The sequence below is a fragment of the Sturnira hondurensis genome, unplaced genomic scaffold, assembly GCF_014824575.4.
Source record: "Sturnira hondurensis isolate 20B ecotype Veracruz unplaced genomic scaffold, ASM1482457v3 Scaffold0021209, whole genome shotgun sequence".
Lineage (NCBI taxonomy): Eukaryota > Metazoa > Chordata > Mammalia > Chiroptera > Phyllostomidae > Sturnira > Sturnira hondurensis.
This window is the reverse complement of record NW_028093840.1, coordinates 34,460-561,955: the sequence shown is the minus strand read 5'-3', so window position 1 is coordinate 561,955 and position 527,496 is coordinate 34,460. Positions and strand designations below refer to the sequence as shown.

The window sequence follows — 527,496 nt, the reverse complement described above, 5'->3', positions numbered from 1 at the left end:
AGACAACACATTAGATAACTCATGTTCTTTAAGCAGCCTATCAGACACATTTTAATAAAGGTTACATAAACTCAGTGTAGAAATAAATACCAGGAAGCTCCTCCTTATGCAGTTTCACCAGCATCATGGCTCTGAAGCACATTGGCCAGCCAGCTATGAGTAGTATTATTGATCAATATTCTCCAAAATGGACATACAAGAACCAAATTCTCCATGAGTCTCAAAGACACCTTTGTGTCTACAGTGTACACACTAGTATGTACACATATGGTCACACCTGAAGTGTTGCAAAATTATGTGGTCAAAATGTCCTCTGTTTTTTTTTTTTTAACACTTCTGTTTTGGGCATTAGATTTCAAAAATTATCATTAAATAGTAGACATTTATGGTGAAAAAAACTTATGTTTTAAAGTATGCTTAATAAAAATGCTATTGGTCTAAAATAGTAAACAGAGTAATAAAATTGAAACCCCTAATCTCCAAAATAGAAATATGATGAAGTATTCTTGAAGATCTGTAAATAATTTTCCTAAAGAATCATATGCAAGCTTGGTTTGCTTAGCCAGTGATATAGATGGCATAAGAAAGAACTGGGGAGAGACTCGGTTGCCCACCTGCTGTCTGCACAGTACAGAAATAGCTATAAAAGCTATCTCTTTCTTCATGCCCAACTCTTTGAGCCAAAGTTATAAGAAAAAAAAAGGGCAAACTTATTTTTAATGAATTAACAATTAAATAAAATGAAATAAAAATTGGATGATTCCTATACTAGTATTTTTAGTGATTGAAAATAATTCTTTTTCTATCAACAGTAAATGTGCACCTAAAACTTTTGGGGGTAGTCTGGCTTCACGGGGCATTCACTACTTGCTTCTGGGCAGCTTCCTTCAGCCATCAGAAGGAAAATAAGAAGCCACTTTCAACTCACAGACTATTTGCTGAAGGTCAAGATATGGAACACCATAGAAATGCTATTTTAATTATTCTATTTTGTTTACTTTCATATATAGTTTATATAGATCAATATTTTATATTTTTCAAAACCAATGTTCTTCTCTTTTCTGTTTCCATTGATTGGATACAGATGATGCAAAGCCATCAGAGTTGGTGGAGGCATGTGATGTGAGAAACCTGGGCTCTTTAAATCACAGGATGGAGGAAGGTCACCTGCTAACCTAGACTTCTATGTTGAGAGAATACTTGAGAAATAAAGCCATAAATTGTTAGGACTATAATGTTTTTGATCTATTTGAAACCACAACTAGAATTACTCTAATATACTTAGTCCAACACCTTCAACACTTATTTTTAAATGATTTTGAAGCACTGGTGTTCTGTAATTTATTTAAATACTTGGATTTCATGGCCAGTGTAACTGAGAAAGATACTCCACAAAATTATATGTAAATACAAAGACAGGAAATGCATCACTGTTTGTACTTACTGAATTTCAATATTGATTTTTCAGTGCCATTCATCTATTGCAAAGACTTTTTGTTGTTATTGTTGTTGAAATTCAGCTAGTATTTATGTCAATCAGTTGTTCTTGAAAACTCACAAGGAAGGTGTTCAATTTATACTTTACCAAACAGAATGAATAGTTATTGAAACTATTCATCTGGGGTTTTTAGTGGCTAGAAAACTCTATTTCCATTTCTTAACTCTATATTCAAAAATATTTTTATAGGTAGCACAGTCACAATGGTTCAACTTAACAACTTTTTGACATTATAATGGTGCATAAGTGATATGCAGTTAATAGAAACAATACTTCACATTCTGAATTATGATCTTTTCCCAGGCTAGTGATATGCAGTACATACTCTCCTGTGATCCTGGAGCCAGTGGTGAGAGGCAGCTCTCAGTGTGATTATGAGGGTGGACAATGAACCCTCCACAGTGTACTGTGTTGCCAGCATTGTTTGGATATTGTGCTCTGAGCACATTACATTTAAGATAGGCTAAAATGAGCTATGATGTTCTGTAGATTAGGGGTATCAAATGCATTTTCGACTTGCAGTATTTTCAACTCATGATGGGTTTATACAGATATGCAGATGTCAGTTGAGGAATATCTGTATATTGTTTTTAGTAATTAATATCACAATGGGAAATATTTCCAGATATCAATTTTCAAATTTTTTTTCTATGGCACAGATTCTTTTGAAAAGTAGCAATATTTTATCCATTTTTAAAGGTCACTTTAATCTTTATAGAGTGATTAAATGCATGAATTTTTAAAAAATATTTGTGCTTGGTAGCATAACTTGTAATAGTATTAATAAATTAGAAAATGTCTACAAATTTTGAATACTATGTTTTTGTAAAATAAAAAGTAATGCTTTTAAGCCAAATAACTCTTTTAAGTTGCTTTGCCATGAAATAAGTGAATTGTGTTAATACTTAATGATCACTCCCTGTTCATTGTAAAATGTTATAGTCTACCATGTTTTAAAGATCATATTTTGTAATTAAACCGTATACATATAGATATAGATGTCATACTGAAGAACTTTGTTTCAGCTTCTTTGCTATAATGAATAATTCAGTGAATAAATATTATGAGAGGTTCTCGCTTTGTACCTAATCTTGATGTATTTTTTTTAATTCCAGTCAAAGCAACTGCTTCATTAGGATTACACTTATACATCTTTTCCACAAAATATAACTTTCATTACAAGGATTATTCACTTTGTATGTTTTCTTTGGTACTTCTTTTCTTTTGTGATCTACAAAAAGTGGTTTTTCTTGCATTTCTTAATTGCTTTGTAGGCTATTGAATCAACCACAACTATAACACGTTAGAAACATCTGTATACTTCCAACTAACTGTCTAACTAGTACTTGTTCAAAGATGCATAATTTATTGTAATGTGTGCTATTTCAATTTTAGGCAATATTTTCAATGTGTATTCCAGTAATATGAGCATTTTCTCACAAAAGTATACATTTTTGTGTGTTTTCATGGTTTTGTCCATTTCTTGCTTTAGTCACTATTGGTTGCTGTAAGAGAAAGACCAAATGGTTTCCCAACACTATGTGGCTTTTTTCTTCTGCTGTTAGTAAAAACAAACAAACAAAAACCAAAACCAACTTTAAGCCTTTAAATAAAGTTTGACGGTTTAATAGAATATGAATTTTATATTAAATAATTTAAATTTGGTAAAAATATGTAGACATTTGTTTTTTTATAAATTGTTCGCTTGCCATGGTTTCATGCTACTGTTTGCTACTATCCAAAGATACTGTACATACTTTAAGGAACATTTTATTGTTAAAGATGGTGAGTGCACATCTATAGTCTGAGAAGTTTTCTCAAAACTTAGTGGGGTTTTTGTTTTTGTTTTGTTTTGTTTCACATGACTTCTTGTCAAATTTCCATGTGCTTTTTGACTATAACATTGTCGGGAAACATCAGGTGTAGGATGACTGTTGATGGCAGCTAGTTCTCACTGTGCCTGACATTCATATCTTTAGTCTTTGGTTTCTTAGCAGGATTCTTTTTTAGGGGCCTGTCCAATTTGAGAAAGTTTATTTAATTGAAAGTGCATAATAAAATGCCTATATTCTCCTAAGTTTGATATTGTTAATTTTCCTTTTTACCCTCTTCGGTCTCTTTCTACCCCTTTTCCCCCTGGTAATCAACATACTGTTGTGTGTCTATGAGCTTTTTTTTCTTTGCTTCATCCCTTCACCTTTTTCACCCAGTCCTCCTATCCCTCCTTCCCTTGGACAGCTGTCTGTGTCTTCCATGTATCCATGCCTCTGTTTCTATTTTTTTATCAGTTGATTTTGTTTATTAGATTACAGGTATAAGTGAGATCATATGGTCTTTGTCTTTCACTGACTAGCTTATTTCACTTAGTATAATAATCTCCAAGTCCAACCACACTGTCACAAAAGGCAAAGTTTCTTCTTTTTTTATGGACACATAGTATTCCATAGTGTAAATGTATCACTGATTATTTTCCACTTATCTACTACTGATGAGCACATAGGAGTGCATTCTAATGTTTATTATTTTATATTTAATTACAGTGGCTGTGACTTGGAGTTTGAAAAAGTTGTGTTACCGTGTTCTATACACCATGGCCACTCAGAGGGAAGGTATGTAGTGCAGCAGCAAAAACAAATGTTTTGAATGAATGTTTTGAAGTCAGACTGGTGTTGGAAATCTGGGTTGGTCATCATATAGCCTTTTGATGCTTTGAAGTGTATTGTCTTCTCCCACTTGCCCCATCTATTAAATGAGATAAATAATACTTATCTTGTGATAGTTACCAGACTACAATGAAATAATATGTGTAAAGCCTCTAGCACCTCCAGCCTCTGGCATATAGTGGGTACTCAATAAATAAATGATAATCATTGTTAGTATTAGCAGTACAATAATAATATTCCTAACTTTCTTATAAAAATGATAAGTGGGTTGCCCTGGCTAGATGGGTCAGCTGGTTGGAGCATCATCCCATGAACCAAAATGTTGTGAATGTGATCCCTGGTCAGGGCATATATTTAGGTTGTGAATTTGATCCCCTGCTGGGGCACACACAAGAGAGAGGATCAGTGTTCCTCTCTCTCTCTCTCTCTCTCTTCTTTACTCTGTCTCTAAAATCAATACAAAATACCAAAAACAAAGTAACTATAATTAACTATATAATTAATTAATTAAACAAAATTAACTATAAACTTACTAAATCATCCTTTTAAAAGATCATTTCAATATAAAAATTGTAGTTTGCTAGGTTGCTTAGATTTTTAACCCTTAACCTAGAAAATCATGAGTTTCATTTACATGGAGGTTTAACAAATTGAATAGAAAGGCATTACATATAAGAGTTTTTCCATAATGGAATTCAAAGCATATTGGTTGTTGACATTTTTCTAAAATAGAATGGTATCTGAGCAGTTTTGCTTCCTGTCAACACTGTTGCATGCAACATCACAAAGCCCAGTTTTTGGAAAATGATGTAGAGCAGCTAGACTGAATTATCAAGAAGTCTGCCAAGATTTTCTGGCATTTGGGATTTGGCAGAATGTTGCAAAATAATTTTTTAGACAATTCTGTTTTTTGCTACATACCCAAATGTCTGAGAAGCAATTCCAAATGTTCCTTTGACCACACGTTTTCCTTCATATTTGTTGGTTTTGTTACTTTTTTCATCTGCTTTGGTTAAAACAGAAAGTCATACAAGCTTGGGAAGAGTTATAATGTTATGCTGTTTATTTTGTTTCAGCAAACCCTTTCAAATCCCTTTTAAAAATCTAATGTGATTAAAATTAAATCTTTTAAAGGTAAGCATACCAAACATGGGTCATTATTTTAAAGACTTTATTTTTTATTTTTTATTTTATTATTTTTTTTGAAGATAAAATGTTTTATTTATTTTTTTTAAACTTTTTTTAAAAATTTTTTATTTATTTATCTTTGGAGGGGAAGGAGAGAGGGAGAGAAACATCAATGTATGGTTGCCTTTCCTGCGTCCCCTGCTGGAAGTTGGCCTGCAGGGAACCAGCCTGCAACCCAGGCATGTGCCCTGACTGAGAATCGAACTGCAATCGTCTGGTTCGCAGGCCTGTGCTCAATCAAGACTTTATTTTTTATAGTAGTTTTAGGTTCGTAACAAAATTGAGTGGAATGTATGATTTCCCATATACTCCTTACCTGCACACATGTAAGTGCAGCCTCTGCCACTATCAACATCGCCCACCAGGTGGTACTTTTGTGACAATTGATGAACCTGCATTGACACATCATCCAAAGTTCATAGTTTACATTAGTTACATTAACCCTTGGTATTTTGCATTCTGAGGATTTGGATAAATGTGTGATGGCCTGTATCCAGCAGTGCAGTATAATACAGAGTAATTTCATTGTTTTGAAAATCCTCTGTGTTCTGTTTGTCCTTTCTTCCTTGATACCTGGCAATCACTGATCTTTTCACTGTCTTCATAGTTTTATCTTTCTCGAACTGCCGTATAGTTGGAATCATATAGTGCATAGCCTTTCAGATTAATAATATGAGTTACTGATTAATAATAAGGCTTTCACTTGGTAACATACATTTAAGTTTCCTCTTTTTATGATTTCATATTTCTTTTTTAGTGCTACATATTTGTAATCTAGATGTACCAGTTTATTTATTAATTCACCAACTCCAGGACATCTTGGTGGCTTCCAAGTTTTGGTAATTACCAATACAGCTGCTATAAACATCCATGTTCAGATTTTTGTAAGTTTTCAACTCTGTCGGTTAAATATCAGGGGTCTGATTGCTGGATTGTGTGGTAAGAATATGTTTAGTTTTGTAGCAACTGCCAACTGTCTCCCAAAGTGGGTTTTCCATTTAGCCTCCCACTGGCAATGAATGAGGGCTCCACACACCCCACACATACCCACCTGCTGGCATCTGGTTTTGTAGTTGTTTTGGGAATTGTTTATTATGATAGTTGTGTAATGATATTTCCTTGTTTTAATTTGCATTTTCCTGATTACAAATGACGTGGGGTATCTTTTCATGGGCTTATTTGCTATCCATATGTATTCCTCAGTGAGGTGTCTATTAAAGTCTTTGACCCATTTTTTAATCTGGTAAACTCCACAAGTGCTCATCAGTTTTTTTTCTCATCTGATTTAGATGGGACAGGATGGTTAGAGCTGGTGGGAGTTGGTCATTGCCCTCCTGTCAAGTCACTTAGGCTCCAACAAAACCCCAACATGTAGGCTCTGGTTAAATAGTTTCCCCTGAGGGTTGACCTTGTTAAGAACAGTGTGCTCTGGCATATCGCAGAAAGATTCCTTTCCTTCTCCCTGACTGAAGCATAAAAGGACTCCCTTCCACACTGATCTCAACTGTGAGAACCTGATGAAACTTCTAGAGGTAAAACTCATAAAAGTGTGGGAGCCCTAATGACTGGGTCCCTTGTGAGCATTTAACTCTCAAGCTTGTCCTCTGTGACCCTCTGGCAACTCATCAATTACAGTTTAGCTTTTTCTACCCTGTCATTGGTTCAGTTCCCGTGAAGATTCCAGCTCCTGGCTTTCTGCTCTGATAAGTTGCAATTTTCTGTTTTTGCTTGTTGGTCTTTAGACAAGATCTTTGGCCAGTGGCCTCATTTCTCTTACAAATCTAAGATGTATTACTTATTTTTCAGCTTTTTCAATAACTTTTGTTTGTTGTTAAGCCAAAATGGTGACTTCTAAGCTCCTTACATGGGGAGCCTGAAACTGGAATTCCCTAAGTCATTTTTCAAATTTTTAATCTTCTGTGCAGCAGATCTTTGTCTCATTCCAATACAGTCATAACACTAAGGGACCCATCACTCAGTAGAAGGATATGCAGGCCCCACTTTCTGTTCCCTCTTCTTTTATCAAAGCGGGATAACTATTTCCCCTTAATCTTTGAAATAATCACTATTCCCATGTGTGAATGTTGTTATAATAGGCAATGCAGAGAATATTATTGTGTCTCCTCTATATTGCATCGTATGATATTTGCTGGGCTCAAAGTGCTTTGTAACTCAGGACAAAATTTGAATATCAAAAGGATTGTTAAAGATATTTTGTATTAAGGGAGTTTACAGAAGTGTAAAACAGACATGAGAACCAGGGAGGGGTTTTGGAAGGAGTGAGGCTTGCAAGTGCCCTGACTGCATACTAAAGAATGGAAAGCAGCACAGACAATGAGCATGACATACCAAGGAGGTGTCATGAAGCTGGTTGGGTTGGAGTGAAGAGATGTGTGGGGAAGGAAGGGTGGATGAAGCCACAAATGTGGGGCAGATTATGGAGGGCTACCAAGGACAAATAAAAGAGTTAAGGACATTAAGTACTTTCTATGTGGCAGGCCTTCTGCTGAGCATGCCCGATTTCAGTTCCTCCACTCCTTGCTATGAGGGAGTCATGATATATAAGAAGACTGAAGCATCCTATGGGACACTGGTTTTCATTCTTTTTTGCTTCATTCCCTGAAACAACTCTAAAAAATATTTTCTCACACATGAAAATTTGTGTTTCATTTCTGTATCAATAAATTTGTTTTCATTAGGATGCAGAAAATGTTAAACCATTTATAAGATAAAGTGTCTACAATAAAAACAATTAGATGAGCCTTGGCTGGTGTAGCTCAGTGGATTGAGCGCAGGCCTGAGAACCAAAGGATTGTGGTTTGATTCCCAGTTGGGGCACATGCCTGGGTTGCAGGCTAGTTCTCAGCAGGAGACACATAAGAGGCAATCATACATTAATGTTTCCCTCCCTCTCTCCTTCCCTTCCCCTCTAAAGGTAAATAAATAAAATCTTTAAAAAAATAATTACATAATAAAAATTTGTTAAAATAGATTTAAACTAACATGTGTGAATATTGAACATATTTGATTCTGAAAGGAATCACATAAAATTTTTATTTATAAGCTTCATATGATGTGTCTTGAATGCTTTATATAGTATTGAACAGTTAGGTAAATTTGGGCTACAATTGGAAATTTGCTTTTTTAGTGGAACCTATATATTTTTTTACCTAAATCCAAGAAATATTGAAATCTAAATAATAAGGCTAATGTTACTTTCAGTGGAATTACAACTTCAGGGAAATCTTTCTTTCAGTTGCACAGGCTTGTCTTTCATTTGTAACAATCTCATCAGGAACCAATAATGTGGTTGAAATGCAAGAAGGAGAGTGTTTACTTCTGGGAAACATTATGATACTTCATCACAAAATACACTTTTAATATTCTAATAAGAATAACAAGTCAAATAAGTTACAAAAAGAATTGAAACAAATAAAAAAAACTCTTCAACAAGCACATGCCATTTAATTCGGTGAAACAGAAATTTTGGTTTCTGTAATCTACAATTGTCATATTTCAATTTGTTGCTGTGACATCCTGTGCACATAACAAAGGTGTACACCTCATTATTGCTAATTGGAAGGTACCAAGGGTCCGGACTCAGGTATATGCCTAGATGAATGTTGGCTTATTTGTGTTGGACACTTAACAGTAATTTCTTTGCTGACGAGAGAGATGTTATATGCTGCAGTGTAGTTATCATCACCTTCTAGTTACTTAGATCTTTTTAATCTCAACTATCTTTTCATAGTTGAATATGCATCTATTGATATATTATATTGATTGGTAATTCTAAATTTATTTAGTATTTTCAGATGTGTCAAAGACTGCTAGTTCCCTAATATAATTTTTTCCATAGTCCCCGGTTTTGCTTATGGCAGCAACATGCTAAACATTTTACGTTCACTGGCCTGCTCTGCAACTTGGGAATTGCCGTTGTTCTGATAGAGATGTAGCCATTAGGGGAGGGAGCTTGTTGCTGCTACATAAGCTTTTTGTTTTTCCAATTTTTTATTTAATTATATTTCAAGTACAGTTTTCTGACTATTACTCCCATCCCATCCCACCCCCATGACCCCCTCCTTCCCATTTCCACCCTTCTCAGTTGTTATCCATGTATCCTTTATAAATGTTCCTCTAAATCCCTCCCCTATTTCCCCTGAAATTCCCTCCCCTCTCTCCTCTGGTCACTGAGGGGAAAACATATGCACCCCAATGTTCAAAGCACCAGTTCAAAATATAACCGAAGACACTGAAATAGAGAACAGGCTGACTATTCTCTATTTCAGTGTCTTCGGTTATATTTTGCTTGCTTGTTTGTTTTGTTGTTTAGCTTCCTGTTAAAGGTGAGATTATATGGTATTCGTCCTTCAACACCTGGCTTATTTCACTCAGCATAATGCTTTCCAGTTCCATCCATGTTGTTGCAAAAGGTAGGAGCTCCTTTCTTTCTGCAGCATAAAATTCCATTGTGTATATGTACCATAGTTTTTTGATCCATTCATTTACTGATGGGCACCTAGGTTGCTTCCAACTCTTGCTATTGTAAATTGTGCTGCTATGAACATTGGGGTGCATAGGTTCTTTGGGAATGGTGTTTTAGAGTTCTTAGGATCCAATCCTAGCAGTGAAATTGCTGGGTCAAAAGGCAAGTCCAATTTTAGTTTTCTGAGAAAATTCCATACTGTTTTCCATAATGGTTGGACCAGCCTGCAATCCCACCAACAGTGGACCAGAGTCCCCTTTTCCCCACACCCTCTCCAACATTTGTTGTTTATTGCTTTGTTTATGATAGCCATTCTCACTGGTGTAACGTGGTATCTCATTGTGGTTTTAATTTGCATCTCTCTGACAGCAAGCAGTATTGAGCATCTCTTCATGTGTCTCTGGATCCTTTGTATGTCCTCCTTGGAGAAGTGTCTGTTCAAGTCCTTTCCCCATTTTTTAAATGGGTTAGTTGTCTTCTTAGAGTGAAGTCGTGGGAGTTCTTTGTATATTTTGGAGATTAAACCTTTGCCTGAGGTATCATTGGCAAATGTGTTTCTCCATACAGTTAGTTCTCTTTTTATTTTAATGTTGTTTTCTTTAGCTGCACAGAGGATTTTTATTTTTATGAAATCCCATTTGTTTATTCTTTCCTTTATATTCCTTGATCTAGGGGACATATCAGTAAAAGTGTTGCTGCGTGAAATGTCTGAGATTTTCCTGCCAATGCTCTCCTCTAGGACTTTAATGGTGTCACAGCTTATATATAAGTCTTTTATCCACCTTGAATTTATTTTGGTGTATGGTGTAAGTTGGTGCTTCAGTTTCATTTTTTTGCATGTAGCTCCCAACACCATGTAGCTCCCAACACCAGTTCTCCCAACACCATTTGTAGCTCCCAACACCAGTTCTCCCAACACCATTTGTTGAAGAGGCTATCTTTACCACATTTTAAGTTAGTGCCCACTTTGTCGAATATTAATTGACTGTAGAGAGTTGGGTTTATTTCTGGGTTCTCTATTCTGTTCCATTGGTCTATGTGCCTGTTTTTATGCCAGTACCAGGCTGTTTTGATTACAGAGGCCTTGTAATACAGTTTGATATCAAGTTTTGTAATCCCTCCTACTTTGTTCTTCTTTCTTAACATTGCAGCTGCTATTTGGGGTCTTTTATGGTTCCATATAAATTTTTGAATTGTTTGTTGTATGTCTGTGAAATATGCCATTGGCACTTTAATAGCTATTGTATTGAATCTGTAAATTGCTTTGGGTAGTATGGACATTTTGATGATGTTAATTCTTCCAATCCATGAACACAGTATACGTTTCCATTTATTTGTGTCTTCCTTGATTTCTTTCTTCAATGTTGTATAGTTTTCTGCATATAGGTCTTTTGCCTCCTTGGTTAGATTTATTCCCAGATATTTTATTTTTGTTTTTGCTATATTGAATGGGATTTTTTTCTTGATTTCTGTTTTGGCTGTTTCATTGTTGCTATACAAAAAATGCCTTTGATTTCTGGATATTGACTTTGTATCCCGCTGTTTTGCCAAATTCATTTATTAGTTCCAGCAGTTTTTTGGTAGAGTCTATAGGATTTTCCATGTACATTATCATGTCATCTGCAAGCAATGACAGTTTTGTTTCCTCCTTTCCAATTTGAATGCCTTTTATTTCCTTGTCTTGCCTAATCGCTGAGGCTAAAACTTCCAATACTATATTAAATAGAAGTGATGAAAGTGGACAACCTTGTCTTGTTCCTGATCTTGGTGGAAAAGCTTTTAGTTTTTTTAAAAAAATATTTTATTTATTTATCTTTAGAGGGGGAGGGAAGGAGAGAAATATCAATGTATGGTTGCCTTTCTTCAGTCCCTTGCTGGGAACTTGCCTGCAACCCAGGCATGTGCCCTGACTGGGAATCGAACTGTGATTGTGTGGTTCGCAGGCCCGCGCCCAATCCACTGAGCTACACCAGCCAGGGCAAGCTTTTAGTTTTTGCCCATTGAGTATAATGTTGGTTGTAGGTCTTTCATTTCATATATTGAGGAATGCTTCCTCTATTCCCACTTTGCTGAGTACCTTTATCATAAATGGGTGTTGTACCTTATCAAAAGCTTTTTCTGCATCTATTGATATGACCATGTGGTTTTTGTCCGTGCTTTTGTTTATGTGGTGTATTACATTTACTGATTTGCGGATATTGAACCATCCTTGCATCCCTGGAATGGATCCCACTTGGTCGTGGTGTATGATCTTTTTGATGTATTGTTGGATGTGATTTGCCAATATTTTGTTGAGGATTTTAGCATCTATGTTCATCAGTGATAATCGCCTTAAGTTTTCTTTCTTTCTTGTGTCTCTATCTAGTTTTAGAATTAGGATGATGCTGGCTTCATAGAAAGAGTTTGGGAGTTTCCCATCATTTTGGATTTTTTGGAATAGTCTGTGAAGGACAGGGGTTAGCTCTTCCTTAAATGCTTCGTAGAATTCTTCTGTGAAACCATTGGTCTGGAGCTTTTGTGTGATGGGAGTTTTCTGATTACTGCTTCAATTTCATTTGCTGTTATTGGTCTGTTGAGGCTTTCTACTTCTTCTTCATTGAGTTTTGGAAGATTATACTTTTCTAGAAATTTGTCCATTTCACCTAGATTTTCAAATTTCTTGGCATACAGTTCTTCATAGTAATTCCTTACAATCCCTTCTATTTCTGTGATATCAGTTGTAATCTCTCCTCTTTCATTTCTGACAGTGTTTATTTGGGTCCTCTCTCTTCTTTTCTTAATGAGCCTACTTAAAGGCTTGTCTATTTTGTTTATCTTTTCAAAAAACCAACTCTTGGATTCATTGATCCTTAGAATTGTGCTTTTAGTCTCTATGCCATTTAATTCTGCTCTGATCTTGGTTATTGCCTTCCTTCTACTTGCTCTGTGCTGTCTTTGCTGTTGTTCTTTGAGTTCTTGCAGGTGTTGGGTTAGGTTGTTTATTTGAAATGTTTCTATTTTCGTTAGGTAAGCCTGTATTCCTATGAACTTCCCTCTCAGGACTGCCTTGGCCGTGTCCCATATGTTTTGAGTTGTTGTGAGTTCATTTTCATTAGTTTCGAGAAGTTTTTTGATTTCTTTCCTAATTTCATTCTTGACCCATTCATTGTTTAATAGCATGCAATTCAATCTCCAAGATTTTGGGTGTTTTGGCTTTTTTCCTTTGGTGTTGGTTTTTAGTTTCAGTCCCTTGTGGTCAGAGAAAATGCTTGGTATGATTTCAATTGTCTTGAATTTGTTGAGGCTCGTTTTGTGTCCTATTTTGTGGTCTATCTTTGAAAATGTTCCATGTGCATTTGAAAAGAATGTGTATTTAGCTTCTTTGGGATGAAGGGCTCTATATATATCAGTGAAGTCCATTTCATCTAGTGTATTGTTTAGTGCAGCTATATCTTTGTTGATCTTTTATTTGGAAGATCTGTCCATTTTTGACACTGGGGTGTTAAAATCCCCTACTATAATTATGTTGCTCTCAATATCTTTCTTGAAGTCTTCTAGGATTTTTCTTATATATTTGGGTGCTCCTATGTTAGTTGCATATATATTTATGATGTTAATGTCTTCTTGATGGATTCTTCCCTTGAGTATTATGAAGTGATCTTCTGGGTCTCTTTATGGCCCTTTTTTTGTAGTCTATTTTGTCTGATATGAGAATTGCTACCCCGACTTTTTTTTCTTGACCATTTGCTTGGAAAATTTGTTTCCAGCCTTTCACTTTTATTCTGTGATGGTCTTTTGTCCTGAGGTGGTTCTCCTGTAGGCAGCATATGCGTGGGTCAGGCTTTCTTATCCATTCAGCTGTTCTATGTCTTTCAATTGGAGCATTTAGTCCATTTACATCTAAGGTTATTATTGATAGGTACTTATTCATTGCCATTTTTGTACCACAGTTCCTCTCCGTCTCTTTCTTTTCCTTCCTTTCCTTAAAGCAGCCCTTTTAGTAATTCTTGTAGAGCCGGTTTGGTGGAAGCATATTCTTTTAGACTTCTTTTGTCTTGGAAGCTCTTTATTTGGCCTTCTATCTTGATTGAGAGCCTTGCTGGGTAAAGTAGCCTTGGTTGTAGGCCTCTGGTTCTCATTACTTGAAATATTTCTTGCCATTCTCTTCTTGCTTGGAGTGTTTCCATTGAGAAGTCAGTAGCTAACCTTATTGGGGCTCCCTTGTATGTTACTTCCTTTTTCTCCCTTGCTGCCTTTAGGATTCTCTCTTTGTCTTGAAATTTTGCCATTTTAATGATGATGTGTCTTGAAGTGGGCCTCTTTGGGTTCCTCTTGAATGGGACTCTCTGTGATTCCTGGATTCGTGTAACTTTTTCTCTCATCAAATTAGGAAAATTTTCCATCATTACTCTTTCAAATAGGTTTTCTATCCCTTGTTCTTCTTCTTCTCCTTCTGGTATTCCTATTATTCGGATATTATTATGTTTCATATTATCTTGCATTTCTCTTAGTCCCTCTTAATTCTTTTTGAGCCTCTTTTCCCTTTCTTGCTCTTTCTCGGAGATTCTTTCTACTGTGTCCTCCAACTCACTGATCCGATCTTCTGCCTCATCGGTCCTGCTTTTCATTCCTTCTACTGTGTTCTTCAGTTCCGAAATTGTATTCTTCATTTCCTCTTGTCCTTTGCTGATAGTTTCTATTTCCTTTTTCATGTTGATATAGTTTGCGGAGAGCTCATTGTAGCTCCCCTCTAGTTTCTGGTAGCTCCCCTCTAGTTTCTGGTAGCTCATTGGGAGCTCTTTGAATTTCCTGATAACTAGTGCTTTGAATTCAATATCTGATAGCTGACTTGCCTCTCTTTCATCTGACATTATTTCGGAGACTTCCACCTTTTCTTTCATTTGGGCATTGTTTCTTTGTCTTCCCATTGCTTATGAGACTCTTCTTGTTAGCTTCAGCTTCTTAAATGGATCTGTTCTGACTCCCTAGGTTTACCGTGTGAACTTCTGTGGTAGAATACCTGTGAAATTCAGTGGTGCGGTCTCCTGTAGGTATCTTGATGTTCTCTGCTTCCACCTACTCCTTTCTTTGTTTGTGTGTAATCAGCTGGAGGGGGAGGCAAAATGGTTTATGACAGCAGGAGAGTACTTTATGATATTTACATTCACAGCCGGTAGAGAAGAGATAGAAGATCTTTAGGCTCAATATAGTGTTAGCTGTAATCCTCAACCCAATTTGCCACTTTTAAGAAAGGATAGTCCAAAGATAAGTCTCTTGTTGGGGAGGGAAGGCTTGTGAGTTGCATCTAGAAAGCAGTGAGGTTGCAGGTGGTCAGATTTTGAGGTAAGGTGAGAGTAAAGAATAGTAAATAGATGTAGCGCATGAGCAAGTAGAGTTAATCACTACAGTAATAGAATTCAGGAACCTGTAAAGTGGGCTACGGCCTGAGAGATGTGTTGTGAAGTATTTACACTGGTATAGAAAGCAACATACAAACAAACAAACACAGAAAAAAAGGGCAAGAGAAGTGAGGAAAAAGCAATAAGTTTGGGGTGAAATGAAGAAGGACTAAAACAGGAAAAAAGAAAGGAGAGGAAGAGAGTACTGAAAGATATAGCAACAATAAAATTTAAAAAAATATATGATTACTGGAAAAAGTTTAAAAAAGTAAAAAAACAAACAAACAAAAAACCTCCTTCCTTGTTGGTTTCAAACTGTCCAATCCAGTTTTTCTGGTTTTGACAGGACCCCTCTGTGTGCTGGGTGTAGGCCTAGGCGCACACACGCCTGCTAGTCAGGCTACCAGACTGGGGTCCAGGCGCCCGCCCACCCGACAGGCTGCCTGGGTCCCACGGGATCTGGTACTGGTCCTTCCCAGTCCTGTGGGTGGGTGAGAAATAAGTCAAACTGCCTTCACAGGAGAACACCTCAGTCCACTTTGCAGTAAAAACTTCTCCAGAAAGCGAGCCTCTCAGCCCAGCCCAATCCCCAACCTGGCTGGTTAGGACAATGCTCCTCTCAAATTTCCTAGGGTGGCAGGCTGGTGGGCTGGCAAACACAGAGATCGCAACTGAACATGGCCCCCTGTCCTTGCCACCCTCCGTGCACACTTAGGTAGACAGGACTCTGCCACCCAGCCCCGCCTAGATAGTGAGGGAGGGAGCCAGCTCTTCCAAGGACCCCACAGCGGGCTCAATGCTCCACTGGGTGCTGGGTGATTAATTTTGAAACTTGTGCATTTATTTTTTTTGCCAGCAATTGGGCCCCCAGCGGGCCCAATGCTCCCTATGAGTCCTCTGTGGCACTGGCCACAGATGGAAGCCTCTACACCCCTAACACAGCGGCAGCGGTGGCTCCGAGGCATTTTAGGCTGGCCGAGGGCTGCCGGTCCTGCCGCTGCCACTTTTGTCTTTACTCACAGGTGCTGGGCTCCTGATGAGTCCTCTGTGGCAGACGCCTGGATGCTGGCCGTAGACAGAAGCCTCTGGGCCCTGGAAGATGTGGCAGCAGCAGCTCCAAGGTCTTTATGCGCCAGCCAATGGCTGCTGGTCCCACCGCTGCTGCTTTTGACTTTACTCTGGGGTGCCTGGCTCCGGAGGCAGCCGGCCCTGCTGCTGCTGCTTTTTTCTTTACTCACAGGTCCCGGGGTCCCAATGAGTCCTCTGTGGCAGACTCCCCTGTCGCTGGGCACAGGTGGAAGCCTCTAGGCCCTGACCGTTGCAGCAGCCGCAGCTCCAAGGTCTTTATGTGCCGGGCAATGGCTGCCATCCCCCCGCCACCGCTGCTGCTGCTGCCCTTGACTTTTCTCAGGGCTCCTGATGAGTTCTCCATGGTAGACGCCCCTGTCGCTGGGCACAGAGGGAAGGAAGCCTCTGGGCTCCGACTGCTGCGGCAGCCGCTACCATAGATTTTAAATGATATAAAATGCTTTCTTCCCAGCCTATTTAAACTGTTCAGTAAGTGAAAACACAGTTAAGGGTCTAAAGAGAATACATGGGGGCCAGGGTTTCATTGCAGCCCTTCTCATAAACCCTAGGTAAGCTTTTTAACAGGTGCAGACTAGCATGCATAACCTGGCTTTTTCCTTTTCTTTTCCTCTTCCCTTTTTCCTTCCTGAAACAAGAGATGGCCCAGCACTAGTATCTTTCTTCAGACCATGACGTTATGGCACTCACCCTAAAGTTAGTGCAGTTAAAACTAGACAAATGTTGACACCTCTTTCCAATGACACTGTGGAGCCACCACACATTCCTTGGATCATCCAACTTAAGCCTTACACTTTGTAAGTGAAATATAGTCTCTTTTCGTTAAATCAGAGTCAATTATGAACAGCAGCAGGAAATGTAGCAAATAGAAAAATTAAAAACTAAAAGCATGACTTAAAAGCTTTTCCATTTTTTAAATGTAAGATGGTATTATATCATAAATATATGTATCATGACAAATTTGAAAGAAACCAGACAAAAGAAAGACAAGTTATAAAAGTGAAAATATTTAAGAAGTCAGATTTTATGTAGCTTTACTGATTTAGCATCAAATCAAATGGCAGTCAGTGTCTATCACTGTCCAATTTGATGGAAATCCTAAGATGGAAAATGATTCATTACATTAGATGGCAAATAACTGAGTCTTTGACTTTCAAAATATGCATGATCAGAAAAAGGAAAGATCTCTTTGTTTGATAGAAAATAACATTATCTGCCAAAATCCTGAAGGTGAATGCCAAGAACCAGACGAGTCAAAAAAATTGCTGGCAAAAAAAAAAAATAAATGCACAAGTTTCAAAATTAATCACATTTCTGAAAAATACTTGTGACATATTTTTACTGTTTGTGATCCCTAGGAGCTTGACTGTGTCATTGAAGCCTAGTGTCACACAGTGTCCCTGAAATATACAGCTACGGTCTAAAGGCAGAGAAGCAGGCTCATCTCAATATTTCATCCTGGATTCACAGTGCTACATGTCGCTCCCCTGGGATAGCACCCTCCCCTAGGTAACCACTGTATACCAACAGACTCTATTGTTGACTGGTTAGCTGGAAAGAAATCACACTCTCCGGAGACAGAAACTGACCTCAGTTTTCACATGTGGATACACAGTTTGAAAGGTGCCCTGGGATTACAGTAGAAGTAAGGATTTGCTAATCTCTACCCATTTACCACTTTCTTCTTCCATGTTCTTGAACCCTTGCAATAATACAATAATGTCTCAGAGTTCTTTTAACTATGAATCCAATCTTTGTCTAAATGTCTTCTGACATTAACATCCGACATGCAAACCAGAATTGAAGAAGAGGAACTCTGGCCTGAAGACACAGAGTTACAGAAGAGGAGAGAACTTACTGTGTCGCATCCACACAAAAAATCCCAACTAGTGCTTAGTTGGCTTTTATATGTGAGATGATGGAAAGGTAATTCTCTGGGAAAAGAGATTCTATTTTTCCTGTATTCTCCACCTTTGGATGCTTATTTACATGCATAATAAAAGAGCAGAAGTTTCATTCATACAACAAACTTCTAGGCTGCAAAAATGAAAACATGGAAACAAAGTATGTTTCTCACTAATGGTTTGTTCCAATCACTGTTGGATTTTTTTAAATTGTCATTTAATTATATTTTGACTCTAACATTCTAATTAATTAGATAATTCAAATATTACACCTATGCATTTTAGAATTAAACATTTCAAAAATAACTTGGAAAATCAACTCAATTTCTCAGTATTTTATTTTTTCAAACATTATTTAATTCACTGTTGGATTTTGATCATAGATAAATTGCATTTTACTAAATACTATTGTATTAAGTAGGTTTAAAAAGTACTTTTATTCATGTTTTCTAATATTCAAGCAGTCTGTATCTTGAAGTCACGCAAAATGAATATTTTGAAGCAATGGCATATGTTGAGGTTATAAACCAGTCCACATCTAGACTCAAATCTTACCAATCTAAGCCACTTATAAATTGAAATAAAAACAAATACATGGAAATAATGTTTTCTGTTGTACCTCAAAATTTAAAATGAAGGCAGACTCAAGTGCAAGATTCTGGACAGTGTAACAAGCAGTTTGCAAATTACAGCCATTTTTTCTGCTTCTCTCCCTTCCTGATCTGTTACTGAAAATGAACTTAATAAATGTCTATTGTTCTTTCTTCATTGAACACTGATACTTTTTGATATGAGCCCACTGAGCATTCCCATGTTTGAAAAATTTATCATCAACTAACAGTATAACACTAACCTCCTAAATTACATTATTTCGGAAATCTATGAATTCTTGGGACCATATTGTACCACACTTTTTTTTTTTTTGAGAAACAGAGGTGTATTGTTATAAACTGAAATAATACCTCATAAAACCCTAACAGTAAACCTAGCATTTATGATTTTCTCAAAGTGGGGTTTTATTGTATTTTATTGGTTACATTGTTACAGTTTTCCAAATATTTTTATCCCCTCTACCCCCCTCCACCCTGTTCCTCCCGACCCTCCATCATTGCCCCCCTTAGTTCATGTCCATGGGTTGTACATATATGTTTTTTGGCTTCTCTATTTTCTATACAATTTTTAACCTCTCCCTGTCTATTTTATGCCTACCAATTATGCTTCTTATTCCTTGTACCTATTCCCACCTATTCTTGCCCTTCCCTTCACCATTGAAAACCCTCTATGTGATCTCCACTTCTCTGGTTCTGTTCCTGTTCTAGCTGTTTGCTTAGTTTGTTTTCTTTGTTTTTTGTTTTGTTTTTTAGGTTCAGTTGTTGATAGTTGTGAGTTTGTTGTCATTTTACTGTTCATAGATTTTGTGCTTCTTCTATTTCTTTTTTAATTTTTTTCCTTTTTTTAAATTGATGTTCAAATACAGTTGTCTTCATTTTCCCACCACCACTTTTTCCTTAGATAACTCTCTTTAACATTTCACATAATAAGGGCTTGGTGATGATGAACTACTTTAGCTTCACCTTATTCGGGAAGCACTTTATCAGCCCTTCCATTCTAAAGAATAGCTTTGCCAGATAGAGTAATCTTGGATGTAGGTCCTTGCCTTTCATGACGTTAAATACCTCTTTCCGGCAAAGGAAAGCCCCTTCTTGCCTGTAAAATTTCTTTTGAAGAATTCGATAGCCTTATGGGCACTCCTTTGTAGGTAACTCTCTCCTTTCTTCTTGCTACTTTTAAGATTCTCTTTTTATCTTTAACCTTGGGTAACTTAATGTTGATGTGCCTTGGTGTGTTCCTCCTTGGGTTCAATTTCTTTGGGACTCTCTGGGCTTCCTGGATTTCCTGGAAGTCTATTTCTTCACCAGATTGGGGAAGCTTTCCTTCATTGTTTGTTCAAATAAGTTTTCGATTTCTTGCTCTTCTTCTTTTCCTTCTGGCACCTCTATGGTTCAGATGTTGAAACATTTAAAGTTGTCCTGGAGGTTCCTAAGCCTGTCCTCATATTTTGAATTTGTGTTTCCTCATTCTGTTCTGGTTGGGTGTTTATTTCTTCCTTTTGTCCCCAGTGGTTGATTTGAGTCCTGGTTTCCTTCTCTTTATTGCTGGTTCCCTGTATATTTTGCTTTATTTCACTTTGGGTAGCCTTTGTTTCTTCCTTCATTTTGCAACAGAGCTCAATCAGTTCTGTGAGCATACTGATTACCAATATTTTGAACTCTGCATCTGATAGGTTGTGGCTTAGTTGTTTTTCTGGAGCTTTGATCTATTCTTTCATTTGGACCATAGTTCTTTGTCTTGGCAGACAAATCATGTTGTAAGGGGACAGAGCCTTATGTGTTCACCTGGTCTGAGCAACCCTCTGTGCTGCACTGTGGTGCTGTCTGTGGGGGAGGGGTCAGAAAGGGAAAAATGCCTCTCATTCGCTCTGCTCTAGCCCTGATTTCCAAGGAAATGTCCTGTGAGACTGAGAGCCTCTCCCACTGTGGCAACATCCTACAGTAGTTTAAAGCTAGATTTGAGTCTTTAGTATCTTGTTCAGTCAACCCTGTCTTGTCTGCATGGTTTGTTGCCTTGCTGTGCATCCTCTCCACTCAGCTGCCCATCTCTTATCTCCACAGTCCCTGCCAGTCTGGGTAAATGTTTCTTTAATTCCTTGATTGTTGGAATTCCACACAGTTTGATTTTATGGCTCTTCTGATTGTTTATTGTTTTTAAATTGGTTGTTATCCTGCTTTTGGTTATGCAAGGAAACAAACACTTCTACCTATGCCTTCATTTTGTCCAGGACTCAGGTGGCTTATTTAGAATTTAAAATTAGAAGAACTAGACACAGATTAAATTGTAGCAATTAATGCAGTTGAATTTTAATATGTTGTTTTCATTTCATGATTTTAGAGAGAGAATTAAATCCTACTTTGAAAATTATCCCATATGTTATTACTTAAGAACAACATGGAATTGATCTAAAATAATGAAGTTAAAATAGTAAGTCTTCATTAAATGTCTCTAATATATTTTTGATTGAAATAAATTTTTTTATTGATGTTCAAGTACAGTTGTCTCCATTGCCCCCTCACCACTCCCGCCTCCATCCCAACCTTCAAACTTATACCCTTTTGCTTTCTCCATGTGTCCTTTATACATGTTCCTTGATGACCCTCTCCCCCTTTCCCCCATTATTCCTCTCCCAACTCCCCTCTGGTTACTGTCAGTTTGTTCTTAATTTCAATGTCTCTGGCTATATTTTACTTGCTTGTTTTGTTGATTAGGTCCCATTTATAGGTGAGATCTATGGTATTTATCTTTCATCATCTGGCATATTCCACTTAGCATAATGCAGTTAAGATCCATCCATGCTGTCTTGAAGGATAGGAGCTCTTTCTTTCTTTATGCTGTGTACTTTTTCATGATGTAAATTACTATAGTTTTTTGATCCCCTTATTTACTGATGGGCACTTAGGTTGTCCAAAACTTGGCTGTTGTAAACTGTGCTGCTATGAACATTGAAGTGCATAGGTTCTTTTGAATTGGTGTTTCAGGGTTCTTAGGGTATAATCCCAGCAGTGGAATTGCCAGGTCAAAAGACAGTTCTATTTTTAATTTCTAAGAAAATTCCATTTTGTTTTCTACAGTAACCATACCAGTCTGCATTCCCATCAATAGTGTAATAAGGTTCTCTTTTCTCTATATCCTCTCCAGCACTAGTTGCTTATTGATTTATTTATGATGGCCATTCTGACCAGTGTAAAGTGGTATCTCATTGTGCTTTTAATTGACATCTCTCTGATAGCTACTGATGCTGAGCATCCTTTCATATGTCTGTGGGCCTTCTATATGTCCTCCTTGGAGAAATGTCTATTCAGGTCCTTTGCCCATTTTTTAATTAGGTTGTTTGTTCTCCTGGAGTGGAGGCATGTGAGTTCTTCATGTATTCTGGAGATCAAATATTGTCTGAGGTATCATTTGCAAATATATTATCCAGTACAATCGGTTCCCTTTTCCTTTTCCTGATGTTTTCTTTAGCCGGGAAGAAGCTTTTTATTTTGATGAAGTCCCATTTGTTTATTTTTTCTTTTGTATCTCCTGCTCTATGTGACATATTGGTGAAAATATTGCTGCATGGAATGTCTGAGATTTTCCTGCCTATGCTCTCCTCTAGGACTTTGATGGTGTCATGACTTATATTTAAATTTTTTTATCCATATTGGATTTTTTGTGGTATGGTGTAAGTTGGTACTCAGGCTTCTTTCTTTTTTTTTCTTTTCTTTTTTTTTTTTTTTGCATGTAGCTGTCCAGCTCTTCCAATACCACTTTTTGAAGAGGCAGTTTTTACTCCATTTTATGCTGCTGCCCACTGTGTTGAAAATTAATTGACCATAGAGACTTGAGTTTAATTCTGGGCTCTCTGTTCTGTTCCATTAGTCTATGTGCCTGTTTTTATGGCAGTACCAAGCTGTTTTGATTACAGTTCCTTGTCATACGTTTTAATATCAGGTATTGTGATCCCTCCTACTTTGTTCTTCTTTCTCAAAATTGCAGCTGCTATTTGGGGTCATTTATGGTTCCATATAAATTTTTGAAATGTTTGTTTTATATCTGTGAAATATGCCATTGGTATTTTGATAGGAATTGCATTGAATCTATAAATTGCTTTGGGTAATAGGGACATTTTGATGAAGTTAATTCTTCCAACTCATGAACATGGTATATACTTCCATTTATTTGTTTATTTCTTAATCTTTTACTTCAGTGTTGTGTAGTTTTCTGAGGAAAGGTTTTTTACCTCCTTGATTAGATTTATTCCTAGGTACTTTACTTTTCTTGTTACTATAGCAACTTATTTTTTTCATGATTTCTGATTCTGATATTTCATTGTTGGTGTACAAAAGTTTCTTTAATTTCTAAATACTGACTTTGTATCCTGCTGTTTTGCCAAATTCACTTATTAGGTCAAGTAGGTTTTTTGGTGGAGTCTATAGGGTTTCCTACATACATTATTATGTTATCTGCAAACACTGACAGTTTTACTTGCTCTTTTCCAATTTGGATGACAGTTATTGCTTTTTCCCCCCTCTGATTGCTGTGGCTAGGGTTTCCAATACAATATTGGATAGAAGTGGTAAAGGGGGGCATCCTTGTCTTGTTCTGAATTTAGTGGGACAGCTTTTCATTTTTGTGTGTTGAGTATGATGTTGGCTGTAGGTCTCTCATATATGGCCTATGTTATGTTGACTTATGCTCCCTCTACTCCCACATTGCTGAGTGCTTTTATCTTAAATGGTGCTGTAGCTTATCAAATGCTTTTTCTGCATCTATTGATATGATCATGTGATTTTTGTCTTTCCTTTTGTTTATGTGATGTATTATGTTGCATCCACCAACAGCGAGAACAAATGTTGGAGATTTTCAGGGTTTCAAAGATGTTACTTTATTGGCCAAGTTTAACCTGAACTCTCAAAGTGTCCAGAGACAGGGTGCCCGCAGGGGCTGCAAACCGGAGTCTCGCCCAGTGCTTACAGCTAAGTCCTTACATAGAGGCAAGCAAGCAAGCGTTGCACAGAAGCAGATGTGGGGGTTAGCTATTGGCTTACAGAGCCCGTGTGCGGGAACAGGGTGGGGTCTGACTCAACTGAAAGGAAAATTTTGAAACTAAACAGATGGCAATCAACTTACAGGATGTTTGCTATGGATGCAGGCTCCTTGGGGCTGAGACTATTTTCTTGTTCCCAACATATTACATTTATTGATTTGTTAATATCGTACCATCCTTGAACCTCTGGGATGAATCCCACTTCATCATGGTGTATGATCTTTTTAATGTATTATTAGGTGCAGTTTGCCAATATTTTGTTAAGGATTTTAGTGTCTTTGTTCATCAGCAATATTGGCCTGAAGTTTTCTTTCTTTGTTGTTTCTTCATCTGGTTTTGGGGTTAGGATGATGGCTTCATAAAAAGGGTTTGGGAGTCTTCCTTCTTCTTGGATTTTTTTTTTTTTGAATACTCTGAGAAGGATAAGAGTTAGGTTTTCCTTAAGTGTTTTGTAAAATTCTCCTATGAAACTGTCTAGTCCAAGGCTTTTGTGTGCTGGGAGTTTTTTGATTATTGCTTTGATTTTGCCAGCTTTTATCCATCTGTTCAGGCTTTCTGTTTCTTCTTCATTCAGTTTTGGAAGATTATATTTTTATAGAAATTTGTTCCTTTCACCAAGGTTTTCAAATTTCTTGGCGTATAGTTGTTTGTAGTAATTTCTTACAATTCTTTGTATCTCTCTGCTGTCAGTTGTAATCTGTCTTGTTTCATTTATGATTTTATTCATTTGGGTCCTCTCTGTCTTTTTATTGATGAGTCTGCTTCAAGCCTTGTTGATTTTGTTTATCTTTTCAAAGTACCAGCCCCCGCATTTATTGATCCTTTGAGTTATTCTTTTAGTTTCTATGTCATTTAATTCTGCTCTGATGTGGTTTATTTTCCTCCTTCTACTTGCTTTGGGCTTTGTTTGTTGTTCTTCCCCCAGTTCTTATAGATGTAGGGTTAGGTTGTTTATTTGAAATATTTCTATATTTTTTTAGGTTAGATCTTTATCATTATGAACTTTCCTCTCAGGACTGCCTTTGCTGTGTCTCATAGGTTTTCAACTGTTTTTTGTTCATTTTCATTTGTTTCCAGAACTTTTTGATTTCTTCCCTAGTCTCATTCTTAACCCATTCATCATTTAATAGCATGCTATTCAATCTCCATGAATCTGAGTTGTTTTGAGTTTTTTCCTTGGGGTTGGTTTCTAGTTTCATGCTCTTGTGGTCCAAGAAAATGTTAGATATGATTTCAAATTTCTTGAATTTGTTCAGGCTGTTTTGTGCCCTATCATGTGGTCTATCTTTGAAAATATTCCATGTGCATTTGAAAAGAATGTGTATAATTGCTTCTTGGGATGAAAGGCTTTATATATTATATATAATCTATAATATAATCTATATAATATAAATTATATATAATATATAACACACTATATATTATATTGTATATCATATACTATATATTATATAATCTGGATTATATTATATATTTGTATGTTATATATAATTTAGATTATATATAATATATTGTAATGATGTGATTAATATAATATAATATAACTGTTAAGTTCATTTTATCCTGGGCATTGTTCAATGCCACAGTATTCTTGTTGATATTTTGTTTGGAAGATATGTTCATTTTTGACAGTGGGGTGTTGAAATTCCCTGGTATAATTGTGTTGCTGTCTATATCTTTTTTAAAATCCTCCAATATTTTCCTTATATATTTGGGTGCTCCTATGTTGGGCATATATGTTTATACTACTTATGTCTTCTTGATGGATTCTTCTCTTGAGTATTATAAAGTGTCCTCCTATGCCTCTTTTTATGGCCCTTATTTTGCAATCTATTTTGTCGGATACAAGTACCTGTACCCCAGCTTCTTTTTCCTGTCCATTTGTTGGAATTTTTTTTCCAACCCTTCACTTTAAGAATGTGTAGATCAGCCCTGGCTGGTGTAGCTCAGTGGATTGAGTGCAGGCCTGCAAATCAAGGGATCGCATTTCGATTCCCAGTGAGGGCACATGCCTGGGTTGCAGGCCAGTTCCCCTCATGGAACACATGAGAGGCAACCATACATTGATATTTCTCTTACTCTCTCCTCCCCTTCCCCTCTAAAGATAAATAAAATAAAATAAAATAAAATAAAATAAAATAAAATAAAAAGAATGTGTAGGTCTTTGATTCTGAGGCAGGTCTCTTGTAGGCAGCATATGTGCAGGTCATGTTTTTTATCTGTTCAGTTACCCTGTGTATTTTGATTGGAGTATTTAATTCATTTACATTTGAGGTCATTATTGATAGGTACTTATTCATTGCCATTTACTTCATTCATACCTATGTTCCTCTCCTTCTCACTCTTTTTCTTCCCATTCTTGAAGAAGTCCCTTTAGAACATCTTTCAGTGCTGTTTTGATGGAGGTATATTTTTTCAACCTTCTTTTTTCTGGGAATCTCCTTCTCTTCCCTTCCATTTAATTGAGAGCCTTGCTGGGGAGAGTAGTCTTGATTGCAGGCCCTTACTTTTCATTACTTGGAGCATTTATTGCCATTGCCTGCTTGTAGTGTTTCTGTTGAGAAGTCAGCCACTAGTCTTGTTGGAGCTACCTTGGATGCTACTTTTTGTTTTTCCCTTTTAAGGTTCTCTGTTTGTCTTTAAAACTTGGCATTTTAGTTGTGATGTGTCTTGGAGTAAGCTCTTTAGGTTCATCTTGATTGAGACCCTCTGAGTTTCCTGAAACTGTGTGTTCTGCCCCCCTCCCCGCCCCCGCATTTTTAGGTTTAGTAAGTTTTCTGTCATTATATTTTCAAACAGGGTTTCTATCCCTTGCTCCTTTTCTTTGCCTTCTGGTATTCCTATAATTCAAGTGTTGTGTCTTATTTTGTCTTGCAGTTCCCTTAAGCTATCTCTATATTTAGTCTGTTTTTCATGCAGCTGCTCTACCTGGGTGTTTCTTTCTACCTTGTCTTCCAGGTCACTGATGTGGTCCTCTGCTTCATCCAGCCTGTTCATAATTCTTCTAGTGTATTTTCTATTTCAGATATTGTATTCTCTATTTCTTTCTGGTTCTTGTTTATGGTTTCTATTTCTTTTTTCACACTGTTATAGTTCCTGCTCAGTGTCTTATAGTTGTCAGTGAGTTCCTTGAGTATCTTTATCACCATTCTTTTAAATTCTATATCTGATAGTTTGCTTGCCTTCATTTCATTTAGCTCTGTTAGTGGGGTGTCTTCCATTCCTTTTGATTGCCTGTTCTTTCTTTGTCTCCCCATTTTAGGTGACTCTTTTTTGTTTTTTTTGTTTGTTTCTGCAATTCTGGATGCTCTGCTTTGCCAGCTGTCTACATAGGGTGAAATTCTATGGTAGGAGTTCTGTGGGACTCAGTGGTCCAGTCTCTTTGATCTCCTTGTCTGGTTTCTCTAGGATTGCCCTTTCTTCTGTTTGTGTGGTCTTTCTTGTTGTATTTGGACTTTACCTGTTGGTGGTTCCTATGTTGGTGGGTTCTCCCCTCAAGCAGTTTAACTGGTATTCACAAGTCTCACCTTGTCTTGTATACTGTTCAAAATGAAATTTGTTTCTGTGCTTGGTGTTGGTTTTCTGACTTTTCTAATCAAGATGTCATATTACTGTGGTACATCATATCACATTCATGTAAAACACAACCACTGTGGAGGCTAGAAGTCTGAGATCAAGGTATCAACAAGGCTGATTCATTGCATATGCCTCTTTCCTTGGCTTGGAAATGGTCTGTATCTTTTTGCAATATCCTTACACGGTCCTCCATCTGTGTATATGTTGAGCCCGTGCTGCTTTCTCAGTAAGCTGGATGTCAAGGTAAGTTCTCCTGTACAATGGAGTACAGTGTTCAGCTGTCAAAGTTGTGGCAGCATTTCTGTCTCTGTCTCTAATATATTTAACATATCACAAAGTGGTGTGGTTAGCCTAGATGTGATTATTTTAGATTCCAAACACTGTATTGCTGGGGACAGCCCTGCCTGGTTTCAGAAGTTGTTAACTCCCCCATGGCTAAGGCTGAGTGAGTGACCTTCAGACTATAAACCACAAAGGAGACAAAGCTTATCTCCTTGGCAGGGGTGCTGCCTCTGCTCCTTTTACTTCACCCTGCCTGGCCCCAATGCTTGATCGGTTAGCCAATGATGGGTAAGATTCCCCAAGGGGGAAAGACCTAAGACAGGTACAGTCACAGGGAGGCTCCAGGGAAGGGCTTGGGGGTTATAGCAAAAGGGGGTGATAGACCCTTGCCCCTTGGCTTTGACATAGCCTAAGTCCTTATTCTGTCTGCCAGAAGTCTCCTAATCTCTTGGCTGCCTTACTTCCTCTGCCCAACTTAACCCTGAAACAATGACAGAGGGCAGTGCAGCCCTGTGCTGGAAAGGGAAGATTTCCTAGGGTGATCTAGCCTAAGAAAGAATATGTAAAATCCCGTGAAACCTGTTTTGTTTAGAATGCTTTCAATTAAATGATAAGGGCCCAAGCAGGAAGTGAGTTTGTTCCTCAGAGTTTTATGGCTCTTAAGTAATCTGACCCAGACTCAAAATAGACCCTCAGAGTTCTTCGTATGTTATCTATTGTTTGATCTTTAGTGCTTGATAATGATTGATGAATTCACCTGTATTCTTGTGCAAAATGAACTCAATAAAAGCCCACTGAGGAAAAGGCTCTAGGCCCTTCTCCTTTGAGAAATTGGCCACCTTTCCTCCCCAATCAGATCAGGTCTTGACAGACTTATTCTCATCCGTGGCAGCTCAGGGGTGGGGAGCCCTGTGGGTGGACCCCCCCCCACACACACACACTGTATCTTTTCAAACCTCTTGGGATTTAACATAACCTATTAAAATCTGCCAAACTCACTGATAGGGTACTCAAGACTCAGGAAATTTTAGCTTAAGGTAAAAAGTTATAAGTCTAGCAAGTAATGTGTATGTTAAGGCTTTTGTTTCAAAAACTACAGATGAGGCTGGTGCTGACTCTTGGGAAAACAAGGGACTTCCTGGGGCACTGCTAAAAGATTACTGCCTGGAGGCATCTGGACCTTTTGTGTTCCAGAGAGATACAGAGGACCCCTGTTCCTGGGAACAGCTAACTTCCCAGAACAGGTATGTTGCAGCTTCACTCACCTAATCCTCCCTAAATTTCAAAGCACTCACTGCATCTAATTTATTCCCTGTTATAAAATGTCTGGCCAGAAAAGAGAAGAGAAGATGGTATGTTAGGGTATGAACCCACCATCTTCTTGGATCATCAGCCATCCGAATAAAGCTCCCATAAAAGATTCAATAGCTATTGTTGCTTATTCAGCTTGGTAGTGACAGGCAGCTCGAACATTGGTATCTTTTCCAGTTACATCACTATTCCACTGTAATTAAAGAGCAAGTACCTTGAGATTGCTGAATGAAAGATATAACATTGGAGCACACCAACTAATTTAAAATAATGCCTTTCACTCCTCATTATGGCAGCTTGTGAATATTTTTCTGTGTATTTAACTTGTATTGATTTCCTTAACTTCTTAAAAATACAATGTCAACACAGTTCAAATAATTCTATTGTATTTGAGGTCTTTTAGAATCTTTTATAGATGGAAAAAAACTAAAGTGCTATGATTTTGAGTTGCCCATGGGTAGAGCTGGTTGGGGCAAACTAGAATTGAAACTTGAGTACCCTGAGTTTTGGTTAGGTACTATGAACTCCACTAGCTGAGAGGTAATTAGGAATTTTAAGCACTGCTACTGTCAATAATATACAGTGTTTTCAGAAGCTTCTGTGCTCTGTTTAAAGTTTCACCAACCATATCACTGCTTGTCAGCTGTTGGTACATACATAGCTAAGTAAGATGACACATGATTGTTGTGCAGGAAGACACGCAGTGTATGTTAAAGGAGAACTAGAAACTCCATCAATTATTCCGGCATCTAAATACTTGGCATTCCACCAGCATGAGCTCACAGGACCACACAGAATGATTTAGAATTGATTTTAAGTCTCAGTAGCTGCGAACAAGCATGCAAAAGGGTATGAAAGGAGACCAAACCTTGAGTAACTGCTTAATTGTATCCTGAACAAGATACAAAAGAATGAAGGAAAAATAACATTTTCCTGGGGGTATTTTTCTTCAGAAGCAACAGATCTAAAACAAACAAACAATCACACAAACATGCACACACACACACACACACACACACACACAAACCCCATAATGAATTATCTATTAGTAATTCAGCAGTTTATTGCAGATGAAAAGAAAATGTGTGAAGATTCACTAATCTTAAGGTGAGAGCTACTGAATTACTACCAATATCCTACAAACAGGCTGATATTTTTATATTTTTTCCATTCCTGAGGCAAATAGAATCCTAATTTGTCTCAATTCAATTTCTTAATTGTGTTAATTTAGAGGTCAATATACAAGGGCAAACGTACGATTTAAGTTCCATCTGCGAAAGACAAAGATTTTACATTCATATGTTTCCATTACTATTTCATGTGTTTGTACACTTAGGCTAATTTAACTGTTTCAGATTAAATAAAATGGTAAAATTTTAAGCACTACTTTCTTTATACCAAGCCTGTCTCTCATTCTAGCAATTTCAATTTTCAGTGGATCCATCCACAACCCCTTGACCTCCTCCATCTCAGTGACCCTCCCCTTACTGCAGAGCTGGTAGACGAACTCTGGGCTTAGTCATGATCAGACTTCTCAGTCCTCTGAAATCTTCTATGGCAAAAGTTCTCTCATTACAGGGTAAACACAGTCAGCTGCTTATTTCTTTCTACTACATCTGTTCACTCACACCACTAATCTTAATTTCCCCCCATTAACCAACCATTAACCAACTCTGCTATTCTCACTTTATCCCTAACTTAGTTCATAATGAAAGGTAGATGGGTATTTCTTTTCCATTACTTCATTTCCTTTCTCACTTTTCTTTCTGCTCCACCTGTTTTATCAATTCCCCATTAAAACTAAAATATAACTTCTCTGTTATATTTTATATAACAGAGAAAGCCAAAAGCCTACATTTGGCTTTCCTTTTTTTGTGATTACTGGTTCATGCTCTTTAACCATTTATCTATTTGGAGTTTTGCCTCTCTTTTTTGGTTGCTAATATCTTAGTAGATGAATTGCATAAATTTAAACTTCACATTAGTATTTTATTTGTATAAATTGCAAGTTTGTTCTCTCAGGGCTTATATAATGTAATTCATATAAGATATATTTTAATTTACAGAAATTTTAATTTTTTATATGGCTGAACTTTTAAACCTTTGTGTCTTGATCAAGATACTATTCCTTCTGGTGAAATAAAAATATTTACTTATACGTTCTTCTAATACTTCTAAAATATTACTTTTCACATTTCAGTGTTTGAGTTACATGACAACAAACCTAATTCACAGCACTACATCTTCTCCATCCAGGATGTCTTAAGTTAGTTAAGATCACAAAGTGACTTTTTATCACCCAGTCCAATCAAAAGTTTAAAATAAAACAAATTTTAAATCAGATAAGAACAAAACCTCTGAGAGAATGAGGGCTGACTGGAGGATTTAGTCTGATCAGGGAAGTCAGTAAACTAAGGAGAGGGGGGAGCTAAGGAAAAAACAAGATGTCCTATGTTATTTGGATTCACAGGTGATAGGAAAATGTCTTTAAGATATTTATTTTTAAATATCTTCTTACAGCTCTTTTCTTTTCTTTTTTTAAATGTTTATTTAACTCTTGTTCAAGTACAGTTTTTTCTTGTATTGTGCCCCTCCCCCCCCAGTGCTCCCCACCTCCATCCCATCTCCGGCCCCAACTTAGTTATTGTCCATGTGTCCTTTATATTTGTTCATGTGAGTCTTTCCTCTTTTCCCCTGTGATTCTCTCCCCTCTCCCCTCTGGACCCTGTCAGCACGTTCTGTATTTCAGTGTCTTTGGTCACATTTTGCTTGCTTGTTTGTTTTCTTGCTTAGATTCCTGTTAACGGTGATATCATGGTATTTGTCTTTTACCGCTTGGCTTATTTCACTCAGCATAATGCTTTCCAGTTCCATCCATGATGTTGCAAAGGGTAGTAGCTCCTTCTTCCTTTCTGCAGCATAGAATTCCATTGTGTAAATGTACCATAGCTTTTTGATCCAGACATTTACCGATGGGCATCTAGGGTGCTTCCAAATATTGGCTATCGTAAATTGTGCTGCTATGAACATTAGGGTGCATAGGTTCTTTGGGACTGGTGCTTCAGGGTTCTTAGAATGTACTCCTAAGGGTGGAATTGCTGGGTCAAAAGGCATGTTCATTTTTAGTTTTCTTGGAAAATCCCATAGTTCTCCATAGTGGTTGCAACAGTCTGCAATCCCAGTTCAACAGTGAACTAGGGTCCCCTTTTCCCCACAACCTCTCCAACACTTGTTGTTTGTTTCTTTGTTTATGGTAGCCATTCTGACTGGTGTTAAGTGGTATCTCATTGTGGTTTTGATTTGCATCTCTCTCATAGCTAGTGATATCGAGCATCTTTTCATGTGTCTCTGGATGCTCTGTATGTCCTCCTTGGTGAAATGTCTGTTCAAGTCCTTTGCCCATTTTTTTAAATGGGTTGCTCATCTTCTTTGAGTGGAGTCCTGTGAGTTCTTTGTATATTTTGGAGAATAAACCTTTGTCTGAGGTGTCATTGGCAAATATGTTTTCCCAAACAGTTGCTTCTCTTTTTATCTTGATACTGTTTTCCTTGGCCAGCAGAAGCTTTATATTTTGCTGAGATCCTATTTCTTTATTCTTTCCTTTATGTCCCTTGCTCTAGGGGACGTATTAGTAAAAATATGGCTGTGTGGAATATCTGAGATTTTCTTGCCAATGCTCTCCTCTAGGGATTTAATGGTTTCACGGCTTCTATTTAAGTCTTTTATCCACCTTGAATTTATTTGGTGTATGGTGTAAGTTGGTGGTCGAGTTTCATTTTTTTGCATATAGCTGTCCAGTTCTCCCAACACCATTTGTTCAAAAGGCTATCTTTACTCCTTTTTATGTCACTGCCCCCTTTGTTGAATATTAATTGACTGCAGAGAGTTGGGCTTATTTCTGGGTTCTCTGTTCTATTCCATTGGTCTATGTGCCTGTTTTTATGCCAGTACCAGGCTGTTTTGATTACAGTGGCCTTGCAATACAGTTTGATATCAGGTATTGTAATCCCCCCTACTTTGTTCTTCTTTCTCAAAATTGCAGCTGCTATTCAGGGTCTTTTATAGTTCCATATAAATTTTTGAAGTGTTTGTTCTATGTCCATGAAATATGCCATTGGCACTTTAATAGGTATTGCATTGAATCTATAAATTGCTTTGGGTAGTATGGACATTTTGATGATGTTAATTCTTCCAATCCATGAACACAGTATATGTTTCCATTTGTTTGTGTCTTTCTTGATTTCTTTCTTCAGTGTTGTGTAGTTTTCTGAATACAGGTCTTTCACCTCCTTGGTTAGGTTTATTCCCGGATATTTTATTTTTGTTTTTGCTATATCGAATGGGATTTTTTTCTTGATTTCTGCTTCTGCTGTCTCATTGTTGGTATACAAAAATGCCTTTGATTTCTGGATATTGACTTTGTATCCCGCTGTTTTGCCATATTCATTTATTAGTTCAAGCAGTTTTTTGGTAGAGTCTATAGGATTTTCCATGTATACTATCATGTCATCTGCAAACAATGACAGTTTTATTTCCTACTTTCTGATTTGGATGCCTTTTATTTCATTTTCTTGTCTGATCCCTGTGCCTAGAACTTCCAATACTATATTGAATAGAAGTGGTGAAAATGGACAACCTTGTCTTGTTCCTGATCTTAGTGGAAAAGCTTTTAGTTTTTGCCCATTGAGTATGATGTTGGCTGTAGGTCTTGCATATATGGCCTTTATTATATTGAGGAATGCTCCCTCTATTCCCACTTTGCTGAGTACCTTTATCATAAATGGGTGTTGTACCTTATCAAAAGCTTTTTCTGCATCTATTGATATGACCATGTGGTTTTTGTCCTTGCTTTTGTTTATGTGGTGTATTACATTTACTGATTTGCGGATATTGAACCATCCTTGCATCCCTGGGATGAATCCCACTTGGTCGTGGTGTATGATCTTTTTGATGTATTGTTGGATGCAATTTGCCAATATTTTGTTGAGGATTTTAGCGTCTATGTTCATCAGTGATATTGGCGTGAAGTTTTCTTTCTTTGTTGTGTCTCTATCTGGTTTTGGAATTGGGATGATGCTGGCTTCATAAAAAGAGTTGGGGAGTTTTCCCTCCTTTTGGATTTTTTTGAATACTCTGTGAAGAATCGGGGTTAGCTCTTCCTTAAAAGCTTTGTAGAATTCTCCTGTGAAACCAGCTGGTCCAGGGCTTTTGTGCGATGGGAGTTTTTTGATTACTTCTTCAATTTCATCTGCTGTTATTGGCGTGTTCAGATTTTCTGCTTCCTTTTCTCTGAGTTTTGGAAGATTATATTTTTCTAGAAATTTGTCCATTTCACCTAGGTTTTCAAATTTATTGGCATACAGCTCTGCATAGTAATTCCTTACAATCCCTTCTATTTCTGTGATATCAGTTGTAATCTCTCCTCTTTCATTTCTGATTGTTTTTATTTGGCTCCTCTCTCTTTTTTTCCTGATGAGCCTACTTAAAGGTTTATCTATTTTGTTTATCTTTTCAAAAAACCAACTCCTGGATTCATTGACCCTTAGAATCGTGCTTTTAGTCTCTATGTCATTTCATTCTGCTCAGATCTTGGTTATTTCCTTCCTTCTACTTGCTCTGGGCTTTCTTTGATGTTGTTCCTTGAGTTCTTGGAGGCGTCATGTTAGGTTGTTTGTTTGAAATGTTTCTATTTTCTTTAGGTAAGCCTGTGTTGCTATGAACTTCCCTCTCAGGACTGCCTTCACTGTGTCCCATAAGTTTTGGGTTGTTGTGAGTTCATTTTCATTTGTTTCCAGCAACTTTTTATTTCTTCTCTGATTTCTATCTTGACCCATCCGTTGTTTAATAGCATACCATTGAGTTTCCATGATTTGGGGTGTTTTGGGTTTTTTCCTGTGGGGTTAGTTTCCAATTTCAGTCCCTTGTGATCAGAGAAAATGCTTGGTATGATTTCTATTTTCCTAAATTTGTTGAGTTCCATTTTTTGTCCTATCATGTGGTCTATCTTGGAAATCATGTGCATTTGAAAAGAATGTGTATTTAGCTTCTTTGGGATGAAGGGCTCTCTATATATCAATTAGGTCCATTTCATCTAGGGTGTCATTTAATGCCTCAATATCTTTGTTAATATTTTGTTTGGAGGATCTGTCCATTTTTGACACTGGGGTGTTAAAATCCCCTACTATAATTGTGCTGCTGTCAATATCTTTCTTGAGGTCCTGTGGGATCCTCTTTATATATTTGGGTGCTCCTGAGTTGGGTGCATATATATTTACAATGTTGATGTCTTCTTGGTGGATTCTTCCCTTGAGTATTATGAAGTGACCTTCTGGGTCTCTATTTATGGCCCTGTTTTTGAAGTCTATTTTGTCTGATATGAAAATTGCTACCCCGGCTTTTTTTTCTTGTCCATTTGCTTGGAAAATTTGTTTCCAGCCTTTCACTTTTAGTCTGTGGTGGTCTTTTGACCTGAGATGGGTCTCTTGTAGGCAGCACATATGTGGGTCATGCTTTCTTATCCATTCAGCTATTCTGTGTCTTTTAATTGGTGCATTTAGTCCATTTAAAGTTAAGGTTATTATTGAAAGGTACTTATTCATTGCCATTTATGTACCTGCGTTCATCTCCATCTCTCTCTTTTCCTTCCTTTCCTTAAAGCAGCCCTTTTAGTAATTCTTGTAGAGCTGGTTTGGTGGAGGCATAGTCTTTTAGACTTCTTTTGTCTTGGAAGCTCTTTATTTGGCCTTGTATCTTGATTGAGAGCCTTGCTGGGTACAGTAGCCTTGGTTGTAGGCCTCTGGTTCTCATTACTTGGAATATTTCTTGCCATTCTTTTTTTGCTTGGAACGTTTCCATTGAGAAGACATTAGCCAACCTTATTGGGATCCCCTTGTATGTTACTTTCTTTTTCTCCCTTGCTGCCTTTAGGATCTTCTCTTTGTCTTGGAGGTTTGCCATTTTAATGTTGATGTGTCTTGCAGTAGGCCTCTTTGGGTTCCACCTGCTTGGGACTCTGTGATTCCTGGATCTGTGTGACTTTATCTCTCCTCAACTTAGGAAAATTTTCCGTTATTACTCTTTCAAGTAGGTTTTCTATCCCTTATTCCTCTTCCTGTCCTTCTGGTATTCCTATTATTCGGATATTATTATGTTTCATGTTGTCTTGCATTCCTCCTAAATTCTCCTCATTTTTTCTGATTCTCTGTTCCCTTACTGGTCCGTCTGGGAGATTCTTTCTATCCTGTCTTTGATCTCACTTATGCGATCTTCAGCCATATCAATTCTATCCTTCTTACCTTCTACTGTGTTCTTCAGTTCAGAAATTGTATTCTTCATTTCCTCTTGGCCTTTACTGATGTTTTCTATTTCCTTTTTCATGTTGGTAAAATTTGCAGAGTTCATTGTAGCTCCCCTCTAGTTTCTGGTAGCTCCCCTCTAGTTTCTGGTAGCTCATTGTAAGCTCTTTGAATTTCCTGATAACCAGTGCTTCGAATTCCACATCTGATAGTTGACTTGACTCTATTTCATCTAACATTCTTTCTGAGGCTTCCTCCTTTTCTTTCATTTGGGGATTGTTTCATTGTCTTCCCATTGTTTGTGATACTCTTCTTGTTATCCTCCGCTTCTTAAATTGATCTGTTCTGGTTCCCTGGGTTTATGGTGTGAACTTCTGTCATAGGATACCTATGAAATTCAGTGGTGCAGTCTCCTGCAGGTATCTTTATGTTCTCTGCTTCCACCTACTCCTTTCTTTATTGTGCCTGTGTGATCAGTTGGAGGGGGAGGAAAACTTTTTTATGATAGCAGAAGATTATTTTGTTATTTACAGACATAGTTGGCAGAGAAGAAATAGACAATATTTAGGCTATGTATAGAGTTAACCGTGCTCTTCGACCCAGCATGCCACTTTTAGGTAAGGATGGACATAAGTTAAGTCTCTTGTTGGGAAGGGGGGCCTTGTGAGTTGTATGTAGAAAGCAGTGTGATTGCAGGTGGTCAGATTTGAGGTAATGCGAAAGTACAGGTTAGTAACTGGGTGTAGCGTGTGAGTAAGTAGAGTAATAGAATTCAGGCACCTGTAAGGTGGTCTAAGGTCCAAGAGATGTGTTATGAATTATTACTGTTGTATAGAATAGCTCTTATTTACAATAATATTAGAGCAACACTCACATGATAGACACTATGTGATCTGTCTAAATGGGGTTATAGAGCTTGGGTAGTATTGATACAGGGTGCAGCCGGGGTGGTGGCAGAAAAGATTTGGAATGGTGTCCAGAACTCAAAGTGCATAGGAATATTGGAGGAAATATTAAGATGTCCTCACCCCCCCCCCCCCCCCCCCCGGNGGGTGGGGGAAAGGACAAATGGAGCAGGGCCATTGAGAGCTGTTTTGCATAGCAACAGTTTTGCAGCTAACCTCTGGAATGGTTATTTAACATATCTATAACCTTTAACTGGTTTCATAGATATGTTAAATAGCTGTGGCCAAGTTTTGGTCCAGGGAGAAGTGAGTGGCTGGCACCCAGGAGGAAACTGGGAGCTGATGCTCTGAGAGAGTGCCTGCGAGGGAGAGCCATGTGGCTTTAGCAGAGTGAGGACCCCCTATTGGCCAGGTGAGGGAGAAGACCACGCAGCTTTGCCAGAATGGAGGTCCCTTTGGCCAGGTGAAGAAGAAAGACACACGCTCTTGGTGGAGTGTGGACCCTTGAAGCTTTGGTAGAAGAGGCCCACGCAGCTTTGGGGTGCTCCCTTTGGCCGAGTGGCCTGGAAAGCAGGAGAGACTTTGACTGGAAGTTGGTACAAAGAACTCTTGCCAGTGGATGGTGCCTCATGGCTTTCTATTAACTGGAGATCCTGCCTGGACCGGCGACACAGCCTACAGTGCCAGTGACCTGAAAAATGGAAGTGTGTTCTTTTCCTGAATTACAGTATCTGGATTTGGGACAGTGGGAGAAGGGAGCACTGTGTGTGTGTGTATGTGTAGGTGTATACCCTTAAAGACTTTGAAATTTTAATGAAGTCATTAGGCCTGAATAACATTAAATAAACATTTTGTTTTCTTTTTACAAATCTCTGGCATTGAGAGATATCTTTCCAATTGAGGGCGGACAGAAGAGCCCAATAGATATTAGTATACTGTCCTTGGGAGGGGCCTCTATTTTCTGAAGCAGTTTTTGGCATCTCTCAGTGGGCCAAGTATTGCCCCCGCCCTCGGACCCTTGTTCGGTAACAGTATGGCAAAGGAAAGCAAGTGAAGTATAGAAAATTAGCAATACACTGTGGAGGAAAGAGCAGTAGGAACCTGTCAGGTAGTACAATATAACCAGCCAGGACTAAGAAACCTGTAGAGAAAGAGGAGGGATACAAAGATATTCTTAAAATAAAATAAAAAAGAAGAAGAATGCAAAAAAAATACACCTAAAAGAAAACTAAGCAACACACAAACAAACAATCCAACACACACACACACACACACACATACACACAAGTCAGGAGAAAAGAGGAATAAGCGGAAAATTTGGGAAGACTGGAAGGACTAAAACCGGACAAAAAGAAAAAGAAATGAGGGACAGAGTATTGAAAGATAGAGCAACAATACAGTTTAAAAGATATAAGATTACTTACAAAAGAAATTGAGAGAGAAAAAAAAGGGGAAGGGGAAAAAAAAAAACCCTACACACACATTTTTTTAAAAAAAGCACCCTTCCTTTGTCAGTTTCAAACTGTCCAAACCTGTTTTTCTGGTTGCAGCCTCTCTGAGGGCAGGTATGCAGGCACGCGAGCAGGCTGCGGATTGGGATGTGGGCTCGCACACCCCTGGGAGGCTGCCTGTTTCCTGCGGTATCTGGCACTGTCCTTCTCAGTCCCGTGGTGGAACCCAGGTGTTCCCACCCCTCCCCTGGATGGCTGCTGGGTGGTTGGGTCGTGAGGCAAGCTGTTGTTGCAGAGCACCTCAGTTCACTTTCCAATAGAAACTTCTCCACAAAGCCTGCCTCTCAGCCCAGCCCAATCCCAAAAGACCTGCAACGACAGTGTCCTTAAATCCCCCAGTCTGGTGGTCTGGCGGGCTGGCAGGCTGGCGACCACAGAGTCCGCAGTTGCCACCCTTTACGTTAACTTAAGCCCACAGGTCTCTGCCCAGTATAACCTGCCTGCCTGGACGGGGAGCGGGGGAGCCAGTTCTCTCCCATGGAGTCTGTTGCCAGCCCACCGGCTGCCAGGCCTCTGGAGTTCCCTCTGCCACAGGTGCCCTGGCCCTGGATTCAGATGGGGCTTCTGTTTCCCACTGATGGTGCCGGCCCGATTTCGCGCCAATTCTCGACGTACTCACGCGCCCCTGAGGTTGCCCGCCTTGGGCGCGCCCCGGCACAGCCCGCAGCCTAGGAGGCCATGGGCACTCAGCCGCTTTTGTCCTCACTCGCCTTCTGGAATCCTCTCCTACTTGCTGGTGTCTGGTTCCTCTGTCACACTCTCCGGTCTCTTATTTTCATAAATGTTGGGGAATTTGTTGATTATTCTGTTCTTTGGTAGATCCGCCTGGATTTTCTACCAGATGCATGGGAGCTGGGTTCCCTCTGTGCTACTCTGTCGTCATTTTAACACTCCTTTTACAGCTCTTTTCATAAGCTATTTGTATTCAATGATATAATGAAAGGGCTCAATTCCAAATATTATGACATTTTATACATTCATTATTTAAAACACTTCTAAAATGACAAAAGAGCATAATGCTAATGAGAAAAAGACAGTTTTGCTTAGTTTTGAAAAAATTAGGATAAAAAAGATAATCCCTATTGGGAGGGAAAGTTAAATCTAGAATAATATACCTAATGAAGAGGTATAGTACATAGAAGGATATACATCCATAAGACAAAAATAATGTCCTAATCTTTTACAAATTGTAAAGTGAACAAAACTCAAAAGAGAGAAAACAAATTTTTAGTGTAAATAGAAAACTTCATTTTCTTAGCTTTTGTACAAGAGTAGATACAAATGTTAAATGAGCTATTAGTTAAAACTATGGACATAATATTCATAAACGCCAATCCAGATTGCTGGTGGGAGGGGGGAAGTTAAGGGGAATAAATAGCAATGTGATAAAGGTTATATATTAAAAAAATAGAAATACCAATCCAAACATTTTAGGGCTATAGTCAGCAATTAGAGGTACTTAAGAGGTCTTCTTTGTAGAGGATTATAATTACCCTCTTCATAAATATGATATATAGCTTTAGAATTGAGTTAAATATATCTGTCCCTTAGGTTGTTTAGTTCTTCTGGTCTTTGTTAGTTTCAATATCTTGTGTAACTTATGATCTGACATACAGAGAAAACAATAGCAGTCAGCATGGCCACCTTAATTGATTGTGTTCAGGACCCCAGGTCCTTTTACACCAAATTTTCTAGAGCTATAAACTTTGCTGAAGGGATTCATCTATCTGTGAACTCTAGAAATATCTTCATGAGTGCCAGAGGGGGACATCCTTGATGGCTCATTCTTGGTGGCCATAAGAAGGAGCTTGTTCAATCAATATATGAGATTCCCCTTTTGGGACAAATATAACTCAAAATTTATATTTGTTTGAAAAACTTTTTCAGAACAACTAAAAAGTAAAACACTAGGAGTTGATAGAAAACAAGTAATTTAGAAATGCTCTTTTCCAATGCATTCATGGTAATGAGAAGGTTCAGAGACTGATGAGGGAGCTAAGGAAGTGGCCTTCTGTGTCAAGTCCTGGGGTGATTGTGAACAGATATAAAACAATAATTTTAGAGGTTACGAAGCATGCCTTCCCACCAACCCTGTCTTATCAATATCAGCAGAAGTGACACAAATGTGCTTCTATATGAAACTTTCAAATGACTCTGCAGACCAAAGCTGAGGCTATAATTGAAAGAAGGATCCCCATCCTCACAGAGTGCAGAACTAAGAGTGTAAACAGAATGTATACATCAGGGCAGGATTTAAAAATAGAGGTGGAATACAATCTGTTTTGGAAAATTAAGCAAAGCTTTCCAAAGGATGTCAGTTCTCCTCACTGATTCACACACCAAGTTTATGCACTGATTGCCTACAGCATACAAGTACAGCCACCAAAAAGCATAGCAATACCATGTGGTTAAGTTAAAAGGTACATAAGCCAGGTGGTAAAAGACAAATACCACAGGATTTCACCTATAAGTGGAACCTAATCAACAAAACAAAGAAACAAGCAAAATATAACCAGAGATATAGAAATAAAGAACAAACTGATAGTAACCAGAGGGGAGGTGGGAGAGAATGGGAGGAAAAGGGAAAATGGTCATCAAGGAATGTGTATAAAGGACACATGGACAAAGCCAAAGGGGGTAGGATTGAGGGTGGGAGATTGGGATGACTGGGATGAGGGGAAATTGGTGGTGGTGGTGGTGGGGAATGTAGGCAACTGTACTTGAACAACAATAAAAAAAGAGGAGAAAAAAAGGGTACAGATACATGTAGGTAGATTTGGGAAGCCACTTGAGGCTTATCCAGTCCCAGATGGAAGAGTAGTCAGTGATAGGTTGGTAAAGAGGAGATGATTGAGCTGAGTGCAAAAATTGTGGCATTAGGTGGGGAAGGAAAGGCAAAAATGAGTCTATGCAGAAAGCACATTCTTAGCAGAACCATGAAGAGAAAAAATAGACTTTGAGAGTAATGATGAAAGGTTGGGAGGTAGGAGCCTAAGGTGATTAAAGGCACAGAAATGAGAAAATGTGAATCAGTTGAATGAATACCAAATGAGAAGTCCAGCATCTTGAAGTAGGGGATGAAAGCTTGTTTCAGGTGTGTGTGTCCTTGTGTGTGTGCAGTAGAATGACAGAAAAGTGAGAGGCTTGAAAATTACATGGAGAAGGTGGTCTTACTTAGATTATATAGATTTCAAGTGTACAATTCTATGATACATCTCTTTAATTAAATTATCTCTTTAATTCTATGTGTATTGTATTGTGTGTCCACCACCCAATGTCTAATATTCTGCCATCATCATATATTTGACCCCCTTTACCTTTTACTATTCCCCCACCCTTCTGCTCTCTGGTAATCACAATACTGAAGTCTGTGTCCATGAATTCTTGTAAGTTTTTCTTGTTTGTTTAGTTGTTGCTTTCAGTTTTATATGCACATGCATGAAATTATATTGTTCTTAACTTTTTCTGTATGACATTTCACTTAGTATGATATTCTCAAGATCCATGTATGTTGTTGCAAATGGAAGTATTTCATCTTTTCTTATGATTAAGCATAATTCCATTCTACATATGTACCAAATCATCAAAAACCCCACAAATATGTGAAAATTAAACAACATGCTACTAAAAATGATTGGTTCAGAGAAGAAATAAAAGGTAAACTCAAATCATATATGTAGAGAGACACATAAAGATGACAATACAACACATCAAAACTTACAAGGATTCAGCAAAACCAGTAATAAATGGGCAGTTTATATTATCACAGGCCTACTTCAATAAACAAACAAACACAAATACCAAGTAAACAATCTAACATTACATCTTAAAGCACTAGTAAAACAACAAAAGCAGCCCAAAGTTAGTAGAATAATATAATAAAAATTAAAGCAGAATTGAATGAAATAGAGAACAAAAGACTACACAAAATTAATGCAACAAAAAGCTGGTTACTTGAAAAGATTAATAATATTTATAAACCCTTGACTAGTCACACCAAGAAAAAAAATAAAAAGACTAAAAAAATCAGAAATGAAAGAGAAGTTGCAACATAACACACAAATATGAAGCATCATACCAGAATACTATGAAAGAGTATATGCCATAAATTCAGTAACTTAATAAGTGAGTTCCTAAGATTCTACAATCTTAAGGATAGATCATTGAAAGTATTCTGTTAGAGAACAAAGATAAAATATAAAGAGTGAAGAAAGCCTACATAGATTATGAAATACTAAAAAAGAAAAAATATATATGAATTTTGGAATCCCAGAAAAAGAAGAGAAGTAAAGAGGAACAAACAGCTTATTTAAAGAAATAATTGATGAGAAAGCCCCAAATCTGGAGAGAAATACAGATCATTAAGTTCCTGAAACTTGTAGCTTCCCAAACAGATTCAACTCTAAGGAGTCATCTTCAAGATATAAATTATTTTTTTTAGGTCAACATTACTCTAATACAAAAGTCAGGAAAGAATATTAGAAGAAAAGAAAATTATAGGTGAATTTTTCTAATGAACATAAATGCAAAAATCTTCAAGTAATATTAACAAAAGAAATTCAATAGCACATTAAAAAGATCATCCATTATGAACAAGTGGAATTTGTAACAGGGATGTAAGGATGACTCAACATACGCACATCAATAAATGTGATATATCACATTAAAAAAATAAAGGATAAAAATTATATAATCATGTTGGTAAGTGCAGAAAAGTCATTTGACCAAATTCAGTATTCTTTCATGATATAGACTGTCAACAAATTAGTATAGAAAGAATGTAACTTAACATATTCAAATCCATACCTGATAAGACTACAAAGCACATTATAGTCAATATTCATAGCAGCACAATTTACAATAGCCAAGTGTCGGAAGCAACCTAGGTGGCCATCAATAAATGAATGGATAAAAAAAAATATGGTACATTTACACAATGGAATTCTATGCAGCAGAAAGAAAGAAGGAGCTACTACCCTTTGCAACAGCATGGATGGAACTGGAAAGCATTATGCTGAGTGAAATAAGCCAGGCAATGAAAGACAAATACCATATGATCTCACTTTTAACAGGAACCTAAACAACAAAACAAACAAGCGAGCAAAATGTAACCAATGATACTGAAACAGAACAGGCTGACAGTGACCAGAGGGGAGAGGGGAGGGAATTTCAGGGGAAAGGTGGAAGGTTTTGCAGGAACAAGTATGAAGGACACATGGACAAAAACTAGGGGGGGGGGGAGAAATGGGAGGGAGGTGGGGAGCACTGGGAAGTGGTCTGGAATGGAAGAAAAAAACAAAGAACTGTACTTGTACAACAATTTAAATGAATGAATGAATGAATGAATAAATAAATGAATACATAAATAAATAATTTTTTTAAAAAACATTATACTGAAAGGTGAAAAGCTGGAAGCTTTTCCTCTAAGATCAAGAATAAGAAAAGGATGCAGAAAAAGCACCCTTCTATTCAACATAATATTGGAAGCCCTACCCAGAGGAATCAGAAAAGAAAAAGAACTAAAAGTTGTCTAAATCAGAAAGTAAAGTAAAATTATCTTTGTTTACAGATGACATATTATATGTAGAAAATCCTAAAGACACTACCAAATACATGTTAAAACTAATTAATGAATTTAATAAAGTTGCAGGATACAAATCAACATACAAAAATCAGTTAAATTTTTATAAACAAGCAACAAACTATTTGAAAGAGAATTTAAGAAAGCAATCACAATCCCTTTTGCAATAGTATCAAGTTATTTAAGAATAAATTTAACCAAGGAAGTGAAAGATGGACATACTGAAAATTATAAGACATTATAAAAGAAGTTGAAGATGAAAATAAATAAAACTATATCTTATGTGCATGGCTTAAAATAATTCATTTTTGGTATTGAATAAGTTCTACTTATAGGTGAGATCATATGGTATTTATCTTTTCCACCTGGCTTATTTCACTTAGCATAATACTCTCCATTTCCATGGGAAAGAGGGGAAGGGTCAAGGCAAGGAACATGTATAAAGAACCCATAGACAAAGAGAACAGCAGGGGAGAATTGAATGTGGGAGTTGGGGGGTGGGTAGGGAAAAGGAGAGTAATGGGGGAAAAGTGTGGACAACTGTAATAGAACAGCAATGAAAAATGAGTTCATAATTTTTAAAATGTATATACTATATATTTAGTGCAATTATTGCCAAAATACTAATGTCATTTTTTCCAGAGCTAAAAAAACAACTCTAAAATTTATATGGGATCATACAAAAGCTTAAATAGCCCAAACAATCTTGATAAAGAGGAACAAAGCCATATTAGAAAGATATAGTTATCAAAACACTATAGTACTGACTTAAAAAGAGGCACACAGACCAATGGAACAACACAGAGAGCTTGGAGATAAATCCACAACCAGTCATCTAATCTTTGGAGTGAATGCCAAGAACACTGAATGAAAATAAAATTATCTCTTTAATAAATGGTGTTTGGAAAAAAAGCTTTCCACATGCAAAATAATAAAACTGGACCCCTATTGTACAGCACTCACAAAAATGAACTCTAAATAAATTAAATAGCCCTGGCTGGTGTAGCTCAGTGGATTGAGCATGGGCCAGTGAACCAGACAATCATGGTTCGATTCCCAGTCAGGGCACATGCCTGAGTTGCAGGCCAGTTCCCAGCAGGGGACACATGAGAGGCAACCATACATTGATATTTCTCTCCATCTCTCATTTCCTTCCTCTCTAAAGATAAATAAATGAAATGTTTTTTAAAAAGATTAAAAAATAAGTGGATTAAATACTTACAAGTAAGACCTGAAACCATAAAACCCCTAGAAGAAAACATGCAATAAACTGCCTTGGCATTGGTCTTGGCAATAACTTCTAGTGTGAGACCAAAAGTATAAGCAGAAAACAAAAATAAGTAAGTGAGACTTCATCCAAGTAAAAAGCTTCTTCATAGCAAAGGAAATCATGAATAAAGTGAAAAAGCATTTTATGGAATGGAAGAAAGTATTTGTAAATTGCATATTTGGTAATCTAAAATACAGGGCCCTGCACTAATAATACCCATTTTTATTACAAAATCTTTTATTACAAAATCACAAGCATTTATTTCTGTAACATAACAATATCACACTCAAGCATAACATATGACATTTTAGGTGAAATGTTCAAATTATAACAAAAAATTATTATGCCCATATTATTACCCTATGAACCACACTCAGGCAGGCGTTACTTCTGCTGGACCCTGTATATAAGAAACTCATACAACTCAGTAGTAAAAAACAACAATAGCAACAACAAAAAACCCCACAAATCTTGTGATTAAAAAATGGGCAAAGAATCTGCACAGGCATTTTTTCAAAGTAGACAAAATATGGGCAATATGTACATGGAAAAACATTCAACATCACTATTCATCAAAGAAATGCAAATCAAATCCACAATGATATAAAAATTCACATATGTTAAACTGGCTATTATAAAAAATACAAGGATAAATGTTGGCAAAAATGTAGAGAAAAGAGAGCGTTTGTACACTGTAAAAATACAAATTGGAACAACCATTATGAAATATAGAACAGTATAAATGTTCCTCAAAGAGCTAAAAATAGAAGTGTCATTTGATCCAGCAATCCCATTTCTGGGTATATATCTGATAGAAATACAATTAGTATCTCAATGAGTTATCTGCTCCTCCATGTTAATTGAAGCATTATTATGCACAATAGTGATGATGTGAAAACAACCTAAGTGTCTATCAGTGGATGAATGAATAAAGAAAATGTGAAAATATATAATTCAGCTATGAGAAAGAAGGAAATTAACATGAATAAACCTAGAGGACTCTATGCTATATTAAATAAGCCAAATTAAAAAAAAACCCTGTATGATCACATTTAATTGTGCAATCTCTAAAAGAAGAAAAAGGAGAAGAAAGAGGAGGAGGGGGAGAAAAAGATAAGAGGAGGGGGAGAAGAGAAAGAGGAGAGAGGAACTACTACTGCTAAGAGAAACATAGAGTAGAATGAATGGTGGTTACCAGGGCCTGGGCGTGAGAGAAATGGAAATGTGCTAGTCAAAAGGTACAAGCTTAGTAATAAGTTGAATAAACTGTAGGGACCTAGTACACAATATAGTGATCAGAGTTAATAACTTTGTATTGTATACTTGAAATTTGCTGAGAATAGATCTTAAGTGTTCTTATTACCAAAACAAAAAAATGTATGTAATGTGATTGATGTGTTAATTAACCTGGTTTTGGTAATTATTTCACAATGTATACATATATCAAATAATCACGTTGTACATTTTAAATATACACAAATTTATTTTTCAATTATACCTAACCAACACTGGGGGAAAAATAACCTACACAAGCCCAGTTCCTAGCTTGGGTGAACAGGGTTAGGGCATGGGGTGTGCTGCTACGGAAAGCACATTGCTCTCCTCCTGGGAGAAAGAAGAAAACATAAACTTCTCTCAATGTTCCAAGAGCTGCTATAATTTTTTTATTAACCTCTGGTGAATATTTTTTTGAATTCTAATTAATATAACTTAAGTTAATGAATACAGTCCCTGTACCTCTGCTTCCACATCACACAAAACCTCAAAATTTTAAGCATTTTTTAAGTTTCTTAAATAAAAGCTAAGACTTCTGTGGGGAGGACTATCCCTATCTTGGCTATTAAACAGATATGCATTCCATGGTCACTTACAGAGTTCTCTAAGCATCAGGAAAGGACTCAGTTATTGTGTAATAATCATTTTGGTTCTTCAGAAAATGTTAGACTACTGATATAGGTCCAATGAAGAGAACTATGGGGAACTTCCTGCTCTATATTCAGGAAGAACCTTTACCAGACAATAGAAAATGAGGTTCGAAAGCAATACAAAAAGATCTCATTCTTTATTAAAATACATATTTGACAATAACTGGAAGTATATTATTTTTATATTAATGACATAAGATTTATCAATCTTATTTTCATTATTTGAGATTCCAAATGGACTCACTACCTTATCAATGTATTCAAAAGTCATTGATCAATGAAACCAGAATTTAGACAGTTGACTGTGATTATTTTGGATTCTTGAATATAATTTCACTGAACTCCATAAACCTGAGACAATGATAGATCCTATAAAAGACAATATAGTATTTCTTAATGGTTTTATTAATTCCCAATTGACAAAAATATATATTAATTGATCAGTAGAACTTTGAATTAAATAAACAATACTGAATGTCTATAAACTTAATGAAGATTTAAAAAGCAGTTGCTATATTATGATTTTCTTATATTATGAATAAAATTATTTATAAAAACAAATTAACTCCTCATATTTAAACATGAGAATATCTGATTATTTTTGCTTTAGAATTGCCAGGTAGCACAGGAGAAGAAAGTCAGGAGAGATGCTATTAATTTAAATTCTACCTCAAAGACAAGCCCAGTAGTTCCAAGAAAAAGTGTACACAAGAACTGCATTTGTATAAAAAATGCAGATTCTAGGATACGGAGACTGGTAATCTATAAGTTAACAATTACTCCAAGATATTCTTACTTAGTCTATTTGATGAAAACCTTTTAAAGTCAAAGAACTGTAGAAACTACCATAAGTATCACCAACAGCTATCTGCTTACCCACAAATCTGGTAATGAGTACATTCATACATTCAGTTGCTTAAATTCTAAACTCAAGCACTACTCCATAAAGAGTATTTAATAGACTTTAAAATTCAGCTAATGCTGGACACATTACTTAGTACTATAAAATAAATTACAGTGCTCGACGTCCAGAACACATAGGAACTTATTTACCTGAAGAAAAAAAAGATCAACAATCTGTGAAGAATTCTAATTGCTGGTCAAAACAGGGCACTCGCAATAAAATTATACAACCAATGATTATATACATACCTCAGAGGTGTTGTGGGCTTAGTTCCAGGCCACTACAATAAAGTGAGTATCTTATTACAGCAAGTCACACAGATTTTTTTCCTTTCCCAGGGCTTGTAAAAGTTATGTTAACACTATACTGTTGTCTGTTGAGTATGAAATGGCATTATGTCTAAAAAATCAATGTAAATACCTTAATTTAAAATAGTTTATTGCTAAAAATGCTTTTAAAAAGGCTCATCATCTGAGCCTTCAGCAAGTCATGATCTTTTTATTAACGGAGGGTGTTATCTCAATGTTGATGGCTGCTGAGTGATTGGGATGGTAGTGGCTGAGGGTTGAGGTGGCTATAGCAATTTCTTAAAATAAGAGAATAAAGTTTGCCACATTGATTGACTTTTCCTTTCATGAACAATTTCTCTGTAGCATGCAATACTGTTGAATAGCATACCCTGTAAAAACTTCTTTCAAAATTGGAGTCGATCCTCTCAAACCCTGATGTTGCTTTATCAAATAAGTTTGTGTGGTATTCTAAATCTTTTGCTGTCATTTCAACAATCTTCACACTGTATTCACCAGAAGTAAATTCAATGTCAAGAAACCACTTTATTTGCTCATTCATGAGAAGCACCTCCTCATCCATTAAAGTTTTATTATGAGATTGTAGCAATTTAGTGACAAGTTCAGGCTCTATTTCTAACTCTAGTTCTCTTGTTATTCTACCACTTCCTTCACTGAAGTCTTGAACACCTCAATGTCATCCATGAGGGTAGAAATCAACTTTTAAAAAAAATCTTGTGAATGTTGATATTTTGACATTTACCCATTAATCACAAATGTTCTTAATGGCATCTAGAATAGTGAATCCTTTCCAAAAGGTTTTCACTTGACTGTACCCAGATCCATCAGAGGAATCACCATCTATGTCAACCAAAGCCTTCTGAAATGTATTCTTAAACAATAAGTCAATTACTCTTTGATCCATGGGCTGAAGAATGGAGGTTGAGTTAGCAGGCATAAGAAGAATGTTAATCTCGATCATCACCATCACAGGTCTTTGGTGACCCTGTACAATGTCAATGTGTAGTATGACACCATACACCAAAATAAATTCAAGGTGGATAAAAGACTTAAATATAAGCCGTGAAATCGTTAAAGCCCTAGAGGAGAGCATTGGCAGGAAAATCTCAGATATTCCACGCAGCAATATTTTTACTGATACGTCCCCTAGAGCAAGGGACATAAAAGAAAGAATAAACAAATGGGATCTCATCAAACTTAAAAGCTTCTGCATGGCTAAGGAAAACAGTATCAAGATAAAAAGAGAAGCAACTGTTTGGGAAAATATATTTGCCAATGATACCTCAAGCAAAGGTTTAATCTCCAAATACAAAGAACTAACATGACTCTACTCTAAGAAGACAAGCAACCCAATTAAAAAAAATGGGCAAAGGACTTGAACAGACACTTCACCAAGAAGGACATACAGAGGATCCAGAGACACATGAAAAGATGCTTGATATCACTAGCTATGAGAGAGATGCAAATTAAAACCACAATGAGATACCACTTAACACCAGTCAGAATGGCTATCATAAACAAAGAAACAAACAACGAGTGTTGGAGAGGTTGTGGGGAAAAGGGGACTCTAGTTCACTGTTGGTGGGATCACAGACTGGTGCAACCACTATGGATAACAGCATGGAAGTTTCTAAGAAAACTAAAAATGAACGTGCCTTTTGACCCAGCAATTCCACTATTAGGAGCATATCCTAAGAACCCTGAAACACCAATCCAAAAGAACCTATGCTCCCCGATGTTCATAGCAGCACAATTTACAATAGCCAAGAGTTGGAAGCAACCTAGATGCCCATTGGTAAATGACTGGATGAAAAAGGTATTGTACATTTACACAATGGAATTCTATGCTGCAGAAAGAAAGAAGGAGCTCCTACCCTTTGCAACATCATGGATGGAACTGGAAAGCATTATGCTGAGTGAAATAAGCCAGGCAGTCAAAGACAAATACCATATGATATCACTGTTAACAGGAATCTAAACAACAAAACAAACAAGCAAGCAAAATGTGACCAAAGGCACTGAAATACAGAACATGCTGACAGGGTCCAGAGGGGAGAGGGGAGGGAATCACAGGGGAAAAGGGGAAGGACTCACATGAACAAGTATAAAGGACACATGGACAATAACTAAGGTGGGGGCGGAAATGGGAGGGAGTTGGGGAGCACTGGGGGTGGGGGCAGGGCTGGGAATACAAGACAGAAAACTGTACTTGAATAAGAGTTAAATAAAAAAAAAGAACTTGTGGTTTTTTTTCTGAGCAGTAGATTTTTACAATGGGCTTACAATATGCAGTAAACCATGTTGTATGCAAATGTGCTATCATCCAGGCTCTGTTTTTTCATTTGTAGAGCACAGGCAGAGTAGATTTAGCAAAACTGTTAAGTGTCCTAGGATATTCCAAATTGCAAATGCGCATTGCGTTCAACTTAAACTCAGCAGCTGCACTGGCCCCTAACTAGAGTCGACCTGTCCTCAAAAGCTTTGAAGCCAGGCATGGACTTCCCTCTATCTATGAAAGTCTTAGATGGCATTTTCTCCAAACATAAGGGTGTTTAATCTACATTAAAAATCTGTTGTTTCCCCCTGGCTGCTGTGGCTCTGTCAGTGGGAGCATCATCCCACACAGACTGGAAAGTTGTAGTTTCACCTACTGGTATGGGCTGATATGCAGGTTGTGGGTTTGATCTCTGGTTGGCATGTGTATGAGAAAGCAATTAATCACTGTTTCTCACGTTGATGTTTCTCTCTCTCTCTTTCTCTCTCTCCTCCCTCCCTCCTTCTCTCTCTCTAAAAGCAGTGGAAAAAAATGTCCTCAGGTAAGGATAAAAACTTAAAAAATCTGTTTAAGGTAGTTATTTTATTAATTGTCTTAGCTAGATTTTCTAGATAACTTGCTGCAGCTTTACATCTGCACTTTCTGCTTCACCTTGCACTTTATATTATGGAGATAGATGGCTTCTTTCCTTAAACCTCATAATCGAACCTCTGCTAGGTTCAAAGTTTTCCTTTGTAGTAGTGTGCTCACCTTTCTCAGCTTTCATAGAATTAGAGAAAGTTAGGGTTTTGCTCTGGACTAGGCTTTATCTAGGGAATGTTGTGGCTAGTTTGATCTTCTGCCCAAATCACTAAAACTTCCTCCCTGTCAGCTTTAATAAGTCTGTTTCATTTTCTTATCACTCATATGTTCGCTGGAGTAGCACTTTTAATTTCCTATAAGAATTTTCCCTTTGCATTCACAACTTGGCTAACTTTTAACTTATCTCAGCTTTTGACATGCCTTCCGCACCAAGCTTAACTATTTATAGCTTTTGTTTTATTTTATTTTTATTTATTTATCTTTAGAGGGGAAGGAGAGAGGGAGAGAAACATCAATGTATGGTTGCCTTTCATGTGTCCCCTGCTGGGAGTTGGCCTGCAGGGAACCGGCCTGCAACCCAGGCATGTGCCCTGACTGGGAATCAAACCGCAATCATCTGGTTCGCAGGCCCGCGCTCAATCCATTGAGCTATACCAGCCAGGGCTCTTATAGCTTTTGTTTTAAAGTGAAAGACAAGCAAGCCATTCTTTCACTTGAATATGTAGAGACAGTGTTAGAGTTCTTATTTGAACTGGTTCCAATATTGTTGTGTCTTGGGAAATAGGGAACCAAAGGAGGAGAGAGATGGGAAATAGCTGGCCAGTGGAGCAGTCAGAGCACACACATTTATTAAGTTCTTTATGTTATGTTGGCCCATTTCATAGACCCCAAAACAATAATAGTAACATTAAAGATCATTGATCATGGATTATCATAACAAATATGGTAATAATTAAACCTTTAAAATATTGTTAAAGTTACCAGAATGTACAATGAAGAATATTTAAAGAAGATAGGATAAGGAATAACTAAGATCTGTGGTGATTTTGCATAAACTATTTAAGGCTTAGCCTGAAGCTAAAAGAAGCCTTCTTATAAGTGTAATTTTGTCATTTTTAAAATAATGCATTGTCATATAAGAAAATTTAGAAAGCATAAAAAATATTTTAAAATTTGCCTTTAATTGCTATAAATACAAATATTTATTTAATTTTTTTCATTAATAGGTTGTTTAATGAGTACATTAATGCAAGTGTCCATGCATTTAAAAAATTAATAAACTTTAATCTTTTAGAGCCAGTTTAGATTCATAGCATATCTGAGTGGAAAGCACAGAGTTCCCAGGTTCTCCCTATTTTCCACATGAACAATCTTCCTCAATATCAATATCCTGAACCACATTTGCTACAACAATGAATCTATAATAACACATCATTGTCATCTAGTCCATGGTTTATATTAGGGTTCACTCTTGGTGTTGTACCTTCTATAGGTTTGGACAAATGTATATTGCCATGTAGCCACTATTGTAGTATCATATAGAATAGTCTTCCTGTCCTTAACATCCTCTGTGCACTCTCTACTCATCCCTTTCACTCCCCTAATCCCTGCCTGTTAGTGCTCCTTTAGCATCTCTGGAGTTTTACCTTGCCAGAGTGTCATATGGTTGAAATCATATAGTAAGTAGCCATTCCAGATTGGCTTCTTTCACTTAGCAATAAGCATTTTAGTTTCCTCCATGTCTTATTAGCTCATTCATTACTTTTTAAAACTGAGTAATATTTTATTGTCTGGATGTACCACAGCCAATTATCCATTCACTTACTGAAGAAATCTTAGTTGCTTCCAAGCCTTGGTAATTATGAATAATGCTTCTATAAACATCTATGTGAAAGTTTATTTGTGGATATAAGTTTTTAGTTCATTTGTTTTCTATAGTTCAGTAACTACTGAAGAGTGCAACTGTTGGAGCATATGGAAAGAGTGCTTGGTTTTGTGAGAAACTGTCAAATTATCTTCCAAATTGGCCGAACCATTTGAATTCCCACCAGCGGTGAATGAGAGTTCCTGTTGCTTCAAATCTTCACCAGTATTTAGTGTTATCAGAGTCTCAGAATTTGGCTATTGTAATAGGTGTATAGGGTCATCTCATTTTTTGTTTTAATTTTCAATTCCCTAATGACATATGATGCTAAACATTTTTTCACATTCTTAGTTGCTATCTGCATATTTGCTTTGGTGAAATGTCTGTGAAAGTCTTTAGTCCATTTTTTATCCAACTTGTTTGTTTCCTTCTTGTCAAATTTAAGAGTTCTTTGTATATTTGGATAATAGTTCTTTATCAGATATATATTTTGTAAATATTTTATCCCAGAGTATAGCTTTTCTTTTCATTATTCTTAACATTGTCTTGCATAAAGCAGAAATTTTAAAAATTTATGATGTCATTTAATTTAGCAATTATTTCTTTCATGGATCTTGAATTTCTTGTACTTAACATGTCCTTGCCATATATTGTCATCCACATTTTCTTCTATCTTATCTGTAGAAGTTCTACAGTTTTGTGTTTTACATTTAGGTTTATGGTCTACTGTGAGTTAATTTTGTGAAGGGTATAAAATAGTGTGTCAAGATTAATTTCGTTTTTGTATGTTAATGTCTAGTTCTTCCAGCACTGTTTCTTATAAAGACTTGGCTCCACTGTGTTGCCTTTACTCAGTTATAAAAGATTATTTGACTATATGTAGGTCTATATTAGGTTCCATTGATCTATTTGTCTATTTTTACACCAGCACTACATTGTCTTGATTACTGCAGCTTTATAGTAAGTCTTGAGGTTGCATGTCAGTCCTACAATGTTGTTCTTCTCCTTCAGTACTGTGCAGGCTATTCTGAATGTTTTGCTTCTTCATATAAACTTTATTTTGTTTATTATTATTATTTTTTAAATGGGTCTTTTATTTATCAATATAGTATCCATACATATATATAGTTGTGTATATATACATATATACACATATATATGTGTGTATATACACACATATACACACATATATATGTATGTATATACATATATAGTTGTATCCATACAACACATATATTGTTGTGACATATAGTATTTATTTTTTCATTTTTATTTCCTCTTTTTTAAATCATTTTAAATTTTTTGTTCTAATACACCTGTCTCCATTTTCCCATCACCACTTTCCCCCACTCCATCCACTCCCGCCTGCCACCCTCAATCCTACCCCATTTTGGCTTTGTCATAGCTTTAAAGGTTCCATACTGTCCAATCATATGAACAGTTTTAATTTATTATTTTTTCCTATAAATTACTTTATTGTTGTTCAATTACAGTTGTCTGCATTTTCCCCCACCATTCCCCACCACCCCAGCCAAACCCACCACTCTCCCTTGCTTCCACCCTACCCCTTGGTTTTGTCCATGTGTACTTGATAGTAGTTCCTGAAAACCCTTCTCCCCTCAGTCCCTTTCCCCTACCCCTGTGGGTATTGTTATATTCTTAATTTCAATGTCTCTGGTAATATTTTGTTTGTGTTTTTCTTTTGTTGATTATGTTCCAGTTAAAGGTGAGATCATATGGTATTTGTCCCTCACTGTCTGGCTTATTTCACTTAGCATAATGCTCTCCAGTTTCATCCGTGCTGTCACAAAGGGAAGGAGTTCCATCTTTCTCTCTGCTGCATAGAATTCCATTGTGTAAATGTACCATAGTTTTTTGATCCACTCATTTGCTGATGGGCACTTAGGTTGCTTCCAACACTTGGTTATTGTATAATGTGCTGCTATGAACATTGGGGTGCATAGGTTCTTTTGACACTGATTTTAGTCGAGTTCTGATAACCCACTACCATCGGACCAGCCATGGTTCTTTTGGATTGGTGTTTCAGGGTTCTTAGGATATAATCCTAACAGTGGAATTGCTGGGTCAAAAGGCAGTTCCATTTATAGTTTTTTGAGGAAATTCCATACTGTTTTCCACAGTGGCTGCACCAGTCTGCATTCCCATCAACAGGGCACTAGGGTTCCCTTTTCTCCACATCCTCTCCAACACTTGCTTGTTGCTTTGTTTATGATGGCCATTCTAACCAATGGGAAGTGGTATCTCATTGTGGTTTCAATTTGCATCTCTCTAATGGTTAGTGGTGCTAAGCATCTTTTCTTATATCTCTGGGCCCTCTGTATGTCTTGGAGAAGTGTCTATTCAAGTCTTTTGCCTACTTTTTAATTTTTTTTCCTGGAGTTGGGTCATATGGGTTCTTTATATATTTTGGAGATCAAACCCTTGTCTAAGGTATCTTGGCAAATATGTTTTCCCAATTAGTTGGTTCCCTTTTCATTTTGATGCTATTTTCTTTAGCCATGCAGAAACTTTTTAATTTGATGAGGTCCCATTTGTTTATTCTTTACTTTATGTCACTTGTTTTAGGGGATATAACAGTAAAGATGTTGTTGTGTGGAATGTCTGAGATTTTCCTGCCAATGTTCTCCTCTAAGATTTTAATGGTATCTTTTATGCACCTTGAATTTATATTTGTGCATGATGTAAGTTGGTGCTCAAGTTTCATTTTTTTTTTTTTTTTGCATGTAGCTGTCAAGATCTCCCAACACCGTTTGTTGATGAGGCTGTTTTTACTCCATTTTATGCTTCTTCACCCTTTTTCAACTATTAATTCACCATAGAGACTTGGGTTACTTTCTGGGATCTCTGTTCTGTTCCATTGGTCTATGTGCCTATTTTTATGCCAGTATCAGGTTGTTTTGATTACAGTGGCCTTGTGATACAGTTTGATATCAGTTATTGTGATCCCTCCTGCTTTTCCCCCCTCAAAATTGCTGCAGCTATTTGGGCTCATTTATGATTCCATATAAATTTCTGAAATGTTTGTTCTATATCTGTGAAATATATCATTGGTTCTTCAATAGGGATTTCACTGAATCTATAAATCGCTTTGAGTAAATGGCCATTTTGAGGATGTCAATTCTTCCAATCCATGAGCATGATGCATGCTTTCATTTGTTTGTGTCTTCTTTGATTTTTTTCTTCAGTGTTGTATAGTTTTCTGAGTACAGTTCTTTTACCTCCTTGGTTAGGTTTATTCCTAGGTACTTTATTTTTCTTGTTGCTACATCAAATGGGAATTTTTTTCTGATTTTTGTTTCTGATATTTTATTGTTGGTGTACAAATATGCCTTTGACTTTGTATCTGGCTGTTTTGTCAAATTCGTTTATTTGGTCAAGTAGTTTTTTGGTGGAGTCTATAAAATTTTCTATGTACACTATCATGTCATTTGCAAACAATGACAGCTTTACTTCCTCCTTTCTAATTTGTATGCCTTTTATTTATTTTTCTTGTCTGATTGCTGTAGTTAGGACTTCCAGTACAATGTTGAACAGGAGTGGTAAAAACAGGCATCCTTCTTGTGTTCCTGATCGTAATGGGGAAGCTCTAAATTTTTGTCCATCATGTATGATTTTGACTGTAGGTCTCTCATATATGGCCTTTATTATGTTGAGTGATGCTCCCTCTACTCCTACTTTGCTGAATGTTGTCATGATAAATGATTGCTGCAGCTTATCAAATTCTTTTTCTGCATCTATTGATAAGATCATGTGATTTTTGTGTTTTGTTTTGCTTGTGTGGTGTATTATGTTTATTGATTGGCAAATATTGTACCATCCTTGCATCTCTGGGATGAATCCCACCTGATCATGGTGTATGATCTTTTTAACGCATTGCTGGATGTGGTTTGCCAATATTTTGTTGAGGATTTTAGGATTTATGCTCATCAGTGATATTGTTCTGAAGTATTCTTCCTTTGTTATATCATTATCTGGTTTTGGGATTAGGGTAATGCTGGTTTTATAAAAAGAGTTTTGGAGTCTTCATCTTCTTGAATTTTTTGAAATAATCTGTGGAGGATGGGGGTTAGCTCTTTCTTAAATACTTTGTAAAATTCTCCTGTGAAACAATCTGGTCCAGGGTTTTTGTGTGTCAGAAGCTTTTTGATTATTGGTTCAGTTTCATCAGCTGTTATTGGTGTGTTTAGGCTTTCTGCTTCTTCATTGAGTTTTGGAAGATTATATTTTTATAGAAATTTGTCTATTTCACCTAGGTTTTCAAATTTCTTGGCATACAGTTCTTTGTAGTAATTTCTTACAGTCCTTTGCATTTCTGTGATATCAGTTGTAGTCTCTCCTCTTTCATTTCTGGTTGTGTTTCTTTGGGTCCTCTCTCTTTTTTTCTTGATGAGACTGTTTAAAGGCTTATTGGTGTTTTAATCTTTTCAGAGAACCAGCTCCTGGATTCATTGATCCTTAGAATTGTGCTTTTAGTCTCTGTGTCATTTAATTCTGCCCTGATCTTGGTCTTTTTCCTCCTTTTACTTGCTTTGGGTTGTCTTTGTTGTTGTTCCTCAAGTTCTTGTAGGGGTAGGGTTAGGTTAGTTATTTGAAATGCTTTTATATTTTTAAGGTAGGCCTGTAACACTATAAACTTCCCTCTAAGGACTGCCTTTGGTCTGTCCCATAAGTTTTGAATTGTTGTGACTTCATTTTTTTTTGTTTCCAGAAACTTTTTGACTTCTCCCCTAATCTCATTCTTGAAGCATTCATTGTTTAATAGCATGCTATTTAATCTCTATGAGTTTGAGTTTTTTGGGATTTTTTCTTTGAGGTTGGTTTCTAGTTTCAGTCCCTTGTCATCAGAGAAAATGCTTGATATGATTTCAATGTTCTTGAATTTGTTGAGGTTTGTTTTGTGCCATATCATATGGTCTATCTTTTAAAATGTTCCATGTGCATTTGAAAAGAATGTGTATTTTACTTCTTTGAGATGAAAGGCTCTATATATATCAGTTAAGTCCATTTCATCTAGGGCATTGTTCAATGCCACAATACCCTTGTTGATATTTTATTTGGAAGATATGTCCATTTTTGACAGTGGAGTGTTAAAATCTCCTACTATGATTGTGTTGCTGTCAATATCTTTCTTGAAGTCCTCCAAGATTTTCTTTATGTATTTGGGTGCTCTTATGTTGAGGGCATATATATTCACAACGTTTATGCTTTCTTTGGTGGATTCTTCCCTTGAGTATTATGAAATGACCTTCTGGGTCTCTCTCTTTTTTTAAAAAAAATATTTAATTAATTTCAAGTACAGTTTTCTGTCTATTACTCCAATCCCATCCCACCCCCCGTGCTCCCCACCCTTCTCCCATTTCCACCCTTCTCAGTTGTTGTCCATGTATCCTTTATATATGTTCCTCTAAATCCCTCCCCTATTTCCCCTGAAATTCCCTCTCCTCTCCCCTCTGGTCACTGTCAGCTTGTTCTCTATTTCAGTGTCTTTGGTTATATTTTTCTTGCTTGTTTGTTTTGTTGTTTAGCTTCCTGTTAAAGGTGAGATCATATGGTATTTGTCCTTCAACACCTGGCTGGGTCTCTTTTTATGGCTCCTCTTTTGAAGTCTATTTTGTCTGATATGAGTATTGCTACCCTGGTTTTCTTTTTTCTGTTCATTTGCTTAGAATATTTGTTTATAGCCCTTCACTTTCAGTCTATATAGGTCTTTTTTTTCTGAGGTGGGTCTCTTGTAGCCTGTGGGTCGTTTTCTTATCCTTTCTGCCATTCTGTGTCTTTTGATTGGGACATTTACTCAATTTACATTTTAATGTTATTATTGATAGGTATTTATTCATTGCCATTTTTTGTACCTGTGCTCCTCTTTCTTTCACTGTTTTTCTTCTTGTTATTTTTAAAATGATTTATTTATTTATTTAGAAAGAGGGGAAGGGAAGGAGAAAGAGAGAGAGAGAAACATCAATGTGTGGTTGCTTCTTACATGGCCCCCACTGGGGACCTGACCCACAGCCTAGGCATGTGCCCTGACTGAGAAAAGAACCAGCAACCATTTGGTTCACAGCTGGAGCACAATCCACTGAGCCACACCAGCCAGGGCTTCTTTTTGTTCTTAAAGAAAATTGTTTAACATTTTTTCCAGAGCTGGTTTGGAGGACGTATATTCTTTAAGGCTTCTTTTGTCTGGGGAGCTCCTTGTTTGACCTCCCATTATAACTGAGAGACTTACTGGATAAAGTAGTCTTGTTTGCAGGCCTCTGGTTCTCATTACTTGGGAAATTTTTTGCCATTCTCTTCTGGCTTGGATCATTTCTATTGAGAAGTCAGCTGCTAACCTTATTGGGGGCCCCTTGTATGTTACTTCCTGTTTCTCCATTGCTGCCTTTAAGATTCTCTCTTTGTTTTGGAATTTTGTCATTTTAATTATGATGTGTCTTGAAGTGGGCCTCTTTTGGTTCTTCTTGATTGGGATTCTCTGTTCCCTGGATTTGTGTGACTTTTTCTCTCATCAAATTAAGGAAGTTTTCCATCATCACTTTTTCAAACAGGTTTTCTATCTCTTGCTCTTCTTCTTCTGGTTTCTCTATTATATGGATATTGTTGCATTTCATGTTCTCCTGCATTTCCCTTAACCCCTCTTCATTCTTTCTGAGCCTCTTTTTCTTTTCCTGCTCATTCTGGTTGTTTTTTTCTACCTTGTCTTGCAGCTTGCTGGTTCAATCTTCTGCTTTTGAGCCTGCTTTTGGTTCCTTCCACTGTGTTCTTCAGTTCTTCAGAAATTGTATTCTTCATTTCCTGTTGGTCCTTGTTGATAGTTTCTATTTCCTTTTTTATGTTGATATAGTTTGCATATAGTTTATGTTTACTTCAACATATAGTTTATGTTGAAGATGAAGTGAATTCATCTTCATATAAACTTGAGAATTAGATTGTCAACATCATCAAACTTACTTTCTGGGATTATAATTAAAGTTTCAATAAATCTGTACATAGAAAGAAAGAACTGAAATGTTGAAAATATCGAACCTTCCTGTTTATGCACATACAATATCTCTCTATTGATTTAATTTTTTTTTGTTTTTTCCATAAATTTTATACATATTTGTTGGAAGTATATGTAAAGTATTCATTTGGGGAGGTGCTAATGTCAGTGGTAATGTGTTTTTAATTTTAAATTCCACTAGTTCACTTCTGGTCTGTAAAAAATTGATCAACTTTTATATTAAAATTGTAGTAGAATGGTAATACAAACATATTTTACATGATGGCAATACAAATATATTTTACAGGGATTTGTAGAAAATGGGAGATGATGTCCCTTCTATTTATTTAACAACACATATATGATCCTTACTATTGTGATATGAATTCTTTTAAGTATTTTGAAAATATTAAGTCATTGAATTCATCTTTATAAGCATCATCATTCCAAAATTTTAGGTAAATAAACCAAGTTATTGACCATTCAAGCACTTGGATGGATCTTAGGGAAAATCCAGCATTCACACTTTTGTGTTGCTCCAGAACACATACTTTTAAACACAATTTTACACTGACTCTCTGTGAAAAAAGATGCATAGGTAAATCCTCTTTATTGTTTCATATCTTAGGGAAAAGTTTGATTAGAAGGTCTGGAAATTTGGAGCAATGGGATCAGAATATCAGGAGAATGTTTTGTGTTAATTTCTAATAAATGTAAGATAAAATGCTTAATCAGAAAATTCTCTATTGATAATTAAGAAGCCATAATTTTGGTCCCAGCCTAAACTTTTACAAACTCTTGGAATTGTGTAAAAATTAAACTTTGACCCATTGTTCTCATTGGAAACTGCCATATTTCAAGTGATTATGAAAACATCACATAATCAGATATCCAGAAGAGGGAAAAATAATAAAATGTAATGCTTGATTGACCTGGTTTTAAAGTATAGTTGACATTGTTTCTGTCTTCACAATTAATTTTTACCTCATAAAACATTTTTGTTCTTTCTCTCTGCAGAGAATTCTTTGACCAGTCCCCTGTCTCTCTGCTAAGACAGAATCTTCAGCTACAGTTGAAGTTCACCTTGTTTTTTCTATGTTCTTTTTCTATGTGAAAAGACTTCAAGGGTTAGTGATACAGCACAACTGAATCAAACTTTGTATGTGTCACCGACATACAGGATGCAATCTACAATAAAGTGTGGAATAGAGACTTAACTTTTTTTGAAAACTTCAATTATTGGAATTATGTCACCATACTCCATGACAGGAGTTTGATAAATAGTTATAACTAGGTCTCATTTGATCATCACAATCACCCAGCAAACAAGGAATTATTAAACCCACTCTTCAAATGAGTAAACTGAAACTTAATTATAAAAAGAAAAATTGCCCTGGCTGGCGTAGCTCAATGGATTGAGCGCTGGCCTGCAAACCACATGATCACGGTTTGATTCCCAGGCAGGGCACATGCCTGGGTTGCAGTCCACTTCCCAGCAGGGGATTCAGGAGAGGCAACCATACATTGATATTTCTCTCCTTCTCTCCTTCCCTTCCCCTCTAAAGAGAAATAAACCAAATCTTTAAATAAATAAGTAAAATATTTTTAAAAAAGAAAAATTAATATTTATACCCTGATCAGCCTGACACTGACAGGGAACTCAAGAGTTGGAAAATTTTAGTTTAAGGTAAATAGTTATAAGCCTAGTAAGTAACACACATGTTAAAGCTTTTGTTTCAGAAACTACAGATAAGGCCCATCCTGGCTTCTGGGAAAACAGCTGACATTCTGGAGCACTGCTAGAAATTACTGCCTACAGACAAGTGGAAGCATCCAGGCCCTTATGTTTTGGGGAGCGACAGATGACCACCAGTCAGTCCCTAGGAATAGCTAACTGCTCAGGACAAGAATGTTGTAGTTTCTTTCCCCTAATCCTTCCTGAATTTCAAAACCCCTCACCACACTTCGTTGTCTGTTATAAAAGTCTGGCCTGAAAAGAAAATGTAAGATGGTCTGTATGAACCTGCCACCTTCTCAGATCTCTGGCTATCTGAATAAAGCACTCATAGAGATTCAATCTCTGTCTCTGCTTATTGGATTTGGTAGTGACAGGCAGCCTGAACTGGTGTTTTTCTGGTCTCAACTCCTCTAGCCTACTAACAGTTAAAATGCATGACCATTTCTGCCTTTAAGAAGTTATAGTTCACATCAATAGTTGATTGTATATGATTAGAATTATTTTTTTTTAGAAATAGGATTTTTACATTTTACTTTGCTTTGTTTTTTTATTGTTGATTAGAAGTATTTTAACATAATTACTTTGGTGATTGGCTAGTCTTTAAAAAACATATGTTAGACTAGCAAGACAAGAGAACAAAGAAGGTCTATAGTTTACCATGTTCTTTTTGTGAGCAGAATGCTCTGAAGACACAACTTGCAATAGGGTGTAGTATTAAATATTTGTGTATAAGACTAATTACCTGACACATTACTATTAATTTGATTAAGAAAGCTGTTGTTAGTTGTCGACTGGAATACTTAAGTTGGTTAATATTGTGAAGTTGAATAAAAGTAAATATAATTTTGAGCGTTTTGAATGAAATTAAATTCTACTAAAAACTTTTCATAAATTTGGGACACTATAAAAGATGACTCACAAAAAATTGTCACCTGCCCTAGGACAAAAAAAAATTTCAAAAGGGGAATAACATGAAATAGAAGATTGGGTGTCCATTTTCTATGGAGTCAACCACCAGGAGTTTGGCCTGAGGCCTTTGCCTGCACAATGCTGACAAAATAGTCTCTTCAGTTCTTTTCTTTGTACTTGTGTCATTAACCATTATTGGTTTATGTTACATTTTAAACGAAGTTAAGGAGACTGTTGTCGTTTCCCTCTGTGGGCCTATTATTGTTGCCATTGTTGTTGCTTATAGGCAGATTGTAGAAACTTGTTGAAAAATATATTTAACTATTTTATCCAATTAAGAATTTTTTAGAGACTTCCGGCGAAGATGGAGGCATAGATAGGCACACTGTGCTTCCTCACACAACCAAAATTAAGGACAAACAAATTTAGAAACAATAAAACAACCAGAACTGACATAAAATTGAACTATACCGAAGTCCGACAATCATTCATCCAGACCTGTAAGAGGGGCAGAATTGGTGGCCAGTGGAGAGAGGCGGCAGCAGGAAAAGGCAGTGGCTGGCAGACCCCAGGTATGCAGGCAGCAGCTAGCAGACCCTGGGCACGCAGGTGGTGGCTGGCAGACTTCAGGCTCGGGGTGGCAACGAGCAAACCCAGTGAGGCGCACAACGTGGCTGGCTGATTGTGGTCACACATTCGCTCATGTAGATAAACTATAAACTAGGAAAAAAAAATGGAACGAGATAGACCACACAACCCAGGGCCCCAGTGCTGGGAAATAAAGCCTAAAACACCAATTAAAAACACTTGTGGGGGTGAGGTGCTGGGAGAGACTCCCAGCCTCACCAGAGAGTTCGTTGGAGAGACTCACAGGGTCCTAGAACGTACACAAGCCCACTCACCTTGGAACCAGCACCAGAAGGGCCCAATTTGCTTGTGGGAAGTGGCAGAAAGGACTGAAATATGAGAGAGAGTGGAGCAAGCACCACTGTTCCCTCTCTGACCCTGCTCCCACATAGAGCATCACTACCCAGTGACTGGGTTGGCCTGCTCTGGTGAACAACTAAGAACAACTAAGGCTCTGCCCCTCACATATAATAGGCGTGACCAGACAAAAAACAGCAGCAACAAAAAAACCCTTCAAACTGAAGAGTAGCTCAAAGCCCCGGAGCTAATACATCTAAGTGACTAAGAGATAGCCAACCTATCAGATGCACAGTTTAAAGCACATGGTGATCAGGATACTCACAGAATTGGTTGATTTTGGTTGCAAATTAGATGAAAAAATGAAGGCTACACTAAGTGAAATGAAGGAAAATGCACAGGGAAACAATAGTGATTGGAAGAAAACTGGAACTCAAATCAATGGAGTGGACCAGAAGGAAGAAACAACCAAACAGAAAAGAAAGAAGAAACAAGAATTGAGGAAAATGAGGAGAGGCTTAGGAACCTCCAGGATATCTTTAACATTCCAACATCTGAATTATAGGGGTACCAGAAGGGGAAGAGAAAGAACAACAAGGGGAAGTGGAAAACTTATTTGAACAAATAATAAAGAAGAACTGCCCTCAATTTGGCAAAGGAAATGGACTTCCAGGAAGTCCAGAACATTCTGAGAGTCCCAAACATGTTGGACCCAAGGAGGAACTCACCAAGGCACATCATAATTACATTAGCCAAGATTAAAATGAAGGAGAGAATTCTAGAAGCAGCAAGAGATAAATGAACAATCAATCTCCTACAAAGGAGTTTCTCAAAAGAGACCTTACAGGCAAGAAGGGGCTGGAAAGAAATATTCCAAGTCATGAAAGGCAAGGACCTACATCCAAGATTTCTCTACCCAGTAAAGCTTTCATTTAGAATGGAAGGGCAGATAAAGCACTTCTCAGATAAGGTCAAGTTCACGGAGTTTGTCATCACCCAGCCCTTACTATATGAAATGTTAAAAGGACTTATATAAGAAAAAGAAGATACAAAGTATGAATGGTAAAAAAAAAACAGCAAACCCATAATTATTAACAATCACACCTAAAAGAAAAGCAAACTAAGCAAACAGCTAGAACAAGAACAAAACCACAGAATGGAGATCACCTGGAGGGTTATCAACAGGGGAGTGGGCGGAGGAGAGGGGGGGAAAGGTACAGAGAATAAGTAGCATAGATGGTAGGTAGAAAATCAACAGGGGGAGGGCAAGAGTAGTATTGGAAATGTAGCAGCTAAAGAATTTAGAACACATGGACATGAACTAAAAGGGGAAATGTGGGTGGGAGGGGGTATGCAGGGTGGAAAGGAATGAAGGGGGGAAATGAGACAACTGTAGTAGCATAATCAATAAAAATATTAAAAAATAAAAATAAATAAATAAACATTTAAAAAATTAAAAGCCTTAAGAAAGCCAATTTGTTAGACATTAAGAGGTTCACAAGATTTGAGATTCTTACTAATGCAACAAGCCATCTGGACACTGAATCTCACACTGCAGAAAAGAATCCAAGGCAAAGCTGAATTAGTGTTAAAGACATTCCAGATCACAGACTGGCAGCTGTCAAAGGTGAGAGAGGAGTGGGGAATGGATGAAAGTGAAGGGATTAGCCAAAGAACATATATGCATAACCCACAGGCACAGATAAAGTGTGGTGATGGCCAAAGGGGAGGGGGGAAGGGGCTGGGTGGAGGTAGGCAAAGGTGGGGGGAATGGGGACATCTGTAATAGTATCAACATTAAAAACAAAGTGAAAAAAGAGAGCCCAGCTCCTCAGACATAAACTAGACACATGTGTTGAGCAAAAAGCCACCATAGGCCACCTTTGTCTCTCCTTTACAGGATTGCTCTAATGCAGTCATGAATTTTGAAAAACTGTAGAGCTAGTTAACAGAGGTGACATCACAACTTCCAGGAAGATTCACAGATTTTTGTAAGTGGTTCAATTGCTTTTGCTGTTTCTGGAACTTTGGGCTCCAAGTGTCTGTGAACTATTATTATTCACCCTATCTGTGCTCCATGTCAGCATGTCTACCTGGAAAAGAAAGAGTCTCAAGGATAGTAAAGAAGGGTCCACTAATTCAAGATGTTTCCTAAATGACCTGGCAATGTGGCAAAAGATTGGACAATTTTTAGTAACAATTAGATCCAGTAAAGAATTAGATCCAGTAAAGTATTCTCTCTTTAATAAATCTTTGGTGATATAGATTTGTAGTCACATATGAAATATACTCTAAAACCATTCCTAACCCCTGCAGTTTCAAGACCAGAAATTCTAATAGTGTTACTTAAGTTTCAATGACAATTTGTAGGATTATATTGCTCACTTTTGTTTAAAATGTTATCAAACATTTTAGAGTCTGCTTTTATAATTTTGCCAGTAATCCATGTATTGAATAATTAACAGGCTACTATTGATGATACACTTTTCAAAAATTAAGCATTTATATGTATTATTAGAGTTCTTCCCCTTTTAGCCCATTATTTTAAATAAATAAATACAAGCTTGAGCATCTTTAGGATACAGAGAGCTTCATTTTATTCCGTCTTGCCCATGGTGACTCCATGGTGCTTGTAATGTAACAGTGGTCGTAAGTCTTTAGAAAATATGTTCTCAGAATTCTCATCCTCAATAAACTGGTTTAATTTAGGCTACCCAGTATGCATCCCTGCACTTAGATGTTACAAAAGTGTTCACAATCAAGAGTAAAACTGAAAGTAAAACAAATGTTAACCACCTGCACTCAAAGGGGAACAACTTTTGAAACCTGTAATTGTTAGCCAAGGGTGTCATTAGCTCTGCTCAGAAAGATATACCTGTTCTCATGACCAGTACAAGAACTCAAACTTGAACTATGTTATGGCTACTATAATTATCATTATATAAGAGCAACTTCACATACATTATCTCAAGAGATGGACAATGTTATTCACATTTTATAAAGGGAAATATCAGACTTGGAGAGAGAATATGATTTACCAAAGTCACTTTCCAACAAGTTACAGAGATGAGATCACAATGTCATTCTCCTTACCACCCTCATGGCTGGTTTTAGGAAGAATAAATAACCCCCTAAAAAAGAATAGGGGGTTATTTATTACATAAAAAGAATACATATATATATATATATACATGTTTAGTCCTCTTTCATAAAATGACCTAGTCACATGCATTACATACAAACATTGAAAATAACCTTGAAACCATTTAAAAGAATATTTTATTGCACTGAATGACTTTGATTGCTGTCAAACAACTTAAAAAAAAAACTTAGCTTCCCCAAATCATGGCTTTAACTTAGTAATTTTCACTGTATACATGCACAGCAGATATATACTTGCCACCAAATTTTCCTCCTATTCATTAATTTTAAGACCTTAGATAAACAGATTTTTAATAGTTACCATTTTAGTTAAATTTCTCAGTTTGACCTCTAGGTAGCTGTTAATTGTTTCATTATTTTTCTACATTTGTGTTTCTTACCTCTCAGAATATAGTCAAATTTTATTTCATAATTGAGTCTGTAAAAATTGTACTCAATTTGCTCTTCTGATATCTACTGTCTTTGGGTTATATTCTATTTTGTCATGATAGCATTTACTTCCCATCTGAGTTAAAACTGTTTTATTCATAGTGAAATCATTGTCATCACCCGAGAAAATAACATGATATGACGGTGCTTCCAGTTTTCTTCAGGAAGGAATGTTCTAATCCTGTATAATCTTTACTGATAAAGGCAGCAAAAAAGACTAGCAGCAATGTAGCATATATAGTCAATCTCTTCTAACTAGGATGTTTTTCATGAAACATCAACTTCTTAATGTTTTTCTATTATATAGTATTTTAAAATTAATAAAACATCACAAGTCATTCAGGGAGTAGAATTTCAAATTTAAAAAATGATCATTTTGAGAGTGCTAATGTTTTGGTGAGCATGTATAAGTATGAAATATTTCATACAAATGAAACATATTTCTTCCTTTCATAGATCTTGACAAGTGAGAAGTGTGGAATTATATTTCTAAGTGACTCATGAGTTACTGATCAGAGGTGAAGTATATACAATACCATGAAGCCAAAAGTAAAATAAATGATCATGATTTGCCGAACTACATCCCCTGGAGGAGGATCCAGGGGTACAAAACTGAAGTAGGCACTTCTGGCAAGAGAGATGTGTGAGGGTGGGGAAATGTAATCATGATTTATGTCCATTCTATTTCATAGAATTCTTGAAGCTCCATACGTCTTCTATGACAATAGACCAGGGGTGTCAAACTCATTTTCACTAGGGGCCACATCAGCTTCACAGTTGCCTTCAAAGGGCTAAATGTAATTTCAACTCCTTAAGAGTTAAGGAGTAGATACATTTATACAATCCTAAAATTATTTTGGCCCTTTGAAGGCCACCACAAAGGGAAGCCATTTATGAAAGTTTTAGCACCAAGGGAGACGTCATCCTACTGCCGTTCCTCTCTGGTCTGAATGGGCATGAGAGTGGGTCATAACTGAGAAAGCATGTTTCACAGCGCCAGCTGAACAAGAAAAGCTTGTATCTGAGACACTACTGTGGGCCAAGGTAAACTTCATGGAGGGGCTGTCCACTGTCAACTGTGAATACTCACCTCAGAAGAGGAAAGCCTTTTCAGGACACAGCAGGAGAAGTCAAGCTTGTATATGCAGTGGAAGTTCTATCATTTAAACTTCTGTTTTTTTGTTTGTTTGTTTGTTTTTGTCTCAGCAAGGACAGATTTTCAGCAATGCAGGCACGGAATTGAGGAGATTTCACAATAGAGATCCTATCAGTGTCTGTTATTTTATGCATTCAACCAAGAAAGGATTCAGCTTCATTTCCTCCCTAAAATACAATATTAGACTCAGTTTAAATATATGTACCATTTAAAGATAAAAATATTTCAGTTGGAAAAGGGACACCTATCTGGTCTGATTAGTCTTTATTGCTAGTAACATTTTGTTCAGTCCTTTGTCACTTGTTTGTGGTATTCTACTCTGTTCTACACACTAGTGTGGGCCCTGAGGATTCTGTGGGAAACAGAACAATATCACTGTTCTTCTGGAGAGAGCCAATAGATAAACCAGTGAACATATGTTATCTTAGAGGATGTTAACTTTTACAAAGACTATATGGCAAGGTACTGAGTAAGAAGTGAACTTGAGAGGGCAATGGGAGGAGCAGGTTAAGTGAAAGTAGCTAGCAAAGCCCTTTGTGTGCCTTTGATATAGAGCTGGTATCTGATCAATGAAGATATAGCAACCATGGAAGATCCTTGGGTACAGTTTCAAGTCGATGATGCAAAAATCCTGAAGCAGGGCCAAATAAATATTGTGGTGTTGACTGTCTGCCCTGTAAAAGAGCCATCAAATGTGTTATCAAGTTAAAACAGGTGCACCCATGCATTCATGTTAAGTTTTAATGTTAAAATCTTCAAGGGACACGCCTGAATCCAAAGTACACCAAATCTTTTTTCACTAGTGGTCTATTTCTACTGGACTTTCATAATTTAATATACAAAGAACACCTCTTAGTGGCTTCTAAGAAATTCTCTGATAGCTCTCAGAAGAACACCTTGTCTTGGGCTGACTGATGAAATGGGGAGGTTATGGCTTCTTCCTCTTAAACCATGAACAACTTGTGCTCTCTTACAATCTTAAGCTTCTACAGAGTCCTCAACTGTCTTAAAACATATAATCCATCTCTGCTTGGCAGGTATAAGTGATGTTGAATGTCAGGATCACAGGCTTCCAGGCATGATGGCTTATCATCCTTTTAATTTAAGGGGGCTTACAAACTTGAAAAAGTTTTGAAGGTGAGACATATCACATCAAAAATTTAAATGAACTCCAAGTTAACTTTCCAAGTTAAAATGTAATTTAAATTTTTTAAGTATTTAATTTGAAAGGTTTTGAATTTCTAATTGTGGAGAATCATTCAAAACTCAACTTTTTTGAAAAGATGCATAAATATAGTGTCTACAATGAGGTAGCTCCTACATACTAAACAGAAGAGTGGCATCTGAAAGACCTTAGAGTTTAATGGTAATAATGCTTGCAAACATGAACCTGTACCACTAGTAAACTATTCTGGATAAAATTATTACTATGTTAAATAGTTTTGGTTGCTTTTTATAAAGAATACCTAAAACAAAAGCAAACTAAGTGGACAGCTAGATCAGAAATGGAACCATAGAAATGGAGATCACAGGGAGGGTTAGCAACAGGAGAGTGGGAGGAGGAGAATAGGGGAGAAGGTACAGAGAATAAGTAGCATAGACAGTAGGTAGAAAATAGATGGGGGAGGGCAAGAAAAGTATGGGGAATATAGAATCTAAAGAACTTGTGACACATGAACATAAACTAAAGGGGGGAATGGAGGGAGGAGGTATGCGGGGTAGAGGGGAATGAAAAGAGGGAAATGGGACAACTGTAATGGTATAATCAATAAAATACATTTTTAAAAAGAATATATTTTAAGAAGTAGCATAGACTAAACATAAAAAGGTGAAAGTTTGAATAAAATCTATTTTTTACTCAAAGGCAGAGAAAGGGAAAGTGATATAGATAAAAAATGCTCTAAGGAAACTGTGTAATATAGATTTTTCCTCACTTTTCTGACAAGTATATTTCAGTCTTCAAGGGCAGGCATGTAAACATAAAAGCTCTGGTGCCTTGATATCTTGCACATGTTAAGTACTTGGTACTTTCAGAGTCAGTGGAAGAGATGGAGTAAGAAAGATACCCCATAAAAAGTACATGCATTTGAGATCATCGAGATTCAGTAACACAATTTACTCCAATAGGTTTCAAATAAATTGAGAAGAAAGGTAGTATCAGATGGGTCTTAAAATATGAACTTTATGCTTGGTAAGGCTGAATGAGACTATGCCTTATGTTTGTTGTCAGATATAAGCCTGGGGCTCATCCATGGGCCGGTGGTCCACAGTAAATACCTTCCTCAGCTAACTCATGGATAATGAACCACTGCCTGCCTCTCATTGCTGAGCTAGGGGAGTAGAAACTTACAGAGTTAAAACTACAGTTGTTTCTGAAAGGCAGGGTCTACGCCAAATTCCTATTTTTTATCCACATGGAAGGCAGCAAAAGAATTTAGCCAATGTATGGTCCAGAAAGGGAAAATAAAGACCTTCCTAATAAGGAGCAGGGAAGGTCATTCTCTCACCATGTTACCCACCAATTGGGTGTATTCACCCTATTTACATGGGAAAGACTAAGTGAAAAATGAAGAATCCAAAAGTGATCTCATGAGCCCACTGAGACTAGGGATGTGGTTACTCATGCTATTGACTACGCCACTAAGGAACACTTTTCCTCTTATTTTGATTTTAAAAAGATAAGGGTGGAAAGAGGGAAGGATATTTCCTTTTTTGAACTCACAAGAAATCTCTAGGAGAAGTAAAAGCATCAAATTCTTGATCAACTTTGGAAAAATGAAGGAAGCTATTTTAAATGGTTTAACCTAATGAACAAATGGAAATATTGAACAGACACACTACCAAAGAAGATATATAAATGAAGGAAAAAAACACCTGAAAAGAAGTTTAATATAATTAATCATTAGAGAAATGCAAATGAAAACCTGAGTAGATAGTACTATATACATTAGAAGGGCTAAAATTTGAAAACTGACAGTAAGTACCAAGTGTTAGTGAGGTGTATTCTGAACTTACATTCCTTACTTTTAATTTTCTTATTTTTAATATAGTTTTGCTTATTAACTCACAGTTCAGTTTCTTTTTTTAAAGATTTTATTTATTTTTCTTTAGATGGGACAGAAAGGAGAAAGGGAAAGAAATATCAATGTATGGTTACCTCCCATGGGTTCCCTGCTGGGAACTGGCCTGCAACCCAGGCATGTGCCCTGACTGGGAATCGAACTGCAATCCTCTGGCTTGCAGGGCCACACTCAATCCACTGAGCTACACCAGCCAGCGCTCAGTTTCTTATTTATCATTGTCTATGCATATTTTGTATTCTGTCAAAATTCTCTAGTCCTTTTGTAAATATGCGACAGCACATTGTCAGCTATATGGTGAGAGTCTGTATGGTTTGCAGGACTCTGTCCCCCATTATCACAGAATGCAGGTTCTTTTCACTGGAATTCATTTGTAGCTCAAAGTATAGAAATCTGTTTGTGTGAAAGGGCAATCTTTGAAGATAAATGATTTCAGGAATGTGAGTAGAGAAGGTATTTCCCCATTTCATTCTTCACATTCAATTAATTTAATGCATTCTAATTAAATTAATTTAATAAAACTTGAAACTGTATAATTTGGAATGTTTAAAAAGAGAAGGATATAATTTAGTTACTGGTCTCTCCTATGGGTGCTTTATAGAAAACATTTGTTTATTCCCCAAAGTCTTAACGTTGTTCACCAAGACTCCTGCCCAGCGCAAAAATGCTCACAAATGGGCCAGAATCAATATCATGAATAGATGATTTTCATTGTGTTGCTTCCAGATAAATAAGGTGTGAGTGGTTATACATTTGGGGGAACCTGGGGCAAATCAGGTTAGATGAAGCTCAGAACATTAAGAAGGAATTATGAACACTTAAAATTAGATTGCTCCCAGTTATTTTAAAGGGAAAGAGTGATGAATTGGCAGGAGATGTTTGGTTGGAGCCTGTCTCATTGACGTGCCTGGTCTCAGACCCTGGAATGGGTTCATGGTGGGACCAGAATGAGGTCCATTCAGAGACTTTTGGCTCTTTACTATATCACAGTGTCTTTTTACTGCTTTTAAAATTACTATTCTTAAGAATACCTTAAATCATGGACCTGGTTGGTATAGCTCAGTGGATTGAGTGTGGACCCAGGAACAAAAGGATCGGGGTTTGGTTCCCAGTCAGGGCACATGCCTGAGCTGCAGGCCAGTTCCTAACAGGAGACCCACAATAGGCAACCATACATTGATATTTCTCTCTTTCTCTCTTTCCTTTCCCCTCTAAAGATAAATAAATAAAATCTTTAAAAAAGAATACCTTAAATCAAAATAATGTACTGATTTTTAAGTTGTTTTAGAAACTTCAAATCAGAGGTCAGCACATATTTTTTTGCAGAAGACCAAAGAACCAAAATCTTGTAGTCTTTGCCAATCTGATGTGGTCTCTGTTACATAATTTTCACTTGTTTTTCTTTGGTTTGTTTGCCATCATTTAAAAATCTAAAAACAATTCTCGACTTTTGGGCCACACAAAACAGACTATGGGCCACAGTTTAAACTATGCCAAGCCCTGCTTTAAATCATTATTATTTTAGTGGCAGTGTAACTTAGAATGCATTTAGAATGCAATGTAACTCACTGAATGCATTTGCAGAGATATTGTGCCTTTGGGGACAGTGATACTCTAGTGGTTTGGAGTTACAGTTCTTTGATTGTGTCACCGGTCACATGGCACTTCTCTGTCTGTACAAGACTAGTACATTTTTAGAGCCCCTGAAACCAGTGATTAGAATGAAAAGCGAGGGAAAGCAATGTGATGCAAATAAAATAGCCCTGGATAGCTGCTTCTAACCTTATTTAACCCCATATATTCGCAGCATTCAGAATTTATTTCCTGATGAATGAACTTCTACCTGTAATGCTAGAGAGCCTGGATCAAGAGGGGAGCTGCTCCAAATCCCCCTAAATAAGTGAAACAAACAAACAAATCCACTGAATTATTGCCATTTTAAGAAACAGAAACTGCTGAAGTGAGGCTCACTGTGATGTTGCATAAGACAATTAAGTGATTCAAGACTATGGAATAATGAAACAATAAATGGTGAAGAAAACTAAAAAAAATTAATATTTTTGGGTAATTTCACTTCAACAATTGTCCAAGTCGTTGTAATAGAGAAAAATTATCCTATGAGAAAAAATAATCCCCTGCACACATGTAAGTAGAGTTACATTAGTTATATTTACTGAGTGCTTACTGTATGGCAGTCACTGTTCTATAGCAGTGATTTTCAACTTTTTGCAACTCATGGCACACATAAACTAATTACTAAAATTTTGCAGCACACCAAAACATACATTTTTTGCTCATTCCACCAAAAATAGATATAATTTTGACTCATTCATACCAGACAGCTATTGTTGTGTTGGCTGTTCTCATTTTTTTAATTTGACAATCTGTCAGTGCCCCTAAATAAATAGTGAGATATTGCATGTTTCAAAATTCTTGTGGCACACCAGTGTGCCACAGCACACTGGTTGAAAATTGCTGTTCTACACAATCATTGTGATTATTATCTTCACAGATGAGGGAATCAAGGAAGAAAGACAATTGGCCTGTATCACCCAAAAGATAAGTGGCCAGGCTGGTATTCAAGCCCTAACCACTACTATTACTACCTACAAATGCCACATGGCTGGAAAGAGAGCAGGGTATTGAGTCTTAGACACATATATTTTTAATTTATAATGTCAACAAAGGGAACAAACTGAACTAACAAGCAAAAGAGAGAGATTCGTAGGTAGCAGGATGACAGCTATAGGGGAGGAAAGGAGTGATGGGATGAGGCAAAAAGGCAAAAAGACTCATGGACATGACAACTCATGTGGTGATTGAGGGGGCAATTTAAGGGGGTTAAATGGTAATAGAAAATATAACAAAAAGTAATATAAAATGTCAACCATGTGGTTAGTAACTTGACCTTAATTTAATGCATTCAAATAATTCATGAGAAAAAAGATATATGCAAAGATGGTTTTTTTTAACCTATAAAACTCATTATACCGTTCTCTGTCAGCTAATAGCAACTATAAAATATTATCTTAAGAGAAGTCAATCAGATTTTTAAAATAAATGAAATATAAACAGCAGAAGTAGGCATGTAGGTGCTTTAACATATCAGTATTTTAAAAACATGTAATAATCAAATTGCAAAATCAGGCTAAAATATNTAAATGGTGATAGAAAATATAACAAAAAGTAATATAAAATGTCAACCATGTGGTTAGTAACTTGACCTTAATTTAATACATTCAAATAATTCATGAGAAAAAAGATATATGCAAAGATGGTTTTTTTTACCTATAAAACTCATTATACCTTTCTCTGTCAGCTAATAGCAACTATAAAATATTATCTTAAGAGAAGTCAATCAGATTTTTAAAATAAATGAAATATAAACAGCAGAAGTAGGCATGTAGGTGCTTTAACATATCAGTATTTTAAAAACATGTAATAATCAAATTGCAAAATCAGGCTAAAATATTGAAGAAATTTTAAAATCCTAAGTGAAGAACCACAACCTTCAACAGTGCAGGAATCTTAGCAGATACTTACAAAGAAAACCTTAAAAATATACTATTCCTATTTGTGGCAACACTGATATTGTTACACTGAAAATTTCAGGTCCTTTAGTTTTTTTTTTAAATGTCAATTAAGTCAATGTGTCAAATGTCAATATGCAAACATTCACTGATGATTAAGATCACTATTGCTTAAAAACATCTTATTCTAAAGATGACATCACAGCAGAGTGCAAGTTGAAATAGCTAAAAATCACTTTTCTTAAACATATGACTGATATTTTTCTTTTTAGTTCTAGGTGATGACGTTGCCAGTGGAAATGGGGTTCTTCACCCAGTTGCAAGAGAAGCGTTCCTGCAGACCCCCAAATGGGAGGAGTTGTGGTAAGGTTTATTGAAGTTAAAGTAAACACAAAGGGCTGTCCTGGGTTTAGCTCCATTCCACTGTGGAAAAAGTTCAATCTTGTCTTCATCAGGTCCAGAAATAGGGCCAGTATTCAGAGCCCTTGCACTATTGGTTCAGTCCATGTCTGGCCTCACCCGGCTAGCAAGTCTGTCTTCTTGGCTGCGCTCCAACCGGCTGTACTCAGACCCACGTTTGTAGTCAGCATAGCGGCGGCACCATGGGCGGCTGCTAGTGCCATATGGTTGCCGTGGAGAGAGAATGCACTAGCAACAGGGCCAGCACGTGTTACCAGCAAGAGCCAGCACCTCCTGGTTAAGCCTGCCTATATTACCTTGGACTTGGGAAGAACCAGGTACTCTTTAAACTAATCAATTAACTCGATGAACTTTAGTGGGCTGGCACTACATCCTCCCCCTGACCAATCCAATTCTTAGATCTTCCAGGGTTGATGTCCTTTATGCAATAAGATCCTCCGCCCTGGTTAGACTGACAGGCCCTTATGGTCATCATCTCAGCTTCTACTGGGTTGCATCCAGCAGAGGAATTTCTTCTTTATTGTCCGATCCTTCCACCCATAATCTGCTGTGAATTGGCTGGTGGTTTCCCGCGGAGTGTGTGAAGCTATAGTTTTCTAGTAAAGCAGACAGGCTCATTGTCCAATTTAGCTCCCCAGTTTACTAGGCTTCTTAATGTCTGATTTCCTTTACTTCCTACTTTATTAATACCTACCTACCTATGCTAACAACAGTTTAATAGGAAATATGTCTGTTTCTCCAATTGTCTTATTTTATATCATATGATTGAAGATTTATAGGGAAAACCAAAAGGCCAGTATGTTGAATGCTAAATATATGTTCAGGAACACTGGACCTGTTAGATGATTCATATAAAGCAATATTACGACTGAAAGTCAAATTTTAAAAAACAGGTGTAATTTGAAAATACAGAGTTTAAAGATAAAAGAGGAATTCCACATAGAGTAGAAGAATGTTCTCAGAGTGAGAAAGGAAGAATACAACCCCAAAAGGGTTGAGTTCAGTTTGGCTTCAGGATAGAACGTGTGGGAAATTAGTTTGAGATCACTGAAGAAGGAGGTGGGGCAAGATTGTGGAGTGCCTCGAGTAAAAGATTAAGCTCTTCAGTATGAATCCCATGGGTAACAGTGTATGTCTGGGCAGTGGAGTGGTGAAGAGCTCAAGAACTTGAAGTAGACAGCACTGTCTTGAATTGCGGGTCTCTGACAGCCATGAGAGTTCTTACCATCATGGTGCCTCAGTGTCCTCATCTTTACTACAAGCACCAGTATGTGCATCTTGAATTATGTACTAAATGACATAAATTAGGCAAATCTTTTAGAAAAGGGTCTGGTATATAGTAACCTAAATGTCAATAACTGCCTGAGTCTACTCTAATTTATAAAGAACATGTGGCCATTTTCACACTCTGTTATTTGAGTCTATGATTAGCAAAAAGTCCTTGTAGCACATGTCAGGGCCCCAGGGATGAAGCATATGATTGAGAATCCTTGACTCTCCTAGGGAGAGCTCCTCATCCCAACACCATTTGTGATCACAGGTCCAGGACCAGGCCAGGCCCGTTAAATCAAAACCTGTGCATACCCGAATGTGGCCTCTGTCAACATGACCATCCAAAACTATAGAAAAATTTTATAAGAATTTATTTGAGCTAAATTTTGAGGATATTTTCAGAAGCAAGGTCTCAGCAGATTGAGAAAATGCTCTTGAGAATAGCAGTTTTGCAGTTCATTTTATAATTTAGAGTCAAAGGAGAAAACTTAAGGAAGGTACATGAAATCCATTGGTGGTAGATTAAGGAAGCAAGAGAAAGCAAAGAGGAAGAATCTCTAGGATTGGATAAAAATCGAATGGAGAAACACATACTTCTGTTACATTGGTGGGTATGGGTTAGCTAGCATTTAATGTGAACAACATGTAGAGATGGTACATGCGTAACAAGATAACAATCAGGGGTTTTGTGGTCGTCTTGTGCTCCGGCACCAGAAGTTGTGCTTCTGAGGGAGTCTGGAAAAGAAATACTCTGACATTTCAAAGGTCTGTTATCCTAGGTGCATAAGAACAATGGGCAGGGCTCATTGAAGGTGAGAATTGACCTTTGCTATGGAAGCTATAGGCCTGCAGCTTAGCTAACCCCATAGCCTTCTCAGTTATGAATTTGTGATAAGACCATCCTCTGTGGTTGCTTTTGGCCATGACCCTCTTGAGCTTATCAGGTCTGTTATACAGCACCCTTTTCATTCACATGTACCATCAGAGAATGTACACTATGGTGCCAGGGTGTGTTACACTCCAGGTTCCCTGACGCAATACTAGGCCTCACTCGTGTGTCTGGAGCTAGCCCGGGAGCAAGCTCTTGAGATATATTTGTGTTGCTTATTGAATAAATGCATGATTAGTGAATACATGAAGCCACCTCAAAGGAGTGTCTTGGCTAACACCTTCCCTCAGGGCCAAACGTCTGAGTTTTGGGTGCTGTAAGATCACCACGGCTATCCTGGGAAGACTTAAGACATTTCGAGGAACCTGCCAGAGTCTGAGAGGCTGCAGTGGAGCTGACACCCAGGGGTGCTGTGTTTCTTTATTGCTGGAAAGCCTTTGGCAGGTTCAGATGACCCAGAAGTAGAAGATGCTGCAGGTAAACCCCATTAGAGACAGAGACCCCGCTTGGCTACATTTCATTCTGCTTACTATGTGTGGAGTTGTGTCAGGAATAATTAGGAAGGGGGTTCTAACTAACAATCAGGTAAGAACAATTTTAGAAGAAGCTGGGGACACTGTCTGACATAGGGTGGAACTTTCTGTCTCTTTGTGCTGCCAGGCTTCAGAGAATTTACAGCAAAAGCTATTTTAAGCATTCTGGCCAAAACAATAGAGTGACTCCTTTCATTAAATTAAATATGAAATGCTACATATGCTTAAGCTTCTGCAATGCTGCTCTTTCATGAACTTTGTTAACATCATTCTTCATATTTGCTCTGGGTTCAGGAAATCTGGCATGGTGTTTAAGGTCAAAAGTAACACAGTCAGATTGACTGGCCTCTTTAACCTACCCCAACTTCCATGTGTAGTGGAAAAGTTATGACACTGGTAAACTGGAAATCCCTCAGGCTGCGGAACTCACAAAGCTCAAGAGACACAACTATAATTGTGGGTGTTGTCAAAGGCAACATTTGTGAAAAAGGATAAATGATGTGACACATGGGAGTGGAATTCCTCAATCAGTGGTGATCAAATAAATGCCAGCTTGAGGAACATAGATGCCAGCCAGATGACATAAAATTCACTCTGGATGCATCTTGTAGACAAATAAGTGAACCAGCAGAATAGCTCTGGACCCTGCTCCTGATGGTCCAGCACATAAAGTCTGCAGGGAGCCCAGGGTCTGCATTTTAAGCACCATTCCCAGCTTGTTTCAATGCACAAAGATGTTGGGGGGGGGTAATGTCTTGATCAGAATCACACAGGGAAGACTACTCTTACCTTGACATTCTTACAGACACTTTCACTTTTAATTTTACTTTTCAATTTCAGTTTACATTCAGTATTATTTTGTATTAGTTTCAGGTGTACAGACTCTTTTAAACATGTATTCAGAAGCAGAAGGTGCAATTCAAAGGAAATTCAAAATTCCTGACTGCATTTAGAAACTACGAAGAGAAACTAACAGATAACTAAACTCTCTTGCTACAGCAAACTCTGAATAAATAGCCTTTATTTTTCTCATTTGGATGGCCTTTATGTCCACATTATCATCAATCAAGTAATATAAAATAACAAGCAAAAAAGAAACACATTACCCCTATTGTTTAAGGGCTTTCATTCTAAAACAATGTTTGTGCCAGCATGCACATTAAAGGCTGAAGTTAAAGGGGTGGAGAGTGGGAGGGTAGGATGAAAGGGAATGTCAGCAGCTGGAGATCTGTGTGAGAGGAGATTCAATACAGAAAATATCTCAAGGCATATTTATAATTCTTTAGTCACACTACTAAATTCTGTCCACCACCACCCAAATTTTTTAAGTGTTAGGCAATCTGCTGATATTTTTAAATGTATATGAAACATTCAAATGATTGTGGCGTACTTAAATTTGACCTGTCCTCAAAAATCACCAATTTTATTGTTGAACTTTAAGAGGATGAAGAGGGCGAAGGCAGTTGACTACATGGTGAAGGAATGAGACTAGACTTTGGGTGGTGAGCACACAGTAGTATACAATGTCATATTTTAAAGTTGTATACTTGTTATTTGCATGCTATGAACTAAGGGTATCGCAATAAATTTTAAAATTATGATAAAAATAATAAAGAAGCCAGTATTAATCAATTCTGACAGGGAGATTACCAATAAAATAAATGACATTCACAAAACTCATGACAATGAGGAGATGGGTGGTGCGATAACTTAAGAGAGCCAGAAGGTTTACAAAAATGGCTACTTTATGAGTTCACTTGTAGCTTTTCCTCAATAGGGTAATCAGTGTAATATTAGTAATACGTGCATAATTTCAAGGAGTTATATTGCACTTTCATGGATTCTGTTAGCCAAATGCCTCAAGAATGATGTTATGTCAAGCTTCACCAAGCAATGTTAAGTTTCTGAGCATTTTGAGGAAATCCTTAAGTGATCTCAGTGCACTCTGACCCATGACTTCTGAGGCTGCCACTTCACAGTCCATTTTTAACCTTCTAAGTCTTTCTGAGGAACCCATGCCTTTCCACCAACTGACAGTGACACTTGGCTAAATAAGAGGCTTCTCAAATCTGTTTTCTAAGAATATCTTACTGGTTTAAATCAGAATCACAAAACTGTTGAGAAAAATAATACAAGATGAATTTCCTAAAATTTTCCATTTCCAGCCTTCCTATTAATCCTCATTATTGTGAAATATATTTAATTTCTGATAAGACAGCATTTTTTTGTGCCTGCATTCATCAGGCACTATACTTGTGGATACAAGGATAAATAAGGTGAAAATTCATGCTCTCAAGAAGTATTTTGACAAGTGGGAGGAATAGACTAATATGACACAAAGATTTCTGAGCTACTAATTCCTGATTGCAGTTTGTAGCTCTTTCTCCTTTTTTGCCTTTCAAGTAAGGTAGGTACATCTTTGCCAAGAAGTTTGGTAGGCAGAAAGATTGAAGTTTCCTGACAATCCATCCCTTACCTGTGTTAGTAGTTAAGACTCTCCATTTTTTTAATTAATTTTATTTTTAGAGATAGATGAAGGGAGGGAGAGAGAGAGAGAAACATCAATCAATGTGTGGTTGCCTTTCATGCACCGCCCCCCCCCCCCCACTGTTGGGGACCTGGCCAGCAACTCAGGCATGTGCCCTGACTGGGAATTGAACCAGAGACCCCTTGGTTCACAGGCCAGCACTCAATTCACTGAGCCACACCAGCCAGGGCCCTCCATTTATTTTAAATCATTGATTAAACTACTCATTCACCCTTAATTTTTTTAAATAGATGATAGACAATTAAACTTTTTTTCCCTATTATTCAGATATTATTATGTTTCATATTATCTTGCATTTCTCTTAGTCCATCTTCATTCTCTTTGAGCCTCTTTTCCCTTTCTTGCTCTTTCTTGGAGATTCTTTCTACTGTGTCCTCCAACTCGCTGATCCGATCTTCTCCCTCATTGATTCTGCTTTTCATTCCTTCTACTCTGTTCTTCAGTTCCGAAATTGTATTCTTCATTTCCTCTTGTCCTTTGCTGATAGTTTCTATTTCCTTTTTCATGTTGATATAGTTTGCAGAGAGCTCATTGTAGCTCCCCTCTAGTTTCTGGTAGCTCATTGGGAGCTCTTTGAATTTCCTGATAACTAGTGCTTTGAATTCAATATCTGATAGCTGACTTGACTCTTTCATCTGACATTATTTCTGAGACTTCCACCTTTTCTTTCATTTGGCCATTGTTTCTTTGTCTTCCCATTGCTTATGAGACTCTTCTTGTTAGCTTCAGCTTCTTAAATGGATCTGTTCTGACTCCCTAGGTTTATGGTGTGAACTTCTGTGGTAGAATACCTGTGAGATTCAGTGGTACGGTCTCCTGCAGGTATCTTGATGTTCTCTGCTTCCACCTACTCCTTTCTTTGTGTGTGTGTGATCCGCTGGAGGGGGAGGCAAAATGGTCTATGGCAGCAGGAGAGTACTTTATGATATTTACAGTCACATCTGGTGGAGAAGAGATAGAAGATCTTTAGGCTCTATATAGTGTTAACTGTAATTTTCAACCCAATTTGCCGCTTTTAAGAAAGGATAGACCAAAGATAAGTCTCTTGTTGGGGAGGGAAGGCTTGTGAGTTGTATCTAGAAAGCAGTGAGGTTGCGGGTGGTCAGATTTTGAGGTAAGGTGAGAGTAAAGAATAGTAAATAGACGTAGCGTGTGAGCAAGTAGAGTTAATCACTACAGTAATAGAATTCAGGAACCTGTAAAGTGGGCTACGACCTGAGAGATGTGTTGTGAAGTATTTACACTGGTGTAGAAAGCAACAAACAAACAAACAAACACAGAAAAAAAGGGCAAGATAAGTGAGGAAAAAGCGATAAGTTTGGGGTGAAATGAAGAAGGACTAAAACAGGAAAAAAGAAAGTAGAGGAACAGAGTACTGAAATATACAGCAACAATAAAATTAAAAAATATATACGATTACTGAAAAAAGTTTAAAAATAAAAGTAAAAAAACAAACAAACAAAACAACAACAACAACAACAAAACTCCTTCCTTGTTGGTTTCAAACTGTCCAATTCGGTTTTTCTGGTTTTGGCGGGACCCCTCTGTGGGCTAGGTTGTAGGCCCAGGTGCACACCTGTCCACCAGCCAGGCTACCAGACTGGGGTCCAGGTGCCCGCCCACCTGACAGGCTGCCTGGGTCCCACGGTAACTCGTACTGGTCCTTCCCAGTCCTGTGGGTGGGTGGGAAGCAAGTCAAGCTGCCCTCATAGGAGAACGCCTCAGTCCACTTTCCAGTAAAAACTTCTCCAGAAAGCGTGCCTCTCAGCCCAGCCCAATCTCCAACCTGACTGGTTAGGACAATGCTCCTCTCAAATTTCCTGGGCTGGCAGGCTGGTGGGCTGGCAACCAGAGAGATCACAACTGAACATGGCCCCCTGTCCTTGCCACCCTCCCTGCACACTTAGGTAGACAGGACTCTGCCACCCAGCCCCACCTAGATGGTGAGGGAGGGAGCCAGCTCTTCCAGGGACCCCGCAACCGGCCCAATCCTCCACAGGGTGCTGGGCTCCCTATGAGTCCTCCGTGGCACTGGCCACAGACGGAAGCCTCTACACCCCTAACACAGCGGCAGCGGCGGCTCCAAGGTGTTTTGGGCTGGCTGAGGGCAGCTGGTCCTGCCACTGCCGCTTTTGTCTTTACTCACAGTTGCTGGGCTCCCGCTGAGTCCTCTGTGGCAGATGCCCCGATGCTGGCTGTAGATAGAAGCCTCTGGGCCCTGCAAGCTGTGGCAGCAGCAGCTCCGAGGTCTTTATGCGCCGGCCAATGGCTGCTGGTCCCGCCGCTGCTGCTTTTGACTTTACTCTGGGGTGCCTGGCTCCCGAGGGCAGCCGGCCCTGCTGCTGCCGCTTTTGTCTTTACTCACAGGTGCTGGGGTCCCAACAAGTCCTCTGTGTCAGACGCCCCTGTTGCTGGGCGCAGGCGGAAGCCTCTGGGCCCCGACCGCTGAGGCAGCCAAGGCTCCAAGGTCTTTATGCGTCGGCCAATGGCTGCCGTCCCGCCGCCGCCGCAGCCACTGCTGCCCTTGACTTTTCTCAGGGTTGCTGGGCTCCCGATGAGTTCTCCATGGCAGACGCCCCTGTCGCTGGGCACAGACGGAAGGAAGCCTCTGGGCTCCAACCCCTGCAGCAGCCGCGGCTCCGAGGTCTTTACGCGCTGGCTAATGGCTGCCGCCGGTCTGGCCACCTCCATCCTTACTCGTGTCCCTGAGACCCCAACGATCTCTAGCTGTTTGGTTCGTCACTATCTCTGGTCTCTTATTTTCATAAATGCTGGGGAATTGTTGGTTGGGGAATTGATTGCGCTGTTCTTCTGTAAATCTGCCAGGATTTTCTCCCAGGTGTAGGAGAACTGCAGTCGCTCCGTCCTACTCCGCCGCCATTTTCCTCTCTAAAAACGAGCTTTTCTAATCCACTCAAGTTTCCTTCCCAGGGTGCTGTCCTCAAAATGGATGATACGATTGGTCCTCTGCTGGCCTGGCAGGCAGATGTCCCAGCTGGATGAGATCGTGTAGACAAAGCTCACGGAAAGTGGTATTTCATTATGTGGGCAGACCCAGAACTGGAGTGGGAGAAAGGTGGTGTCTAAAATCCAGGACCACATGGAGGGAGAGGCGATGATTAGACGGGGAGACTTGAAGGGCCCTGGAAGAAGCTCCCCTCTAAACTTTTTTAAGAAGAAAGTTATTTCTACCCTCATCCTCCATCCTCCCTATTCACACCTCTGCCCTGCCATGGAGAGTAGATTAGATGCTACCAGGAGCTGAAGGGAAGGAGAACTGGGGAGATGCTATTTTGTTTGTTTGGGGTGATGTTGAAAAGTTCTGAAAATGGATAATAATGATGGTTGCATAACACTGTGAATATATTTAATGCTCCTTACTTGTATACTTAAAAATGGTTAACATAGTAAATTCTATCACAAAAAATATGAAGGTGTAAAGAATAATTAAAAAATCAACACTCATATAACCATATTAAAAGGACCAATAACAGACAGAACCCTGCTTGTTACCTGGAAGCTTCTTCTGGATTGAGCCTCTGCTCTCAGAGTTCACCATTGTCCTAACTTTATGGTAATCATCTCCAAACTTTTTTGTAAAATTTTCACCTGAGGATATGTTTATTGATTTGAGAGAGAGAGAAACATCAATCAATTGCTTCCTCTACTTGTCCTGCTGAAGGATAGAACCCACAACCTAGGTATTTGCCCTGACTTGGAATCAAATCCACAACTTTTGCGTGTATGAAACCAACTGAGCCACCCAGCCTGGGCATCATTTCCAGACTTTTAAAAAATTGTTTAACATATAAATGTTTTTTGAAAATTATATAAGTGGGATTACATTTTTGTATTTGTGCTTTTTTGCATAATATTATATTTATGAAATTCATCCATGCTCTATTGGTATATTTGTAATCATTCTGTTTTATGGCTATATTATAGCCCAACATATGCCCAAGTATTTTCATGTATACCTGAAAAGAGCGTGGTTTTGGCATTTGTTGGATGCAGTGTATTCTTAACTATTAGATCCTTTGTTAATCATCCTGTTTAACAGTATTAAAAAGGCTTCCAGAGCCTTGAATTTTTTCCAGTTTAATTTAGTACCAAGAGAGGTATGTGTTAAAATCTCCCAAAATTATTATATACCTGCCTCACTTTACTTGTGCTGATGTTTATTTTTGCTTCATATATTTTGAGCCTATATTAATAGTGACATATTAGTTTAAAATGATAGTATCTTCCTGGTGGTTTAACCTTTTTAATATTACTTATACTTGTTTGGATATTTTATTCTGTTTTTTTTCTTTAGGAGTTATATTAAAAATGTAAAGTCATGTACTGAATTGAATACCTCTACCCTCCTTCTAGATAACACAACAGCTTTATAATACAGTGTTCCACTTTCCTTCCCAACTCAGAGACTTACGTGTTATCTGTTGCTTCCTATTTTAATTCAATATCATTTTATTTTTAACCCAATAGTGTTCTATGCAGCAGTCAGTGTTATTTTAGATTTGCTTACATATTTGCCACTTTCTATCGTCATTTCTTTGTGCATCTCAGTTCTTCCATCTGGTATCACTTTCCTTCTGCCTGAAGTCCCTGCTGTAGACGTTCCTTTGGAGAGAACTATTGGGAAACTCTTAGAATTTGTGTGTGTGTTCTGTATTTGAAATATCTTCATTTGGCCTTATTCTTAAAATAAAATTTCCTTGGCTGCAGAATTCTGGATCATCATTACAATTTTTTCAGCATTCTAAAGATACCGGCTTCATTCTCTTTGCTGTATAGCCCTGAGACACCATCTGCAATTTTAAATTTTGGGCTTTTTTTGAAGGTACTTTTTTCTCAAATTGCTTGTTAAACATTCTGTATGTTTTTTTTTTTTGTATTAGGCAATTTTTACTATATTGGTTCAAAGATTTGGATTTCTTTTAATGTCCTGTTTAAGATTTATTGGTCTCCTGGAGATTTGGTATCTGGAAACTTCTCAACCATTATTTTTTCAAACATTGACTCTACCATTCTTTGTGTTCTCTCTAGAAATTTGATTAGGCATATTAGAACTTACCAATTTATTCTCAAAGTCATATTCTCAATGACAGGAACTTAACCTGTCATTCATATATATGATCTCTTTCTTTTACTCTTCCACATCCTAGAAAATTTCTTCTAACCTACACTCTGGTTAACAAATTCTCTTTTCAACTGAGCCCAATTTGCTATTTAACCCACACACCTAGATTTGAATTTTAATCATCATATTTTTAAATTTCTACAAGTCTTACTTGGTTGTTTTTCATTTAATATGCTGCATTAATTTTATAATTTTGCACTGGAGAAGATATTTTCAAATCTGTGGCTTATTTTTAAATATAGTATTGTAGATGTTTATATAATCTATGCTGACATTTCCAATATCCAAAGGCTTTGTAGCTCTATGTCTGCTACATATTATTTTTGCTGCTCATTAATGCTTCTTTACTTTTATTTAGCCCTTAGCTTTTATTTTAGTGTGCATTGTTCATTTTCCTTGGCAAATTATTCACAAGGATGCTTTGAAGCTTAAGAAAAGAACATTACCTACTCAGCCTTCCTCTACACAGCTTCTGCCTGATTTCAACCCTCCTGTTTATCTGCCATGCTCCATATAGGTGCCTGCTTCTGCCAATGTAAATAACAAGTAAAGCTTTTGCACTTCCTAGTGGGCTATGCACCCTTCAGAAGTTGATTTTTGTTGGAACTTTCTAAGATTTGTCACTGCAGACCATAGATATATTGGAACCTGCAGACTTTCATTGCCTCACACTTTCCCTGAAATTGTAGGATGTACATTTCACTCTCTTTGGGAATTTCAGTAAGAACAGAGGGGCATATTATTTTCTCTACCTTCATCATACATGTTGGGAACAAAGTTTTGTCTTATATGAAATCCAAAATGTACAAAAGAGCTTATGTTTGTCATAGTGTAGGAGGAGAGAGGAAGAATGCTTTTGAGAAGCAACAGGGTCAAGAGAAGAGGTTTTCCTTCACCAGAAAATTGTCCTTGGGCTCCAAAGGAGTTGTATCCCTGTAAGATTTGAAATCTTCATGTAAAGAGGGACACCAAGATAGCGCAAACTTCCCAGGACAGGGCGGAACAGCAACCTAAGAAGAAGGGTCCCAATGCACTTGGGTTTTCAAACTTGCCAAAAATTCTTGCAGTTTGTGAGTGGCTTGGAAGTGCAGAGATGAGATATTTCATCAGGAACAATGATAACCTGGGGAAGAACAGCACTCTCCTCCCTTTTCAAAGAGAGGACAAGCCTGTAGGATTCTTCTGCTTCTTCGGAAGGAGACCTTGCCGGTGCTATTCTTGAGAAGGAATTTTCCACCAAGCTGTGTGATGAAGACTTGGAGCTAGACATTAAGAAAATTTTAAAAAGTAATATTTGTCTACTTCTGAGTTTGTAAACTAAGACACATGCCCACTATAGAAACGATTATTACAATTAGAGAGGAAGAACAGGTGATAGGGAAACAGAGAGGATGGGTGGCCTAATTGGGCCTGTTGCTAAGAACATCAAGCTTGGTCTTGCAAAATGAATAGGAGTTTTCTGGGCAAGGAGGGAAGGACCTTCCAAGCAAAAAATATGGGTAAAGGACTAGAGAACTGTGTCTTTGCAACATTTTAATCAATTGATACAGCTGTTTTCAACTATTAATGTTCACCTTATAATTATGTTTTTGTATATTTATAAACTTAGTAATCAATTTAACTGGAACTCCAGTCTCTCACAGAAGCATAGAAATAGCCCAAGGAAACTGTGGTAGAGAATCAAGATTAGTTCTCTCTTGAGAGCTTTTGCTTAGTATATACTCCATCCCACTTCCTGAAAGAATGAAAAAAACCAGCATGAAGGAGGGCCTGCTTTACAGTGTTTCTTTGGGTTTAAAAGTAACTTAAAATGTAATTATTCTAAAGCACTATCAACTCTGATTACTGTAAGCTAAATCTAGCCCTGGTGGGCTTTCTGGAGCACTTTTCTCTCTATCAAAGAACAATTAGTTTAGGCACTGACTGATGTGGCTCAGTTGGTTGGGTGTCATTGCACAAAGCAAAAGGTTGCTGGTTCAATTCCCAGTCAGGGCACATGACTGGGCTGCAGCTTTGGTCCTCAGTTGAGGCACATATGAGAAGAAATAGATCAATGTTTCTCACATAGATGTTTCTCTCCCTCATTTTCTCTCTCCCTTCCCATCTCACTAAAAAATAAATAAATAAAATCTAAAAAAAATAAGTTATCTAAGATACTGTATTATCTACAGTTACAAGAGAGTTTCACCAGCCTCAGATATAACAAATGCATCATTTAAATATTTACCTAGGTCTGCTTGAGGGGTTTATATGAAAGCATATTAGAATATGAAGGCCATCTATACCATCACTGCAGCAATACTGTGATTTGCTGGTGAAATAGAAAACGTATTCCACCATATAGAAGTGTTCTTTAATCCCTCTTGACCTTACCCAAGATACACACACAGGGAGAGAGATACACACACACAAGAAGACACCGGAATTGTGAGGACAGTTGTGGTCCATGAAATGACCCACATTCTTTTTTGGGCCCTTGTTTTGCACTTTTCTACCATCCCTCAGAAAGTCTAAGGAATACATGTGGCATTAGAAGTTTACATCACTCTCTCCACCAGAAAAAGGCACTTCTTTTCACCCAAACTTTACTTGGCTTCTTGGAACCATGTACCTATGTACTCTGTTAATCATATATTTTTTGCCTTCTCAGGAAACCCAGAAATAAATATGGCTTTGAGTCATTTTTCCTAGTTTTCAGAGTATAGCCTTTATATAAAGGATTTAGACTGAGATAGTCCTATAGGTTGAACACTAAGAAAATGAGTGCTATGCTAACAAAAAAAGAGTCAACACAAAATGGATAAAATCAGTATTGACACCACCTCTCCAGGCAGAAGGGTTCTAAATATGCTTCTGGACAGAACTGGGAAACATCCAACTTCAATCTGTGTGATGGGGAGGAAAGAGCAAGACTGTGTTCAGAACTGAAATGTACTGTTATAGTAGAGTTAATAAAAATGGAAAAATTGAGTGTAATTATTTGTGAGTACTCACTCCATACAAATATGAGCTGAATCAGGTGTAATTTAATATTCTAACCACAAAAGAGGTGCATTATTTTATAAGGCAGAGATGATTCATGCATTTACTAGACACAGAACACTTATGAGTCAGGTTGCATGCCAAGAACTAAATACACAAAGAGGAGCCTAAAATGATCTCTACCCCCAGAGGGCTTGCCATTTAGTAGCAAGTGGTTCTGATCTGTGTTCATTCATGTCACTGAGTTCCCCACTAGGTCAGAAGCCCCACTGAAGGCAGGAAAATAACTGTATTATTAGCCATGTTATCTCCCATACCTGACCTTGTGTCTGGCACAGAGATATGCTTAACAAGCTTCTGCGGAACAAGTGAGTGTGTTTATTCAGTATCTTCTCTGTGCCATGTACCATGCAGTAAGCATAATCACAGTCTGGAGGTGGTTCCCCAAGCTTTCCCACAGCCTTATGTGATTTATCCATTACTCGTAGCTTTAATGTGGTCTGTTGGCCACTTTAGAAAATGAACTGTTTTAATTTCAAGTTTTTGAAGCTTTATTCTTGATGTATTTTCAAACTCAGATATAAAATGTACTATTTCTAGGAACTGAAATAGGTCTTAGTGATGAACTGGTTAAATGTAAACTGTCATAGCAACAGCTTCTATGGACTGAAATATTATTTACCGATTGTTATATGTCAGGCTCACTGGATGTCTGTGAGATAATTTTAGGTAGACTAAGCCTAAAATTTTTGTTAGATGTAGACTCATTTTAGTGTTTTAGAAAAAAGTAATGACATAATAAATCAGTGACTTATTGGATATTATGAATATGGTTTGGAATAAGGCTAAATTCTTCCACTCCCAAATAACCTGATTTAAAGATATTTTAAAGAAAACAATGTTAAGTATATAATGGTATAGGTGGTACCAGTATGTGACAAAAACTGTGAAGTTGTGTGCAAAATTTGACAATTTGAGACCATCTGTGTGATTTCATAGGATACCTAAAACAGGCGGAAGAAGGCAGTACATATATAAAGGGTCCCTGTGTGTGAATACAGTGTCTAAAGTCAAACCATTGGGTAACGTGTCTAGATCAAGATTTAGCACAGGCCTTTGATGTCAAAACCACACATGGTTTGTCCCAGGCTGGCAAATGGGTTTTGTTTAAGTTTATCCAATTTAAATGATTGGAAGAAGCCACCTGGGGCACACAGTTGACAAGTGTTTGGGGCTAACTGAGGAAAGTGGGTAATGATGAAAGATCTGACTCAATCCGTATTCCCTCTGCTGCTGTCCACTGCAGTCTCAGTGCCCAACTCCCAAAAGACCGAGTTGACAAGGACCAGCATGCAGTGTAGTAGGAATGCAATTGAGTCAAAGTGATTGCTTCTTATTTACCTTTTCTTCTGGATATTCCACTGATACAAAAAGAGAGGTACCCTTATCTAAGAATAAGACTTCCACTTTAAAATTAACATATGTTGTATAAAAGTGTTTTATCATAATCAAATGTCATTTACCCATCAGTTACCTTCTACAAAGGATACCTAAACATTTCAGTACACTTGTTACGTGTCAGTCTCTGAAAGAAGGAAGAAGGAGAAGAATAAGGAGGATGAGGAAGAGGAAAAAAGGAGGTAGAAGAGGAAGAGGAGAAAAAGGAGGAGAAAGAAGAAGTAGGAGGAGAAACAATATGAAGAAACAATATGTGCACTTTATTTTTTTAATTTATTTAATTATTTTCCAAGTACAGTTTTCTGTCTATTACTCCGATCCCATCCCACCCCCCATGCTCCCCCCTCCCTCCCATTTCCACCCTTCTCAGTTGTTGTCCATGTATCCTTTATATTTGTTCCTCTAAATCCTTCCCCTATTTCCCCTGAAATTCCCTCCCCTCTCCCCTCTGGTCACTGTCAGCCTGTTCTCTATTTCAGTGTCTTTGGTTATATTTTGCTTGCTTGTTTGTTTTGTTGTTTAGCTTCCTGTTAAAGGTGAGATCATATGGTATTTGTCCTTCAAAACCTGGCTTATTGTGCACTTTAGATACAGGCTGATCTCGGTCAGGTGTTGCCTGGTGCTTGTCTCAACTTTTGAAGTTCATCAAAGCAATAATGGTGTCTAGCACAGAGAACCTCCTCAGGGGCTTGCTCTGGTACAAGAATAGGGAAAACACACTATCACAATCAGATCAATAGTTTTTTTGAAGCCACAGTATAGAAAGAGACCCAAGTTGGCCCTTTCACAAGGCCATAGATCCAGTCTTTCCTACTGAACTGTAGCCACTTTCTGCAAGCAGTTCTCGTTCGATCTTGCCGTCATCTTGGTACTCATCTAGCCATCTGCCAGGGAAAGAGGGAAGGTAATACGAGAAATTATTTAAAGAAGAAACATTACTTAAGACAAAAAATAAAACATGGAAAGGATTTGAAGAGGCCTTTAGGGAGGATCCCAGGAATTTAAAAATCAGTTAAGATTTCAGGCCACATTAAATGATCTTTAGGAACGCAACTTCAGCCAACTTTTGTCCTATACCCGTTACACTGATTCGTCCTAAAATGTCAGTTTTTTAGAAACATCTTATGATAACATTAAACTCTAATATATCTCAGAATTAGTAAAAATTTACCATTTGGACTTTATTTAGTGGAAGTATTTATTTCTCTCCTTTCAGGTGCCTGGCAGATATATTCGGTTGGTTTAAAAAACCCTCTAGAATAGCAATATTCCAGAGAAATATAACACAAGGCACATATGTTAAAAAAAAACTAAAAGGAGAAAGGCTAAATTGATTTTAATATTTTTATTTTAATAAATTCAAAAATAACCATTACTGAGACATATTACTATAATGGTCTGAATATTTGTGACCCTCCCGCCAAATCCAAATGTTGAAATCTTTGGAAAGCTGCTTAAGTCATAAAAATTGAGCACTCATGAATGGAATTAGAGCCTTTATATATAAAAAAAGACTCCTGAGAGATCTTTTGCCCCTTTTACCACGTAAGGACACAGTGAGAGGTTAGCAGTCTACAGCTCAGAAAAGGCCACCACCAAAAGACAACCAACCAGTCTGACACCTTACTTTTGGACTTCCAGCCTCTGGAATCTGGAACTGTGGGAAATATTTGTTGTTTACAAGCTACCTAGTCTATAGTGATTTATTACAACAGCCTGAATGAACCAAGACAACTACATTCTTTCTACTCTATACTTTTGTAACCTGATATGTACCTTACCCCTATAGCACATCTCAGTTTGGAATAGGCCTATTCAAGAGTCCAAGAAATACACGGCTAGTGGCCTCCATGTGGGATGCACAGTTCTCGAGTCAGAACCACCTTGATCTGAATCCTGACTGCACCAATCATACCAAGGTAAGAAATGTAAGCACTGTGTGCCTTAGTGCTTATCTATGAAATAGAAGTATCACAGAGCCCACCTTAGAGGTCTGCTGTCAGAATCAGAGGAGTTCAGGTGTGAAGTTAAGGCTTCATGGCGGAGCCCTTTATGGTAGCAGTGCAAACAGTGCCAACTTCAGATATTCCTCTGAAGCCTCCCAGGCCTCAGAAGACAGGTGTGTAAACCTTAGGGGACCCCACAACATAATGGGCCCCTCTAGGTTGTTTTTTACTCCACAATAAAGTTGTAAATAATGTCTTTTTCAGAGACCTCTTCTCATAATTAGAAGGGGATTCGATTTTAAATGGCTGATAATTTGTGCTGGGGAAACTAGTAAAACCCGGGTCTTCTAAATTCTCCATAATCTCAGGAGAATTTTCTGACAAGTCAATTTCATAGCAAACTCAGTAATTTGTGCAGATATCTCTTCCTTAGAGAGTAATTCACAAAATTATTGTCATATAATGGAAATAATAAATTGATAGACACTAAATTAAAATTCTTCAGAATGCCAAGGGACCAAGAGACCTGGCTCCATGGCTGCCTCATTTATGATTTGTGCATGTCATTTAATCTCTTTAGGTTTCAGTTTCCTCACCTGTCAAATGAAGCATGAGACTAAGTGTAAGCTATGGTTTCTTCCCCCACCAATGGGAGCAAGAAAATATTCCTTCTCGTTGTATGTAACCCTTGGCCCTCAGAAATAATGAACAAGAGAGACTCTATTAATATTGCTATACTTCAGTTAATAACAATAGGGTAATGATATGCCTGTGTGTAGTATTTAATACAATGTAGTGTAATACAGCAAAACATTTAAATATTTTCATTTGTATCATTTTGTTCCTTCAATATCCAAATTCCAAGGTTTGTAATTTTCCTAAAATGTTGGCAGATCCTGCACAAATGTTACCTTCATCTTAATTTCTACTCCTTTGCACTGCCAGTAAAATTAGTTTTAGCTCTGAAGAAAATATGACTATTTTCTTCTTCTCTGGATGATTCTTGATTTTTTAAATGTGACATTTAGAAAAATACTAATATTTTATTTACTCCTTATATTTCCCATATTTATCATCATAATTAGAGCAATAAAACTGTGTTGTTTAATATTAAACATAGCTTCTTATGACACCAAATATCTAGATGTAACTAATATACAACCAAATGTCATATATATGCTGGCCAATATAGTCACCACTAAACATCTGTGGCTATTGAGCACTGGAAGTGTAGCTAGTTCAACCAGGACCTGAATTTTTTATGTGATTTGATGTTAATTAATTTAAACTTGTTCGCCATATGTAGCTGGTGGGTACTATATTGGATGGTGCTGTGCAGGTCTAGACCTTTAAAAATAAAAGTTGGTTAATTATTTGGAGAGTTCTAAATATTTGAATTATGATCTAGAAATAAAAATGAGTTATTCTACTTCATTTGAGTCTATGGCATCATATCTAAACATTTATTTAATACAAAATTGCTTCTATTACAATAACATTTATCATCATGGAGCTCCCTATAATTGCAAGACTTGTTCACAGGGACTGTATGGACATTGTGTAAAATCCTCAAACAACCTTGCAAAATAGGTGTCCTTATTGCCATTTACAAAGGAATAGACTGAGGCTCCCAGAACTAGTCAGTGATGGTTTTGTAATTCAAATCCAGTTCGGAAAAACTTTAATCCTTGCTATTTTCACTCCCTATTAGTGAATAAAAAAGATTTCCTGGAAAAAAAAGATATAAGGGCTTTTCCCAGAGCTTGAGTGTTATAAAATGGCAATAACTACCACGATACACATGCCTTTTAAATGGATGTGTATTAAGAAAACAAGGGGCAGATCAGAGAAATGTTACTCATTTTGTCCACACAAAATACAACTCCTTATTAAGATTCAAAAGAATGGATATTTCTAAGAATCAAAATTTTTGTAAGTAAAATCCACTCAGTCTACCAATATGCTTCTCTATGTGTCTGAAAGAGTGTACAACATGCTCAGACAATGATGCCAAACACCTGCTAAACCCAGAGCACACAAGCTCTCAGCTTCATTTAATATCACATCCTTCCCCCTTATTGTCAATGGAGGCTCCTTGAAGACAGGGGCACTGCACTTTTTAGCTCTGTATATCCAGGACTTGGTCCAGTGCCTGATGCCTTGGAAGCATGTGATGTTTCTGCATAAATAAATACGTGAAAAAAGGAATAAATGCAGTTCTTGGGTTCTTTAGAATCAAGGAACTCGCAATCACATATACATTCACCTTGGCACCTGGGCCCTCACATAGGCCCCTATCATAGCCTGTAAATGTTAACAGGCTATGATCTGTTTTCCAGTGGGTGCCTGCTAAGTCCGTGCACTTCCCATAATTATCATCACACTACTTCAGCAGTAGTCCAAGAAGTGACTACTCCACTTCTTGATGTGGTAGATGCTCAATCACTACTTGACTGAATGAATGAATCAACATATTCATAGATTATTTCAAAACAGGAAAAATTGGTTTTGTAATTTCTATTTGTTGTGCATTTTGTTTTAACATGTATTTGATACTCAATTTATAACAGCCTTATAAAGCAGGCTGGTCTGATTTAATTATTCTCATAAAATTTTGAGAACTGAAGATCAAAGATTTTAAGTAATTCAGATATAAATGGTCAGTGAATGACAGAGCTGCCCTTGAAACTTGATATTCCAATTTATATTAAATTTATACCATGTTAGAATAATGTTTTATAGTTTACAGTTCCTACTCATCACTTTGTTTGATTTTAACTCAAACGAACTAAGAAAAACATGTATTATTCCCATTTTAGTTACATATGAGGGAATTGAACCTCAAAGAAATTGAGAGTGGTACCCATGTTTGAGAAACAGAATCAAGAACCTATTATCTAAGTCCTAAATCGGTTTTCTTTCCATTTCAGCATGGTGTTGAAGAAGAGAAAAATATTAAATATTACAAATAAAGAGAAAATTACTAGTGCTGATACAGAATAGCTTCCTGAGGAGAGAAGGCCTTCAATTCTGATTTGAAAGGAGGGAATCATGTAGTGATGAATGGCAGGAGGCATGCTAATGTCACAAACATGCTAACTGGACAAAGGGGAGCATAATTTTGCATAATGAGTTATTAAGTTATCACACACCTGTTGCATGGAAACAGTACCTCTTGTTCACAATCTTCCTCTTCATATTTAACAACGATACTCTCAAGAAACCATCCATTACCTGTGTAAATTGACAAAGGAGACCACTTTGACTCTTTGGTATAAAACATCGTAGTATTGTGATTTTATGCATAGACCCTCCAAATGTTCTTTTTAAAGTATACTTGTCAGGCAATTTGAAAACAAAAATATGCACATCTAAATTACACCACTGGAGAAATGAAAGCTTAAGTGACAACTTAATTACTCAGAGTAGTAGAAGCAGAGGAAAAAACAACTTTCCCTATTAGGGACACAAGCTATTCAATTCTGTTGGCGAAAAAAGGATTTAAAAGCCAAGAATAAAGAAAGAAGTAAATCCACATGAATGTGTTTAAGTACATTATTTATAGAAGAATGATATGTTTGAACAAAATATAGAGTCAAAATCAATCATTATTCTCAATGGTAAAAACTTAGAAGTTTTTACAAAAAACTTACACACACACACACACACACCCTGATTAATGCACTGATTAATGCACTGGTTTGGTCAATGTGATTAAGTAAAGAAATAAAAGAAAGAAAAAGAGTAAAGGAAATGAAAAGTAATGTATTAGAAAGAGAAAACAGAGCTGTCTTTATTTACATTTAATGAGACTTTTAAAATTAAAAACCTAAAGAAGTTTCAGAAAATAGTAGACTTAAAAGAGGTGAGAAAATGTTAGGTATGTGATGTAATATACATAAATTAATTATGTTTCTGTTGACCAGAATGTAAGAGCTAAGAAGCATAATCCAATGAACATTACAATGTTGAATTACTATAAAAACTTTCCAGTGTATTGGAAAATCTAGAAGTGGATGTAGTATACTTCATAGAAAAATATTTAAATTGAAGGAATGGTAGTAAAGAAGATATAAACAGAAAGCTATCCCATATTTATGAATACAAAGAAATTATAGAGATATCAGTTTTCTTCAAACTAATCTAAAACTTCATTGTAATCACATCAAATTAACCACAGGGTTTTACAAGAAAATTCACAAGCAGATGAGGAAATGTAACATGTGGATGAGTGAAGCCCAAGAATATCAGAGGGACTCTTGATCAGAGTAAGGTAGATGAGTCATCCTAATGGTTATACAAATGTATTATAAGTGTGTACCAATTACAACAATAAAGAACTGGTACTGACATAGATAAATTAACTGAAGGAACAAAAAAAGATTCCGAATTGACCCATGCATTTACACAATGTGGTACATGCAGTCCTTTTCTGTGCCATAGTACAGAACCACATAAAGGACTGCACACTGAAATTTACCAGTCTTAGTAAACAATTATGGTTGTTATTTGTGAAATATTTTTGCCAAAACATCAAAAATGCTCTTACTGCTAGTTAGAAATGAATAAGAAAAATATCAATAATAATATTTAGTACACTATAATTTAAGACAAACATGGAGAATTAGAAGGTCTATTTTATTTTAAAGATTTTTATTGATTTATTTTTAGAGAGAGGGAGGGGAAGGAGAGAGGGAGAGAAGCATCAATGTGTGGTTGTCTCTCGCACGCCCCCTACTGGGGACCTGTATGGCAACCCAGGCATATAACCTGACTGGGAGTTGAACCAGCAACCTTTTGGTTTTCAGGCCTGCACTCACTCCACTGAGCTACACTAGCCAGGGCTTAAAAGGTCTATTTCTTTGTAAATAAAAAAGTCTATCAAGATTATTTTGAATGGTGATTGCCTTCTTTGCCTTGCCTCCTTTGTAACTTATATAAAGAAAAATTATCTTTTCTACACTAAATTGTGAAACCACTTTCACGTTTCAGTCAGATTCCAACATTTTATCCTCTGTGCTTTTAATGCCATACAATACCACTGAGAGTTCCTTTAATGTAAAGATTTTCCCAGCATCACTTCCTCTGTGACTTGTTCGTCCTTTCTGTCACAACCACTTATCTCATTTATGTCCACAAGTTCCCTTTGCTAAGTTTCTCTGCTGCTTATCTGAAGTCTCTCAAATGTGGCAGTGTCAACATTCCCACTGCCATGTTTTTCTTATGTCATTCCACTTTCATTTGATTTGAACTTCACTTACAGCATTGTCACTTTTTGTTTATTTGTTGTGCTTTCATCTTTGAAGTATACATTTTTTGTAAAATGTCACATGGGTTTATCACCTGGAGACAAGGAGTCAATACAATGACAAGCTTTGCTGTCTGTACATGAACCTGTGTGACACATGGGCAGTAATGCATCACCAACAGACTTTGAAAGAAGTAAAATGATTGGTTGCTGATCAGAATGTGCATTTGTTATTTATGTAGTGATTTGTGGACTGAAAAACTAGTGGTGAAATTTTTACTTTATGTGATTACAATAAATAGATCATGGTACCTGATATGTGAACCATGTTGCCAGGAAACTCATGTTATTTAACTAAATAACTGTAACTGAAATTGTGCATATAAAAATCATGCAAAACTAGGAGTATCTAGATCTGATACTGTCTAGATCTGATACATCTACAAAGATGACATTGTAGAGCACTCAGGAAAAGATAGAGTAGGGAATAAATGGTGCTACAACTAATTACCAACATAGAAAAAAATGAAAGTGGATTCCATCCTCATATCATACATAAATTTAACTCCAGATGCAGTAAATATCTAAATCTTAAAAATTAGACTAAATATGTATATATGTGCATGTGCATAAACACACACACACACACACACACACCCTTATTCATAGAACACCCTAGGAGTAGTGCAGAATTAAGGTACAAAATACACTGATTATTAGAAAATATACTGAATTATTGAATTTAACTACATTAAAGTTAAGAATTTACGTTCATTAAAATATATCACAAACTGGACAAAATATTGTGGTAGTAACTGCTAGTTGCTCTCTCCCTTTTTAATCACTGAAATGCTAAAGCCTACATTTCCCAGATGTCTTTTCGGCTATACATAACTATATGACTAATTTCTCAGCAATGAAAAATGATGACAAGTAGTGGGTGCAGTTTAACCTCACTCACTTTAAAATGATCTTTGCCTTAAGATTGGAGAAATGGGGGGCATCTTTAATGGTGTCAACAATTAAATAATGATCTTTGCCTTCACCCTAAATACGATAGACAAGAACATATACTTCAAAAAAAATTCAATAGACAATTTTAAAAAATAAAAGAAGGCTCACTCTTATTAGATATTAAGAAAATACAAATTAAGACCACAGTGGGATACCATTTTGTACCCATTTAGAGAAGGCAAAAATTAAAAGTGTACCAGGTGTTTGTGAGAATTATGATACAATATAAATTCTTAAATACTATAGGTGAGAGTAAAATGGTACAGTCACTTTTGAAAAAAGGTACTTTATCTTATAAAGCTGAATGCAACCATATTCATTGATCCAGCATGCAGGATTTTGAAGCTTCAATATTGATGTTTAGCTTAATAATTCTTTAATGTGGAGACTGTCTTGTGCATTATAGAATGTTTAGCAGCATCCCAGGCCTCTACCCACTAGCTACTGGTAGCTTCTCCAACCCAGTGTGATACCAAAAAAAAATTTTTCAGACATTTGCCAAATGTCCTTGGAGGAGACAAAAATCACTTCCATTTGGGGCCTGCCACCCTAGAGGAATTCTTGTTGCTATATGCTAAGAGACATATACGGGAATGTTCATTTCAGTTTGCAACTGTTGAACTGAAGAGAACACAACTATTTACTAACAAGAAATAGAATATTGATAATGTAGCATTATATAATAGAATATTTCGTACACATGGAAATAAATTGCTCATAGCACCACACAAGAAAATGAATAAATCACAGAAGCATAATCTTGAGTAGAAAAATAAATCAAGTTACAAAAGATTTCATATAGCACATCTCAATTTTTACAAAACAAAAAAAAAACTATCAAGACTATTCTCAAGGATGCCTGTGTAATTGGTAAAGCCCTTTTCCTTTTAAAAACCAAAAAAGTCAAGAAATGACAAACCCCAAATTCAGGATGGCTACTTCAGGGGAGAGGGTAGGGGCAGCAGAGAGAAGTAGAAGCACTGGTATTGGTGAGGTTCTAGGCTCAAACTGGGTGGTAGATTATCAGACTTTACATAAACAAATTTTGAAAATGAAAGCCTATTGTTCTGACTACTGTGGTAATTTTAGTGGAAAATGTACAGAATGTACAGAGTATAGTTTAGTTAAAGAATTTTAAAATGATGCAATAATAATTACTTTTTACTTTCCTTAGAGAAACCCATCAAAATTCCTAAGAATTCTGCCAAAACCTTGTCCACATGTCTAGCATGCCTATTATGTTTTCGTTATTTCTCAGAAGGCATCTTCTTGTTCTTCAGGACTAGGCTAGGTCCCCTTGCCCTGTGGTTTGATATCACTCCGTGTGGCACTTTTCCACTGTGTGTCATGCTTTATTATACTGGATCATTTCCTATGAATCTGTCCCCGCTAGGTTCTGCCTTGTTGACATTTGAATGCCCCGGCTCCAGCAAAGATCCTCACAAAGAACTCTTCTATCAGAAAGCAGTGCTTTTCAATGAGTGATGTGAGGACCACATGATTCAGAATCCCCTCAGGTGCTGGGGGGAAAAAACCCAAAACATTCATTTACGATGATTCCATACCTACAGAATTTGATTTTCTAGGTGTGGGCCCAGGAGTTTATTTTATTTATGATATTCAGATAATTTCTAAGAATTCTGAGGCATCACAAAATTTGCCGTAATTTTAGGGCTTTGCTGAAGCTTTCTATGTATTCTATTTGAGGTTACATACCCATAGATATACTTTGTTCAACTAATAAAAGACTGTTGTATTTTCTCTCTTTAAAAATGGGAAGGGAAACAAAAGGCTTGCAAGTTTAGGTGACATCTTGCCTATCCTACACAGGTTTTACTAATTAGTGTTTCACTGAACAAAACAAACCAGTCTTTAGTTTATTGCTTTTAGTCCCTTAAACTTTTAAAATCATATTTTTCCTTTTTTCTTCTGTCATTTTTATTTTTTGTATCAACCAACCTGGTAATAACACCTAATGCTTCAAATGTCCAGCCGGCTGCTTCGAATAAACCCCCAACTCCACCTGCGGAGCCCCTTGTGATTGCCCTGTAGTCACTGTTGCCACTGCTGCCTTGGTGCCTCGGTGTTGTCTCTTTCAGTGTTGGGGGCAAGGTCTTCTAACACTGCTTCCTTCTCTCACAACCAAGAGGAGTCTCAAAATGTCTTTTAAAAATTACTGGCTGATTAAGCTAGAGATTTCTACCAGTTGCTCTCTTCTGACCCATACCAATAGTCTGCAATAGTAATCTAGATTCTCATCAGCTATGCTGCAAATCCACCCACTGTTTCCAGGGGAGACTTGGGATAAATCTCAACATAAATTTTCATCCTTTGCATCCTTGCGTTATTTATGAAAATAACGCAAAAGTCATACCACTCTACAGTGACACCTTATATAGAAGACAACATATTATATTTTCTTTCCTCTATTTGGTTTCTTATTTCTGCCTCTTTCTAATTATTTCCTCTATATGGTCCTCGACTTATTTTATCATGTGTCTTCTTTCTTCCTATACATTGTTAGCTTACCTTTTTATCTTCCTTTCTCCTTGGCTTGTATCTAAAGTACTTCTAGAGTACATATACTTCTTTCTTGCAAAGCCCATTTTTAAGCTCTCCTCATTTCTTTTAAAGAGATTTACTCAAAATTATTTCACTGATTTAAATTCTATACTATTATGTGTTTTACTAGGCACTGGGAGAATAAAGATGAATAATATGTAACACTAGACTTCAAAAAACTCAAAATATAGCAGAAAGAAAAAATGTATAGAAATAAATGTTTTATTTTAGCTACTATGATATATGTTAAAATATGTAGTTGCATTTTAGCAACTACAGGTTCTAGAATCAAACAAACTTATGTGAATTTAATTTAATGGTTCTAAGAAAAACAGTAAAGGAGATATTAATCAATTAGAATTAACTGGACTTATTTAATAGGTGTGGGAGGGATAGAAGATAAGGAGAGGAAGGAAGAATCCAGGGTGGTTTCCAAGTTACTAGTTTTATAAAGAGTGTGGGGCAGGGACTCAGGCGAAACACATGGGTAGGGAAACATGGTAGATGCAATTTTGAATACACACACACACACACACACACACTATTTTTGTATTTCAAGGAAATTTTCCTCATAATAATGTAGCAATGCTCTTTTTATGTCACATACTAAGCCTAATGTGCCAATACTTCATTTAACTCTAATTTCTCAAAAGAAAATTATTTTCTCATCTCAGTTGTACATGACCTGCACATTCATTTTCTGTTTCACCTGTCTTTTATGCTGCTTTTAATAAATCTTCAGAACAAGCCTCTTAGCAAGAAAACAAATCTTACCCGGACCTGTGCCATCATGACTAATCAGAATTTTCTTCAACTTTCCAAGAGACACTGCCTTAATGGAAAAAATATCGACCTGTACAATAAAAAAGAAACTGAGTGACTTGTTAGGATATCTTCTTTCTCTAGAAAAAAAAGCATTGCTATAAGTACATTATTAGTAATTACAGTAATATATTATCATATTATTATATTGTTGTGTATTACTACTACATCATTATTACTACTACTATAAAAAATCCCCACTTACTATTTCCTGCACCAAGTCCTACACTAAACCTTATGGAAAATATGCAGGCCTGTCACATGATTCTTACTCTCCTTAATCATACAGTCTAGTAAAAAAAGATTTAAAAAATTTAATCACAGCACTTATTTTAAGTTTACTCCTAGTAATTTTTTCTTATTTTCTTGTTTTACAGGCAAAGAGACTGAAACATACAGAATTAAATTACTTGCCCCCAGTCAACATCTAATGAATGACCAAGCAAGCACTGAGACCAGTCTGACTCCAGAATGTCTGCTTTCTACCACTATTGTTCACCTCTCAGTAGCTTTTGTCTCTAAATAATGTATTTGTGCATTTATGTGTGTATATATATATATACACATGCATGCACATCGTGACTACATACATATACATATATGTACATATATGTGCACACATACACACAAAGTTTTAAAATAAACTCTTAATAGACATAAAGTGCACAGATCACAAATTCATAGCACACTCAATGCACACATCACACAAATAAGAAAACATTAACAGGATCCCAAGACCCCTCTTTCACCCACCCCAGTCATTACTTCCCGCAATGGCAACCACTATCCTGTCCTTTAACACTTTTAAATAAATTTTCCAGGTCTGGGACCACTGACAGAATAGCACAGTGTGCTCTCTTTCTGTCAGGCTTATTTCACCCAATGTCTGTGAGATTCACCCATATTGCTTTGTTTAAAAGCACTTTGTTCATTTGCATTGTAGAATATTATTCCAAATTATTTATAAACTGCTTATGCATAATAGTTGTTTCTAGGTTTTAATTACTACAGGTAGTACTGCTTAGACATTCTTTCACATGTCTTTCTGTATATATTTATACACATTTCTGTTAAAGGATTGCTGAGTTATAAAGCTTTAGTAAATAGTCTCAATTTTCCTAAATGCTTAGCACAATATAATACTCTCTGAATGATCAGGGATGAGAGATCAAGGGGCACCACAGACTAATCAATACTTGGCATCGTGATTCATTTTAAGCTTAAGCCGTTTGATTGTGCACAGTGACACTTCATTATGGTTTTTATTGTATTTTCACAATACAGTTGGTAGGTTTTTCATGTTTATTGGCTATTTAAATATTCTTTTTTGTAAAGTATATATTCAGCCCTGGCTAGTGTGCCTCAGTGGACTGAGTGCTGGCCTGTGAACCAAAGGATCACCTGTTCAATTTCCCAGTAAGGTAACATGCCTGGATTGTGGGCCAGGTCTCCAGTAGGGGGCGCTTGAGAGGCAACCACACACTGATGTTTCTCATTCTCCTCTCCCCCTCTCTCAAATAAATAAATAAATAAATAAACAAATAAATAAATAAAATTTAAAACTATATATTCAAGTACAATGCTTATATTTTAAACTGAGTTGTCTACCTTTTTCTTGTTGATTTGTGAGCATTGTGCACGTCATCTGGAAACAGGTCCTTTGCCAGTACATATTTCACAATAAATTTCTTCACTTTGTGACTTGCTTTTTTACTCCTAATGATGTCTTTTTTAAAAATTTATTTAACTACTTTTAAGTACAGTTTTCTATCTATTTATCCCATCCCATCCCACCCCATGATGTCTTGAGGAATAAAAATCTTCAATATTTAAACTATATAATTTATATATTTTCCTTTTTGCTTAGTGCTTTCTTTGTTTTCTATTTAAAATCCCTTTTCTTTCCTTTTTCTCCTCTTTTTTTTGGGTTGATGTTCAAGTACAGTTGTCTCTGTTTTCTTGCTACCACCACTTTCCCCCATCCCACCCACCCACCCACACTTCCCACACTCGATCATACCCCCCGTTTGGTTTTGTCCATGTGCCCTTTATGTGTGTTCCTTGATGATCTTCCCCTCTTTCCCCCATTATCCTTTCTCACCTCCCCTCTGGTTACTGTCAGTTTGTTCTTAATTTCAATGTCTCTGGTTATATTTTGCTTGCTTGTTTGTTTTGTTAATTAGGTTCCACTTATAGGTGAGATAATGGTATTTGTCTTTCATTGCTTGCCTTATTTAAATCTTAATCTCTATCTTTACACCAAGGTTCACACCAGCATTATTCACAGTAGCCAAAATGTGGAAGCAACCCAAATGGCATTAATCCATGGATTAATGCAACTAATGGACTGATGGATGAATGAATAAACAAATGGCAACATGTGCATACAATGAATATTATTCAGCCTTTAAAAAAGGAAATTCTGACACATGCTACAACATGGATGAAACTTGAGGACATTGTGTTAAGAGAAACAGCCAGTCACAGAAAGACAAATATGGTATAATTCCACTTCAATGAGGAACCTAAGAGAGTCAAATTCATAGAGACAGAGAATAGAACAGTGGTTGCTAAGGGTGAGGGTGGGAGAAAAAGCTGAATGGGAAATATTGTTTAATGGGCATAGAGTTTCAATTCCACAAGATGAAAAGAGTTCTGAAAATAGGTGGTGGTGATGGTTGCACAGCGGTGTGAATGTATTCAATGCCACTGAACTGTACACTTAAAATCATTAAGACAGTATATTTTATGTCATATGTATGTTGCTACAACTTTTAAAAATCCTAGTCTATCCCTAAGGTCTCAAAAATTTTCTCTTACATTATCTTCTAGATATTTACACGTAAATTTGCATGGAATTCATTTTAGGGTTTAGTATAAAATAAGGCTCAGAGTTTTTTTCTATAATTATATTCAATTTACACTCAGAATTTATTGAAAGAACTGTCCTTTTCCTGATGCTGCACATCAGGATATGTGAATCTTTTTCTGAATTTCTTCTGTTTCTTTGTCCTACTTGTCTTGCCGTGTATCAATTAATGGTGTATTGATTACTTCACTAAAACAAATCTTGATATCTGGTAGTGTAAACCCTACAATTTTGTTTTTCTCAAGATTAATGATCTTTAAGATTCTTTTAAGTATAATTGACTCTGAATTTCCACATAATTTTTATAATTAGACTGTTAGTTTCCATAAAAATATTTCTGGTATTTTGATTGGCATTGCAGTGAAACTGCAGATAATTAGGAAGAAAAGTAAGAACTTTAAAATATTGAGTATTCAAAGCCAAGAACATAGTATATATTATTAATTTATGTCTTTTCAAGTTTTAAAATAATATTTTATAGTATCTATGAGGTAAATGTTTTGCCTTGTCCACCACAGTGCCTGTTATGCAATGGGCCCCTGATGGAAGAAGCATGATAGTGGGGATGGAGACACGCATGGCCATAGGACGTGGGCTCCCTTCTCTTAAGGCTGCCTTAGTTATCCCTGCTATGGTCCCAGTCTATTAGCTGAAGTCTGAGGGATCCAGTCCCTGCTGCAAACAGTAGGATCTCTAGAATGCACATCTGCATTATATTGGCTTCTTTTGTACATTTCTTCTCTGCCCTAGGATCACCTCCCCTGTGAGATCTGCCCTAGGCTCTGCTTTGGAAGGACTCACACGAAGGTCCCACTTTTCAAGTGGGAGTATATGAAGGCCTGTCTTCACTGCTGGGACCAGATTCAATCTCAGTCCAATGAAACCCCTTGAGTCTCTACCCAGCATCTGAGGCTCTTCACTATCATTTTCTGACTGGCTTCTCACTTCTAAACTTCCACTTGCAAATGGAAGAAAGTTATGCTGAATATCAGGTTCTCCTTTACAATTTCTTTCTTTTCTCAGATTCTTGGAGCTTCGAGCCTTACCTACTTTGACAGCTCTCCATTGCCCTTAAACCAAATTTAAAAGATGTTTATCAAATGTTTCTAGTACTCAGCAGGATGGCCATTTTATTACAAGTTAGAGTGACTTAGCTGAAAATGGAATCTTGATTATTTTATATTTTTTTAATAGAAGAAGAAACTGAGACTTAGTATGGTTGCCTTGTTCTGCTTTAGTCCCACCTTACTTCAACCCCAGAGCCGTAAGATGCACACCAAGAAGTGACCACACTCCTCCATATTTCCTATTTGGAGCCAAATGACCATTTTGGGAATTTTTTGTTTGTGTTGCTTTTTACCTAAAGAAATTAGAGGAAGGATGGTGGGTAACAATTTATAAGGATCTTTTTATTATCTGTCCACGCTGAAACTTAACTTTGTTATTTTTAGATCGATGAAGGCTTCGATTCCCAGAATCTCCTCTGGAGCCAATGAGGTTGATAAATACATTGGATTCTGTCTCAGCACCTGGCTTCCTGCCAGTGTGTATGTAGATCTCATAAACCACCACTGAAATGCCAGAAATTATAGTTATTTTTCTCACTTTTTAATTTTCTCTTTAAATTTATTAGACACCCTGGAAAGGAATGAGAGTGCCCTTTGATCGAGTTGACACAAGTTTCTCCAGGGCACTTGGCCCCACTCTCTCTTGGGTGCTCCCCTGTTCAAACATGCTCTTGGCCATTTTATGTTTACCTCATTCATACAGACTACTAGCTCTTCCCAGAACTACTGTTTCAAAATAATTATTGTTAGCAATTATGCACTTCCATTAACCACACACTTTCACAGTTATTAGGAGAAGTTGTACTTGAAAAAAAAAACAAAAAAAAACCTTTCTCTCTCTTAATTAGAGGAAAGTGGCAACTTTTTTCTGCTGAAGTTTGGCTGTTCCAATCACAGCTGGTCACACGTGTTGCTCCTTCATGGAGATTACTATTTTAATAATGTAGATTTTTAATAGCCCTCTTGAGTGAAAAGGAATACAAAGATCCTAGAGAGATGCAAATTTAAATACAATTTTTAAGAAAGAGCTTAGTGAGGTACAAGCAAATTATAATCCACTATATTTGACCTTCAAATTAAGTCAATTTCTGAGACACTGGTAAAAGTCACTAATTTGAAAAGAGACTACTCTTGCTGATGCTACTAATATGAATAACATCTTAGATACAATGAGTACTTATTATTCCAAGTTCTAGAATTCTTTATAAATCATACTCTGTGGAATTGAACAGTTGCATTTATAGAAATCTACATTAACATTTCCCAAAGAACTCAGACATAAAAATCCAACAGTAAGAAAACAAGGTAAGTGAGAAACATTGTCTGTTTCCATCATGCCTGACCTTTAAAAAGACAAATGTGGTATATTGGGAAATGGTGTATTCAGGGAAGATAAATCAGTTTCTTTGTGCAGTCTTACGTATTCTAAAATACCCCAGAGTGAAACCCAGCAGAGCTTAAGCAGAAAATTAGAACACTTCTCATGAATTTAGGACAACCAAAGAAATCTTTTAAAATATTTATAAAGATGATCTGGTCTTAAAACCTGTGCTACTGCCTAAACTGAATTATGCCAAAAGTTACACTGGAATTCTTCATGAAACAGGTATGTGGACAAGCAGGATTGCACATTTTTACAGGGAAATCATGGTTTTGTTTACTGAGATTTTTTCCCCTCATTTCAGGTGAATGAACTTGTTAACAACTTTTTAAAAGAAGGACATTTAAGATATTAAAACATATATAAAGTTAAATTAATAGTTCAAGGTTTTAAAAGTACATATCAAAAGTTATTTAGAACAGAGATTGTATATTCATAGCACAAAACACAACACTCTGCCCTTCCTCAACCATTGTGCACACTCTGTGATCGCATCATGCCCCTTCCCTGCTACTGCACACACCTCAGATACTTCTCAGCACTGTTCCCAGAAGCTGCTTGCCATAAATTAAGCTTAGTACAGATAAGCCAAAGATTTAATTGCCATCTAAAATTCAAAGAGAAATGAATGTGCCACAAATTTAGAACAAAGAGGTTATCACAGTTGAGCATTCAATTTTATTCTCAAACCACATACAAAAGAATCGCATAGATTGAATTGGAAGTTAAAAGAAAACAGGATATTACCCAGAGAAACAAACATTTTGCTGCAATCTTTGACTTTACTTTAATTGTATTAGATAACATAATTCACCAAACATTAGGTAAGTTTTGCAACAAAAGCACGTACTCTTTTTTTAAGTTAAATTCATAACAATATATTCTAACTCCAAACATTTGATGATCCTGAAGGCAATATAAAATTCTTCCTCCTCTACCTTAATGCAAAGGCAGAATTTGAAGAATGCTGAGTTAACATCTTGTTCTGAAGCACTCTAAAGCATTATGTGTTCTAAACGAGAATTAGCAAGTGAAGGTTGCAGCGAGTCCTTCGTTCAGTCCATCTCCTGGGCATGAAAGTCTGGACTCAATGCCAATTTAAAATAAAGCAATATGTTCTAGCCAAAAGGCATGAATTATGTTGTAAAACTGCAGAAGGCTAACAAGCTATCTTTACTTTAAGAAAGGCACCCCTCACACATAAAGAAGTGAACTACTGAAGGAACCCAACAGTAAGTCTGAACTGTGGGTTAAAAAGAACTTAGAGTTAGCTTGATAGTGAAAAAATACAAGGCTATGTTTCTAGAAATTAGTTATACAGAATGGAAGAGATTATTTTACTTGAACAGGTTCAAAGACAAGTATTACTAAGCAATAATTCAGACTACGAATAATCATTCTTACAGCAGATTTTGTTAATTATTAATATATCTATCACTATGATTTAGATAAAAGTATCTGAAAGTATTAACTTGGTTTAGGCTATCCATACATGTATTTTCGCCAATTTTTTAAAATGTCCTTTTTACCATAGTTGATGCTATTTTTTTTTCTTTTTGAGACTAGTAGCTTCAGTGGCTTGTGAAAGATTTGTTCAGTCTGACAAAGTCTGCCATAAGTGCAAAACAATATGCTTGCCTTCCTATTTGCCACAATTGTCATCCAATTCATTTGATAGCTGAACTATATATTTTCACTTTTGGGGGGGACATTTTTTCCACTTGTGTTTCAATGTCATCATCTTCAACACTCTCATTCTTACATTTACTTATAGTTATTGTCATTTCAACAATTTCCCCATCTCTCAAGCATTACATAACATGTGATTGTCAAAGCTCAGTGTTCTTGGGCTTACATAATAGGTTCTTGTGACCTACATAATAAAACTTTACATCATCTCATTAGTGACACAAAAATCTATCAAAATTTTTACCTGCAGGTTTTGTTTTCAAACATCACTTTAGGCCAGATTCTGCATTAAGTGTTTGTTAATGATGATTTATCAGCATCAACTCCAATCATGAACCATTAACATGCCATAAAAAAGGATCCGTTAATAATAAGGATATATTAAAAATGTCACACGGCTGGGGAGGAGATCATAATAAATTCCTCCAATATGGTTTTGCCATGAAAGTTTAGAAAAGGAAAACCAACATCCTGGGAGGACAGGTGTTTCCTTCACCAGAGGTTCAGAGGGAGAAGGCAATACCCAAAGATGAAGTAAAATGAGGTCCATCAGGGATGAGCAAAGACCAGAGAAGATACTCTCACACCTGGCTTCTCTCCACTCCTCTCCACTCCTCTCCTCTCTACTTCTAAGGCTCCCCACCTCCCTAGGAACAAAGGATCCACATGGAGTAGGAAATGGAGCAGAATGGGAAGAATTCTTTGATCAGTTTTTGACCAAAGCAAAATTAGCTTCATATTGGAAGTGACTGGGCTTTTTCTGAGTTAAATGATTAAAATTTCAGTATATTTTTCAGTATACTTCAGTATATTTCAGTAATTTTTAATCAGTAAAAATTTGGTTTGGATTATTTTTAAGTCAAGCTTGTAGAAATGCAATTTTCATGTAACAAAATTCACTCTTTTAGGTATATGGCTTGATAGCTTTGACAAATGTTTACAAGTGCTGTGACCACCATCACAATTAAGACAAAGAATATTCCCATCACTCCAAAAAAGGAGGGATGTGATTTTAATCAGTTATGGAGAATAAAAAAAAAGTTATATTTTTCAGCCCTTAAAATTATGACTGTGAGTGAAGATTCAGATCCATTATATAATGATGCAAATTGAAGATTAGTAATAACCTAGCTAATACCTAGATTCTCAGACCTAACACCTGCCCAATTTTTGAATAAACATATAACAGAAGTGAATCCAGTTCACTGTTTATAAAATATACTTAGTACAGTTCTGTAATTTTATTTTTAACTGTATTTTATTGATTGTGCTATTACAGTTATCCTAATTTTTCCCCTTTTGCCCCCTCCACCCAGCCCCCCACCACTCTCTCAGGCAACCCTATCAGTTTTGGTCATGTCCATGGGTCATGCTTATAGGTTCTTTTGCTACTCCATTACTCTACTGTAACTTACATTCCCATGGCTATTTTGTAACTACTTATTTGTACCTCTTAGTCTCCCCACCTCTTCACCTATTCCCCCACACACCCCTCCCATGTGGCAACCATCAAAATATTCTCCATATACATGATTCCGTCTCTATTCTTTTTGCTTATTTAGTTTGTTTTTAGATTCAATTGTTTACAGATATGTATTATTGCCATTTTACTGTTCACAGTTTTGATCTTCTTCTTTTTCTTAAATAAGTCCCTTTAACATTTCATATAATAATGGTCTGGTGATGATGAACTCCTTTAAATTTTCTTGTCTGGGAAGGTTTTTTTTAAAGATTTTATTTATTTTTCTTTACAGGGGAAGGAAGGAGAGGAGAGAAATATTAATGTATGGTTGCCTCTCATGAGTCCCCTGCTGGGAACTGGCCTGCAACCCAGGCATGTGCCCTGAATGGGAATCAAACCACGATCGTGTGGTTTGTAGGCCCATGCTCAGTCCACTAAGCTACAACAGCCAGAACGTCTGGGAAGCTTTTAATCTGCCCTTCAATACTAAAAGATAATTTTGCATGGTTAGAGCTATCTTGGATGTAGGTCCTCGCTTTTCATCACTTTGAATATTTCTTGCCAATCCCTTCTAACCTGAAATCAGCTGACAGTCTTATGGGAACTTTGTGTTTAACTACAGCTTTTCTCTTGCTTCTTTTAAGATTCTCTCTTTATCTTTAAACTTTGGCATTTTAATTATGATGTGTCTTGGAGTGGGCCTCTTTGCACCATTCTTGTTTGGGACTCTCTGTGCTTCCTGGATTTGCATGTTTATTTCTTTCACCAAATCAGGGAATTTATATTTCATTAGTTTTTCAAATAGATTTCCAATTTTTTGCTCCTTCTCTTCTACTTCTGGCACCCCTATGATACAAATGTTTGACATCTTGAAGTTTTAGAGGCTGCTTCCTAAATTTTCTGGATTGTTTTTTCTTCTTGTTGTTCTGATTGGTTGTTTTTTGCTTTGTTATGTTCCAAACCATTGATCTAATTCTCAGCTTCATCCACTCTACTGTTGTTTCTCTGTAAGTTGTTCTTTATTTCAATTAGCGTATCCTTCATTTCTGACTGGATCTTTTCTATGCTGCTGAGGTTTCGTTAAGCTCCTTGAGCATCTTTATAACCAGTGTTTTGAACTCCGCATTTGATAGATCACTTATCTCTATTTTATTTAGCTCTTTTTTTGAGTTTTGATCTGTTCTTTCATTCGGGCCATGTTTCTTTATCTCTTTGTTTTGGCAGCCTCTTTTTATTTGTTTCTATGTATTAGGCAGAGCTGCTTTGACTCCATGTAGCCTAATGTAGCACATGTCCTGTATGGTCCAGTGCCACAGCCTCTCCTATAACCCAAGCTGGGTACTGGAAGTGCACCTGTTGTGTGGGGTGAGTACACACTCCAGTTGTAGTTGAGCCTTAGTTACTGTTGGCAGATCAATGGGAGGGATTTACCCAGGCCAACCAGCTGCAAGGATTTGCTGTGACCACTGACCACCAACCTCTACCCTCCATGGAGGATCAGCTGTGTAGAGTCAGGGTGCATTGATTTGGTCTGTATCTGTCCCCTGGGTACAATGGTCCTGGGGCTACCTGGGTGGTGCGTGCCAAGGTCAGTCCCCACCTGTGTTTTCCCCGGAACCACTCTGACTGAGCTGTAAAGCAATCTGAGATGGATGCTACTTGTGCTGGGCTTAGAGATTCCCAAGAGAAGCCAAGCTGTGAATCCAGGCTGGTTGCTGCTAGTGGTGTGCCTGGACCTTACTGAGGCCAGCTATTGCTTATTTGAGAGGACTTGGGAAGTTGTTTAGCATAAGCCAAGATGAGCCATTCATATGGCAAAGCAGCTTGGGTGGACCTGTAAGCTGGGTGGGCTGGAGCTCTGGGGATCTCCAAGGCAGGTCAGTGTAAGCCAGGTTGATGGAGTCTCAGATGCGGCACCAGTTTGCTGGGCTGTGGCTGTGTGGGGGGAGGGTTTAGAAAAGGACAATGGCCTCTTCTCGCCTTGATGCCAGGCACTTCAGTTTCACCCAGTGTGCCACTGGTGCCTTTCAAGCTACTACCCCAGTGCTAGAAATCAGAAGGAGCAAATCTGGGTATTTGAGTCCATGTGTGGGTTCTTTAAGATGAACTGCTTGGGGCTCCAGAAGTTTCTTCCACTGAATCAATTCCTGCTGGTTTTTGCAACCATGAGTGGTGGGGACTTATCTTCCTGGCACTGGGACCATGAGCTGAGGAGTCTGGTGTGGGGCTGGGACTCCTCGTTCTTGAAATCTCCCTCCTGAATTTTTATCCACCACATGTGGGACCAGCTTGTTCTGTGTCTATGCCCCTCTTACCAGTCTGGATGGATATAGTTTCTTTAATTCTGTAGTTGTCAGACTTCCATTTGAGTCGATTTCTGTGGTTCTAAGTGATGGTTGTTTTATACTTTTAGTTATAATTTTGATGTGGTTGTGTGAAGAGATGAGCCATGTCTGCCTATGCTGCCATCTTTACCAGAAGTCCAGCTCTGTAATTTTAATCTGAATTCCATTTAACAGATCACTTGCTAATATCTTGTCATGGCAAAAGTTTCTGATATCCTTGGTGACCTGTTTTTTGATTATCCCAAGGTAACATATATATGATGACAGTGGCAGCCTTTTCATAAAGCTAGCTGGAATGGAGTGTTTTAAACATTTAGACATTAGAAGTTTATTTTTAGAACAGAACTGATTTTATCACCATCGGGAGAAAGGACATCACTAACCCAGTCTAAGATGTAAAGTAAAAAAGTAAAAAGTACATTAAAAAGTAATAATGGCCAAAAAATGTCAGCCTGGAAATAAACATGGAAAGGAACATGTGTCTAATCCCACAGTCTGCCAGTTGTCAGTATTAGAATGTCATAATAAATAAGTTGAACCAGAAAAACTTCCTCCTAGATTTAGATAGTTATTGCCAGAGAAATGTCCTAAAGGAAAGCAATCTTCACAATTTAGGATGACTTTGAATAAATCATAAAAGAATATTTAGTAATTGTTATTAATGTAACCTGAATTGTCAATGATATATCAAAGGCAATGGCTACGTTAATGTGATTGTCTATTGTTCAAGCCACTGTCCACCCTCATGCTGAGCAAGTCTTATAGGGGTGCACTTACCTAGGTATTGAAAGTGTCAGTCTCCCTGCCCTAAACCTCATGTACCTTAAGTGTAGGGCTCATGTCTTTTTCAGTTTTGAACCCCTAGCTCCTAGCACATGTTAAATGTTTATGGAATAACACTAAATAAAGGAATGCCAAGTATTCCATCCATCTATAAAAAGTGTTGTGTACTGCTCTCTGCTGGTAGCCCAAAGAACTGCTCAAACATGAATCCTCTAAAATACTGTGTGGTTACTCCTCACTCAGACTGCGCTTTAAAACAACCCTGCCTTCCCAGGCTCTTTTTGCTACTAACCTTTCTCTCATTCCCCAGTATATCTCAGGGTCCAGATAGCTTCTGGCCCTTTGGCTTTGTCTTCTAGTCTTTGATCTATAGATGCTAGTAGGGATGAACAATATGATCTGGCTTTCCGCACTGACCATCTCTAAAGTCCACTATCCACACTAGTCCTAGGAATGACTGAAGAAGGCAAGGGGTGAGCAGAGAACTACAGTTGTTAAGTCTTTCATGACAGACACGAGCTAGAAGCTTCTCTTAAAAGAGCATAGTTACAATGTTTCTTTCTCTACTTAATACTGGCCCAGTGGTGTTATTCTATTTTGGTTCAAACCATCGAAGAATTCCCAATCTGCTACCAAAAAAGTTCTCTGTTTTTCAAGTAAATAATAGAGTCACATATAACAATATTCTTCCAGCTGTATTACCAATGTTGCAGACTTTTATTCTCCTGGGGTACATTGTTGACATTTTTATTGGGAAGTAACTGATGGAACTTACCCTAGAAAGATATGCCAGTGTGCAAATGTGTGTAGGTGGACACACACACACACACACACACACACACACACACACACACACACAGACTCTATGCTCTGTGTTGGGGGCAAACATATTAATACTCTACAGAAACTCATGGGACCTTAAACCTTAAGTTGGGCTCTAACTGAGCCTTCCAAATTAAGCTCCTCAATTCAGAGATGGTGGTACCAAAGCATCTCTGGGTCAGCCAGGATGCCAAGTTCTCTCCAACTGGCAAATGACCTTGGGCCCCTGACCTCTCAGTGCTCTTTCCTCCATCCTGGCAGATAGACTCTCAAAACATTTCAAGTCCTACCAACCTGGGGTGACATAAACAAGTAATTCCTGAGTCTGAGGGCTAGAAGGTCATGAACTTTGCACTATTGTCCCCATCCTTCTCAATGTACACACAATAATTTTTGTGAATGTAAGGTGTTTTTTCCTGACCAGAAAAAGAGATGTAATTGTTTAAGTTTGGGGGGCTTCCCTAGTACCATGTTTTTGGCATGAAGTTCTCATGTTCCTAGGTAATGCTCAATGACTTTACCCTGCTGAGTCCTTATGCTGCACACACCATGCGAGCCAGCTCTTCTCTGCATGTGGGCACCTGCCATGTTGCTCCACCTCAGGAGCATACGCATCAGTGCCAAAACCTGGGAAACTCTACAGGCAGCACAGTTGAACTTCCCGAAAACAAACCCCTAAGCTGCATCTTTAATTTGATTTAATTAATGGACTGTTTCCGTGCTTTCCCTTAAGTCATCAAGAATTAAGCTTTCTCAGCACTCATCCTGGTATAATCCTGTTGATACAAACTGCCCAAAGAAATCAGATCTCAAAAGCAGATGGTGAATAGGATTCAGTGTTAAACATGTGCCCACACTTTAGTCTGCAGTGAAGACTTGTGGTCCAAGACTATACACATTGGTGGCTTGGGGCTGAATCTTCATGTGCCTCTTTGTTGAAATTATCTTACCTTTGAACTGTAGAAAGAAGTGTCAGGATGGAGAAGGAACTTGAATTTCTTGGTATTTTATAGAAGGTCACCGGGAAGGCCTAGTGAGAAGGTCCCTTGGACCGGAGACCAGACCAAAGTAAGAGAGCAGGCTGCACAGAGGCTTGGGAGGCATAGGACAGCAGATAGTATGGAAGAGTGGAGGCCCAAGGTCTAAGGAGACAACTTGCCTGGTACCATCAGGGAAAGTTGAGGCTGGATGAGCAGGCCTTGTGGGAAGTTATAATGATTTTGTCTTTTACTCTTAGTAAGTTGAAAAACCTTCAGAAGGTTAAGTAAAGGAGTGACATAATCTGACTGGTATTTTCAGAGGGTCACTCTGGCTATGGGGTTGATAACAGCCTGTTGTAATAATGCATGGTGTTTCCGTTTCCCCTCCCATCATGATAATAGCTAAGGCCTATGAAGAAAGCAGGAGAGAAAGAGGAGTCAAAAGGAGAATCCAGAGGAATTAATTGTCTGCTGAGTGCCTTCTATGTGACAAAAACTGTATTCATATCCTTTCACACACTCCCAATGGAAAAGGAATGTCACTGGGTGACTATATTCCTGGTTTGCTTAGGATAGTCCCAATTAATACCTATTGTTCTTACATACATACTAACAGAGCCTTCCTTCTCTCTCAAAAATGTCCTAGTTTGGATGGTGAACTATATCACCATTATAGTTCACTCTAATAATGTATATTATATACTCTATTTTATAGGGAAACCAACTGAGACTGTGAAAACCTGTGCAACTTGTCCTAATTCACAAAGCTAGTGACTGAGACCAAGATTTGAAGCCAAATTCTGCTTCTCTGAGCTTCAGCTGTTCCGTCAATGAAAGGGTCCAATGTCCTTCAGATGCCCATATTTTCCACTTGAACATGGGCATTGAGATGAATACTAAAGCATTAAAAGAAGCCTGCTTGTATTGTTAAACTTAACTCAGCTATTATATGCAAAACTTGCTGTAAGTTGTCAGAGTGTGTTTTAGAAACATATTTTATCACTACTTAAAGTCTGATAAATGCAAATATTTTAAAGCAGACATATTTCTATTATATTGATACTTCCTTACTGTCACAGGTAGTTATTGTTTTATTCCAAAGTAAATCACTAAGTGTACTTGTGCGCTTGCCAAAACCTAGCATCAAACACTTCACTCACAGATGTGGCCCAAGACCTCACCTTGCATTATCTTCTGTCTCTCCTGAAGAAAGCCTGGAGCCAGAACCTGGTAAGTAAGATCAGTTGGCAATCTTATCTGCTCTCTCCACTGGCCATTAACCAAATATTCTTAAGTACAGCCAACAGTGGAGTGAGCAGCCGCTCCTGGTGCCTGTGCCCACGAGCTCACCAGGCAGTGAGCAATTCAGAGCTGGTGTGGATGCACTCTGGTTGGCAGTGCTAGTGTCCAGGAGGAGATCACTCTGATCCCACTAGCAATCTAGCTCAGCCCCCCAGAAGTGATGATTTATAGATGAGTAGTCTCAAAAACCCTTTTGTTTTGAAAACATTCCAGTTAGCATTTGAAAAGGAGAGGCAAAATCACAAAGTTAACTGGCTCAGAGTATAGGCCAACTACAGGGAAAATTTTTTTTGTGCTACTAAATTAAAAAAAGAAACAAAACCCTCAAGTATACCACTAGAACTCTATTTAATCTTGGAAAGACTAAGCGACAATAGCTTCATTTAAAAAAAAGTTCCCCTACGTCCTACATCACTCTGTGTTTCCCTGAGCTGCTTCTAGACTGCCTCTTGCTCACCAGTAGATGTAAAATCCTGAACACTGATGTGTTATTATTATTTTTTAATTTTCTTATTTTAATGATTTTTCCCCTAAACAAGCAAATATGCAGTCTAGGAAAAGGACAGCTGGACTGATCTGTCAGAACTAGAATAAAATGAGAAGACTGGATCAGATTAGCTCTAGGTATTGTGTTATATTACTTTGTAGGAGAAATTGCTGTAAGAAATGGTTGCTGTGCTTCAGCTAAGAAATTACCCCCTTAAAAGGAAGAAACTAATGGATAAAGTTTCATTAGTTAGTTTGGGGGAAAAATGAACAGAAAGATGCAAGGGAGACATGCTGAGTTTTTATTGCTGCTCATGTTAAATGAACCTCTAAAATTAATAGTTCACTTAAAGTACAATGAGTTTCTTCTGTATCTTGAATTTTTTTAAAACTTATACAACTGCTTTCCACATTTTTTGTAAATAACAAATTGTGCATATATCAAATAGGAGGCAGTGGGAAAAATACAAAATAGTTGTGTCATTGAATTTAAGTAAAGTTCATTTTAAAATAATGCAGCTTTAAAAAACACTATACATTGAGAAATAACTAACATATCTGACCAGTGAGATTTCTTCTGTTTCTTATTGGCACCATGTATTTGAAACATTTTTTGTATACCATTTAGAAAGAATGGGTTCTTGACAGATGCTAGCAACTTGGTGAGTAGTATAGGTAGATCTTAGAATTCTAGATTTCTTTGTAATAGCTGGATATTAGCTTTATTTTTTCTCATATATGCTCTGTAATTTCTAACATGCCAGTATCAGTCAAGAATGGTTCATGTAACAGAGGATGTAATTTGCTGAGTCTTTATAAAATTTTATCCAATTTATTTAAACAACAACAGAAAGACAGTTCCCCCAACCCCCAGCACTTGCAACCACCAGTCTCTTCTCTGTATCTATGAGCTTGTTGTTGTTGCTGTTGTTTTTAATGGAAACCAACAGCAAGTTCATGGTTGCCTGAGGGGAGAGTGTGAAGGAGATTTCAAATGAGAGGAATGGGTATATGGTCATTATATTGTGATAACTTCGCACAGTGACATATTATTACTAGACATTATGATCACATCATAAGATACATGAATGTCAAATCACTATGTTCCACACCTGAGATTAACATAATATTGTTTGCCAAATATATATATTTTAAAATTTATTTAATTGTTGTTCAAATACATTTTTCTATCTTTTACTCCTATCCAAGCCCACCCCCCCAATGCTCCCAACCTCCCTTCCATTTCCACCCCTCTTAGTTGTTGTCCATGTGTCCTTTATACTAATTCCTGTAAATTCTTCCCTTTTTCCCCTGAAATTCCCTCCCCTCTCCCCTCTAGTCACTGTCAGCCTGTTCTCTATTTCAGTGTCTTTGGTCATATTTTGCTTGCTTATTTGTTTTGTTATTTAGGTTCCTGTTAAAGGTGAGATCATATGGTATTTGTCTTTCACCACCCGGCTTATTTCACTTAGCATAAAGCTTTCCAGTTCCATTCATGCTGTTGCAAAGGGTAGAAGCCCTTCTTCCTTTCTGCTGCATAGAATTCCATTGTGTATGTGTACAATAGTTTTTGGATCTATTCATTTGCTGACAGGCACCTAGGTTGCTTTCAACTCTTGGCTATTGTAAAGTGTGCTGCTATGAACATTGGTGTGCATAGGTTCTTTTGGATTGGTGTTTCAGGGTTCTTAGGAAATACTCCTAGCAGTGGAATTGCTGGGTCAAAGGCAGGTCCATTTTTAGTTTTCTGAGAAAATTCCATACTGTTTTCCATGGTGGTTGTATCAGTCTGCAATCCCACCAACAAGGATTAGGGTCCCTTTTCTACCACAACCTCTCCAACACTTGTTTATTGCTTTGTTTATGATGGCCATTCTGACCAGTGTGAAATGGTATCTCATTGTGGCTTTAATTTGCATCTCTCTGATAACTAGCCGTATTGAGCATCTTTTCATGTGACTCTGAATCTTCTGTATGTCCACCTTGGAGAAGTGTCTGTTCAAGTCCTTTGATCACTTCTTAATTGGGTTGCTTGTCATCTTAGAGTAGAGTAGAGTAAGTTCTTTCTATATTTTGGAGATTAAAACCTTGTCTGATATATCATTGGCAAATATATTTTCCCATATAGTTGGTTCTTTTATTTTAATACTGTTCTCTTTAGCCATACAAAAACTTTTAATTTTGATGAGATCTCACTTGTTTATTCTTTCCTTTATGTCCCTTGCTCTAGGGGACATATCAGTAAAAATGTTACAGCATGAAATATCTGAAATTTTCTTGCCAAAGTTCTCCTCCAGGATTTTAATGGTTTCACAGCTTATATTTAAGTCTTTTATCCACCTTTAATTTATTTTGGTGTATTGTTTAAATTAGTGCTTGAGTTTCAATTTTTTGCACATAGCTATACAGTTCTCCAAACACCATTTGTTGAAGAGGCTATTTTTACTCCATTTTATGTTGCTGTCCCCTATGTCAAATATTAATTGTCTGTAGAGGCCTTGGGTTTATTTCTGTTCTATTCCATTGGTCTGTATGCCTGTTTTTATGTCAGTACCAGGCTGTTTTGATCACAGTGGCCTTGTGATACAGTTTGATATCAGGTATTGTGATCCCTCCTACTTTGTTCTTCTTTCTCAAAATTGCAGCTGCCATTTGGGGTTCTTTAGGGTTCCATATAAATTTTTGAAGTGTTTGTTCTATGTCTGTGAAATATGCCATTGGTACTTAAATAGGAATTGCACTGAATCTGTAAATTGCTTTGGGTAATATGGACATTTTTATGATGTTAATTCTTCCAATCCATGAACACGGTATATGTTTCCATTTGTTTGTGTCTTCCTTGATTTCTTTCTTCAATGTTGTGTAGTTTTCTGCATACAGGTCTTTTACCTCTTTGGTTAGGTTTAACCCTAGGTATTTTATTTTTCTTTTTGCTATATCGAATGAGATTTTCCCCTTGATTTCTGCTTCTGCTGTTTCATTGTTAGTATACAAAAAATGCCTTTCATTTCTGCATATTGAGTTTGTATCCCTCTATTTTTCCAATTTCATTTATTAGGTCAAGCAGTTTTGGTGTAGAGTCTATAGGATTTTCCATGTACACTATCATGTTATCTGCAAACATTGACAGTTTTGTTTCCTCCTTTCTGATTTGGATGCCTTTTATTTCCTTTTCTTGTCTGATCGCTGTAGCTTAAACTTCCAATACTATATTGAATAGAAGTGCTCAACGTGGACAACCTTGTCTAGTTCCTGATATTAGTGGAAAAGATTTTAGTTTTTGCCCATTGAGTATGATGTTGGCTGTAGGTCTTGCATATATGGCCTTTATTATATTGAGGAATGCTCCCTCTATTCCCATTTTGCTGAGTGTTTTTATCATAAATGGGTGTTGTATCTTATCAAAAGCTTTTTCCACATCTATTGATATGATCATGTGATTTTTGTCTTTGCTTTTGTTTATGTGATGTATTATATTTACTGATTTGCAAATATTGAACCATCCCTGCATCCCTGGGGTGAATCCCACTTGGCCACTGTGTATGATTTTTTTAATGTATTGTTGAATGCAGTTTGCCAGTATTTTGTTGAGGATTTTAGCATCTATGTTCATCAGTGATATTGGCCTGAAGTTTTCTTTCTTTGTTTTGTCTTATCTGGTTTTGGAATTAGGATGATGCTGGCTTCATAAAAAGAGTTTGGGAGTCTTCGATCATTTTGGATTTTTTGGAATAGTTTGTGAAGAATTGGGGTTAGCTCTTCCTTAAAAGCTTTGTAGAATTCTCCTGTGAAACCATCTGGTCCAGAGCATTTGTGTGGTGGGAGTTTTTTGATTACTCCTTCAATTTCATCTGCTGTTATTGGTCTGTTCAGGCTTTCTGCTTCTTCTTTATTGAGTTTTGGAAGATTATATTTTTCTAGAAATTTGTCCATTTCACCCAGGTTTTCAAATTTGTTGGCATACAGTCCTGCATAATAATTTCTTACAATCCTTTGTATTTCCACGGTGTCAGTTGTAATCTCTCCTCTTTCATTTCTGATTGTTTTTATTTGGCTCCTCTCTCTTTTTTTCCTGATGAGCCTACTTAAAGGCTTGTCAATTTTGTTTATCTTTTCAAAAAACCAGCTCCTGGGTTTATCAATCCTTAGAATTGTGGTTTTAGTCTCTATGTCATTTTATTATGCTCTGATCTTGGTTATCTCCTTCCTTGTACTTGCTCTGGGCTGCATTTGTTGGTGTTTCTCGAGTACTTGGAGGAACACCAAGTGTAGGGTTAGGTTGTTTGTTTGAAATGTTTCTATCTTTTTTAGGTAAGCCTGTATTGCTATGAACTTCCCTCTCAGAACTGCCTTTGCTGTTTCCCAAAAGTTTTGGGTTGTCATGAGTTCATTTTCATTGGTTTCCAGAAACTTTTTGATTTCTTCCTTAATTTTTTCTTGACCCATTTATTGTTTAGTAGCATGCTATTTAATCTCCACGATTTTGAGTGTTTTGGGTTTTTTTCCCTTGAGGTTGGTTTCCAGCTTCAGTCCCTAGTGGTCAGAGAAAATGTGTGGGATGATTTCAATTTTCTTGAACTTTTTGAGGCTTATTTTGTGTCTTATCATGCGGTCTACCTTTGAAAATATTCCATGTGCATTTGAAAAGAATGTGTATTTAGCTTCTTTTGAATGAAGGGCTCTATATATATCAGTTAAGTCCATTTCATCTAGGGCATTGTTCAATCCCACAATACCATTGTTGATATTTTGTTTGGAAGATCTGCCCATTTTTAGCAGTGGGGTGTTAAAATTCCCAACTATAATTGTGTTGCTGTCAATATCTTTCTTGAAGTCCTCTAAGATTGTCTTCATATATTTGGGTGTTCCTATGTTGGGTGCATGTATATTTATGATGTTAATGTCTTCTTGGTGGATCCTTCTCTTGAGTATTATGAGTGACCTTCTGGGTCTCTCTTTATGGCCCTTTTTTTGAAGTCTATTTTGTCTGATACGAGTATTGCTACCCTGGCTTTTTTTTTCTTGTCTATTTGCTTTGAAAATTTGTTTCCAGCTGTTCTCTTTTAGCCTGTGTGGGTCTTTTGTTCTGAGGTGTTTCTCCTGTAGGCAGCATATGTGTGGGTCATGCTTTCTTATCCATTCAGCTATTCTATGTCTTTTGATTGGAGCATTTAATCCATTTATGATTAAGGTTATTATTGATAGGTACTTATTCATTGCCATTTTTATACCTGTGTTTCTCTTTGTCTCTCTCTCTTGCTTTCTTTCCTTAAAGCAGTCCTTTTAGTATTTCTTGCAGAGCTTGTTTGGTGGCGGCATAATATTTTAGACTTCTTTTGTCTTGGAATCTCTTTATTTGGCCTCTGTCTTGATTGAGAACCTTGCTGGGTAAAGTAGCCTTGGTTGCAGTCCTCTGGTTCTTATTACTTGGAATATTTCTTGTCATTTTCTTTTTGCTTGGAGCATTTCCATTGAGAAGTCAGCAGGTAAATTAAGGTTGTTTTTTGTTTGTTTGATTTTTTTCTTTTTAAGGTTCTACATATAGGGGAGATTATATTAGATTTTGTGCTTTTCTGTGTGGTTTATTACACAGCATAATGCCCTAAACATCCATCCATAGTATGCAGATGGCAAGATTTCATCCTTTTTTTAATAGTTGAATAATATTCTATTTTGCATATGTACTACAATTGCTTTATTCATTCATTTATTAACAGATAATTAGATGTTTCCATATCTTGGCTACTGTAAATAATACAGCAATGAACATGGAATGTATATATCTTTTTAAATTAGTGTTTTCTTTTTCACTAGATAAACATTCAGAAGTGAAATTGCTGGGTAACATGATAATTTTATGTTTACTTTTTAAAGAAAATCCCTTACTGTTTTTCATATTGGTTGTATGAGCTACATGTCTGCCAATACTGATTCCTTTCTCTCGACATCCTGAGTTTTGGTTGTGGAGGTTCAAAGCACCAGTGAGCTGTGAAGTGAAGCCTTTGGGGGAAAGCTTAAGAGAACATATAGGTAAGTATATATATATATATATATATATATATATATATATATATATATATATATGCTTACCTTCTCTTATGTGGAATGTTTGAACATTCATGAGTGGGTATGAAAAATATTGAGAAGGTGAAGTGCCTAATGGGATACTGGGGCTCTGAGCAAGAAAGAGGACAGGGATGAAGATGAAGAGTGATTCTCTCATGTAGAGTTAGTAATAGAAGTTAGGGTGAAGCTCAAAAAGGCAGTGATGAATCAAGCATTTAAGCCCACATGTTCAAGGAAAGATAATCAAGTAGAGGTAGTGATAGAAAAATGAATAAGAAACAAAAACATGGAGGAAACAGGAAAGGACTAGGTTGATATTATGTGATGGTCAGAATTGACAATGATAATAATAGTTAGTATTCATTGCATGATTACTATGTACCAAATCATAGAGCAAAGTACTGTAACTATATTATCCTAAAGACTAAGTACATCATCTTATGTACTCAAAACAATTCTGTGACATAGGCATTACTTTCATCCTTATTTTATAGATGAGTTGTCTTTGGCTAAAGCAGGCTAAGTAGCTTGCTCAGGGTAACACAATTAAGTATATCACCAAGCCAAGACTAAATCAGTATGTCTAGTTCCAGAACCTTTAGAAATCTCTGCCTCTTCAAATAAGAAATCAACAGTGGCAAATGCAGTAGAGAATCCTAGGACACAGAGAAAACACACACACATCCATTTAATTTGGGACAAAATGGCTCGCAGTATCCACTAAGTGAATATTTTCAACGCAGCAGTGAAAGCAAAAAAAAAAAAAAAAGGTGATTATCAGAGATATGTGGAATGGTTAGAGGAAAAATTAAGGCACTGTGTCAGTTCACTTTTAGGCAAAACAAACAAAAAAAATGAGTAAGGGAATTTAGATACTCCTAAATTAATGACTGCTAACGCGTGTTTGCATAGTATAGCCAAGAAGAAAGCCATATATAAATGGCTAGCAAATCATTTACAGAAAGATTAATTGATAACATACATACATCCTTGAATATACATTTTTAACTTTTAACCACCATACAAGCATTAATTCTAAAGCCTAATGTTCTAAATGAGGAGTAGGAAAACTGACTTGTAAGCCAAATCTGCCAACACAGATTTTTGTATGGTCCAGAAGGTAAGAATGCTTTTTAAATTTTAAATTAAAAAAAAAATCCTCACCCAAGGACATTTTTTTCATTGCTTTTCAGAGAGAGGAGAGAGAGAGAAACATTGACCAGTTGCTTTCTCATACACACCATTACCAAGGATCAAACCTGCAACAGGAGCAGGTACCCTGACCAGGAATTGAACCCATGGCCCTTAGATCTATGGGACAACACTCCAGCTTAAAAAGCACACTGGCCAGGGCACTTTTTGTTTTTCTCAACGGTTAAAAAATTAAAAGCAAAATATTATTTCTTGATAAATGAAAATGTACATGAAATTCCAATTTCAGTGTCCACAGATAAAGTTTTTTTGGAATGCAGCCATGCTACTAGTTTACATGTTTTCTATAGAAGCTGTCTCACAACTGGGAACATTGCACATTTCCAAGAGACTTTATAGCTAACAAAGAATAGATATTTAGTATATGGTTCTTTACTAGAAAATGTTTCTATTCTCTTTTCTAAATCATCACAATTACTTTTATTTTTAATACAAATCATAAGGAAAGTGAAATTAGATACCTGGCAAAGATGCTTTATTAGTTCTCACAATGGGCATTTCTTTCCATCGATCACCATCGTTTTCATTCTCAGCTATCCAGGAATCAACAGTTAGACAAAACAGCTCACATGTGTCTATACTTTCAAGTCTAATTTCTTCCAAATACCACCTGGGATCATTTCCACTGTTGTCATGCCCAATACGTATTTTATAGATTTCACCAATACCTTTAAGATTAATCTGCAACATATAGGAGAAAAGGGAGATAAAATTCCACGCATCTCTGATTTGATTTGTCAAATTAAAAATTCATGTTCTATTTTGAACTCAATATCTACCTTTTCATCTGACATATTCTTTACTAATTACCCTTAAAACTTGTAACACCATGAAAGGCTGTTACTTAAGGCAAAGCAGAAATCCATTGACCATGGAGAAACTAACAAACTAAATCTACCTTATTTTCACTACATCTTTTTTTTTAGCAATTCACTATTATTGCCATATAAAATAAATATTTTGTTATAATTATTGATATATATTGTTTATTCAGTGTTTAGATCTAAAGAAGATACTCTAATTTTCTGGACTAGTGTCTGTAATAGATTGAATTTGCCATTAAAGTGGGATCCTGAAGAAAAGAAACCATAAGTGTGTATGCTTCTGGATTTAAACTAGGACTAACCAAATAATCCTTAAGTAGAGTGATTTTATATTGGGAAGTCTGATTTTTATTACAGTTTTACTGAGAAATAATTGACACATATCACTGTACAAGTTTAAGGTAACATGGCATGACAGTTTGGTTTACAATATTCCAGCTAACATCCATCTTCATACATAGAAAAAATAGTCTTTTTTTCTATGTGTGAATAAAAAATTTCTTTTTATTTCTTCATACATAGAAGGAATGAAAAGAAAAGAAAAAAGGAGAAATGTTTTCTTTTTGTGATGAGAATGCTATAGTCATCATTTTGTACATTACATCCTCAGTACCTGTTTATCTTATAACTAGAAGTTTGTACATTATGACTACCTTCTACCAATTTTCTCTCTCCTCATCCTCCAACAACAAACCTGATCTTTTGCCTATGAGTTTGGTTCTTATTTTCAAGCTATTTTTTAGATTCTACATATAGGTAAATTCATACCTTATTTACATTTATCTGCCTTTTTTCACTCAACATAATGCCTTTAGGTTCTATTCATGCTGTCACAAATGGTAAGCTTTCCTCATTTTTTCGTGCCTGAATAATATTCCATTACACCACAATTTCTTTATCCTTTCTTCCATTTATGGGAAGTTAGGTTATTTCCATGTCTTGGCTATTATAACTAATGATGCTATAAATGTGGAAGTATAGATATCTTTTCAAGTTAGTTTTTTTTTTTCATTTTCTTTAGATATATAGCTGGAAGTAGAATTACTAAGTCATATGGCTCATTTAGTCCTGTATAGCCAATTTTGTTCATCTTGATTATTTGCCAGTATTTCCATGAATCCGGTTATTATTTAGGATTCTATAAGTTCTTCATTTACTTCAAATATATGACCTGCTTAGATGTCTGTAATTTAGAATAATTCAGTGTCCTTTTCATAAACCTTTCCAAAGATACATTTGCAAATGCATTAGAGTAAAACAGTGACTGTTTATAAATGACCAAATTTAAAGTGACATGGTTATAGACTGGATTATGATGTAATTTATAAACATGGACAATAACTAAGGGTGGGGGGTGAAAATGGGAGGGAGGCAGGGAGCATGGGGCGGGGGGCGGGCAGGGTGGGAATATAAGACAGAAAGCTGTACTTGAACAAGAATTAAATAAAAAATTTATTAAAAAAAAGAATTTTAGTTTTTTGTAAGATATGACATTCTAAAATGACAATTTCTTGGTATATAATAATTACTATGAAATGACAAAAACAATAATAAGAAGCCCATAGTTTTAGACTCAACACAAAATTTCAATATATATAAAAACCAAGCACTATGCAAGGCCTTAAAATGCTGTACAGGACTTAGCAGAAGTGTGCAATGAACACTGGAAACAATTCATAAATTCCAATGTGTGGGTTACAGACACGTGGAATACTCTACTTGATGTCCCTACAAGGAACCACTACTCTCGGCTTGTCCAGTGTCACTGACAGGACACCTGCTTCCCCTGATGCTACCCCTGAGAGTTTCCTGTTTGAACTTGATTCTGAGTATTTGCAAGTTCCTCCTTTGGGGAGGTTAAAATTTTTAGAAAATCTATTTTGATAAAAACATATGTATATAAACAAAATAGGTATTATTATTTTGTTTTGTAAAGTTTTCTATGTAATTTTGAGCACATAAAGAGGCCCAATTAAGTAAAAAAACTGTTCTTTTGTAAGGAGAGAGAATAAATCCTTGAGGTATACCAGGGGCCCAAAAGAATAACTCAAAGTCATTTCTCACTATTTAAATTTTAAATTTTGGGAAGATTGTCAAATATACTTAACCAAAGAATTACAACATAAACTTTTGTAAAACAATACATTTTGTGGGGGGTAATAACCATATAAGACATTAATCAAATTTTAAACTGGCTTTAATACCAAATATTTTGTCCAGAACATAGGATCTTGCTTAATTTATATGAGTATTTATTGTCTTTATGCCAATAAAATATTTCACTCTACTTATGCCATCCAGAGGTAGAAAACACACTGCATGTAATACACACTTATCATGTAAAGACCACACACATGAAGACTTAACATATAAAGGTCATACACAAACTTTTTGTAGAAAACGTATAAGATGATTGGTTTTGTGAGACTAAATGAACTGAAGATAATTGTTATCCTATGACTTTAAAATATTACTAACTTTAGATATTTTTGTTTTCCAGGTATATGAGCACTTTTTTCCCCAGAACAATTTGTAAATTGTATGCTCATAAGCAATACTGAAACATTTATATTTTTCTCCCTACTTAACCCTCAAGAATTCAACAACTCTTAATGAGTGAGTACTATTTTCATGGCAATATATTTTTCCATGAACCCAGTACAAATCTGCTTTCTCTATAATAACACCAGTTTCCAATTGTGGTTTTATTTACCCAGTCTTATCAGAAATGTCATGATCAAAAGAGTCATGCCAGGACTCTAGATGTAATGAGAAAGCCTTAAAATTAAGACTGACTTTCAAAGAAAATAAGAGGTCCTTGGAGAAGTGGCCGTCTACGTTGCTTGGTCACATGGTTCACAGTAGTCTTTCCAGGTAAGGAATAAAAGTTACTTTCATGAAAGATGGCAGAAAGAGCCTGAAGACACTTCAGGGACCTCAAGAATTTAAGGAACCCTTCCTATAAACATACATTCTTCCAAAAATAAAGCATAAAACATCAGACAATCAAAATACACAGATCATAAATAGTGAAATTGAAGAACTAATAAAAAAACTTCCAGCAAACAATGGACCTGAACCAGATGGCTTCCCAGGGAAATTTTAGCAAACAGTCTGAGAACTAACAGCTCTACTATCAAACTAGTATGCACAGTTCAAGAGAAAGGAAGGCTCCCAAACTCATTTTATGAGGCCAAAATTATCCTAATTCCAAAACCAGATAAAGACACTGCAGAAAAGTAAAATTTTATGCCAGTATCACTGATGCATCAATGTTAAAACACTCAACAATATATCAGCAAACCATATACAGCAATGCTTCAAAAAGATCATACACAATGGTCACCTGGGATTTGCTCCAAGAATGCAAGGATGGCACAACATTGGCAAATCAATGAATGTGATTCACCACATAAACAAAATGAAGCATAAAAACCACATGACCATATCAATAGATGCAGAAAAAGTGTTTTATAAAAACCAACACCCATTTATGATAAAAATCTCACAGCAAAGTGGGAATAGAGGGAACATACCTAAATCTAATAAAGGCCACTTATGACAAATTTACTGCTAGCATCACACTCAATGGGAAAAATCAACAGATGTGCCCCTTAAGATCAGGAACAAGACAGGGATATGAGATTTCATGTCTCTTATACAACACAGTACTGGAAGTCCTAGCCACAGCAATCAGACAGGAAGAAGAAATAAAAGGCATCCAAATTGGAAAGGAAGTAGTAAAGTTGTCTTTATTCACAGATGACATGATACTGTACACTGAGAACCCCAATGATTCCATCAAGAAACTACTAAAACTGAAAAGTGAATTCAGCAAAGTAGCAGAATGCACAATTAATATTCAGAAATCAGTTGAATTTTTATGTGTGAATGATGAACTAACAAAATGGGAAATTAAGGAAACAATCCCATTCACAATTGCTTCAAAAAGAACTAAATACCTAAGGGTAGACCTAACTAAAGATGTAAAAGAATTGTACACAGAAAATTACAAGACAGTGAAGAAAGAAATTGAAGAAGACACAAATAAGTGGAAACACACACTGTGTTTATGGGTAGAAAGAATTAACGTCATTAGCATGTCCATACCACCCAAGGCAATCTATAGGTTCAATTCAATTTCCATGAAGATTCTGATGATGTATTTCACAGAACTAGAACAAACGTTTTAAAAATTGACATGCAACCAAAAAAGGTCCCATGCGGCAACAGCAATCCTATGAAAGAACAAAGTAGGAAAAATCACATTAATAAGAAACTATACTCTAAGGTCATAGTTACTAAAATAACATGGTACTGGCATAAAAACAGACTTATAGAGCAATGGAACAGAATAAAGACCAGAAATAAGCCAACACACTTATAGTCAATTATATTTGACAGAGGAAGCAAGCAAATACAATGGACTAAAGATAGTTCATTCAATTAATGGTGATGTGAAAATTGAACAGATATATGCAGAAATATAAAACTAGACAAACTTCTTATACCACACACAAAAATAAATTCAAAGTGGATCAAAGACTTAAATGTTATACCTGAAGCCATACAAATCCTAGAAAACATAGGCAGCAAAATCTCAGACATTGCTCATAGCAATTTTTTTATTAGATATATCTCCACTGGTAAGGAATACAAAAGAAACATAAACAATGGGACTTAATGAAACTAAAATTTTTTGAACAGCAAAAGTAATAATTAACAAAATAAAAAGATAACCCGTAGAATAGGAGACCATATTTGACAATACATCTGTTAAGGGGTAAATATCTACTATATATAAAGTACTAACAAAGCTCAATACCAGAAAACCAAGCAACCCACTTCTCCAAGGACAATATACAGATGGTCAATAGACATATGAAAAGATGCTCAACATCACAAATCATTAGAGAAATGCAAATAAAAACCACAATGAGATATCATCTCACACTGGTTAGAATGGCTATCATCAATAAGTAGAAAAACAGTAAGTGCTGGTGAGGACGTGGAGAAAGGGAACTCTTATATTGTTAGTGGGAATGCAGATTGGTGTATCCACTGTGGGAAGCAATATGCAGATACCTCAAAAAATTAAAAATGGATCTGCCTTTAGACCAAGCAATACCACTTCTGGGAATATATCCGAAGGAACCCTAAACCCTAATTCAAAAGAACATAAGCACCTTTATCCGGTGTTATTTATAATCATCAAAATATGAAAGCACTCAGGTGCTCATTAATAGGTGAGTGGATAAACAACTATGGGACATTTACACAATGGAATACTAATCAGCCATAAAAAAGAAAATTTTACCTTTTTGGATAGTATAGACAGAAGAGGAGAACATTATGCTAAGTGAAATAAGCCAATCAGAGGAAGACAAATGCCATACGATTTCACTCCTATGTGGAATCTAATGAACAAACCAAAAATTGGGTTTGTTCAATAGCAATGAAAATTGGGACAGACTCAAAGATAGAGAGCAGGATGACAGCTAGTGTGGGCAGGGGACATTCCGGGATGGTGAGAATCAGCAAAAAGGAAAAAGGGCTCATGGACAAGAACAGCAGTGTGGTGATTTCTGGAGTGAGGTGGGGCATAAGGAGATTAAAAGGTAATGGAAAAATATAATGAAGGTTAAATTAGAAAATAAAAACAACTTATCAAAATTGATAAGTTTTGTTTAGCCACTTTATTATTAATGATGGAGGATAATATGCACCATTTTTGGCATATTAGGATACATTATCTCAAGACAGGTAAAAATGTCAATGAAATGCCAAAAAAAGATTTGTGCAGTGTGTGGAGAAGATGCTATGACTGATCAAATGTTTCAAAAGTGGTTTATGAAGTTTCATGCTGGAGATTTCTCACTGGATGGGGCTCCAGGATCGGGTAGACCAACTGAAGTTGATAGTGATCAAATCAAGACATTAACTGAGAACAATCAATGTTATAACACGTGGGAGATAGCTAACATACTCAAAATATCCAAATCATAAAGTTATCAGTGAAAATGAAAAATGTGTCTTTTATTTTATGGAAAAAACCATATGAACATTTCAGCCAACCCAACATTAGTGGCTCTTGTTATACCTACCAGATAGGGTTGTTTGTGTACTAATTACAAAATGCCTGAGTGTATCTTATTCAACATATGACTAATCTAAAGATAGGGTATAGCACTCACAGAGGAAATTAAAACTAGTATTTGGCCATCATAAGTGAAACTGAAATTAAAATTTATAAACACTATTTCTAACTTTGCTGGTAAAAATAGATATTTGTAAACAAGAATTAAATGGAGTCATGGTACATAAAGTAAAACATTACTACTACACCATTCGTGCATGGGTTTGCCAATTAAAATCATAACCAAAATGACTGTATCATAGCCTAGTTAGTGCTATAGATTGCTCTCAATTACTTCCAATGTGTTAGTCAAACTAATTTGGAACCTTTAGTTCTTGTTTAATATAGTCACCTTCAGTCACCTCAGCTTCAATCAAATGCAACATGCTAAAAATTTACTCTTGGCTTAACTCCTACATTCAAAAATGCAAAATACAGATAAAACAGTGATTCCAAATGTAAAATGGTGGTTTTTATCATACAGATGGACTACAGCACTTCTCAGTTATTTCTTAGAAAGAGAGCATTACTTAAAGTAGTACACAATCACAGATTAAAATAAAATTATTTTAAACCTGAAGATTAGATGAACACATGGATTGAGAGGTATAGTATTAGAAAGAGAAAGGCAAATGAAATGTGGAAGTATAGTCCATTGTCATTGCTGTAATGTCATATATTGAAAATTATAAAAATATCAGAAAACATCCCTTACACAGCCAGAACATGAAGATTAAAAAAGATGTTGTCTGAGACTGTCTCATTTGGGTATTTAAAATTATTAATAAAAAAGGTTAAGATTAAGTCTACAACTGAATTTAAGGAAGTGAATAAAGGAATTTTTATATCCACATATTTTGATAATTCTACTTATTATATATCTTTTTATATTACTCCTAGAATAATTTAAATATGTACTAAGTAAATTTAATCACTTGAACTTTTAACAAAGTTTTATTACATACAAACTGCTGTAAGCAAGCCTATAAACAAGAAAAAAATAGAGCTCTTACAATCTAATATGTAAAGATAGACATGGAAACCACTAATTCAACACATTCAAAGTAAAAAATGAGATAATTTAGTACAAGTAGTGCAGGCCGTGAGGAAGCTGGACTTTGAGGAATAAGAAGCATGTCCATGAAGGAGGGAAGACAGGAATAGCATGAGCAAAACCAAGAAGAGGAAGCGTGCTTCTTGAATCTGAGTTCATTGTTTCCGAAATTTTAAAATTCTAAATTTTACTTTCTCTGAGCAGAATCTAGTATACTTTCAAGTATAGAGAGGTACTTAGCAATACAGATGCCACTATCAGGAAATGGATGTGGAGAAACTACTCAAAGGTGGGGTGTCTAGCATAACACATGAGTGTGCAGGTTTTGGAGCAGAGGGATCTACTGCAAACTCAGGCACTAGGATATTGAGCAAGTCGTATCTTCACTCTAAATTTCAGTGGCTTTATTTACAAAATGGGGCAATAGGAATCACTTCATATGGGATTTTAAGAATGAGGGATACATTAGTTAGCAAAAAATTGGACAAATAAGCACATACAGGTATACCTCAGAGATATTGTAAGTTTGGTTCCAAACTACTGCAACAGAGTATCACAATGACATGAGTCACAATCTTTTTGCTGGTGGAGAGTTTTACCTTCAACTTGTAAAAAACACAATATCTGTGAGGCACAGTAAAGCAAAACACAACAAAACAAGGTATACCTATTAATAAATAGTGGTGACATTAGTAATTGTATTATTATGGAAAGAAAGGGATCAAAAGGAAGTAGGTGATGAATACAATGGGAAGAAGAAAACTAAATACCATTTACTTTATTCCTACAAATATTTTTTTAATGCCTTTGACCTTCAAGCACTGAGCTGGGTATTAAGATGGGAGGAGTTAAACCAAGGGAGATCAGACAGCCCATGACCATCTCAGGACAGGGATCAGGGTAGAGAGGTGTAGAGAGGCTTCTAAAGAATTGTAACAGCATGGATGGAACTGGAAAGCATTATGCTGAGTGAAATAAGCCAGGTGGTGAAAGACAAATACCATATGATCTCACCTTTAACAGGAACCTAATCAACAAAACAAACAAGCAAGAAAAATATGACCAATGACACTGAAATAGAGAACAGGGGGACAATGACCAGAGGGGAGAGGGGAGGGAATTCCAGGGGAAAAGGGGAAGTGCCGCCGCCCGCGGCAGCAAGGGTGGTCGCAAGGTGAGGCAATGGACTTGACTTAATTAAAAGAATGGAGAGGTCCAAGTGCTCTTGCTGGCAAATGGCGAATTTATTCAAGGAACTGCTGGCTTATATGCAGAACTGCAGTGGCCTGAGANCCATCTCAGGACAGGGATCAGGGTAGAGAGGTGTAGAGAGGCTTCTAAAGAATTGTAACAGCATGGATGGAACTGGAAAGCATTATGCTGAGTGAAATAAGCCAGGTGGTGAAAGACAAATACCATATGATCTCACCTTTAACAGGAACCTAATCAACAAAACAAACAAGCAAGCAAAATATGACCAATGACACTGAAATAGAGAACAGGGGGACAATGACCAGAGGGGAGAGGGGAGGGAATTCCAGGGGAAAAGGGGAAGGGTTTACAGGAACAAGTATAAAACATACATGGACAAAATCTAAGGGGGGTGGAAATAGAAGGGAGTGGGGGAGGGCTGGGATGGGAGTAAAAGACAGAAAACTATACTTAAACAATTAAAATAAAAATAATTAAAATAAATATTTTTAAAAAAAGAATAACCAGAAGGACTTGTACTGTATTTTGTGTTCAGACCTCCATGATCCTTTTCTTGGAGCTGACTAGATTGAAATAGTTGGGAAAATCAAGTAGTTATTTGAAGATTATTCAAGAGAGAATTTGAGGATTATCACAAGAAAGGATATTTTAATTTGTTAGTGAAAATAGAAAAATTCATGCAAAAAATAGTTGAAAAATGAATGAAGGATATGCATTTGCTCTTCAAATTCCACAATAAAATGCATATCCTACATTTTCAAAACTGGAGGCTTTTTTTAATAAAAGTTGTGTAGCATGTTAGAGAATAATCAGATACAGAACTATAAAGAAATAACCTGTATTTTCAATGAAAACAACATGGCTAGTGGAACTGTGAATATTCATTCAAAATGTTTATGGAAAAACTATGTTCTCTTCAGGTGTCTACTTTTAGATGTAGCTCTTAATCCAGACATTTTTGCACATGTAATTACTACCCAGTTAGATCATTTGTACAAATCTTCAGTATTTCCTCATAAATGGTAAATGTGATTTTTTAACTTAAATTCTATTTTAGAAGCAAATTTCATGCTGTACAGAGTCTATTCTCTGTTTAGAAATGCTTTCATAGTTTACAAAACACAATGAAACACAAATATCTTTGTGATCACTGATATCTCATTCCAGGCATTTCATCTTAACCCAACATCTCATTTCATACACAGTACTTTATTTTACATAGTTCTTGGCCTTCAAAAAAGAGTATTATGACTAAAAAAGCACAGGAAGGAAACTGGAAGTATAGACTGGACACCGGAGTTCTAATATGTTGGAAATACTGAAAATTATCAAGGTAGATTTTAAGATGACCACCCAAAAGCACCACCCAAAAGCAAACAAACACAAGTATAGACAAATTTTTATATAGTGCAACACAAAAATCAAAATAATATGTTTTTCCTACACATGTCCTGGGTAAACATTATTGATGTTAATCAGCCCCAATATAAAAGAAGTAAGATACTCTCATAGTTTTTCATAGGCTATTATTAGTTAGCATTTTCCAGGGAACCTACCCTCTGGCCTATTCTCTATAAAAACCATGCCATTCCTCTTGAAAGAATTGAAAAAGAAGCCTTTCTTGGGTTAACACAGAAATGATGTCTTTGACTTATTCCAACATACCAGAAATAATTTTTATGTATTTTCTGAGAAATCTTAATACATCTTGAAAATATATAAACAGATTGTGATCATCTGTATTTAAGCTATAGTTTCATTAATTGTAGCCTATATTAATCTAATTCTACAGCAATAACAATAATAAGTTTGCATGAAATATAAAGAACTGTGTGACAACACTAGAAAATAAGCAAAGCAGGCAGATAAAGAGGAAATATGACCTCAAAATAATAGGTAAAAAAGATCTTAAAATGGCCAAAATTCATACTGCATGGCTTCTGCCCCAGAGGGCATTCCTAATACTACAAAGCACAGAAAGGGTAGAATTGAAGCACAAAGCTATTTTGTAATCTATTGAAAAGGACCCGATCAAATTAGGGGCTGCCGATGTAGCTGGAAATTGGGGTGGGGGATCCTAGAATGGAGGACACAAAAATAGGTGAAAACTAAAATGTGCATATAAATGCCAGCCAGATCCTAGACCAACCACTGAGCTACTTGGATACATAGTAAGATTTCAAGGCACTTGGAGACATAACAGCCAGAAAGCTGTTGGAAGAGAGCAGCAATTTCAGCTGCTGCTTATCACAGGTAACAGACTTTATAGTTTGAGTCCCAACAAGTTATTAAGAGCATGGTAAATACCTGGCATGGTAAATACCTCTCTATCAAATCTCAAGAAGTGTTAGACATTGGAAATGAAGATTACAACTCTTTTCCCTCAAGGCTAAAGTTATAACTACTGGTAAGTATACCTGCTGTAAATAGGCATAAAAACAAACTGCAGGTTCAAGGTGATCCATCAGTAATTTAACAAAACACAACATTCTTCAGAGGTTTATAATAGAATCTAAAGTAACTAACTATTTAAAAGGCCTATAATAAACATGGCAGAGAATCTACAAGAAAATATGAATAAAATGGATCAAGAGATTGGAATTTTCAGGAGACACCTGGAAATTGAAAAAAAAAGAAAATCCTGGGTCTAAAAAGTATAATAACTGAAATAAAGATTTATTCAATGGGATTATAACAGATTCAATACAGAATAATAAAGAAACAGTGCACTGGAAGAAAGATTAATAGAAATTATCCATACTGAAGTACCCAATAGAAAAAAATAAAAATATTTAACAGAGCCTCAGTGACCTGTGACACATTATTGGGTAAATTAATAGATATGTAATTGAAGTCCTAAAAGAAAAAGAGAGAGAATAGGCAAGAAAATATTTAAAGACATATTTATCAAATTTTTCTAAGCTTGATAAAAAATGGCAACCCTTAGATTCAGAAATCATAGTGACTCACAAGTGAAATCTATATAAAAACATTAATTCATTGACAAATAATAGTCTTACTCATGAAAAGGAGGGAAAAATTATTAAAATTAGCCAAAGGAAAAGAGATTACATATAAGTGAATAAAAACAAGAGTGATGGCTAACTTTTCTTTGAAAATAACACAAACCAGAATACAATGGAACAAATGTCTATAAAGTACTAAGTAAAATTAAAACCAGTGAACCTAAATTTTTTTATTTAGCAAAAAAATTAATTAAAAAATGAAGGCAAATGCATATTTTTATTTAAACAAAAGCCAAGAAAATTTATAACCAGCCATTTGCACTGCTGAGAAATGCAAAGAAGAGCTCTTCAGACTTCAGGGTAAAACATCAGATTTACAGTGAGATAGGAAGAGAATGAAAATAGTGACTTTGTGATAATATATAAAATATATGTTTTATTTTATTAAATGTTATGCAAAGAGTTGACAGTTTAGAGTAAATATAATAATGTTTGATGGGACTATATGTAGAAATAAAATATGTGAAAATAACTGCAAAAAGGATGGAGTAGAATAAGTGGAACTGTACTTTTTAAAGTTTATTATCTTAATATGATATGTTAAGAATGTATATAGTAATGCATACATAAACCAGTAAAATATACAGAGAGACAATAAGCACAGGTAAAAAGAAAAAGAAGAAAGAAAAGCTAGAATTTAATAGTAAAAAAATTGCTTGATCCCAAAAAGGGTAGAAGAGGAACAAGTATTCTTGCAAATCATATATCTGACAAGATTGTAGTATCTAGAATACATAAAGAACTGTTAAAACAATAGGGTTCAGCCACTGTAGAACATGATTTGGCAGTTTCTCATGAATTACAAAGACAATTTAGAGGTCTTATCTCTTAGGAGACAATTTTGTCTGTATAATTCTGTCCTCTAGGCATCTGGCTAATTTACCATTTTGGAGCACACAGGACCTTCGTCTTTACTTGGCTATTGTGCGGCCATGGAGCAGAGGCTGTCCTTCCTACCTCACCTTAGTGTAATGCTTACTCCTTCCTGGAGTACTTGAATTACTCACAATACTCTGTACTTCTCCCTTCTTTCCCTCACAGATGGAAATAAATACATTTTTGTAATTCTAAACAGATACATAATTAAAATAAGAAACAAAACATATATATTCATGGTATATGTAAAATAAATGTATAGTTCTTAATTTTAATACATCTGCATCTGTAGAAGATATAAACAATTTGCAAAATGTGGAATATACAATTTAGTCATCATTTAAATTGAATTGTTAGTGATTCACTTTTCTGATTTCATTCTTTTATATTCCAGGCAATAAAAACTATGCTGTGCTGAAGGACATAATTATCTAAAATCATGGTGGATACACTGAAAGCTAACATTCCTACAATCAAATATGCTGCCCTTTGGGTAAATTTCATAACAATTTGCAGATTGCTTATGTCCTTTAAAGAAGTTAATTTATTAAAATTTCAAATGACATGGAGCTTTACAGGAATCCCATTTATTAAAATCAATATATAATTAAAGATACTATTATATATACCCTTCTTTGTATTACATTTTCTATATTTTTCTACTCACTTTTCTCTTTTGAATATAATTACTAATTCATAGCTTTTCAGAGTTTTCACCTGTTTCAATTAATGATTATGATTATTGTCCCTATTATGAAGATGGTACTTCTAGCTTAGCCAGTGAAAGCCCCTTTATATTCACTCTTCAGTCTGTCAGCACTGCCCTTGACATTTTTGAAGCTATCATTGATTCTAGATAACAGAAGGATACTTCAGACCAATCCTGTTTTCTTTTCCTGCTGGAAGATGGAATCAATGTACCCTAGGTTCTTTTAGTGGTTTTTATTATCTGAGACAGTGTTGTGGGTGGGTGGAAATGCAGAGACTGTCAGGACAATTAGTAGTGGCAGATAAGAAAAGCCATTCCTAGTTAACCCCCTCATCTTGATGTTTCTTCCCAGAATATTCTTTCCTCATGGGTCTTCTTGTGGACTCCTGAGGACTGTGGCTTCTTCTTCTCTTGCTCAGACATCAATCTCCTACCTGTGTTCTGGGCCCCAAAGTGGTGCATGTCACCTTTGCTCCTCTACACCTGTCCCACCCATATGTTCCTCTATACCTATCCCACCCCTTCTCTGTCATGTGTGGCGTGGTCACCTCTGAAATCTCCCTGCCCCATCTCCAGTGCTCTACTCCCATATTGCACTCCTTCACACCAACTTTCTCCTACTTTTGGCTCCATGGTTTCTGGGATTTGCAGTGTATGCTTCCTTCTGAGACCCTGGCAAAGGGCTTCTCTCAATGTCCTGCATCACAGCTCCTTTGTTCCTCTTAGTTTTCCATGTTGAACTTTTTCAGTGTTACTGAATATTAATATGTTGTGAGATGGATGCCATCCTGAACAAAAAGTCTCAACCAAATAAATTTCATGGATTTTTATAAAATAGCATTTCTTGGAATTGATAGAAGTGAGAGGACAGGAAATCTCTGGTCAGAACAGGCCATTATTAGCATAAAGCATATTTCAGCTACAGTTTGCACTTTTGCAAATACATTGCTTATTGAATCCATCTTACAGTTGAGGATACTGAGCTAAAGTAACTTATAGGAAGCATGCAAATAAAGAATGCAGACCTCCAGGAAATATTTGGTTCAAAACTGTCAGTGAAGCCTGGTCAGGTGGCTCCATTGGTTAGAGCAGGGGTCCCCAACCCCTGGGCCGAATCTGTGCTGGTTGGAGGCTTGAGCTCTGCATGCTGTCCCCTCTCCCCCCGTTATAGCATTGTCCAGGTAAGCCAAGGTTGTGGTTAGATCTCTAGTCAGGGCACATGCAAGAAGAAAAAATGAATGCATAAATAAGTGGAATAACAGATCGATGTCTGTATGTCTGTCTCTCTAAAAGACAAATAAAAATTTTAAAAAATTCAAAAACTGTCTCATTCTTTCCTAACCATGGCAGCTTAAAATGATCCTACCATGAGAAAATGACCTAAACAATTTTTGTTAGCATACTGCATTTTTACAATGTTAAAAATGACTGAGAGTTTTATTTGTATGTTTTTTTCTTATTTTATAAAAAAACTCTGTGAGCATTTAGATTGGTCAAGCTTTATGACAGGAAATACAGCTCTATAAGGAATGGTCACATTTCCTGATTATGAAACGGCTTTTCTGAAGGTAAAATGAAATAGGCCATATATTAATTATTACTTTCTCTGTAAGTGTAATTTTGTAATACTTTGACCCAAATCTAACAAATTAAGAGTGTATATTATCTTTAGAAAAATTATTTTATGTTGGTATGAACATCCATAGAATTGACAGATGAAATAATGAGGCAATCTAGTGTCATGTAATTAAAAAATCAATTATATGAGAAAATTATTTAGAAAATTAACTGTAACATAATTCTCTCTGTATTAAACATAGTTTTCTTTTGCACACAAACACATATATTTCACTTCCTCAGAGCCACCAATATTTTCTGTGTAGTTTTTAAGTGCTTTGTTTACTCTCATTTTCCACCACTCTTTCGCATGCAAAATTTTTTCATTGTTGACTCATTCCTTACAGTCTCCAATGGCTTTGGGCCTTCCCCATCAATATCTTCCCTGCTACCAATCTCCTGGCCCACAGGGTGAGCCCAGGCCTCTTCTCCACCTTTCTAAGCCTTAGGAAAAGTCCCAGACTAATCTTATGTCTTTCAAAAGCATCCTCAAGGCACCTTCCCTAACTTGCATTGATCTCCTTTGTTGTTGACTTCCTACAGCTCTTAATCATTTATCTATTCATTTATTCAGTCAGTCATGAAATAACTTTTATTGAGAGGTTATTATATACCAGACATTGCCTTAGGCACTGGGGAGATACAGCAATGAATAAGATAGACAGGTTACCTTCTCTTATGAAGCATACCTTTTAGTGGGGTAAGAGAGACAATAAACATAAATGAGAAAAAAAGTAATGATACGCTCAGTTCTTTACAGAGGCTGAATGAGGGCCATTCTAGAGAGGATGTCCCAGGAAGCCCTCTCTGAGGTGATATTCAGGCTGAGATCTGGATGCACAAAAGATATTCAGCTGGTGGCTATTAGGAGAAGAAAGCATTGCAAGCACAGGGAACAGCTACCATAACCTTTCAAAAGTCCTCAAGTGGAAATGAGTTTGAATTATTCCATTTGGGGGAAGAAAGATGTTTCCTGGCCTATTATAGCCAGGAGAAGCACAGAATAGGTGAAGGACGAAGAAGTAGACATATACCATTTATTACAGGTGAGATTGTAAGCATCAGATAATATGATGTGGTTTACATTTTTAAAAGATTTCCCTGAATACTCTACAAAACAAGGATTCCAAGAAAGTAAAGGTGAAAGCAAAGGGACTGTTTAAGAGACTAGTGCATTTATCTGGATGATAGAACATAGTGACATGGACCAGAATGTTACAAATGGAAATGGACAGAAAAAGAAGGATTCTAATATATTTGGAGGCACATATTCTGCCACATATTTTATCTGACTACATCCTCAAATTTCACCATATTTGCCTTTATATTTCCAGGTTGTAGATTGTTCTCTTTAAACATTGTTCTCCAATCAGAGCTCAGTGGTTCTACTCTTCTTCCTTGCTTTTATTCACATGATCCATTTGAAAAATCTGGGTATTTGTTTTTGTGTTCTTAATCTTGCCCCTTTTAAGCATTTTAGAACACAGCTTTCAAAATTTTGAAAAAATCCTCAAAAATTTCTCAAAAAACTAAAAATGAAACTGCCTTTGACCTGGCAATTCCACTGCTAAGATCATAGCCTAAGTATCCTGAAATACCAATTTAAAAGAACCTATATACCCCAATGTTCATAGCAACACAATTTACAATAACCAAGTGCTGGAAGCAACCTAAGTGCCCATCAGTAAAAGAGGGGATCAAAAAAATATGGTACATTTACACAATGGAATACTACAAAACAAAAAGAAAGAACTCCTACCTTTCATGACAGCATGGATGGAACTGGAGAACATTATGCTAAGTAAGCCAGGCAGTGAAAGACAAATGCCAAATGATCTCACCTATAAGTGGACTTTTTTTTAAACAAAATAAACAAGCAAGCAAAATATAACCAGAGACATTGAAATAAAGAACAAATTGAAAGTAACCAGAGAGGAGGGGGGAGGAGGGTAACATGGGAAAGAAGGGGAAGGGTCATCAAGGAACATGTATAAAAGAACCCACAGACAAAGCCAAAGGGGGGTATGATCGAGGGTGGGAGGTGTGGGTGGGTGGTACATGGGAAAGTTGTGGTGAGAAAACAGAGACAACTGTACTTGAACAACAGTAAAAAAATAAATAAAAATAAACTAGTTAAATTGAAATATTAAAGTAAATACAATGAAATTTTGAAAAGTAAATAAATACTGTGCTTTTAAAAAATTAGTTCATCAAAGAAAACTCTTGTGTAGTCACGGTGCCTTTCTCAAATACTTTTGCCTTTTCTCTCATTGAGATTGTTCATAATTGAATAGCCAGGGTTAATTTTTAAGAATCTACCTTTCATCCCAGCTGGTATACCTCAGTGGATTAAGCACCAGTTTAAGAATCAAAGGGTGGCTGGTTTGATTCCCAGTCAGGACACATGTCTGGGTTGCAGGCCAGGTCCCTGTTAGGGGGCATGTGAGAGGTAACCACACATTGATGTTTCTCTCCCTTTCTCTCTCCTTCTTTTCCTCTCCCTCTAAAAATAAATTAATTATTTTTTTAAATTGAAGAATCTACCTTTCCGTGTAAGCCAAATCCCTCTAGGTTTCAGAGTCACACCAGTGAAATACAGTTGAGACTCAGTAGTCATTCACAAAGCTAGATGAGACCTCTGTAACATGCAGACAGTGTCATGGTCAAATTGGGACCTATCAGTATACCATTGGTTCATATTTATGCTGCGTTAAGTTTTTTGAAGTAATAATGCCACTAGAAGGAAAGACAAAATGTTTATGCCTAGACATAGGTTAATTCCCATGATAAAAATTAGCTACAACTGAGCCAAATATGAGCTATCATTCTGAAAAATATTAACATTCGCAAACACAACTTCAAGGTGTTATCTGTTTTTAAAATTTAAACTACAGGGTAGGGCAAAAATATGTTTGCAACTTTTTACATGGAAAAGAATATAATTAATAAATAATAATACAAGAATAAGCTCTGTGTTTGAATACTCACAACTATGGACCCATTTCTAATGCACTTTGTATTAGAATTGGTATTTGTCATTTTTTTCTCCCTCTCTCTCTCACAAACACACACATACACAGACACACACTTGTAAGAATGCTTCAAAAATTAAAGGGCTGAATGGCAGCTTGTAATGCTATCTCATCTATTTGTCTGTCGTTAAGTGGTCTACAAATGGATTATCCCAGACCATAAGTAAAATTTCAGACTTCTTTTCTAATCTACTCAAATGTTAGGAATATTTTTATCAAACTACATTGTCTGGAATGTGATAAATCAATATTGGATACACTCATAGACTGGAATATTAAAAGTGAACAATTTCCTTGAGTTGGTACAAATATTAAGTAATCGTTAATAAGCTATTTATTCATTTCATATATTAAAATTATAAGAAAAGAGTTTCTAATTAATTTCTAATGGTTTTATTGCAATGTGAGTGATATACAAAAAGCTGTACATATTTAATGTACAAAATTTGATGAGTGGACACATGCATAAACCCAATCATGGTACAAAAACAAAAATGTCTTTCACCTCAGTTTCTCATGGCCCTTTCAAGAAGAGAGTTTTAAGTTTGATTTTGACTTGAGAACTAGAGAACAAGCTTTTCTAAGCTTAGAACCATTTTAAAAACAGTTCTCTAGACCACCTGACTTGTAAGAGAATGATTCAGTCACAAGGGATGGAAATCTGTGGTGGGTGGAGTCAGAGGAGCTGTGTGTCTCTGTCAGATTACCTAAACCACAAAAGAAATTCTAGACCATGTGCTTAGATTCTTTCTTCAGACAGAATTTCCAGTCTTTTCAATGGGCCCTTGGGCACTATAATTTTGTGATCAACAGCAAACCTCTCCAAAGAGACCAAAATAGCTGGAGAAATTTGAGCAGCATCAATGTCAGCTTAACAAAGATAAAAATTCTACCAACTGAAAGTCTTAAGTAACAAGTACACCTAAGAGCTTTGAAAACACAATAATCAGGGCCCTTGCTTCATGGGGCAATTTGAAAACTAAATTCCATGCCTAACTCCTCCTGCCAACATACCGAGTCCCATTACAGGGCCTATTCTTACTATTCTGTGGGCTTCTTAGAGCCTTTCATAAGTCTGTTCATTTTTCAGAATTACAATAAAAAGAATTTGAGGTTTTTTCCTTAACACTAACTCAGTGTTATAATCAAAACCACGTCAAGGTTCAAGATGTTTATCTGGTGTAATAATAGTGCCGAGATCACAGACTAGTGTTGCTGAGGGAAGGAAAGTCTCTGCTAAACACTTTATGCGTGATTTTAAATCCTTACAGTGGTTTACGAAATACCATTCTTTCCATTTTGCAAAAGAGGAAACTAAGCTGAGCTTCAGAGAGGTTATGTCACTTGCCCAAAGCCCTGAGTCCCCTACACTTCAGAGTGGGGATTTTAACTTAAAACCACTGGACTTCACAGTGCAAATCTTTTCCACCCCACAGCAGACTGAAACAGTTGGATAATTCTATCCCGAGAGGTGAAGCTGATCCACAGAGGAAAACAAAACAAAATAAAACAAAACAGAAACAGCAAACATAACTGGTGTGTTAAGTCAAATAGTTGCTCATTTCTTCCTTCCCCTTCACTTCTCACATAATCATCCCCTGTGTAGACACAGCTTGTGCCTTTTAAATGTGTGTGTTTGAATGTTGTGTGCATTAAGTATGCATATGTGACTGTGTCCATGAACGAGGACAAGCTCTCTCATATTTTACAGTGTTTCCCAGGGAATTAAGTAATACCTTGTTTGCAAGAGCAAATGATTAAATGATATTAAAGCTGAATAAATTCATACATCTGTTACATCTTCTGAGTGGGAAAGTTTTTCCCATTTTGCTCTAAGTGGGCTGACAGCATCCATTCAGCTTCTCCTGTGCTCTTCAGACATTGGCCTGCTTTTACCCTGGCACTGGACTTTTATTTGCATTCTAGGCAAAGGTTATTCGTTTGTAAATGCCAGCACTACATGATGGCACACTTAAACAGTAAAGAGTAGGTATGGTGACAAAAAGTAGACTAAATGAGTGAAGTAGAAGCCGCTGTGACTTGGGCCAGCAACTGAGTTTGTCAAGGAGCTGAAAAGAGAGAAGTGTACAAAGGAATATGTAACGTGAGGTGCTGTGTAGATGCGTCTCTGTCTCTGGGTTGCCCGGAAGGTTGGTCATGAAATTCAATCTCTTAAACAGCACAACAGACCTGAGGCCTAGAGCTCTTCTCTTACCATGCTAGGTTGTGTTAATTCACTCAGTCTCTGAATCCAGCTAAAGGAGAAATATTCCATGGGAACCATGTGGATATTCATTTCATTGCCTACTGTTACTAGACTTAGAAAACTGCTCAAGATAATTTAGGTGTAATTAGACTTCAATGCCTAAGGCTTCTGTTCCGTGTTTGAACTGTGACTCATTTTCCTGGCCTGCAAGCTATAAAAGTTGGACTGGGTTTCCCTTTAACACCTCCTCACCATTACCCACAATAAGTTTCTCACAGAAAATGAGAGCTGAAACTAAATTTTGACTTGTGGCACAGAAGTGTTGATCCCAATAAAATCTGTTGAGCAGATGGATTAGCAAGAATGAGTTACCACAAGCATTTAAGAAAGTGAAATAAGTATAGCTTGAACCCTTGAAGGATTGTTATGAATACTATTTCTATATCCTTCACTTTCTAATTTAACAGATGGATAATAGATAGATAGATAGATAGACAGTTATAGATAGATGGGTAAATAGATCTAAAAAAGAGATGGAGAGAGGGGGGATACAGGTAAAAAACCATCAACTCATTACTTGAGATATGAAATTAACATGTACTTAGGAAACAAAGGAGAATGAGTAGAAAGGAAGGCTTAAAATAAAATTAGATAAGCTTACAGATGTTTCTAAAGTTAATTACTAAGAATCCATGCACGAGGATGAGATATTTGAACATTGATCTGTGTGTTGTCATATTATTGCAGCCAATATCATTGGTAGAAAATGTGTACATTTTATAAGGATACAAAAATCTGGCAAATGTACACATTTATCATGGTATTGATGAATCTGTAAGTTTCTCTCTTGGTCTTGATATAATATGGTTGTGTCCATTCTGTAATTTATAAATTAGTTAGAAAGAAGGAAATACAAGCTGTTCTTGAAATTCACTCCACAGGTATTGTTTTATTTAGTAAGGTATTTTTATTCAGTTATAACTGAGTTTCTTCCCCAAGACTCCAATATGAGTTTCAGTGAGGAACCACCAGTAGCTGAGCCTTGCTGAATACTGTGAAGAGAGGAAATATGTCATAAGCTTTCCATTTGAATTTATCTATGCAAACCTGAGTTCAATGACAGATGTCAAGATCAAGTCATAAACTTGAACTGATTAAAATTCTTTAAAAACTTTAGAGTGTTTCCCACCCCCACCTTTTGAATCCCAGAATCCTACCAATAAAAAAAATAGCTGGTGATATGTAAACTTAGAAATACATGTTTAGAACTCACTATCACTCTCAGGTTCACACACTTTACAGATTTTGAGGGCCTGTGTCTGGCCAGTACTGAGTATCTAAGATACAGCAATGTATTTGATGCACATGACCCCTCCCTCAGGGAGCACACACTTCAGACCTGGACTAAGATCTTCAAAGATGAATTACAGAGCTATGAGCATGCTGCAAGAAGGGGCTATAGAGAAATAGAGAATGTTGATTTAACCAGTCTGAGGTGTTAGGGGATGTCACATTTTATTATTAAAATTACACACAATGTTGATGATAATATGCTGAAGGTGGATTTGGGCACAATTGTTTACAAGGAAAAAGCCTGGCCAGAGGACCACAAAGCTGCTGCAGAAGTGCAGACTCGACAATACAAAATCTGGCTTAGGTTGGAAGAGAAAACAAATGCAGGCATGCTGAACATCTGCACCTCACAAAAAAAAGCAAAATGCATGTGCTGTGCACCTGCAGAGTCAGGGAGGGTCTCCCTTCTCCAAGGTGGGCTTTCTTCACAATAGGCAAGGAAGAGGGCCCTTCAGAGACCCTACAGATTATTCAGCAAGGGTTTATTCTTCTTGCTCTTTATTCTCTGTAAAAAAAAAAAAAAACTACATTTCATAGCATTGAGATTCCCACTGTCATGCCCCCCTCATTTACATGTTGAAATCCTAACCTTCTAATGTGATGGTAACAGGAGATGGGGCCTTATGGAAGTCAGAAGATCCTGAGTGGAGAGAGCTCAGAAGTGGGATGAGTACACTATAAAAGGGACACCAGAGACCTCTTTTGTCCTCTTTCTGCCATGTGAGGACAAAATGAGAAGTTGGCAGTTTGCAACATGAAAGAGGGCCCTTCTCAGAACCCGACCATGCTGGCATCCTTATCTCAGACTTCCAGCCTCCAGACGGTGAGAAGTAAATTTCTGTTGTTCATAAGCCACCAAGTCTGTGGTACTTTGTTACAGCAGCCTGAACCGACTACAATAACCCTACCAGTTGACCCTCTGCATGTGTGTTTCACCTTGTATTTCATGAATTTGCATAGATTTGAACCTTGTACCATTTTTGGTGGCAGAAACAAAAATTTGACCAGCTAACAGGTTCTGCCTCCAAGCCAGAGGGATGGAACGGTGTCACCTTTGTCACCCTTTTCTGACTGGCATTTGCGACAGGCAATTGTGAATCTTCCGTCAGGCTGAACAGGCCTTTCTTTTTTCTCCAGGAGCAGTATTAAACAGTGAGCCAGTTCAGTGTTTGAACAGGAATTTGTCACAGGAACAATGCAAGCATTACATATTTCAGTCACTGTGATGATGTGAAATTTATCTTTCTGAGAAAGGAACATGAATCTTGGTGGAACTTACTTAGGAACGATAGTTAACCATTGATTTATTTCCAAATGTTTTCCAATAGAAGGAAAAATAATAAAACATATGGTGAGTTTTAAGAGGCAACATGTCTATTTAAGAGGCAACATGTGGATTTGAAGGTTTCTGAGAACAACATTTTGGCAATCAAATTCAGTAATAATAATAATAATAATAATAATAGCAAAGATCAACAGAATAGTGAAAGTTTAAGAAATCTATTTAATAAGTGATTAGCTATTTCATATAAGAAAGTAAATTATATATAAGGAATAGATTTAAATATTAAAAATGTTCATAAAATACCATTTTAAAAATCTTTATCCTAAGATCAAAACAATCACTTTAGTCCCCATCCCTTTTACTGATTGCCTTTTGAGAAGCAGGGCACTTCATCATACAAGTCATTTTAAAATATTGCTTAGTATTATTTTTATCCCAAGATAATTACAAATTCATGTTGGTGCCAAATGTAAATTTTGTTTATTTCTGAAAATTGTGGCAGGGATTATAACAGCATTCACTAGAACATATGGTCAGATGTATGCATTATTTTGAAAGGTTACTCATGTATGTGTTCTAAACACATATGTAACACTGTTTAGAGTGGTGCTGGTGTTCATGGTTGAAGGTTTCATCAACTGATTGCACTTTCTGATGAGCTTTTACATTGAATTCTCAGCAGTACTGACTGATGAAAATGCTACCGTTTGCCAACTGGAATGCTGTCAGATGTTTTTCAGCTTTCTTTTTTGCACTGCATTTTGGAAGAATATGCTCTCACTATCAAACTGCATCACCAATGGCTTTCTCATTCCCACCTTAAGTAATATAGCTGAAATTTCTACCAAATTTTCAGGATCCACCTAACAACTGCTAATGTCATGCATACAGTTCTCAGTATCAAGGTGTCTTGCACAATTGGCTCTGGGAAAGAATGCTATTTTTTTCCACACCAAGGCAACAAGCAAAATAGATTTTTATTTTTTGTACACTACAATGGCTGTGAAAGAAACAGTCATCTTTATGTACAGCATGCCTTTCTGGAATAAAGTTAAAATAAATACAGAGAACATGTTTGAATTTAATTAAGGCTTTTATGAACAACACAGTCGCTTACTGGATCTGCATGAATCTGTCTTTTTCATAAATCAGCATCAGCAGTAGCCTTCATCTCTTCCATTGAACCCCTGTCACTGACACTGTCCCATCAAGCTATTCATATGTCCTAAGAGAATTGGAGCTCCTTTGGAGGCATATGCATAATGCTCACTGATCCTGATCCAAGTTTTGCCTCATAGAATGAAGAGAAACAATGGTAGAGTAAGAATACAAGTTGCTTATTTATGATACCATAAAATGTTAACAAGCTGTACACATGTCTAAACATCAGAAAGATCTCTAAGTTAATAAAAGCAAATTCATTCTTGTATAGACAGACCCACATCCCTTTCTAGGTAAAGGCAATGAAGGAAGCAAATGCCCAGGAAGTTGTAGGTAAACTCTTACATAATGAAAGTTAAAGTGCTATGTGGAATGATTTGGATAATTTAAAACTATTCAAATATTTGGTGGAATTAGAACTTTTAGTTTAATGAATAGCTTGTCTTGTTCGTTATCATTATGCAATTGTTTATTAATTATTCATGCTACAGGACAGATAATATTGGAAGATAGAAAGAATTTGCAAACTTTAGGAGACTCTATATAGTTGATCTTGGTTGAACTGCAAGAGGCCATCAAGGACTATTCTAATCACACACAGAATTTTCAGGTAGAAACAAAGAACATACGGGTAAGCAAGTGTATGTCAAGTCAGTGCATTAGATTTAACCAAATTCTAGAGAGTTATTATACCCATGCAGGAGTAATATTTTTCAAAAAGAAATGGTAAAGAAAAAATGCAAGTGTAAAATAAAGGAAAATTTTTCTCATATCTTCTTAACTGATTCAGAATCCTAATGACAGAAACATGATCTGTAATTGCCAACTAGGTGCCTTAACTATGGTGTGACTGAGCAGTCTCAAAATATCAGGATTATGACCCTTCCGTAATTTATGAATTTTAGTATTAAATCAAAGCCATTCAAACTTTGGCTGATAGAAAATCTGTGGAGGATGTGAGGGGACAATATGTCCACCTTTACATTCTTGCCAGCTGAGGGATGCTGGACAAGGAGCTGAAGCAGTGACATCTTCTCTCCACACAAGACTCCTAAGAGAACCTCCTAGGGGAATCAGACTTAGCTATGGGGAATCAGACTAGTTAACAGAATCCAGTAAACTTCCATGCAGTGAACCCCAGTTTACTGAGAACAGAGGCTTCTTGAAGTATCATTAAGTGGTCAACATTTCATCAGTCCTGATTCTGGAAGGAGACATAGCTTTATTATACCTCAGTGAAATCCATAGATCCTATAACCTCCTCTTCATCATCCTTTTGGTTGTTAAAAGATAAGATTCAGGGCTAAAATAATTAATTTTATGTGTCAACTTGGTATGCCATGGTACCCAGATACTTGACTAAGCATTATTCTGGATATATCTATGAACATGTTTTGGGGGTGAGATTAAAATTTAAATCAGTAGACTGTGCAAAGCAGATAGTCCTTTATAATATGAATAGGTCTTACCCAATCAGCTGAAAGACAGAATAAAACAAAAGCTGACATCACCAGGGTAAGAAGAAATTCTGCTGGCAGACTGAACTTGGACTTGAACTGCAAGATCAGCTTATTCCTAGATCTCTAGCTTGCTTACTTACATGGCAGATTTTGAATTTGCCCCTCTACAATTTTAAAATCTCTCTCTCTCTCTCTCTCTCTCATGAATATACATACTATTGGTTTCTCTGGAGAACCCTCTTACAAGTGCACTGCACCTAGGTACTTCTCTAAATTAAGGGATAAGTTAAAATCCAAATAAATGAATAGACAAGTGTCACAAATACACATCCAATACATCACACATTTATACTCATGCAGTCAAAGGAGTGAATGTATTTAGTGAGATGATAGCTTAGCCTATGGCACATTTTAGCAAGGTAAGTCTCTAGCTATGTACTACCATGATTACTTCTAACTAAAAGAAGAAAATATTTTTCCTACTTCGAAAGAGTTTGCTCTTTAAAAGATAGATGATAACCTCATGCTCTGTTTTTTGAGATGTGTTGGAGTACCTCAGTCTCTAGCCTGATGGACAAGATGATATAATGAAAGACTGACAGAGTTTGACATAGTAACCCAAAAAGGTGTATGCCCATTTCTCTTTTCAAGTTACCTGTTCTTGATGCAGGGAAGTTACCTGTTATGATGCAACCCACATCAGAGCAGGTGGAGAAAATTAATTTGATGGCATATGTAGAATACTTCAAACAAATCAGGCCCTTTATAGGTAGTCAATAAATATCATTTAACAGTCACCTATGCAAATAAGAATGAGACAACTCTGCCACAAGAAGTCTGCTTATTCTGATCATCTTTCTCTCAGAAGTGGACTTCACTGGCAAATCAGACATTAAAGACAACAGTGACAGACTGATGTACCCAGCATATTGAGGGCACCACATAGTCAGCATTTGGTGACCTTAGTGACAGTTCTGCCTCAGGGTGAGAAGAACTATCCATCTCCTGTCAAGGTACTAAATGTTCTTCTTTACCCATTATTAGCAACACTTTTTTAAACAAATAATATTTTTAGCAAAAATACAAGGAAAGAAAATGTGAGCTATTCATTGAGTTTCTAATGATAGGTAATATCCCAATCCTATCTTCAAAGCTATCACCAAATAAATGTAAGCCTGGTTATATAAGTTATGAGCTCTTGAGGCACATATGTTCACATATAGCAAGGTGTTTCTGAAGCAAATGTGGGAGTGAAAAAATGAGAACTGTATTTGAAATTTTACTTCAGTGCCATAACTGCTTGCCAAAAAATAGTTATACTTCTTTGCTAGTGTGTAGCCAGGGAAACCATGTAAAGAAAGGTAAATTTCTCTATCTTTTTTTAATCACCTATACCTTCAACAGATGTCTATAATTTTACATTGAGAGGATGTCCTTCTTTAATCTCTCCAGTGGACATTAGGTTAAGAAGAAACAAAACACAGACAGTGTATTTATTACCTTCTTCCATTTTTATATTAGACACAAGCATTCTGCACAAGAGCAGTGTTGTCACCACTCAGAGAAATCAGTGTTTGCGTTTTAGCACCGAGTATATACCCTGGAGGTGACAGGATACAACAGTTGATGAGGTGCCCATAGGATCCATCATTCACAAAGTTTCAGATGCCTTATGTGAGGGTGGGATTCTTTAACAGCCTGAAAATCAATGACAACATTCATTTGCCCTCTGTGGCACCTATAGACATGAGCGTGCAGCAGGTGCTCTTGCCAGAGATGTCATAACTAATGTATTGACAAAACACCAAGGGTCCAACTAGGCTGCTTCTGTTTTCCAGTTGTATAAATTCAGTTGCTGTTTTGAAAAAAGTTTAATTAATGTGGCAGTTTCACAGAGTATAATAAACAATAGGTAAAGCCATTAAGCATGAGAAGATTCAAGTAATGAGTATCAAAGACCCTATTAGATTTTTCCTTTTTAAGACTCGTTTTTTCAGAGAAGTTCAAAGTTCACAGTAAAATTGAGATTTCCCATACATGCAGTCCTCACACATGAAGAGCCTCCTCCATTATCAATATTCACCACCAGAGGAGTAAATTTGTTACAAATCTGTTATAATCAATGAGCCTACATTGGCTCATCATACTCCACAGTTTACAAGTTTACTCCTGGTATCATATATTTTATATGTGATATATCATATATTTATATGATACCAGGATTGGACAAATGTGTAATGCCAAAGGTTCATCATTATAATCTCATACAGAGTATTTTTACTAACCTAAAACTCTGTGCTGTGACTATTCATCTCTCTCACCACCCAACCCCTGGCAAACACTTGTAGTTTTACTATCTGAATAATTTGCCTGTTCCAGAATGTCAGCTAGTTGGATTCATGCAGAATGTGGACTTTTCAGATGTTTTTTTTCACTCATTAATATGCATTTAAGTTTCCTCCATGTTTCACATGACTTTCTTTTTGTGCTGGGTAATATGCCATCCTCTGGATGTACCACAGTTTGTTTATCCATTCACATACTGGAGGACATATAGATTGGTTCTAAATTTTGACAATTATGAATAAAGTTAACATCATGTGCAAGTTTGTGTGTGTACATATGTTTCCATCCCCTTTGGCTGAATACCAAAGTATGAATTCTGGAGTGTATGGTAAGAGCATGTTTAGTTTTGCAAGAAACTACTAAACTAACTTTCAAAGGGCTATATCATTTTTCAATCCCACCAGCAATGAATGCTAATTCCTGTTGCTCTATATCCTCATCAGCATTTAATGTTGTCATTGTGCCAAATTTTGGCCATTCTAATAGGTGTGTAGTGGTATATCATTGTTGTTTTAATTTGAAATTCCCTGATGACATATTATGTAGAGCATCTTTTCATGCGTGTATTTGCCTTGTTTGGTGTGGTCTCTGTTAAGGTTTTTGGCCCATTTTTAAATTGGCTCTTTGATTTAATTCATCAGGGTTTTGCAGTTTTCCTCATATAGGTATTATACATATTAGACTTCTACCTAATTATTTCATTTTTAAATGGTCCTGTTTTCTTATTGTCAAATTTTAAGAGTCCTTTGTGTAGCTTGGATAACAGTCCTTCATCAGGTATATCTTTTGCAAATATTTTCTTTCAGTCTGTGGGTATTCTTCTCAGTCTCTTGACATTGTCTTTTACAGAGCAGAAGTTCTGAATTCTGATAAATCAACTTATCTATTTTTTTCATGTAATATCATGGCTTTCATTTTGTATCTTAAAGGTCATCACCAAACCAAAAGTCATCTAGGTGCTCTCCTGTGTTATATTCTTGGAATTTTATAGTTTTGTGTTCTACATTTAGGGCTATGATCTTTTTGAGTTAATTTTTGTGAAGAGGGTAAGATGCACATCTAGATTCATTTTTGCATGTGGATGTCCAAATGTCCCAGCACCAGCTATTGAGAAAACTATTTCCATTGTATTGCTTTTGCTCCTTTGACAGGGATCAGTTGATATGTATATATGTATACACACAGATATATATATATATATACGAATCCATTTCTGGCTTTTCTATACCATTCCATTGATCTATTTGTTCTGTCCCCAATATCACACTGTCTTGCTTACTGTAACTTTACATTAAGTCTTAATATCAAGTAGTGTCAGTCCTCTAATTTTGTTCTTTTGCAATATTGAATTGGTTATTCTGGGTCTTTTGCCTCTGGGTATGAATTTTAGAGTCAATTGGTTGATACCCACAAAATAATTTGCTGAAATCATTATTGGAATTTCACTGACTTTATAGTTTAGATGGAAAAAAAACCAGACATCTTGACAATATTGAGTCTTTATACACATGAACATTGTATATCTCTTCATTTATTTACACCTTTAATTTTATTCACAGTTTTGTGGTTTTCCTCATATAGAGCTTGCACATATTGTTTTAGATTCATACCCAATTGTTTCATTTTTGAGTGGTACAGATAAATAGTATTGTATTTTTTATTTTAACTTTCACTCATTCATTGCTAATATATAGAAGAGCCATGAACTCTTCTATATTAACTTTATATCCTGCAACCTTGCTTTAATTACTTATTAGCCAGGGGTTTTTTGATGATTGTTTTGGATTTTCTACATAGACACTTGTGTTATCTGTGAACAGAGTTTTATTTCTTCCTTCTGAAACTATATACCTTCTATTTCATTTTCTTATCTAATTGCATTAGCTAGGATTTCTAGAGTGATGTTGAAGAGCAGTGGTGAGAGGAGACTTGTACCTGATCTTAGTAAAAAGGTTTCAAGATTTTTATCATATAGCATAGTGCTGTCCTTATGTTTTTTTGCAGATATTCTTCATTAAGTTGAGGAAATTTGCATCTCTTTTTGGTTTATTGAAAGTATTTTTCATGAATGTATATTAGATTCTATTGAATTACTTTTTCTGCATCTATTGATATATTCATGTGTTTTTTCTTTTTTAGTTTGTTGATGTGATGGATTTTATTACTTACTTTATGAATATCTGGATAAACCCCACTTCATCACTGCATATAAATCTTTTTATACATTGCTGGATTCACTTTGCTAATATTTTGTTCAGGATTTTTGCATATATATCCTTTAGAGATATTGCTTGTAGTTTCTTTTCTTATGATGGCTTTGTCTGGTTTGGGTACTATAGTAATGTTGACCTCATAGATGAGTCCTTCTCATTCTATATTCTGAAATAAATTGTACAGTATTTGGTAGCATTTCTTCCTTAAATACTTGATAAAATTGCCGGTGATCCCAACTGAACCCATTGTTTTTAATTTTGAAGGTTATTCATTATGATTACATTTCTTTAACAAATAAAAGAGATTATCAATTTTTTTTTGTGTGAGTGTTGAAAAGTTGAATCTTTCACAAAGTTGGTTTATTTTATCTTGATCCATCATTTCCTTTATTTCACTTTTGTACCTCGAGTTTAGTGGAAAAATCAAGAACATCATTTTATTTATTCTGATGTTAGAGGCTAATATTCAAACTTAGTGAAAAATGTCAAGGACAATATCCTGCTGTAATACAGATACGTCACCTAAAAGATAGTTTGGAATTAGAAATAGTCAGTGAGGCATAACAAATTCATAAAAAACAGAAATGCATTCATAAGAATATATGAATGAATTTGTTGAAACAACATTCAGAAGATGTTTAAAAGATCTGGACAGAAAAACTCAAAGATGCTTATAAGAACCCTGTATCTAGAATGATTTAAAACATTCTCAGAAGTAAATATTTTGTCAGTTTTCCCCCCCAAATTCTAGACCTTGCCAGTGTACCTTGTTGAATTTGTCTCTGTTGTCAGTGCTCTTCAGATGCTGATGAAGAGCAGAGAAACCTGAGCAGCTTTTCAGAATCCTACGCTCCAAGGTGAAACGAACACCTCTATACAAAAAGTTCACAAGTACTTTTGCTGGCACCCAAATTTTGTTAACACGTCCATGTGCTTTCAAAAAGAGGGAGTAGTCTTTATTATTAAGGGGTAGCATTTGATACAGAAACAAAAGATCAACCTTATTTATTATGTTGCTTATAGTTCTTGTGTAAATGATTAATTTGGGTCAACTTGACCTGTTTTGAAATAAGTGATAAAAGTCCCTTATTATTAGTGGATTTCTATTAAAAATTTGCATCTCCTCATAGCTTTTGTTTAATATAGGTATTTTCTGTGTTATTTTATGCATTGGCATTCATAACTGTCTTACCTTTCTTGTGAAATGTAGTTTTTAACACTGCAAAGGGTCCTTTTTTATCATATTTGATGGTTTTTTGGCCTTAGTGCTTTTAGTTGTCAGCATTGCGGCCCTTGTCTTACTATTCCTTTTTGCCTGGTAAACCTTTGTCCACATTTTTTTATGTTAGCCTTTCTGAAGCAGTGAATTTTAAGTGGTTCTCCCTGGTACTAACATTCATGTACTTTATCCCACATTAGACATAAAACAGTATTTGATTTAATATCAAAAATATTGTCACTAAATGGTTACTGTATATCTTATCAGAGTTGTACAGTCAAATTATTAGATTTTAAAGTAACTTAAAATTATCCTTGTTTGTGTTGTTATATCATCTAGATATACAGGTTAATTTGCTTCATTTTCCTTTCACCTTTAGGGGTTACTTTAAAAAATACATTAAATATTTATATGTTTCCAAACCAAACCTGCAAAATAAGGTTTGTTCAAAGAAGCCTAGTTTCTGTTCCTGACCCCTCTGACCTAGCACCTTCTCCCACAAATGCAATTCCTTATTAGCATATAGTTTATCTTTCAAGTGTTTATTTTTTAATTTAAGAATATACAGTTGTACATATGTGGATATATTTATATAATATCCTTTTCCTTAAATAAATTGTAGCATATGTGTTTTCTCCACTTTTTTACTATATAATGCATATTAGAAATGATGAAATAATACTATACAAAAATTAATGTTACTTCTTGATACAATAAGGAATTATATTAATGAACTTATTCAAGAGCATCTTTTCCTCAATAGTACTCAGAAATTATACTTTATAATTCCATTATTTTTACACATTTCCCTGGACTCTTAGTTTTCTTAGGTGAGTCCTTATGACTAAATAATAAACCAAAGTTTTTAGTAATATTTTTTTAAAATCACAATTTGGAGTCTTGATTGCCTGACAAGTTTAAGAAAATGTAGGGAATACACAGCAAAAGCACAAATGCTGCTGGGTTTTGGTTGAAAATTTATATTTGGGAAGCACAAATAAGAACAGAATAAGAATGAGCTATGGATCCAAAAAGAGGCCAACTTCTTTTCTCCCTTTGGCTTAGTAAGCTACCTTGCTTTCACAGAATAGCATCTCCAGTGTGCCTTGGTCCCATTCAAAAGGTCCACTGTCCACAGCTCAGCTGTTTGCTTTAGCCAGTCCCAGGAGAGAACTGTAGATTCTTTCTCTGAGCACCATAAAGCACCTTTTATCTGCACTGCTAAATGGACATTAAGATAAAATTTCTAGAATCCTATCTGTTTCATGTGTATATGTCCATTTTCTTCAGTGTGATTATTTGGTATTTTATAGCTCTATACCTATCAGAGAGTTTAAGACAGTGTTGAAAATATTTTGTGTGCTGTATAAATGCTTGCCAAACTACATTAAAATGAATAATAGCCTTTGAACACCTTGTATTTAGAAAGAAGAAACAATTTGGTCCTCCTAAAATTCTTTATGACAAACTGATGAACATTTTGTTTAGATTTTATCTTATTCTACTTAAGAGCTTTGATAGGGGTTGTCTGGTCTCTATACTCCAGGTTGATATTTGTTATTTCTCTCTTTTTTTCATTAAAGTAGCCTATATTCTTAAATGTTCAGTGCATAATATTGAAGATCACAATTAAAGAGTTTATTTTAAATTTAAAAATAAATATTCTTATTTATAGGTTGTTTTCATCTCAATAAAGATACAGTAAAATATTCCAGTTGTTGTTTAATAATTTCAGAGAATAAGAAAACATTAACATTATTTCAAGGTTATTTAACCTTTATTATTTATAAGTTTTTTCTTGATTATGACTTCATTTTTTTTGTTACACTCTAGGTCATTTTTTCCCTTCTTAGAGAAATGGAGTATTGTGGATTTTTTCTAAATAATTTTATTTCAATAACTGGTTACTGAGCCTTTATACATTTTTAACTTTATATATTATTTTTAACTCATCAGTGATGATGGTTCTAAAAAACTTAACAAAAGGGAGATAAATAAATCTGCTTATGTATATATGTTACATATTATATATAAACTATATATAGTTTATTATTGTATATTATATATATAGTGTATATATGTAAACTATGAGTAATCCATTGTGTATGTGTGTATATCACATACACACCACACACATACACACACAAACACTCATAATTTTAGTTTAGAATTATAGAGAGTTGGAAAAAGTATCATTGTTACCTTTATAACAACAACACAAAATAAAGATGGTACAATCTATAAATGCATGAGTTTTCTTGACAACTAGGTTCTAGGGTAAAAAACTAACCCAAAACCTAAAGAAAACCATATTTATGCAGGGAGCAACAAAAGTCAAATATCTGCTTATCAGGGGAAGATGCTAACAGATTTCATGTAAACCAGTAAAGTAATTCATCTAGGAATTTTTGACAAATTTCTAAAAGCTAGATGTGAACTATCTTAAGAGTTTGAAACTTCTTGAAGACTTGTCATTCAGGAACCCCACCAGGCATACTTGCAGGGTAGATTAGGAAGAGCACTGAGGATATTTCTTTCTGGCGCCATCTGGGAGGAAAAACAGCAATCCCTTTTGAAACTTGGCCCAGACCTATCTTCCCTACCTACCTTTTTAAACAGAAGCTTTAATCTACAGAGCAAAGAGCAACAAAAACAATCACCTGAGGGCTAGGACAGAGAAACATGAAGGGAAAAAAAAACTCTGACCCTGTGAGAGAAGCAGAAATATGGGCTAAAACCACTATATCTTGAGAAGAGCAGGAACATTTGTAAAGGGCACAGACCCCAGATCCAGGCCTGACCAAGACTGAGGTTTAATCAGAATATCAGAGGACCATACCTACCCCCACCCTCTCATTGTCACACTGACAACTGTTCAGTAAAACTAACAGTGGAATACGCTGGGAGAGGTGCACCAGACAGATAGGAGGGCCAAATCCAAGTAGGGACACTAAAGTCACTTGGGAAGCAAACATTGAGAAAAACTGGAAAATTAGGCTATATCCTAAACACAAATATTATTAAAGAAATATGGTCACTACATTAAAGATAACCACAGCAACAACAGGTATTAATCCCAGCCTAACTAATGATTACATTAATGCAAACTCCTACACTAAATACTGAGCAGGAGAAGGTATGCTTATCTCCAAACATAAACAATACTGACCTTCATATTTACTGTTATATACAACATTTGCAGCATTCAACAAAAAAAATTACAAAGTATGGAATAGACAAAAAAACAAATCTGAAAACACAGAGAAATAATCAAGACTAGACTCAGATATGACACAGATGTCAAAACTATCAGATGTGAAATTTTACTACTGTAAGTCATAACCAGTTGTCAGTCTTAGTCAGCACCATCACCCAGCGATATATCTGTAATAGTAAAGGCTGGACCTCACAACCAGCCACACCAACGGCCTGCCCTGTACACCAGCTCACATGCAACAGTTGCAGCCAGGCTTTACAGCCAGCCATGCCAGAGACTAGCCTCACATTCCAGTGTGCCCCCTTCAGCTGTGGTCCAACTATAACAGGAAGCCACTGTAGTCTACCCAAGGAATACCTTTGGAGCACTCGATTCTGTTCAAGGGGGTATTTTATCAGTGGACCCCACAAAACACTTTCTAAATAAGGCCACTTTTCAAAGACTAGGAGATGTAGCTGATCTAATGCATAGAAACAAAGAGTCAAAATGAAGAAACAGGAGAATATGTCCAATAAAAGAACAAGATAAAACCCCAGAAAATGAACTAAACAAAATAGAAGTCAGATGCTAAAGAATTCAAAGTAATAGACATAAAGATGCTCATAAAACTCTGCAAAGAAGTGATAAGCTCAGTCAGACCTTCAACAAAGAGATAAGAATTGTAAAAAATAGGCCCTGGCTGGTGTAGCTCAGTGGATTGAGCACAGGCCTGCGAACCAGAGGATCACGGTTCAATTCCCAGTCAGGGCACATGCCTGGGTTGCAGGCAGGTTCCCTGCAGGCCAGTTCCCAGCAGGGAACACACGAAAGGCAACCATACATTGATGTTTCTCTCCCTCTCTCCTCCCCTCTAAAGATAAATAAATAAATAAAATCTTAAAAAATAATTGTAAAAAATAACCTATCAAAACTGAAAATATGACAACAGAAATGAAAATTATACTGGAGGGAATCGATAGCATATTATATAACACAGAAAAATGCATCAGCAATCAGGAAAACAGGATAGTAGAAATCTCTCAATTGAAAAAGGAAAAAGAAAAAAAAATTAAAAGAACAAGGATAGCATAAGGGACCTCTGGGACAACATCAAGCATACTAAACATTCATTTTATAGGAATCCCAGAAGAAGAGAGAAAAGAAAGTAAAGAAAATCTATTTGAGGAAATAATGGCTAAAAACTTGCCTAACTTGGCAAAGGAAACAAATATCCAAGTCCAGAAATCACAGACAGAGTCCCAAACAAAATTAACCCAAAATAACCACAGTAACACATCATAATTAAAATGTTAAAAGGAAAGTTAAAGAGATAATCCTAAAAGCATGAAGAGAAAAATAACTAGTTCCATTTAAGGGAATGTCCACTAGACTATCAGCTGATCTTGTAACAAAAACTTTTCAGGCCAGAAGGTAGCAACACAATATATCCAACATGATGAAAAGGAAAAACAAACAGACAAGAATCTCTACCTAATCAAAATTATCATTCAGAATTGAAGGACGCATTGAGAGTTTCACAGACAGGCAAAAGCTAAAAGAGTTCATTGCCACTAAACCAGTGTTACAAGAAGTGTTAAAGGGGATTTCTTAAGTGGACAAGGAAAAGTCAAAACTAGAAATAAGAAAATATATGAAAGAAAAAACCTCACTAGTAAAGGTAAACATAAGTAAAGGTACTAGAACCACCAGTTATAAAACTTGTATGAAAACTTAAAAAAATGGCAATCAGTAAATACCTATCAATAATTACTTTGTTAAATGTAAATGGACTAAGTGTTCCCTTCAAAAGAAATAGGGTGGGTTAGGTGGATAAAAACAAGATTCTTATGTGTGCTGCCTACATGAGACTCACTTCAGATCAAAACGCACACAGAGACTGAATGAAACAAAAAGATTTTCATGGAAATGGAACAGAAAATAAAGCTGGGGTAGCAATACATGACAAAATGGACTTTAAAACCAAGGATATAACAAGAGACCCAGCAATTCCACTCTGAAAGCTTACCCAAAGAAAAAAGAAAAACACTAATTTGAAAAGATATATGCACCCCTATGTTTATTGCAGCATTATTTACAATAACCATAACTGTGACATGGAAACAACCCAGATGTCCATAGATAATGAATGAAGAAGAAATACATACATATACATATATGTATAAATGAAATATGATTCAGCTATTAAAATATTTTTTTGCCATTTCCAACAACATGGATGAACTTAGAGGGTATTTTTCTAAGTAAGATAGGTCAGAGAAAAATGAATGTTGTATCATTGCATTTATATGTAGAATTTAAAAAACTAAACAAATGAATAAAATATCTAAACAGACTATAGATATGAAGAACAAACTGATAGGTGACAAAGCCTTGAGTGGTGGGGAAATAGGCAAGGAGATAAAGAAGATCAAGAGGTAAAAACTTACATGTAGTTATAAAATAAATGTCATGGGGATGTGAAGTCCAGCATAGGGAATACAGTCAATAATATCACAATAACTTTGGTGACAGATGGGTACTACACTTCCCATAATGATTTCTTCATAAGGTATATAAAGGTCAATCACTATGTTATACATGATGAAACTAATAATATAATATTATATGTCAACTATACTTCAATTAAAAAGAGCTTTACATTCCATAATGACAAAAATCGGCATACAACAAATTATTCAATAAAAACCACAAGATTTATAGAAAAAACTAGGTTGGAGAACAACACTCTAAACTTCATCAGTGACATTTACAAATAAGAAAAGATAAAAATGGTAGTTAGTTTTACATGTTAACGGTTCTTAACATGTAAACGGTAATGTGTTCTTAACATGTAATGGTTACATGTTCTTAACCGTTAACATGTAAAACTAACTACCATTTTTATTGTTCTGGATTATAGAACAATAATTCTGAATAAACATCTGAAGACAAGTCTTATAACAAAGGAGACTGATAAGCATCAGGGAAAACACTCAAAAAAGGCTGGCTCCATTCATATGGACAGAGGCTGAGGTTCTAGAGAGAGATATCTCAGTTGTAGGGGTGGGTACCTACTGAGAAGCATGAGGCCTAAACCCCAAGCCAGACTTGCCAGCCATGGCACCAGCGCTGGAAAGGACACCCTCATACATCTATCTGTGAAAAGCAGAAAAGTTTCTGTCCATCAGAAAGAGGCAAGAATCAGCTAGAGACACAGGCATTCTCTTAAAAGGCCAACACACAAAATTTTGTTCATAGCCACATATTCTGGGCTCTTAGGCAGGAAGAATGGATCACAGTTGCATGAAGAGACTTTGGGGTTTATGGTTCTGGAGGAGCTGAGGGGACAGGCTCCAGTGTCTCTGTGTTGAGTCACTCTCCCACACTACAAACATAGTTTTTCTTGAGTGGAGCACTTCCTTCTTTGTGGCATCAGCCCCGGGGGAAAGCAATAGTCCCTCCCTCTGAATTCCTTCTTGCTCCACCATGTGGATGTTACAACCTGTTGAAGAATACTGCCAGAAGTCATTTCAGTGACCTAACCTATTGGGCAGCCTGATGGTTGAGGCAGCCTTGGTGCACAGTTTTATTCTTTCTGCACACACTGAGGCTGAGCAGAGGCAGTTACAAACTGTTGATGACTTGTAGCTCCAGAAAGGTCGCCCAGGGACAGTCACAGGTGATGTTTGACATTAGCTGCACTGGAGATCCTCCGAAGAGGCCCAGAACAAACACCCGGTGTCCAGTTTCAGGCAACATCACAGCAGCATCCAATAAGCTACACAAGCAGCATATTCAAGGGAGATATTGACAGGCACTGAACACGTCTGCAGCAAATTATGTTTTGTGTGGTCAGCACTAGCATAGTAGCTCAAACATTGTAGTTGGGATTGAACCTCACAGTCAACCAGCCTGATGGTTGATTACACTTGTGAAGAGGCTAATAGCAATCAAGACTCAGTTATAATAGAAAGGCCCACATAACCCACAAAAGGGATATACTTAGAGCACCCAGTTCAAGAAGACTGAACCAGTGGATCATCACAGACACTTACTATATAAGGCAACCACACAAAGACTTGGAGTTGTAGCAGAGCTATCCAATACATAGAAATTAGCAGAAAAAGGCAACCAAAGTAGGGAGATAAAAAAACAGGCCCCAAATGAAAAAATAAAAATATATATCCAGGAAAAAACCTTAATAAAATGGAGGCAAGAAATTTATCAGGTAGAGAATTCAAAGTAATGGTTATAAGGATGCTCAACAGCATGAAAAAAGACATAGAAACTATGGAAAAGGACCAATCAGAAATGAAGAATACAATACCTGAAATGAAGAATACACTGCAAGAAATACAGAAGAGGTTGGATGAATCAGGGGCTCAAATCAGCAATTTAGAAGGCAGGGTAGAAAAAACACCCAATCAGAGCAGCAAAAATAAAACAGAATTTAAAAAATGGGGATAGTGTAAGCAACATTTGGGACAACATGAAGCACAATAATGGCTGCATTATAGGGGTACCAGAAGGAGGAGAGAGAGAGAGCAATGGATCAAGAACCTATTTGAAGAAATAATGACTGAAAACTTCCCTAACCTGGTGAAGAAAACCCTATCTATCTATCTGTTCATCCATTCGTCCATCCATCCATCCATCCAACCATCCATCATCATCTAATCTCAGAGAGGTGAATTTGCTGAGAAGTAGAATGTTATTGTTTTTCAAGAGAGCTCTTTTACTGATCTCACTCAGAGAGATTGTGTTACATGTCATTGAGTTGGCTAAGACTTTTGGGAATCATATGAATGACTGATGCCCACAATGTTCTGTCCTCACAGCCCTGGTCAGCTCCTGTAGACTCATGCCTATGGCTTGTTTTGTGGAGTCAGTCCATCTCATATTTGTTCTGTTTCTTTTTCTGATGCCTTCTATTTCTTCCCAGCATTATTGTCTTTTAGAAAGAACCCTGCCTTCTTATGATGTACTAAATGTAGGAAAAGTTCAATTTTGTCATTTTTTTCCTCCAGCAATGTTTCAAGATTAATTTGCTCTAGGACCCACCTGTTCATCTTTCTAGCAGTGCAGGGTATCTATAGATCTCCTCCAGCACCATTTTTCAAATGAATTTTTTTCTTGTCAGTCTTTACTGCCTAGCTTTTATATGCACACATAGTAACTGGGAATATGAGGGTATAGATGATCTTAGCCTTGGTCACTAGTGACATATTTGCTTTTGATGTTCTTCCCTAATTCACCCATTTTTGCCCTTCCAAGTCTGAGCCTTCTCTTAGTTTTTGTTGGCTGAAGTTTCCGCTGGAGTTGATGACTAAACCAAGATAAGCAAAATTTTAAAATAATTTTGGTGTCTTCATTTCCTTTATTAAAGTTGTATATTTTTGGTACTTATGATTTTTGTCTTCTTGATGTTGAAATGCACTTCCATTTTTCACTTTCATCAGAAGTCATTTCAAATCAATGCTACTTTCTCCCAATAAGATGCTGTCATCTTCATACTTTAAATTATTGATATTTCTTCCACCAATTTATACTCCTCCATCCTTTGAGTCTAGCCCTGTGTTTTTGTATATGTTCTATGTACAGATTAAACAAACAGGGAGATGAAATATATACTTTCACCTGCAAGAAACCATTCTGTATTTCCATATTTTGTTACATAACTATTACAAATTCTATTATATAACTATTGCAATAATCAATATAAGAGATAAAAGAGAACAACAAAAAATAAGGAGATCTTTAACAAAGATTCAAGAAATAAAAGGGAGATATAAACCTAAATTAAGTAATACAAGAAGCCCAATAAGGATGCACATTATGTGAGATTATAAGGAATTAGAGAGTCTACCATAGTGTGAAGATAAACGGTGGCTCTACATATGGAAGCACTTTCACTTAAGTTTGTTAATTGACAAGAGGAAAAGGCAGTTAGATGGCAGACACAATAAGATAAAAAGTAGGGCCCTTCAAGTACAGAAAAATTACCTATTTTGAGTAGATAGAAGATGATGGCAGTGGAGAAACATACTGTATATAAGGTTAAAAGGTCAGATCATAAAAATATAAATGGAACCATTGATTTAATTACTGCCAAGAATCCCATGGAAAAATAGTTTGTTTGTTTTTAAGTAGAGCATGTCTTCATAACCTTGAGATTGGAAATTAGAATAAGAAGTAGATTAAGAACAAATATTTATAAGCTATTAGTTCTTTATAATATATACAGAATAATCAGTTTTGCTATAACACTTGTTTTAAAATGTGAATTTGTTCCTACATGATTGATGTATTAAGGGGAAATTTGAGCATAAGTGCAATTTTTACATTTGCTCAATATGTGCATTTAATGTATATTCTTGTATATAAATGAATGCTGGGTTGGCCAAAAAGTCCCTTTAGTTTTTCTGTAAAATAAAAAAAGCATATTTTTTCATTTTTACCAGTACCTATTGCTTTGGATATTTTAAGTATGTTGGCTATCTCCCACCATCGGCTTCCAGTGGGTGGAGGGCAGGGGTACTGCTAAGTATCTTCCAATGCATAAGACAGCCCCATAACAAAAAATTGTTTGGCCAAAATATCTATAGTACCAAGAAACTTTGCAAACTACTGTTGACACATTTGATCAGTCATGTCACCTTCTCCATGCACTGCAAAAATCTTTTTTTTTGCATTTCAGCTGCATTCTTTAAAGCTTTCTTGAAATAATAAAACATAATATGCCAAAATGTTGCTTATTTTCTTCCATCTTTCATATTAAAATGGCTACATGAAAATCCACCCATTTTGGTAACTTTTTTTAAATGCATGCTGATATGACAATTGTCACAATACCATCTAACAAAATTGTTTCAAATAAAGTTAAAAACAACTAAGCACTACTAGAACCATTATGCAGAAAAAACTAAATGAACTGTTTGGCCACCCCAATAGAAAGCTCCACTTAGCTGAATCAAGTTACATAAGACTGTAGAAACCACACACATACACACTTCAACCATCTATCAGCTCTCTCAGTGTATTGTGTGTGTTATAAGTCACATTTATCCACATATAGTATTAAACTTTCCTTCCACTTCTCAGAAGCTCTTCTTCTACCCCTTGACAATAACTCACAAGCTGTAATTTTTTTCACACCCATCCACAAGTAAACATCATGTCTTTTCAAGTAAAATGAGACATTTTTGTGGTATTTGTGTATTTCTTAACCGTTAACATGTAAAACTAACTACCATTTTTATTATGAACTGTTAACATGTAAAACTAACTACCATTTTTATCCAGAACAATAAAAATGGTAGTTAGTTTTACATGTTAACGGTTAAGAACACGTAACCATTACATGTTAAGAACACATTACCGTTTACATGTTAAGAACCATTAACATGTAAAGCTAACTACCATTTTTATCTTTTCTTATTTTTAAGTTGTAATTCCAGTTGTAATTCCAGTTTCATCCAGGGAGGAAGTGAGTATTGCTTTCACTTTCTACATTGCATCTTGGATCTCCTCAAACATTTTGGCTTCCTAATGAGTGGACATGCCAAAGTGGACATTACTCTTTCAGTAATCCCCCAATAAATTTTTAAAAAATCATTACTATTTAAGGTCAAAGTCTTTTTGTTTTAATATTTAGTCATTCTGAGAACATTTCCTTCTAGAAAACAGTTGTCTGCTTTCTGTAATTTATTCTGTATTGATGTTTTGGCATTGGTAGTTTATTCTACATTTAAGCAAAGAAACTTTGCTGGTTATTCCTGATAAGTATTAATATGTGAAAATTTTGTGTTTCAAATGTGTATGTTATTAGAAAATAATTCAATTTTTGTAACTGAAGAAAAGATTTAGTTAAGTCATCCCTGGGATCTGCTATCCACAGGAAAGTCAATTATGTCAGCAGGACACTGCTTAGTGCTGCTAAATTGAGTCAATGTGAAACATAACCAAACTCCAAATTTCAAGTTCACACACACACACACACACACACACACAAAGGAGAGGAAAGGAAAGGAAAGAAAGGTTCGAGGAAGAAAAAAAGAGATAACGAAAGAGGATGGAGAGGAAGAGGAGGGAAATAAAGAAAAGGAGAGAGAAATATAAAGAAAAAAGTCACAAAGAATTATGCCAAAATGAAATGACATGCTCACATCAGTTAAGCTAATGGCTAATCATTTGTAGATCTACATGGACATCTATCATTTAAACACTGAAAAAATCCAAGATGAATGTTCTATTACTTAAGCATTCGCTTGTTTAGTCTAGCCCAGTCAACCTAATCCTGGCTCCCTCTGTTTCAATCTCCTACTTTAGCACCCAGACATGTTTCTACAAAGATGCTCCACACCAGCAATAGCTACCTACCAACCATCTGCCAAGTTGCCTTCCTATCTTCACTCATCTGAGACATCATCTTAAATTTCACCCTATCAAGAAGTCTACCCCATTTGTGGGCAGGATCATAAGAGTTAGCCTCAGGAATATAAAGACAAGAATATTTTATAATTTATATAAAGTGTTTCAATTTGTAACTCTTTCAATAAGTAAAATAACATAAGGCATTATTGTATTGATTTCACAAAAGAGGGAATTAAAGCTTAGAAATGTTAAGTGGTTTGTTTATATTTACTTAGCTAGTAAAGGATAAGAGTTCAAACTCAAATATGTATCTTCTAATTCCTTGATGATATGAATTACATTTAAAAAGGCAAAAAAGTGTATTATGTATTATTCACTTTATATAAGTTCATTGGGATATTCAGACAATTGTGCAAGTACCCTATGAGTCCATAATAAATATTATACTTATTTATCTACAAAATTAATTGACTTCATACAGTAGTAAACCAGAAACAGGAAACTACTTTCTAAGAGTGAATGACTAGCCACTAACTTGTCCCAAGCAACAGAGAACACTATTTAGTTATTATAAAAATGCAATAAAAAGCTCGGCTAGGTCTCTGAGAAAGTTTATAAGTAAATAATAACCATACAAGACACATGGGATGCCTTTATTATGCCCTCAAGGTGAGGGCATAATATCAGAAGAATAATTCAACAATGAATGTGTTAGGTAAAAACAACAGGTATTAAAGAAATTCTAGCAGTCATTTCCATTAAACTGTCATGCTTTCAACAGATGTTCATGAGTGTCTGATGCATGCTAGTCAATGGATAAGGTTCAATATTTAGCAAATGAATGAGGTGTAGCCCCAGTCTAGAATATCCCCTCTGACTATTCTCTTAAAACTTTCCACTATAATGAATGGCTTGTTCTGATTTCTGTCTTGGTTATTTTCTGAGGATGCCTCATTTCCTTCAGCCTAGCTCTCAATGAAATTTCAGGTCCTCCTATATGCTGACTCACTCTATAGTCTATAGATGGTAGCTACCAAAATTACTATATGGTCTTTCATCACTTTGAAATTTCTTTCTTGAAACTAGAATCCTCTTCTGTGCTTTATATCATCCTACATTCAAGTGCCCCTTCAAGACTTGTGATTGGGTCAGGGGAGCATTAGAGTTTCCCTACATTGCCACATATACCATGAATCAGTTATACAAAAGGAAAAGTTTGACTGTTTTGACAGTAATGAGATAGTTAATGGTTCAACTCCACTTGGCTGGTGGCTGTTAATTTCCATTGGATTTGGTCACATGACATATTTTATTCTCAAAGTCACATTTACTTTGAGCTATTTCTTATTTTCAGGAGATAATAGAATCACAGCCATAAATTAATAATATTGATACAGAAATAGAAATTTCAATAATATAGAACAGAATATAATGAAGATAAAAATAGGTAGAAAAGGATTTACAGAATGTCATATTTAAGCCTTCTGTAAATACATTCCTCCATAGAATAATGGCAAAATTATTAAAATAAAAACTTTAAGACTCTGGAAATTAATCAAAGTCTTGAAACAATCTGAGTGGCATTTATTCAAAAACAACTATGAACCTTGGTAAGGACAGAAGGGTTTGTGCATTATGACTTGATCTACTCTCATTTTTCTCTACCCAGCTCCACAATATCCTTAAAAACAGCAACACTGCAAATATGGTAGCGGAAAAACTGCAGGAAGACATTTTACATACATACACAACATAGGCTAACTACTGGAAGCCAAAAGCAAGGAGAGAATCTTAAAAGCAGCAAAACAAATTATCACACACAAGGGATTTTCAATAAAATTAACAGTTCTCTTTCCATCAGAAATCATGAAGCCAGAAAACAGTAGCATAACATCTTCAAAAACTTGGAAGAAAAAAATTGCCAACCAAGAATTTTACATGCCAATTAAGACATTCCTAGATAAAGGGGAAAAAAAACAGAGAATTCATTACTGGTAGAAATTCCATTTAAGAAATACTAAAGGGAATTTTTCAGGTTGACTTAAAATGACACCAGACATAATTAAAATACATACCATCCAGAAAATTAAGAGTGCATTTTCTAGGGGAGGAAAGGTCCTTGTTTCTCCAGTTTTGCCCATTACAATGCACCTGGGGTTTTGACCCAGGTGACCTTCTGTATCTGGCCCATTCTTCTTGCTCTGCTCATTTCTAACTTCCTAGACTCTGGAAACAGACTGCAGACAGAGGTTTGAATCACAGCTCCACAATCTATTAGCAATAGGTGCTTGGATGCTACTGTTATAGTGTGAAATTTCTCCAAATTGAAATTAATAAAGAATGATATAAGAACTAGATCTCCAAGATGGCAGCATAGGTAAACATGGTTTGCCACCTCATACTACCACATCAAAATTACAACTAAACTTTAGAACATCCATCACTCAGAGCCAGCAGAAATCCAGTTGAATGGAGGTTCTGTAATCACAGAACTAAAGAAAAAAACACATTCATCCAGACTGGTATGGAGGGTGGAGATGCAAATATGTGGAACAGGCTGGCCCTACCTCCATGTATGGTGGATAAAAATCAGCAGGAATATCTTGGAAGCAAGGGGTTCCGGCCCCACACCAGGCTTCCCAGCCCAGGTTTCCACTGTCAGGCAGATAAACCCCCATGGCATCTGGCTGTAAAAACCAGTACACATTGAGTCATGAGAAGAAATGGATGGATTCCCAGGTAGTTACTCTTAAAGAATCTGTACATAGACTTACTCAGACTCATTCACCTTGAGCTTCAACATGGGAGCAGCAGCTTGAAAGGCACCAGTGGCACACAGGAAGGAAGTAAAGTGTCTGGCATCAGGGTGAGATCTTGGGGACTGCTTTTTCTAAGCCAGAAATGCTCCAGAAGCCATTGTTCCTCTTCTGAGTCCCACCCCAACAAAGCTAGAGAGCAAAATATCTGAGACTTCATCAATCTGGCTCACATCATTTGCTCCTCCCTAGTGATCCCTGAAACTCTCTGACCCACCTAATTTAAAGGCTCACCCACAAGGTTAATAGTGGCTTCTTGATACAAATGGTTTATCATGGCACATGGTTCTGATCTTCCTAAGTCATCTCAAACAAGAAGAGCTGGCATTAGTGAGGCACCATACCTTGCTATGTGGCTCCAGTCCTGGCACTAGCAGCAGCTGGCCTTGGTTCAGAGCCTGCCTCAGTAGGGCATCTTTAAGTACAGCACAATAAGGAGCCAGCTGCCCATTGCTTGATAGCTTATGCCATGTGGCCCCATACAAAACCCAAGATGCTAGAGAGCCCTGCTGAAGTAATCCCTGCTCTGTGAAGCTGGCCTCTGTACAGCTGATCTACCACAGAGGGTGAAGTTTGGTAGCATGTATTTATAGCCATCCTTGCAGTTGACTGGCCTGGGTAAATCTAACCCATTGACCTGCCAACAGCAATCAAGGCTTAAAAACAAGAAGAGAATATACTCAACCCGCACAGAGGGTGTATCATGAGCACTCAGCTTGTGTGATAGGGGAGGCTGTGACACTGGATCCCACAAGACACTGCATTAGGCCATGTTACCAAAACAGGAAGTCATAGCAGCTCTACATAATACATAGAAACAAACACAGAGAGGCTGCCAAATAAAAAGACAAAGAAGCATGGCCCAATAGAAGGAATAAAACAAAACTCCAGAAAAAAAACTGAATAAAATGAAGATAAGCAGTCTTTCAGATGCAGAGTTCAAACACTGCTTATAAGGATGCTCAAGGAACTTAAGTGAGTACATCAACAGATTTAAAAAGTCCAATCAGTAGACTGAGCCAAGAATCAAATCAAATATTTGGAACGTAACAAACTAAAAAAAATAATCACAACAACAACAACAAAAAGAACAAAAAATGATAAGGATAGTGAATGGAGTTTCTGGGACAAATTCAAGTGTTCCAATATCCACATCATATGGGTGCCAAAAGAAGAAGAAAAAGAGTAAGACAGTGGAAATCTACTTGAAAAAATAATTAGAGAAAACTTGCATAATTTGGTGAAGGAAATAGACATACAAGTCCAGAAAACAGAGAGTCTCAAACAAGATGGACACAAAGAGAACCACACCAAGGTACATCATAATCAAAACACTAGCCCTGGCTGGTGTAGCTCAGTGGATTAAGTGCGGGCCTGTGAACCAGATGATCATGGTTCAATTCCCAGTCAGGGAACATGCCTGGGTTGTGGGCCAGTTCCCAGCAGGGGACCCATGAGATGCAAACATACATTGATATTTCTCTCCCTCTCTCCTTCCCTTCCCCTCTAAAGATAAATAAAATTAAAAATCTTTATAAAATTAAAAAAAAAAACCACCAAAGGTTAAAAGTAAAGAGAGAATCTCAAAAGCAACAAGAAAAAAGCAGTTAGTTACCTACTGGGGAGTTCTTATAAGAATGTCAGCCAATTTCTCAAAAGAAACTCTGCAGGGTAGAAGGGATTGACAAGGAATAGTCAGATGATGAAAAGCAAGGACCTACAACCAAGATTATTGTATTCAGCAAAATTATCATTTAGAATTTTAGAACATATAAAGAACTTCCCAGATGAGAAAAAGCTAAAGGGTTTTATCATCACCAAGCCATTATTACATGAAATATTAAAGATACTTGTTTAAGAAAAACATTAAAACTATGAACAAATAAAAGGGCAATAAATATGTAATTATTAAAATTGAAGCTAAAAAACAAACTAAGCAAAAAGCACAACAGAAACAGAATAATACATATGAAGAATGGTTTAAGGGAAGCTACAAGGGGGAAGTGATTGGGAGAATGGGTGAAAAGGTGAAGGAATTGAGAAGCACAAATTGGTAGTTATGGAACAGTCATGTAGATATGAAGTACAGTTTAGGAAGTGGAAAAGCCAAAAAACTTTTATACATGGCCCATGGACATGAACAAAGTTGTGGGCATTGCCTGAGGGAGTGGGGATGCTGGGTGTAGGGGCAAAAAGGGGAAAATGGGGAAAACTTTAATAGCGTAACCTATATAATTTTAAAAGAAAATTAAAAGACAACCCACAAAATGAGAGAAAATATTTATGTCATATATGTAAAAAGAGACTCATATTTGAAATATATTTAAAAACTCAGACACATTAGTAAAAATATTAAATAATCCAATGAAAATGAAAGGATTTGAATAAGCATTTCTCCAATGAAAACATGCAAATACCCAACTAACACATAAAAAAGATGCTCAACATAATTACTCAATAAGGGAATAAATATCAAAATACAATGAGACATTACTTCATACACACTAGGATGGGCAGAATAAAAAACAGATAATAAAAATTTTCTATGAGAATATAGAGAAACAGGAACCCTCATACATTACTGGTGAGAATGTAAAAATGGTTCAGGTACCATGGAAAACAGTTTGACAGTTCTTCAAAGTGTTAAACATAGAGTTAACAAATGATGCAGTAATTCTATTTCTAGGTATTTCCCCAAGAGAAATGATAACATTTATCTACACAAAAACTCATATGTGGATATTCATAGCAGCATTATTCATAATAATCATACACATAGGTGAGAAGTAAAAACTATCTAAATTAACTGACAGATAAATACAATATGACATAACCATACAATGATTAATTATGTAGCCGTAAGCAATGAAATACTTATACATGCTACAAAATGGATTAACCTTAACATATTATTCTAAGTAAAAGGGAAAAGAGCCATACACATAGTCTCCATGCTTATGATTCCATTTATACAAACTATTTAGAACAGCAAATCTACAGAGATAGGAAGAAGATTCCTGGTTTTCTACAGCTGGAGGATAGAGGATTGAAAATTTACTACTAATGGGTATAGGCTTTCTTTTGGAATAATTGTGGACAACAAGGTGGTAGCTGTGTGGAGAAATACAAGGAGACTAAATGGTAATGGCAAAACACAATTAAACAATTTTTTAAAAAACATAAAAGTGTTCTAAATTACAGTGTGGTGATGGTTGTATACCTCTGAACATACTAAGCACCATGAACTATATTTTAATGAATGCATGTTATGGTATGCCAATTATACATTTTTTAAAGATTTTATTTATTTATCTTAGAGGGGAAGGAAGGAAAGAGAGAGAGAAATATCAATGTATGGTTGCCTCTCGTTCATCCCCTGCCGGGAACCGGGAACTAGCCCGCAACACAGGCATGTGCCCTGACTGGGAATTGAACCACGATCATGTGGTTCGCAGGCCCGCGCTCAATCCACTGAGCTACACTAGCCAGAGCCCAATTATATTTTAATAATTTTTTAAAAATTAAAATGTAACAAGTACAGATAACTTGCACAGATCCACAGTCATATACTGAAACTTGCAAAAAGGTATTGAGAAATTTTAGTTTAAAAATACTAAATACCACCCTGACCAGGTTGCTCAGTTTGTTGGAGCATTATTCCATATACCAAGAGGTTGTGGGTTTGATACTCTGTCAGGGCACATACGTAGGCTGCAGGTTTGATCCCTGGTCAGGTCACCTACAGGAGGCAACCGACAAAACTTTCTCTCTCGCATCAATGTTTCTTTTTCTCTCTCTCTTCCCCAGCCTCCATTCCTCTTTCTGTAAAATCAATAAATATATTCTTGGGTGAGGATTTAAAAAAACATGTTAAACAATTAAACACCATATATGACAGAATTAGATACCATAATTTGAAATGTGTATTAATAACTTAAGAAGAATTAAAATTTACCAATTGCTTACTATGTTCTGCCAGGCACAGTGCTATAAATTAGGCACTTTTAAAAAGTACTTTGTCAGAATGGGTCAAAAGTAATCTCATTTCTCAGAATTTGTTATAAGGAAAAAAGATAGTTTTGGTTAGAAAAAAAAGAAACTAAGGTAAAAAATATGTTCATTATAGGATTGTTTATAACAGTAAGACTTTAGAAGCTATTTAAATATCTATTAATAGCAAATGAAATGGCAAATTTTATTTACTCAATATTTAATTAATAAAATGTATAATTATGAAGACTATGTAGCTCCTTTTGTAAATAAGAAGCTACAAACCTGTATAGCAAACATTCATTGAGGATTTCAGGTACTGCACTAGATACTTAATATGGATTAATTCATTAATGATCATGATAACCCTCTGAGGTAAGTGTTATTGAGGCTTATAGAAATTCAGTAATTGTCGAAATTGCAAGCTAGTAACTGCTGAAGTCAGCACTCAAATCTTGACCACCTGACTCCTCAGACCACGTCTTAGCCATGGGGTTCATCATCTTTCATCATAGCATCACACTCCACAGATGTGAACAAGGGCAAGAAAAGAGTCAAAAATTGAGATATTTGACCTGACAGTGGATTAGAAGTACATTTTCTACTCTAATTTTTAGATACTTTAATGTTCATATACTTTGCTGCCTTTAGGCAAAGGAAAAGTGGGTAAGAATTAAAATTTTCTATTTCTTTTATTACTCTCATTTTCCAACTCCCTTAGGATAAATCAATTTTTTGCTTATCAATATATTATAATGCAAATGTAAAACAAACAGAAAAATCCTCTACTTCATCTTAGGGGATGTGGATTATAAGGTATCTTAACAAGAAGGTTATAGTATAGCAACTTTACCTTGAATATATCTGCGCTGTTAGCGTTAAACAGCTGGTGTTTCCCAGAACCTAAAATAATTGGACCTGAACATCTTACTGCTCCATAGACATAAAGCGATACTGTTGCTGAGGTGCCTGCATTTTCAAGATCCCCAGTAACAACAGTCACCTTCCAATCTCCTTCTGCAAAGGAAAAAATATATATAAAATTGTGGAGGAAAACCATATTAATATTAGGAAATGAGAGATTCTACTTAATCTACTTGTGAAATAAATACTTTGTGAAATCAAGACTAAGAAGTGACATCAGATAAACAGAGTGAGATACCCCCTTTGTCTCTCCCCTTGGTGTTTCAACATTTTAACCACTATACCTCAGCAAATATTCCTTGAACAATACACAGGCACACCTGAGAGATCTGCACACTAGAGCATTTAAAGGTAGGCAAATGAGAACAAACAGGAGAGGAGAACAGAGAGTAGGGTTGAGACAAACCACAGACACAGTGTGAAGCTGGGAACTCACCATGGGGCTTAGCTGGGAGTGGAGAGAAATCTAGCTGTGGCTGGCACTCCCTTCAGCCAGGGTGAGCACAGAGATTTGGTGGGCATTACTGCAGGAGTGAGCAGTGCAAGCTGCAGCTGAACCCAGAGATCTGGGCAAGAACATGGTGCAGGGGTGCTGCAGTGGTTATTGAGTGGCTGGAAGGGGAACAAAGACACAGAGTTCTGCCACCATAGATTACCAGAACTTCCCTTCCTTTGCCTTTGGTGTTGGGTTTCAGAACACACTATCTACAAACCCAAGAACTAGTACTACAGAACCACGATTTTCCCTGAGCAAAGGGTGTATTCCGTTACTCTTCCTTGGTCGGGGCACGTGGGAGACCTGTCAATGATCAGGTCATCATAACCAGGAGGGCAAAACAAAGAAGTCTACCCAGCCAACTCTACCCCCATGCATCATGGCTACACTAATCACAGCCAAAGGCACTGCTGGGGTCTCCATTAAGATTCACAGAACTAAGAAATGTTGTGATGTAATGCTATCTATTGGAAAATAATAGACAGACTTCTTTGTAGTAATCTGCTAAAGAAGTGCCACTCATACAGAGATTCCTAGACAGAGAAGGAACTCATCAAATACCAGAATAACCAAGGAAGCAAGGCAGCTCAGAAAACAAACAAAACTCCAGAAAAACAAACTCAAACACATGATAGTATGTGACATAAATGACAGAGAGTTCAAGATTGCAGTTCTGAAAATACTCAAGGAGATGCAAGAAAATACAGACAGGCAATTTAATATACTTGGAAAACAAATTAATGAACAAAGTGAGTACTTTATCAAAGATATTGAAACTTTAGAAAAGTCCTGACAAAAATTCTGGAGATGAATTACTCAATAAAGGGAAAACGTCAAGAATGAACTAGCAAGCATTGGAAATATAGTACACCAGATAAAGGAAATGATTAATGACATCATAGATAGAAACCTAGAAATAATGCAGAGGGAAGAAGAGATTTGAGCATGAAGTTTTTTTTTTTCTACGAGGACCAGCTGACTTAATCATAAAGAACAATATAAGAATAACAGGCATACCAGAAGAAGAGAGTGAAAGGGAACAGAGAGCCTCTTCAAACAAACAGTTGATGAGAACTTTCCAAACATATGAAAAGAACTAGATCCTCAAACCCAAGAAGCAAACAGAACATCTAGTCACCTCAATCCAAGGAGCCCTTCAACAAGGCACATTATTTTAAAACTATCAAAAATTAATGAAAAGAAAGACTTCTCAAGTCATCCAGTGAAAAAAAGAAAGTAACCTATAAAGGAAAGTCGGTTAGGTTATCACCAAACTTCTCAGCAGAAATTCTACAATCCAGAAAAGAGTGGAACCAAATATTTAAACTTTCAGAAGTAAACTACTGAAACAAAGAAATTATCAGCCATGGACAATATATTCAGACAAGTTATCCTTTAAATATGAAGGAGAAATAAAAACTTTCCAGACATATTGAAACTGAGGACATTTATCACTAGAAGCCCTCCATTGTGGGAAGTACTAAAGGGCATTATTATACCTGAAACAAAGAGAAAAGGTCACAAAATCACTCATAAGATCACCAACAAATTTACAGCATAAACAGGAATGATTTGTGACAACAAAACCGTAAGAAGGGAGGGACTATATTTCTGAATTTGCAAAGGAGGATGGACAGCACATTCAAAGCAAAAAATTACTGTATATGCCAAAATTTCTTTTTCATGAACTTAATAGTAACCACACACACAAAAAAAAATTGAGACACACAAAAGAAACAGAGAAAAAAGCATGTAATCCAATCAGACAAAAACAACAGTGAGGAACATAAAAGAAAAGAACCAATGGAGGCACAGAGCTACCAGAAAACAAAAGATAAAAGGGCTATAGGATATCCTCATACATCAATCATTACCCTGAATAGAAATGGACTGAATTCACCAATAAAAAGGCACAGAGTAGTGAATTGGATCAAAAAACAAAACACAACTGGGAACTTCTGGTCAAGATAGAGGCATAGGTAAACATGGCTTGCCTCCTGGCACAACTACAGCAAAAATTATAACTAGACTACAAAACAAATATTACCAAAAATCATCAGAAAATTAACCTGTAAAAAAGTCTATCATGGAATTAAAGAAGCCAAATTCATTCAGATAGGTAGGAAGAATGGAGACATGGAGCCACACAGATAGGTGCAGAAAGGTGCAGAGATGTGAAATGCTATTCCTATGCCCATGTCTGGTGGATAAAACTGGGAGGGTTACCTCAGGAATGAGGGATCTCCAAACCACACCAGACCACCCAGCCCAGGATTGTAGTGCCAGAAAGATTAAGACCCTAAAACTTCTGGTTTTAAAAAACAGTGGGGTTTGGGGCAGCAGAAGAAATTGTAGGATTCTCAGGAATTTCTTCTTAAAAGGCCTGCAATGGATTTAAGACTTCTGCAGATTCACTCCATCTGGAATTCAGCATCAGAGCAACAGCTGGAAGGGCACAGGTGGCATACAGGGAGGTTGAAGTAACTGGCATCAGGGTGAGTTCCAGGGGACAACTTCCTCCCAGAAAAAACTGTAGAGGCCAAGCTGCAGCATTATCCCATCAGCAAGCCCTCCCTCACACAGAGCCACACAGTGAAGACAATGGTTGCCTTGTCCTCACGATTACCTACAGCTCTACCCCACCCAACTTACCTACAATAGGCCATTCTACCAACACAGAGAGTCAAAGAAGCTCTACTTAATACACAGAAACACAGAGAGGCTGCCAAAGTAAGAAGACAAAGAAATATGGCCTAAATGAAAAAAACAAACAAAACTCCAGAAAAAGAATTAAAGAAACTGGAGATAAGCAATCTATAAGATGCAGAGTTCAAAAGATTAGATATTAGGATGCTCAAGTAACTCACTGAGCACTTTAACAGCATAAAAGTGAACCAGGCAGAAATGACTTTTACACTAAGTAAAATAAAGAAAAAATTACAGGAACCAATAGAGGAGGGATGAAGCCAAGAATCACATCAATGGTTTGGAACATAAGGAAGAAAAAAACATTCGATTAGAACATCAAGAAGAAAAAAGAATTTAAAAAAATGAGAGTAAGATAAGGAGACTCTGGGATATCTTCAAATGTACCAACATCAGAATCAGAGGGGTGCCAGAGAAAGAAGAGAAAGACCAAGAAATTGAAAATTTATTTATTAAAATAATAAAGTAAACTTCCCTAATTTGATGAAAAAATACACATACAAGTCAAGGAAGCACAGAAAATCCTAAACAAGATGGACCCAAAGAGGATCACACCAAGATGCATCATAATTAAAATGCTAAAGGTTAAAATATAAAAGGAGAATCTTAAAAGCAGCAAGAGAAAAGAAGATAGTTTCTTACATAGGAGTTCCCATAAGACTGTCAGCTGATTTTTCAAAAGAAACTCTGTAGGCTAAAAGGGACTGGCACGAGGTATTCAAAGTGATGAAAAACAAGGACCTACAACCTAGATTACTTTATCCAGCAAAGCTATCATTTAGAATTGAAGGCCAGATAAAGTGCTTCCCAGACAAGGTGAAGCTGGAGTTCATCATCACCAATTCATTAGTACACAAAATGTTAAAGGGACTTATTTAAGAAAAATAAGAAGATAAAAACTATGAACATTAAAATGGCAATAAATTCACAACTATTAACAATTGGCTCAAAAACAAAAACCAAACTAAGCAAACAAGCAGAAAAGAAACAAAATCATAGATACGAAGATCATTTGGAGGATTGTCAGTTTGGATGGGGAAGGTGAAGAATGGGGGAAAAGGTGCAGAGATTATGGAGTACAAATTCGTAGGTACCAAGTAGACAGGGCTGTGTTAAGCACAATATTTGAAATGGAGTAGTCAAAAACTTATATGTATAACCCATGGACATGAACTAAGTTGGAGGGTTGCTGAAGAGAATGTGGGATACTGAGTGGAAGAAGACAAAGAGGGAAAATTGGGACAACTGCAACTGTATAATCAAAAAAATATATTTTAAAAAACACAACTGTATGCTGTCTTCAGGAGACCCATCTAAGCTGCAAAAACAAAGTTAGACTCAAAGTGCAGAGGTGGAAAATGACTGTTCAAGCAAATAACATGCACAGAAAAACAGGTGTACCATACTTACATTTGACAAAGTAGATTTCAAGATAACAAAGATAACAAGGGACAAAGATAGACATTTTATAATGACATTTTACAACAGGGTATAGTACATTATGAAGACATAACACAATATATATGCACCCAACCAGTAAGCACAGAAACATATAAAGTAACAACTAACAGAACTAAAAGGGGAAACTGAGAAAAACATAATAATAGCTAGGGAACTTTATTGGCAATTCTAGGTAGATCTTCCAAATAGAAAACCAATAAAGAAATATCAGCCTTAAATGACACATTAGACCAAAAGAACATAATTGATATTTATAGAACCTTTCATCCCAGAAGTTCAGATTATACATTCTTCTCAAATTCACATGTATCATTCTCAAGAATAATAAACCATGTGGTGGGTTAGAAAATCATCCTTATGATATTCAAGAAGATGGAAATTATACCAAGCATATTCTCTGACCATAGTGCTTTGAAATATGAAATAACTGCAAAAAGGAATTAAAGAAACCTACAATTATATGGGCATTAGACAACCTATTACAAAAAAACAACTGGGTCAAAGGAGAAGTAAAAGGTGATATCAAAAGGTATACAGAGATAAATCAAAATGACCATATGACATATCAAAATTTCTCAGATGCAACACAAGCAGTAATAAGAGGGAAGTTTATACCATTGTATGCTTATTTCAAGAAGCAGGAGAAATCCCAAGTAGCCCTGGCTGATGTGGTTCAGTGAATTGAGTGATGGCCTGTGAACCAAAGAGAAATCCCAAGTAAACAATGTACATTATATCATAGAGAACTAGAAGAAAAAGAACAAAAGCAAATAAAAGTCAGCAGAAGAAAGGAAATTACAAAATTAGAGAATTGAAATTGAGAATAAAAAGACTATACAAAAAATCAATACACAAAGAACTGGTTCTTTGAAAAGATTATAAGATTGACAACTCTCCAGCTAGACTCACTAGGCAAAAAAGAGAAAAGACTCATATAAACCAAACTAGAAATGAAAGAGAAGTTACCACTGCCATCACAGATATACAAAGAATCATACTAGAAAACTATGAAAAATTATATGCCACCAAATTCAATAACCTAGAAGAAATGGGTAAATTCCTAGAAACATACAACCTTCTTACACTGAATCATGAAGAATTAGAAAGTCTAATGAGAATGATCAATAGTGAAGAAATTGAAACAACCATCAAAAACCTCCCCAAAACAAAAGTTCAGGACCAGATAAACATTTGCAATTTCATACTTATCCTTCTCAAACTCTTCCAAAAAATCGAAGAAGAGGCAATACCTCCTAACACATTTTATGAAGTGAATATAACTGATACTAAAATCTGGCAAGGATAACAGAAAAAAAAAGTAAACTACAGATCAATATGTCTAATGAATACAGATGTAAAAATCCTAAATAAAATACTAGCTAATCAAATGCCACATTAAAAGAAATATCATATCACAATCAAGTGAGGTTCATTCTGGGGAACAAGGGCAGTTTAACATCCAATAATCAATCAATGCAATACACCACATTAACAAAACAAAGGATAAAAATCATATGATCTTATCAATAGATGCATAAAAGCATTTGATAAGATATAACATCCACTTACGATTAAAACACTCAATAAAATAGATAGAAAAGAATGCACTTCAACAAAAAAAAGGGCCACAAAAGACAAATCCTTAGTCAACGTCATACTCAATGGCAAAAAACTGAAAGCTTTTCCTCTAAAATCAGGAACAAGAAAAAAATGCCCACTCTCACTAGTCTTATTCAACATAGTCCTAGACATTCTAGCCAGAGCAATCAGGCAAGAGAAAGAAATAAAAATCATTTAAACTGGAAAGTAAGAAGTAAAAATGTCACTTTTTATGGATGACATGATTCTGTATTTAGAAAATGCTAAACGCTCCACAAGAATACTGTTAGAAACAATAAACAAATGCAGTAAAGTTGTAGGATATACAATCAATACACAAAAATCTACTGATTTCCTATATAATAACCATAAAATTTCAGAAAAAAATTATTTTGCAAGTGCAACAAAATAAATAAAATATCTAGGAATAAACTTAACAAAAAGTGACAACCCATGTACTGATGACTACAAAGCATTATTAAAAAAGGTTAAAAAGGACAAAATGAAATAAGATCATTGTGTTCATGGATTGGAAGAATCAACATAGCTAAAATGGCTATATTACCCAAAGCAATATACAGATTTAATACAATCCCCATCAAAATCACAATGTTATTTTTTAAAGAAAGAGAACAAAAAATAATCAGTTTGTATGTGGGACAAAATTCTCTAAGTGGCCAAAGCAATCCTAAGAAAACAGAACAAAGACAAAGGTATCATACTGCTTAACTTCAAATTAAACTACTGAACTATGATAATAAAAACAGCATATCATTTGGTGAAAAATACACACACAGATCAAAGGAACAGAATTGAGAGCATAGAAATCAACCTACAGGAATATGGATGAAACATTTTTGACAAAGGAGCCAAAAACACAAAATGGAGAAAAGAGAGCCTCCTGAATAAATGGTGCTGTGAAAATTGGAAAGCCACATGCAAAAGAATTAAACTAGTTTACAATTTGTCTCCATGTAAAACATTAATTCAAAATATGTTAAAGACCTAAATATAAGATCTGAAACATTCAAAAGAAAACATAGGTACTAAATGGAAGGACTTTGATCATGGAGAACATTTTATGAATTTTACACAAAAGGCAAGGGAAGTAAAGGCAAAAATAAATGAATAGGGCTATATCAAACTAAAAATCTTTTTGCAGAACAAAAGAAACTGGCAACAAAACAAAAAGGCAACCAACTGAATGGGAGATGACATATGCAAACAACAATTCTAACAAGGAGTTAATATCCAAAATATATAAAAGAAGTCATAAAACTAAGCACCAACCAAACAATCCAATTTAAAAAATGGGCAGAAGATCAGAACAGACACCTCTCCTCAAAAGACATACAAATGGCCAACAGGTGTATGAGAAAATGTTCAACTTTATGAGCTAATAGGAAAATGCAAATAAAAACTACAATGATATACCACCTCACACTTGTTAGAATGGCTATTATCAATAGGACAAATAATAACAAGTGTTGAAGAGGTTGTGGAAAAAAGAGATCCCTTATTCACTGCTGGTGGAAATGTAGTCTGGCACAACCACTAAGGAGAACAGTCTGTTGGTTTCTCAAAATTTAACAGCAGAGTTACCACATGACCCAGCAATCTCTCTCCTGGGCATCTGCCCATGAAACTTAAAAACATTTATTCACAATGATACATGCACCCCAATATTCACTGCAGCATTATTCACTGTGGCCAAGACATGAAGACAAACAAAGTGTCCTTCAATAGAGGATTGGATAAAGATGTTACAACACATATACACTACAGAATACTGTTCAGTCATAAGAAAAGATGAAATACTGCCATTGTGACAACATGGATGGACCTTGAGAATATTATGCTAAGCTAAATAAGTCAGTCAGAAAAAGCTAAGAACCATATTATTTTGCTTACATGTAAGATATAAAACTGAAACTCATAGACACAGACAACGGCATGATGGTTACTGAAGGGAAGGGGGTGGGAAGAGGTTGAAGGATAAAGGGGGCCAAATATTCAGTGACAGAAGATGATTTAACTTTGGTTGGTGTACACATAATGCAAAACACAGATCACATTTCACAGAAATGTACAATTGAAATTTATGTGATTGTATTAACCAATGCCATCCCAATAAATTAAAAAAAGTTCTCAGTAACTTCTCCACTAAGATGTTTCTTTTTAATATATAATGCTATTTTCCCTTTCCAATGTATTCTCAATGATTATTTAAAAATCTCTAATTGGTTTAATAAAGCTTGAATCAAGTAAATTTAGCATAATGTTATACTTAATAATGGAATATTACTAAGGAATAAAAAAGGATGAAATCTTGCCATTTGTGACTAACTTGATGGACTTAGAGGGTATTAAGCTAAGTGAGATAAGTCAGAGAAAGACAAACACCATAATGTTTCACTTACATGTAGAATCTAAAAGAACAAACAAAATAAAAGAAAAACAAACCCATAGAAACAGTGATCAACCTGGTGATTGCCAGGGGGAGGAAGATGGAGAATGGTGAAAAAGTGAAGGAAAATATAGTCAATGATATTTTGATGGATAATTACTATATTTAGTGTGATGATCACATTGTAAAATATATAAATGTCAAATCATTGTATTGTATACCTGAAATTAGTATAATATTGTATACCAACTATACATAAATATAAAAATAAATAAAAGTTAGACATATATTCTGTCATTTGCCATTTTATTGTAGCTAATTACAATCAGTCTGGATACAACTGAACTAGAAAATCCTGAACTTCATGATGTAATACTATGCCAACAATTGCAAGCAATTCAATCAATATTTGTTGACCAGCTGGTTTGCAGATATTTTCTATCCTTATCATTTATAATCATTGTGATAGACATTGAAGGAGCTCTCCAAGGAACTAGGTGAATCGAATGATTAAATCAGACTCAACGGAGTTTATAGATCTTACCTAATACCAAGTTTACTGTTGATTCACTAGCTTGCCACAGAGTAAGCATCCTTCCTCGGGAGAGATCATAGACCAGGGCTTGGCAAATGATGGCCCACTGGTCAAATCCAGGCTGCTGCTTGTTTTCTAATTAAAGTTTCACCAGAACACAGCCACTTTAATTTGTATATGTTTTGTCCATGGGTCTTCCTGTGCTCTATGACAGTAGAACTGAGTAGTTTCAACAGAGGCCATATGATTCATAAAGACTAAGGTGCATGTTATCTGGCCCTTCATCATAGTAGTTTGCTGAAAACAAATATAACTCAAAAATGCCTGCTCTAGCCTGCATTAGAACATGAGCTGGTTGAGATTTAACATGAGAAATTTAAACAATGCATGCAGAGCTATTAAATCTCTTGATTTCCCAGTTTAGATAACCATTTCCTTTCATGCTCCCATCAATCCATAAATACCAAGTTTAGTCACAATAGGAAACCTAGACAAAGCAGGCAAGTCCTGCTATGTCAGATTGCATTATTGAAAGAAGTCCTCATTGATCTCTCCTAACTCTTTTGCACTACGACCATTTTACTGTTCTATTTTTAAGAGGTGGAGTCTGTTTTCCCTCCCTTTCAGTATGGGTTGCCCTTGTCCAATACAACACAGCACAAGTGTCATTCTGTGACTGATGAGTCTAGATTGGCCTGGGTCTGTTGGAATACTCGCTCCTGGACCCCTGGAGGGATGCTGTGAAAACCCAAAGCACATGGAGAGTCCTCATGTAGGCAGGTAACTCCCCCTGAGTCTCATCCACTGGTAGCATGGGTAAGCCACTGTGGAGGTCCAACCAGCCACATCATCAAATGTCTCCAATTGTGTACTACCTAACTAAAACCACAAGAGTTTCCAAGGAAAATTATTTAGTTAAGCCACATCACCCCACTGAGGAGTAAAAGATAATAAAAAAATATTGTTTTGAGTCACTCAATTTGAAAGTGGTTTCTTGTGCAGCAACAGAAAACTGGAACAGCTGCTCAAAGCATTTCATGGATAACAGCTCTCTATTACTTTTTACTTAAAAAAAACACCACTAGTGTTTTTAGCAGGGGATCTGATTAGTAGCATGTAATGCCAGGGATTTGATGGAGGTATCTTTTATTTCTCAGGCCTGCTATTAACCCTTTCTTTTCCAAAGTTTTTCTTATTAATTAGAGATTTATTTTTAGGAAGGCACACATGATTTACTTCGGTGAACAAAGTTCCAATAGCTATTGAAGTTGAATGCCCTCTTCCTTAGACCTTAACATTTTATCTTTACCTTATTCTGTGCACAATCCTGTCACAGAGGTGGCATACTTTTGACTTTGTAGCTCAGATAATTGATCCTGTGGTTGAATATATAGACATCTGTCTCTAGACACATTTTCAGTTACTTGGCAACTGCCCACTGAACAGAGTACTCAAAGAAATGTAGGGAGGAGGCATGTAAATTAAGCTCTTACCATGTAATTGCTAGTTGAAACAGAGGAAAAAACGTACTCAAAAGTGTTTACCTTAAGTCATCACAATGCACAGTAAACACCATGAACGAACAGGTGTCCTTTGACTGATGACACAGCAGAGAGCAAGCACATTTAGTTACCTTACTAGAGCAGGGCACAGTAAGATTCAGTGAGAGTGACAAAACCCACTGCTACCTCCCACTGTACTGATTACAATCTGGGGTAGGCTGACACAGCTTAAGAAGAAACACACCACTATGCATGAAATGTTCATTTGACTCTTACTGGGTAGAATGTCTAAGCACTGTGGCAGGGGGATGGAGGAGAACGGGAACAACAGGCAACTAACTGAGGGAGGGGAAGGTGCTAGTTTTGACAAGGTCCACCCCCTTTCCCAAAGGTCTGTGAGGCTCCTCCAGACTCCAGGTGGTGAATCAAACAGCTCCTTCCACCTGCATTTCCTTTGCTCCTGGAGACAGTCAGAATAAATAAAGTGTCCTTCATCTTTACAACCATAGTGATATTTTAACATTACTCACAGATTAGCATGCCTGTCAAATGATGCATTCATTCAGCTCTGTCCATGATACTGATGTCAACTGCCCACAGCACCCCAGCAAGGAGCTTCTGGCCCCTCTGAAACCCCCTCTTGTGTAGCCGCTTCCCCTTGTATCCTTGTATCCTTCAGCTATCCTAAAGGGCTTCTTCCCACCTCCAGGACTTTGCCTAAAATCCCTCTTCCGGAATGTCATTCCTCTATCCCTCTTCTCCTCTTCCCACCTATGTGTCCAGGTTCAGCTCCCAAGTCACCTTCCTCTAAGAAGCATTTCCAGACATCCCTCCCAATAACCAGAATGAACCCTTCTCCCCCTGCCTCTGTTGGACCCTGTGCACACTTCAACTCTTAAACATGTGAATGAGTGCCATCTCCCTGCGCCCTCTTACCCCCATCTACCCACACAGATTGCAAACCACTTAAAGGCAAGTTGAGGTCTCAAATGTCTTTGTGTTTCCATTCCTAGTAGATACTTTACACATAGTGGCCTTTCAAAAAATGAATGAGTGAATGATTTATAAAACCTTTGAGATCTGTTAAGGAGCATTTTGAAAAGTGAGACTGCATATGTGAGGAAGGATAATCAAGATATTATGGAAAATGTTTTGATACAACATTTAACTATTTCATAACTTAAAAAGAACAATTTAAAAAGTCCTTCTGATGAGGTTTTGTTAGTGTCAGTTTTTGTACAAAGAACAAGGACATTGTTATTTGCCTCATAATTGAGCTTGTTATTAGCACAACAATAATAGAAACACCATTCACCTTGTATCACCCAAATTTTGAAGGGTATGTAATATATTTCGATGGGATTTGGCAAGAGTACTGAAAACAGACAAATTATTTCTTTATTCTAATATTTTATAATTTTATATCCAAATAATTCTATGTACATAAACTCAGTGATCCTTGAAATACATAATCACAAAAATCTGTGTCATAAATCATCACAGCAGGTGGCAATCCAAAGTCATTTATACTAGATTAGGAATGCATGACTATGTTATAAAATAGTTTATGTTCTTAATTATGTTTAGTTGATACTAATAATTAAATTTTAGTTTCTTTTCTACAGTAGACACAATTTGGGTAGGAAGGCCAGTATGCATGTATGGAAAATGGAATTGAGAGGAGAGAGAAAAATATTTTAATAATATTTACCACAGATAATCCACCAAGTTGCTAATTATGCCACAAAGAGTTGGTATTGCCTGTAAATAAATGACTAAGTGCAAATAAATGACTAAATGACTCCAGGAGTTTTACAGTCTCTCAAAGCCAGAAATCCTTCAGAGCAAGGAGGGAGCTGAGTCATTTAAAGTAGTGTAGTTTTAGATGACATATAAGAGCTTGATTCAAACAAACAAGTGCTGGTGAGGAAGATGAGAAGAGGGAACCCTGGTACACTGTTGGTGGGAATGCAGGCTGGTGCAGACACTGTAGAAAACATTATGGAATTTCCTCAAGAAACTAAAAATGGAACTGCCTTTTGATCCAGTGAACCCACTGCTGGGATTATACCCTAAGAATCCTTAAACACCAATCCAAAAGAACTTACACACCCGGATGTTTATAGCAGTGTTGTTTACAACAGCCAATTGGTAGAAACAGCCTAAGTACCCATCAGTAAGTGAATGGATCAAAAAACTGTGGTAAATTTACACAATGTAATACTGTGCAGCAGAAAGAAAGAAGAAACTCCTATCCCTCATGACAGCTTTGATGGATCTAGAGAGCATTATGCTAAGTGAAATGCTATGTTTTATGCCAGATGGCAAAAAACAAATATCATATGATCTCACCTATAAGTGGAACCTAATAAATAAACAAACAAATGAGCAAAATAAAATCAGAGGCATGGAAACAAGGAACATACTGACTGTGACCACAGGGGAAAGGGAAAGGGGGATGACAGGTTAAAGAAGGGGAAGGCCAAAGACACATGTATAAAGGACCCATGGACAGGGACAACATGGGGGGGATTGGCTGTGGGAATTGGGGTGGGGGTGGGAGGGTAGCGGAGAGCAATGGGGAAAAAGTAGGGACAACTATAATAGAATAACAATGAAAAAAAGAGCTGAATTCCAACACCCTATTTCAATTACTAACTGGTTGACAAGATAATGTTCTAGTACTTCTGAGCCAGTTTCCTAGGATAGTATTTTCAAAGCCCTTTCACCATAACAGCACTAAATCTAAATAAATTATAATCAAAATCCCAAATTTTTAGTATGATATTTCACTCACAGGAAAGTAAAAAAAAAAGTCCCCCACTGCCTATTGCTGCTACTACTATTAATAATAATAATAATAATAATAATAATAACAATAATAACAACAATAATAAATCCAGCCATTAGCAGAAACTGAGTAGTAAGTAGTTAGCGATCTTGAAGGCAATGTGGTAAATGTTCATGTGCAGGCAGGAGAATGGGAGGCTGTGGCCCACACAAGGGTGGACACTGAACATGAGACTTTTGAAATGAGCCAAAAGGGGCTACACCCTTAGTGAAGAGTTGAGCTCCACAGAACTATCAGCAAAGGAAGTTTATCGGAAACCTAATTTGTTTTGATAAACGTTTTATGTGAAAGATTAATAAGAACAATGACAATAACAATGATAATCTCCCAACAGTTAAAAACATCCTTCCAAATGAGTGGAAAATAAAGTTGAAGGCTAATGACCTAAAAATATAAGTTAATAAGAAAAAAACACTGGCTCGTGTGGCTCAGTGGATGGGTGCCAACCTGTGAACCAAAGGGTCACTGGGCACATGCCTGGGTTGTGGACTGGGTCCCCAGTGGAAAGCATATGAGAGGCAACCACAAATTGACGCTTCTTTCCCTCTCTCTTTCTCCCTCCCTTCTTCTTTCTCTAAAAATAAATAAATAAATATTTTAAAAAAAGAAAAATAAGGACTTCCGCCAAGATGGAGGCATAGGTGGAAACACTGTGCCTTCTCCCACAACCAAGCGTGAATACAACAAAGGTTTGGAGAACAAAGACACAGCCAAATGACAGAAAATTGAATTATATGGAAGTCCGACTACATCTAACCATTCAATGGGGACGGTAAGAGGGGCAGAGCCAGCAGGGAGCAGGGTCGGGCAGGACAGATCCCCCACCCTAGGCACGCAAGTGGCCTGGACCCAGTCAGGGTGTGGGGCAGACTGACCGTGGTCCCACATTCGCGCACAGTGAGACAGACCATGCAGGCCCCAGTGGGGGCGAGGGCTGACAGTGGTGGCACACTCGCGTGCAGTGGGACGAAACGAGTGGGCCCAGTGACAGCAGCAACTGCGGCACTGGTGAGGGCCGTGGCAGCAGGTGGCGGACAGGACGCCATAGCCCCTCTCTGACCCCGCCCCCACATACAGTGTCACAACCCAGCGACTTAGTTGCCCTGCTCTAGTGAACACCTTAGGGCTCCGATCCTGCTATGGAACAGGCACGAACAGCCCAAAAGATGGCACAAGAAGAACTCAAAGTCCCAGAGCTGGTAACTCTCAGCGACCGAGAAATTGCCAGCCTCTCAGAAGCACAATTCAAGACACTGTTTATCAGGATGCTAACAGAACTGGTTGATTATGTCACAAATTAGAGGAACATATGAAGGCTAAACTAATTGAAATGAAGGGAGATGTCCAGGAATCCAAGAGCGATGGAAAGAAAACTGGTACTCAAATCAATGGAATGGACCAGAAGGAAGAACAAAACATCTGACCAGAAAGGAATGGAGAAATGAGAATTCAAAAAAATGAGGAGAGGCTTAGGAACCTCCAGGACATCTTTAAACGTTCCAACATCCGGATTATAGGGGTACCAGAAGGGGGAAAGAAACAGCCACGAGTGGAAAACGTATTTGAACAAATAATAAAGGAGAACTTCCCCAGTCTGGCAAAGGAAATAGACTTCCAGGAAATCCAGGAAGCTCAGAGAGTGCCAAAGAAGTTGGACCCAAGAAGGAACACACCAAGGCACATCATAATTACATTAGCCAAGACCAAAATGAAGGAGAGAATCCTAGAAGCAGCAAGGGATAAGGGGACAGTCACCTACAAAGGAGTACCCATCAGACTGTCAGCGGATTTCTCAAAAGAGACCTTACAGGCAAGAAGGGGCTGGAAAGAAGTATTCCAAGTCATGAAATCCAAAGACCTACAGCCAAGATTGCTTTATCCAGCAAAACTTTCATTTAGAATGGAAGGACAGATAAAGTGCTTCTCAGATAAGGTCAAGTTCAAGGAGTTCATCATCACCAAGCCCTTATTATATGAAATGCTAAAGGGACTTATATAAGAAAAAGAAGATGAAAAATATGAACAGTGAAAGGACAGCAAACTTACAGTTATTAACAATCACACCTAAAACAAAAGCAAACCAAGAGGACAGCTAGATCAGGAGTGGAACCATAGAAATGAAGAACACATGGAGGGTTAGCAACAGGGGAGTGGGAGGAGGATAAGGGAGGAGAAGGCACAGAAAATAGCATAGAGGGTAGGTAGAAAATAAATAGGGGGGAGGGCAAGAATAGTGGGGGAAATATAGAATCTAAAGAACTTGAGACACTTGGTTATAAACTAAGGGGGGGAGAATGGTGGGGGAGGGAGTGTGCGGGTGGAGGGGAATGAAGGGGGGAATAGAACAACTGTAATGGTATAATCAATAAAATATATTTTAAAAAAGAAAAATAATACAACAAAATAGATTAAAAGTTATAGACAACGCACATACACACACTGAAATGTGCACATTCTTAATGCCTGAGGTCAGTCAGAAGTTCCTTTAAAGCAAGAACAAACTCTGGAGTCAAATGATTGGGATTCAAATTCTTATCTGCTATGTTCCTCCTGTGTGATTATAAGTGAAAACTTCTGCTTCCTTTAGTTTCATCATCTGTGAAATGGAACAATGATATAATCTGCTTCACCGGTTATTGTGAGGATTGAATAAATTAATGTATCTAAAACACTTAAGCCCTACCTGGCAAATACTGTCTGTGTTCACTGATAACATTATCATTACCACTCAATTCCACCTTGTACCAGGGACCAAGATAGCATCATAGGACAAGAAAAGGTGTGACATTATTCACACATGGTGACCTTCACAAATACATATATATGTACATATATATAGATATGCATACACACATGCATACAGGAACATAAATGCATTTACTGTTGATCACTTGAAAGCAAAATTAAACTTAATTTCTTTTCTTCTCTTTCTACCCTTGAACTAAAATAGTCTCTTGATCTATCGAACTTCCTTACTATTGTAGCTACATAGAAAGGCACAATTACACAAACATACTTCATATACTTTCAAAATGTAAGACTCAATGTTTACTCTTCAACACCCCTAACCACAATGTAACGTTGCCTCATTAGAGTAGATTACTTAACTTCTCAAGTTTCTTCCAACACCATAAATTAGTGTATTGATATAAGACTATTAAGGTATACCTAGAAACATATACCCAGAAATATTAAAGATCACTTTCTTCAGAATTTAGAAATGAAATAAAATAAGGGTACCATTCACAAATAATGATAATGTCACATGAACTACGGTCTATAATTAATCCACATTTGTACTATAAAATTAAAGACATTTTAATGAGGCCATAAAAATAAAAGAAAGTCACAGAAATAACAAAAAACATTTTATGACAGTTAATTCTAATCAAAATTACACTGATAAAGAGACCTAATGATTTCCTAGGGAAACACCTCTCCCATATGTATAATGTAACTTTGTTACATTGAGTATCCTCAACGTTAACTACGTGACTATTATATTTTAAAAAAGACTTCCAACATTTTCATCCGTAATTAGAATCTTTGGTTTAAGACTATTAACCTATATTATTCATATACACCCCAATCAAGTTCTGGAATTAATGGGTCATTTTTGTACTTAGGATGTCTCTGCAAGCTCTATTCCTTAGGGCTTATTGTAAGAACAGACCTTTTGAAGCCCCTTAAAATTATTAAGAGATTGGAAAACATTTGTAAAATCATGTCCATATTAACAGTGTCACAAACATTGAGACTTTCCCCCATAAATAACTAAAAAAAAAAACCCCAAAGTAAAATAGAAACCAAAATACAATTTCTAATATCTACAAATACAAATGCTAGTCATCAGAGTGGACATTTGAATCTCAGTGGCTATGCTAATCAAGACAGGACTTTCTGAATAGAATGATGTTGGTATTAACCTTTACATACTTTCAAACTACTGCACACAGTACAAATATTTTTGAAAAAATAGGTTTTTAAGTTTATATGCATATTAGTTATGTGCATTTATCTAAGATCAGCTTAAAATTGCCCTAATAACACAATTATAGGCTGACTAGAAAAGGGTCTAATAAAAAAAGCTAATGTCACAAGACTTAAAAAGCAAACTGAGAAATCAATATACAAATTCAGTAAAAGAAAGCAAAATAAATAGAAATTAATTATTTGAAAAATAATTGTCTTTCCTATATTTAAGTTATTGGAGAAAAAAAGCAGTTGGAGCTAAAGTCATTTATGTTAGTTTCTTTATAAATCAAGCTATAATTTAACATTTGTGCCCATATTTATTCTAAATATTTTTCTATCAATAGTTTAAACTAAATAAGAATATGCCCAAAATTACACAGGTCAGGTCATCTTGAAACAGAAATAGATGATTTCAGTTAATTAAAAGATGAAAAGCGGCAACAACATTTACCATTTGCTTCTTCTTGTGTTTTAAGTTGATGATTTATTTGCATTTCTGAAAAAATAAAAGTGAACTGCAATTATTAAGAGATCCGTTTGACGGCATTATAAGTTGAAGAAAAAGAAGGGTAAGTTGAACACTAACAGGAGCAAATCCTTATGTTGACTTTTTAGCTTATAGTAGGTCATATAACACTGCAAAAACACATCTTCACATATGCTTTTATTTTCAGCGTGATAAACAACTATAAATCTGATGCAGAGGGTCAACTATCAAAGAGGACATTCTGGGGACAACAGGGGGTTGTTCCATGACTTCCAGTTTATCAAAACCATCTTGTACTTTCTTGAACTGAAGGTTTTCATTAATCCTCACCTTGAAGATAAAGTTCAATTTCTGAATGAATTATTCCTTGAGACATAAAGGGAAGCCATCTGAGGAAAATTTTAAAAAGAAGAAAAAAGAGACAAAATTTTAGTTTTTCTTGATTTTTACAATAAGCCTGATTTTGCATTGATTTTGAGCATTAAAAAAGGTAGCTATAAAAATAGGTTTAAGTCAAGCATGATCCAATGTACTATGTGATTTAATCATCATTGAGGTAAGAATGATATCACAACTGTGGCTTGGAGAACAAAATACATAAATTGCTAAATCTGCTAAGCACCTACTTCTCCAGATTTACCAATCCTCAATCATGAACACTTGTAAATACAAGTGTAGGTCCATTGCAGCACTCTCCCCATACAAGTTGTAACAAAAGGAGGTGCAGGTCCAAGACTTTGAGCCTGACATCTGGGCGAGGCTAGAAAGTGTGGCCTGCACACTGTTTTAAATAAAATTTGGCACAGAAAAATAAGTACCACCATTTTAATACATCCTCAGTCTGTAATACATGTTTAACAGATCCTATGTCTTGCTTTGTCATAGCTTTCTTTAATATCTTTTCTTCAGTGTCTCCAAAAAGAATATTACCTTAAAGTTTAGTGAAAATATTACCACCTTGGAAAATGTACTTAGAGTGGGTGATAGCTAATTCTGGCAGTTTCCCTCTAAACCAGTCCTCTAAACTTCTGTGTTAGAACTCCTTATTTCAGAGAAAGCCAACACTAAAGTCAGACAACCAACTTTACCACTTACTAGCTTTGAGATATTACCAGCTCGCTGAATTTAACTGCCTCACAGAGCTGTTGTGAAGTTGAAATGAAGAGTCAGGTAAAGATAATTAATGTCTACTAAATGGTACATAAATGTTACTATTTTGCCACAATAACCACAATTATTATTCAAATTATTCCACATTCAAACATACTTCCATTCCTTCCACCCTTCCATCTATTCACTAATAGAATTTCAGATTTCTATTCATTTAGAAAGTGCCTTTTGTATGCCAGGCACTTTGCTAAGTGCTGGGGATACAAGAACAAGAGAGACAAGGAACCTGTGCTGAAGACTCTTTCAGTGTAAAAGAATCAATGTACAGAGTATAAATTCATAAAGTGTTTTAGGTGATGTAAAAAATAATTGCAGATATAGGAGAAAAAGAGACTGACTAAATCTGAATGACAAGAATGGGGAAGTACAAAGGAATAAAGAACAAATATATTTCAACACAGATATGATACTTTGAGCTGCAGGTTGGACAGTAAGTAGATGACAAGTAAAGAAGAGGCCATAAAGCACAGGTGGCAAACACAAGGCCCGTCGTCTGAATCCATCTTTTTTTCCCCTCCACCTTTTTTTTTAATCCAGCCTGGTACCTTGTTTCTACCTGGTGGCAGCACTAAGCTCTCACGTAACTTTTAGGGAGAAGTTATATTTATACAGTCCTAAAATTACATTGAGCCCTTTGAAGGCAACTGTGAGGCTGATGTGGTCCCCAATGAAAATAAGTTTGACACCCCTGCCATAAAGGGTACCACAGGGAGAGAAAATAGCATCAGCAATGGTACCAAGATAAGATTCCATGTGGCTGAAGAACAGGAGGCTGTTGGGAAAGACTCAGGAGGTGGGGAGTAGGGCAATGTGGTGGTTATTGAAGGGAATATCACCAGACCCGAGAAGGCCAAGGTATTTAGAGGCTTAGCTGTGGGGCTCTCTCTACCACACTGGCCTTGGAGTCACCAGATGATACCATGGGTTGAGTACAAAGATGAAGTGTGAGCTCAGACAGTTCTACTCAGCTGTGAGCGCTGCTTTCCATTCTTCAAAAGCTCAGAGAGATCCAACTTCCTTCTGACCAATTCATATCATAGTGTTCTTTCTGTTATTTATTTGGAATCTAATAACACATGTAGTTTATATTATGCATTTATTTAGCCCCAAATTATGCAAACTTGCGATTTTTCTTCATGTATTCCATCTTTGCAGCTAGACTGATATCTCCATTATTTTCTTTATATGTTAGAACAAAGGAAGTCAACTTTATGTTTAATAACAGGCTCTGGATTTGATGTGGAGTGAGATTTCCTGGCCCCAAAACTGATTTGTGTTCTATGTTCCTGACCTTTCTAAGCATTGATTTCCTCAACTATAAATTATAGATAACAATAGTACCTGTATAATAGGGAGACAGAATTAAGTATATATCCATTTATCCTGGTTTCTGACATATGAGAAATGCCAGTTGCTACTGTATTATCTCATTACCTAAAACATTAACTTGTACACAGCTGGTGTTGTGGCAAACATATTTGCTACATATTTGAGTGATTTCTATCTCTTATCTACCTTTTTAGCTGTGCTGTATAGAGGATGGCTTTGGAAAATAAGGTTTTTACCAGAGGACCTGCTTCTCATCCCAGCTGATTGGAGCAGAGATGAACACCTGACACAGGTTTAGTCAGTCAGATGTTCTCTCTTAGTATTTTGACCAGAAGATACAGAAACAGTGGTCAGATGGTACTGCCCATGGAGACCTCCCAGTACTTGTATTGTTAAAACCAGATGGTACTTTGGAACCCAAAGCTAGCTGCAAGCCAAAGATACCAAAGAAATGGGAGGGAAGAGCATTTCAAATGATGCTCCTCTACAGAGAGAAGAATGAACATTTTTAACGAAGAGATGCAGTGAAAAATGAAAGAGTGACTGGCTCTCTGATGACTCTCTAGTTTATAATATCTAGCTTGATTTATTAAAGCTGGGGTCTATGACAGCTACCTTCCAAGCTTCCCTTTCTGACATTAGCTTTACTGAATGCCTCATTCTTGCAACCAAACCAAGGTTTATCAACTGATCAAAATAAAATAAAATAAAATAAATCTCCAGTTTCATCTTGTTTAGTCCTTTTATGAAAAGTCTCTTCTATGATTCCCCTTTTTTTCAGAAGGTACTGAACTAAAGTAATGTTACAGCCCACAGACACTTGTGAGTACTGGATACCTATTAAAATAATTCATTCTAGGATGCTCTAGGTTCAGATTTCTTAAACGTTTGAAGCCATCAAGACTATTAACTCTTAATTGTCTTCAGTGACCATAATTTCTAAGGAATTTTTAAAAAGTAGTTTTGTATTACTATCAGATCTTTACCCATGAACCATTTCTGATGAATAAAACTAACAGAATTTTATTAGTTGCTTCAGAGGAGAGATTATTGCAGCACACACCTATTTTCTTCTGCATATATGCCTCTATCTACCTGCCTAGGACGTGTCCACATCTGTCCTTTCATTTCTTTTCCAAATGTGCTGCAAAAGAAATGGAGAGAGCCAGCCAAGCCTAGTAGTTCAGGATTGTGAGCCATGTTTCTGCATCAGGACCCCCAGATTCCTCCAAAGCCACTAAACAGATGGGAGTATTGGAGCAGAATGGCTTGAGAGGAGCATGGCAATATTAAATAAATGAAAGAAAAAGCAGGCAGAAGGACCTCACTTGCCCAAGAACACCATATATTTTATGCAGCCACCACCAAAAGCATGCTTAAACAGCCCCAGATCATCCCAAGGTCTCGGCTAAGGAGAAACACAAATACAGAAACAAAACGTTTCTTTCCTAGACTTTTAAGATTAAAGCAGACAACCACGGAATATGTTTGAGTGACCTTGCTCTAAACTATGAGGGTTGTTTGGGTGAGAAAAAGCATCAAAAGTTGCTATAGATTAGATTTTGTCTGAGATACATTTTAGATAATGGCAACCACTCACTCACATTGAATATGGCAGAAAAAAATTCTAAATGTATGTAAGAAGGTTCTATGCCCCCATCCCAGAAAACGAGCAAGCCTCATACCTAGGCTGCATTCTGTCATTGTCCTGCCATCACGACTTGTTACTTTTGTACCGAGGAATGGCTCAAACTGACAAAGAGGAGCACAGAAATCTGCAGCAGCACAAATACGTATTCAGAATAGCAAGGAATGATTAAGTGCCCTCTTTCAAGAAAAAAATATCAGTAAAGTTAAATGACTGCTCACTATCTCATGATAATTTTTATTATTTTATTTTCTCTATAAAACTAGTATTTTATCTTTCTGCATTTTATCAAAATTTGAACATCATATCTTATCTATGTTATTCATCACTACCTCTATTTCCCAGAAAAAGAAAATAAAACCGTTTGTACATCAGCTGAATCATTTTGAAAATAAACAGATATAAACAACTTTTGTTATTGTTGTTCAGTTTATGTAAACAACTTTTAATGGCATATCTGAGGATGCTGTAGATGGAACTCGTGTAAAGATGAGGTAACCTCTAAAGCAGGGGTGTCAAACTCATTTTCACCAGGGGCCACACCAGCCTCCTGGTTACCTTCAAAGGGCTGAAATAATTTTAGGGTTATATAAATGTAACTACTCCTTAACTGTTAAGGGGTTGAAATTACATTAGACCCTATGAAGGCAACTGTGAGGCTGATGTGGCCCCTGTTAAAAATGAGTTTGATACCCCTGCTCTAAGGTTTCTCCATCTTGGGATTCCACTGTGGTTTTTATTAGTCCCTTCCTCTCTGTTACTCTCTCCCTCCCTCCCTCCCTCCCTCCCTCCTTCCCTCCCTCCCTCCCTTCCTTCTTTTAAATACTGGCCAAGTCCCCACTTGGTGCAAGAAACCATGTAAAGAAATGTACGAGACCCTACCCTCAAGAAGCTTATCATCTTGTTCACAAGACAAACAAGTCCACACATGATGAGGCTGGATGACATGGCACGGCAAACACTGCAGAGAAGTCCGAGTACAGAACTGGAGTTTTTAAAGAGAGTAAAGATAAATTCACTTCTGGTTGGGCAGCAGAGGGAAATTTATGACTCAGATAGCATTTTCTCCAGGGCCTTGAAGGATAAAGATTTCATTAAGCAGAAAAAAAGAATAAAATGAGCTAAGAGGTATGAGTTAAGAGAGTATTAATGTCCCTAGAGAATGTCTAACAAAGGGAGCAAAATGTACTCTGTTGGGGAAAACTGAAGCAGAATTCTATGAAGAATGATGGGGAGGCTGAAGAGGTACAGTTCATTTTAACTTGACCCTACCAACTAACACCTCCACGCATAGCTGGTGCAGGAGTGACAGTTCCTTTGTCAACTGTAGTTATGCGAAGAAAGGTGCTGTTTAAACAGGTCTGCCCGTTTTCTTCCTGACCCTCTCCAAAAAATAATATATTCAGCCCTGATCTTTCTACAACTTAGTTTATGATTCATTCACTAATTCACCAATTTAGCACGCACTTCCAGAGGACCTATTATATTCTGCAGTAGGTTTGTTCTGTATACACTGAGGTCTTTGATTACTACCTTTGTGTTTGATTTCCTTGGAATAACCACCAAAGCTGGCACAACACAGTTAGAAAAAGAATGTGCTGCCCTGGCTGGTGTAGCTCAGTGGATTGAGCGCAGGCCTGTGAACCACACGATCGTGGTTCGATTCCCAGTCAGGGCACCTGCCTGGGTTGCAGGCAAGCTCCCAGCGGGGGACTCACAGGAGGCAACCATACATTGATATTTCTCTCCTTCTCTCCTTCCCTTCCCCTCTAAAGATAAATAAGTAAAATATTTAAAAAAGAATGTGCTATGAACAATAACGACAGAATGGTGAAGAGGTAATCATCAGCCTTGCTTCTATTAAGAATCTCTCACATTACCCCAGCCAGGATGGCTCAGTTGATTGAGTGTCATCCCACAAACCAAAACGTCGCCAGCTCAATCCCTGGTTAGGCCACACGCCTTGGTTACAAGTTCCATCCCAGTTGGGAAGCATACAGAAGGCCACCAATCCATCTTTCTCTGTCACATTGATGTTCCTCTACCTCTCCTTCTCCCTCCCTTCCCCTCTCTCTAAAATAAAAAAAAATTAAAATAAAATTTATTTAAAGAAAAAAAATCTCTTGCAACCATCTCTTGCTTCAAGATGCAGCTTTGTTGGTGCTTAGAGAACCAGAGATGGAGCTGTAGCCAGTTTCTTTAAGATTTAATACTCACTAGCAACAGAGATACTATAATTTCATTCAATTAATCAAATACATTTTTATGCAACAGATAAAAAAAAGAAAGAAAGAAAATACACCTCTCTCTGCCAGTGAAGGTGGAGAAACCCTGCTATTGGTGATCGACCAGTCACTTCAGTTTTTCAAGATTGAGTTACCCTGAGACACATAAACCATGTTTCGCTTAAACATATGTACCAGTGGGATATTGGACTTTTTAAAACACTCTCGTGCTAATTCTAAGAATCACTTTTTCATATAGTAGTACTTACAAATATACATTAAGTGATAGTTTGCTTTATACATGTCTTGAGGAGATTCATACATGTAGATTCCACAGTCTGGTTCCAAATACTTTATTTAATACAATTTTCCCTAGGCTTGATTTATATAAGCCCTTTGATTTAGTTGAATGTACATATTATTTCACCCTACTTTATCCCAGGAAACATGTTAGGGACTGAAAGTGAAAATATAAAGTACCAGCCTGGCCTTGAGGAAAGTCCTGTGAGAGTTGGGAGAGGTAGCATAGACATAAACACAGAAATGTAACTGAATATGGTAGTGCTGAGTTAACACCTGTGCTCTGGTAAAGGTATACAGGGATGTCAGAGTTTGCTCAAAATGGGGCTTCAGGAAAGTCTCCTTGGCAGAGGTGACACTTTTGTTAACTTCCTAGTAAATGCACCAGTGAGAGCTACTAGACTGCAAACACCAGGGGGGAGTCAGGAGTTGGGTGAACTCAGATGGAAAAGCACCATCTAAGGACTGTGCAGAAGGCTGACCAGGAGCAGAGGAGACCTGTGTCTGAGAGACTGCTGGTCGGCTGTGGCCCCAGTGTGTGCTCAGGCTGGCTTAGCTGCAATGATTTCCATAGGCTGCATTCCCAAGGATGTGAGGAAGGCCTTCTGACCCTCCGCTGCTCAAATGCCTGTCTCACATGCCTGCAGGACCAGCGATTATTTTAAGGGAGGAACAGACCTTTTTTTGAACTATTAGTAGGGTGATGTTTAGGATTATAAAAGAGTGAACAGTGGACCTAGAATGGAGGAGCACTCCACTTGTGAAAAATATCCAGGACTTGTTGATATTCTATTCTATCCATAGAATAGACCTTTATAAGTCTTCTTTTCTTCCATTTTTACACAAAGGAAATGATCTCAACCTTTCTAAAAAAGTATAAAGAATCCTGAATAAAAACGAGGCTGGAACACTTGAAAAGCATTCTCTGCAACGTCAGCTCTACGGAACACTGTGCAGCATCTTGTCCTTGTTCCTTAGAGTGACACGCCTCAGGGTTACTCTGGCTATCTGACCATGATATAGTTCTGATGGGACAAAGCTAGTCATGCTATTCTGCTTGACAAGTTATACAGCTTTTAAAAGTATCATTTGTTTGTATTTCACTTTTCAATTCCTTCATCCATAAATTTGTTTCTATTTAGAATTTCCTTAGGAGGCCTTTATTTCCAGTAACCTGCTCCCACGAGTTTATACCAGTGTGATTGCCCAACCCAGTCAGGAGCAATGGAAGGCCACACTGACTGAGGAACTTGACTATAACCTCTGCAAATCTAAACCCTCCTAGGTCAAGTAGGTTAACAAATATATTCATAAATGACAGTTTGTATTAAAAATTAGATACTGACTTCTTTTTAATTATTTAATTGCTGAAGGTCTTCACACACATGTGTACACAATAGTACAAGCTTGGTGACATATAGAAAAGTTTAGAGATCTTTAATTTAATGTTAATAAACCTTGCAGTGGAGAGCACCCTGTAGGATCCACTCAAATAATGGATTAAACAGTGTTCCCCAAAATTCATGTCATTTTAGAACCTCAGAAGATAACTTTATTTGGAAACAGGTGCTTTGCCAATATAATTAATTAAGATGAGGTCATGCCGTAGTGGCATAAGCTCTGGTCTAATGGACAGTGTCCTTGTAAGAAGAAGACAAGTGACAGAGTAATACATACATAAGGAAAAGCAGCCATGTGGGAACAAAGGCTGAAGCAATGCAGAGACCGAAGCAATGCAGCTGCAAACCAGGGGGCACTGAGGATCGTAGGCAAGTGCCCAACCACCAAGAGCCCAGAAGGATCCAGGGGAGATCATGTCCCAGACCCAGAGGGAGCATGGCCCTGCTGATACCTGGATTTCAGACTATTGGCCTCCAAAACTGTGAGAGAATACATTTCTGCTTTTTTTAAGCCACCAAGTCTGTAGTATTTTGTTAGAGCAGCCATGGGAAACTAATATAGATAATAAAGCATATTTATTTCAATTTGTAATGCAATGTTTGCCTGATTCAAATACAAGCTATGCTTGGTCCAAAGATCACATATTCAAACTGCATGTGCAAATGATAGAAATTCAGTGATGTATGCTCTATCAGTATTAAATGTACAAAAGGCAGAAAAATAAATTTCTTCAGATACAGAATGAAAATAAAACCATGAGGATGTGGGTATTCAATGGAAGAGGGGGAAAGAAAAGAGAGTCAAATCCTCACAAGAAGCATCTGTGATGCACAAAAGCGCTCTCTTCCTGTAGCTGTGCTTTGTATTTCACCTGAGAATTTCTTTCCCCTTTAACTGAGAAAAGAAAGAAATGAACACTCAGTGGTTTTTCTCTCTGCCTTAATTCAGCTGCGGTCTAAATTATTGAACCATGAGGAAGCATTAGGAGCATGACTGAGATTTTCTTTCCTTTTCCCCTCTGTGATGTACAAACCCTAGCACTGCTGAAGCCTGTACCCCAGAACTGGTTACTCATCATGAGTGTGCCCAGCACCCACGTTGGCTGGCTCCCCAACCAGGTCTGAGAGAAGACTAGGGTCTCTCTTCCTTTACAGCAGACTTCTAGACTGGTACCTGGCTTACAATACAACTGTCCTTGACCTTTCACATGCAGAGAGAAGGCTCTGATAGCACAGAAACAATTATGAAAGGCTTTAGAGTAGTCTTTTTCAGTTGTAGAAAAGAACCGCTGGCCCTGAGTTCTATTCCTGGAGCCACTACACTTAATGTTTCTTCAAAAACTAAGGGAGCAGGATCTCACGCCCTGGCTGGCATAGCTCAGTGGATTGAGCACGGGCCTGTGAACCAGAGGGTAGCGGTTGGATTCCCAGTCAGGGCACATGCCTGGGTTGCAGGCCAGTTCCCAGCAGGGGGTTCATGAGAGGCAACCATACATAGATATTTCTCTCCCTCTTTTCTTCCCTTCCCCTCTAAAGATAAATAAATAAAATACAAAAAAATTAAGGGAGCAGGATCTCATCTCTGTATCTACAAAGAGGAAGAAAGGATTTTGCAACTTAGTTTCTTCAACTGGTATTGTGTGAGTGAGAGAAGGCTACCATTTCTCCAGGCCCCAATGCAATGCACAGTTCCTATCTATTAAATTAGTTTTGGTTGCTTAAATATTTTGTCATTAAAAAATTTTCAGCTATAATCCACTGAAACTGAAATTAAGCTACCTCTTACATCTTTTCCTTTCAGACCATATCATATTGGCAGAGTAGAGACAAACTAAAATGATGCAGGAGGCGATATGTAAGCAGTGGGGCAGTGGTGGTGAAGGCAGCACCCAGGCTGTAGTATATACCTGCAGGCATGCACAGAGAGATAAATAAATCCAAATCATCCCCATGAGATTCTACACTTAAAAGAAATCAACTGAACTTATGTGACAATGTACATCGAAACATAAGAACCTGAGTAGAAAACCCTAGATGAGTCACTCCATAGCTCTTCCAATGTGGGGAATAAAATACAGGTGCCCCTCTGCTCCTAAAATGCTCCTGCGATGTTCAATGGGAGCCAGCTGGGCAGTGAGGCCCAATCTCTTCAGCTCTAATTGTCACTTAGCAGATGGGGTGTCCGTTATGTAAGTTCTTTTTTTTAAATTCATTTAATTATTGTTCAAGTACAGTTTTCTGTCTTTTACTCTCATCCCAGCCCACCCCCAGAGTGTTCCCCACCTCCCTCCATTTCCACCCCTGTTAGTTTTTGTACATGTATTCTTTATACTTGTTCCTGTGAATCCTTCCCCCTTTCCCCTGAAATTCCCTCCCCTCTCCCCTCCGGTCCCTGTCAGCCTGTTCTCTATGTCAGTGTCTTTGTTATGCTAAGTTCTGAGTATGCACTGAGAGAAGAGAGGAATTGTTTCTCAGTGGGCCAATTAGCTCAAAGCAGCAGAATTTGATGGAAACTCAAAGAATGGACAGGATTATTACAAGAAGAATAAGAGTAAGGAAAAGCATTCTTGAGTGGAAAGTATCACATTGCACAGGACAGAAGCAAAACAAACAAAACTTGTCCAGGTAATAGTAAGTGATTTAACTTCACTAAGATCTTGCAAAAGGACAATTTTAAAACAAACTGGAGGGGGGAAATGGAGTCAGATGGAATAAAGACTTTAATGGAAGGATCATGAAGTTTTGTTTTCTTGGGGCATTTTTTGTAAGCAGTGGAGACTAATGAAGACTTTTGAATGGGGATGGGGTAATGAAATTTACATACTATTTTAGAAACAATATTTTTCCTCACATTTTTTTGAAAAGCTTTAGGGAACACAATAAAATAAAATATTAAAATAAAATTAAAATAGAACAAAAAAAACAACAAAAAAAAGAAAGATAAGCTAAAGTCAAAATGATGCTAGTAAGTAACAGACAGATGATTAGCTTAGAAGTGGTAAGCAGGGCACACTGGTAAAGTAAGGATCAAGACAACCAGAAAGTGATTGCAATAGTCTGGGCTTAACAGAACAAGGACATTGGTTCAGACAGAGGAGGTGATAACAGAAAAGCAGGGGTGAATTAAACAGCACTCTGAAAAAGGAGTTGACTGAATGCAACAACTAAAAAGGCAAAAAAGGGGGAGAGCCTACTGTTGTCCTCATTGCTTCTTTTCAGTCACAATCACCTTCAGTCATCTTTGGTGTCTATAGCTTTCGGTGGCATATATTTAGTATTTTTAGTTGAATTCATTCATTTTTTGCTCCACTTTTCCTTAGTAATTTAATTTGCAATTGTTTTCACATCTCTAAATTTATACCCTTGAATTTTCGTGCCCCTATTTATGCCTATTCTTTTTTCCCCTCATTTCCCGATGATTCTTTGTTTGCCAAAAAAAGGGGATAGGACAGTCCCCAACACTAAAGATTCAACATGTCATAAAAGCACCCGAGGTTTCTCACTCCACTTCCACAGCAGATCGGGTTTTTATGTGGAAACCTGCTCTCGCGCAATTGCATTTGCGCATCAGAGGCCCATCCTCTTCCCCGCGACTGAAAGACCAAGTGACAATAAACATCAGCGCCTAGCTAGCAAGCTAGGAGTTTTCTTGACAGACTTAGCAAGAATCTAGAGAGCAAGTCTTAAGCCTAAAGTTAGAGGGGCCAGGTCAGAAGTGGAGGGAGTTGCTTCCTGGACTCTTCATTATGGGGCTCAAGTGAAAGACCAAATGATCTAGATTTTAATTGTCATCTTCTGTGTTTCTTAGGTTCTGTTCTGAGAGTTGCCTCTAAAAGTTTCCTTGCTAAATTCCCTCATGATATTGTTATATCGCTACAATTTTAGTAATGTAAAGGAACCAACATTTAAATATTCTCACGATGCACATGATAATTTTCAGTATTACTCGTTCTTTTGTGACATATAGCTTATTGTAATACTAAGAAATTACAAAATAATTTTTACTTGCAACACTCAGCAATAGATTATTTACTAGATCAATGAGTGATACACGCTGTAGAATACTGAATAAATGACAAATCCACACACCTAAAACACACACATACGCTCACATGCACACAGCATTATCCACATGACAACATGCTCTCTTGAAGTACCATGGAAATCAGCACTACCTTTCACAGGTGAAGATGGACTCAGATGTAGTGCCAGGCTCTCTGACGATGATCTTTTCACAATACCAGTACTGTGACTTGTCACTGGCCTCACAGCGCAACAGCACCTTCTGCAGTTTTCCAAGTGACACTGCTTCTACTTGAAATGTATCAGTCTGGTGCAGGAGACAGAGAAAAACCCACAGAGAAGATGAGTCCAGCACATAACAAATGCAGGTAATATCAGCCCAAGGACTGCCGGAAGCAGCACAGTACCATAAAAGAGATAATGTTACCATTGTTCACATCGAAAGCAGTAATAAGGAAAGAAAAATGAGGACATTTCTTTTTACCTATTAAAAATATATTTCTGGCTGTGCTTTTTTTCTCTCTCGCAGTTTTATCTACTCCATGTGTAGTAGAATCCAGTGTAACAAATAAGTAAACACTAAGAGAAAAGCTTCCCGTGTGTGGCTTTTCTCTTGCTTGAATTCCTGCCCCATGACACGGTTTATTAGGTTGTCACATTGACAACCATGTGGCCTACGAGGCAACATGTTTCATTTCCATGAATGCTGACATACTTTGAGGCATGGAGGAACAAATTTCCTCCTTTTCCCCTCCTTCTGTTTTTTCCTCCCATTTTTCAAAAATTCTTTCCTGTACTTTTCTTCATAAACAATACAGAGCACATCCTTGGGTTTGTTGTGAAAAAGCATCCTGGAATCTTTGTTTCTGAAGAGATTCACTTACTCATGTCAAAAATTTACCAACATTTTCAAAGAGATGTAGGGCCTAAAGTAAATGCTCTACTAGTTAGAATGAAAAGAAGTCCTTTATACATTACTTCCTCATAGCTTGTTGTTGGGAGTAACTGCCCTAAAATGATCTGAGAAAATAGTCACGGGTTTAGTTAAGTTTGAGACATTCCAAGAAATGCCAGTTGACTATCATCCATGGTTACTCTACTTTGTGGTCAAATGGAAATTCAGGATTGCTTATTTTGCCTACACTGTTACCAGTTGAAATTTCAATTTGATATTTCAAGATATAGTATCTGGTGCCAACTAACTGTTGGTTCCCTGTTTTTTTTTTTAATGGAAATCTCTTGTTTAAGTGGAACCAAAACCATTACTAGCTTCATGATATTTCTGTGAATCAGATTATGATTGTGCATGTTTTCTGCCTTTAAAGAGCAATTTTGTGATATGCATCACCTGTTGTAGCAGATACCATTGGTGCCCACTCCCTGACATCTAATCTCGGTCCACTTCTGAGTTCATCTGCTGCTTTGCTAGATAGTTTAGGTGTGCTGACAGCTTTCCTTCTCAATCCCCTATGTTTCACTGCCCCTTTGCCTGAGTACTTCCATGGTGAGATAATTCGATGGGTGTTCTGCAGGGTTTCTCTGAAGGTCTGCAGCCAAAAAAAAAAGTTCCAGTAATGACCAACTCATTTAGGTGCCTATACCGGCTTTTCTTCCTTTCCTGCCTCACTTTCTTTACTCTTCACTTCAAAGGCACCTACTGGGACCATCTCCCAAATAAATTCCCTGTACTCCAGTCTTTGTTTTACAGTCTGCCTCAAAGCAAAACCAAACTACAGTACCTCAAGGTCCAGAAAGATACCTGAATCAACTTTCTGGTTTCTTCTTGTTTCTCAAGAAACTAGTTTTGGAGATAGAATTTAAACTGGGCCTATTATGTATGTTGCTGCCTTTTGATTACACCACTGGACATTCAGTAGAGAAAAGAACAGCAACCAACCCAATCAGTGGCTAATCAGAAGTGAGTTGTGGATGGTGTGAAATCATTCTGGTGATAAATGTAGATCGTTGCCACAGTTTATCAGCTGCAAAATTCTCATAGTCATTCAGCATTCCCATTACATTCTATGCATTGGGGAAAACAACAGAAAAATGTGAACTCTGTAATGAACCATGGAAGAAAAACACTGCTATATCTCTGATTCTAAACTTTAAATCATGTCACTAAATCTTCATATTTACTCTTACTTATACAGAGTGCAATTTTAATTTCAATCTATAACATACCCTCCACACTCAATGGAAAATGCTGTGTACAATGGAACTGAAAAAGATTAATCGAGAAGATGATTTCCCAGACCTGATATGTCTGAGAAACAATGCTGCATGCCCGTGACCAACTAGCAGGTGGAGGTGTCACCATTGATCATAGAGTGGTAGGTGAAAGAGTCTGGGACTGATAAAAAGCTGGGAAGATTCTTCAGTGGATAACTTTACTGATCACTTGGTATAATAGTAATAATAGTATCATGATATCTAAAATTGTGTTTCTGCTCAAAATTAATAATTAATTTTTAACAGCAAAAATTAGGCATAATTTTGTTTTTTTCTCATCCATTTCAGCTCTAGCTTTCATATTCATTCTGACGAAAGCTTCTGTATAACGTGTTGTAACAAGTAAAGGCTTATGTGAGCTTTAAAATCTCTGATGTTTCAAAATACTTCATGAAATACAACTATAAAAAAGTATGAGAAACAGCAATCTAAAACCTGTTTCAGAGGCTTAATTTTAAAAATATATTCTTGGGTTACATAATTGCTACTCTTAATTGCAGACTCCTAAATAGCATTTTCTTTCTATATTCAATAAAGTTACAACAAAATACATTAACAGTTAACTGGATTGATTATATGTGTCACCATAACTCCTCAGACATCTGATATAGAAAGATTCACACACATGCACACAACAAAAGAAATAATACAGGACCTGAAAGTGATATAGTTGACTCCATGTGAGATGTCTTATAAAAAGGCTATTTTGTTATTATGTGAAATATACTATAAAGGCCCTTCTATGACCTCAGATTTTATATCAATGCTCTGTACCTTTCAGTCTCAACAGAGCATGTTCATATATAGTTTTCCCTGATACTATCTCAACTCATTTTTTCTTTTTCTCACATGAACACTAATTTTTAGTGTCTTTTTCTTTGTTCTGCTATCCATAGTTAATATAGTGTGTTCCATTTTTCTTTCAAGAATAACTTCTAAAATAAAGCACATTAAGGAGTCAGGTCAGAAGACTTTATTAAAGATGTCCTAAAATGAAAACTTGAAGGGTTTCAAATACCTTCTAATTTCAATCATATATGGCTGCCTTCAGGGAGATACCTAAGAACATGGAAAGTTGTTTGTGCAGACTCACCTGTCCTCTTTGAAATTTTACTGGCAGGTTGGATTTGTACAGCAGTCTAAGACCAGAGTCACCCCTTTCCCCATAGAGACACAAGGAGACCTCAGACTCTGTGTCTGCATGTTTCAATTGCCCAGTGTGGACATCGACATGGTATCTCACTACTGGCAAAGCAAAGGGGAGAGAAACAAGAGGAAATCCATTATGTGGGAATTCATATGAACAGAACTCAGATCCATGGATCAGGCTACAGTAAAAACCACTGCATGAGAATTCCTTTAACCTGGGCTTTCTGTATCTATTGAGAGTTTTGATCTTTCAATGATTAATTTTAACTTTAAATCGGCATTTTTTGCACCATTAACAAAAGCCTAGAGAGCTTATAACTTTTTTCAGAAAGGGAAATAGAAGATTTTTACTTAAAAGCTGTTTTTCACATATGACGCAAGAAAACATTTCATGCTTAGCATTTTAGCAGCAAGGGCGACAATGTTATTGCAATGGATGCTTAAATTTTAAAATGATGTATGGTGTGATGAGGAAACATATCATAAGGGAGGTGATGACATGAGGTGGCCACTGGCCCCAGGCAAAGCCAGATGAAGCACAGACATGACATTTTTCTTTTTCATAGGCTCAGCCCCTGTGGCTGTAGCTGGACAATAAGAACCTGTTTGTGATTTTGTTTAATCTCAGATTCACCAGTGACTCAAGCTGTGATGCTAAAAAAGTCATTTCTCAATGGGTAAAACAACTGTCTTAGAAAAAGACTAAATAGTTCAGAAGTAAATTTAACCAACTATAAACCCATTTGTATATGCAACATATGCTACTGAGGATTAATAACACACATGGAAAAATAGCTTGCCCTCCTTTTATGACTGGAAGCTCACAAACAATGTCCCCATCAGCTTGGATTCGAGATAACCATGCATTTGCTGCAAAATTTAGGGTCTTCTTGCTCTTCATATGCTGCATAGTCACCTGAGATTAGAGGAGACAATAGCCAAATTGTGTAATTTTCAATTTCTCATATAACTCAGAATTCAAAATACAGCTCATGGATTCCTAAAATGTACTTGCACATTCTGGTATTAAGTTGTTATTATTATTATCACTAGTAGTAGTAGCTTTTGCTTATTAGGCAATTATTCATTTCCAGGTATTATGCTAAGTGATTTATTTTAATTATCTCTATTTACCATGACCAAATAGAATTTCTCAATTCTTATGATTTTATAGATAAAGTGGAGACCTAAAGATTTGAAACAAACTGTTTGATTCAAAGCTCTTAACTTCACCTGTGGCAATTGTTAAGCAAGGAATGTATAAGTGATATTTCAGAAGAGATTTTTGTGTCGATATTCATCACCAAAGCATTCCACAACCTAGCCACGTTCTTGCTCCCCTCAGAGTTCTCTCACACACACTTATATCTCTACCTCAACCAACTTTTATCTGAATCATGACCATGTTGAATCAGCACACCCTTCATTACCTAGCTCAGCCACAATCTCTTCTAAGAAGCCTTTTGTGAGACCCTGACCTGGGTCAGGGCACTTTATGTTGTGATCCAAGGCAAACTACCCATTTATGACTATGACTTAACACCTAATATTTGACTGACTTGATAGCAGTGAGATGTCCTGCTCATCTTGGTACTTCCACAGGTTTTCACAAGGAAGTCCTTAGGTTGCTCATCGAATGAATGATTAAACAAATAAGTGAAATAGCTATTTGTCAACACAGGTCATTAAACAAAGTCAATACAACACATCACTAATGCCTGATGGTGTCCTTACTTGATCCAAGCAAAAGGCCATGAACAAAACATTAGATACGAAGGTAGAAAAATTAGGGCCAATATTTGGATTTTTTATTTTGCAGCTGTTTGACCATGAAAAATTTATATAACCACTTTGAATATAAGTTTTTTCATCATTAAAATAAGCATAATGACTACCTCAGGTGGTAGTTGCACACATTAGATGAAAATGTGCAAACCTTTACATCAACTGCATAAATAATTCATATTTACCTTTAGCAAGCTTATATATAAATACATTCACAAATATAACAGATTAATATAAAATATTCTACCAAATTTGGAAATATTCATCTCTCTGGACTACATCATGCCTAATTTTTATAGAAATTAGATGGAAAATTCAAGAATACTAAGACCTAGAGACCAGTCATACACATTAATATGCTTTTAAATTCAAATTAGACATAATGCTAAAGTACAATTATTTTTAGCCCTCAGCCTGAAGTTTGGAAATTTTGGTTGCCTCAGTGTTCCTGAGACTCTGAGCCTGGGTTGCTTATGTGGCAACTGAAGAAACAGAAGTGGTAAATGAAGAAAAGCAAAGTGGCATGTATTATAGCTTGTCAAACTTTCAGCAGAGACAGAGTAAGAGGGTATTTAATCTTTTTATTTCCCTCTCTGAAGTCCATTTTGACACAAATTGCCTTGCTTTATTTGAGACAAAAAGAGATAAGTTTTTCCCTAAGCTATATAGAGGGCCATACTCCTCAAAAGAGCAAGCAAACGAATCCCTAGAAAAAAGAACCAATAATGGGTGCTGGGGAGTTTTCAGCTTCCCCAAGCACCTGCATTCAGATGACCCCAAGAAGTGGCCCACAGACGCTTGGTCTCCTTGCACTGACAATTTCTACAGTGAATGTTCACTGCACTGCACTAGGCATGGTTGGGAGTTTAACAAAAAGAAACTGTCTCTACATCAAGGAGATTTTATAGATTATCTGTGAAGTGTAGATCCAAAATATTTTAAATACACAAGATTATATTATAGCAGCATATCAATGAACATGTTGATGTAGACTAAGTTCTGTGGGAATTTGGTATAATGCAAAGATTAGGATATAATAAGAATAATTTTGGATGGAATCTAGTAGATGATTCAGATACACAAGGTTTTAAGCATGTGAATGGAAGTCTTCTAGATTCTAGACTTAAAGCCCTCCCTGTGATGTATACAGTTTTTACAAGGTCATTCTATGTAAAACTCCAAAAGGTTTTTCCTCTGCACTAAATTCCCTCCCTATGTAAATTTGTAAGAAGCGTCTGGCTTATGAGGTACCACCATTCCTTTATCCTTAAAAGTACCCACTGATGAGAGAATCTTAATCTTTTTTCTGAAACAGCAAAATCCTACTTACTCCACTAGAAAACCTTTGGGGTGTTGACTCTAAATGAGTTCCATTTACGTGCAAAGTCATGATGCCTCAAAAATTAAAAAATATATATAAAAATCTAAGTTAATTGGTGTATTCATTTAAGTAATTAAGAGTTATAGCAGTGGTTCTCACCATGGTCATGTGGCTCAGAAGATAGGAGCATCATCCCATGCACCAAAAGTTTGAAAGTTCAATCCCTGGCCAGGGACCATACCTAGGTTGTGAGTTTGAACCCCAGTCAGAGTATGTATGGAAACAAGCAACCAATCACTGTTCCTCTATCACATCAACATTTCCCTCTCTCTCTCTCTCTCTCCTTCCTCTCTCAAGAACAAAACAAAACAAAAACATATCCTTGGGTGAGGAAAAACAAGATCTATTGCAGTAGTTTACAAATAAATGAGATTTTTGCCCCCCCATCCAAGGAAACATATGTCACTATCTAGAGACATTTCTGGTAGTCACAATTGGAGAAGTGGGGAAGGGTCTATTGGTATCTAGTAGGCAGAGAACAGGGATGTTGTTAAACATCCTACGATGTATATACCCACCCCCTTCAACAAAAAATTATCCAGCTCCAAGTGTCAACAGTGCTAAATTTGAAAAATCCTGAGATAGAATATAGATAGCTCAATAAGTAAATAAAGTGATATAGATATATAGATATATATTTATTGATCTTACCTTTAGTTGTGTTTATTTGTTATTATGTTTACAAAATATTTAATTATTAAAGTGATAAAGGGGTTCAAAATTCCCAGAAGACCACAACGTACATAGCAGCTAAAAGTAGGACTACATGAAGGACAAATGGAATAAACCTGGGTTTGGATCAAAAGAACGTGATTTATGTCCTGGTCCTGCTACTTAGTAGCTGTATGATCTTGGGTAAAAATGTTACATGACCACCTGTGATCTTTAGGTCCTTCAGGTGTCATTGTACTTGTCTGACCAAGCTGAATATGGAATGTTTTAGAGCAAAAGTGCTTTATGTAATAAAATGAGATTGAAAACATGTTATAGGAAATACAAATAGATTATTTCCCAAACCAGAGCTATCCCAAGTGTGGGTTGTGACATAACCAGGAATACTGTGAAATAGATACATTTTAGAATATCTGATTTTCCCAGTTGACAGTAAGAGGGTGGTATGTGTGTCGTGGTGTCAGACCACCCTTTTTAAAATCTATGTGATAGTTATGCGATATTAAAAATTGTTTATCATCAATTCAAAAACCAACTTCCATATCTTCACTTGGGATAATATGATGTTCTTTGCTGTGGTAAAGGATTAAACGTGATGATTTATACTCTTGAGTACTCAATAAAAGTTTGTTGCTAGTGGTGGTAATAGTAGTAGTATCAAAATTAATCACAGAAATAAAATCAGAATTCTTAACTGTTATTTGGGATTGCTTGTGGTTCCTCACTGCTAGAGATGGCATAAGGAAAATTTGAGCCAAATGCTTGGTTTTTCTTTTTTTATCAAAGAGAGATATTCTATTCTAAATCCCTGAGTCTTTGGCAGAATGACCTGGACAATTTAGGATGACAGAGAAAGTCCCCCTTTGCCTCTCCCCCCACTAGGCCAGTCTGCAGGAACTTCTCCTGCTACCTCTCTTCTGAACCGTACTCTGAATTCTCTACATTAGTCAAGAGGTTCATAAACAAAAAGCAAAACCTGGGTCCAGATCTTCCAACACTATTTGTTGAAGAAGCTATTTTTACTGCACTTTATGCTTCTGTTCCCTTTGCTGAATATTAATTGACCATAGAGACTCAGGTTTATTTATGGGCTCTCTATCCTGTTCCATTGATTCTGTGTCTGTTTTTATTCTAGTACCAGGTTGTTTGGACTACTGTGGCCTTGTAACACAGTTTAATATCAGGTTTTGTGATCCTTCCAACTTTGTTCTTCTTTCTCAAAATTGCTGCAGTTATTTGGGATTTTTTATGGTTCCATGTAAATTTTTGAAATGTTTGTTCTATCTTTGTCAAATACGTCATTGGTATTTTAAAGGCATTGCATTGAATCTATAAATTGCTTTGGGTAGTATGGACTTTTGATGACGTTAATTCTTCCAATCCATGAACATGGTATATGTTTGTATATATTTGTGTCTTCCTTAATTTCTTTCTTCAGAGTTGTGTAGTTTTCTGAGTATAGGTCTTTTACCTCCTTGGTTAGGTTTTTTATTCTTAGGTGTTTATTTTTCTTGTTGCTATAGCAAGTGGAATTTTTCCCCTGATTTCTGTTTCTGATATTTCATTGTTGGTGTACTAAAAATCCCTTTGATTTCTGAATATTGCCTTTGTATCCTGCTGCTTTGCCAAATTCACTTATTAGGTTGAATAGTTTTTTGGTGGAGTCTATAAGGTTTTCTATGTACACTATCATGTCATATGTAAACAATGATAGTTTTGTTTTCTATTTACCAATTTGGATGCCTTTTATTTCTTTTTGTCTGATAGCCATGCCTAGAACTTCCAATACTATATTGAATAGACATGGTGAAAGTGGACACCCTTGTATTATTCCTGACCGTAGTGGGAGAGCTCTTAGTTTTTGCTTATTGAGTAGGCTGTTGCCTACAGGTTGCTCACACATAACCTTTATTATGTTTAGTATTCTCCCTCTACCCCACTTTGCTGAGTGTTTTTTCATAAACAGATAAACACCCATCAGTAAATGAATGGATCAAAAAATAATGGTACATTTGCACAATGAAGTACTACTTAGCAGAAAAAAAGAAGAGGCTCCCACTGTTTGCTACAGTATGGATGAAACTGGGGAGCATTATGCTAATTGAAATAAGCCAGGCAGTGAATGACAAATACCATACGATCTCACCTATAAGTGAAACCTAATCAACAAAACAAACTAGCAACATAACCAGAGATGATGAAATAAAAAACAAACTGACAGTAAACATAGGGGAGGGAGAAGAGGAATAATTGGGGGAAATAGGGTAAGGGTCTTCAAAGAACATATATAAATGTCACATGGACAAAGCCAAAGGGGATTGAATTAAGGTGGGAGGTGGGGATGGGTGGGGAGGTAGGGAGTGGTTAGGGGGAAATGGAGACAACTGTACTTGAACAACAATTTTTAAAAATGTATAAATAGCCCTGGCTGGTGTGGCTCAGTGGATTGAGCGTGGGCCTGCGAACCACACAATCGCAGTTCGATTCCCAGTCAGGGCACATGCCTGGGTTGCAGGCCAGTTCCCAGCAGGGGACTCACGAGAGGCAACCATACATTGATATTTCTCTCCTTCTCTCCTTCCCTTCCCCTCTAAAGATAAATAAATAAAATGTTTTAAAAATGTATAAATAAATAAGCAAATAAATAAATAAAAGCCAATACCCTAACTTCAAAAGAAAGAGATCTTTCAAGTCTATGAGAAGGCAAAGCCAAGCCATCTTTTAACCTTTCTTTTTCACTTATCCCATCCCCTTCCATAGAGCTCCCCAATACTTTTCGTCTCTTACATTCCTAGTCGTATAATCCTCGCATACTTTTTTCTAAGTTCCCATTCTGACCATTTGTAACATCAGGCAGGAATACATAAGAGAAAGGAGGTCCATTTCTATAAACTTCTATAAACAGGGACTATCACTGTCCTAACTCCCCTCCATGGGTTTACTCTTCTGCTAATGTCCTCTCTACTTAGCATTTCAGAGATGGCCCTGTAGCCTTTCCATACATGTCCTTAGTGCCTATCTTTCATGCCAATCATGGCACCCAAAGGAGTAAGAATCAGGTCCAGGAAGTTCAGAGAGAGAGCCATCACTGCGGCTGGAACACACCAACCAGATCACAAGAGCAGGGTGGCCGGCTGCCCACCTCCTTCGCCCAAGCTCCACATCTTTCTTTCCTGCCTGTTAGGACTGAGACTAAATGTAATTGAGAACCAACAGTAATTACAACCACCTACATTTATATTCTACTTTGTTCTAGGAAACACTCCTAGCATATATTAATTCTAAATTTATCTTAACGTTTCTTGGAGGAGAAATGATATAAAACCAAATCAACAAAAAAATTCTGAGAACTAAACTTGTCACTAGTTGTCTGTTGGTCTCTGGATATAAAAATAAAAAATGTACCTAGGATGAGAAGAGTTGAGAAAATGCTTTTAGAATCCACTCTAAAATATCATAGTTCTGTTCTATAAAACAAGAAATGTGTAATACTTCTATTTGTATTATATATTTAATTTATCTAATACTTAAAAAAATAACAAAGGCAAATGGTCACCAATACATTTATTGGGCACTCATTGCAGGAGTATCCAACCTGCAGCCCATAGTCACATGTAGCCCCGTATGGCTATGATTGCAGCCCGACACAAAATTGTAAATTTACTTAAAACTATTTTGGTTCACTAGTTTTCACTAGTGTTTGTATATTTAGTGTGTGACTCAACACAACTCTTCCTCTTCCAGTGTGACCCAGAGACACCAAACAGTTGGATATTCCTGGTAGAGTATTTATTATACTAGATTTGGTAGTTAGGGCAGGTTATTAATACTTTCTTTTTAGACTTGGAAATATAAAAATAAAAGAAAATTTAAGTGTGTTTTCAGAGGATATTCTAAGTGTTCTTACAAATAAGGTACAAAGTCAAAGCTTGACTCTAAGTCTACTTATTTTTTATACTATTCCTTATGATAACACCCTATTTGCCAGAAGTACTATACAAGAATGATCAATTACAGTATTTACAATTGACTGAAGAATTATCAAATGCAAGATTTTATCTTTGGTTCAAATAAGCTGGCACAACTTTTAAAATATTTGTGTAAACTGCTGGAGTCTTTTGAGATTAAACACCAGACTGGAGATTTTGTGAGAAGAAAAAGCTGGTACTTCCTGCTGTTCATTGGACTAGAAAATCCTCAAAAGCAAACTATTTTTCTTACTGCATATCAAAACTTGCTTTTTTACCCATGGTTCTTTCTAGAATCCTGAAAGTAAGCTGTAACTAAAAATAAAGAGAACTACAAACAGTTACAAGATGCTTTCAAACTTCAAAAATAAATAAATAAAGTAATTTCTAGTTTAGCTAATCCCAAAACGGCCTGAAGCTCATTTCAAGCAGGTCAGTATATCAATGAGATGTAGCCGTTTAAAAATAATAAACGCACCGAAATCTATTTCTAACTTCCATTTAAAGGCTCAAAAGAATCAAGAAACTTGTAGAGAGTTCCTATTCTATTTGAGTCAATTTATCCAAGTTATGCGTAGTCCAGACACTTGGAGAAAACCCTCGGCCAAGAGTTAGGGAGGGGTGTTCTGGCCTTGAATGGGCCAACTCTGTGTGAATCGGCCAAGCCTCCAAAACTTTCCAGGCTTTGTTTCTTTCTCTGCCACCCATACACACCAATGCTTCTCTATAGTGTTACCTCCCATTCCCTAAACACTCAGCAAGGCTCTGTGATGTCCCTTCATTTTGAACTCATACTTTACAAAGTATATTATTCACACATATTATAAAGACTTGTTAAATATATTACACTTCATTAATTCATTCTCCAAATACTTACCTAATATCTACTATATACTAGGTACTATTCTAGGTGTTGGGATTACAACACTGAATAACACAAAGTTTCTGTTCTCACATTGCTTAGCTTCTAGTATCCACTAGTCAGTAAACAAAAAGAAATGTCAGACAAGGGATATGTTATAAAGAAAAGAAACCAGGCTGATATGATCAAAAGCAACTAGTAGCTTACTTCAGATTGTGGCAAAAGCCACGGTGAGGCAGGATACCATGGTGTCTTGGGCATAAGGGGCAGAGGCAGAGTGGTTTGAAAAGAGGTCAAAGAGGTGGGCAAGAGACAGACTAAACAGGTAAAAGATACAATCTGATTGGTGTTTTTAAAAGATAAGTCTGGCTGCTCTTTAGAAATGGGATAGTAAGAGAAAAAATAAAAGACTCTGAAAAATTATTTTAGACTTTTTCAATAAAGAGGAGAGAAAATATGGCTGCATGGACTAAAGTGATGACAATATATTGAGGAAAAAACAGACTAACTCAAGATATTTTTAAGTGATAGTGTCAGCAGGAGATTTCTGAGTGGTTGGATTTTGGAGCTTCAGGAAATAAAAACAATCCAGAAAAAATTATAGAGCTCTGACTTGATAACTAGGTAAATGGAGGTACCACCTACTCAGATGACAAATATTGAGGGAGCAGCTGATTGGGTTGGTGCTACAAGAGTTTTGATTAAGTTCTATTTAATTTTTTTTGCTTTTATATTCACAGCTTGTGGGATAGGGCAAGTATTGCTGAGCCCTATTTTACTACAGGGAAACTGAGAAGAAAAGTGATTAAATGACTTTTTAGAAATTAAACATCATTCACATCCTCTGATTCTAAGCCTAAAGTTACTTACCTCAATTTGAAATAGTCAAAGTAAATATCAGAGAAGAAAATAGAAACTCCAAGATTAAAAAACAATATTTAGTTTTACATGATAGTATTTGCCAAACTAGATTCCTGTCTTCCCTTTTCTCGATATTCACTGCTTATTACTATATGACTATGTTCCATTATAGCCATTTTATTTTGGGCCATATTAGTGGAATCAATTCAGTGACTCAGATTAATAACTTATGTCAGTATTTTGGAAGCTAGCTAGCACAATTGGTTAAAGTGTATTAATGTGGCTTTCAATAGCAAGTCAGACCTCCAAAAAGATACCTAAAGTATGATCAAGAAAAAACAATACTTTCAAATGTTGCATAATACTAGACCAACAGCCCCAAATTGCCAGAGCATTTGAAATGGGGCAGCTATTCCTCGATGAAAAACTAAATGTTAAGAAAAAATGTTTTCACCGATTTTAACTTGGGACATCAGGAATCATTTTAACAACTACTTGTGAAACTGGCTTCCCCCACACAATAGCATCCCATAAGGACTCTCACTGTTCATCACAAGAAACTCATTGGGTATAAACAAGACATCACCTATTGTGGGAAATCCTCATGGTGTACATTCTAATAATGTAAGACTTTCAGATTTTCCTAGTCCATAAAAGATATCCTTTGATCATTACAGAACCAAACATTTTCTTTTTCAAAATGGTATTTCCTTTTCACTTTCATATTGGGGCATCATCTAGCACACTTCTAGACCAGTGATTTTCAATCAGTAAGCGGCAGCACTCCGGCATTCTTCAAGATTTTTAAAATATGCCATCCCTGATTATTTTAGTCAGGGACTTTGACCTTTTTTCCCCTTAAATTGTCAAACAAACAAATAAAGAAATTATACATGACCATACCCTCCTGGTGTGAGTAAATTAAAATTATATCTACTTTTTGTCAGATGAGTAAAAAATATTATTTTGGTGTGCCCCATAATTTTACTAATTAGATTATAGGTGTCATGAGGTGAAAAAGGTTGAAAATCACTGTTCTAGACAAAAACAACCCGAAGCCCTAACTTTTGCTTTAGCTCTGACACAGAGCTGTGAAATGTGATATCAAAGAGTCAGTATAGCTGAGAAAAAATGCACTGATATGAAGCTCTAAAGCCAAACCTTCCTTATGTTGAGATAGATGTGGAAAAAGAAAAAGGGTGAGTTTCCAAAATTATTTTTTCATTAAAACATACCCTCATTTTCCTCCTAAAATAAATAAGCAAATAAAATGTTTATAAAGCAGCAGTGTCTTTTTCATATAAAATATTCAGCACTTGCTTTTAATTTCCTAAAATAACAGAAGCAGCTTTAGAACTGGCTTCAGTAGAAACTTAAGTTTGTTTGCTGAGCTCCCCCTGCTGATTTACAGCTGTGAGTACTAGCTGTTTCACCAGAATACATTACCGTGAAAACTCACTCTTGGTTTCTTAGAAACCTAAAATTCTTGAATTATTTTAAGAAATTTTAACCAAGTAGTTCAATATATGTCCTAAAGATAGATGAATACAACAGACATAGAATGGTATTTACAATGTCTAAATGAACACACTGAGGTTATAACACCTCCATCAGGTTACCCAATCTTTCTGCTCAGAATCTGAGAGAATGAAAAAAAAATCAATTTACCTCTTTCAATAATTCTTTTGAAAGGCAGACATAGTGAGAGAGGCATTTTCACTAAGATATGACAAAATTAAAACTTGAAGGAGGATTAAACCACTAGTTTATAGTTGGGTTAATTATGGAATGAACTTTTGGAAGACAAGAACTACATCTGAGTCATGTTGGCAAGCTCAGACTTCTAGCAGAAACTCCCACATAGGGCATGCTCTAGCAGTACTTGATGAACGACTCTGACAATGAGTACGACTGTGTACACCTCTATGCTTCTGTGCTATTTGTATTTTAACACCCAAAGCCATGAAGGATTGAACCGTTGCTCTCTTCCTCCCACCCAGACACACTGAAACAAAAGGAAAATTATCTTGATTCTGATCTGTCTTAAAATGTGGAATTAATTTGCCTAGAACCATACTAGTCCCAGTAAGAGAGAGAAAAAAGTCCTATAAAAAGGGATATATTGATTAAGAGGAATATATAAAAGTTATAAAGACTACTGCATTGTTCTCCTGGGCAGTGCATATAGATGAGCTGAAATTATCTGGCATAGGGATAAATTTGCAGTGCAATTGAAAAATTGGGAAAAGAAATAATAACTAAAATTTAATTATCAGACAGAAGATGGTAGTCATATACCCAGAATTCTTTATGTACACCTGAGAAGACATGGTCATAAAAGATTTGTCAGTGTATTTATCTACTGACTTTACTTAAACAAGGTCATATAACTTGTATATGACAAATTCAACTTGAGTTGGGTAGCTCAGTTGGTTAAAGCATCATCCCAATATGCCAAAGTTGGGGGTTCAATCACTAGTCAGAGCACATACAAGAATCAACCAATGAATGCATAAATAAGTGGAACAACAAATTGTTTTCTCTCTCTCTTTCTCTCCCCCTCTCTCTCTCTCATATCAATGAATAAAAAATAAAAACCATTCAAAAACAAGTGATCTGCTTCAGCTTTGCAAGTAGACATTTTCCCTCTCATTAAGGAACAAAACATTATATATACATACATACATATATATATACATATATATATACACACACACACATATATATATAATTTTACAGTATTTCACAATAATTTATGTGCAGCACTGAAAACAGAAATATACAATCTTCAAAACACTTTCCACTCACCATCTCTCCCCACTCTACCCTTATTCACACATCTCCACTTTTTAAAGTCCTTGTGGAAAAACCCTTCTAAGTTGCCTTAGGACACACATGTATCTTTCCTATTAGAAACCTACTGTCATTAGAGCCTGAACATGTAGCTCAGCCTTTGTGGGGGTGACTTTGTCCTCAAGTCTCCCCATCAGCCACAGATGAAAGTAAGCACTACCAAGAAATGATCTGCTGGGGAGGAGAGGTGGCCAGTTTCTCAGAGGAAAAAGGCCAGGAGCCCCTTCCTCCAGGGGCTTTTATTGGGTTATAATACACAGGAATACAGGCAGTAAGGATCAAACAGTAGATAACATTTCAAAGAAATCTGAGGGCTTAGTCTGAGTCAGTGTCTGTCAGGAAAGGGAGTTTGCAGAAATTATGGCAGACATACTCATTTCCTGCTTGGACCCTTAACATATGAATGAAAACACTCTTAGCAAAGCAGGTTTCACAGGATTTTTAGGAATTCTTTCTTATGCCAGATTTCTCACTGGATACCATTCTAGCAAGGCAAGGAGCTGCACCCTTCCCCATCAGGATTTCAGGCTTAAGTGGATTAGAGCCAGGAAGTGCTTTTCCCAGAGGACATGGGGACTCAGGCTATGCCACATAGCTGGGGGGCCAGGGTCCATTGTTCCCTCTTAGTTGTAGCCCCCCGAGTCCTTCCATGATGGCCTCCGAAGTGATCGAGTCTGCCTTAGGTTGCCCCTCTCTCTGTGAGGAGTCTGACCTGTCATTGATTTCTGACCATGCTTTGGGGGCAAGGGGAGGAAACTGAGGTAGCATTTGCTACCAGAGACAAGCTTTGTCTCCTTGTGGCTTGCTCATCTTTAGCTATGGGGGGTAGTTACAATTCCTGAAACCAGGAAGAGTGGTCCCCAACAAGCTTTTAATTGCCCTCTAATTATTTCATTTTCTACTTTTTAATTTTTTTAAGTCTTTACCTAAGGATATGTCTATTATTTGAGAAAGGGAAAGGAACATTGATTAATTGCCTCTCACATGCACCCCACCAGGGATTGAGCCTGCAACGTAGGCATGTGTCCTGACTGGTAGTCAAACTCACAACCTTTTAGTGTAAGATGACACTCCAATTGAGTGTCATCTGGCCTATGTTTGCTACTTTATTTTTTCTTTACCCAAATCGAAAGCAGAAATCATGGTCGATTCTAATTTTGTGTCCTTGCAAAGGCTAAGGACAGAACAATGACAAGTTCATTTTCTCTTGCTATATCATCATAACCCAATAATTCACTTTTCTAGGTTAAAATGTTTCCTTGGGATCACATGTTGATCACCTCTCCAGGAGCTCTCCATAGCCCTGGAGAGCTCAAAAGAATGGATCAGCACATAAGCTAGTCATTTTCTAAATCATATAAACCCTTATATGCTTTTTAACTATTATTGGATTCATACAAACATCAGTCATACTTCCAGATGTGGAACTATTATATAACTTAGTCAAAGATGGCCTCTGTATATTGTCCCTGAGTTGATTATTTCTTCCCAGAAGAAAGAAACCCATTAGCTTAAAAGCCCACTGGCAGCAATCTCAAATTTACAGCTTTAAAAATAGCTCATATGACAGCTATATGAAAAATGCTTAACTCTACTAGCTATAAGGGAAATGCAAATAAAACCACAATGAGATACCACCTCACACATGTTATAATGTCTATTATCAATAAGGTAAGAAATAGCAACTGCTGAAGAGGATATGGAGAAAAGGAACTGCTGGTAGAATGTAAATTGGTAGAGTCACTATGAAAAACAGGCTATGGATTCCTCAAAAAATTAAGAATAGAGCTGCCACATTATCCAACACTCTCCTCCCTCGGTATCTACCTGAAAAACCTGAAAATATTTCTTCATAAAAATACACGTATCTCTATGTCCATTGAAAAATTATACACTGTAGCTGAGACATAGAAACAACCTAAGTGTTCTCTAATGGATGATTAGAAAAAGAAGACATTGTTACATACATGCAATGGAATACTACTTACTCATAAGTAAGGATGAAATACTACCATTTGCAACAACATAGATAGATCTTGAAAGTATTAAGCTAAAGGAAAAGACAAGTGCCATACGATTTTACTCATTTCTATGTGGATATAAGACAGAAAGCAACAGGGCCTCTTGTCAAGATGGCAGAGTAGGTAAATGCTATGCTTGCTCTTTCCTCCCAGGGCTATATCAAAATTACACCTAAATTGTGGAATAACCACACTTGACAACTACCTGAAGACTAGGTGAACAGAACTCCTACAACTAAGGATATAAAGAAGCCATGTCAAGACTAGTAGGAGGACAAGAGATGCCAAATGGGCTGGGCCCATTCCCATGTGTGGCAGTTAAGAACTGGCAGGAATATCTCATCTGCACAGCAACCCCTGAAGAGTGAGGATACAAGCCCCACACTGGGATCCCCAGCTGAAAGCACCATGCTAGAAAGAGAATTCCTCTCTAGTGCTGGGAAGAGAAGCCCTCACCATACCTGGCTGTGAAACTCAACAGGAATTTCATGCAGGTGAGATAGGGGGCTTCTGTAGACCTAGGCACCCTTTTAAGGCCCAATAACAGACTGACTTAGTCACAAATATGAGCATTAAGCTCTGAGAAGGCACAGCAGCTCAAAAAGTGCTAGGGATACTGGGGAGGAAATCAATTATCTGATTTCAGGGCAAGTATTAGAGGGCATCTCTCTCTAGGAATAAAATGCCAGTAGGAGACATTGTCTCACTGTTAGGCCTTCCCCCAAGCCAGACTATAGGCACAGGCAGGAGCCACATCTAAAAGTCCACTAACCAGGCTAATACCACTCTCATCCCACCCTGTTGATTCTCTGAGACCCTGTTCCAGCCATTTCACACACCTAGCCCTAGCCTAGTTTCAAGGCTAAGTCATACAAATGGCCAGCTGGAGCATGCACTGTAGACTTTCCTAAAATTTCTCAAAGGTCCACAAATTGCAAACAAGAAGTGGCTGCTCTCACAATGCCTCTTGCTAAGTGGCCCCAAGCCCAGCGCTAATTCAACTGGCCTCAGTTCGTAGCATAACCACTCCAAGATATAACTGAACTAGGCCTGCCAAGAGGCCCCAGAATCAACACATCTGGTGGCAGGCTTCAGATCACAAAGGAGCATCATATACTTAGCATCACAAATGATGCATACAAAAAATAAACTTGGCAGACATCAGAGCCTCACTAAAACAAATCCAACTCTATGTGGTCAACCCCTCACAATAGCATTCTACTATAGTCACAGCTGGTTTTGATAGTCAGTAAACCTGAGGGTCAATATCACCCACCTATATGCCATCAGGAACCAGGGCTCAACTACAACAGAAAGGTGTACACAACCCAAACTAGAAACACCCCTGGAGAAGCCAGCTCAAGCTAGCAGAGAGACTGTTCCTCTGGACCCAACTGGAAAACTAATACATAAGGCTACTCTACTGGCCTGGGACACAGAGAAGCTTTACACAATACATAGAAACAAACACAGGGAGGCTGCCAAAATGATGAGGCAAAGAAATATGTCCCAGATGAAAGAACAGAACAAAACTCCATAAAAAGAAATAAACAAAATGGAGACAAGCAATCTAGTAAATGCAGAGTTCAAAACACTGGTTATAAAGATGCTCAATAAACTTAAGGGAGGCATGGATGAACTTAGTAAGAACTTCAACAAAGAGATAGAAAACATAAAACTAGAACTAGAAACATAAAAACAACATAAAACATAAAAATGGAAGTAAAGAATACATTAACTGACATGAAGAATCAACAGTGGAGTTGATGCATCAAGTTAGAGCAGAGGATCAAATCAGAGAGTTGGAAGATAAGAAAGCAAATAACACCCAGTCAGAAAAGAAAAAAATAACACCCAGCAAAAAGAAAAAAAATCCCCCAAATAAGGATATATAAGGAGCCTCTGGGACAACTTCAAGTATATCAGCCTAGGCCTCACTGAAATGCCAGGAGGAGAAGAGAGAGCAAGGAATTGAAAATCTATGTGAAAAATAATGGTAGAAAACTTTCCCAACCTGGTGAAGGTAATAGACATAGAAGTTGGGGAAACACAAAGTTCAAGATGAACAAGATGAACAAGATGAACCCAAAAGGGCCCACACAAGCACACATTATATTAAAAATGCCAAAGGTGAAAAACAAAGAGAGAATCTTAAAAGCAGAAAGAGAAAACAGTTAGTTACCTGAAAGGAAGCTCCCATAAGACTGTCAGCTGATTTCTTAACAGAAATTTGGCAGGTCAGAAGATATTGGCAAGAAGTATTCAAAGTGATGAAAAGCAAGGACCTACAACAAAGATTACTCTACCCAGCAAAGCTATCATTTAGAACTGAAGGACAGATAAAGAGCTTCTCAGTCCAAAAAAAAAAAAGTAAAGAAGTTCATCACCACCAACTAGTACAGTATTACATAAAATGTTAAAGGGCCTTTTTCAAGAACAGTGGGAAAGATAAATATATGAATAATAAATTGGCAATAAATACAAATATATCAACAAATCTAAAAATGAAAATAAGTGAATAAGTGGAATAGAAACATATTCACAGATACAGAGAACATTGTGATGGTTGCTAGGTGGGAGGGGGTTGGGGGGTAAGTGAAAAGGGTGAAGGGGATAAAAAGCAGAAGTTGATTATTACAGAATAGTCACAGGGATGTAAAGTATAGCAGAGGGAATATAATCAATAATATTCTAATAACTATGTGTGATATCAAATGGGTGCCAGATTTATTGAGGTGATCACTTAGTATGTTACATAATGTCTAATCAGTGTATTATATACCTGAAACTAATATAATATTGTATGTCAACTGTAATTGAAAAATAAACAAGATTTTAAAATTTTGTTCACATTAATTATAAAAATTAGGAATATGTTATCTTTCTCATTGGTTAAGAATCATGCTTGTGTTTTTCACATTAACTATGAAGCCCAAAATATAAAACATTACCCTCTGCAAATTCCACTCAGGCTGCTTGCTGGTTCCATCATGTCCTATTCTTATTTTATATATCTCTCCAATGTCTCTTATTTCAACCTGAATGAAATGCAAAGAAGAAAGAATTAGCAGAATGTTTAAATTAAGCACATTAATTTTTTTCTTTCTATAAATGCTTTTTTTGTTGCTGTTCCTGATAGTTGAAAAGTTTTTAGTTGCCCTTATAGAGTCTAGAAGTTAATCCCTTGCAAGAAGCTACCAGTAGATTCCACAGACATGAAATATAAGACCAAAATATCATGAGACACGACTAAAAATATGCAGAAAGAGTCATATGAAAGAATAGGATAAAGAACAGACATATGTTCAGTTCTCTGACAACCACACATTTCTCACTGGAAACCAATGTCTTTTGAGCTGAGTTCAATGACACAAAGATGAGTTTTAATTTTAAGAAGAAAATAAGAAATTTTCATCAAAGCTAAATTCAGTTAGTTCTACAAGCTTAAGAAAAAGTACCAATGAGTATAGAATTTCCTTTTACTTTAAAAATCCTCTCACTTGACTCATAGGCTAAGGCAGAGATGTTGAAAGTTCAAGGAAGAGAAGCAAATCTGCCCACACAGTATGTATACTTGGCTGGTTTTTGATATGACCCAAGAATATTTGTTAACCTAGGCAGCATTGTGGAAAATTGACTTTGGAATCACTTAGAGTTCAATTAATATCCTGGCTGTTGTAATCTGAGTAGAACATGGTGTTTTACATCTCCAGTCCTCTATTTCTTTACCTGTTGAATGGACATAATGTCTACCACAGAGGGTTTTTAGTTCAACAAAAATTGTTTGTTTAACATAATAATCTAAGTATTATGCAAGTTCACTGACATACAAAGATGAAAATAAAGGCATAGCTCTTAATTTAGAGATATCATCTAGTGAGGGAGATAGATTTATAAGCTGAAATTTTCCATATAGTAAGATATGGCCAGGACACTGAACTGTGAGGTGTCCTAGCCATAGGTGAAAAAAGGTAGAATGCCACCTTATTATTTAATAGTTGAAGTGAGAGTAAAGCCATCAGAACTCCTCTGTCTTAACACTTCCCAGACTTAAAAATTCTCTTAACTGCTCACTGCTACACCACCATCGCTTTCTCCCCATGGACTATAGAGCAAGACCAGGCCTGTGGCTATTGTGACACCAGGTCAGGAAGGAATATGCTAGCACTGCCTGAGAGGCAGGAACAGAGGGCTTTTAATCCCCTAGGGCCAACTTCTCCCAACTTTCTTACACCCAGAGCTGGTATCAGTGGAAGAACTCAAACTAGCTATTCTAGCAGACATAGTAAGAAGTTCTCCCATTGTCTGGGCCTCATTTCTCTATGAAAGATAAACCAACTTTTAGATGTACTATTTTTATATATTAGCATGTAAGTGTAAACTTTCTTTTTCTACACATTCTAAATTAAAAATAAAAATTAAAGAATAACTAAACAGCCAGGTTACCAAGTATACATGACTTCATGCTTATCTGCCTTTTACTCTGGAAAATGAAACTACCATGCAATGAGCTCAGCTATGTGCCAGCTAGGGGGCAAGTGCCTGACATGCACTTTCTCTTCCAATCTTCACAGTAGCCCTGTGAAGTGTAAAGTTTTTTAAAGAGTCTGCTTTAAAGAATGAAGAAACACAGAGAGAACATCTGGCCAAGATGGAGGTATAGGTAGATCCACTTTGCCTCCTCACACAACCAAAAGAAGGACAACTGCAAATATAAAAGCAAAAAATAACCAGAACTGTCAGAAAATTGAACTGTATGGAAGGAAGTCCCACAACCAAGGAGTTAAAGAAGAAACATTCATCCAGACCAGTAGGAGGAGTGGAAATGGGCAGGCCAGAAAGAGAGGACTTGAGGGAAGGTAGCAGCTGGAGGACCAAGCTGAGGTAGGTGGTGGCTGGCAGTCTGGGCAGTCCCACATTTGCTTGTAGATAAACTGGGAGGAACAACTGGAAAGAGAGATAGACTTCGAAACCCAGGATTCCAGCACAGGGAAATAAAGCCTGAAAACCTCTGACTAGAAAAACCTGTTTCAGTTGTGGCAGTGGGAGAAACTCCCAGCCTCATAAGAGAGTTTGTTGGAAAGACTCACAGGGTCTTAGGATGTACACAAACCCACCCACCTGGGAATCAGCACCAGAAAAGCCCAGATTTGCTTGTGGGTAGTGGGGGGAGTGACTAAAAGCCAGGAGAGAACTGTGCACACAGCATTGTTCCCTCTCTGACCTGCCCCCCACATATAGCACCACAATGCAGCAACATGGGTTGCCCAGCCCTGGTAAATACCTAAGGCTCCATCCCTTACTATGTAACAGGTGTGCTGAGACAAAAAATATGGCCCAAACAAAAGAACGGATCAAAGCTCCTTGTAAAATACAACTAAGTAATGAAGAGATAGCCAACCTATCAGATGCAGAATTTAAAAAAACTGGTAATTAGGATGCTCACAGAGATGGTTGAGTATCATCCCAAAATAAAGGAAAAAGTGAAGGTTATGCAAAGTGAAATAAAGGAAAATGTACAGGGAACCAACAGTGTTGGGGAGGAAACTGGACTCAAATCAATGGTCTGAACCAAAAGGAAGAAATAAACATTCAACCAGATAAGAATGAAAAAACAAGAATTCAAAAAATGAGGAGAGGCCTGGCAACCTCTGGTACAACTTTAAACATTCCAACATCAGAATTGTAGGAGTGCCAGAAGGAGAAGAGAAAGAAATTGAAAACTGATTTGAAAAAATAATAAAGGAGAACTTCCCTAATCTGGCAAAGGAAATAGATCTCCATGAAGTCCAGGAAGCTCAGAGAGTCCCAAAGAGTTTGAACCCAAGGATGCACAAACAAAGGCACACCACAATTACATTACCCATGATTAAAGAAAAGGAGAGGATCTTAAAAGCAGCAAGAGAAAGGGAGACAGTTATCTACCAAAAAGTCCCCATAAGACTACCAGCTGATTTCTCAAAAGAAACCTTGCAGGCCGGAAGGGGCTGGAAAGAAGTATTCAAAGTCATGAAAGTCAAGGACCTACATCCAAGATTACTCTCTCCAACAAAGCTATCATTTAGAATGGAAGGGCAGATAAAGCGCCTCCCAGATAAAGTTAAGGGAGTTCATCATCACTAAGTCCTTATTTTATGAATTGTTAAAAGGACTTATTTAAGAAAACGAAGGTGATAAAAAATACGAACAGTAAAAGGACAATAAACTCACAAGTATAAACAACTGAACATAAAAAAAAACTAAGCAAACACCTACAGAAGGAACAGAATCACAGGATGGAGATCTCATGGAAGGTTATCAGCTGGAAGGGGAAAGGGGAGAATGGGGGAAACTGTACAGGGAATAAGAAGCATAAATGGTGGGTACAAAATAGACAAGGGGAGGTTTAGAATATAAGAAATGGAGAAATCAAAGAACTTATATGTAGGACTCATGGACATGAACTAAAGTGGGGGAATACTGGTGAGAGTGAGGAGCAGGGTAGAGTGGAATAAAAGGGAAGAAAAAATAGGACAACTGTACTAGTATAATCAGTAATTATATTTTAAAATGAAAAAAAAGGTTAAGTATTTTGTCTAAGGATATGCAGATGGCTACATAGCTGAGAGTAAAGTAAAATTCAAAACCAAGCTTGTTTGACCAGAAGTATCCCACTGTCCTGAAAAAATGGCTATGTGCTCACTCCAGGATTGGAAAAAAGAAGAAAAAATGAAAGGCTAATTCAGAAGTGGCAAATGATGATGGTGAAAAAGAACAAGGGAGTCAATGCCCACAGAGGAGAGTGTAGATAGGAATGAGATGGCTAGTCCTAATTTGGGATTATCATATATCAAGAGGTCCCAGTTGTACTTTGCCTTAAACTCTAGACTTGTGCTGCTCAGACATTAGTGTATATAAAAATTACATGGAGATCTTGTTAAAATGTAGATCTAGTGTGGGGCTTAAGATTTGGCATGTCTAACAAGTTCCCAGGTGATGTCCATGCTACTGGGGTCCACAAGGCACTAGACTCCTTAGGGCTTTAATACCCATCCTTGATCTCTACCATTAAAGTAGCAGCTTAGAACTGCAGAAGTCCCTGGCCTCACTCCACAGTAAATATGAGAAGCTAGAGGAAAACATGTGCTGATTCCATTGACCAGGATTGAGAGAGTCTTCAATAATTGTAATGTTCATAGAGCATTTCCCATCTACCAGATACAGTGCATATCACCTACATCCCCAGACACTCTTTTAAACTTACAACAAGCCTTTTTAGTAAGTATTTTACTTCCCCTTTTTACCAAAAAGGAAATTAAAGGTTAGTGAAGATAAGCAAATTGTTCAAGGTCACAGAACTAATGAGTGGTCAGTTAATCTGGCTTTGAACCTGGTCTCTATGACCCAAGACCTCTGTTCTTAACAATTTACTACATTTCCTGTAGGTCAATAAGATTTCTAAATGTGTGTGTGTATCTATATATATATATTTCTTTTTTGTCATCAGACCACTTTGAAATTTAGAAAAAAGAAACACATATAAATGCCTCTATCCTATATAAAAAAATAATAATGTGGCCTGTGGAAAATAAGTGATATATCCAAGGTCACATAGTGAATATATTGGAGAGCTAGGACCCCAATCCAGCTTATGTGATTTTTAGTCTAGTGCTATAACTGGGATTCTCATCCTTGACTTCATTTTAGACTGCTCTTGGGGAGCTTCTAAAAACCTCAGTCCCCAGCTTGCACCATCGACAAAATAAACCAGACTCTCTAGACAATGGAACCAGGAAACAGTAGTTTTTAAAGATCCCCAGCTAATTTGAGTGTGCAATCAACACTGAGAATCTATACTATCCTTTCCAAAACTGGACTCTAGGTAAATTATTTCAGAAAACCTTTGACAGGATTTACTACCACACAAACACATATATCATAAGGCACAGTATGGATCATCGTAAACCTCTGTGGGGTGGCCTAGTGTTCTAACCATAACATATGTATAGTCAATTCTAAACAATCTTTAAATCATCTTTTGAAGTGCATATCTGCATTGAGCGAAAGTGTTCCTTCACTACTGCATGGCAGCTTTTTGTACTAAAATTAAATTATCTCAACAGTAATATGTCAGGCTCTGTTCTGAAGATGCAGGAACCATGTGTGTGTTAGAGATTGGTAGGTCCTGCAGCTTCAAACAGCCTTGGCTTCCAGGTGACTTGAGTTGGCCTCAGTCATTCTATACAGTCTTATGCTCAGAAGGCATATTCTCCAGGGAGCACAACTGATGTTTAACAGCTCTCACCCTGTGGGGGTGGGGTGAATTAGTGAAGTGGAATGTAATTGTCCTAATTAAAGTCTGTCCAAAGCCCTGAGGAACTAGGAAGCAACCAGCAATCCTCAAAACAATGCAGCTCAGTGTTTTCTGATGCTAAATAAAGGAAATAATCAAGTAGGCATGGACAAAGCCTCAAAATATAGCCTCTGAAGATGTCAAGAAAATGAGTTCACACCATACAGCTCAGCTGGCCAACATTTAAAGTATACAAAGAAGTGTTTTCTTTATCAGAAGAATCTCTAAATCTGGTTATAATTTGAGTTGAAGTTGATGATGTATAAGGGCAATTTCAAACCAATGGTCTAAAAAATGTCTTTAAAAAACAATTTCCTTCTACAGCTTTCTTTGTTTGCATAAGATATGTTAGAAAAAAATGTTTTCTTTAATGATTATAATAGGCATTAGGATAACTTGTGGGAATTCTAATAGGCTTACATATTTGTTTTACACAGGACACACACACACTCACATCATTGCGTATTATAGAACTACCTTTGAAATGTTCAAAACAGTATATTACTGTTGATATTGTGTACCTGAAACTCATCCTCCTGTCTTGGAAGGAAGAGCTGCTCTGGGCTGTCCTTGCTAAGACTTATTGGTCCAGTGACTCCTTCATCTCCATACACCCAGAGTGTGACGTTGGCTTGAGTCCCTGTGTCTCCCGTCAGCACTAACACCTTCCATTCATCTTCTGACAGCAGAGTCTTGGTGCTCTGGGAAGGTCTGATTTCTTCTATGGGGGGAAAAAGCATTAGTGGCAGCTCAGCTGCCATATCAGGCTGACAGAATCCTTTGTCATATGGAGTCCAAGGGCATTAAAACAGAGCGGGGGGAGAGGGGTGATTAGGGAGGCACTGAACTGCTACAACTCCAGAGAGTTGATTTGTGTTCATCTCCTCATAGCAAGGTTCCTGTCAAGTGGAACAGAGCTACTGAGGAAAATTCAATTAGCACAATAAACAGCTGAAATGCCTGGCAATCTCTCACTTATCATCAACACTTCAACCTGGATGCACGCTGGAATCTGCAGCCTGTGTCTACAGATTTGTCATAAAGCTGCGTGCTGGGTTTATGGATTTTTAGACAGAACTACTGCAATGAAAAGCAAAAAGAAAAGTGGAATTAAAACACACCTTCAAATGAGATGTAAAAATAGCTGTTTGAGGAGAGAGAAAATTTTTCTGAAATAGTCCTGGGGTAAAAGAAAAAAAGCACCCTACTGGAAAGAGCAATGAAAGGATTTGGAACCACAGACAGAATTTTCACAAATGCAAATGTTTCCTGAAGTGCTTAGAGCAGGTGAGTGTATCGGGGTAGGGCCCGCACAGCAGTCACAAGGCAGCCTCCATCAGATAGGAGGTACCGAATAGCCACTCCTTGTTTGTAAGGGATGCTTATAGAGTGAAGTTCCCAGCTTACTGTCTTCTCTGCACTCCTTTTACCCTTTAGCTTCCTTAAGGAGATGAAATACTGAGAGTATCTCCTAAGCTACTCTTCACTGGTTGTCTAAATTGCCCCAACAACTGCATGTTAATTCCTAACTGATATTTCCAGGTAAAAATCTATTACATACTTAGGTGATGAGATAAATTTCCTTATATCAAATGGTTAAGAGGGAGCCAAGACTCTTTCTACATTTAATTCTCTATTTTGAAACAATACGCAAACTCAGGAAGAACCTAGGATCTTAGGACAGCATCAGCATCAGCAATGATAGCAACAAATCCAGCAAATAGATAGTTATTTCCTGTTATAATAAACACATTTTAAAATTTAAATAAAATACTGTGCCCTAAAACTCTGCATTCTAAAAACTTACCTTTATTTTTCAAAGTTGCTTCCTTTCTGCTATTGTAGATAATTTCTATCATTATAATTGTAAGCATTTTTCTTTCATTATAATAATAATCACCATTTATTAAGCTTCTAGTATGTGTTAGGATCTATGTTGAATGCTTCATATTAATTTTTCACCCATGAAGTAAGTCAAATTATGTTGTCAATGTTGAGATGAGAAAAAGAGACAGAGGCCAAATAATATGCCCAAATCATATAATAAGTAAATGATGAAATGTCTATTTTAAAAACTCAAATATTTTATGTGAATACCTGAGTACCCTAACTGCCATTTCTGGTCAAGCACAATCAGAATCCTGGCAAATACACTTGGAATTTCTTTAGAGTCCAGACAACAGTGTAATCTCTATTGATAGAAACTCCATGGCACATCCATGAGTCTGTCCCAGCAAGTAACTGGTGATCAGTAGGAAACTCTTTAGGATGCTAATCACCTACTTAATGTCTTATAAATATCTCACTCATCTAAAATGATCCTTTTTACTCAATTCAAGAAAACTGTAATTTCCTATTATTTTCTGAGTATTCTGTTAGGTTCATTGCTCTGTAAATATTAATGGCAGAGATTACAATTTTGAAAGATAAATAATGACAGCCTCACCTCTGGACACACACACACACTACCTAGGACAACAGGCATAGATATTTGAATTTCAAACACGCAAACTTATGCATAGGAAACAAAAGAAATATGACAAAGTTCAAATGTAGCAGAGAGGCGGGAGTGCGTAACTGTGGAAGGTGGGAAGGAAAGGCTCTTAGAGGGAACCACAGTGAAGAATGAATGAATCAGATTAGATTAGAAGAATGAATCAGATGTAGAAGAATGAATCAGATTTTTTCAGAAAGTAGAAAGGAAGGGTATTTCAGATAGAGGGAACAGCATGTCCAGCATGTACAAAGGCTTGAAGTAGCAGGCATTACGGAAGAACTATACAAAGTGATATGTAATTGAACATGACAGAGATCAAAAAAGGCATAGGGTCTGTGCACAAAAGTGGGCTCACCCTTGTGCTTACAACTGGGAACAAGTCAAGATTCTATATTCTGGTGTGATATGTGACTGGAGTATTAGAAAGATGTCTGAAACAGGGTGAGCTGTATGCAGCAGGGAAAGACTGAGACAGGAAGGCTAGTGAACAATGTACAATGGACACATTAACCCTGGAATGGGGTCAAGACATGACGGTTACTTGGCTTTAGTTTTGGGGAGGGTTCAAATACAGACACATGCATGTATGTGTGTGTATGTGTGTGTGTTTAGCTTGTTTGATTTATTCAGCAAATGTGTGGATGGTCTCTAAAGCCTCATCTTCCTGCTCTAACATTTCCACAAACATAACACATTTGCACAAGCATAACACATCATCAAGGTGGCCTCATGTTACAGAATTCATGGCTTAATATTGTATAATCTATAATATAGAACAATATATTATAGTTAGCACTGTTACCAATTAAATATGAATTCCATCTAATGCCCTGATCATTTAGAAATAAACCAAAGTCCATTAGTTTCAGATCATAAATTTATCCATTTGAGAACCACAAAGGCAGTTGCTTTTGCTGACTAGAGGTTTAAAATATTCTAAGCTGGGTGAATATCTGATGTGAATTCTGAATTAATCATCTGAATCCTTCAGGGTTTCCTAAATAAAATCTATGGTACTTAAAATTTATTCAGATGACTCAAAAATGTTCTTAATGATGATGACAGAACACATTAATTAAGCACCACTCAACTTGACTCAGACAAAATGAAATAAAATAAAGCTAAGCTACCTTTGTGTTGTTGATCTCCTAAAGCTCTGAAGAAAGAATGTAAATTACACACAGAAATAAACAAAAATTAGTTCATTCTATAATTCATTAGTTGATCAAAATTGAGGTCAACTAAAGGCATAAGTTACTATCAGAGAGTCTGAGCATCAAACACAAATTGTATAAACTTTTGTGTGATTTTCAAGACAATATTTAAGAAAGCTAATTTATACTAAAATGTAAAGCAGAAATTGGAAACAAATGTCCCTTAATATTTGAAAGTACAGTGTCATAAAAATATCATTATTTAACACTAGCTATTTTAAATATAAAATCATCTGGAAAAAGTTAAGAAGTTAAAGCATTTTCTCTATAGGTATCATATAACGTAAAAGTCTATTTCTAAAATACTAACATGAATAGTCTCATTTTATTCATGAGTCTGTCAGTTTCTTGATGTATGGTATAAGTAGGCATTTATGTAGAACACCAGAAACACAAATATAGTAAAAATAGCTAACAAATAGAAATTAAGATGAAATAACCGAGGCTATCTCAACATGCTAGAATGTTGTACTGATACCAAGTAGATAAAAAAACCTAAGTTATATCAAGGTAAATATCTGAATTTAGTTCAAAAAATCAGTTACATGTTTTTTGTAAAAAGATACTATGAATATAATATTCTAATGATCTTAGTATATAGTAAGAGTGCAATAAAGATGCCTAAAACATGTATTCCAAATAAAACCATATTAACATATATAAGGGGTCTACATTAAAGAAATATCATTATTCTAACCATTCAATTTAAATTAGAATGCTTCTACTTAGAAAACCACATTTTAAAAGAAATATTCATGGCTTTCACTCAAGATGATAGCATAGATACACACAGTACTAACATCCTTCCAAAAGCACATCAAAGTTACAACTAAACTACAGAACAATCATCATTTAGAACTGCCTGAAATCCAGCTTAATGGCAGGCCTACAACTATGGATTTAAAAAGCCACATGGAAACTGGTAGGAGGGCCAGAGACCCAGAATGGCCTGATCCCACACCCACATATAGTGGATACAACCTAAAAAGGACCTCCCATAAGACAATCAGCTGATTTCTCTACAGAAACTTGGTGGGTCAGAAGAGAATGGCAAGAAGTATTCAAAGTAATGAAAAGTAAGGACCTACAACCAAGATTATTCTACCCAGCAAACCTATCATTTAGAATCAAGGGCATATAAAGAGACTCCCTGAGAAGAAAAAGCTAATGGAGTTCATCACTACTAAACCAGTATTATATAACATGTTAAAGGGTCTTCTTCAAGAATAAAAAGAAAAAAAAGAAGATAAAATATGCATGATAAAATAACAATAAATACATATTTTTCAATAAATGAATCTTAAAAACAAAATAAATTAACAAGTAGAAAAAAACAGACCCATAGCTACAGAGAACATTTTAATGAATGCCAGATGGATGCCAGATGGGAGGGATGGTTTAGGGGATGAAAAAGGTAAAGTGATTAAGATGTACAAATTGGTAATTAAAGAATGGTCAAGGAGATATAAGGTACAGCATAGGGAATATAGTCAATAATATTGTAATAAATATGTGTGGTGTCAGATGGATGTGAGACTTATTGGAAAGATCACTTAGTAAGTTACTTAATGTCTTGTCACTAGGTTGTAAACCTGAACCTATTATAACATTGTATGTAAATAGTAATTGGAAAATTAAAAATTATTTAAAGTCAAACATTTAAAACTAAATAAATAAATATTAATACAGGTAAATAATTTAAAAACATACATGGGTATAAACCATAAAGTACATCTGAAATCAGAGAATATACTAAAAAGAAACGCTAATCCACTTTATAGTATATTTACATAAAGGAAGAATATACTAAGAAGAAAAGAAAATATGCTAAGGAAAATTAACAAGGTTTAGTTTATAAAAGAGGTTATTGACTTTTCATGGGTCAAAAGAATTTAAAAGGAATAGCTATTTTGTTCAACATTAAAAAGTACTTTCAAGTGGTTAGCATTACATGAAATACAATTGCTTATTACTGCACTTTTCATGTGAACTTCTACATTGCTTTTGCCAGACCAAAGTTCCATTCAAATCCTCCTTCTACAATAAGTGAAAATTTATACTACCTTCCCATTTTAACTTACTACAATAGCATGACCAAAAAAACCTATACTTCACTCTGGATATTGAGTGCTATTGTTTTTAATATTACAAAGAAACAAACATTAAGGTCACAACAAGAAAAACAATTACTATAATTCATTACCTGGAAAATTCATTTGTAAGAGTTATTCTAAATAAATAATACAAAATTATAAATGAGTATCCATTGTAAGTTATAAGTAAAAAAATTTTTGAAAAAATGATGCCCATAGTATTTAATGCTATGAAAAATGCTTATAATGTTTACTGCCTTTAATTAACTAAAAAATTTTATACCCAATATAACCTATATATGTGTGTATTTATAAATATGTATAAATATTTAAGATACTTTTGGGAGGGCAATAGGAAAGATAATTTAAAATTTTTTCTTTATGTTTCATGTGTTTTATTTTCTTTCAGAATAAACAAAATCTACTGTAACCACCCCTCTCTTTAAGGAACATTTTAGCATGATAACAGATTTCATATTATTTTGCTCAGTTATCTTTGTTTCTTAAAGAATTGGCATCTAAAAGGTTTAAAAAGAGAATAGTCTGTGGCTGAGATTTTGGCACACATTAGGCCTTCCCAGCAACACCAGTGAGATACGATGAATAAGGGATTAGTATTGCTGTTGTTCTGCTCAACTTCCCAGGCACACAGTAGGCTCACCTTGATTCAGAGATGAGACTTCAACTGCATTCACCTTCCTGGGCTTGTCTTCTCATTAGTGAAAATAAGAGTTTACAGTAAAGATTTATAAAAAAAATTTCAGTTCAGAGCATCAAATTTTGTCTTCTTGGTTCCAGTATTTTTAGATGCAATGTTTTCAAACTTAAAATTATATCCCAAACACTTTAATCATTCTTAAAATATAAATCTCAAACACATTTATGAATAAAATGATATAGAGCTTTGGATTAGCTTTAATTCAGCAGGAGTGATATGGGCCATAGTGTGAAGGACTGTAATGGGAACAAGATTAGGCATATAGTCATACTTTGGTACTGGTTGGTTTCAGAACTTATCAAACCCTATACTCATCACATTTTGATGAGAAAAAATGTTTCAGCATTCAGCACTTGCTCAGGAATCATTGTACTTGTTAGAACTTGAATGAGTCATGATACCCTGCAAGAGAAAAATGCTTCATCATTCAGTACTTGTTGGTTTCAGCACTCATCATGAGTTCTGGAACAAATTAACAATGAGTACCAAGGTACCACTGTATATTGAAAGTTTTTGAAGCTGAGTAATGAGTATATGAGGTTTGATTAGTTGATTCTCTCTACTTTTGTATATGCTTTAAATTTTCAATAACTGAAATTTTTCTTTACCAAAAATAAAATTCCTCCATCAAACTCTCTCTAACAAAACTAGCAGCAAAACTCAACTTGATCCTAAAGGAAAACCCTACAAATTTAATGACATAAAGCTCTATTTACTACTACAAAAGCATTATTTATTTTATATATTGTATTATAAGTTCTAGATGTTTGTCTCCCTTGATGTAGATGAGAAGTTTCATCTTTTCTTTTACTAATACCTGAGCATTTTGAATACAGAGATCAGGTTTATTTTATCTATCTTACCTAATCCCCCAAGCTATATACACCTTGCCCTATCCTGAAAGTACACTGACAAACACATCTCATTCTTCAGGAATGAATAGTTGGTTTTGACATATTTAGAGTATAAAAGTAAGTTTTCTAAAGAACCTTTCAACTGACTTAATGAATGGCTAATGTAATCCAAATCTACCTAGTGTGCCAGGTAAATTGCAAAACAAAGAGGGAGGTTATTTCTCAAAGAAACAGTTTTTAAAAAATTTTCTCTCTTTTTAAATTTTTTAAAGATTTTATTTATTTATTTATTTTTTAGAGAGAGGAAGAGAAACACCAATGGGTGATTGCTTCTCATGTGCCTCTTACTGGGGACCTGACCCACAACCCAGGCATGTGTCCTGCCTGGGAAATGAACCACTGACCCTTTGGTTCCCAGGCTGGCACTCAATCCACTGAGCCATATCATCCAGGGCAAAGAAACATCTTTTAACCACTGAAGATGTTTGATAGAAGTAGAAAGAGGACAGCTAAAAGGAGTTATGATCTAATTGCTCAGTCTTCTAACTAATATTAATATGCAAAGATATTTTCCCCACCTGAAGGATGCTTATAAAAACCATTTCTACTGCAACCACAGAAGGCAAAATTTAAACAAATAATGGCCATTTTCAGGTGATATTTGCATTAGAAAAGCTTTACCACCTATATTTCCAGTAATTAATATCCAAAGACAAAGTATGTGCTATACCAATGCTTCAAATATCTTAGTTAATAAATTAAACAGCTTAATTAGTAAAGTTTAGTCTTTCTTTTCACAGTCTTTGGTCCACTCTACATTTCTACTGTATTGCTATTTACACGTTAAAAAATTATGTCTGTTTACAACGAATTAATGAGAAATTTTATTTTGAGCCTAGTATGCCTTGGATGTTTCCTTCATCTAATTTATCTATTTTTAACCTTATATTTTTGTGGGAACTATATAAACACTTTTCCAAAGAAGATATACAAATGGCCAGCATGTTATTAAAAAGGGGCTCAAAGTCACTAGCCCAGGGAAATCAAGTCAAAATCAATGAGACCACATCACACCTGTTAGAATGGCCATCATCAAGAAGACAATAGATAACAAGATTTGGTGAGGTTGTAGAGAGAAAAGAATCCTTGTGCACTGCTGGTAGTAATGTAAGTTGGTTTGGCCACTATGGAAAACACTGTGAAGGATTTTTTAAAAATTTAAAATAGAACTACCATACGATCCAGAAATTCCACTTCTCAGCCACGAGAAAGAAGGAAATTCTGCAATTTGCCACACGTCAACTTTCATAGATGAAACTTAAGGACAATATGCTAAGCAATATACAAAGAGAAATATTGCATATCATTTATATGTGGAATCAAAGAAAAAGCCAAACTTGTAAAAACAGAGAGTTAAATGTTAGTTACTAAGGGCAGGAGTTGGGAGTGGGAGAAATAAAAGGGAAGTCTAAGGGTACAACCTTGAAATTAGCAGACAGAAGATCTGGAGAGCTAACGTATAGTATATTGATTATAAACAACAATCTTTTTATAAACAAAAAAGTGACTAAGAGAGCATATCTTAACTATTCCCATCACACACAAAAAATGGTAATTATATGGCATAATAGAAGAACTAGCTAACCCTACATGGGCAATCATAGTACAATACACAAATGTATCAAGTCAACATATTGTACACCTTAATTTTTTTTAAACAACTTAACAATGCTAACATTTAAAAATGCTTTTGCCAGAAGAAACACATTTTTATAAGATATATAGATTTTTCTCTTAAACATTTTTATACTCGTAAAAAAAGTATCAATTCTCAGAAATTTCAGCTAGTATGCTATTTTCAGCCAAGACAAATTTTGTTAGAGGCAGCCATCCCAGATTGAGGTGCCATTACTTCCTGACACAAGACTAAATTCTCCTTCTGTAAAAAATTTAACTAAGCACATGTTTCTTATGCAGTGTGATTTGTTCCACTGCTCCATGGATTTATGATATGACATGAGAATATGAAACTGGGCCTCGTCCATACAGCAAAAATCAAAAGGCTAATTTCTCCTTGCTGTGGTTGTTGCAATAGGATCATAGGGTTGTAAGCAAAAGGCATCTATTTCCTGTTGCTGTCTAAAAAAAGGGAGCACGCTCAACACGGATTTCAAAAAAAAGTGTTTTCGAGGTAATATAATCTATTTATTTCTCAAGATAATTTTTTAAAAAATGGTTCAGAGCCTGTGGTTACTATGTCAGTTTACCCAAAAATGACTAGATTCTGATGCGCAGAATTTGTCAGATATCATTCATTGTACTACTCAGTCAGATTGCAGGTAATACATTTAAGAGCAAGAAAAATGATCAGACTAAGAATAGAAACTAAAAATTCAAACCTCTGAGGCCTAGAGTACTTTATCAATGCTTCAGTATCTGTATCAAATAAACGGAGATTATTTTTGTTGTTGTTTAGACTTTGGTGAGCATTTCCTGTTACTTCTAAAATATATTTCTAAGGCATTTTGTAGTTGATAGTCCAATTATGATGTCATAATTTAATGCTACCTTATTTTCAAGTTCAGGAGTAACATTGAATTCAAAGTAAAAAAAATAAATAAACTTGAATGTATGTGTTTTGCAATATAAAAACCAAAGCACAAAAAAGCAAGATAGCAGCTTAAAAGCACATTCATGTGGTATAATGAAACCTATATGATAAAAATAATTTGGTGTTATTTTTGAGGTTATCCACAAAAAATCAGTGCAAATAAACTAAAATAATAATAATAATAATAATAATAATGATGATAATCATAATAATAAAGCTGTTGCTTACTTGCAGTTGAAGGAAGCAAGGAACCTCTGGCCTCATTTTCTGGTGGTAATTCTTTTTGTTTTTTTGACTCTTGGATCTTCTCCTCCTCTTGGCTGGGTGTTGCAGACATACCCACTGGGTTTTCTCTGCCAACTGAAATTATGATTTTAAAAGATGCCATACTCTCAAAATCACTTGTTTCTTCTCAGAAAACTTACCATATGTTCGGCTATGCAAGTTTAAGTTTTGCTATTGTATCCATTTCAATGCCTAGTCAAATCCTTTTACTCTGCATTACATAGTTACCAGAAAAGAACTTTTTATCCTTAGCAGTAGGCTGTGTGTGGATGGTATTCCTGTAAAATTTATTCACTTCTTTGTAAATCAAAGCATGATTTAACATCACAGTATGAATCCAATGACTTATTCAAGATAGTTCTTATAGATTCTAAACAGGAACTCCTTTGATAATCTGGTACTTTGCTTTCATCTGAAGGGGAAACTGACTAAAACATAATTTAAGCCATACTTCATATGACTTTACTATAGTAAGAGAATCAAAGAAATATACTGTACCTATGAATTAAAAAAACATTAATTATTTTTCTGGCTTTTATATAGAAGCAAGTTGTTTTGGTATCTTCTTGAGGAATAGATATCTCCAATCCAGGTGAATAATGACTCCATTTTTATAATATATGCTCATGAGTGCTATTTCCATTTAGAATTTCAAAGTTTAAGTAGTTTGTGTTTTATTTTTAGGTATCAGTCACAGTACAACCATTTCAAAATGGTACTATGATCATCAGATTTTAGAGGCCTTATCAGAAACAAAAAATTATACAGATGTCTGATTCTATGTAACAATAAACAATAGCAGATATTTCTTGATACCACAATTGCATTATATAATTTAAGATGACTCATATATGTTAGCATGAGAAGGAATAGCAACCTCATAGCTACAGCTAACAGGGATTAGCAAGATGATGTGGAGTGACGGCACAGGCTCGTACAGTGCTGGTGTCTGGAGAAGTGCCCAGACCCTATCGTCCTGTACATCCTTCAAGGAGTATAAGATACAGTTTCTAACAGGAGCAACATATTAAACACAAACTCTGTAACAACGTGTTTTTCCACGTGTTTTATTTGCAATGCAGTGCTTGGGCACTGGAGACTGATGCTAGTAACGAAACTTAAAAATATTAAAAGGAAGATCAGATAACTAGAAATATGTATGCTGAGGGTAAATAATGCTTAGAGAGGGAAAAACATACAATTTAGGGCACATTTTATTATGACCCAATTAAGAGATCCATAATTAAGGGTCTGCATTATTTACTAATGCAGACATCTGGGATCTGCAAAGACAAGACAAACTCTCTTCCAGTAACTTCCATAAACATAAAAGTAAGTCTATGAATAAGACATGCGTTTCACATTAATAAGGCTTAGAGACCAGAGGGAGAACATGTAAATAATGCTACATACTGATGAGTGCTATAACAGACACACAGACAGAGTACCTCGGGAGCACAGAGGAGAAAACAGTTACTGCTCCATCCTCGAAACCAGAAACAAGCACTTGAAGGGCTGCATGACAGGGTTGGCTTAAGCAGACTGTGAAATGGGAATAAGCATCTTTCATCTCTCTCCACTCCTGCCAATGGCTTCTCAAGATTCTACCTTATCCTCAAAACAATGTCAGTTTTTTAAAATAAATGCAGTAGCTGCTTTAACAGTAAAAATTCAGGGGCTAGAAGCTGTTTTTTGGAAAAGTCACTAGGGTGTTCCTGTCCTGTAAAGTAGGCTGCCCACATTGCCTTTGGGCCTGGATGGGCACAGATGGAGGGCCAACACCCAAGTACCAAATGGACCTCCGTTGGATTCATAACCAACTCTGAATTGAAATAACTCTTACCATTGTAGTCGCTTTTTCTCACTTTCATAATTTAAAAAGAAATTAAAATTAGCAACCACAGCAGCATAAAATAAAACATGGGATGAAAGTGAAATAACCAGAATCTTCTAGCTGAAGATACTATCAAAAAGTATGCATGACATATATACCTAAAATTGAATGATTATTTTATTCACTTCATACAGTGTCTCATTATTACCAACAGATTAGTAATATAAAGATCCAACAGACAGAAAAGCTATAACTCTATAGAACAAATGAGCATATATTTTTGTTTTATCAAATACCAGCTATTTAGAAAGTAAAACAGCTAACACTTATACAATGACAATGTGTCATATTATTATGGCATTTTTAAATCCATAAAGATTATTTTATTATCTAAAACACACGTTTGTCATATTTTTTTCTAAATAAGATTATAATATATATTTTCAGGATGTGAAGAATTGGCTATGTGACAATACTTTATTTATATTTTGAAACTTGAATAATCTCAGCAGACTAGGTAAAGCATAAATTAATTTTCCAAACATTTTTTAATAAAAACATCCATAAGGCCTGAACCTGAAATCCCTCCAATTATAATGAAAATGTAACAGTTGAACAGTATCTTTGGTCCTGCAGTTTTTCAGGCTATGAATACCCCAGGCCTCACAGTTTGTACACAGAAGATGGCTGATATCGTAAAACTGGGCTAGAATCAGGACGAGAGAATTATTGTGCATAATTTAAGTTTCTGTTATGATACTTATAAAACTTGGATATGTTCACTGTTACCTACATGTTCTACAAAAAGTAACAGAATACCGAAGTTAATGGAAAGTCACACGTAATCTTGATCCAAGATTCTTTAAATAATACCTACACAGTGTGGTCTTGATACAGGGTGCAGCCAGGAGGGGGCCCAGAAAAGATTTGGAATGGTGTCCAGAACTCAAAGTTTATAGGAATATTGGAGGAAATATTAAGATGCCCCCCACCCCCAGGTGTCAGTTGGGAGAAGGGACAAATGGAGCAGGGCCACTGAGAGTTGTTTTGCATAGCAACAGTTTTGCAGCTAACCTCTAGAATGGTCATTTAACATATCTATAACCTTTAACTGGTTTCATAGATATGTTAAATAGCTGTGGCCATATTTTGGGCCAGGGAGAAGTGAGTGCCAGATACCCAGGATGTAATTAGAGGCTGCTTCTCTGAGACAGGGCCTGCGTGAGAGCCATGTAGCTTTAGCAGAGTGCGGACCCTCTCTTGGCCAGGTGAGGGGGGAGAGCCACGCTGTATAGACCCCTGTAGCCATTAGGAGGGAGAGACACGCGGTTTCAGCAGAGTTAGGACCCCCTCTTCTAGCCATGAAAGAGAGAGCCATGTGGTTTTGCCAGAGTTAGGACCCCCTCTTTCNGTAATCTTGATCCAAGATTCTTTAAATAATACCTACACAGTGTGGTCTTGATACAGGGTGCAGCCAGGAGGGGGCCCAGAAAAGATTTGGAATGGTGTCCAGAACTCAAAGTGTATAGGAATATTGGAGGAAATATTAAGATGTCCCCCGCCCCCAGGTGTCAGTTGGGGGAAGGGACAAATGGAGCAGGGCCATTGAGAGCTGTTTTGCATAGCAACAGTTTTGCACCTAACCTCTGGAATGGTCATTTAACATATCTATAACCTTTAACTGGTTTCATAGATATGTTAAATAGCTGTGGCCATATTTTGGGCCAGGGAGAAGTGAGTGGCGGATACCCAGGATGTAATTAGAGGCTGCTTCTCTGAGACAGGGCCTGCGTGAGAGCCATGTAGCTTTAGCAGAGTGTGGACCCCCTCTTGGCCAGGTGAGGGGGGAGAGCAATACTGTTTTAGAAAGGTATAGACCCCTGTAGCCATTAGGAGGGAGAGACACGCGGTTTCAGCAGAGTTAGGACCCCCTCTTCTAGCCATGAAAGAGAGAGCTATGTGGTTTTGCCAGAGTTAGGACCCCCTCTTTCCCAGACAGAAAAGGGAAAACCAGGCAGCTTTGCCAGAATGGAGATCCCTGTGGCCAGGTGAAGAAGAAAGACGCGCGCTTTTGGTGGAGTGCGGCTTTGGTAGAAGAGGCCCACGTGCCTTTGGGGTGCTCTCTTTGGCCGAGTGGCCTGGAAAGTGGGAGAGACTTTGACTGGAACTTGGTACAAAGAACTCTTGCCAGTGGAAGGTGCCACATGACTTTGGATTAATTGGAGATCCTGCCTGGATAGGCGACACAGCTCACATGTCAGTGACCTGAAAAACAGACGTGTGCTCTTTTCCTGATTTACGGTGCCTGGAGTTGGGACAGTGGGAGAAGGGAGCTGTGTGTGTGTGTGTGTGTGTGTGTGTGTGTGTGTGTGTAGGTGTATATCCTAAAGGACTTTAATATTTTAATGAAGGCATTAGGCCTGAATAGCATCAAATAAACATTTTGTTTCCTTTTCACAAATCTCTGGCATTGAGAGATATCTTTCCAATTGGCCGCGGACAGAAGAGCCCAATAGATATTAGTATACCGTCCTTGGGAGGGGCCTCTGTTTTCTGAAGCAGTTTTTGGCATCCCTCGGTGGGCCAAATATTGCCCCCCTCTCGGACCCCTTGTTCGGTAACAGTCTCATTAAGTAGAATTATAAAGGCAGGCTTATTATCTGGAACAATGGAAGTACTGAAATTCCAAATCATCCATACAACCAGATAATCCACTGACAACGTTCTCTGTGGACCCTGTATAGTAACTTCATCATGTAAACAAATGAAGTCAGATCTCTTCATACTTTCTCCTATATATCAATATAAGGTTCACAGTAATTACTACAAATGTAAACTCATGAACAACAGAACAAAGAGGTTTTGTAACATAAGCTAGCTGGCACAGCCAAATGGTAATGAGACAAAATGACTTTTATTATAACTTTTCAATATGCAATTAATTAATTAAACCAAATCCTTACCACACTGTAGATAAAGAAACCTAGTCACAGAGAAGTTAAATGATAGGTCCAAAATGATTAGAAGAAAGAATGAGAGGTATTGCTTGCCTTCCAGGAATCTACCAACTCTATTTAAGTTGTAAGAGGTATACCATGATGAACTGGAGTAGAAACCAATGAAATTGAAAATATAAAAGCAATAGAAAAAATCAGTAAAACCAAAATCTAGTTCTTTGAAAAAAATCAATTAAATCAATAAGACTTTAAACAGGCTAACTAAGGAAAAAGCAAACAAGAGAGAAATTACCTATATCAGAAACAAGAGAAGAGACATAACTACATTATCTGAGGGACATTAAAAGGATAGAGCAGGGCCCGAGCTGATGTGGCTCAGTGGACTGAGTGCCAGCCTGCAAACCAAAGGGTTGCTGGTTTGATTACCAGCCAGGGCACATGTCTGGGTTGTGGGCTGAGTCCCTAGTTGTGGGAGCGTTAGATACAACCACACATTGATGTTTCTCCCCTTCTCTTGCTCTCTCTCTTTCCCTCTCTCAAAAAATAAATAAATAAAATCTTTTAAAAAATAAAAATACAAGGACAGAGCAGGGTCTGTCATGTGCTCATGAGCCTTGCCAGACCAAGCAGTGTACAGAGAAGGTTTCTAAGGAGGCTTGAGGAAAACAGGTACCTGCCCCACGGGAAGATCTCCACTGGAGTCTTTTGAAATGCAGACTTACTCTTCTCCTTCTATGATTATCTGATCCCTTATCCAAGTCCCTTGATTCCTAAAGATGCCTGAAAATTTCAACTCTGTATTCCTGAACACTGTGAAAGCTTGCTGTTAAAAAAAAAAAAAAACTGAGAAGTTGGACTGCTCTATCTCTATTGATATGCAAACAGCTTGAAACTTTCAACAGTTTCAAGAGGAATTTTTCCTTTTTTTTCTGGATATGGGGCAAGTTCACTTTATTATACATAGATAGTTAGCAAAGATTCTAAAAGTGATAAAAATGATTTGGGGCACTATAAATTTTTAAATAAACATTCTGCAACTTTTCACAGAATTCCTAACACTTTCCCAATCATTGATCCCTTTGAAAAGCTAAAGGCCACAAGCTTCTTCCCACCTAGAATGCACACTTATGAGTATTTGCCCAATATGTATTTACTCAAAATACACTTAAAATTTTAAAAGGTTTACAGATTCAGACTAAAAGTTCTTACTGTAATGTAATGTTATTCTCATAAGTTATGTTAATTAATTTATTAGGGACATACTACTACATATGAAAATAAAACCCAGATGTTCCTGATCTGAACTCTCATTCACTTTATGTTATACCATGCATTCATTGCAGGATCTACTCTGAGCAGGCACTTTGCTGCTTCTGGGGGACAAATGTTACTATTTGGCACTTTAGGGTCAGAGAAGTCCCATCAAATGCTGTGAGGTATCTTTTAGTTTAGTAACAGAGAGGGCTTCAGGGTAGCTTTTAATTTCATGTTAGTCACCATGAGGTCAGTGTTATCAGAATAAGCTTCAAAGGGGATTGGTTGTATTTTATCAACTGAATTCTATATACTCCAGGCTTGCTGAAATTAATTTTTGTGGCTTGTCCTTCACTGTTATAAAGAATAAGTAGATGCAATAATATGTTAAACATCTGGTCAGTATCTGGTTCAAGAGTTTCACATACTTTACAGTCAAAAGCTTTGTAAGGGAATTGGCAGCTCAAAGACAAGGTCCATTTCACCAAGATATTTGTTTGTGTTTGAATGAGAACAAACTAGTGTTCCCTCCTTCATGTCTTCTCTGCTTTCATATAAAACACTTTACTACTGACACTTCTATTCACTAAATGTGTTGAAGTTTTCCCCCACACCAAACCATTCTGCAATACCAACTATGTGTCCTACATTCTATCTTAATTCTAACATAATCCACCTAAAGATAGCATCAGTTTATAGATTAAGGGCTCAGTCCTACAAGACTGTCCCCACTTCACATGCCAATCTCAAATCCAGTTTGTCAACTGTGCTCCCATCTAATAGGCTGTAAGTCCAAGGTTCCCACATGCCCTTCTGTAGGAGACCATTCTGGTGGTGTGGGCCCAGCCCCAGAGTGGCAAACATTTACTGCAAAATAACTTCCTAAAATCCATGCTAAACTTTCCAAGGAGGAGAGTAACCAGTTCAACCACGTTTGCCTTTTCATTTGTAAATATCCCTTTTCTGTGATGTGATTAGCTGCATTGGCTCCTTTGTTTTCGGTAAAAGGTGACCACCTAAAGCAACCTGTGCATAGTAAATGAGGACCATAATGTAATGTGCTGAGAAACCCAATAAAGGCCTGGAATGGTGGAGGCCATGGATTTTGCTCCCCATGAGAGAAAAGCCATGTAACAGGGTACAGCCAAGAGGGGGCCCCCAAAATGGATTTGAAATGGGGTCCAGAACTCAAGATATCCAGGAAATATTAGAAAGACATATAAGATGTCCTCACCCTTTACCCCCCACACAGGTGTCAGTTGGGGGAAGGGACAAATGGAGCAGGGCCATTGAGAGCTGTTTTGCATAGCAATGGTTTTGCAGCTAACCTCTGGCATGGTCATTTAACATATCTATAACCTTTAACTGGCTGTATAGTTAAATAGCTGTGGCCATACTCTGAGCCTGGGGGATGGAAGTGACTTCCATCCAAGACATAATTGGGGGCAGGTCCCCCGAGTTACAGCACCTGCATGAGAGCTTGGAGATGATCAGCTCCACGACATGGGGCCACACCTGCCCAGCCTCACAATGGCAGCCCAGTAAACTTGGAATAATACATGAATGCTGGCAAATGTAGCCAATTATAGGAGGAGTCGGAAATGGGGCTGCAGAGTTGGACTGGCATGGGGATTTAAAACCCAGACACAGCAGCCATTGGGGGAGTACCATGCAGGTTTGCCAGACTGGGAACTCCCACAGCCATGTGAGGACAGGGAACCACGAGGCTGTGGCAGTGCAGTGAGAGAGCCGCACGCTTTTGGACATAGTGGGGATGCGTGCAGCTGGGGGTAGAAAGAAGCACCATGCAGCTTTAGCAGAGAATTGCCACTGGGCTTTGCCAGAGTAGTGACCCTACCCTCTCTGCAGCTCTGGTGGAGAGAAGAACCATGCAGTTTTGGCCAGGGTGCAGACCCCTGCAGCTTTGGTAGAAGAGGACCACGAGGCTTTGGGGTGCTCCCCTTGGCCCTGTGGCCTGGGAAGCAGGAGAGACTTTGCCTGGAAAAAGGGTGAAAGAACTCTTTACCAGAAGGCCATGAGAAGGTGCCACATTACTTTGGATTAATTAGAGATACTGCCCGGACAGTGACACAGCGGATGGTGGCAGGAGCCTGGATCTTGGACTTTTGCTTCTTTTCCTGAGTTAAAGTACCCCAAATTAGGGCAGGGGGAGAAGGAAGTGCCATGGGTGTCTGTGTGTGTGTGTGTGTGTGTGTAGGTATATAACCTAAAGGACTTTAATATTTTAATGAAGGCATTAGGCCTGAATAGCATTAAATAAACATTTTGTTTCCTTTTCACAAATCTCTGGCATTGAGAGATATCTTTCCAATTGGAAAGGACTGATCCTAAAGGACTTTGATATTTAATGGGGGATATTGGGTCACTGCTTTAAGTCTCTATAGCTTTAAATAAACCTTTCCTTTCCTTTTCACAAATCTCTAGCATTGAGAGACATCTTACCTCTGGCGGTGAACAATTGAGCCCAGTAGGTGGTCAGGACGGTATTAGTATACTATGCTTGGTGGGGGCCCCTGCTGTCCTGTAACAGTTTTTGACATCCCTGGGTGGGCCAAATATTGCCCCCTCTTGGACCTCTGTTCTGTAACAACCATGCTGTCCCTTTTCCTCCACTTCACTTGGTAGTCTGTGTGAATGTCATTTCATCCATAATGACACAGACACTGCGGGCCCGTGTCCTCATCACCTTTCCATGGGTCCCTTTAATTTGCTACAGCAGCTCTTAGAACTCTGGAAGCAAATTTACTAATTTATTAAAGTATGTGATAAAGGATACAGGATGAACTCTGGTAGGGTCCTGACCACAGCGGTGTCTGTGAAGCTGGGGTGCATCATCTTCCTGGTATGTGCATGTGCTTACCAACCTGGATGCTCCCCAAATCTCAAACTGTTGGGATTTCATGGAGGTTTGCTCACATAATCATGATTAACATCATTTCCTGCCCCTCTCCCCTCTCTGAAGTTGGTGAGTGGGGTTGGAAATTTCAAGCTTCTAATCATAACTTGATCTTTCTGGTGACCAGCTCCCATTTAGGAGCCCACCTAGAGCTGCCTCAAGACAAAAAAAGTTCCTTGTGTTCTTATCACTTAGAAATTCACAAGGTTTTTAGGAGCCCTGTGTCAGGGGAGGAATCAGGGGCTCTGTGCCAGGAACCAGGGGGCAAAGACCAATATATACACTTTCTATTATCTCACACTGTTTTTCTCTACATTTTTTGTCAACATCTTCGTTTTCCTGATCTGGCATAAAATTTGGCATTATTTGGAAAATTAAGGAAAAACACGGGTAAAAGAAAGGAAAAATATCTGCACAAAACAGAATTTCCAATGGTGCACACCAACACAGGAAACAGCTATCTTTGTAGAGCAGCCATTCTGTGTGCTATCTTTTGTTCAAGTGTGCAGAGTCTAATGATTAATTTGAGTCAAAATAAATCCTTCAGGGGAGTTGTGGCAACTGATTCTGCAGGCACCTTTTCATTAAAGTCCTAGGTAGGGGAAATAACCTTGTTGTAGAAGTTGAGGGGTTCGCGGTACACATATGGAGTTCTTTAACCTGGTGATTCCCATCTAGTGAAAATGAGAAAATATTACTAGAAATTGTATTCTGAAGAAATGTTGGTGCTTTTTCAGAATTCCTAGGACTCATAATGCTCATATAAAATTTCCATAGTGATATCTCAGGCATCCTTGTCCTTATTAAAACAGAAAGTTGCTTTACTATATTTGGAAAAGATATCTGTAAGGCTAACATCTCTTGAAACAATCTATTTCTATACAAATGTAGACATTTATGGTACTGGTGGTGAGATTCCCTAGATGAATAAGAACTTTCAGGCTAATTTGTATGTCAACAATAATAGGGGGAGAACTACTCTGTAGACTTCCAGTATAAGTCTTCAGAGATTCTGAGATTATTAACAGGTAACACATAAAACACACTACCTAAAGGCAGCCCAAACCTTGAAAATTTCAGCCGAGGCCACAAAAATGTTAGCTTACATAAGTTAGCTAACTTATGTTCCAGTCTCACTTGAAGGCCATGTCAACAGGTATTTCTATGTATAATATTTATACTACTTCCTATAAAGTGGGCATTATGCCTTTAATTTTCATTGCTTCTTCCTACTGAATTCATGGGAGAAAAAAAAACTTACCCAAAGACTTTATACATGTTCTTGAATTCTCATATTATAACAAAACATTTACAAGCCATATGTAATGCACTGGACTAAAAATATCACATCACTGCAAAATGGTGCTGTGGTCATTTTTGCAGATTCACAACAGTTAGTGAGGAGGTGTGGGACTAGAAATTTTAAGTTTCCTTTGAATCTGAAAGTCTAGAATCCTTTGGAATATAGCAATTCTCCCTATTTTACAGTTTTGCTTTTCATGGATTCACTTACTGTGGCCAAAATTATGATTGAAAAATTTCAGAAGTAAATAATTCATATATTTAAAAAATTTGGGCCATTCTTCAAAACACAATGAAATATTGGACCGTCCTGCTCCATGGCACGTAGGACATGACTCATCTCTTTGTCCAGGGTTTCCTGTTGTATATGCTACCTGACTGTTCATCACTTAGGGAACTGACTGTCAAATAGTGCAGTGTTTGTGATCAAGTAATATTTATCTTACTTAATAATGACACATTCACATAACTTTTATTAGCGTATAATGTTATGATTGTTCTATTTTATGTTATTGTTGTTTTAATCTACAGAAATTAAAATTTATCATAGATATGTATGTATAGAAAAAAACATAGTACAGATAAGGTTCAATACTAACTGTGGGTTTTAGGCATCCACTGGGGAGTTTTGGGACATGTCCCTCAAGGATAAGGGGGTACTACTGAGGAGAAGCAATCTTTATAGTGCTGAGGTCTATAGCTTTAAAATATGTTTGAAAAATCCTTTTTAATGTTTTCAAGTAAGAAGAGTTACCTGCATCCCACTGTTTTGCCAAATTCATTTATTAGTTCCAGCAGTTTTTTGGTAGAGGCTATAGGATTTTCTATGTACACTATCATGTCATCTGCAAACAATGACAGTTTTGTTTCCGCCTTTCCGATTTGGATGCCTTTTATTTCCTTTTCTTGTCTGATCACTGTGGCTGGAACTTCTAATACTATATTGAATAGAAGTGGTGAAAGTGGGCAAACTTGTCTTGCCCCTGATCTTAGTGGAAAAGATTTTAGTTTTTGCCCATTGAGTACGATGTTGGCTGTAGATCTTTCATATATGGCCTTTATTATATTGAGGAATGCTCCCTCTATTCCCATTTTTCTGAGTACCTTTATCATAAATGGGTGCTGTACCTTATCAAAAGCTTTTTCCACATCTATTGATATGATCATGTGGTTTTTGTCTTTGATTTTGTTTATGTGATGTATTACATTTACTGATTTAAGAATATTGAACCATCCTTGCATCCCTGGGATGAATCCCACTTGTTCCTGGTGTATGATCTTTTTGATGTATTATCCAGAAATCAAAGGCATTTTTGTATACTAACAATGAAACAGCAGAAGCAGAAATCAAGAAAAAAATCTCATTCAATATAGCAAAAACAAAAATAAAATATCTGGGAATAAACCTAACCAAGGAGGTGAAAGACCTGTATGCAGAAAACTACACAACACTGAAGAAAGAAATCAAGGAAGACACAAACAAATGGAAACATATATCGTATTCATGGATTGGAAGAATTAACATCATCAAAATATCCATACTACCCAAAGCAATTTACAGATTCAATGCAATACCGATTAAAGTGCCAATGGCATATTTCACAGACATAGAAGAAACACTTCAAAAATTTATATGGAACTATAAAAGACCCCAAATAGCAGCCGCAATTTTGAGAAAGAAGAACAAAGTAGGAGGGATCACAATACCTGATATCAAACTGTATTACAAGGCCACTGTAGTTAAAACAGCCTCGTACTGGCATACAAACAGGCACATAGACCAATGGAACAGAATAGAGAGCCCAGAAATAAACCCAACTCCCTACAGTCAATTAATATTGGAAAAGGGGGCAATAACATAAAATGGGGTAAAGATAGCCTTTTCAACAAATGGTGTTGGGAGAACTGGACAGCTACATGCAAAAAAATGAAACTCAAGCACCAACTTACACCATACACCAAAATAAATTCAAGGTGGATAAAAGACTTAAATATAAGCCATGAAACCATTGAAGTCCTAGAGGAGAACATTGGCAGGAAAATCTCAGATATTCATCCCAGCAAGATTTTTATTGATATGTCCCCTAGAGCAAGGGACATAAAGGAAAGAATAAACAAATGGAATCTCAGCGAAATTAAAAGCTTCTGCATGGCTAAGGAAAACAGTATCAAGATTAAAACAGAAGCAACAGCTTGGGAAAACATATTTGCCAATGATACCTCAGACAAAGGTTTAATCTCAAAAATATACAAAGAACTCACATGACTCTACTCTAAGAAGACAAGCGACCCAATTAAAAAATGGGCAAAGGTCTTGAACCGACATTTCTCCAAGGAGGACATACAGAGGATCCAGAGACACATGAAAATATGCTTGATATCACTAGCTATCAGAGAGATGCAAATTAAAACCACAATGAGATACCACTTTACACCAGTCAGAATGGCCATTATTAACAAGGCAATAAACAACAAGTGCTGGAGAGGTTGTGGGGAAAAGGGGACCCTAGTTCACTGTTGGTGGGATTGCAGACTGGTAAAACCACTATGGAAAACAGTATGGAATTTTCTAAGAAAACTAAAAATGAACGTGCCTTTTGACCCAGCAATTCCACTATTAGGAGTATATCCTAAGAACCATGAAACAGCAATTCAAAAGAACCTGTGCACCCCGATGTTCATAGCAGCACAATTTACAATAGCCAAGAGTCGGAAGCAACCTAGATGCCCATCGGTAAATGACTGGATCAAAAAGCTATGGTACATTTACACAATGGAATTCTATGCTGCAGAAAGGAAGAAGGAGCTCCTACCCTTTGCAACAGCATGGGTGGAACTGGAAAGCATTATTCTGAGCGAAATAAGCCAGATGATGAAAGACAAATACCATATGATATCACCATTAACAGGATTCTAAACAACAAAACAAACAAGCAAACAAAATATGACCAAAGACACTGAAATAGGGAACAGGCTGACGTGGTCCAGAGGGGAGAGGGGAGAGAATCATAGGGGAAAAGGGGATGGACTCATATGAACAAGTATAAAGGACACATGGACAATAACTTGGGGTGGGGGCTGAAATGGGAGGGAGGTAGGGAGCACTGGGGGGTGAGGGCTGGGAATATAAGACAGAAAACTATACTTGAACAAGAATTAAATAAAAATAAAAATTAAAAAAAAGAAGAGTTACCTGCAATGTATGTCTACTTTTCAGTAGAACTTTCATAAATGTTAATTTAACTAACACAAATTTCCATAAATATCCTCACAGGTTAATCCAAATAGGAAGAGTTTATTAATCAAAAGAATTTGCATCTAATCCTAAGGATAGTTTCTGAGATCTAAGCATGATAGTCCAAAGTCAGGACAAGAGAAAGGTCTGTAAGGCCAGCACAGACAAAAACCTCTAGGCAATTCCCCACAGGATGGACAACTAGGACCAAAGCCACACTATGTGTATTGATGAAAATCATTTGTCTTTTTAAAGTAAAAATTAAAAAATAGTCTTTTTATATATAAAATACTATAGCCCATTTTTTATTTAAAATTATACTTTTAGTATATTCAGAGAAAAAGGCAGATAAATATATGCAGCAGACCTTCATAAAAATCATGAAAAATATATATTAAAATATAGTTTTTATTTCTGGATAGATTATGTGGGTAAACTTTTAAAAATTTTTATAATTTTATGTATTTTATTTTATTTATTTATTTATTTATTTTATTTATTTATCTTTAGAGGGAAAGGGAAGGAGAGAGGAAGGAAACATCAATGTATGGTTGCTTCTGGTGCATCCCCTGCAGGGAACTGACCCCTGCCGGACACTGGCCTGCAACCCAAGCATGTGCCCTGACTGGGAATCGAACCGCGATCGTCTGGTTCACAGGCCCGCGCTCAATCCACTGAGCTACACCAGCCAGGGCTAATTATATGTATTTTATAATAAAAAGCATGATGGGGAAAATTATATAAAATGTTTACAGATATCAACCAGTTTAATCAATGTAAAATCAGTCCTGGCCTAATTTGCTCTAAGCTTTTAAAATTGATTCACAATAACTGGAGATATTCAATTATTTTTTCAAAAATATTTCTACAATCTTAGTTCAAATAATAAGATTACAGTCTCAAAAGACAATAAAAGTAGTATATCTACTTTTCAAAGTCAGACAAAATAAAGTAACCTGTGTTTTTCAGTGACTGGCACAAAATAACTGCCTGCAAATGTTAGCTACTATTACTGAAACAGGTACTTTCACATGCACTTAACTCACTTAAATCTGCAGCAACTCAACTGGGTAAATAGGGAAGATATTAGTATTATCCTAGTTACATAGACACAGAAACCAAAGCTCTTTGATGTTAACACAGCTTGTACATAAAGAGGAAAATTCAAGTCAGCCATGTACTCGCCCAACAATCGGCACAATTTAAATATGGCAACTAAAGGCTAAAAAGGAATTGATGCAGATAGCAGGAAGGATAGGACCAGATACCATCATGTTAAAATCAACCTCTTTTTATTCTTATTTTAAAATATCTTCTGTATAATCTTTTATATAAATAAATATGCAATATATATATATATAGGAGCAGACAAAAGTAGGTTTATAGTCATAATACAAGTAATGACAATAACTAATTAATAATAATACAAGAATGAACTCTGTTTCATGTACTCACAACTATAAACCTACTTTTGCCACCCTGTATAAATAATACCTATATGAATATAAAATACCCTACAGATTTTATATAAACATTACATATAAATAATAAGTAGACTTTGATAGGAAAGAGAAGTTAAATAAGAGTCAGACTAAGAAAATCTTCCAGATATTGATTAAGCCAATAATCCATGGGGTTCTATCAGGAAAAAAATTAAACTGCAAGCTATATTTTGAAATAATTTGAGAGCAGAACAGTTACCTCTCTAATCTTGGTGTTCAAGCAAATACATACTAAGTTTAATTGTTTAAGTAAAGACTTTAGATCTTCAATTTGCTAGAGGCCCTGAACTTAGATATGAAAACCAGTTTTCCATCCTACCTTTAAACTTTTTATCCAAATCCTGTTTTTAATTTAAATACCTTTTGTGTTGATCTTCTCTATCTCCTTTTGTACTATGATTATTAAAAATTAATACCAATGAGGCTGAGAATGTTTTCAGTAGCTCCATCCCTCTCAGTGTTCATGGAGATATCCTCAAATAACAAAATACAAGCATGCAAACACACACACACACAAATGCACACACCCAATTTTAAAAACTATAAAGGGGCGTGATGTAGCAAAAACTTTATATTTATTATTAAATATCAGAACCTGGAGTAAATGGACTTTATTTTTTATTGCTTCTTGAATAACAATTATAAAAAGCCTAACGGCTTAGTTCAAATAATAATTTCCTGAGAAAAAATATGATGAAATTATCACTTTGCATAAACCATCACAAAGCAAAACAACAAAGTATTCAAATTAAACATACATTTGATGACTTGTGGATAGAAGAAAACATTCCCAGTCTTCGTGTAAATAACTGCTTTTGCCTGTCCATCTGACTGAAGTCCAACAAACAACCCTGGGTTCTTTATAGATTCGAGGCTTACAGATGCATTTTCCAAGTTCTTCTGAATTTTAAAATGGCAGTCAATATCTCCTGTACCCTACAATCAATATAACACAATTTCATAAATATGGGCAAACACTGAAGGACAGAATTTAAAACCAATTATTTTACAATAAAGTAAACCAATAAAATTTTGCTTCATTTTCAAAACCTCATTACAAATCTAGAAACACCTGCATAAATTTCCCAGTGCACTTCACATTATTGCATAAGATCCAGAACCAGAGACCCTGTGACTGGCTGAGGCAAGGGTGTATACCTTGGAGAAAAGGGCTCTGAATCACAGAGAAACTTCAACTGAGAAGGATGGAGTGGATGCTGTCTTTTGTTCCAGTGTTGTCCATCTCAATAGGTGAACAGAGAACAATAAAATGTGAAACTTTCCTTTTGGAAAATAATATAATGATGGAAAAAGGAAAATTCTTACCATAAGTTCATTTACATTTAAACATAAATTAATTGTCTATGCTAGTCCATATTTTCTGAATTGAATGGTCACTAGTAAATCAAGTTCACATAAATTACTCAAAGACTGCATAGGGAAAATTCAAGAATGAGAAACCTGGAAGTAATCTATACCACAGATAATCAAAACTGCCTCTCTCTTTTTATGTCATTTATAATCTAATATTAGAAATTTCACTTTTTTTCACATTTTATGGCCTTACAAAAATTTTAAGATTTATCAGTTGCAGAAAACAAATTTTGTGAGAATGAATTAAAATTTCCAATATCAACTCATATTATTTGTAAAAGATTGTGTTCTGACATTTGTCCTTAAATGTGAGCTTCTTCTATCTAAGAACCAAGTGTCTGTTTTCTGTCTCTCTTTCATAATATAAGTATGAATTAAGCAACTTTTCTTTTCTTGTTATGGATAGAATAAAACTCTGGCTTTGAATTGTTCATACACAAGTAGAGGACAGACCACATATACAAATAATAATAGCATATAAGACCAACCAGATAGAGATGGACTCCTTGGATTTAAGGAGAGAAAAAAGGCACTAAAATTAGGGGAATCAGGAAGGACTTCCTGGAGAACGTGAAGCTAAGTTGAGTGTTAAATAACAACTAAACTAAATAGAAGAAAGTGAGAGGCAGTGGGAGGTAGGAAATCTCAGGCAAAGGGACAATATGAATAAAAGTTGAGAGGCAACAGGCAGCATGGGGCATGGGATGAATAAGCTTTTTGATGTTGCTGAACAACAAAGAAAGGAAGATGAGTACAGAAAGGTCAATTCAGTCTGTGTCCAACTTGACTCAAGCTCTTCAGTTTCACTATTATTTCCCATAAATCAGGCCCATATCACTTCATGTCTCAATCGCCATAGCCACTAGCTGAAGTAAGGATAATATTGTTGGCATATGAAACCGATATATGTCCATTGCTCATTATCAGTCTCTCTCACCTACTGGATCAATAATGCTCATTGTGTCATGGGTAAGTAAAATGTAGCCTAGAACACACAAATGTTTGTTCAACTTTGAATTACCAAATAGAAGTGTTTTAATAAATCTATACCAAATATAAAATTAGAAGAAAGGTGATTTTAATTTGAAAAAACAAGCTTTTTTCAGAGGTAAAAAGTTGTCGAGAGAAATTCCAAAACTTAATTTTATGTACTTAAAGCCAAGCCTGTAGGACTAGATACTACAGAATTTACATGATAAAGCTACTGAAAGGTATATATTATATATGACATAGAGAATATTTCCACCCTACAGAAAAAAGAAAATCCCATCTAGTGCTAGGAGAAGGAGGGCAGAGGTAAATGGCCTAGAAAAGAAAATGAATGTCCTTATTCAAACCCCAACTGAAGTTGATTCTTGATATTGCAAAGAAATAAAAAGCAGTGAAATATTCATGTATTTTAGGGTAAAAAATCTTATGAACTGGGGGGCTATTCCAAGAAATTTATAAATTTCCCTTAGAAAATCCTAGTATTCAACATAGTACCAGAGTAACATGGGGCCATCCAGGAGAATTAGAAATGTCTAAGGAAGAAATCATAGCAGTAGACACTGATATAGTTTCCCATCTACTGCACAGCCCACATGAAAAAAATCAAAGGGTACCAAAGTTATCCTATTCCCCAATAGCAGGCCCAAGTACTGAGAAATCATGTGACCTGGAAAAGGGCTAGACTTGCTCTAAGCTGAATGGAGTTGGAAACCTTGAGATCAAAGGCTAGGTAGGCATCTCAACCCCCCATGATATTGCTCAAAATATTCAGACTAAAATATCAGCCTCATTTGAAATCATACAATATTTACATGTCAAGAAGAAACCAAATAAGCCACACTGCAGCAGAGACAAGGGTAGGCCTGAAGAAGAGCTATGTCCAGTGGTCCTTAGTTTTTTAAGGCTTTTGTATCTAGATACCATCTAAGGATGAAAAAATTAAAAGGAACCCTGGCATCACTGATCTGTAAAAAACTGACCTTTGATCTGGATAGAAACAAAGATATATAGATATAGAATAGATATAGATATATAGATATATAGATATATAGATATAAGCATTATTTTGGCTAAAGAAATCAATCAACTGAACTGAGCATACTGAAACATGCTAGAAATTCTGGACAAACTATATGCTTTTGAGTCAAATTGTGCTGTTACAGAAATCTCTTAGTTATTCTTGAAAACTGAGATTCTCCATAAACTAGTGCATCTCTTACATAAAGGCCAGATTTAAGAATTCTGATATCATTATCAGCCCCCCATCTGCCCAGATTGAGAACAGATATCCTATTAAAAATGGGTGACATTTTACATAAAAGAGCATCCAATTGTCTATCACTCACACAATTGAAAACCCTTGCCCAAACACATCTCTTTTCTTACCAACTCTGAATTTCATAGTTAACCTCTTATGGCACTTTCACACTTGAGTCTAATTATTGATTAATTTTTTTCCCATCTATATTGAAATCTCCCTGAGGATGGGGGCATGTCTTACTATATCAAGTGCAAAGTTAGCAATGCTCAGTTTCTGCTTTTTAGTGGAAACTCAGTAAATGTTAGCTCTAAAGGAAGTTCTTTTTTAAACATTTTATTTATTTATCTTTAGAGGGGAAGGGAAGGAGAAAAAGAGAGAAATATCAATCTATGGTATTGATTCTCATGAGTCCCCTCCTGGGAACTGGCCTGCAACCCAGGCATGTACCCTGACTGGGAATCGAATTGCAATCCTCTGGTTCACAGGCCCACACTCAATCCACTGAGCTACGCCAGACAGGGCTAAAGGAAGTTCTTTTTTGTTAATTTTTAATCTCATAATTTGTTCAGGTAATGTCTTTCCCTCTTTATTTTGATAATTAAAAATGGGATTATTCCCTCTAAAATTCACCATTCCAGGGATGGAGTTCAGTACACACTATCTCAAAAAATGACACCATGGTATCTTGAATATTTCAAGCTGAGGAAAGTTATAAACCAGAAGGTACAGAAATGATTTTCTGACCTTCCCCTGAAGCAGGTCATAAGATCTTCATGTGAGAGGTAGCCTCTGTATACCAAAGAGAGGTGCAACATTATCTTTGAAGACAGAGGGACATTGAGGGGAATATGAATGAATAGGTCTTTCTGTTTTCCACAGTTTCCTATACTTATTTCAGACTCTCTTCTGTCCTCACATTTTTCTATAGCTCTCCATTCTTAAACAAACCTAGCATAAAAACACTAAAATTTAAACACTCCTTTTGGTCTTAATTTTCTTAAGAAGGTTCCTGTATCACATAAAACTTAAATTACACAAATTCATTATGTTTTCCCTTGTAAATGTATCATTTGATACTTTCTTCCCCTCTACAGGAAATTTCTCCTGACTCACCTACTCTACTCAAATCAAGCTACCTCTCCCGAGCCTCTGCCTAAGCAGTCAAACTATGACTTGAATTGGATTACTAATTTGCTATTGTTCTCTAGATCACTGATGTGTGCATATTTCTTTTATCAGACAGACTGCAAGAACTTGAATAATTATATCATTTTTAACCCTTGGTTAAGTACTATTAGTGAAAAGAATGAAAATAAAATTTAATATGACTACATTTCAAAACAATAAGCCTTTGGTGTTTCTTTTATTTCTTCTTTTAGTTAAAAATCTCTGCCTTATCGCTAACCCAAATACAAACTGATTAATAAGATGTAGATGGGAAGTTCAAAACAGATCACTGTAATCAAAACAGTCTCGTACTGGCATAAGAACAGACTCATAGATCAATGGAAAAGAATAGAGCGCTCATAAAAAATCCATGTCTCTTTGGTCAATTAATATTTGACAAAGGGTACATGAGCATACAATGGAGTAAAAATAGCCTCTTCAATAAATATTGTTGGGAGAACTGAACTGGTACAAGGATAAAATGAAACTAGGCCACCAGCTTATACCATACACCAGAATAAATTCAGAATGGATAAAAGAGTTAAATATAAGTTGTGACATCATAAAAATCCTAGAGGAAAACATAGGCAGCAAAATGTAAGATATTCCATGTAGCAATATTTTTGCTGATATAAATCCTAAGAAAGGGGACTAAAGAGAAAAATAAACAAACAGGACTACATCAAATTAAAAAGCTTCTGCATGGCTAAAGAGATGAATATCAAAATGAAAAGGGAACTGAGTGCACGAGAGAACACATTTGTCAATGAAACATTGGACAAGGGTTTCATCTCCAAAGGATTCAAAGAATTCATAAACTCAACACCAGGAAGACAAATGACCCAATTGAAAAATGGGCAAAGAACTTGAATAAACACTTTTTCAGTGAGGACATACAGATGGCCCATAGACATATGAAAAGATGCTCAACATCATTAGCGATCAGAGAGATGCAAATTAAAACCACTATGAGATATAACCTCACACCACTCAGAATGGTCCTCATCAATAAATCTAAAAACAACAAGTGCTGGCAAGAATGTGGAGAAAAGGGAACCCTAGTGCACTGAAGGTGGGAATGTAGACTGGTACAGCTGCTGTGAAAAACCATATGAAATTTACTCAAAAAACTAAAAATGGAAGTACCTTTTGATCCAGCATTTTCACTGGTAGAAATATACGCCAAGAATCCTGAATCACCAACTCAGAAGAACTTATGCACCCCTATGTTCACAGCAGCACTGTTTTCAGTAGCCAAGTGCTCGAAATAGCCTAAGTGCCCGTCAGGAAATGAGTTGACCAAAAAAGTGGTGGTGCATTTAAACAGCAGAAAGAAAGGAGGAACTCCTCTCTTTTGCAACAGCATGGATGGAACTGGAGAGCATTATGCTAAGTGAAATAAGCCAGGCGGCATAAGACAAACACCATATGATCTCGGTTATAAGAGGAATCTAATGAACAAAATAAACTAATGACCAAAGTACAACCACAGGCATGGAAAGATGGAACAGCCTGACAGTGACCAGGGAGGAGGAGGAAGGGGATAATGGTGGAAAGAAGAGGAAAGCACTAGCTAAAGAGCATGCATGAATGACCTATGGACGCAAACAGCAATGTGCAGATTGACTGGAGAAGTGAGGGGAGTAGGATAGGCAGAGGAGGGCAAAGGGGGAAAATTGGGACAACAGTAATAAAGTAACAATAAAAATCTTAAAAATGTGTTGAAATAAAATGTGATGTAGAGTTTACCTTTTTTTAAAAAAGGATTTCAAGAACTGAACTGTTCGAACAAAATGCAGGTTGTATAAGGAACATAATGTTAATAAACACTTCTTTCTCTTCTAAAAAACAGGTAAATTCGGTGCAAAGGGTCTGTTGTAGTCTGTGTGTTCTCCTACACATTAACAACAAATACCAATTGGCAAAGCAATGTTGGAATATCTGATACATGCTCATATCTCTGCAAGGTAAAATAACATTTATGACCATTTCCTTCCACCTGACTCTATTGCAGAAAGATTACCTACTAGCTATTATCATCAAGTGATATTTTAACTTCTCATTCACTCAATGTTTGTTGATAACCTACCAAATGTCAGGCCTTTTTGAAGAGTTTAAGATATTCTTTTTTTAAAAACATTTATTTATTTATTTATCTTTAGAGGGGAAGGGAAGGAGAGAGGAAGAGAAACATCAATGTATGGTTGCTTTTGGTGCATCCCCTGCTGGGAACTGGCCCTTGCCAGGAACTGGCCTACAACCCAGGCATGTGCCCTGACTGGGAATCGAACCGCGATCGTATGGTTCACAGGCCCGCGCTCAATCCACTGAGCTACACCAGTCGGGGCGAGTTTAAGATATTCTTTTTTTTAAAGATATTCTTAATAAATAAAGCAAATAAGAATCTTTCCTTGTGGTACCCACATTCTAGTAATAAGTATTCTATATACTGGAGCATTACTAATGCTATTCACCAGCCTTTTCCAGAATGGATCCCTTGACAATTTATTGCTGTGTTAAAGCTTGTTTTCTCCTAAGGGGGAAGAAAACCCCTATTGCTATCCTCAAGCCTCTCTGTATATTCTTCAATTCATGCTGTAGAGATCAAGACTAATGAATAGACTATGGACTACAATAACAGTGAAATGTGAGACCATTTGCTAGGAAATTCAAACAAAATAATGTATCTCATAATTTTATTAAATCGAGTTTATTTGCCCTAGCTGGTGTAGCTCAGTGGATCGAGTACTGGCCTGCAAACCAAAGGGTCACAGGCTCAAATCCCAGTCCAGGGGATATACCTAGGTTGCTGTGCCAGGTATGGTGGGTGTGAGAGGCAGCCACACATTGATGTTTTCCTCCTTCCCCCTCTCTAAAAATAAATAAATAAAATCTTTAAAAAGTAAAAATAAAAATAAAATGAGTTTATTTAACATTTTTTATTAAGTAAAACATGGTTTAGGCTCCCAGTTCCAAGTTCTGCATGTAAGAAGCTCAGAAGTCACCACTCCATCTTAACAAGTAAAAAGCTAAACAAATTGAAAAAGCAACAACTCTTCTCCAATCTGTAAGAAAAGTGAGAACACAGGGTAACTGTGGTCCCAAAGACTGGAGAGAGAGATAGGCAAATACAGTGAGTCACAGCTTACTGGAGCAGAGACTCACCAACAGAAACCAATGAGGGAACCAGTGCCTGGTACAGAACCTGAATGTAATTGATGAATTGCTGGAAACTCATTGTGGACAAGTCTGAGAGTTAAAACTCCAGGAGGACCCAGTCATAAAGGGGACCCACACATATTGGAATTTTACCTCCAGAGTCATAACCATGTTCCCACAGTAAATGTCAAAGAACAATCCCTTTGTGAGGGAAAGGAGCTATTTTGAAATATACCTCAATACTCTGTTCTTCACAGGGACTACCCATAGGAAAATCTGTCAATCAGAGCCTAAACTTTTGGGGTTATATTAAAGCCTCACCAGCTAGGGAAATACTGCCCAGCCCACTCTAGCCAACCCAGAACTGAAAGCCCTTGTTTAAGTTCACAGTCCTGAGGCATAGGCTCACTAAAAATTTGATTTATCATTTTTAATTTAAGAGTCTTTTGTTGGCAGTGATGATAAACTTTGGTTCTTGAGTTCACCTAAGACAAAATTCAGAGCCAAGAACTCTAGTGCAAGAGACAGTTCATTCAGCAAGCAAAGAAAAATTACACTGGAAAGAAAGAATTGAGTGGGTAGTTCAAAGAGCTGCTTTGGCCTTTTAGAAATAAAATCACAGATGCAGAAAAAGTGAGCCAGGTGGGTGTGTGGACTTGGGAAACAATAGCTACAGAGGCATTAAGAAGGTCCCTGAGTACTTAGGAGGTATGAAGCAAAAGATACACGCCTAAGAATAGAAGGGGAGGAAGGCACAGGCATGGTCCAGACAGAGCTTCCCTGGGTCCTTTGACTTAAGGGGTTTTATCTGTTTTCTAAAGGCAAGAATTTTAGGGGAGCATCTCTACAGAATATTCATCAGCTTTCTGGGTGTGTCCGTTCAGGGTTGGGTCTCTGTTAATCTTTCTGCCCTACAGTGGGGGGTAATTTGTCATTGAATCTGATCCTGTCAGTCACAGCATCATTTTGTCTGGTTTTGCTATTTTTCTGGACCTGAGCTGGAACATAACTGAGGCCTAGACATTATCTCAAGTTTGTCCAAAATGCTGTCTCCCATCAACAAACTAGGGGCTCTGTTCCTACCATTATGTGATACTACTGACCAGAACCTCATTGTCCTGAGGGCTTAATGCTTAAGTGAGTGGTCCTGAAAGGAAAAAAGAGGAAGATGAGTCAGAGTGAGGGAGGAAACTAATTTGAAACAACTAGTTGTCTCAGTTTCTCCATTTCATTTGCCAAGGAATTTCCCAAACTTACTATCCTGCCTCACTTGTACTAAAGTTTGTACTTTTCCACCCACTGCTTTAGCATTGTGCGTATCTAGCCTACCTGTATGCTTCATATACGACTTCTTAAAAATATGAATTATCTTCAATTTATTTGCATGTATAGAAATATATTTTGAGTGAAGAGGATAAATTAGATAAATCTGTGATGAGAGTGGTTCACTGTTTCTACAAACTAAACTCTTGCCCATAAACAAAAATCCTGCTAGTGTGAGTTGTGTCTGTGTGTGCATGCATCTTTGGTATACTGATCATACCTACCTTGTTTTTCCTACAACTCCTACTTCTTTTCTTCCTTTGCATTCATGTTTAGTGACAAGCTCTGCACATGTCATTTTGAGGCTTGTTTTTCTTCTATAAATTAACAACCATACAATTGTTCCTAGTGAATTACATGCTGTTTGTTGCTCACTTGAATCTCTACTACATCAAAATCTATTAAAGTGATTTACTCCTACAGCATAGCATTTTAATGATAACAGAAATAGAAACATTTGCTATAAGATCAGCATTACTTCATCTGAACACAAGTGTGTTTACCTATAAGAAATGTTTCCGAATATACAATGGCAGACACCCTGGAAACATTAATGCTTTTATTCAATTTAATTTATACACTAAAATGTTTGTTGAGCACTTAGCTGGACTAAGGCACTATTAAGTATTTAAGGAATGGTAATGACTTGGTCATACCTTACATTAAACATTGAATGCACCTTAAATCCTTTTGGAGATTGTAAGCAAGCCTTACTATAGCTTCCAACCATGTGCGAATGAGAGCAGTTAAGATGATTGTTCTGTTGTGTTTTCAAGAGTAAAGTCACTCTAGCCTAGTGTTTGACTGTCAGATACAGTGAAAGTGAAAATTAAATGACTATTATATGTCAATACAATTTCTTAAGACCAAGAAACCACATGCATTTTAACTAAAAGGCCCACTACCCAAATTTCAGATAGAGAATTTTAGTCAGACAACCATATCACTAAACAAGTTGTAATATAAAAAATGTACTTGCAAAGATGATGGCTGAGTAGGAGGAAGCTGAGGTCACTCACTTGTGCCCCCCAGAATGAATTTTCAGCTGATCTTCTGACAAGTGACCTGAACAATCAATAGAATCTCAGCTGATATGAATTTTTGAAGGCAACAAGTACAGAGGAGGCTTTGCGCTATCCAGTAAGATATTTTATAAGTTGAGGGGGAAATGCCCTGTGCAAGGTGCCTGCAGCAGAGAAGAGATAAGTCAGAAAATGCAGCTCTGTTGCTCCTTCCACTTCTGGAGCAGGATGCTGGTCCCACACCTGGAAACTACCAACCCTAATTAGGACACTTGGAAAGACAGACAAAGTCTGGGAGACAGGTTACACACACACAGTGAGCACATCCATAGCTGCAGTGCCATCTGGGAGAATTCCAGAGAGAAACTCTATCTGGAACTGTGGGAGGCAGTGCCAGGCTATGGCCATCCCTGACTCACAGAGACTTTGTGCTATCTGGGGAGATGGAGCACATGGAAAACTGGCCCAAGGCTCAGTGCTGCAGTGAGCGGGCCACACAGAGACTTGTAAAAGAGGAGCTAAGGAGAGACTCAAGATTCAGCAAGGATCCTGTGCTTGCGTGTGCACACATGCAGCAGCTCTTCCTTCCAACAAAGAAACCAGAGTGAAAGTGCAGTTCAGTCCCATTGAGTCCAGCTGCAAGTAAGAGCAGAAAGTGTCACGCTAAAGGGACTCTGGGATCTGACCCAGCACAGCTGTTGAGAGCTCAGACCTGATTCTACTACAAGTGCAGCAGGCTAGGGTCTGCACAGCTAAGAACTGAACGCCTGAGATTTGTAGCAGCCAGGCAGATCCCATCACAGGCAGGTGTGCCCAACCCCGACCTACAGGATTTCAGGCTCTACAGATCAGTGAAGCCAGGCTCAGGAGCCCCCAGCTTAGTGCACATTAGCGGGGGCGGGGTGGGGAGGGGGGAAGCTCTGAAAGGACCCTTTGGAACTTCTATCGGATACTGCGAATTACACTGGTTCCTCCGGCCCTGACTCACTGAAACCAGGAGAGCAGAGAGATTAGAGACTGGCATAACAAGGGTTGTCCAGGCCCCCTGCTCAGCCCTAGCTATTAGAGCTCTCATCAGTGCGAAGCAGGAAAAAGCTGCCCCTTTTGTACCGATTGCCCCCTGACAGGAAATGGACAGCGAATACACCAGAAACCATACGTTATTGGACATAATTTGGGACAGACAAAGATGTGTGGCAAGAGGGAGGAAAATACTTCCATCATTCTCCCTGAAGACTGAACAGCAACCGCCAGGGGTGATCCAAGGGTACCACCCTCCTGATCGCACCAGAAGTCCCCACGAAGTATTTGAAGGTGGTACAAGCCATACTCTTGAACATTAGATAAACCACTCCTGTGCCTTATGCTGATGGAATGCCGTTGTGCTGGGCAGAACAGTGGGGATCTGACAAGCCTGAAGGAGACAGGCTCAAACTGTGGATCACTTGCAGTCTCAAACAGGCTGCCTAGGGCTAGACCAGGACACCATTTGACATTACCAGGGGAGGATCCAGAAAGAGAAGACAATGGCAAACACCAGACTCTTCTAAGACAAATTCTACCATGGTCTTCTTTATTATGTAACTATTTTTTCTCTTGCATAGCTTTTAACATTTTTTTAAGTTTGTTTCTATTATTTCACTACTTTTAAATTTCAGTTTATTTCATATCTCATATTTTATTCCTCCCTCCTTTTAAACCATTTTGCCTTTTTCCTTCCCCTTCATTTTTCTTTTAAATTTTATTTTTTCTCTTTCTAAGACTTATTTCTTTTTTTAAAAAAGATTTTATTTATTTATCTTCAGAAGGGGAAAGGAAGGGAAAGGGGAAGAGAGAGGGAGAGAAATATCAATGTATGGTTGCTTCTCGTGTGTCCCTTGCTGGGAACTGTCTTGCAACCCAGGCATGTACCCTGACTGGGGATCAAACCACAATCCTTTGGTTTGCAGGCCTGCCTTCAATCCACCGAGCTACACCAGCCAGGGATCTTTCTAAGACTTGTTTCTATTCCACATTATTACTATTTCTCCTCTCTCAATCTCTCAAAACAATTTTTCTTCCTATTAGTTATTTCACATTCTTTTCCCCATTTTTATATCCATATTCTCTCTCTACCTTCATTAATCTTTGCTCATTGGTTGTTGATATGGGAGGTTGTTGTTGCATTTCTTCATTTTATTCCTAGATGCTCATTATTTTTGTATTTCAAATCTCAAATTTTACTGTTCCCCACTCCCACTTATTTTGCCTCTCTTCTTCCCTTTCTTCTTACATTTTAAATTTTACTTTTTCCCTCTCTCAGCCTGGTTCCCATTCCATTCACATCCTGTCAAAATCAAGTTTCTTTCTTTTAGATATCTCATAAGCTTTTTCTCTTCTTTTCACCTTTTTATTTTGTTTCCACCTGCATTAATCTTGTTCATTTGTCATTGGTATTTCTGGGTAGTTGTATTTTTTAATTTTGTTCCAATTTAGTATTTAAAATTTTTTTCCTAAACCTCATATTATACTCTTTCCTTTTCTTACTTTATTTTGCCTTCTTCCTTCTGTTTTTGTTTATAATGTAAATATTTATTTCGTTCTATCTTTGCCTTGTTTCTATTCCCTACTCTCATTATTCCTCCTCCCTCTACGCTCTCAATATCATTTTCCTCTATGTTAGTCAACTCATATTTGTTTCTCTTTTCTTATAATAGCCTTAATCTTATTCCACCTTTATTAATATTGGCTCGTTTGTTGTTGATAGTTTGGTTGTGGATGGGGGTTATTTTTGCAGATGTGGGTTTGGTTTCCTGGGTTGTGTTGTTTTGTTCTGGCAGCACCTGTACAACTGCACACAAGACATGGTGGGCAATGTGACACTCAGTCAGCCAACTGGAGGGACGAACTCACCAAAGAATGACCCAACAACGATCAAAACCCAATTACATGAGAGAGCCCAAATAAATAGCATAAAGGACATCCCAAGAATATCCAGCTCAAGAGATCAAGGAGACCGCACCACTGATTCCCACAGGTCTCCTACCACATAAGTTTACCCCACAAAGACAGGATGTCAAAGATCAATCTTATGCAGAAACAAACAGGAAGAGTTACCTAAAACGGGGAGACAAAGAAACAACACCCCAAATGAAAGGACAGAAAAGGGTGCTAACTGAAATTGAGGCAAGAAATCTATCAGACATAGAATTTAAAATAATGGCTATAAGGATGCTCAAGGCACTCAGTAAGAACTACAAGGAACACTGGGGAAGCTACAAGGAACTTACTGGTAACTATATCCGCATGAAAAAGGGCATAGAAACCATAAATATGAGCCAGGCAGAAAAGAAGAACACAATATCTGAAATGATAGATACATTAGATGTATGCTCTGTCTAGCATACATTAGAAGGAATTAAAAGCAGGGTAGATGACGCAGAGGATCAAATCAGCAAGATGAAGGACAAGGTAGAAAAAATAAATACCCAGACAGAGCAACAAATGAAAAAAGACTCAAAAAGGACAAAGACAGTTTAAGGAAGCTACAAGACAACATGAAACATAATAATATTTACATCATAGAAATACCATAAGGAGAGGAGCATGGGACATAAAACCTGTTTTAAAAAGTAATGACAGAAAATTTCCCTAACTTGATAAGAGAAAAAATCACCCAAGTCCAGGAAGCACAGAGGGTCCTCATCAAGATGAACCCAAAAGCCCCCCATGCCAGACACATCATAATTAAAATGGCAAAATTTAAACACAAAGGGAGAATCTTAAAAGTAGTAGGTAGAAACAGGAAGTAACATACAAGGGAGCCCAAATAAAACTATCAGCTGAGGTCTCAACAGAAAGACTACAAGCCAGAATGTAATGGCATGAAATATTCCAAATAATGAAAACCAAAGGCCTGCAATCATGACTTCTCTACTCAGCAAGGCTCTCAGTTAAAATGGAAGCAAAATAAGGAGCTTCCCAGACAAAAGAGGCTAAAAGAGTACATATCCACCAAATCAACATTGCAAAATATGCTAAAGGGACTGCTTTAAAGATGAAGGAAAATAGTAAGAGAGTGAGAAACATAGGTACAAAGGGGCAAAAATGAAATGAATAAGTACGTGTCGATATTAACATTAAACATAAAGGGATTAAATGATCCAATCAAAAGACACTGGGCAGCTGAATGGAGAAGAAAACACAACCTGCATATAGCTGCCCACAAAAGACACAACTCAAAACAAAAGGCCTATTCAGGCTGAAAGTGAAGGGCTGAGAAAAATATTCCAAGCAAACTGACATGAACCAAAACCACAGGTAGCAATACTCATATGAGACAAAACAGACTTCAAAAACAGTGTTATAATATAAAACAAACAAGGTCACTACATAATACTTAAGGGAGTAGTCTAAGAGAGGATGTAATCTTTGTAAACACATATGCACCCAACACAGAAGCACCACAATAAATAAGAAAAATATTGGAGGACTTCAAGAAAGATATCAAGAGCAACACAGTCATTTAGGGGATTTCACACCCCACTGTCAACAATGGATAGATTTTCCAAAAAAATCAACAAGCATATCATAGCATTAAATGACACTTTAGAATCAAATGGATTTAAATAATGTATACAGAATCTTTCACCTCAAAGAAGTAAAATATACATCTTTTTTAAACACATAGCAAACATTTTCTTTTTTTAAATATATTTTTTAAAGATTTTATTTATTTATCTTCAGAGAGGGAAAGGAAGGGGAAGGGAAGGAGAGAGGGAGAGGAATATCAATGTATGGTTGCCTCTCATGAGTCCCTTGCTGGGAACTGGCCTGCAACCCAAGCATGTGCCCTGACTGGGAATCAAACTGCGATAGTGTGGTCTCAGGCCTGCACTCAATCTACTGAGCTACACCAGCCAGGGTCAAACATTTTCAAAGGTACACTACAAAACAAGCCTCAACAAATGACATAAATCCAAATTAACATCAAGCACCTTCTTGGATTACAATGGCTTGAAACTAGAAATCAACCTCAAGAAAAAACTCAAAGAAATGCAAGTACATGGAGACTGAATAAAATGTTATTAAATAACAATTGAGTTCATAATGAGATGAAGGCAGAAATAAAAAACTATCTGAAAGTAAATGAAAATGAACAAACAACAACCCAAAACTTATGGGACACAGCGAAGGCAGTTCTCAGAGGGAAATTCATAGCAACACAAGCCTACCTAAAAAAAGATAGAAACATTTCTAATAAACAACCTGACCCTACATCTAAAAGAAATAGAGGAACAAAAACAAACAAAGCCCAGAGTAGGAGGAAGGAAATAATCAAGATCAGAGCAAAATTAAATGACATAGAGACTAAAAGAACAATTCAAAGGATCAATTAATTCAGCACCTGGTTCTCTGAAAAGGTAAAAAAAAATCAACAAGCATTCAACGAGATTTATCAAGAAAAAAGAGATAGGAGCAAAATAAATAAAATCATATATGAAAGAGGAGAAATTAAAATCAATACCACAGAAATTCCAAGGTATGTAAGAAATTACTATGAAGATCTATACCCAAGAAATTAAACAAAATGGATGAATTTCTAGAAATATACAGTTTTCCAAAGTTGAATCAAGAAGCAGAAAGCCTGAATAGACCAATAACAATTAGTGATATTGAAGTAATCATTAAAAATTTTCTGGTATTCAAAAGCCCTAGACAGGATGGCTCCACAGGCAAATTTTACCAAATAATTTAAGAAGAAGTAACTCCAATCCTTTTCAGGCTATTCCAAGAAGTTTAAGAAGAGGGAAGACTCCCAAACTCTTTTTACAAGTCTAGCATTGTCCTAATTCCAAAACAAGGTAAAGAACAACAAAGAAAGAAAATGACAGGGCAATATCTTTGATGAACATAGATGCCAAAATCCTCAGCAAAATATTGGAAACCTGTACCAGCAATATGTTAAAAAGATCATACACCATGATCAAGTGGGATACATCCTAGGGATGCAAGGACGGTAAAATATTTGAAAATCACTAAACATAATACACCACATAAACAAAATGAAGGACATAAATCATATGGTCATATTAATGGATGCTAAATTTTTTTTATAAAAATCAGAAACTCATTTTTTTATAAAAACAGTCAACAAAATGTGAATAGAGAGAGCATACCTCAACATCATAAAGGCCATATTATGACAAACCTATGATCAACTTCATACTAAAAGGCCAAAAAATAAAAGATTTCTCTTCAAGATGAGGAATAAGAGAAGAGTGTCTGCTTTTACCACTCTTTTTTTTTAAGATTTTATTTATTTATCTTTAGAGGGGAAGGGAGGAGAGAGGAAGAGAAATATCAATGTATGGTTGCCTCTGGTGTGTCCCCTGCTGGGAACTGGCCTGCAACCCAGGCATGTACCCTGACTGGAAATCGAACTGCAATCGTGTGGTTCGCAGGCCCGCACTCAACCCACTGAGCTACACCAGCCAGGGCTGCTTTTACTACTCTTATTCAACATAATAGTAGAAGTTATAGCCACAGTGATCAGAAAAGAAAAATAAATAAAATGCATCTAAATTGAAAAGGACTAAGTGAAACTGTCATTTGCAGACAACATTATAGTGTACATAGAAAACCCTATAGTCTTCTCCAAAAACACTACTACTACACCTAGTAAGTAAATATGAATATAAATTTCTGAATACATAGTATATTCAGAAATCAAGGGCATTTTGTACACTAACAGTAAATATAAAAAATAGAAACTAGGAAAATAATCCCATTTACTATAGCAACAACAACAACAAAAGGACCTGGGAATAAACTTCACCAAGGACATAAAAGACCTGTAATAGAAAAACTATAGAACCCTGAAGAAAAAAATTAAGGAAGATGCAAATTAGTGGAAGCATATACCATGTTTATAGATTGTAAGAATTAACATCATTAAGATTCAAAGCAATCTATAGATTGAACATCATTCCTATTAAAAACCAATGACATATTTCACGGATCTAGAAAAAATATTTCAAAAATTTATACAGAACCCAAAAAGACCCTAAATAGCCTCAGCAATCTTTAGAAAGAAGAACAAAGTAGGAGGTATTACAATGCCTGACATCAAACTATACTATAATGCCACAATAATCAAAACAGTTTGGTACTGACATAAGAACAGACTCATAGATCAATGGAAGAAAATTAAGAGCCCAGAAATAAACCCATGTATCTATGGTCAATTAATATTCAACAAAGGGGGCAGGCACATACAATGAGGTAAAATAGCCTCTTCAATAAATGCTGTTGGGAGAACTAGATTCGTACATGCAAAAAATAAAACTAGACTAACAATTTACACCATACACCAGAAAAAAACTCAGAATGGATAAAAGAGTTAAATGTAATTCATGACAATATAAAAGTCGTAGAGGAAAACATAAGCAGCAAAATCTCAGATATCCCATGCAGCAATATTTTTGCCGATATAGGGCAAGGGATATAAAGGAATAAGTAAACAAATGGGACTATACCAAATTAAAAGGCTTCTGCAGGGCTAAAAAGAACAACATCAAAATGAAAAGGGAACCGGCCATGTGAGGGAACATATTTGCCAATGATACAACAGACAGAGGTTTGATCTCCAAAATATACAAAGAACTCATATGACTCAGCACCAGAAAGACAAACAAACCAATAAAAAAAATGAGCAAAGGACCTGAATAGGCACTTCTCCAAGGAGGACATAGACATATGAAAAGATGATCAACATTACTAGCCATCAGAGTGATGCAAATTAAAACCATAATGAACTATCACCTCACACTGATCAGAATGGTCATCACTAATAAATCTACAAACAACAAATGCAGGTGTTGGTGCATAGAAAAGGGAACCCTAGTGCAGTGTTGGTGGAATGCAAACTGGTGCAGGCACTGTGGAAAACTGTATGGAATTTGCTTGAAAAACTAAAAATGGAACTGCCTTTGACCCAGCAATTCCACCACTAGGAATATACCCTAAGAATCCTGAATTACTAATTCAAAAGGACTTATATCCCTCCTATATTCTTAGTAGCACTATTTACAATTGCCAAGTGCTGGAAACAGCCCAAGTGCACATCAGTGCCCATCGGTAAATGAGTGAATCCAAACAAATACGGTGGTACATTTACACAATGGAATACTATGCAGGAGAAATAAGAAGGAACTCCTACAATCTGCAACAGCATGGATGGAACTGGAGAATATTATGCTAAGTGCAATAAGCCCATTGGTGAAAAACAAATACCATATCTTACCTATAAGAGGAACCTAATGAACAAAAATAAACTAGTGAGCAAAATAGAACCAGAAGAATGGAAACATAAAACAGACTGACAGTGACCAGAGGTGTGGGAGACGGGAGATAATGGTGGAAAGAGGGGGAAGGGACTAGTCAAAGAACACGTATTAATGACCCATGGACACGAACAACAGTGTGGGGTTTGACTGTGGGAGTCGGGGATGGGCTGGGCAGAAGAGGGTGAGTGAGCAAAAATTGGGACAATTGTAACAGAATAACAAGAAAGTATTTTTTAAAAAGTCACATGGACAAAAGTAACTGACCTGTATGTCATTAGCCAGGAAGACCTTACTTTAAACAGATTTTCACTGATGTTAAAAAAAAATTAGTAACAAGATTACCTCTGCAGCTCTCAAAGATTACACATACCTCACTCTATGTGGTGGCATTGACATTAGACTGGGTACACATTCATAGAGCCATATCCATTTTTAAATTACAAGAATACTCCTATTTTAGGTGGTAAATAGCTGCAATCTGAGCCCCCAGTTCTTCTCTGTTACTCTGGCTGTTCCAAATGGGTGAAACTCTGGAGGTCACAGCCCATTGTTGGGGTTGTTGGCCGGGGACTGAATCCCAGCAGAACAAACTGTATCCTGATAGTATTGCTAGCCCATGCCTCATCCTCATGCTAGACTCCCAAGTCTTCTTTGCTCCTCACTCTTCCCAAAGCTGCACTGGTGAAATTGCAATGTACTGAACCAAATGGTTGTTAAATGCAGGATTTTGACTTAGGTGAACATGTTATTTCCTGTTTACCCCTTTAAACAATATTCACTCCTTACCAATCTTTTTTTTTTTTTTTTTTACAGTGCCTGCTTCTGTTAACTAAAAAGGTTTAGGTTGGGATAAAGAACAAAATCATTTATCTGAGCAAAAATTATTGTAATCTAGAGTCACAGATTCATTAGTAACGTAAGTTGTGCTCCAAAGATAGTAAAAAAAGAGGATCTTATAAAGATGAAATCTACAAATATGGCCACTCTTTAGGTCCTCTATGCAAATGAAGAATTCTGGCTATGTTAACTGGGATTGTTTAGTTTCAACATGCAAACAAGGGAAGCGACAACTTCAAGGACTAAGTAAAACCATTGTTTCCATGGAGCAGTTGTTTCAGAATGTTTATGGCTCAGTCTGAAGCTGAGTTTAACCTTTGCAACTGGTTAGCAACTTAAAGGTAGCTCTGAGAACTGAGTCACAAGACCTGCACAAGCCCCACTTTTTCAATGGCTTCCTGACTCCATTCTAAGTGAGTTTCTTAGCAATGTTTATTCCATTTTATTTTCTCCATTACCACTTCAAGCATGTATTTCCCTACAAGGCCATAGAGGAATAGCCTCAGCCACCTGGATAAATTACTTGCAATGGAAATGTGGCATGCTTATTTCAAAGAGGCCTACAGTATCTCTGCATTGTGCTCTGAAATGCCCCAAATTCCTTATTTAAATATTCTAAATATCAAATTTCATGTAATCAGTGTATGCTCCTTCACCTTCATCATATCTCACTGGATTCTCCATCAAAAAGTAAACAGTTGTCTCTCCCTTTTTCAAATTATTAAATGTCTTCAAGAAGTGAAACTTGGGTTTGAAATTCCAATACACGATGGCCTGCCTCAGTTCCAAAGTGCACAGGGAGTCCTGAACCTAGCTTTTTTTCATCCTGAGGTGTCCGTAGGAAAGAGAAAGGAGAAAGGAAGGCTGGGGTGGGGGGTTGAGGGAGCAGTTCCTGGTGTTGATGCAAAGCCCAGTGCTGGCTAAGATCTCAGACACAATTTCAGACCCAATGATTCACCTGACAAGCTTTCAATAAGACTGGTTCTAGGAGAATTGCTGAAGTATAAAATTTTTTGTTTGCATTTTGAATCATCTCAGCCTTGTGTCTCTTCATTGTGGTCAACCCAGTTTCTCCATTCTGTTACCATAAATCCTCCACAGCAGGGGTCAGGATGTATAATGACCTACACTGAGAGCTTTGAACACTGCCTGGAGGGCTTGGGCTAACTAATTTAACCAGGATCATATTTAGCTTCCTCATCTGAAGAATGAGCACATGGATGGTCTCCTCTAGCAGCATAACACTCTATGTATTAACATGTAAATTTCAAACCATCTTCCTTTGCTCACCAAGATTTTATAGTTGAATGCCAAAGACTTTCCTTTTTTCAGCCTAATCAGATAGAGTGGAGTCACCCGTGCTACCAACAGGAAGGAGAAGAAAAGGGAAAATGCATGAGTGTTTAGGGGAGGGCAGAAAGATTCAAGATTCTGCTATATACTTGCAGAGAAAATACAGTCACTTGGAGAGACAAGATAAACATCACACTGAGAAATAAATGGAAGAGTCATACAGGGCCCACACACTGGTGAAGGAGAAATTGAAGAACCATGAAAATCATCACGCAACTTGAGTATGAGGCAGCTAAATAGAAGGTGAGTAAGCACTGAGCTGTCCCTTTGGTTGCCATCTAGGGAAGATACAAATTTTCAATTTTCCGATGTTGGTCCATTCTCACTTTGGAGTAACACTTATCTGTGCCCCTACAAACTCTCCCTAACAACTTTGAAACACGCATACCCCAAAACGTGTCTTAAGTAATGCACTATCTGTCTCATGGTTCTGAACACTCCTACAAGACACCAAGAGAAAGGATTATACACTTTGTGGATATTGGTGATATGAGGAAAAAGCAACTTCCTCATGCTCCTTCTCTAGGGTGACTAGGCATTTTGAAATCATACTCACAGCTAGCCTGGCCAGGATAATCTTACTTTTTTAAAAAACTCAGTCCACTTACCATTTTAAAGACCATCACTCTGACAGTTTCTTAAGCATGACTTCCTCTTTAGCGAAATGGGATATAGCCCACTGTACAATGCTCTGGTGAGTCAATCAAGGATGCTAATTAAATGTGTGTATGATATGCTTTTCTGTTCTGTGCTGTGAACATTAGTGCAGACTCACCAGTCTGCAAGGACACAGAGAACCACGACTATCTAAGCCTTTCTTTTTGCTACCCTCAGAAGTTCATGTAAATTCTTCCAAGTAGCCAGAACCATATAGGTAAGGGAAAGGGGAGTGGGAGCACCTCTGGATTCATCCAAAAGGTGCAGTTAAAACTAAACTGTTTCAAACAAGAACAGATGGATAAAGCACTAATAGGTAAGCTAAGTCTTATACGCTGCTCAACCATAGGAAAATTATGAATGTAAGAAAGATGTTATATTAGTTGCTTCCCAAATCTTCTCCTAAGTTTCAAGATGTTAGAAAAGAACCTCTAATGTTTAGAATTTAAAATTACTTTCTTCGAAGTACAGGGTTTTCATTGGTGGAAATTCAGGGATCTAAGAAGCAGTAAGGAAATATTGTTGAGCTGAGACTTTCTAGTGCCTTGATTCTCAAAGCATTGCTTGTAGACCAATGCATCGAGAGCTGGTTGATTATTAGAAATGCAGGCACACAGAGCCTGCTGCAGTCTGAGTGAGAATCTACTTTCCAACACAATTCCCAGGTGACTTTGTATACACATTATGTTTCAGAAACAGTGTCTAAAGGATTATGATTCCTCTTGAATCATACCAAACATTCAGCTGCCCTCCCCACTCATTAAAAACACCGAAGGAAATCGCCATATATAACATCCAATTTCCAGAATGCTCACAGATTAAAACTAAAAAAGAAATATCAAAGAAGTGCTATTCTCATATCTATTATTGGCAAATGTCTTAAACATGTGCTGAGAAAAATAAGAGCAGATGCTTACTCTTCCATCACACTGGCCATCCTTAATCCTCAGATACATCTGCACATTTTTCACACTTTCAAACATGCAAATCCCAGCACTGATTTTATGCACTTTCCAGTAGGATTTTTCAGACTGACTTCCCACTCCAGTGCAGCTCCCATTGGGCTGGAGACACAGGGCCTGGCAAAGGCTCGTAGCAAGTATAACCACAGCACTGTTGAGGAACACACCCTTCGGAACAACAAACAGAACAGAAAGGCAATAAATAACAAGCTCATGTTTTGCTAGAGGAATATGGCAATAGAGTCCATTCTCTTACAGAAGTTCCAGTGACCAGGATCTTACCAAAAGCCTGGTGGTTTTAAGTGAGCAAAACAAAAAATAAATAAATAAATGATTGTACTGAGATGCAAAACGGAACAAAACTAAAGGCTATCTGGTAGACTCCTAATTTACGTCAATCATTATTTATTGTGAGTGTAAAGGTCAGCATCAGATGCAAGAGAAATTAAAAAGAATACAAAACAAAAACATTTCTCTTAAAAAATTTACAATCACTATTAAAATATAGTTTTGATACTAATACAAAGCAGAATATACTGCTATCAGACTACCTGAATTATAAAATTCACTGTATGGACATTAGTTAAATGTATACATGTAGGAATAAATAAATGAAAGAAAGGAGATATAAAATACAACTAGGATATATTTTAAGTAAATCTTATCCAATGAATAGCTTAAAATGAAGATGTAAAAATTTCTTGAAATTTAATTAAAAATACACTAACAATGTAGAGAAATGAATAAAATACATGAATACACAAGTCGCAAAATACAAAATACAAATGGTGAATAAACATAAGGAAAGGTAATCCATACTAGTAATTAAAAATAAATAAAGCTAAAATTAGATGTTTACTCCTCTAGAAAATTGTCAGGTGTTTGTTTTTTAAGGACCATATTTGACAATGGGGTCAATAACTGCCAAAGGAAGTCGGTTAGATAGTAAAGAATTTAACTTTACACAGAGAGGTCTGGCTTTTGACCTTCAGAGAGTTAATCTCTAAACCCTTAATGTAATGCCTGACAGGGATGTTTTTGTTTGTTTGAGGGCCTTGGGCCAGCCATAGAGTAAAAAATATGATTGGAGGTAAGGACTTTGGCTCACAAGGTGTCTGTTGACCTTCTCAGAGGCTGAAGACAGATCAGCCACATGCACCCTTTACATCAGAGTTCCCAATCTTTTTGGCATCAGCGACTGGTTTCATGGAAAACAATTTTCCCACAGACCAGGAGTGGGTGGTGGGGACAAAAGGGGAAGCTCAGGCAGTAATGCCAGTGAAGCTTCAAAGCTTCGCTGGCTCTCCCACCCTCACCTCCTGATGTTCAGCCAGATTTTGCCCTACTTGGTAAAACCCTACCAAAGACTCTGAGCACCAAATTTCAGGTGATCTTGTTTCCCTGATTTGCAATACTCCATGCATACTGTCACATATTAGTGCAAAAAAAAGTAACAATGTCTTGAATCCATGGGAAGAGGACAACACTTGGTATTTTCCTAGACTTTGCCATATGTATGTATTCCCTTTGCTGATTTTAACCTATATTCTTCTCTGTAATAAACCTTAACCATGAGTAAAACAGATTTCAGTGAGTTCCGAGTTGCTCTAGTGGTCTCAAGACCCCTAAACTCTAAACTTAGTGTCAGCAGTGAGAGTGATATGTGAATGTTTCTTCTAACTTCACAAGTTGACTTAAATTTCCTAGGATTAAAAATTAGTATAGTTCTGGAAGAAAATTTGGCAGTATCTTTCTAGATTTTTTTATTAAGTATTTTATTTATTTATCTTTATGGAGGAAGGGAAGGAGAGAAGGAGAGAAACAACAATGTATGGTTGCCTCTCTTGAGTCCCCTGCTGGGAACTGGCCTGCAACCCAGGCATGTGCCCTGACGGGGAATCGAACCGTGATCGTGTGATTCGCAGGCCCGCACTCAATCCATTGAACCACACCAGCCAGGGCTCTAGATTCTTAAAGATTTTATATTATGATCCTTAAATTCAGTTTTAAATTATCTAAGCTAAGAAAATAATAAAACATGTGGCCAAAGACTTGTCAATGTATATGTTGTGGTAACATATGTTAGGATGGTAAAATGAAGAGGCTAAGATTAAATTAATGTACAATGATAAAGAAATATATATTGATTGGCTAAAAAGTTCAAATAATTTTTCCATAGAATAGAAGATACATTTTTTATTTTCATGAATAACTTCATTGCTTTGGATATTTTGAGTGTGTCAACTATCTCCCACATGATATAATGTTGATTGTTCTCAATTAATATCTCAATTCAATTGTTATCAACTTTCCCTGGTCTACCTGATCATGGAACATTGTCCAGTAAGAAATCTCCAGCACAAAATTTTGCAAACCACTTCTGACACGTTCAATCAGTCATAGCAGCTTCTCCATACACTTCACAAATTATATTTTGTGTGTTCATGATTCAATTGTATATTTACCTTTCTTGAAATAATAAAGAATATGCTGAAAGTGTCACTTATTTTCTTCCATCTTCAGTATTAAAATGGCTACACAAAAATTCACCAATTTTGATAAGCTTTTTTAAATGCACGCTGATGTGTTAGCTATCACAATACAATCTAACAAAATTGTTTCAAGTAAAGTTAAAGACAGCTAAGCACTCCTAGAGCTATCTTAGGGGAGAAAAACGAATAAACTTCTTGGCCAACTCAATATATATATATATATATATATATATATATATATATTCCTTATGTTTAAATATTATGAAACCATTAAAATTCTGTTCTTTCATAAAAATGATGTGATAAATGTTTATTTTATAAGTCTAAAAAGTTTTGAAGACAAATTGACTTTAATTTGATTCATGAATCTTCATTGACTAGCTATGCTATACTAGCTAAAATTCTTAATTTTTCTGAAAATTCTTTCTTCACATTTTTCGGTACTTTTATGATGATTAAATTTAGTCTTGTATGTGGTAAAGTTCTCAGGAAAGTGCCTGGCATAAAATAAGCAGTCTCATAAATGATAGACATTATATTAAAACAAACAAATGAGCAAAATAGAACCAGACACATGGAAATAAAGAACACACTGACAGTAACCAGAGGAGAACAGGGAGGGGATAATGGGGAAAGAAAAGGAAGGGTCAAGTCAAGGAACTTGTATAAAGGACCCATGGACAAAGACAATGAGGTGGGGGGTGGGGAGGGCAGTGGGGGGGAGGAGATTGAATGTGGAAGGAGGGGGTAGGTAGGGCAGCAGAGAGTAATGGGGGAAAAATGGAGACAACTGTAATTGAACAACTTTAAAAAAATCTTTAACCAAATCTCTGCCTGAGACTAAAAATGAAGAAATAAAAGGGATAGATATTATATTAATACTACTATATTTACAATAAGTTTACAAATACCTACTATAATGAAAGAAGCATAAGTACTATAAAATCATCACATATATACCACACTAAAAGGCTACAAATATTCTAATTGTTAGAAAAATTAAAAATAAACATTTGAGCGCGGGCCTGCGAACCAGACAATAGAGGTTCGGTTCCCAGTCAGGGCACATGCCTGGGTTGCAGGCCAGTTCCCGGCAGGGGCCAGTTCCCAGCAGGGGATGCACAAGAAGCAACCATACATTGATGTTTCTCTTCCTCTCTCCTTCCCGTCCCCTCTAAAGATAAATAAAATATTAAAAAATAAAAATAAAATAAAATAAACATTTGTTTCAGTCCCAAATATAATATTTTCTAATTTTTTATAAAGAATCCCCACATTCATAGTTTTAAACTCTAACTTCAGTTGGATGTAGGCTAATAGTCCCATCATTTTCATTTCTGCCGCTATTATGATCCCTATTGCCTTTCAGTATAGATAAATAAAAAGGCAATAGGCATCAATGCCACTTAGTGGGAAGAGATCTGATTACTCCATTATGACTCAATTCAACAGTGTAGCTCAACAGAGCAAAAAAAAGTAGGTATTTAGCAAAGAAAACTTTAATGGTTTCCTCCACTTTACCTTGACAAAAATCACAAATTCTTTTGAAATGTCTGTGTAGCATGTTGATAATTCAGCAGCTATTTTGCCATGAGAGTCAAAACTAACTGTGTGTCCAGGATGAAGTGAGGATTCAAGAAGTGCACAGTGGTTGGACTGGTAAAGCACCCGCAGCTCAGTGGAGGCACCACCGCTAGCCTAAAAGAAAAAGGGGTGGAACCATTTGAATTAGCAACAGAGAATAAATTTTAACTGTTTTGACATTAAATATAAGTAAGGTCTATTTCACTCTATAGAACCCTTGAACTATCCATATAATCTGTTTGTATAACTCAGTTGTTTGATTCCTCAGCATAATTGTCAGTGTCTTTCCCCAGGAACTTTCTTCTTATCCTAATTTTTCATAATCCATGGTAGAGTACTAGGTAATAATAAAAATAACTCCAGTGGTAGGATAATTTAATAAGGTATTAGTATGCATTTTATCATTGTTTATATTTTTATGTCTTCATTTGTGTCTTCCTAAAGCAAGACTATTTGGAATCAAAAACTGAAAATAAGAGTCATGTATTACTAAGTTTTGCTTTCAAAAAACCAAACAAATCGAGGAAGTTATGCTATAGGGAAGCATTCCTGGTTTGGGGTACTGTTTGAGGTCTTACCTCACCTTCCCTCAGTGCCCCAGGGAGGCATTTGGGCCTCAAGAAGAACTCTGGGGTATCCCTTGAATGACTGACCTATGACACTAAGGTTATGAACCTCAGCAAATTTCCCTTATGTAAGGTAAAAAAGCAAGAGTTATTCACCTTTAAGAAACCATCTTATGTTTGACAAGCATACTACCAGTGATCAGTATGGACTGAAGCTAAGAGGGCTGTAACCAGATATTCTGAGACCCTATATCAGGTGAAATCTTGTGTGTAGAAAGGCAAAGCTCATAACAACTAAGATGGACTCTCCCACCAACTTTGAAATAGGGGCTTGGAGATAGAGTTAACTTGATTTTAGAAAAATAAAGCAGTGGGACATTTGTTAAACTCAATTTAATTGAGTAGATTCCATATCTACTACATTCCTATTTATTAAGCACTATTACCAGAACCTGTACTGAGCAGAATGTACTGTAAATTAGTAATATACTGTATAGGACAGCTCGCTAAATTTACAACAGAAAAAGACTCCATGGAAGAAGCTTGACTAATTAATCATTTAACCTAAATTTCAGTCATACAAATTGCATGTTTTTTCAATAATTATTATTTCCCCTTAGTTAGATAACATGCTATGAGTTAAAAATCATCATGTAATATTATATAACATTATACAAGGAAGCTATAGCATGAGAGCTGGAGTCACAATGCCTCTGTTCAAATGTGCCTGCTTTCACATTTACTAGTTATGTGACTTTGGGCAACTCATTTAATCTTTCTCTACTTCAGGGTCCTTTCTGTTAAATAAGGATAATAATGTATTCTCTCATAGGGTAGATATAAAAACTAAATGTTATAACACATTTAGCACTCAGTACAAGGTATGACGGTTACCCTATGCTGTCTCACTTTCAAAAATATATGGTATTGCATGGATTTTGAAAAGCCAGCTTTCTATATTAAAAATTACATTTTAAGCATAAATTAATACAAAGCATAGTTAGATGAAATTATGTTTTTTTTTCTAATAATAGAATCCCTAAAGAGTTTTTTGAAAAGTCAAATGACAGTTTATCTTTTTTGGGAGGCTCATTCAAATTCTGAATGTTATCAGAGAAGCGGTCTACTGTTTTTTTGCCTAGATTCTAATTGTGAATATGCAGAACCATTTATGCATTAGAATCTCGAAAATTAGTAAGACAAAACAGAAGAAGGTGAAAACAAAAGCCAAGGAAAATACAATTTGATAATCTTGTCAATGTATCTTATGCAAAAGTATATTATATATGAATATCATGACATATGGTCAAAGGAAAAATTACTACCTACCATTCCAGTGACAAAGCTATTGTCAAGAGAAAGAGAAAGATGCTTTATTTCATGACTTTGGAATATGCATATATTTCCTTTGTTGAAAATAACATCAAAGAGACCTGGAAAACATTTCAAGTATTAGCAACTCATTCATACTTTTAATGATTTTTCTTATTTAATTATACATTGAAGCCTTCTAATAATACATCTCATAACATCTCTCAGTTAAATTTTTTAATCAGTGACAAGGTAGAATGCCAGTAGCTTTTGATTATCTGTATGTTGCTTGGCAATTTGGTGGAATTTCCATGGAGAATGTTTAATGCCTTCCCATGCTAATCAGTAAGCCACTGAGACAATCCCCCCAAAATAACACCTGATTTTCCCTGGAAGATAATATTAGTGTAAAAACCCATTTCAATTCTATAAATATCAGACATTTGGGTAAAATAAAATAATGCATTATAAAACTAAATAGATGTGATTTGGACATCAATGATTGGTTTGTATGATTATAAAGATGAAGATTCTGTCCTCATATATTTGATTGTTTTTTTAGCTTTCGATGTACTTTTACATACCTTTTTATCTTAAAATGTAAGCATTCAAGGGCACAAAATTTTGTATACCCTGTGTACAATTACATAACAGCACTTAGAAGAGTGCCTAGAACACAGCAAGTGCTCAATAAATATTCTTCAGGTAAGTTATTTAACATATTCCATAGCCTATAAATACAAACACCACACACACACAGTTATCCCCACTTGGCAAATTTGGAAACTTTCCTAAGTTAAGGGACATTCCCCCAATCCCTACCCAGTATAGAACTGAGGACTTCAGATCTTAGTCCAGAATTCTTTGCATTACCAATAATCCTTCCAAGTTACTGCGAACAAATTTTCAGGAATCTACTCTTGTCACAACAATAAATGAAGACCATTTTTACTTTTAAAAATAGGTGATTTTCAATGATGAGTCAAGCCAAATACAAAAGAATATGTATTGTATGTTTTATTACATAAAGCTCCCAAACAGGCAGAATTATTCTAGGACCTTAGGAGTCATGGCAATGGTTACCTTTAGGGGAAACTGACTAGAAAATGGCATGAGGTTGTTTCTGGAGTGCTGGTTATGTTCCAATTCTTGATCTGGGTTATAGTTACATGAGAATGTTCAGTTTGTAAAAATTCATAATAAAACGTGTATTTTTTCTGTATATGAATAATATTGAAAAGGTTCAGAGTATGTTATCGCCAAAATATACACCTATGACAAAAAATTATTTTGAGTTAAAGGCAACTGAGTAAAAACAGTGTGAACTCTTTGTTCTGCCTAAGAGCAGAACATTACTTTATTTTGTGAAGGTATCTCCCAACCCCACTTTTCTAGAGGGAAAAGGATAAGAATCTTATCATTGGAGACAGATGGTACTGAGAAGGAGACCACACAAACAACTCTCAGGAATTAGCCCTTACCTTGCATTAGTTTTCCCATATACATCCTTCCCACAGTTTGCTGTCCCTAAAAGCTTAAAGTCCTTTTCCTTTGTCATGTCCCTTCTCTACAAAAGTATTGTTCTTTTCTTTAAAAGAAAAGTTTATATAGAAACTTAGGATTTCTGTATAAACCCTAAGTTTTAACCCTCCCTTTGAGTTCATCACTCAGTTCTCTCCCATACAGTGATTTTTAAAATAGGTGATTCCTAGAGCCACAATTAATTTCATTTCCTAATTAGTTGCTGAGTTTTGTCTGTGTGTGTGGTGTGTGTATGCCTATAAATATGTATACATACATAAAATATAAAATGAAAATTTATCTAATGTAAAATATGTAGTATACATTATATAATATGTATATAATTATTTCATGGTGACAAAGTTAGATTTTCTAAAATAAACTAATATTTCCTTTTTCAACATTGCCAACATAGAGCATTTTATATTAACTCAAAACTGTGCACCTAGTCAATATATACCAAATAAAACAGGATTATGGTAGTTAGTGATTTATGGTCCCCAAATCCCAATTTTAACTTGGGATTATTTATACTTTTATTATGCTTTAATCATTCACCTTGTACTTGTATATTCATATAGAGTTAACAAATGCAAGTACTGAATTCTATTTTTATATTTTTATCTTAATTAACTAGATGGGCAAATACTTTTAGTTAAGAATCAGGTCTGATGAAGATGTTAACTCTACTACTCCAAATTTTAAAAGGATTTCACTGTATATTAAAATGTTCTTATATTCATTTAAAATCATATTTCCAAAACTGAAAGACTTGTGTATTAATTCAACAACCACTCTAAATAGAAAACTTTCTGCCTAATCAACCTCTAATTTATTTTTTTATTTAATAAAATTCATCTTAATGGAGAAAAATTAAGGATCTTCTTAAAAATAAACTATGCAGATATATATTTCCAGATAATCCTGGACATTATGGTGTGTAGGGTATTATTGAAATGAAGAGAACCAGGAAGCAGGAATTCTGACTTTGACTCTGACATTGACTTATTAGGCAATTATAGACAAATCATTTTGCATCAATCTATCTCAATTTCCCCATCAATGAAATAAGCACAAGAACTCTTAAAGAACTACTGTTCAGATGATTCTTTAAATTGAGTGAACTAATGTGTTATTGAAGATATATGATTTGCAAATATTTTCTCCCATTTTGTGAGTTACCTTGTCATTTCTTGATAGTATTCTTTGATGCACACAAGTTTTTAATTTGATGATATCTAATCTATTTTTCTTTGTTGCTTGGGCATGTGATGTTATATCTAAGAAAACACTGACTATTCCAAGGATGTGCAGATTTACACCTACATTTTCTACTAAGAGTTTTGTAGTTATAGCTCTTACACTTAGATGTTTGGTCCATTTTGAGTGAAAGTTTTACATATTATGTAAGGTTCTGCTTTTATTATTTTGCATTTGGATATCCAGTTGCCCCAGTATCATTTGCTGAAGAGACTATTCTTTCCCCAATTGAATAGTCTTAGCACCCTGGTCAAAAAGCTATCAATCACAGATATGCAGGTTTATTTCTAGACTTTTATTTTCATTTGCCTTATATATAATTAAAATTTTCTGTCTATTGTGATGATTTGACATCTTAAAACCTTTCTGGCTGAGAGACTGCTACTCCCTGGGTTAGTAAATTCTTAAAGATAATAAAAGGCTCAAAATACATCATATTTTTGATATTCAAACTAACGAGTACAGAGCCATACTTCCCCTTTCTGTCCCTGCACTTGCCGGGGCAATGATCCTCTCCCTTATTCATTGCACGACCAAGATCAAAGCAAGTAGAGATCACCTCCATAGTCCAAAGCTACCTGAAATTACTCAAATTAGTCAATTATAAACTGTTTACCCCACTCTGTCTTATGTTTCCTGTGGAAACCACAATAAAGGCCATGACCCAAGGGTTCCTTCCCTTCCATCTTCTGTCTCCTGACCACCTTGGTGTTATTCTATGTGGTCCTGCGTGATGTGCTATGCCCCCTGTCTCTAACAACTATAATGAATTTTGTTTTTTTGAGCTGTTCCTGTATCTCCTCTTGTGGTTTCATCTGATTGACCATCTCAAAAGAATACAAAACTCCATTCTATCGAGCTGTACTTCTATCTTTATACCAGTATTGTCCTGTTTTGATTCTTGTAGCTTTGTAGTAACTTTTTTAAATGTGAATCTTCTGATTTTGTTCTTCTTTTTCAATATTGTTTTGGCTATTTGAGGTCTCTTGTAATTCCATACAAAATTTAGAATTAGGTTTTCCATTCCTGGAAAAAAGGCTATGGTATTTTGAAAGGGATTGCATTGAATCTTCAGATCGCCATGGGGAGTACTGTCATCTTAATAATATTAAGCATCCTTTTAAAAAAGATTTTATTTATTTATTTTTAGAGAGGGGAAGGGAGGGAGAAAGAGAGAAAGAAGTATCAATGTGTGGTTGCCTCTCAAATGGCCCCCACGGGGGACCTGGCCCACAACCCAGGCATATGCCCTGACTGGGAATCAAACCAGTGATTTTTGTTTTGCAGTCCATGCTCAATCCACTGAGCTACATCAGCCAGGCATAATATTAAGTATTCTAACCCATGAACACAGAACTTCTTCCCACATATTTAGGTCTTCTTTAATTTCTTTAAAAGAGGATTTATAGTTTTCAGGCTAGAAAATATGCGTTGAATATTCAGGACTACCCAGTGCACCACAAAAAAGAACATGAGAATTCAGGTTAGAGATAGAAGAGATACTGCCTTTTCCATTCCTGGACATTACCATTAGGTAGTGTGAAGGGAATGTGGAAGCTATCACAATGTCAGAGTGAGAAAATACCAAGAGCAGCTATCTTACAGAACAGTGTCTGATGGGTATATTAGATCTATGGCTGTGTAAAATACTACTCCAAAACTTTTGCAGCCTAAAACAAATACTTACTACTTTATAATTTCTGTAGGTCAGGAATCTGGAAGCAATGTATCTGAGTCCCTTATGAGGCTGTAATCTAGTTGCTGGTTGGGGCTGTTGTCATCTGAAAGCTTGACTGGGGCTGGAGGATTCTCTTGCAAAAGGTCTTACTCACGTGGCTATTGGCAAGAGGCTCCATTCCTTATCAACTTGGCTGTCCATAGAGATGTTTGGATGTACGTATAACATGGCTGTTGGCTTCCCCCAGAGTGAGTGATCCAAGACAGAGCACAGGAGAAATCTGGCATATCTTATATGACCTAGCCTCAAAAGTCATACACAATCACTTCTACCATATTCTATTTGTTAGAGAAAAGTCACTTAATCCAGCCAATACTCAAGGGAAGAGGAATAGACCCCACCTTTTGAAGAGGGTAATACCAAGTACATAATCTGGGGACATATTTTAGAACTGCCACACTGAAGTATGCAGTTACCTCTTCATATGACCTATTCTGACATAGTACCAAACAAACACTCCAAAAACAAAAAACAAAAACCCAAAAACAAAACCTAGTACAACTATTTACATAAATCCTTAGAGACAAAACAGAGAATAATAATGACTTTAGAAACTTCTAGTAATATGATATAGTGTACATTTTTAAAATGCATGCTGGAATTTTTAGGAATATATATCAAATAATATGAATTTACATTAAAATTTTTCCTAAAAATAATGCTATAAAATGAGAAAAATTTGTATCTATATTTTACAGTAACTCTTTTGAAATTATGAGTAATGGGGAGTTTTTGAAACTGGTCCTGACATAGAGTTGCCATCTAAGATTTGTAGTAAAAAACTGAGTTACCTTGGTTGTCTGGTTCCTTCCATTATTTCTAGGATGGTGCACTGAAGACTAGAAGACTTGTTTTTGATGGTCATTGTTAATATTGATGTAGTATTGTTTTTAATACCTATGAGCTTATGATCATAAAAGAAAGCTCCCTGTGGTATGTCAAAAATCTCATACTGTGTGTCTGCTTTTAGATCCATTATTGCCAAAAAATGGTTCAGTAGCTCTCAGAGAAATTGAGTACGGAAATAGCTAAATTCACAACCAGCTGAATGAATAAATAGAAGGGCTGGTGCATGGTGATAAAAACAACATTGTTTTATGTAGTAAAAATTATAAGCCAATATATCTTAGAAAAATATTTTCTTGAAAAATATCCATGGGTCAGCATTGATCATTGCCACACTTTCCAGAGAGAGAAAACCTGATTCATGGGGGTAATTTTAGGAGATGCAAAACATAACATCAAAAAAATAATGCTGCTAGTAATTGCACACATAAAAGTCCTCCTGTTGCAAAATTGTCAATTATGCCAAGAAAAATTACTCATACTACCCTACCCCTGTTTTTTTAAACTATTTATTCTAATACATATCAGGATGCTAGAGACACTTAAGGGTAAAAAGTTTGCTTATTTTCATCATCGACCAGTTAGTTTGGTCTACACAGGGACTCATATGTCTGGCAGTTGGTGCGGGTTACAGGTTGAGAATGACGTATTCTCTCTCTCTCTCTCCCTCTTCCTCTCATTCTTCCTCTGTCTCTCACTCTCTCTGCCTCTCTCCCTCTTCCTGTCTCCCAACATCCCAGAGGAGTAAAGGTAAAGACCTTTCTTTTCCTTGCAAGGATAAAATTGCTTACATTCCAAAATAAAGAGAGGTTCTCTCTGTCTCTGTCTCATACTCTTCCTCTTTTTCTGGAAGGAAGGATGGGCAACCTTATATAGGATCAGACTTTCCTAATTCCTCTCCTTTAATGCACCTACCCACACATGTAGGTAAGAGCCTGGTACTATCAGGCCCTTACCTTACAATACTGTGGGATTGGAACTTGGAGAACCAATGCCTATGAGAAATAAATAGTCTTAGTCTTGGACTCTGCTGTCATATTTTCTGTAATTAGGATAACTTAGATCCTTCAGTTTCTGATTTAACAATGGGAGATATTTTGTGACTACATTTGGAAATACAATCTACTGTACTGAAGAAGAGAAAAGAGCAATCGCATTCACAGAAAGAATCGCAAGGAACAGGATATGAGGGATCATTTTGACTGATCTAAGTAGATAAATGATTCCAAGTAGGAATCAACAGGTAAGAAAACCGTGTAAGGAATAGATTGATTTTGGAAAGAGAAGCTACTAGGAAATACTGTTAGACTCCCACATATTTTCATAGAGGAGGAAGTTGAATTATTCCCTGGGATCTCTAATATAAAGTGAAGGGGACTACCTTTTGAGGAAATGCTATATAGGTTAGCATCTCCAAAGAGCACATCCAGGTGGTTATTTGGTCACTGTTTATAACAAGTTACAGTAGTCCCCCTTCCCTTATCCATGGGGATATGTTCCAAGCCCCCAGTGGATGCCTAAAACCACAGATAGTATTAAGCCCTATATATACTAGTTACTTCCCCTATAGATACATGCCTATGAAAACCTAGTTTGTAAGTTAGGCAAAGCAAGAGATTAATTTAAAAAACTAATAATAAAAATTATAACAATATACAGTAATAAAAGTTATGTGAATGGCTTTGAGTTCATTACTAAGTAAGATAAGAGTTACTTCAACACAAGTACTGCAATATCACAGCAATCAGATAACCCAGATGACTTGGGCAGGTAGTGTATGCAGCATGACAAATGGATAGTTCATGTTCTAGGCAGCACTGATCTGGACTGTTGGGAGATTTCATCACACTACTCAGAAGAGAACACAATTTAAAACTTATGAATTGGCCCTGCCTGGTGTAGCTCAGTGGATTGATCATGGGCCTGTGAAGCAAAGGGTCTCTGGTTTGATTCCCAGTTGGGGCACATGCCTGGGTTGCAGGCCAGGTCCCCAGTAGGTAACACATTGATGTTTCCACACATTGACGTTTCTCTCCCACTCTTTCTCCTTCCCTTCCCCTCTCTATAAAAATAAATAAATATTTTAAAAATAAAACTTATGAATTGTTTATTTCTGGAATTTTTGGACTACACGTAACTGAAACTGTGGAAAGCAAAACCATGTATAAAAGAGACTACTGAACAGAAAAGTTAGATTCATAAATGCAGCAGGCAAATCTCGTTTAAACAGTAAAGGTATAAATTTCAAGGTGATTTGGAGGTTTGGGTTTAGAGTCAAAGGAGCGGCATTATCAGTTTACTTCTTTAATTCTTATTCTCATGACTTCATGACATGCTGATTTTAAACATCAAATCTAGGTTTTCTCTGCCCACTTTTCCTCTGTACCTTTATCATGACTCAAGTTACAAAGAAAAAATTTTGAAAATTTTATATGTATTTGTCTTTCTCATTACATTTTGAATTCCAGGAATTCAGAATAATGCCTTAGTTACTTCTATGGCCATCAATTTTTTTAACACCGTGTTTTGAACAGAATAGGCTCTCAGCATGTAGCAGAACCAACTTAATTCCTTAACTGGCCACACCGTGTAAGAGCTATACTACTGTTTTTCATGAACAGTTAGTGTTAATGGCCTACATTTTATTCTTCAATTAAGTAATACCAAATATGTTTTTCATGGTACAGCATTCTGCATAATGACATTGTCTGCCTAGATTTAAAGCTTGTTGTCTACTGACCATTTGTATTAAGGCAGATAGTGAATTATTTAAATGGGCCAATACTGGTGTAAAGCCATCTGAAAAAGAAGAAGCAAAACTACAAATTAAACTGACTCTAGAAATCTGCCCTTTTTCCAACTCCCAAAACTGCCATAGCAGCACATGCTTTGCTCAGTGATTTTACCGTATTTGTCTGTCTTCTCTCCAACTGCATCAACTGTGCCATCTGGATGCAGACGAACAAATCCCCCAGTAAGCCTGTTGTAGAATTGAAGAGTGTTTCCCTTCTTAAATTTCCAGCTCTCTGCAGCCCACTAAATAGAAAAACAACAACAAAAAATACCAACATGATAAGACAAAGAGAAGGTAATTAGTAAGAAACACCCCTCACTATACATCATATACTGTTTTGTTTTAACACATCAGATAGCTATTTGAACACCATTTGTACCAAATAATTTAAGACCCAAAGTAAAACTTACTATTTCTTTTCTAGTATATTCTAGCTTCTCCCCTGAGGATATAAAGGAAAGAGAGGACTGTTAATTTCAGCCATGTCACACTTTCCTCAATCATCATAAAACAAAGTATTTCAAAAAATGTGAGGACATGACACTCACTTGCAGAGACAATACTGTTATCCCTGGCATATAGTTCTCTGACAATTTTACCATCATCTTCCCCTTGATCCAGCCATCTGTGGAAAGAAAAGTGCACTGAGCATACTCTGGCTTTGTATTTACACTAACTACAGGCAATTATCTAGCCAAGCCAGAAATAATGGATAATGGATATTGAAAAAAGCCATAGGTATCTAGCTGGTAAAAGCAGAGTAGAGAATGGAAAAAATATGCTTGAAATGGCTGTGAGAGTGCAGGGAAGATGGGAGAAGCTACTAGCAGGTAAAGATAAAATGTTTTCCCCTAATCCACAGGTGCATTAATCAATCAGTCTGCCTAGGTCATACATTTTACATCCACTGAACCAATTATTTTATCCTGTTCTTTGGCCAGTAATTAGAGTTCAAACTGTACCAAATTATTTTATAAATGGCTATTATTGATTCCATCAGAAAGAAGCAGGAGAATGTTGAAAGAAAGAGCAAATATATCACCACTATTGGGAAAATAACCCCCAAATTAAGGTCTGATGACAGTGGATCAGCAATGTCATTTTTCTGAAACAAGCCATATGCAACACTCATTTTGTACATTTATTTTTGAACCTAATGCAGGACCTAGTCTAATTGGAATAAGTTTTCTTAACAGAGACTTTCATTCTTCTTACTAATATGATAAAAGAAGTTACATTTTACAAATCTATCTTAATTTCCCAAGAAGTATTTACATTTGTATCATCAGAAATAATGACAAGCATAATGGATATTTTTCTAAATAGAAGAAATGATACCTAAAATTAATTTTCAAAAAGTTACCAATAAAGCACTAATAACCAGGAATAATTGAATAAGCTATCCATTTCTTTAGAACCTGGAACTACGTGAAATGAATTTGTGCAATGTAAAAGCATGCTACAAACCTGTGACAGAAGAAGGCGTATTCATGGTTGGTTGTGGGATCCCTGATTACAATGTCATCAAGAAACCAACCATTTCCTAAACACAAATTAAAGAAAGAAAAATGTGGTATGAATGAATACTCATATATACCTGACCTATTTTCAAAAAACTTTCTATTTCTAAAACAGACACCTTGAAAGTTACAAAGTCTCTATATATGTTTTGTTATAAAAATGAATAGATTTTCAGAAACTCTGTCCAAGCACACAGATTGAGCTGGTACACATGAAGCCAATAATTTTTATATGCTTAATTTTATACTATTTTCAAACTGGAATTGATTAAAATACTATTTAATTTTATTTATAAATAAAGTGGAATATTTTAACTAGTTATGATGGTTTTAGCTCTACAAAGAGCCAGGTCAAAATCCAACCTATTTGAGCTCTAATTAAAAGTCCTTAACTTGATGAGTTAATACATACCAACTGTTGAATAAAACAGTGATTTCATTGCTTTTATTTTTTGAGATGGGGGAAGGGAGAGAAAATTGTATGCTCATATGCACCAAGACTGAGGATTGAACCCACAAGCTAAGCATGTGCCCTGACCAACGATCAAACTCACAACTTTTGTTTAAGTCTTTTATCCACCTAGAATTTATTTTGGTGTATGGTGTAAGTTGGTGCTCGAGTTTCATTTTTTTGCATGTAGCTGTCCAGTTCTCCCAACACCATTTGTTGAAGAGGCTATCTTTACCCCATTTTATGTTACTGCCCCCTTTGTTAAATATTAATTGACTATAGAGAGTTGGGTTTATTTCTGGGTTCTCTATTCTGTTCCATTGGTCTATGTGCCTGTTTTTATGCCAGTACCAGGCTGTTTTGATTACAGTGGCCTTGTAATACAGTTTGATATCAGGTATTGTAATCCCCCTACTTTGTTCTTCTTTCTTAACATTGCAGCTGCTATTCAGGGTCGCTTATACTTCCATATAAATTTTTGAATTGTTTGTTCTACGTCTGTGAAATATGCCATTGGTACTTTAATAGGTATTGCATTGAATCTGTACATTGCTTTGGGTAGTATGGACATTTTGATGATGTTAATTCTTCCAATCCATGAACACGGTATATGTTTCCATTTGTTTGTGTCTTTCTTGATTTCTTTCTTCAGTGTTGTGTAGTTTTCTGCATACAGGTCTTTTACCTCCTTGGTTAGATTTATTCCCAGATATTTTATTTTTCTTTTTGCTATATAGAATGGGATTTTTTTCTTGATTTCTGCTTCTGCTGATTCATTTTTAGTATCCAAAAATGCCTTTGATTTCTGGATATTGACTTTGTATCCCGCTGTTTTGCCAAATTCATTTATTAGTTCGAGCAGGCCAATGATACATCAGACAAAGGTTTAATCTCCAAAATATACAAAGAACTCACAGGACTTCACTCTAAGAAGACAACTAACCCAATTAAAAAATGGGGAAAGGACTTGAACAGACACTTCTGCAAGGAGGACATACAGAGGATCCAGAGACACATGAAAAGATGCTCAATATCACTAGCTATCAGAGAGATGCAAATTAAAACTACAATGAGATACCACTTTACACCGGTGAGAATGGCTATCATAAACAAAGCAATAAACAACAAATGTTGGAGAGGGTGTGGGGAAAAGGGGACTCTGGTCCACTGTTGGTGGGATTGCAGACTGGTACAACCATTATGGAAAACAGTATGGAATTTTCTCAGAAAACTAAAATTGGACTTGCCTTTTGACCCAGCAATTCCACTGCTAGGATTGTATCCTAAGAACCCTAAAACACCAATCCCAAAGAACATATGCACCCCGATGTTCATAGCAGCAAAATTTACAATAGCCAAGAGTTGGAAGCAACCTAGGTGCCCATCAGTAAATGAATGGATCAAAAAAGTATGGTACATATACACAATGGAATTCTATGCAGCAGAAAGAAAGAAGGAGCTCCTACCTTTTGCAACAGCATGGATGGAACTGGAAAGCATTATGCTGAGTGAAATAAGCCAGGTGTTGAAGGACAAATACCATATGATCTCACCTTTAATAGGAAGCTAAACAACAAAACAAACAAGCAAGCAAAATATAACCAAAGACACTGAAATAGAGAACAGGTGGACAGTGACCAGAGGGGAGAAGGGAGTGAATTTCAGGGGAAATAGAGGAGGGATTTAGAGGAACATATATAAAGGATACATGGTCAACAACTGAGAAGGGTGGGAATGGGAGGGACGGGAGAGCACCAAGGGGTGGGATGGGATGGGAGCAATAGACAGAAAACTGTACTTGAAAAATAATTTAAAAAAAGAAAAAAAACCCACAACTTTTGGTTACAGGACAACACTCCAACTAACTGAGCCACACCAGTCAGAGGGAATAAAACTCTTTAACACAGCATATATAGGCCTTCAACGCTTGGTCTCTGCTTGCATTTCAGCTTCATTCCTCATCACGAACTATTATCACTGGGCAATGCCAAACTGCTTATATTCCCTAGATCAGTGATTCTTCAACTTTAGCATGCATCAGAATCACCAGGAGGGATTATAAAAACAGAGACCGCTGGGGCCCATGCTGAATTTCTGACTCAGTAGACGTGATACAGAAACCTAAGGTAAATAACAGCTGACCCATGTTGTTCCAGAGGGTTTTCCAGGATGCAAGCTCCCCAGTGCTACAGCTAGGACAACCCTAAGCAAATCAAAATAATTCTTGATAATAGAAAAGACCCCCAGAACTGAATTTTTAAGAAGACCCTGGACAATGCTGATTATCTAGGAATTACACTCTGAAAATCACTGCCAGAGATTATTAATATTTGTGAATCTGTGCCTTTACACATGCTGTTCCCTCTGCCTGAAATATTATCCCTCAAAATACTTAATTTCATTACATTTGTGTTACCAAAGAATATGAAGTACTTGTCTTCTTTAAGAAAATAATAGAAAATGTTATCAGAATTCTGAAATGAATTTCATGAGCTATTGAGGCATCTACAAAAAAAGTTTTGGAGGTGATGAGGTATAGATTTTTTAAATTAATAGGCTTAATTAGTGATTAGTTTTAATACAATTATATAAAATATACTATCTGTTTTAAAAAAAGAACACATTTTCCCATATATAAGAAAAAAACAGGACTGGATTTAGAACTCAAAAAGATGAGGTTCTGACAAAAGCCAGGATGTCCCTGTGTGGATTAGTCAAGAACAGGAATCAAAGAGTTATATAAAGATCTACTGAAATATAATACTTTATTACACAACACATATAATAAATACCTGATATCATTCAACACATTATTTACCCCTTAATATAACATTTATTTTGGAGGGGGACTAGGTTCTTAAAAATTAACAACAACAACAACAAAAGAACTGAAACTATGTACAGCTCCAGCACCTGCTAGAAAAAAAAAAGAAATTAGTCTGGTGTATACATTTTCAGTCTTTTTCTCTGCTATATATAGCATGCTCATATGTACTCAAACTGGGATCCTAATATGTAAAGCCTTGTTGTTCTGCTGTGGCAGAGACAAGACTGTGTGCTCACTACACAATTTCCTCTTCTGCTCAGACAAGCAGATTACATTTCTCAGCCTCCCCTGAAATTAGGTAGAGGGCCATATTATTCATTTCCTCTTAATGGAATGTGAACAAAAAATGGTATGTCAGTTGCAGGTCTAGCCTTTAAAAACATCTGCCACAATTCTCTAGCCAATTTACTTTCTGGGGTGACATTGCAAGGAAGGTACAGACAAACATTGGATAGAATCTGACTTCTGACTCATCACTTAAAGACCAGCTGGCTGGAAAATATTCCTCACATAAGACTGGTATATAAATAAATAAATAAATATGTTGCATAGAGACCTCAGATTTCAGGATACTTTATTACAGAAACTAATGAGTACTAAGTACCCAAAATATATGCCTGCTTTGTTCACTGGACATTACTAGACATCAGAATTTATCTGTTTTTCCTAAATATTTGAACAACGTGATTTCTAAAGTTGCATAGCATTTCAGTGTATGAATTTACTGTATATAATACATTTTCTATTATAAAAGAGACTTTTATTTTTTTAGATTTCTATTTTATTTTATTTTATTTTATTTTATTTTATTTTATTTTATTTTATTTTATTCTTGTTCAAGTACAGTTTTCTGTCTTATATTCCCAGCCTTGCACCCCCCACAGTGCTCCCCACCTCCCTCACATTTCCACCCCCCCACCTTAGTTATTGTTCATGTGTCCTTTATACTTGTTCATGTGAATCCACCCCCTTTTCCCCTATGATTCTCTCCCCTCTCCCCTCTGGACCCTGTCAGCCTGTTCTGTATTTGAGTGTCATTGGTCATATTTTGCCTGCTTGTTTGTTTTGTTTAGATTCCTGTTAAAGGTGAGATCATATGGTATTTGTCTTTCACCGCCTGGCTTATTTCACTCAGCATAAAGCTTTCCAGTTCCATCCATGATGTTGCAAAGGGTAGGAGCTCCTTCTTCCTTTCTGCAGCATAGAATTCCATTGTATAAATGTACCATAGCATTTGGATCCAGTCATTTACCGATGGGCATCCAGGTTGCTTCCAACTCTTGGCTATCATAAATTTTGCTGCTATGAACATCGGGGTGCATAGGTTCCTTTGGATTGCTGCTTCAGGCTTCTTAGGATATACCCCTAGCAGTGGAATTGCTGGGTCAAAAGGCATGTTCATTTTTAGTTTTCTTAGAAAATTCCATACTGTTTTCCATAGTGGTTGTACCAGCCTGCAATCCCACCAACAGTGAACTATGGTCCCCTTTTCCCCAGAACCTCTCCAGCACTTGTTGTTTGTTGTTTTGTTTATGATGGCCATTCTGACTGTTGTAAAGTGGTATCTCATTGTGGTTTTAATTTGCATCTCTCTGATAGCTAGCAATATTGAGCACCTTTTCATGTGTCTCTGGATCCTCTGTATGTCCTCCTTGGAGAAGTGTCATAAAACAGAGACTTTTCTTATTACACGTAATGTGGTCATAATTTTGAGTATGAATTATATATATATATTTTTTCTCAATATTTTGGGATATCTTTCTAGATATGGAATTATTGAATCAAATTAAGCATTATTTTCAGATAATACTTGATAACACTAATCACTAATATTGCATTATTTGTTTATAATTCATTCTCCCCCACTACATTCCACTGACTTTGATCTTGGCCATTTGATTTGATTTAGCCACTGGAATGTGGGTAGACATAATCATATGGCTAGTTCCAGTTACGGTACTTGACCATTAAATCATCATGTCTCAGGTAGTACTACTCCTCTACGATTCAGAAATGAACACATGTGGTACATACCACCCCACATCAGAGTCAGGAACCCAGCAAAGTCCAACCAAGAACAGACAAAGGACAATGCAAATATGAAATAAATAATGTTGTAATTAACTGAGATTTAGGGATTGTTTTCTATACATGAGACCTGTTCAGAAAAAGTCCAGCCATTGTTGAGGGTCTATCCAGAAAGTATCCAATTATGTAATATGAAAAATAGAGACATAAGATACAAGAAACACTGTACCCAGAACAATGATGCCTCAATCCCCTTCAAAGTAAGAACCACTGGACCTCACATAGCTCTCCTTATTGCCATTAGCTGCCCTGTCATATTTTCTTGAATCTGGTTGGTAGTCTGAAATCTCTTCCCTTTCAAACGTGATTTTAGTTTGAGGAAAAGCCAGAAGTCACAAGTTGCAAAATCACAAGTTGCACAGTGGCTGTAGGGGTCTGAGTCATGTGACTAATTTTATGTTTCTCAAAAAAACTTCACAAGACCTGTGAAGGATGAGTGAGTACATTGTCATGATGAACCTGCCAATCAGTTGCCCCTAGCTGTGGCCTTATGAATCATCCAAATAATTTCCGAGGAGGAAAGTTTATTCATAATGCAAAATTTGATGCAGATTCATTGCTCTACAGGCTCAGTCATTTTGAATGCAACAGCCACACAGTGCACATGCTCACTCAACAGCATTCACTGTCCCCAATGACTAGTCCAGTGAAGTTGTCATTGTTCATCCATGCACATTCTAGTTCGCTTTCCTTAGTTGCCTGTTTACAATGATGCTGCACATTTAATAAATAGTTTAAAATTATATACTGATCAACTTTATCTGACCAAAATTCAGTAAGATGGAAAATCAATAACAAAAAGATTGTCAACATTCCATCTGTTAGGGTGGGTGGGAATAGGAGGAAGCTCCGGCTGGACTTTGCCAAGAGGGACATCCTCACAGTAACCTGAGTCTGAGGAAGGGACCACCAATGCTGTATTGCTGCTTTGTTCAGAGGGTACCAATCCCCAGCTACCATGGGGAGCCAACAAAAATAAAACCCCACGACATTCCCTGCTTGGGTGCGACTTCCCCGGCCTCACTCTGAAGACCGGGGAACCTTGCCGGAGCACACAAACCCCAATAAAGCTCTTTGTGGCTGATTGGCATTTTTTCCTCGGCAGAGCCTGAGAAAAACCTTTCACCATCCCCTACCCAAATAGACACACTCTCATACTTTAGAAACTACAAAACACACTTCGAAATAATTCATTGATCAAAGGAGTTATTATTTAAAATCATTATATATTTATATCTAAGTCAGAATGAAAGTAATATATATTTGTACCACCATCCCATTTGTGTATATACACATATATAAACATATATTTGTATACATAAATATATATTCTATATAGCAATATATATATGCATAAATAAGATGATGGAAAATGAGAGAAAAAATGAGAAGTATAGAACAAACAGGATAAGTTCAGGAGTTCTAAATCTTATTACTATTTTTTCCACAAATATATAAAGGAGAAAATTAAAGGGACAATTAGAAAATTTCCTACTAGTGAACAAATGAATTTCCAAATTAAATGGTCTACGATCCCAGAACAATAAAAGAAAAAGGCCCACACCAAGGCACACTAAAGTGAATATCCAGAATACTAGACATATACAAATTATAAATGTTTTCGAAACATTTATAAATTCAATAAAGTAACTTGGAATCATGTACGCCCACTCTCAAGAAGCTGCTGATTATCATGTCCCACTAAAATAACAGCAGAAACTAAAGGGAAAACACAAAAGGCAGAAAACCAGTGGCTAAACACTGCAGAATCACTTTGGCCTTTCTACAGTGTTCAAGCCACTGGTCCTCTGTGTTAAAGAGAAATCCCTAGGGAAGAGCCCCAGGGCAGGCCTAGAGCACAGTGAGTCTACATTGAAAGGAGAAAAAAAAATTCTAGAAGGGTAATCTATGAGAAAGAGATGAAACCAAATACCTAAGGTGTATGACCATGGTGGGAAGAGGTTTAAACTTATAGAAAAAAAAACTTGAGAAGTTAAGAATGGATAGAAAACTAATTAAAACAAATATATAAACAAACGAACAAAAAAACCCCAAAAGCTTGTTATTAACTCTAGGGGGGAAAAGATTGCACAATAAGAAATGTAATCACATAGCCCTCCTGTGAATAATGCTTATATATCCTTTAATAACGCAAACACTGACTATTGATCTAAGGCAAAGTGGTGACATTGATTCTAATAAGAGGATGTGGGGAGAGGAAGGATGATGGAGCAAAGCTTATCTTTCATGTTGGCAGTAGATAAGTCAGTAGTAGATAACAATTTAACTGAAATACCAAGAAATAAAAATATATCATTACAATTAGAAATAAAGAGATAAACACCAAAGGAAACTCTTTTAAAAAGGAAAAACTAGTTATATTTATAGAATGTAAATTAGATATGGGGATGGTGGGAAATGTATGTTGCCTTTATTGTAATCCTCACTGCCTCTTTAGGTGAAATACATGTAGTAATCTGTGTGATGCCACAAAATCAGTATTTAGACAGAATAGATATATTTAAGTATATATATTATAAAAAAATAAAAATTAATGAGCTAAGAATGCAACAAAAGAATTCAGTAGAAGAACACAGTTAAGCCAAAGATAGTAAAAGAAAATAAATAATGAATAATAGTGAAATGAGAGAAAAAGAAATTAAAAAACATGGATAGTTAAAACAGTAAAATTTTTGAAATAAACAAATAAAGCAGATTTTACTTTTTCCATTAAAAAATAAATCAAAAGATATCATTAAACTTCAAGAAATCATAAAAGAATACTCTGAACAACTTTATGCTGACCAACTTGACCACTTAAATGGAAAAAACATAAATTATGAAAATTAACTCAAAAAGAAATTGAAAGTATGAGTAGACATAAAACGTAACAGAAATTGAACTAGTCTCGATATCAGAAAACCTCCAGGCTTAAAGAGTTTTAAAGATGAGTTTTAATAAATGTTTAAGCCTTTTTCTGTTACAATAACTCACTCAAGAAAAGAGAGAACAAAAACAAAACAACTCGTTTTTTGAAGTTGTAAATCTTGATGCCAAAAATGTAGGGGATAGTATGAGAGAGTTCATCACCATACTCTTTTTTTCTAGTAGCAGTCATAGTAGTAGTAGTACTAATTGATAAGATTTACAGAGCTCTTTATACATGTTAGGAACCACTATACAGGTTGTTTGTTTTAGTTTTCTAACAGATTTATTGAGTTATAATTGATATACAAAAAATTTATGAATTTAATATACAAAATTTGATGAGTTTGTACTTATACAAATATCCATGATACTGTCATCACAGTCAAGGTAACAGACATACCCTACACCTCTCAGTATTCTTATGTTTCCTTGCTTTTTAAAAATATGTGCATTAATGGTAAGAACACTTACCATGGCATCTGTCCTCTTAAGAAATGTTGAAGGACACGGCCCTATATTGTTAACTATAAGCACTATATTGTACAATAGATCTCTAGAAATTACACAGATAGCATAACTGAAACTATACCTATAGAATAGCAACTGTCCATTTCCTCCACTATAACGGTATTATAACTACTAAGTTAGTGTTGAAAACACTTTTGTCAAGAAGATATTATTATTATTAAGGCTATTTTATCAATCAGGATTCTAAGGTATGGGTAGTTAAGTACTTTGCTTCTGAAAAAAACCCAGGCAACTGTCCACAGCTCTATAATAAATGAGGCCAATGCAGGCTATGCAGACGGAGAAACCTGGTTCCAACTGGTCATTTGAAAACACAGAGCTGAAACTGCAGGTGCATAACTGCAACAAGGTAAAAATAGTAATCAACACTATCAAGCAAGAAAAAGAAAGAAATTGTAGTGGTGAAGAAGAAAGCAACACTTTTATTAAAGTGATATAAATTATCTGCATAAAAATTTCAGGAGAATATACAGACAAATTTCTAGAACAAATTGGTTCTTCAGCAAGATTGCAGGACAGAAGATTATGTCTTACTATATGTCTTCAAAAATCTGTTAGGAATGCCATCTCATAAAAATCTCATTCAAAGTAAAACCAAATTACAACATTATTAGAAATAAATCTTAAAATGTGTAATATGTGTGGTGACAAAAATTATATTACTTTTTGGAAGGCTTAAAGAGAAGTATTATAAAGAAAAATATTATGTTCATGAACAGGAAAACTCAATATCCTAACAAAGGTAATTTCCCCAAAATAGACCTGTAAATCTAATGCTACCCTAATCGTGATACTAACAATATTTTTCTAGGAATTTATCTATTTCGTCAAGGTTGTCAATTTTGGGGGCATATAGTTGTTCACATTTCCTTAAAATCCTTTGTATTTTTTGTGTGTCAGTTGTTATTTCTCCTCTTTCACTTCTTATTTTATTTATTTGGGACCTTTCTCTTTTTTTCCTGATGAGTCTAGTTAAGGGTTTATCAACCTTGTTTATGTTTTTGAAGAACCAGCTCTTGGATGCGTTTATCTTTTTTACTGGTTTTAACTCTCTATTTTGTTTATTTCTGCTCTGATCTTTATTATTTCCTTCCTTCTACTCACTTTGGGCTTTGTCTGTTGTTCTTCAAATTCCATTACGTGTGAAGTTAGATTGTTCATTTGAGTTTTTCCTTTTTTTTTTTTTTGAGATAGGCCTATAAATTTCCCTCTCAGATTTTGGCTTGTTGTGGTCTTATTTTTATTTGTTTCAGGGTATCTTTTGATTTCTCTCTTGGTCTCATTATTGATCCATTCATTGTTTAATACCATGTTATTTAGCTTCCATGTCTTTGCATGTTTTTCATTGTTCTTATGATTTTTAGTTTCATATAATTGTGGTCAGAGAAGATGCTTGATATGATTTCAGCATTAAATTTATTCAGACTTGCTTTGTGTCCTAACATGTAGTCTATCTTAGAAAAGATTCTGTATGCACTTGAAAAGTATACATATTCTGCTGCTTTGGGGTGAATTGCTCTGAAGATATCAATTAAATCCACTTAATCTACTGTGTTGTTTAAGGCTGCTGTCTCTTTGTTGATTTTCTGCCTGAAAGATCTATTCATTTAAGTCCATGGAATGTTAAAATCCCTGGCTATGACTGTATTTCTGTCAATCTATCCCATTGTGTCCATCAAAATTTGCTTTACATATTTAGGTGCTCCTACGTTAGGTGTGTATATATTTACTCATGTTATATCCTCTTGTTGGATTGTTCCCTTGTTCCCTTTACCATTATGCAGTGTCCTTTTTGTCTCTCACTATATAGCCTTGGTTTTAAAGTCTATTTTGTTGGATTTATAAGCACTGCTACCACAGCCTTTTTTTTTTCACTTGCATGAAATATCTTTTTCCATCCAATTCCTTTTAGTCTGTGTGTATCTTTTGATCTGAGATGTGTCTCTTGGAAGCAGCATATATATGGGTCTTATTTCTTTATCCATTCAGCCACCCTATATCTTCTGGTTGGAGCATTTAAGCCATTTACATTTAAGGTGATTATTGCCAGATGCGTATATAGTACCATTTTATTGTTAGACTGTTTTCTATGGTTCCTCCTCCCCCTCCTCCTCCCCTCCTCCTTTTCCCTCTCCTTCCCCTTCCTCTTCCTCCCTCTTCTCCCCCTCCCCATCTTCTTCCCTTTTCTTCTCCTACTTCAAGCAAGCTCTTTAATATTTGTTGCAGTATTGGTTTGATGTTAACAAACTCCTTTAGCTTTTTTTTGTCCAGGAAGCTCCTTATTTCTCCTTCAGTTATAAATGACGGTGTTGCAGGGTAAATTAGCCTTGGTTGTAGGTCCTTGCTTTCCATCACCTTGAATATTACATTCTACTTCCTTTCAGCTTCAAATGTTCCTGTTAAGTAGCCAGTTGCCAGTCTAATCAGTGCTCTCTTGTAGGTAACTACCTGCTTTCTCTTGCATTTTTTAAGATCATCTCCTTGTCCTTAAGCCTTTTTATTTTAATTAACATGTGTCTTGGTGTAGGCCTCTTTGGGTCCAATTTCTTTGGGACTCTCTGAGCTTCATGGATTTGTGTGTCTTTTTCTTTCACCTATTTAGGGAAGTTTATGGTCAGTATTTCTTCAAATATGTTTTGATCCCTTGATCACTCTCTTATCCTTCTGGTATTCTCATGATGTGGATGCCAGTACACTTCATCCTGTCCAAAATATGTCTTAGGCTTACTCATTTTTTAAAAATTCTGTTTTCTTTTTGCTGTTCCACTCTGCCCTGGTGTTTTTTTCCTACCTTTCCCTCTAAATCACTGATTCTGTTCTCTGCTTCATCGAACCTACTGTCTGTTCCTTTCCATGTATTATTTATTTCAGATATTGCATTCTTTATTTTTGATTGGTCTCTTTTTAATAGTTTCTATGTCTTTTTAAATGCTGTTCAGTATCTTTACAATCATTACTTTAAACTTTCTATCTGATAAGTTGCTTGCCTCCATTTCATTGTCCTTCTCTAGAGAATTATTTTGTTCTTTCATTTGTAGTCTGTTTCTTTGTCTTCCCACTCTGGCTGATTCTTTGTATTAGTTTCTGTGTATTAGGTAGGTCTGTAAAGACTCTGGTTCAGACCTTTGTCAGACACTGCTTGTGACTGACCTTGGTTAATCTGTTTGGAGCTATCAGCAATCCACAGCATGTGGCTCCCTCGGCAGGGCCTGTGTATGCAGAAAGATCCAGGGTATGCACCAAAGGCTGGCTTTTACCTGCACCATGTCCTGGGGAAGGTCAGCTAAAGTCTCAGAGCTCCCAGAAATCCACCTTAGTTGTTAAACTTAATGAGTTAGATAGCCTCAAGCTGTACTCAGCAACGAAGCTTAACCTCCGCAGTGTGTGGCAGAGTAATGCCTGTGGGTGAGGCTATTGCTTCCCTGAGGCTGATGTCACTCAGAGGGGAGTGCTCTGCCTGAGAAAGATGGTTTCTGCAGTATGGGGAATGACTCAGCATAGGAATCCTGGCAGCCCTTCCTTCAGTACTCTCCCCACAGCCACTAGCCCAAGACTATTCTCACATGTTGCTAGTCCACTCTGCCCTCCCATTGTCAAAGCCAAGGATAAGTTGCTGCAAGTGAAATTTTAGTCTGTGTGTATCTTTTTTAGTCTGTGTGTTGGCCTTTCAAGGGGCTTTCTGAGTCTCCAGCAGTCTCTCCCTGGCATACAGGAACCCTGCTGCTTTTCAAAGCTGGATGATCTGGGTTCCTTTCTCAGCTCTGGTGCTATAGGCAAGGGAGCCCAGCTTGGGGTTTAGACAACACATTTCCCATAGGAAAGCTCCTGTCCACTGAAATATCCCTCCACAACTTCAGCTGTTACCCATGGGAGAACAGTTAACCCTCTTGCACCTCCTCCACACTCCCTACCAGTCTCCCAGTGGGGAAGTGGTTTCTTCTGTCTGTCCATGGTTATATGGCTTCTCTCCAGCTGGTGTTCAGTTGGTTATTCAGGATGATTTCTCTACAATTTAGCTGTAATTCCAGATTGTCTTGGGAGGAGGTTAGTGTAGATTCTACTTACTCCTCAACCATCTTGTGTTTCCTCGGACAACACATTCTTCATGTCAAATAATTATCTTTGTTGCTGTCATTATTATTATGAAGAGAACATTTAAAAATCCACTCTTACAGAAACTTTTAATTATACATTAGTATTGTTAACTAGAGGTACCACATTGCTTATTAGACCGCAGAACTGATTCCTCTTATAACTGAAGTTTGTACCCTTTCACCAACATCTCCTCATCTTCCCCACTGCTTAGACCCTGGCAACCACCAGTCTACCATTTCTATGATTTCAGATTTTTACATTCTACATATGATAATAACATCTTTCACTGTCTTACTTTTTTCACTCACCATAATACCCTTATTTTCATTCATGTTGCAAATGGTATGATTTCCTTCCTTTTTAAGGCTTAAAATATCCTTCCTATATATAGACCACATTTCTTTATACATTTACCCATTGATGAATGCTTAGTTGGCTTCTGTATATCAGCCAGTGAGAATAATGCTTCAGTGAAAATGAGAGCATATCAAAATGTGAGATAGTAAATTAATATCCTCTGGATATACATTCAGGAGTTCTAGTTTTACTTTGTGAGGCACTTCCATATCGTTTTCCATAATAACTAGTATTCTAACATTCTAACCAACAGTACATGCGGGTTCCCTAGATATCCTTTCTAGCATTTGTTATCTCTTACCTTTTTCAAGATAGCCATTCTAACAAGCTTGAGGTTTTGATTTTCATTTCCCTGATGCTTAGTGATGCTGAGTGCCTTTCATATACATTTTATTATTTGTATGTCTGTGGGGGCCCACCAGGCCGCAGGGGACCAAGGACAGAGTCCCCCACTGTGAAAATGGTGGAGGGACTTGGTTTCTGGTCCCTGGAGCCGGCGGGTACCTTGACACTTTCCTAACCTTTTAGTTCCCAGCCTTGAAGGACACAACAAGGCTCTGGCGCAGGTGTCATGTTCCCAGATGGTTATGAGAACTTCTTGCCCTTGGTAGCTTAAGGGAGTGCACTAACTTTGAAAAACAATATTGTTTCTAGTTCCCTGCAGTCTTGCTTTAGGCATTAACAGTTTGTATTTAAGACAGCTGTTGCTTGAATAAAGTTGCCATATGCCAGCAGAGCTATGGTCCTCTCCATTATTTTAGTCCCTCGCCTCACTTCGTGATCACGTCTGCTGCAGCGGGCTGCGGCAGAGTGGCGCCCAAAAAACAGGGACCCGGAAAAAGGGGGTCGGAATAACAGAGACCCGGAAAAAGGGGGTCTGGGGGGACCTGAAGAGTCCTAATCACGAGGATAGGGGAGCCCGAGAGGACCGCTGCTACGGGGGCCCGGTAAGTTAAAAGTAAAAGTAGCAGGGAGCGGGGTTGGAGAGTTCATAATCATGGGGATTTCACATTCATCAGATCGGGGACTTTTTGAACAAGTCCTTTGCTCCCTATTGAGGGGGCGAGGCATTGCTACCTCTAAGAGTCAAATACATCGTTTTGTAGATTTTATTCAACAAGTTTGCCCCTGGTTCCCGGAAGAAGGTACTATTAATATGGAAATTTGGAAAAAGGTAGGAGAACGTATTCGTGAACACTACCGTGCTCACGGTCCAGAGAAAACTCCTGTTGATGCATTTTCTTTGTGGACGCTAGTGAGAGATTGTCTTAGAGGAGATTCTGAGTTTGACAAATGGGAGCGTGGGACTCGCAGCAGCCTGCGAGCCACTCGTTCCGCAGAGAATCTTTCTTGCCCTGCACCTCCGGTGCTGACTGCCCCGCCTCCAACCACTTGGGAGTCGCAGAGGTCTGAGGAACCTGATCTTAAAGCGGCAACTAATTTTAAGGTGGCGACTAATTTTAAGGTGGCGACTGCTCAGTCGGGGCCGCCAAACCCTGACGAAGTAGTTTGGGGAGATCTAGCAGATGAAGCGGAGCCTGGATAGCTCAGTCGGTAGAGCATCAGACTTTTAATCTGAGGGTCCAGGGTTCAAGTCCCTAGATGGTATGATCCTCATTCTCCTAAACTGTTAGTGTCACATTCTTTATTTGCTCTTAACTTTTTAACTTTAGATGTAGAGAGACGCTCCGCGGCTGATCGGCGTTAGGGGCCGAGTGTGCGACATTACCCGTTGGTTTATTGGAGAGACCCCATAAATGGGTCTCGTCAGGGACCTGACCCCTCCCATGGGGAAGAGGGCATGTTTGTGTTTTTCCAACAGACGCAAAAGCCCCTCGTTAGCTTCCCGAACGCTGTGTCAGACATGCCCAGAAGCAAGATAAGCCGGCTGCGGAGACGGCTGGCGCGTCTGACAATACAACCTCGTCTCAACCACCCGGAGTGTGCTCGGAGAAGAATCCAATGCCTAGCGATTTTGCTGAGCCTTTTTTGAATGCTGAGAATTCAAGTGAAGACTGAAGAATATTGGACTTTTGTCCCTAATCCTCCCATGATGCATCCTGTGACCTGGAACGATAATGACTTTGTCCCTGTTTATGTTAACAATACTAAGAGTTAAACTTGCTTGAGGTTCGATCTTTAAAATGTCATTTCATGTTTTCCCATATATGTGTTACCCCTTTTCTTATAATTCAACTGAGTTTCCATGGGAAAAGGTTCGCAATCATTTGTTATAATGGCATAATCATTTGTTATAATTTGGCATAATCATTTGTTATAATCATTTGTTATAATTTGGCATAATTGCAATTCTTCTTTAGACCTTGTTACGTTACATAGAGAGATTCAAGATTTGATCAATGCCCCTCCTTTAAACATAGATATTGCTCGAGATGCTCAGAATTTCTTGTCTGCTTTATCTAAGCAGTTTCCCTCTTTTGGACATATTCTTTATAATTGGATAGGTTTTGGTATCTTCGTTATTCTGCTTTTGTTGTGTATACCTTGCATTATTCGGCTTCTTATCAAACAAATCGGTGGCTTATACGTAGACCTCAAAAAACATAAGCTGAACATGACAAAGGATATAGAGCCAGTGCGCTATATAAAATAAAAAAGGGGGAAATGTGGGGGCCCACCAGGCCGCAGGGGACCAAGGACAGAGTCCCCCACTGTGAAAATGGTGGAGGGACTTGGTTTCTGGTCCCTGGAGCCGGCGGGTACCTTGACACTTTCCTAACCTTCTAGTTCCCAGCCTTGAAAGACACAACAAGACCCTGGCGCAGGTGTCATGTTCCCAGATGGTTATGAGAACTTCTTGCCCTTTTGATAGCTTAAGGGAGTGCTCGAACTTTGAAAAACAACATTGTTTCTAGTTCCCTGCAGTCTTGTTTTAGGCATTAACAGTTTGTATATAAGACAGCTGTTCCTTGAATAAAGTTGCCATATGCCAGCAGAGCTATGGTCCTCTCCATTTTTTTTTAGTTCCTCGCCTCACCTCATGATCACGTCTGCTGCAGCGGGCTGCGGCATATGTCTTCTTTGAAAAAAATGTTTTCTTCTTTTCAGTTGCTCTGCTCATTGTTTAATTGGACTGTTTGGGGTTATTTTTTCTATTGAACTGTAGTAGTTCTTTATGTATTCTGGATATTAGCTCCTTATCAGATATATGATTTGCAAATATTTTGTCTCATTTAGCTGCATTTTTAATTGTTTACTTGGCTGTGCCAAACTTTTTAGTTTAATGTAGCCCCATTTGTTTATTATTGCTTTTTTTACTTTGATTTCAGTGTCAATCAAAAAAGCATCACCAAGACTGATGTCAAGGAGTTTACTGTGTATATTTTATTCTAGCACTTTTATAGTTTCAGTTCTTAGTTAATTTTTGAGTTAATTTTTTAGTTTCAGTTCTTAGTCTTTGAGTTAATTTTTAAAATTATTTTTAATTTTTCAATGACAGTTGACACACAATATTACATTAGTTTCAAATATACAACATAGTGGCTAGACATTTATATAATTTACAAGGTGATCATCCTGAGAAATCATATGGTGTTTGTTTTTCTCTGACTGACTTATTTCACTCAGCACAGTACCCTCTAGGTCTATTGACACAGATGACACAATTCCATTCTTTCCTATGGCTGAGCCATATTCCATTGTAGATATGCGTAATGTCTTCTTTATCCATTCATCTATTGATGGGCACTTAGGTTGCTCCTTATGTTTATTGTAGATAACGCTGCAATGAACACATGGATGTATGTGCCCTTTCAAATTACTGGCTTGAGATACTTTGGAGGAACACCCATAAGTTGAATTTCCAGGACATTCTTTGTCACTTGTTGTATAGCCTTTGTTTTAAAATATATTTTGTTTGGGATAGTATTTATACCCTAGCATTTTTGTTTGTTCCCATTCATAAAATATCTTTTTCCCTTTACTTTTAGTCTGTCTTTCATTCTGAAATCTCTTATAGACAGTACATGTAAAGGTCATGGTTTCTTATCCATTCTGCCACCCTATGTCTTTTGATTAAAGTATTTATATTTAATGTAATTGATAGATAGATATGTAGTTGTAAGCACTACAACTACATATATGGTTTTATTTTATTATTTATATTTTTATCTTTTTTTCTTCTTCTTCTTAAAGAAATCCCTTTAATGTTTCTTGTAATACTTGTTTGGTTGTGGTAAACTCCTTTAGCCTTTTCTTGTCTGGGAAGCTTTTTATCTTTGGTTCTAAATGGTGGCTTTGCCAAGCAGAGCAATCTTGGTTGCAGGTTCTTGTTTGTCACCACTTTAAATATTTCATGCTAGTCCCTTCTGGCCTGCAAAGTTTCCATTGAAAAATCAGCTGACAGTCTTATTGGAGCTCTGTTGTAGGTAACTAACTGCTTTTGTCTTGCTGCTTTAAAGATTTTCCCTTTTTCTTCAACATTTGGCATTTTAACTATGATGTGTCTTAATGTTGGCCTCTTTTGAGTTCATCTTGTTTGGAACTTTCCGTGCTTCTTAGATTTGTATGTCTATTTCCTCCCCCAGATTAGGAAAGTTTTCCATCATTATTTCTTCAAGTAGGTTTTAATTCCTTGCTCTCGTTCTTCTTTTTTTGATACCCCTATTATGTGCTTGATGTTGTTTCAGAGGCCCCTTAAACTATGTTCATTTTTCTTTTTGCTGCTCTAATTGGGTGTTTTCTGCTAACTTACCTTCCAAGTTCCTTATTTAATTCTCTGCTTCATTTCCTCTACTTTTGATTTATCATAATGTATTATTCATTACAGTTATTGTATTCTTTGCTTCTGGTTATTTTTTTGTGTTTTCTATCTCTTTATTGGAGTTCTCACTGAGATCATTGGGCATCCTTATAACTAGTGTTTAAATTCTGCATAGATTGCTTGTCTTCATTTTATTTATTTATTTGTCTGGGTTTTGTACTATTCGTTCATTTGGAATATGTTCCTTTGTATCCTCATTTCGGCTGCCTCCTTGTGTTTGTTACTACATGTTAGATATGGCTGCTATATCTCCCAGTCTTGGTAGGTATGGTTCTATGTAGTAGATGTCTTGTGGGGCCCAGTGGCACACTCTTCTTAGTCACCTGAACTCAGTGTTGTAGGTTTGTCCCTTGTGTAGGTTGTATGTAGTTGAGCCTTCATTGCTTCATTGCTTCTTTGCTGTTGTCACATCAAAGGAGGTATTGACCCTCAGGATGATGGTTCTGAGGCCTGGCTATGAACACAGTATAAGAGGTATTGTGCAGAGTCACCCCTACAGAGCAGTACTCATTTCAGCAAGACTCTGGTTTCTGCACTTTGAGTATGTCATTTGTGCATGTGGTTGTATGGTACTCTGGGGTGGGCTAAAGCCAACCACCAGTTGTGTTAATTCTGGGCCCTCTGGAGGTGAAGTCCAAGATCAGCTGTTTCCTATTACCTAACAGAAGCCACTTGGTATAAGCTACAAAGTGATATGCACATAGTTGTCATTTGTGCTGGGCTTGGAGTCGCCTGGGAGAAGCTAAGCTGAAAACTGAGGCTGGCTGCCATTCGTGCCGGGTTCTCAAACTCATTTTTACCAGGGGCCACATCAGCCCTGCAGTTGCCTTCAAAGGGCTGAATGAAATTTTAGGACTTTGTAAATGTAACTAGGGGCAAGAAGCTCAGTGCTTCTGCCAGGTAGAAACAAGGTGTTGGGCCAGACAAAACAAGGTAGAGGACCAGATTTGGTCTGTGGGCCTTGTGTTTTCCACCTGTGCACTAGTGCCATGGTTGGGACTACCTAGCAAGAGGTATGAGGCATTCTAAGGCTTGGAAATGCTTCTTTGAGGTTTGTATACCTTTGAGAGATTTTAAGAGTCTATGGCATGAGCCAAAACAGACCATTCATATGAAAAAGCCAGTTCAGTGACTTTAGTATGCCTTCAAGTTTGGTGGGGCAGTGGTATCAAGGAATCTCCATGGTAGGGTAAATATCCAGTGTCAGCCAGGTTTATGGAGACCCAGATATGGCACAGGCCTACGTAAGTAGGGGGGAAGCTCAGAAAAGTAACAATGGTTTCCACCAGCACTTCTGTCCAGGAGAAAGGTGAATTCTAGCCCTTACCCTGAAGCCAGACAATTAGTTCCTCACCACATGACACTGGTACCTTTTGTGTTACTGCCCTAGCCCTGGAGTTCAGAGTAAGTATGTCATAGAGAATGTCCATAAGGGGAATGACTGGGACTCCATAAGCACTCTGTCTCAGCCAGCCACAATCTTCACTAATTTTTACAACCAGAAGTCATGAGGACTTTTCTCCCAGCTACTGGAACATTGGGCTGCAGAGACTGATATTGATTGAACTGGGACCCTCATTTCTCAGATGGGACCTCCACAGTTTAGACATCCCTCTTAATTTTAAGCTGCCACATGTGGGTGTAGGATCAGCATGGTCAGCATCACGACTTCCTACCAGTCTCAACATGGCTTCTCCTATGTATCCTTTGTTATAAGACTTCTGTTCAACTAGTCTTCAGGAGGTTCTCAATGACTGTAGTTAAACTGTAATTTTTATGTGGTTGTGGGAGAGCGTTATTTCATCAAATAACATCCTTTTATCACATTTATCAACTCCTTCATCTTAACCAGAAGCCTTGAGTTAATTTTTGTGTTTTGGGTAACATAGCAGTCCAGTTTCATTTTGTTGCATGCGACTGTCCAGTTTTCCCAATGCCATTTATTGAAGAGACTATCCTTTGCCCATTGTATGTACTTTACATCTCTGTTGCAAATTAATTGACTGCATATGAATGAGCTTATTTCTGGGCTCTGTATTCTGTTCCATTATTCTGTATGGTTGTTTTATGCCAATGTCACAGTGTTGTGATTACTATTGCTCTGTAATATAGTTGAATTCAGGAAGGATAGTGCATGCAGTTTTGTTCTCAATATCGATATTGTTTTGGCTATGTAGAATCCTTTGTGTTTCCTCACAAATCTTAGATCTATTTGTTCTATTTCTATGAAATATGCCATTGGTATTTTGATATGGATTGCATAGAATGTCTACATCACTTTGGATAATAAGGGCATTTTAAAAATATTAATTCTTCCAACCCAGGAGCATGGAATATATTTCCATTTGTTTGGGTCTTCAATTTCTTGTATTTATGTTTTGCACTTTTCAGTGGACAAGTGTTTTACTTACTTGGTTAAATTCATTTGTAGGTATTTTATTCTTTTGATGAAATTATAGATGAGATTATTTTCTTATTTTTATTTATGAAAGTTTCTTATTAGTGCATAGTAATACAACACATTTTTGGACACCCATTTTATATCCTGTAACTCCATAAAATGTATTTATTAGTTTTGTCAGGGGGTTTTAAGTATTTTCTATATATAATATTGTCATTTGCAGCTAGGGACAGTTTTACCTCTTCCTTTCCAATTTTTAGCCTTTTATTTATTTATTTTTCTTGCTTACCTGTTCTGGCTAGGACTTCCAATACTACATTGGATAACATGACAAAAGTGGGCATTTTGGATCAATCTTTCTTCTAATTTAATAAATTATTAACTGGTATAACTCCCCATTTACTTAAATACTTCCTATTAAGCATTACTTTCCACAGACTAATTAACAGACAAATTTTTTAATAATTTATTCAGCAACCTCCTCAAAAACATTAAATGGCTATATTGAAAAAGTATCCTTAAGTTAGAAAGGTAAACTTACCACTGCACACCAATAAAACAGTAAAATAACTTCAAAATGTTTTGTGGTAAGTGAAGTCTCACATATAAAGAAGCACAGCAGTGTGTTAACAAGCAGTACACATATTCATGCAGTTAGTTTATAATCATTTTTAATGATTTCATTTATTTTTTAGAGAAAGAGAAAGGGGAAGGGAAGGAGAAAGGGAGGGGGAGAAACATTAATGTGTGGTTTCCTCTCACGCACCCTTTACTGTGGACCTGGTCCACAACCCAGGCATGTGCCCTGACTGGGAATTGAACTGGAGACCCCCTGGTTCTCAAGCCAGTGGGCCACACCAGCCAAGGCTGTAGTTCATAATCTCAACAGAAGGGAAGAAATTATATTCTTATGATGCAGGGTACTTCAACAAATATGCCTTTCTTTTAGTGCATTACCCCTCCAATGTCTCCTCTTCTCTTTAAACTTCTCTCTGCTACAAAATGCTAACACATGTTTAAAGATGTTATCAGTTTTAATCAAATAACATTCCTTTATCTCAGATAATCTCCCTCTGAGCTGTTATTAAAAGAAGTAGACAATAAGAAAAATTTTTAAACTGTTTTACTATTAGTCTATCATAACCACTGAGATTCTCACCCCTGATAATGAAGAGAAACAGTAATTTATCCAGTTACACAATGTGTTTCCAAACTTTTCTGAAATCTAAGCCAAATACAATGTCTTCAGTAACTTTTGATGTTCTTCACATCTTAAAATAAATAATGACTCTTTTAAGAGACTCTGATTAAGAATTTCTGAGAGAAAAATATGTAGTGGCGTGAGTGAAGAAGTTTGAGACTATTTAGGAAGTATTATTACCATCTTGTTATTTTTTAATTATAAAATAAGAAGTAAAACATAATAGTCCCTTTAAAAATTTTATTTATATATCTTTAGAGAGAAGGGAAGGAGAGAAGAAGGAAAATATCAATGTATGGTTGCCTCTTGTGTGTCCCCTGCTGGGAACTGTCCTGCAACCCAGGCATGTGCCCTGACTGGGAATTGAACCACGATCCTCTGGTTTGCAGGCCTGCGCTCAATCCACTGAGCTACACCAGCCAGGGCATAATAGCCTTTTTAAGTTAAAAAAAAAAAAAAAACAACAACTAAACAACTAGGGCTTAAGCTCCCTTAGTTCATGGAAGAAAAGATTTGGTAGACACTGAAGCTTAGTTCTATTATCTTACAGAATTGGCATTGTACCATGAAACCAAATATCCAGGATGGTAGAAGGAAAATGGACACATGGAGGAGAAATTTCTCCAATCTTAAAACAAGGACAGTACCTTACATGTAGTAGAGAATCAATCAATGTTGGTTGAATGAATCTAAGGGAAGTAGCAGGAAGTAAAGGAATGAACACTAGCTACTTCTACCCCTTTCCTATTTTACCAGTAGTAAACATAATCTGAAATTTAACTCTGCTTACCCTGGACATTTCTATTGCCACCAACCCCCAAAAGTGCTCTTAGACAAGTTATCTGCTGATTTAAAAAATAGAAGAGATGAAGAGGAGGAAAAAGAAGCTTAACAGAGAATTCTTTTTACTGCTATATGCTATTCCATTGTATAAATGTACCATGGCTTTTTTATCCACTCATCTACTGATGGGTACTTAAGCTGTTTTCAGAACTTGGCTATTGTAAATAACACTGCTATAGACAGAGAGGTGCATATATTCTTTGTAATTGGTGTTTTGGGATTCCTAGGATATATTACCAGAAATGTGATTTCTCAGTCAAAAGGCAAAGGGGAAAAAGTGGGGATAACTGTAGTAGTGAAAACAATAAAAATAGAGAAAAAAGAATTTTTGTTTCTTTCTTAAAATATCTGTAAGAAAATATGAAAAATGAAAGAAACTGAGTTTTACGAAACCATATATTCAACTGGTATTGAAAAATGTAATTTCAAAATATTCTAATAACTAGCTATTGATAATTTATTGTCAAATATACAGTGTTTTTTCATTCATAAACTGTCTCGTGTAATCCTAACAATGACTACATGAGGTATTACTCTCATTTTATAGAGTATGAACTAAAGCTCAGAGTGGTTAAGTGATTTGCTCAAAATCAAAAAGTCAGCAAATGAGAGGGCCTGGATTCAAATCTATGCAGCCAGCTTAGATTCTCTACACTATATCACTGCAATGATATTTCAGTTCCTGAAACCCCATTTAGTGGGCAAACTGGGAAAACTAGAATTTGGAGGGATGAAAACATAGCACTTTAATTTTCAACCAGAATCAGGAGCAAAATGTTGCTCCACACTTTTTAGAATTTAAATTCATCTTGCTAGCTCTTTTGGTAGACTTAAGAGCAGGCATTCCATCTTGGTCATCTTTATATTTAATATAGAAAATAGTTGGAATGGCACTTTGTATGTACTAGATCCACCAGAAGTATCTATAAAAATGAATTAATCAGTTTGTAAGTGTTAGCTGGGACACATTAACTTGTCCTTTATGTTGTGCTAAAGTACTGAAATAGAGAACAGGGGGACAGTGACTAGAGGGGAGGGGAGGGAATTTCAGGGGAAAAGGGGGAGGGGTTTAGAAGAACTAGTATAAAGGACACATGGACAACAACTAAGGGGGGTGGAAATGGAAGGGAGGTGGGGAGCATGGGGGTTGGGCTGGGATGGGAGTAATAGACAGAAAACTATACTTGAAAAATAATTAAATTTAAAAAATAAAGTACTATCCAATACTCCTCCTGCCTGAGAGTCATCTGACTCCCTGCAGAGTATAATGCATTTTGACTTAGCATTTACCATGGATTAGAGCACAGAACCTGTAAAGTTAGGTGTCAACTAACAAAAAAATAAAATGCAAAGATTTAAGCCTGATCGAAATATAAATATATATTGTCCAAGAAGAAAACCTCAAAGAAATGTTTTATTATCTTAGGATATTAGCTATGTTTTAAGTTTAATTTATCATTCATCATTCTTTTTGTTTTCACTGATTTCATGTGTATATTTTCCAGTGTCATGTAACCTTTGGATAAGCTTTGAATAAGCTTTGTCACTCTGCTAATTCCCTTATTACTTATTTAAATATATGTTCATTATATATTGGTATAGAAATTTTGTTCCTAACATTTTGAAAATTATACATTGGTACTTTTTAGAAAAAGAGTTCATTTTGTTTGATGTTTTTTGTTTTTTATTACTTTTGTAGTACATGCACATTGATACTCATCTTTTGTTAAAGAATTTAGTTTATCTTATGGCTACTTCACACACTAGTGAAAACGAATTTATGGGAAAGATGTGGGTCACCCCACAGAACTGATGGGAAAACTGGGGAAGAAGCAAACAAAATGGCAGCAGAAAATACAGCTGGGGCCTTACAGCCAGGACAGTATCCTTCACATGCCACTGTTGGCAAATGCTGTTAGCACTTCACGGACTTTCACTGCTGCTGTGTCCACCAGTAGCATGCTGGAATGCTTCCATGTGCCACAGCATATGAACCCGCAGTCCCCATAACATGCAAGCATCACTTTTTCTTGAATTCTAGACAGAACATATACTTGAACAAGCGTATGTCATTTTAAGAATATATGTTTACTTTAAATTTAAAGAATATTTGCGGAAACTATTTTAATTTCAGATAGTCAATACCTAAAGATCAGTCTATTAAAAGTTTTCCACAACTATTTTCCAAATTTTTATAGGCTCTCTCCAGAATACAGTGGAGTCAGGCCTTGAATATCTACCTATGGAAGAATGTTACCTGGACCAAGCCCATCATGTCCTATGACAATCCTGTACAAATCCCCGAGGTGCACAGCTTCTAGGAAGAAGGTGTCAATCTGTAACAAATCAAACAAGTAAAGTCAGTTGTCGACTTATGAACCTGGTTTCTAAAATGAGTATAATTAACATATAATGGAGATTGTGAAAAGAATTAGGTTCACCCAACAAATGTGCAAATCTAAATTAAGTAAGTAAAGGTAAAACAATAATAATTTATAGAATACTATCAATAACATAGTTTTATCAATAACAAGCTTTCTAATATACCCCATTCCTCTTCATGGCCAATTTTTTATTATATAGCATAAATTTGGGGACTTCTACAAATATATTTAATAATAATAATAATAATGCACATGTAATAATTATAAAATACACTAAAATTTTCCATTCATGCAAACACAACCAGTACTTTTTTGCCTTTGTATGAAATTTTTCAGCAACGTTTATGCATCATTCACAAATATAATGTTACTAAAGTAATTTTACAACATTGATGCAATATTATTAAAAATTTATAACACTTCTCTGAAGTCCCAATGTACTGCCACATTCAAAGCTATTCATGTTTGATCTCCAATGGCTTATGTATTTAGAATATGTGTACAAGTGAAGAGCCCAGACTTGTCTTCATAAAGCTTAAGATAATAATATGAAGATAATAATATGTGTTAAAATGCAAGAAAAATACATAATGCAGCTTATCAGTTGAAAAAAATAATTGAGAAACAAAATGTAACATTTACATTTGTCTAATGTCTTAATGCAATTTGAAATATTTTCACATACATTTTATGTTATCTTTAAAAGTCACTCAATGAAAAAAATATCCAGTCTATATATAAGAAGAAAATACAACAAGGATTAAAGCTCAGTTCCTTTGATATGTAATAATACTACTTTTCTTTATAACCACTGCCTCTGTATCAGTGGAATAGAAAGAATAGAAATAACAGTAAAGTCATTAACATTCATTTACAAGAACATACTATCCATGCCTCATATAGGATGCTATGTAACATTGTCATCCCTTTATCCATGAAACAGATCTGCTAGAAGAGGAGGAATTTTGATGCAATAACAGAAAATCCTATATTATTTATAAGAGGAATCTAAGGAACAAAATAAACTAATGAACAAAACGGAACCAGAGGCATGAAAACCAGGAACAGACTGACAGCTGCCAGGGGAAAGGGGGTGGGGATAAGGGTGGAAAGAAGTGGAAAGGAATCATCAAAGAACATGCATGAATTGACCCATGGACAGGGACAATGGGGTGGGGATGGACTGTGGGAGTGGAATGTGGGGCAGGACAGAGGAGGGCAAAGGGGGAAAAATTTGGACAACTGTGGTAGAATAAACAAGAATAAAATTAAATTTAAAGGAGAAAATACCAGCAGAGAAAGCTATTATTTATAATATGACAATTGATATAGAAAATACTAAGAAAACAAAGATAACATAATGAAAATACTGATGTACTGCCATAGTGAAAATTCGACATACTCACTTATATTCTATTTGGGTCATCAAGAAAAGCTGAGATAACTAAAATACAATGGGCCCTCTATGCTTTACTCATTAAAAATATAAATATTACTTGAATATTAATATTAGTAATAATAAATATAATGGAATGTACTTAGTTTGTACATTTGGCAGTGACAGTTGTTGTGTATAATAATCCTCATTTAATGATGTAAAGTTATGTTTAAAATTAGACAAAGGGAAATGACTTCAGCAACATGCTGGACCAAGCAGAACCAAGCCCTTACTCTCCCATGGAGACACCACTTAATAACAATAAATGGACTAGAATACTTCTATGAAAACTGTAGACATCAAAAGGGAAGCTGCAGCACTCAGTCAAATGCATAATAAAGAAGGGACTCCATTAAAAGTGGAAGAAAAGTTTGAGACATTTTGAGGGTCTATGATCCTCCCACAACTAGGCATGTGAAGAAAAGCTCCATACCACAAATCCTATCTCAAGACAGAAACAGAAGAATAACCCATGCATACAATAGTCTGGCTTCTCTGAGGGCTACCCAGGGAATTGATTTGTCTCTCATTTAAGCTGAATTCTGATTAGTAACAGCAGCATAGTTTGGAGGATAAAACAGAGGAGAGTACTGTGGCATGTTAGAGCTACGGAGATTCTTTCAGTACAGCAGGTAGACATGGCAGGGCCAGGGTATGCAACAGATTATGGGTATTGGAGAAGAAATGGCAACAAGTAGCTAAAGGAAACTGAGCCAATTAGAAAATTTGAAAATTTTTGAGAGGTGTAGAAACTCTAGCCACACTTATTAGTGAAGGTCTTCCCCAGCACAGTTCAAATCTCAACAAAATATCACAAGACATATAAAGGAACAAAATAAAGCCCCGCAAACAACCATGTTTCATAAGCTGAAAGATAACACAGAAAACCAAATGTACAAACTAAACTAAGATAGGAATCAGAAGCATGAACAAAATGAGAATATCAAGAACAATAACAAAAACAACAACAAATAAGAAGGCACCAAACAGAAAATCTGGAGTTGATAAATATACTAACTGAATTGACAAATTCATTAGATTATTTCAATAGAAGACTTGATCGGGTAGAATAAATAAAGCAAACTTGAAAATAGGTCATTTGAAATCATCAAAATGGGAGGAAAAGAAAAATAGAATGAAGAAAAGTGGAGAGTCTAAGGCAACATATGCAACACATGCATATGCAAGTCACAGAAGAAAAAAAGATAAAGAGGCAAATGGATTATGAAAGAAATCGTGAATAAGAATTCACAAATCTGGTGAGAGATGTGGAGATTCAATTTCAAGCTTGTAAGTTCCCAGATTCAACTCAAAGAGAGCTTCTCCAAGACACAGTACAACTCGTTTTTCAAGGCCAGCATGACCCTAACACCAAAGCCAGAAAAGCATACTATGAGAAACAAATCAAGACACATTATAATCAAGTTGTCAAAAGTTAAAGATAGAGACAACCTTGAAAGCAACAAGAGAAAGGTGACTCATTACGTACTGTATTACTGAGCTTCTATGAAGTATTAGTGAGCTTCCACTCACTTTACAAGCGGATTCCTAAGCAAAATCAGGCAGACTACAGGGAGATGGGATAATACAATGTCTGGCAGACATAATGCCTGCTTGAGGATGGTTGGTAGGGTAATATTATGGGTATAGTAATTTATGTTTTTAATTTGAACATTTTACCTAAAATGTCATATGGTGTGCCTAAATATGACATTGTTATGTTACAGAATTATATATTTATGATTTTGTAATAAAGGTATTATTTGTGTCAGACACTGTATATTAAAATTGCTCTCAAGGACTTCCGGCCAAGATGGAGGCGTAGGTGGAAACAGTGCACCCCCTCCTACAACTAAATTTAAAGATAGCAAAGTTTTAGAAACAAAAGCACAGCCAAAAAAGTGAAAATTGAACTGTACAAAAGTCTGAAAACAACAAACCACTCAGCCAGACCAGTAAGAGGGGCAGAGTCAGCGGCAGAGCAGGGGGGGTCGGGCTTGAAAGATCATTCAGTCCTACAAGAGCAGAGGCGGAGGCAGTTGATGGATCCCAGGTGTGGAGTGGTGATGGGAGGACCCAGTGAGGGCATAGGGCTGCTGGTTGACTGCAGTCACACATTCGCATGAAGATAAACCAAGCGAAGGAGCAAACACTGAGACAGACCGCTCAGGCTAGGTCCCCAGCGACAGGAATTAGAGTCTGAAAGCACCAACTGGAAAGACTTTCACAGGGTCAAGGTGCTGGAAGAGGCTCCCAGGCTCACAGAGAGTCTGTTGGAGAGACCCACAGGGTCCTGGAGAGTACACAGGGCCACACACCCAGAAACCAGCACCAGAGGGGCCCAATTTGCTTGTGGGAAGCTGCAGAGGGGACAGAAATCTGAGAGAGAGTGGAGCAGAGCAAAGCACCATTTTTTCCCCTCTCTGACCCCTCCCCAACATACAGCATCACAACCCAGCGCCTAGGTCTAGGTCGCCTGGCCCTGGTGAACACCTAAGCCTCCTCCCATCATACATAACAGGTGCAAACAGACCAAACATTATGACTCAAGAACAGCTCAAAGCCCCAGAGCCTATAATTCTAAGTGACCAAGAAATAGCCAACCTTCCAGACACACAGTTAAAAATACTGATGATCAGGATGCTCACAGAATTGGCTTGATTTTAGCTCCAAATTAGGGGAACATATGAAGGCTAAACTGATTGAAGTGAAGGGAAATGCACAGGAAACAAATAGTGATGGAAGGAAAACTGGGACTCATATCAAGGGAGTGGACCAGAAGGAAGAAAGAAACAACCAAACAGAAAAGAAGGAAGACACACGAATTCAAAAAAATGAGGAGAGGCTTCAGAACCTCCAGGACATCTTTAAACGTTCCAACATCCAAATTATAGGGGTACCAGAAGGGGAAGAGGAAGAGCAACAAGGGGAAAACTTACTTGAACAAATAATAAAGAACTTCCCTGATCTGGCAAAGGAAATAGACTTCCAGGAAATCCAGGAAGCTCAGAGAGTCCCAAAGAAGTTGGACCCAAGAAGGAACATACCAAGGCGCATCATAATTACATTAGCCAAGATTAAAACGAAGGAGAGAATTCTAGAAGCAGCAAGACATAAGGGGACAGTCACCTACAAAGGAGTGCCCATCAGACTATCAGCGGATTTCTCAAAAGAGACCTTACAGGCAAGAAGGGGCTGGAAAGAAGTATTCCAAGTCATGAAATCCAAAGACCTACAGCCAAGATTCTCTATCCAGCAAAGCTTTCATTTAGAATGGAAGGGCAGATAAAGTGCTTCTTGGATAAGGTCAAATTCAAGGAGTTTATCATCACCAAGCCCTTATTATATGAAAGTTTAAAGGGACTTACCTAAGAAAACATAGATAAAAAATATGAACAGTGAAAGGACAGCAAACTCACAGTTATTAACAACCACACCTAAAACAACCAAACTAAGAGGACAACTAGATTGGGAGTGGAAACATAGAAATGGAGATCCCATGGAGAGTTAGCAACAGGGGAGTGGGACGAGGAGAAGGGGGGAGAAGGTACAGAGAATAAGTAGCATAGATAGTAGGTCAAAAACAGACAGGGGGGAGGGCAGGAATACATGGGAAATACAGAATCTAAAGAACTTGTCACACATGGACATGAATGAAAGGGGGGGAATGGAGGGGGAGGGATGTGCAGGGTAGAGGGGAGTGAAGGGGGGAATGGGACAACTGTAATGGCATAATCAATAAAATACATTTAAAATATTGCTCTCAAGAAAAAAAAAACATTGTATAAGAAAAACTTGTCAACCAAGGATTCTATTTCAGATGTAACTGTCCTTTAAAAATGGAGAAAAACATTAAGACTTTTTCATATAAAACAAACGCTGAAAGAATATATTAATACTAGACTGCCCTATCAGAAATGTTAAAGGGAGACCTTCAATCTGAAAACAGGATAGTAGGTAGCAACACAAAGTCATATTAAAATAAAATCTCCCAATGAACAAATATAGTAACCTGTATTATTATAATTTTGGTGCATAAGTCCATTTTTAATTCTCATATAAAATAAAAAACATTAAAAATTATTTTAATAGGTATACAATGTATAGAAGATGTACTCTGTGACATCAATAACAAAATAGGAAGGTCCAGTTGTTCAGGAGTACAGTTTTCATATTGAAGTTTGAATAAAGTTATCAGTTGAAGTGAAACAAATCTTAACAGAACTCAAGTGAGAAATTATAGTAATGTTACCCTAGATAGTCAGCCAGAGTGCCAGAGAGTCTGCCCTACTGGCTAAGATGGCATAGGAGGTGGTTCTTACACTGAGTGCACACGAAGCTAGAAAGATGGACAGCATCTAAGTGCAGCAAAAGCTTACACAACAATTGGGTAGAAAAAAAGCCCTCTGCTCCCCAACCCTATTGGAACCAAGGGCATGAGCAGGAAGGGGAAATGCTCTCTGAGAAGGGAATCCACCATTCTCCCGTATTTCAGGGCCTGAATAAACCTCTTTCCTTTAACACCAGCACTTGTCTCACAATTTGGCTTTCACTGGAGCAGGCAGCCAAACCTACATTTTGGTTACAGTAGCACAATAATAGTAGGATATGTCAATGCCAAAATTTCAATCTGGATACAAGAACTAGACAGAAGATCAATAAGGAAACAGAGGACTCAAACAACACTATGAAACAACAGAACCTAACAGACATATAAAACTCTCCACCCAAATATGCATTTTGTGAAGTGCACATGGAATGTTTTCCAAGTTTATCATAGGTTATGTCACAAAACAAATTAAATATAAATTTAAAAATATTAAAAGACTGAGAGTGGCTTTTATAACAACAATGGAATAAAACTAAGAATCGATAGTCAAAGAAAAACTGGAAAATCCAAAAACATATGCAAATTAAACAACATACTGTTAAACAAGTGCTGGGTTGAAAAGCAAACACAAGAGAATTTAGAAAATATCTGGAGACAAATGAAAACACAGCATATCAACTTACAAAACGCAGTCAAAGTACTGCTAAGAGGGAAGCTTATAAGTGCTTACAGTAAAAAAAGAGCGATCTCAAATCAAACACTGAATTTACAAATAACGGAATTGAAAAAGAACTAAAACAAAGTTGGCAGACAAAATGTAATAAAGAGTAAGCAGAAATTAATAAAATAAAGAACAGAAAATTATAAAATTAAGGAAACTAAGAGTTGTTTTTTTAAAAGATCAACAAAATTGACAAGCCCTTGGCTAGATTAAGAAAAAGAGAAAACTCAAACAACCAAACTCAGAAATCAAATAGGAAGCACTGCAATTGATGTACAGAAATAAAAACCTTTATGAAATAATTCTGTGAACAACTGTATGCCAGCAAATTGGACAATCAAGAAGAAATAGATAAATTCCTAGCAAAACAATCTACCAAGAAAGAAACATGAAAAAATAGAAAATCTGAAGAGACATATTAGTAGCTAGGAAACTGGAGCAGTAATAAAAAATCTCCCAACAAATAAATGTCCACTACCAGAAAACTCACTGGAGAATTATACCAAACATTAAAAAAAAAGAATTAACACCAATGCTCTTCAAACTCTTCCAAAATGTAGAAGAAACAAGTACATGCCCAAGCTCCTTCAATGAAGCCAGCAGTACTCTGACACCAAAAACAGACATGACAATAAAATTATAGAACAACATCCTTGGTAAACATTGATGCAAAATCCTCAACAAAACACAAGCAAACAAAACTAAACAACACAGTGCAGGGATTGTAGACTGGCCAGGTGGCTCAGCTGGTTGGAACATCATCCCATACACCACTTAAGACAACTTAGGGCTTCAAGACCACTTAATGAAAAAAGGACAGTCTCTTCAAAATAACATTGGGAAAACTAGATATCCACACACAAAAGAATGAAGTTGGACCTTATAGTATACAGAAATATTAATTCATACTGGCTTAAAGATCTAAATGTAATAACCCAAACTAAAAACTCCTGGAAGAAAACATATGGGGAAAAGTTTGAGAGCAATGGATTTGGAATACATTTCTTGGATATGTCACCAAAAGCATAGGAAAAATAAACAAATGAGATTCCATCAAACTTAAAAATCTGTGCATCAAGGAACACAATTTTAAAAGTTAAATGGCATAAGTACCCAATATTCATGGCAGCATGATTGACAATAGACAAGTGCTGGAAACAGCCTAAGTGCCCATCAGTAAATGAGGGGATCAAAAAACGGTGGTACATTTACACAATGGAATACTAAGCAGTAGAAACAAAGAAGGAGCTCCCGCCCTTCCCAACAGCATGGATGGAACTGGAGAGAATTATGCTAAGTGAAATAAGCCAGGTGGTGAAAGAAAAATACCATATGATCTCACCTATAAGTAGAACCTAATGAACAAAACAAAGAAGCAAGCAAAATATAACCAGAGACATTGAAATAAAGAACAGGCTGACAGTGACCAGAGGGGAGAGGGGAGGGAATTTCAGGGGAAATAGGGGAGGGATTTAGAGGAACAAATACAAAGGATACACGGACAACAACTGAGAAGGGTGGAAATGGGAGGGAGGGGGGAGCATGGGAGGTGGGATGGAATGGGAGTAATAGAAAGAACACTGTACTTGAAAAATAATTAAATAAATTTTTAAAAAAGAACAAACTGATGGTAACCAGAGGGGAGAGAGATAAGGGAGGAAAGAGAGGGAAGGGTCATCAAGGAACATGTATAAAGGACCATTGACAAAGCCAAAGTGAGGTAGAATTAATGTTGGGAGGTGGGTGTGAGTGGGGTGGGGGAGAATGGCAGGGAGAAAATGGAGACAAGTGTACTTGAACAATAATAAAATAAATAAATAAATAAATAAAATAGAAATGACTTATCCATGACAAAAAAAGGAAAAAGAAAAAGTAAAAAGCCAACTTACAGAACTGCAGAAATTTGCAAATCATGTATGTGATAAGGAGTAAATATCCAAAATATAGAGAGAACACCTATAACTCAACAACAAATAAAAAAATAACTTGACTTAAAAATGGCAAAACCTTGAATAAATGCTTCTCCAAAGATAATACAAATGGCCAATAACATATGGAAGATGCTAACATTATTTAGCAGAGAAATACAAATCAAAACCACAATGAGATATCACCTTACACCCATCAGGATTGTTACCGTGTACTATGGATTGAACACGGGCCTGTGAAGCAAAGGGGCCTGTGAAGCCTGTTCGATTCCCAGTCAGGGCACAGGCCTGGGTTGCAGGCCAGGCCCCCAGTAGGGGACACATGAGAGGCAAATACACATTGATGTTTCTCTGCCACTCTTTCTTTTTCCCATCCCCTCTCTCTAAAAACAAATAAATAAAATATTTAAAAAAAAACAGAAAATGACAAGTGTTGGTCAGACTGTGTGTAAACTAAAATCTTGGTGGAATTATTAAATTGTGTGATTACTATAGAAAACAATATGCTGGTCATCAAAAAATTAAAAATCAAACTTCCATATGATCCAGCATTCCCACTTCTTTGTATATACCCCAAATAATTGAATGATGGGTACAAAAGGGATATTTGCACACCCATTGCCTTATTCACAACAGCCTATAGTTTAAAACTACCAAAATGTCCATCAATGAAGTAACAGATAAAGAAAATGTGACATATACATACAATAAAATATTTTTTAACCTTACAAAGAAAGGAAATCCTGTCAGAGTCTACAACAGGGATGAACCCTGAGGACACTATGCTAAGTGAAATAAGCCAGTAACCAAAAGACAGTGACTATGATTTCAATTATGTGAGCTATCTGAAATAGTCAAATTCATAGTGTCAACACAAGAAATGTCCAAACATGCAAGGTTTTTTATGAGTTTATTTGAGCCAAACTGATGACAACTGCCAGGTAGCAAAATCTCAATGGATTGAGAAATGCTCTGGAGAATGGCAGTTTTGCACCTTATTTTATGTATTCCAATCAAAAGAGGAGGCGTAAGGGGGTTACATGAAATCCAGAGGAAAGATTAGAGAGGTGGAAGAAAGCAAAGCAGTCAGGGTAGGGGGATCACCAGGACTAGTTAAAAAGTAAAATGATAGACATTTAATTTTACATAGCTGGGTACAGGATAGTTAATAGTCAACAATTAACATGATAACAATAACAATGAGGGGATTCTTGGTTTCCCCCTGGTGCAGAGCCTATGCTTTGAGGTGTCCAGAAAAAGGAAATTTCACATTCCAAATGTATGTAATTGTAAATGCAAAAGACAATAAACAGGCTTAGTTAAGGTAAAGATTGACCTTTGTTAGGAAAAAACACGGGCCTAGGACCTGACAGACTTCCATGAATTGCTTTTAGTTAGAAAGTTTTTAATTTGAGACCATCCTATGTGGTTACTTTATTTAGCAGAGAAATAAAGTGATGACCTTACATACTCAGATCACCACACAGCTCCCCTCCCCCACTACCCCAAACTTGCAGGTTTAGAATGTGGCCCCTTTTGCCCGAAATAAACACAGTTACCAAGGGCTGGGGGAGGGGAAATGAGTTGTTTAACTATGATACTGTTTCAATTTTGTAGGATGAAAACCGTCTATATACCTGTTGCACAACAAGGTGAATATACTTAACACTACTGGACTGCATTTAAAAATCCTAAAGATGGTAAATTTTATTCTATGTATTTTTGCCATATTTTTAAAATGTCAAACAAACAGCTTTTTCATCACTTACTTGTCCTCTTAGAAAACTGATGGAGTTCTTTGATCGAAATAGTTGTCTGGATCCTGTGTCTCCCTTTTTCCCATAGACAGAAATGTAGACATTTGCTTCTGTTCCAGCATTCCAAAACTCACCTGTTGCCACATGTACTTCATATACTATCACTGTAAACAAAATTAAAAAAAAGCTTTATACACCAAGCATTACTTACAGGATAGAATAAAATTATAATACATATGCATATATGAGATCAAGAGTTCCCATTTCAGGTGAGATAGAATGACACACTCCATCTAGTCTCTCCCAGTGAAGATTTTATAGCTATAAAATCTTGACAGAGTGCATTGAGTAGCTGTATGAAAACTGACAATGAAAGAGTAGCAGGAGGATTAGTTCGGGCCAGAAGTTAAAGTATCAACAATGGCAGTGACTTTAGCATTTTTCATTTTTCACCCCTTGTTATCTCTCAGCTGGGGCTCAATATTCCATAACCTGGAAGTAGGCACCGGAGCTCAGAAGAAGTACTCTTGCTCTGAATCAAGACACAGGAAGGGAGACACTTAACACATAGAGAAGGAGCAGGTATTCTAACAAACTCTCCCATACTTCTCCATGCTCTCACAACCCAGTATCTGAGCAGAGAAGCATAGAGGAGCCAACCCTCTAAGGGAAAATAACTTTTGCTTCTATTCAGTAGTTGGGCTTTGAAAGGGTGGAGCTGGTATCCATTGCTTTCATTCCTTTTTCTGTCCTACTAATGTTTAGTCCTGGACACAGGAAGATTGCAGGAGTATACAGCAAAAGACAGAAACTGAAAGCACCAGTTAACCGACCAATGGACCAAAAGGGTCCAGAGAACCAGAAAGCATCACAGAGATTACAAAGAGGGAAGATAAGAAAACCCATACAACTTGTTTATGAACTCCTTGGCTCACGCCTAATCTGAAGATGCATAAGTATGATCCTATTCAGCATACCTAAGACTGTGAGATCTAAACCAACCGATAAATCTCCATCCAGGCCCCAGATTCACCCCTGAGTAGGACATATGTGAACTATATCTAAATAGCACCACAAGGCTTTTAAAATGGAGCTGACATTGGAACCACAGCCCACAGATGTCAGGTTGGAATATGTGGCCTGAAACTAGCCAGTGGTTGATGGCCTGTTAGAAAGAGAAATATTCTCCATAGAATTTAAATAACATTCAGTGTCTCAAAATATAATATGAAAAACAGCCAGGATATAAATCAAAATTATTCAGCATATTAAGGAAAAATCTCAACTTGCATGAGAACAGACAATGAAGAGACAACAAATTGAAAAAGACAACAGTATTTAAATTATCTGAAAAATACTTTGAAGCAACTCTAAATTCTATTGTAAATAATTATGGACACTCTTGAAATCAAAGGAAAAAAAGAAAGTCTCAGCAAGAAATAAAGAAAAATCTTAAAGAAAAAGCAAATGGAAATTTTAGACCAGAAAAAAGCAAATTTTAAGATTCAGTGAATAGGGTCAAGAGGAGAATTGAGAGGACAGAAAAGAGCATCACTGAATTTGAAGAGAAATAGAAACTATCCAATATAAGAACAAAGAAAATATTTCTTTAATAAATAAATAGAGGGGATCCAAGATGTCAGAAAGTGAGTGGAAGTCACACTACCCTCCTCCAAGGACCAATTTGGAATTACAACTAAACTGTGGAGCAATCACTCAGAATAAACAACTGAGAAACAGCACGAGAAAAACCTTATACCTCAGAGTGACAGAAGAATCAGCTTCAGCACAGCACAACTGGTAGAGAGTGCAGTGGAGACATCAGAGGGCTGGCTGGGCAGCCAAAGATGGCAGCTAAAGTGCTGGAGGGTTACTTAAGTAGCTGGTTGGATCTGCCTGAGAAGTGCTGGGTCTAAATCCTTAGCTTGAATCCCAGCCTATAGCACCAGAGACTGAAAAATACACAGGTAACAACCAGCTGTGAAGAGCTGCAAGGCTGCTCTCTACCAGAGATGGATAGGTGGAGACCCAGAAAATAATATAAAGAGCCAATGCATACATTTTCACTTTTAGCCATTTACCCTGGTCTCTGGGAAAGTGGGGGTGGGGACAGAATGTGCTAGAGATACTTGAGGAGAGACTGGGGATGGAGGCTTTGGGGAGAGAACTGAAAGAGTAGCCACCGGGATCCCAGTGCCGAGTCATCCCCCATAAGGCAGCAGCCATCCTGCTCAGATAGACCACTCCTCTCTGAACAGCAGCAGCCTGAGGGGAAACAACAGGCCTGACTCCAGGAGGGATTCTGCTTTACCCTACGTTGCTTAAACATGACTGCTGACTGCAGAGTGACTAGATTAACAACTGATGAAGACATCCAAGGACAGCAGACCACAGGAAGTGTCAAACAAGCTGCCTAAGGTCAGGCAGGGTCATAATCTGACATCGCCAGAGGCAGATCCAGAAAGAAAAAACAGTAGTATATAATAGATGCTACCAAGATGAATCCACCATGGCCTTCTCCATGATTTGTGATGTTTTCTTTCCTGCATAGCTTTTTCACATTCATTTCTTGAACATCAAGTGTGTGCATATTAAGTCATAGATTTTATACTATAGTTCAATTCACAAATTTTGCCTTTCCCTTCTCTTACTTCATTTTACCTTCTTCTTTCCTCTTATTATTTTTGTCTTAAATTTTGTTTTCTTTTTTGCTACAATTTATTCCCATTCCACATTCCTACTATTTCTCCCCATCCCTCTCAAAACCAATTTTCTTGTCAATGGTCATCTCATATTCTTTTTCCCAATCTTAAAATGCTCGTGTTCTCTTGCCACCATTAGCAATCTTCACTCGTTGATTATAGATAAGGTAATTGTTGTTGCATTTTTTAAATTTTACCTGTACATCTTCACTAATTTTGTTTTTCAAGTTTAAAATTTTATTCTTCCTGCTCTTCTTTTGTCTCAAATTTTAATTTTGCCTGCTCTTAGCCTGCTTTTTTCTTCTTTTCTTTATTTTTTCTCTTTCATCATGCCTTTTTTCTTCCTATTTTTATTTCATCTTAAATTTTAATTTTTTCTTGTGTTAGACTTGAAAACCAGTCTAATACAGAGAAAAATTAAATCCTCATTCTAAGTATCCCCTTGCCCACTATCATGTCAAAATCACTTCCTTTTCCTATAGACATCTCTTAAGCTTTTCTTTCCTTCTTTGTTCCTTCTTATTCCTGTCCCATCTGTATTAATTTTAGCTCATTTGTTGCTGATAGTGCTGTGGTGAATCTCTCTCTCCAATATGGTTTGTGGGGGTGACCTTTCCTGCAAGTCCCTCCATCTGCCACGGATGAAAGTAAAGAAGACATGATCTGCTTGTGAAGGAGAGGTGGCTGATCCTTCAAAAGGGAAGGGCCGTGAGCAGTGGCCAGTTTATCAGGGAAAAAAGGCCTCGAGTCCCTTCCTCCAGGGGTTTTTATTGGGTTGTAATACACAGGAATACAGGGCGGCAAGGATCAAACACTAGATAACATTTCAGAGAAATCTGAGGCCTTAGTCTGAGTCAGAGTCTGTCAGAAAGGGAGTTTTGCAGAAACTTTTAGGGTTTCATTCCTTAACATACGAATGAAAGCACTCTTAGAAGAGCAGATTTCACAGGTTTTTCAGGAATTCTTTGTGATGCCAGATTTTTCCCCCAGGATTTGCTCTGGCCAGGCAAGGAGCTGAACCCCATCCCCATCAGGTATTCAGGCTTAAGGGGATTAGAGCCAGGAAGTGCTTCTCCCAGAGGACAGGGGGACTCGGGCTATGTCACATAGCCAGGGGACACAGGTCTATTGCTCACTCTTTGTTGCAGCCTCCTGAGTCCTTCCATGATGGCCTCCCAATCAGTTGAGTCTGGCTTAGGTTGGCCCCCGCTGTGAGGGGTCTTACTCATCATTGACTTCTGAGCATGCTTTGGGGGCAGGGAGAGGAAACTGAGGTAGCATTTGCTACCAGAGACAAGCTTTGTCTCCTGTGGCTCCCATTCCGGAGGTCACTCGCTCATCCTTAGCCACAGTGGGTAGAGTTACAGTGCCTGAAACCAGGCAGAGTGGTCCACAACAATGGTTCTTATTTATTTTATTATTTATTTACATTTTTTTCCTTTTTCTTTCTTTCTCTCATTTTATTTTTTAAAATTTCTGTTTAAATCTAATACTATATACTTCTCTTCCCTTACTCCAACCTGTTTTCTTCATTACCTTTTTATCTATAACATAAATGTTATTTCTCTCTTTGCATTGCTCCATTTCCTAACTCTTATTAGTGCTCTTCCCTCTACCCTCTTCAAATCATTTTTTAAGCAGGTCATCTCATATTTGCTCTTCTTTCTTGTAATAGTCTTAATTTCTTTATGCCCTTATTAACACTGGTATATTTGCTTTTGATAGTGGGACTGTGGGTGGGAGTTATATTTGCAGATGTGGATTTGTTACCTGTGCTTTGTGATTTTATTCTGGCAGCACCTGCACAACTATACAAAATGTGGTAGTCAGAGTGACCCTCAGTCAACCAGCTGGAGGGAAGAATGAACCACAGAATGACCCAACAACAATCAAAACCCAATTACATCCAGAGAACCAACATAAATGGCATAAAGGCTGTCCCAAGAGCATCAATCAGGAGATCAAGGAGACTGCACCACTGAATCACATAGGTCCCCTAGCATAGAAGTTCACACCACAAGGATAGGGAGTCAAAACAGATCAATTTAAAAGCAGAAGCAAACAAGAAGAGTCTCCCCCAAAATGGGAAGGCAAAGCCCCCATTGAAAGGAAAGGAGGAATCTTCAGAAAGAATGCTAAATGAAATGGAGGCAAATAAACTATTGGATATGGAGTTCAAAACAATGATTATAAGGAAGCTCAATGAGCTCAGTGAGAATTACCAAAAAATACAGGGAATCTACAAAGAACTTTGCAAACTACACCAGTTATGAAAAAGGACATAGAATCTATCAAGAACCAAGAGAAAATGAAGAATACAATTTCTTAATTGAAGAACTCAGCAGAAGGAATCAAAAACAGACTAGATGAAGCAGGGGATAGAATAGAATATTCTATTAGAATATTCTACTAGAATAGAATAGAACTAGATAGAATCAGCAAGCTAGAGGACAAGGTAGAAAAGAACTCCCAAAAAGAGCAAGAAAAGGAAAAAAGACTTGAAGAAAAGGAAGAGGGGTTAAGGGAACTGCATGACAATGTGAAATATAATAATATCCATATAATAGGGATAATAGAAGGAAAAGAAGAGAAGCAAGAGACAGAAAACCTGTTTGAAAAAGTAATGATGGAAAATGTCCCTAATTTGATGAGAGAAAAAGTCACACAAATCTAGGGAGCACAGTGGGTCCCAGTCAAGAGGAACCCAAAGAGGCCCACTTCAAGACACATAATAATTAAAATGGCAATTCCAAGACAAATAGAAAATCTTAAAGACAGCAAGGGAGAAACAGGAAGTAACATACTAGGGCATCCTAATAAGGCTAGCGGCTGACTTCTCAGCAGCAACACCTCAAGTTCTTTTATCCTGGCGTTAACAAAGATGTGAGTAAATTCTGGGAGGATAAGATGAATGTCTAAAATCATCAAATCATAGAAATTATGTTTTCTAATTCTAAAATCTAGCACTACCTAAGTAAATTAACCCAGAAGGGAATGGCAAGAAGTATTCCAAGTAATAAAAAGCAAAGGCCTGCAACCAAGACTACCCAGAAAGGCTCTCAACTAAAATGGAATCAAAATAAGGATTTTCAAGGACAAAAGAAGGCTAAAAGAATACACCTATTCCAAATCAGCATTGCAAGATATGCTAAAGGGACTGCTTTAAGAAGATGAAGAAAAAGAGTGAGACAGAAAGGAACATAGGTTCAAAAGGGGAAAAATGAATAAGTACCTATCAATAATAACCTTAAATCTAAATGGATTAAATGCTCCAATTCAAAGACATAGAGTAGCTGAACGAATAAGAATATAACCCCCACTTGCACTTATGCTGCCTACAAGAGATCCATCTCAGAACAAAATGAATCACTCACTCATTCATTCATTCAATGTGCATTTATCAAGTTCCCTATCCTTCAGCAATGAGACAAATAAGTTATATTTGTACTACCTAGAGTTAGATTTTCCCTACCAGGAAGAGTGGGTTGTCCTTTGTTTAAAACAGGAAGTTCTCGACAAATTTCCCCATCTTCTTCATTTCGTGCCAACCATCGTTGCACAGGTATATAAAACTTTTTTCCAGAATTCATGTTCCACAAATGTATCTACAATAGCAACAATATTACTTGTAAAGAATGTAAGAATATTTTTTATTTTAAAGTGATTTTATAAAATGTTAGCAAAATCTTAGATTTCATGCACTGCAGGGTTAAACAGTCACTTCTCTGGGTTCTTAGCAATGAATGAAATTCAAGCAATAATTATTTATTTGAGTACCTATTACACCATACAAATTCTTTTATCCTGGAGTTAACAAAGATGTGAGTAAATTCTGGGAGGATAAGATGAATGTCTAAAATCATCAAATCATAGAAATTATGTTTTCTAATTATAAAATCTAGCATTACCTAAGTAAATTACTAGTATTATTTTTAAAGCTTTAGTGAGTTGTTATATGTTAAATTCATCTCTAAAATACCCTAAATCAGAGATTTTCACTTAATGTGTTTAAGTAATCATGGTATTGTAAAGGTAGACTTTCAATACCTACATTTCCTATTTCTGTGATAAGGCCCAGAAATTTGCATTCCTAAATTCATGTCAGGTGTGATAATGGTGTGATTATATTTTCAGAAAGGCTCCCAAAGAACCACACAGAATTGGTTTGCAAGGCTGCTGCCAGGCCACCAGTACTTGATTTGATTATTTTAATTGAAGCTCAAAGATGATCATTTGAGAAATACAAAATAAATCAATATTCAAAACTTTATATTTTGTAATCTTCCTTAACTAAACATGAAAGAATCAAGATTAAGTCATTACAGCAATGGAAATATTTTATATGTTGTGAAAATATTGCAGCATTATTGCTATAATAGACTGCCTTTTAATTCAAATCCCTTAAAGTCAGAGGCAAAAACTAGCTTACTTAGAACTTTAAATTTCAAACTTCTAAACTGTATTATAAGAATTGAACAGAAAATTCCCAACCAATTATCTAGTATCTTAATTTGGCTAAATAAGTAAATTATATACAAGTTTTGATATACCCAGGATAAAACTGAGACTTAAGAACACCTCTCTTCATCACTGGTACTCAAAGACAGATGAGGTAAACCTCAGGCAAACAATTTACCTTGCAATGGAAAGAACTTGTCACAGAGAAAACGACAATAGAATTATCTGCCTCAGTTTTTAATTTTTCTTCTGCAGTATTATATAAACCTTTAAGATAACCACTATATCAGCATTTGAGCTTCAAAATGAATATAATATTGCTTTTGGTTATCAATCAAATGAGATGACAGGAGGAGTAATGCTAATTTTCATAAATTAGCTTACTGAACTAGTAGAGAAAAATTATAAATAGTATTATATATAATCACTTAACAATTTCAATATCATACTTTAAAATCTCTACATAGTATAAAAGAGAAAATTGTTTTATATTGAGGCCAGGCAATAATTTTGAATTTTGAAATCAAAGTTCAACTTTCTGCATTTTCATAAAGTTACTTTAGTTTTTAAATCTTCCTCAGAATCTTTCATGACTTAATGCAAAGAAAATATAGCATTAACAGCAGCTATATATCTCTCCTAATGGACTAAAAATATGTTCATCTTACATGATTTTTAATTAATTTCCTCATATTATAAACCATTGAGCAAGTTTGCCAGAAATAGCAGGAGTTTGACTAGATGTTCTTTGCATTTTAAGAAGTTATTTAATTAAAGATCATTTGCTTTGAAGTGACAAAAGGTGGATATACACCATATACAAAAATGAATGATAAGCTGTGTCATTTCCAGTTTTGAAGATCTACATTTATTGGTAATCATGCTAATAAGTAAAAAAAATAATTCTAAACAACATAAAAAATGTAAGTCTTTTTTTTCTCTCCTGAAAGTATACAGGGGGCATTACCTTGGTTAGCATAAGCAGATGAAATTTGGGAGCTGGAATTCAAGATCTAATAGATTATTATTTCACCAATGCTAATGTTCTATTTTTACAACTCTTCTGAAGCAGACAGACAACATCCACCGAGTCACCTTTCATTACTAATATAACCATGTCCAGAAGCAATGTGAGTGAATCCGGAGCCCCAAGTATTTTCTTTTCTTTGCAAAGAGGTGAAAAAACTGGTTGGGATGCTTCTCTTAAGTAACTAGGGATTAAATTATTAATAAGGGCATATGATACTACTGCCTTAAGAATTACACTGAATAAAAAGGTCTAGGTCAGACTCTATAAACTCAAAATAGATATGAAATGTTCCCTTGAGGTCTAATTACTGAATAGAATTTGCAAAGTATTTGAAAAGGATAGAAGTGTTCATATGTCTTTACCTGTTTACAGTGCCAGGAAGGGGAGATTCCAGAGTTGGTATGACCAATACGAATCTTAAAGAGTGTTCCAATGTCTCCAACCGTGATCTACAAAGTAACCAAGAGAACATCTTTCAATGTATCTTCATAAAACTCCCATTTAAAATCAGCTAATTTTAGGGCATTATATTGAAAAAGGTGTCAGTTCATCAGGAAGACATAAGAATTATGTATGTACCTGATAACAGATCACCAAAATCTATGAAGCAAAAATTGACAAAACCAAATGGAGAGATAGTCTACAATAACAGTTGGAAACTTCAGTAGCCCACTTTAAATAATGAACAGAACAACTAGACAGAGGATCAATAAGGAAAAAGAGAACTTGAACAACATCAACTAAGTCCAACAGAAATGTATAGATCATTCCACTTAACAAGAGCAGAATATAGTTAATATAGTTTTCTCAAGTGCACATGTCACAAAAATAAGTCTTGAAAATTTAAAAAAAAGTAAAATCATACAGTTTGTCCTTTCTAACTACAATGGAATAAAACTAAAAATTGGTGCAAGAAGGAAACTGAAAAAGCCACACATAATATGTAAATTAAGCAACCAATGAATAAAAAAATTGCAAAGAAAATTTAAAAAATACTTTGAGATAAATTTTTTAAATAACACATAAATAAAAACATAGGAATTCAATAAAAGCAGACCTCAGAGGGAAATTTTAGACATAATTCCATAAAACTTGAATGTACTTTGTGAAACCTGAGAACAAAGACACCTACTAAGAAGGGCTCTTGGTGACTAACTGGGCTCAACAGAGCCTCACAGCTGATTCTACACAGGGGCCTGTCATGGAAACTGTGCTTCAGGAAGAAAGTCTGCACTGAATTGCCTGCCTGCACTGTATTTCTGCCATCTGGGCCAGCCCCTATAAAAGAGTATCTGGAATCCTATTTTAACCAATAAGACTGAAGTTTTACCCATCCCATTGGAGCCATGCAGCTCCAACCAATGAGTAGCTCTATTCTGACCAACCAGGACACTGCCTTTTGGACCAATCAAACTGCAAGGATTTAGAGTCCTCATTTGCATTAGGACAAACCTATCAGAAACCAGGGTTGGGGATTTCTGTGCTTATAAACCAATTCCAATTTGGCTCTGGGATCACACTTCCCCTTTCAACCAAAAACTGAGGACTGTCTCCTTGGCTGACTGAAGCCCCTGAAGATGTTGCACCAAAGCAGAGCAGCGAAGGTTAGTGTAGGCCTGAATAGACTGTCAGAGAACAGAGCAGACCAAAGCACAGCAGAGCAGATCAGCACAGAGCCAAGCAGACCAGCAAGGAGCAGAAAAGAGCTGAAGAGAGACATCTAGACAAGGAATGCTTGGCCCCTGGGCTGCATCACAGTCCACAGCCATGCTATGTTTATAGCTGTACTGTATAACAATTGAGCTGTTCTACAGCCTTGCCGTTTTCACAGCCAGGCTCAATCACAGTTGACCTGTTTTGCCCTATATAAGTTTCCTTCTTCATGAACCCTAAATTGGAAATTCCCGATGGTTGGGGGCATCAAACAACCATCAGTTCACAACTTAGAGGAGGAAATCATTTCAGAGGTTGCCTATCAAGTAAATTGGCAAGTTTTCTGTGATAGATGTCTTTGGAAATTCTGATTGAATAAATCCAAGCAAAAAGAAGGAGGAGGGAAGGAAAGAGAGGAGGAGGAAGAAGAAGGGAGTAGAAAAGAGGGGTGGAAATACAAAATAAATAAGCTAGCTTTACAAATTACAAAACTAGAAAAAGAAGAGAAAACTAAATTCAAGCTAGCAAATGGAAATAATAAATATTAGGGTGGAGATAAAACAGAAAATAAAAACCAATAGAAACAATGAAACCAAGAGTTGGTTCTTCAAATAGCATAACAAAACAGAACTGGTAGAGAGCACTTCTTTCATTCTACAATGTCAGCAATAACCTGATAGCAAGAAAACTACAAACAAGTACCCCTTATAGCTATAGAGGCAAAAATATTTTTAAAAACTAGCAAACTATGTGCAGAAATATATTAAAAGGTTTATACACCATAACCAACTGAGATTTAGCTTAGGAATAGAGAGTGGTTCAACATACAAATATCAATGTAATATACCACATAAATACAATGAAGAGGGAAAGAAAAGCACTGTAATCTCAATTGATACAAAAGAAAGGAAGACAGCATTTGACAAAATCCAACACACTTTAATAATAAAGAGACTTAATAAACTTGGAATAGAAGGAGGGAACTTCCTGGACATAATAAAAGGCATTTATGAAAAACCCACAGGCAATATTGTACTCAAAGGTGAAAGACTGACAGGAGCAAGATAAGAAAGTCAGTTTTCATGACTTCTATTCAATATTGTACTTGAAGTTCCAGGAATAGCAATGAGCCAAGAAAGAAATTTAAAAACATACAACTTGGAAAGAAAGAAATAAAACTGTACTCACAGATAATATGATCTTACAAATAGAAATTTCTAAAGGTTTTCCAAAACAAACAAACAAACAAACAAACAACCTATTAGAGCTAACAAATGAGTTCAGTAAAGTTATAGGATACCAGATCAGCATCCAAAAATCTGTTGCATTTCTATATATTAATAATAAACAACATAAAAAGAAATTAAAACAAGAATCCTATCCATAATAGTATCAAAAAGAATAAAATTGGTAGGGATAAAATTAATCAAGGAGATGTAGTACAACAAAAACTTCAAAACATTGCTGAAAGAAATTAAAGAAGACCTAAATAAATCTGAAGGCATCATGCTCATGAATTGTAAGACAATACTAGTAAGATGTCAATACTAACCAAAATAATTTACAGATTCAGTATAATTATATCAAAACCCCAATTTCTGCCTAACTTGCATAAATGGAAAAGCTGATTCTAAAATTTATATGGATTTGCAAGGGGCCACAAATAGCCAGAGCAATATTGAAAAATAAGACCAAAATTGGAGGACTCACACTTTCTGATTTTAAAACATACTAGCTTTAGCCAGGTAGCTCAGTTGGTTAGAGCATCATTCCAATAGCTGAGGTTGTGGGTTCAATCTCCAGTCAGGGCACATATAAGAAACAACCAATGAATGTGCAAATAAGCGGAACAACAAATCGATGTTTGTTTGCCTGTGTGTCTCTCTCCTCCTTCCTCTCTCTAAAATCAATTTTTAAATGTTTTTTAATCTAAAAAATCTACAATAGTGAAAAACTGTGTGGCATAGACATAAAGATAGACATATATATCAATGAAACAACATTGAGGATCAGAAATAAACTCTGTACATCTATGGTTAGTTGATTTTTGAAAAGGGTGTAAAATTATTTAACAGGAAAAGAATTGTCTATTCAAAAACAGTGTTAGGACAAGTAGGTATGCACAAGCAAAACAGGGAGCTGTAGTTTTATCTTGAACAATGTACAAAATTCAATTCAAAAATGGATCAAAGAACTAATATAGTAGAAAGCACAAGTTCTCGTGACCTTGCAATTTGATGATGGTTGCTTAATATGACACTAACAATATAAGCAGACAAAGAAAAAATAGATAATTAGACTTCATCAAAATTCAAAATTCTTGTGTATCAAAGGATCCTATCAAAAGAGTGAAAAGACACCCACAGTACTGAAGAAAATATCTGCAAATCATATATTTAATAAGGGTATCATATTCAGAACATATAAAGAACTCTTGCAATTGAACAATAAAAATAAACAACTCAATTTAAAAAAGGCAAGGATTTGAATAAGTTATTTGGCAAGGAAATATACAAATGGCAAGCAAATACATTAAAAGATACTCAACATAATTAATCACTAGGGAAATGTAAATAAAAATGACAATGAGATAGCACTTCACACCCATGAGATTTGGCTATAATTTTTTTAATTGACAATAACAAGTGTTGATGAGGATGTAGGAGAAAATGGAAACTTCAAATACTGCTGGTGGGAATATAAAATGGTATAGCCACTGCGGCAAACAGTTTGTCAGTTCCTCCAAAGTTAAACACAGAATTACAACATGACCCAGAAACTCTACTTCTAGGTATATACTCAAAAGAAATGAAAACAGGTGTTCAAAAAAAACCATACTTATACATAAATGTTTGTAGTGGCATGATTCACAATAGCCAAAGAATATAAACAACCCAAATGTCCATCAAAGGATGAATAGATAAAGAAAATGTGGTATTTCCATATAATGAAATAGTATTCAGCCTTAAAAAGGAATGAACTACTGATACATGTCATAAATGGATGAAACTTGAAAACATTATGCTAAATGAAAGAAGTCAACACAAATGGCTACATATTATATGATTTCATTTCTAAAAGATATTCAGCCCTGGCTGGTGTAGTTCAGTGGATTGAGGGAAGGTCTGCAAAGCCAATGGTCACTGGTTTGATTCCCAGTCAGGACACATGCCTGGGTTGTGGGCCAGGTTCCCAGTAGGGGACTCAAGAGAGGAAACCACACATTGATGTTTCTCTTCCTCTCTTTCTCCCTCTCTTCTCTCTAAAAATAAATAAAATCTTAAAAGAGATATTCAGCATTGGCAAATACTTAAGGACCGAAAGCAAATTAGAGATTGCCAGGGACTGGGGGAAAGAGAATGAGAGGTGACTGCATAATGATCTTTGGGGGTGACTAACATGCTCTGGAAATATTGGTGATAGTTAAACAATACTGTGATTGTCTGCTGGTAGGAATGTAAACTAGTACAAGCATTATGGAAAACACTATGGCGCTTCCACAAAAAACTAAAAATAGAGTTGTCACAGAAGTTGAGGTAGTAGAATAAAAATTTTGCCTTCAAGAATTTGAAAGAGGAGAAAGCCAAAGTTTTTTTGATGTTGTTGTTTATTTTCTTTTTAAAAAGTTCTCAACTGAGGATATGTTTATTGATGAGAGGAGAGAGAGATGGAGGGATAATATGACCCAGAAATCCCTCTTCTGGGTATCTATACAAAAAACTCAAAAACACTTATTCGCAAAGAATTATGCACCTCTCTGTTCATTGCAACATTATTCTCTGTAGCCAAGACATGGAGACAACCACAGTGTCCTTCAATAGAGGATTGGATAAAGAAGATATAATACATATATACTATGGAATACTGCTCAGCCATAAGAAATACTGCCATCTGCAACAACATGGATGGACTTTAAGAATATTATGCTAATTAATTTATTATGTTAAATTAATTTAACCCTAGATAACATGTAAAGTAATACTTTGATTTAAAAGTAAATTTGAAACAGTAAAATAGCAAAGAACAACAAAAACAGCTCAAAGACACTTTTGGTATAGTCACTTCTAAAACTATTTCTAACACATGCAAAATAATAAGTGTTCATTTTTTATTTTTACTTGTAGTGAGCATCAACATAGAGTTTCTTTATATATTGACTCAGAAAATATGGGAAGTATAGTTCAAACTACACTATTGGTTTGTGTCCAAATGATTCAGCCTCTCCTGTGACATAGGTAGGCTGAGCACACTGGCTGTAATAAGCCAAACACCACATGGAAGTAGGAATTTCATAAGGATTTAAGATACTGAAGCACATCCTTTTCTGATTTTGATTTTATTCTCTGTCTCTAAGCAGCTCAAAAACATTTCTCTATGCCTCTAGTCATTCATTTAACAGACATTTCTAAGTATACATAAAGTGCAAAGTGATTGACTTATTTCAAGTCTTGCGTTTCATGCTAATCTTTCATGTTGGTAAACTAAGACTTTAACAAACTTACTGGGACTATAAGATGTACTCCCCCCCCAAATTTGGGAGGAAAAGGGGATGCATCTTATAGTCCAAATGTACCTTACCTGTTTCACTGTGTGTGTGCGGGCGGGGGAGCAGTGGCCTATGCTATTTATATTATTAAATGTTTCATCAGACTTTTTGCTTCAAATATTTTTTTCATATTTTCCTCCTATAAAACCTAGGTGCATCATATAGTCCAGTGGGTCTTACAGTCCAAAAAAATGTGGTAGTTTAAACTAAAGTAAAACTTTAGTTTAACAACCTGATACTGGTTTCCCCTGCTACTTGTTTCTTTTATACCTTCTTTCTGTTTGCTACCTGTTTCTCCCTAGCTCTTGATCTCAGTGTGTCCAGCTATGTCTAATAACCACAACTTTTTTCCCCTCCTTTATTTGACAGTTTTATTTTTCACTTTTGATCTTGATTTTGAGCCTTTTCTGTTAGGGCCTCAGCCAGGAAGGCATAAGCCCTTGTTCTTGACAGCTACATGTATAAAAACAATAAATATTAGTTATCTAGTATTTTTATCTAGCTACAGTCTATTATTTTGTAGTTTTATTTGTGTTTAATCTGCTGATGAGCTGATTGAGCAAAACTACCATAAANCTGTTTGCTACCTGTTTCTCCCTAGCTCTTGATCTCAGTGTGTCCAGCTATGTCTAATAACCACAACTTTTTTCCCCTCCTTTATTTGACAGTTTTATTTTTCACTTCTGATCTTGATTTTGAGCCTTTTCTGTTAGGGCCTCAGCCAGGAAGGCATAAGCCCTTGTTCTTGACAGCTACATGTATAAAAACAATGAATGTTAGTTATCTAGTATTTTTATCTAGCTACAGTCTATTATTTTGTAGTTTTATTTGTGTTTAATCTGCTTGAGCTGATTGAGCAAAACTACCATAAACTATTTTTGATTGATCATCTGCAGGACACATGTAGTTGTAATAGAAAGTGCCAAATTTAAGAGATTTCATTCATTCCAAAGTACTAACTGTATCACTTATCAGATTTTACTTGATTTTATTACTTACCTTAAATACATCTTCATGGCCATTCTGGAATGGAGCTCCATCTGTTCCATAAAGATATATGGGGGCTGAATTTCTACGCTGTCCACATAGTATAATATAAACCTGTGAGCTGGTGCCTGCATTTGGCAAGTCACTTGTGATTATGGAAACTTTCCAGTTACCACCTACAGAAGCATAAATAACACATAGAATAATGAACAAAATAGAAAGAGAAGCATGAATACATGGAACATAATGACAGCTGTCAGAAGGGAGCAGGAAGGGGGACTGGATAAAAGAAGGTGCAGGGATTAGTCAAACAACATGTAAAGGGAAGGAAAATGGGAACGGAAAGAGACTTCACTTGGGGCAGTGGGTGGATGATGCAGTATGCAGGTGATGCTTTGCTGAATTGTGGACTTGAAACCTGTATAGTTTTGAAAACCAATATCACCCCAATAAATTCAATTAAAGTGATAGAAATAAATAAATAAGTAAATAAATAAATCTAGTTAAGCTAAGGGAAAAAATGGAAGACTCAGAAGAGCAGGTCATCATACAGCTAGAAAAGTTTAAGATAGGCAAAATTTACTTTTCTCCATCTCTTATTAGAAAGTCTGTAACCCAAATTTAGACTTTAAAAAAAATTCTCAATAAAATTACTACTTTCTACAATATAAATGTGTGAATTTTTCCTAAAAGAACTTTAATAAAAATGTTACAAATACACCATCATCCTGTCATTGTTAGTCAGTCATCTTGAATTTCATGAAAGTCACTAATATAAATTCTCTTAAGTTTCCAGCATTTTGACAAAATATCACCAAAATTCTTAGCTATGACATGTGACCTATGTACTGAACATTATATATTTCAAGGTCCTGTGAGTTTGGATATTTATTTTTAAAAGTTAAAGTAAGGTACCTAGTCATTTTTATAAGCATAAAAGTTAGAATCAGATATGTTAGAAGACACTTCAAGAGTCACCTGATACAATTTATTCACTAATTTTTTTAAAGATTTTATTTATTTATCTTTAGAGGGGAAAGAGAGAGGGAGAGAAACACCAATGTATGTGGCCTTTCGTGAGTCCCCTGCTGGGAGTTGGCCTGCAGGGAACCAGCCTGCAACCCAGGCATGTGCCCTGACTGGGAATCAAACCGTGATCCTCTGGTTCACAGGCCCGCACTCAATCCACTGAGCTACACCAGCCAGGGCTCACTAATTTTTTAAAAATATTTTATTTATTTGTTTTTAGAGAGAAGGGAAGGGAAGGAGAAAGAGAGGGAGAAAAACATCAATGTGTAGTTGCTTCTCACACGCCCCTACTGGCAACCTGGACCACAGCCCAGGCATGTGCCCTCACTGGGAATCTAATTGGTGACCCTTTGCTTCACAGTCCATGCTCAATCCACTGAGCTACACCAGCCATGACTCATTATTGTTTTAAGTATCCTTAATTAATAGATGAAATAGCTGAGTTCAAAACACGTTAAGTATTGTGTCATCTAGCAACAAATAAAAACAGTGCCAGACAATCTATAGTTCCTGGTAAATATAACTGAGATTAACTAAAACATTATAGCACATTCATAGTGTTAGGAAATTACTTTCAGGGTTTCTTTCGCATAAACACCAACAGCTGTTCCATAGGAAAATAGAGCAAGGGGAAATTAGGGAATATACATAGATTATAGAAGCAAGAATATGAAGCAATAAAATTCAGAATGATGGACTTAAATGACACTCTATTCTCTAGACTATAATGATATTCTCTCTTGTGTTTAAACCAAAATGTATTAGCCATCTTGATCATTCAAATAATAATCAAATTCTAGAATTACATTTTGTTTATATGGTACAATAAACATATGTTAAATTAATGTATGTTTTTCAAATATACTTTAAAACAGAAAATTCTTTCTTTTCCCAATAAATGGTAAAAAACACACATTAGATTACATAATCATCTTGGTAAACAGTCACTAAGTAAAAACATTCATTTAGCAAATTGAAGAAGGGTGATAGGCTATCTTTAACAATGACAGAAGCAGTTAAATTGCAATTACAAACTGGGAAAATTCAGCTGTTTTCTATAGAATAACTAGTATGTTAATGCTGGTTTGAAAAAGATGAAATAAAGCTCTGGCTGTCTTAGGAATGCAGTAAAAGAGTTTAGGGAAGAATCAATACTTGCTAAATGTGCAAGGACAACCAAATCAATAGGGAAAGAAACTGCATTTTCCAACAACTAAAGCTGAAATGGATGAAAAGTAGAGGAATAGAAATAAAAATGAAAATAATAAAATGTGATGTCTGTTTACCATAGGATTCTGTACCTCTCTAAATCATTAAAACCTTAACCTTGGAAGTGAGTATTGTAAAAACTGGAGTAGAATCTAAAGATCATAAACCACGATTCATCTTTTAGTTTATAACTCACATTTTGATCAATTGATAGCCAATAGTCATTACTAGGTGTCCAGTGTCATGGGGAGGAGTAGCTGAAAAATATAAAATGATGTCTTTGTCCTCCATTACCCTGTAATCTATGAGGTACTAAGGTCAACATACCAACAAGGTAAGAAAGAAAGGAAGAAAGAATGAAGGGAAGGAAGGAAGGAAGGAAGGAAGGAAGGTAGGTCACAACATTTTTAATGTAAGATTTTGGTAAAATGAGGCCAAGTAACAGAAAAACTAAAAAGAAAAGAGAAAAAATTTTAAAAATCTGGCAAAAATATATCAGTAGAAATTAAACAAATAAAGTACATATCCTTGTGCTGTATTCTTTAAATAGAAGCCATGAGAAAAGTGAGACACAAGATTTTAGGAATTTGTAGGGCACCTAGCTGACTCTACTCAGCAACATGATGGGAAAAATAAGATGAGCAGATAAAATTCTAAAAAGCTTCTTAATATTCATTCTCCACCAGGACCCAGTTTGAGAGACAACAAGCAGAAGAAATTAGTAGAGTACATGAACTAGAGAAAAACAGGATGCAGGGAGTTGATAAATAGTTTGATGAAAGACTGAATTTACCATAAGAAATACAAAATAAACTAAAATATATGAATAGCCCATATCTTCTAAAAATTAAAGTTACAGTTCAAATTTTCACCAATTACTCCAGGCCCTGATGAATTTTCTACCAAACCTTTAAAAAGCAAATACCAATCCTACACAAACCCTTTGGAATAATTCACAGCTAATTATGCTCAGATAAGCATTAACTACTGATGCCAAAACCAGACAAATGTATAATAAGAAAACAAAATAGCAATAACTTTCATGAATGTAAATGAAACTATTCTCAACAAAATATTAGGAAATCAAGACAATTACAATCTCAGGTTTGTCCCAAGAATGCAAAATGAAAACCTTTTTAATATTTGGGAATCAATCAACATGATTCATCATATTTAACATAATAAAAGAAATGCAACTGGTCACCTAGATAGATGCCAGAAAAAGCATTTGGCAGAATTAAATATCCATTCATAACAGAGACTCATTATTGGAAGTGATGAAAATGTGAAAGATGTTATTGGAAACTGGATTAAGGGCAATTCTTGTTATGCAGTGGCAAAAAACAAAGAAAACTATATTGTTTTCTGTTATTCAGTGGTGGAAACAGAATTTAAGAACTTGAAGATTTAGCTGTGGAGATCTGCAGTAAAAGTGTGAGAGGTGAGGCCTGATTTCTCCTTGCCACTTATGGTAAAATACAAGAAGAAAGAGATAATGTGAGGAAGAGATTGTTAAGCAGAAAAGAACCAGCACATAATGATTTGGAAAAATTTAACCTATCCAGATAAATTCTGGAAACAAAACCAAGGGCATGGCGGGAAAACTATTTGCTAAAGAGACAGGCTTATGATTATGGATCCAATCAACCATCGAAGCAGAAGCCAGGAGTAGAGAGAGAGTTATTCAGGACGTCTTTTGTCCAGTGATGTGGACCCCCATGATGACCACAGAAGACCAACAAGGTCTTCAAGGATTTATTCCAATAGATAAAAGGACCAAGATGGGATTAAAGAAGGGAAGGATGACTTTGAGGGCCAAAGATGGTGGAGTCACTGCCCTGGTGGGCTGAGAGAGCAAGGTCACCACCCTGGGGGTGACAAGAGAAGGGTGCTGCTGACTTAGCAGGGCCCAGGGAACAAAGCAGTAACACATACAGGATTCTTCTCAGGCCTTGAAATCTAGTGAAATTTGGTCCTGTTGGGTTTCAGGCCTAAGGACATCTGACTCCTTTTATCCTTTTTAATTCTTCACTTTTGGAATGGGAATATCTATTCTACATTTGCCCTACCACTGTATTTTGAAAGCAGATAACTTGTTTTCTCTTTTCAAAAGTCAGTGGATAGAGAGGAATTTTGGCCCAGGATAGATTACACTCAGTGTCTCAGCCAAACCGGCCAAACCTGGTTTAAAAGAGATTAAAGATGAGATTTCAAACTTTTTTTTATTAAAACACTTTATTGTTGTTCAATTACAGATTTTAATCTTTTTCATATGATGATATTTAGATAATATTTTGTACTTAAAGTTGATGCTGGAACAGTTAAGACTTTGGGGAATATTGAATGTAGATAAATGCATTTCTCACACAGGAAGATGTAAATTTTCCAGGGCCAAAGGAAAACTGTTGTGGGTTAAACTATGTCCCCCAAAAGATATGTTCAGACCCTTACTTCTGATATCTGTGAATGTGACCATATTTAGAAATAAGGTCATTGCAGATATAATTAATTAAGAAGAAATTGCACTTAAGTAAGGTTGGCTTAGTCAGTTATGACTGGTGTCTCTTTTTTAGAACATTTTACTTCATTCTTTTCAACACTTTTTTTTTAAGATTTCATTTATTTATTTTTAGAGGGGAAGGGATGGAGAGAGGGAGAAAAATATCAATGTACTGTGGCCTCTCATGCGTCCCCTGCTGGGAACTGGCCTGCACCCCAGGCATGTACCCTGACTGGGTATTGAACCATGATCCTTTGGTTTGCAGGCCTGTGCTCAATCCACAGAGCCACACCAGCCAGGGCTATGACTGGTGTATTTATAAGAAAAGGGAAAGAGATATAGGGACAGACAGACAGACAGAAGTGAGACTGAAAATATCTAGCTCCAAGTCAAAGAATGCCAAGGAGAAGACAAGGAGATTCTTCCCCTGGAGCCTTTAGACAAAGAGACAAAGACATGGCCAGTTTTAGACTTCTGACCTCAAGAATTGTGAGAGAATAAATTCCTGTTTTGTCAAGCAACTCTGTCTATTGTTATTTCTTATAGCAGCCTTGGACAATTAGTACAAAAAGGGACTATATATGCAAATTGTACTGTATACATGAATACAACTCAGCAATTAAAAGGCATAAACTACTGATATATAAAACATGGTTGAATGTCCAAATTTATGCTGATCAAAATCCCAATAACAAAGAGTATGTACTATATGATTCCACATAAATTCTAGGAGACACAAACTTATTTGTAGTAACAAAAAGCAACTGAGTTCTTTCCTAGGGCCACAGGTGGAATTATCTGCAAAGAGCTTGAAAAAACTATTTGGGATGATAGAATTATTTTATATCTTGATCAAAGTAGTGACTATTCAGGTAAACTCAATTGTCAAAACTCATCACACTATAAACTTAAAATGTGTGCATTTTATTTATGTAAATCTTACCTCGACATGATTATTTTAATCATCAAATAAATAAAAACTTCTAAAAGCCATAACTGAAATGGTAAAGTTGAAAAAAAGGCACATAAATAAAAAAAGGAATGATTTGCTTCATTTGTAAATAGCTCATACAATCAATCAAACAAAACTAAACATGGATTTCACAATAGAAAACTGGACAAAAATATGACTAAGCAATTCATTTTTAAAAAACACACAAGTATAGCCCTGGCTGGTGTGGCTCAGTGGATTGAGTACGGGCCTGCGAACCAAACAACTATGGTTCGATTCCCAGTCAGGGCACATGCCTGGGTTGCAGGCCAGTTCCCGGCAAGGGATGCACAAGAAGCAACCATACATTGATATTTCTCTCCTCTCTCCTTCCCTTCCCCTCTAAAGATAAATAAATAATAAAATATTTTTAAAAAAGAATCAACCAAAAAACACACGAGTAGCAAAGAAATAAAAATATGGACAAGTCTCTTAATAACTAAAAGAAGGAAAATTAAAATAAAACATTGATTTTCATCTATGAGATTTGCAAAATCTTCAGTTTTAGAGTATGTAGTGCTGTGAGAGTGGGTCTCCTGACACACTGAAATCAGTGTAGTTTTCTGCATCCTTTTTGTGGAGAAATTTGGCAATATTTAGGAAAATTCACAGTGCACATATCCTTTGACTTAAATCGTATTGCTATAATTTACTGTACAAATATACTCACAAATATGCCAAATTATGTGTACTAAAGATATTCTTCAAGAGACTCCTTGGAATAATAAATATAATTTAATATAGAATGAGTCAAAGAAATTATGAAACAGCTACAATGAAACGCTACACAATGCAACAATGTTAGAGGACTAGAGAAAAATATGACACAATTTGGATACTGTAATCTCAATTTGGTAAATAAAAAGTATATCTAGGAATATATATATGTATATGTGCTAATATATACATTTAAAATTTATGGAAAAAACTGAAGATATCTTTGAGTATGAAAGTTGGAGCTGAGAAAAGTTTACCTTTTCATTTTATATTTCCCCATCCTATATGATTTTTACTATGTCCTGTGTTACTTTTACCTTTTTAAATTAGGCATATATATAAATAAAAAATAGGTATAATTTTAAATATTGTACCTATAAAATATCAGGATACAGAAAAATTAAATCCAATTTTTTCCAAAACAAAATAAAATTTTTACTCTGTGTTTATAAAATACTCCCTAGAATTATCCTTTTATATTTCCACAGTTCCTTATAATCATTTGCCAATAGCTATAAAAAACTCAGACCAAAAAACTTCTGATGACCTACAAGCAATGCCAACCAGGAAGAATGGAACCATTTCTGGAAGCCAATGTGTCAGGACTTTAAGTGCCAAAATAAATATATATGTCTGGCCACAGAATGTCATGACTTTTCAATTAATTTGAACAGGATTGTTGTGATGAGTGGAGAGTAAGAAAGAAATCTCTGAGATCACAGACCATCTTGTGATATGCACTTTGAAATTTGGTTTTAGATAAATAAGGTAACAACCTCTTGATCTCAATTTCTTTATTCACAAAATGGAAATTGTATATTCGTATGTTTTTTTCATGAGAGCTGTATTGGATAAAACTTGGTAAGCACGTAGTACAGGGTTTGGTGCATAAGAGACCTTTAACAAAGGAAAGTTATGATCATTGCAATTATTACAGGATTAGCTTTTTTTCTATTGATTAGACCATGGATTCTCAACAGAGGCAACATCCCTCCCAAGAAAGAAAACTAGGTCTTGGAGGGCAAAAACCTTAAATACTACAATGGTTTGTGGCTTTTCTAAACTCGATTCTTCCCAAGAAAATAATAGTCTTTAGTATTTAATTTCTCTCATAAGGCAATACTAAAAAAAAAGTTGAGAATGAAATAGGCTAGTAGCTCATTGAAGAATCACAAAATATTACATACATACAGTTATCCTTCGTAAATTTTAAAGAATAAAATGTTTTCATAAATGGGAGTTAATTTCATGAAATAAAAAATTATAGATATAGTGCCTGTTCCTGTCTACACACCTGCATGACTGCACTTTATAAATACAGCAATAAAAAGGAACATGGAAGAAAGGGGATCAGCCTACAGTACTTAGTTATATAGCCAATGGATAACAGCAGTCTCAATAAATTTATATTGGTGGCTATTAGCAGAATGGAAATCACAAATACTTGGGATTAAACCATTGGAAATCTTATTTCAAGGAAGGCAATAAGCAGAGAGTGTTTAATCTCAGCTACTATTGTAACAAGGTACAGTCCAGAGAGGGGCCCCAAATAGGGGTTTGGAATGGGGTCCAGAACTCAGGGTGTCCAGGAAATATTAGAAAGATATATAGGATGTCTTCCCCCCTCCCCTCACAGGTGTGAGTTGGGGGAAGGGACACCTGGAGCAGGAACATGCAGAGCTATTTTCTCTGCCACAGATTGGTAGCTAACCTCTGGCATGGTCATTTAACATATCTCTAACCTTTAACTGGTCGCATAGGTATATTAAATAGCTGTGGCCATGCTTTGAGCCAGGGGGATGGAAGTGACTGCCACCCAAGATGTAACCGGGGGCAGCTTCCCCTGGAAGAGCTGGGAGAAGATTGGCTCCATAACATAGAGTGCTGTGTGAGAGCTGGGAGTAGATTGGCTCTATGACATGGGGCCACACCTGCCCAGACTTATGATGGCAGCCCAGTAAACCTGGAAGAATACAGGAATGCTGGCAGGTGTAACTGATTGTAGAAGGAATTGGAAACGGGAGTGCAGAGGAAGGTTGGCGCGGGGATTTAAATCCAGACTCTGCAGCCATGCAAAGACAGAACTACACAGCTTTGGCAAAGTGGGGACATCTGCAGCTTTGGCAAGAATGAGGGCCATGTGGCTTTGGGGTGCTCTCTTTTGCCATGTGCCTTAGGAAGCAGGAGAGACTTTGCCTGAAAGAAAAGGGCTGAAAGGATTCTTGCTGGTGGGCCATGAGAAGGTGCCACATGGCTTTGGGTTAACTGGAGATCCTGGTGGTGACACAGCTGATGGTATCAGGAGCCTGAATCGTGAACTTCTACTTCTTTTCCTGAGATAGAGTACCCCAGATTAGGGCAGAGGGAGAAGGAAGGACTATGCGAGTCTGTGGGTATCCTAAAAGACTTTAATATTTTAATGAAGATATTAGGTCACTACTCTAAGTCTGTATAGCTTTAAAGAAGTATTTCCTTTCCTTTTCACAAATCACTGGTATTGAGAGACATCTTTCCTCTGGCAGTGGGCATAGTGAACCTAGTGGGGGGTCCTATCGGTAATAGTATATCGTATGCCCCCCTTGGTGCTGTTGTGTGATACTATGGTTTACTGAAGATTGATTGTGTGAAATCAGGAGTAACCATAAAATAAATCACTTTTGAGTAGTGGGAGATATAGAACTAATGGAATAAAAGTGTTTCTCTAATAATGCCAGAAAACTCTTCCACTTTGCTTTGTGCCTTAAAAGTAGCAAAATGACAAGTTGAGAGTCCAAACCGATGATGAACTGCTTTACAAATGGGTAGGGTCACTGTGCATGAGGCTCTGTGGCACTCTCCTGCATGCTGCCTGTCAGCACTAAACTGACTCGACTCCTTCACTGTTCTATAGTCTCTATTTTCACCATGAATTGGAAGCCCAAGCCTACTTCACTGGTTATATATTCAGCATTAAGGGAAAATTCCAAGCTAGGCGCTCAGGACTTTGGTGTCCAGATGCTGTTTGAACAGACAAAAAAAAAAAAAAAGTAAGCAAAGACCACAGACTTACTGAAGCAATTTTGAAAGAGAACAAAGCTGGAAAATTTTATACTATCTGGAAGCTACAGTAATCAAGACAGTGAGTTTTGGCATTCAAATAGAAACACAGATTAATGAAACACAATAGAGCATGTAGAAATCCTCCCACACATACATGGTTGATGGATTTTCAATAAAAGACTATCCTTTTCAATTAAAAATATTTAAATGGGAAAAGAACAGTCTTTTCAACAGAGTGATGGAATAATTGGCTATCCATATGAAAGCAAATGAACCTCGGCCTTTACCTCCTACCACTTATGCAAAATAACTTTAAATGGGTCAAATAGACATGATGTAAGAAGTAAAAACATAAAATTCTTAAAATAAAACATAGGAGAAAATTTTGTCATTGATTTCTTCAATAGAAACTGAAAGACATAAATCAGGAAGCCCCCAACACCCAGACCACACACTAGTATCAGCCTGTGGCTTGTTAGGAACCAGGCAGCATGGCAGGAGGTGAGAAGCAGGTGAACAAGCAAAGCTCCATCTATATTTACAGCCAGTCCCCATCACTCACATTACCACCTGAGCTCTGCTTCCTGTCAGCTCAGTGGTGGCATTAAATTCTCATAGGAGCATTGAACCCTACTGTGAACTGAGCATGCAAGGGATGTAGGTTGCACGCTCCTGATGAGAATCTAACTCTTGTTGATCTAAGGTGAGGCTGATTAGGACTGGGGAGTGGCTGCAAATACTGATTATCACTAGCAGAGAGGATTGACTGCACAGAGACCATAATAAATCAATTGCTTGCAGACTCATATCAAAATCCTATCAGTGAGTAGCAAGTGACAATTAAGTTGCATCTGGTGGCAAGCTATAAAGCCATCTTCCCTCCCCCCATTCATAAAAAAATTGTCTTCCACAAAACTCTTTCCTGGTGCCAAAAAGATTGGGGATCTTTGACATAAATCACAAGAAGAAAATAAATTGAACTTTACCAACATTAAAATTTTTTGTTTAGTGGAAGTCTCACTATTAAGTCAATGAAAAGATAAACTACAGACTAGGAGACAAATATGTATAACACAGACATCTGAATACACTGTTCCCAGAATATATAAAAACTCTTACCACCCCAGGTTCACAAATATCCAATAGAAAATAAGATCTGAAAAGGTACTATACCACAGAAAAACAAAACAAAACATATTAAGAGCAAACATCAATAGTCATTAGGAAAACGGAAATTAAAACTACAAAGAGATATCACTAAATACACACTAGAATGGCTAAAATTTAGAAGACAGATAACACCAAGTGCAAGCAAGAATACAGAACAGCTGGAATTCTTAGACATTGCTGGCAGGAATGTGAAATGGTATAGCTACTTGTGAAAAGAGTTAACAATTTCTGATATAGGAAAACATACAGTTACCATATCACCTAGCAATTTCATTCCCTAGTATTTATATTAGAGAAATAAAAACATATGTCCTGTAAAAAGACTTCTACATGAGTAACTATTGAATATATAGTATTTAATGCCATTTAATTCTCAGTAACCATTATCATCCTAATGTAATGAATTCCTGTGAGGCACAAGTCATGTTTCTCAATGAATCTAACATCCTATTTTTAACTTACTTGGTTATGTTGATTCACCTGAGCCTTAGGCAGTTTATTTGACAGTAGCCTGTAGACTCCAACCAGTCATCAATATTAATTAGTCTTACAAGAGTGACATCATTAAGGTGGTGGTATAGGGCCACTGTCCCCAACCTTTTTGGCACCAAGGGCTTGTTTCCTGGAAGACAGGGCAGGGGAAGGGGAAAGAAGGAGGGGCTGCCACACTGGTGAGCCTTACTCCCTCCCTCTCCAGCTCTCGAGGCGGGGGAGAGGAGACAGGAAGCGGAGTTCAGGCAAGCTTCAATCACAGCCTGGGTCCTATGAGGCCACAGACTTGTTTGGGACCATAACCAGGGGATTGGGGGCCCCAGGTACAGGAGACCCCAGTCCTTACTCTCTCAACAAAGAGATAAACAATTACATAAGTAAATATCCATGAGCAAAAACATCTCTGGGAGAGCTCAGAAGTGCACTTAAGAAACTTCAGCAAGGAAGTGAAATAAAATAATTGAGAATAACCACACAAAAAGGGAAAGAAGAACAGCTTCATTTGCCCTACATCATTTCATCATTTAGACCAGACTAGCTGGGCACCAAGAGGAAACTCCCAGCTAAAAAGAGTTCCCCTCACTGGGAATGGGAAAGTTGGATGAGCAAACAGCTTCCCCAGCCTTTTAGAACATCATATAAACTTCATTTTCATCCCACACAGAGACTGGCAAAGCTGAGTCATATAGAGATGGCTAGGGGCAATGAAGAAGAACAGTAATTTTCTGTGGAAATCACACAGCACGAACAACCATGGTTTCAAGTGATGTGGCAGCAGAGTACCTCCAGCAGCTTACACCACTGAAAAACACAACAGTTAGCACAGTTGCCACAATCCTTCTGCAAATCTCACCAGTTATTACCGTATAGGTGGTCACACTCAAAGACACCAGCCATCGGATCCCTATGTCCCAGGTGAAGGCTAGGATCACCACCAGCAGTTCATGACTAGATCTCTGAGACTGCATGAGTATAAGATGCCAGCCTAGAACCCTGAAGATAACTCTCACCATTGTGTTCCTTCAGGGCCAGTACCTCCAGCTGTGTACATGCTCTCTGCCTAACACATCATCAGCCTCTACTGCCATGTATGCATGCATGGTGAGATCTGGTAGGCATTGAAAGGCACACTAACAGCCAAGTTCCCTACAAATACTTATAGGTCCAAATTCAGCCCTATTTCCACTGACTGGCTTGAGCCACTAAGCTCACCTATAAGCTCACCAACCAACTATGCACCTGAATGTTACCAACTCAACCTCCGTCACTGATCTCCACTGCTCCACACATGCCTGTGAGAAGACCCTGCAACCACTGGGGTGCACACCAACAGATAGAGCACCTCTGCTGTTTATGGGACTGATCCCAGCTGTATCTCTTGTCATTGGCCTGGATCACTCTCTGTAAGCCACTCTGGCTGTACACCTGCGTTCTCCCAACCTGACTTTTCACACAGGTCTGCGTTGGCAAGTACCCATAGTCAGACCCAGCAGCCATGTTAGTGCATGCCAACTGCCAAGGCCCCTGCCCCCAGCTGCCTGTGCACCCAAAGTTGACCCTGATCCTTGCTTATCTCCTGGACCTCATCACTGTGTGTGTGCTTGCAACCAGTCCCTTCTACTACACAGGCACTTACAGCTGGCCACCACAGCCAAGTGTATGCATATCACCAGCTCCACTACCACAGGTGCATGGTCTTTAGGCACTAAATCTAGAGTCACTACTGGTTATGTCAACAGCCCTTGAAGCCTCTGCAGACCTCCTACAATGCTATTGATGTTGTGGGCCCCAGCAGCCTGAGCCCCAGCAGCCTGAGCCAATGAATCATTATGGCCCACCAGACTCAGAACTGCAACACACCCCCAAAATTGGCATCCTGTACCACTAGACCTGAAGTTACAACATGCTCTGTCTTGCCTCTATGCACAGATAAACATCTTTCCTTAACAAAGTCAGTTCATAAAGTCTGGAAGAGGGAACTGCTTCTTCAAAAACACAGATGGCTATGCAAGACTAGAGGAATCACGAAGGACAGGGAAGACATGACTTTACCAAGGTAACAGTAAACTTCCACTAACTAATCCTAAAGTAATGAAGATACAAGAATTGTATCTTTCTCATTGCCTGAGAAAGAATTTAAAATAATTGTTCTAAAGATTCTCAGAGAACTGCAAAAGAACACAGATAAACAAAATTAATAAAACCAAGAAATTGATACAAGAACAAAATGAGAAGCTGAACAAAGTGATAGGAAACAAAAAAAATCAAAAGAAATTTTGCAGCTGAAAAACAAAATGTGGGGGAGAATTTCAATAGCAGACTTGGTGAAGCAGCAGAAAGAATCATTGAGCTTCAGCATGAAGAGACACCGTTTTAAAAATCGAATGAAGAAAACCTATGGGACTTATGGAATAGCATTAAGAAATATATACACTGGAGTCTCAGAATGAAAAGGGAGGGAGAAGGGGTTAGAAAGATTATTTTAAAAACAATGACTGAAAACTTCCAAAACCTAGGGAGAGATTTGGACAATCCAAGTTCATGAAACTAGTCACCCCCAAATTTCTTTCCTAAACAATCTTCTCCAAAATACATCATGATAAAACAGACTAAAATCAAAGACAAAGAGAAATTTTTAAGTGATGAAAACATATTTTTTCTGTACAAAGTAACTGTCATAAGGCTGTCTCAGTAGAAATCTTAAAGGCCAGGAGAAAATGGGTTCATACATTAAAAGTGATTGAAGAAAAAAAATACCAGCTATTAATACTTTACCCAGCAAAGTTGTTTCTCAGAAATGAAAGAAATATAAAGACTTTTCCAAACAAACAAAAGCTGAGAGAATTTATCACAAGTAAACCAAGGAATTCAAGTTATTTAAGATGAAATTTAAGTACACTAAGTAGTAACATGAAAACATACAACACACTGGTAAGGTAAGTATACAGTCAGATATAGAATACTTTATGCCATAATATGATGGTGTATTAACCATTTAACTATTATAATGGCTAAAGGACAAAAACTATTAAAAATAGCTGTAACAATTTTTAATGAATGCAAAAAAGTGTAAATTGTGATATAAAAGCATAAAATCAGGGAGAATAAAAGGAAATAGTGTTGTATGCAGTCAAAGTCATAATTACCTTAAAATACACTAATAGAGTATACGATGTTCCGAATAAGTTCAGGTAACACAAAGGAAAACCTACAGTAAATACACACAAAATAAAAAGAAAGGAACCAAAGCATACCACTACGGAAAACCATCAAGTCCAATGGAAGAGAGTGAAATAGTAAGAAAGGACCTAAAAAATATCCAGAATACAATAACATGCCATTGGTAAGCTCCAAACTACCAGAATTACAATAAATGTAAATGGATTGAATTCTCCTATTAAAAGTTAGGATATCTCAATTGATAAAGAAAATCCAACAATATGGTTCCTATAAGAGACTTAGTGCAGCTTGAAAGATACATATAAGCTCAAAGTAAAGGGCTGAAAAAAAATATTTGTGCAAATGAAAACCAAGAGGGTAGACTCAACTGTGCTTTTATAAAACAAAATAAACCTCAGTCAAAAACAGTCTCGAGAGACAAAGTGGGTCATTACGTAATGATAAAGGAAGGGGTAAATTCACTAAGAAGATATAACAATTGTGAATATATATACAACCAACTTAAAGAACCTAAATATAACAAGCAAATACTAACAGATATGAAGGGAGAAAGAAATAAACATCACCACAATAATAGTATGGAACTTCAGTATTCCACTTTCAACAAAAGATAGCTCATCCAGGCAGAAAATCAATACAGAAACGTTGACTTGAGTACACTTCAGACCACATAAACCTAATGACCCTATACAAAACATTCTATCCAACAGCAGCAGAGTACATATTCCTTTCAAGTGCACAGGGAACAGTCTCCAGAATATTCTTATGTCAGGGCACTAGACAAGTCTCAGTAAATCTGGAAGACTAAAATCATACCAAGATCTTTTATCTTTTCCAATCACATGAAATGAAACTACAAATCTATAATAGGAGTAAAACTGGAAAATTCACAAATATGTAAAAATTAAACAACACATTTATTATGAACCAGTGGATCAAAGATAGAATAAAAAAGTAAATAAAAATTATATTGAGACAAATGGTGATAAAACCACAATATATCAAAACTTATGGAATGGAGCAAAAGCAATTCTATGACTAACATTTATACTAAATTTAAAAAAGCAATATTTAAAAAAAAACAACCTTACTTTACACCTCAAGAAAAGAAAGAGAAGAAAAATTAAGCCCAAAAGTAGTATAAGGAATGAAATAAGAAATAGAATAAAAACAAATGATATGAGACTAAAATGACAATAGAAAATATCAATACAACTAATAGTTTTTAAATATATTTTATTGATTATGCTATTATAGTTGCCCCATTTCCTCCCCCTTTATTTCCCTCCACCAGGCCCACCCTCCACCTGCATTCCCCCCCCGTTGTTCATGTCCATTGGTTGTACATACAAGTACTTTGGCTTCTACAATTCCTATACTATTCTTAACTTCCCCCTGTCTATTTTCTACCTACCATTAATGCTACTTATTTTCTATACCTTTCCCCCCTCTCTCCCTTTCCCACTCCTCCACTGATAAACCCTGCATGTGATCTCTATTTCTGTGATTCTGTTCCTTTTCTAGTTGCTTGCTTAGTTTGTTTTTGTTTTTAGGTTCAGTGATTAATAGCTATGAGTTTGTTGTCATTTTACTGTTCATATTTTTTATCTTCTTTTTCTTAGATAAGTTCCTTTAACATTTCACATAATAAGGGTTTGGTGATGATGAACTCCTTTAACTTAATCTCATCCTGGAAGCACTTTATCTGCCCTTCCTTTCTAAATGAAAGCTTTGCTGGATAGAGTAATCTTGGAAGTAGGTCCGGGCCTTTCATGACTTCGAATACTTCTTTCCAGGTCCTTCATTCCTGCAAGGTTTCTTTTGAGAAATCAGCTGATAGCCTTATGGGAACTCCTTTGTAGGTGACTATCTCCTTTTCTCTTGCTGCTTTTAAGATTCTCTCCTTCTCTTTCATCTTCAGTAACGTAATTATGGTGTGCCTTGGTGTGTTCCTCCTTGGGTCCAACTTCTTTGGAACTCTCTGAGCTTCCTGGACTTACTGAAAGTCTATTTCCTTTGCAGATTGGGGAAGTTTTCCATTATTTATTCAAATAAGTTTTCAATTTCTTGCTGTTGTTCTTCTCCTTCTGGCACATCTATGATTTGGATTTTGGAACATTTAGAGTTGTCTTGCAGATTCCCAAGCCTCTCCTCATTTTTCTGAATTCTTGTTTCTTCATCCTGTTCTGGTTCAATGTTATTTTTTTTTTCTTCTGCTTCAAACTGTCAGTTTGAGACCTGGTTTTCTTCCTGTCACTGTTGGTTCTCTGTACATTTTTCTTTATTTCACTTTTTATAACCTTTATATTTTCCTCTATTTGGCAACCATATTCAATCATTTCTGTGAGCATCCTGATTACTAGTGTTTTGGGCTCTACATCTGATAGGTTAGCTATCTCTTTGTCACTTAGTTGTATTTTTTCTAAAGCTTTGATCAATTTTTTTCATTCAGGCCATTTGTTTTGTCTTGGTTCACCTACTATGTAGTAAGGGGCAGAGCCTTAGGTGTTCACCAGGATGGGGCAACCCATGTTACTGCTTTGGGTAGTGGAGGGGTCCAAGAGGGAACAGTGCTGCTTGCTCCAATCTCTGCCAGTTTTCAGTCACTTCCCCCTCTATACACAATCTAATTGGGCCCTTCTGGTGCTGATTCCCGGTGGGTGGGTTTGTGTACCTTCTAAGACTCTGTGGGTCTCTCCAATGAACTCTTCTGTGAGGCTTGGAGTTTCTCCCACTGCCACCTCAACCACACAGGTGTTTTCAGTCAGAGGGTTTGAGGCTTTATTTCCTAGTCCTGAAACCCTGGACTGTCTGTCTTGCTCCCTAGTTGTTCCTCCCCATTTATCTGCATGTGAATATGGGACCATCCATTCTGCAAGCCACTGCCTCACCCGGTCCTCCAGCAGCTGCCTTGCAGTAAGTCCTCTCCACCCAGCTGCCTGCTGGTCTCTGCCCATCCTACCGATCTAGATGAAAGTTTCTTCTTTAACTCCTTAGTTTCTGGACCTCCAAATAATTCTATATTCTGTCAGTTTGGGTTGTTTATTATTTTTAAATTTGCTGCTGTCCTTCTTTTGGTTGTACAAGGAGACACAGTGTGTCTATCACCATCTTGGCCAGAAGTCCTATTAGCTAATAGTTTTTTAAAGATATAATTAGCAAATCTTTAGCTAGACTTACCAACAGAGAGAGAGAGAAACTCAAATGAATAAAATTATAAATGGAAGATGAGAAATTATAACTGATAGCACAAAAATACAAAGTATCATAAGAAACTACTCTGATTAATAAAATACCAACAAATCAGACAACATCTAGAAACTTAGTACTAACCAAGTCTGAATCATGAAGAAATATAAACTCTAAATGGACCAAGAACACAGAAGGAGATTGAATCAGTAATCCAAAACCTCTCAACAAAGAAAAGTCTAGGACTGTATGGTTTCATTAATCTACCATACATTTAAAGAATTAGTGTCAATCCTTCTCACTTTCTTCCAGAAAATGTGAAGAGGAAAATCCTAAATCTCCCAAACTCACTTTATTAGGTCAGCATTACCCTGTACCAAAGACAGTTTAAGACATAATAAAAAAACTATAGGCTAATATCCCTGATGAATATAGATACAAAAATTTTCAACAAAATACTAGAGCACCACATTCAAAACATATTAAAAAATCACATACCATGATCAAATTGTATTTATCTCTGATAGCCTTATGGGATATAAGAATGTTTCAATATACATAAATCAATAAATTTGATACACCATATTAATATAATGAAAAAGTAATATGACCATCTCCATAGATGCAGAAAAAAACATTAGACAAAATTCAACATCCTTTTATGATCAAAACTCTCCAAGTGAATATACAAGAAACATAATCTCAACAGAATGAAGGCTTTATATGATAAACCCACAGCTAAGATTCGACTTAATGGTAAAAGGTTGATAACTTTCCCTGTAAAATCAGAGACAAGACAGGGGAGCTCACAATCATCACCCCTATTCAACATATTTGAAGTCGTGGACTGAGCAATTAGGCTAAAAAAAGGCACACAAATCGGAAAGGAAGAAACAAAATTGTCCCTTTTTTCTGATGATATGATTGTACATATAGAAAATTCTAAAGTCTCACAAAAAATTGTTAGAAGTAGTAAAGAAATTCAGTAAAACTGAGGGATACAAAATCAACATACAAAAATCAGTTGAGTTTCTATACTCTAACAGTTAACTATCCAAAAAAATAAAGAATACAATCCCATTTACAACAGCATTAGAAACTATAAAATATTTAGGAATAAATTAAAAACACATGAAAGATCTGTATAGCAAAAACTACTGATGAAATTGAAAAAAACACAAATAAATGAAAAGATATCCCATGTTCATGGATCAGAAGAGTTAATATTGTTAAAATGTCTCTGGAACCCATTGATTTTTTCAACTGAAACTTTGAAGGCCAGAGGAATTGGCACAAAATATTCAAAGTGATGAAAAGCAAAAGCAAACAATTAAGATTACCCAGGCAAGCTAAAAATAAAAAGTTTCCCAGACAAGAAAAAGTTGAAGGAGCTCATCACCACCAAACCAGTATTACATGAAATGTTAAAGGTTCTTCTCAAGAAGAAGAAAAAGAAAAAAGATCAAAATTATGAATAATAAAATGGCAATGAATACATATGTCAACAATTACTTTAAATGCAAATGGGTTAAGTGCTTCAAGCAAAAGACATACACTGGCTGAATGGGCAACAAAACAAGACCCTTAAATATGCTGACTCACTTCAGATCAAAAGATGCACATGGACACAGATAATAGTGTGGTGAAGGCCAGGGTGGGTGGGAGCAAGGTAGAACTGACCAAAGGAGGATAGATGGGGGATATCTGTAATAGTGTCAACAAGTTTTTTAAAAGGCACACACAGACTAAAAGTAAAAGGATAGAAAAATATTTCATAAATGTAAAAAAACAAATAAAATGCTTGGGTAACAATAGTTATACCACACAAAATAGACTTTAAAACAAAGGCTATAGCAAGAGACAAGGAAGGACCCAGCAATTCTAATTCTGGGTATTAACCTGAAGAAGCTCAAAACACTAAATGGAAAAGACAGTTACATCCATATGTTCATTGAAGCATTATTTTCAATAGCCAAGATATGAAAGCAATCTAAGTGTTGATCAATAGATGAATGAAGAAGAAATTGTAATATATACAATAAATTATGACTCAGCCATAAAAAAAGAATGAAATCAAACCCTGGGTTGTGTAGCTCAGTGGATTGAGTCCAGGTCTGTGAAGCAAAGGATAGAGGTTCAATTCCCAGTCAGGGCACATGCCTGGGTTGCAGGCCAGTTTCCAGCAGGGGACACATGACAGGCAACCATACATTGATATTTTTCTCCCTCTCTCCTTCCCTTCCCCTCTAAAGATAAATAAATAAGATCTAAAAAAATTTTAAAAAGAATGAAATCTTGCCATCTGTAGCAACAAAAGTAAACCTAAAGGGTACCCTGCTGAGTGAAATATGCCACAAAAACCAAATAGCATATGATTTTACTTATATGTCAAATCTCAAAAGTAAAATAAATGAACAAGCAAACCAGAAACAGAGTCACAGATACAGAGAATATTTTGAGGTTTGCCAGATGAAAGTTAAGTTGGAAGAATGGGTGAAAAAGTTGAAGGGATTGAGAAGTATGAATTTGTTACAGATTAGTCCTGGGGATATAAAGTACAGCATAGGGACTATAGTCAATAATATTATAATAACTATACATAATAACTATGTATGATATCAGATAGGTACTAGATTTATGGTAGTAATCACTTACTAAGTTATATAAATGTCAAATCACTGGGTTGTATACCTGAAACTAATAATATTTTACATGAACTATAATTAATAAATCAAAATAATTTTTAAAATGGGAAAAATATCCCTGTTACACAAAGTAATTTATAGATTCAAGCAATTCTTATCAGAATTCTGATGAGATTTTTCACAGAAATAGAAGAGACAATCCTAAAATTCATATGAAAACACTTAAGACCCTAAATAGCCCAAGCAATCTTCAGAAACAACAAAGTTGAAGGTGTCATGCTTATTTTATTATATATGTGTGTGTGTCTATATAATATACATGTGTGTATGTGTATACATACATACACACATATATATACACATACATACTATATTACAAAGCTATAGTAATGAAAAGAATGTGGTGCCCTGGTTGGAGTGGCTTAGTGGATTGACTGCTGGTCTGCAAACCCAAAAGTTGCTGGTTTGATTCCCAGTCAGGGCACACACCTGGGATGCAAGCCATACCCCTAGTTCAGAACATCTGAGAGGCAATTGATTAATGTTTCTTGATTGCTCTCTCTCTTCCCTTCTCTCTAAAAAAATTTTTATAAAGACTATGGTACTGGCATAAAAATAGACACATATACCAATGAAATAGAATCAAGAGTCCAAACCAACCAAAATATTTATGGTCAACTGATAAGGGACTCAAAATACTCAATGGACATAGGATAGTCTCTTAAATACATGGTGCTGAGAAACTGGATATCAAAATGCAAAAACAAAAAATAAAAAGAAATTGGACCCTTATCTTATACCATTCATAAAAACTAACTTAAATGCATTAAGGACTTAAATATAACATGTAGAACATAAAATTACTCAAATAAAACATGGTCTTCACATGGTTTGGAAATGATTTTTTAAAAAAATATATAACACTAAAACCTCAAAAAACAAGAGCAAATATCAACAATATACTAAAAGCTTTTGCACAGCAAAAAAAATTCAAAAATTTAAAAAATCAACAAAATGAAAAGGCAACCTACAGAATAGAAAAAATATTTGTAAACCCTATATCTGATAAGGGGTTTACTTCCAAAATACACAAAGAATTCATACAAATCAGTAGCAACAACAAGCAAAAAATCCAATGTTTGAAAATGGTCAGAAGCACATAGACATTTTTCCCAAAAATGACATATAAATGGCCAAAAAATTATAATGTCCTTGACATTACTAGTCATCAAGGAAATGCAAAAAGAAAAAGAAAACAGCTCATGGACATGGACAACAGTATGGTGGTTGCAGGGATGGAGGGTGGTGGGTAAAGGAGGAACAGGGTGTGGTAAAATACATGGTAATAGAAAAAATACACTAATAATAAACCATTAAATTAAAAACTAAAAGCACAATGAGATATCACCTCACATCTGTTAGAATAGCTATTATCAAAAAGACAGGATATACGAAATGCTGACAAGGATATGGAGAAAAGAAAGCCTGGTACACTGTTGGCAGAAATGTAAATTGGTAGTGCCACTATAAAAATTCCTCAAAAAATTAAAAACAGTACTACCTATTACCCAAAGCAATTTGAGGATTCAATGCAATACCTATTAAAGTACCAATGACATATTTCACAAACACAGAACAAACACTTCAAAAATTTATATGGAACCATAAACGACCCCAAATAGCAGCTGCAATGTTAAGAAAGAAGAACAAAGTAAGACAGATCACAATACCTGATATCAAACTGTATTACAAGGCCACTGTAATCAAAACAGCCTGATACTGGCATAAAAACAGGCACATAGACCAATGGAACAGAATAGAGAGCCCAGAAATAAACCCAAGTTTCTATGGTCAATTAATATTTGACAAAGGGGGCAGCAACATAAAATTGGGTAAAGATAGCCTCTTCAACAAATGGTGTTGGGAGAACTGGACAGCTATGTGCAAAAAAAAGAAACTCGAATACCAACTTACACCATACATCATAATAAATTCAAGGTGGAATAAAGACTTAAATATAAGCCATGACACATTAAAGTCCTAGAGGAGAACATTGGCAGGAAAATCTCAGATATTTCATGCAGCAAGATTTTTATTGATATGTCCCCTAGAGCAAGGAACATAAAGGAAAGAATAAACAAATGGGATCTTATCAAAATTAAAAGCTTTTGCATGGCTAAAGAAAACAGTATTAAAATAAAAAGAGAACCAATTACTTGGGAAAATATATTTGCCAATAATATATTAAATCTCCAAAATATACAAAGAACTTACACAACTCCACTCTAAGAAGACAAGCAACCCAATTAAGAAGTAGGCAAAGGATTTGACCAGACATATCTCCAAGGAGGACATACAGAGGATCCAGAGACACATGAAAAGATGCTCAGTATCTCTAGCCATCAGAGAGATGCAAATTCAAAACACAATGAGATCCCACTTTACACCTGTTAGAATTGCCATCATAAACAAAGCAACAAGAACAAGTGTTGGAGAGGTTGTGGAGAAAAGGGGACCCTAATTCATTGTTGGTGGGATTGCAGACTAGTACAATCACTATTGAAAACAGTATGGGATTTTCTAAGAAAACTGAAAATGAACCTGACTTTTGACCCAGCAATCCCACTGTTAGGAGTATATCCTAAGAACCCTGAAGCACCAATCCAAAAGAACCTATGCACCCCAATGTTCATAGCAGCACAATTTACAATAGCCAAGAGTTGGAAGCAACCTAGGTGCCCATCAGTAAATGAATGGATCAAAAACTATGGTACATATACACAATGGAATTCTATGCAGCAGAAAGAAAGAAGGAGCTCCTACCCTTTGCAACAGCATGGATGGAACTGGAAAGCATTATGCTGAGTGAAATAAACCAGGCGTTGAAAGACAATTGCCATATGATCTCACCTTAAAAGGAATCTAAACAACAAAACAAACAAGCAAGCAAAATATAACCAAAGACACTGAAATGGAGGACAGGGTGATAGTGACCAGAAGGGAAAGAGGAGGGAATTTCAGGCTAAAAGGGGAAGGATTTACAGGAACTAGTATAAAGGACACATGGACAACAACTAAGGAGGGCAGAAATGTGAGGGAGGTGGGGAGCACTGGGGGGTGGGATGGGATGGGAGTAAAAGACAGAAACTGTACTTGAACAACAATTAAATTTAAACAATCAATAAATAAGAAAAACCGAACTACCATATGTGCAGTAATCCCATTTCTTTTTTAATTTTTTAAGATTTTATTTATTTATTTTTAGGGGGGAAAAGAAGGAGTAAGAGTGAGAGAGAAACATCAATGTATGGTTGCCTCTCATGCTCCCCCTACTGGGGAGCTGGCCTGCAGCCCATGCACGTGCCCTGACTAGGAACCAAGTCAGTGACCCTTTGGTTTGCAGGCCCACACCCAGTCCACTGAGCTGCACCAGTCAGGGTATAGTCCCATTTTTGAATATGTATACAAAGGAGATGAAAGCATTGTCTCAGACATATCTGCACTCTCGTGTTGCTCATTCCAGCACTGTTCATAATATCTAAGACATGGAAACAACCCAAGTGTTCATCAATAAATAAAGACAATGTGCTATATATATTTATGTTTATACACATATATATTCAGAATACATATGACATTTATATTGAATGCATTATGAGATACTAATAACCATAAAAAAGGAAATCCTACCATTTGTGACAACCTGGATAAACTCTGAGGACATTATGCTAAGTGACATAAGCCAAGCAGATAAAGATAAAAGATCTCACTTATAGGTGGAATCTAAAAATTTCTAACCTATAGAGACAGAGTATATAATAGTGGTTACCAGGAACTGAGAGGTGAGTGTTGTGGGGAAATGCTGGTCAAAGAATAAATCTTTCAGTTATAAAATAAGTAAGTTTTGAAATCTTCTGTACAGTATACTCAACTATAGTTAATACTACATTGCACACTTGAAAGTTGTTATTTAAGTATGTTGTTATGTTCTAACCATAAAAACAAAACAGTAATTGTGTGAGGTGAAAGATGTGCTAACTAGCCATTGTGGTAAACATTTTCTAGTATATATCTCTTTTAAATGACCACCTGTACACCTTAAATTTACACAGTGTTTTATACCATTTACATCTCAATAAAGCTAGGGAGAAAAAATAGTCTTGCAAAAGGTAACATCTATTCTCAAGAAAGGAAGTAGTTAAATGATGTTTTTATTCCATCAACTTTTGTTGTTGGTGTTGTGGTAATTTCTGTATATCAGTTAAAATGTAAAAATCAATAAAGAACTGGAAACATGTATACACAGAAAAGGTTGATGTGTATTCCCTTTAGGAAGAATTCTAATTGTTAAAAGCCATCACTATATATTGCATTTAAAATATATGCTGTCAGCCTGTTCTCTATTTCAGAGTCTTTGGTTATATTTTGCTTGCTTGTTTGTTTTGTTGTTTAGCTTCCTGTTAAAGGTGAGATCATATGGTAGTTGTCCTTCAACACCTGGCTTATTTCACTCAGCATAATGCTTTCCAGTTCCATCCATGCTGTTGTAAAGGGTAGGAGCTCCTTCTTTCTTTCTGCTGCATAGAATTCCATTGTGTACAGTGACCAGAAGGGAGGGAATTTCAGGGGAAATAGGGAGGGATTTAGAGGAACATATATAAAGGATACATGGACAACAACTGAGAAGGGTGGAAATGGGAGGGAGGGGGGAACACGGGAAGTTGGATGGGATGGGATGGGAGTAATAGAATACTGTACGTAAAAAATAATTAAATAAATTAAAAAAAATAAAAAGTAGATAACTACACCAGAGATCTAGAGCATAGCCTGAGGGATGACGATTGTCCCTTAAATAGCATGATATATCTCATAAGTTTTATAAAGCTGAGTGGGTTTTGAAACTATTTTTTCAACCTATTATGACTTATATGTTTTCCATTGTGCTTTTTGTTTAAATAAAAATAAAGTAATGGTAATAAATAAAAATATATATATGCTGGGTATTGTTTACTGCTTGGTTTCAGAACTACAGAATGAACATATCTGCTTAAAACATTTTAAAAATATTTTCTTTATGTTTTAGAGATATGGGAAGGAGGGAGAGAGAGAAGAAGAGAAACAGAGATACATTGGAGGACTTGGCCTGCAACCCAGGAATGCATGCTGCCAGAGAATCAAACCAGCAACCTTTCAGGCTTCAGGTTCTCAATTCACTAAGCCACACTAGCCAGCACTGAATAGATCTGCTTTAAACCATCAAGTATACCAACTATCTCTCTTAGAATTTTGTTATTTAGTTTTCAAAAATGTTCCAGTCATAAATTGGTTATAACTTGGAAATATTTCCTTAAAAAATTATCATATACATCATTGGAAAATAAGGTATTTGTATGGAAAAATCATAAAACATCTTGAAATGGACCCAAAAAATAGTGAAATGCTTTATCAAGTGGTTGTAGGGATTATCTGCTTTTTATTATCTTACAATCCTGTAAATTTTTAAAAATAAAAAATAATGTAAATTATTTTTGTTCATAGATATAGAAATGTGTTGTGTCCAATGGAATGCAATTAATTATTGTCCTGGACAGACACATATTCATCTCAGCATTCTTTTTCTATTTTTGTGTAATACCTTAAATTCCCCTTTGATGCCACTGTAATATTTCTGGTTCCCTAGTTAATTAATGAGTTAAATAAAATATTTGGCATATGTTCATATTATTGTGTTTTGTTGTGTGTCATGCATACCATGTTTTTGGCCCAAACTTTCAGGAAAAATCTTTTGTTTTGATTTCTTAATCCAATTATTTATTTATTTATATTTAGAAACAAAGCCAATTATCATATTTCAGGGTATTATTTTGCATACAGATACTATTATTGCTTCCTACAGTTACACTTTTAACACATAAGCGAGCACATTTGCAACACACAGAGTTACACTTTTAATGTATAATAACAGATAACATTATTGCTTTCTAGAGTTACACTTAATAAAAATTAAAAACATTTATATAGATACAGAATTAGTACTATCCATGTAATAGAGTGCATCTTTATTTTTCCCTCAAAAATTTGGGCAAAATAGGTGCTCATTATACACAGTAAAATACCTGTATCCTGTATGGAAAAAGTATCCTACTCTGGATTAAAATAATTTTGATATACTAGGTTACCCTTGGCAGTAACAAAATTCCATTTAGCCTCAATAAATAAGGAATAAAAAGTCTTTTTATGTTTTCAAAGTAGATCTGTATACAGCATATAAATAAAACTCCTGGCTCTCTGTCAGGATGAAATATAGAAGATACTGCAGGTCCAGGTTCAGACTACCCCAATACAAAGAATTATAATAAAGAGAGTCAAAAAACGTTTTTGGCTTCCCAGTGCATATAACAGTTACGTTTGTGCTATACTTTAGTCTATGAAGTGTGTAGTAGTATTATGCCTTTACAAAAGAAAACAATGTACTTACCTTCATTGAAAAATACCCTATTGCTAAAAAAAAAAAGGCTAACTCATCATCTGAGCCTGTTGGAAAAATGGCACTGATAGACAAACCTTCAGCTAGTATAAAACGTACCCTTGAGGCATAAAAAAATGAGGTATGTCTATAGAGACCTGGAAGTAAAAGTGTTTCTTTCTTGGCTCCCACGAGTCTCAGTATCCTTGAACTGTAATACAAATACTATTACTGATCTGAGGGGCTTGTTGTAGGACAGTATGCATTTATTTGTAAAGTGTACAGTATACTAGGACATTATGCATATATTTATGAATATAAATAATATATATATATATATAATATATATGTATATATATATATGGCACCTAGCATAATTTTGGCACCAGGCAGGACTCAAAATATTAGTCACCTTTACCTTTATAAATGTTGAAATTATGTTTCTTTTATACAATTTAGTACCCATGATAGCTAAATAATTCTTGACTAGGCAAACACCAACTTTTTAAAGAGCACATCAAAGACATTAGAACTAATGGCTTATTTTATTTTTTTTCTTAACTTACTGATTTGAGAGAGAGAGAGAAACATTGATTTGTTGTTCCACTCTGTTATGCAAAGAGCCTAGGGAATTCTGAAAAAACCTCAGCATATTGTTTGTCAATTCCAAGGAAATTAACCCTAAGGAGTGTCTGTGAAAGACCAGCAGTGAAATTTATCACCACACCGGTGGCTGCCGGCCAGCTGGTGAAGTTTTCTGCCAAGTCCCATCTGGCTTGCAAACAAGACACACTGGGGGCAGCTGGCCAGTACAATTACTGCCATGGGTGAGGAGGGGAGGCTGGCTGGTCAAGTTTCTGCAACCCCAACTTTCCCAGTACAAGGTTATATAGAGTACAGGAAACAAAGCAAACAGGGCATGTGGCGAGGTAGGGGGTTGGACATGCTCCTGCTAGCTCTGAGATCAAAATGCAAGTTGTTTCTCTGCAGGTGTTTCCAATCCAGGCTCATATCAACAAGACATTTCTCCCCTGACCTAGGTGCTGGTCAGGCTCCCAAGATCTTATATTCTGCTGACAGCTGACCCTCACTATGTTCTCACAGGTTTGGATGGGGAGTTGGAGGTTAGGAAGGGGCCCGTGTTCCATATACCATATACAATTGTTTACACATTCATTGGTTTATTCTTGTATGTGCTCTGACCAGGAGCTGAACCTGCAAAATTGGTGTATCAGAAAAACGTTCCAACAAACTGTGCCACCTGTCCAGGGCCCATTAATGAGTTTGAAAAATAGCTAGAATATATTCAGCATTTCATGGCAAGTTCTGTGCTAAGAGCTTTACAATTGTTTGCTCAGTGACCCTCCTTACGAGAATCTTATAAAGGTAGGTTCTCATAAAAACTTTAGAGTGGCGGCCCTATACTACAGATGAAGAAACACAAAGTGAGCACTTCAAACATGGAGTTGGGTCAAAATTCAGTTTAAGCCTTGAAAATGGGACCCTTTGGGTCACCGAAAGGTAAAGGAGATAAAATACCTGAAAGGTTCATGTAAAACTAATGAACCCACTGATCCAATGACTCATTAAATTCGGTTCTACTTAAATTAGGTTTATTGGTTGTTCCAACTCTTCCCAAATACAGCTTTCCTTGGAATCAATTCTGATGATTATTAATAGCTGGCATTTTCTTTGTATTTCTTTTACTTTTGAACTCTAACTCCTTGCTATTAACAGCATATTTCTGTGGAAGAAAGGGGGCCACTTACTAAACCCGACAAGCTCAGGGGAGGCCTGTGTCTCGGTCTTACAAACTCAGAGACCTAATGCAATCACATAGGATGGTCTCAAATTAAAACTTTCTAACTAAAAGCAGTTCATGGAGACTAGTCATGTCCTAGGCTGGCATTTTCCTTAACAAACATCAATCTTTATCTTAACTGAGTCTGTCTGTTGTCTCTTTGAATCTATGATAACATACCTTTGGAATGTGAAGTTTCCTTTCTCTAGACCCCTCAAAGCACAGGCACTGCGACAAGGGGAGACCACGAATTCCCTCATCGTTATTGCTATCATGTTAATTGTTGACTATTAACTATCCTGTACTCACCTGTGTAAAAATATCTTGTCAGTTCACTTTTTATCCAATCCCAGAGGTTCTCTAGACCCCATCCCCTGACCAGATTGTTTCTCCTGCCTCACTAATTTATCATTAACGGATTTCTTGTAACCCCCTTACTTATGCCTTTTCTTTGATTGTAATGTATAAAATAAGGTGGTAAAATGCCATTCTCCAGAGAATTTCTCAATTCATTGAGATTTTTGCTTCCCAACAATTGTCAGTTTGGTTCAAATAAACTCACAAGAATTCTCTATAGATTTGACTGTTTCTTACATTGATATTTCCTGTAATTCTTAATACCGCTACAGTTTCTGGGTTTAAGAGTTAGGGATGCCTGCACAATTAGGTCCCCAGGCTTCTCTGAAGCAAAAGCAAACAGCTCAGTGACTCTCCTAATGCCTGAGGCACTCCCTTCAGTCCTGCCAGGCTCCTTCTGAGGGTGTTGAGCTTCTAGCAACACATAGCACAGCTGACACCTGGTGGGCAAGAACAATTATTGCGCCACTTCACTTTAGAAACCAAGGCCCTGAAATCCAGTACATTCCCCTGAACACAATAAACAGGCTAGAATCCCTTTCTCAGCCCTCAGGCACTTCATCTCTAAAGCAAAGCCAGGCCTAACATTCTTAAACTTTCTCTAATGTTATTTAGCCTTCTAAATTTCAGCATCACACGATTTTTTTAATGCAATCATTGTAAAAAATTTTTTAAAAGCTTTAAAAGAAAAATGTTTAAAAGAAAAAAAATCTCCCACAAATATTTTTAAAGGTGATTAAAATATTGCTGCATAAAATACAAGAAACTAAACCTATCAGCATCTTTGCATATTCTTCTACATGTATGATGGATCCAAAGTTAATAAGACATAATAATGAAAAAAACATTTAAAAGTACTTCTGGTCCATTCAACCCACATTTACCAGGTGCTTACCATGTCCCAAGAAACATGGTAGATCTGGGATATAACTAAAATGTGGTTGGAATTCAATACCTCTGAACATTGTTTGTTTTAAGAAAGGTATGTTATGGTCATCATTCCTAATTTCTTATTCCCAATATCACCTGGACCACCTAGGGCATTGTGTGATGTACTATTACTAAAAACTATATGTTACCAGGTCAAATTTCCTAAAATCTCCTCCTTGTCATAAGTGACTTCCTCAATTTTCTTGCTACAAGAAAGATACATAATATCTATATCATGTTCTTTTTTATCAAAAATAGTATCCTTGCCTCTCTGCTCTAGGAAGAAAATGCTACATAATTTTGTAAAATTTTTATTCCTTCTTCCTCATATAAAGAATAAAGATGTAGTACAAATAGCACTGATTTTTAAGAATGAATGACTGGGTTCTAACCTGGACATGAGATGCCTACTGTGCCTCCTGATAAAAGAATCCTTGCTCCCTGCTTCTACATCGTCTCATCTGCCAAAAGGTAGTAACAAAATCAACACTGTATTACAAAGAAATATTACATATAATAAATCTGTAAGACTACTCTAGTAGGCACAAATTCATGTTAACTCCCCTCCCCTTTCTATTATTTTTCCAAAATTTTAGTGCTTTCATTTCACCAAGAGTATGCATTTCTCATTCATTATAGAGGATTACATAACAACTTTCATGTTTCAGTTAGAAGAATGTATCACTTAATGTAGAAGAATCATATTCTATGAAGAAGCAGTCTTCACCTGGAGAAATAAATAGCAGCTCATAGTATTTTAAAGTTGATTTATTTACTTTAGAAAGAAACACTGATGTGAGAGAAACAGTGATCTTTTGCCTATCCATCTGCTGCCTCTCATATGCACCCCAGCTGGGACAGAACCTGTAAGACCAGCATACCCCCTGACCAAGAATTGAACTGATGAGCTTCCACCATGTGGGATGTCCCACCAATAGAGCCACGATGGTCAGCGCATAATACATAACTTTTTTATGGATTTAAGACTCATACTAATTTGAAACCAAGGGTATTCTTTACAAAATTACCTTTTAGTTCCTCAATACCAAATTTGTTGTTTTAGCACTTCCATGTGTGGCTCCAAAAAAAAAAAAAAAAAAAACGTTGATCATGCTGTAATACTTTGAGTGAGTTCCAGACAAAGGACATGGACTTTGACATTTTTGACACATTTCTATACCATCATATGATAAGGAAGAGGAAGGAATCTTAAAAAGGCTCCCTGGTTAAGTCCCAGGTAAAATACCACAGTATTCAAAACAGACAATTGATGGTTTATAGTCTAATTGAATTTAGTCTTCTTGGCAACATGTTTTTATTTATATATAATTAATGTTTGTGTTAATGTAGGTTAACAAAAGGAAATTTGTCAGGTTCTCTTCACAGTAGCACTTTTTCAATTCTGAAAAATTTCAAGTCACCTCTTTTCCAGGTTAAATCATTCCATTAAAAAGCTCTGTACCACTAAAAACAACATCGGCAAAATGAGAAGGGAACCAAGTGTATGGGAAAACATATTTGACAATGATACCTTGGACAAGGGTTTGATCTGCAAAATATATAAAGAACTCATACAACTCCACTCCAGGAAGACAAACAGCCCAACTAAAAAATAGGCAAAGAACCTGAACAGACACTTCTTCAAGGAGGACATACAGAGGGTCCAAGGACACATGAAAGGCTGCTCAGCATCACTAGCTGTCAGAGAGATACAAATTAAAACCAAAATAAGATACTACTTCACACCGGTCAGAATGGCCATCACAAACAAATTACCAAACAAGTGCTGGCGATGATGTGAAACAAAGGGAACACTAGTACACTGTTGGTGAAAATGCAGACTGGTGAAATCACTGGAAAAACAGTATGGAATTTCCTCAAAAAACTGAATGGAACTGCCTTTTGACATGGCAATTGCACTGCTGGGATTATACCCTAAGAATCCTGAAACACCAATTCAAAAGAACCTGTGTACCTCTAGGTTCATAGCAGCACAGTTTACAATAGCCAAGAGCTGGAAGCAACCTAAGTGTCCTTCAGTAAATGAATGGATCAAAAAAACTATGGTACGTTAATACAGTGAAATACTATGCAGCAGAAAGAAAGAAGGCGCTCCTACTCTTCATGACAGCATGGTCAGGGGAGAGAGAAAATGGGGTAAAGAAGGGTAAGGATCATCAAGGGCCATATAAAAAAGGATCCATGGACAAAGGCAATGGAGTGGGGGAGGACTGAATGTGGAAGGTGGGAGGTGGGCAGGTCAGGAGAGAGTAATGGAAGAAAAGTGGGGACAGCTGTAATTGAACAATAAAAAAAATTAAAAACAGTAAGTCATTCCAGCTCCTTTAATTTTCTTCACAGAGTATAACTTAAATATTTTTTTTTGTATTTTATGAACTATTTGGGTTTCTTGTCATTTTACTAATACTTAAGATATTATAATTCCCAGGCAAAGTACTGGAGAAGCAGCTTAGTAGTAGAGCATATTTTTTCTAATTGTGAAGAAAAATGGTGAAGGCTGTATCACAGAAATGCTATTCTAAGGAAAACTAAATCCAACACATTTGGCACAAGAAACTTAAGAGACTGGTGTGGAGATCATACCTTTATCAAACCAGTGAAGTTAATAATTGAAGTGCTATTGAGGCTATGTCTAATCCATTCAATCACCAACACATTCAATATACATTCTGCAGTGAGCTGACAAAATAAAAAAAGGATTAAGAAAAAAGAAGATATAATTTCTTTATTTAGGGCATTTATAGCATCCTAGGAGAAAATTACAGATATATGAAATTACACATTATCAGAAAAATACACAGAAACTTCCAAAATAATGGAATAGAAACTGAGTCTGTAATTGTTGGAAAATGAGGAACAGAGGAATGATGAAAGTCAGATTGAATTATCAAAGGACAAGATTTCTAGGGAACTCATTTTGAAAAACATAGAAAATTCTCAGAGGTTATCTAGTCCATACCCATCCCATGTGTTTCATCTTATTATAAAGAAAAAAATGAATGATGAAGAAAAGTTGTGATACTGATATTACAAAATCTTCCTGTTCATCACTGCTTTCAAAATCAGTTAAGCTTAGTTGGTTTTCCTCTTCCCAAATGAAAATATTATCATCCTCAAAAACATAAAATATTTTTACTACATTTCTGTTGTTGGTATTTCAGGGTGTTTCAACTTGGCAAACTAGGCAACCTTGACCTAGCATTTTAAATGAGAAATAATAGTTGATATTTTCTCATATTACTTGATTCAGATTTGTCCTTGAGCTCTGGAAGCTGTTGTTTAATAAGTTGTTATTCTCATCAACTGCTTCAAACATTTCATTTATCTGATTGCTGGGCTCTTGAGTATTTGCATTTATATCACCCACAACTAACAATGATGTGTGCAAGAAATTTGCACAAAACCTTTCCTTTAAATATAACTGAAATTTCTTTACATTATCTTCTGTCTCTAAGTGCAAGAAGTTGGTTCTTTTTGTTTTTTTTCTTTTACCCATCCAGTCAAATGTGCTATTAAAATAAAGTTGATCAAATATATCACCAATGGCCTTTCGGCTACTTGCCCTATTCTTATCTTTGAATGTGTTCATGTTTTTGTTTGATTCTAGTAAATAGGGGTGTATTTTCATCCATAAGTGGAATTCCAAGGAATTTTCAATATCAGAACCTTTGCAATATGCAAATCCTCGTTCTTCCTCATTTATAGGTCGGATAATAACTGTTAGTATTGGGCAATGTTGACCACAAATAGCATAGAGTTTATCCAAAGAGTCTCCTTCCTGAAGTGCACCATGAATACTATTATTTCCAGGCAATGGTTGGTTTTTAATAGTATCATCAGAGACAGGATGGACTTTATTGGGAGTTGGAAAGACATGAGTGACAGATGTGCATATTCTTTCTGACCTATGATCACCCTTATTCTCTGTATGAGGATTTGGTATTCTCTCCTTGGGGCAACTTTTATTTTGAACATCTAACAAATTTTCATGAAAAGCCTCAGAGTCACTAAGGTGAGGCATGTTAAAATCACTGCACTTCAGTTCAAGGGGTTGAGTCAGTTCCTCCAATTCTGAAGAGGATAGTTCAGCCATATTAGGGCCTAGGACCAAATTTCCAAAATGTGAATATGGTACCTCATTACTATTATTATCAAATAGAGTATCCACTGATGTAGTGTCTTCATTGCCACAGTTGTCAGAATTTTCAGATGATACTCTTAGCATATGATTTTCTTTCAGAAGCCACTTGCCCTTGTCAATCAATACTCCTTTCTCTATGTCCTTGAAAATTCTGCTATGGTCATTTTGTTTGTTAATATGTTCTCCAATGTATCTCCTATGATAATTGGACCTCAGATTATCAAAGTCACACTTATCTTGCCTTTCCTCCTGAAATTTCTGCAACTTAGATGAACTACTAGATACCTGTTCAGAACAGCGAAATGACTGACCTTCAGAATCATAAAGACCTGGTTTTCTAGCACACTGAAATTCCATAGAATTGTAAGGACAAACCTGAGGCCTGTTTGAAGACCCAGGGAAAAAAGATGGTTTAACAATCTCTGCTTTACCATAAAGTTTTTCTATCGTTCTTTTAACAAATCCTTTATTGTATTCTTTCTCTTGAGCAATCTCCTCACCACTGTCATTAGGACCATCACTGGATATTTTATGTGGCTGGTCATTCTCACTGTCACGTCTATAGTCTGAACAATCAGAAGTCACTGGGCTCTTGAGGCAGTTTTTAAAATCAAGAGAGGACTCTGAACAACTTTCAATTTCTATGTTTTTCACCTTCATTTTTACTCTCATTTTAGCTTCTCTTTCATTGACCTCCTTTTTGATATTTTGCTTAGAATCATAGCAAAACAATAAAGATGGTGGTGTTGTCAGCCTCTGACTGATTGTCTCACAAATTACACCATTCCTTCCTTTTTTTTCTGTAATGTTCCTTATAGGGACTTCTATCAATTCCAAATTTTTACTAGCCTCTAACTCTTTCTGGATCAATTCTTCAGTGGCTTGCTCTCCTACATTTAGCTTTGTATTAGAGATATCAATGTCTTGCTTTTCTAATTCTTCAAAAGATTCCAATTCTGAAATGTGTCTTCTCCTTGATGTTATACTGTTGGTTATTGAGCTTGGCTCTTCAGAAATCTTTGATTCCTGATCAAAGGATACATATGCATTTTTATCCTGAAATTTCTTTAATGAACAGTTTTTAAATTCAATTAGAGCACTGGGCTTCTTATCAAACTCTGGTTCAGTTGTATTTAGGAAATAGTCATAGTGGCTTAAATTGCTATTCTGGTGTGACATCAACATATCAAAGCCATGTGTATACCCAGGGGCTGCCAAAGTATTTTGGTCTTTCTGAACATCATTAACAATTTCTAACTCTTCAGTCAATTCCAGATTATCAGTATATGTGATTTTGTTGGAATTTAAAAAGCCATCAGTATTGCAGAATTTGATGGGAATGTAGGCCCCATCAATTGGGCAAGCTGTCTCATAAGTACAGTTATCCTCATGTGCCTTATGGGAAGACACAGCACCAGTAAGTGAGCAGAAATCCTCTACAAAACAAGCCTGATTTATAGAGGTCTGATCCATGGTACAGCCATCACTGTGGGGAAAAATGTTACTGAGGTTACAAGTCTCTTTCGGAGGATAAATCTTACTCACAGTGCACATCTTACATGGACAGCAAGTTGCCTCTGAAACACAAACTTCAGGAGTATAGTCCTCACTGGCACTTAAAGAGATTTTCTGTGTTTTTTCATTTTCAATGTACTTAGTAACTCTCTGAACATTGTGTGTGGAACAATTTGCAGTAAGACATATTGGAATCACATCTTGTCCTTTTTCAGTGAGTCCAAAGGGATTTGTAGTTGACTCCACTAAACTGGAAACAGCAGCCTTCAAGTCATCAGCTTTCTCTGTGATGGCAATGTGCTTTAGAACCTCCAACAGAGCAAGTAGTTCTGAAGTTCTGTTGGTAGTCTCATGATCATTGCCTTGACTGAAGCTATTAATACTTCCCTTTAGGTTTAGCACCAGGAGCCAAGCTAGAAGGACATTCGTGGATGAATTACATATTGGGGAATGGAAAGGAACATCTACAAGTGAACCTGGCATTTGAATAACACCATTCTGAGTCTTGCGAATACTGGGAACTAAAGCTTGCAGTTGGCGAAGCAACAGGAGTAGTAAGAGGTCTTTTGGGGTGGCCTCTTCAATCGGATCTACTTGGATGGCAGCCTCTACACTTTGCCCTTTTGTGGATAGGTGTATTTCTTGGTAAACAAAGCTTGGTAAACAAGGTCCTGACTTTTCAACAGATACTTCACTTTTAGTATCATGGTCATCGATAGCTGACTGTGACAAAGGACAACATTCATGTAGCGAAAGCAAACAAGCATCATTCAGAGACTCAATCTGGCTCTTGTGGAGATCTTTGGTAAGTTCTTCACTGTCATTATCTTTGTCAAAAGATTTACCTGTTTCTTTACCTAGATTATTTCCTGTCACACTGGCATTTTTAGTTATGTGCTTATTATTTTTCATGACAAAATTATTTCCTTTTTCAGATTTTATATGGTAATTATTTCCTGGTAAATCACTGTCACAATTTACCATGCTCTTTTCCTTTTTGCATATTGGTGTTGATTGTTTAGGTGGCAAGGCTGAATGTGGATTTATGTTCTGCAACCATCTCTGTATATAATGTTGAACTGAATGATGGGTAATATCCTCAGGAAAAACAGCTTTTTTCAAAGAAGGTAAGTGACTTGTTTGTGTTGTAACACGTTGTTTACTAAAAATAGTTCTTGATTTTAACTTATTCTCTATTTGTTTTTTCTGGCTTTTTAGAGTTATCTGTGAATTATTAAATTTTGAAACTAAACTCTTTTTTTCCATTCTTCTCAAATGCCATGATGCTATTTCCGTTTGAGTCTGGGGTCCATAAAAAGCACTGGGGTTTTGATCAAGAAAGTTAAGCACATGAAATAAATTTTGATTTTCAAAAGTATTTTTGCAATATCTAAATTCATTATGGGGAAATGCTTTATCTCCTTGACCAATTTCTTTTTTTACAGGGCCTCCTAAGCTTACTTTGTTTAGTGGTCTGATTTTTCTTTTAGTTAAAAGTCCTTGAACCTTAGAATTCTGAACAGTATTTAATTTATTTATTTGGAAATTTTTGGAATTCTCAGTGCTGAGATTACTTTTGGAACAAAAATAATTTGTTTCTATTACCATATCACTTGCATGGAGATCTTCCTCACAAAGTAGCACTTCTTTAGCTGGATTGTATGAATCCTGCAATATGGTTTTCTGTGCAACTCTACCTCTTGTGTTTATGTTCTTACTCTTATAAGGGATTTGTTTAGTTGTAATCTCTCCACCCTGATTCCTATAATTTATCATTTGGGATTGAGATTTTGTCTTCTTTTTTCTGGCAACAGATGATGCAATCTGCTTTTCAATTTCTGGAAATTTTGACAAACTGCACTGAACAAATTTATTAATTTGTCCATCAATTCTTCTGATGACAGGAGAAGATCCTGCTGAAGCTGGAGTCTCGAAAAGAGCTCTATGCATTCCAGAGTTACTTGAAGAATGAGTTGCATTTGCAGAAATAGGATGGAACCTATCACTGGTGCCACCACAATTTCTTAAGTTCTTGATATCAGTTTTGTTGTCTGATGTTACACTATCAACTATACCTTTTTCCACAATTAAGTTTCTTGGTATAGTGCATGACAAGTCATTATCATGGGATATCTCTAACACCTTCTGACTTGTAATTTCTACAACATCAGCACTTACTGCACTTGACTTGAGTTTTCTGTTTTCCTTTTTGCTTTCTAAAGATGACCCCATCTGTCCATTGTTATCTATCTGAACAAATACTGGTTTATTAGATACTGATGACACTTTACTGCAAGAATGTGTAAACATGTGATACTCAGATTTGTTTTCCCCATCATTCCTTTCTTCACCATAGGTAAATTGTCCAATCATTTTCTCTTGAACTTCAGTTTCAGATAGGAAGGTCACACTCCCTATCACAGATTTCTTTTGTCTCCCTCTCCTTGGCCCAGGTGTGGGGGGCCTATAAAAATGATGATCTTCTTGACCCTGAGTTCCCTGAATAGCACTTGTGTCCATAGCAGCATTCTCCCTACTAAAAGAAGTTTTGGCCTCTTGATCGGTCATTTGAGTGTTTATCTCCTCTGCCAAACTGTCCTTTTGGTTATTGTCCCTCTCGAGGGGTGAGACATCAGCAGAAAATGAGTATGTTTCAATCTTTTTACCAGATGACAGATCTGTTCTTACTGGGAAACTGCTTATCTCACAGTCTTTATCATTACTAGAAAGACCAGCTTTACTGACATTGGTTGTCCATTTCATGGTTTCCTCTTCTTTTATCTTGAATCGAACTTTCATCTCAACTGTCACAGTGCCATCTTGATTAAAAATAATTGATTTCTCAATATTGTCTTCAGAAGGATATATCAATAAATTCTGAGAATCCTTTTTTTCTAAGGCCAAGTTATTTTCAGGAGCAAAGGAACAGTTTGAATAGTGATCGTTATCATGCATTTTGTCAGAAGAAGCAGAATAAATCTGGGACCTTGGACTTGAAGGCATAAGTGTGCTCACTTTCAGGATTTTATGAGTAAAAGATGCCCCACATCAAAATATAACATGGAAGATAAAGAAGTTATATATACATATATCCAATAGAAGAGGCAGCAAAGAAGAAAAGAAAAAATGAAATAATTAGTACAAAAATACCATTATTTTCTAAATTTCATAGTAAAAATGACATTAATATGTTTCTCACTTCTATGTATTCATTAGTTTTTTGAATTCACTGTAATATCTGATACATTTCTACAAACTATTCTTCAAAAAGACTTATTATTCTAATTGAATGAGGAGATTTACACAATTTTAATTCTGTGTTGAATAAGGTCATTTTAAAAACAAAAGCATAAAACAAAAATTGCTGAGGATTCTACTAAAAATAGATCTGTGCAGTGTTTAGGTTTGTTGTTGATTTCCTTTACCAGTATTGAAATTCAAGTCTAACCAAGTACTGCTCACTTATTCAAACAAAGCAAGAAATAATTTACAGTGGTATTTATTTTCCTCTTTGCACATATCCAAAAGAGGCATGTGTGGCATTACGAAAGCCAAAACATTTTATAATTTATTTAAAGGTTACATTAATCAAATAATTGTTAAGTTAGCATTCACTTTGTATAATCAGTGCATATAACTCAATATAGGGCACAAAAGAGAGTTAAACATAAGACCCAGATATCTCATTATCTTTATAATGTGTATATCTAAAGATAATCTTTGTACTCGTGCTTCTTACTTTCAATCTAACTCTTATTAGTGATTCATATAGATTTTCACATTCTTGCCACCAATTAAATACCTTTACCTTTTCAAAATATAAACCTATAAATATTTTCTCTTATTGCTCTTTACTTTTACCAAAACTTTAAATGAAAGTATCTTATTCATAATTTTTTATAGTAAAGTTTAAGGAAGCCCTCAGATTCCCTGAAACAATTAACAGTCATACTCAACAATGCATGTCAAGCACAAGACTAAAATCATTTAGTAAAGTGACTAAGGTAACATAATACTACTATATGCATAAAAAATATTCAGCAGCTAATGCATACAAAATGAAAATATTAATAATTACCTACTTAGTATATCCATAAAATAACTAAGTGACAAAATAAGCAACAGATGAATTTCACCTACTTTAATAGTAAGTAGAGGAATCAATACTACTTATTCCACTTCTGAATAAAAGTAAAACTAAAATTTAAGTATAAATGGCAATCAATATTCTAGTATAGAGTTAAAATACTTAGCACAGTGAATAATGAGATTAACTATGCCTGCATGGATATTTATAGACTATGCCACACTCCTAAGCACCAAGAGGCCATCCGCCACCCCTCCAAAAGAAAATACATTATATAGTATTTCCTAAGAAATTATCAACCTAGACTATTGTTAACCAGCATGAAATGGCTACATGAACCTTTTCTTTAAAAAAATAAAAGGGGAATCTATGGGCCTGTGGTTTTTACTTCAGTAAATGGAACATGTACAAAGTTAGGGATTTTTTAAAATACACTCAACTAACCTACTGAGCTCTGCATGAAACTACTTAAAGAAAACTCAACAACTACCAGAGCTGTCACTTACGTAGTCCATAGAATTGCTCTCCAAATAAAGAGATGCTGGCAATTAATTTATTTTAATCTAAGTATTATATGAAAAAACTCATACTTCATTATTTCAATTTAAACAATAATATCACTGATTGATATCAAAAAATCTAAAAAACTTATGAGATAACTTTTATAATTTTTCCAATCATTAATATAAACAATTTCAGTTTAGAGTATTTTTGATCCCATCATTTTATTCTCTGCGATGAAGAAAAAAATGGTCATTTAAGCATGAACTTGTGTTGTTAACATAAACAATTTCCGTATTAAATATAAAGGCTACAGATGAAGTGACTTACTCTTCCTGCTTTCTGACCTAGTATACCCCTTGGCATACACACGATGAAAGAACCCTGGTAATCTGCCAGGAAGCAAGTACTTCTGGATGTCATAACTCCCTGGTTTAAACGGCTCCCTTCCAGCTGCCACCACAGCTCCAGAGCTCAGCATCACTGCCTGGAGACTGGGAACCTAGAAGAAACCAAAAAGTTACAGTCTTTACATAAGCAGCATGAAGTTTTCGTTCTTTCCATATAGTAATGTTACAACTGATTTAATCAATTCAACAAACTCCTGGGCTACAAAGAGATAATCACCAAGTATTTGTTAGGCACCAATGATGTATACAAATAAGAAAATATATCTTAGAACCCTAAAACACCAATCCAAAAGAACCTATGCACCCCAATGTTCATAGCAGCACAATTTACAATAGCCAAGAGTTGGAAGCAACCTAGGTGCCCATCAGTAAATGAATGGATCAAAAAATTATGGTACATATACACAATGGAATTCTATGCAGCAGAGAGAAAGAAGGAGCTCCCACCCTTTGCAACAGTATGGATGGAACTGGAAGGCATTATGCTGAGTGAAACAAGCCAGGCATCGAAAGACAAATACCATATGGTCTCACCTTTAATAGGAAGCTAACCAACAAAACAAAGCAAGCAAAATATAACCAAAGACACTGAAATAGAGAACAGGGGGACAGTGACCAGAGGGGACAGGGGAGGGAATTTCAGGAGAAAAGGGGAAAGATTTACAGGAACTAGTATAAAGGACACATGGACAACAGCTAAGGAGGGTAGAAATGGGAGGGAGGTGGGGAGCATTAGGGGGGTGGGCTGAGATGGGAGTAAAAGACAGAAAACTGTACTTGAAGAATTAAATTTAAAAATTGCAATTGGTAAAAAAAGAAAAGAAAAAAGGAAATACCCAAGTGTGGGTGGTCGGGGCTAAACCAAAACCCTTATTGAGCCTACATACTAGCTGGAAAGAGATAGGCTGGTGTTCCGTCAAACTACGGAAATCTTTCAAAGGTCTCCTACTGCCTCTGCCACCCCCACCAACGTATCCAGCTGTAGCCTAATGTCTATGCACCAGAGGACAAAGGGCCTAATGGACACAGCAGGACTGGGGAGGGGGGCTTCCGGGGACACACTGGCAACTACAGGGGAACTTTCTCCTGACCCCCTAAGCAGGGATTCCAGGAAAATGCTTTCTCTACCTAACAGATTATGACTCTTGGCTATTCCTTTTCAAGAAATATGGTCTACATCAGACTCTATGCCAACATATTATATAACTCAGTACTTAGGGAAGGCAGAAAAAGGGGATGGAGCATAAAACAGAAAGCAAGCTCCAGCGTCACTTCATCAGCTTCTGACTGGGGAACAAAAGAACCACCCTCCCAGGTAAGCCAGCGATGTCTTCCGCGGATGAGAACACACAAACACACACAGGCAAGGGTGACTAAAGGCTTCCTTCCCCAGGGGTGAGGACACGCAAGACAAGAGCTCATACTCGAGGTGCTTCCAGAATGCTCACCTTCCTTCCGTCAGTGAAGTAGAGCTTGGTTATGCGGCACTGCATGATCTCTGTCAGGTGCTGCAGAAAGGCCTCAAAGCTCTGGGTGACCCTCCTGCTCAGAAGAATCACATGTTGGGATTTCGGGTTGCCGTTTCTGAAAACTGCAAGCCTCCGAGGGGTGTGCAGCAGGCCAGGAGTGGCGGCGGGGGAGTGGTGCGCATACGCACCGATGGCTCGGCTGCTGTGCCAGGGCCGTGGGCGCCGGCGGGCCTGGTCCAGGTCCACAGGCTGTACCTTCCTGCTGTGAGAGCACAGGTAGGATTCACCGTCCTCCAGCTGCTCCAGGGATGTGATGCTGTGCCTTCCTCGAGGGGTGCTGATGTTCCTCACCCCAAAAGGTAGAGGTACCTTTCTTGACAAGCTATCCAACAGAGCATCAAAACTTTTAAAGGAACGAGGGTTGACCACGACCCTTACCCCTCCAAATTGTGGATCTCCGCTCTTGTAGAAGCTTATCCTTTTGGCCACAACAGGATGAATGATGCTCATATGGCGAGAGGAAGGAACTTGACCTTCAGAAGAAGTTGGATGGATCATGGAAAAACTGGTGGAAGGAGTTTCACTCATTTTGGCCAAGACCTAGAAAAGGGGAAAAAAAATATTCATCTCCAGAACAATAGCACCATAAAGAATACATGATAATGATAATGTAAGAAAATTATAGTCGTGGATATCCAGGTTGTTCCTAGGATTTCATTCATTCCTTTATTCATTCATTATACCTACCTATTTTGAAATATAATATTAAGGGCTTTACAATAAGAAAAATAAATGAAACAGTTAAATAACAGTATTTCTAGTTTAAAGATACCAAAAAAAAAAAAAACACTCAAAGTGACTAGGTAAAGAAATAATGATTATATAAACAGCCATGCAATGGAAAGCTATGCAACCATTAAACCTGGCTTTCTAGATTTGTATTTTTAAGTATATTTTATTGATTATGTTATTACAGTTTTCCCAATTTTCCCCATTTATCCCTCCTCTACCCTGCACCTCCCAACCCTCCAACATTCCCCACCTTAGTTCATGTTCGTGGGTCATACATATAAGTTCTTTGACTTCTCTGTTTCTTATACCATTCTTAACTTCTCCCCATCTATATTATACCTACCATTTATGCCTCTTATCACCCTCCTCACTGTGCCTTTCCCCTCCTCTCCTTCCTCTCCCCTCCTCACTGAAAACCTTCCAAGTAATGTTCATTTCTCTGGTTCTGTTCCTTTTCTAGTTGCCCGCTTAGTTTTTCTTTCCATTTTGTTTTTTAGGTTCAATTGTTGATAGTTGTGAGTTTCTTGTTATTATACTGGTTCATAGTTTTTGATCTTCTAGTTCTTAGATAAGTCCCTTTAGCCTTTCACATAATGAGGGCTTTGTGATGATGAACTTCTTTAGCTTTATCTTATCTGGGAAGTACTTTATCCCCTCTTCCATTCTAAATAATAGCTTTGCTGGATAGAGTGATCTTGGATGTAGGTCCTTGCCTTTCATGACTTCAAATTCTTCTTTCCAGCACCTTCTTGCCTGCAAGGTTTATTTAGAGAAACCAGCTGCTAGTCTTATAGGAACTCTTTTGTAGGTAACTCTCTCCTTTTCTTTTCCTGCTTTTAAGATTTTCTCCTTATCTTTAATCTTGAATAACTTAATTATGATGTGCCCTGCTGTGTTTCTTTTTGGGACCAATTTCTTCAGGACTCTCTCTCAGCTTCCTGGACTTCCTGGAAATCTATTTCTTTCGCCAGATTGGGGAAGTTTTTCTTCATTATTTATTCAAATAAGTTTTCAACTTCTTGTTCTTGTTCTTCTTCTGGAACCCCTATGATTCAGATATTGGAACATTTGAAATTGTCACAGAGGTTTCTAAGTCTCTCCTCATTTTTTTGAACTCTTATTTATTTATTCTATTCCAGTTGGATGTTTATTTCTTTCTTTTGTTGTAGACCACTGATTTGAGTCCTGGTTTCTTTCCCTTCACTATTGATTCCATATACATTTTCCTTTATTTCACGTTGGATAGATTTCATTTGTTCCTTCATTTTGTGACCGAGCTTAATCAGTTCTGTGAGCATCCTGATTACCAGTGTTTCAAACTCTGCATCAGATAAGTTGGCTATCTCCTTATTGCTTAGCTCTTTTTCTGGAGTTTTGATCTGTTCTTTCATTTGGGCCATATTTTTTAACTCAGTGCACCTGTTATATTGTGGGGGGTGGGGTCTTAGTTATTCACCCACGTGAGGCAACCCTCTTTGCTGTGCTGTGATACTGTCTGTGGGGGAGGAGTCAGAGGAGGAACAATGTAGCTCACTTGCTGGGCTCTACACCCACTTTCCAATGTGTCAGACTGGGAGCTTTTCCTGCTGTGGCAACCCCCCTGGTAGTTTACAGCCAGCTTGAGTCTTTAGTTTCCTGTTCAGTCAGCCCTGTGTTGCCTGGACAGTCCACCACTTGCCTTGGGTCCTCTCTGCCTCCTCCCGTCCATCTCGATCTCTCCTACCTCTCTGGTGAATGTTTCTTTAACTCCTTGGTTGTTGGAATTCCATGCAGTTTGATTTTCTGGCACTTCTGGTTGTTTATTGTTTTTAGATTGGTTGTTATCTTCCTTTAGGTTGTGCAAGGAAGCAAAGAGTTTCTACATAAACTTTCATCTTGGCCAGAACTCTAGATTTGTATTTATTGGTGTGTAAAAATGATCACAACCTATCAATAGGTGAAAAAGCAGTTTGTAAAATACATATGCCATGCCATTGCCTATAGGGAACCAATCTACCACAAATGTAGCTCAGCCCTGGTTTGGAAAACTGGCAGCTTGAGGCAGCACACAGGGACCGGGCCCACAGATTGGCTTTTCCATGGGGAACCAGGCCTCCATTGTACTTTGGCTGCTTTGAGGCTTACTTTTGTTAAAACTCCCTCACCCTGAATTGATGCAGAAAATGTTTAGTGCATATCTTTAAAGTAACTTCCTAAAGTCTGTGCTAATCATCCCAAGGACAAAGTGTAACCAGTTCTACCACTTTTCCCCTTGCATCTGTAACATTCTTTTCTTTGAAATGATCAGCAATATCCTTTCTTTTGTTATTTGTAAAAGGTAACTACCTAAAGCAAACCTGTGCACGGTAAATGAGGACCAACCTTGATGTAATGTACCCAGAAAAGCAATAAAAACTTGTCCAGGCAAGTGTCTGGGCCCTCTCTCACTCAGAGAGTAGCCATGTTGTCCATTTTTTCCACAGGACTTCTGTAGTCCCTGTGAATTTGTCACATCCACAACACTATCGACCCTGCTGGTCAGAGTCCATATCAATTGCCAGTGTATTGTATTGGCCCTCTGTATCTATGGAATTCACATCTATAGTCCAACCAACTATGGATGGAAAATATTCATGAAAAGTTTTTTTACATTTTTGCTAACATGTACTATGTAGTTATGCCTACAATGATTGAATCTATATTGAATATGTACAAACTTTTTTCATTGTCCTTATTTCTAAACAATACAGTTTAACAACTATTAACATAGCATTCAAATTGTATCAGGTATAATCATCTCAACATAACTTAAAGTATATGGGAGTATGCACGTAGGTTATATACAAATACTATGACATTTCATATAAGGGGTTTAATCATTCACAGATTTTCAGATTAGTGGTGTTCCTGGAAACAATTCCCCCATAGATACCGGGGTCCAACTTGTATATTCAGGGTTGGGCTAAAGTAGGTTAATAATACTAAATAATGCAATAATTAATAAGAAAGTAATATAAGAATTGACTGTGTTTCATGTACTCACAATTATAAATCTACTTTCATCCACACCCCTTTATTGGTTATAATATTGGAAAAAGACCAAAAGTAAGTATAGCCCAGTATTGATTGTAGTTATCAATGGACGGCAGAGCTAGTGATAATATTTGTGTTTTTTATACATCGACAAATATTGTGAATCTTTAAAATTAACAGGTATTATTGAACAGTTAAAGAAACAAAAGAGGTGCAAATCAGAAACACCCAATGCAAAAATTAGTCCTGAGTGTCCTCACAGTCAAGGAAAAACGGGAGAAATAAGAAGTTTATAAACTTCAAATTGTCTATTGAATGAAACTAAATGAGTTCATCTGGAGAAAATTGTTTTCTAATATTGAATTCTACCAGAAATGCATAACACAGATTCTTAAATAATAGCCATATTAAGGTTGTGTAAGATGTTTCCATTACAGGTGATAGAAAATGCAGGCAAATTATCTAACACTCCACTAATCCTACATTGAGAAACTGCACTAAAAAAACCCCATGTGTGTAGACTGACAACATTGGTAGTGCTGCTAAAAGTGGTGCAATCTGAATATTGCTTCCACTAATGGTTCAAAAATAATGGTTCAAGAGGGAATTTCAGAGCCATTTTCAGCCAATCACTGAAGTTTTTCTTTTCCACTTCCTAATAAACCAAAGGCCTGATTTATAAGTAAGCTTCTAGTGGAAGGGTTTATCTTTGTCTGAGGTTGTTTTTCATTTATAGTATGTTATAGCTATTTTCTATTATTTTAAATCAATATAATTATTAGTACCTTTTGTCTCAGTAAGAATGCCCAGCAGCCTTGAAGACAAATTGAACACAACAAATACATGTGATCAGTATTATAGAGATGAAAACGGCATGTTTGTCATTATAAACTAGCTATAATGAGTCTGGCTCAAATCACCTACCTAACTATTTGAAAGCTGTTATAAAAGATTATTCATCTATCTCTAGTATAATTTGTAAATCTTCCTTATAAGTAACTTAGAAAAATGAATTTGAAGAATAGCCTAGAAATTAGGTGTGTCTCCTCTTCTCCCTCCCTGGGGGATTTAAAGCAATTATAGTACTGAAGACGACAAAGGCAGCTGTAGTGAGCATGCGCATCAGGCGCTGGGGAATCCAGCTTTGCAGTGGAGTCAGCAAAACTGGAACCTCTTCTCATCCTCCTGATAAACAGTGATCTGACCTTGAACAGCATGCTGCTTAATCTCTGTGACCTCTCCAACTATAAGAGGGATGAATTTCTTTAGTATTTAAATAAAGGCTTTGGAACTCTTTCCTTCCAATTACTTTTTAGGTGGTTTACTTACGTATTTGTTTGAAAATATTTTTCATGAATAGTGATTGAGATACACTTTTCATCTAATTTTGGAAAATTGTATTTATCTCTATTTAATGCACAATGAGGTTTTTAATTTCAATAGTTTTCTGCCTGGATCACACTATTTGGAGAGCTATGGACCTGGTGATCATGTTGCTGTGTGCACTGACTAGTAGGCTATGGGTTTTGGTTTACTTGTTTCTTTGTTTGCCTGTGTTTGTTGGAAAGGTGACTAAAACAGAGAAAGGAGGTTTTGTGCCAGGACCAGGAAGGAGAACAAGGAAGATAAGTATAATTGGAGAGAAGAGGGTGGCCCCTATTGTTCTTATCCCACTGCTGCCTACTACTGAGCACTGGTTTTAAACCTGATGCCTGAAAGGAAGAAGCTGAAAGCACCATTTTCTGGGAAGATGCCAGATGCCTAGTGGTGAAGGAGAATTTGGAGAGAAACAACCTGCAGCAGGGTGATTGCCAGTACTTTGATAATGAGGCAGTAGCAAAAAAAAATTCCACAAAATATAAGTTTGTATGATCCTCATTGCATGTAAGAGTATCTCTCAGAACTCCTAAAGTCACTGAGGGAAGTTTTTGATAATGCTGATATTTTTGCATATATGCAGATGAAGTTTAAGAGGCTATGGGAAGGCGGGCATTGTGTGTGTGGTATAGACATAATGGAGATTCAATATTATCACTAAATAAAAAGATCTATGTACATGCATTGCACAATACCATCAATGGGGAAAAGAGTGCAAGCTAGTTTCCTTCCAGAGGAAGTGTTTCAGCTATTGCCTTGAGCATATGTATTGTTTACAGGGACCGTGGGAAATCCACAGAGTAATTCAATAACACAGTTGAGGAAGAGTCAGAGTACCATGAGAATATCAAGGAGAGATGTGTAGCCTAACTGAGGGATTGGGGCTGAAGGTGGGAAGAGATGGCAGTATCCAAAGGAAAGCCTGTGTGTAGCTGTGGTGCCAGAGCCAAAGAATGGTGATAATGTCTTCCAGGAAGGAGGCAGGAATGAGTGGGGAATCTGCCAGTGCACAGGAGTAAGACCAAAAACATGGTTAGTAAGTCTTGACAGTGCATTCCCTTTCATGAAACAGAGCTACCAGCCTTCCACAATGTTTTGTTACCCTGACTTAGTTGTGCACCTTCTTAAATCAGCCTTAAAAACTAATCAGAATTTGGATGGAGATTTTAAAATGTTTCTTTACATATGTTTTAAATTATAAGGTTTATTCTATCTCTTGTGACATTGAGATAAGGCAGTAATATACTTAGGGGTTATCTAGTGAACAAACAAAATCTCAGGAGCCTGAACCAGTCTAATTCTCCCAGCAGGTTAGACTGAAAGAGAAGTGGAGGTGGAAAGAAAAGAAGTACAAAGGAAACTGTAGAACCGAAAGCCCATCACTTTCCTCACCACTGACTTACCAAGAAGTAACAAAGGACCTAGTTAACAAACTCTCTTGGCTCCAGCCCGACTTACATCGAAATCTGTTTCTAATAATTTGACAGCTTGCTACCAACATCTTCTCTTCTCTGCACTCTTTTCAGTGCTTAAAGCCAGACCGTGGAACTATCATGAATACTTACTTGTATTACCTCTTTAGATTAAGTAGATTTTTTCAACACCCTTTGGTTGCCTAGGTTCAATCATGACTATGCTTATCTGTGTTGTCTTTGCTCTCAATTATCTGTGCTGCTTGAGTTGAATGCAGTATTTGCCCCTACCAAGAGAGATGTACCTTCTCTCCATTACTCCTATGACAAAACAAATCACAAACTTACAGTATGGTCAAACATCATTTCACTAATGGTATTTTAAATTTAATTTTCTACCATGAAGTAGGGATTTGGGAAATTCAGAAAGAAGAATTACAGAAAACCAAATAATAAAAATGGTATAATCATAGTGTTAGTTCTGTGGCAAGTCATAGATTTATTACAAGAAAAATTAGTTAATTTTACAGATTATCATAACTATGAGGTGGGACTGAGGGCTGGGGGTTCAGAAGAGAAATACTCCAATTATTGTCTATGGTAGACACAGCATTGTTGAATTACAAGCATCTTCCTTCTTTAATGTATTGCACAGATTTCTCTAATCAGTAAATTGTGCATTTATAATCAGAAAAAAAACTTTACTCATATTTGAATGCACCAGAATTTCTTCATTTTCTGACACTGATATTCTCTCCTACTTCAATTTCAGCATACTGTGAAAGTTTGTGACATATTTGGGTAAGAGACAATAATTATTAGAAATATTTCTTCTTTTTCTAATAGTTAAAGATAGAGCACAAGTATGCAATCTAGACATACAATGGAAAATAAAGTATAACTACCTGAATATCAATTATTTTTTGAAATATTTTAAGCAATTTTGTACTTACCAGACTTGAAAGTTCCTTATTTAAAAAAGTGTTTGAAGTTGTTTGGATAATTCACATGAAGGTTACTGGATATGTAACCTGCTCATTTTGTACAAAGAAACTAATGTTTCTGTATTTATTGTTAGTGTATCCACTCAGGGATTAAGTGCAGCCAATTAATTTAATTCAAGGTGATGCTAATCACCAGACAGGATTCATCTTAAAGGGGACCACAGCCAGAAGTAAAGCAGTTCCTAGCATGCATGCTCCACAGTTCTAAAATCTACCTAATTTCTTTCTCTTGTATTATTTTGCTCACCTAGTGTCATCCTCAGGACAAAATACTTTGCTAACTGAGAAACATTTCTCTCCCAAACAGCCTTAAGTCTTCACTTATTTGTGTTAAGGAGGAAAAATAGTTATGCTGCCAAAAATGAAATAGTTTGACATTTCATCATTCTTTGATCAGTAATTCTGAGTTAATATTTGCTAATAGTAGTCATTAAAAAGGAAAATGACTTGAGCCTTTTTGTTTTTAATTCAAGCACTCCCTATTACCTCATCGGTGTAGTTCTAATGAAAATGGCTGGAAACCTAGACAATTTGGCTGCTCAGCATAACACAAGACAAATGAGAGAGACACCACATGAGGAAGTGAAGTCATTTTATACTTCTGCATACACAGCACTCTTCCACTGCTTTGTTTAATCATGAGATTTGAACATGTTTTAGGACTCTCCACACATGAAGTCCTTGGATGACACCTACTGTCTCTAATGGCTACCTGTAGTCTAATCTGATCTGGGGATACCTCACCTAACCAGATTTCTCTCTAGGCTTCCTGCCTCAGCTCTGAATGACAAGCACAAGGTAAGGGGAACTTCAGGGAAAATGTTCCAGAACACTGTATCCAAACAGATCACAAAAAGAAAATAATTATGAACTTGCACATTTTGCCTCACAAATACTGACTTTGTAACAAGTCAGTATTAAAAAGAAAAAAAGAGTAAGAAAGGAAGAAAAGGGGGGGGGGAGGAAGGAATGATGGGAGAGAGAAGGACAGAAGGAAGGGGAAAAGACAGAAGAAAGGAAGGAGGAAGGGAGCAGTAGATAAGAGAAACAATAGTGTTTAACTTTGACATAACCCTCCATTTATAATCATCACTATGTACACAAATACATGGCTATTGAATCAGTAAAGACATTATGTTTACAGGATAGTAACAGGCATGAATGGTGTCATAACCAGCTTCAAAATGAAGTGCAAATGTTAAAAGTTTGGATGCCAGTGTGGCTAGAGTAGCAAGGTACCAAATTATGTAGGGCCTTATACCCTTTGTTAAAGACTTTGATTTTAAGTAAGATGAAAAGTCAAAGGAGGGTTTTGAGAAGATGAATAGTGAACTGACTTACATTTCAAAGTAAGATATGCTGGATATTGTGTTATAAAATGAAGTTAAAAATAAGTAGACATAAGAAGAAAATGGTGTAGTAGAAAGTGTTATTACGCTTGAATATTTAGAGGAACTAAAAAGAAATTCTGGAGTTGAAAAACAAAATAACTGACATCAAAAATTCACTAGAGTGGTTCAGAAACTGATTTGAGCAGGCAAAAAAAAAAGAGGAATCAGAAGAACTTGAAGACAGAGCAATTAAAAGTATTGGATCTGAGAAACAGAAAAAAAAAAGAAAAGTGAACAGAGCCTAAGGGATCTCTGGGACATCAAGCTACAAATATATGAATTGTGAGAGACTCAGGAGGAGAGAGAGAGCAAGAGTAAGGGAAAATTATTTGAAGAGATAATGGCTGAAAACTCCCTTAGATAAGATACATGAATCTATAAATTCAAAATGATCAATGAGTTTCATATAACATAAACTCAAAGAGACCCACACCAAGACACATTGTAATCAAAGTATAGCCAAAGATAATCTTGAAAGCAATAATAGAGAGGCAGTTTTTCAAATAAGGCAATTTTTCACATACAGGGATCCTTACTAAGATTGTCATCTAATTTCTCATCAGAAACTCTGGAGGTATGGTGATACATTCAAAGTGTTGAAAGAAAAAAAATCTCAATCGAGACTTCTATATCAAGTAAAACTGTCCTTCAGAAAATAATGGAGATATTAGGACATTACCAGTTAAACAAAAATTTAGGTAATTCATTACCACTAGACCTGCTATATAAGAAAGTATAAAAGAAATCTTTAGCATAGAAATGAAAGAATATGAGACACTACTCGATGAAGTGAAATAATCAGTATAAAGAAATAAAGGTCTGTGGTAAAGGTAAATACCTTCAGGTAAAGGTAAATGGGCAATTTATAAAAACTAGTGTTACTATGTTTTTTGTTCAAAACCCCAGTTTTTATTTTTTACATGACTTAAAAATACATAAAAAGTATTAATGTCACTGTATATACAATGCACAAGGCCTTAATTTGTGATACCAAAAACAGGAAGAGGATAAAAAGAGAACCATATAAGAACAGAGAAATTTGATATGCTATTGAAATTAAGTTGAAATAAATTCAAATTAGATTGTTAAAATAAAATGCAAGGGGAGAGCAACATGGATAAATGAGGACAACTGTAACTGAACAACAATTTTTAAAAAATACTAGCCCTGGCTGGTGTAGCTCAGTGGACTGAGCATGGGCCTGTGAATCTAAGGGTTGCCAATTTGATTCCCAGTCAGGGCACATGTCTGGGTTGCAGGTCAGGTCCCCAGTAGAAGGTATGCAAGATACAATCATACATTGATGTTTCTCTCCCTCTCTTTGAATATGCACTGAGGATAATATGCAATATCCTCCCTTTCCCCTCTTTCTAAAAATAAGTAAATAAATAAAATCTTTTTTTAAAAAAATACTGATAAAGAGATTAAGAAAGTGTTATAATAATTCCAACAAGAGGTAAGGATGTCTCAGGCTAAGATGGCTGCTGTGGAGGTGGTAGGAATAGTCAGATTTTGGACATTTCCCGTGGTATTGTGGCTGTATTTGGTGATAGATTACATGTGGATTGGATATAGCTGAAGGGATAAATCTGAGAGTCATTGACAATGACTCTCAAGCTTGGTATTTAAAGCTTGCATAAAGTCTGGATGAGAATTTCTAAGAAGTGCATGTAAGCAGAGAAGAGAAATGTCCAAAATAAGAGTCTACAGTATTCCAAATTATAACAAACACAGGGATAAGGAGGAACCTGCAAAGAAGTATGTGAGGAAAAGTAGTATCAACACAGTGGTGACCTGGAAGCCAGAAGAAGCAAGTGTTTCAAAAAGGAGATAGTGATGAGCTATGTCAAGTAATCAGCATGGGCTTTAGCAATGTGTTATTAGTAACCTTGACAAAAGCCATTTTTGTGGGGCAAAAATGATGTCCCATTTTGGGAGACACTCCAAATGGGATAAAAACCTCACCAGGGTAAGAGAAAAAGAAAACTGAAAAGAAAAGAAGTAGAGCCACGATGGGAGGTAATTTTTTGGTAGTTTTGGTTTGTTTTTTCTGTTTAATATTAGATATAGTACAATATGTGTGCAGATGCTGATAAGAATGATTCAGCCAAAAGGCAAGATTTGATGCTGCAAGTAAGAGATGAAAGAATTGCTGGATCAGTGTCCCAAGGACATGGGATATAATGCACAGTGAAGGTATAGATCCTAGAAGAGATTACATAGAAGGTCATCCCTAGTAACAGTAAGGGATGTAGATAGAAAGGTGGAGGTGACCTTCCATTCTGAGTGCTTTTCTGTTCTCAGGAACCTCAGATGAAGGTGCAAGTGATGAGGAGTGGAGGATTCACTGAGGGTGCAAGTGATGAGGAGAAAGTATGGTGAATCTGGGAAAAGAGGAGGTGTTCACTCAGTGGAGTGGAGGAGTGACTGGACAAAGAGGTGTTGTGGGCTTGCAGGATGCACTGAAGACCTGTTTCAGGTTTGGGGTCACAAGTGTAAATTGACACTAAGCCTCTATTGTAAATATATAGATTGACTACTGCGTGCAGTTCAGGCTGTCTCACACTGCACACCATTGATCTGTAATGATCTAATGTGATGCAGCCATTCCTTCATCTGTACCCTTGATTTCCCCTGACATATACCCATCATAGCTTACTTCCTGTACTCAGAACTACTTAACCTGGGTGTTCCCAGCCCCAATGCAGAGCTCTCCCCCATGCCTCAGCTTGCCTGACTGTATTCGAATGTCCTGTGAGGCCAAACAAAAGGGCCTGATCTCTACCCTGTGGCAATAGACAAGACAGGCCCAACTTCTGTCCTCATGGTGCTTAGGGCCTAACAGGGAGAGAAACTCAGCCCAAATGTACTTTACTAACCAGAATGTTATGATACGAAATAATACTTGGAAGACGTAATAACTAGAAAAGATTTTAGTTTCCACAGATTGTTGTAGTTGTAGTATTTTTATGAAGATACTAACTATATTTAAGACTTCCTAATTTTCACTACATTCCCCCTATTTTTTTTAGCATTTTAATAGGATTTGCCTATTTCAACATTTGATATAAGTGAAATCATGGTCAGTGCATATTCAAAACTATCTTGTGTTATTCTTTCAAATTACTTAACCTTTCATGAGCCAGGCACAAATAATAGTCTAGAATGAAAACAGAAGGCACAAAGGGTTCCTACATGTTTCAGGACATTTGACATCCCACCATGATCACCTATGGCTTTATTATGGTATAATTTACATGCCATAAAATTATCCAGTTTAAAGTGATGATTCAATGAAATATTTATAGGATTTTGCAACTATCACTATAATATAATTTTAAAACATTTAGAACACTCTAACTTTAGCACACCACAGAAACTTTGTGCCCATCCCACCATCCTCACACCAGTCCTAAACAATCAGGAATCTGTTTTCTGTCTCTATGGATTTGCCTCTTCTGGACATTTCATGTAAATGGAATCATGTAATATGTGATCTTTCCTTACTACCTTCTTTCACTTAGCACCATTTTTGATCTTTATCTGTGTTGTACCATGAATCAGTACTTCATTCCCTGTTATTGCCAAATATGAATCCATTTTATGAATTTTCAAATTTTGTTTTGTTTTGTTTATTTATTCACCAGTTGAAAGGCATTTGGTTTGTTTCCAGATTTTGGTTCTTATGAGTAACACTTCTATGGAAATTCATATATAAGTCTTTGGTGGTATCATTTCTTTATGAAAGAAAGAAATTACACATCCACATGTTGAAAATACTTTGAATTTTCTTTCTATTTACCTTTCTTATTTATGGCAGAATTTCAAAACATAATTTTTATTGTAAAGATTATGTATTTTTAATAAACCCCATTACTTATCTGTTTTGTCATTATGCAAGTTACTTAAAGGTCATAAAGTCAATATAAAAACAAAACGGTCGATTGGTTGATAAGAATTTATATCCAAGATCAAGATAGAGTAGACCACTTCACATTCCTCTTGCTAAGTATGTACTAAAGCCTTGAACATTATAGATAAAACAAATACTCTGAAAGGCATAGGGAAGGAAGCAGAAGGGATCTGGATCTCAGAAACCAAGGAATGATATAGTAATGCATTTTTCAGGTTTCTTTTTGCCTAACTTATCCCAAATTGAGTACTGGAGAAGCTAGCAACACATAAAAACCAGTGGGATAGAAAAAAAAAATGCCCCAACATAAGCCAGCTATTTCTAGACAAAGGTCTAATGAAGTGGCACTTTAGCAAGGTAAAAACAATATGAGACAAATGAAATTCTTAAAACAGAAAACACATAACTGAAGTTCAGGAAGCCAACAGATGGCCTCAACATCATAACAGTGAAAACAGAAGAAAGAATCAAAACACTTTAAGAAAGAAGAATCAAAATTACCCAATCAAAATAACAGAGAAAAAATAGATTAAAAAATAAACAGAACCTCATGGATCTCTATACCAAAAGAGCTAACATTTAGGTCATCAGAATGCAGAAAGAAAAGAGGAAGCAGGTGGGGATCAAAACATATTCCCAGAAATAATGGCTAAAAATTTCCCAAATTTTTTAAAAGGGAAACTACAGCTTCAAGCTAATTGAATCCCAAGGACAATGAACTCCACCAAATTCACACCAAGACACATTATATTTAAACATCAGAAAAATAAAGGCAAAGATAATATTTTTAAAACAATCACAGAGAAATGACACATTACTTCTGCTAAAAACAAAATTTCTCATGCAGCAACATTTTTATTGATATGTCCCCTAAAGCAAGGGACATAAAGGAAAGAATAAACAAATGGGATCTCATCAAAATAAAAAACTTTTACATGGCTAAAGAAAACAGTATTAACATAAAAGAGAACTGACCATATGGGAAAATATATTTGCCAACAATACCTCACACAAGGGTTTAATCTCCAAAATATACAAGGAACTTACATGACTCCACTCTAAGAAGACAAGCAACTTGATTAAAAAGTGGGAAAAAGATTTGAACAGACACTTCTCCAAGGAGGACATACAGAGGATCCAGAGTCACATGAAAAGATGCTCAATATCATTAGCTATCAGAAAAATACCAGTTAAAACCACAATGAGATACCACTTTACACCAGTCAGAATGGCGATTATAAACAAAGCAACAAACAACACGTGTTGGAGAGGTTGTGGGGAAAAGGGGACCATAGTGCACTGTTGGTGGAATTGCAGACTGGTATAACCACTATGGAAAACAGCAAGGAATTTTCTAGAAAACTAAAAATGGATCTGCCTTTTGACCCAGCAATTCCACTGCTAGGATTGCATCCTAAAAACCTTGAAACACCAATCCAAAAGACTCTATGCACCCCAATGTTCATAGCAGCACAATTTACAATAGCCAAGTGTTGGAAACAATGTAGGTGCCCATCACTAAATGAATGGATCCAAAAACTATGGTACATTTATACAATGGAATTTTATGCAGCAGAAAGAAAGTAGGAGCTCCTACCCTTTGCAACAGCTTGGATGGAATGGGAAAGCATTATACTAAGTGAAATAAGCCAGGTGGTGAAAGACAAATACCATATGATCTCACCTTTAACAGGAATCAAATGAACAAAATAAACAAACAAGCAAAATATAACCAAAGACACTGAAATAGAGAACAGGCTGACAAGTGACCAAAGGGGACAGGGAAGGGAATTTCAGGGGAGGCAGTGAAGAGTTTGAAGGAACTAGTATAAAGGATACATGGACAATAACAAGGGGAGTGGAAATGGGAAGGAGGTGGGGAGCACTGGGGGGTGGGCTGGGATGGTAGTAAAAGACAGAAAACTGTACTTGAACAACAATTAAAATAAGTAATTTTTTTTTCTAAAAAGAGGAAAAGTGTTGGATAGAAGCTACTACCAGGCAAATGGTCTACATTCCTAGTAAATAAAAAGAGACATACAATCTTTTATTTAAAAAAGATTCATAGAGTAAATGTGAAGATCTAATTGGCTTAATTAAATGGTTTTTGAATCAGAATTTATCACATGTAGCATCTGGAAGGGCACTCTGAGGAGTTGTACAAAATCAAAGATTTTTAAAGGAAGGAAAATGGGACAAGGAAGTTATATATGTATGTATGTGTGTGTGTGTGTGTGTGTATGTGTGTATATATATATATATATATATATATATATATATATATATATATTTCAGCCCAGCAATAGCGCATTTACCCAAATGGAATACTATGCAGCAGAAAGAAAGAAGGAGCTCCTACCCTTTGCGATGGCATGGAAGGAACTGGAAAGCATTGTGCTAAGTGAAATAAGCCAGGCAGTGAACACAAATACCATATGATCTCACCTTTAAGTGGAACCTAATCAACACAAACAAGCAAGCAAAATATAACCAGAGACATTGAAATTAAGAATAATCTGACAGTAACCAGAGGGTAGGCAGGAAGGGGTAATGGGGGGAAAGGGAAAAGGATTTCCAGGAACAACTACAAAGGACACATGGACAAAACCAAGGCAGGGGTGGAATCCGTTGGAGGGAGGTGGGGATGGTTGGGATGGGGGGAGTGGCAGGGGGGTAAATGCAGACAACTGTATTTGAACAACAATAAAATAATTTTATTTATTTATTATTTTTTAAAAAGATTTTATTTATTTATGTATCTTTAAAGAGGGGAAGGAGAGAGGGAGAGAAATATCAATGTATGGTTGCCTTTCATGCGTCCCCTGCTGGGAGTTGGCCTACAGGGAACAGGCCTGCAACCCAGGCCTGTGCCCTGACTGGGAATTGAACCTCGATCCTCTGGTTCTCAGGCCTGTGCTCAGTCCCCTGATCTACACCAGCCAGGGCCCAATAAAATAATTTTAAAAATAATAAAAATAATTTTTTACTACAATGGGGACAATTTGAAAAAAATCAATTACATATTATCCATAACCCAGATATAATCAATGTTAATATTTTGTCTTTGTTTGCAAATTTATTACAATATTAGCCATGTAGTATAAAATGTATTATGAGTCAAAACTCTAGATATTTTATATAAAGTATGTTCTTATTGTATATTTAAAATAATTTTGAGGAATTAAAAGCAAATTAGAAATTTAAAAAAGGACACATGGATAAAAACAGGGGAGTGTGGAATCAGGGGAGGGAGGTGGGGATTGCTGGGGTGGGTGGGGAGTTCTGAGGGGAAATGCAGACAACAGTACTTGAACAAGAATAAACTAATTTTAAAAATTTATTTTAGCCCAGGACATCTTTTGTGTGTGTGTGTATGTGTGTGTGTGTGTGTGTGTGTGTGTGTGTGTGTGTGTGAGGGCAGTGAAGGGGAAGAAAGAACTCTGTCATGTATGTAGATTGCTTCTTCTTCCTCTGGAGGGTAGAGAGAATCCATGGGATAGATTACCTCATTAGTGCTGACCAGAAAATTTCAGAATGACTGATTAAGTTACCAAAGATGGAAACGATCCCATGCACCACCAGAAAGGAAGAGGTTGAAACCGTAACTAGGTTTGCTGTTAAATCTAGGTTTTGTATCATGGGCTTTAGCACTAGTGATCCCATTTTGTGTCTGTGGTTTTCTCTTTAACACCTACAAGAGAAAAATAATTCAAATGACAGCAGATTTCTCATCAGAAACCAGACTCCAGAAAGTAGTTGCAACTATTTTTCAAGAACTAAAATAAGAGAACTGTCAACTAGAATTCTATATCCAGTTAAAATATCCTTACAGAATAAAGAGTAACCAAGACATGCTCAAATGAAAGAAAGAATTTGTCACCAACAGATTTATTCTATAAGAATTGACAAAGGAAATTTTTTAAAAGACTGCTAAAATATCAGAAAAAGGAAAGAGCAACAGAGAGACCAAAAATGAATAAATATGATAGACTTTCCTCCTTTTGAATATTCCAAATTATGTTTGACAGTTGAAGCAAAACATATAGTATTGTCTTACATGTTTCTCAATTTGTGTAGAGGAAATATTAAAACATTATAAATGGGGGAGTTTAAGGAGAACTAAGCTTCCTCACTTATACTGGTAAAATATCTGTGTTAGTAAAGTGACAATTATACATGCATTAGAAATAGTGTATGCACTAATATACACAAAGAGATATGCTCTAAAACAATGTAGATAAATCAAAACAGAATGCTAAAAACTGTTCAAGTATGCCACGGGAAAGAATAAGGGAGAAGACAGAGAAGCAAAAATAAAAACAAAGTCCCTGGCCTGGTAGCTCAGTTTGTTGGAATGCCATCCTGTGCACCAAAAGTGGGTTCAGTTCCTGGTCAGAGCATATGCCTGGGTTAATGGTTTCGATCTTCACCAGGGTGGGCATATAGGAAGCAGACAGTCAATATGTCTCTCTCTCCCTCTCTCTTTCTCTCTCTCTCTCCCCGCCCCTGCACCTTTCCTCTCTCTCTAAATATCAGTGAACATATCTTTAGGTGAGGATTAAAGAAAAAGAGTGAGAAGAGAAAATAAAAATAATAAGGCAGACTTAAGCCCTAAGATATTAATAATTACATTAAATATAAATGGTTTCTTACTCTATGATTTCATTTATATAAAGTATTGAAATGACAAGAATACAGAGATAAGGAACAGATTGGTGGTTGTTAGGGGTTACAGATGGTGTGGGGCAGTGATGGATAAAGGCGTAACCCAAAGGAGATCTTTGTGGTGATTGAACAGTTCTGTACCTTAACTGTGGTGGTGATTACATGTGTGATACAATGACACAGAACTACACACATACATATTTCCATCAACTCAAAAGACTCTTTGTTCCTATTTGCAGTCATTTCTCATTCCATCCAGAGCCCAAAGAAGCCACTAATCTACTTTATGTTTATAAATCTGCTTATTATGGACCTTTCATATCTATAGAATCATATAATATGGGGTCTTTTTTTATCTGGCTTCATTTATTTAGCATAATGTTTTTAAGTTTCAACTAGCTTTGGCACATATCAGTACATCATTCTTTTTATTGCTGAATAGTGTTCTGGCACATAATAAAACATATTTTGCTTACCCATTCACCAATTGGATGGACATTTGGATTTTATGAATAATTGTTAGGCAAGCAATTATGATAGTTTTTAATGTGCTCCATAAATGTAGCAGGCAGAACCCTTCATTTGGAAATAATTGCTAACGAGAAATACATGGGGACTAAATGGTGAGAGAACCGTAATTCCCAGTGCTATAAAAGACTCATGTACCCATTTCTAAAACTTATGGAGTAGAACTCAATTGATATCAAGTTCCATGAATTGATATCTAGTTATATACTCATCTAACTGTGCTACAGCAACAACAATAAAATGTATTGATTACTTAAGTTGTGCCAGGCACCATACTTAATTCTTTAAATAAATGATTTCATTTAATCCTCACAACTCTGTGAGGTATGTACTATTAACATCTATTTTTATACTGTTTTTGTACTATTGTACTATTAACATATATTTTCCAGGTGGGGATACTGGGGTTGAGGAAGAAATAATAATTTACCAAAAGATGCATAATTAGTAAATAATAAAGTCTCTTATCTATATAATGTTGAAGCAGGTATGGATGTTGAGAATGTATTTTGGAGAATCAAAAATACCAGGCTAAGAGGTTTTGATTCTGTTCTATAGTATATGGTAATGAAATAAAAATTTTTGAGCAGAGAAATGACATCCTCAGAACTGAACATTCCCCTGACATTTCTATGTCAGGTAATTTGGAGGGAGGAGACTGGTGACAAAAACCAGTGAGGAGGCTCTAAGAATAGTTACATAAAGAGTTCCTGAGGTCCCGATTCAGAGTAATGAAAATGGGAATAGATAGGAAGGAATGTATTCCCTAAAAAAATGTAGACATAGACCTGAAATAACATCACAATAAGTGGATTGTGGAAGGCAAGGAGATAGGTAATTTATTTAATCATTTAAATGAGTAATCTATGGCAACTAAAGAATCCAGCACAGACCATAGTTCAGCAAAAGTTGCATGAAGCAGGCAGAACAAAATAATAACAAGAATTAGCTTTAATTTTTTTTCAATTAGAGTTGACATTTAACATTGTATTAGTTTCAGGTATACAGTATAATTTTTACACATCACTATAACTTACAAAGTGATCACCTGGGTAAGTAAGAGTTGGCTTTTTTTGTACTTGTTATATCCTTTTTGAATGCATATTTCATGTTTTTCAAGCCAGGAAAAATTGTAGTGTTATTAACAAAAATAGACGACATAGAGGAGAGTACAAGGTCTGTCTGGAAAAAGTCCAATCATTGCTTCTATAATGAAAATGTAACCTGGCAGCCAAGGAGAATGGACGGGAATGTCCGTGTGTGAACAATGACAACTTCACTGTGCTAGTCGTGGGGGCAGTAGATGCCACTGAGTGAGCATGTGTGCTGTGTAGCTGTAGCGTTCAAAATGACTGACCAATTAGTATGAATCTGCATCAAGTTTTGCACTATGCTTGAATATTCCTCTGAGGAAATTATTTGGATGATTCAGGAGATCACAGATATGTGAAACTGGTGATTGGCAGCTCTATCATGACAGCACACCCACTTATACATCACATTTTCTATAGAGTTTTTTTTTCTGAAACATCAAGTCACCCAGGTGATTCAGCCCCATACAACAACAGACTTGGCACCTTGCAACTTTTACTTTTCCCAAAACCAAAATCACCTTTGAAAGGGAATAAATTTTAGACCATCAATAAGATTCAGGAAAATGCAGTGGGGCAGCAGATGGAGACTGAGAGAACTGTGTGAGATCCCCAGGTGCCTGCTTTGAGGGGGACTGAGACATCATTGTCCTATGTACAATGTTTCCATTTTTTAACATTTTTTACTGTCATTCAAATACAGTTTTCTCTCTTTTCCTCCAACTCCTCCCAACCACCCAGCTCTTCCCTCCTCCCTCCCCTTCTCCCCCCTCCATTATTCTCCATGCGTGCTTTATAATTGTTCCTGTAAACCCTTCACAATTTTCTCCCACTATCTCCTCCCCTCTGGTCACTGTCAGCCTGTTCTCAATTTCAATGTCTTCGTCAATACTTTGCTTGCTTGTTTATTTTGTTGATTAGGTGAGATTATATAGTATTTGTCTTTCACCCCCTGACTTACTTCACTTAGCATAATGCTCTCAACTTCCATCCATGCTGTTGGAAAGGGTAGGAGCTCCTTTTTTCCTGCAGCATAGTATTCCAAGGTGCAAATGTACCATAATGTTTTGACTCATTCATTTACTGATGGGCACTTAGGTTGCCTGCAGAATTTGGCTATTGTAAATTGTGTTGCTATGAACATAGGGGTGCATAGGTCCTTTTGGATTGGTGTTTCAAGGTTCTTAGGAAATAATCCTAGCAGTGGTATTACTGGGTAAAAAGGTAATTTCATTTTTAGTTTTCTGAGGAAATTCTATACTGTTTTCCATAGTGGCTGCACTATCTGCAATCCCACCAACAGTGCACCGGGGTTCCCTTTTCTCCACAACCTTCCCAACACTTGTTCTTTATTGCTTTGTTTATGGTGGCCTTTCTGACTGGTATAAAGTAGTATCTCACTGTGGTTTTAGTTTGCAACCGTCTGATGGCTAGCGATGCTGAGCATCTTTTCGTGTCTCTGGACTCTCTGTATGTCCTTAGAGAATTGTCTGTTTAACTTCTATGCCCACATTTTAATTGGGTTGCTTGTCTTCTTAAAATGAAGTTGTATAAGTTTTTTTATATATTTCAAAGATCAAACTCTTATTCAAGGGAATGTTGGCAGATATGTTTTTCCATATGGTCGGTTCTCTTTTTAACTTAATACTGTTTTCCTTAGCCATGCAGGTTTGTATTTTGATGAGATCCCATTTGCTTATTCTTTCCTTTATGTCCCTTGCTCTAGGGGACATATCAGTGAAAATGTGGCTGCATGGAATATCTGAGATTTTCCTGCCAATGTTCTCCTCTAGAATTTTAATGGTGTCACAGCTAATATTTAAATCTTTTACCCACCTTGAACTTATTTTTGTGCATGGTTTAAGTTGATGCTGGAGTTTCATTTTTTGCATGTAGCTGCCCAGCTCTCCCAGCACCATTTTTTGAAGTGTCTATTTTTTTCCATTTTCTGCTGCTGCCCCCTTTGCCAAATATTAATTGGCTGTAGAGAGTTGGGTTTATTTCTGGGCTCACTGTATTTTTCCATTGGTCCATGTGTCTGTTCTTATGACAATACCAGACTGTTTTGGTTACAGTGGTCTTGTAATACAGTTTGATATCAGGTATCATGATTCCTCCTACTTTGCTTGTCTTTCTCAAAATTGCTGCAGCCATTTGGGATCATCTATGGTTCCATATAAATTTCTGCAATGTTTGTTCTGTATCTTTGAAATACATCATTAGTACTTTAATAGGGATTGCATTGAATCTAAAAATTGCTTTGAGTAGTATGGCCATTTTGGTGATGTTAATTCTTCCAATCCATGAGTATGGTACATGTTTCCATTTGTTTGTGTCTTCCTTGCTTTCTTTTTTTAGTGTTGTGTAGTTTTCTGAGTACAGGTCTTTTACACCCTTGGTCAGGTTTATTCCTAGGTACTTTATTTTTCTTGTTGCTATATTAAACAGGATTTTTCCCTTGATTTCTGCTTCTGATATTTCATTGTTGGTATACAAAAATGCCTTTGATTTGTGAATATTGACTTTGTATCCTGCTGTCTTGTTAAATGCATTTATTAGGTTGAGCAGTTTTTTTGGTGGAGTCTATAGGATTTTCTATGTACACTATCCTGTCACCTTCAAACAATGATACTTTTGTTTCCTCTTTACCAGTTTGGATCCCTTTTATTTCCTTTCCTTGTCTGATTGCTGTGGCTAAAACTTCCAATATTATGTTGAATAGAAGTGGTGAAAGTGGACAACTTTTTCTTGTTCCTGATCTTAGTGGGAAAGTTTTTAGTTTTTGTCCATTGAGTAGTTTTTGTAGGTCTCTCATATATGGTCATTATTATGTTGAGAAATGTTCCCTCTATTCCCACTTTGCTGAGTGTTTTTATCATAAATTGGTGTGGTACCTTATGAAAAGCTTTTCCCTCATCTATTATACAATCATGTGCTTTTTGTTTTTGCTTTTGTTTATGTGATGTATTAGATTCATTGATTTGCAAACATTGAACCATTCTTGCATCCCTGGGATTAATCCCACTTGGTCATGATGCATGATCTTTTTAATGTAATGCAGTTTGCCAATGTTTTGTTAAGGATTTTAGCATCTATGTTCATCAGCAATATTGGCCTGAAGTTTTTTCTTTTTGTTTTGTTTTTATCTGGTTTTAGAATTAGGATGATCCTGGCTTCATAAAAAGAGTTTGGGAGTCTTCCATCTTCTTGGTTTTTTTTTGGAATAGTCTGTGAAGAATAGGGGGAATAGGGGTTAACTCTTCCTCAAATGCTTTGTAGAGTTCTCCTATGAAACCGTCTGGTCCAGGGCTTTATGTGATGGGATTTTTTTTTATTACTGCTTCAATTTCATCCGCTCTTATGGGTCTGTTCAGGCACTCTGCTTCTTCTTCAATGAGTTTTGAAAGATTATATTTTTCTAGAAATTTGTCCATTTCACCTAGGTTTTCAAATTTATTGACATATTATTCTTCAGACTAATTTCTTACAATCCTTGTGTGTCTGTGCTGTCAGTTGTAATTTCTCCCCTTTCATTTCTGATTGTGTTTATTTGGGTCCTCTCTCTTTCTTCATGATGAGCCTGCTTAAAGGCTTTTTGATTTTGTTTATCTTATGAAAGAACCAGCTCCTGGACTCATTGATCCTTAAAATTGTGCTTTTAGTCTCCATGTCATTTAATTCTGCTCTGATCTTGGTTATTTTCTTCCTTCTACTTGTTCTGGGCTGTCTTTGTTGCCGTTCCTTCAGTTTTTGCAGGTATAGGGTGAAGTTGTTTGTTTGGAATATTTCATTTTTATTTTATTTATTTATTTATTTTTTACTGTAAGCCTGTATCACTTCACAATGATACAGGACTCTCGGGACTGCCTTTTCTGTGTCCCAATAAGTTTTGAGTCGTTGTGGGTTCACTTTTCACTTTTGTTCTTTCAAGAAAGTTTTTGATTTCCTCCTTGATCTTATTCTTAACCCATTCATTGTTTAATAGCATGTTATTCAATCTCCATGAGTTTGAGTGTTCTGGGGTTTTTCCTTGAGGTTAGTTTCTAGTTTCATTCCCTTGTGATAAGAGAAAATGCTTGATATGATTTCAATTTTCTTGAATTTGTTGAGGTTTGTTTTGTGTCCTATCTTGTGGTCTATCCTTGAAAATGTTCCATGTGTATTTGAAAAGAATTTGTACTTATTTTATTTGGGATGAAAGGCTCTATATATATCAGTCAAGTTCATTTGATCTAGGACATTGTTCAATGCCACAATATATTTGTTGGTATTTTGTTTGGAAGATCTATCCATTTTTGACAGTGTGGTGTTGAAGTCCCTATAATTGTGTTGCTGTCAATATTTTTCTTCAAGTCCTTCCATAGTTTCTGTTTGGGTGGTCTTATGTTGTGTACATATTTATTTACATTGTTTATGTCTTGATGAAGTCTTCCTTGAGTATTATAAAGTGAGCTTCTGAACTTTTTTTTTTATGGCCCCTTTTTGACATGTGTGTTGTCTGATATGAGTACTGCTACCGCAAATTCTCTTCCTGTTCATTTGCTTTGAACATTTGTTTCCAGCCCTTTACTTCCAGTCTGCGTAGGTCTTTTGTTCTGAGGTGTGTCTCTTGTAGTCAGCATATGTGTGGGTCATGATTTCTTACTGATTCAGCTATTCTATGTCTTTTGATTGGAGCATTGAATCCATTTACATTTAAGGTTATTATTGATAGGTACTTATTCATTGCCATTTTTTTGGCAATGAATACCTGTGTTCCTCTCTCTCTCACTCTTTTCCTTCCTTTTCTTCAAGTAGTCCCTTTAGCTTCCCTTGCAGAACTGGTTTGGTGGACACATATTTTTTAGACTTCTTTTATCTGGAAAGCTCCTTATTTGGCCTTCCATTTTAATCGAGAGCCTTGCTGGGTGAAATAGAGGGTCTTGGTTGTAGGACTCTGCTTTTTATTACTTGGAATATTTCATGCCATTCTCTCTGGCTTGTAGTGTTTCCATTGAGAAGTCATTTACCACCTTTATCAGGGCTCCCTTGTATGTTACTTATTGTTCCTCCCTTGTTGCCTTTATGATTATTTCTTTATTTTTGAATTTTGCTATTTTGATTATGAGGTGTCTCAAAGTTGGCCTTCTTGGGTTTCTCTTGATTGGGACTCTGTGTTTCCTGAATTTGTGCGACTTTTTCTCCATCAAGTTAGCGAAGTTTTCCATCACTACTTTTTCAAACAGATTTTCGATTTCTTGCTCTTTTTCTTTTTCTTCTGGTATCCCTATTATACAGATATTATTATGTTTTGTGTTATCTTACACCTCCCTTACTACCTGTTCACTCTTTCTGAGTCTCTTTTTCTGTTCTTGCTTATTCTGGGTGTTTTTTTTTTTCTACCTTGTCTTTCAGCTTGCTGATTCAATCTTGTGCTTTATCCAGCCTCCTTATAATTCCTTCTAATGTGCTTTTTATTTCTAAGATTTTATTGTTCAGTTCTTCCTCATTTTTGTTTATAGTTTCTATTTCTTTTTTTCATGCTGGTGTAGTTCTTATAGTTTCTTGTAGTTGTTTGTGAGTTCCTTGAGCACCTTTATAAGCATTATTTAAAATTCTATATCTGATAGTTTGGTTACCTCCATTTCATTTAGCTCTCTTAGTGGGGAGTCTTCTATTCCTTTTGTTGCATGTTCTTTTTCTGCGTCCCCATTTTAGTGACTCTTTTTGTGTATTTCTGTGCTTCCTGATGTTTTGTTTTGTTAGTTGTCTTTGTACTGTGAATTTCTATGGTTGGAATTCTATGAGGTTCACTCATGTGGTGTCTTTGATCTCCTTGTATGGATATTCTAGGTTTGCCCTTTCTTCTGTGTGGGCTCTCTTGTTCTACTTAAGTTTTTACCTTTTGGTGATTCCTTTGATGTTTTTTTTTTTTTTTCCTCCAGCAGGTATACTGATGTTCGTATAACCCACCTATTCTTGTATGTGATTAGTGGCAGTGGGTAGGCAAAATGGATTAAGACAGTGTTAGACTGTCTTAATTTTATGGGATTTAATGTGCAGCAAGTGTAGAAGATATAGGAAATTCTTTGGATAAGTATAGCATTATAGCATTAACTATGATATTTAACCCAACTAGCCACTTTTTATAAAAGGTGAAAGAGAGATAAGACTCTTGTTAGAAGGAAGGATAATTATAAACTTAATCCAGAAAACAGAGCACTTGTGCAAGGTTAGATGATGAGATATAGTGAGATTAAAGGATAGAAAGTAGGTATAGTGTGAGCAAGAATAGACATAACTGCTACAATAATAATGCTCAGGGTTAAAGTGAAGTGGGCTAAGGTCATGGAGGGTTGCTGTGTAGTATGTGCAATTGTATGAAACAACAATTATTTGTAATAGTACTGGAAAAACAATAATATGACAAGAAATATATGATTTGGATAACTGAAATAGAAAGTACCTGATTAAAAGTTGTGTGTTATTGGAACATGGGTGAAATGAAAGATGGAAAATTAAAATACAATAAAGAGAGAATAAGAAAAAAACAGATGAACAATGCAATTAAACAGACAAATAAAAGAGGAAAACTAAACATAAGGAAGAGAAATTTAAAAAAATACTGATAAAATAAAAGTGGTAAAAATAATAAAAAGATAATAATAGTACACATAAACAATAAAATGCTAGCTCTATGATAACAAATGCCACTATCATAATTGTCACTATCATAGCAAAGTGACATTTCTCTCAATTTCTCAGTTTTGGGGGTTAGTCTTGTGCTTCTCCTTTCTATCTGTCTCTAGACCCTTGGTAACTCCACATCTTATTGTCTCACTTGGGGGAAGAAAAAAAGGAAAAGAAAAAGAGAGAGGATCCAAAAAGAAAGAAAGAGAAAAAAATAAGCCTCCTGCTGACTTTAAACCTGTCCAGTGAGTTCTCCTGGTCTTCCTAGATGCAAAGGGAACAGGGGGGCTGGGCTTCACTTGTCTCCCTTGCTATGGTTTTGAGGGGATGGGTACCAGGTCTGGGTCACAATATTTACAGTTTCCAGGCCTCCAGCCCAGGTATTCCATGAGCTTCCAGGCTCAAATCAGCCAATCTCTAGGCACACAGCATGAGTCAATCTTGGATGTGAAGCCCAAGACAAGCTGGGCAAGCATGGTTGTGCTCAGCTACTCAGTCTCTGGGTGTGTGCAGCTGAAATCACCCTTGGGGCAAGCCATCTGTTTTTGGACAGTTCCTTACAAAGCAGCTGGCCATTCTTAAGAAGTGCATGGCTTTTCACACAGCCCAACTTTCCAACTGGTCCAAAGACTATCTGAGTCAAGGTCCAACATGACCCAACTTCTCCCTTCTCCAGGTGTCACCTGGCACCTCAATTTCTCTGTTGCCAGTGTCCATAGTCCCAGTGGATGCATATCACCCTTGTGTGTCTCCTACCTTGTCTCTATTCCCCTGGACTTTCAGCATCCAGGTCCCTCCTGGTGCCAGGCTGCCCCCCTTGCTCTGGTAGGGGAGGGAGATAGTGATCTAACTCCCCTCCTTGTAACCCGCACCAGGCACTAGGCCAGGGACCACAACAGCCTTGATCCCCATGCAGATCCCAGGGACCTTACCATACCAGCACAATCTCCTCACTGTTTGTTTTTCAATGTCCTCTAGAATTTTTTGTCATCAGACTGCATATAATCTGTGATTCCATTGACTGTTCACTCTGTTCCTCAGAAGATTGGCTATGTGTCCTAGCTGGGCACAGGGAGAACTGGGCTCTGCTCCTACCTATGTCACCACCATCTTCCAACTATCCTAATGTTTCTTGTATCCAATATCTTCTTCAGTAAATGTCTCCATTTTCCATATTACATGGCTGTATACTTTCTGAATATACCTCACTCTATGTTTAGTGAGGATTGTATAATTACATTACATTTTTAACATTTTTACTTTGAGGTCATATAAAGACAGTCAGGTGGTGATATTAAAAAAGCAGTTATTAAAATGATACTTTAGATTAGGAAAGAGATCAGAATAAGAGAGAAATTTTAGAAGAATTCAAGTACAATATGTAATTTTTTATCTTCATATTTCTGAGAGAAAGAATTGTGAAAGAGGTGAATATTATTCATATAATAAAATGAGGAAACGTAGAAGTTATATATTTATAATGGTGATATGAACAGGGCCTATAATGGACAAGACAGTCTAGGTTATAATGAAGTAACAAAAAGACCCACAAATCACAATGGGATTTCACATTTCCATCAGTAACTAATCAGGTGAAACTAATATAAATGTACTCTAAATTAAGATTCAAAATGATTCTGATTAAAATATCTTGTTGTCTCTCATAGTCTTATGGAGAAATATTATTATTGATGTAGAATTCTATATATCCCAAGAATTTCTTAAGCTATACTAAATTAAAATTTATTACTTCTATTGTTAGACTAATACTTATTGTTAGTTCAGTACAAATTATTGAGTTATAATCATTGGTCAGAGTTTCATGAGTATTTACTAAGTGAAAGAATAAAAAATATTTTCTTTAAAGATATTGCCTTTCAGGGCTAAATTGCCTCTTTCATAAAGTCTTTGAGAGTGTTTAGAATACTATGAAGGAGTATATTTTACTCTACTATTAAAGTAAATAATGTCACTATAAGTAAAAAGAAACAAAGCTATCCTGAAAATATATATGACCAAGCTAAGTTTAAGAGACAAATCAATCCACAAAATTATTCCTAAATATCTTGGCAGAATCATAAGGTAAAGTGTTGCTTGATCAGGTAAGTAGATGCTAGGTTTATATTCTCAACCAGTAAATAGCCCTTGGGATTTCAAATAAATTAGTGGAAGCAGCCAGTAAAAAAAGTGACTTGGGGTAAATCTTGCCTGCTATGTCCTTTACTCACTGCTACAGGGAAATATTTAGATACTCAAATACTTCAATTTACTATGAGAAATGACACTGGAAAGTTTCATTCTAACCGTATGATTAGATTAAGCTATTTTACAATGTTTGGAGGATCCTTAACACTTAAAGAAAATAGACATTGTTAAATAAAAGTGCACTTGGTAGGAAGATTTATTTATTTTAAGATACATGCAGTTATTTTTTCTTTTAAATTCATTTTAGGAATTCAAGGGAAGATGACGATGAAGTAGGATGGAGTGGATTCCATTTCCTGTACACATGGGAGATAATCCTAGCCAATCTATGGAGGAACAGCACAAACAGCCAACAGTTCCCCAGCATTTATGAAAATAAGAGCCCAGAGGTTGTAACGGACACTGAAAAACCAGACAGTAAGGAGACAGCTGCAGGTCAGTAGGGTCTCAGGGACCAGAGCAAAGACAAGAGCAGCGGTGACCAGCGTCCAGCAGCCTCGGCCAGCGACCAGCTCCCGGTGAGTCTGCCATGGACTCTTTGTGAGCCCCAGCACCCAACGGGTCTACAGCAAACTATTTGGGAGCCTTGGGCCTGTGGCAGGGTCCTTGGGAGAGAGCCAGGTCATCAGCTCCCTCCCTCCCCAGCTAAGCAAGGTTGAGCAACACCAGGGAGAGAGACCTTTCTGCTTGAGTTTACAGAGAGGGTAATAAGGACAAAGGGCTGTGTTCAACCATGGACTCTGTGGTCACCAGGCCAGGAGAATTGAGAGGTGCATTGTCGGGCTCTGACTTTCATAGTCGTGGGTCTGGCTGGGAGATTAGGCTCTGCTGAGAGGCAGGCTTTCTCAAGAAGTTTTTTTGGAAAGTAAACTAAAGAATTCTCCTGTGACAGCCACTTGGTCTGTTCCCCATCCAGCCTGGCAGCGATCCAGACAATGGGCGGAAGCCCTTAACTTCCCCCAAAGAACTGGGAAGGACTGTGCCATATTCCCCAGGACCCAGAAAACCTGGCTGGCGTGCATGAACCCATACCCCATCTCACAGCAAGGACCCCTGGAGAAAGTGCTCTGTAAAGAACCTAGACCCCCTTCATGGGGCACTGGGGAGAGGGGCCAGGCTAGCTCTTGGGAAAGGGCTCACAGAAAGACAACATCAATTGACCCTCAGCCTGCTGCAGCCAGAAAGAATGGTTTGGCCAGTTTGAAACCAGTAAGAGTTGTTTTTTTTTTTTTAAGTAATCTTATCTGACTGCCCACAACCTCAATGCCTTCCAGATCCAACTCACAAGCCTTCCCTCCCCAACAAGAGACTTATCTTTGGCCCACCCTTTTTTGAAAGTGGCAAGTTGAAGATTCCAGTTAACACTATATATAGCCTAAAGAACTTCTATTTCTTCTCTACCAGCTGTGACTGTAAATATAAAATAATCTCCCCCTGACATAAACCATTTTGCCTCCCCCTACAACTGATCACACACACACAAAAAAGGAGTATGTGGAGGCAGAGGACATCAGGATACCTGAATGAAACTGAACTGAATTTCAGAGGTATTCAACCACAGAAGTTTACACCATAAACCCAGGGAGTCAGAACAGATCAATTTAAGAAGCAGAGGCTAACAAGAAGAGTCTCACAAACAATGGGAAGACAAAGAAACAATCCCTAAATGAAAGAAAAGGAGGAAGCCTCAGAAAGAATGTTAGATAAAACAGAAGCAAATCAACTACCAGATATTGAATTCAAAGCACTGGTTATTAGGAAGTTCAAAGAGCTCAAAATGAGCTACCAGAAATCACAGGGGAGAAACAATGAAGTCACTGCAAAATATATCAACATGAAAAAAGAAATAGAAACTATCAGCAAAGGCCAAGAGGAAATGAAGAATGCAATTTCTGAACTGAGGAACACAGTAGGAGGAATCAAAAGCAGGATGGATGAAGCACAAGATCAGATCACTGAGTTGGAGGACAAAGTAGAAAGAAACTCCCAGAAAGAGCAAGAAAAGGAAAAGAGGCTCAGAAAGAATGAAGAGAGATTAAGAGAAATGCAAGACAATATGAAACATAATAATATCTGAATGATAGGGATACCAGAAGGAGAAGAAGAAGAAGAAGAAGGGATAGAAAAGCCATTTGAACAAGTAATGAGGGAAAACTTCCCTAATTCGATGAGAGAAAAAGTCACACAAATCCAGGAATCACAGAGAGTCCCAATTAGGAGGAACACAAAGAGGCCCACTTCAAAACACATCATTATTAAAATGGCAAAATTCCAAGATAAAGAGAGAATCTTAAAGGCAGCAAGGGAGAAAAAGGAAGTAACATACAAGGGAGCCCCAATAAGGTTAGCTACTGACTTCTCGATGGAAAAACTCCAAACAGGAATAGAATGGCAAGAAATATTCCAAGTAATGAGAACCAGAGGCCTACAACCAAGGCTACTTTACCAAGCAAGGTTCTCAATCAAGATAGAAGGCCAAATAAAGAGCTTCCAAGACAAAAGAAGTCTAAAAGAATACACCTCTACCAAACCAGCTCTGAAATAGATGCTAAAGGGAATGCTTTAAGGAAAGGAAGGAAAAATAGAGAGACAATGAGAAACACAGGTATAAAAATGGCAACGAATAAGTACCATTTAATAACAACCTTAAATGTAAATGGATTAATTGCTCCAATCAAAAGACATAGAATAGACGAATGGATAAAAGCATGACCCTCACATATGCTGCCTACAAGAGACCCACCTCAGGACAAAAGACCTACACAGACTAAAAGTGAAGGGCTAGAAACAAATTTTCCAAGCAAATGGCCATGGAAAAAAAGCCAGGGTAGCAATACTCATATCAGACAAAATAGACTTCAAAAAAAGGGCCATAAAGAAAGACCCACAAGGTCACTTCATAATACTCAAGGGAAGAACCAACCAAGAAGATATAAAAATTGTAAATATATATGCAGCCAACATAGGGGCACCCAAATACATACAGAAAATCTTAGAGGACTTCAAGAAAGATATTGACAGCAACACAATTATAGTAGGGGATTTTAACACCCCACTGTCAAAAAATGGACAGATCTTCCATACAAAATATCAACAAAGATATTGTGGCATTGAACAATGTCCTAAATGAAATGGACTTAACTAATATATAGAGCCCTTCATCCTAAAGAAGCTAAATACACATTCTTTTCAAATGCACATGAAACATTTTCAAAGATAGACCACCTGATAGGACACAAAACAAGCCTCAACAAGTTCAAGAAAACTGAAATCATACCAAGCATTTTCTCTAACCACAAGAGACTGAAACTAAAAACCAACCCCAAAGGAAAAAAAACAAAACACCCCAAATCTTGGAGATTGAATTGCATGCTATTAAACAATGAATAGGTCAAGAATGAAATTAGGGAAGAAATCAAAAAGTTTCTGGAAATAAATGCAAATGAACTCACAACAACCCCAAAATTATGGGACACAGCAAAGGCAGTCCTGAGAGGGAAGTTCACACCAATACAGGCCTACCTAAAAAAGATGGAAACATTTCAAACAAACACCCTAACACTATGCTTACAAGAACTTGAGGAACAACAACAAAGAGCCCAGAGCAAGAAGAAGGAAGAAAATAACCAAGATCAGAGAAGAATTAAATGACATAGAGAATAAAAGCACAATTCTAAGGATCAATGAATCCAGGAGCTGGTTTTTTGAAAGGATAAACAAAATCGACAAGCCATTAAGTAGGCTCATCAAGAAAAGAAGAGAGAGGACCCAAATAAACACAATTGGAAATGAAAGAATAGAGATTACAACTGACACCACAGAAACACAAAGGATTGTAAGAAATTAGTCTGAAGAATAATATGTCAATAAATTTGAAAACCTAGGTGAAATGGACAAATTTCTAGAAAAATATAATCTTCCAAAACTCAATGAAGAAGAAGCAGAAAGCCTGAACAGACCCATAAGAGCAGATGAAATTGAAGCAGTAATAAAAAAAATCCCATCACATAAAGCCCTGGACCAGATGGTTTCACAGGAGAATTCTACAAAGCATTTGAGGAAGAGTTAACCCCTATTCTTCACAGACTATTCCAAAAAACCCAAGAAGATGGAAGACTCCCAAACTCTTTTTATGAAGCCAGCATCATCCTAATTCTAAAACCAGATAAAGGCAAAACAAAAAGAAAAAACTTCAGGCCGACATTGCTGATGAACATAGATGCTAAAATCCTCAACAAAACATTGGCAAATCACATCCAATGATACATTAAAATATCATATATCATGACCAGGTGGGATTCATCCCAGAGATGCAAGAATGGTTCAATATTTGCAAATAAGTAACTGTAATACATCACACATAAACAACAGCACAGGCAAAAATCACACGATCATATCAATAGATGCGAAAAAAGCTTTTGATAAGGCACAACACTGATTTATGATAAAAACACTCAGCAGAGTGGGATTAGAGGGAGCAATTCTCAGTATAATAAGGGCCGTATATGAGAGACCTACAGCCAACATCACACTCAATGGGAAAAAAGTAAAATCTTTTCCACTAAGATCAGGAACAAGACAAAGTTGTCCCCTTTCACCACTTCTATTCAATACAGTAGTGGTGGTTTCAGCCACAGTGATCAGACAAGAAAAGGATATGAAAGAAATCCAAATTGGAAAGGAGGAAACAAAACTGTCATTGTTTGAAGATGATATGATAGTGTACATGGAAAATCTTATAGACTCTACCCCAAAATTGCTCACCCTAATAAAAGAATTTTGCAAATCAGCAGGATACCCAGTCAATACCCAGAAATCAAAGGCATTTTTGTATACTAAAAATGAAAGAGCAGAAGCAGAAATCAAGAATAAAATCTCATTCAATATAGGAAAAGGAAAAATAAAGTGTCTTGGAATAAACCTAACCAAGGAGGTTAAAGACCTTTCTCTAAAAAACTACACAACACTGAAAAAAGAAATCAAGGAAGACACAAGCAAATAGAAACATATACCGTGTTCATGGATTGGAAGAATTAACATCATCAAAATGTCCATGCTACCCAAAGCAATTTACACATTCAATGCAATACCTATTAAAGTACCAATAGCATATTTCACAGATATAGAACAAACACTTCAAAATTTTATATGGGGGTATAAGCGACCCTGAATAGCAGCTGCAATTTTGAGAAAGAAGAATAAAGCAGGAGGGATCACAATACCCGATATCAAACTGTATTACAAGGCCACTATAATCAAAACAGCCTGGTACTGGCATAAAAACAGGCACATAGATCAATGGAACAGAACAGAGAGCCCAGAAATAAACCCAAGTCTCTATAAGCAGTTAATATTCGACAAAGGGGCCAGTAATATAAAGTGGAGTAAAAATAGCCTCTTCAACAAATGGTGTTGGGAGAACTGGACAGCCACATGCAAAAAAGTGAAACTTGAGCACCAACTTACACCATACACCAAAATAAATTCAAGGTGGATAAAAGACTTAACTATAAGCCATGACACCATTAAAGTCCTAGAAGAGAACATTTGCAGAAAAATCTCAGATATTTCACACAGCAACATTTTTACTGTTATGTTCCCTTGAGCAAGGGGCATAAAGAAAAGAATAAACAAGTGGGATCTCATCAAAATAAAAAGCCTCCGCATGGTTTAAAAAAAACAGTATTAAGATAAAAAGAGAACCAACTACATGAGAACATATATTTGCCAATGATACCTCATACAAGGGTTTAATCTCCAAAATACATGAAGAACTCACACAGCTCCACTTTAAGAAGACAAGCAACCCAATTAAAAAAATGGGTAAAGGACGTGAACAGACACTTCTCCAAGGACATACAGAGGATCCAGAACACATGAAAAGATGCTCAATATTGCTAGCTATCAGAGAGATGCAAATTAAAACCACAATGAGATACCACTTTACACCAGTCAAATGGCCATCATAAACAAAGCAACAAACAAAAAATGCTGGAGAGTTGTGGGAAAAAAGGGGACCCTAGTTTACTGTTGGTTGCATTGCAGACTGGTACAACCATATGGAAAACAGTATGGAATTTTCTAAGAAAACTAAAAATGAATGTGCCTTTTGACCCATCAATTCCACTGCTTGGATTATATTCTAAGAACCCTGAAACACCAATCCAAAAGACCCTATGCACCCCAATGTTCATAGCAGCACAATTTACAATAGCCAAGAGTTGGAAGCAACCTAGGTGCCCATCAGTAAGTGAATGGATCCAAAAACTATGGTACATTCACACAGTGGAATTCTATGCAGCAGAAAGAAAGAAGGAGCTCGTACCCTTTACAACATCTTGGACAGAACTGGAGAGCATTATGCTGAGTGAAATAAGCCAGGTGGTGAATGACAAATACCATATGATCTCACCTTTAACAGGAACCTAAACAGCAAAACAAATAAGCAAGCAAAATATAACCAAATACACTGAAATACAGAACAGACTGACAGGGACCAGAGGGGAGAGGGGAGAGGGGAGAGGGGAGAGAATTTCAGGGGAAAGGGGGAGGGTTCACAGGAACAAGTATAAAGAACACGTAGAAAAATCTAAGGGGGGTGAGAATGGGAGGGAGGTGGGGAGCACTGGGAAATGGGCTGGGATTGGAGTAAAAGACAGAAAACTGTACTTGAACAATAACTAAATTTAACCAAATAAAAAATAATTAAAGGCAAACATAAAATAAAATAAATATATTTTATTGATTATGCTATTACAGTTGTCCCATTCTCCCACCATTCCCCTATCCCCTGTATCCCCTTCTACCCACATCTCCCACCACTTAGTTCATGTCCATGGGTCTTACATATAAGTTCTTTGGCTTCTACATTTCCTATACTGTTCTTCACCTCCCTGTATCTACTTTACACCTACCATTTAAGTTTCTTATTTCTTGTACCTTTTCCCCCATTCTCCCCATGCCCCCTTCCTGTTGATAACCTTCCATGTGATCTTGATTTCTGTGATTTTGTTTCTGTTCTAGTCATTTGCATAGTTTATTTCAGGTTTTTTTTTTTTTTTAGGTTTGGTTGTTGATAGCTGTGTTTGTTGTCATTTTACTGTTCATAGTTTTGATCTTCTTTTTTCTTAGTTAAGTCCCTCTAACATTTCATATAATAAGGGCCTGGTGATGATGAATTTTTTAACTTGACCTTATCTGGGAAGCACTTTATTGCTTTGCTGAATAGAGTAATCTTGGATATAGGTTCTTGCCTTTCATGACTTTGGATAATTCTTTCCAGCCCCTTCTTGCTTGCAAGGTTTCTTTTGAAAAAATCAGCTGAAAGTCTTATAGCAACTCCTTTATAGGTAACTGTCTCCTTTTCTCTTGCTGCTTTTAAGATTTTCTCTCTATCTTTCATCTTGGCTAATATAATTATAATGTGCCTTGGTGTGTGCTTCCTGGGTCCGAACTCTTTGGGACTCTCTTAGCTTCCTGGACTTTCAGAAAGTCTATTTCCTTTGCCAGATTAGGGGAGTTCTCCTTCATTATTTTTTCAAATAAGTTTTCAATTTCTTGCTCTTCTTCTCTTTCTGGCACCCCTCTGATTCAGGTGTTGGAATGGTTAAAGTTGTCCTGGAGGTTCCTAAGCCTCTCCTCATTTTTTTGTTTTTTTTGAATTCTTTCTTTATTTTGTTCTAGTTGAATGCTTATTTCTTCCTTCTGGTCCAAACTATTGATTTGAATCCCAATTTTCTTCCTGTCACTGTTGGTTCCCTTTACATTTTCCTTCATTTCAGTTTACATAGCCTTATTTTCCCCTCTATTTTGTGTCCATACTCCACCATTTCTGTGAGCATCCTGATTACCAGTGTTTTGAATTCTGCATTTTATAGGTTGGCTATCTCTTCATCACTTAGTTGTAATTTGTCTGGAGTTTTGATCGTTTTTTTCATTTGGGCCATTGTTTTTTGTCTCAATGCAACTGTTTCATAGTAGGGGGAGGAGCCTTAAGTATTCACCAGGGCAGGGCAAACCACATTGCTGCATTGTGGCACTGTATGTGGGGGAAGGTTCCAATAGGGAACAATGCCAATTTTGGGGCTCTGGTCTGGCTTTCAGTCACTTCCTTCACCACCCAAAAGCAAGTTGGGTCCTTCTGGTGCTGATACCCAGGTGGGTGGGTTTGTGTATGTTCTTGGATACTGTGGGTATTTCTAATGAATTCTCCTGTGAGGCTGGGAATTTATGCCACCACAACCCCTCCAACCCAGACTTTTTCAGTCAGAGGTTTGGAGGTTCCCCCCGCCACCATGCTGGAACCCTGGGTTACACAGTCTGTCTTTCTTCCCAGTTGTTCCTTTCAGTTTATCTGCATCCAAATGTGGGACCACCCAGTCAGCCAGACACTGTCACCTGCCCTGATCCTCCAGCTGCCACCTTGTCGTGAGTCCTCTCTGCCCAGGGCTGCCCATCTCCACCCCTCCTGCCAGTCTGGATGAATATTTCTTCTTTAATGGCTTGGTTGTTGGACTTCTATACAGTTGGATTTTGTGGCAGTTCTGATTGTTTTTTTATTTTTAAATGTGTTGTTGTCTGTCTTTTGGTTGTGCAAAGAGGCACAGTGTTTCTAACCTATGCCTTCATCTTGGCTGGGAGTCCTCTAAAGAATATGTTTTAAAATCTCAAATATGTTCATTTTAATTCATCCCCAAAGTGAAAATTTCTAAATTTTAGTTTAAATTCTTAGTATATGTATCTTCAATGAACAACTTCCATAGTAATTACAGGATTTCTAGTGGTCTTTTATGTGTCTTAAAATTCTGTTTCTCAATTTGTTTTTTCTTTGTGCCCCTAATAAAAGAGAATGAATACATAGTCATAGACTGAGGTTTCAATCAGTTTGAAATTTGTCTTAATTTTGCCTGAAAAAAAAAAAGCATGACAATTTTATCTGTCTATGCTCTTTTATTATAAAAATTATTCAAATTATTTTTCATCAAATAAATGGAGATATATCATAATTATTTCCCATGGCTTTTCAAAATCTTCCTCTAAGCACATTGGCAAATAAATTTTTTTCGTTTTTATTTTTACTTAATTTTTATTATTTTCACGATCACAGATGTCCCCATTTCCCCTCTCTTTGTCCACTTCCCCTTACCCTCAGCACCCCCCTTCACTCCCCCCCTCTGCCTTCCCTCTGGCCATCACCACACTGTTGTCTGTGCCTATGAGTTATGCATATATATTTTTTGGTCTCTTTCATCCAGCCTCCCACCCCCCTCCTCTCTGACACCCTTGATCTTTTTGATGTATTTATACCTCTGTTTTTATTTTGTTAAGCAGTTTATTTTATTCATTACACTCTACATATAAGTGAGATAATATGGTATTTGTCTTTCTCCAACTGGCTTATTTCATTTAGCATAATAATCTGCAGGTCCACCCATGCTGTCACAAAAAATAAGAGTTCCTTCATTTTTAGAGTGGTGTAGTATTCCATTGTGTAAATGTACCACAGCTCTTTAGTCCACTCATCTACTACTAGGTACTTGAGCTGTTATTGGCTATTGTAAATGGCACTGCTATGAATGTATGAGTGCACATATTTTAAAATTTATTTTTCAGGAATCTTAGGATATATTCCCAGAAGTGGAATCACTGGATCAAAAGGAAAATTAATTTTTAATTTTTTGAGGAAACTCCATACTGTTTTCCATTGTAGCTGGACCAGTTTTTTTTGGGAGGGGGCAGGTAAAGAAAATAAGGCAAATGGATGATGCTGCCAGTCCCTGCCAGATCCAACATGGTCCATGGCCAACACTGAAATTCTAGAATGTATGAACTTGGCTTCCCCAGTCTTAGAACAATGAGAGCTGAGGCTAACTGTTCATGATCTTGCCATCTTTGGTGGGTCCTAAGAATGGCTTAATTCCCACTCAGCTGGGCAATGAGCCCTTGTATACCTGCATGCCTCCAAACTTTAGCTTTCTGCTGTACCCTTAGCCTAGCAACCCAGTCATTCCTTCAATCTGCTGTTCTTCATCACAGTTCATGCTTCACTTCTCTGGGGCTATAAGCACAAACCTGCTATGTGCATCCCACTGATTTTACTGAGCTAGCCCATTCTGGCTTTAACCTAGTCAGAACCCCTGTCTGATGTGAGGTGCACTAATGAGACTGCAGACTAAGCACAAATTCATGGTCAATGACTGTCCCATCCCTTTCAATAATGCAGCACAGCAGCCTGTCCTATGTTGAGGGTCTTCTCTACATCTGGTCTTACTTATTCCCCTCACATTGTAGCCTCTGCCTTTGTCCCTGTGAGCTCTTCAGCTTGTCACTCATCATATATTGGTTGTGGCAGAATACACAGATGGCCTTGAGATTAGCTGGATTTGTGAGTGATTACCAATCAAGTTGCTGATATGAAAGAGGTAACAGACAGCTAATGCAAGAAGTCTTAATCCCAGACTAAGAGACGGAGATTTACCACAACAGAACTAACACAGATTTTGGAGAAAAAAAAAGGATGATACAAAAAATGGCATTTAAAGTGATATTTTACTAACAGTGTATAATGTACACAGGAGATAGAAAAGACTGAGGAAAGAAATGTAACATGGAAACAAATCTTTAATCATTGGCCTGGAATGAAACTGTGGTTCTGTAATGAAAGCAAAAGATATTTGCCAAGCACTGTTCCAGGCACCAGAGAGACAGGAACAAGTGAAGCACAGACTCTGCTTTCCAGGAACCATCCCTCTAATGGGGGAAACTAGTAATGCAACAGGCACTGCTCATCACTATATTTGACATACTATCAAGGTTTCTCTCTTTATGCCTCCCTCAGAGAGGTTAGAAAGCCCAATGCCTGCCTCCCAATTTTCATGTCCATAGTCTAGGTGGTCCTGTTTGGTCAAGACAATATAAGAAAAATTTGAAGGAATACTTTTAGAAACTTTTGCTTTCTTGATAAAAGTAAGAGACACACTTGGTGTGAAACTCCATTTTCCCTCCTCATGCCTAGAATGCCCAGAAGTAATACGTGGAGTTACAGCAAGTGTGAAAAGAAAATGTTAATGCGCGAAGGGTGGCCCAGTAGAAAAGATAGAAGGAGAGAAGCCACCTAACTCTTCTAGAGAAAAATTAATCCCACTCCTGATACTAACTTCTGGAACAGAACTCTCTGTGGCAAGCAATCATATCTGACCCTGGGGGTCACATAGAAAAGGAGTCTATTAGAAGGATATTGAGTGGCTCACAGAATCTTTGAAAGGTCTAAAGAATGAGAGTTAAATTTAAGATTTGAAAGATATAAAACCTTTCACAGGCATGAGAAATCACCTGCATGCCACAGAGCCCAAGGTGCAGAAGGTTGCATCCTTGCCACTTTTCAACCAGGAACATGGATTGTACTTCAAATAAGACCAACTTAGCATAGTTGTCTTTGCTGTCACTCTAACCAGAAATTAATTCCATGGGGAGCCTGCCATTTCACCTTGCTCACTTCCAACCTGAACAAGTGCCAGTTCCCTTCATGACAAAAAAAAGTATGTAGTGCATTCAGCTTCTGTAGAAGGAAATAGTCTTTGCCCTACAAAGATTCAAAATGTGAGTAATCTCTCAAACTGAAAAAGGAATTCAGATGCTAAAATGAATTGAAAATATTCAGTTATTGCGGGTGGTTTGCAAAATGATTAGTTTCCCTACAAACCCCTTTTCAATGTAATCTGTAGCTATTCCATCAAGAGGTGATGTCTGTTTATCCCCCAACCCCAAATTTTGAATGCTTTGATGAATAGAATGAGGCAGAAGGAACATTACACCAGCAACAAAACTAAACCTAAAAGGATGGGCATATACTCTGCTCTCCTAAGGACCCTCTGTGATCCACCATGTGAATAAGCCTGGGCTGGCCTGCTGGATGACAAGAGAAACTTACTCCAGGTACTTCAGTCACCAGAGCTAACAACTAGCCAACCCTCAGAAACAGAGCCGTCTGCCTGACCAGAGATGTGTAAATAAAACCAGTCTAACCCAGAAGATCATCCATCTGAGCTTAATCCTCTTAGCTCATCCAAATACGTGTAAACTCAATAAATGGTTGTTTTACTAAGTTTGGGGGGATTTTTTTATGCTACAAAAACTAATTGATAGAATTACAGGCAACATAAAAAATCAGTAAATAAGATAATTTCAGACTTGAAAAAAACAATTTAAAAAAATAAAGCAGGGTAATTTAATAGAATTAAAGTGATGAGGTCCACTCAATTTCTCAGAGAAGTTCTCTCTGGGAAGGGGATATTTAAGATGAAACTTAAATTTGTAGGATAAAAAACTGTTTAAACACATGGAAGAAATGTATTCCAAACAAAAGAAATAGCATTTGCAAAGGCCCTGAGACAGGAGTGTGGCCAGTGTGGCTTCAATTATGAACAAAGCTGCCCTGGCCTTGTGGCTCAGTTGGTTGGAGCATCATCCTATGCACCAAAGGGTTATTATCTTCTACTGAGTCCCCTGCCAGGAACTGGCCTGCAACCCAGGCATGTGCCCTGACTGGGAATCTAACTGCGATCGTGTGGTTCGCAGGCCCGCGCTTAATCCACTGAGCTACACCAGCCAGGGCCCAAAGGGTTATTATCTTGATGCCCAGTCCTGGCATGTGCAGGAAGCAACAGGTTGATATTTCACTCGTTCCCTTCCTCTCTCTCTAATATGAATAAACATATCCTTGGATGAGAATTATAAAGCAGAGAGTGACAAAAGATAACATCAGAGAAATAGGAAGAAATTGGAATGTTCAGAGCTCTCTAAATCATGGTGAGAATTTGGAATTTTATTCTGGTGAGATCATCTGATTTACATTTCAGAGAGGTTGCTCATTTGTCATAAGGTGAATGAATATTAGAAAAGCAGGAGGAGAGCCTAGAGCCCAGTTTGTACTTACTATAGCACTAATAGGAAATCTCTGTTCAGTTTTACTGTGAACATAAAACTGCTCTTAAAAAGTAGTTTTTTCTTAACTGAGGAAAAATGGAAGAATGGATTCTTAAGAGTTTAACAGAAGAAAGAGAGAGACAGAGAGGTGCAGGGAGGGAAGAAGGCAATGGAGGCTGCTGTGTGCCAGGCCCCGCCCCCGGTGTCACTGAGTACCTACAGGAAGCAGTGTGGTGAAGAGAGTGGGGACTTCAGAGTCATGCAGACCCAGAAATAAGTGTAAAGGCCACCACTTGGTAACTGAGTGTGCCAGAGTGAGTTACATATCTATTCAAGTCTCCACAGCTGCAAAAGAGAGAGAAAAATGACTACCTTATGGGCTCCTATAATAGTTCAGTGATAGTGCTCGCTTCGGCAGCACATATACTAAAATTGGAACGATACAGAGAAGATTAGCATGGCCCCTGCGCAAGGATGACACACAAATTCGTGAAGCGTTCCATATTTTTCATAGAACAAACACTTCAAAAATGTATATGGAACCATAAAAGACCCCAAATAGCAGCTGCAATGTTAAGAAAGAAGAACAAAGTAGGAGGGATCACAATACCNTACAAATGAAGTGCTTGAAGTCAAGACTCTCTCGGGTCATCTAAAATTAATCTGGACAAACCCTTGAGAATAAGGTGTGATGGCAGGGAAATGAATAGGGTAACCTAGGGACTTATTCTATTTCTAATTTCTGTGAGTATATATGGAAAAGGAGCTCTCTCTCTCTCCTCCTGTGTTTTCTAATGTACATTTTAACATTTTAGACTTGTTGGAATTTTTAGATATATTTATAGATTCTACTTACAAAACTTAAAATTACAACAAAAATGCCATTTCATACACTGATTAATTCATTTTAAAACCTGTCTGGCAAATTTCTTCTGCAAAGCAAAGCTGCCCAATCATGTCAACTTATGTCTGTTGCTATTTTTGAATTACATTTAAAGTGGAGCTAAGCTATCTTTGGTAAGGGATTCAATATTCATTTGAAGATAAACTTGTGACCTTATGCGCTGAATAGAGCTGCAAGTTATGGAACATTTTTCAATTTAAGTTATTCCCTGGGATAGAAATCCAGTCCAAATGCAGAAGAATACTTTGTGTGTGTCATAAAGATTAAAGAAGCAATCTTACAGAAAAAAATGTTTCCATGGTGAGTAATGTTTTTAGGATGATATGTTATGGAAGAGTGCATTTGGTCTTGAACATGTGGAAGGGAGTTGGGGTGAAAGAGCAAAAGTGGGATTGGAGAAGCTGTAGGAGATACCAGTAGGGGATTAAGAGGGACCCAGAGGAAGTTAATCATGGCACTGAGGTTCAGAGTTAAGCTCAGAATCTGGACTGGTACAGGGAACATGCTTTGAAGATTAGAACAAAGCCAGGCGGTGAAAAACAAATATCATATGATCTCACCATTAACAGGAATCTAAACAAACCAAACAAGCAAGCAAAATACGACCAATGACACTCAAATATGGAACAGGCTGTCAGGGCCNTGTAGCAAGCAAAATATAACCAAAGACACTGAAACAGAGAACAGGCTGACAGTGACCAGAGAGGAGAGGGGAGGGAATTTCAGGGGAAATACGGGAGGGATTTAGAGGAACATATATAAAGGATACATGGACAACAACTGAGAAGGGTGGAAATGGGAGGGAGGGGGGAGCATGGGGGGTGGGATGGGATTGGAGTAATAGACAGAAAAGCGTACTTGAAAAATAATTAAATAAAAAAATTGGAGAAAAAAAAACAGTTCAGTGATAGTATATGCAAAGTGCCCAGCCAAGTACTTTTGAAATGGTAAACATTCCAGAAGTGATTGTTTAATTTCATTTTGTTGTACTTTCCCAATAGGAGATCCAGTATCTGAATAAAGGCTAAAAATCAAGGGATTCTGGAATCAAGGCAGACCTATGTCTGGATATGTAGTCAAGTAAACAACTGTCTTTCTTCTTGTAAATCTTATTTAATAACATTGCCCCTGAATATTCTTACTTAGTTACACGAGCACCTTTAGGCTACTGATACTAACTTCTGACCTAATCTGACAATGATAAAACTTCAGGCTAATGTCAGTTTAGTGTCCAAAGCCTTTTCTGTTACCAACACCTGTGATCCAGTTTCTTCTTTCAGGTCCTGCTTCCTACTGGGCTGAGATCCGAACACTGCAGTGATTTTTCTAAATTCCAGCCCAACTGCTTGTTTTAAGCTTCCAAGCATGTTCCCTGTACCAGTCCAGATTCTGAGCTTAACTCTGAACCTCGGTGCCATGATTAACTTCCTCTGGGTCCCTCTTAATCCCCTACTGGTATCTCCTACAGCTTCTCCAATCCCACTTTTGCTCTTTCACCCCAACTCCCTTCCATATGTTCAAGACCAATTGCACTCTGCCATAACATATCATCCTAAAAACATTACTCACCATGGAAACATTTTTTTTTCTGTAAGATTGCTTCTTTAATCTTTATGACACAAAGTATTCTTCTGCATTTGGACTGGATTTCTATCCCAGGGAATAACTTAAATTGAAAAATGTTCCATAACTTGCAGTTCTATTCAGCGCATAAGGTCACAAGTTTATCTTCAAATGAATATTGAATCCCTTACCAAAGATAGCTTAGCTCCACTTTAAATGTAATTCAAAAATAGCAACAGACATAAGTTGACATGATTGGGCAGCTTTGCTTTGCAGAAGAAATTTGCCAGACAGGTTTTAAAATGAATTAATCAGTGTATGAAATGGCATTTTTGTTGTAATTTTAAGTTTTGTAAGTAGAATCTATAAATATATCTAAAAATTCCAACAAGTCTAAAATGTTAAAATGTACATTAGAAAACACAGGAGGAGAGAGAGAGAGCTCCTTTTCCATATATACTCACAGAAATTAGAAATAGAATAAGTCCCTAGGTTACCCTATTCATTTCCCTGCCATCACACCTTATTCTCAAGGGTTTGTCCAGATTAATTTTAGATGACCCGAGAGAGTCTTGACTTCAAGCACTTCATTTGTAAAACCACTCTGCTGTCCAATGAACCTTCATAAGTTGTCACCCTCCTAGCTCTTTAGCCTAAAATTTCAACTGCCAATAGATTCCAACGGTTTCCTAGGCCTTCTCTGACTGCAACATCCAAATACAATACTGGAAGGAGAGTTTTTCTTGTCAGATCTGTCTATAAAATACCTAAGAAAAGTGAGATCTCATTAAACCCAAAGGAGGCCTTCTCCGAAGTTCACTGGGCTGGTACAGGAGAACTTGAGTCCTGGTTTGTTTTCCAAATTACAAAATATGCAGAGGCTTAATAATGTCTAGTTGCATTTTTCTTTCCGAAGTCCAAATTTCAATGGACTTTCCAAAGTCCATTGAAATACATAATAAACACTGCCAGTTAAGAAACTGTTAACACCTGCCAAGCATTACACCTGATGCTTTGTATACATTGACTCTGACCTTAGAACAAACCTGCACAGCAGTTATTCACCTCATTCTGCATATGAAGAAAATGAGACTTGTATTGGAGCCAGTATTGCAGTAAAGTTCACCTGGCTGAAACCCTTGCTTTTCCTACCACACTGCACCATATCTGCAACACCTCTGCCAGAGAGTGTGAGCACCTGGCTCCAAACTCTCCATGTCCAAGCAGAAGGTGTCTCCTGACCTAGGTAAAATGTGAGGAGGTTGATGGGGCACAGCAGCACACTTCCCAGAGGATAAACTGCTTCTAAGTGTTGTTCAGACAAGCTCAGAGAGGAGCAGATGGGTATTGCAGGTCTGTGCATGTAGTGTGATTTTGAGGTAGAGACTACCTACCTCTACCTTTTGAGGTAGAGACTTTGATTTTGCAAATGGAGTTAATTTGCAAGAATGAAGAACCTAGACTCTGAGGCTAGGGAATACCAGGATATGGGGAAGTGAACAGGACAGAAGAACAGCAGCTCCTGATATTTGGCAACCACATTTAGATCGCTGACCATTTTCCTGTGGTTTCAGGTATCTTGAATCCATCTAAGGCTTTGAATCAGGGCCTGGATTTGTAGGTGTTATAAGAAACCTGACCAGGAACTTCTTTTTGACCCTGACCCTCCGAGGAATATCAGGACTCGTTCTTGCAGCTGACTCAGCCATCCCAAATACCCCACTAAAAAGGGGCCACAAAGTGTCACCATACACCAACATCTTCCTTAACCAAATTGACATGGGAGGAGCAGATCTGCTCAGGAAGGTGAGTCATTAATCCCTCCCTGCTTTTCAGCCTTCAGAATTGATCCTACATTTCAGCTTCTTGAATCTTCAGGAGTGAAACATCATCAGTTTACTTAGTTTTCCTCTCTCTCCTTTGGAGGAAAATGTTGAGAATCATCAAGGAGCCTATCTGTAGCAAATGATTTGCAGCTGTGTGTCTACTACACTAAGGCAAAGTGGAAGTCTGGACACTTCAGAACCCTGATTTCAGCTTCCTAGACAGAAGCTCTGTTGATTAGATTGGCAGTTCTGGAAACATTACACTGATGCAGCTTTTTCAAAATTGAGTTGAACGTATATTGACTATATATACCTTACAAATAGAGCATTGGAACAGAGAATTGTAAGGGCAATTAAGAATCTGGTTATGTGGGGGAAATGATTTTATTTCCCTCACTTTTCATAGGGTGATAAATATATTTCTAAGAGCATGAGGCAGACTTGAGTTGGAATCCCAGCCCTTTGGCTTATAGCATCTTCAACTTCTGTTAAGGCACTTAGCTTTACTGCGTATGCAGTTTGAGATAAATATGGGCATGAGGGAACAGTATGAAACCGTTCCCTCAGCTGAAAAATGGCTACACTAATTCCCAGCTGACACAGAATTTGTGAAAATTAAATCAAGTAACTTGCTTTGCACAGTGTTTTGTGCTTAACAGACATGGGGTCCTCCCTTTGATTAACTGTACAAAAGAATACAGCAGCTCATTTTGTGAAACCAAAAATATATTTTTATTTGGAAGGTACCACGTCATCTAAGGACCTATGTTAAAAATACTAAAATATTTAACTCTCAGCAAAAAATCAGAGAGGTAGAAGAAATGAAATACAGAATTGCTTTTGCAAAGTTTCAACTAATTTTTGTCAACTAATATTCTTCAGAAAATTAATCAATTCCTCTGAGCCATTTCTTACTCTGTAATTAGAAAATGTTTCTAATACTTCTATCTTCTCTTCTGAAAATTTCTACCAAGCTTCTCTTTGGGAATTTATCCAGTCTGAGGTTATCAAGGCACCATGGGAGAAGCCAGTGGAGCACACTGATTAATGTGTGATGTGGCAGTGGCTACACCTGGATTTGAGTGCCACCTGAACACTTTCCAGCTGTGTGATCTGGGGAATTATACAACCTAAGCCTCTATTTCCTCATCTACAAAATGGGGAGGTCACCATAGCATTTATCGCATGATATTATGTGAGGATTAAGTAAATAAAGTAGTGTAACATGAGTAAGAAATCATGTTAGCCATATTATTAATCATAAGCATTCAATACACACGACTGATTCATAACATACTACGTAAGAAAGGAATGTGAATTTAAATAATATTCTCAAAATTGTACCAGAAAAATGCATTTATTTACATAAGAAAACTCACATAAACTATAAACTCTGAATGTGATTCACTATTTCTAGCATTTATCATTTTCCTCCTTCTATGGAAGCCACATATAAATGATTGACATTCCTTTTCTTAAAAAAAATTATTACCTGAGGTCATTTTTTAGGAAGAGAAGGAGAAAAAGAAAGAGAGAGAGAGGGGGACATCGATGTGAGAGAGAAACATTAACTGGTTACCTCTCATAGGCTCTCTAATTGGGGATTGAACCTGAAACCCAGGTATGTGCACCAACCAGGAATAGAACCTGTTGCCCTGTGGTATATGGGGCAGCCCTCCAACCAGCTTAGCCATAGCAGCTAGGATGACATTTCTTACCAAATGTAAGGAGACAATATTTTGTCTTAGATACCTTTCTCTTATTTAAAGAACTTACCATTTCATATATAAAAATGTAAAATTGTACACGGAGAAAGTAGAAATAACAGCATTACAGAGAAATCTAAAACATATTCTGGTCAATCAGTGTCTACCAAATTGAGTCTTTGGTTATAATAAACACTGATCACACCTAGGATTGCCTTGCCACGTCCCTGTTGGCCAGTGCTATAGGGAGTCTTATCTAGGAAACAAAGCTTATGAATTTCCAGACCCAAAGTGAAAAAGATTAGCTCTTGCCCTGAAATAAATCACTTCCCAGTGTTTTCACTTCTAGACTTCTGACACTTTCCTTGAAGTTTGGAATAGAAATAACTGTTACATAGCAGTAACAAAGATGATCAACCACACTCTGATCCCAAATTAAAATGGGAACCTGTAGGTATTCTAGAATCTCTTCGTTGTGACCCATGCAACATTATTTTTTTAAAAGAAGCTTGCAGTGACTCTTTTTGATATCTAACATACCTTTGAAGAATGTTTTAAAGCATGAGAGGAAACCCAGTGAAAAATAGGTTATCATTAAGTAATGCAAGAGAAGTAGGCGCACACCCTCCATAGCTGTTAATGAAGTTGTTCAGTGAGTAGCTGTTGTAAGGGTGATTACCAGCATCAGCAATCAGTGATAAGAATGACATATTCATTCATTCTTTTCCTCCTTAGGACATGTAAATAATACATAGGCCATAAACTTTCTGAAGTAGCAAAGAGCGGTTGAAAAAGTACCACACCTTCAAGTGAGGAAGAACTCCTCCCTCACCAGTTAGTCATGGTGCTATGGAAACAGACATTTTCTATGCATCCCGTTATCAAGTGTACTGTTTTTCAGACACCTCAATGGTCTTTTTCCATTTCAATAACTTTGTTACATTAGGGAAAAAATTCAGGACCCTTAAATTCCAAGTCATCATAAGACCAGAATCTAGTGTAATAGTCTTAGAATGAAGGATTTGCTTTTGCAGAATCCCTGGGTCAAAGTTATGCGTCCACTACTCCAACTCATTTAAAAGTGGAGAACTCCTTGGTTTAGGACAAAACCTGTAATTAGACAGCTCCAGATATAAGAAACTTGTTACTTACATTGAGTCAGGCTGGTCCTCAAGATGTCTACTCTTTTGTATACTTTTTACACTGGACAGCAAGAAGAGTTTCACTGTGAATTGTGGAAATGTCTTCAAGGCCTTTGATGGGGAACCCCTGGATGGGATTAGCTATTATTTCAAACTCTAGGCAAGAGGGTAGTCACTAAACATGATGAAGGCTTGAAAATAGGTAATAGGGCCCCGGACACCCAGCTGGAGTCCTAGGGCAAATTTCTAATTCCTGGCTGAGCCAGCTCAGATTGCAAAATCATGAGAAATAATAAATTGTTGTTTTTTTAAGTAGGTTTTTAAATTAGCTTTGGTGTGGTTTGTTGTTCAGTAGTTGAAAACTAAACCATGGACATACACTCAACATTTCAAATAAATCTTCATAGACGAATTCAAGCCAATTCCTAGGCTCCTTGAAGGGCCTCGAGACTGACTCCCAGGCCCCAATTGTACAAACTTGGGGCTGCGTTTTCCAATATTTCTTCCAAGCAAAACTATTCTACAGAAAGGGTTCCTACTTCTACGTCAGTCTCTTATCATTCCCTCTTGAAATGCCATCTCCCACACAAATTTCTTCCTACCCAAAACATAATCATTCTTCAGGCCCACTTCATGAGCCCCTTTCTCTAATAGGTCTTTCCTTATCCTCTCACCCAGTGATACAACCCACCAACCTCGACAGTCATATAGATTTGAGTTTAGAACAGCTTTTGCATACTAGGATCTCTCCCTCCTTGGGTTCCCAATAGTGTTACTTATAGTTTGTTCATGGCACTTTTATTCTCCCTTTGATCATAATGATGATGTGCACTTTCAGGATCCTCAAAAAGCACTCTGAGGAACCATGCCTCCTTTATCTCGGCATGCTCCTTAGTGCCTATTTCCAATCCTTCTCCTAACTCCACCAGTACAGGCCTGGCTTAGATTAATGATGCCACAGGAATCAGTGTCAGAACAAGGCCTTTGTATTCACCAGAATCTCTCACCTGGAAAGCTGTGTGACAGCAGCATTTGCACAAATGAGGCCCCTATTAATGGAACACCAGACTTTTGGAAAGAGCTCACCGCCTGAGTCAAAAGGCCCTGCTCCATGCTGGAATCCCAAATATATGATCTCCTAATTGAATAAATTTGAGCAGGCTATTTAACCCCCTCTGTTACCCTGTTTTTTATCTAAAAATTGACATTGTTCCAATCTCATAAGTTTCTTTTGCTTTAAATGATGTAATGTATGCTCAATACCCAACCTAGTGACTGATACATAATACAGAATATAAAATATTGAGTTAAATTAGTCTAATGACTGACTCTATTGTGATGTTGCTGTAAATCCACTCATGATAATGTTGTTGAATGAGTTTTTTTTTAAAGCAAAGTTCTGAAACGCATACTATTTAAATGTAAATTTAAGAATTCTTAAGTTTGAGGGAAAGGCTATAATATTGAGAGCTGTGTCCCTAGCTTCATATCAAATCTATATTCTTCTCAAACATTAAACTACAAGAAAGTTTATTAATTAATTCCTTTCCCTAAGGTTATTTTTGTCTCAATATTAAATGAGACAAAACACTGACAATTTTACCTCTCTTTTCATAATAACAATGGTTGCATCCTTAAAATCAAATATCACACAGCACAATTAGTGGACACATATATTTTTTTCTGTTTGCTTTGGAAAGACTGAATGGAAAGTAGAGTTTATGCCTCAGTTAAAACACATTGCCTTGTTTTTCTTTGAAAAAAAGAAAGAAGGTGATGGCTGATTATCCAAGCATGCTTAAGACATCTGGTTCATGTTGTACCTCCCCACTATCAAGAGTCACAGTGTTATGACAAAATAAAGAAAAAGAATTAAGATACATTGAGTATCATAAGAGGCAGCATGATAGAAAAAGAGGGTGTCTAAAGGTCTCTATTTCTGGTAAAGATGCTATTATTAGTAAGAGTTTTGGTGTCAAAATTACAACGAGTGAGTATTTACACCCCAGAGGCTCAACTGTTTAAGTAACAAGTAACCAAAACTCAGGTTTGGTTCTTAACTATGTAATCAGACACTCACAGAAATAACTCTTTGGAAAAATTAGTTATTTTCAGGATGAAAATTATACATTCAACCCATTCAAATCCTGATACCACAAACTCACAGACTACAATCACTGGGGTCAACCAGGGGAATAGTGGCCTGATAGCAGAGTGCCACATGCTGGACCTTTGCTTGCAAGGAGTAGCACTGAGCACATAAAAGTTAGTGAAGGCAGGGATCAAGCATTTTTCTCCTGTGCTGAGGCTAAAACCACCTCATGTCTACTGACGTGAATGAATAGAAAAAATGCTTCAACAATTGATTAAATTTTGCACTTGCACAGCCCATTTCCTTAGAGAATTTTTCTGTTTCAACACTAAAAGAACTACATAATCTGAAAAGGGTTCCAGCCAAAAGGGTTCTTGGATGTTACCTAATCCAGTGCCAGAACTTTACAGATAGTGCATTGATGTCCAGACAGTAAAAGGATTTGCCTAGAGCCACACAGCTAATACGTGGCAAAATTTGCATTACTTACAATTTCAAATATTGGATGACTTTAATTAAATTGTTGACAAAGTCACTTTCTCTAAATAATTATTAATGATTCATGAGAATTAATGATCTCCTGTGACTATGCTTCTTGGTGGTTATACAGCCTAAAAGATCTAATGTCAGTCAATGGAAAATACCATGTGGAGACAATTTTTCAAACTTAGCAAACAAGTTTCACTACCTAAGCAGACCAACCTTTTAATTTGTAACCCAGTTTTTCCTCTGTCTTATGTTTCTTGCTCACAAAAGACAAGAAAGAAGACTAGACCTGAGAAAATAACATACCCCTTATGTTCTAAAAATGTTGGGTAATTATCATCATCTTTCTGTAGAGAGGATAATGTGTTATAAACTTTGTTGTTATGGTCTAAATTGTGTCCACTCTACCAAAATATGTTGAAATGCCAATCTCAAGTACTTGTGAATATGACCTTACTTAGAAGCAAGATCTTGGCAAATGAGCAAGTTAAAAATAAGGTCCTTTCAGTCAGCCCTAACCCAATATGACTGGTGTTCTGTAAACATGGAAAATTTGGACACTGACATTGCCCTCAGGGAGAACATCACAGGAAGATAAAGGCAGAGATGGGGTGATGCTTCTTTAAGACAAGGAGCTAAAGATTGCCGGCAAACACCAGAAGCTAGGAGAGAGGCAGGATCCTTCCCTCGCTGAAAGGATCTCAGCCCTCAGAAGGAACCAGCCCTACTGACGCCTTGACTGCTAGTCTCTAAAACTGTGAGACAATACATTTCTATTGTCTAAATCGCTCAGTTTGTGGTGTACTCTGTTTGGTAGACCCAGCTAACAAATAATGTTTCCTCATCTAAAAAAGGATGGGATGAACTGTCTGATGACACTGGCCTAACACCTATGGTTCTGTGAAGGCATGGACTATTCAGAGACTCTGAGTTCTGGAAACCTTTCTATGGCAATGGGAGGAAAGGAGCTTCATCTCCTAGACAATAAATAAACATTTAGTAAGCAACTATTATGTGTACAGCATGAGGCTGGACATGGGACATAGGACATAGCTATGAACAGGAAGACAATCCCTGTGACCCAGAATTCAAGTCTCCTGGGGAAGATAAGCTCCAATAAGTATTTAAAAGTGTGATGTGTGCTGCAGAAAAATGCAGAGACTTCCCTGGGACAAGTAGACTGGCAAGTGAGGTTTACAGAGAGATAAACACGAGGGTGAGGAATTAGCACCCCAACAAAGAAAGACAGGTGGGAAGGGGGGAGTATGCATGTTCCAGGCAGGGCCACCACAGAGCTCTCACAGTCTGACCCTTCTCTAAGGGAAGGAACAGCCTCAACAGGCAGAAAGAGAAGAATGGAAGGTTGGCAAACATAGCAGCAATGTCCCCTGGAATACAGAGACAGCTCCCAGGTTGCAGCCTGTCAAGGCCACAGGTGGCTGAGGAGGCCAAGTTTCCAGCAGTGGTACTAGCATAAGTTTCAAAGGAATCCTTCACTTCAAGACTCATGAGTCACTTCCTAACTTCAGTAACACACAGATTTCTGTTCAGCATGGCATTCTTTCTGTTTCCTATTTAAAATGGTATCTAACAGGCTGGAAAAAGAATTTGTGAAGAAGCATTTATTATTTAATCTGGATTGCAAGGCCAATTTTCAACATGTTTTGGCCATAAGGTTTTTTATGAAGCATTCTCAGATCCATGATTTTATAATTTATTTTTCTCTCATACAGAGTGGTACTTTTCCATGATCTATAAAGTGAGGTCTAGCTTTATGTTGCTTATTGTATTAAAAAAAACAGAAGGAACATGTTTCTTTTTCCATCCCAACTATTAAACAATTAAGTTATGAAAACTGTATGCCTGTATTTTTCTTTTACTCTCCTTCAGGAAGCCTCTTGATAATAAGTGAAATGTCTGTGACCTGGATAAGCTTTGAATTACGCTGTAAAAATAAAGCTTATTGTAGTTTCCTGAAAGGTATTTCAATCTGAGTATATAAACAAATTGCAAGAACATTGATGCTCCTACTAAAGTGGCCATTTTATCAGAGTGCTCTGGAAGTGTAGGCATTCCTCTGCATGGCCAAAGACCTTAACTAGTGAATAACAATAGTGCATTCTGTGACTTAAGGGGAAGTTTGACAAAATGTGTCGAATAAGGCATTTAGCTATAAAAAGACAAAATAATTGCCTATATTAAACAGCCTTTTCCTTAAAGATTTGTCTTTGGAGAAGCAAAGTCAGATTGCTTTTGAGCTACAAGAATTTAAGTATGCAAATCAACTGTAAGAAAATCAGGGAACACCCAGAGCTAAGATGGGTCTAGAGTTGCAGCCACCATGTGCAGGTAAAACAGTCATTCCCTGGCTCGTACTAGGGCCAGACCAGAGTGTGCCTCTGAGCAGTTTATGTGCACCATGTACCTTAGTCAACAACCCCCATAGCGGCCTCATGCCTCAAGAACCTCCCACTCTGTTAGCTAGTTCGGCACACTTTACCTGGCTTTCTGAGGTTGTCTTGTCCCTGTGGCTTATAATAATTGCTGGTTTGAGCCCTTCGTAAATAATGTATCAGCATTAAACCTCTTATATCACCCCTTTATTTCTTTGGAACAGTGGGACTTGGGAGGCCCAGGGTCTGGGGAGATACAAGTAGCTCTGAAATCAGCCGTGGTTCTTTATACCATGCCCTCACAGTTCTCCTGGGCCCACCTGAGGTTACAAAATCACAATTCAAACAGGAGACAAGGAACTGTGCTCAAACAACTCTGAAGAAGAAAGGCTGAACTGGAGCAGTCACAGGTGAAGACTCTCAACTTGAATGGCTCTGGTCTGACAAGCACCTCCTGCAGCCAGTTCTCCTCTCAAAGGAGGAAGTTGGGCTTTGCCTTGGGAGAGGCATCATTCATCTCAGAGAGCACAGCCAAAAAAAATGCAACCTGTCCTTTGAGTGATTTGGAAAGAGGGACTCAGAGGACCTGTTATTAAACGTTAGCATCCTGATCTACCTCTAGGAAAACTTGGGGTAAGCTCAGTGCCTTCTGAAGGCATTCAAGTCTCACTACCTCCCCTCTCTTATGGGGAGAACAACATCAGTTAAGCTTATGTTAATAGGCATCAAAGATATTACCAGGAAAAGGGAAGGTGTGTGTATTGGGTTGAACTGTATCTTTGTCCCCAAAACCATATGTTAAAGCCTAACTCACAGTTCCTCAAAACGTGACCATATTGAAAAAAAGTTGTTGCAGATATATATGTATATAATCTACATATTATGTATATAATATATATCACAGGTGTCAATCACAAGGCCCATGGGCCAAATCTGGCCCCCCACCTTGTTTTATCTGGCCTGGCACCTTGTTTCTACCTGGTGGCAGCACTGAGCTCCTTGCCCCAGTTAAGTAGGTACATTTATACAGCCCTAACATTACATTTGGCCCTTTGAAGGCAACCGTGAGGCTGATGTGGCCTCTGGTGAAAATGAGTTTGACACCCTATATATATATATATATATATATATGTGTATATATATATATATATATACACACATATATATATACACATTATAATTATATATATAACATACATATTATATAATTTATATGTTACATTAATTATATATGCTCTATTATCTAATATAGATTATATATCTTTATATTATGTATAAATGCAGATATGTATGTATATAATTAGTCAGAATAAGGTCACACTGGAGTAAGGTGAACCCTAATCCAATATGACTGTTGTTCTTATAAAAAGGGGGAAATTTGGATGCAGACACATACACTCACATATGAAGAATGTCATACAAGATGACACCAAGGAACACCAAAAATTTTCAGCAAACACCAGGCATGGAACACTACTCCCCCACAGCCCTTAGAAGGAACCAACCCTGCTAACACCTTGATCTTAGACTGCTAGCCTCTGGACCTGTGAGACAATACATTTCTGCTGCTTAAACCACCCAGTCTGTGGTGCTTTGTTATGGCAGCCCTGGGACACTAATACAGAAGTTCTCCACCTAACAAGACACAAAGGCCCTGCGCAACCCTGAGCAAACAGGCCGGTCTAGAGCCCAGGGCCTTCCATGCCCAGCTTGTTACCCCTGGAGAATAACAATGAAGGGCATTATTTCAGACTCTTAACAACTTCTGTCGATGGACTTTGTGAATTATTTCTTATCATGTGCATATAATGAAGAATGAGGTAACCCTCATGTCTGGGTAGAGACCCTTGAAATTAATGGACTAGGGAGGTAAGTCATCAGTTAACATCATCAATAGGTTCTGCGACTTTAAGCAAAATGACATATAAGCAAACCAATTTCACCATAGGATAATTAATATAAACAGTAGTTAGGTTCCTTTGGCATGTCACTAGTGTCTTAATGAAATGACATTGTGCACAACATGATATTAGATGAGGACCTGCTGTACAAGTGATTTGGGCCTGCTGTGGTTTTAACTGCTTGCAGATCGGCTACATGAGCCTATCTACTTTGTACACTGTAGTCTTCCTAGTACCTTGCATACTGAGTGGATCACAGTAAATACTCTTCTGTCCAAGACACATCTAAGAGCTCATACCCCATAGAAATTCTCTGCAAATGCCATCCAGCTGACACACGCATGCCTCTTAACACCTTCCTCCTGAGAAGCTGGAGACTTCCACATGTCCCCTTCCTGCTGATCCTACAGATAATTGCTGCCATGTTAGAAGAATCAACAACCTTTCGAGCTCTGCTGACTTCCTACAGAGCTATTCCCATTCTGAAGGAGGCTGGACTGGAGGTGCTCAGCAGTTCCCATCACAGGTAATTGGTCAGCTGTGCTGAGCTTCAAGTCACATCAAATCTTTCAAAATGGATGCTGTTGGTTTCCCATGAAGGGAAAGTCTGGAGAAGTTACAAATGTATTTCTGAGATGCTACTATTACTCAAAGCATTCTGAGAACTATTCCTTTGGAACTTCCTTCAGAACCTTTGTCACATAGTAAACATTTTCAGAGGGAGTGGATTGATAACTTCAGTGTATGACTAATACAATTTTTTAAATTGTCAAAAGTTATATGGACCTCTTAAGTCAAACGCCCTCTTATTTTGTTGTTCATTTTCTTTTCCCCCTTTTAACTAAAATACTTTTACAGAAAAAGTGTTAAATCATTATACTGTGTAGGTTTTTTCATGCCTTCTGTTTATTTTCCCTTTTTACTGTATACCTGTTGACTATGTCATTGGGCTTATGTAACTATGTTTATACAAATTTTTAAGGGTTAAATGACCATATTGTCCACCTTAAACTTACACAATGTCAAATGTCAATTATATCTTAATAAAAGTTGGTATTCTTTAAAAAAAAATTATGATCTTCAGCCCTGGCTGGTGTAGCTCAGTGGATTGAGCCCGGGCCTGTGAACCACACAGTCACAGTTCAATTCCCAGTCAGGGCACATGCCTGGGTTGCAGGCCAGTTCCCAGCAGGGGACTCACCAGAGGCAACTATACATTGATATTTCTCTCCTTCTCTCCTTCCCTTCCCCTCTAAAGATAAATAAATAAAATCTCTTAAAAAATTATGATCTTGGTAATGAAAGAAAACCAGAATTCTAAGGTTCAATGTGGAAGTGGCTGCAATCTTCCTTTAACCCTGAAGCACAGGTTTAAAGTGAATGCACCAAGTTTAGCTAAGTCTCTGAGCTCAGTTTCATGTTCTGTCAACTGGGGCTAGAACAATGCCCAGCAGGATGTCATGAAGGTGACATGAGATGGCAGCAACAACTAATATTTCCTGAGCATTCCTTTTTTCTGAGATAAATGTTCCTATTCTCCCTGTTTTACCAAGAAGGAAACAGTGGCTTAGGGATCTTAGATAACTCATGTATGTTTGTACTATGAAGTGGTGAATACATGTTTCAAATTCAAGCCAGTCTCTGGCTCCAGAGGTCAAGCCCCATCCTGTGTTCTAAAATGTGCTAGGTACCTGGTGCACCATAAACAGTGGTATTCATTTTAGTGTCACCATTAGACCTTGCAATGACCAAATAGGAGAAACCCTTCTTGTGAGGAAAAAAAACCCACGTTAAGAAAATAGGCCTCCAGAGGTTGAGATCCACTGCTTTAACTCTCTCAAACAATACCTGTTCCCTGCACTGACCAATTCTGGCATTCCTAGCATCACAAGTAATAGGACAGGGACGAGGCTGCAAACTCTGCTAACAGGAGACTTTGACTGAAATATTCTAAGGAGAGCCATCATTTCTGTAAGAAAAGCCATAGGCCAACAAGTCTATCACATCAATCTAACTTGAGGTGGTTCTTTCTGGGATAAGTTTACTCACATTTCAACTAGAATAACTGATATAACTGCTTGTGGATTAGTGCTTTCTTACTAGTTCCATTTGTTAGACAGATGTATGGGCCTTGGAACCAAGATGTGAAGATTTAGTTGTCAAAAATCTTCATCATCATCATCATCATAGGTAACACTCATGAGGTATTTAAAATATACTGGGCTCTTCAAACTCAAAGAAACGTAGAAGAAAGGCATTTTAGCTGCATCACATACATGGACATGAAGGCCCATGGCAGGAAATGACACTCCCCTACACTGCTGCTGTATCTGAGGAGCAGGTCTCAGGAATCCAGCTTTCTGTTATGACAAAAGGACAAGAGGCTCTGGACCTCCTCCCTGTCAGCCTGTCCCCAATCTAGATCTTCCTAGAAAGCCACACAACAGCCAGAAACAAGCTAGAACACTAACCCTTCTATTCTAGGTCTTAAGAAAAAACTAATTACGTTTTCCCCCTTCTTTCTTGAGATTCAATTTCCTCCCTATCAGAGGAGTAAGACTTAAGAGCAGATAATAGAGTGATAGGCTGTAGACTTAAGGGAAAGAGACCATAATTATTCCTGGGAGACCTTGAATGTTGTAGGACTTGGGCCAACCAGGGACCTCGGTAAGAGGTCCTTTCACATGGCCTGCCTGGTTGACGAGCAAAGTGTCACCCATTTAGGGCAGTCTGTAGAATTAGGAGGTGTTTGGCTGGCCTCCAGTCTTTGCCAAAACTTCCCTAGGATCTTCAAAGACTTTTCAAAAACTGCTTTCCTATTTAGTGTTGAAGAAGATACCATCTTAAAAGGCATCAATGTAAATATTGTTCTGATCAATTAATACTGAAATCTTACATGATAATTATAAGTCTATAGTAATACTTCACAAAGCCTGATATTACTAAAAATATTTCTTTTAACATTTTCCAGAGAATTGTTTATAGATCATAGACCAATGTAATCACTTCAATATACTCTTCAGGAATATGCCTTGTCTGAAATATCAGGTAGCTTCAGATGTGAATCATGCGCTTTTTTTAAAAAAAGAAATTATTAATCATCTTTCATTTTCTTAATAAAAATGTTACATCTTTATTCACTAGTTTCACAGATGAATATAGCTAAAACAAAAAGTTTGAAATTCTGAGTTTTGAATCATTTGAGTAATAGAAAAGCTCCTGCGTTTTTAAGAAGATTCACTTTGAATTACTTAATACTATGAGCATCTTATATTTCTCCAGACAAGTTAGGGAATCATGCACTCATTTGATGTGAATCTCATATATCTTCTGTAGCTATAGTAGTTTTTTTTGATAAATGATATTTATATTAATGTCCCTATAATGTTATAAAAGTTTGAAATACTTTCTCAAACAATTATTTTTATGCACTTGAGTAGATTTCCATTATTTGAGTATAGTTATATTATGACACCTTGATACTGATTCATATATTATCAGAATAGGTATTTAATTAGAATATGGCATTCATCAATAGGCATAGAAAGTAGAATGTTCTAGTAATGATATTTGCTATTGATCTTTTTTCTGTTTAGTTACTATAATTTTTTGTGACTAAGGAATTGAACCTGAAATCAAATAATCCAATGACCAGAGTTTACATGACATAATTGATTTTTTTAAAAGCTGACCTGCTGTGTTTTCTATATAACTTGATCAGCTAAGCCATGCTTGCTAAATTTCTCTAGCATTTCCTTACACTGAAAGAATTCTTCAGCTATGGTAACACTCGGGTCTTCATTGCATCAACAAGTTTCCAAGGGTGCTGCCTGGATTTTGTGGTATGCTGCTATTAAATAATTTCAAGGTACTAAATAAAATAAATACAAACAGAAACTAAACACCTGTTGCTATGGTGCTAATGACAAGAAATTTAAACAATCACTTTGAGTTTACTTAGAATCTATGCTAAACATTTTAAATGTAGAAATTCTGGTTGGCTGACAAGAAGAAAATGATTTCATAGCATATTTTTTGTGAAAATATTATGCCATTAATTCAAATTCTCAAGTGAAATAAGGGTGTTGCAGAGGTATTAAGGAGCTTTAGTAGAAGAAGCTTTTGCTCAGTTTGGTTTTCAGCCTGTGAGGCCAGATGGACAGACCTTCTTCTGAGGAGCCACGTTTCCCAGGGTAACATGGCTCATTCAGGGATGCCATCCACCAATCAGGGAGTTTGACTAAGTGCCTCTCCTGCAGTGTTCTGTGGTCTTGCTAGCATCCAAATGCCTGCTGAGGCTGCTAAGTGGCCCTTTTTCTTCAGCGCTGAGGGGACTCAATAGAAATGAAAACAAACTTTATGCTTAAACTGGTAAGAAAAGAAATTCAAGATTATAACTAATATCTATGTAGCACTAGTTTATTCAGTGTGGGGAGCTCTAAGGCACACATTTAGAAGAAGTTAGGTTTCAGCTCAGACTCACACCATGCGCTCTTGGTTCTACATCCAGTGAGAGCTGTTGTTTGTTTTTTAATCCTCACCCAAGGATATGTTTGTTGGTTTTTGAAGAGAGAGAAAAAAAAAACATCAATATGAGAAATACCGATCAGTTGCCTCCTGTATGTGCCAAACAGGGGTCAAGCCCATAACCTAGGTATGTGCCCTGACTGGGAATCAAACCTGCACCTTTTGTTGTAAGAGATGATGGTCCAACCAACTGAGGCACTAGGCCAGGGCACATCCTGTATTCTCACTAGGATGCTTTGAATCTTCTCTGAATTTATCCACTGTGCAGACTAGGAAATGTGTTTGCGATTTTAATGTTACTAAGTGAACATCAAAAATTGCAATCAAAAGAGTATGAGAAATTGTCACCCCAGTTAGAAACAGCAGAGCCATGTTTAAACTCTTCCTTCTCCCGTTTGGGAACTGAGTCCCTAAATATAGCCCCATATCATCTCATGCTCTGAATATTCTTTTCATATTCTATGGCCTGGCCCTTCTCATTCTTATTAGTCACCTCATATGAGACCATCTCAACAGCCTCCCAAACAGTGTTCAGGCCTCCCTCTGGTCCTGCCCCACTGTGAGCCACTCTCCCATTGACCTCTGTAGTTAAGAAATATCTGTTATTACCTCTAAAATGTAAGACTGGTCATACCAACCTTCTTCCTAACACTGTCTGGTGGTTCCCCAGGGCTTTAACGATAAAGCCCCAAGTCTGAGTATGGCCCACAGTCTACGGAACTTAAGGACAATTGTCTAAACAGCCTCTCAAACCTAGAATACCTTAGAAACATCTGCAAAAATGCCTGTTCAAGAAAAACAAGTTCACTCACCTTCCCCATAGCAACCAAGACTAAAAATTATTTAGTTCAGGCCTTTTCCACTTCCTTTGCCATCTTTGGCTTGTTTTCTACACCATTCAGCAATCTTCCACATTTAAATAAAAGTTAAATATTCTCCCTTTTAGAAACCTAATTATAAAACTTAAAATTTTAATTACCACTGCCTACAAAAAAGGCAAGGAGAAATAAAAGCATACAATTTACCTGTAATTTCTAAAACATGTATAGAAATTCCTCAAATTCTTCCAGAAAGGCTTGATCAAGAGAGCTAAAATTTGTACTAATCAGAGCAAAAGATCTGGGCTCACTAGGAGTCTGTTGCTCAGATACAGCTTAGTAGTAAACCTGGCTTCTGTTTGTGCTGGACAAAGGGAAAAGCGATGTTTGTGTTGTCACATGTATTACCTGTAGCAACAACAAACACTTCACATAACTCCCAAACCACCTACTGGCAAAGAATACAGATAGTCTGACGTTCATGACTGTTATAATGTATTGGTGAGTGGATCCCTCTTATTCTGCTAAGGAAAGGTACAGACTACAGCACATATAACTGTGTTTCCTTATCTCTCCAGTCCCCCTATAATATCCAATAACCTATTTGAAATTAAATTTTATTAATGGCCAAAACATCCCATTTTGTTCTTATTCTAATTAATAATAAATCTTTTGTAGCTTATAAATATGTGACACACAGATGAACTTTTAACTTTAATTTGGCACTTTGAATATTTATCTTGAAAAGTATGTTTTAGTTTTAGTTAAACACCATGAAGTGGAGGTCAAGTCCCCGTGACAAGGAAATTGGTTAAATTCAACAGACACTTGTTTAGATTCTGTCATATTTAAACATGGGCCTGCCATGAGTTCACATCTTTCATATTAGATACTTACCGGCATGCACATATTCTACTTTTCACTTATCCTCTCAACAAACATACATGAGGTCTCTCTAGAAAAAGTACAGCCATTGTTGATATAATGAGAATGGTTTGTGTGACATTGATGTAACCTGACAAAGTTAGGTTACACAAAGAAAGTGGACTGGAATGTGCATGGGTGAACAATGACAACTTCACTGTACTAGTCAGTGGGGGTGGTACTGAGTATGTGTTGTGCGATCATTGCATTCAAAATGACTGTGGGAGTAGAACAACAAATCTGCATCAAATTGTACATTAAGCTTGAACATCTCATGGAAACTATTCAGATGACTTAGAAGGCTTCCAGTGACAATGAAATGAATGCAGCACAAACAAAACTGTGGCACAAACACTTCAAAGATGGTCAAGAATCTCTTGAATGTGATCCACGTTCTGGAAGGCCCACAACAAGCAGAACATATGAGAATGTTGAACATGTACAGGCTGCAACCAACAACGATTGGTGAGGGAGAGCGCAAGAACCAGAAGCTGATCTGAAGATTTTAAAAACTACTGTGTCTGAGATTTTGATGCAAGATCCTGGCATGAAACGTGTCCTGGCAAAATTTGTTCTGCAGCTTCTGCTACCAGAGCAGAAGAAACATTGTGCTCCAATTGCTAATGATTTGATTCAAACCACAACCAACGAACCAGATTTCCTCAAGAAAGTTGTAACTGGAGATGAAGGCACAGCCTTCCCAATAGAAGTCTTCTGGTTCTCCAGGCATGAAATAAGCATGGCAAAGTCACAGCAAGATCAGGATCATGTTAACTGTGTTAAAGATTTTTATTTATTTATTTTTAGACAGAAGGGAAGGGAAAGAGAAAGACAGGGAGAGAAACACCAATGCATGGTTGCCTCCTGCACACCCCCTACTGGGGACCTGACTGGTTCACAGGTCCCCAGTAGGGGATGTACCCTGACTGGGAACCGAACTGGTAACTCTTTGGTTCACAGGCCTGTGCTCAGTTTACTGCGCTACACCAACCAGGGCTTAATTGTCTTTTTAAAAAATTTTTAAATTGTTATTCAAGTACAGTTTTCTGTCTTTTACTCCCATCCCAGCCCCCCACCCAAGTCATTCCCACCTCCCTCCCATTTCCACCCCCTCCAGTCTCTGTCGATGTGTTCTTTATACTTGTTCCTGTAAACCCTTCCCCTTTTCCCCTGAAATTCCCTCTCCTCTCTTCTCTGGTCACTGTCAGCCTGTTCTCTATTTCAGTGTCTTTGGTTATATTTTGCTTGTTTGTTTGGTTTTTGACTGGGAAGTTTTTGTTCATCATGAGTGCACCCTCTAGGCCAAACAATTTATAAGGAGTACTACTTCCATATTCTTTGCCCCTTGAGAGATGCAATATGATGAAAACAGCCACAGCTATGCACAACTGAAGACTGGCAGCTTCATCAGGACAATGGGCCCACTCATAAATCACATTTGTACAGAGTTTTTTGGCAGAACATCAAATCATCCAGGTGACTCAGCCGCCCTACAGCCCAGATTAGGTGCCTTGCAACTTCTGTTTTTTCCCCAAACTAAAATCACCTTTAAAAGGGGAGACATTTCAGGCCATGATGATATTTAGGAAAATACAATGGGGCTGCTGATGGCGGTTTCAATAAAGGATTTTGCAGTGCTTTGAACAGTGGAAGAGGTGCTGGGAGAACTGTGTGAGGTCCCAAGGTGCCTACTTGAAGGGCACTGAGGCGTCATTGACCTGTGTACAATGTTTCTTGTACCTCGTATCTTCTTCAGTAAGGGTCTCTATTTGTGATTAACATGGCTGGATACTTTTGGGCCAGACTGAACTAGGCTCTGAGCACTGCCAGCAGCCTGGGGAGGTTGGGGCTCCAGAAGATGATAAATGTAGGAAGTCATTTGTCATCATCATTGCCTTCATGCTCATCACCAGAATTCCAACTTCAAGGTCTCATATTATTTTGTTTAACAGCTTTATTGAGGTATAATTGATATATAAGGAACTACACATATTCAATGTATACAGTTTGATGGATTTGGACATATGCAACCACCTGTGATACCATCACCACAATCAAGGGAACAGGGACATCCATCACCTCCCAGAATTTTTTTTGTGTCCTTTTGTTTTTGGTGTTTTTTTTGGGGGGAGGGGATTATTTGTTAAGAGTGCTTAAAGTGCGATCTACACTTTTAACAAATTTTGAAGTAAGAAACACCACATTGTTACCATAGGCATCATGTTGTATGACAGATATTTAGAACTTATTCATCTAGAATAACTGAAATTTATACCCATTGATCAAAAACTCTCCTTTTCCCCCTCCCTTCCTTTAGTCATTAGTAACTAGTATTGTATTCTCTGCTTCTATAGTTTTGACTATGTTAGAGACCATGTGGAAACACAATTAAGCATTATTCTTCCTTCTGGGATTCACTTATTTCTGTTAGCATTATATCCTCTAGGTTTATCCTGTCATAACAGTGGCAGGATTTCCTTCTTTTTAAAAGCTGAATAATATTCCATGGTTTGTGTGTGCCCCATCTTCTGTATCCAATCAACTGTCAATGAATATCTGGGATATTTTTATATATTGGCTATTTAACAACGCTGCAATAAACATAAGACTGCGGATATCTCTTCAAGACCTTGATTTCATTTATTGTGGGTATATACCCCAAAGAGGAATTTTTAGATCACATGATAAGTTCTATTTTTTTACTATTTTAAAGAATCTCTGCATTGTTTTCCATAGCTGCTGTGCTATTTCACATTCATACCAACAGTGTACAAAGCCTTTTATTTCCCCAAAACCTCACCAACATTTTTTCTAAAATAATAGCCATCCTAACAGGTGTGGTGTAACACCTCTATGTATTGCAGACTTGATTTGCATTCCCCTATACTAAATGGTGTTGATCATTTTTTTGTATATTATTGGCCATTTGTTTATGTTCATTGGAGAAATATCTGTTAAGATATTTTGCCCATTTTAAAATTAGGTTTGGTTTTGCTTTGTTTTGCTATGAGTTGTAGTCTCATATTGGTTTGAATGCTTAGAGAAAAGGCATAATTTGGTTTTCTCCTCGGTGCTGAAAATCTTTCTTTCTTTTTTCCTTCCTCCCTCCCTCCCTCCTTCCTTCCTTGCAACACACAACAAGCAAATATTTTTCAATTTTGACCTCAGAATGTGAAATCCGGAAAGCAAAGAAATTCTGTATGGGAAAACCTGTGCTTTTTAAATACTTGACTGGTTCTTCACAACTGAACCAGCAGAGGGCAGGATGGTACAGGGGAAAAATCAGAAGCCCATCAGCCAAAAGCCTAGGCCTGGTCCCCTTCACCCTGGAAAACTTCTCACCTCTGCTGGGTGTATGTTAACTTAACTGCAAAGTCTGGAGCTGCGTTGGAGTGAATTTTATAGACCTCGCATATTTTTTCCTTCATTCAATAATATTAATATATACCTATTATCTGCCAGACAATGAGCTAGATGCTGGAAAAGAAGAATAAACAGGGCAAAACAAAGACCCTGGCAATTTGGAGTTTATGTTCTTATCGGGTTAATAGACAATTCATAATTTCACAAGTAACATTGTTTCAGTCAGTGCCCAGTGCTACAAACAAACAACCACTGGCCTTATTTTGTCCTCCTTTTTGCTAGTCCTGACTCCTTCCAGGACATTGTACACACTGAGTTCATCTTTCCCTAAATATGCACAAGCCCCTCCTGCCCTGCTTTGAGGTCTCAGCTCTGATGTCACTAAAATGCTTTCTGAGGTCACCATGTCAAATGTTGGCTCGTCCTATTCCAGTCACTGTACAGCATGTCACCCTGTTTTATTTCATTTAGAGCACTTAGGTCTGTCTGAAACAATGTTCTTCTATCTTGATACATCATTTAGAAGAATGTGATCTCCAAAAACCAGTGTTTCTGTTAATATGCTGGTAGACGAATGATTTCACTTCTACCTTGTCCAAACTGTCTTGGCAACAACACAAAACTGCTGGTCTATGGACCACACTTGGAGTAGCACTGGGCGAGGTGATAGTGCTGTAATTATTGCAGTCACTGTGATCATGTCACTATTCTCTGTGAAACATATTCAGATCTCCTCTTTCACTGTCCAAAGGGCTTTTTCCTACTCCAGCAAAGGTAAACTTGTACATTTATGCCTGATCAATTTCATCTCATAGATTTCAGCACATTGTAAGTTTTTAGAATCTTTTGAGTGCCATCCAAATGCACCAATTATCCTCCCTGGCCTTGCGTCACCTACACACTTACTAAGCACGTCTTTTGTGTCTTTGCGGAAAACGCTAATACAAGGCTAATCAGGATAGAGACAAGGGCTAATGGGCATTCGGAATAACAGTGACAATAAAAATGATCTAGGTACCTTCAAAGGTTGTGTGGCTTCACATTACTCTGTCTCACTTTCCCAAGCACAAGCCAAACCTGCACCTTTCAAAGGGTAAAGGAAATGGAATGAAAACGCTGGGAAATAAACTGTTTGGAAGGCTCCATCTTGTGGTGTACAGGCATTATTGCACCTTGATGACAAAACGCTGGAGGCATTTCCTGAAAAGTAGGTCATAACAGCACTTTAAAGCTTAGAGAGTATTTGTATCACTCTCCTTCTGTGTAGTGAATCCCATTTTTTTCATATGTCTCAAATGAAATTCAGACTGGCCCCTTCTTTCTGTTCACCATTATGAATCAAGTAAGTGTAATACCACATCTATTTGATTAGTGGCCAGAAAAAAAATTTAATGGCACAAAGAGAACATTTTTTAAACACTTTCTTCCATCCATAAACAAAAATTCTCTTTTCTTTTGCTCATAATTTGAGAATTATCTTTAGGGAATCCTGGATTTCATGGTGGGCATCAGAAACGGGGAAGAGAATGCCACATTAGGCTGGCCAAGTGGTTTCCTCATAATCTTAAAGGGCCGATGTTAGCATTATGCCCAGCCACTCTGTCCTGCTTTGTCTGCAGCTGGGTGTTGCCTCCTCCAAATGTCAGGTGATGCTGCTTTTCCAGCTGCTCAAATTTGTATTTCTTAGGATGCAAGACAGAATTCAAGACAGGATGCAAGACAGCTAGGACCAAGAGGACCTTCCAAAAACATGAATAGGCACAACCCTTCAATGTGAGTTCATATAATCTTGACTTAATAGCTGGCTTAGATGCAGAAATGCAAGTATGGTACAATATTTGCAAATCAATAAACATAATACATCACATAAACAAAAGGCAAGATAAAAATAATGTGATTATATCAATAGATGGTGAAAAACTATTTCATACAGTTTTTATGAAAAACTTTCATAAATGTGCAGCACCCACTTATGACAAAAACATTCAGTGAAGTAAGAGTAGAGGAACCATACCTCATCATAATAAAGGCTATATATGAGAAACCTCCAGCCAACATCATTCCATAGACTCCACCAAACCCCATAGACTCCACCAAAAAATTACTCAATCTAATTCACTACTGCCAAATTCACTACTCAACTGAAGTGAATTTGGCAAAACCACAGGATACAATGACAGTAATCAGAAGTCAAAGGCACTTTTTACAGCAACAATGAACTATCAGAAAGAGAAATCAGGAAAAATATCCCATTTGTTATAACATCAAGAAAAATGAAGTACCTAGGAATAAACCTAACCAAGGAGGTAAAAGACCTGTACTCAGAAAACTACACAATACTGAAGATAGGAATCAGGGAGTACACAAACAAGCAGAAGCATTTATACCATGTTCATGGACTGGAAGAATTAACATCATCAAAATGTCCATACTACCTAAAGCAATTCATAGATTCAATGCAATGCCTATTAAAGTACCAATGTTTTATCTCCCAGATATAGAACAAACACTTCAAAAATTTATATGGAACCATAACAACCTTGAATAGCTGCAGTAATTTTGAGAAAGAAAAACAAAGTAGGAGGAAGCATAATACCTAATATCATACTGTATTACAAGGTCACTGTATTCAAAACAGTCCGGTAATAGCATCAGAACAGACACATAGATCAAGGGAAAAGTATAGAGGGCCCAGAATTAAACCCATGTCTCTGTGATCAATTATTATTAGATTAAGGGTGCAGGAGCATAAAATGGAGTAAAAATCACCCCTTTAATTAATGATGTTGGGAGATTTGGACAGGTAAATGCAAAAAAAATTGAACTAGACCACCAATTTACACCATAAACAAAAATAAACTCAAGATGGACAAAAGACTTAAATATAAGTCATGAGACTATAAAAGCCCCAAAGGAGAACATAGGCAGGAACATTTCAGATATCCCACACAGTAATATTTTCACCAATACACCCTGAGGGCAAGGAATATAAAGGAAAAATTAAACAAATGGAGCTACATCAAACTAAATAGCTTCTGCACGGGCAAAGAAAATATCAGCAAAATGAAAAGGGTGCTAACTGTATTGGAAAACATATTTGCCAATGAAACCTCAGACAAGAGTTCAATGTCCAAAATATATAAAGAACTCACATGACTTCACTTTAAGAGGAGAAACAAACCAAAAAAAATGATTAAAAAATGGCCAAAGGGCCCAAGCAGGCTCTTCTCTAAGGAGGATGTACAGAGGGGCCAGAGGCATGTGAAAGTAAGTTCAGTATCACTAGCCACCATAGAGTTTCAAAATAAAACCACAATGAGATACCACTTCAAACTGGTCAGAAAGGCCATCATAAACAAATCAATAAACAACAAGTGCTAGCAATGATGTGAAGCAATGGGAACCTTTGTAAGGTTGGTGGAAATGCACCTGGTGAAGCCATACTGGAAAACAATGGAATTTTCTAAGTAAACTGAAGATAAAACTGCCTTTTGACATAAATTCTATTGTTGGGATTATACCCTAAGAATTCTAAAACAACTATTCAAAAGAACCTACGCACCCCCGTGTTTGTAGCAGCACAATTTACAATAGCCAAGTGCTGGCAGCAACCTAAGTGCCCTTCAGTAAATCAGTGGATTAAAAAAACGGGGTACATTTACACCGTGGAATACTATGCAGCAAAGAGAAAGAAGGAGCCCCTACCTTTCATGACAGCATGGATGGAACTAGAGAGTTTTATGCTAAGTGAAATAAGTCAAGCAGTGAAAGACACATACCACATGATCTCACCTACAAGTGGAACATAATCCACAAAACAACAAATGACCAAAATACAACCAGAGACATGGAAATAAAGAACATTGACAGTAACCAGAGGGGAGGTGGGAGGGAATGATGGGGGAAAATAAGGAGAGGCCAGCAAGGAACATTTATGAAGGACACATGGACAAAGAAAAGGGGTTAGGATCAAGGGTGGGAGGCAGGGATAGGTGCAGTGGGGGTGAGTGGTGGGCGGGAGATGGAGACAACTGTACTTGAATAACAATAAAAAATAAATTAAAAAACATCCCCACATTTAAATTTTGAAAAATATGTGAAAAGATAGTTCTATAAAGAATATTCTGATGGAAAGTAAGCATATGAAAAGATGATCAAAATCAATAGTTATTAAGAAAGTAAATTAAAACCCCAATGAACCACATACCTATAATGGCAAAAATTGTAAAACTACCAGTGACAAGACAGGCAACAGGAATGCTCATTCATTGTTAATGGAAATGCAGATACACGCCCAGTTTGAAAAAAAGTTTAACCACTTCTTATAACAGTAAACATATTTACCTAGAAATCTCATCCTAAGCATTTACTCAAATGAATCAAAGATGATGTTCACATACAAAACTCTATGTAACAATTTGTGACACTTTAGTTATTATATCCCCCAAAGTGGAAAAAATGCCGACGGGCTTCAACAGGTGGCTGCATAAAGAAATTATATTACATCCCTGTGATAGAATCCACTTAGTAATAAAAAGGGAAAAACTATTGACTAATGCAACTACATGAAATTTAGATGAATTTTTTTTAAAAAATTAGATTTTATTTATTTATGTTTAGAGGGGAAGGGAAAGAGAGAGGGAGAGAAACATCAATGTATCGTTGCCTCTCATGTGTCCCCTGCTGGAAACTGGCCTGCAACCCAGGCATTTGCCCTGACTGGGCATCAAACCATGATCCTCTGGTTCGCAGGCCCACACTCAATCCACTGAGCTACACCAGCCAGGGCTGAATTTTCTAACAGAGAATCCAGACCCCAAGGATTGCATATCATAAGAGTCCATTCAGAGGAAGATAGAGCCATACAGACAGATGACACATCCCTACCCAAGGGTGCATGAACAGTTGACTCAAAAAGATCTGTACAAGAGGATATTAAACACGACTCCCACAAAATAATGATAGATCAAGTGACAAAGTATTAGTGATGTTTTTTTTTATTAGTAGGCTCAATCTAAAGGGAACACATTTAAACACTGTACCCACCAAAGATAAAATATTTCTCTGCCCCAAGCATACATGAGATATTAAGAAACTTAAACACGTACTATGTCACTATAAAAGGAAATTTAATAAATGTCTTAAAATTATATACTAATTTTAAAGTGTAAAGTATTGCTGATCAGAATTCAGTAATATGGAAAATCAATAACAAAAAGACTACCAAAATCCCATCCCCCACCAATATACATACTCACATACTTTAGAAACTACAAAATACACTTCTAAAGAACTCATGGATCAAAGGAGAAATTATTCCAAACTATTAAACATTTATGTTTAAGTCAGGAAGAAAAGGATATAATTGTTTCTTACACCATCTCATTTGTGTACACACAGATAAATATCTATATATATTTGCACACATAAATAAGTATAGATAAATATACACAAATAAGATAATAAACAAAGATAGAAAGAATAAAAATGTAGAAAACATGATATTTAATGTCACTTATAATAGTGTATAAACATCACTAAGCAATGTCATTTTAAATGTATTTAATTATTGGTATGTTAAGTGTATTTTTGGAAATATTTTTTACATATAAAATATTAGGTTTAGGTGTATAATTCAGTATTTGCATATATTGTGAAATAGCCACCACAGTAGGTCTTGTTAATATCCACTCCACAGTTACCAAAGAGAGATTTTTGTAACTGTTTTATAAATTGCAAGTGCAATTCATTCATTAAATAAAAATAAAATGAAAAAAAATAAATGTAGGAAAGAAGATAAGTTCAATATATTTAATATCTGATTAACTGTTTTTTCATAAACACATAATAGAGAAAATAAGAGTGATGGCTAGAAAATTCCCTACTACTGAACAGCATGGGGTTCCAAAATGAAAGTCCAAGTTCCTAGAACAATGAAAGAAAAAGATCCACACTAAGGGACACCACGGTGAATATCCACAATAACAGAGACATACAAGTTACAAATGTCTCAGAAACTGTTAGGTATTAAGAAAAATGATCAGGAGTGATGTGCGCCTATTCTCAAGAAGCTGCTAAAGAATATGGTCTACCAAATAATAACAGAAACAAAAGGAAAAATACAGGGGTCAGGAAACCAGCGGCAGGACACTCGAGAAGTCCATGCGGCCTTTCTGCAGTGTTGAAGCCACAGGTGCCCTGGGTGGTAATGAAGAAAATCCATGGGAAAGAGCCTCAGGGAAGACCGAGAACACAAAATGTCTACATTGGAAAAAAAAGAGGAAAGAGAATTCTAGAAGGGTAATCTCTGACAGAGAGATAAAACCAGTCAAATACCTGAGGTGTATGATGATAGTGAGAAGTTCAAACTTCTGAAAAAATCTCGAGAAGGAAGAATGATAAGAAACTAAAATCTGACAAAAGCAAACAAACAACTAGAAACCCAAAGCCTGTTATTAATTTTAGGAGGAAAAATACTGCAAACAAGAAATGTAAACAGTTTACTACATAGCTCTTTTGTGAATGATGCTTACAGTTCTATGTACCAATGCAAACACTGATTATTGATTTAATGCAAAATGGTGACATTTCAGTCTATTAAGAGAATGTGGGGAGAGGAAGGATACAGGAGCGATCTTATCTTTCATGTAGATAGTAAGTCAGTAGTACATACCAGTTTAACTGAAATATCAAGAAATGAAAATACATCGTGTCAATTAGATAAAAAGAGATATAAATGAAGAGATAAACACCAAAGGGGACTATTTAAAAAGTGAAAAACTCATTTTCTCTGTGGATTGTGAATTAGAGATGGGGGAAAATGGGAAGTGAATGTTTTCCTCATTATAATCCTCAGTGACTTTTAGGTGAAATACAGGTAGTGCACTGTGGGATGCCACAAAAATCAATATTTAGGGAGAATATATGTGTATATATTAGAAAAAATGAAATTAATGAACTAAGCATACAACTCAAGGTTTCAGTAGACAAATACAGTTAGCCCAAAGAAAATAAAAGGAAATAATGAAAAAGGATAAAATAAGAAAAAAATTAAGAAAATGAAAAAATGTATAGATAAAAGCAAAAGCTGAATCTTTGAAATAAACAAATAAAAATATTACTCTTTCTACTAGAAGTAGGTCATAAAAGATACACTGAAAATTCAAAATATTGTAAAATTGTACTTTGAACAAGTTTATGTCAATAAATTTGATATATTAAATGGAGTGAAAACATGAATTATGAAAATTAACTCAAAATAAATTGAAAGTATGAGTAGACACAAAACATAACAGAAATTGAGTCAGTCACTAGTATTAGAAAATGTCCAAGCCCAAAGAGTTTTAAAGATGTTTTATTGAAACTGTATTTTTTTTTAAATAGCCTATGCACGAGAATGAAAACTAAACAGCTCATTTTGTAAAGTTGTAAATATTGATGCTAAAAACATGGGGGATAGTATGAGAAGGGAAGTTCATCGGCCAATCTCATTTTTTTAAAAAAACACCAATGTGTGGTTGCTTCTTGTGCAACCCCACTGGGCAGCCAACCTAAAACCCAAGCATGTGCCCTGACCAGGAATTGAACCAGTGAGCCTTCTGTTCAAACACTGGCACTCAACCCACTGAGCCACACCAACCAGGGCTAATTGAAGAGATTAAGAGAGCTCTTTATACATGTCAGGCAGCACTATCAGGCTTTTTGTTTGTTTGTTTATTTGTTTGTTTGTATTCTAACAGCTTTATTGAGATATAATTGATATGTGAAGAACTTCATGTATTTAAATTAAAAGTTTGATGAATTTGGACATTATAGCAACACTGATGATACCATCATCACAGTCAAAGCAACAGACATACCCAACACCTTTCAGTATTCTTATGTCTCTTTGTGTTTGTTTAAATATGTGTGCGAATGATAAGAGCATGTACCATGAGAGCTGCCCTCTTAACAAATTTTGAAGTGTGTGACACTATATTGTTAACTATAAGCATTATAGTAAGAGATCTGTTGAACAACAGATCTCTAGAAATTACATGAATAGCATAACTAAGACTACACTGATAGAATAAGTTTACACTTCCTCCATATAATGGTATTGTAAGTACTCAGCCTTGAAAACTATTTTATGAAGAAAATATTATTATTAAGCCTATTTTATCAGCCATAATTCTGAGGCATAGGTAGTTAAGTGATTTGCTTATGATATAAACCCAGGCAGTCCTCCAAATTTCTGTATTAAGTGAGGTCAAAGTAGTCTGTGCATGAAGCAAAAACCTGGCTCCAATTGGTCATTTGAATACGCAGAGCAGAAATAATGCAGATTCATAACTGCAACAAGGTAAAAATACTAGCCAACACAATAAAACAAGAAAAGGAAATAAATTGTGGTGCTGAAGAAGAAATAGTTATTTTTAATAGGTGATATAATTATCTGCATAAAAAATCTGAAAGAATACATAAACAAATGACTAGAAAAAATGGTTTCTTCAGCAAGATTGCTGGATAAACACTTGCTGGCATGGCTAAGCGGACTGAATGTTGGCCTGTGAACCAGGGGTGCCTTGTTTGATTCCCATCCTAGGGCACATGTCTGGGTTGTGGGCCAGGTCCTCATTTGGGGACACATGAGAAACAACCAAACATTGATACTTCTCTCCCTCTCTTTTTCCTCCCTTCCCCTCTCTAAACTAAATAAATAAAATCTTTAATAAAAACAAAATAAATTTCTTTAAATAAAAAAAGATTGCTTGATGAAAAAATGATTTACATTATATATCTGCAAAAATCTATTAAGAATGTCATCTCTTAAAAACCTCAATAAATTACAACCAGACTACAAGGTACTTAGAAATAAATCTAACAAAAATGTGCAATATCTGCATTGACAAAAATTATATTATTTTTGAAGGCTATTATAGAAAATTAAGAAGAAAATATTACATTTATAGACAGAAGAACTCGATATCCTAACAAAGGTAATTTCTTCAAAATAGACCTGTAAATCTAATGCTATCCTAATCATGATTTTAACCATAATTATTAAAGAAGTTGACAAGTCTTATAATACATTTGAAGAAGTAAGATGCAATTTTGCCCATGTCTCTATTCCACAGGACCAGTTCCTCAAGTCCATTGCCATCTAGATTTGGTCTCACCAGGTGAGTTCCTGTACCCTGCAAGCTGTGTGTCTTGTCTTCTTGGGAAGGTACTCAGCCTACAGGTATGAAGGGCAGCTGAGGTACCAGGACGGAGACTGTGATAGCTCCTGAAATTCAGTGACATGCCCAGCAGTAAATGGGACTGGGTACCACTCCTCCCGGAGGAACAGTCGTGATAACACTGTTACCAGAATTCAGAGATCTCCAGGGACTAAGTAGCCTGATGATCCCTGCGCTTGATCCTACTGTTGTAACTATTAGTTCCAAGAATATACAAAGAAAAATATCTTTTGGTACTCAAAAATGAGTGAGGCTTCTGCCATGTAACGTTTCCATGATGGCAATCCTTTAACAGTTAAATATTGGCCTGGGGTGTGTGTGTGCACCTGCACAAACACACACACATGAATTTTCATGTGTACAAATGCTTCTTACCTTATTTTACGAATTTAAATGCAGGTCAAATCCCTTTTTTCAGGACTTGGTCTGCTTGTTCTGTGGGTTCCTGGGCAATTTACTTGGATTTAACTAAGGTCTGCACCCTGTGGAAAGGGCAGGTCAGCTTTCAGTGAGGAATAAAGAATATCATGGGCCTTGGGATAGAGAGACAGTTTGTAAGAGTGACATGGCTACCACCCTGGGAACTATGAGTTCTGCATGTTCATCCTCCCTCTCTTGTCATATTAAGTCTAAGCAGGTTCTTTCAACCCTCTGAATTTAAGTCAAAATTTTATCAATGTGGGACACCAAGACCGCAGCTGAAGAACCTTCCACGTTTTTACCCCTCCGGGCTTGGGCTGCGTGGAATCTTGGGGTGACTCACAGAAGGAACAGTAAACATGAATTCTGACCCACTAATGTAACCCCAGAACTGAGAAGAGAAACACTGCGACTAAACAGTATATTTAAGAGAAGTCTTCAGAGAAGACTGTGGTGAAATAGGACAAAGGATTTTGCTTCCCTCAACACGCTGGAGAAAAACCGGGCTGATCTGCAGAGGAGTGCAGTGGATAGCCAGCAGGGACCCGGCATATAGGAAGGCAGGACTCCAGAAAGTGTAGTGGACACTGAATGACCAGAGGTTGAGGAGAGGAGGCTACCACAGATCAACAAGGTACGAGGGAACAGCGCAGAGGCGGCCGCAGGCCCTCTACCGGACCACACCAGGGCCCTGGCCCGGCTGCCTTGGTCTCTGAGAGCAGAGGGCAGGAAACAACAACCCTGTGAGAGAACTAGTCACCGGAACCCTCCCCATCCGGCAGGACACAGATTGGAAAACACCAGGAGAGAACAGTTTACCTGTAGTGGCAGAGAGAGAGGAGTGGGCATTGGGAAGCAAACCAGAAAGATCTGATAACCCCTGGAGTCAGGCTGTGGTTACTGGCTTGGGAGAACTGAGAGTTGTCCATGCGTTCCCTGTAGCACCGGGTACAAGCTGGGTCTGCCACAGACCCTGGGAGCCTCGGGCTAATAGCAAGGCCCCTTGAAGAGAGCCAGTCATCAGCTCCCTCCCTATCCAGCCAGGTGCAGACTGAAAAACCTGGGAGTCAGGCCGTGGTTGCCAGCTTGGGAGAATTGTGAGTTGCCCTGTGTGTTCTGCCACAGCACTGGGAAAGGTCCATGCCCAAGCTTGCGAGACCAGGAAAGCCTGGCTGGGAGCACGGCCCCTCACGCCAGGCCAGGGCTGGGAAGAATGAGGAAAAATCTGTGCTCAGTGGGGCACTGGAGAGCGGCGCCAGTGGATCTTTAGAGGGTACTGGCAAGACCAGCTAAGTTCACCGAGACTCTAGAAAGGCCACACTAATAGCCCCTCAGGCTACTGCAGCAAGAGAGACCAGAAGAAAAGGTTTGACCAGCTGGAAACCAACAAGAGGAGTAGGTGGAAGTGGAGAACACCAAGATACCTGCAGGAGACTGCACCACTGAATTTCACAGGTATCCTACCACAGAAGTTCACACCATAAACCTAGGGAACCAGAACAGATCAATTTAAGAAGCTGAGGCCAACAAGAAGAGCATCACAAACAATGGGAAGACAAAGAAACAATCCCCAAATAAAAGAAAAGGAGGAAGTCTCAGAAAGAATGTTAGATAAAATAGAGGCAAGCCAGCCACCAGATTTTGAATTCAAAGCACTGGTTATCAGGAAATTCAAAGCGTTTACAACGAACTACCAGAAACTACAGGGGAGCTACAATGACCTCTCTGCAAACTATACCAACATGAAAAAGGAAATAGAAACCATCAGTAAAGGCCAAGAGGAAGTGAAAAATACAATTTCTGAACTGAAGAACACAGTAGAAGGTATGAAGAGTAGGATCGATGCGGTGGAAGACCGCATAAGCGCGCTCAAAGACAGGGTAGAAAGAATCTCGCAGATGGACCAAGTGAGGGAAAAGAGAATCAGAAAGAATGAGGAGAATTTAAGAGAAACGCAAGACAATATGAAACATAATAATATCCAAATAATAGGAATGCCAGAAGGAGAAGAAGAACAAGGGATAGAAATCCTACTTGAAAGAGTAATAACGAAAAATTTTCCTAAGCTGATTAGAGATAAAGTCACACAAATCTAGGAATCACAGAGAGTCCCAATCAGATGGAACCCAAAGAAGCCTACTGCAAGACACATCATAATTAAAATGGCAAAACTCCAAGACAAAGAGAGTATCCTAAAGGCAGCAAGGGAGAAAAAGGAAGTAACATACAAGGGGATCCCAATAAGGTTGGCTACTGACTTCTCAATGGAAACATTCCAAGCAAGAAGAGAATGGCAAGACATATTCTAAGTAATGAAAAACAGAGGCCTACAACCAAGGCTACTATAGGTTCTCAATCAAGATACAGGTCAAATAAAGAGCTTCCAAGACAAAAGAAGTCTAAAAGAATATACCTCCACCAAACCAGCTCTACAAGAATTACTGAAAGGGTTTCTTTAAGGAAAGGGAGGAAAAGAGAGAGACCAAGAGGAACACAGGTACATAAATGGCAATGAATAGTACCTTTCAATAATAACCTTAAATGTAAATGGATTAATTGCACCAATTAAAAGACATAGAATAGCTGAATGGATAAGAATGCATGGCCCACACATTTGCTGCCTGCAAGAGACCCACCTCAGGTCAAAAGACCATCACAGTCTAAAAGTGAAAGGATGGAAACAAATTTTCCAAGCAAATGGATAAGAAAAAAAGCCGGGATAGAAATTCTTATATCAGACAAAATAGACTTCAAAAAAAGGGCCATAAAGAGAGACCCAGAAGGTCACTTCATAATACTCAAAGGAAGAATCCACCAAGAAGACATTAACGTCATAAATATATATGCACCCACATAAGAGCACCCAAATATATAGAGAAAATCCTAGAGGACCTCAAGAAAGATATTGAAAGCAACACAATTATACCAGGGGATTTTAACGCCCCACTGTCTAAAATGGACAAATCTTCCAAAAAAAAATATCAAAAAGATATTGCGGCATTAAACAACACCCTAGATGAAATGGACCTAATTGATATATATAGAGCCCTCCATCCCAAAGAAGCTAAATAAACATTCTTTTCAAATGCACTTGGAACATTTTCAAAGATAGATCACATGATAGGACACAAAACGAGTCTCAGCAATTTCAGGAAAATAGAAATCATACCAAGCATTTTCTCTGATCACAAAGGACTGAAATTGGAAACCAACCCCACAGGAAAAAACCAAAAACACCCAAGAGCATGGAGACTGAATGGTATGCTATTTTTTAAAAGATTTTATTTATTTGTCTTTAGAGAGGAAGGGAAGGAGAGAAGGAGAGAAATATCAATGTATGGTTGCTTCTCATGAGTCCTCTGCTGGGAACTGGCCTGCAACTCAGGCATGGGGCCAGACTGGGAATCGAACCGCGATCATGTGGTTTGCAGGCCTGCACTCAATCCACTGAGCTACACCAGCCAGGCCTGAATGGTATGCTATTAAACAATGAATGGATAAAGAATAAAATTAGGGAAGACATCAAAAAGTTTCTGGAAACAAATGAAAACAAACTCACAACAACCCAAAACTTATGGGACAAAGTGAAGGCAGTCCTGAGAGGGAAGTTCATAGCAATACAGGCTTACCTAAAGAAGATAGAAACATTTCAAACAAACAAACTAACCTGATGCCTGCAAGAACTCAAGGAACAACAACAAAGACATCCCAGAGCAAGTAGAAGGAAGGAAATAACCAAGATCAGAGCAGAGTTAAATGACATAGAGACTAAAAGCACAATTCTAAGGATCAATGTATCCAGGAGTTCATTTTTTGAAAAGATAAACAAAATAGACAAACCTTTAAGTAGGCTCATCAAGAAAAGAAGAGAAAGGACCCAAATAAACATAATCACAAATTGAAGAGGAGACATTACAACTGACACCACATAAATGGAAGGGATTGTAAGAAATTACTATGCAGAACTGTATGCCAAGACATTTGAAAACCTAGGTGAAATGGACAAATTTCTAGAAAAATATAATCTTCCAAAACTCAATGAAGAAGAAGTAGAAAGCCTCAACAGACCTAAAACAGCAGATGAAATTGAAGCAGTAATTAAAAAACTCCCATCACACAAAAGCCTTGGATCAGATGGTTTCACAGAAGAATTGTACAAAGCATTTAAGGAAGAGCCAACCCCTATTCTTCACAGACTATTTCAAAAAATCCAAAAGGAGGGAAAACTCCCCAACTCTTTTATTGAAGCCAGCATCATCCTAATTCCAAAATCAGATAGAGGCACAACAAAGAAAGAATACTAGAGGCCAATATTGCTGATGAACATAGACGCTAAAATCCTCAATAAAATATTGGCAAATTGCATCCAACAATGCATCAAAAATATCATACACCACGGCCAAGTGGGATTCATCCCAGGGATGCAAGGATGGTGCAATACTCATAAATCAGTAAATGTAATACATCACATAAACAAAAGCAAGGACAAAACCCACATGATTATATCAATAGACACGAAAAAAGCTTTTGATAAGGTACAACACCCGTTTATGGTAAAGGTACTCAGAAAAATGGGAATAGAGGGAGCATTCCTCAATATAATAAAGGCCAAATATGCAAGACCTACAACCAACATCATACTCAATGGGCAAAAACTAAAAGCTTTTCCACTAAGATCAGGAACAAGACAAGGTTGCCCACTTTCACAACTTCTATTCAATATAGTATTAGAAGTTCTAGCCAGTGATCAGACAAGAAAAATAAATAAAGGCATCCAAATCAGAAAGGAGGAAACAAAACTGGCATTGTTCGCAGATGATATGATAGTGTACATGGAAAATCCTATAGCCTCTACCAAAAAACTGCTCGAACTAATAAATGAATTTGGCAAAACAGCGGGATACAAAGTCAATATCCAGAAATCAAAGACATTTTTGTATACCAACAATGAAGCAGCAGAAGCAGAAATTAAGAAAAAATTCCCATTCGATATACCAAAAACAAAAATAAAATATCTGGGAATAAACCTAACCAAGGAGGTGAAAGACCTGCATGCAGAAAGCTACACAACACTGAAGAAATAAATCAAGGAAGACACAAACAAATAGAAACATATACCGTGTTTGTGGATTGTAAGAATTAACATAATCAAAATGTCCATACTACCCAAAGCAATTTACAGATTCAATGCAATACCTATTAAAGTACCAATGGCATATTCCACATACATAGAACAAACACTTCAAAAATTTATATGGAACCATAAAAGACCCTGAATAGCAGCCACAATTTTGAGGAAGAAGAAGAAAGTAGGAGGGATCACAATACCTGATATCAAACTGTATTATAAGGCCACTGTAATCAAAACAGCCTGGTGCTAGCATAAAAACAGGCACATAGACCAATGGAACAGAACAGAGAGCCCAGAATTAAATCCAACTCTCTACAGTCAATTAAACTTTAACAAAGGGGGCAATAACATAAAATGGAGTAAAGACAGCCTTTTCAACAAATGGTGTTGGGAGAACTAGACAGCTACATGCAAAAAAAAATGAAACTTGAGCACCAACTTACACCATACACCAAAATAAATTCAAGGTAGATAAAAGACTTAAATAAAAGCCATGACACCATTAAAGCCCTGGAGGAGAACATTCGCAGGAAAATCTCAGATATTCCATGCAGCAATATTTCTACTGATACGTCCCCTACAGCAAGGGACATAAAGGAAAGAATAAACAAATGGGATCTCATCAAAATTAAAAGCTTCTGCATGGCTAAGGAAAACAGTATCAAGATAAAAAGAGAAGCAACAGCATGGAAAACATATTTGCCAATGATACCTCAGACAAAGGTTTAATCTCCAAAATATACAAAGAACTCACTAGGCTCCACTCAAAGAAGACAAGCAACCCAATTAAAAAATGGGAAAAGAACTTGAACAGACATTTCTCCAAGGAGGACATACAGAGGATCCAGAGACATATGAAAAGATGCTTGATATCGCTTGCTGTCAGAGAGATGCAAATTAAAACCTCAATGAGATACCACTTTACACCAGTGACAATGGCTATCATAAACAAAGAAACAAACAACAAGTGCTGGAGAGGTTGTGGGGAAAAGGGGACCCTAGTTCACTGTTGGTGGGATTACAGACTGGTACAACCATTACAGAAAATGGTATGAAATTTTCTAAGAAAACTAAAAATGAATGTGCCTTTTGACCCAGCAATTCCACTGTTAGGAGTACATCCTAAGAACCCTGAAGCACCAATCCAAAAGAACCTATGCGCCCTGATGTTCATAGCAGCACAATTTACAATAGCCAAGAGTTGGAAGCAACCTAGATGCCCATCGGTAAATGACTGGATCAAAAAGCTATGGTACATTTACAGAATGGAATTCTATGCTGCAGAAAGGAAGAAGGAACTACTACCCTTTGCAACATCATGGATGGAACTGGAAAGCATTATGCTGAGCAAAATAAGCCAGGCAGTAAAAGACAAATAGTATATGATCTCACCATTAACAGGAATCTAAACAACAAATCAAACAAGCAAGCAAAATATGACCAATGACAATCAAATACGAAACAGGCTGACAGGGTCCCCAGGGGAGAGGGGAGAGAATCATAGGGGAAAAGGGGAAGGATTCACAGGAACAAGTATAAAGGACACATGGACAATAACTAAGGTGGGGGGCGGAAATGGGAGAGAGGTGGGGAGCACAGTTGGGGTGGGCAGGGCTGGGAATACAAGACAGAAAACTGTACTTGAAGACGAATTAAATAAAAATAAAGATTAAAAAAATTATCAATGTAAGATGTAACAGCACATGATTAACTCACTTACTTGAAAAAAAATGCCTTCAAGATAGGAAATGATTACTCAAAGGTCAAATGACAGAAGAGTTATTACCTTCATCATCAGCTGCATATATATATATATATATATATATATATATATATATATATATATATATATGCATATATAGTTCCTTAAATATAAAAGCATTTGAAAAAACATTTAATAGGTAAGAGCATCCTGTAAGTTCCAGAACTGAGTTTGTAAACTGGTGTATAAAATTGACAAGTAACAAAATCCCCTTTAGTAAATATTGCGTTATACAAATCACTGTTCTGCTCATTTATTTATTCATAAAATATTTTTGAATTCATATTCTGTGAGAGAAGATTTCAAGGTGCTATGGGTATATAGACAGGCATGTGCACTTGCTACATGGTTTGCAAATGCTGATTTGAAATAAGAATATATTAGGGCTTTGTGGAAGAGCATTGGTCTGTCAATGGTAGGTAAAAAGTGTGGTAGAGTTAGCAGTGAGCGGCAGGATTGACTGGGTGCCACATCAAACAGAAGCCCATGATGCCTCTTTGGGAGCTAAGGCTAATTTTGGCAACATCAGAGAAGAAAACACAGCTGGAAAACCCCTCACATCTGGGAGGAGTTGCTAGACTCGGGGCACACATGAGAGGCCCTAGCCTCAGGCAAAGCCTTGGGAAGCCATGTTCTGGAGTTTGCCCTCATGGTGCTTTTCTTGTCCTACATGGAGGCCATGGAGACCTACCAGTACTTGACACCAGGTGCTGAACCTTCCAGTGCGACCTTTTCTGGGGATCTCATAGTGACTGGCAGTGACCTGGTTATTTGAATAACTGCTGAAGACTGACATCCTGCAAAGTCCTGCCACCTCCTTGCTAAACCAACTTTCCAGAGTGGTGCAAACCATACAATTCATTGTTTTTCATTAAGTCTCAGCTTGAAAGGGGGATGAGGGCACAAGAGTGTCCCATCCTTGGCAGTGCACCCTCACCAAAGGTCGTGATTTTTGCAGTAGTTGTCACCTTAATTGGAGGCTTAATCATTTGCCTGTATCAACAATTGGGCATTCCCTGCCTTATTGTTTTAACTGGTGTCTATTTCAGAAAATAAAACTGAGCTAATATTTAATAAAAAATAAAGTAATATAAAATATCGGGATATGTTTTCTCCATAACAAAAATGTTATAAATTTTGGGGGGTCCCCAAGCTAACCCAATGAAGATAATTAAGCTGTCACTATATGTGGACAGGAGTAAAGACTCATTAAACCACTTGCCAAAATGGACTATTGGATTGAAAGTTCTAACAAATCAAATTGCTCTTCACAAAAGTGTTTTAAATTCCTGAGGCTACCAGAACTTTATAATTGCCAAGAGATTCACCCTCTTCTCATTTGGTTCCTGGTGAAAAGCATGGGAGATCCTTCTGGTACAGATTCTCTTGCTTTGGAAATACTAGGACGTCTTCAATGTGAGAGAGGACTAAAGCTCTGCCCACGGAACTAAGATTGAAGTCCTTCTCCATCTATATAGTAATTTCTCTGTGGTGAGTAACAAAATGGAATAGAGCTGTTGTGAGAATCGGGAAATAAGAAACAGCAGAGAGATTGAAATGCAGTGAACTGGTAGAAAACAAAAGTATGAAGATTATAAGATATTGTTGGGATTTTTGGAAACATCTATTCATTTACTTCAGAAATAGTAGAAACTGCCAATTAAAAGGGTGCAGTGATTCTCACAGAATAAGATGTTTACACTTAGAGTCACTTGTCTTTTCAACATAACAGGGGAACCACATTGCCATTTTCATTTTCAAATGCACAACTGGTAGAGTCACTAAATCTTATTAAATCAGTCTAAGACTATTGTCAGTTTTTATGCACTGTGTAAAGTTCTAAAAAAACACAGGTTTCTATAATTGTATTTGAAACACTTTTCTCTAGAGCACACAATAATTAACTACCAACACCAAGGAGCTAGGAGACTCCACTTCTTTTATGTTTGGTCATAGAGGCCAAAGGCACAGTTGACTTAACCCTCCAGCTAAGTAATGAAATAACTTACTTGTATTTTTTGGACTATAAGATGCACTTCTCCCCCAAATTTAGGAGGAAAGGGGGTGGATCTTACAGTCCAAATGTAGCCTACCTGACTCACTGTGGAGGGGGGCAGTGGTGGAGCAGGGTCACAGGTTATTAAATATTTTACCACATTTTTTGCTTCAAATATTTTTTTTCTATTTTCCTCCTCCAAAACCTAGGTGCATCTTATGGTCCAGTGTGTCTTATACTCCTAAAAATACAATAATATGGATGATTAGAAACTTTTTATGGTGAATATATTGGCTTAATAGAGAAGAAAGATGTATATACACACACATGAATATATACATAGACATACACATATGTGTATATACATATACATATGCATATACATATACATGTGTGTATGTGTGTATACCTCTGCATGGAAAATTTAACAAAATGGTAGAAAGCCTCCAGCTGGTATCTCAGTTTGTTAGAGCATCACCCCTATACAACAAGGTTGCAGGTTCAATCTCCAGTCAGTACACACACAAGAATTGACCAGAGAGAGCATAAATAAGTGGAACAACAAATCTCTCTCTCTTTTTCTAGCCCTCCATCCTTCCCTCAGATCAATAAATAAAAAAATAAAAACAACAAAATGTTGGAAAGCAAGTGTTCTGTTATGAGGTTGGAATGCTAATTTTTATTTTCTCGATTCTACTGCAAGCAAGAGACCATGGTTTAAATAATTCTGCTAATCAGCTTAGGTAAGAAGTGCTGTGACTTCTCATCTTGCATTTCATTCTTTTCAAGGAGAAGTAAGCAGCAATGCTGCATAATATTGTAACAGTATTCGTGATCAAGAGCTCAAAAATCTGATAAAATTCAAATTAAAGACTGAATCTACTACATAGTTTTCTATTCTCTACTGATATTTGTAGAGTAGATTTCTTCTCAACTTTCCTGGAATTGTAAAATTTTATTGATGCTTTGCAAATCCTATTATAATAGGCCTTCTATTCTCTCGATATGTTGACTATTCCATTATTTACTGCCAGGTTTTGCAGTGTATGGTTTGGGGGAGTTGTCTAGGGAGCTGGTTAAAATTTCATGGTCTTTATGATCTTGAAAAAAATGGAGTGCCTGTTGTTATATTTTGTGTTTTTCTTCTTTTCTTTTTATTTTCCAGTTGAGATATAGTTGACACATAACATTGTATAGGTTTAAGATATACAATGGGTTCATTTTGTGTATTTATATATTATATTACAATTGCCATTGTAGCATTAGCTAACTCCTTGGTCAAATATCATAATGATTACTTTGTTTTTGTGTTAAGAATAGTTAAGATATAGTCTCTCAACATCTTTGAAATCTCTAATACAGTACTGTTGTCTGTAACCACTATGATGTGCGTTAGATCTTTGGGGTTTATTTATCTACTAATCACAAGTTTGTTCAAGGTTACAGATTTAAAAGTGTGGATAAAGACTATATATCTTGTTGTTCTGGAGTTTTATTTATCAAGTAATACTTCTAATTTATTTTTACATTATTTTCCCAAACATTCTCATTTTGAAATGTTATTTGTGAGATAGACACTTGAAAGTAAATAATAAGTCAGTGGACTCCAAACACAAGATCTGCTCTCCGTTAGTGTAGAATTTTTCTTAATTCTTTTGGCACATGTTTGATTTTCCTTCTAACTCAAAGTGCCTCTAATTGAGCTAAAGTTTTAATAGATAATTCTTCCAGTACAAGATGAATGAGGGTGCATTTGTGTTGAGGTCATCTCTTTGAAAATAGAGTAAACACTTATGAGTAATGCACATAAGATTATGTGCACAGTGAAGAATTTGTTTTTATGTTAAATTTTCACCATGCTTCTGTGCAAGATATTAAATGTTTAACATATCTTGGGGCTAAAATTGAAATTGTGGTGTTAATTAGAAACCTAAAAATGAATGTACTCATTTTGGGGGTGAGAGAGGAAAGGGCATATATTCAGGTCCAAAATAAAATATCTCCAACCACCCATGCATCACCCACCTTTCTCCATGTGCTTGTTACCAATCACCACATACATCCCTGAAGATTTTTCTTTTTTTTTCCATTTAATGTTGCCTTCGTTTCTTCCCTCATGCTTTTGCCATACTCAATGAGTTCTTTTAAGCAGCCTGATCACCAGTGTTTTGAACTCAGCATCTGATTGTTTGGCTACTTCCATTTCATCTAGTTCTTTTTCAGGGGGTTTGTTCTGGTCTTTCATTTGGGCCCTATTTCTTTGTTTCATCATTTTGGCAGCCTCCCTGTATTTGTTTCTGAGTATTAGGTACAGCTTCTTTGTCTCCCTGTCTTAGTGCACCAGTTAAGTTTAATCAGACAGAGCCTTAGGTATTTGGAAGGGTGGGGCAACCTGCTTTACCACTTTGTGACTCCGTGTCAGGGAAAGGGGTCAGAGAGGGCATAATGTTGCTGCCTTACTTCTGGAGGCTTTTCCAGTCCTCACCCCATTTTCAGTCACTTCACTTGCCCTCAAGACTCAAAGATGTACTTCTAGATCTCAGGAGAATATAGCTTCTCCCTGGCATTTGTATGTACTATGTCTCTGATCCCATTATAAAACTTTGGGGGAAGATCCCATTATGTTCTTTATTTTCTAGGATCCTGGTCCACTTGCTGATGTCTAGGAAATTTGATAAGTTAATGGTCAGCTGCCCAGCAGACACAGACCCAGTCAGATGGGCTAATGGATAATCCAGTGTCCACTCCTCCCAAGTTTCAAAGTCTGCAGGGGCCTGGTGCCCACACCTTCCTTATATACACACAGTTACTCAATCCTAAACAGTTGCTGCTGGTAAGACACCCTAGCACCATCCTGTTTATCGTGACCTCATCAAGCCGGCTCTTTGAACACATCTTAAGATAGTAGGATAGCATACCTCCACCATGAGACAGGTGTGATTAAGGTATTCACTCACACAGACTACAGTGCCCATTTTCTAGGGTCGCTGGCCCTCTTTTTTGAGGGTTGTGAAGTAGCAAGTGACCATGCTGGGGAGCCCCATGGGACAAGGAGCTACCTTTTAAAGTTAAGGGCTGTTTTCAGCCCAGGAACAGCAAGAAACCCAACTTCTTAGTTCCACAACTGCTGGAAAGTGAATTATGCCCACAGCCAGAGGGAGATTGGAATCCATCTCCCTTCCTTGTAAACCCTCAGAGGAGACTACTATCTCAGCCAAAAATCTGGTCCTGTGGAATGAAAATCAGAGGAACTGCTCATACCACACCCTGACTCCTACCTATCGAAACTGTGAGACAGTCACAAATGTGTATTGTCACTCGGTTAATGGTAATATTGCTCCATAGCAAGAATTATCCACATCCTTTGTGAAGTCATGTTGTGGGTCATTATGTAGATGTAGAAGATGTAGAAGAAAATTCTGACAGATGTAGAAGAAAATTGATATTGGAGAGCAGTGCTAGTTCATAATACAATTTTCTAAAAATGAAAATAAGAAGTTGCCATGTGGGGCAGAGTTCTCCTGGGATCCCTTGTGGATCTGCATGACTTGCAACTATAATTATGAACAATTATATGTCAAAAAACTGAAAAATCTAGACAAAATGGAAAATTCCTAGAAAAATATGATTAATATCATGATTAGGATTTGATTTACAGGTCTATTTTGGGAAAATTACCTTTGTTAGGATAATGAGTTTTCCTATTACCATAATATTTTTCTTCTTAATACTTTCATTTAAGCCTTCAAAAAGTAATACAATTTTTGTCACAACAGATAGTAGATATTTTTAGATTTATTTCTAGGTATCTAGTATTTGGTTTTACTTTGAGATTTTTATGAGATGACATTCTTAATAGATTGAGGTATACTTATAGTAAATCATAATCTTTTATCTTTCAATCTTGCTGAAGAAGCCATTTGTTCTACAAGTTTGTCTATATATTCTCCAAAATTTTAATGCAAATAATTTAAATCGCCAGTTAATGAAAATAATTTTTTCTTTTTCCAAGCCCAATTTTATTTCCTTTTGTTGCTTTAAAGTGGTGCTTTAAGTATTTTTTATCTTGTTGTAGTTATGTACTTGCACTGTTTCAGCTCTATGTCTTCAAATGACTGATAGGAGCAGGTTTCTCTTTTATGCATAGCCTGCATTGGTCTCATTTATTAGAAAACAAAACCAAAAAACCTGTATAGTGATCCTGCCACATATAAAAAGCTCAGTAAATCTTATCAATTGTTACTGCTACTACTGCCATATTTACTACTAAAAAAAAAAGAGTTTGGCTGATGAACTCTACTTCTCATACTGTTCCTGATATTTTTGGCATAAATATTTGCAGCTTCTAGAAATGCTTTGTTTTAGGCACATAGACCAATGGAACAGAACAGACTGCCCAGAAATAAACCCAAGTCTCTATGGTCAATTAATATTTGACAAAGGAGGAAGAAGCATAAAATGGAACAGATATAGACTCTTCAACAAATGGTGTTGGGAGATCTGGACAGCTACATGTGAAAAAACGAAACTTGATCACCAGTTTACTCCAAAAACAAAAATAAATTCAAGGTAGATAAAAATCTTACTTAAATCTTACTTAAAAGACTTACTTAAGTCATAACACCATCAAAGTTCTAAAGAAAAACATCAGCAGGAAAATCTCAGACATTCCTTGCAGCAATATCTTCACTGATATGTCCCATAAAACAAGGGACATAAAGAAAAGAATAAACAAATGGGACCTCAACAAATTAAAAGGCTTCTGCATGGTTAAAGGAAACAGCATTAAAATGAAAAGAGAACCAACTGTATGGGAAAACATATTTCCCAATGATAATTTACACTACAGTTTGAGCTCCAAAATATATAAAGAACTCGCATGACTCCAATCCAGGAAGATAACAAATCCAATTAAAAATCGGCAAAAGACTTGAACAGACACTTCTCCAAGGAAGACATACAGAGGTCCAAGAGACATATGAAAAGATGCTCAGCATCACTGGCCATTAGAGAGATGCAAATTAAAACCACATGAAATACCACCTCACACAAGTCAGAAAGGCCATCATAAACAATTCAACAAATAAATGTTGGAGAGGATGGAGAGAAAAGGGAACCCTAGTGCACTGTTGGTGGGAATGCAGACTGGTGAAGCCACTGTGGAAAACAGTATAGCATTTCCTCAGAAAACTAAAAATGGAATTACCTTTTGGCCCAGCATTTCCACTTCTGGGATTATACTCTAGGAATCTTAAAACACCAATCCAAAAGAACCTATGCACCCCAATGTTCATAGCAGCACGATTGTCAATAGCCAAGGGCTAGATGCAACCTAAGTGCCCATCAACAAATGAGTGAATCAAAAAACTATGGTACATTTACACAATGGAATTTTATGCAGCAGAGAGAAATAAGATGCTCCTACTTTTTGCAACAGCATGAATGGAACTGGAGAGCATTATGCTAAATGAAATGAGCCTGGTGGTGAGGGACAAATACCATATGATCTCACCTTTAACTAGAACGTAATCAACAAAAGAAAAAAACTACCAAAATATTAAGAGCAATCTTAAAAATAGCGGGGAGTGGGGACAGTAGAGGGAAGCGTTTTCAGGACTACTATAAAGGACACATGGACAAAACCAAGGGGAAGGGTGGAAGCAAGGGAGGAAGGTAGGGAAGGACAGTGCCAGATCCTGCGGGCCCCAGGCAGCCTGCCAGGAGTGCAGGCACCCAGATTCCAATCCAGTAGCCTGGCTGGCACAAGTGCGCGAGCATGCGCACCTGCATCCCAGACCACAGAGAGGTCCTCCTGCAAACAGAAAAAAAATTTTTTTGCAACTTCTTTTCTAAGTAATCTTATATTTTTTAAATTGTATTATTGCTCTATCTTTCAATACTTTGTTCCTCTCCTTTCTTTTTGTCCAGTTTTAGTCCTTCTTCCTTTCTTCCCAAACTTTTTGCTTATTCCTCCTTTCTCCTGACTTTTTTTTTTTGTGCTGGATTGTTTGTTTGTTTGTTGCTTTGTCTCTTAGTCACAAGAGACACAAAAAACTAGGAAATGCAAAAGGACCACAGCGGGACCTAAAGAGGGGGCATCTCAATAATAGAGACACAGAGACAAATTTCACTTTGCTATAGCAGAGAAGCCTCAAGTTGCTGCATAGGTGTATTATTATTTTTTCATTACTCCAACTTCTTTTTTTAATTTTAATAGTATTTTTGTATTCCTCCTCTTTCTGTATAGGTTTCTTAGTCCTGGCTAGTTATATTGTACTACTTGACAGGTTTCCCCTGTTCTTTCCTCCACAGTGTATGGCTAATTTTCGACACTTCACACCACTTGTTTCCTTTTGGCACACTACCCAAGCTCTGTAACCCCCATTCAGACAGATCACATAGAGTCTGTCATGTGAATGTTGCTCTAATTTTATTGTAAATAACAGCTGTTCTATACCAGAGTAAATACTTCACAACACACCTCTCGGACCTTTGACCACCTTATAGGTTCCTGAGTTCTATTACTGTAGTGATTAACTTTATCTGCTCACATGCTACACCTACTTACTATTCTTTACTCTCATGTTACCCCCGAATCTGACTACCTGCAACCTCACTGCTTTCTAGATCCAACTCACAAGGCTTCCCTTCCCAACAAGATATTTATCTTCTGTCCATCCTTTCTTAAAAGTGGCAAGCTGGGTCAAAGATTACAGTTAACACTATATATAGCCCAAAGATTGTCTATTTCTTCTCTACCGACTGTGACTGTAAATAACATAAAGTATTCTTATGCTGTCATAAAGCATTTTACCTCCCCCTCCAACTGATCACACACACACACAAAAAGGAGTAGGTGGAAGCGGAGAACACCAAGATACCTGCATGAGACTGCACCACTGAATTTCACAGGTATCCTACCACAGAAGTTCACACCAAAAACCGGGGGAATCAGACAAGACCAATTTAAGAAGCTGAGGCCAACAAGAAAACTATCACAAACAATGAGAAGAATAAAGAAACAATCCCCAAATGAAAGAAAAGGTGGAAGACTCAGAAAGAATGGTAGATGAAATAGTGGCAAGTCGACTATCAGATATTGAATTCAAAGCACTGGTTATCAGGAAATTCAAAGAGCTCACAATGAGCTACCAGAAACTAGAGGGGAGCTACAATGAACTTTCTGCAAACTATATAAACATGAAAAAGGAAATAGAAACCATTAGCAAAGGCCAAGAGGAAATGAAGAATACAATTTCTGAACTGAAGAACACAGCAGAAGGAATGAAAAGCAGGATCAATGAGGCATAAGATTGGATCAGCAAGATGGAGAGATGGAAAACAAAGTAGAAAGCATTTCCTAGAAAGAACAAGAAAAGGAAAAGAGGTTCAGAAAGAATGAAGAGGGATTGAGAAAAATGCAAGAAAATATGAAACGTAATAATATCCGAATAATAGGAATACCAGAAGGAGAAGAAGAAAAGGGGATAGAAAACCTATTTGAAAGAGTAATGATGGAAAAGTTTCCTAATTTGATGAGACAAAAAGTCACATGAATCCAGGAATCACAGAGAGTCCCACTCAAATGGAACACAAAGAGGGCCACTGTAAGACACATCATCATTAAAATGATGGCAAAACTCCAAGACAAAGAGAGAACCTTAAAGGCAGCAAGGCAGAAAAAGGAAGTAACATACAAGGGAGCCCCAATAAGGTTAACTACTGACTTCTCAATGGAAACACTCCAAGCAAGAAGAGAATGGCAAGAAATATTCCAAGCAATGAGAACCAGAGGCCTACAACCAAGGCTACTTTACCCGGCAAGGCTCTCAATCAAGATAGAAGTCCAAACAAATAGCTTCCAAGACAAAAGAAGTCTAAAAGAATATGCGTCCACCAAACCAGTTCTACAAGAATTACTAGAAAGACTGCATTAAGAAAAGGAAGGAAAAGAGAGAGATGCAGAGGAACACAGGTACATGAATGGCAATGAATAAGCACCTTTCAATAATAACCTTAAATGTAAATGGATTAAATGCTTCAGTCAAAAGACATAGAATAGCTGAATGGATAAGAAGGCATGAGCCACACAAATGCTGCCTACAAGAGACCCACCTCAGGGAAAAGACCATCACAGACTAAACTTCAAAGGCTGGAAACAAATTTTTCAAGCAAACAAACAAGAAAAAAAAAAGCCAGGGTAGCAATTCTTATATCAGACAAAAGAGACTTCAAAAAAAAAAAGGGCCATAAAGAGAGTTCCAGAAGGTCACTTCATAATACTCAAAGGAAGAATCCACCAAGACATTAACATTGTAAACATATATGCACCCAACATAGGAGCACCCAAATATAGAAAGATAATCCTAGAGGACCTCAAGGAAGATATTGACAGTAACACAACTATATTAGGAGATTTTAACACCCACTGTCAAAAAATGGACAGATCTTCCAAATCAACAAAGATATTGTGGCATTTAACAATGCCCTAGATGAAATGGACCTAACTGATATATAGAGAGGCCCTCATCCCAAATAAGCTAAATACACATTCTTTTCAAATCCACATGGAACATTTTCAAAGATAGACCACATGATAGGGCACAAAATGGGTCTCAACAAATTCAGGAAAATTGCAATCATACCAAGCATTTTGTCTGACCACAAAGGACTGAAAATGGAAACCAACCCCACAGGAAAAAACTCAAAACACCCAAAAGCATGGAGACTGAATGGTATACTATTAAACAACAAATGGGTCAAGAATGAAATTAGGGAAGAAATGAAGAAGTTTCAGGAAACAAATGAAAACAAACTCACAACAAGCCAAAACTTATGGGACACAGTGAAGGCAGTCCTGAGAGGGAAGTTCATAGCAATACAGGCTTACCTAAAGAAGATAGAAACATTTCAAACAAACAACCTAACCTGATGCCTGCAAGAACTCAAGGAACAACAACAAAGAAAGCCCAGAGCAAGTAGAAGGAAGGAAATAACCAAGATCAGAGCAGAGTTAAATGACATAGAGACTAAAAGCACAATTCTAAGGATCAATGTATCCAGGAGTTGGTTTTTTGAAAAGATAAATAAATAGACAAGCCTTTAAGTAAGCTCATCATGAGAAGAAGAGAATGGACCCAAATAAACATAATCAGAAATGAAAGAGGAGAGATTACAACTGACACCACATAAATGGAAGGGATTGTAAAAAATTACTATGTATAACTGTATGCCAAGAAATTTGAAAACCTAGGTGAAATGGACAAATTTCTAGAAAAATGTAATCTTCCAAAACTCAAGGAAAAAGAAACAGAAAACATGAACAGGCCGTTAACAGCAGATGAAATTGAAGCAATAATTAAACAACTCCCATCACACAAAAGCCCTGAAACAGATGTTTTCACAGGAGAATTGTACAAAGCATTTAAGTAAGAGATAACCCCTATTATTCACAGACTATTCCAAAAAATCAAAACTGATGCGACACTCCCAAACTCTTTTATTGAAGCCAGCATCATCCTAATTCCAAAATCACATACAGACACAACGAAGAAAGAAAACCTCAGGCCAATATCACTGATGAACATCGATGCTAAAATCCTCAATAAAATATTGGCAAATCACATCCAACAATACATCAAAAAGATCATACACCACGACCAAGTGGGTTTAATCCCAGGGATGCAAGGATGGTTCAATATCTGCAAATCAGTAAATGTAATACACCACATAAACAAAAGCAAGGACAAAAATCACATGATCATATCAAAGTTGCAGAAAAAACTTTTCATAAGGTACAACATCCATTTATTATAAAGGTACTCAGAAAAATGGGAATAGAAGGAGCATTACTCAATATAATAAGGGCCATACATGCAAGACCTACAGCCAACATCATACTCAATGGGCAAAAACTAAAAGCTTCCACTAAGATCAGGAACAAGACAAGGTTATCTGCTTTCACCACTTCTATTCAATACAGTATTGGAAGTTCTAGACACAGTGATCAGACAAGAAAAGGAAATAAAAGGCATTCAAATCAGAAAGGAGGAAACAAAACTGTCATTGTTTGCAGATGACATGATAGTGTACCTGGAAAATCCTATAGACTCTATCCCAAAACTGTTCAATCTAATAAATGAATTTGGCAAAACAGCGGGATACAAAATCAATATCCAGATATCACAGGCATTTTTGTAGACTAACAATGAATCAGCAGAAGCAGAAATCAAGTAAAATCCCATTCGATATAGCAAAACAAAAATAAAATATCTGGGAATAAATCTAACCAAGGAGGTAAAAGACCTGTATGCAGAAAACTACACAACACTGAAGAAAAGAAATCAAGGAAGACACAAACAAATGGAAACATATACCGTGTTCATGGATTAGAAGAATTAACATCATCAAAATGTCCATACTACCCAAAGCAATTTACAGATTTAATGCAATACCTATTCAAGTACCACTGGCATATTTCACAGACATAGAACAAACACTTCAAAAATTTACATGGAACCATAAACAACCCTGAATAGCAGCTGCAATTTTCAGAAAGAAGAACAAAGTAGGAGGGATCACAATACCTGATATCAAATTGTATTACAGGGCCACTGTAATAAAAACAGTCTGGTACTGGCATAAAAACAGGCACATAGAGCAAGTGAACAGAAGAGATAGCCCAGAAATAAACCCAAGTCTCTATAGGCAATTAATATTTGACAAAGTGGACAGTAACATAAAATAGGATAAAGATAGGCTCTTCAACAAATGGTGTTCGGAGAACTGGACAGCTATGTGAAAAAAAATGAAATTTGACCCCCAACTTATACCATACACAAAAATAAATTCAAGGTGGATAAAAGACTTAAATATAAGTTGTGGTACCATTACAGTTCTAGAGGAGAACATTGGCAGAAAAACCTCGGATATTTCATGCAGCAACACTTTTACTGATATGTCCTCTAGAGCAAGGAATAAGAAATGAAAGAATAAACAAATGGGATTTCATCAAAATAAAAAGCTTCTGCATGACTAAAGAAAACTATTGAAATGAAGAGGCAACCAACTGTATGGGAAAACATATTTGCCAATGATACCTCAGACAAAGGTTTAATCTCCAAAATATAGAAAGAACTCACAGGACTTCACTCTAAGAAGACAACTAACCCAATTAAAAAATGGGGAAAGGACTTGAACAGATGCTTCTCCAAGGAGGACATACAGAGGATCCAGAGACAAATGAAGAGATGCTCAATATCGCTCTTTATCAGAGAGATGCAAATTAAAGCTACAGTGAAATACCACTTTACACTGGTGAGAATGGCTATCATAAAAAAAGCCATAAACAACAAATCTTGGAGAGAATGTGGGGAAAAGGGGACTCTAGTCCACTCTAGTCCACTGTGGGATTGCAGACTGGTACAACCATTATGGAAAACAGTATGAAATTTTCTCAGAAAACTAAAATTCTGAAAATTAAAACTAAAATTTTCTCAGAAAACTAAAATTCCTGGGCCTTTTGACCCAGGAATTCCACTGCTGGTATTATATCCAAAGAACCCTAAAACACCAATCCCAAAGAATCTATGCACTCCAATGTTCTTAGCAGCACAATTTACAATAGCCAAGAATTGGAAGCACCTAGGTGCCTGTCAGTAAATGAATTGATCAAAAAATTATGGTACATATACACAACGGAATTCTATGCAGCAGAAAGAAAGAAGGAGCTCCTACGTTTTGCAATACCATGGATGGAACTGGAAAGCAGTATGCTGAGTGAAATAAACCAGGTGTTGGTGGACAAAAATGCCATATGATCTCTCCTAACAGGAATCCAAATAAGCAAGCAAAAATATAACCAAAGACACTGAAATAGAGAACAGGGGGAGAGTGACCAGAGGGGAGAGGGGAGGGAATTTCAGGGGAAATAGGGGAGGGATTTAGATGTCCAAATATAAATAATACATGGACAACAACTAAGTGGGGTGGAAATAGGAGAGAGGGGGAGCACGGGGGGTGGGTTGGGATGGGAATAATAGACAGAAGACTGTACTTGAAAAATAATTAAATAAATTTTAAAAAAGTGACCGTTGTCAAAAGACAAATTAACAGGAGCCCACTAAAGGAGTAATTGGCTCTATAAATGATAGTTAAAAGCTTATCTACCTAATTTAGAAGGGGAAAAAGATGGGAGAGAGCAGGTCTTTCTAGGAAGAATAAGTAGGTTTCTTTAGGAAAGATGAATAGGTTTTTAGGATAACAATCAAAAGATAAAACAGGTAGCTGATAATGGATAATGCTTGTCTACAGAGATACAGCTTTACAGAGATAATGGCTTTCTGTGCCCTCCAGGCACATAAAACTGCCCCCAGAGAAGGAATTTAGAGTAGGTTTTATTCATGTTCTTCCTTGTAGGCATAAATCTGCCCACAGAAGAAATTTACTTGTGGCTTATTTCCCACAAATTGTTGGTTTCAGTTAGATAAGGGAAGTTCCAAGAAGACTTCTTTCCACCTATGGATTCTCAAATATCTTCAGCTAAAAGTAATATTTATACCAACTCTGTAGTCTTGAGTGGGTCCCTACATTAAATATTGGAAAATGTTAATGAGAGATAGATAAGAGTTCTTTGTAATATTTTTTCAAATTTTCTATAAATTTGAAAGTATTTCAAAATAAAAAGTTTAAAAATATATATGCAACCCATTCTCACACACAAAAAAAGAATTGTGATGAGACTAACATTTGATTTCTCAAAAAAACCTTACAGGTAAGAATGTGATGGAAAGAAGACTCTGAACTCACCATAAGCAAGGATGTACATCCAAGATTACTCTATCCTGCAAAGCTATCATTTAGAATGGAAGGGCAGTTAAAGTGCAGAAGGGTAGAAAATGTGCTTCCCAGATAACGTGAAATTCAAGGAGTTAATCATCACCAAGTGCTTATTATATGAAATGTTAAAAGGACTTGTCTAAAATAAAGAAGAAGGTCAAAAATACCAACAGTAAAATGACAAAAGCCCTCACAATTCTCAACAACTGTACCTATAGAAACAAAAACAAAAAGGGACTAAGGAAATAAGTGGAACAGGAACAAATTCAAAGAAATAGAGATCACACTGAGGCTTACCACTGAGGAGGGAGAGGGGGAGAATGGGGGAAAGGTACAAGGAATAAGAAGCATAAATGGTAGAGACCAAACAGGCAGAGGGAGTTTAAGAAAATTATGGGAAATAAAAACCAAAAATACTTATATATGTGGTGTATGGATGTGAACATAGGTGGGGGATTGATGCTTGGAGGAGGGGAACAGGGTGGAGGGAAATCAAGGGGATAGAAATAGGAGAACTGAAATAGCATAGGCAATTAAATCTATTTCAAAAAAGAAGTTAGCAGTATTTTACTTCTCTTCTTGACCACCTAAATGATTTGTGAATACAAGGACTACACCTAGTTTGACTTGTCCACATTGCTGACCCCTGAAAACAGTGTCATCCAGTAATAAGGTTGGAGAAAAGAGTGACTGTCAGCTGCAACAGCTTTGCATGAAGACTCTGTTTCATTGGTCAATTTTTCTCATCTGTAAAACTAAGGTATTCTATTAAATTAGTTTGAAGGTTGTTTCCATGTTAAAAAAATAACTATAAACATAAACCATGATTCCAGAGACATTATGGGGTTGAGATACTATAATTTTGAAGTTGATAAATTAAACAGATTGTAAAGAGGATTGTTAGACACCATATCTCTTCTTGGGTCTGGCCAGGGAGTGAGAAAACTGGTCAGATCCCATTTCTGCCTGTTTTTTTTTTTTTCTTCTTCAGACAGCCCATAGCAAGAGTTTAGGAAGATGTATAATTACTTACTTACATAACAGCCATCCACCTTGACAGTGAACTTCTGAAGAGGATTCAGGTTTCACTATTTTCTTGATTCTCAAAACTCACCAAGATACAGGCTTTTTGTCCAAATAAACAATGATGCTCTTTTTATCATGTTTGCCCTTTCAGATAGGGACTTTTGAGTTTGGTTTGGGAAATAAGGTCATATTCCTGATGCTGGAATGACAGGTGATTACTGTTCTTCATTTTCCATACTACAACTTTCAACCCTATCATACCATCCTCAACTCCAACAGCCCATACATACATACATCAGGGAAGTAGCTAACCACTTTCCTCGAAGTCAGATTATTTATTTCTATTTTTGTTTCTTTTATTGTTTTTAAATTAATTTATTGTGACAGTTCAATTACATTTGTCTCCATTTTCCACCATTGCTCTCCCCTGCCCTGCCCACCACCCATCTCCCACATCCAATCCTCCCCACACTTGTCTTTATCAGTGAGTCCTTTAGACATGTTTCTTGACTATGCCTTTCTTCTTTCACATTATTCCTGTCCCTGCTCCCCTCCCATTACTATCATTTTGTTCTTTATTTCCATGTTTTCCATTCTATTTTATTGACTTGTTGATGAGGTTCTATTTTATTTACTTATTGATGAGGTTCCCTTTATAGGTGACATCATGGTATTTCTCTTTCACTGCCTGGTTTATTTCATTTAGCATAATGCTCTCTTGACCCATTGAAGTCATCAAGAAGAGTAAGAGTTCTTTCAGTTGTTTTCTCCTGCATAGCATTCCATTATGAAAATGTTCACCATTTTGATGCACTCATTTGGTGATGGGCACTCAGGCTCTCTCCAGCACTTGATTATTGTGAATTGTGCTGCTATGAACAAGGAGGTGCACATATTATTTGAATTGGTGTTTCAGGGTTCTTAGTATAAAATCACAGCTGTGGAATTGCCATGTCAAAAGGCTGTTACATTTTTAGTTTGTTCAGGTCATTCATATAGTTTCCCTTAGTGTTTTCACCAGTCTGCATTTCCACTAACAGGGTACTAGGGTTTGCTTTGCTTCACCTCATTGCCAGCACTTGTTGATTATTGATTTCTTTATGATGGCCATTCTGACCAGGCTGAAGTGGTATCTCATTATTATTTTACTTTGAATCCCTGTGATGGCTATTGATGCTGATCACTTTTTCACATAGCTCTGGGCCTTCTGTATGTCCTCCTTGGAGAAGGTCCTGCTCAAGTTCTTGGGCCATTTTTAAATTGGATTGTCTGTCTTCTTGATGTGGAGTCATGTGAGTTCTTTACATATTTTAGAGATCAAACCTCTTATCTGAGGTTTCACTGGCTAATTGTTTTCCAGTATGGTTTGCTTCTTTTTGTTTGACTGATGTTTTCTTTAGCTGTGCAGAAGCTTTTTAATTTGATGTGGTCCCATGTGTTTATTTTTTCCTTTATATCCCTTGCTCTATGGGTGTATTGGTGAAAATATTACTGTGTGGGATACCTGAAATAGCTCTGGCTATGTTGTCCTCTAGATCTTTTATGATGTTATGACTTATATTTAAGTCTTTCCTCTATCTTGAACTTATTTTCATGTATGCTGTAAGTTCGTGGATTAGATTCATTTCTCCACATGTACCTGTCCAGATCTTGCAAGACCATTTCTTGAAGAGGCTATTTACACTCTACTTTGTGCTCCTGTCCCTTAAACTAATATTAGTTGAGCATAGAGGCAGGGCTTTATGTCTGGGTTCTCTACTGTCTTCCATTGATGTATGTGTCTGTTTTTATGCTTGTATCATACTGTATCAGCCACCATCAGCCACCTGACATCAGTGGCTTTGTAACATAATTTGACCTAAGATATTATGCCCTCTCATACTTTGTTCTTTTTTCAAAATCGCTGAAGCTATTTGAGGTCACTAATAGTTCCATACAAATTTTTGAAATCTTTGTTTTCTGTGAAATACAGCACTGGTATTTTGATAGAGATTGTGTTGAATCTGTTCATTGCATTGAGTAATATGGATATTTTAATGATGTTAATTTTTCTAATGCATGAAGATGATATATTCTTCAATTGATTTATGACTTCCCTAATGCTTTTCTTCAGTGCTGTGCAGACTTCTGAGTACAGATTTCTATATTCTTGGTTAGGATTATTCCTAAATCCTTTATTTTTTTGTTGTTGCTATAGTGAATGGGATATTTTCCTAATTTCTGTTTTTGATAGTTCATTGATGGTGAGAAAAATATCTTTGATTTCTGACTATTGTCTTTATACTTTGAGGTTGAGTATATTTTTGGTGGACTCTACATTTTCTATGTAAACTATCATGTCATCTGCAAACGATGAGTTTTCCTTCCTCCTTTCCAATTTCAATGCCTTTTGTTTCTTTGTCTTACCTGATTGGTGTGGCTAGAACTTCCAATATAGTTGAATAGAAGTGGGGAAAGTGGATACCATTGCCTTGTACCCAATATAGTGTGAACAGTTTACATTTTTTTCCATTGAGTATGATGTTGGCTGTATGTTTCTCGTATATGGCCTTTATTATGATGAGGTATGGTTCCTCTACTCCCACTCTGTGTTTTTTATCATAAACATATGCTGTCCTGTAAGAAGTGCTTTTTCTCTAGTGACAAATCACATGATTTTTGTCTTTTCTTTTGTTTATGTGATATATTATGTTTCTGGATTTGCAAATATGGTACCATCTTTGCATTTCTGGGACCAGATGAGTTTATCAGCTCAAGATTATTTAAACACACATTGAAGACTTGTGCCTGTTCATTCTCTTGAAAGGTCCTCTTGGTCATACTTGTCTTGCATCCTTGTAGGAAATACAAATCTGAGCAGTTGGGAAGACAATATCACCTGATATTTGGAGAAGGTAGGACCCAGCTGAGGACAAAGCAGGCCAGAGTGGCTGGGCATCATGCTAACATCACAACATTAAGATTATCAGGAAGCCACTAGCCAGTCTAATGTAGCATTCCCTCGCTTTTTACTAATGCCCACCATTAAATCCACATTTCTCTATAAATAATTCCCAATTGTGAGCAAAAGAAAATTTTTAGTTATTAATGGAAGAAAGAATTCAAAAGGTGTTATCTTTATGCTATTAAAATTTCATTTTCTGTGCCATTATCAGATAGATGAGGTGTTACAATTTTTGGATTCATAATGGTGAATAGAAAGAAAAGACCAGTCTGAATTTAATTTGAGACAAATGAAAAAAAATGACATTCATTGTGCAGATGAAGATAGCAATGATTTTCAGGAAATGCCTCTAGCATTTTTTCAGCAAGGTGGAGTAATCCCTGTGCGTCATACGGTGGAGCTTTCTGAAGAGTTTCTTTTTCCAGTGTTTTCATTTCCATTTCCTCCAGTGTTTTCTTTTCCATTTCCTTCACCCTTTGCAAAGTGCTGGTCTGAGTTTGTGCTTGGGAAGTTGAGACAGAGCAATGTAAAGGCATCCTAAACCACTGTTCTTGTCATTGTTACACTGAATGCCCTGTAGCCCTTGGCACTATCCTAATTAGCTTTGTATCTACATTTTTCATGAAGACACAAAAGACATGCTCATTAGGTGTTAGGGTAACACAAGGCCAGGGAGGATAATAGATGCATTTGGAATGGCAATCAATATTCTTGGCCACCATTACGCAGATCATTTTTTTTTGTGGAACATTACTGAGGTCTTCTGGCTCAGTAACCAGCTCTGTCTTTGCAGAGAACCAATGATGTTGTCCTTTTGAAGGTGCTGCATGAGTCCAGCTATAACATGTACAGAGTCAAGGTGCACCAGACAGACCCCACAATCTAAAGAATGTCTTAGGTGAGAGCTGGGCCAGTGATTCTCCACACCCAGGAACCTGAAGTGACATGAAAGGGCCAAGCATCTAGGCTCAAGTATGAGGATGGCTTCCTCATGGCCCTCCTAGTATTCTAAAGTGTCCCACTATCCCATGCTCACAGGAATCTGGATCTCCATTTCTCCCACCAGGTATATAGGACAGGAAAAAGACATTCCTCACGTTTGTGGGAATATTGGAGAAAAATGTATTACACCTCACAGTAGAGCTCACGAACATTAGTATTTTGCTCTATTTGTTTTCCTATCACCCCACTATTCTGCTGTAGTAATCACCTCCACTGTCCTTGCAGACCTCAAAATCTTATACACCATCACACTGAATTAGGAGGGGTTGTACACAAAATTAAGAGAAGTCACATGTAGGATTATTTCTCTATACCTTTTCAGTTCACAGAGCACAGAAAATCATTATAATTTTGCCTATTTAGGAAATGTGACCTCATTCATATCTGTACTATCTCATAAAGAAGGTAGTTACCACGGTGTTCATTCATTCACTGATTTTGGACTGTGACATTCCTCAGTTCTGAATCTACTTCAGCAGAGCTGCCAGAAACATCCTCACTGTGTCACAATAGACTGTATCTGTGTGCCAGGGCCGACATCAGTCAGAACTGGAGGTTAGTTGGAGGGTTTCTGATGCTTACTGTCTGGGTACTGTGTTTGTCTTTCTAGAGATTCAGTGAAGACATCCTGGGAGAACTAATGAATTGGTTTAACTATGCCCATGCTAGACAAGGACAAGGTATTCATTCCCTAATACAAGAACATGTTGCATCTACCTGAGAGCTAGCTCAGGTGGGTCTCCCACCTATGACCCCAAGATTACATTCAGGTGCCCAGGAGCAAAGTCAATTTGGGAACTCCCCCAGGGAATCCAATGGCATTCTGTACACTGACCCACAGTGCCATGTCCTCAGGAATCTGGATCCTATTTTCCCGCTCTAGCTAAAAGCGAGAGTAGAAAGAAAATACTTGTTGTAATAGGAATATTCAGAAACATATTGTCATAAGATATAACAATTATATTTGTATTTTTCTTATTCCTTTGGATTTTTTAAAACTATCTGACCCACTTATCCTGCAGAGCATAGAATTCAACAGTCATTTCAGTCTGTCTCCAACAATGGTGGTTGCTTGCCACAGCTATGTAGCCTTTAAGTGCTGGAAGACATGGTGCCATTCATCTCAGTGACATGTCAGCAGTCCTGCCAGATCACTTATGTGTGTCTCATGGAACTGTATACATTGCTGAGGATGTCATAGCATAGGACCCCCTGGGTGATGTAAAGAATACATACTTAACTTTTCACAATTTCAGAGAATAAGAGTTGGACGTGTGGTTGTGGGCATGGCTAGTTCCTTTAGGGAGGTTTCTCCCATGCTTGTTCATGGTTGTCCCTAACTCTGTGTTACACACATCCCTTCTGTGCCTCCTTGTCTCCTCCCCTCCTCTGTACAGTCACTTGTCATATTGGGTTAAGACTCACTTCACTGAATTCACTTGGACTTAATAACCTCCTTTAGGAGATACAAATATAGGCATATTTTGAAGATCTAGGGGTTCCAAAGACTTGGAAGTTCAGTGTCTGTCTTAAGACCACAATGTGTGCCTGTACTATCTTCATCTGGAAAGATATGCACATGTAAAATTTGGAACCAAAATACAAAATATTTTATTCTAAAATAAAAACTACCATTACAGTGCCAGAGGAACTTTTGTGATGATGGCTGCTACCTTGCACCCACCAAGTGTTTCTTATTCATTTATATTTGGAGGAATGTGGGGAAAATACAGACAAATGTAACTGAATAACAATAAAACAAAAGAAAAAATTACCAATCTGATTATAAAGTGTCCAAGGCAATCCCAGTATTTCTGGTTTTCATTTTTCTCCAGTGTAACTTGTCTCACCTGTCAACTTGTCTCCATCCTCAGAAATGGGGCCTAGCTGAGTCACCTGCTTCAACTGCTGCCTGGCGACCAGCTTTCTCCATTACAGTACCACCAGGAATTTTCCCCTGTGCTGTTTCTGCATCTCAGAGTGACTTTTATTGTGCAAGAAAGAAAAATAAGTGTCATTTTGGAAGTCACTGGATTTCACAGCCTATGTATATCCATCTTATACACAATTCCCAAATAGACAGGGACAGTGTTTTCCACCCATAGATGGTTTTCCAACCATCTATGTCAGGAACAGATAAGTATCAGGTAGCTAAGAGAAATGCCATGCATTGCTAGATTTGGACATTTCCAGTTCTAAACTACATGACCTTCCCCAGCCATTTCCCATGCCCAAGCCTGTGTGATTTCTTCTCTATAATGAGACTGTTGTTTGATGTTTCATGGGTAGAAAGCTCTTCATAAGTCTATGACTACAGAAACTCTGACATTTCTCATCTTAAAAAAAATATGCCTATACAGGAAAAATTAAATCAATACCCGCATTCTACCAAAAATCAATAGTACTTTTAAAACCTAATGATAAAACCCTATTTAGCATGGGTACTCCTCACTTTTCTCTTGCACAAGTCCCAGATGGCCTGAAAGTTAGGGATGAGCTCCAGAATTCAGCCCTCCTGGATATTCATAGTGATGTCACTGACTAGATGATGATCCTGGTCTCACACAGGGTGCGGCTTAGTTCCTCTTAAAATTGCTAGAAGCCTGCAGAATGCAGCTTCAGAATGCCTCCTTGGGCGCACTGAAGAATTTGGCAGAATTCCTGATTCCAGCTATTTAGAGTGGAAACATCTCCATCTATTCACCTTCATGACCATGTTCCCATCCTTCTCCTGAGCCCCAGTGCTCTGGGAAGGTCTGCTAACCCAATGAGCAAGTGCCCCCTTTTCAGCACAGCTCTGATTCTACCCACTGAAACCAGTGTGCCATAATCATGTCACCACATCTCACAGGGCCTCATATAGTTTCTTTGCGATGCGAGGTGACAGAGGACAAACCACATAATGTTCTTGCAGGGACTACTGTGGGGACAATCCAGATAGGTTTTGACTGGTATGTGGCTCTGCAGACAGGCCTACTGGATGTGCTGTGGCAGTTTATGTCAATTTTTTTTTCTATCCACTACGGAAATTCTCCTGCCTCACCCATCATGGCCTGTAGCATTTCTGTTGTGAAAAGCAAGTGGAAAGCAATCTGTCAAGATATTGGGAAATCTCTTCACTGATCTTTGTACTTGTCTTTGGTATTTTGCTATTAGAAATCTCTGGATATAGAGGGGGTTCCCAGGCTCACTCAGATATCTGGGATAGTTCTTCTTGGACTTTATTTCAGTGACAATTTGTATGAAGTACCAAGTACAAGTAGGTCCTGCTAGGGGCAGTTAGCACAACTCAGTGAATGAAGAAGACAATATCCCAGGGCCTCAGTTCTACTCAATGAATAAGTCATTCACAACAGATATCTTTTTCAGGCCTTGTCCTTTATCCATTAGTTGTGATACAATTAAGATCTTCAGGGCACCTGAAGCCCTACCTGCTAATTATGACAATGGACAGTCATGAAGGTATGAGATAAAAAGGTGGGTGGTGATTGGGTCCTGAAGGAAGACCTCCTGTATTGAAAGGACACTGGTTATGGCAAGGAGGTTCTGACAACAAGGAGATCTTATAGATCTGATTCCCAAGGGAGGCCTGAGCTCAGCTGGCTTCTATCCAAAGAGGACAGAATTAAGAGAATGGTGGATGGGGTCTCTGCCCTCATACAATCAGAAGAAGGCTGGGCTGTGTTTTGCCCTATGGTCCCAAACACTCCGTGCTCCACTCCCACTCAGCCCGCCCTTCCCCATAGTCAACTCTTCTCACCCAGCTCCAAACAGGAGATGTGGTTAGAGCCTGCTCAGCAACCTACGCATAATTTCAGTGTAGATGAGCTGGTGATGAATGGATGGGGTAGGCAGTAAATAGACCTTGAAAAGAAATGTCATTGGAAAGAAAAGACTCACAGGGTCTCCATGATAAAAGGGAGACCTCCATGCTGCACTGTCAGACCTTCTCTTCTGAGGACAGCCACACAGGAGTCAGGATTAACATTGCGCTGTCTCCTGGTTGGTCACAGGCATGCACAGAGGCCCTCTCCAAAATGAGATTTACCTGGGATGGCGTGTTGAATTAGCATTCCAGACTCTGACTCTGATGCTCAACTGCCTTTCCCCAGGGCTATGGCTTCCACAGTGGGAACCTATACAGACCAGGTGCAATGGTTTGTCAAGCCCCTACATTTGTCCTTGTTCTGACTGAAATAGGCCTTGGTGCAGGTCAAGGTCCCTACTTCACAGCATCTGTGCCAGGCTCACCTTCTTTCTGTGGATCTGGAGTATCCAGAGCCATAGGATGTAACACCAAAATGTGTGGGAACTGCAGCCTAGGAAAATGATCTGGAAAGTATTTGCTCATGGGCAGGAGTTCCCTAAAAGGCACAGGCAACATTCCTGTCTCTGGAAAGTGGAAATCAGATTAAGTATCTAAACCTGTTTCTTTCAGATTCTCCAGATCCACAGTGCAGAACTCTTGACACACAGCAGTCACAGGAACAACGTGCTCAAGGACTAGCACTTTTTTCAGCTACAGGGCTCACCCTGGCTAGCCCTAGCATCAAGTAGTACCAGAAGCCAGGATGCATACATCTTTTCAAAGAGCATGTCCTCACGGAGTTGTTAAATGAGTTCAATTACTGTACCTCCCTGGACAAATGGAAAATGCATGAGGCCAAAGATACCAGATAATGCTATGCTGAGGTGAAAGACAGCCAAGACAGGTCTCCATACCCGTGACTTCGAGATTATATTCCAATGCTGTGGAACATACTCATTCTGTGGGCCTCCCCCCGCCCCCGCCCCGGACTGTCAATTCTTTTCCCTACAGTTTCCCACAAGTCCAAGTTAATAAGCAGTCCCATTGCACATGGTTTTTAAAGGTATTTTGTTTGTCTCTGCTTTACATTATGATCGACTCAACTCGGTCTCCCACTAAACTCGTTGTTTAACATTCTATCTTGAGTTCATCTCAGAATTGGAAAGCTGCCAATAGGGCCTCAGAGCTCCCTATCCTCTTCCCCACCTGGCTGAAGCCCCGCTGCAGTCAGGCCAGAAAAGAAACCGCGCGGCAAGGGGCTCCTCGAGTTCCAGAAAAGATGCACATCGTCCTGGGCCGTGAAGATGGCTGCCCCCAGAGCAGAAGATGACGGTCTGCACAGGTAGGTTCCGGGCGGGCTGCTTGATTTCCCACTTCGAACGGGCTCTACCCCTCCCTCTGCTGCTGGCAGCTCGGTGAAACCAAAGTGCGACTTCTCCGAGGCCGGGCTCCTGGTGGAGAGAAGCCCGGGATCCGGGAATGTGCGGCGCAACTATTCTGGAGCAGCCTTAGGCGCCAACCGTTCGAACTCACGCCTGAGCCGCGCGTGCTGTTGATCTTGGTCTGAGCCAGGCGCAGGCTCACGCGCAGGCGCACACGCAGGGTCCCGCGGATGCCTGTCGGAATCTTAGGCGGAAGGTGGTGTTGGAGGGAGGTAGAGAGGCCCGGGGTGGGGGATCTGAACCTCAGGACAGTCCAGGATGGGCCCGTTACCCAGCATCCTTGGAGGGGAGTGGAGGGAGGTCTGCTTCCCTTGGACTTTCCTTGACGTGTGTAGGGGAGGAGAGGACTAAGTAGGAGAGAACTCTTGCTCTTTGTAATAACGGAAAGCTGACCATTCTTACCCGCTGTGGTGAGTATTATCTTTTTTCACTAAGTGGAAAATGGCAGTGCAAACACAATAAAATCTCAGAAGACAGTGAAGACGAACTGAAAAACCGGTTGCTTAGAGAAGCTGCTCAAATCTTGTATACAGTGTTTAGTTTCCTATGAGCGCAGACTTTGAAAGTAAGTTTTAATGACGAGGTTTTATAACTGTGGCCATTTAAAAAATGTTAAGTTAAAAATGGTACGATTTACTACTTAAAACATTAATACTGATGACCTTTGGAAACCAGATTATAGAAAAGTGTGGTTTAATATTTCATGCTTTCATTGCATAATAAAAATACTTTTCTTTTTAAATTTTATTTAATTATTTTTCAAGTAGGTATTCTATTACTCCCATCCCACCCCACCCCCCATGCTCCCCGCCCCCCTCCCAATTCCACCCTTCTCAGTTGTTGTCCATGTATCCTTTATATATGTTCCTCTAAATCCCTCCCCTGTTTCCCCTGAAATTTCCTCCCTTCTGGTCACTCTCAGCCTGTTCTCTATTTCAGTGTCTTTGGTTATATTTGGCTTGCTTGTTTGTTTTGTTGTTTAGCTTCCTGTTAAAGATGAGATCATATGGTATTTGTCCTTCAACATGTGGCTTATTGCTCTCAGCATAATGCTTTCCAGTTCCATCCATGCTGTTGCAAAAGGTAGGAGCTCCTTCTTTCTTTCTGCAGCATAGAATTCCATTGTGTATATGTACCATAGTTTTTTGATCCATTCATTTACCGATGGGCACCTAGTTTGTGTCCAACTCTTGGCTATTTTAAATTGTGCTCCTATGAACATTGGGGTGCATATGTTCTTTGGGGATCTCATCAAAATAAAATACTTTTCAAATTATATGCTGAAATGAAAGCCTTCAGTGTATTGTGATTGGTACTTTTAAGGTAATACCTAAGTATATAGTCTACATACATTTTAATGAATAGTTATTTTTAATCTCATCTTTATTATTTTCAGGAGTCAAAGGTGTTAAGAGTTTCAGTGATACTAGCATTGGGGAAATATTTCAGTATACTTTTGGTCAGAGCAACTAATGAAGCACGGCTTATTGGAAAAGTGACCCTTCATCGCTTCTCAGCCTTTTGGCTGAGATCAAATGTAGTATCTGTTATTATCAGTTTAATATCTGACACATCCTCTCTCCGAGGACATTATATTAAATGGAAGATATTTGCACATGTGGATCATAACATAGAGCCTGAAAAGTAAATATCATAAGAGCTGAAGTGCAGCAGGCCAGAGTATTTCTGTCTTGAGTCTTCAGTAACAGGCGCAGTGGATTTTTCTAGGTTAGTTAGGAACAGGGATGCTCTTGACAAACGTTTGTTGTTGATAATATCATTAAATGATACATCCTTACTATACAGGCCATCCTCCCTTGGCACAATAGTATGGGTGGTAAAAATGACCATTCAAATGGAAACTTCAAATGAGTCCTACCAAGTGAGAAAAATTACAGTCATTCTGTGACATTTGGAAGTGTTTGCTAAATGGTTAGAAACTCTTCTTGCGGAGATACTTTTCATTAGTTTACTCCTTTCTGCCCATGGATGCCACTGAGTAATATCACTGAAGTCCCCTCTCCTGCAGTCATCATGTCTAAGTAAGAGTCCCCCAAAGAGCCAGAAGAGCTGTGGAAGCTATTTATTGGAGGTTTGAGCTTTGAAACAACAGATGAGTCTGAGGAGCTATTTTGAGCAATAGAGAACACTCACAGACTGTGTGGTGATAAAAGATCCAAACACCCAAGCACTCCTTGGGTTTGTCACATATGCCACTGTGGAAGGGGTGGATGCAGCCATGAATGTAAGGCCACACGAGGTGGATGGAGGAGTTGTGGAACCAAGGAGGGCTGTCTCAAGAGAAGATTCTCAAAGACTGGGTGCCCACTTCAGTGTGAGGAAGATTTTTGGGGGGATATTAAAGAAGTCACTGAAGGACATCACCTAAGAGATTATTTTGAAGTGTTGGAAAGTTGAAGTGATTGAAATCATGACTGACCGAGGCAGTGGCAAAAAGAGAGGCTTTGCTTTTGTAACCTTTGATTACCATGACTCTGTAGACAACACTATCATTCAGAAATAACATGCTGTAAGTGGCCACAACTGAGACGTAAGGAAAGCCCTATTTAAGCAAGAGATGGCTAGTGCTTCATACTGCCAAAGAGGTCAATATAAGACAGAAAACTGTCCTTGAACAATAATTAAATAAAAAAATAAAATTAAAATAAAAAAATAATATAGAAAAGTGAAATCTAGAAGTTATAATTTTTTATAAATTTTTCCATTTCACCTTGGTTTTCAAATTTCTTGGCATATAGTTCTTCATAGTAATTTCTTATGATCCTTTGTATTTCTGTGGTAACAGTTGTAATCTCTCCTCTTTCAATTCTGGTATTGTTTCTTTGGGTCCTCTCTCTTTTTTTCTGGGGGAGACTGTTTAAAGGCTTGTTTTTTTTTTTGTTTTTTTTTTTTTATCTTTTCAGAGAACCAGCTCCTGGATTCATTGATCCTTAGAATTTTGATTTTAGACTCTGTCATTTAATTCTGCTCTGATCTTGGTTGTTTCCTTCCTTCTGCTTTCTCTGGGCTTTCTTTGTTGTTGTTCCTTGAGTTCTTGTCAGCATAGGGTTAGGTTGTTTATTTGACATGTTTCTTTCTTTTTAGGTAGGCCCATAAATGTTATGAACTTTCCTCACAGGGCTGCCTTCACTATGTCCCATGAGTTTTGGGTTATTGTGAGTTTATTTACATTTGTTTCCAGAAACTTTTTGATTTCTTCCCTAATCTCCTTCTTGACCCATTTATTGTTTAATAGCATGTTGTTCTATCTCCGTGAGTTTGAATGTTTGGGGTTTCTTTCTTCAGATTAGATTCTACTTTCACTCTCTGGAGGCCAGACAAAGTGATTGATATGATTTCAATTTTCTTGAATTTTCTGAGGCTTGTTTTGTGTCCTAATATATGGTCTATCTTTGAAAATGTTACATGGGCCTTTCCAAAAAATGTGTACTTATTTTCTTCGGGATGAAAGGCTCTCTATTTATATATTAGTTAAGTCCATTTTATGTGGGGCTTTGTTCAATGCCACAATATCTTTGTTGATATTTTGTTTGGAAGATCTGTCCATTTTTGACAGTGTGGGGTTAAAATCCCCTACTATAATTGTGTTGCTGTCAATATCTTTCTTGAAGTGCTCTAAGGTTTTCTTTATGTACTTAGGTGTTCCTATGTTGGGTGCATATATATTTACAAAGTTTATGTCTCCTTGGTAGATTCCTCCCTTGAGTATTATTTAGTGACCATCTAGGTTTCATTTTATGGCCATTTTTTTGAAGTCTAATTTGTGTGACATGAATATTGCTATCCTGGCTTTTTTTTTTCCTGTCCATTTGCTTGGAAAATTTGTTTCCAGCTCTTCACTTTCAGTTGGTGTAGGTCTTTTGTCCTGAGGTTAGTGTCTTGTAGGCAGCATATGTGTGGGTCAGGATTTCTTATTCATTCTGCTATTCTGTGTCTCTTGATTGGGGCATTTAATTCATTTACATTTTAGGTTGTTATTTATAGGCATTCACTCATTGCCATTTTTTTCATACCTGTGTTCCTATATCTTTCACTATTTTTCTTCCTGTTCTTAAACTTTTTAGCATCTTTTCCAGAGCTGGTTTGGAGGAGATAAAATATTTGAAGCTTTTTTTTTTTTCTGGGAAGCTCCTTATTTGGCCTTCCATCTTAATTGACAGCCTTGCTGGGTAAAGTAGCCTTGGTTGCAGGCTTCTGGTTGTCATTACTTGGAATATTTCTTGCCATTTCCTTCTGGCTTTGAGCATTTCCATTGGAATTGAGTTGCTAAGCTTATTGGGGCTTCCTTGAATGACATTTCCTACTTCTCCTTAGCAGCCTTTAAGATTTCCTCTTTATCTTGGAATTTTGCCATTTTAATTGTGATGTGTGTTAACGTGTCCCTTTTTGTGTTTCTCTGGATTGGCACTCTCTGGGTTTCCTGTGTTTGTGTGCCTTTTTTTCTCATCAAATTAGGGAAGTTTTCCATCATGACTTTTTCACACAGATTTTCTATTCCTTGCTCTTCTTTGTCTCCTTCCGATATCCGTATTATATGACTATTGTTACATTTCATGCTGTCCTGCTTTCCCTTGACCTATCTTCATTCTTTCTCAACCTCCTTTCTTTTTCTTGCTCATTCTGGGTGTTTTTTTAAAATTTTTCTTCCTTGTCCTCCACCTCATTGATCCAATACTCTTCTGACATGGACACTGGCCTGTAGTGTCCGTGGCATTGTGGATGAGAAGAGATAAATTCACACAGATTACTGAGTCCTGTGGAAAAAAAAGTATGACATGGCTACTCTCTCAAGGGGAGAGTGCCCCAGAGTGGCCTAGCCATTCTCTTGAGAGTAGAGCAACCCAACCCTAACCTTGACGGGCTTCTATTGGCTTTCTAATAGCATACATCAAAGAAGTTTTTCATTCATTATACTTATGCTTCCTTTTGGTAATTACTTTCTACAGATAGCAATGGAAGGGATGTTACTGATTGCTTGTTATAGATTAACTAGGAAAAATATTGCAAACACTAGGGAATGATAAGAATAACAGCTCTGATTACACTTCAATCCTTGGGAGAATTAGCACACACTTCAGGAAGTTACTTTACAGATATGCAGCACATATTTTCTGCCTAAACTCAGTGTGGAACAGCTTTAGCAAGAGAAAGTCTCAAAGCAGCCTAGGTATAATGCAGGCCTGATTTCCCATGGTAGAACTTCTTCATGGGCATAATCCTGCATGCCAGCTCACCCCCACCGGTTTTTGCACGTGGGTGTTGACCTATATTTCTACATCTTGCAAAGCAGTTCCCTGCACTCTGCTTCATGTAGCCTGCAGTTGATTCATTCTACTGTATTCTTCAGTTCAGAAATTATATACTTCATTACCTCTTAGTCCTTCTTGATAGGGTCTATTTCCTTTTTCTTGTTGATATAGTGTGCAGTGAATTCATTGTAGTTTCCCTGTAGTTTTTGGTAATTCTGTGTGAGCTCATTGAGTTTCTTTATAACCATTGCTTTGAACTCAATATCTGATAGTCGATTTGCTATTATTTCAATTATTTACAATAATAATAGAGCAACAATCATATGACAGAATCTGTTTGATCTGGATAACAAGCATAGGAAGTATAGGAACTGGAGTTGTATGCTATAGGAACACAAGTGAAATTAAAGACAATATATTACAAATGCACTGTAAAAAAGAACAATGGAAACAAGTCAAACAATGTAATTTAACCATCCAAGTGAAGAAGACTAAACAGAAAGAAGAGAAATACAAAAATACTAATGAATAAAAGAAGTAAGACTAAAGAAAAAATAATTATACAAATGTACGATAACTTTTAAGTTCTCTGGGGAAGCAAAGTGAAATTTGCCTCACTGTCTCAGCTCCTGGAATGACCCCTCATTGGGTCCAACTCTGGTTATTTTCCAGTTCCAGGTTTTATTGACACATTTGTGAGAATTAAAAAAAAACTGCAAAAAAGAAGGAGGGAATGAAGGAAGAAGAGATAAAAAGGGAAAGAAGGTAAGAAGAAATAAAAAAGAAAGAAAGACAGAAAGAAAGGAAGAAGGAATCAAAAGAAAAAAATTGCTTAACAACAAAAAAAGCCTCCTGCTGGCCTCACACTGGCAAAGTCAGTTCTGCTGCTATTCCTGGCTGTAGCAAGCTGAGGGGGGACTGGTTTTTCTTCTCTCCCTTCATGAGCAACACTCCCCCAGCCACCAGGACCCCTCCTCAGTTTGCTCCCAGGACCCCAGTGTCCTTCTGCACCCTGTCTAGGCCTTCAGTCTACCAGTTCCCCTGTCCTGTGGTGCACCAATTAAGGGCAATTCACACACCACCTTGTCTATTTTTTTGCTTTTTTTTTTTTTTTTTTGAAAAATTCTTCCTGCTCAAGCCTGCTGTTTCATAGAAGCCCCTGGCCTCTCACAAAGCCCCAGTCTCCAACAAGACCATGGCCTATCTGGATCAGGGCCCATCATGGCCAAACTCTCCCAGCCTATGTCCAGAGTCTTCATGGGTGCACGCAGCCCCCATGTGTTTGCCACTTCACCCTTATTCCCCTCCCTGTGACTTCAGACAACCAGGTCTCTCCCAGTGTTGCTCAAACCTTGTTTGGCAGGGAAGGTGCTGTTGTCCCAGCTCTCTCCCAAGAATTATTTGGCAGACCAGGCAGGCAATGGACCTGGGGTTCCAGCCACCCTGGTCCCTCACTGGACCCAGGGAACTTTTTGTCCTGAAGCACTCTCCTAAACATTTTATTTTTCAATGTTCTCTACAATTTTTTTGTGTCCAGGCTTCACATATGCTGGGGTATATTTGACTGTTACTCTGTTCCACAGAAGATCGGCTGGCCAGGTGTTTCACCTGAGTTGAGGGGGACATGGACACTGCTCCCACCTGTTTCACCACTGTCTTTGCCAATTCCGGGAAAATCTTATAAAATGATTGTTCCACCAGTTTCCTCATGTAAGAGACCATCAGCATCCACCACTCTCAGGGTAAGAAGAGAAGTTCTCCAGCTCATTGTTGGCAAGATTTTTGCACAACTTCAAATAGATTTTGAAAGGGGCTGTAGATCTCCAGCCATGCTGTGTCTTAGAAGACATTCACTTGCCTGAAGACTGGCCCTGCTTTGTGGGAAAGCCCACTGTTCCTGATGCTCTGGACAGGAAGGAAACACTTGCCTAGTTGTTACTCTCACTTCTGGGCTTCAGCTGAGATTTGGATCTCCCTGTGCTCAGAGCAGGAGTGAGTGAAAAGCAAAAGCGGTCACTCCCCATGTTTCCACTGGGGCCTCCAATGCCTGTAGCTGGAAGTCCTCCTCAAAGATGGTTACAACAATAGAGGTCTATACTATTGATGCTGGAGGGGCGGCATATTGTTGCAACAGTAGCAGAAGATTTGCTGGTAGTTTATTAAATTCAGAAAGGAAGGGGAAGAGAGGTGTCAAGAATGACTCAGAGTTCACATGAATGGGAAAACTGAGAGCAAAACAGGACCACTGAAACCAAGGGGCCAAATTGAAACGGTATAAACTCTTAGGAAATTATACGGATGCTTCTGATGATACTATGTGGCATAGAGTCACAACCATGTTCATGAAAGTTGGAAATGAAGCTGGAGTGATTCCATTTTGTTGGTCTTGCAGCTCAAGTGTTGTGATGCAGTGTTACAGTGAGATGTATGGAGAAAACTTTGACCCTAATTGAGAGTAAAGTTGGTGTTAATATGTTGAGTGTTCACTGCTATCCTGGAAACCATATTAATTTATTCTTTATCTGTTGACCCCTCAGATTGAGTTGAACTTTCAGAGTGCTATTAACACAGTTTTTGTGGTAATTCAGTACATTTAAAATGATCAAATTAATTCTTAAAATGATTGTCTGCCTTTTCTGATTTCAGAGACAAGGACAGTCCAATATCACCTCAGTGATTCTACACACCTCGTAGTTTGAAGAAACATGAAAAAGGGGCTGTGGAATGAGAGGAAATTTGATGCATGGGTCCCTAAAGGATGGAGTGGGGACAGATGAACAGGTACACGTGATAATAAAAAACAGCAGTTCATATGTATCAGTGCTCACTATACAATGAGTGGTATTCTTAGCACTAAGTACAGTGCTAAGTATATTGCTTCGGACTAACTATGGCACTAACTATGGGAGCCCAATTAAATAACTATTATATGTTAACTGTTATATTTTTACATTAAATATTAATTATTATATTTTATATTTAAATACTAATTATTTTAAACCCTTTTAAATTGCTTTTAGAGAGAGAGGAAAGGCGAGAGAGTGAGACATGAATTTGTTGTTCCATTTATTTATGCATTCATTGATTGACCAGACCAGGGGTGGAAGCTGCAACTTTGGTGTGTCTGCACCACAGTCTAGTTCACTGAGCTACCTAGCCAGGGAAAATAACAATTATGAATACTTTCTCATAAGGGAAGCCAAAGTATAGAGTGACTAGCAGGTTTGCCCTGGGTTGCTTAACTGAGATAGTCTCACCACAGACATGTCATGACCCCTTCCTGGGGTGATATTGCCTTTGCCTGGCTTGATAAATTGGCAGTAGAGTCAGAAGCTGGAAAAACAGTCTCCTAGGAGGTAGTGTTCCTTTGAGTGCCAAGTGGTAACATGGGACACAACATCAGGAAAAGTGACATTCTCCTCCCATTTCCCCAAACCAAAGGAAAGCCCCAGGCTTTGGGTGGCTTCTGCAAGGAACCCATAGTATGGGAATGTTTTGACATCAAAACTCCTCCACTGATGTGCATAAGAATAAGTCTATCAAGACATGGTCTGCTTGGGGAAGAAAGGTGACCAATGCCTCAGAAGACAAGGGTCTCAAACACCTCCTTCCCTGCATCTTTATTGAGTTCAGCTCACACAGAGATACCTAGTATGCAGGTAAAGGTCATCAATTAATGTCCCAAAAGCTGCTGTCCTGAAACACTGACATCATTTCCTGATAATGGTTGAGAGACGGAGGGGTTTTCTTGGAGGTCACGGTTGGCTTCAGCTCAAGCATCTGATTCATACCAACAGGGCAGAGCAAGCCCCAAAGGAAATAATGTATATTCTTTCTCCTGCCAGATTTGCTCCTGGGAGACCTTTGTTCACAGCTGCCTGTGGCATAGTTTTCAGGCTGAGTCAGGCCAGGAGAGTAAAGCAGCCAAGATTTTAGAAGACTTTACAGATAGAATGAGGACTCAGGCTAAGACAAACACCAAGGGACAAGACTCTTTCTACCCCTTATCTATAGACTCCTAAGTCCTTCCTTGATGGCCCTTCATAACTGTGCCTGTCTTAGGTTTTCCCTCCCTTAAGAGACCTCACCAATCACTGACTAACGAGTCATCACCCTGGGCCAAGCATGGGAATATGAGAAAGGCAGGGGCTGCCCTCATGCCAGAAGGAAATGTTCTGTCTTCTTAGTGGCTCAGGGCCACAAGGACTTTTCACTCACCCCTAACAATGGAACCTTTTGTTCATTAATGTGGCCACAGTCTCTGTAACACGGTAGGATGGTTCCCAACATCCTAGCGCTTTGAGAAGCTCCACACCCAAAGAGCACCTGGAGTGCTGCAGTTGAAGAGCCTCTCTTAAGTGCTCCTCAACTGTGCGGTTGAGAAAGAGGGATGGTCAGATTCAGGCCTTTAGAGCCTTAACCTGGATCTTGCTTGGTAGGCCCCATTCGACTGAAGGAATAGGCAATTAGAAACTAGACAAGGGTTAAGTTTCTGCAGTAACTCAAAGGAGGTTTCTGAGCTAGCAAGGCTTGGGATCGTGCAACTTAATTGCACCTACAGGAAGGTGAGGTCCGGAGATTTGCTGAAGGAATGAAGACTGACCATTCTGAAGATGTCTTTATTCTCTTCACTTTTACTCTATTATTGTAAGTGCCAAAATCTGTTCAGAGAAAGAAATGAGGGGACATTGTTTATCAGAAACAGAACCTTACCTTAAATATTAAGTGTTTTAGGGAGGGGCTTTTTACATCTGAGTTTCATTGCAAAGCAGCTTGAGCATTGATGTGTTTCTTCTGAGTATCTTTCAGTAAATAGCATACTTTTGCATCCATCAGGACCCTTCCCTTGGTGAATACTGAGGCCAGGTGGTATAATATAGTAATTACACAGAGAGGAGGAGAAAGCCGATGGAGGTTTTTCAAATTTCTACAGATCTGTTTGGAATGGCTCATCAAATGTCTTACCTTCAAAATGTTTGTATCCATTCTAATAGGCCCTCAATGAATGCTTATTGAGAAATGAAATGAAGAATTTCCTTTAATCTGTTGTTTACTTAGACTTTAGACTTCAACCTGACCATGTAGCAGCAGTCTCCCTCTAAAGAAGCATTTGATCTTAGAAAAATGACCCACTTCTCTGGCCCAATGTTCATATACTTGAGACCAAGTTTGCTTTAGCATTGACCTCTGTCTCATGCTATTTTTTCATTGCCCAGATCCTCAGTGATGCTGCCTACTGCCAACAGGTGTGCAGGGCCCTGGTGTCCTCAGTGCTACAGTGTGGTGGAATTACACTGGAGGAGGCTGGGGTGAGAGGTATAGTTTGGTTTCCATGTTTCTTCTCTGCTTTATGGGGCTGTAGTATAGGATGGAATGATTTATGTTTACATCACAGTTTGCATTATTCTTTGTTGTGATACATAATTGAGATTCTGACTTAATAATCTGGTGATTTTGCTATTTTCTCAAATCACAGGTTATGCTGTTGGTAAGAGCACACTGAAGCAGTGTGCTGGGGACTTTTCCAAATATTCACTAAACTTCTAATGCTAACTCAATGACACTGCAGTCGGCATACTATCCTTATACATTGACACTTTTTTAGCAGCTTTCAATTATATTGTTTAAGAATCACGCACACACAAAACAAACAAACAAACAAACAGGCAGGCAAAAGATTATTAGCTCCATTAAAATTAAGATTTAGAGAATTTAAGAGCATTGTCTAAGTTCCTGTACTGAAGGAGAAATTTCTGATCTATTTATTTAAAAAGATGAATAAATAAATACATTTATTCATCTCCATATCCCTCCATTGATACCTAAATACCTAAAAAGATGAATAAATAAATACATTAATAGAGATATGTTCAGTCCCTAATACTTCTTAACATTTTTCAGAACACTTCTTGAAGATAGCTCAGAAATATTATTTTCATTATATATATAGATCAGGGGACAGTTTGGCTAAGATGGAAATGAAATCATTTGCCTAACAGCATATTAACAGAAAAACTGGTTTTTGGAGATCACATTCTTCTAAATGCTGTATTGAGAAAGAAGAATATTGTTTCAGAAAGCCTGTCATTTTTCCCCTGCAGCATTTAAATCTCTGCTGCTTCAATTGTCATGAACCAGCCAAGTCTTTAGAAACTACAGGTTCTTCCACATAGAATAACTTGCTCTCTGAATTTCACATTCTAAAGTCATATTTGAAACATCTTTGCATCTTGTGTTTACAAGTTAAAAAAACACAAAGAAAGAAAGATATTTTCAGCACAGAGGAGAAAACCCAATAGAATGTGTTCTTTCTCTAAGAATTAAAACCAATATGAGACTACAACTTACAGCAAAAGGGAACAAAACAAAACAACAAATGATTTTTAAATGGGCAGAAATGTGAACAGGTATTTCACTAGAAACCTCGTTGAAGGTTCCTAACTCAAGGAACAACATGAGACAGTTGGTTTGTTTGTAAGTTTAACGAAAGATCACTGGAAGGTTCTAAGAAGGTGCAGGACCATAATTGAACTTAATGTAATTTTATCTTCTTAAGGTGCACACCTGAAAGTGCGTCTAAGTTGAACACTGTGTTTCTAAGCTATGATATGGTCCATGGACCTGTTCACATCCGTATTTCATGCTATGCACCTCTTGTTCTTGTAACTCTTTTGAAAAGATTTTATTGAGTTATTTTTGTAGAGAGGAGAACAGAAGGTGAAAGAAGAGAGAGAAACATCAATGTGTGGTGTCTTCTCACCCATCCTGTACTGGGGACTGGGCCCACAATTAAGGCATGTGACTGGGACTTGGAATCCATTCAACAGCCCTTTGGTTCACAGGAGCACACTCAATCCACTGAGCTACACCAGCTGCACCTTTCTTGTAATTCTTCTACCTCTGCTTTTCAGCACCAGATTCACAATTTCTATGATCATCCTCATTGTGCAGATTGGGAGACTGGGGAGGCTCTGGAAACACAAAGGCTTCCTCGGGACACAAAACTGGTATGAAAAAAGACTTCTGAGCTCAGCTTTCTCCCCTATGCAAAGGACCTGATAGTTTCTTAGGGAGCTGTAGACAGAGCTGTTAGGTATCAATGGAGGGATATGGAGATGACATGAGGAGAATGAGGGCTCAACAGCCCAGAAGGAACTTGGGAGGTTCTGATTGGAGGAAGGGGCTCATGTCATCAAACCTTGAAAGGGTGACCTCACTTCCTTGGTGACAGACCCCTAATAGAAATGATAACTCTGGTAACTAGGCACACACATTCCAGAGATAACTGCCTCTCCAGGTCAGTTGACTGTTAACAGTCAGATGACTAGGATTTCTCTGTGTTGATTCCTGCTTTTTCAAGGATCTAGGCTAAAGAAAGCCCAGAGTGAGAAAACTTTCCCTTGCGTTAGGCGCTGGAGGAAGAGCCATCATCATCAAGATCTAACTTTGGCTGCATCACACCCCTTATCCCTCTTCCTGCATATATGTATGTGTTGAGGGTGGTGAGGGAATGAGGATGAGCAGTGCTCATTCTGGGTCCAAGATGGTTGTTAGGTGCTAGGAACCTGAAAAGACTGTCATGTTCATACCCCAGGTCATGGCAGGCAGCATGGGAAGGTGAGTGCTGGGGACTGAGCTCCCAAACCACTGGGCCCTCAAGGTGTTATTTTATTTCTTCTTGGATTGGAGGTGTTTTCATGGGCTTCTCTGTGCCTGCCAGATGTGGGGACCAGAAATTATGGTGGTAATCTCCCCCAGTGACAATACCCAGACAGGCCTGTGACAATGTCTGACCTTTTACTGGGCTTTGTCTTTGCAGAAGCCCATACAGGACACTGTGGAATTGGCCGATGGCTTCATATATACCATCAATGGCCACAGTGGACCACTGCACAAGACCAGAAACACCGTCCAGTGCCGCTCTGAGATGAGAGCTGCCCCACACCCATGGCTCCGAGATGACTGGGGTGGGGTCATAACTTGACTCAAATCAGGGGTTTGTGGTTTTCACATGCCCACTTCCAATTTACTCTGTTCTTCCAATCCTGCTATCAGGTTTCTGCTAGGAGAGAAATCCATTCTTCACTTTTTTTAGAGTTGAGATAAAATAAAACATGCTTCCTGTTCCATTTTACTTGTTTCAATTGTTTGCCTGCCTGTAACATGTATCTTGTAGATAAGGTTTCTGTGCTGTCCTTTGAACATCTTCAAGTGCACACATCATCACTCGTAGAGGGTGGTGTTTTTAAAACAACAAAGAAACCAATATGGGACAAATTTACATGTGTGATACATTAGTTTGCAACTTCACCTCTAACAGAACAGGCATACATTTTAATCCAGCCAGCTCAGCAGCTGTGGCCTTATGCGTCTCCATATTACCCTATAAAAATATAATTTTCCTAAGGGATTCTGTTTTTTCAACTTGACTTGATGCTATTCTGCAGCAATTTCAGCAATGGGACTGGGAACAGGCTCATTCTGTCCTGATAGACTGTGTGCCAGTTTGCTAGGTCTCCATTACACAGGACCTCAGATTGTGTCGAAGGTTGCTGCTGACTCCTACCTGGCTCTGTCTTTGCAGAACTCCAGCGATGACATAATCGAGGAGCTGGTTGCATGAGACCCACTGTAAGATCCACAGGGTCAAGGTACAGGTGCACCAGACTGACAAAACCATCCAGCAAATGTGTCAGGTGAGAGTTGGGTTGGGGATTCTCCACACCCAGGAACCCAAGGTGACCTGAGAGGCCCCAGCATCTAGGGTCAAACGTGGGGATGGCTTCCTCATGCCACACTGTCAGAGCTGTTTCAGTGCTCTTTCTGAAGTGCCATACTATCTCATGCTCGGGGGAATCTGGACCTCCCCATTCTCCCACAATCTACATAAGTCAGGAAAAAGACATTGCTCACGTGTTTGTGAATATTAGAGAAAAAATATATTACACTGCAAAGTAGAGCTCGTGAACATTAGCATTTTGCAGTTTTTGTGGACTTTCCTACCAGCCCCAAGATTCTGGTGGAGTAGGCATCCCCCCTCTCTTTGCAGAACTCTGAATCTTGTACATCATCACACTGGGTTAGGGGGAGTTGAACACAAACTTAAGAGAAAGTCAAATAGAGGATCATTTCTATGTAAGTTTTCACTTCACACACCAGCACACACCACTGTAACCTGGCCATTAGGTAACATGACCTCACTCACATGTGTATTATCTCATAAAAGAGGTAGTTTCAAAGCGTACAGCTGTTCACTGATGTTGGACTTTGACATTATTCAGTTCTGATTCCACTTCAGCAGGACTGCCAGGAACTTTCTTACTGCTTCACAGTAGACCGTATCAGTGTTCCAGGGCTGCCATAAGGCCAAAGCACAAGTTGGTTGGAGGGTTCCTCGTGGTTACTGGCTGCGTATGGGGTTTGTCTTTGTAGATTTTCAACGAAGACATCCTGGAATAGCTTGTGAATGGCTTCACATTCTGTACCGCACTGGACAAGGGGAAGGTGCTTCCGTCCACTGACACCAGCTCATGTTGCATTGAGGTGAGAGCCAGAGCAGGAGGGTCTCCACACCCATGACCAAAAGATTGCATTCAGGTTCCCAGGAGCACACTCAATTTGGGGGCTCCTGCCGGGACCTCCAGTGGCATTTCCTACAATGACCCACAATGCCATATACACAGGAATCTGGACCTCTTCTTCTCCCTCCAGGTATAAGAGACAGTAGAAAGAAAATACATGTAATAGGAATATTCAGAAACATATTTTTCATAGTAGACCAGAAGCATATTTGAGTTCATCTTACTGGTTTTAAATGTTTTGGGTTTTGTTTAAACCACCTGACCCCCATGTCCTGCAGAGATGTGCTTTCAACAATATTTGAAGACCATCTCCAATAATGGAGGTTGTTTGCCACAACAATGCAGCCTCTCAGTGCTGGTAGAAATGGGGTCATTCACCTCAGGTGCCAGGTCAGCAGTCCTGCCAGATCAACAGTCCTTAAGTGTGTCCTGTGAAACTGTGTATATGCTAAGGATGCTATAACATAGGACCCCACTGTGTGATTTAGAGAGGAGACATTTAATTTTTCACAATTTCAGAGACTAAGAGTTGGAAGCTGGGATGTGGGAATGTCTACATCCAATTCACCGGTTTCTCCCAAGTTTGTAAGTGGTGGTCTCTACCTCTGGGTCACATGCAATCTCTTCTGTGGCTCCTTGCCTCCTCCCTGTCTCTTCTAAGGACACTTCTCCTATTGGGTTAAGAGTTACATAACTGCATTCACTTGACCTCAGTAACCTCCTTTAGAGCATATTCATATAGGCATATTTTGAAGTTCTAGGGGTTCCTAAGAAATGGAATTCAGATTACACCCTCAAGATCACAATATTTACTTCTACTATCATCAGCTGAAAGTACCTGCACGTATAAAATGTTACAGCCACAGCCAAATTCCAAAATCAAAAGTCTATACCATGAAAGTGCCAACAGAAGTCTTTTGGTAGTGACTGCTATCTTGCACCCGCTGAGTATTTCTCATTTATTTATATTTAGAGCAATGGGGGGAAAATACAGACTCCTGCAACTGGACAAAAATTAAACACAAAAAGAAAAAATTACCAATCTGATTATAAAGTGTCCAAAGTAATCCCAGAGTTCCTTGGCTATCATTTGTCCCCAGTGTACCCTGACTCACCTGTTAGCCTGTATCCATCCTCAGGGATTGGGCCTACCTGAGTCATCTGCTCAGACTCCTGCCTGATGACCAGCTTTCTCCAGGAAGGTGTCACCAGGCATTTGCCCCTATTCTGTTTCTGCATCTCAAAATGACATTTAAGGTAGCAAAAAGGGAAATAAGTGTCCTTTTAGAAGTCACTGGTTTTCATAGGCTGTGACTCTCCATTTTGTACAGACTTCCTATTTGTGTACACAGAAATAGAGACGGACAGCATTCCCCAATCATTTCTATCCATGTCAGGAGCAGATAAGTCTCAGGTAGCTAAGAGGAAATGGCATGCATTCCTAGCTTTAGACAGTTCTCAGTTCTACCCTGCATGACCTCGAACAACCACTTGACATGCACAACCCTGGGTGATTTCATCTTTATATGATGACAGTGCTGTTTGATGTTTCATGGGTAGAAAGCTCTTCATGAGACTATGATTATACAAAGTCTGTTACTCCTCATGTTTCAAACATACCTAGAAAGGAACGACTAAATCAATACTCCCCTTCCACCAAAAAGTGATGGTACTTTTAAAACCTATTGATAAAACCATATTTTGCATGGATGCTCTTGACCCTTCTCTTGCAGAAGGCCTTTATGGAATGGCAGTTTTGGATGAGCTACAGACCTCAGTCCTCCTGGTTTTTCATGGTTATGCCACTGACAGAATGACCCTATTTGTCCCCTCATGGTGCAGCCAAGTTCATATTTAAATTGTGGGAATCCTGTAGAATGTGGTCCTACTATAGAGGGTAGTGGTGTCCATGGTGCCAGCTTTCCCAGGTAGAAACCTCTCCCACTACACTGCCTTCAAATCCATGCACCCAGTCTTCTTCCGTGCCCAACAGTTCCTGATGAGCTGTTTATTCAGTGAGCATGTGCCCCCTCTTTGGACCATGGTGATTCTTCCAGCTAGTAACTCTGTCTTAAAAAAGTCACCATGTGTATCTAAGCCTCAGTATTCTTGCCTGAAAAGGGGAATACAGAGGACTGGTGTCGTGTTCTTTCAGGGACTACTGTGGGGATAGTCCAGGCAGATATTACCTGGTATCTGACTGTACAGACAGGGCTGTTGGATGGGCTGTGGCTGTTCATAGCAATGATTTATTGGCCCCCCATGGAAATTCACCAGCAAACCCATCAGTGGTCAGTGCCATTTCTGAGTGTGAAGAAGCACAGGGAAAACAACCTGTCAAGAATCTGGTGAGCACTTAGCTAATCCTTGTGCTTCTCTTTGGTGGTGTCACATCGGGAATCTCTAGGGATAAGAGAAGTCCTCAGTCTCACCCAGACATCTGGAATGGCTGTGGTTGGAGTTCATTTATTCATCAATGTGTATGTAGGTCCTACTAGTAGCACTTAGCATAACTCATTCAGTGAAGTAGAATCAGGGCCTCAGTCCTACTCAGGGAATGAGACAGTCACAATAGACTGTCACCGGCCCTGTTCTCCATCTATCAGATCTGATGCCATCAAGGTCTTCTCCACATCTAGAGGCACACCTTCTTATAATGACGAGGGTGACATGCCACAAGAACCAATCAAAAGGAGAGTAGTGTTTGGGTCCACAAAGAACTCTTTTATGGAGAGTACAGAGGCTGTGGGTGAGGATGATCTAGCAAAAAAAAGGGGGGGGCTTATACATCTGATTCCCAAGGGAGGCCAGAGCTCTGGTGGCTTCCATTCCAAGAGGACATGATTCAAAAGAACTGAGGATGAGGTCTCTGAAATCACATGGGGGCTCAGCTGCTTTTTGCTGTAGAGTCTCAAACCTACTTCAGTCCAATCCTGCTCTGACTGCCGATCTCCACAGTCCTCTCTCCTGACCACTATCTTTAGCTTCAAAGCGGAAATGTGGTTAAAAAAAAAGCCTGCACCAATCTGGCTAAATCCTCAGTCCAGGTGAGCAGGCCAGTGGCAGTTTGGAATGGGCCATGTACAGGACTTTCAGGAGAAATGTCAATGGGAATAAAAGACTCACAGTTTCTTTGTTAAACCTGCCGTTATGACCCAGCCTGGTAATCCCAGGACAGCCACATTGGGATGAGGGGTGGCATAGGGTTGTCCCCAAGATGGGCAGGGGCAGGCAGAGTGGCTCTGTCCCAAACCACAGTGCCATGGGAAGGCAGTTTAGAAGGAGAATTCCAGAACATTGACTCTGCTGCCCAACTGCCTCTCTCCAAGGTCTTTGCCTCTCTGGTGGGAGACTGGATGCAGAACCAGGCTAGAAGTTCAGCCATCGCCTAAATTTCACCTTGTTCCAGCTGAATCAGGCCTTGATGCAGGTCAGCTTCCATACTTCACAGTCTCTTTACCAGGCTCACCTTCTTTGGGTCATTCTGGAGAACCTAGAGACAACTGTGGCATACCCGAAAGGTGAGGGAACTTCAGTCTGGGAAGATGATCTGGGGAGGGAAGTGTCATGGGCAGGATTTCCCTTAAAGGCAGCAGTACCCTTCCTGCTTCTGGAGAAGTGCACCAGGCCAGAGATACCATCCACTGCTGGTCTGAGGTGAGAGCTCGGCTCGGGGATTTTCCACTCCCAGAAACTCAGGATGACCTGACAGCAGCACATCTAAGCTCAAATTCAGGGATGGCCCCCACAGGCACATCCCAGTGCTTGTGATAAAGTGTCTCTTGTCCTATGCACATATGAATGTGGACCTCCATATCTACCACCGATAACATTATACAGGAAAAAAACGCTCCTCCCATATATGAAGGAATATTAGAGAAAAATATGTCACACTTCACAGTAGACCTCATGAACACTTATATTTTGCTGTTTTTGTTGTTTATTCTACCAGTCCCAAGTTTCTGGTGGAGTAGTCAGCTCCACTGTCCTGGGAGACCTCCAAATCTTGCACATCATCAGACTGGATTAGGAGGTGTTGTACACAAAATTGGATTATTTCTCTGCAATCCTTCAGTTCACAGACCAAGGAAAACCGTTGTAACCTGGCCAATTTAGGAGATGGGAACTTATTCATCTCCATGATATCTCGTAAAGGAGGTAGTTTCCTCAATGTTCAGCCATTCAGTGATTTTAGATTGACATCATTCAATTCTGCTTCTCATTCAGCAGAATTGTCTTGTACATCCTCACTGTGTCTCAAAAGATTTATCAGTTTGCCAGCCCCATCATTAAACAGAAGCACAGGATGGTTGGACAGTTCCTGATGCTGTTTTGCTTGGTATGGGGTTTGCCTTTGTTGAATTTCAATGAAGACAGCATCGAGGGCATGGTGAACAAGTTCAACAACTCTGCTCCCCCTCAAAAAAGGGAAGGTACATCAAGCCAAGGATGACAGCTAGTGCCACACTGAGGTGAGACCTAGCCCACAAGGGACTCAGAACTCAGGACCACAAGATTACATTCTATTCCCCTGCACCAGACACAATCTGGGGGCTCTACCAGGGACCTCTAATGACTTTCTTACACTGTCCCACAGCCCCATGTACAAAGGTCTCTGGACTTCCACTCCTACCTCCAGCTATAAATGAGGGTTGAAATTAAATACTGGTATTAGTAAGACTATTAGAAATCATATGTTGTTTTCTTTCACAGCAGACCACAAGTATATATGTACCTTTCTTGGTCTTTTCCATTTTTTTAACTACCCACCCCAGATATGCTGCAGAGAAGTCAGGTTAAGGATGCTTTCAGACCTTCTTCAGCAATGAAGATTATTCACCAGGACGATGCAGCCTCTCAGTGCTGGTGGACATGATGTCATTCACTACTGCTGCCATGTCAGCAGTGCTGCCAGGATCACTTAAGTGTGTCCCAGTGATGTAAAAGTTTTCTAGAGCTGCCATATCATAAGAGCACACTGGGCAGTGTGTACAGCAGGCACTTACTTTTTTGTAATTCCAGAGATGAGTGAGAACGCAAGTGAGGATGGGTTCCTTTTGAGGGGTTTCTGCTGTGTTCATACATGGCTGTCTTCCCACTCTTTGTCACACAGAATCTCCTATTTGCTTCAGTGTTTCCCCCCCTCCTGTTTTAAGAAAACTGGTCATACTAGAGTAAGACCCACATCACTGAATTCACTTCACCTTAGTTACTTGCTTAAGGACTGCCTGATACAGTGAGCAGAATGTGTGGTTGGTATCTCCCCACATGACAATGCCCAGACAGGCCTCTGACCATACCTGACCGAACAATGGGCTTTTTCTTTGTAGAATTCCAACAAAAACTGCATAGATGAACTGACTAATAGATTCACTTATGCCATTAACAGCTACAAGGGAGAAGTGCGCCAGGGTAGGGACCCTGTCCAGTGCTTGACTGTGATGAGAATGGTCCCACACCAGGGACATGAAATGACTGGGTGGGACAATAATGCAAATTCAAATCTGGGGCCACAATATTTTCACTTGTCCACTCTCTAATTAATCTATACCTGCAGCTTACTAACCAGGATTCTTTTAGGGTAGAAATCCATTTTTTTACATTTTTGGGAATTGTAAAAACACTTCTTGTTATTCTCGTTTTGCTTGTTTCCTTTGTTTCACATGAGATGTGTATCCTGTGAAGTAGTCAGCCCAACAGGCCTTGAACCACTTCAAGTCTACACATCGTCACACATAAAGGATGGTTTTTATAAAACACCAAACATTGCAGGGATAAACATATTGGATACATTTGTCTGTAACTTGACATCTCACAGAGCACACAAACCATTCTCAGCCAGCCAGGGCAGGATCTGCGGCCTTACTCATCTCCACGTTACTCAATAGAGAAGGGCATTTTTGTCAGTGATTCAGCCTTTTACTGTTGTTAGAACTTGACATGGTGCCATTCAGTTGCAGTTTCAGCATGGCAACCGGGATTGTCCTCACCATGTCCTGATAGACTCTGTGCTGGTTTGCTAGGTCTCCATTACACAGGAGCGCAGATTGTGTGGAAGGTTACAAAGAACTCCTGATTCAGTATCTGGCCTTGTCTTTGCAGAGCTCCAACGATGACATCCTTGAGGAGCTGGTGCAGGACTACCACTACAGCACCTACAGGGTCAAGGTGCAGGTGCACAAGGTTGACACCACTATCCAGTGCTGGTCTAAAGTGAGAGCTGAGCTGGGGCATTTTTAACACCCAGGAATCCAAGATGACCTGAGAGGACCAAGCATCTAGGCTCAAATATGGGGATGGCTTCCTCGGGGCCCTCCCAGTGCACTTTATAAAGTGTTCCACTATCCCATTCACATGGGAATCTGAACTTCCACTTCAACCACCAGCTACATTGAATGGGGAAAAACACTCCTCACATATTTGAAGGAATATTAGAGAAAAAAAGATGTTGAACTTCACTAAAGTGTGAACACTTTAGTTTTTCTCTTTTGTTTTTACTACCTGCACCAAGTTTCTGGTGAAGCAGCCATCTCCACTGTCCTCAAAGACTTCCAAATCTTCCACATCATTACACTGGATTAGGGGGTTTTGTACACAAAAATGTGCAGTAATTAAAATGTTGGATTATTTCCCCGTAACATTTCTGTTCACTGACCAGGGCAGACCATTGTAATCTAGCCAGATGAGGAGATGTGACCTTTTTCATCCTCATAATATCTCATAAAGGAGGTTGTTTCCACAGTGTTCAGCCATTCATTGACTTTGGGCTTTGATATTGTTCAACTCTGCTTCAATTTCAGCAGGGCTGCCAGGTAAAGTCCTCACTGTGTCACTGTGTCCTAATAGTCTCAGTTTGCCAGGGCTGTGATAAGGCAGAACCACCAGTTGGTTGGAGTGTTTCTGATGCCTACTGGCCTGGTACAGGGTTTTTCTTGGTACAGTGTCAATGAAGACAACATTAAGGACCCAGTGAACAGATTCAACTATTCTACCTCTCTTGAAGAAGAGAAGGTGCATCAGGCTACTGAGAACAGCCAATGCCAAGGGGAAGTGAGAGCTATCTTAGAAAGATCTCCATACCTGTTACCCCAAGATAACATTCTAGTGCCCATAACCTGGCTCAATATGGGGATACCCCCAAAAACCCCCAATGGTTTTACCTACAGTGTCCAACAGTGCCATGTACAGAGGATTATGATACTCCTCTTCTCCCTGAAGCTCCAAGTGGGGATAAAAATATAGTACTTGCATTAATAGGAATATTAGGAAACATATTTTTGTCACAGTAGATCAGAAGCATATTTATATTTTCCTTGATCTTTTTTGATAGTTTTTGTTCTTTTTAAACTACTTGCCCCAGATATTCTGCACAGTAGTGAAGTCAGAAGTCTTACAGACCTTCTACAATCATGAGGGTGTTTGCCACAGCTTTGCGTCCTCCCAGTGCTGGTGGACATGATGTGATTCACTACAGATGCCATGTCAGCAGTGCTGCTGGGATCACTTAAGTGAGTCTGATTGACTAAAGGATTGCCAGAGCACCCATGGCATAGTTAACCCACTGGTTAATGTGTAGAGCAGACAGTAGATTTTTCACAATTCCAGAGAAGAAGAGTTGAATGTGAGGGTGTCAACAGGGCTAGATCCTTTTGCCAGGTTTCTCCCTTTTTTGTACCTGACCGTCTTCTAATTCTGTCACATGGAATTCTCTCTGTGCTTCCATGTGTCCTCCCTTTTTCTTCTAAGGTTACTACTGGTCATATTTGGCTAAGACCAATGTCACTGAACCTTAATAACCTCACAGACACACTGGGATATAGGCAGGTTCTGAAGTTCTAGGGGGTTCAAAATCATGGAACTTGGGTGACACTCTAAAGAATACACTGTTTACCTGTATTATCATCAGATGGAAGGACATGCACAGGTTAAATTTGAACAGCTGGATCCAGATTCCAGAATCAAAACTCTGTAGCGTGCCAGTGCCAACAGAACTTTTGTGATGATGGCTGCTGTCTTGCACCCAGCCTGGCCAGAGGGTTTCTCATTCCCTTAAATTTAGAGCAATGCAGGGAAAACAGAGGCAACTGTAAATGAACAACACATTTCAAAAAAGAAAAAAAATAACTAATCTGATTTCAATGTGGTCAAGGCAATCCAGTATTCCTTGGTTTTCATCTGCCCCCAGCATCTCGTGACTCACCTGTCAGCTTGTCTCCATCCACAGGGATCGGACCTACCTGAGTCATGTACTCAGACTCCTGCCTGGTGACCAGCTTTCTCCAGTCGGGTGTCACCAGGCATTTTCCTTGTGAAGTTTCTGCATCTCAAAATATCCTTTAATGAAAAACAAAAGGAAAATAGTGTCACTTCAGAAGTCACCAGATTCCATAGGCTGTGTTTATCCATCTTGCACACAATTCCCAAATTGGGAGCAACAGTACTTCCCATACTATTTCCATCCTACTCAGGAACAGGTAAGTCTCATGTACCCAAGAGGTAACGTCATGCATCCCTAGCTTTGGGCAGTTCTACATGAGTGACCTTGAGAAGCCATTTTATATCCCCAAAGCTGTGTGATTTCATCTTTCTAAAGGGGATGCTATTGATGTCTCATTGATACAAAGCTATTCATAGAGACCTTTCATGTGGAAAGTCCTGTGTTCCTCCTCTGAAAAAATTGGCTAGAAAGAAAAATGTTATCAACAACCCTATCCACCACACTTAGATGGTATTTTATAACGTATTGATTAAACATTATTCAGTGTGAGTACTCCTGACCCTTCTCTTGCACATGTCCCCAAGGGGCTGGGTCCCCAAGGGGCTGGAATGGGAGTCCCACACTCCCATCCCAGCCCACCCCCCATNGGTGCTATTGATGTCTCATTGATACAAAGCTATTCATAGAGACCTTTCATGTGGAAAGTCCTGTGTTCCTCCTCTGAAAAAATTGGCTAGAAAGAAAAATGTTATCAACAACCCTATCCACCACACTTAGATGGTATTTTATAACGTATTGATTAAACATTATTCAGTGTGAGTACTCCTGACCCTTCTCTTGCACATGTCCCCAAGGGGCTGGGTCCCCAAGGAGCTGGAATGGGAGTCCCACACTCCCATCCCAGCCCACCCCCCCATGGATATATATCCTTCATATATCCTGATATATGATACCCTTCATATATCAAAAAATCCTATTTGATATAGCTATATATATATATATATATAGAGAGAGAGAGAGAGAGAGATCTATATCTCTATATAGATATCTATAGAGAGATATCTCTCTATATCTCTCTATAGATATCTATATATAGAGATATAGATATCTATAGAGAGAGATATATATATATAGCTGTATGAAATAGGATTTTTTTCTTGATTTCTGCTTCTGCCGATTCATTGTTAGTATATAAAAATGCCTTTGATTTATGAATATTGCCTTTGTTTTGCCAAATTCATTTATTAATTCCAGCAGTTTTTGGGTAAAGTCTATAGGATTTTCCATATACACTATCCTGTCATCTGGAAACAGTGACAGTTTTGTTTACATTTTTCCGATTTGGATGCCTTTTATTGTCTGATCACTGGGGCTAGAACTTCCAATACTATATTGAATAGAAGTTGAGATTGGACAAACTTGTCTTGTTCCTGATCTTAGTGGAAAAGATACTAGTTTTTGCCCATTGAGTATGATGTTGGCTATAGGTCTCTCATATATGGCCTTTATTATATTGAGGAATGCTCCCCCTTTTCCCACTTTGCTGAGTGTGTTTTATCATAAATCAGTGTTTTACTGTCTCAAAAGCTTTTTCTATGTCTATTGATATGATAATGTGATTTTTGTCTTTGCTTTTATTTATGTGATGTATTACATTTACTGATTTGCAAATATTGAACCATCCTTGTATCCCTGGGATTAATCCCACTTGGTCATGTTGTATGATCTTTATAATGTGTTGTTGGATGTGATTTGCCAATATTTTGTTGAGGATTTTAGCATCTATGTTCATCAGCAATATTGGCCTGAAGTTTTCTTTTTTCTTTTTTTTTTTTACAATGCTTATGTATAGTTTTAATTTGCCTATGGTCTTATTTTGCCCAATTTTTTATTTAATTATTTTTCAAGTACTCTCCTTTTTGATTTAATTATTTTTCAAGTACAGTTTTCTATTACTCCCATCCCATCCCACTCCCGTGCTCCCCCCTCCCTCCCGTTATCACCCTTCTCAGCTGTTGTCCATGTATCCTTTATATATGTTCCTCTAAATCCCTCCCCTGTTTCCCCTGAAATTTCCTCCCCTCTGGTCACTCTCAGCCTGTTCTCTATTTCAGTGTCTTTGGTTATATTTTGCTTGCTTGTTTGTTTTCTTGTTTAGCTTCCTATTAAAGGTGAGATCATATGGTATTTGTCCTTCAACACCTGGCTTATTTCACTCAGCATAATGCTTTCCAGTTCCATCCGTGATGTTGCAAAAGTTAGGAGATCCTTCTTTCTTTCTGCAGCATAAAATTCCATTGTGTATATGTATCATAGTTTTTTGATCCCTTCATTTACTGACGGGCACCTAGGTTGATTCCAACTCTTGGCTATTGTAAATTGTGCTATGAACATTGGGGTGCATAGCTTCTTTGGGATTGGTGTTTTAGGGTTCTTAGGATACAATCCTAGCAGTGGAATTGCTGGATCAAAAGGCAGGTCCATTTTTAGTTTTCTNACTCTCAGCCTGTTCTCTATTTCAGTGTCTTTGGTTATATTTTGCTTGCTTGTTTGTTTTCTTGTTTAGCTTCCTATTAAAGGTGAGATCATATGGTATTTGTCCTTCAACACCTGGCTTATTTCACTCAGCATAATGCTTTCCAGTTCCATCCATGTTGTTGCAAAAGTTAGGAGATCCTTCTTTCTTTCTGCAGCATAAAATTACATTGTGTATATGTATCATAGTTTTTTGATCCATTCATTTACTGACGGGCACCTAGGTTGCTTCCAACTCCTGGCTATTGTAAATTGTGCTATGAACATTGGGGTGCATAGGTTCTTTGGGATTGGTGTTTTAGGGTTCTTAGGATACAATCCTAGCAGTGGACTTGCTGGATCAAAAGGCAGGTCCATTTTTAGTTTTCTTAGAAAGTTCCATACTGTTTTCCAAGGTGGTTGTACCAGTCTGCAATCCCACCAACAGTGGACCAGAGTCCCCTTTTCCTCACACCCTCTCCAACATATGTTGTTTATTGCTTTGTTTATGATAGCCATTCTCACCGGTATAAAGTTGTATCTCATTGTGGTTTTAATTTGCATCTCTCTGATAGCAAGCGATATGGAGCATCTCTTCATGTGTCTCTGGATCCTCTGTATGTCCTCCTTGGAGAAGTGTATTTTCAAGTCCTTTCCCCATTTTTTAATTGGGTTAGTTGTCTTTCTTAGAGAGGAGTCAAGTAAGTTCTTTTTATATTTTGGAGATGAAGCCCTTTGTCTGAGGTATCATTGGCAAATATGTTTTCCCAAACAGTTTGTTCTCTTTTTACCTTGATGCTGTTTCCTTTAGCTGGGCAGAAGCCTTTTATTTTGATGAGATTCCATTTGTTTATTCTTTCCTTTATAGTCCTTGCACTAGGGGACATAAGGATAAAAATATTGCTGCGTGAAATATCTGATATTTTCCTGTCAATTTTCTCCTCTAGGACTTTAATGGTTTCATGGCTTATATTTAAGTCCTTTATCCACCTTGAATTTATGTTGGCTTCTGGTGTAAGTTGGTGCTTGAGTTTCATTTTTTTTGCACATAGCTGTCCAGTTCTCCCAGCACCATTTGTTGAAGAGGCTATTTTTACTCTGTTTATGTAATTGCTTCCTTTGTCAAATATTAATTGACTGTAGAGAGTTGGGTTTAATTCTGGGCTCTCTGTTCTGTTCCATTGGTCTATGTGCCTGTTTCTTATGCCAGTACCAGGCTGTTTTGATTACAGTGGCCTTGTAATACAGTTTGATATCAGGTATTGTGATCCCTCCTACTTTCTTCTTCTTTCTTAACATTTCAGCTACTATTCGGGGTCTTTTATGGTCTTTTATATACATTTTTGAAGTGTTTGTTCTATGTCTGTGAAATATGCCATTGGTACTTCAATAGGTATTGCATTGAACCTGTAAATTTCTTTGGGAAGTATGTACATTTTGATGATGTTAATTCTTCCAATCCGTGAACACGGTATATATTTCCATTTGTTTGTGTCTTTCTTAATTTCTTTCTTCAGTGTTGTGTAGTTTTCTTCATACAGTTCTTTTACCTCCTTGGTTAGATTTATTCGCAGATATTTTATTTTTGTTTTTGGTATATCAAATGAGATTTTTTTCTTGATTTCTGCTTCTGCTGTTTCATTGTTAGTATACAAAAATGCCTTTGATTTCTGGATATTGACTTTGTATCCCGCTGTTTTGCCAAATTTATTAGTTCGAGCAGTTTTTTGGTAGAGTCTATAGGATTTTCCAGGTACACTATCATGTCATCTGCAAACAATGACAGTTTTGTTTCCTCTTTTCTGATTTGAATGCCTTTTATTTCCTTTTCTTGCCTAATCCCGGAGGCTAAAACTTACAATACTATATTAAACAGAAGTGGTGAAAGTGGACAACCTTGTCTTGTTCCTGATCTTAGTGGAAAAGCTTTCAGTTTTTGCCCATTCAGTATGCTGTTGGCTGTAGGTCTTTCATATATGGCCTTTATTATATTGAGGAATGCTCCCTCTATTAACACTTTCCTGAGTACCTTTATCATAAATGGGTGTTGTACCTTATCAAAAGCTTTTCCCGCATCTATTGATATGCCCATGTGGTTTTTGTCTTTCCTTTTGTTTATGTAGTGTATTACATTTACTGATTTGCGGATATTGAACCATCCTTGCATCCCTGGGATGAATCCCACTTGGTCGTGGTGTATGATCTTTTTGATGTATTGTTGGATGCGATTTGCCAATATTTTGTTGAGGATTTTAGCATCTATGTTCATCAGCGATATTGGCCTAAAGTTTTCTTTCTTTGTTGTGTACTATATGGTTTTGGAATTAGGATGATGCTGGCTTCATAAAAAGAGTTTGGGAGTTTCCCATCATTTTGGATTTTTTGGAATAGTCTGTGAATAATAGGGGTTAGCTCTTCCTTAAACGCTTTTTAGAATTCTCCTGTGAAACCGTCTGGAACAGGGCTTTTGTGTGATGGGAGTTTTTTGATTACTGCTTCAATTTCATTTGCTGTTATTGGTCTGTTCAGGCTTTCTACTTCTTCTTCATTGACTTTTGGAAGATTATATTTTTCTAGAAATTTCTCCATTTCACCTAGGTTTTCAAATTTATTGGCATGCAGTTCTTCATAGTAATTCCAGACAGTCCCATCTATTTATGTGGTATCAGTTGTAATCTCTCCTCTCATTTCTGATTGTGTTTATTTGGGTCCTCTCTCTTATTTTCTTAATGAGCCTACTTAAAGGCTTGTCTATTTTGTTTATCTTTTCAAAAAACCATCTCTTGGATTCATTGATCCTTAGAATTGTGCTCTTAGTCTCTATGTCATTTAAATCTGCTCTGATCTTGGTTATTTCCTTCCTTGTACTTGCTCTGGGCTGTTTTTGTTTTTGTTGTTCGAGTTCTTGCAGGCATCAGGTTAGGTTGTTTCTTTGGAATGTTTCTATCTTCTTTAGGTAAACCTGTATTACTATAAACTTCCCTCTCAGGACTGCCTTGGCTGTGTCCCATAAATTTTGGGTTGTTGTGAGTCCATTTTCATTTGTTTCCAGAAGCTTTTTGATTTCTTCCCAAATTTCAATCTTGACACATTCGTTGTTTAATAGCAGACCATTCAGTCTCCATGCTTTTGGGTGTTTTGGGTTTTTTCCTGTGGGGTTGGTTTCTAATTTCAGTCCCTTGTGGTCAGAGAAAATGCTTGGTATGATTTCAATTTTCTTGAATTTGTTGGGGCTCATTTTGTGCCCTATCATGTGGTCTATCTTGGAAAATGTTCCATGTGAATTTGAAAAGAATGTATTTAGCTTCTTTGGGATGAAGGGCTCTATATATATCAGTCAAGTCCATTTCATCTACGGTGTTGTTTAGTGCACTTATATCTTTGTTGATATTTTGTTTGGAAGATCTGTCCATTTTTGAGAGTGGGGTGTTAAAATCCCCTAGTATAATTGTGTTGCTGTCGATATCTTTCTTGACATCTTCTAGGATTTTTCTTATATATTTGGGTGCTGCTATGTTGGGTGCATATATATTTATGATGTTAATGTCCTCTTGGTGGATCTTACCTTAAGTATTACGAAGTGACCTTCTGGGTCTCTCTTTATGGTCCTTTTTTTGAAGTCTATTTTGTCTGATATTGGAATTGCTACCCTGGCTTTTTTCTATTGACCATTTGCTTGGAAAATTTGTTTCCAGCCTTTCACTTTTACTCTGTGATGGTCTTTTGTCCTGAGGTGGGTCTCCAGTAGTCAGCATATGTGTGGGCCATGCTTTCTTATCCATTCAGCAATTCTATGTCTTTTGATTGGAGCATTTAATCCATTTACATTTAAGGTTTTTATTGATAGGTACATTTCATTGCCATTTTTTGGCAATGAATACCTGTGTTCCTCTCTCTCTCACTCTTTTCCTTCCTTTCCTTAACGCAGTCCTTTTAGTATTTCTTGTAGAGCTGGTTTGGTGGAGGCATATTCTTTTTGACTTCTTTTGTCTTTGAAGCTCTTTATTTGGCCTTGTATCTTGATTGAGAGCCTTGCTGGTTAAAGTAGCCTTGGTTGTAGGCCCCTGGGCTCATTACCTGAGATATTCCTTGCCATTCTCTTCTTGCTTGGAGTGTTTCCATTGAGAATTCAGTAGCTAACCTTATTTGGGCTCCCTTGTATGTTACTTCCTTTTACTCCCTTGCTTCCTTTAAGATTCTCTCTTTGTCTTTTAATTTCCCCATTTTAATGATGATGTGTCTTAAAGTAGGCCTCTTTGGGTTCCTCTTCAATGGGACTCTCTGTGATTCCTGGATTCGTGTAACTTTTTCTCTCATCAAATTAGGAAAATTTTCCATCATTACTCTTTCAAATAGATTTTCTATCCCTTGTTCTTCTTCTCCTTCTGGTATTCCTATTATTCAGATATTATTACGTTTCCTATTATCTTGTATTTCTCTTAGTCCCTCTTCATCCTTTTTCAGCCTCTTTTCCCTTCTTGCTCTTTCCGGGAGATTCTTTCTTCTGTGTCCTCCAACTCGCTCATCCGATCTTCTCCCTCATCGATCCTGCTTTTCAGTTCTTCTACTGTGTTCTTCAGTTCCAAAATTGTATTCTTCATTTCCTCTTGACCTTTGCTGATGGTTTCTATTTCCTTTTTCATGTTAATATAATTTGCAGAGAGCTCATTGTAGCTCCCTTCTAGTTTCTGGTAGCTCCCCTCTAGTTTCTGGTAGCTCATTGTGAGCTCTTTGAATTTCCTGTTAATTCAATATCTGATAGCTGACTTGCCTCTCTTTCATCTGACATTATTTCTGAGACTTCCACCTTTTCTTTCATTTGGGCATTGTTTCTTTGTCTTCCCATTGCTTACAAGACTCTTCTTGCTAGCTTCAGCTTCTTAAATTGATCTGTTCTGACTCCCTGGGTTTACGGTGTGAACTTCTGTGGTAGAATACCTGTGAAATTCAGTGGTACAGGCTCCTGCAGGTATCCTGATATTCTCTGCTTCCACGTACTCCTTTCTTTGTGTGTGTGAGATCAGTTGGAGAGGGAGGCAAAATGGTTTATGACAACAGGAGAGTACTTTATGATATTTACAGTCACAGCCGGTAGAGAAGATATAGAAGATCTTTAGGCTCTATATAGTTTTAACTGTAATCTTCAACCCAATTTGCCACCTCCAGGAAAGGATAGACCAAAGATAAGTCTCTTGTTGGGGAGGGTAGGCTTGTGAGTTGTATCTAGAAATCAGTGAGGTTGCGGGTGGTCAGATTTTGAGGTAAGGTGAGATTAAAGAATAGTAAATAGAGGTAGCATGTGAGCAAGTAGAGTTAATTGCTACAGTAATTGAATTCAGGAACCTCTAAAGTGGGCTAAGACCCAAGAAATGTGTTGTGAAGTATTTACAGTGGTATAGACAGCAACAAACAAACAAACAAACACAAAAAAGGGGCAAGAGAAGTGAGGAAAAAGCAATAAGTTTGGGGTGAAAGGAAGAAGGACTAAAACAGGAAAAAAGAAAGGAGAGGAACAGAATACTGAAAGATACAGCAACAATAAAATTAAAAAATATATATACGATTACTGAAAAAAGATTTTTAAAAAGTTAAAAAAAAAACAACTCTTTGTTGGTTTCAAACTGTCCAATCCAGTTTTTCTGGTATTGGCAGGACCCCTCTTATGGGCTGGGTTGTAGTCCCAGGCACACACCCGCCCGCCAGCCAGGCTACCAGACTGGGGTGGGGGCGCCCGCCCACCTGACAGGCTGCCTGGGTCCCACGGTATCTGATACTGGTCCTTCCCAGTCCTGTGGCTGGGTGAGAAGCAAGTCAAGCTGCCTTCACAGGAGAACACCTCAGTCCACTTTCCAGTAAAAAGTTCTCCAGAACGCGTGCCTCTCAGTCCAGCCCAATCCCCAACCTGACTGGTTAGGACAATGCTCCTCTCAAATTTCCTGGGCTGGCAGGCTGGCGGCCTGGCGACCACAGAGATCGCAACTGAACATGGCCCCCTGTCCTTGCCACCCTCTCTGCACACCTAGGCAGACAGGTCTCTGCCACCCAACCCCGCCTAGATGGTGAGGGAGCAAGGACCCGGCACCGGCCCAATACTCCACTGGGTGCTAGGCTCCCTATCAGTCCTCTGTGGCACTGACCGCAGAGGGAAGCCTGTACACCCCTAATGCAACGGCAGCAGCGGCTCCAAGGCATTTCGGGCTGGCCGGCCCTGCCACTGCCGCTTTTGTCTTTACTCACAGGTGTTGGGCTGCCAATGAGTCCTCTTGGCAGACACCTGGACCCTGGCCATAGACAGAAGCCTCTGGGCCCTGGAAGCTGCGGCAGCAGCAGCTCCGACGTCTTTACGTGCCAGCCAATGGATGCTGTTCCCACTGCTGCTGCTTTTGACTTTACTCTGGGGTGTCTGGCTCCCAAGGGCAGCCTGCCCTGCCTCTGCCGCTTTTGTCTTTACCACAGGTTCCAGGGTCCCTATGAGTCCTCTGTGGCAGACGCCCTTGTCGCTGGGCACAGGTGGAAGCCTCTGGGCCCTGACTGCTGGGGCAGCCACAGCTCCAATGTCTTTACATGCCGCCCAATGGCCGCTGCTGCCCTTGACTTTACTCAGGGTTGCCAGGATCCCGATGATTTCTCTGTGGCAGAGGACCCTGTCGCTGGGCACAGATGGAAGGAAGCCTCTGGTCTCCAACTGCTGCAGCAGCCGCTGCTCCTAGGTCCTTAGGCTCCAGTCAATGGCTGCCACCGGCCTGGCCGCCTCCATCCTTACTCGTGTCCCTGAGACGCCAACGACCTATAGCTGTCTGGTTCATCACTATCTCTGGTCTCTTATTTTCATAAATGCTGGGGGATTGTTGGTTGGGGAATTGATTGTGCTGTTCTTCAGTAAATCTGCCAGGATTTTCTCCCAGGGGTATGAGAACTGGAGTCGCTCTGTCCTACTCCGCTGCCATTTTTCCTGAAGTTTTCTTTCTTTGTTGTATCTCTATCTGGTTTTGGAATTAGGATGATGCTGGCTTCATAAAAAGAGTTGGGGAGGTTTCCATCATTTTGGATTTTTTGAAATACTCTGTGAAGAATAGGGGTTAGCTCTTCCTTAAATTCTTTGTAGACTTCTCCCATGAAACCATCTGGTCCAGGGCTTTTGTGTGATGGGAGTTTTTTGATTACCACTTCAACTTATCTGCTGTTATTGGTCTGTTCAGGCTTTCTACTTCTTCTTCACTGAGTTTGGAGAGATTGTATTTTTCTAGAAATTGTCCATTTCACCCAGGTTTTAAAATTTCTGGGCATACAGTTCTTCATAGTAATTTCTTACAATCCTTTGTATTTCTGTGGTGTCAGTTGTAATGTCTCCTCTTTCATTTCTGATTGTGTTTATTTGTGACCTCTCTCTTCTTTTCTTGATGAGCCTACTGAAAGGCTTGTCTATTTTGTTAATTTTAAAAAAAAAACACCTCCTGGATTCATTGGTCCTTAGAATTGTGCTTTTAGTCTCTATGTCATTTAATTCTGCTCTGATCTTGGTTATTTCCTTCCTTGTACTTGCTCTGGGCTGTCTTTGTTGTTGTTCCTCGAGTTCTTGCAGGCATCGGGATAGGTTTTTTGTTTGAAATTTTTCCATCTTCTTTAGGTAAGCCTGTATTGCTATGAACTTCCCTCTCAGGACCTCCTTCACTGTGTCCCATAAGTTTTGGGTTGTTGTGAGTTCATTTTCATTTGTTTCCAGAAACTTCTTGATTTCTTCCCTAATTTCATTTTTGACCCATTCATTGTTTAATAGCATGCCATTGAATCTCCATGATTTTGAGTGTTTGGGTTTTTTTCCTATGGGGTTGATTTCCAGTTTTAGTCTCTTGTGGTCAGAGAAAATGCTTGGTATGATTTCAATTTTCTTGAATTTGTTGGGGCTCATTTTGTGCCTTATCATGTGGTCTATGTTTAAAAATGTTCCGTGTGCATTTGAAAAAAATGTGTATTTAGCTTCTGTCCGATGAATGACCATATATATATCTATAGATACATATATATCTATAGATATCTATATCTATCTATATATATATATGTATATAGATATATATATAGCCCAACACCTGTTATATATATGTGTGTATATATATATATATATATATATATATATATATATA

The 527,496-nt window shown here is 37.2% G+C and overlaps 1 protein-coding gene, 1 long non-coding RNA gene, 1 other non-coding gene and 1 pseudogene across 4 annotated transcripts; 3 read left to right on the top strand and 1 right to left on the bottom strand.

Moving 5' to 3' along the window:
• Positions 1–91,263: 91,263 nt before the first annotated feature.
• On the bottom strand, positions 91,264–392,404 carry RP1 (RP1 axonemal microtubule associated). 2 transcript variants are annotated; one of them, XM_037031824.1, is made up of 31 exons: positions 392,145–392,404; positions 387,535–388,155; positions 386,007–386,178; positions 345,709–345,872; positions 338,873–338,959; positions 336,495–336,627; positions 330,333–330,484; positions 320,020–320,098; positions 295,208–295,283; positions 294,289–294,365; positions 294,151–294,182; positions 293,853–293,982; positions 285,600–285,703; positions 283,642–283,818; positions 279,584–279,796; positions 257,955–258,132; positions 242,139–242,270; positions 238,389–238,436; positions 232,445–232,644; positions 226,543–226,629; positions 209,972–210,104; positions 209,133–209,284; positions 205,960–206,114; positions 194,043–194,101; positions 193,677–193,721; positions 175,623–175,786; positions 125,127–125,346; positions 106,487–106,641; positions 102,154–102,232; positions 95,708–95,789; positions 91,264–91,493 (listed from the first exon to the last, which is right to left on the bottom strand). In XM_037031824.1, the coding sequence occupies exons 1-31, from the start codon at positions 392,202–392,204 to the stop codon at positions 91,394–91,396; spliced, it is 4,266 nt and encodes a 1,421-aa protein (XP_036887719.1). In that variant the 5' UTR covers positions 392,205–392,404; the 3' UTR covers positions 91,264–91,393. The 2 variants fall into 2 exon arrangements, with proteins under 2 accessions (XP_036887719.1, XP_036887718.1); XM_037031823.1 differs by lacking the exons at positions 91,264–91,493; positions 95,708–95,789; positions 102,154–102,232; ... (23 more) ...; positions 338,873–338,959; positions 345,709–345,872 and adding an exon at positions 378,132–384,102 and having other exon boundaries at positions 392,145–392,361.
• A 36,536-nt stretch (positions 392,405–428,940) lies between these two features.
• On the top strand, positions 428,941–429,047 carry LOC118977070 (U6 spliceosomal RNA). The gene has a single exon (XR_005064449.1). It is a non-coding gene; the product is annotated as a U6 spliceosomal RNA (small nuclear RNA).
• A 66,230-nt stretch (positions 429,048–495,277) lies between these two features.
• LOC118977069 (uncharacterized) lies at positions 495,278–495,401 on the top strand (annotated as a pseudogene).
• A 12,897-nt stretch (positions 495,402–508,298) lies between these two features.
• On the top strand, positions 508,299–515,002 carry LOC118977066 (uncharacterized). Its single transcript, XR_005064448.1, has 3 exons — positions 508,299–508,585; positions 511,953–512,053; positions 514,726–515,002. It is a non-coding gene; the product is annotated as an uncharacterized LOC118977066 (long non-coding RNA).
• Positions 515,003–527,496: the final 12,494 nt, after the last annotated feature.

Coding starts and splice junctions, on each gene's coding strand:
- RP1 (XM_037031823.1), bottom strand. CDS start 392,204: ATGTATTTGTTGTGTTCAATTTGTCTTCAAGGCTGCTGGGCATTCTTA. Junction 388,156..392,144: donor CATTCTTACTGAGACAAAAG/GTACTAATAATT, acceptor CCCCTTTTCTAG/GTCTTGGCCAAAATGAGTGA. Junction 384,103..386,006: donor TAGGTCAGAAAGCAGGAAGA/GTAAGTCACTTC, acceptor AAATCCTGAAAG/TGAGCACACTTATGCCTTCA.